Source organism: Bos javanicus, chromosome 11 (assembly GCF_032452875.1).
Source record: "Bos javanicus breed banteng chromosome 11, ARS-OSU_banteng_1.0, whole genome shotgun sequence".
Lineage (NCBI taxonomy): Eukaryota > Metazoa > Chordata > Mammalia > Artiodactyla > Bovidae > Bos > Bos javanicus.
The window spans coordinates 43,951,156-44,473,933 of NC_083878.1; the positions used below are offsets into that span (position 1 = coordinate 43,951,156).

Sequence of the window (522,778 nt, forward strand, 5' to 3'; positions counted from 1 at the left end):
TGGTGACTGCTGTCATATAAAATCCCCACTGACAGACATTGATGTCTGTCTGCACATCCATTAGCCTCTCATAAGCTCATGAGGATGACAGGGGACGAGATGGTTGGATGGCATCACTGATGCAATGGACATGAGTTTGACCAAGCTCTGGGAGATGGTGAAAAACAGGGAAGTCTGGTGTGTAGCAGTCCATGGGGTTGCAAAGAGTTGGACAGGATTGAGTGACTGAACAACAAAAGTCATGAACAGCAAAAGTTTTGTCTTTCCTTTACATGTTTCTGTTACTGTCTTGCTCTGACTCTTAGAGATCATTTACTACTTCTGAAATTATAAGTGCTTGATGTATGAATGATTCTTGTAAATAGCAGTGTCATAAGAGAAAGGACAAGAATTCTGATTTCAATCATTTGTACTTTCTTAGGACAGAACAAGATTTCCTACTCTTCAGCATGTGTTGATGACCTCACATGCTCAAGACTGAGATAAGTCCAGGGATTTTTGTTAGTTTGGTGTTATCTTAATATGCTTCAGTCATGAGAGAGATTTTTATATTTTCCTTTTCTTGATGGCTTCTGGTGATCATCCATTACTAAACAAAGCACCTTACTGTTTGCCTCATCTGTTAGGATCTAGGCTTTGTCTCTGCCTTTCCTAAAGAAGGGCTTCTTAATCCTGACCGTACATTTTAATTACCTGCAGAGGTTAAAAAAATGGGCTCCACCCCTAGAGATTCTGATTCAATTGGTTTGGAGCCCAGCTTGAAATTTTAAAATATTCTCCAGCTCTCTGCTCCTGCCCATTCGACAGATAGCCACAACTTCCGTGCTGTGTCAGCCTCATCCCTGAGACAAGATGGTGAAGGTCGAAATGAATGGATTCGGCCGCATCGGGCGCCTGGTCACCAGGGCTGCTTTTAATTCTGGCAATGTGGACATCATCACCATCAATGACCCCTTCATTGACCTTCACTACATGGTCTACATGTTCCAGTACGATTCCACCCGCGGCAAGTTCCACAGCACAGTCAAGGCGGAAAATGGGAAGCTCGTCATCAATAGAAAGGCCATCACCATCTTCCAGTAGTGGGATCCTACCAACATCAAGTGGGGTGATGCTGGTGCTGAGTACATGGTGGAGTCCACTGGGGTCTTCACTACCATGGAGAAGGCGGGGCCTCACTTGAAGGGTGGCGCCAAGAGGGTCATCATCTCTGCACCTTCTGCCAATGCCCCCATGTTTGTGATGGGCGTGAACCACGAGAAGTATAATAACATCCTCAAGATTGTCAGCAATGCCTCCTGCACCATCAACTGCTTGGCCCGCTTGGCTAAGGTCATCCATAACCACTTTGGCATCGTGGAGGGACTCATGACCACTGTCCATGCCATCACTGGCACCCAGAAGACTGTGGATGCCCTCCCTGGGAAGCTGTGGCATGATGGCCAAGGGGCTGCCCAGAACATCATCCCTGCTTCTGCTGGCACTGGCAAGGTCATTGGCAAGGTCATCCCTGAGCTCAATGGGAAGCTCACTGGCATGGCCTTCTGTGTCCCCACCCCCAACGTGTCAGTTGTGGATCTGACCTGCCGCCTGGAGAAACCTGCCAAGTATGATGAGATCAAGAAGGTGGTGAAGCAGGCATCAGAGGGCCCCCCTCAAGGGCATTCTAGGCTACACTGAGGACCAGGTTGTCACCTGCAACTTCAGCAGTGACACTCACTCTTCTACCTTCGATGCTAGGGCTGGCATTGTCCTCAATGACCACTTTGTCAAGCTCATTTCCTGGTACCACAATGAATTTGACTACAGCAACAGGGTGGTGGACCTCATGGTCCACATGGCCTCCAAGGAGTAAGGTCCCCAGACCCCCAGCCCCAGCAGGAGCACGAGAGGAAGAGAGAGCTCCTCAGCTGCTGGGGAGACCTTGCCCCACCTTGATCCTCCATCACACTAAGAATCTCCCCACCTCCACACGGTTTCCATCCCCAAGGCCCTGAGGAAGGGGAGGGGCTTAGGGAGACCTGCCTTGTCCTGTACCATCAATAAAAGTACCCTATACCCCCCAAAATAAATAAATAATAAAATATTCTCCAGGTTAAGAGTTGAGTATAACATGCCTCTGATGTCTAGGAAAATTCTTTGTGAAGGCAGGTAGTGTCCAGGAAATGCCAGATAAATTGAACCACATTGGTAAATAGGCTACAGAGGCCAGATGATTTTGAGTGAGGACATTTGGACCTATTTCACTGCAAGCATAGTGCAGTATCTTACCTACATCATTTGGGGGTAAAATCATAGGGGCCTGAAGGTCTCACCTTAGTTTCATTGTCCCCCTTTGGGTGCTGTGCCTTAATTTCCTCATTAGTAAAATGGAAATAACCAAAGTTTGAGGTCATATTTTTGTTTGAGGCAAAACCCAGAATCAGTAAAGGTTCACCACAATGAGCTTTTTGTAAAATCATCAAATTGCAGTCATGCAAACACAGATGAGAGTTTGGGAAGTGGAAGCAGCAAAAATGTGTCTGGGGTCCTTGTTTAAGTTGATTGACAGGGCTCCACAATGATGTGGACTTGGAATCTCCTACTAAATCCTAGCATCATGACATTAGTGGTGCTGAAGAAATGCTACAGCCTCCACTGACTGAGAGTTAAAACTACCATTTCTCTTTTGCGTTAAAAAAAGGGGGGCTCTGAGGACTGTGTTAAGTCACTTCAGTCATATCTGACTCTTTGCAACTCTATGGACTATAGCCTGCCAGGCTCCTCTATTCATGGGATTCTCTAGGCAAGAATACTGGAGTGCGTTGCCATTTCTTTCTCCTGAGGATCTTCCCAACTCAGGTATTGAACCCTCATTTCTTTTTTTTTTTTTAATTGGAGGCTAATTACTTTACAATATTGTATTGGTTTTGCCATACATTGACATGAATCCGCCATGGGTGTACATGTGTTCCCCATCCTGAACCCTCCTCCCTCCTCCCTCCCCATTCCATCCCTCTGGGTCATCCCAGGGCACCAGCCCCGGGCACCCTGTATCATGCATTGAACCTGGACTAGTGATTTATTTCACATATGATAATATACATGTTTCAATGCCATTCTCCCATATCATCCCACCCTCTCCCTCTCCCACAGAGTCCAAAAGACTGTTCTATACATCTGTGTCTCTTTTGCTGTCTCACATACAGGGTTATGGTTACCATCTTTCTAAATTCTATATATATGCGTTATTATACTGTATTGGTGTTTTTCTTTCTGGCTTACTTCACTCTGTATAATAGGTTCCAGTTTCATCCACCTCATTAGAACTGATTCAAATGTATTCTGTTTAATGGCTGAGTAATACTCCATTGTGTATATGTACCACAGCTTTCTTATCCATTTATCTGCTGATGGACATCTAGGTTGCTTCCATGTCCTGGCTATTATAAACAGTGCTGTGATGAACACTGGGGTACACGTGTCTCTTTCAGTTCTGGTTTCCTCGGTGTGTATGCCCAGCAGTGGGATTGCTGGGTCATATGGCAGTTCTATTTCCAGTTTTTTAAGGAATCTCCACACTGTTCTCCATAGTGGCTGTACTAGTTTGCATTCCCACCAACAGTGTAAGTGGGTTCCCTTTTCTCCATACCCTCTTCAGCATTTATTGCTTGTAGACTTTTGGAATGCAGCCATTCTGACTGGCGTGAGATGGTACCTCATTGTGGTTTTGATTTGCATTTCTCTGATGATGAGTGATGTTGAGCATCTTCCCATGTGTTTATTAGCCATCTGGATGTCTTCTTTGGAGAAATGTCTGTTTAGTTCTTTGGCCCATTTTTTGCTTGGGTTGTTTGTTTTTCTGGAATTGAGCTGTAGGAGTTGCTTGTATATTTTTGAGATTAATTATTTGTAAGTTGCTTCATTTGCTATTATTTTCTCCCATTCTGAAGGCTGTCTTTTCACCTTGCTTATAGTTTCCTTTGTTGTGTAGAAGCTTTTAAGTTTAGTTAGGTCCCATTTGTTTATTTTTGCTTTTATTTCCAATATTTTGGGAGGTGGGTCATAGAGGATCCTGCTGTGATGTATGTCGGAGAGTGTTTTGCCTATGTTCTCCCCTAGGAGTTTTATAGTTTCTGGTCTCATGTTTAGATCTTTAATCCATTTTGAGTTTATCTTTGTGTATGGTGTTAGAAAGTGTTCTAGTTTCATTCTTACAAGTGGTTGACTAGTTTTCCCAGCACCACTTGTTAAAGAGATTGTCTTTGAACCATCATTTCTTATGTCTCCTGCATTGGCAGGCGTGTTCTTTACTACTAGCACCACCAGGATGCCCATGGGACTGGACCTCTTCCATGAGTCAAGATGTCCTGCTGCTAATCAGGACACCAGTGTGCAGGATGGTGGAGCCCTGCTCTTACCAACAGCACCTTGGGAGCCTAGCATACTCTGCAGGGAGGCCCAAGCTTTTGACACTCACATCAGCAAGAGTGCTTACAATAAGAGTTTAGTTCACAGCTCTGGGCCTGGACCCATGCATGAAGTAGTTACTTCAGATTCTGGTTTCCCAGGAAGAACACTTTTCCTCTTCTACTTCCCCACCCCTGCCTATAACTGGAGTCACAGGCCATGTCTGTGCGTATGGACTCCCTCCTGCTTCTGCTCCTACCTGGCTCATCCTATGGCTCTCAACCCCAGATTGTGTTCCTGTTTAACTCAGCCTTAATGCCAGTCCAGCAGTCCTATAACCAGGGGAGTAGCTTCATAAGATAGCCACTGAGTATCTGCCATGGTCTAGGATAGGGACTTAATAGCCCCTCCTCACGTTCAGTCTAAAGTCTTAAATTGTACAGAATGCCAGATGGCACTAGTGGTAAAGAACCCACCTGCCATTGCAGGAGACATAAGAGACACAGGTTCGATCCCTGTGGGATCCCAATTGGGAAGATCCGCTGGAGGAGGGCATGACAACCCACCCCAGTATTCTTGCCTGGAGAATCCCATGGACAGAGGAGCCTGATCAGCTACAGTCCATGGGGTCACAAAGAGTTGGACACATCTGAAGTAACTAACCACGCATGCACAGACATGGAAAATAGAAGATTCCCTCTTTTATGATAGTTGTGCTATTAATGATGTACTGAACCCTCTCATCTTGGGATAAATCTCCCCAATATGTTTGGTTTCTCATCATAGTCTGTAGTTTCTCTCTCCTCATCTCAGGTTATGGAGGATCAAGCCATGCATTGCTTGCTTGCTTGCTAAGTCGCTTCAGTCATGTCTGACTCTTTGCCACCCTATGGACTGTAACCTACCAGGCTCCTCTGTCCATGGGATTCTCCAGGCAAGAATACTGGAGTGGGTTGCCATGCCCTCCTCTAGGAGATCTTCCTGACCCAGGGATTGAACCTGTACCTGTTATGTCTCCTGCATTGTAGGTGGATTCTTAACTGCTGAGCCACAGAGGAAGCCCCAAGCCATGCATAGTGTCTTGGTAGACAGGCAATCAAGGACAACTTATTTTACTTATGGGAAAAAGGGGGACAGAGAGTTTTGATGAAGTATAACTGTGACAAGTGAATGGGATCTGAAATAAGAACTCTTGTTTCTATCAAAATGGTGGTGTGGGGGTAAAAGGGTGGTGATCAATGTGAACAATGATGGTGGTCAAGTGTACCACTTGAGAAACTTGGATTGCAGGGACAAACAAATCTTCATTTAATGACATCTCAGTTTTCTCACTTATAAAACATGAAAACAAGAGTACTTAACATGTCAGGATGCTGTAAGGGTTAGGAAAAATATATGTGAAAAGAACTGTGGCAGGGTTTGGCTTTGGTAAGTAAGCAAGACAGTAAGTTCAAACAGGTGCAAGCTTTGAAGAGTCCCTTTCCAAAGCTTAACCATACAGTCCAGAGATCTCTTGAGATAGCTTCTGGGAGCATCAGTTCCTATGGGGCCCTGGAGCAGTCACTCCAAACCCCTTCCCTCAGGTTGGTCTCTATGGAAGCATGCTCTTTGGAGAGTGACCCCTAAGACCCCCAAGAGGGCTCTCTGGCCATATATGCCCAGTTGCACAACCAGAGGCAGGGGCTGCCCTGGATGCTGCCCTAGGGGCTGCCCTCATCCCTTTATATCTATGATTCCTGAAACTAATTGTGCTGTAGAAGTTCAACAGTATCTTCTTCCTTATAACAAAATGAGGTTATCCTAAGCAGAGCATTTAGCTCAATGCCTGGTGTGTACTAAGCATTCAACAAAGGTTTTATTTTTGTTGTTTTTTAGTTGCTAAGTTGTGTCTGACTCTTTGCGACCCCATGGACTGTAGTTCACAAGGCTCCTCTTTCCATGGGACTTCCCAGGCAAGAATATTGGAGTGGGTTGCCTCTTCTTTCTCCAGGGGATCTTCCCCACCCAGGGACTGAATCCGCATCTCCTGCATTGGCCAGTGGATTCTTTACTGCTGAGCCACCAGGAAATAGTTTTAAATCCTAAGCTAGGTTTATGGGTCAAAGGGCTTCCAGATTCCAGAGTCCTTCCTCTAGATTAGGAAGCAAGTGAATATGCTCTGGGTTAGGGCCAATTCATGGAAAGTCTATGCCACCATTATGAATGATATTTATTTATTCATGTATTTATTTATACATTTAGTACACATTTACTGAGCATCATTTATGTGTGTTGCCCTTGCTCAGCACATAATTTTCTGATCTCTGGTGCTTATGAATGGCAGTTGCACACAGAGTGTTTTATCAGGAAAACCCACCTCTGAACATCACTTTCCCATTTGCCTGCTGATAAAGCTAGCAAGTTAGAAAGAGCTCTGATCATGGCACCTTTCAAGCCAAGGTATGAAATCTAGAGTTAGTCATCTGTGTGTTTTACAGATAAGAAACTGAAGCCTGAGAGGCCTGAGGCCCCAAGTTTGGAACAGTACTTCAGAGGCCATCTGAGGCTAGAATCTGATTCCCTGATTAGTTTAGGAAACAAGGGCCCTTTCCAGCAGACCGGTTGCCTCTGTACAAGGGTGAGATAATTGGTCTTTACATTGTCATTTACACATAGGTGTTCTTTTCTTTCTGAAGAGGTGCCCTTCAAGGTTAAATGAAGTAGCATTTGAATAAGTCTAGAACAGTGCTTTTTAACTCTGACTGTATTAGATCATCTGAAAAGCATTTTTTAAAACACTGATTTTGGATCTCCAACACAGACCAACTAAATAAACATTTGTGGGAGCAGGGGTCTGGGGGCCTCATATTGGTTTTTAAAGCTCTCCAGGTGTTTCTAATTAAAAAGCTCCACAGTCTAATATCCAGTCACTCTTATACACAGTCAGTGGTCTAGAGATCAGTGCTTCTGAAATTCTAATGCACATTTGAATTATCTGGGATCTTGTTAAAACTCAGATTCTGATTCAGTAGGTCAAATGGGGCTGCAAAGTTCCCATTTGCAACAAGCTCTCAGTTCATGTTAATAATGCCAGTCCCCAGATCACACTTGAAATCACATCCCCAGAAGGTGCTCTGGATTCTGGTCATCCACTGGTCACCAGTTTGTCCAGCCAGAGGCCTGGAAATTGCCTCTTTACTTCACACACTCATCTGTACCCTATCAGCTCTTGGTCACTAGTTCTTGTCAATGCCAGCCCACTGTTCTCTGTAGCTTGTCAACCTAAAGTCACAATGTGAGAGTTGCAAGTTTTATCTTCAGTAAAAGGAGGACTGCAGCCAGGAGACAGCACCTCACATAGCTCTGAGAAACTGCTCCAAAGAGGCAGAGGGGAAAACTTCAGTATATATGATTTTTTTGTGAACAGGGAATATGTCAATGAAACACATTATTTTTCCAGAAGATTTCTATTAGTCTTGTGAAGCCTTCTCTAGTCCTGAGGAACAGTGTCACCATGAAGGATTTTAGTGTTCTAGACAGGAGAAGATGCAAGAATTGGGCTCATAAAAATCAGCTCCTGAGAATACCTAACTATCTGAAGACCTTTCCTGTCAGTTTTCCTGGGGCACAGATTGCCTCATTTCTGCTCCTCACCCTGAACTCCTTCAGGGGATGCTGAAAGTCAGCAGCAACAAATGACTTAATCCTTGTAGAGGCAAATGGCAAGCACTCATGTATGTGTGTTTGTGTGCGTGTGCTTAGTCAGTCATGTCTAACTCTTTGTGACCCCCAAAGACTGTAGTCCACCAGGCTCCTCTGTCCATGGGATTATCCAGGCAAAAATACTGGAGTAGGTTGCCATTTTCTTCTCCAGGGGATCTTCCCAACCCAGGAATTGAACCTGCATCTCCTGAGTCTTCTGCATTGGTAGGTGCATTCTTTAGCACTAGTGCCACCTGGGAAGCCCAAGCACCCATGGCAAGTGCCAATCTGTAGTTGACAAGTTCTTAATTCTTTCTTGGTAGACTGGTCACCATTCTCTTTCACATTCATCTACCGTCACTCCCCATCCTGGCTGTGTTCTCTGATAGACCACCTTCTGATGGGGGTTTTCCATTCCTTCTTAGCTCTGTGTATGCCTTTTTTACTCTGTAGAAAGCTCTTCCAGGACTTGAGCTATCTTGTAAGAGACCACAGAATCCCTGGGCCTCTATCTGCACTAGACACATATTACAATTGTCCAGGAATAACATGCCCTACTGGTTCTTTTCTAAGTTCCTAGAGCCCAGCTTAGCACTTATCAGGCTCTTAAATAAAACAGTCCTTGAATTTAAGAAAGAAAATCCCAAATTTGAATGAGCAAAACCAAACAAAGATATCAAATACTCTCCTCATCAAAATGAACATTCTTTCGAGATTATGCATTAGGGTTTAAACATCATCATTGGGGGTGAAAAAGTAGCTTAATAGGGGCTCAGGTATGTCCCTGGTGGTTCAGTGATTCAGATTCTGGGCTTCCACGGCCGGGGGCACAGGTTGGATATCAAAGGGAACTGAGATCAGAAAAAGGAACCCCCCCCCCCACCCGCAAAAAAAAAAAAAAAAAAAAGAGCTCAAATCAAGCGAGAGGACAGGAAGGAGAGGATGGGATGCTGGAAGCAGCTTGGAGGTCAGCTTTTAAATCTGGGCTGGTCCCAGCAACGGCGCGCCTCATAACTCAGTTGGTAAAGAATCTGCCTGCAATGCAGGAGACTCCGGTTGGATTCCTAGGTCAGGAAGATCCCCTGGGGAAGGGATAGGTTACCCACTCCAGGATTCTGGCCTGGAGAGTTCCATGGACTGTACAGTTCATGGGGTCGCAAAGAGTCGGACACGACTGAGTGACCTTCACATTCTTTTTCTTTCCTCCCAGCAGGGGAAAAGGGAAGAACTCTGGGGCAGGGTGGGGACAGCCCACGGAGAACCTTTCAGGGCCCTGGGGACTGTTAGAAGTGCGCGCAGTAGGCAAGAGTTTCGAAGCTTGAACTAACTTGCTGCGGAGGGAGGCGCCGCGAGCCGCAGCCATTCAGGTTTCAGGTCTTTCCAGCGCCCTTACGGGTAGCTGGTTTGGGGAAGGGGAGGGGAAGGGAGGGCAGGTCCAGAGCAAAGTGGGTGGAGTGGAGGGGGGCAGACTGAAGGAAATGAGACAACCTTTTCCTCCCACAGAATCGTGGTCCTGCTGCGTCTGCTGGGGTTACCACCGCCGCCCGTGATCGCCCAGGCCGGGACCCCGTGCCCACAGGTCTCCACTGGGGTTTCTTTCCGAATCGCCAGTGCCAGCCCAAACCTTGGCCACAGCTTTGTTGCGTCCTCCTCTTAGTGATCGGCTCCTGGTCCCCGGCTCCGCCCCCAGCACCCGGAGCCAGGACCCCGGAAGTGCGCGTTGGCTGCTCGGGCGAAGGTAAGCGTTGCGGTTGAGCGTGCTCAGGGTGTAGGGGCGCTTGGCATCCCCAGAGGGCCGTGGCGTGCCCTGAACACCCCTGCTTCGGAAACACGTAGAGCACTTCTGACCTGAGAGGGCTGCTTTGTTCCTGACCCCCTGCCCAGGTGTTGTAGCCTGGGTACCCCCAAGGAACTTTGCTTACGGGAGCTTGTTTTCTTTCTCTTCTCACTTTGCTGGTGCTTCCTACCCTGCATCCCTGCTTCTTTTTCTGGATCCAAGAACTCTCCGCTCCTTGCCTATGCAGCCTGGCTTCGGAGAGCGAGTTCTTGTCTAATCTCTGCGCCTCTCTCCTCCGCCTCCGGGACCAGGGGCTTAGTTCCCAGCCGGCGACAGTGACTGGCTTTGACCTCGGACCTGCCAGATGCAGCCCTGTCCGAAATTTCCTTGGCTCTAGTTGATCTCGTTTTGTTGTTCAGTGGCTCAGTCTTGTCCGACTCTTTGCGACCCCGGGGACTGCAGCACGCCAGGCTTCCCTGTCCCTGACCTTCACCATCTCCCAGAGCTCAAACTCATGTCCACTAAGTCAGTGATGCCATCCGACCATCTCGTTCTCTGTTGTCCCCTTCTCCTCCTGCCTTCAATGTTTCCCAGCATCAGGGTCTTTTCCAATGAGTTGGCTCTTCCCATTAGGTGGCCAAAGTATTGGAGCTTCAGCCTCAGTTCTTCCAATGAATATTCTGGGTTGATTTCCTTTAGGATTGACTGGTTTGATCTCCTTGCAGTCCAAAAGAGCCTTCTCCAACATCACAGTTCAAAAACATAATTTCTTCCATGCTCAGCCTTCTTTATGGTCCGACTCTCACATTCATACATGACTACTGGAAAAACCATAGCTTTATTTTATGAATGTTTTAAGCCAGCCTTTTCACTCTCCTCTGTCACCCTCATCAAGAGGCTCTTTAGTTCCTCTTCGCTTTCTGCCATAAGGGAGGTGTCATCTGCATATCTGACATTTACCAGACTCCTTTCCAGGAACTCAGTCTGCTGCATGCTTTTGGTGGCCCCTGAAATCAAGGTGGATGGGGGGGGTGAAAAGGTAGTTGGAGGTCCCAAAATCCTTAGAGGGGATGCTATGCTCACGGAGAGAAGTGTAGTCAGCTTCTTGCAGTTCTGACTGGGTTTCCCAAGGATTAGGGTGTGGGGGTGGGGATGAGCACTGAATATGGGATTCACTGAATATGTGAGGGTGGAGGTAAGGAGGCTGATTTGGAAGGAGAGGGGAGGAAACCATTTTGTGTTAGCTTGCCATTTTGCTCTTATTAACTACCTGAGTTCTCACATCAAGCCTCTGAGTAGGGACTCCTATCCCTATTTTACAAAAGGGCAAAGTGAGATGCACAGAGGGTGAGTAATGCTGCCAAGGCTATGCAGATGGGAAGGGATCCAATCAGGATTTGGGAATCAGCAGGTTTGTACCAAGCATCCCCACATCCTGCCCTAGAAAGAGTTCCTCTATCCAGTTTGAGCAGAATACCAACACCTATCCCTGGGTCATACTACATGGGACCAGGCTTTTTACTTTTTGAGCAAATACATCTTGATTCTATTCAAATCCAAATGATTTATTTAGTACCTACTATCCTCACAATTCAGTGGAAAGCACTGAAGTTTCAACTTGAAACCTCACTCTTGTATCTTCTGCCTGTCATCCAGTCTGTCATCAAATATGTAATTCTTCCCCAGAAGAATGACTTGAGTCTCTCTCCCCAAAAGACTGTTCGGCTTGTTGCCTAACCTAAACCCTAGAATGGGACCACTAGCATTTATATCCTGCATGGGGCCTTTCTGCAGTTTTCTGTGTCTGAAAAGTAGGGATGGGAGGATTTAAAACAGAGACTGTCAACCAGGGTTTCGGTTTTGTCTCCCAAATGGTATCTGGCAATGTCTGGAAACATTTTTGGCTCTTAACACGGAAGTGTTAGTGTCCTTCCATCCCCAGATGACAGAAGAGATGAGAATCTGCATGTGTTTTACGAGCACCGAGGTAGATCCTGTGCATATTAAAATTTGAGATTCACTGTCTCACAGAATAAAATCTAACCTCAGACATTGGCCTACATGCCTGTTCACATTGGCCTCAATTTACCTTCCCAAATTCATCTCATGACACTTCCTGTATGCACTTTCTATTCCACCCAACTTCCTATTCTTTTGGTATTCTAGGTCTTGACTTTTTGGAACATCCATCTTTCTCCATGGCTGGCAAATTCCTCATTATTCTTTGGGACCAGATCTCAAGTCCTGTGGTGGGTGAAGCAAAATTCAGCCCCTACAGGTGGTTTGGTTTTATCCCTCCCTGCTACCCCATCCCCAGCCATCATCTCCCATTTTTTCTTTTAATGTATCTCTCTTGTAGAGTTTACTGTGCTTTATAGGGATCTCTTGTTCATCCCCTGACTGGTCTACCTGGAACCTAGCACAGTTCTGTCCTCATGCTGGTGGTTAAACTTGCAAGTTTTGGAATCAGGCTGCCTGCATTCAAATTCTAGTTCTGCCACTTTGTGACCTTCAGACATTGACTCAGTCTCTCAAAACCTTATTAACAAGAAGAAATAGTCTGCCTTCTCTGCAGATGAGTGTTATTAACTAGTGGGATAATAATTGTTCATATTAGCACTGAGTGCCAGGACAGGGTTCAATTTTAGCATTTTATATTTTTACTAATTTAATTTTTATGAGGACCCTATTAAGTTAGTACTGCTGCTGCTACTGCTGCTAAGTCACTTCAGTTGTGTCCGACTCTGTGCGACCCCATAGACAGCAACCCACCAGGCTCCCCCGTCCCTGGGATTCTCCAGGCAAGAATACTGGAGTGGGTTGCCATTTCCTTCTCCAATGCATGAAAGTGAAAAGTGAAAGTGAAGTCGCTCAGTCGTGTCCAACTAGTATTACCCTATTTTCCAGGCAAAGAAATGGTGTCCCGGGAAGCTAAGCAGTTTGCCCAAAGTCACACAGCTAATGTAGGCCAGGATTCACAAGACATCTGGATTGTAAAACACATTCTGGTAAAGGGCTTAAACCACATATAGTACGTGCTATATAAACATGAGCTGGATTTGTTGTGTACGTTGATAACAGCCAAAGTCTATTGGGTTTTTCAACTGCTCCACCTTGTGATCTAAGACTGTGCCTTTCTTCTTACAATTCCTATTCCTTTCCTCTCCATCTTGCCCCTAACCCAGTCTCAGAGGGACAAGACATTGGGGTCAGTCTCCTGTCACAGTTCTAGGTCAGCACCAATGAACTTGCTAAATGGAGCCTTTTGTGAGCCAGGTCAGGGTCAGAACAGCATTCACTCTTTGAGTACGGGCCCATGGAATCAGCACACTTGCTGGAGGTGAGAGGTGCCGAGGACGAGTTAGGAGCTACCTGACTCCAGCTTCTAAGCATTTTGTGTTTTGCATTGTGTATAGCACATCAGTATTGTGTTAAATCAATCAGTGAATGTGGGATGAATGGATGAATGGCGCTAGGTGGATCTCCTGCCTATACTTGGTGATTCAGAGTATGCTTTTTCTCCAAGTGTTATATAGTAAAGATAAAACTTGTTAAGATAATTGAATGACTTGCACAGAGTTTTTGAGAACCACATTTGGAACCTGTCACTGACCACTTATATGAGTTATGTGTGACCCTGGATACTAGGTTACAGCTGATCACTTTGTTAACTTGAGATCCTTTTCCCTGAATGTAGCCCTGCCTTGAAAGCTGAAAGCTGTACCCCTTCCTTGCTGGTCCATTGGCCACCTGCTGTATAGGCCAGACTGTCTTACACAAATACCTGCACATTTGTGCACTCTGGCTTCTTTCACAGGTGACGCAGACAGTTGTGGTCTCCCTGAGTTTGCTTGTTTTGGCAGGTTGTCCCTCAGACTTTAGTGGAGTGAGGTTGCCTGGTATGTGCAAGGCTTTGAGGTTTTGTTAGGAGGTCACAGAAATACTCTAGTAAGGCTGCTTTTGAGGATGGAGCAGGGTGAGAACTTCCCTGTCCATCGATGTGTTACAGACCACTCAGATTCCTTGTAGCACTTCAGACCAGACTCTTACTCCCTTTGGTGGTAATGCCTCTGGCATTATCCCCTTTCCTGGGTCACCAGATGACTGATCTGAAAAACATTTCCCTCAAGGGCTAATGACTGGAGTAAAAGGCTCAAGATTTTGGGAGCATCACTTGTATTTTCACTGAGGCATTTATCTAGAAGATTAACTAGCCCAGGAGGGGAATGTCAGGCCCAACACTATGTTTCCAGGCCTCTGATGTCAAGCTTGGCTGCCGTCTTAGGTAGTACCTCTTAACCTCTTCTACCTCTCAAGTAGGACCTTGCTGGGTTTGTGGGGACTGGTAATCATGAGTGTGACAGGTAGAACGCTGTATGTACCTGGTACATAGCTAAAGAAGGGCCTGACAGATGCACAGGTATGTGGTGACTGGAGGACAAGAGATGGGTCTGGGAGATGGCTCTGACTTTCCAGCAGTCCAGAAATCTGTTTCTGTATGTTGGGAGATAGTGGAGTGGGCTCAGGTAAGCTGAGCTCTTTGAATGGTGGCTCTCCCTTCTGTTTATGGGAGTGGAACCAGAGTCCAGGGGGAGGGACAGTGTGTCCAGTAAGCAAAGAAACCAGAGTCACAAGGTTGTGCTCAGTGGTTGTAGGTTTGTTTCTTTGTTTGTTTGTTTTTTCCTTCAAAGCCCTGGCTAATAAACTGTGCAGATGCCTCTTCCTGAGTCTGGACTTTTGAACATTACCTTTAGAGAAGCCAAAAGTCTGTCTGAATTGAAAAGTAATTGCTAAGTTTCTCTGGACTTAGGGAGGAAGAAAGCAAGAGAGAGAGAGAGAAGAGAAAGAGCTAGGGCACTCTCTATCAGGTCTGTTTTTTATAAAATCCAGCATGTGACCTAGCAGATCACTGTCATGGCTGATACATTTGCTGGGAATCATGTTCACAGTTGCAGTCCTTTTCTTTGATCCAAAAATGTTTTGTCAAAACACACCTCAGGGGCTAGGTGCATATGTTTGCTGATTGGACAACTGATATAAGTGCTTCTATAGGTCATTCCCAGATTTCACTAGTTTATTTACCACTTAGTGACACGCCTTTCCCCACAGCATGTAAGAGATACTTCAGATCAGATCAGATCAGTCGCTCAGTCATGTCCCACTCTTTGTGACCCCATGAATCCCAGCACGCCAGGCCTCCCTGTCCATCACCAACTCCCAGAGTTCACTGAGACTCATGTCCATCGAGTCAGTGATGCCATCCAGCCATCTCATCCTCTGTCATCCCCTTCTCCTCCTGCCCCCAATCCCTCCCACCATCAGAGTCTTTTCCAATGAGTCAACTCTTCGCATGAGGTGGCCAAAGTACTGGAGCTTCAGCTTTAGCATCATTCCTTCCAAAGAAATCCCAGAGCTGATCTCCTTCAGAACAGACTGGTTGGATCTTCTCGCAGTCCAAGGGACTCTCAAGAGTCTTCTCCAACACCACAGTTCAAAAGCATCAATTCTTCGGCAATCAGCCTTCTTCACAGTCCAACTCTCACATCCATACATGACCACAGAAAAAACCATAGCCTTGACTAGACGAACCTTTGTTGGCAAAGTAATGTCTCTTCTTTTCAATATGCTATCTAGGTTGGTCATAACTTTCCTTCCAAGGAGTAAGCGTCTTTTAATTTCATGGCTGCAGTCACCATCTGTAGTGATTTTGGAGCCCCCCAAAATAAAGTCTGACACTGTTTCCACTGTTTCCCCATCTATTTCCCATGAAGTGATGGGACCGGATGCCATGATCTTCGTTTTCTGAATGTTGAACTTTAAGCCAACTTTTTCATTCTCCACTTTCACTTTCATCAAGAGGCTTTTGAGTTCCTCTTCACTTTCTGCCATAAGGGTGGTGTCATCTGCATATCTGAAGTCATTGATATTTCTCCCAGCAATCTTGATTCCAGCTTGTGCTTCTTCCAGCCCAGCATTTCCCATGATGTACTCTGCATATAAGTTAAACAAGCAGGGTGACAATATACTGCCTTGACGTACTCCTTTTCCTATTTGGAACCAGTCTGTTGTTGCCTGTCCAGTTCTAACTGTTGCTTCCTGACCTGCATACAAATTTCTCAAGAGGCAGATCAGGTGGTCTGGTATTCCCATCTCTTTCTGAATTTTCCACAGTTTATTGTGATCCACACAGTCAAAGGCTTTGGCATAGTCAATAAAGCAGAAATAGATGTTTTTCTGGAACTCTCTTGCTTTTTCCATGAGCCAGCGGATGTTGGCAATTTGATCTCTGGTTCCTCTGCCTTTTCTAAAACCAGCTTGAACATCAGGAAGTTCACGGTTCACATATTGCTGAAACCTGGCTTGGAGAATTTTGAGCATTACTTTACTAATGAGTGAGATGAGTGCAATTGTGTGGTAGTTTGAGCATTCTTTGGCATTGCCTTTCTTTGGGATTGGAATGAAAACTGATCTTTTCCAGTCCTGTGGCCACTGCTGAGTTTTCCAAATTTGCTGGCATATTGAGTGCAGCACTTTCACAGCATCATCTTTCAGGATTTGAAATAGTTCAACTGGAATTCCATCACCTCCACTAGCTTTACTCATAGTGATGCTTTCTAAGGCCCACTTGACTTCACATTCCAGGATGTCTGGCTCTAGGTGAGTGATCACACCATTGTGATTATCTGGGTCGTGAAGATCTTTTTTGTACAGTTCTTCTGTGTATTCTTGCCATCTCTTCTTAATATCTTCTGCTTCTGTTAGGTCCATACTATTTCTGTCCTTTATCGAGCCCATCTTTGCATGAAATATTCCTTTGGTATCTCTAATTTTCTTGAAGAGATCTCTAGTCTTTCCCATTCTATTGTTTTCCTCTGCATTGATCGCTGAAGAAGGCTTTCTTATCTCTTCTTGCTATTCTTTGGAACTCTGCATTCAGATGCTTATATCTTTCCTTTTCTCCTTTGCTTTTCGCTTCTCTTCTTTTCACAGCTATTTGTAAGGCCTCCCCAGACAGCCATTTTGCTTTTTTGCATTTCTTTTCCATGGGAATGGTCTTGATCCCTGTCTCCTGTACAATGTCACGGACCTCATTCCATAGTTCATCAGGCACTCTATCTATCCGATCTAGGCCCTTACATCTATTTCTCACTTCCACTGTATAATCATAAGGGATTTGATTTAGGTCATACCTGAATGGTCTAGTGGTTTTCCCTACTTTCTTCAATTTCAGTCTGAATTTGGCAATAAGGAGTTCATGGTCTGAGCCACAGTCAGCTCCTGGTCTTGTTTTTGCTGACTATATAGAGCTTCTCCATCTTTGGCTGCAAAGAATATAATCAATCTGATTTCGGTGTTGACCATCTGGTGATGTCCATGTATAGAGTCTTCTCTTGTGTTGCTGGAAAAGGGTGTTTGTTATGACCAGTGCATTTTCTTGGCAAAACTCTATTAGTCTTTGCCCTGCTTCATTCCGTATTCCAAGGCCAAATTTGCCTGTCACTCCAGGTGCCTCCCGACCTCCTACTTTTGCATTCCAGTCCCCTATAATGAAAAGGACATCTTTTTTGGGTGGTAGTTCTAAAAGGTCTTGTAGGTCTTCATAGAACCGTTCAACTTCAGCTTCTTCAGCGTTACTGGTTGGGGCATAGACTTGGATTACTGTGATATTGAATTGTTTGCCCTGGAAACGAACAGAGATCATTCTGTCGTTTTTGAGATTGCATCCAAATACTGCATTTTGGACTCTTTTGTTGACCATGATGGCTACTCCATTTCTTCTGAGGGATTCCTGCCCGCAGTAGTAGATATAATGGTCATCTGAGTTAAATTCACCCATTCCAGTCCATTTCAGTTCTCTGATTCCTAGAATGTTGACATTTACTCTTGCCATCTCCTGTTTGACCACTTCCAGTTTGCCTTGATTCATGGACCTGACATTCCAGGTTCCTATGCAATATTGCTCTTTACAGCATCGGACCTTGCTTCTATCACCAGTCACATCCACAGCTGGGTGTTGTTTTTGCTTTGGCTCCATCCCTTCATTCTTTCTGGAGTTATTTCTCCACTGATCTCCAGTAGCATATTGGGCACCTACTGACCTGGGGAGTTTCTCTTTCAGTATCCTATCATTTTGCCTTTTCGTACTGTTCATGGGGTTCTCAAGGCAAGAATCCTGAAGTGGTTTGCCATTCCCTTCTCCAGTGGACCACATTCTGTCAGATCTCTCCACCATGACCCGCCCATCTTGGGTTGCCCCATGGGCATGGCTTAGTTTCATTGAGTAAGACAAGGCTGTGGTCCTAGTGTGATTAGATTGACTAGTTTTCTGTGAGTATGGTTTCAGTGTGTTTGCTCTCTGATGCCCTCTTGCAACACCTACCGTCTTACTTGGGTTTCTCTTACCTTTGTGTGGGGTATCTCTTCACGGCTGCTCCAGCAAAGTGCAGCCGATGCTCCCTACCTTGGACGAGGGGTATCTCCTAACCGCTGCCCCTTCTGACCTTGAACGTGAAATAGCTCCTCTAGGCCCTCCTGCGCCAGCGCGGCCACCGCTCCTGCCTCTTGAGAAATCGAGGGTTTTAATGTCCGCCGCTCCAAATCTTTGTTGTGATGAGACAGAACCAAGGAGCATACACTCGCCTGACAAACCCATGTGCTGGGGCTCAAACCCAGCCAAAACCCATAGTACCATCACAGAAAGAATTCAGTGAGAGACAAAGTGATAAGTAAGAAGTAGATTTATTCAGAATCAGAGAGAAGTACACTCCACAGATAGAGTGTGGGCCATCGCAGAGGGCGAGTGATACTCAAGTGAGTGATAAACAATAAACAAATGCACTAGCATGAAAGTCACATCTTCAACCTCAGTATGTTCATGCCCCGAATGGGGAGATAGACAGGAAAACCAGCACAGCACATGGAGTAGTTCTGCGACAGAGAAAATACAGATGCAGAGGAAGACTCAGTCTAGCCAGGGGTCAGGGAATGGAGGCCAAGGGAAAGGAAGTCTCTTTGTGGAACATTCTTCCTCCGTGGAAAGTGGTCCCATAGGCGGTTCCTAGTGGTCAGTTGCAATACGAGCACCTGGGAGTTGGTGCCAGAACCCGTGTTAAAGGGTTTATATCCCTTCATTGTGTTGATTCTTGTAACTGTCCTCTGAGGCCAATATTAGAGGAGGAATCAGAATCCCACCCTTAGCTAAAAGGCAGATCTGGCATTGGATCCAGGCCCCTGGACTCTGAGCCCTTCACCATTGCTCCACAGTGTCAGGATGGTCATATTATCATCAAAGCCAATTCGAAAACCTAATTTTCAAAAAAGAAAGTACAGATGTGTGGGTTCTTGTTGTCTGGGTGGGAGTAGCCCTTTCCTCTACGTTCTTCCCCCTTTCCCTCTCCCTTGCCTGATATCTGAGGCCTTGACTTGTGAGAACCTAGAAGCAGTTAGACGCTCTTTGCTCTGGGGATCAGTGCCTCTTTTTTCTACCTCTTACCTCCACTTTCATCACCTAGGCATCTTGCACTTTTTTCTCCAAGGTGAGAGGAGGTGGAAATGCTGCTCTGTAGACAAGTAACCATAGAGTTTTGAATAAAAGAAAGCTTTCTTTAAAAAAAAAAAAAATCCTGCTGTAGTTTAAGCCTTTCCACTTTGCCCTGTTCCCTCCTGCCTGTGTCACTTGGATGGTTAATAGTAGGAGGAAAATGACTTCAGGGGGCCTTGTTTCTACACAGGGACCCTTGATCAAAAGGGCTGCCAAAACTTGCCTTGCCCTAAGGACCTACACAAATCACAAATAAGGCTGACTTGTCTTTTTGCTTGCTCATATTGGCAAGACAGGCCACAGCAGCCCATGATAAAGGGCTGTAAGGGCCTCTTGTTGGAAGACACAGGCACTGTTTTCCTTAAGTGCCTATCCTGTGTTCCACTAGGCTGAGCAACCTTTGATGTTAGTTTCCTTCCCTGCTGGAGTACACTTTGAGGACCTCATGAAAATACGGAAAACAATGACTTGGACGTATTAGAGTCTGGAAAAGACACTCATGAAAGTGAAGAGCTTGCCTGTAGATAGCCGTGTATGCTCACAGAGATAGCTTGGTGGCCTTGGTTTGTCTGCTTAGCTCAAACTGTCAGTGTTTGGGTTTCCCAGGTGGCTCAGTGGTAAAGAACCTGCCTGCCAACTCGAGTTCAGTCCCGTGGGTTGGGAAGATTCCCTGGAGAAGGAAGTGGCAACCTACTCCAGTATTCTTGCCTGAAGAATCCCATGGACAGAGGAGTCTGACAGGCTACAGTCCACGGGGTCACAAGAGTTGGACCCAACTGAGCACACATGCTGCACGCCAGCGTTTACAGACACCCTCACGTCCCAGACATCGTTCCAGGCCCTGGGGTTGTAGACATGGACAAGATGTTCTTCCTGCCCGCCAGGCTTCTTTGCCCATGGAATTTTCCAGGCAAGAATACTGGAGTGGAGTGCCATTTCTTACTCCAGGGGATTTTCTCAACCCAGGAATTGAAACTGTGTCTCTTGCATCTCCTGCACTGGCAGCTGGATTCTTTACCACTAGCACAGTGTGGGAAGCCCCAATGTAGCATTACATTATTACATTTCTATCCTGTATCGTAGTAGCATTGCTACATTACTGTCTTGTAGTATTACTATGCTATGCATCTCTCTCATTAAAGTAATCTCTGAAAGCAAGATATGTGTGCTTGTGCATGCTGAATTACTAAGTCATGTCTGACTCTTTACATCCCTATGAAATGCAGCCCACCAGGCTCCTCTGTCCATGGGATTTCCCAGTCAAGAATACTAGAGTGGGTTTCCATTTCCTTCTTCAGGGGATCTTCCCAACCCAGGGATCAGACCTGCATCTTCTGCGTTGGCAGGCAAATTCTTTACCACTGCACCACTGAGGAAGCCTGAAACATGTCTTACTGATTCCTAAATCACTAGAGCCCACCCTGAGTTCTTGCATTTTGGTAGGTGTTCAATCAATGACTGTTGCAACCACTCAAAAATTCAGTGCTAGAGGTAATCACTAGCACTTTGGGTATCCAGAGGAGGACCAGCTAAACTCAACTTGGACAGCAGCTGGGTCCAAGGGCATCCAAGAGGCTGAAGGGGAGGCGTCTAGGCTTACAGAAGGGCATCAATGGCAGAGGAATCAGAGCGAAATACAGCATGACTAAATGAGCAGGCATGGTGTGCTCTAGGAACAAAAGAGAGATAGGTGTGGCTGGAGGGAGGGAGGCAGGTCTCTAAATGGGCAAAATGGCACACCAGGAAAGCCTTGTTACAGAATTGGAATTTTATTCTGAAGACACTGGGGAACTACTGTAGGATTTCACACAGGAGAGACTAGATCAGAGTTTCATTGTAAAAACAGACCCCTCAGTCAGTAGATATTGGAAAGGAATAAGACACGTGGCAGGAAGACCAGGTAGGGCACCACTGCAGTTTAGAGAGTAGAAAAGGCCCAGGGTTTGGAGTTAGACAGACCTCAGTCTACATACCAGTCTCAAATCTTTGTGTAACTTAGGCTATTATTAAGTGCCTCTGAGCTTCTGTTTTTCTCATCTGAAAACAGGGATGGATGATCCTCTCCATCAAGGATAGATGGCTCTCAAGACTATGGATGATGAAGTATGTAAAGTGTCTGCTACAGTAATCGATCAACATTTGGCATGTGAAAATGGTGGTGAATATTAGTTTTTAATATTATTGTTATTAATCCAGGTGGAAAATAAAATGAGTTTCTAAGACCCTAGTAATAGGAGCGGAGAATTGGGCTCAACTCAGGACATATTTTGGCAATAAAGTTGACACAATTTGCTGACTCATCCATGCTGTGGAGTTTGAGGGTGGGGGCAAGAGTCTGGGATGACTGGGATTTTAACTTGAGCAGCAAGAGTAAGGACAGTGGGGCCATTCATTAGGAGAGTTATAGAGGAGGAGCATTTGCAGAAAAAGATGATGAGCTCAATTTCAGACAAACTGAACTTGAAGCATTTTAGGGAGAGTTAAGGACTTCCCAGGTGGCTCAGTGGCAAAGAATTCACCTATCAATGCAGGTCACAGAGTACTGGGCTGGGCTCCATCTGTTATACACCAGCTTCCTGGTAGTTGTGTTTTTTGCATGTGTTGTGCTTAGTCGCTCAGTTGTGTCTGACTCTTTGTGATCCCAGAGACTTGGCTACCAGACGCCTCTTTCCATTGAATTTTCCAGGCAAAAATACTGGAGTGGGTTGCCATTTCCTCCTCCAGGGGATCTTCCTGACTCAGAGATCGAACATGCATCTCTCATGACTTCTGTATTAGCCGGTGGATTCTTTACCACTGAGCCACCTGGCAAGCCTCTATTTTGCATATGATAGCTACTCTCTCAATTTGTCCTACGCTTTCCTTCCCCTACTGTGATCACCAGACCATTCTCTATGTCTGTGTCTCCATTCTGTTCAGTCCAGTCGCTCAGTCATGTCCGAATCTTCGGGACCCCCATAGACCACAGCACGCCAGCCCTCCCTGTCCATCACCAACTCCCAGAGTTTACTCAAACTCATCTCCATGGAGTCAGTGATGCCATCCAACCATCTCATCCTCTGTCATCCCCTTCTCCTCCTGCCTTCAATCTTTCCCAGCATCAGGGTCTTTCCTAATGAGTCAGCTCTTCACATCAGGTGGCCAAAGTACTGGAGTTTCAGCTTCAATATCAATCCTTCCAATGAACACTCAGGACTCATATCCTTTAGGATGGATCTCCTTGCTGTCCAAGGGACTTTCAAGAGTCTTCTCCAACACCACAGTTCAAAAGCATCAATTCTTAAGTGTTCAGCTCTCTTTATAGTCCAACTCTCACATCCATACATGACTACTGGAAAAACCAAAGCCTTGACTAGACGGACCTTTGTTGGCAGAGTAATGTCTCTGCTTTTTAATATACTGTCTAGGTTGGTCATAACTTTCCTTCCAAGGAGTAAGCGTCTTTTAATTTCATGGCTGCAGTCACCATCTGCAGTGATTTTGGAGCCCAGAAAAATGAAGTCTGACACTGTTTCTACTGTTTCCCCATCTATTTCCCATGAAGTGATGGAACCAGATGCCATGATCTTCATTTTCTGAATGTTGAGCTTTAAGCCAACTTTTTCACTCTTCTCCTTCACTTTCATCAAGATGCTCTTTAGTTCTTCTTCACTTTCTGCCATAAGATATGCATAAATCTGCATATCTGAGGTTATTGATACTTCTCCTGGCAATCTTGATTCCAGCTTGTGCTTCATCCAGCCCAGCGTTTCTCATGATGTACTCTGCATATAAGTTAAATAAACAGGGTGACAATATACAGCCTTGACATACTCCTTTTCCTATTTGGAACCAGTCTGTTGTTCCATGTCCAATTCTAACTGTTGCTTCCTGACATGCATACAGATTTCTCAAGAGGCAGGTCAGGTGATCTAATATTCCCATCTGTTTCAGAATTTTCCACACTTTGTTGTGACCACACAGGCAAAGGCTTTGACATAGTCAATAAAGCAGAAATAGATGTTTTTCTGGAACTCTCTTGCTTTTTCCATGATCCAGTGGATGTTGGCAATTGATCTCTGGTTCCTCTGCCTTTTCTAAAACCAGCTTGAACATATGGAATTTCACGGTTCATGTATTGCTGAAACCTGGCTTGGAGAATTTTGAGCATTACTTTACTAATGAGTGAGATGAGTGCAATTGTGTGGTAGTTTGAGCATTCTTTGGCATTGCCTTTCTTTGGGATTGGAATGAAAACTGACTTTTTCCAGTCCTTTGGCCACTGATGAGTTTTCCAAATTTGTTGGCATATTGAGTACAGCACTTTCACAGCATCATCTTTTAGGATTTGAAATAGCTCAACTGGAATTCAATCACCTTCACTAGCTTTGTTCATAGTGATGCTTCCTAAGGCCCACTTGACTTCACATTCCAGGATGTCTGGCTCTAGGTCAGTGATCACACCATCGTGATTATCTGGGTCATGAAGATCTTTTTGTACAGTTCTTCTGTGTATTCTTGCCACCTCTTCTTAATATCTTCTGCTTCTGTTAGGTCATTACCATTTCTGTCCTTTATCGAGCCCATCTTTGCATGAAATGTTCCCTTGGTATCTCTAATTTTCTCGAAGAGATCGTTAGTCTTTCCCATTCAGCAGTGGCCACAGGACTAGAAAAGGTCAGTTTTCATTCTAATTCCAAAGAAAGGCAATGCCAAAGAATGCTCAAACTACCGCACCATTGCACTCATCTCACACGCTAGTAAAGTAATGCTCAAAATTCTCCAAGCCAGGCTTCAGCAATACGTGAACCAGGAACTTCCAGATGTTCAAGCTGGTTTTAGAAAAGGCAGAGGAACCAGAGATCAAATTGCCAACATCTGCTGGATCATGACAAAAACAAGAGAGTTCCAGAAAAACATCTATTTCTGCTTTATTGACTATGCCAAAGCCTTTGACTGCATGGATCACAATAAACTGTGGAAAATTCTGAAAGAGATGGGAATACCAGACCACCTGATGTGCCTCTTGAGAAATTTGTATGCAGGTCAGAAAGCAACAGTTAGAACTGGACATGGGACAACAGACTGGTTCCAAATAGGAAAAGGAGTACGTCAAGGCTGTATATTGTCACCCTGTTTATTTAACTTATATGCAGAGTACATCATGAGAAACGCTGGACTGGAAGAAACACAAGCTGGAATCAAGATTGCCGGGAGAAATATCAATAACCTCAGATATGCAGATGACACCACCCTTATGGCAGAAAGTGAAGAGAAACTCAAAAGCCTCTTGATGAAAGTGAAAGTGGAGAGTGAAAAAGTTGGCTTAAAGCTCAACATTCAGAAAACGAAGATCATGGCATCCGGTCCCATCACTTCATGGGAAATAGATGGGGAAACAGTGTCAGACTTTATTTTTGGGGGCTCCAAAATCACTGCAGATGGTGACTGCAGCCATGAAATTAAAAGACACTTACTCCTTGGAAGGAAAGTTATGACCAACCTAGATAGCATATTGAAAAGAAGAGACATTACTTTGCCAACAAAGGTTCGTCTAGTCAAGGCTATGGTTTTTCCTGTGGTCATGTATGGATATGAGAGTTGGACTGTGAAGAAGGCTGAGCACTGAAGAATTGATGCTTTTGAACTGTGGTGTTGGAGAAGACTCTTGAGAGTCCCTTGGACTGCAAGGAGATCCAGCCAGTCCATTCTGAAGGAGATCAGCCCTGGGATTTCTTTGGAAGGAATGATGCTAAAGCTGAAACTCCAGTACTTTGGCCACTTCATGCGAAGAGTTGACTCACTGGAAAAGACTCTGATGCTGGGAGGGATTGGGTGCAGGAGGAGAAGGGGACGACAGAGGATGAGATGGCTGGATGGCATCACTGACTCAATGGATGTGAGTCTCAGTGAACTCCGGGAGTTGGTGATGGACAGGGAGGCCTGGAGTGCTGTGATTCATGGGGCCGCAAAGAGTCGGATATGACTGAGTGACTGATCTGATTCTTTTGTTTTCCTGTGTTTCTTTTCACTGATCACTGGGGAAGGCTTTCTTATTTCTCCTTGATATTCTTTGGAACTCTGCATTCAATGAGTGTATCTTTCCTTTTCTCCTTTGCTTTTCATTTGTCTTCTTTTCACAGCTATTTGTAAGGCCTCCTCAGACAGCCATTTTGCTTTTATGCATTTCTTTTTCTTGGGGATGGTCTTGCTCCCTGTCTTCTGTACAATGTCATGAACCTCCATCCATAGTTCATCAGGCACTCTGTCTATCAGATCTAGTCCCTTAAATCTATTTCTCACTTCCACTGTATAATCATAAAGGGTTTGATTTACATCATATCTGAATGGTCTAGTGATTTTCCCTACTTTCTTCAATTTAAGTCTGAATTTGCCAATACGGAGTTCATGACCTGAGCCAGTCAGCTCCCAGTCTTGTTTTTGCTGACTGTATGGAGCTTCTCCATCTTTGGCTGCAAAGAATATAATCAATCTGAATTTTGTGTTGGCCATCTAGTGATGTCCATGTGTAGAGTCTTCTCATGCGTTGTTGGAAGAAGGTGTTTGCTAGGACCAGTGCATTCTCTTGGCATAACTCTATTAGCGTTTGCCCTGCTTCATTCTGTACGCCAAGGCCAAATTTACCTGTTACTCCAGGTGTTTCTTGATTTCCTACTTTTGCATTCCAGTCCCCTATAATGTAAAGGACATCTTTTTTGCGTGTTTGTTCTAAAAGGTCTTGTAGGTCTTCATAGAACCGTTCAATTTCAGCTTCTTCAGCATTACTGGTCGGGGCATAGGCTTGGATTATTGTGATATTGGATGGTTTGCCTTGGAAATGAACAGAGATCATTCTGTCGTTTTTGAGATTGCATCCAAGTACTGCATTTCGGACTCTTTTGTTGGCCATGATGGCTACTCCATTTCTTCTGAGGGATTCCTGCCCGTAGTAGTAGATATAATTGTCATCTGAGTTAAATTCACCCATTCCAGTCCATTTTAGTTCACTGATTCCTAAAATGTTGACGTTCACTCTTGCCATCTCCTGTTTGACCACTTCCAGTTTGCCTTGATTCATGGACCTGACATTCCAGGTTCCTATGCAATATTGCTCTTTACAGCATCAGACCTTACTTCTATCACCAGTCACATCCACAACTGGGTGTTGTTTTTGCTTTGGCTCCATCTCTTCATTCTTTCTGGAGTTATTTCTGCATTGATCTCCAGTAGCATATTGGGCACCTACTGACCTGGGGAGTTCATCTTTCAGTGTCATATCTTTTTGCCTTTTCATACTGTTTATGGGTTTCTCAAGGCAAGAATACTGAAGTGGCTTGCCATTCCCTTCTCCAGTGGACTGCATTTTGTCAGAACTCTCCACCAAGACCTGTCCATCTTGGGTGGCCCTATAAGGCATGGCTTAGTTTCATTGAGTTAGACAAGGCTGTGGTCCATGTGATTAGATTGGTTAGTTTTCTGTGATTGTGTCTCCATTACTTGTCTGTAAATAGGTTCTTCAGTACTATTTTTCTAGATTTGTATATGTGTATATTCACAATCAATAGCTGGACAAAAAATAAGATAATTACAATTGCAAGCTGCAATGGAAACATGATTAACTTAACAATATTAAATAATTACATGCAATTTGAGGGGTCAATCAGAATGATGTGGGAAGTGGGTGTACATACATGCACATGTTTTCATTTGCCCAGCCAGTCTTTGTCTTTTGATTGGTGCATTTAATCCATTTACATTTAAGATAATTATCAATATGTGATCCTATTACCATTTTCTTAATTGTTTTGGGTTTTTCTGTAGGTCTTTCCCTTCCTTTGTGTTTCCTGCCTAGAGAAGTTTCTTCAGCATTTGTTGTAAAGCTGGTTTGGTGGTGCTGAATTTGCTTAACTTTTGCTTGTCTGAAAAGCTTTTGATTTCTCCATCAAATCTGAATGAGAGTCTTGGGTAGAGTATTCTTGGTTGTAGGTTCTTACCTTTCATTACTTTAAATATATCATGCCATTCCCTTCTGGCTTGTGGAGTTTCTGTTGAGAAATCAGCTGATTATCTGATGGGAGTTCCCTTGTATGTCATTTGTCATTTTTCCCTTGTTGCTTTCAGTATTTTTTCTTTATCTTTAATTTTTGTCCGTTTGATTAATGTAAGTCTCAGTGTGTTCCTCCTATGGTTTATTCTGCCTGGGATTCTGTGCTTCCTGGACTTTGTTGACTATTTCCTTTCCCATGGTAGGGAATTTTTCAGCTATTATATCTTCAAATGTTTTCGCAGGTCATATCTCTCTCTCTTCTCCTTCTGGGACCCCTATAGTGCGAATGTTGGCATACTTAATTTTGTCCCAGAGGTCTCTCAGGCTGTCTTCATTTCTTTTCATTCTTTTTTTTCTGTATTCTGTTCTGTGGCTGTGATTTGCACCATTCTGTCCTCCAGGTCACTTATGTGTTCTTCTGCATCAGTTATTCTACTATTGATTCCTTGTAGTATATTGTTCATCTCTGTTTGTTCTTTAGGTTTTCTAGGTGTTTGGTAAACATTTCTAGTATCTTCTCAATCTTTGCCTCCATTCTTTTTTCCAAGATCCTGGATCAATATCACTATCATTATTCTGAATTCTTTTTCTGGAATGTTGCCTGTTTCCAATTCATTTAGTTGCTTTTCTGGGGTTTTATCTTGTCCCTTTATCTGGGATATAACTTTCTCCTTTTTCATTGTGATTAACTTTCTATAATATGATTTTTGTTTTAGCTGCTGTGAGACTGTTTCTTTTTGCTTCCTATGTCTGCTCTCTGATGGAGGAGGCTAAGAGGCTTGTGTAAGCTTCCTGATGGGAGGAACTGGCGAAGGGAAAAACTGAGTCTTGCTCTGGTGGGCAGGGCCTTGCTCAGTAAAGTTTTAGTTCAATTATCTGTGATGGGTAGGGTGTTCACCCTCCCTGGTAGTTTTTTGGTCTGAGGTGACCCAGCCCTGGGGTCTATGGTAGGGTTAATGGTGATGTCCAAAAGGGTTTATGTCAAAGGGGACCTTCAAGTCTTGCTGTTTCCATGCCCCTATCCTGGTGGTGAGCCCCTGCCAACCCACACCTCCACAAGAGGCCCTCCAACACTAGCTTTGGTTCAGCAGACTGTGGGGGTCACTGCTCTTTTCCTCTGGGTCTTGGTGTGTGCAAGATTTGGTTTGTACCCTCCAAGACTGGAGTCTCTGTTTCCCCTATTCCTGTGAAAAGTGAAAGTGAAAGTGAAAGTTGCTCAGTTGTGTCCAACTTTTTGCAACCCCATGGGCTATACAGTCCATGGAATTCTCCAGGCCAGAATACTGGAGTGGGTAGCCTTTCCCTTCTCCAAGGGATCTTCCTGACCCAGGAATTGAACCAAGGTCTCCTGCGTTGCAGGCAGATTCTTTACCAACTGAGCTATTAGGGAAGCCCCAGTCCTGTGGAGTCCTGTAATCAAATCCTGCTAGTCTTCGAGGTCAGATTTCCTCAGGATTCCTAGTCCCTTTGTTGGATCCCCAGGCATGGGGTTTAGAACCTTCACAACAGTGGGGAAATTTCTTTGGTATTATTATTCTCCAGTTTGTGGTTCACCCACTGGCAGGTTTTGGATTTGATTTGATCGTGATTGTGCCCCTCCTACTGTCATGCTGCAGCTTCTTCTTTCTCTTTGGATGTGGAATACATTTTTTTGGTGGGTTCCAGCCTCCTCCTGTCTATGGTTGTTCAACAGCTAGTTGCAATTTTGTTGCTGTCTCAGGAGGAGATGAGTACACATCCTTCTATTCCACCAGCTTGAACAGGAAGGCTTAATTTCTTTGAAATTAAAAAAATTTTTTCTTTTTTCTTGATGAATCTGGCTAATGGTTTGTCAATTTTGTTTATCTTCTGAAAGAACCAGCTTTTAGTTTTATTGATCTTTGCTATTGTCCTTTCTTTTTTTTTTTTTCCATTTATTTCTGCTCTGATTTTATGAGTATTTCCTTGTACTAACCCTGGAGTTTTTTGTTTCATTTTTTTCTGGTTGCTATAGATGTAAGGTTAGGTTGATTATTTGATAGTTTCCTTGTTTCTTATTTTTTCTCTTTTTAAAAAAGTTTATTTTTAATTGGAAGAAAACTGCTTTACAATATTTTGTTGGTTTCTACCATACATCAACATGAATCAGCCATAGGTGTATATGTATCCCCTCCCTCTTGAACCTCCCTCCCACCTCACTCCATCTCTCTGCATTGTCATAGAGCACCAAGTTTGAGTTCCCTGAGTCATGCAGAAAATTCCCAGAACAAAGCCAGTGGAGGTGATAGAATTCCAGCGGAGCTATTTCAAATTCTAAAAGATGATGCCATGAAAGTGCTGCACTCAATATGCCAGAGAATTTGGAAAACTCAGCAATGGCCACAATACTGGAAAAGGTAGGCTTTCATTCCAATACCAAAGAAAGGCAGTGCCAAAGAATGTTGTAATGTAACTACCTTACAATTGCTCTCATTTCACATGCTAGCAAAATTATGTTCAAAATCCTTCAAGCTAGGCTTCAGCAGTGTCTGAATTGAGATCTCAAAACACACAAGCTGGATTTAGAAAAGCAGAGGAGCCAGAGGTCAAATTGCTAACATCTGCAGAATCATAGGAAAAGCAAGGGAATTCCAAAAAAATCTACTTCTGCTTCATTGACTATAAGAATGCTTTTGACTGTGTGGATCACAACAAATTGTGGAAAATTGTTAAAGAGACGGGAATGCCAGACCACCTTAGCTGTTTCTTGAGAACCCTGTATGCAGGTCAAAAGCAACAGTTAGAACCGGACAGGTAACAATGGATTGGTTCTAAATTGGGAAAGAGTATGTCAAGGCTGTAGATTGTCACCCTGCTTATTTAACTTATATGCAGAGTACACCATGCGAAATTCTGGTCTGAATGAATCACAAGCTATCATCAAGATTGCCGGGAGAAATACCAACAGCCTCAGATATGAAGATGATACCACTTTAATGTCAGAAAGCCAAGGGGAACTAAAGAGCTCTTGATGAAGGTGAAAGAGGAGAGTGAAAAATGTGGCTTAAACCTCAACATTCAAAAAACCAAGATCATTACATATGGCCCCATCACTTCGTGGCAAATAGATGGGAAACAAGTGGAAACAGTGACCTATTTTATTCTCTTGGGCTCCAAAATCACTGTAAATGGTGACTGCAGCCATGAAATTAAAAAGATGCTTGCTTCTTGGAAGAAAAGCTATGACAAACATAGACAACGTATTAAAAAGCAGAGACATCACAGTCAACAGAGGTCTATATAGTCAAAGCTATGGGTTTTTGCATAGTCATGTACACATGTGAGAGTTGGACTGTAAAGTAGGCTGAGTGTCTAATAATTGATGCTTTTGAATTATGGTGCTGGAGAGAACACTTGAGAGTCCCTCGGACAGCAAGGAAATCAAACCAGATCAAACCAACGGAAATCAACCCTGAATATTCATTGGCAGGGATAATGCTGAATAGGAATGATGCATGATGCTTGAGCACCTGATGCAAAGAGCTGACTCATTGCAGGGTACTCTGATATTGGGAAAGATTGAGGGCAGAAGGAGAAGGGTGGGACAGAGGATGAGATGGTTGGATGGCATCACTGACTAGATGGACATGAGTTTGAGCAAGGTCTGGGAGTTGGTGATGGACAGAGAAGCCTGGTGTGCTGCAGTTCATAGGGTTGCAAAGAGTAGCACATGACTTAATGACTGAACAAGTCTATTTTACATATGTTAATGTTTATGCTTCAATGCTACTCTTGATTTGTTCCCCTCTCTCCTTTCCCTACTGTGTCCACAAGTCTGTTCTTCATGTCTGTGTCTCTATTGCTGCCCTACAAATAAGTTCATCAGTACCATCTTTCTGGATTACATATATATGCATTAATGTGCAATATTTATTTTTCTCTTTCTGACTTAACTCTATATAATAGGCTGTATGTTCATCCACCTGATTAGAACTGACTGAAATGCATTCCTTTTTATTGCTGAGTAATATTCCATTGTCTATATGTACCACAACTTCTTTATCCATTCATTTAATGAATGTCCATTCATATCCATGGACATCTAGGTTGCTTCCATGTCTTCACTATTGTAAATAGTGCTGCAGTGAACATTGAGGTATGTATGTCTTTTTCATTATGGTTTCCTCATGGTATTAACCCAAGTAGTGGGATTGTTGGATCATATGGTAGTTTTGTTCCTAGTTTTTAAAGGAATCTCCATACTGTTCTCCATAATTGCTGAATCAATTTACATTCCCACCAACAATGCAAGAGAATTCCATTTTATCCACACCCTTTCAAGTGTTTATTGTTTGTAGATTTTTTGATGATGACCATTCTGACTGACGGAGAAGGCAATGGCACCCCACTCCAGTACTCTTGCTTGGAAAATCCCATGGACGGAGGAGCCTGTTAGGCTGCAATCCATGGGGTCACTAAGAGTCGGACACGACTGAGTGACTTCATTTCACTTTTCACTTTCATGCATTGGAGAAGGAAATGGCAACCCACTCCAGTGCTCTTGCCTGGAGAATCCCAGGGATGGGGGAGCCTGGTGGGCTGCCATCTATGGGGTCGCACAGAGTCGGACACGACTAAAGTGACTTAGCATAGCATAGCATAGGATTCTGACTGATGTGAGATGACACCTTACTGTGTTTTTTATTTGCAATTCTTTGATCATGTGTGATATTGAGCATCTTTTCATGTGTTTATTAGCCATCTGTATGTCTTCTTTGGTGGAATGTCTGTATCAGTCTTCTGCTCACTCTTTGATTGAGTTGTTTGTTTTTCTGGTATTGAGCAGCATCAGCTTCTTGTATTTTGGGGGAATTAATCCTTTGTCATTTTTTCCTTTGCTATTATTTTCTCCCAATCTGAGGGCTGTCTTTTCACCTTTTTTTACAGTTTTCTTTTGCTATGCAAAAGCTTTTAAACTTAATTAGGTCCCACTTGTTTATTTTTATTTCTATTCTTGAAGGTGAGTCATAGAGGATCTTGCTGTGATTTATTCAAGGAGTGTGCTGCTTATGTTTTCCTCTAAGAGCTTTATTGTTTCTGGCCTTATATTTAAGTCTTTAATCTATCTTGAATTAATTTTTGTGTATAGTGTTAGGGGGTGTTCTAGTCTTATTCTTTTACATGTCCAGTTTTCCCAACACCACTTACTGAAGAGGCTTTCTTTTCTCCATTGTATATTTTTGCCTCCTTTGTCAAAGATAAGGTGTGTGGGTTTATGTCTGGGCTTTCTATCTTGTTCCTTTTGTCTACATTTCTGTTTTTGTGCCAGTACTGTGCTGTCTTGGTGACTGTAACTTTGTAGTATAGTCTGAAGTCAGGAAGGTTTATTCCTCCATCTCCATTTTTCTTTCTCAAGATTACTTTAGCTATTCAGTCTTTTGGTTTCCATACAGATTATGAAATTTTTTTGTTCTAGGGCTGTGAAGAATACCATTGGTAGTTTGAGAGGGATTGCACTGAATTTGTAGGTTGCTTTGGGTAGTGTAGTCATTTTCAAAATATTGATTCTTCTAATCCAAGAACATGGTATATCTCCTCATCTGTTTGTGTCGTCATTGACACAAAGACGTGTCACTTTGACAGTGTCTGATAGTTTTGTGCATACAGGTCTTTTGTCCCTTTGCTGCTGCTGCTAAGTTGCTTCAGTCGTGTCCGACTCCATGTGACCCCAGAGACGGCAGCCCACCGGGCTTCCCCATCCCTGGGATTCTCCAGGCAAGAACACTGGAGTGGGTTGCCATTTCCTTCTCCAATGCATGAAAGTGAAAAGTGAAAGTGAAGTCGCTCAGTCGTGTCCAACTCCTAGCAATCCCATGGACTGTAGCCTACCAGGATCCTCTGTCCATGGGATTTGCCAGGCAAGAGTACTGGAGTGGGTTGCCATTGCCTTCTCCGTTTGTCCCTTTAGGTAGGTTTATTCCTAAATATTTCATTCTTTTCATTGCAATGGTCAATGCAATTGTTTGATTAATTTCTCTTTCTGATTTTTCATTGCTAGTATATAGAAATGCAAAGGATGTCTGTGTATTAACTTTATATCCTGCAACCTTACTATATTCATTGATTAGCTCTAATAATTTCTGGTGGCACCTTATGGTATCTATGTATAGTCTCATGTCATCTGCAAAAAGTGAGAGTTTTACATCTTCCTTTCTAATCTAGATTCCTTTTATTTCTTTTTCTTCTCTGATTGCTGTGGCTAGGGCTTCCAAAACTATGTTGACTAATAGTGGCGAGTATGGGCACCTTTGTCTTGTTCCTGATCTTAGCAGAAATGCATTCAGTTTTTCACTGTTGAGAATAATGTTTTCTGTGGATTTGTTGTATAGAGCCTTTATTATGTTGAGGTAGGGTCATTCTGTACCTACTTTCTGGAGAGTTTTTGTTTTTGTTTTTAAATCATAAATGGGTGTTGAATATTGTCAAAAACTTTCTCTGCATCTATTGAGTTGATCATATAGTTTTTATCTTCAATTTGTTAATATGATGTGTCACAGTGACTGATTTGTATATATTGAAGAAACCTTGCATCCCTAGGATAAACCCCACTTGATCATGGTGTGTGATCCTCTTAATGTGTTGTTGGATTCTGTTTGCTGAATTTTGTTGAGGATTTTTTGATGCATCTGGGTTCATCCATGATTTTGGCCTGTGATTTTCTTTTTGTGTGTGATATTTTTGTCTGATTTTGGTATTAGGGTGTTGGTGGCCCGATAGAATGAGTTCAGGAGCTTTCCTTCCTCTGTAATTTTCTGTAAGCATTTGAGCAGTATAGGTGTTAGCTCTAAACTTTTGGTAGAATTCACCTGTAAAGCCATCTGGCCCTCGGCTTTTGTTTGTTGAAAGATTTTTGATTGAAGTTTTGATATCTATGCTTGTGATTGTTCTATTCATATTTTTTATTTTTTAGCTTTTAGTTCAGCTTTGGAAGGTTATGCTTTTCTAAGATTTTGTCCATTTCTTTGAGGTTGTCCATTTTGTTGGCATATAGTTTTTCACAATATCTGTTATAATCCATTATATTTCTGTGTTGTCTGTTGTAACTTCTCCTTTTTCATATTTAATTTTATTGATTTGAGTCTTCTCCCTTTTTTTCTTGGTAAGTCTGGCTAATGTTTTGTCAATTTTGTTTATCATAGTTTTAGTTTTATTTAGCTTTTAGTTTTATTTATCTTTGCTATTGTCTTCATTTCTTTTTCATTTATTTCTGTTTTGATCTTTTTTTACTTCTTCTACTAACTTTTGGAGTTTCTTGTTCTTCTTATTCTAGTTGCTTTAGGTGTAAGGTTAGGTTGTGTAATTGATGTTTCTCGACGTAGGCTTGTATTGCTGTAACCTTCCACCCTAGCACTTGTTTTACTGTATCTCTTAGGTTTTGAGTTGTCATGTTTTCATTGTCATTTATTTCTAGATATTTTTAAATTCCTTTTTGATTTCTTCAATGACTTCTTTGTTACTCAGAAGTGTATTTACCACCTTCTATATTTTTTTTTAACATTTATTTCCCCTGTTTTAATATCTAATCCTGTAGCATTGTGGTCAGAAAAAATGTTTGATACAATTTCAAGTTTTAAAAATAATGAAGGCTTGATTTGTGACCAATGATGTGATCTATTCTGATGAATTGTCCATGTGCACTTGACTAAATAGTGAAGTCTAGTCTTTTTGGATAAATGTCCTGTAGATACCAATTAGGTCATCTGGTCCAATATGTCATTTAAAGCTTGTGCTTCCTTATTAATTTTCTGTCTGGAAGATCTGTCCATTTGTGTTAGTTGGGTGGTAAAGTCCCCACTATTATTATGCTGCTGTCAATTTCCCCTTTAATAGCTGTTAACATTTGCCCTATGTCTTGAGGCGATCCTATGTTGTTTGCATATATATTTAAAATTGTTATGTCTTCTTCATGGAATGATCCCTTGATCATTATGTAGTGTCCTTCTTTGTCTCTTGAAATGGTCTTTATTTTACTTTTATTTTTTTATGATCAGTATTACTACTCTCACTTTCTTTTGATTTCCATTTGCATGGAATAATTTTTTCCAGCCCCTCACTTTCAGTCTGTATGTGTCCCTAGGTCTGAAGTGGATCTCTCGTAATGAACAACATTGGGGTCTTGTTTTTTTAATCCATTCAGTTCTCTGTCTTTCGTTGGAGCATTTAATCCATTTCCATTTAAGGTAATTACTGATATGTATGATCCATTTACCATTTACTTTATTGGTGAGTGTGTTTTTGTAGGTCGTTTTTTTTTTTGTTGTGTTTCCTGTCTAGAGAAATTCCTTTGGCATTTGTTGTAAAGTTGGCTTATTGGTGCTGAATTCTTTGAACTTTTACTTATCTGTAAAGTTTTTGATTTCTCCACCGAATCTGACAAAGCAAAGTCTTTGCTGAGTAGAGTAAAGACTTTTGGTTGTAGGTTTTTCCCTTTCATCACTTTAAGTATATCTTGCCACTCTCTTCTGGCCTGCAGAGTTTTTGTTGAAAGATCAACTGATAGCCTTATGGGGATTCCATTGTATGTTATTTTTAAAATTTTCCCTTGTTGCTTTTAATATTATTTCTTTGTATTTACTTTTGTTAGTTTGTATAATAAGTGTCTTGACATGTTTCTCCTTGGATTTATCCTGTTTGGGACTCTCTGGGCTTCCTGGACTTGGGTGGTTATTTCCTTCCCCATGTTACTACTACTACTAAGTCGCTTCAGTCATGTCCGACTCTGTGCGACCCCATAGACGGCAGCCCACCAGGCTCCCCGTCCCTGGGATTCTCCAGGCAAGAACACTGGAGTGGGTTGCCATTTCCTTCTCCAGTGCGTGAAAATGAATAGTGAAAGTGAAGTCGCTCAGTCGTGTCGGACTCTTAGCGACCCCGTGGACTGCAGCCTACCAGGCTCCTCTGTCCATGGGATTTTTCAGGCAAGAGTACTGGACTGGGTTGCCATTGCCTTCTCCGTTCCCCATGTTAGGGAAGTTTTTTACTATAATCTTCTCAAATAGTTTATCGCACCCTTTATTTTTCTCTTCTTTTTTAGGGACACCTATAATTTGAATGTTTGTGTGCCTTATGTTTCCCTAGATGTCTCTGAAACTGTTCTCATCTTTTCTTATTCTTGGTTCTTTATTCTGCTGTTTCAGTTACATCCACCATTCTATCTTCCAGCTTGCTTATTCATTCTTTTTGCCCCAGTTATTCTGTTATTGGTTGCCTCTAGTATATTTTTTGTTTCATTGTTCATTGCTGATTGTCTGTTCTCTAATTCTTCTAGGGCCTTGTTACACATTTCTTGTATCTTTTCAATCCATGCCTCCATTCTATTAATCTGTGCCTCCAGATTAATTATTAATTAATCTATTAATCTGTTTTTATTTCCGTGATTTTAGATTATCTTTACTATACTCTGAATTCTTTTTCATGCAGACTGCTTGTTTCCTCTTCATTTGTTTGGTCTTTTAGGTTTTTACCATGTTCCTTCATCTGCTGCACATTTTTTGTGTTTTTCCATTGTTTTTAATTTGCTGTGCTTGGGATTTCCTTTCTACAGGATGATAGGTCATAGTTCCTCTTATTTATGGAGTCTGCCCACTGTGGGTGGGGCTGGACCTGTGCCTCATGATGGTTTTCTGGTTGGGGGGACTGGTGCTTTTGTTCTGGTGGACAGAACTGGATTTTGTCTCTCTGAATGGCAGTTCTGTATTATCCAGTGATGTGTTCTGGAGTGCCTATGCGCTAGTATAGCCATACCAGCCTGTCTGCTAGTGAGTAGTGTTGGTGTTCTTGTTTTGCTGATGTTTTGGCCTGACTCTTCCACACTGGAGCTTGCTGGCCTTAATGGCACCCCACTCCAGGACTCTTGCCTGGAAAATCCCATGGGCGGAGGAGCCTGGTAGGCTGCAGTCCATGGGGTCGCGAAGAGTCAGACATGACTGAGCGACTTCACTTTCACTTTTCACTTTCACGCATTGGAGAAGGAAATGGCAACCCACTCAAGTTTTCTTGCCTGGAGAATCCCAGGGACAGGGGAGCCTGGTGGGCTGCCGTCTATGGGGTCGCACAGAGTCGGACACAACTGAAGCGACTTAGCAGCAGCAGCAGCAGTCTTAGTGTTGAGTTGGAGGCCTTTTGGAGAACTCTCACCAGTTGATGGTCTATGGGCTCGGGAGTTCTCTGGTCCAGAGTCCTGAACTCAGTTCTCCTACTTCAGAACTGGGCCTTCAGTTGAGGCCCAGCTCTTTGCTGTAGCTCTGGACTCCACAAGGCATACAACACAGAAGAGAAGGAAGGAGAAAAAAAGCAAGTCAAACAAATGTACAAACAAAAAATGGATGGACAGATAAAATCCTAAGACAAATGGTAATAGCAATACTCCACAGACAAAAACGTCCGAAGAAGCTCACACACTCACAAAGGGAAGAGATAAAAAAAGAGAACAAAAAAAAAGAAAAATAAGAACCAAAAGAGAAGAGAGCAGTGAAGCCAATTAAAAAACCCATAATTAAAACAAATATCAGTTCAGTTCAGTCACTCAGTCGTGTCCGATTCTTTGCGACCCCATGAATCGCAGCATGCCAGGCCTCCCTATCCATCACCAACTCCCGGAGTTCACTCAGACTCATGTCCATCCAGTCAGTGATGCCATCCAGCCATCTCATCCTCTGTCATGCCCTTCTCCTCCTGCCCCCATAAAAACTAGCAAAAATACAAAATAGAAAACATGGGAAAAAATCCTATATATCTACAGAGTACTTAAAAATAGGAAAAAATGAACAAGAAAAAAAGATATATATGTATATATCGAGAGAGAGGAGGAGGAGGAAGAATAAGAATATCCTCCTGTGTACTCTGTTGTCCTCACCACACAGTGATCACCAGCCAATCTGCCTGCTCAGGAAGTCCTCCAATATTTCTAGGAAGGTGTCTGGACCTTCTGTGGGCATTCTGGGGTCAGCTCAGACCCAGATCTGTCCTCCAGCTTGTACTTGCTTCCAAAGTCCACAGTCGCCCCCAAAGCAGTCTCAAACCTATTGTGGGGATTTAACCTGGTGTCTGCGACCATGAAATTAAAAGATTCTTGCTCATTGGAAGAAAAGGTATGACAAATCTAGACAGCATATTAAAAGCAGAGACATTGGTTTGCTGACAAAGGTCCATATAGTCAAAGCTAAGGTTTTTCCAGTAGTCATGTATGGATGTGAGAGTTGGACCATAAAGAAGGCTGAAGAATTGATGCTTTTGAGCTATGGTGTTGGAGATGACTCTTGGGAGTCTATTAGACTGCAAGGAGATCCAACCAGTCCATCCTAAAGGAAATCAGTTCTGAATATTCATTGGAAGGACTGAGGCTGAAGCTGAAGCTCTAGTACTTTGGCTATCTGATGCAAAGAGTTGACTCTTAGAAAAAAATCTGACACTGGAAAAGATTGAAGGCAGGAGGAGAAGGGGACAACAGAGGACAAGATGAATGGATGGTATAACAAGCTCAATGAACATGAGTTTGAGCAAGCTCCAGGAGATGGTGAAAGACAGGGAAACCTGGCGTGCAGCAGTCCATGGGGTCGCAAAAAGTTGGACGCAACTGAGCAACTGAACAACAACAACCTGTTGCACCTGCAGCTGCAGTAATTCATTCCCTTCCTCTTCTCAGGTCACACAGTCCCTAGTGCTCAGCTTTGGTTTTGGCCCTGCCTCTGCTTGTAGGTCTCCCTCTGGTGTCTGTTCCACCCAGGCAGGAGGGGGCAAAAGTATCGGCTTATTAGGGCTCACTTGCTCAGTCAGGCTAAGGAGATGGAGGGGTACAGCAGATACAGTTGGGGTTTGTGAGGCGTGCCTTCTGCAGCTGAGGCCTGAGGAAAGTTGCTGTAGTCTGAGGTGGTTCATGTGCTCTCCTAAAGGAATTGGCCCTGGGTTGTGTGTCCCTTGGCAGAGTCCAGCTGCATAGGCTCCCAGGAAGGTGTGGGTAGTGACCGGTGCCTGTTCATAGTCTGGTGGCAGCTGCTGCCTCTGGGGTCGGGACAGCAGTGATGTTTTGTCCCTTGCCTTTGGCACTCATGCCAGCTTTGGTGGTGCTGGCCAGCGTATCTACCTCTGGGGTCACAGTCCACAGCTGCATCTTGTCCCACCTATGGCACTAGCAAAGGCAGAGTCCTGTGGTCTGTGAGTGTGTGGAGTTAGAGGGTCTCCACAGCAGTGATCTTTTGTGTCTCTGGCAGGCCCAGGCTTTTCCCTGGACTCCCTCAGCTGTGTCATACTAGCTCCCTCAGAGTATCTTCACAGCAGTCAACCCAAGTCCTCTACCTGGAGTCTGACCTCCAAAGCCTGAACCTTAGCACCCAGCCCCCGTTTGCCACAGCAAATGTGCAAACAGCTTCTCAGCCTACAAGTGCTGGTTGACAATGATCTCTGTAGTGAACTCTCTCCATTTTGCCTTCCATGCACCTATTGCTGCCTCCGGCTTTGAGGTTCCGAAGCTCCCCACCCTGTCCCTGCCTGTGAAGGGGTTTCCGAGTGTGTGGAAACTTTTCCTCCTTCACAGCTCCCTCCTTGAGATGCAGGTCTCTGTCCTTTTATTTTTTTCCCCTTCTGTCTTTTACCCTACCCCATTCTGTGGAGATAAGCTTGTGTTTTTGGAAGTCTTGGATCTTCTGCCAGCGTTCAAGTGTTTTGTTGGAGTTGTTCCACATGCAGATGTATTTTTGGTGGGTTTATCGGGAGAAAGGTGATCTCCTAGTCTTACTCCTTAGCCATCTTGAAAGCTACTCCCATTTAGCTTCTTAATAATGGGAAAGACTGATAGTTCCTTGTGAATGCTCTGTATCCAGGCTTAAAGGACAGTTCCAGCATACTCTAAGAAGTGTTTATCTAGATCCAAAGACAATCTCCATGTTTTAATACATAGAATTCTTTTATTGCTTGACCAGAGGTAGATGCCACAGAGGGCTGAAAGCTTGATTTAAACAAGAAATTCAGCTTTGCCTTCATTCATGGAACTGACATCCCTGAGGCTGCAGGCTAGAAATAGAGTTTGACTGCCAGTTTCATTAGTTTGCCTTGGTTGAAAAGGTGTCTTTGCTCTTCTTGGAAACATCTCAGTGAAATGCACACACCTCCACAGAAAGCCTTTGTGGATGGGGCTGTCTCTCAAAGAGACACTGTCCAAAATCAAAAAGGCCACACAGAAAATGGCCTTGGGATATTTTTCTTTCCCCTACACTAAGCAGCAACTAAGCTGGATTATTTGCTTGATCTTGAGCTTCAGGTCTTAGGAAGAATGAACAATACAGCTTTCAAGAGTCACACTCTGAGCTTAAAGATTTCCTCTGTTGGAGTCAGGGAAGGATCATTCCAGGCTGGCAGTCTCCCCGAACCCTTCCCACCCAGGCCTCTCATCTGTATGTGGGCATGGAGTGTGGTGCCGTTAGCTGGATGAGGGTGTGATGCACAGATAGGATACCCTCCTTAGGGGCAGACAGAAGAAGTTGCAGTAGTCTTGCCCACCTTTCCTTAGTAGAAAAGGAGTAGAGGATGTCTTTTTCCAGGAAGTCATGGTTGGGATACTGTATGGTTCAGTGAAAATGTAGACTCAGTGACATAAAACTATACCTTTATTCCAGTTTCATGAGGTCTGAATTTGAACTCATAAAAAGGGCTATGTATTCCAAACACCCCCATCAAAGCGATACTTATGCCTATTCAAACTTTTGGACTATCTGAATGCCAGAAGAATCTGAGGGGCAGTATCTGGTGTACTCAGAAAGTAACAGTTTTGATTCTTTAGATTATTTCATTGGTATTTGTTTCATTAGTAAAATCTCCATTTTCTTTTATCATTCATTCATTCATTCATTCAACAAATTGTACAACTATTATTTGGCTGGCTACAGGATATGTGATGGTAACGTGATGGTGAATCCAGCAGTCTTAGTTCCTGTCTTCTTGGAGCTCATTGTGATTAGGGGACAGACATTAATGAAATAAATACACAAAGAAATTCATGATTATATATTATAGTAAGTTCTATGTTAGAAAAGAAGAGGGTGTTCCAGGAGGGAAAGAGAAAAGACAGTTTAGCTTGGGGATGTCTAGTGAGGAAGACAGCTATGTAGACTCATATCTACTGTATTTGTTGGTGTTCAGTCGGTAAGGTGGGTCTGTCTCTGCGACCCCATGGACTGCAGCATGCCAGGATCCCCTGTCCTTTACTGTCTCCCAGAGTTTGCCCACATTCATGTTCGTTGAGTCAATGATGCTATCTAACCATTTCATCCTCTGCCCTCCTCTTCTCCGTTTGCCTTCAATCTTTCCTAGCATCATGGTCTTTTCCAATGAGTTGGCTCTTTGCATCGTGGCCAAAGTATTGGAGCTTCACTTTAGTCCTTCCATGAATATTCAGGGTTGATTTCCTTTAGAACTGACCAGTTTGATCTCCATGCAGTCCAAGGGACTCTCAAGAGTTTTCTCCAGCAACACAATTTGAAAGCATCAATTCTTTGGCACTCAGCCTTCTTATTGGTACAAAGCTCATATCTGTACATGACTACTGAAAAAACACCCATAGCTTTGACTATACAGACCTTTGTTGGCAAAGTGATAACTCTGCTTTTTAATATGCTAAGTTTGTCATAGCTTTTCTTCCAAGGAGCAAGTGTCGGTTAATTTCATGGTTGCAGTCACCATCCACAGTGATTTTGGAGCCCAAGAAAATAAAATCTGTCACTCCTTCTACTTTTTCCCCTTCTATTTGCCATGAAGTGATGAGACCCGATGAAGATGATCTTAGTTTTTTTCATGTTGAGTTTCAAGCCAGCTTCTCAGTCTCCTCTTTGCTGCTAAGTCGCTTTAGTTGTGTCCAACTCTGTGCGACCCCATAGACGGCAGCCCACCAGGCTCTGCCGTCCCTGGGATTCTCCAGGCAAGAACACTGGAGTGGGTTGCCATTTCCTTCTCCAATGCATGAAAGTGAAAAGTGAAAGTGAAGTCTCTCAATCGTGTCCAACTCTTAGCGACCCCATGGACTGCAGCCCACCAGGCTCCTCTGTCCATGGGATTTTCCAGGCAAGAGTACTGGAGTGGGGTGCCATTCAAATTCTGCCATTAAAGTGGTATCATCTGCATATCTGAGGTTGTTGATATTTCTCCCGGCAGTCTTGATTCCAGCTTGTGAAACATCCAGCCTGACATTTTGCATGATGTACTCTGCATCTAAGTTAAATAAGCAGGGTGACAATATACAGCCTTGTCTTGCTCCTTTCCCAATTTTGAACCAGTCCATTGTTTCATGTCCAGTTCTAACTGTTGCTTCTTGACCCACATACAGGTTTCTCAGGAGATAGGTAAGGTGGTCTGGTATTTCCATCTCTTTAAGAATTTTCCAGTTTGTTGTGATCCACACAGTCAAAGGCTTTAGCAAAATCAATGAGCAGAAGTAGATGTTTTTCTGGAACTCACTTGCTTTTTCTATGATCAAAAGAAGACTGGCAATTTGATCTCTGGTTCCTCTGCCTTTTCTAAAGCCATCTTATCTATCTGGAAGTTCTTGATTCACATACTGGTGAAGCCTAGCTTGACAGATATTGAGCATAACCTTACTAGCATGTAAAATGAGAACACATGTACAGTAATTTGAACATTTTTTGGCATTGCTCTTCTTTGGGATTGGAATAAAAACTGACCTTTTCCAGTCCTGTGACCACTGCTGAATTTTCCAATTTTGCTAACATGTTGAGTACAGGACTTTAACAGCATCATCTTTTAAAATTTGAAATAGCTCAGCTGGAATTCCATCACCTCCACTAGCTTTGTCTGTAGTAACACTTCCTGGGCCCACTTGACTTCCACTCCAGGATGTTTGGCTCTAGGTGAATGACCTTACCATCGCAGTTATCTGGGTTATTAAGACTTTTTTGTATAGTTCTTCTGTGTATTCTTGCCACCTCTTAATCTCTTCTGCTTCTGTTAGGTCCTTACTGTTTCTATCCTTTGTCATGTCCATTGTGCATGAAATTTTCCTTTGATAGCTCCATTTTCTTTAAGAGATTTCTAGTCTTTCCCATTCTATTGTTTTCCTCTACTTCTTTGCATTGTTCTTTAAAGAAGGCCTTCTTGTCTTTCCCTGTTCTCTGAAATTCTGTGTTCAGTTGAGTGTATCTTTTCCTTTCTCCCTTGCTTTTTACTTCTCTTCTTTCTTCAGCTATTTGTAAAGCCTCCTCAGACGACAAATTTACCTTCCTGCATTTCTTTGTCTTTGGGATAGTTTTGATCACTGCCTCCTGTACAGTGTTATGAACCTCTGTCTATAGTTCTTCAAGCACTCTGTCTACCAGATCTAATCCTTTGAATCTATTTGTCACCTATGTGTAATCATAAGAGATTTATGCTGTAAATCAGACTTGAATGGCCTAGTGGTTTTCCCTACTTTCTTCAATTTAAGCCTGAATTTAGCAATAAGGAGCTGATGATCTGAGCCACAGTCAGCTCCAGGTCTTGTTTTTGCTGACTGTATAGTGCTTCTTCATTTTCAGCTGCAAAAAATATCATCAGTCTGTTTTCAGTATTGATCATTTGGTAATGTCAATATATAGAGTCATCTCTTGTGCTGTTTGAAAAGGGTGCTTACTGTGACCAGTGTGTTCTCTTGACAAAACTCTGTTAGCCTTTCCCCTTCATTTTGTATTCCAAGGCCAAAATTGCCTGTTATTCCAGGTATCTCTTGACTTCCTTACTTTTGCATCCCAGTCCCCTACGATGAAAAGGATATCATTTTTGGGTGTTAGTTCTAGTAGGTCTTGTAGGTCTTCACAGAACTATTCAACTTCAACTTCTTCAGCATTAGCAGTTGGGGCATAGACTTGGATTACCATGATGTTGAATGGTTTGCCTTGGAAATGAACAGAAATCATTCTGTTGTTTTTGAGATTGCACCCAAGTACTGCATTTCAGACCCTTTTGTCGACTATGAGGGCTACTCCATTTCTTCTGAGGGATTCTTCCCCACAGTAGTAGATAATAATGGTCATCTGAATTAAATTTGCCCATTCCCATCCATTATAGTTTACTGATTCTTAAGATGTTGATGTTCACTCTTACCATCTCCTGTATGACCACATCCAATTTATCTTGATTCATGGGCCTAACATTCCAGATTCCTATGCAATGTTGTTCTTTACAGTGTCAGACTTTACTTTCACTACCAGACATATCCACAGCTGAGCATCATTTCCACTTTGGCCCAGTCACTTCATTTTTTCTGGAACTATTAGTAATTGCCCTTTAGTCATCCCCATTAGCATACTGGACACCTTCCAACCTGGGGGGCTCATCTTCTGGTGTCATATCTTTTTGTCTTTTCATACTGTTCATGGCTTCTCACTGCAATAATACTGAAGTCGTTTGCCATTTCCTCCTCCAGTGGACTGCATTTTGTCCCAACTCTCCACTATGACCAGTCCATCTTGGGCGGCCCTGCATGGCATGGCTCATAGCTTCATTGAGTTATGCAAGCGCCTTCTCCATGACAAGGCTGTGATCCATGAAGCGATATATACTGAATATGACATGTCAGTTATTGGTGGGATATTATTTCCAAGGAAGGAGTGCCTGCCCCTTGGATAGGGCTGAGGCAGCAATTCTAGAAGGCTTCATAAAAGAAAGGATATTCAAGAAGTATATTGAAGTACAAATAGAAGTGTTTGTTGTTGTTGTTGTTGTTTATGTGGAAAGGGTGTAGTGTTGTTCTAGGGGAAGAGATTCTGGTGTGTTTTGGGGAGCCTTATTCTGCAAGAAGTTTAGGCTGCAAGTAGGGGAATGGTGAGAGATGAGACAGGATAGACTGGTTAGAGCCAACTAACACAGCTTAGACTTTATCTTATAGACAAGTCACTGCAGGGAATGATGAGTTTCCAAGGGGGAATGTTTTAGAACAAATCACCAAGGGTACTGCAAGCTTTCTTAAAGAACCAGATAGTAAATATTTTAAGCTTTGCAAGCCACACTGTTTCTGTTGCAGCTACTCAGCTCTGCCACTACAGTGTGGAAGTTGTAATAGATGATACATAAGCAAATGAGCATGACTCTGTTCAAATAAAACTTTATTGATACAAACAGCCAGTGGGCTTGACTTACCTGTGAACTTACCAATCGCTATTCTACAATGACAATTCTAGGGGCTCACTCAAGATTGGATTGGACCATGGGGAGAGAATGGAGGCAGTGAGGCCACTTAGGCTCCACTGCTTTAATTCAGGGGAACTAAGAAGGAGGGACCTTGAAGAGAAATGGCTTGTGACGTGCTCAAAAGTCAAAATGACAGGACTACATCACCAACTTGATGGAAAAAAAGTCTAGCTCTTTCTTTAATGCTCAGTGGACTGATTCTTCCAGTACAGAAAAAACAAAACTGTAGACATTCTGTATTTGTGACTCAGAATCATGTGTACATCCTGGGGAAGTCACCTCTTGATCACAAGATACTCTGCTGGGTGTATTATATAGATTATTATGCAGAATTCTTTAAAATATTGTTTTATTTCCTGTTTTTCAAACTGAGGTTTGGAAATGCTAAACCATTTGCCCAAAGTCAAGTAGCTGGTAAATGGTGGAGCTGAGATTGGACCAGATCTGGTATCAAAGCCTGTGACATTCTTAAAATGTAGAGTCTTCTCCCCACCTCTCATAGTGTGGCATGGAGCCCTGTTCCATAAACCTATGCAACTGTCCCCTCTCTGTCCCTGCTAAGACCCATCTAGCCCTTCAGGGTTCTCAGTTAGCCTCTGTCATAGCAAGGACAGTGTTTTAGCTGAAAAAACAGTTAGGTGTGAAATTATTCTTATGTGTTTGACAAAGGACATGCAGCAAAACTCAGACCTCAACTTGAGGTTCTAACCTGATGATTTTCACATGTTACAATTTGGGAAAAGTGTGGTATTAGGTTGTGGATTAGGGAATTCCTGAATTTAAGTGTCTAGATTAGAACACTGTCTTATCCATTGCTTGTTAAATTCGGGTAATAATATCTGATAAGAGAAAACTTGTTAACTTAACACCCTGGAGGTCCAGATTAGCTTCTGACAGGACAAACGACCATTATGGTCAAGGAAATCAATTCAGTTACCCTTCTCCCTCAGGTTATCTAGTAACCCCACTGATTATTACTTTAGTGCCTTGTCCAGGGTCAGTAAGAGACAGTCTCTGCACTGAATATTTCAAACAGGCCTTCAGAGACAGAGAAATATCCAAAACCAATTGAATTATATCATGGGTGCTGTGCTGTGCTGCTGTGCTAAGTCGCTTCACTTGTGTCTGACTCTGTGAGACCCCATGGACTGTAGCCCACCAGGCTGCTCTATCCATGGGATTCTCCAGGCAAGAATACTGGAGTGGGTTGCCATTTCCTTCTCCAGGGGATCTTCCCTGCATCTCATAAGTCTTCTGCATTGGCAGGTGGGTTCTTTACCACTAGCGCCACCTGGGATACAGCAGTCCTTTTAGTGAGGCCTCTTGGACAGGTTGGGTCACATGGTACGTGGAATGGCAAAGAGATCTCTGTGATTGAAGTGAATCAATTCCATGTCCCATACCTTGGGCCAGGGAGGACGGACAAACAGAGTAGAGGTCTTCCAGTAAGGGGAAAGGAGGACTGCTTCTTGAAGATGGACACCAGTGCCTGCCACAGGTTTTGATCTGCTTTGACTTCCAGCCTGTGTTAGTTTCATAGGGCTGCCATAACAAAGCACTACAGACTAGATGGCCTGAAACAACAGAAATGTATTGTCTTACAGGTGGGGAGGCCAGAAAAAATATTAGCAGGGCCATGCTCCCTCTGAAGGTCCTAGGGAAGTATCTGTGCCAGGTTTCTACCTGGCTTCTGGTAGCCTTGGGCACATTTGTTCCCTCCCTGTGTCTCTTCACATTGTCCTTTGTCTGCATCCAAACTTCCCCTTTATATAAGGACACCAGTCATATGGAAGGACCCACTCGAAAGACCTCGTTTTAACTTGCTTAAATCTGTAAAGATCCTGTTTCCAAATAAGGTTACCTTTTGAGACTTCATATCTTTTTTGAGGGACACAATTCAACCTATAACACAACCTTCTCTCAAGGAGAGTTCAGAACTCCTTCCTCATACCAAGGTGATTGAGTAGCTCTACCCTAAGGTATCTTCATCTGTGTTCTTTAGGCCACACTCACTGCCTTTGTCCTTCCAGCCTCTCCTTACTTTAAACTTTGCTCATTCATTTAACAGTAAGTGTTCATGTAACAGTAAGCACTGAGTTCCTGTTGCATTTCAGGTACTATGCTAAGTGCCCCTCTACCATGCTGTCTTCACTTCCTTTGGAAACAATACTCCTTTCCTCCAAAGAGACACTGACCAAAATTTGTTTCTCTTCATAACTCAAGTACAAGTATCATGCCCGTGTTAATAGGTGATTTATCAGTAAATGAATGAATGAATGATTCCTAGACTATGCCACACTTCTGCTTTCCAGGCTGCATTCTGCTCTTGGCCTCCTTCCCTCAAAATCATGTCTAGTCACCACTTTTTTTCTACATGCCCAGAGCAAGTAGCACATGGCATTCTTTCCGTTAGGCTGATCCCTCAGCTATGCTGGTCCTAATCACCCGTGGATACATTTGGCTACCCATTGATCACCATCTCTCTGTCCTTCTTCACACAAAGGAAAGTCCAACTTCAGTTCAGTTCAGTCATTCAGTCATGTCCAACTGTTAGCGACCCCATGGACTGCAGTACACTAGGCCTCCCTGTCCATCACCAACACTGGGAGTTTATTCAAACTCATGTCCATTGAGTCGGTGATGCCATCCAACCATCTCATCCTTTGTCGTCCCCTTCTCTTCCCACCTTCAATCTTTCCCAACATCAGGGTCTTTTCTAATGAGTCAGTTCTTCGCATCAAGTGGCCAAAGTATTGGAGTTTCAGCTTCAACATCAGTCCTTCCAGTGAATATTCAGGACTGATATCCTTTAGGATGGACTGGTTGTATCTCCTTGCAGTCCAAGAGTCTTCTCAAGACAACACCACAGTTCAAAAGCATCAATTCTTCAGCGCTCAGCTTTCTTTATAGTCCTGCTCACATCCATACATGACTACTGGAAAAACCATAGCCTTGACTAGATGGACCTTTGTTGGCAAAGTAACATCTCTGCTTTTTAATGTGCTGTCTAGGTTGGTCATAACTTTTCTTCCAAAGAGTAAGCGTCTGAATTTCTTGGCAGCAGTCACCATCTGCAGTGATTTTGGACCCCACCCCCCCCCAAATAAAGTCTCTCACTGTTTCCCCATCTATTTGCCATGAAGTGATGAGACCAGATGCCATGATCTTAGTTTTCTGATTGTTGAGCTTTAAGCCAACTTTTTCACTCTCCTCTTTAACTTTCATCAAAAGGCTCTTTAGTTCTTCTTCACTTTCTGCCATAAAGGTGGTGTTATCTGCATATCTGAGGTTATTGAAATTTTTCCTGGCAATCTTAATTCCAGCTTGTGCTTCACGCAGCCTAGCATTTCTCATGATATACTCTGCATATAAGTTAAATAAGCAGGGTGACAATATACAGCCTTGACGTAGTCTTTTCCTTATTTGGAACCAGTCTGTTGTTCCATGTCCAGTTCTAACTGTTGCTTCCTGACCTACATACAGATTTCTCAACAGGCAGGTCAGGTGGTCTGGTATTCCCATCTCTTTAAGAATTTTCCACAGTTTGTGGTTATCTATATGGTCAAAGGCTTTGGCATAGTCAATAAAGCAGAAATAGATGTTTTTCTGGAACTCTCTTGTTTTTTCAATGTTCCAACGGATGTTGGCAATTGGATCTCTGGTTCCTCTGCCTTTTTTAAAACCAGTTTGAACATCTGAAAGTTCGTGGTTCACGTACTGTTGAAACCTGGATTGGAGAATATTGAGCATTACTTTACTAGGGTGTGAGATGAGTGCAATTGTGAGGTAGTTTGAACATTCTTTGAAATTGGAATGAAAACCAACCTTTTCCAGTCCTGTGACCACTGCTGAGTTTTCCAAATTTGCTGGCATATTGAGTGCAGAACTTGCACAGCATCATCTTTTAAGATTTGAAAAAGCTCAGCTGGAATTCCATCACCTATGAACAATGTTCAACTTACTTGCCCGCAGAAAGATGGCTCTCATAGGAAAAGCAAAACTTCTTCCATAGGCATCTTTGTTTCTCCATTTCTAAAGTTTCCCTCTCTTGCAATTCCGGAAGGAAGGGACATACCATTTCTGCTACTTTGATTATTTCAACAAGTATTTTTTTTGAGTCCCATGTTTATAGGTGGGGCTATGTTTGAAGCACATTAACTCTTATCTAGTTTCTACCTTTCTAATAAAAAGGCCTGCTTCTTTAACTTCTTCCTGTTTAATATATTGGATTTCTCCTATGTATTGAATAACACAGTGATTTTTAAATTTTTTTAGCATTAATACTCTTCAAATGAAATCTTAAATGGAATATCAGTGAGTTAAAGAGAAGAAACAAAAATTGTGTGGTGTATTTGAAAACAATGAGACTGTTTGATGAATATAAAAATATAAATTGAAATGTTGTGATGACAGTGTAGCCTTGGAGTCTCCTCACTATTAATACTTCTCTGTGTTTTGTATTGGCTGTACAGCGTTAAGCAAATTATGGCCGCCAGACATTAAAAGTGATAGCACTTTTAAACAGGATACCTTGCAGATTCAGGTTATTTTGATTAAAATGATCCAGAAACTTGAAGAATATAGGAAAATGTGGTTTTAATGTTGACTAATTAATACTATGTAACAACTGTTTGCATTCTTTAATTATAAGGGATTTAATTGAAAGTAAGAAACAGATTCTTCAACCAATTTTTATCTTCCTTTCACAGAAAATACTTCCTCAAAACATATTGTGCCATTATGATATGTCAATTATATTATTAAGAGTATTGTGACTTCAGTGCTTGTTTCTATTTAGTAATCACTCAAAGTCCTTAATGGGCTTCCCTGTGGCTCAGGTGGTAAGGAATCCACCTACAATGCGGAAGACCTGGGTTCCATCCCTGGGTTGCAAAGATCCCCTGGAGGACGGCATGGCAACCCACTCCAGTATTCTTGCCTGGAGAATCCCCATGGACAGAGGAGACTGATTGACTGCAGTCCATGGGGTTGTAAAGAATCGGACACAACTGAGTGACTAAGCACAGCACAGCACAAAGCCTTAAACACAGCAAAAAATATTTAATTTGGCATGTTGAGTCCAAACTTCAGTTGTCATTTTCATCACTGACATTTTGGCCTGCATTGCTGAGTTGGTCTTATTTGGATTTATAAAAGCCTTCCAAGCACTTTAAGAATAAAACAAACATTAAAGGTACCAATAATACCACAGTGCAATAGGCGTTGTGGTCACTTATTACCATACAGTTTACTGTTACCTCTTTATGTGAGCATGCACTCAATGGATATCCCAGAGTCTTGTCTGGCATGTAACCGAGCCATGGCATACTTGAGCCAAAGTGGTGGTGGTGGGCTTACTTATCCAGTTTACAAAGAGAAGACTTACATGGATCTGAATCACTAAAGACATTTTCAGAACTATAGCTTTCCTAATTAATGATGTTTCTAATACATTACCTGATGGCTCAGTGGTAAAAAATCTACCTGCCAAGCAGGAGATTCAGGAGACACGGGTTCAATCCCTGGGTCAGGAAGATCCCCTGGAGGAAGAAATGGCAACCCACTCCAGTATTCTTACCTGTAAAAAATCCCATGGACAGAGTAGTCTGGCAGGCTACAGTCTTTGGGGTGGCAAAGAGTTGAACATGACTGAGCACAAGCTACCCTTAATATGTTCAAACATACTCATGATTTTCCTTTATTCTGTGCTTGTTCACATTTGGCATATCACACACACTGAATATATATGTTTATGGTTTAAAAAATATTTTTTTAAAAATTTTATTTTATTTTTAAACTTTACATAATTGTATTAGTTTTGCCAAATATCAAAATGAATCCGCCACAGGCATACATGTGTTCCCCATCCTGAACCCTCCTCCCTCCTCCCTCCCCACACCATCCCTCTGGGTCGTCCCAGTGCACCAGCCCCAAGCATCCAGTATCGCGCGTCGAACCTGGACTGGCAACTCATTTCTTACATGATATTCTACATGTTTCAATGTCACTCTCCCAAATCTTCCCACCCTCTCCCTCTCCCACAGAGTCCATAAGACTGTTCTATACATCAGTGTCTCTTTTGCTGTCTCGTACACCAGGTTATTGTTACCATCTTTCTAAATTCCATATATATGCGTTAGTATACTGTATTTCTGTTTTTCCTTCTGGCTTACTTCACTCTGTATAATAGGCTCCAGTTTCATCCACCTCATTAGAACTGATTCAAATGTATTCTTTTTAATGGCTGAGTAATACTCCATTGTGTATATGTACCACAGCTGTCTTATCCATTCATCTGCTGATGGACCTTGTTTGTTTTTGTTTGTTCGTTTTTTCTCTCTTTCTTTTCCTTCTTCTTTTCTTTAACATCGTATTTTTGAAATTCCAAACTCTACTCTAGTAAAAAATATTTTAAAACACATAATTTGAGTCAAACATTTGTAGGACCCTGAAGCAAATAGGTTGAACTCCAGTGTATTGGAGTATGATGTAAGACAATGGTGGCTTCTAGGAAGCTGTAGAACTGACTTGTTGGCATCAGATAAATGTCTGCCCAGCTCATGGCTTTTCACCTTCTGGATGTTCAGCAGTTTGTCTGCATTGCATTGAATTGAATTGGCCCAGAGCAGGTCCTGTGTATCTGTGGACTAGTTCCCCCTGGAAGGTCTCAGGTGGAAGCTGTCTACCTTCTCAAGAATCCACACAGCTCTTGCCAAGGAAGGCTGGCACACCCCTACCTAGAATTTCCCTTTTCTCCAGCTCCCTGGAGGGCTACCGTGGGTTTCCAGACTCCACCTTGTTTTTGCTCCACTCTTCTGACTTCTTGTCTTCTCTGCGCTTCCCTTGTGGCTCAGCTGGTAAAGAATCTGCCTGCAATGTGGGAGACCCTGGTTCAGTCCTTGGGTTTGGAAGATCCCCTGGAGAAGGGGAAGGCTACCCACTCCAGTATTCTGGCCTGGAGAATTCCATGGACTGTATAGTCCATGGGGTTGCAAGGAGTTGGACATGACTGAGCAACTTTCACTTTCTTTCTGACTTCCTCAGTGTCCCTGTGTTTATGCTCTGGTTTTAATAATTATCATGGACTTAGAAGTCAGCTTGGGACTTGGGAAGCCAAAATGGAAAAGAATCATGACCGGTAATGTTTCTTGTTCCCATTTGTGTGTTCCTTGTTCCCATTTGTGTGTTCCTTGGTGGGGCATTATATTTGTGAGTTCTCTACATCTACAGATGCTCCAGGTATACAGGACTTGGGAAGCCCTACTGGTGGCAGATGAAGCCTTTGCTTGAGGAATACAGGTTAAGAATAAAGTGGCAAGTGGATTGCCTTTTTTAATGGCCTGGATTAAAGATCCACAAGTCTGTCATCATGTTCTGCCTTGCTTGCAACCATAAAGAGAAAATCACACAGGATTTAGTCAGAATTATTCAAGCACATGTTGGTTGGCTGACCATCAGGACTGAAATTCTTTTCATGCCCAGTGTGGTGCAAATGTTGTAATTCTGTTTGACTACTTCCTGCCATCTCCATGAAGTTTCTTCTTTCTCTATCTGACACTTGGCAGGCTAGTTTTCACTAGGCTTCAGCCATGAGCTCTTTCCTTTACCTTTGGTATTCTTTGTCAGGGTTACCTCATCTGTTTTCATACTTCAGCTGATGACCCTCAAATGCTTTTAATTATCACTTCATTATCACACTATGACTCCAGAATTCCTTTAGGTTATTATTCCTCCAAACCTCTTTACATGTCTTACAAGCTGACCAAATTCAATGTTCTTGGGTTTCCCTACGTTTCCTTCATGAAGGAGAATATGGTGTAAGACCCCTAATTTCAAAGAACTTATATAGCCTAATGCAAAAATATAGGAAACACATACTTTTACCACATGCAAAACATTGTCACAGAGGGCTACAGGGCTGCAAGAGAGGGAGCCATTATGTATGATGAGAATCAAAGAACGTTCTTACAGGAGATGATGTGACATGGATCTTGAAGGGTGGATAGGACTCAGAAGTGCATTAACATAGAGAAGAGCATTCAGCAGAGCAAAGCCCAGAGGTAGAACTGAGTGGGAAGTATATGAAGAAGAACATGATTCCATTTGCTGGGACTTTGGCTGTGTTGGAAAGCTAGGTTGGGAAGAACCTATGAAGGGCCTTGATTTACAGGCTAACACTTGAATTTTACTCTGTAGGTGGTGATTTTAGAACAGAGGAGTGGCATTATTAGAACACTGTTTCTGAATGCTCAGTCTGACACCAATATATGATCTTGGGGTAGGAGAAGAAGAAAAGGGAACTCCTAAGTTAGGTGATTGGCAATGGGGACCAAAGAGGGGATATGAGGTAGAATTTTCAGGGCAAGGGAGAGGAAGGGCCCAAGATGACTTCCAAGTGTGAGTATGAGTGATTGGGAGGGTCAGGATATTGTGAAAACTGTAGAGAAAATAGGAAGTAGTTTAGTGAGAGAGTGAACTGAGGACACACTGGGCTGGGGAGATCTCGAGGAATCCAAGTGGAGACTCCCATCCCGCCTCATCCATCCTCAGTCCTTTAGACTCCCCTTTCAAGTTAAGGTGGTCTGGCTCCCTGCCTGGCTCTCCAAGCTAGAATCAACCCCAACTTGTATGCCCAGGCCTGTCTTACTTGGGGCAGTAAATATTTAAGAGGATGCCCTGAACTCCTGGGCACATATATTTGGGCATCAGTCAAAGAGTCAGACACAACTGAAGGGACTTAGCACAAACCTAACAGGCCAGCCTAGGGCTGATCCTAAGAACCTTGCAGGTTAGACCACCTCTAACCCACGTGCTTCATAGGACTGGTTTTTGTTTGTTTGCCTTTCAAATTCTTGTCCCTTTTCTTGTGTTCTCACTCCTATATGCCCTCCTGGGACAGACACCCCTGCTCCCAGACTAGTGCTAAGGTCCTAATACACATGGACAGAATCCAGAGGCTGAAAGCTAGTCTTTTAAGATAGCTTCCTGGATTCTGACCATTTTTAAGGCCCTTAGAGTTGACTCGGGCTTCCCAGGTGGCGCTAGTGGTAAAGAACTCACCTGGCAATGCAGGAGACATAAGAGACGCAGGTTCAATCCCTGGGTCAGGAAGATCCCCTGGAGGAGGGCATGGGAACCCACTGTAGTATCATGCCTGGAGAATCCCATGGACAGAGGAGTCTGGTGGCCTACAGTCCATGGGGCTGCAAAGAGTCGGACAAGACTAAAAGTGACTTAGCTCTGGCACTAGAGATGACTCCACTCTTCTGTCTACAAGATCAAATCCTCAGTGCCTGCATCATCCTTAGGGATGGGCCCTGGTTCTCTTCCCACTTCCAGGTGCTACTTCAAGCCCAGTACCACAGCTCACCACTGACTTCCAGGAAATGTGAGGTGTCCAACATGTGCATGGCACACTCTGCATCCTGTACCTATCTGGGCCCTTATGAAAGCATCTTGCATCCTGCCTCCCAAGTTTTGAACATTCCTTTAGATCCTCACTCTTCCCTCTGTTGTACTCTGGTTGACCTCCCACACGACTGGACACCTGACCTTCATGCCATAGTGGAGGTATTTGGATTGCTGGTGCTTGATATTTCCCATATTGGTTGTTTTTGCTGCTGGTTGCCCCTTGGTTCGGACAGCGTCATCATTCAATTCCATGGATACTTCCTTTATGGTTTGGGGACTTCAGAAATAAACTGAAACTGGGGAGGAATCCGGGAGTATCCAGAGCCTTTGTGATTGACTTAGTCAAACATCTTCTATCACTTTCTTCTCCTAGTGAAGACTTCACATAATTAAAACCATTCCTGGCCAACACCAAATAAATTTTGCACATGCTGCTTGAGTTACTATGCAATTTTACCCTAGTGTGGCTTTTTCTGAAATTAGTATTTCACGGAAACTCTTCCTCTGGATAGGCTGAAACCAGAAACAGTGGAAATTCAACATTTGCTTTGTACAATGAAGCTTTAGGATAGGACTCCCCCCCCCACCCCGCCCACCTCAACATTTCTTAGATGTGTAGCTCATTTGGGGGGGAAAAAAAAGGCGTTCTTGGCAGAATCCATGTAGCATGAGCCAAATATCCTAGCTTGTGTTTCCATATACTCAGATATAAAGTGATGGAGAAAATGAAATTCTAAAGCCCATCATATAGCATTGGTGTATAAAAGTTAGGATTACCATTTATTGAGTATCTACTATGTGCCAGGCATCTTACCATGCTTTGCATCCTCAAAAACGCCCTGTGAGTATGAATGTGCCAAACCTGGGCCTTCTGGCTTTCTGATTCATACTCTGCCCTGCTTAGGATGGACTAAACTGGAGGCTGCCTTTCTCAGGCTTAAGGGTGCTCTGATTTCCTGCTAGGTTTGGTCAGTAGAGTCACCAGTGAATGAATGGTTGGAGGGTGAGGAAAGGAGGAAGCTGGAGCATTTCCTTCCTTCCTCTTTTCCTCAGGTGTCTCCTCCAGTAGTGGCTGCATCTCCATGGTTCCATCTTCCACTATTTCAGTGCTCCATGGTTCCAGATTCTTCCTGGTGACCCTGGCTCCTGGAAAACACAGCCTTCTCCCAGTGTCCCTTCAGTTGGCTCCTGCGTATTGTTGCTAATCTCTGGTTTATCTCTGGCCCATTTTGTACAGTCTTACTCCAACTATTTTCCTCTTTTTAAAGTTCAAACCAATCTGAAAAGATTTTTAAATTCTTGCCTTTGTCATCTATTATAGCAGTCTTCAAATCTCAGCTTCTCTAACACCTTCAATCTGTATTTATATCTTTATCAAATGCAACCAGTTCTCTGAAATAAATTTCTTTTGTTGTAAATACTTGAAGCAGTTTCTCTGGTTAGAAGGGGATTGATGGATTGAAGCCGGAATCATTAGCTTCATTTTAAGGATCAGGAAACAGAGGATCACAGAGGTTAACTGATTTGCTCAGTTTTAAATATAGGAAACAGAACTCTGGTTTAAACTCATGCTTGATCAGTCCTGAAGCTTGTGCCCTTTCCCCTACGTATATCTGTGATCTGCTTACTGCTGCCACACAAATGGAATCTAATTTTTTTCTGAATAAATCCCTTCATCTTCTGGAAAAAGAAAACTCTCATAACCTCCTTCTCCAAGATTTCCCCAGATGAAATGTTCTATATCTCTTCAACTGTTCCTTATGAAAAAGAATTTTGAATTTCCCAAGAATCCCTCTGTGGCCCTTTTATTGCCATACTCGCTTCCCTTCTGACCCTAACCCCTCTTTAATCCCTAAAACCACTAATTTACTCACCATTTCTATAGTTTTGGCATTAAAAAAAAAGACTATTACATAAAGTCATACAATATGCAACCTTTTTGCACACTTTTTTTTAGATTCACTTTTTAAAAATATTTGTTTACTTACTTTTGGCTGCTGTGGGTCTTCGTTGCTGTGTGCAGGTTTTCCCTAGTTGTGGCGAGCGACGGCTGTGCTTTGATGTGGTGTGCGGGCTTCCTGCTGAGAAACACAGGCTCTGGGGTGCGTGCGCTTCAGGAGCTGCAGCCCGTGGGCTCAGTGGTTGTGGTGCACAGGCTTAGTTGCCCCACAGTGTGTGGAATCTTTCTGGACCAGGGATTGAACTTGTGTCCCCTGCATTGGCAAGTGGATTCTTAACCACTGGACCACTAGGGAAGTCCTGAAATCTTCTTGGATTGAGTTTTTAACTCAACATAATTTTTTAGAGATTTATCCAGGTTGTTGCATTTATTAAAAGTCTGTTCCTTTTTTCTTACGAGGTAGTATTCCATGGCATGAATATACCACAGAACAGTTACCCCTTGAAGACAATTTGAGTTGTTTTCAGTTTTTGGATATTACAAATAAAACTGCTTTAAATATCTGTGTGGGTTTTTGTGTGAATGTAAGTCTTCCCTTACTTGGAATAAATGCCCAGGAATAATGCAATTGCTTGGTTATGTGATAGTTTTTTGAGGAACTATGGAACTGTTTTCTAGAGTGGCTGTCTAATTTTACATCCTCACTAGCAATGTATCACTGATCTAATTTCTCCATATCTTTGTCAGCAATTGGTTTTGTCTCTATTTTTTAGTTTTGCTGTTTGATAGATATGTAGTGGTATCTCATTGCTTTAATTTCATTTTCCTAGTGACTAATGATGTTGCATATCTTCTCATGTGCTTATTTGCTATTTCAGTATCTTCTTTGGTGAAATGTCTCTTCATGACTTTATCCCTGTTCTAAATGGATTGTTTGCTGTTTTTAATTGTTGCATTTTGAAGGTTCTTTATATAGTCTAGACAGTAGTCCCTTTGACAGATATATGACTTGCACACTTCCCCCACTCTCTAGTTGTCTCTTCATCCTCTTAACAGAGAGAACGTTTTTAATTTTGATGAAATCCAGATTATCAATTTTCCCTGTTATGCATTGTGGTTTTGGTGTCAAGTCTGAGAATTCTTTACCTAATGCTAGATTCTGAAGATTTTCTATTTTTTTTTTCTAAAAGTTTTGTAGTTTTATGGTTTGTATTTGGTCTGTGATTCACTCTGAGTAAACTTTTATGTAATATATGAGGCTTGGGTCAGGGTTCACTTTTTTGCCTTTGGCTGTCTAGTTTCTCCAGCACCATTTGTTGTAAAAGCTCTTTCCTCCATTGAACTGCAAAGCACCTTTGTCAAAAATCAGTTGGGCGTATTTACGTGGGTCTATTTCTGGGTTATTTATTCTGCTCCACTGCTTTATGTTTCTGTCTTTCATAAGTAACACACAGTCTTGATTAATGTAGCTGTATACTAGTAAGTTTTGATATAGGTAGACTTATTCCTCCCACTTAATTCTTTTTCAAACTTGTTTTAACCATTCTAGTTCCATTGCATTTTTATATAAATTTCAGCAAAATCTTATTTATGTCTACCAAAAGTCTTGCTGGTTTTCTTGTGTGTCTGTTTGTTTTTGGCTGGGGTTTTAATAAGAATTCATTATACTTATATCTTTTTGGCCTTTTATGCAGCTCTCACAGCAAGTATACTGGGGTGGTTTGCCATTCCCTCCTCCAGTGGGTCATGTTTTGTCAGAATTCTCTGCTGTGACCTGTCTTGGGTGGCCCTGCATGGCATGGCTCATAGCTTCATTGAGTTATGTAAGCCCCTTCACCATGACAAGGCAGTGATCCTTGAAGGGGACTATATACACAGAAGAACTGTATAGAAAAAATCTTAATGAACTGGATTACTATGACAGTGTGGTTAGTCACCCAGAGCCAGACATTCTGGAGTGCAAAGTCAAGTGGGCCTTAAGAAGCACTGCTGTTAATAAAGCTAGTGGATGTGATGAAAGTCCAGCAGAACTATTCAAATCCCTAAAGGATGATGCCATCAAGGTTTTGCATTCAGTATGTCAGCAAATCTGGAAGACCCAGCAGTGGCCACAGGACTGGAAAAGGTTGATCCTCATCCCAGTTCCAAGAAGGGTAGTACCAAAGAGTGTGCTAACCATTGGACATTGCACTCATCTTCCATGCTAGTAAGGTCGTGCTTAAAATCTTGCATGTTAGGCTTCAGCGTTATGTGAACCAAGAAATTCCAGATGTCCAAGCTGGGTTTAGAAAAGGAAGAGGAACTAGAGATGAAATTGCCAATATTCACCGGATTATAGAGAAAGCAGGGGAATTTCAGAAAAACATCTCTGACTGCATGGATCATGACAAACTGTGGAAAGCTCTTTGAGAGACAACTCATTGGACAAGCCCCTGATGCTGGGAAAGATTGAGGGCAGAAGGAGAAAAGGGTGTCAGAGAATGAGAGGGCTGGACAGCATCACCGATACAATGAACATGAACTTGGGCAAACTTCAGGAGATGGTGAAGGACAGAGAGGCCTGGCGTGCTGCAGTCCATGGGATCACAAAGAGTCGGACACAACTGAGCGATTGAAATGAACTGACAGGGCGACTGCCCAACAACAACAACAATACTTGTATATCGCTTTGGGGAGACTTAGTATCTTTACTATATTGAATCTTTCAGTCCACAACCATGATCTCCTTTCATTTTTTAGATCTCTGATTTCTCTCCGCAGCATTGTGTAGTTTTCAGCTTTAGAGTTCTATACATGTTATGTTACATTTACATCTAAGCATTTAATTTTTTGAGCAATTGTAACTGGTATTGTATTTTTAATTTCAGTGTCCACATGCTCATTACTAGCATTTAGAAATAATCTTGATTTTTGTATGTTTTATCTGTTTATCTTCCCTGTGATATTGCTGAACTCACTTATTAGTTTTAAGGGTTTGTTGTGGTTGTTGTTGACTTTTTTGTTTTGTGTTTTTAGATTCCTTGGTATGCTGTATGTAGACCATCAGTTCAGTTCAGTTCACTCGCTCAGTCGTGTCCGACTCTTTGCGACCCCATGAACCACAGCACGCCAGGCCTCCCTGTCCATCACCAACTCCCGGAGTCCACCCAAACCCATGCCTATTGAGTTGGTGATGTCATCCAACCATCTCATCCTCTGTTATCCCCTTCTCCTCCTGCCCTCAATCTTTCCCAGCATCAGGGTCTTTTCAAATGAGTCCATCATCTCTTCTGCAAATAGAGACAGTTCTGTTTCTTCTTTCTAATTTGTATCTGATCTATAGCTAAGGACAGATCAGTTCAGTACAGTCGCTCAATTATGTCCGACTCTTTATGACCCCATGGACTGCAGCACGCCAGGCCACCCTGTCCATCACCAACTCCTGAAGCTTACTCAAACTCATGTCCATCGAGTCGGTGATGCCACCCAACCATCTCATCCTCTGTCATCTGCTTCTCCTCCTGCCTTCAATCTTTCCCAGCATCAGGGTCTTTTCCAATGAGACAGTTCTTTCCATAAGGTGGCCAAAGTATTGGAGTTTCAGCTTCAGCATCAGTCCTTCCAATGAATATTCAGGACTGATTTCCTTTAGGTTGGACTGGTTGGATCTCCTTGCAGTCCAAGGGACTCTCAAGAGTCTTCTCCAGTACCACAGTTCAAAAGCATCAATTCTTCGGCATTCAGCTTTCTTTATAGTCCAACTCTCACATCCATACATGACCACTGGAAAAACCAAAGCCTTGACTAGACGGACCTTCGTTGGCAAAGTAATGTCTCTGCTTTTTAATATGCTGTGTAGGCTGGTCATAGCTTTTCTCCCAAGGAAGAAACATCTTTTAATTTCGTGGCTGCAGTCACCATCTGCAGTGATTTTGGAGCCCCCCAAAATAAAGTCAGCCACTGTTTCTACTATTTCCCCATCTATTTGCCATGAAGTGATGGGACCGGATGCCATGATCTTAGTTTTCCAAAAGCTGAGTTTTAAGCCAACTTTTTCACTCTCTTCTTTCACTTTCATCAAGAAGCTCTTTAGTTCTTCTTCTCTTTCGGCCATAAGGGTGGTGTCATATGCGTATCTGAGGTTATTGATATTTCTCCAGGCAATCTTGATTCCATATTGTGCTTCATCAGATAGCTATAACTTAATTTGCTTTTGAGATTTCTTTCTTTGTTTTAGTTTTCAGAAATTTAATTAAAATGTGTTCTGGGGACTTCCATCTGCCTGCCAGTGCAGGGGACATGGGTTTGATCCCTGGTCCAGGAAGATGCCCAGGGCAACTAAGCCCATGTGCTGCACCTCCTGAAGTCTGTGTGCTCTAGGGCCCATTTTCTGCAACAAGAGAAGCCATGGCAGTGAGAAGCCTGCACACTTCTCTAGTTGTGGCGAGCAGGACAGAGAGTAGCTCCCACTCACCACAATTAAAGAAAGCCCACATGCAGCTATGAAGACCCAGTGTAGCCAAAAATAATACATAAAAAAAAAATTTAATGTGTTTTAGCATGGATTTCTTTTTTGATAATAGCTATTTTTATTTATTTAAGATTAAATTTTTATTGGGAAATAGTTGGTTTACAATGCTGTGTTAGTTTCAAAGTAAATCATTTATGCATATATCCACTCTTTTTTAGATTCTTTTCCCATATAGACCATTACAGAATACTGAGTAGAGTTCCCTGTACTATACCATAGGTCCTTACAAGTTATTTATTTTATAATATAGTAGTGTGCATCAGAGAAGGAAATGGCAGCCCACTCCAGTGTTCTTGCCTGGAGAATCCCAGGGACGGTGGAGCCTGGTGGGCTGCCGTCTATGGGGTCGCACGGAGTTTGACACGACTGAAGCGACTTAGCAGCAGCAGCAGTGTGCATACGTCGATCCCAGTCTCCCAATTTATCTCTCCTACCCCTTTCCCACCTGGTAACCATAGGTGTGTTTTCTACCTCTGTGACTCTATCTCTGTTTTATAAATATTTCATTTGTGCCATCTTCTTTAATATTCCACATATAAGTTTTATCATATGATATACCTTTCTCTGACTTACTTTACTCAGTATGACAATCTCTAGTCCATCCATGTTGCTGCAAATGGCACTATTTTGTCCTTTTTTTATGGCAGAGTACTATTCCATTGTATATATGTACTCCATCTTCTTCATCCATTCCTCTGTTGAATGACTTTTAGGTTGCTTCCATGTCCTGGCCATTATAAACAATACTGCAATAAACCTTGGGGTGCATGTATCTTTTCAAATTATGATTTACTCCAGATATATGCTTAAGGGTGGCATTGCTGGATCATATGGTAACTCTATTGTTCATTACTATTCTTCATAGTGCCTGTACCAATTTACATGCCTTCCAATGGTGTGGGAAGTTTACCTTTTCTCCACACTCTCTCCAGATTGATTGTTTTTAGATTTTTTGAAGATGGTCATTCTGATAATGGTATGAGCTGATGTCTCATTGTAGTCTTGACTTGCATTTCTCTAACAATTAGCATGTTTTGTCAGAACTCTCCATTATGACCTGACTATCTTGGGTGGCCCTGAACAACATGGCTCATAGCTGAGAAGAGAAATAAAAGGCAAAGGGAAAAAGGAAAGATATACCCATCAGAATGCAGGGTTCCAGAGAATAGCCAGGAGAGATTAGAAAGCATTCCTAAGTAAACAATTCAAAGAAATAGAGGAAAACAATAGAATGGGAAAGAGTAGAGATCTTCTCAAGAAAATTAGAGATACCAAGGGAATGTTTCATGCAAGAAACTGTGTGGAACTAACAGAAGCAGAAGATATTAAGAGGAGGTGGCTAGAATACACAGAAGAACTGTACAAAAAAGATCTTCATGACCCAGATAATCACGATGGTGTGAAGAAACATCTTTTAATTTCGTGGCTGCAGTCACCATCTACAGTGATTTTGGAGCCCCCCAAAATAAAATCTGTCACCGTTCCCACTGTTTCCCCATCTATTTGCCATGAAATGATGGGACCAGATGCCATGATCTTAGTTTTCTGAATGTTGAGTTTTAAGCCAACTTTTTCACTCTCCTCTTTCACTTTCATCAAGAGGCTCTTTAGTTCTTTTTCACTTTCTGCCATAAGAGTGGTGTTATCTGCATATCTGAGGTTATTGATATTTCTCCTGGCAATCTTGATTCCAGCTTGTGCTTCTTCCAGCCCAGCATTTCTCATGATGTACTCTGCATATAAGTTAAATAAACAGGGTGACAATATACAGCCTTGACATACTCCTTTCCCAATTTGGAACCAGTCTGTTGTTCCATGTCTGGTTCTAACTGTTGCTTCCTGACCTGCATACAGATTTCTCAACAGGCAGGCCAGGTGGTCTGGTTTTCCCATCTCTTTAAGAATTTTCCACAGTTTGTGGTTATCTATATGGTCAAAGTCTTTGGCATAGTCTATAAAGCAGAAGTAGATGTTTTTCTGGAACTCTCTCACTTTTTCAGTGATCCAGAGGATGTTGGCAACTTGATCTCTGGTTCCTCTGTGTTTTCTAAATCCAGCTTGAATTTCTGGAAGTTCATAATTCATGTACTGTTGAAGCCTGGATTGGAGAATTTTGAGCATTATGTTGCTAGCGTGTGAGATGAGTGCAATTGTGCGGTAGTTTGAACATTCTTTGGCATTGCCTTTCTTTGGGATTGGAATGAAAACTGACCTTTTCCAGTCCTGTGGCCACTGCTGACTTTTCCAAATTTGCTGGTATATTGAGTGCAGCACTTTTACAGCATCATCTTCCAGGATTTGAAGTAGCTCAACTGGAATTCCATCACCTCCACTAGCTTTGTTCACAGTGGTGCTTCCTAAGGCCACTTGACTTTGCATTCCAGGATGTCTGGCTCTAGGTGAGTGATCACACCATTGTGATTATCTGGGTCGTGAAGATCTTTTTTGTATAGCTCTTGTATTCTTGTCACCTCTTCTTAATAGCTTCTGCTTCTGTTATGTCCATACCATTTTTGTCCTTTATTTTGCCCATCTTTGCATGAAATGTTCCCTTGGTATCTCTAGTTCTCTTGAAGAGATCTCCAGTCTTTCCCATTCTATCGTTTCCCTCTATTTCTTTGCACTGATCACTGAGGAAGGCTTTCTTCTCTCTCCTTGCTGTTCTTTGGAACTTCTAGCAGATGGAGCAAATCAGGCTTACTTGGCTAGAGGGCCAATATTTACTGAAATGACACTTAGGATTTTAACTTATCCTTAACAACTGTAGTTCTCAATTTCTTTACCCTTGTTTCTAAAATTTGCATTTTAAAAAGATGGCAGAGATAAAGTGTTCCCCTGAATACCAGATATGAACATTTACATTTTGAAGGTATAGGCAGATTTCTCCTAGGATGACTTTGTTTCCCCTCTGTTTAATACTTACAAGCCTTTTGAGAAAAATAAGGTTTTGGGAGTGGTAAAAAAGGATTGATGGGCTTCGGATTACTTTTGGAGGCACACTTCTGGTCCTGTAAAGGCTAAATTTGTAAAACAAGGATGGTTTGTTTTTATTTCTTTCTCTCTCTCTCTCTCTTTTTTTTTTTTTTCTCAAAGTTTGGGTGGCTACCCCAGTGATATGGAAGGACTGACATACTCATTTGCCTGTGCTGCAATGTTTTTGTTTTACCATTTAGCTTAAGGGAGAAGGCCTTCCCCTAAAATTCCTCCAAATGTTAGCTATGGTTAGTGTGAAAGTGAAAGTGTTAGTCACTCAGTCATGTCTGACTCTTTGTGACCCCATGGACCGTAGCCCACCAGGCTCCTCTGTTCATGGAATTCTCCAGGCAAGAATACTGGAATGGGTTGCCATTTCCTTCTCCAGGGGATCTTCCCCAGTCAGGGATTGAACCTGTGTCTCCTGCATTGCAGGCAGACTGTTTACCTTCTGAGCCACCAGGGAAGTCCATGATTAGTGTAGTGACCTCCCATTTTGGTAGTCTATTTACAAACACTTTTGAGGATCTTCCCTAGGCTTAAGGAATTTGTACCTTACATTTAGACACTCTTAAACCATTTTTACTTAATAATCATTGGCTGGATATCTTCAGCCAATCCCAGAACCTTGATAGTCCACATTATAGGGTCTACTAAGGCTTCTATTTTAGTTTCAGCTTTTATCTGTTACTTTCTACTTTCTGTTAGAACCACCTGTTGATAAGAGTGGTTACATTGGCCCTCAAGAAACAGAGAAGCCCCTAACTTGGTTAATAAATCTCTTCCCATTAAAAGGATGGGACAATCAGGCACAAACAGAAAGGAATGTAAAAACAGCTGGCCATTGATTTTACACAAAAGAGGTTTCTAGGAAAGTGTGCCCCTTCCTTTTCCCTGACACCCCCATTACATACTCTTTATGGTTGCTAAGGTTTCCAATACTTTGGGTTAAGACTGAGAAGGTTGTACCATATTTAACATATTTCTCTGGGTATGTTAAGACTTTCTGGCCATATCCCTATTACTGAAAACCAAATAAGCCCATTGGAACAAATCATTCATCAGTGTCTGAGGACCAGCAATTGTTTTCTGAATTTTGTTCCTGGGGCAGACTGGGGTATGAAATGCATAAAAAAAAGGCCCTGTCCCTCGGGGGAGGAGGTATCCGTGTTCATGTACCTCCTTATAGGCTCTACTACCTTGGAAGACTGCGAGACTTTTCTCCTGTCCCTGTTGGAACTCTTGCCTCAAGCTTCCATCTTGTATGCGTCCTCTCCTAGTCCTGAGGAAGTGCCCTGCTTGCCACCCGACTGAACCAGTCAGCCTGTTGTCCTCTTAGTCTTCAAAGTGACTCACTCTAAAGTCTACCTAGAAATACTCTCTGAGACTTACGCATGCATGCAGAATGTTGTTAGTCACTCAGTCATTTCCAACTCTTCACAACCCCATGGACTGTAGCCCGCCATACTCTTCTGTCCATGGAATTTTCCAGGCAAGAATACTGGAGTGGCTAACCCTTCCCTTCTCCAGGGGATCTTCCTGACCCAATATCAAACCCAAGTCTTCTGCATTGCAGGTAGATTGTTTACTGTTTGAGCCACTAGGGAAGCTCTTATGCATACAAAGCTCACGCCTAATTGCTCTTTTTTTCAACCAGCTAGAATTTATTGAGAACCTCCTTTCATCAGGTACCAGGATAATAAGGATTTGTAAGATGCCTCTTCAGTAAACTGATAATTCCAATTACAATAGCATAGGTCCAATGTTAGAAAGATATTTGGATACTTTGATAGAGAAGAAAAGAGTCTGGAGCATTTGAAGCTTTGCTTCATTAAACTATTCTTTTTTAAAAAGAATCATGAATTTTTATTAATTTTTACACAAACACATTTTTACATTCAGTGACATATGTTTTTCCTCTTAATCTATAAATGTGATAGAATATAGTTATTTACATTAAATTTTTTATAAGTGAGATAATAAAAGCTTTTACATAAAGTTAAGCCAGATTAGAATTGTATTGACTTCAACTTTTTACATCAAAGTGTTGTTTATGTATAATATTCCATAAATTACAAGTGTACAATATAGTGATTCACAATTTTTATACATTATACTGCATTTTTAGTTATTATAAAATATTGGCTATATTCTCTGCATTGTATAGTGTATCTTTGCAGCTTATTTTACACATAATACTTTGTACTTCTGAATCCCCTACTCCTTATTCCTCCTCCCCCCTTCCCTCTCCTCACTGGTAAACACTAGTTCTCTGTGTCTGTGAGCCTGTTTCTTTTTTGTTGTACTCACTAGTTTCTTGTATTTTTTTAGATTCCACATATAAGTTATATCATGTAGTATTTTGACTTCAATTTTACTATCACTATAATTCTATTACCATTCCTGTTAACTGAAAATCAATATTTGATTACAGAATTCTCTAAAGAATCTTTAAAATTTAACCTTTAAAATTTATTGTGTACCTCATCAATAGCTTATATTATTATTAATTTAAAAATTGTGAAAATTTCCTATTTTAGTCATTTTTAAATGCACAACTCAATGGCATCAAGTACATTTGCTTTGTTGTGCAACCATTATCACTATCTATGTCCAGAACCCTTTTCATTTTGCAAGATTGAATCTTTGTACTCTGCACCCATTAAACAGTAATTTCCCATTCCTGCCTTCTCCCCACCCCTAACAGTCACCATTCTTCCTTCTGTCTCTATGAATTCAACTACTCTAAATACTTCATATAAGTGGAATCATACCTTATTTGTTCTTTTGTGACTGGATTATTTCATTTAACACAATGTCCTCAAGATTCATCCATGTTGTTGCATGTGTCAGAATTTCATTCCTTTTGAAGACTGTGAGTAATATTCTTTGTATGCATATACCACATTTTACTTATCCATTTGTCTGAGGATAGACACTTTGATTTATCTTTAGGCTGCTGTAATAGTGTTTCATAATTGATAAACAAATATCTGAGTCCCTATTTTCAATTCTTTTGGTTGTAGACCCAGAGATGAATTGCTGAATCATATTTTTAATTTTTTTTTTTTTTGAGACACTGCCATACTATCTCCCATAGTGCCTCCACAATTTTACCTTCCCACCAAGAGTACAAGGGTTCCTCTCAAGTCCCCTCAAATACTTGATCCTTTCTGTTCTTTTTTAATGGTAGCCATCCTAATGAATGTGGGGAGGTATTTCCCTGTGTTTTGATTTGCATTTCCTTAGTAATGTTGAGCATCTTTTCATGGATTATTGGTCATTCATAAATCTTCTTTAGAGAAAGGGGTATTCAAGCTCTTAGCACATTTAAAAATCAGATTGTTTTTTGTTGTTATTGAGTTGTAGGAGTTCTGTATATAATCTAGATATTAACCCCTTATCAGATGTATGATTTGCAAATATTTTCTCCCATTCCATGGATTCCCTTTCACTCTGTTGAATGTATCCTTTGATGCACAGAAGTTTTAAGTTTTGATGTAGTCTGGCTTATCTACTTTTATTTTGTTGCCTGTGCTTTTGATATAAAGTTCAAGAAATCATTGCTGAATCCTGTGTCATGGAACTTTTCCTCTGTGTTTTCTTCTAGGAGCTTTATAATTTTAACTCTTCCATTTAGGTCTTTTATCCATTTTTAGTTAAATTCTTTTAGTATGGTGTAAGGTAAGGGTTCAACTTCATTCTTTCACAGGTGGATATCCAGTTTTCTCAACAAGACTATTCTTTCCAAGTTGTATGGTCTTGGCTCCTTTGTTGAAAATAATCGAACCATATATATAAGGTTTTATTTCTTGGCTCTCTATTTTATTCCATTTATCTATATGTCTGTCTTCATGCAAGTACTATATTGTTTGGGTTACTGTAGCTTTGTAATATGTTTTGAAATCAGGAAGGGTGAGGCTTCCAGCTTTTTTTGTTTATTTAAGACTGCTTTGGTTATTTGGATTGCTTGATATTCCATATGAATTTTAGTATGGATTTTTCTATTTCTTAAAAAGGGAAGTCTTCATGATTTTGAGACTATCATAGAACTTTTGAATTATTTCTTAAAGGAAACATTAGCCAGACAGATAAAAGGAGGAGGGGCTTTTAGGCAAAAGGAAGGGTATAACAAAAAGCATGAAAAGGTAAAAGACCTTAGTATATTTGGGGAACTGAAAGTAATTGGGTATTTTTGAAGTATTAGGCATATTTCTATCTCTATGTATATGTGTAAGAGTGTAGACTTGATTAGGAGATGAATTAGGAGCTAAAATAGAGGTCATATATTGTGAAAGTAGATATGTGTTGTTAAGTTTAATGAGGATTAGTTGAAGGGTTGGACTATGGAGTGAAATGATCAGATTTGTACTTTATATATAAAGATAATCTTGTTGGTGAGAGTGGGTGCTAGGTTGAATAGGAAGAGTTATTGGCAGAAGCATCAGTTAGGAGACTATTAGAAAACTCACAGAAATGAAATGAGATTTGCACTATAGTAAATTTTAGATGGGGATAGAAATGAGGGAATGGACCTGAAATAGCTTTGTCCCACTACATACTCCATTTTTCATTGACTTCACTTTCTTCCTAGGTCCTGAAGTCCTTAGACCTTCAGTTCAGAGTTCAGTCTCTGAACTCAGTATGGTGGTTCCAAGTCTTCACCTATATCATCTAGTTGTCACCATTTAGGAACTCAAATGGCATTGAGGGCTCAGAGATACAGGGGTCCCTAAGCAGCACCTAGTCCCCTCTCAGAGCCCCCTAGCTCCCACTCCTCATCCTGCTTCTCTCTAGGCCTCTGGCTGCTCCAAGGACCTTATGTTGGTTTCTATCTTACCTGTGGGTTGGTCTGTCTTTCCTTGCGTTAGTCTTCCATAAGCCCATTGGAATTCATCAAAGTGAGAGTTGCCTTACCTGTTGTTACCCATTCCACCCACCTATGGAACTGTGGTTCTCCAAGCCCTCTATATGTGATCCATGGTAACCAATGTCTGTGACCCATCTGAGAACCTGTTTCTTCTGCAAGGACTGGAGCTTTCTGCTTCTCTTACTTTCCTCAGGGCTTTCCTTGTGGCTCAGCTGGTAAAGAATCTGCCTGCAATGCAGGAGACCTGGGTTCAATCCCTGGGTTGGGAAGATCCCCTGGAGAAGGGAAAGGTTACCCACTCCAGTATTCTGGCCTGGAGAATCCCATGGACTGTATAGTCTATGGGGTCGCAAAGAGTCAGACACGACTGAGTGACTTTCACTTCACTTCACTACTTACCCCAACCTGACATCCCTCCATACCCTGTGACTCAGTTTCCTGTTTTCAGCTGGAGAGTGGCACTGAATAGGAATCATTAAAATCTTTGCCACTTGAAAGCCTCAACTGTCTGCCAGGGCTTCATTGAATCAACTGGGTAATGAAGATGCTGGGCCTGAGCAACGGTAGCAGCTGGGGAAAGAATGTGTCCCCCCAGCCAGAGGCTGAGCCACTGAATACTGAGATCCCAAGTTCCTCTTTGGAACCCTAGTGATACAGTTCCTTTGACGGGTAGCTCATAGCACTGCATGTGTGTTTGGTTAGCCCACCACTATCACAGTGGAGTCATGGAGCTACGGGCAGGGAACATGCTTGAGCTCCCAACTTCTTGGGGGCATTTTAGAACTGGAACCACTTTAGCAGTTCTAAAATAGCCAGCTCTGATCCATTTCCAAGAATCCACATTTGGTGATATATGGGATGAGGCAAACTGATCAAAGTACCCGAGTGCCAACAGTACAGGGAAAAGCAGAGCCAAGTGAAGAGCAGGCTGTGGCTTGGGGGTAAAATGCAGTGACTAAAATGACAATGGACTGCACCTCATAGACAAACCAGCGAGAATGAAATGAAACATATCACAGAAAGATGAGGGAGAAATGTTTAAATGGGAAATGGGAAAGAGATGGGGAAGAGAAGGGCTTCTCAGGTAGTGCTAGCAGAAGAGAACCCACCTGCCAATGCAGGAAACGTGGGTTTGATCCCTGGGTCAGGAAGATCCCCTGGAGGAAGGCATGGCAATCCACTCCAGTACTCTTGCCTGGAGGATCCCATGAATAGAGGAGCCTGGTAGGCTATAGTCCATAGGGTCGCAAGGAGTCGGACATGACTGAAGCAATTTAGCACGCATGCATGCAGGGAAAAGAAAGGAGAAAGGCCAGGAAGAAACGACCTAAGCAGTTGCTGCTTCTTTGAAAGCCAAGAAGCTGTTATAGCAAAGGGAATAAAACCTCAGGTCTTTGCAGCCCCCTGGCTGGGAAATTAAACTGACTTTTGTTCTTGAGCCCAGGCTACCTGGAACACAGCTTCAGGAAATCAGAATGTGTTCTCATCACTCACTTTGTGTTCCCAAACAGAAGAGAAGAGAGGGAGGGTGGCCACCTTGATCCAGCTAAAGCATCTCCAGGAGGCCTTCTCTGGATGTCACATCGAGGCTGCCCTTCTGCCACAACACGGAACTGGTGATCCCCGAGTGCATGGACATGGCTTTGCTCAGCAATATCCTAGCGGCCTATTCCTTTGTCTCAGGTAGTTGTCCAGTCTCAGCTGGGCCAGGTCTGAGGCCTTGGGCTGGGCAGAGTCATTTCCTGAGTGGCCATCTCTGGCCTTTTGCTCAGGAGAAAAATGGTATGCAGACTTAACAGAGGGGCTCTGTGTTACTGAGTTTTGAATGGAAAATCTGGTTTGAAAGTTAAGTTTTCTCTAATTTGGCAAATGGGAGGAGTTCTAAGAGCTTTATATAATGTTTGGTTTCCTTTTGGACTCAAGTGAGTGAATGAAGTAGCCTGGGGCTGCTGTTGGCTTCTGTCATTAAGCATTTAACTCTGATATGAAAGGCCAGAATGGAGTATCCTCAGCCTGATTTTTTCTCAGCAGTGGTTCTCAACCCTGCGTAGGGTGTGTGTGTGTGTGTGTGTGTGTGTGTGTGGTCTGTGTTTCGGGGGCTATGTGGAGAAGTTTGATAACTCTCTGGGAGACATGGAAACAAAAAGTATGAGTCTGAGAGAGTCTAGTATTTGCCTTTTCCTTGATTCCAGGTTGTTTTCTTTTAGGAAGCTGGCTGACTTTCTCAAGATCATTTCTTGAGAACAGGTGCTGTACATATAAAAGGAGTCATTTAAAAATACATGAAAATATACCTCAATAAAGCTGGAAAATTTTAAAAATGCATGAAAATGCTCAATGGTTTCAATGACCAAACTGATTTTCTGCTGCTGGAGTGAGTTTTTTAAGCTTTGGTAGTTGACTTTTCTTTATTTTAATATCTCTATTGTATAAAAAGGAAGGGACTGAGGTTCTGAATAGATGTCCTTTGAGAGCCTGGTTTTACTTTCTAGTTCTCTAGTCAGGGTTGACATGTGATGACCTCAGAGTTCAGATACAAAACCTGACTCTTCTATTTACAATGTCAAATCTGAGCCAGGATTGAGGATAAAGGAAGTTCATGGCTTCTTGCTGAGAGAGCATCTTGGATGACGTGCAATCTGATTTTAGAATGGAAGACTTCTCAGGAGCTTGGCTGGCTCCTTAGTGGTTGGCAAGATGCCGCATGTCATCTTCACATGTATCGAGTCCATGGTTCTCCCTTCTCAGATCAGCAAAGGCTCAGGTCATCAGTCAGCTCCTCACTTCCCAAAGTGATGCCAAAAGCTCAGCTTCTCTACAAACTGGTGCCAAATCGAATCTCAGAGACAGTTTTAGGTGAAGTAGAAATGGATAGCTTTATTACTTTGCCAGGCAAAGAGGGACACAGTGGATTCCTGCCTCAAAAAACTATGTGTTCCCACTTGGAGAAGATTGAAAGTTCATAGTAATTGTTCAAAGAGGGCATGATCAGCTCATGGGCATTCTTCTTATAGGTTGATGGTAAGTAGGATGCAGCATCATAAACGTTCAGGTTCCAACTAGTCTGGGTCTACATACTTGTGGTCAGCAATACTATCATTAACTGTTAATTTCTCCCACTTGGAGGGGGGTTTCAGTATCTGAAAAACAGCTCAAAGATATTGTGTGTATCTGTTGATGGGGAACCAGGACTGTGCCCCAAGGCTGAATAACTTGTTTCTCTTGAATGTTTCTCCCCAGTCTTGCATTCTCTCCCTTCCCTAATTAACAACTGCTAGAATCTACCCATTGGAACTCAGCAAAGCTCATGGAGGCTGAATGAAGGCTATTTTCTGTAATCAAAGAAATGGGGGACATAGAAAGGCTTTGTGCCCAGGAGACCCACATGACCCTGCTCAGTATCAAAAGGAAGTTCTAGTTCCAGGAGCCTCCTTACCTGGGTACCCACACATCAAAGGAATCCCAGTTCTGCTCTTTCTTCTAGGCTATTCTGGGGAGAAAGGACACTGGAACTGGAAAAGAGATGTTTGAAACTATGGTATCATGTTTTCACAAGCAATTGAATGATGGTCTCCTCAAGTCTATAGTCAAGTCAAAACACCCCAAAATGAAGTGGGGTATGACAGGGAGGGTCTGAAGTTTCCAAGGTCTCAGATGACACTTGCAAATAAGCTGTTGTAAGAAAATACCTCTGGTGAGAATAAACAGGTTATTGGACTTTGAAACTGTTCTCAGCACAGGAAGTACCTGGCAGATTTCCATTTTGGCCAGCATAACCCTGAGTTGTGATCACTGAATGTGGTAACTCATTGAATGCCCTGGTTTACCATGTGTCTTATGATCTTATGGTGAAAGGGTACGTGGCCCTGTTTTTCTTCCCCCTTCAAACTTTTTCCTTCCCACTCCATATTCTGGAATTAAATATTGCTTAGGATACAGGAAAATAATTTTTCTTTTAAGTATGGGCTGGGATAAAAAGAGAATGCAAGGAAATGGAAAGTAGAGTAGCTAAAATAAAATGCATTAGAACTAGTAAGTAGATTTGGTGGCTAAAAATTCATTCCAAGTGTGATCTAGAAGACTGCCTGACTATAAAGGAAATGAATTAAAACATTTAAAATATTAAAGTGTTGACTTAAAAAATATTCACAACCTATTAATAAAAATTGAAAGTAATATTTTATTCAGTGGAAATTTGGGGGGTTGCAAGCCTGGAAGACAGCATTTCAAGTGACCCTGAGAGAACTGCTCCCAGGAAGCAAGGGAGGAGCCAAGTTATATAGAAGTTCTGCAACAAGGGGCAGGTAGTCTTAACATCAGAAGGTGATTATTAATTAAAGAAAACCAGATACTCCAAGTTAAAGAATTTAGTGCTTTATGGCAGGAAATATTTCATTTCTCAAAGGTGAATATAGTATCCCCTAACCTCTCCTAGTTTCTCCCAGCTTACCAATTGCCTCATTCATATGATCCATTGTTTTAGCAACACCCTTGCTAATACACATAATTCCCTTATTCCTGTATCTCGTTTCTGACTAAACCAACAGGCAAAATTCCAACTCTTAAGTGAATCTTTTCTCCCCTTTCTTTCTCTTTACTCAAGAAACCACTCTTAAAACTTTGAAGATTGAAACAATTAGAAATTCATGGAATCCAGCCTTTGCTGAGCCTAATATTGCATCATTCTTTCTATTTGCTTTTGGATACATCTTGTTCCCATTCACATTCTTCCCATTCTTCACCATTTCAAACCTTGACCATTCCAGTCATTTAAAATATCTGTTTATCAAAAAGTACCCTTAGTTGGCAAATGCAACTAAGAATAAAATGTTGCATTAATGAAGAAAGGTTAAAGTTAATATGTAAAGAACTCTTACAAATCAATAAATGTTTTAAAAGAAAAGGGGCAAAGGATAAGAATCAGCAGTTTGCCAAAGAAAAAATACAAATTGCTGAAAAACATAAGCAGCTCAGGTTTTAGAAATTAAATGCAAAATGAAAGCAACAGGTTGACATTTTTATTTTATAAAATTGTCAAATATTTGAGTGATTATGTTTATAATTTCAGTTTTGGAGAAAGTGTAGGGAGATGAGTGTTTGTACATACGCTAATGAGGTTACGAATTGCCACAGCCTCTCCAGAAAATGATTTGGGAACACCTGTCAAAAGCCTTAAAACAACATTTATCCAGCAATTCCACAAGTAGGAATTTATCCTAGTGAAATAATTACGGTTATGGGCCAAAATTTTACTGTGAAGACAGTTTGTCTCAGAACTATTTATAACAGTAAAAAAAAATCATAAAAGTAGGCGAATATTAATTTAAATAGAAAGATGTTTATGATGTGCTACTAAGTGAACAAAGTCTGTTACCACACAGCATATGCAGTATAATCCTGTTGAGTGTATATATTCATACGTATATGAATTGTATACATATGTATTTTTTTACTACAAACTGTATCTGGATGCTGGGATTGTATGAATATGTCTGTGTATTTTTAATTCTTTTTGCTTAGCTGTATTATTAAGTATTCTATACTTCATTGATATTACTTTTGCAGTAAGTAATGTTATTTTATTGGAATTTAAAAATTTGACATATATATATATATATATATATACCACTGCTTTACTCTTTTTCTGACTTCTCTATCTAAGTATCTAAATGTCATGAACATTACCACTTAGATGTGCCATAAGCATTTCAAATTCAACTTGGCCTGGAATGGAATATTATCCTCTTTAACTATATGTATATAATATATATAAAATCTTCTTCAGATCCTTTTCCCTTATAGCTTATCACCAGATATTGAGAATAGTTTCCTGTGCTATACAGTGGGACCTCGTTGTTTACCTATTTTATATATAGTAGTATTAGTATGTATATGTTAATTCCAAACTTCTATTTTATCCTTCTCTTGCCTCTCCCTTTTGGTAACTGTGTTTGTTTTTTAAAATATTTATTTTTATTTCCTTATTTGGTTGTGCCAGGCCTTAGTTGTGGTGCGTGGGCTCTTCAATTTTTATTGTGCCATGTGAGATCTGTAGTTGTAGCATGTGGAATCTAATCCCCCGACCAGGGATCAAACCTGGGCCCCCTGCATTGGGAACGTGGAGTCTTAGCCACTGGAACACCAGGGAGGTCCCTCCAAGTTTGTTTTCTGTGTCTGTGAGTCTATTTATGTTTTGTAATTAAGTTCATTATCTATCATTTTTTAGATTCTGCATATAAGTGATATAATGATATTTATCTTTCTCTAATTTGCCTCACTTAGTGTGATAATCTCTAGATCCATCTATGTTGCTGTAAATGGCATCATTTCATTTTTTTTTTATGGCTAAGTAACAGTCCATTGTGGTGTGTGTGTGTATACACACCATATTTTTATCCATTCACCTGTTGATGGACATTTAGGTTGCTTTCATGTCTTGGCTATTGTAAATAGTGCTGCTTTGAACATTGGGGTGCATGTGTCTTTTCAAATTAGAGTTTTCTCCAGATATATACCCAAGAGTGGGATTGCAGGATCATATGGTAACTCTATTTTTAGTTTTTTAAAGAACCTCTATACTGTTCCCATAGTGGCTGCACCAGATAACATTCTCATCAACAGTGTTAAGACAGTTCCTTTTTCTCCACACCCTCTCCAGCATTAATTATTTGCAGGCTTTTTAATGATGGCCATTCTGACTGGTTTTGATTAGAGTTTTGATTTGCCTTTCTCTAATAATTAGTACTGTGGAGCACTTTTCATGTATTTGTTGGCCATCTGTAGGTCTTCTTAGGAAAAATGTTTATTTAGGTCTTCTGCCCATTTTTAATCTTTTTAATATTAAGCTTTATGAGCTATTTGTATATTTTGGAAATTAATCTCTTGTCAGTAACATCATTTACAAATTAAATATGCTCCTTATATTTTGTGTTCCATCTAGGACATCACCTACACCAGAAGTATGAGTTTTAGCCTTTGATGTATCTTCTTCACTGCCCATATCCAATTATTTACAATTTCATTTATAAGATCCATTTCACCTTTCAATGTCCCTGAAATGCATCCTTTCTACTTTATTCCCACTATCACTGAGTTGACTTAAGCTCATTCATGTTTTTGCCTGATTTGCCATAATGGTATTTTCCATGGTCTACCAACCTCTATTGCCTGTGTTTTGTAGTGAAATGTAAAATGTAGATATGATGATGACATTCTTTTTAATTTTTAGAATCTAGGAAATAATCCAAACACTTTTGTATGCTTTAACAGTTAGGATTGTTTTTAGCTGCAAAAATAGAAACCTTCAATTTGGTAGCCTAAGTGCATAGGAGTTATCAAACCCACTCCTATGGGAAAAGTCTGGAGGTAGGTGATTGCTAGCATTAGCTCACAAATGTAGGGGCCAGCTTCTCTGACTCTCATGGTTTTTCTTTTATGATTATCATCTCATGGCTGCATAATTGCTGCTGTTTCTTTTACCTTTCAAGTAAGGATTGAAAGGATGAAAAAGGAAGGAAGTTCCAGTAGACCACCTCTCATCTTTCATTGGCTAGACCTGTGTCACGTAGTGGTTTCTAGCTGCAAGGGAGGCTGGAAAAGTGAGAATTCTAGCTTTTTCAACTTCCAGACCAGTGGTTCATAATCAGGGGTGATTTTGCCCTATAAGGGGATTTCTGACAATGTCTGGAGATATTTTTGGTTGTAATAACAGGTAAGGGGGACTGTTACTGGCATCTAGTGGGTAGAGAAACATACTGCAATGCATAAGACAACCCCAATGACAAAGAATTAACCATCCCAAGATGTCAGTCATGCTGAGATTTAGAAAAGGAGAAAGACAAGCAAGGAGAGACAAGCAAGGGAGAAGGGATTTAGGGATAGTTTGAGGTACTCCAATCTGCAGTTTTTTATATGGCTTACCAGGGCTTTTAATGCTTACCTTGACATCTCCATACTCTTATTTAGTTATAGTCCTCCCTGACCAAGACCTCACTTGGGTTATTCTGGACCATCTGCCTGGCCTTTGCTCATCTCTTTACTTTTGCATAGTCATTCCCTTTTCCAAGAATTCTTTCATTCAGTCTTGGATTGGCTAACTCCTTCCTAGTCTTTAGAACTCACTCAGCCATCTTCTCCCCTCACTCCCCATTCTGACCTAGGTGCCCATCCACCTAAGGATCATCCATATGTTCTCCCTACACATTTACTTTCCTCTATCTCAGCACTTGAATTGGAGCAGTAAACACTTCTTGTTTTAACTACTTTAAAGCAACCCTTTGAGATCATAATACAGAAAATTAAAATAAGGATATAATCTCATCAATAATAATCTTATTAATAATTAATATTAATAACTTCTAAGAGCATTGTTTAAAAAATTAAACTGAATGGTTGCTCTTTTTTAATTCAGTGTTTTTAATTGATAATACATTCTCCAGCCTCACTCTTCCATTTTTAGATTTTTTTTTCCCCTAAAAATCTTAGAATCTCAATACTTCTTAAGTGAGATTCTGGTCGCTCTGTTAACTTCCTTGCCTCCAGCATACATTCAATATATCATATCTTCTTTCTTATGTTTTTCTGTTTTCTCCTTATCACCATCTAACATACCACCTATTTTATTTATCTTGTTTATTACCTATCTCCTTACTAGCTTACTAGAATGTAAGCTCCCAGGAGCACAGAGATATGTGTTTCTTTTATTGACTGCCGTATCCTTAGCACAAGAATAGGGCCTGGTACCTATTAGGTATTCAACAAGTTAGTGAATGAATATTGTTCAATGATCAAATAATATAAAAAGGCATATAGTAAGAGGTCTTACTCCAGAGCTGCCCCTCCTTCCAGTCCCAAAGTTTGATGTATTACCAGTCTTCTCTGCACCTTTCCAGTGCTCATTGTGCAGATGTAAGAAACTCTGAGCTCAACAGTCTCGTCCTCCCCACTTTTATAGACAGTTAGCATGTCCTATGTACTGTATTGTACTTAACTTTTTTTCACCGAACATATATTATAAAAGTATTTAATATCAGTATATAGAGAGCTTCCTCATTCTTTCAGACAACTACATACTGTTTTCATTATATAGATGAATCGGTTTAACCAGTCCTCCAGTGGGAATGATTTGAATCTTTTTGAATGGGAAAACAAACCTGCAATAAATAACCATGGCATACATACATGATCAAGTGGATTTGTAGAATAAATTCTCAAAAGTAGAATTGCTTGACCAAGTATAAATAAATTACTGCTTAAGATAAGTATTACCAAATTGCCATTTAAAAAGTTTCACAAATTTACTGTTCATAAGATGTGTGAGAAGACCCTGTTATAGTATTTTCAAGCTGTTGGATTTTTGACAGTCTGATACATTAAAAATAGTATCTAAATGTCATTTAATTTTTTTTATCCAGGTCACAGGTCAGTAAACTTTTCTTTAAAAAACCAGGTAGTAAATATTTTTAGGTTTGTGGGCCATACGCAGTCTCTATTCTAACTCTCAAGTCTGTTGTAGCATGCAAGCAGACATAGACAAAACGTCAACGAATGGGCATAGCTATGAGCAAGTAACAAAACAGCTAACTAGCCAGATTTGGCTTGTGAACCATAGTGTGCCAACCCCCGCTTTCAGTGAGCATCTTTTCACGTGTTTTAAAGAGCTATTTGTATTTACTTTTCTGTGAGCTATTAATATTTTTTGTTCATTTCCTTTATTGATTGTCTTTTTCTTAATGCTTTTTCTAGGTAGTCTTTATATATTAGCTCTTCATCTCTGTTACATAATCCAAATAATGTCCCCAGTTTAGCATTTGTCATTTAACTTTGCTTATGGTAATTTTTTCAATGAATAAGTTTTGGGGAATTATTTTTCTATTTAACCAATATTCTTTGGATGTTTAACTGCCAGTATAGCTGTATAGGCCATGTAATATTTAACCAGAATTTGAATCACTGTTCCTATGAGATTGGCCTGAGAGAGCTGATCGCAGCAATGAGGGAGTGTAGCCCACCATTGTGCAATTGATAGTCACAAATTTGGGGATTTAAGAAAGTATTGTAATTTCGATTTTCTAGTATTCCCCTTTATATGGAAATCTGGTGAGGGCTAACAACCTTTATGTCTCTAAGTCAAAGGCATTGTAGACTCACAATAAATTTTTGTGAAATAAAGTGACCGTTTACTTACAAAAAATTAAAAAAATTTTTCAGCAGTTGGAATATATCTTCTTGGAGAGTTTGGTGAAAGTGGTAATTTCATACATAGCTGTTGGCAAGACAAATCAATGTACCATTTTTGAACATTCACTTAGCAATGTATTTTAAGAGGTATAATATTATATATCCTTTTGACATGAAGATTTCTATTCTGAGAATCCATTATAAAAGCTGTAAGTGAAACAAGCAAAAAAGAAAGTAGTGTTAAGCACAAAAATGCTCCTTCCATCATTTTTAACATAAAAAGAAATTGGCAACAACCTAAATATTCAAAGGTAGGAAACTGTTTTTGTAATGTGTGGTGAATTCACTGGGTAGAATACTATGTAGCCATTATTAGGTATGATTGACTGGAAGACTATGGAGCAATACAGAGACATTTACACTATATAAACTGTATATCCTTGGAGAGAAGGGTGAGTAGGTGGAGCACAGGATTTTTAGGATAGTAAAAATGCTCTGTAGGATGGATACATGTCATTATATGTTTTTTGAAACTGATAGAAAGTTCACCACCAAGAGCAAGCCCTGGTATAACCACTGGCCTTTGGGTTATTATGTGTCTATGTAGTTTCGTGTAATAAACATAGTAATTGTACCAAATGTAGCAAATGTACCACTCTGATGGGACATGTTGATAATGGGGGAAGCTATTGCATGTGTAAGGTTGGGAGGTATATGGGATATCTCTGTACCTTCCTCTTGATTTTCCTCTGAGTGTAAAACTACTCTTAAAAAAAAAATCATTGTAAAAGCAACCAAAAAGTATATCCAGAGTAAAATATATAAGTTGTATATAAACTGACAATAACCAAGTAAATATATATAGGAGAAAGAAGGGAGAAAATTCACTTCACTGTATTTCATAGTGTGTAGTTATATTCAGGTTGTGAGATTATGATGATTTGATGGATTTTTTTCTGTTGCCATCACTTCATGGCAAATAGAAGGAGAAAAGTGGAAGCAGTGACAATTTTATCTTCTTGGGCTCCGAAATCACTGTGGATGGTGCCACAGCCATGAAATTAAAAGACTTGCTCCTTGGAAGAAAACTATGACAAACCTAGACAGTGTATTAAAAAACAGAGACATCATTTTGCTGACAAAGTCTGTATAGTCAAAGCTATGGTTTTTCCACTAGTTATGTACGGATATGAGAGTTAGACCATAAAGAAGATTGAGTGCTGAACTGTGGTGGAGAATACTCTTGAGAGGAGATCAAACCATTCAATCCTAAAGGAAATTAACCCTGAATATTCATTGGAAAGACTGATGCTGAAACTGAAGCTCCAATTCTTTGGCCACCTGATGCGAAGAGCTGTCTCATTGGAAAAGACTCGGATGCTGGGAAAGATTGAGGGCAAAAGGAGAAGTGGGTGGCAGAGGATGACATGGTTATAGATTATCACTGACTCATTGGACATGATTTGAGCAAACTCCGGGAGATAGTGGAGGACAGAGGTTCCTGGTGTACTGCAGTCCATGGGGTTGCAAAGAGTCTTAGCAACTTAGCAACTGAACAGTACTCTTAATATTTCAGCCTCCTCCTCTCTTCTTTCCTTTCTTTCTTTTCTCCCTCCCTCCCTCCCTTCCATCCTTCCCTTCCTTCTACCTTCTTTTCATTCCTTCCTTCCTTTATTTCTTTAATTGAGATATAATTTGACATATGATATTGTATAGATTTAAGGTTTATAAGTGTATAAAGTTATACATTTCTGTGTTGCTGCATGATCACTCTTGTAGCATTAGCTAACACCTATTTCATGTCATATAATTATTATCTTTCTTTTTTGTGATGAGAACAATTAAGATCGTGTCTCTCAGAAATTTTGAAGTCTATAATAAATATTGTTGTGTATAATGACTATGCCTTACATTAGGTCTCCAGAACTAATTTATCTACTAGTTGCTAATGGGTACATTTGAACATATACATAGTTCTCCCACCCCTCAGCCCCTGGTAACCAGCATTCTACTCTGCTTTTATGAGTTCAACTTTTTAAGATTCCACGTGTTACTGATATCATACATTATTTGTCTTTCTCTGTCTGATTTATTTAATTTAGCATAATGCCTTTGAAGTCCATCCATGTTATAAATGGCAGAATCTCCTGTTTTTAATGGCTGAATAATATTGTAATACATTTCACATTTTTTTAATCTATTCGTCTGTTGATAGGTTGTTTCCGTATCTTGGTTGTTGTAAATAATGCTGCCATAAACATGGGACTGCAGGTATCTCTGTAAGATGATGATTTCATCTCCTTTTCTTTCCTTGATTATCTCAATAGATACAGAAAAAGAATTTTACAAAATTCAATTTTCCTTAATGATAAACCCTAAACAAGTTGAGTATATAAGGAACATATCTCAGTATGGGCTTCCTGGGTGGCTCTAGTGTTAAAAGAACCTGCCTGCCAATGCAGGTGATGCTTGAGACAAGGGTTTGATCCCTGGGTCAGGAAGATCACCTGGAGGAGGTCATGGCAACCCTTTCCAGTATTCTTGCCTGAAGAATCCCATGGACAGAGGAACCTGGCAGAGTACAGTCCATAGGTTCACAAAAAGTCGGACATGACTGAAGCGACTTAGCACACATGCATGCATCTCAGTATAATAAAGCCAATATGTGACAGGCCCAAAGCTAACATACTAATTGGTGAAAGACTGAAAGCTTTTTGTTCACATATGAAATGTCCACCATTTTACTCCCCTCTTTACATTTTGATGTCACAGTTCACCTCTTTTTAATATTGTGTATTCTTGAACAGACTCATTGGAAAGGACTGTGATGCTGGGAGGGATTGAGGGCAAGAGGAGAAGGGGATGACAGAGGATGAGATGGCTGGATGGCATCACTGACTCGATGGACGTGAGTCTCAGTGAACTCCGGGAGTTGGTGATGGACAGGGAGGCCTGGCGTGCTGCGATTCATGGGGTCGCAAGGAGTCGGACACGACTGAGTGACTGATCTGATCTGATTCTTTAAAAGATTATAGTGTTATAGTTATTAATACTCTTTAATCTTTAAACTGTAGTTAAGTGGTTAACACACCATGCTATTACAGAATTAGTTTTCAAAAATCTGAAACTGCATTTACAGTATATTTACCTTTACCAGTGTGTTTTATACTTTAATATATTTTCATGTCACCAATGGCTTCCCTTGTGGCTCAGATGGTAAAGAATCCGCCTGCCATGTGGGAGATCTGGGTTTGATGCCTGGGTTGGGAAGATTCCCGTGGAAGAGGGCATGGCAACCCACTCCAGTATTCTTGCCTGGAGAATCCTCATGGACAGAGGAGCCTGGCAGGCTATAGTGCACGGGGTCACAAAGAGTCAGACACAACTGAGTGACTAAGCATAGCACAGCACATCACCAATTAGCATATTTTCTCCTTGATATCTGAAGGATAACTTTGCCAGATAAAATATTCTTGGCTGGCTTTCTTTCTTTCAAAAATTTGAATATATCATTCTATGCTCTCCTGACCTATATAGCATTTCTGCCAATGAATCTTCTGATAGCCTAATGAGGGTTCGTTTGCAAGTTTACTATCTTTTTTCCTCTAGCTTTTTAAGGATTCTCTCTTTTTCTTTGATTTTTGACAATTTCATGATAATGAGTTCTTGGTAATCTTTTGCATTGAGATAGTAGGATGACTTATTAATTTCGTAAACTTGGATTATCTATGTCTCTCCTTAGGTTTGTGAAGTACTTAGCTAGTGTTTCTTTAAGTAAACTTAATGCCCCTCATTTCTCCTTTTGGAACTCCAATTATGCTAAATATTTGTACATTTGATTGAATCCCATAGATTACACACACTTTTCTTCCCACTTTTTCATTCTTTTTTCTCTGTTCGCCTCTGATTGGGTTATTTCAAAATCACTATCTTCTTGGTTGCTAGTCTTTGATCTACCCTGCTGCAGATTCTCTCTATTGCATTTTTATTTTAATCATCAAATTCTTCAGTTCTGGAATTTCTGTTTGGTTCTTTTTTATGGTTTTTAACTTTTTGCTGAATTTCTCATTTTGTGCATGCATTTTCCCCTTGGTTTCATTGAATTGTCTTCTGTGTTTCTTGTAGTCTATAGTTTCCTCAAAACAGCTATGTTTAATTCCTTATTGGATCAATTATAATTTTGTTTCTACTTTTGAGCTCGGTTATCGATGGATTATCTTTTGGTGATGTGTTTTCTTGATTCTTCCTTTCTTGTATCAGACACTTCCTCAAATCTTCGCTAGTTGCCTTCAGATAGGGTATATACTGTTTGTTAATCCTGTTCTCTCTGGGGTTCTCTCTGACCTCGTATTTATACACCTGCTTTGCACTTCTTGCTCCCTCATGTGGCAGAATTCATAAGCTTTTATGTCTTCTGTGGTTTTTACAACTCACGTTGCTAGCTGCTAGAAACCTCTCTTGTTTTTCCAGAAAGTAGAGCTATAGCTCAAGTTTGGTTTTCTCTTTTGCCAACAGATCCTGGTCTGTTTTTGTCATAGCACTCCTTTTACTGTACTTGCTCCTGCTACCAGTCTCTGCCCACAGAAGCCACCCTAGAGTGAGGGGAGGTATGGTTTTAGTTCTTGGGACATTGAGGGTGACCACCCGCTAGTGGGGAGATCCTTGGCTGAGCCTCCCAGGGGCTCTTAAGTGGACTTCCTGCTGAAGCTCTGAGCACAGACAGTAGGACCCATGACCTTTTGATGTTCTTATTTAGCCTTTCCTGATCTCTCCCCTGCCTCCCAGTAATGGAGGTCCCCGCTTCCAGTACTCTTACTGTTTCTGGAGAAAAGTGGATTTCTTGTGTGCAGCATCTAGTACAGCTGGGGTAGCCGTGCACTCACTACATCTCCTTTTCACCTGTGGAGAAGTCATCATGAGATAGTTCAGTCTCTTATTGTGTCAGCTTGTGGGGAGGGGCAGAGCTGATCAAGTTCCTTTTTCCCTCTCTGCTACATTCAGAGTCGTGTGTGTGTGTGTGTGTGTGTGTGTGTGTGTGTTCCCTCCAGTGGTGTGCTCTGATCACCTCCATAGGGCTGGACTTTTACAAATTCTCCCTCATCTGCGAGTATTTTCCTAAATCAGAAATCTCCAGGTTTTCCTCAGTTATGGCTGGGAGTTGTTGGGGCAGGTTTGCTCACTCTGCTGATTCTGCAAACCAAACCAAGGATTTATCTGTTACCAGATGAACAGGTAGGCGAGATTTCTCCCCGGTCCTTTGGTTTATGTTGATAGATCACACTGTGCCCACAGAGGTGCTCTTGTTTGTGTTTGTTTAAAAAGAAGGGACAAAAAGTAGACTCACACTACCATGATGTTGACGTCACTCCTTTTTCATTATATTACACTGTTTGTTGGCTACACTTACGTTGACTCTTCATGTCTTCTATTTTCTTCTCTATTTTTTTCTTCATAAAAATACCTATAATTTGAATCTATTTTATATATGTCACTGTCATTTCAGTGGGGATTTCAGAGAGAAGGAGGGATCATAAACACATGGGTTCAATATGCTGTGTTCAAACTGAGAGAACCATTTTTAGGTAAAATTTGAAATGTATAAAACCTCAGAATGCCTAAGCCCTTTGATGCAAAGTTCTGTTTCTAAATTAATTAACCTGTAGAAATAATTCTACATGTACATAAAGAGATGTGTACAAGGACACAAAGATACGACTCTAGCATTAATTGTAACAATGAAAAACTGAAAACAGTTTATATGCTATCAACAAGCAAAAGGTTAAATAAACTTTGATGTCTATACTACAGAAAAATATGCAACAGTCAAAAAGAATGCTATTGGCATATGTTGAAACCTTTCTAATAAATATTTTTAAGTTTAAAAAGCAAATATAAATAATATATAATCCCACTTATATTCTTTAAAAACACACAAATACAGGGTTTTGAGCACATCATACAGGGATCATCACTGGACCCACCAATTATATTGCTCATCAGCAGAATGTTTATTTTTCTCTCTCACCAAGGAAGAGCTTAAATTACTTCCCCACAAATTAACCTGATGAGGTCATTCAAAAATGCCCACACTGGCTTTCAATCTATGATTGTAAAAGTTATCTATTGTTGCATAGTAAATTACAGATCTTCCTTAACTTACCCACTGTAAGTTGAAAATATTATAAGTCAAGATGCATTTACTTAAAAAAAATTATTTTATATTGGACTATATTTACAATGTTGTGTTAGTTCCAGGTGTACAGCAAAATGATTCAGCTGAAAATATACATATATCTGTTCTTTTTGAAATTCCTTTCCCATTTAGGTTATTATAGAATATTGACCAGATTTCCCTATGCTATACAGTTGGTCCTTGTTGGTTATCTATTTAAAATATAGTATTTTGTGTATCTCAGTCCCACAGTCTGAGTTTATCCCTCTCCTCTACCTTTCCCCTTTGATAACCATAAGTTTTTTCCAATTCTGTGAGTCAGTTTCTGTTTGGTAAATTTTAGGTAGGAAGTTAGGCATGAGCAACTGAGGGGGGCCCAGCTGAAAAAGATTCAAGCTGATATCTAAACCCCACCCCAGTTGCTTTACAGACAAGCAAGAGATAAGAGAATTCAGAACCACTTAACCAGTTTTACAAATGTTAAAAGAACTTCTCTAGGCAGGAAACACAGAGAAGGAAAAGATCTACCTATAGAAAATAAACCCAAAGCAATTAAGAAAATAGGAATAGGATAATACATATTAATAATTACCTTAAATGTAAATGGATTAAATGCACCAACCAAAAGACATAGACTTGCTGAGGTGGATACAGAAACAAGACCCATATATATGTCATCCAGAAGAGCCCACCTCAGACCTAGGAACATCTACAGACTGAAAATAAGGGGGTGGGAGAAGGTATTCCATGCAAATGGAATTCATAAGAAAGCTGAAGTAGCAATACCATATCACACAAAATAGACTTTAAGACAAAGACTATTTTAAGAGACAAAGAAGGACACTACGTAATGATCAAGGGTCTAATCCAAGAAGATATAACAATTATATATGCACCCAACATAGAAGTGCCTCAATATGTAAGGCAAATACTAATAAACATAAAGGGAGAAATTGACAGTAACACAATAATAGTGTGGGACTTGAGTACCCTATTTTCATCAATGGACAGATCATCTGGACAGAAAATTAATAAGGAAACACAGACCTTAAATGACACTTTAAGGAGGTTGGACTTTATTGATGTTTATAGAGCATTCTACCCAAAAGCAGAAGACTACTCAGGTGCACACAGAACATTGTCCATGATTGACTACGTGCTGTGCTGCGAGGCAAGCCATCGTAAATTTAAGATAATCAAAGTTATATCAAGCATCTTTTCTGATCCCAACACTGTGTGATTAGAAATAAATTATGACTGGTGCAGTGGGATGACCCAGACGGATGGTATGGGGAGGGAGGAGGGAGGAGGGTTCAGGATGGGGAACACGTGTACACCTGTGGCGGATTCATGTTGATGTATGGCAAAACCAATACAATATTGTAAAGTAATTAACCTCCAATTAAAATAAATAAATTTATATTAAAAAAAAACCTCTAAAAAACCCCAACACGTGGCAGCTAAATAATTACCACTCAATAACCATTGGATCACTGAAGAAATCAAAGAAGAAATAAAAAATACTTAAGAGACAAATGAAAACACAATGGTCCAAAACTTATGGAATTCAGCAGAAAGCAGTTCTAAATGGGAAGTTTATAGCAATACAATTTTACCTCAAGAAACGAGAAATCTTGAATAAAAACTTGTCAGTCCACGCATGCCTAAATGAGTATGTAAAAGCCCTCTCTTGAAAATCCCTGTACCTCCTCATTCTGGCACCAGTGCCTCTCTTGGCTTGGCCCACCTCTCCCTTGAGGTGTTCTTATAAGACCTCAGATTCTTCTTAGTGTTCTTAAGAAGAACTGAGGCCCCACAAGGGACGGTCCTCTTCAATTGTCCCTGTATCTGCTAATAAAAATAGGCTCATTTGCATCATTTTGGGAGGTTCTGTATATAAACAATACCGTGATACTTGCCTGTCTCTGTGTGACTTACTTCACTTAGTATGATAATCTCCAGGTGCATCCATGTTGTTGCAAATGTCATTTCATTCTTTTTAATGATTGAATAATATTCCATTGTGTGTGTGTGTGTGTGTGTGTGTGTGTATCTATATGTATACCCATTCGTCTGTCAATGGAGATTAAGTTGCTTCTATGTTTTGGCTATTGTAAACAGTGCTGCAATGAACATTGGGTTGCATATATCCTTTCAAACCATGATTTTCTTCGATATATGCTCAGGAGTGGGATAGCTAGTTCATATGGTAGCTCTCGGAGAAGGCAATGGCACCCCACTCCAGTACTCTTGCCTGGAAAATCCCATGGACTGAGGAGCCTGGTAGGCTGCAGTCCATGGGGTCGTTAAGAGTCGGACACGACTGAGCAACTTCGATTTCACTTTTCACTTTCGTGCACTGGAGAAGGAAATGGTAACCCACTCCAGTGTTCTTGCCTGGAGAATCCCAGGGACGGGGGAGCCTGGTGGCTGCCATCTATGGGGTCACACAGAGTCGGACACGACTGAAGTGACTTAGCATAGCATAGCATAGCATATGGTAGCTCTGTTCTTAGTTTTTAAAAGAACCTCTGTACTGTTCTCTATAGTAGCTGTACCAATTTACAGTCCCACCAACAGCATGAGAGGTTTCCCTTTTTTCCACACCCTTTCCACCAATTATTGTTTATAGACTTTATGATGGCCAGTAGTCAAAGCCACCTCTTTAGGTGGCTCAGAGGTTAAAGCATCTGCCTGCAATGTGGGAGACCTGGGTTTGATCCCTGGGTTGGGAAGATCCCCTGGAGAAGGAAATGGCAACCCACTCCAGTATTCTTGCCTGGAGAATCCCATGGATGGAGGAACCTGATGGGCTATAGTCCATGGGGTCGCAGAGTCAGACACGACTGAGCGACTTCACTTCACTTCAGTCAAAGCTATAATTTTTCCAGTAGTCATGTACGGATGTGAGAATTGGACCATAAAGAAGGCTGTTGTTGTTCAGTCGCTCAGTCTTGTCTGACTGTTTACAAACCCACAGACCTCACCATGACGCTAGGTTTCCCTGTCCTTCACCATCTCCTGGAACTTGCTCAGACTTATGTCCATTGAGTCATAATGGGTGCATTATGATGCAATCATATTGTCAATGATGCCATTCAACCATGTCATCCTCTGTCGCCTCCTTCTCCTACCCTCAATCTTTCCCAGGATCAGGGTCATTTCCAATGAGACAGCTCTTCATATCAGATGGCCAAAGTATGGGAGCTTCAGCTTCAGCTTCGCCATCAGTCCTTCCAATGAATATTCGGGGTTGATATCCTTTAGGATTGACTGGTTTGATCACCTTGCTGTCCAAGGGACTCTCAAGAGTCTTCTCCAGCACTGCAATTTAAAACCACCAATTCTTCAGACTCGGTCATCTTTATGACGTACATGACTACTGTGCATATCACATCTGTACATGACTACTGGAAAACCATAGCTTTGATTATTCGGACCTTTGTCGGCAAAGTGATGTCTATTTTTTAACACGCTGTCTAGATCTGTCAGAACTTTTCTTCCAAGGAGCAAGTGTCTTAATTTCATGGATGCAATCACCATCATCAGTGATTTTGGAGCCCAAGAAAATAAAGTCTCTTACTATTTCCATTATTTCCCCATCTATTTGCCATGAACTGATGGGACCGGATGCAATGATCTTCATTTTTTGAATGTTGAATTTTAAGCCAGCTTTTTCACTCTCTTTGTTCACCTTAATTAAAGGGCTCTTGAGTTCTTTGCTTTCTGCCATTAGTGTGGTGTCATCTGCATATCTGAGGTTATGGATATTACTCCTGGCAATCTCAATTCCAGCCTGTGATTTATCAAGCCCAGCATGTCACATGATGTAGTCTGCACATAAGTTAAATAAGTAGGGTGATACACAGCCTTGACATACTCCTTTCCCAATTTGGAACCAGTCCATTGTTCCATGTCCGGTTCTAACTGTTGCTTCTTGATCTGCATACAGATTTCTCAGGAGGCAGGTAAGGTGGTCTGGTATTCCCATCTCTTTCAGAATTTTCCACAGTGTGTTGTGATCCACACAGCCAAAGGCTTTAGCATAGTCAATGAAGCAAAAGTAGGTGTTTTCTGGAATTCTCTTGCTTTTTCTATGATGCAACAGATGTTGGCAATTTGATCTCTGGTTTCTCGGCCTTTTCTAAATCCAGCTTGTACATCTGGAAACTTTCAGTTCAAGTACTGTTGAAGCCTAGCAGGAAGGATTTTGAGGATTACCTTGCTAGCATGTGAAATGAACACAGTTGTGCCCTTTTTTGGGATTGGGATGAAAACTCACCTTTTCCAGTCCTGTGGTCACTGCTGAGTTTTCCAAATTTGCTGGCTTATTGAGTGCAGCACTTTCACAGCATCATCTTTTTGGATTTGAAAAAGCTCAGCTGGAATTCCATCACCTCCACTAGCTTTGTTCACAGTAATGCTTCCTAAGGTCCACTTGACTTCACAGTCCAAGATGTCTGGCTCTAGGTGAGTGACCACACCATCATGGTTGTCTATGTTATTAAGATCTTTCTTGTACAGTTCTTCTATATATTCTTGCCACTTCTTAATTTCTTCTGCTAGGTCTTTACTGTTTCTGCCCTTATTGTGCCCATCTTTGCATGAAATGTTCCCTCGGTATCTCTAATTTTCTTGAAGAGATCTCTAGTCTTTCCCATTCTATTGTTTTCCTCTATTTTTTGTGCATTGTTTACTCAAGAAGGCTCTTATCTCTCCTTGCTATTATTTGTAACTTCTTTCAGATGGGTATATCTTTCCCTTTCTTTGCTTTTCACTTCTTTTCTTTTCTCAGACAAACATTTTGCCTTCTTGCATTTCTTTTTCTTTGGGATGATTTTGGTCACCGCCTCCTGTACAATGTTATGAACTTCTGTCCATAGTTCTTCAGGCCCTCTATCAGATCCAATTCCTTTAATCTATTTGTCACTTTCACTGTATAATCATAGGGAGTTTGATTTAGGTCATACTTGGATGGCCTATTCGTTTTCCCTGCTGTCTTCAATTTAAGCCTGAATTTAGCAATAAGGAGTTTATGATCTGAGCCACAGTCAGCTCCTGATCTTGTTTTTGCTGGCTGTATAAAGCTTCTCCATCTTCTGCTGTAAGGAATATAATCAATGTGATTTTGGTATTGACCATCTAGTGATGTTCAGAGTGTTCAGATGTGCAGAGTCATCTCTTGTGTTATTGGAAGAGGGTGTCTGCTATGACCAGTACATTCTCTTGGCAAAATTCTGTTAGACTTTGCCTGGCTTCATTTTGTATACCAAGGCCAAACTTGTCTTGGAGTAACAACTCCAGGTATCTCTTGACTTCCTACTTTTGCATTCCAATCCCTTATGATGAAAAGCACATCTTATTTTGGTGTTAGTTCTAGAAAGTCTTGTAGGTCTTCATAGACCCATCCAACTTCAGCTTCTTCAGCATCAGTGGTTGGGGCATAACTTGAATTACTATGATGTAATTCAGGGACACTCTGTATCTTAAAACAAGTGTTTATTTTCTCAGTTTCTGTAAGTCAGGAATCTGGGATTTGCTTAGCTGGGTTCTCTGTTGAAGGGGTTCCACAAGATTGCTGCAAGACCAGGGCTGTGGCCACCTCAAGGATCCACCAGGACATGATTCACTTTAAAATTTTATGTTCCAGTAAAATAACATTACTTATTACAAGTGTGACATTAATAAGTATAGAATACTTAAAAAATACAGCTAAGCGAAAGAAAATTTAGAAGACATATACACATATTCATACACCTCCAACCTCACATACGTGGCTATTGGTGCAGTCCAGTTCTTTGAAGGTTGTTAGTCAGAGGCCACCCTTAGTTCCTCACTATGTGGGCCTCTCTGTAGTACAGCTCAGTACAGCATGGGAACTGACTGCTTCAGAGCAAATGGGTGAGAAAGAGAGAGCATGAGTGAGTTGGAAGTCAGTCTTAGGTTACCTAATCTCAAGTCATCCATCACTTCTGTTAGAAGTAAGTCACTAGGTCCAGCCCTGGGGGGGAAGGTCTTATGTAAGAGTATGATTACTGAGAGGTAAGGATCATGTCTGAAGTTGCCTACAACTACGGTTAAAAGATAATTCAAGGAGTGTCAGGAGAAAATTCAGAAGCAAAGATTTGTGTAATATAAGCAAATGGCATCTAAGCACAATTACTTGCTTATAGTAGATGCTAAATAATATTTTTTCATTTTTTAACTTTTCATTTTCAAATAATTTCAAAGTTAAAGTTGCAAGAATAGTGAAAGAAGCCCATACAGTCTTTATCCACACTATTTGTTGAAAATTGTATTTAAATACACAATGCAATTTGTCACATGAGAAGGCATTGTTTGCAGCCATCAAAGCTTTGGGGCCTGGTGAGAGGGGTCCATCCTGTGCTGAAGTCATATTTGCTCTCTGAATATATAGTTGTCATCTTTCAAATGTTCTCTTCTTCCTCCTTCTCCAACAGAAAATCCCGAGGGAGCAGCTCTGTACTTTGTCTCTGGTGTGTGTATTGGACTGGTCCTCACCCTAGCTGCCTTGGTGATGAGGATCTCTTGCCACACAGACTGCTGTCAGCATTCCCAGAAGTTTCTGAAGGACCAAGAAAGCAGCAGCAACAGCAGCGACAGTGAGGATGGCAGCTTGGATGCAGCATCTGACATATCAGTCAGGAGACATCGGCGCTTTGAAAGGACTTTGAACAAGAATGTCTTCACCTCAGTGGAGGAGCTGGAGCGAGCCCAGCGGCTGGAGGAGCGGGAACGTATCATCAGGGAGATTTGGATGAATGGCCAGCCTGAGGTTCCCGGCACCAGGAGCCTGAACCGCTACTACTAGGGTCAGGAGCAGGAACCCGCACCCCACTGTTTAGCTGCCTGGGAGAGAAAAGGCCCCGCAGAGACAGTGGGCACTAAGAGTGGAATGCAGTTCTGCTAATGTTATGGTGGCAGAGAGAAGCAGGACACTGTCATTTTGGAGACCGTATGACAGATCTGTCCCTTTTGGCTACATGGAGAAGTAGAAAAACCAAGTCGTTTCATCAACCTTTCTAGATCTTGGAATGGTGCTAAAAACCCTCTCCAGCAATGTGGATGGAGATTAGAGGAATGGGACTTGTGGTTTCTCTTGATTTCTGAGGATCTCAGAAGTTTCTGCAGACTTCCTTGCTATGTTTTATTTCTATAGAAAAGGAAATATTATTATAGCAAGAGGGCTAGGAAGAGCAGGGTTACCTTAACTTAGTAAATGCAACTTAAATGACTGCCATGGAGGTGATTTTGATCCAGATAGCATGATCCATATTTAAGGCCTATTTTCAAATCTTGTATTGTAATCGCAACTTCTTCCATTTAAACTGGCACCTCAGGGATTAAAATCCTGTTTTTTATTACAGTTACCACTTCACTCATGAAAATGAATAATGTATTATAGATACGTCAGTGAACTATAAAGATGTCAATAACCTCAAAGGATGAAGGGTTGTATTTTAAATAGCTTCTAAGGAATATATTAATGTGCACTTAATGCTGTATGCATTTGAAAATGCAGCACCAGAACAAAAGCTGTTTCTCCCCCCTTTAGGATAAAAGAAAATGGTATGACTCTAGATAATCATGACTTTAAACATTTTGTTAAAAAAATAAAAACCATGTTTGGATTTATAGTAAGAGAATGGGAATGGGAGGTGAGGAATAAAGCCAAAATTAGGTTGGAATAAAAAATATAAGTTACATAAAATCTTTTTTGTTTCATATTTTGTTTCTGTGTTTACACTTACTTTAAACAGCAGCCCTTTTATAGGTGGGTATGGTCTTTTGCCAGGTCCTTCAAATAACTGGAGAATTGTGAGAAACAGAGAAACCAGAGAATGGAGAAATGACACCCAGGGGCTTGTTATTTTATGTCTGTTTCTATTATGATTACAGTATAGTTGAGTGGTAAGTTGATATAGGACTAGAAGACTTACCAAAGGCTAGAAATAAGAGGGTGGCCTCGTATGGAGAGGGGAAGTTGGTAAGGAAGGGAGGCAAGGCTGAACCACCTTTAGAAATGGGTTACGGAGGAGGATGCAGCATCCTCCAACCTGAATCACAGGAATAATGTTAGTTCTGTGTGACTGTCAGATCCCTTTTCTTGCCATGCAGTAGACTCCTTAGTCTGTCTGGATACTCCAGAGCCTTCCTACTAGATTTCTCTTGTTCACTGGCTTTGTCATCATACCTGAGAGGCTGGTTGGGAGACGTTCTCTGCTGGACTCTCTATTAATGATACTTTGGCAACCCACTCTCTGTGATACGGGCTTGGAAGTCCGCCTTAAGAACTGAGAAGTTACAAATACATGTTTCCCAAGGGAGCAATAGTTTGCTTGAAACCCTCCTTTTTGAGTGACCTCACTGGCAACTGCCCAAAATCTTGTTAAACCAAGCATCTCTGAATCTGGTTTCAGTCCCTTGCCAACAAGTACAGGAATCATATCATTTCCCCCGAGCATTATATTAATATCATCTATATTGGTCTCTGCCTCTTTTTTCATTTTAAAATTTATTTTATAAATTAATTTTTATTGGAATATAGTTGCTTTACAATGTTGTGCTAGTATCTGGCTGTACTGAAACATGAATCAGTCATACATATGTCTACTCTTTTTCAATTTCCTTCCCATTTAGGTTACCACAGGAACACTGAGTAAGAGTTCCCTGTGCTATACAGTAAGTTCTAATTAGTAATGTATACATTTCAGTCCCAATCTCCCAATTTATCCCACCCCATCCCTTCCCCTCTTGATAACCATAAGTTTGTTCTCTACATTTGTGACTCTATTTCTACTTTGCAAATAAGTTCATCTCTACCATTTTCACATGTAAGTGATACTGTACAACATTTGTCTCTTTCTGATTTCACTCTGTATGACAGAGTTCATCAGGTTCATCTAGGTTCATCCACATCTCCACAAATGGTACTGTTTTGTTCGTTTTTATGGCTGAGTAATATTCCATTGTATATTTGTACTACATCTTCTTTCTCCATTCCTTTTTCAGTGGACTTTGAGGTTGCTTCCATGTCCTGGCTATTGTAAATCATTCTGCAGTGAACATCAGGATGCATGCATCCTTTTGAATTATGGTTTTCTTTGGATATATGCCTAGAAATGGGATTGCTAGGTCATATGGTAGCTCTATGTTTTATTTTTTGAGAAACCTCCATACTGTTCTCCACAGTGGCTGTGTCAATTTACATTTTCATCAATAGCTGTGGGATGGTTCCCTTTCCTCCATACCCTTTCCAGCATTTATTGTTTGTAGAATTTTTGATGATGGCCATTCTAGCTGGTGTGAGGTGATACCTCATTGCAGTTTTGATTTGCATTAGCCAATAATTTAGTGATGTTGAGTCTGTTTTCATGTGTTTGTTGACCATCTGTATTTTTTTCCTTTGGAGAAATATTTTGGTCTTGTCCATGTAGGTCCTGTGACCATTTTTTGGTTGGGTGGTTTGTTGTTTTGATATTGAGCTGAATGAGCTGTTTGTATATTTTGGAGATTAATCCCTAGAAGATGGCTGTGTCATTTGCAAATATTTTCTCCCATTCTGAGGGTTATTATCTTGTTTGTGATTTCCTTTGCTGTGAAAAAGCTTTTAAGTTTAATTAGGCCCCATTCACTTATCTTTCTTTTTATTTTATTTTCATTACAGTAGGTGGTGGATCAGAAAAGATCCCATTATCACTTATGTCAGAGAGAGTTCTGTCCATATATTCCTCTAAGAGCTTTGTAGTATCTGGTCTAACATTTAGGTCTTCAATTTGTTTTGAGTTTATTTTTGTGAGTGGTGTTAAAGAGTGTTCTAATTTCATTTTTTAACATGTATCTGCCCAGTTTTACCAGCATTATTTATTGATGAAACTGTCTTTCCTCTATTATATAGTCTTGACTCCTGTGTTATAGATTAATGGATCATAGGTGCATGGCTTCCTTTCTGGCCTTTCAATCCTGTTCCATTGAGTTATATTTCTATTTTTGTACAAGTATTATATTGCTTTGATGGACTGTAGCTTTGTTACATAGGCTAAATTCAGGAAGCCTGATTCTTCAAACTCCATTTATCTTTCTCAAGATTGCTTTGACTATTCAGAATCTTTTGTGTTTCCATACTATTTGTAAAAATTTTTGTTCTAATTCTGTGAATATTGCCATTGGTAATTTGATAAAAATTGCATTGAACCTGTAGATTACTTTGGGTAGTATAGTCATTTTGACAATATTGAGTCTTCCACTTCAAGAATATGGTACCTCTCTCCATCTGTTTGTGTCTTCTTTGATTTCTTTCATTAGTATCCTATAGTTTTCCAATCACAGGTCTTTTGCCTCCTGAGGTAGGTTTATTCTTAGGATTTTTATTCTTTTTGTTGCAATGGTAAATAAGATTGTTTCCTTAATCTCTCTTTCTGATTTTTCATTGTTAGTGTGTAGGAATGCAAGAGACTTCTGTATGTTAATTTTATAGCTTGCAACGTTACCAAATTTATTGAGGAGCCCTAGTAGTTTTCTGATAGCATCTTTAGGGTTTTCTATGTATAGTACTGGGCTTCCCTGGTGGATCAGTGGTAAAGAATTTGGACTCTGTGGGAGAAGGCGAGGGTGGGATGATTTGAGAGATTAGCATTGAAACATGTATATTACCATATGTAGAACAGATGACCAGAGCATGTTCGATGCATGAGCAGGGCATTCAAAGCTGGTGATATGGAACAACCCAGAGGGATGGGGTGGGAAGGGATGTGGGAGGGGGGTTCATGATGGCGGACACATGTGTACCCAAGGCTGATTCATGTTGATTTATGGCAAAAATCATCAAAATATTATAATTATTCTCCAATTAAAATAAATTAATTTAAAAATTAAATTAAATATAACTTAAAAGGCAAAAAAAGAAACTCACTGCCAAGCAGAAGTCACAGACTTGACTCCTGGGTCAGGGAGATCTCATGGCAAAGGAAACAGCGAACTACTCCTGTATATCTTGCCTGGGAATTCCCATGCGCAGGGGAGCCTGGACAGTCCAAGAGGTCACAAAATAGCTGGACTTGACTTAGCAGCTAAACAACAACATGTATAGTATGTCATCTGCAAATAGTGGCAGTTTTAGTTCTTTGTTTCCAATTTGAATTCCTTAATTTTTTTCTTATCTGATGGCCATTCTAGGACTTTAAAGCTATATTGAATAAAAGTGGCAAGAGTGAACATCCCTTGTCCTGTTTCTGATTTTAACGGGATTGTTTTTCAGCTTTTCACCTATGATATTAGCTGTAGGTTTGTCATATATGGCCTTTATTACATTGAAGTAGGTTTCCTCTAAGCTTACTTTCTGGAGAGTTTTTACATATGGGTGTTGAATTTGTCAAAAGATTTCTCTGCGTCTATTAAGATGGTCTTATGGTTTTTAATCTTCAATTTTTTAATATGATATATCACATTGATTTGTATATATTGAAGAATCCTTGCATTTCTGGGATAAAGCCTATTTGGTCATTGTGTATGATCCTTTTAATGTGTTGTTGAATTCTGTAGGCTAGTATTTTGTTGAGGATTTCTGTGTCTATGTTCATCAGTGATATTGGTCTATAATTTTCTTCTTTTGTGATATCTTTGTCTGGTTTGGGTTTCAGGGTGATGGTGGCCTTGTAGAATGAGCTTGGGAATATTCCTTTCTCTGCAATTTTTTTAAGCGTTTGAGAAGGACAGGTATTAGGTGTTCTCTAAATGTTGGAAAGAATTTCACATATGAAGCCATTTGGCCCCTGGCTTTTGTTTGTTGGAAGATTTTTTTAATACGAGTTTCAATTTCACTACTTGTTATTGGTCTGTTCATATTTTCTATTTCTTCCTAGTTCAGTTTCTGTAGGCTATATTCTTCTAAAAATCTTTCCATTCCTTCTAGGTTGTCCATTTTATTGGCATATAGTTGCTTGTAGTAATCTCTTATGATCCTTTGTATTTCTGTGGTAGCCATCATAACTTCTCCATTTTCATTTCTAGTTATATTGATTTTTAAAAACTTTTTATTTGTACTGGGGTTTATAGCCAATTAACAAACAATGTTTAATTTAATTGATATATTTTAAAAAATATTTATGTATTTGGCTCCACCAAGTCTTAGTTCTGGCACACAGGGTCTTAGATCTTCATTGCAGCATGTAGGATCTTTAGTTGCGTCATGCGAGATCTAGTTCCCTGACCAAGGAGCAAACCTAGGCTCCCTGCAATGCGGCCATGGAGTCCTAGCTACTGGACCTCCAGGCAAGCCCCTAACTGTATTGATTTGAGTCTTCTTTCTTTTTTCTTGATGAGTCTGGCTAAATACATAAGAATTTTGTATATATTCCAAAAGAACCAGCTTATATTGTTTTTTATTTTTTGCTTTTTAAATCATGAAAACATGGTAACACATTTACAGGAGACTTGGAAAACATGGAAGGTTACATATATTTCTACTATATATTACAATTATTTTTTAAATATATAAATTAAGATTTTTAGTTGGAGTTTCAATATCAAACACTCAAAAATGAATGGAATGAATAGAGAAATAGAAAGATATAGTAGACCTAAAAAGCACTATGAGCAAATTCACCATAATTAAGATTTATGCAATTTTCACACAGCAGTAGGATACAAATTCTATTCAAGTTCCCATAGACTATGAACTAGGAGACACTAGAACGTATCCAGAGACATAAGACCAGGTTCAAAAATTTCATAGTCTAAAGCTATTAAAATTATAGAGTCTGTTCTCTTTCTTTTAATATAAATTTATTTATTTTAATTGGAGTTTAATTACTTTACAATATTGTATTGGTTTTGCCATACATCCACATGAATCTGCCACAGGTATACACGTGTTCCCCATCCTGAACCCCCCTCCCACCTCCCTCCCCATACCATCCCTCTGGGTCATCCCAGTGCACCAGCCCCAAGGATCCTATATCCTGCATCGAACCTGGACTGGTGATTCGTTTCATATATGATATTATACAAGTTTCAATGCCATTCTCCCAAATCATCCCACCCTCTCCCTCTCCTGCAGAGTCCAAAAGACTGTTCTAAACATCTGTGTCTCTTTTGCTGTCTCGCATACGGGGTTATCACTGCCATCTTTCTAAATTCTATATATATATGTTAGTATACTGTATTGGTGTTTTTCTTTCTGGCTTACTTCACTCTGTATAATAGGCTCCAGTTTCATCCACCTCATTAGAACTGATTCAACTGTATTCTTTTTAATGGCTGCGTAATACTCCATTGTGTATATGTACCACAGCTTTCTTATCCATTCATCTGCTGATGGACATCTAGGTTGCTTCCATGTCCTGGCTATTATAAACAGTGCTGCAATGAACATTGGGGTACACATGTCTCTTTCAATTCTGGTTTCCTCATTGTGTATGCCCAGCAGTGGGATTGCTGGGTCGTATGGCAGTTCTATTTCCAGTTTTTTAAGGAATCTCCACACTGTTCTCCATAGTGCCTGTACTAGTTTGCATTCCCACCAACAGTGAAAGAGGGTTCCCTTTTCTCCACACCCTCTCCAGCATTTATTACTTGTAGACTTTTGGATAGCAGCCATTCTGACTGGCATGAAATGATATCACTGTGGAATTATGTTAGAGATCAATATCAAAACCTTTTGAAAATAAACCCACATATTTTCAAGTACAATGTGACATTTACCAAGAGAGACCTTTGACTTACTCATTGAAAGCCTCAATAAAGTTAGTAGACTGAAAAACCACAGAGGGTGATTGCAGAGAAGAAAGCTTTTAAATGAGAAATTAATATCAAAGATACTAAAAAAAACCCATGTGTTTAGAAATTAAACATTCACTTTTAAATGATGGGCATATCTAAGAAGTCATAACAAGGAAATAGAAGCTGTTTGAGAACCAGCTTTGAGTTCCATCAATATTGACTGTTTTATCTCCATTTCATTTTTCTGCTCTGATCTTTATGATTTCTTTCCTTCTACTCACTTTGGGTTTTCACTTGTTGTTGTTGCTGTTGTTGTTCTCCTTTCTCTAGTTGCTTTAGGTTTAAGGATAGGGTGTTTATTTGAGATTTTTCTTGTTTCTTGAGGTAGGATTGTTTTGCTATAAAATTCCCTCTTAGAACTACATTTGCTACATCCCATACATTTTGGATTGTCGTATTTTCATTGTCATTTGTCTCTAAGTATTTCTTCATTTTCTCTTTGATTTCTTCAATGATCCATTGGTTGTTTAATAAGATATTGTTTAACCTCCATATGTTTGTGGTTTTTACAGGGTTTTTTTTTTCTGTAATTGATTTCTAATCTCATAGCATTGTGGTCAGAAAAGATGCTTGATATGATTTCAATTTTCTTAAACCTACTGAGGCTTGATCTGTGACCCAAAACGTGATCTATCCTGCAGGATGTTTTGTGTGCATTTGAGAAGGTGTATTCTGCTACTTTCAGATGAAATGTCCTATAAATATAAAATAAGTCTATCTGTTATGTACCATTTATGACTCACGTATCCTTATTAATTTTCTGGCAAGATGATTTGTCCATTAGTACAAGTGGAGCGTTAAAGTCCCCCACTATTGTGTTACTGTTGATCTCCCTTTTTTTTTTCAATTAATGAATTACTGTGTTGTTCAGTTGGTCAGTCATGTCCGACTCTGTGTGACCCTTTGGACTGCAGGACGCCAAGTTTCCCTATCCTTCACCGTCTCCTGGAGCTTGCTCAAACTCATGTCCATTGAATCAGTGATGCCATCCAACTACCTCATCCTTTGTCCTCCCCTTCTCCTCCTGCCTTCAATCTTTCCTAGCATAGGGTCTTCTTCTAATTTATTTTAATTGGAGGATAATCACTTTACAATATTGTGATGGTATTTGCATATATCAACATGAATCAGCCACAGGTATACATGTGTCCGCCCCATTCTGAACTCCCCTCCCTCCCCTCCCTATCCCTCTGGGTTGTCCTAGAGCACCAGTTTTGGGTGCCCTGCTTCATGAATTGAACTTGCACTGGTCATCTATTTTACATATGTGTAAAGTACATGTTTGAATGCTATTCTCTCAAATCATACCACCCTCACCTTCCTCCACGGAGTCCAAAAGTCTGTTTTTTAAACTGTGTCTCCTTTGCTGCTCTGCATGTAGGATCATCAGTATCATTTTTCTAATTTCCATATATAAGAGTTAATATACATTATTTGTCTTTCTCTTTCTGACTTCCTTCATTCTGCTCTGCATGATAGGCTTCAGGTTCATCCACCTCAATAGAACTGACTCAAATGTGTTCCTTTTTATAGCTGGGTAATATTCCATTGTGTATATTTACCACAACTTCTTATCCATTTATCTGCCAATGGACATCTAAGTTGCTTCCAGGTCCTATCTATTGTAAACAGTGCTGCAGTGAACACTGGGATACATGTATCTCTTTCAATTCTGGTTTCCTGGTGGTATATGCCCAGCAATGGGATTGCTGGGCCATATCACAGTTCTATTCCCAGTTTTTTAAGGAATCTCCACACTGTTCTTCGTAGTGGCTGTACCAGTTTGCATTCCCACCAACAGTGTAAGAGGGTTCCCTTTTCTCCATACCCTCTCCAACATTTATTGTTTGTGGACTTTTTGATTATGGCCATTCTGACTGGTGTAAGATGATAACTCATTGTAATTTTGATTTACATTTCTCTAATAATGAATGAGCTCTTTAATTTAAGAGCTGCAGGCTGTGTGGTGCTAGAGCCATGAGCAGCTGAGAGGAGATACGCCATATCCAAGGTCAGGAGTGGTGGCTGCTCTTCACTGGACCGGCCATGTGGAGATACCCCACGTTCAAGGTCAGAGAAACTCTAGTAAGAGGGTAGGCACTGGAGCAGCTGTGAGGAGATATCCCACATCCAAGGGCAAAGAGAAGCCCCAGCAAGACTTTAGGAGGGGTGAATTCACGTGATCACAGACAGAACTGTGTTTGAGCATCTCCTGTGAAGGTACAGGATGGCAGTGGTCTGCCGCAGGGAGAGGGAATCTGGGTGTGGGTATGGCATAAGTCCTCTTGGAGGAGGTCACCATAACCCCATCATAGAGCTGCCAGAACTTACACAAACTAGGAAATATACTCTTGGAGGGCACAACAGAAACTTGTGCACCAGGACCCAGGAGAAGGGAACAGTGACCCTACAGGAGACTGTCCTGGACTTGCCTGTGGGTGTCTGGGAATCTCCAGCGAAGGCATGGGTCAGGGGTGGCCTGCTGCAGGGTTGGGGCACAGACTGTAGCAGTACCTGCACGGGATCTTTTCAGGGAGGTCAACATTATCTTCATTACCTCCACCGTAGTTTGGGCCCAGGTAAATAGCAGGGACCGATGCTGTAAAGAGCAATATTGCATAGGAACCTGGAATGTTAGGTCCATGAATCAAGGCAAATTTGAAGTGGTCAAACAGGAGACGGAAAGAGTGAACATCAACATTTTAGGCATCAGCGACTAAAATGGACTAGAATGGGTGAATTTAACTCAGATGACCATTATATCTATTACTGTGGGCAAGAATCTCTTAGAAGAAATAGAGTAGCCATCACAGTCAACAAAAGAGACTGAAATGCAGTACTTGGATGCAATCTCAAAAATAACAGAATGACCTCTATTCATTTCCAAGGCAAACGATCCATTATCATGATGATCCAAGTCTATGCCCCAACCAGTAATGCTGAAGAAGCTGAAGTTGAACAGTTCTATGAAGACCTACAAGACCTTCTAGAACTAACACCCCAAAAAGATGTCCTTTTCATTATAGGGGACTAGAATGCAAAAGTAGGAAGTCAAGAAACACCTGGAGTAACAGGCAAATTTGGCCTTGGGACAGAATGAAGCAGGGCAAAAGCTAATAGAGTTATGCCAAGAGAATGCACTGGTCATAGCAAACACCCTCTTCCAACAACACAAGAGAAGACTCTACACATGGACATCACCAGGTGGTCAACACCGAAATCAGATTGATTATATTCTTTGCAGCCAAAACGGAGAAGCTGCATACAGTCAGCAAAAACAAGACCGGGAGCTGACTGTATCTCAGATCGTGAACTCCTTATTGCCAAATTCTAACTTAAATTGAAGAAAGAAGGGAAAACCACTAGACCATTCAGGTATGACCTAAATCAAATCCCTAACAATTACACAGTGGAAGTGAGAAATAGATTTAAGGGACTAGATCTGATAAACAAAGTGTTTGATGAACTATGGACGGAGGTTCATGACATTGTACAGGAGACAGGGAGCAAGACCATCCCTAAGGAAAAGAAATGCAAAAAAGCAAAATGGCTGTCTGAGGAGGCCTTACAAATAGCTGTGAAAAGAGCAGCAAATAGCAAAGGAGAAAAGGAAAGATATATCCATTTGAATGCAGAGTTCCAAAGAATAGCGAAGACAGATAAGAAAGCCTTCCTCAGTGATCAGTGCAAAGAAATAGAGGAAAACAATAGAATGGGAAAGACTAGAGATCTCTTCAAGAAAATTAGAGATACCAAGGGAACATTTCATGCAAAGACGGGCTCAATAAGGGCCAGAAATGGTATGGACCTAACAGAAGCAGAAGATATTAAGAAGAGGTGGCAAGAATACACAGAACTGTACAAAAAAGATCTTCACGACCCAGGTAATCATGATGGTGTGATCACTCACCTAGAGCCAGACATCCTAGAATATGAAGTCAAGTGGGCCTTAGGAAGCATCACTATGAACAAAGCTAGTGGAGGTGATGGAATTCCAGTTGAGCTATTTCAAATCCTGAAAGATGATGCTGTGAAAGTGCTGCACTCAATATAAGCAAATTTGGAAAAATCATCAGTGGCCAAAGGACTGGAAAAGGTCAGTTTTCATTCCAATCCCAAAGAAAGGCAATGCCAAAGAATGTTCAAACTACCACACAATTGGATTCATCTCACATGCTAGTAAAGTAATGCTCAAAATTCTCCAAACCAGGCTACAACAATACGTGAACCATGAGCTTCCAGAAATTCAAGCTGGTTTTAGAAAAGGCAGAGGAACCAGAGATCAAATTGCCAACATCTGCTGGATCATTGAAAAAGCAAGAGAGTTCCAGAAGAACATCTATTTCTGCTTTATTGACTATGCCAAAGCCTTTGACTGTGTGGATCACAACAAACTGTGGAAAATTCTGAAAGAGATGGGAATACCAGACCACCTGACCTGCCTCTTGAGAAATCTGTACGCAGGTCAGGAAGCAACAGTTAGAACTGGACATGGAACAACAGACTGGTTCCAAATAGGAAAAGGAGTACATCAAGGCTGTATATTGTTACCCTGCTTATTTAACTTATATGCAGAGTACATCGTGAGAAACGCTGGGCTGGATGAAGCACAAGCTGGAATCAAGATTGCTGGGAGAAATATCAATAACCTCAGATATGCAGATGATACCACCTTTATGGCAGAAAGTGAAGAACTAAAGAGCTTCTTGATGAAAGTGAAAGAAGAGAGTGAAAAAGTTGGCTTAAAGCTTAACATTCAGAAAACTATGATCATGGCATCCATTCCAATCACTTCATGGCAAATAGTTGGAGAAACAGTGGAAACAGTGGCAGACATTTTGGGGGGCCCTCCAAAATCACTGCAGATGGTGACTGCAGCCATGAAATAAAAAGATGCTTACTCCTTGGAAGAAAAGTTATGACTAACCTAGACAGCATGTTAAAAAGCAGAGACGTTACTCTGCCAACAAAGGTCCGTCTAGTCAAGGCTTTGGTTTTTCCAGTAGTCATGTATGGATGTGAGAGTTGCACTATAAAGAAAGCTGAGTGCTAAAGAATTGATGCTTTTGAACTGTGATGTTGGAGAAGACTCTTAAGAGTCCCTTGGACTGCAAGGAGATACAACCAGTCCATCCCAAAGGATATCAGTCCTGAGTTGAAGCTGAAACTCCAATACTTTGGCTACCTGATGCGAAGAGCTGACTCATTTGGAAAGACCCTGATGCTGGGAAAGATTGAAGGTGAGAGGAGAAGGAGATGACAGGATGAGATGGCTGGATGGCATCACTGACTCAGTGGACACGAGTTAGGGTAGGCTCCGGGAGTTGGTGACGGACAGGGAGGCGTGGCGTGCTGCAGTCCATGGGGTTGCAAAGAGTCGGTCATGACTGAGCCACTGTACTGAACTGAACTGCTTGCCCTGGGAACTAGACGGGCATGAAATAATCCTGCCACCTTGTGGTTGCTGCTTATAACAACAATTTAAAAACCGGTGCTGATGGGCTCTTAACATTCATAAGCCCCGTGGGGTTTCTTCCCAGGTGGTACTATGGTACCACCTGCTAATGCAGGAGATGCAGATTTGATCCCTGGGTTAGGAAGATCCCCTAGAGTAGGAAATGGCAACTCATTCCAATATTCTTGCCTGGGAAATCCCATGGACAGAGGAACATGTCTACAGTCCATGCAGTTGCAGTCGGACATGTCAGCACACACACTCTAAATGAAAACAAAACAAAACAAAACAAAACCAGAAAATCTCAGCAGAGAGATAGAAGTACATTTTTTTTTTTAAAAAAAAGAACCAAATGGAGGGAACTTCCCTGGTGGTCCAGTGGCTAAGACTCTGTGCTCCCAATGCAGGGGGCCTGGATCAATCCCTGGTCAGGGAACTAGATCCCGCAGGCCACAATGAAGATCGAAGATCCCACATGCTGCAACCAGGACCTCGCACAGCCAAATAAGTAAAATTTAAAAAAAAAAAAAAAAAGGAACCAAATGGAAATTACAGAATTGAAAAAAAATGTAATAGGTGAAATTCTAAAATTCACTGGCTGAACTCAGTAGCACAAGGGAGATGAGAGGATAGAGTCACAGAAGCTGACTTTCAGAAGAATTTACAGGAACCTTTCAAGGTTGACATTCAGAAGAATTTATCTGATCTGAGTGACAGAGAGAAAACAGACCCCATGCAGGCAGGGCTCACTGTGATGACCATTTTGCAATATGTACAAATAGTGAGTCATTATGCTACATACCTGAAACTAACACAATGGCACATGTCCATTATGTATCAATGAGAAAGATATGAGGAACTTTGTAGACCGTCACCAGTTAATTTGTAGAACTTCACCAGTTAATATTTTGTGTTATGAACTCAATAATAATGAGTTCCATGACTTTCTTATTGTCACTCAATTCAGAGGCTTCCACAGGCACTAGCAGGAACTGTAGGGGCACCTGTATGCAGCAAAGTGCCTGCTAAGGACACACTAAATAATACTTCTCACTCTTTTTCTTTTTAAATTATTATTTTGGTTGAACCAGGTCTTTGCTGCAGCACATGGGCTTTCTCTAGGGTCTGTGTGCATGCTTCTCTTGTTGCAGACCATTGGCTCTTGAGCGCTCGGACTTCAGTAGTTGCAACTCATGGGCACAGTTGCCCCCTGGCATGTGGAATCTTAGTTCCCAGACCAGGAATTGAATCTGAATCCCCTGCATTGGAAGGTGGATTCTTAACCACTGAACCACCAGGGCAGTTCTCTTACTCTGCTTTTTCTTTTCTTTCAGTAGCATCTTCATGCAAGGATCATAAAGCCATCTGTTGCTATAATAAATGAATCTTCATGCTGCTCCTTCAGAAGGAAGGATGGGGGAGGCTGTCTGTATCTGGGGGTGGGAGGGGGAGCAGTATTTAGACTGAGAGGAAGGATCTGGAGGGCGGAGGTCTCCTGAGCCGTCCTGTCTCTGCCTGTCTCTGTGGCAAACACAGAGTCTGAGGGTAAGACCCCTGGGTTTGGATTACAATTCTTCATTCGTCAAGTGACCATAATCACCTTCCCAGTCCTTCCTTCATGAGGAGGTTCAAGGAATCTAAGCAGTTTGAGTAAGCATGCTGTTTCCATGTGTCCACACAAGACTTGGTCTCAGAAGCTCATGAGATGCTCATGAAATGTTGGATCTCTTCCCTCCACCTACAGTCATCCCTTCCCCATTGTTCCTCTCCAATCATAATTCCTCACTGAAGTCTCAGGTTGGATGGGGCCTTTCTCTGCGTTCCTTTCTGCCTCTTGGAGACAGTCCTGATATCAACCTGAAAACCACTGTGAACTTTTTGAAGGAAAATAACAATTTGGGGTTTTGAATTATGATCCGAACACTCATTCAGAAAGTACATGTTTCTTGGTGGTGAGCACGCTAGACTGAGGGTCAAGGAGGAAGGGAAACACAGGAGCCAAGAGCAGGAGAAGGGGACGGGAGTGGGGTGGAAGGAAGGACCACACTGATGTGGGAGGGAAAGAGGGGGGCTCTCAGGCTGCCAAAGCTCCTCCCAACAGGGACTGCACACAGGATGGGACGATCCTCCCTGTTCTCCACAAAATGCTTTGCTGTCTTTTGGATTCAAATACCTGGGAAGAGCTGAGCCTGCAGAAGGGCCACCAGGAGAGCAAGGCCACAGCCAGGCTGGGGGAAATTCTCTATCTCTGCTCCTGGGCCTCATGATCACCAGCAATGGGCCAGGCACCCCAAGGACAGAGGCTGTCCTTGGTTTCTTTATCTGCTTCTGTGTTCCTGGAATTGACTGAGTGTGACTAATCGATTATCCTACTTTCTATCCAGAACAATCACACATCAGGAAGGAATGTCTGCAATGAAATTGTCAGATTTTCCCTCCGTGGCCTCAACCCGCTACAGCCATTCATTTTTCTCTGGAAGAAGTGAGCCTGGGGGCAGAACCACTCCTCTGCCTGTTTCCAGAGCCAGCGGCTGAGTCACAGCCCCAACTCCCCGCAGCCGCGGCGGCTGTAACATCAAGTGGGTTTTTCTGGTTGGCTCTTCACTCCAGACCATCACCCTCCTCCCTGGTCCCCCACTTCAACCTCTGAGGTTCAGACTCTGCAGATATCACCCAGTTCCAGAGAGGTTCGCTGTCGCCCCAGGTCATGTGTCTCTCGGAGGCCACACATGCTCTGGGTTTTCAGTGCATCTGAGGGTGAGTCCTCCCACACCTGGTCCTCTCATTTCCTACCAGTCCTCTCTTCCAGCGACCTACCAGAAACAACAGCCTGCCTTTTCCAAATTTCGTGGTCAGCTCCTCTCAGAAACATGTGACACGGGTGGTCACACCTGGCTTCTTGATGCACTTCCCTCCAGTGGTCTCCCGGGTCGCGCCCACCCCTGCCAGTCTCCTCAGGTCTTGTGGCCTGAAATACCACCCACCTGCTGGCCACTCCCAAGTGCGTCCAGCTCAGTTTTTCCTCCCAGCTCCAAACTCGTATATCTAGCAGCTTACTTGATCTCTCTGCTTGGAAAGCTGACACCCCTAAGCTGGCACCCCAGAGCTGAACTCCTACCAAACCCTCCACCAGAAACCGGCTTCATCTCAGGCAAGGCCAGCGCCGCCCTTCGTTTGCTCAGGGCAAAACTTGGAGTTGCCTGGACTTCCTTTTCCTTCCACATCTTACATCTGATTGGGCAGGCTCTGCAACCACCCGTATCTTGACAGTATTTCTCACCACCTCTACGGCCCCGCCCTGGCCCCAGTACCACTGAACTCAGCAGGACCACGCAGCCCTGGATCCCTTCTCAGCTGAGCAACCAGAGTGGCTGTCACATCCTCCTCTGCTCTGGACCACCCGGGGGAGGGGGGGCGGGGAGCGGGCATCACTCTTAGGAGAGCGGCCAAAGACCCCGTCTTTTCGGGGGATCCAGGATTCGTTTTAATCAGGCATGGTAAGACTCAGAGACACGGGAATGGCTGTCACGAAGGAAGAGTCTATATTGACACATCCCTAGAGACAGGAAGCACGCGCGCTTGGCCACGTGGGGGAGCCCAAGGGCCAGTCCGGAGGTTCACTCTGTGGGGAAATGTTGCCAAGAGCCTTTACTGTGGTTTCCACAGTGTAGGCACCGGGGGTTGAATAAATAAACTGCCCCTGGCTTTCTGGTTCCTGGCCCCGGGGTGAGCAGACCAGGGGAGCAGCGGCCTGGACTGTGAGAGCCTCTGGAGAAAGGGCTGGGGTGAGCTATGGATTGGGTGATTTGCCTATTTGCTGCCCCTGGGGATTAGCTGATATGCTAAGAAAACACGCTTCATACCCTGGCGCCTCCGCAAGCTGTGGCCCCACCGCGCGCCTGGGCAGGACCACTCCTTCCCCGGTCCCTGCAGGGCTCTCTCCTGCCTCCTTGTGGTCTTTGCTCAGATGACACCTTCTCAGTGGGGTCTTCCCTGCTCACCCAGTAATTTAAAGTTGCACTCCGACTCTGTGCTCCCAACCGCCTACCCTGCTCTGCTTTTTTCTTTTCTTGCACTGACACTTAATACATCACATGATTTACTTTATCATTGTTCACTGTGTTTCTGTCCTCTTTGACGACAGTGGGTGCATCCCCAGGCCTAGAGCAGGGTGTGGCGCACAGAGGCCCCAAGCCAACAAGTCTCCTGAACTACAGACGGAACCCCTGTGCTACAACCCCTCAGGCAGCCCCCCTGCAGCTCCCGAGGAAACCAAGTTCTGACTTAGGGAAGAAGAAGAGGCAAAGAGCCAGCATAGACGGGGGACCCCCTCCACAGTTGTAGGTTTTTCTCCCCTGTGGCCAGTAGCCTCCAGCTGAGCCAAAAATGAGCCCCAAACTCAGGGATTCCCCATGAAAAGCGCAGCACAAGGCTCTAGGCTTCTCATGTTTATCTCTTAGTTCTGCTGTCACGTTTGTTTTTCTGTTGAGATGTATTTCACAAGTCGTTACACTCACCCTTCTAAAGAGTGCAGTTCACAGCCCAGAGCTGTGCATCCACACCCCCCATCATCAATTTTAGGACATTTTTATTGCCCAGGAAGACATTGCACACCCCTTCACTGGAACCCCAGCCCTAGGCACCCACACTCTCTCCCCATCCCTATAAGTTTGCTGTTCTGAATGCTTGTGGAGAGGCAGCAATCCTCTGCCATTGTGCTGGCTTCTTTCTGTGGCCACTCTCCCTGGGTGGTGAGAGGCAGAAATTGAATACTGATCAGGAACTCTCCAGGATGCTTGAGGCTGCGATGGATTTCTAAGTAGGCAAGAGTTCCTGGGGTGCGAGGAGTCTGCAGTGAGGATTTACTTACTGGCATGGAGCACGGGAGTGGAGACGAGCCTCAGATCCCCTCCAGCTTGGTCTTTGAGTTGGGAGTGTTTTAAGGGAGAGGAACAAAGAGACAGATTAATCATAATCCTGTGACATTTCATCACCACAGCTTCAGGAGTCAGGATGTCTCTGGCAGCTCATGGTTCAGGGGTCTGTGAGCTCACCTTGCACTGGAGAAATGACCTGCGTGTGTGACCTTAACACTGGTAGCGGTTTTCATTAGTATGACTGTTGTGTGCAATCTTATCAATAACAGCAATCTTAGTCACCTGACCCTGGTTGATTAGTGTTCAGTGAGCACAGGATGGAGGTCAGAGGGGACAAGAAAGGGAATAAAGATATGGATAGAGAGGTTAATCATAGATGTAGTGAGGAAACTCGGTTTTAGGGGACTCAGTTTCAGAAGCAAGGCTGCATTCCCCAAGGCCCTCACAAAAGCTCTCTTTCAATGTACAGGCTTTCCGGCTGGCTGCTGTGGTCCCCACCTCCACCCTCCCCCAACCCCTCAGTGGCAGGGGGAGGGACAGGAGGAGCCAGAGCCTGGACCCAAGATAGAGATTGTTGAAAAAGCTCCGAGTCCCACCTCTGGGGCTGGCAGCAAAGCGTTTGCAGAGTGCTGCACAAGGCCTGCTCCAGACCCGAACTGGCCGCTGCCTGAGGCCCTTGCCAAGTGTGAGGTCAACAGAGCCCTCCTGCTTTGGCCAAGCTCTGAGCAGACCTGGAAACCGGCCCCCGAAGGAGCACCTCAGCTGAGCTCTCTGCCCTCAGTAGATCACAGGACACACCCTGGAGTGGCTCTCCCCAGGTCCCCAGGTTTAGGCAGAAACCTCCATCGTTAGGTATTATATAAGGGAAGTTTCTCCCAGTCATCAACTGTGGCTGGTAAGTAGGTCTGTTTTTCTTCCAGCACATTTGCTGAGCTGCTGGCAGAGCTGCTGTAAACACTGCATTTCTGCTGGGACAGACTGCAGGCCTCAGCCAGTTACTGTTTGTAAAGAAGCTGCCTCACAGCAGGGACAGGTACGACTGCTCAGAACATGGTGACACCTGCAGAACCAGACACGGCCTGTCCTGGGGAGGAACCCGCTCCACCCAGGCAGTGCAGTTAGGCAGAAAAAGAAGCCGAAGTTGGGCTGGGGAAGAACTGTCACGAAGGCACTGTTCAGAGCCTGAGGTCACTGCGTGTGCAGGAAGAAGGAAGGTGTGTGAAAGGAGGAGAGCCAGGTGGGGCTTGCAAAGTCCCCCCAACCAGGTGGTGTCCCAGGGTGTGGTCACCATGTGCTCTACTGATGGGGAGCAGCAGACCGACAGGAGGGGGCTGGGCCTTGGAGGGGCTCAGTTTCCCACTCACTGTCGGACCCTGAGCTGTCATCAGCCTCAACTGACTCTGAGGTTCTGTCACCTGTGCTAGAAACTCCTTGGGTCCAGAAGACTTCCATCATAAGCACATTCCTTGTTGGATTAACTACTGGAGGTTGGGGACCAGATGGCCTTTATCTCTGTGCCCCAGTATGTACCTGCCACAGACCAGGAAATTTTATAAATTCTGGTTACAATGAATGAAATGATAGGCAAGGGAGAGAGGGTGCCGATACTAATTTTGGGAGTTTTTTCCTGGAAAAACATTTTTCTGTTGTCCAGAGATACTTGGCCGTAGAAGAACTCTTACAAAAGAGCAGTTTTATGAGAGAAGTGTAGACCGTCCAGCCCACATGGATCAAATTTCCCTGCAAGTCCAAGAACGTTCTTTTACAAACATAGCAGAGATGGGGGAGGGGAGAGGGCTTTCAGAAGGGAGGAATATTAGAGCTTACCCAACCCAGTGCAGGAGAGGGAAGAGGCGATGGTGTGCAGTCCAGAGTGGCTGGATTCTGTTCCTGTATGGAGAAGTGGGTGCTGAAACACACTGCAGCTGGTTAAAACTCTCTCCACGTGTGATTTTCTGCCAGCTTTGCCCCTCCCCCATGCCTGCTGACCCCAGCGCTAGCACTGCAAGATGAACAGCTTCAGTTCAAGTTCTACTGCTGTTTTGTCCTATGTGAAAGAAAAATATCTACTGCCGTATTAATAAACAACAAACATCATAGCTATCAGTGACTTCTGGCTTCCAAATGTGAGTGAGGGCTCCCAAAACTGTCATCATACAGATGCTGCCACCCCCATGGTGACGGCCGAGGAGCTGGGGGGACAGCTGGGGGGACAGGTAGCAAGGTGGACAAGGATACAGGATCAGCCGCAGATTGCTGAGCTGCACGTGCAAAGAACGGATTCAGGGGGCCCAGAGGCTTGCAGCTTGCCATACGTAGAATGCTGAATTCCTTAATTTGATGCCTTCTGGAGTGTGAAGTCAAGTGGGCCTTAGGAAGCATCACTACGAACAAAGCTAGTGGAGGTGATGGAATTCCAGTTGAGCTATTTCAAATCCTGAAAGATGATGCTGTGAAAGTGCTGCACTCAATATGCCAGCAAATTTGGAAAACTCAGCAATGGCCGCAGGACTGGAAAAGGTCAGTTTTCATTCCAGTCCCAAAGAAAGGCAATGCCAAAGAGCTACTGCACAATTGTACTCATTTCACACACTAGCAAAATCATGCTCAAAATTCTCAAGCTAGGCTTCAACGGTTTGTGAACCGAGAACTTCCAGATGTTCAAGCTGGATTTAGAAAAGGCAGAGGAACCAGAGATCAAATTGCCAACATCCACTGGATCATAGAAAAAGCAAGAGAGTTCCAGAAAAACTTCCGCTTCATTGACTACACTAAAGCCTTTGACTGTGTGGATCATAACACATTGTGGAAAATTCTTAAAGAGATGGGAATACCAGACCACCTTACCTGCCTCTTGAGAATCTGTATGCAGGTCAAGAAGCAACAGTTAGAACCAGACATGGAAGAACAGACTGGTTCCAAATTGGGAAAGGAGAATGTCAAGGCTGTATATTGTCACCCTGCTTGTTTAACTTACATGCAGAGTACATCATGGGAAATGCTGGGCTGGATGAAGCACAAGCTGGAATCAAGATTTCAGGAAGAAATATCAATAACCTCAGATATGCAGATGACACCACCCTTATGGCAGAAAGCGAAGAAGAACTAAAGTGTCTCTTTATGAAAGTGAAAGAGCAGAGTGAAAAAGCTGGCTTAAAACTCAACATTCAGAAAACTAAGACCATAACATCCAGTCCCATCACTTCATGGCAAATAGATGGGGAAACAAGGGAAACAGTGACATATTTTATTTTCTTGGGCTCCAAAATCACTGCAGACGGTGAGTGCAGCCATGAAATTAAAAGACGCTTGCTCCTTGGGAGAAAAGCTGTGACCAACGTAGAGAGCATGTTTAAAAGCAGAGACATTACTTTGACAACAAAGGTCCATTCAGTCAAAGCTATGGTTTTCCCAGTAGTCCTGTATGGAGGTGAGAGTTGGACCATAAAGGAGGCTGAGTGCCGAAGAATTGATGCTTTTGAACTGTGGTGTTGGAGAAGATTCTTAAAAGTCCCTTGGACCGCAAGGAAATCAAACCACTCAATCCTAAAGGAAATCAATCCTGAATATTCATTAGAAGGAATGATGCTGAAGCTAAAGTTCCCATACTTTGGCCACCTGATATGAAGAGCTTATTCATTGGAAAATTTATTGGAAAATCTTTCCCTGATGCTGGGAAAGATTGAAGGCAGGAGGAGAAGGGGACAACAGAGGATGAGATGGTTGGATGGCATCACCGACTCAATGGACTTGAGTTTGAGCAAGCTCTGGAAGTTGGTGAAGGACAGGGAAACCTGGTGTGCTGCAGTCCATGGGGTCGCAAGGAGTCAGACAGGAGTGAGCAACAGAACAACAACTTTGATGTTCAGACTACCTGCTCCCTTTGTTGCAAACTTGTATATAACCTGACTCCCCCTCCCACCTCCTTGGAGACGTTTTCTCAGAGTTCCTGAGATACTGTCTCCTGGCTCAGAGTCCTAAATATTCCCATCAAATAAAATAATTCTCTACTTCCAGGCTGTGACTATGTGTTTTAGTCGACACCTAAAAGAGTCTGAAAAGAAATATTAGTGACACAGGCACCATTCTCCAAGAAATGGAACCAGAGCTCCTTGGAGAAGGGACAGATTCCAGGATCGAGGGGAAGGAGTGACCAGAAGACCCTAAACAGCTTCTGGGGCCAAAAGGTAAGAAGCACTCAGAAGTCAGCTGGACTCATCGACCTGAAGGAATCCCTGCCGGGGCAGTGTGCACAGCAAAATAAACAATGACAATTCTGGATTGAAACCCCAATAAAATCAGCATTCTAGAGTCCACACCACGCAAACAGGTGACTTCATTGCATGCACTGAGCCTCTTCAGAGTCGGGGCCGAGCTGCACCCAGGCTGCGTGTCCCTGGAGGAGCAGAGGCCATGGTTAAAGGCTGTCTGCTGTCAAACACTGGACGCCTATGAGCAATGTGACTTACAGGGCGGATTTCACATACAAGCCCTTTCCTGTTCACACCAACAGGCTCAGGATTAGCAATGAAGCAGAGCCGTCAGCCTCCTCCCCGCCATCATCCAGGGTCAGAGGGGAAGGGTCTGCACTTGCTCTAGCGAAAGCCCAGGCCCCCAACCCCTTCTCACAGGCTGCCCCCCTAACACTGCACAGGCCCCGACACAGACACCAGGTTACCACGGGACTGAGCATAGCTGGTAAAACATCTACACGAAGTACTGAGATGTGAAGGCCAGAGGCTGGGAGATACAGAAGTGCCAAAACTCTCAAAATTAACCATGAACCCCCCAAAAAATTTTCTCTTCTGTGATATTTTTTCAGAAATTTTAAAACACAAAATCGTCCCTTATAGTTTAGGCTTTTCCTCCAAACTTGACCTGCTCTCCAGCGTCGCCATGCTCCTCCCCTCCTCTCCCTCCTTCCTCCAGCACCGGCCCTTCCTGGCCCTGGAAGCCCTTCCCCCTGTTTTGTGACCCTGATGTGACCCTTCCCACGAACAGATGGCCGTTCCAAACACCCCAGAACCTAGCACCCAGGCCCCAGCCTAACAAGCCTCTGGGACCCGTCACGTTGGCGGCCAATCTCCTTCTTGGGGGCTGTCCTTCTGCCACTGGCCAGCCCGTCACAGCTGCCCATGGGTTTTCAGCTGCCCCCACTCACAGCCTGAGCAGAGCACTATGCACACAATGAGGGCTTGGTGAGATTAAAAATCATGCTTGGTTCCTGAGGGTGTGGGAGACATACTGCATGTAAGTTGGTGTGACCTCGACAAAGGCAATTCAGCAGTAATTGCCAAAGTTTGAAATACACACATCCTAAGACCCAGGAGTTCTCATCGGTGGTTATCTTAGAGTTTTACTGCTGCAAGTACACTTTGCTTTAAAAACCTATTCATTGTAACATCATGTGCCCTTACAGGCTTATCATTGATTTGGGCGATCGTTCATCCTCTATCGCTCAGTCGTGTCCAACTCCGTGACCCCATGGACTGCAGCCCACCAGGCTCCTCTGTCTATGGGGTTTCCCAGGCAAGAATACTGGAGTGGGTTGCAATTTCCTCCTCCAGGGGATCTTCCAGACCCAGAGATCAAACCCACATCTACTGCGTCTCCTGCACTGCAGATTCTTCACCGCTGAGCATATCAGTGGTTACCTGGTAGAATAAATCACATGCCCTCTGCATGTGGAATAATACTCAGATGTTAACAAGAAAGCGGTAGGGCTAGTACACTGGTACAGAAAAGGTTGCCGGACGTCTGGCAGGTGACAGTAGCTGTGAGCGCAGCGCAGAGCCACCTGTGTGAAAACGCACTTTCACAGAAGCCCGTAAACATAGACTGTTTCTCACAGGATTCCCATGAAGCCTGGCAGTGCTTGCCTGAGGTAATTAGATAGAAAGAAAGGCCAAAGACAGAGGAAAACTCGCTTTTCTCTTTCTTCACAGGATTTTAACTTTACAATTTTATTCGTATGTATAGTTACTTATTCCCAAAAAATAAAATAAAAGTATGTATAGTTTTGTCTCTATAAACTTGGGGGACGTGAAAGAGTTACTGAATTTAACCCCCGTGGGCCTTGTACTTGTTCCCTAGGAGTCACAGAGGAGAACATGAGGCGGTCTCCTCTCAGAGGGAAACGGCCAGTGTGGCCCCCAGCTGGTCCTCCAGGGGTCAAGAAGTGGACAGGAGCCAGAGGGCCCTGGGGGTGGCCTGGCCACCTCAGGGGGACCCCAGCTCCTAGTTCTGCCCCAGAAGCCATGCGTTTATTGTTTAATCTGCCAGCATTTTTGGAGTATGGTCACTGACTGGAGGGCTCAAGGACACAGAGGTGAGCAGGCCCACGTTCCAGGAGCGATGTTGACTCTGCCAGGTCAGGCTGGGCCACTCCCAGTCATGACACAGCCGAGGGAGGGGCTGCCTGGGCGCCGGCTCGTGAATCACAGCCTGACCCTCCCTGTGGCCCTGGCTCTGGGCCGCCCCCACCCACAGTGCTGCCTGTGGCCCTGCAGGCTGTGTCTGCCCCTGTCTTCCCTCCACCCCTCCCCCGCCCAGGCCCACACCTGTCACCCACCCCTCGCCTGCCTCCTCAGCAAGGTGCCCTCCTGCCCAGCTCCCCCAGCCTAGGGCTTTGTTCTGAGGGTCACACAGCTTGACCTCTAACCACTCCTGCAATCTCCCCAAGTAAGTCCTCTTTCCATGGAGGGTGGGGACTACATTACTCCACGGCAGCGTCCTGTCCAGCATCTTCCAGACTCCCACTTAGGACCTTCCCAACAACTGAATGACTTAATCGCCTCCTTCCTGGTCCCCTGTCAGGCTTGGTCCTCCGCAAGCCCATTCCCTGGGCCACACTGACAGGGATATTTAAAGAGAAAGAGCTGTTTGCTTCTTACTGAACTAAGGAAATAGAGGAGAGGCTGGTCTGTCCTTGTCACCACCCTTAGAGGAGAGTCAGCCGAGGAAACGAGCTGGCCCAGGCTCTTCCGACGGGGACCAGCCCCTGACCTGCAGGTCAACATCCCAGGATGGTAACAACCATCCTCTGCCTGACGGTGACAGTCCCCCTCACGTCACACAGGCGCGGGTCCCCTGCCCAGAGCTGTGTTTCTGAGATGCTGACTTTTCCTGTCCCTGGGGTTCCTTTGTGTGTCACCCTCCCCGCTGTGTCTGCAGGCATCACATCCCAATTTCAGCCTTCAGGGGCTCTCAGGTCTAGGAGCCAAGCTCACCCCTTTCCCAAGACGGGAGAGCCCAGTGTTCCCCCCACGTACAAACAACCCACACCGGCCACACGGGGTCAGGCTTGGTGAAGCTCACACCGCGGTCAGGCCTTCAGTCCCCTCTGGTTTTTCTTCCTGAAAGTCTGTGTTTCTCCAGTTCCCAATAAAGTGCAAACACCATCTCCCCATCCCCCCATGCACACATGCACAATACACACACACATGCACATGTGTATCTCACACATGCACACGCGGAGCACATATACCAGCTCCTCTGATGAGATCATCTTATCCAGATCCTGGGTCCACAGCTGCCCCAGGCCGCTCCATGGCAGCACTCTGTGGATGGCCCCCACAGGGACATAAACTGGCTCTGCTCAGCCCTGACAGTAGCCCAGGACAAGAGACACAGTCCACCTTCTGTTTTCCCCATCTTTGCTCAGCTTTTGGCTTGAAAGGCTGTGAGGCGGCTCTGGATCCCCATTCATATCAGTTTCCTGACGTTAGCACAGTCTCTTAACCCCATCCCCGCATTCAAATTCCCTCCAGACCAATGAAATCAGGATCTCTGGATGTGGGACTCAGAAACCGTGGGATTTTGTTTTCTTCTGTTTTCTTCACAGCTACCAAGTGGGTGTAACTTTCAGCTGCTGTAACTGAGAACCACTGCCTGGTAGTACTTAGCTGTGTCAGGTTAGGACGCTCGGGGCTGCGAGAAACAGGAAATCCCAGTTTAAACAGAAAGAAATGTCCTCTGTCCTCTAACAAGTCAAAGGTGAGGCGGTTCCACGGCTGCTATAACACCCTGATGTGTGGCATCACCCTCTCTGTGCTCACCTCGTCAGCTTGTCCCTGGCTCCTGGCAGCACATCCTCACATGGACATATTTACAGGGTGCGGCCTCCTCACCTCCCTTCTGGGAGTCAACTCTCTGGATTTGTCACACATTCTTGGGTCCTTTTCATGACTGAATCATATTGCATTGTCTGTGTGTGTGTACACAATATATATATACCATACCTTCTTTATTCATTCCTTTGTGATAGCTGTTTAGGTTGCTTCCATGTCCTGGCTGCAGTGAACCCTGGGGTGCACAGGTCCTTTCAAACCATATTTTTTTCCAGACACATGCCCAGGAGTGGGATTGTTGGCTCGTATGGTAGCTCTGTTTTTAGCTTTTTAAGGAAGCTCCATCCTGTTCTCCACAGTCACTGACTCACTTCAGTCAGTTGTGTCCGACTCTACAACCCCATGGACTGTGCACACCAGGCCTCCCTGTCCACCACCAACTCCCAGAGCTTACTCAAACTCATGTCCATTGAGTCGATGATGCCATCCAACCATCTCAACCTCTGTTGTCCCCTTTTCCTCCCGCCTTCAATCTTTCCCAGCATTAGAGTCTTTTCCAGTGAGTCAGTTCTTCGCATCAGGTGGCCAAAGTTTTGGAGCTTCAGATTCAGCATCAGTCCTTCCAATGAATATTCAGGACTGATTTCCTCTAGAATGGACTGGTTGGATCTCCTTGATGTCCAAGGGACTCCACAGTTCTCCACAGTAGCTTTACCAATTTACATTCCCACCAAGAGCACAGGAGGGTTCCCTTCTCTCCACAGCCTGGATGTGTATAGTTTAATTTTCATAAATCTTACCAAAATGCCCTCCAGAAATGTGTCCCACGTTACTCTCCCAAAGGCATATGAGAAACCCTGTCTCCCACACCTCCACCAACAGCAGCTCAGCATCCTCTGAGGTGCCTGTTGAGCTGACACATGAAAAACCATTTCACAGCTATGATTTGTGTTTCCTCCATCACGATCCCGATAAGAGTAATGTTTAAGTGTTGTGTAGATAATAAGCACAGCACCCTCCATTTGCTGCCTGGGTGGGGGCTGGGTAAAGAAGACCAGTTCCTATAAAGGCAGAGAGGCCCACTGCAGGCTGCCCACCGTGGTCTGACACTCCGGTGTCCTATAGACGGAGCTGGGAAGACCACCACCAGGACGATGTTTGGGTTGCCAGAAAAGGTGGGAAATCTACCCAGGGTGGGCAGTCTCCTGCTGGGCACCAGGTCCGCCCAGAGACACCCAGTTCCCCCTCCAGTCTCTGTCCTGAACTGAGGCCCACTGTGAGGTCTTCAGTGGGTTCCAGGGACCCTCCTCAGTTCTCAGACTGCCAGGGGAGGAGGGCAGGTGGTGATGGGGCTGGCCGATGATTCATTCTTCCTGGACCAAGTACTGCTCTGAGCACAAACGGTGAGACAGAAATCAACACAATGCAGTGGGAGCCCTGGGGAAGGCAGCCGGCCCCAGGAAAGCCGCCAAAGGTCTGAGAAAGATCCAGGTTGAGGGGAATTTAGGGCTTACTCCAACCTCTGATGAGCTTCTAGAAACAGCCTCCTCTCCCCAGCACTATAAGCGCCACAAAGCAGTCCCTGGGCCACCCACCCCACAAGTCCTGGGCCAGCACACAGCAGGCACAACACGGTGCTAGTGCAGTACAAGAAAGGGCTGAGGGCAGGGCCCACCACAGTGAAGAGCCCCTTTCCCAGAATGCCGGCCTCTCCGTGGTGAGTGGTTGTGGCCAGGTGGGCAGCTGGTCCAAGGGCAGGGACCACACTGCCTGGGAGCAACCCTGTTTTTCTGGGTCCTCACTGTTGAGACTGGGGACAAGTTACAACTATCTGCCAGTTTCCCATCTGTGAAGGGGGATAAACCAGACATCCGAGGTCAGGGGAAGGGGCAATCCACTACATTACATGAAGCGCTTGCAACACTGTGACCCTCGTAACAGTCCATCAATTTCCTGTCATCACATGAGCCGCCGACCCCACCGACCCACCTGTTCCCTCTGCCATCGACCCCAGGAAACCCCCTTGGGGTCCTCAACCCCCCCTGGAGGGCGGTCAGATCTGCCAAGTAACAGTACAGAGCAGACAGTCTAAGAGCATCTCAGGCATACCATACTAAAATACTGCTCACTGCTCATCTGAAACCCAGCTTTAACTGGGCAGCCTGTACTTTATGCAGCAACCTGACTGCTGGACACATTGTCAGAATCCCCCTTCTCCCCTACAGGAAACTGTAAAGTTATTACAGTACTTTGGAGTATTTTCAAAACATCATCTCACTATACACAGTAATGTGTTTATTCTTTTCCAAAGAATGTTCTTTGTACCAGAACTGTTTGCAAAACTTGTCTGATTGAAAGATAAGCCTAGAATCCTGGACTTCCCAGACCAACCAGTCAGCATCTCCAGGAGACAGCCTTGGGGGCGTGTTTTTGGCAAGCATCTCAGAGATCCTGAGACACAGGACAGGTAGGTCTGGGAAACACTGGGCTGAAGTGGATGGAAAGAGTGTGGAAGAGTAAGAGCTCGTGAACCTCTGATGGCAAAGCGAATGATGATGCCTCCCTAGTGAAGCAGACCACAGCTGTGCAAGCCTCCCCAAGGCCATGACTGAGCACATTGGGATCCCTGCGGCCACTCAGCTGCCCTGGCTGTGACTCTCCAGGTCAGCCTCTATGAATCCCAGAGTTTCAGCATTTCATCTTTCAAAATCGTCACAGTCCTTGACTTCCTCCCCGTCTCTTAAAGATTTTTTTTCTGGTGGGGACCACTTTTAAAGTCTTTATTGAATTTGTTATAACATTGCTTCTGTTTTATGCTTTTTGATTTTGTAGCCTGGAGGCAAGTGGGATTTTAGCTCCTCAACCAGGGATTGAACCCACCCACCCACCCCTCCCCACCTGCCGCATTGGAAGGCGAAGTCTTAACCACTGGACTACCAGAGAAGTCCTCCACTCCACTGTCAAGGGGCACCCAGGTTGTTCCTAATTCGTTATCACTGTGCCATCTTGTACCTGTCTTCTGGTGAATGTACTGCAGGGTGAAGACCTGATGCCCCACTAACACCACTTTGACATAATGACTCTTTGGAACTGAAGGCACTTGAGAAATAACAAGTGTGGGAAAGTCTCTCTGACCCCTTTTGAGATGAAAACAAGTCAAAAAATTTCCCATGAGAAGGACAACCTCCCTATACCAGGAAGAAATATCCTTATCACCAGCAACCGGGAGTCCACACTGAAACAGGCTATACAAAAGAGATTCCTAAATCACCCTTTACCCTAGTGGGTTCCCAGGTATTTCCTGATCCCTGTCTCACAACCCACCACTCCTAGAAGCTTAAATCTTTTCCTCTGTCTTTTTGCTTCACAAACTTACTGTTTTGTTAAGAGAGTATCAGTTTGGTTCAGTTCAGTCGCTCAGTTGTGTCTGACTCTTTGCGACCCCATAGAATGCAGCATGCCATGATTCCCTGTCCATCACCAACTTCCAGAGCTTGCTCAAATTCATGTCCATCGAACTGGCGATGCTATCCAACCATCTCATCCTCTGTCGTCCCCTTATTCTCCCACCTTCAATCTTTCCCAGCATCAGGGTCTTTTCTAATGAGTCAGTTCTTCATATAAGTGGCCAAAGTAATGGAGCTTCAGTCTCAGCATCAGTCTTTCCAATGAATACTCAGGACTGATTTCCTTTAGAATTGACTGGTTTGGTCTCCTTACAGTCCAAGGGATTCTCAAGAGTCTCCAACACCACAGTTCAAAAGCAGTAATTCTTCAACACTCAGCTTTCTTTATGGTCCAACTTTCACATCCTTACATGACTACTGGAAAAACCATAGCTTTGACTAGATAGACCTTTGTTGGCAAAGTAATATCTCTGCTTTTTAATATGCTGTCTAGGTTTGTCACAGCTTTTTTTCCAAGGAGTAAGCATCTTGTAATTTCATTTAAGAGAGTATAGAGGGATAAAAGATGGCTCAGTCCTACCTGCTCTTATGGCTCTTACTTTTCCTTTTTCCTTTTTTTTAAATTGTATTTATTTTTGGGCTTCGCTGGGTCTTCATTGTTCTCATTTTGGGTTCTCATTGTGGTGGCTTCTCTTGCTGCGGAGCACGGGCTCTTGGCTCATAGGTTTTAGTAGCTCTGGCGCATGGGCTTAGTTGCTCCAAGGCATGTGGGATCTTCACGGACCAGGGATCAAACCTGGGTCAGCTGCACTGGCAGGCAAATTCTTAACTTTTGAACCATCAAGGAAATCCCTCTCACTTTTCTTATGAAGGCTTCCATGAACACATAAAAAAATTAAATAAAGCTGTAGGTTTTTGTCCTGTTAATATGACCATGTCAGTTTAATTCTCGGGCCCAGTCACAGAACCTAAGAGGGTAGAGTACCTTCCTTGCAGAACCTGTGCCTTTACCGGTGGGATGCTGGGTCCCCAGGGTACGGTGCTCAGCTCTGACAGACAGTGTCAGAGACAACATACAGGGTATGCTCCCAACAGCAAGGTTTGAAAGTCCCACTTTCTCCACATTTTTACCAAAGCTAGGTATTATCACTCTTTTTCATGGTGGTCCAGTGGCTAAGATTCCATGCTCCCATTGCAGCACACAGGGGTTCAATCCCTGGTCAGGGAACCAGATCCCGCATGCCCTAACTAACCTGGCACAGTCAAATAAGTAAAAATAAATATTAAAAAAAAAAAAGAATAAAAGTAACCATTTTAAATGGAAACATACAGATTAGAACAAGGAAGGTTTGGGCAAGAGGTGAGAGTCACGTGGCTAAAATGTGAGCATGAGTAGGGGGCGGGGCCTGACTGAAAGGGGTGTGGCCGAGTCTAGGTGGCCAGTTAGTAATGATGATGATGAGTGGTCACTGGGTGTTTCTACATGCTCCCTGTGTATTAATACATTGAGTTCTACAGAGAGAGAGAATCACTATTACTAGAGCCCTCACTGTATAGATAAGACACAGAGGTGCTGAAAACCTTCCCCAGGTCACCCAGCTTCAAAGAGAACTGCCACTGTCTACCTAGACTTGACCTACGACATTATTCTGTCCTGGAGCCAAATTCACACTGGGTCCATGTGCTCACAGCTGAGGGTTGGAGGAAGGGCTGTGGCTTGCTTCTTGCCCTGGGGTCAGATGGTTATTTTCAACTATCTGAGAACCTTCAGGGTCATTGTCAAACCATGAGCTTTGAAAACTGTGTAAAATGCACCTTTATATTCCTGGGCTCCTCTCAGATACCTGATCAGTTCAGTACAGTTCAGTTGCTCAGTCGTGTCCGATTCTTTGCGACCCCATGAATCGCAGCACGCCAGGCTTCCCTATCCATCACCAACTCCCAGAGTTCACTCAGACTCATGTCCATGGAGTCAGTGATGCCACCCAGCCATCTCATCCTCTGTCGTCCCCTTCTCTTCTTGCCCCCAATCCCTCCTAGCATCAGAGTCTTTTCCAATGAGTCAACTCTTCGCATGAGGTGGACAAAGTACTGGAGTTTAAGCTTTAGCAGCATTCCTTCCAAAGAAATCCCAGGGCTGATCTCCTTCAGAATGGACTGGTTGGATCTCCTTGCAGTCCAAGGGACTCTCAAGACTCTTCTCCAACACCACAGTTCAAAAGCATCAATTCTTCAGTGCTCAGCCTTCTTCACAGTCCAACTCTCACATCCATACATGACCACAGGAAAAACCATAGCCTTGACTAGACGGACCTTTGTTGGCAAAGTAATGTCTCTGCTTTTTAATATGCTATCTAGGTTGGTCATAACTTTCCTTCCAAGGAGTAAGCATCTTGGAGCCCCCCAAAATAATTTTTCCACTGTTTCCCTATCTATTTCCCATGAAGTGATGGGACCAGATGCCATGATGATCTTTGTTTTCTGAATGTTGAGCTTTAAGCCAACTTTTTCACTCTCCACTTTCACTTTCATCAAGAGGCTTTTGAGTTCCTCTTCACTTTCTACCATAAGGGTGGTGTCATCTGCATATCTGAGGTTATTGATATTTCTCCCGGCAATCTTAATTCCAGCTTATGCTTCTTCCAGCCCAGAGTTTCTCATGATGTACTCTGCATATAAGTTAAATAAGCAGGGTGACAATATACAGCCTTGACATACTCCTTTCCCTATTTGGAACCAATCTGTTGTTCCACATCCAGTTCTAACTGTTGCTTCCTGACCTGCATATAGGTTTCTCAAGAGGCCGGTCAGGTGGTCTGGTATTCCCATCTCTTTCAGAATTTTCCACAGTTTATTGTGATCCATACAGTCAAAGGCTTTGGCATAGTCAATAAAGCAGAAATAGATGTTTTTCTGGAACTCTCTTGCTTTTTCCATGATCCAGCAGATGTTGGCAATTTGATCTCTGGTTCCTCTGCCTTTTCTAAATCCAGCTTGAACATCTGGAAGTTCACGGTTCACATATTGCTGAAGCCTGACTTGGAGAATTTTGAGCATTACTTTACTAGCGTGTGAGATGAGTGCAATTGTGCGGTAGTTTGAGCATTCTTTGGCATTGCCTTTCTTTGGGATTGGAATGAAAACTGACCTTTTCCTGTCCTGTGGCCACTGCTGAGTTTTCCAAATGTGCTGGCATATTGAGTGCAGCACTTTCACAGCATCATCTTTCAGGATTTGAAATGGCTCAACTGGAATTCCATCACCTCCACTAGCTTTGTTCATGGTGATGCTTTCTAAGGCTCACTTGACTTCACATTCCAGGATGTCTGGCTCTAGGTCAGTGATCACACCATCATGATTATCTGGGTCGTGAAGATCTTTTTTGTGCCGTTCTTCTGTGTATTCTTGCCACCTCTTCTTAATATCTTCTGCTTCTGTTAGGTCCATACCATTTCTGTCCTTTATCAAGCCCATCTTTGCATGAAATATTCCCTTGGTATCTCTAATTTTCTTGAAGAGATCTCTAGTCTTTCCCATTCTGTTGTTTTCCTCTATTTCTTTGCATTGATCACTGAGGAAGGCTTTCTTATCTCTCCTTGCTATTCTTTGGAACTCTGCATTCAGATGCTTATATTTTTCCTTTTCTCCTTTGCTTTTCACTTCTCTTCTTTTCACAACTATTTGTAAGGCCTCCCCAGACAGCTGTTTTTCTTTTTTGCATTTCTTTTCCATGGGGATGGTCTTGATCCCTGTCTCCTGTACAATGTCATGAACCTCATTCCATAGTTCATCAGGCACTCTATCTATCAGATCTAGTCCCTTAAATCTATTTCTCACTTCCACTGTATAATCAACTCACAATGGATTAAAGATGTAAATGTAAGACCAGAAACTATAAAACTCCTAGAGGAAAACATAGGCAAAACACTCTCCGACATAAACCGCAGCAGGATCCTCAATGACCCACTTCCCAGAGTAATGGAAATAAAATCAAAAATAAACAAATGGGACCTAATTAAACTTAAAAGCTTTTGCACAATGAAGGAAACTGTAAGCAAGGTGAAAAGACAGCCTTCAGAATGGGAAAAAAATAATAGCAAAAAAAGCAACTGATAAAGAATTAATCTCAAAAATATACAAGAAACTCCTGCAGCTCAATTCCAGAAAAATAAATGACCCAATCAAAAAATGGGCCAAAGGACTAAATAGACATTTTTCCAAAGAAGACATACAGATGGCTAACAAATACATGAAAAGAGGCTCAACATCACTTATTATCAGAGAAATGCAAATTAAAACCACAATGAGGTACCATCTCACGCCAGTCAGAATGGCTGCTATCCAAAAGTCTACAAACAATAAATGCTGGAGAGGGTGTGGAGAAAAGGGAACTCTATTACACTGTGGTAGGAATGCAAACTAGTACAGCCACTATGGAAAACAGTGTGGAGATTCCTTAAAAACCTGGAAATAGAACTGCCATATGACCCAGCAATCCCACTGCTGGGCATACACACTGAGGAAACCAGAATTGATAGAGACACGTGTACCCCAATGTTCATCACAGCACTGTTCATAACAGCCAGGACATGGAAGCAACCTAGATGTTCATCAGCAGATGAATGGATAAGAAAGCTGTGGTATATATACACAATGGAGTATTACTCAGCCATTAAACAGAATACATTTGAATCAGTTCTAATGAGGTAGATGAAACTGGAGCCTATTATACAGAGTGAAGTGAGCCAGAAAGAAAAACACCAATACAGTATACTAATGCATATATATGGAATTTAGAAAAAAGGTAACAATAATCCTACATGCAAGACAGCAAAAGAGACACAGATGTATAGGACAGTCTTTTGGACTCTGTGGGAGAAGGCGAGGGTGGGACGATTTGAGAGAATAGCATTGAAATATGTGTATTATCATATGTGAAACAGATCTCCAGTCCAGGTTCGATGAATGAAACAGGGTGCTCAGGGCTGGTGCACTGGGATGACCCTCAGGGATGGGATGGGGAGGGAGGTGGGAGGGGGTTTCAGGATGGGGAACACATGTACACCCATGGCTGATTCATGTCAATGTATGGCAAAAACCACCACAATATTGTAAAGTAATTAGCCTCCAATTAAAATAAATAAATTAAAAAAAAAAAGAATACTTGAGTGGGTTGTCATGCCCTCCTCCAGGGATCTTCCCAGCCCAGGAATCAAACCCAGGTCTTCCACACTGCAGATGGATTCTTTACTGTCTGAGCCACTAAGGAAGCCCTGGTCAGGCAGAGAGGCAGGATGATTTTAAGCAAGCCATTATGTATGATTATAATAACCAAAGCAACAAAAAGCAAGTTGAAGAAACAGTTTTCAACTAGGAGTCAGAATTGGCTTATTCTCCAAATCAGTAACTAATACACACAGAGTTCATCTCACTGAGATGGTGTGGGATGCTTAGATTTGGAAATTTCTCTCTGAAAAGTTTTAAACCAAGTAACCAGAAGTTTGCTCCAGCCAACTGACAGAGGTCACCTTTAGAACCACATCTCCTCAACGCGGTGGAGGGGAGTACAGTGTCAGGTTTAGCGTTTAAAGACAGACCAATGTATGCATACAGTGTCTCAGGTATGCATGTATGTAGATGCACCTACACACATGTTGTGATAAATATGCTGCATATGTCTGTACATACATCAGTAATTCGTACATAGAGTCGATGCTATGATTTACAGATTCTGTATTTCTAAATTAGTTTGCAGCGCCAAATCATCACTCACTGACTGATGTGCACAGGTGTACACAGGCTCACGCGGAGAGAAACGTGTCACCCATCCATACATTCCCACTGAGCTCCAGCCAGCCAGGCTCTGCTTTCTGCTTCACGTCACCCTGTCAGCAATGTCCTCTCCATGGCCTATTTAGTTTTCGTGTGTTCTCCTCATTTCACGCTGTTGTAAATGGCCCCAGGAGTGACTTTGTCTGAGCTTCTATGGGCAGGAAGGCTGGAGTGTGCTGCAGGCAGGGTTGCACATATACACTGAGTCTCCTTCAGGCCTGAGTCACAAGAGTTCAGTGACAGTGAATCAATAACTTGTATTCAATATCGTGTCTACACTGAAGCACACAGAACAAGGTGCCATGCTGATCCGCTGATGGAAGTGCTGAGTCACGGGACCTACCCTTGTATTTCCCTGGTGGCAGAATCTGGGTACAGAACAGACTGGCCGCGGAGGCAGCGAGACCAAATGCGGAGGCACCTCTGCCTTTGCCTCTACTGGGTCAGCCCAGGACAGGCCCTTCACAGCTGCTGGCTGAGAGTGGAGCAGTGGAAGGCTCCAGGCTTGTTTCCTGATTATGCCCCTCCTGTGTGCTGGGTCCACATGGAGGTTCTGCTCTCAAGCTATAGGGCGGCCAGCCTGCCCTGCACCCATGAGCCGGCGGAGCCCCTTTGGCCAGGCTCCACGGTCTGGTTCAGGCTCCTTGGGAGCCGGAAGGAAAGAGGAGAAGGCAGAGTTGAGTGTCCACTGTGCACTCCAACCCCAGGGAGTTTGGTCACTCCTCAGGACTACCTGCCTCCTGCACAAAGTTCTCGGTGCAAATTCTCTAGGAGCTCACGTTCGGAGGAAGGCTCTGGACGCTCTCTCCTGGACTGAGTGAGCATGTCTGGAGGTGCTTCTGTTGGGTCCAGGCCAGCAGCTGGGTCTGCCCCTCAGGGATCAGAAGGCTGGCTCTGGACAGCCTCCCCACTCACTCAAACATGGCTAACCCTCTGGTGACAGATTCTCAAGTGTGAATCTGATATCCTCAACATTTTCCACCCTGGGGGGTCCTTTAAAAATTTTGTAATTTGAGCTGAGACAAAAAGAAGGAACTTACCTAGTTTTAAGAGCAATCAAAGATGCAGTCTTGCCATAAGAAACTTTTGGTCTGTACCTTCTGAGTGACAGGAAGTAAGGAACTGTTGCTAAGCAACACTGTACATCCCCCAAGTCCCTCATCCCCAGCCCTCCTGCTCAGTAGGGTCCCAGGGCGCATCCCTGAGGGGCCTCTGCCCCTCCCTCTGGTCAGCCATCCTGTCTCTCTCTGCAGAGGGATTTGTTGGGTGCTTGCAAGTCCCCCTGCCTGGTACTGGGGGTGCCTGGGTTAAACCAGGAGAGTCCAGCCTGGTTTCAGAGGGAGACAGCCCCAACGAGTAATTATACGACAGTGTGGCAGTTGTTCTTGTAAGGAAATAAAAAACTGCTTTATCTAAACAGCTGACACCAGAGTTTTCCATTGGGAGGAAACCGACTTTATCCGAGAAAATGACTTGGTAAACTTCTGGGTCAGGACTTGGCACACGGGATAAGGAGGCTGCAAGCGCAGCCTGCGGGGTGGGAGGGAGTTACTGGAAAACAGGAGAAGAGGAGGGAGGATGGGGAGCCCAGCTTCGAAAATCCTGGCTGAGGCCCAGCACAAGAGGGATGTGGAGTTAACTGCTTGGCTTTTAAAGCACTTCCTGTTACCCACAAACCTTCAGTAAGCATTCTGCTGGTCCTGGTAGAATTCAGTTCACCATCACCGGGAAAGGCTGCTCGGAGCGGACGGGCCTCAACTCTTAGGGTGTCAGGACAGCGGTGGAGGGTGAGCCACAGCACAAAAGGGAAAGCAGACCACAGGGTGGAGACTGGACACCGGTACAGGATCAACCTTGAGACCACAGACTTCCTGCCACCAAATTCGGAGAAGTCCTGGGCCAGGCAGGGGTACAGCCTGAAAGCCAGGTGGCAGGACCTGAGCACCCCATTCAGACGGTGGGGTGGGGGGCCCCTGTGACACCAGGCCATCCTGTAGCACAGGTGGGGTGGGTGAGAGACTGTGCCCTGGGGTCCCTCCCTCAAGAATTCCTGAAGGAGGGGCACAGTGCTGAACACAGAGTGAGCAAAAGTCATCTGCAAATAGGGGTGTCTGCCTTGGAAAACGGGGAGTGTGACATAAAGTGACAAATTAGTGAGGAGCAGAGCGGAGGTGGGAAACCTCAGAGATGACACCCCAGCATCTGAGAGATGGCGATCTCTTCCTCTCAGACCAGGTCTCACAGAGAAGATGACGGAGAGACAGACGCCAAGGAATCACCCACAGGGTCCAAGTCAAGTCAGCAGAAGCCCAGATGGTGGCCTCGGCCTCAGGGAGGCATGGGGGTGTGGAGGGGGCCATGGGGAGCCATGGGGGATGAGCCCAGAGCTCTCAGGAGAAACAACCACCTGCCCGCAGACAGGAGGAGCACGCTGGGAAGGCAGAGTGAGCACACGCCCAAGGTGGTCATAGCTGGCTTGCTTCCTTGTTTCAGGAAGAAAAATGCTTCCTTTCCTTTCCACAAAAACATTCACGACCCCTCGTTCAGCTGGAATTTCCTGGGTCTGTCCTGTCACGTCAGCTCTCTGGCTTCTGCTCTGACAAAGGCAATTTCAGGCCTCAGATATTTCCTCCCGGCCATGCTGAAAAGGCAGAAACTGTGCCCAGTGAATCTAAGTGCCTGCACACGCCCGCCTGTAGCTCCCTTGCTTCTGAATGGGAACCACCGCCCACTTGTACTCACAGTTACTCACTGAGTCGGGGCAGTGGGGAGAGCGCAGGTGCGGAGGTGATGCTGAGAGAGGTGTCCTTCAAAGGGCACTGCCAGTGCTGAGGGAAAGCCTGGTCCCACGTGCACCCGAGGACCCAGGCTGTGCAGGTGGGAGGAGAAAGGCAGAGGGTGGGCTGGTGGAGGTGACCAGGGCGGGAAGGGTGACGGAGTGGATCTGGCCACCGTCTCTCCAGCCTGCCAGACCTCCTCCAGGGCACACGCAGCAGGACTGTGATGGCTGTTACACTGGAGGAACCCCCTCACTGGTAAATGTTTGTGGAAGAATAAGCAGATGCAGTCTTGCTCCTGTAGTCTCCCTGCCCCACCCAGATGCCTGTGTTCCCACGGGAACCAAACACTCCCAGGGATAGGAAGGGCACTGTTTGCAGGTGAGGGGAGCTCAGGGCCTCCACACACCCCGGAACATTTTACTACACAGTCTTCAAATGGAGCCACCCTCGGTAGAGACAAGAAGGCAGGGTGGGGCTGGCATGGAAGGAGCCATGGGGTCCCGGGCTCAGGGAATTCCATGTCACTAGGCGCCAGCACTGCGTTCAAGAGCAGCTGTCGCAAGAGGCACATGGACAAAGGCTGTGCTACTGTGTCTGCCAAGAGGCACATGGGCAAGAGCTCAGCCACTGTGCCCTCCGAGTTGGCAGGTGGCAGACATTCTCTAGCATCAGAGGAAGTCAGCACCTGAGGGCGCTTAAAAACATCACTGGAAATGAAGTGCAGCCAAGCAAGAGGTGGATCAAAACAGAAAATTAAGGGAGGGAGGAGCCACGGTCAAAAGACTGGCAAAGAGAATGAATCTGTTCTACAGAGGAAACTGGTTTGAGAATAAAATGTAAAACTCAGCAGCATAGAGCTGGCAAACTCAGGAGGTTGGGAGAGAGAAGGAAGGAAATGTGAGAAGGTGATTTCCTTATTCAGATCAAGCATTACTAGATACTATCCAAAGTTAAAACACATTTTAAAATAACTGCTGGGACATCCCTGGGGGTTCCAGTGGTAAAGACTCCGCATTTCCACTGCAGTGGGTGTGAGTTCAATCCCTGGTTGGGGAACTAAGATCCCACATGCCACAGGGTGCAGTCAAAATAAACAAACAAAATTAACTGCTGCTCACTAATGCTTATCATAAATCCTTTTCTTAATTTCAGCAGCTTTAGCTTAGAAACTAGTATTTTTTTTTATGGTGAGGAAATATTTATCTGAAATTCTGCATTCTCTCCATCTTCAGTTTTTTTTTTTTTTTTTTTTTTTTTCTGTTAAATTCAAGTACAGTGACACTCAGTATTTATCATTTAAAACAGGATGTTTTCGGGGACTATCCCCAGTGGTCTGGTGGCTAAGACTCCATACTCCCAATGCAGGGGGCACAAGTTTGATCCCTGGTCAGGGGACTAGACTCCATATGCCACAACTAAGATCCAGCACAGAAAAATAAATTAATTAATTAATTTAAAAAATAGGATGTTTGTGCTTCGGATCAGATCAGATCAGATCAGTCGCTCAGTCGTGTCTGACTCTTTGCGACCCCATGAATCGCAGCACGCCAGGCCTCCCTGTCCATCACCAACTCCCAGAGTTCACTGAGACTCACGTCCATCGAGTCAGTGATGCCATCCAGCCATCTCATCCTCTGTCGTCCCCTTCTCCTCCTGCCCCCAATCCCTCCCAGCATCAGAGTCTTTTCCAATGAGTCAACTCTTCGCATGAGGTGGACAAAGTACTGGAGCTTCAGCTTTAGCATCCTTCCTTCCAAAGAAATCCCAGGGCTGATCTCCTTCAGAATGGACTTGTTGGATCTCCTTGCAGTCCAAGGGACTCTCAAGAGTCTTCTCCAACACCACAGTTCAAAAGCATCAATTCTTCGGCGCTCAGCCTTCTTCACAGTCTAACTCTCACATCCATACATGACCAATGGAAAAAACATAGCCTTGACTAGACGAACCTTTGTTGGCAAAGTAATGTCTCTTCTTTTCAATATGCTATCTAGGTTGGTCATAACTTTCCTTCCAAGGAGGAAGCGTCTTTTAATTTCATGGCTGCAGTCACCATCTGCAGTGATTTTGGAGCCCAGAAAAATCAAGTCTGACACTGTTTCCACTGTTTCCCCATCTGTTTCCCATGAAGTGATGGGACCGGATGCCATGATCTTCGTTTTCTGAATGTTGAGCTTTAAGCCAACTTTTTCACTCTCCACTTTCACTTTCATCAAGAGGCTTTTGAGTTCCTCTTCACTTTCTGCCATAAGGTGGTGTCATCTGCATATCTGAGGTTACTGATATTTCTCCCTGCAATCTTGATTCCGGCTTGTGCTTCTTCCAGCCCAGCGTTTCTCATGATGTACTCTGCATAGAAGTTAAATAAAGAGGGTGACAATATACAGCCTTGACGAACTCCTTTTCCTATTTGGAACCAGTCTGTTGTTCCATGTCCAGTTCTAACTGTTGCTTCCTGACCTGCATACAAATTTTTTAAGAGGCAGATCAGGTGGTCTGGTATTCCCATCTCTTTCAGAATTTTCCACAGTTTATTGTGATCCACACAGTCAAAGGCTTTGGCATAGTCAATAAAGCAGAAATAGATGTTTTTCTGGAACTCTCTTGCTTTTTCCATGATCCAGCGGATGTTGGCAATTTGATCTCTGGTTCCTCTGCCTTTTCTAAAACCAGCTTGTGCTTACTGAGATGTAAAGGCTGACACAATAAAAAGCTGTCATGGACAGCCCTGAAAGAGTGAAAGGTGTTTCCCACAGGGTGCAAGGAGGTCTCTACAACATAACCTGACACATTAATGAGAAACAGGAAGACAGCCCAGCAGGAAAACCAGGCAGAAGACCCAGTCTGGCACTTCACCAACAGACACCCTGGACAGGCAATGACCGCATGGACAGGTGTTCACCTCCTTAGTCTCCAGCAAAACACAAATTAAAACCACGTGAGCTACAACTTTTCTCCCAGAATAGCAAAAATGCCTTATCATACTGTTGCTGGGGTTCTCTCGGCAAGAATACCGGTGCTGTGCTTAGTTAGCTGTCTGTCGTGTCTGACTCTTTGTGACCCCATGGACTGTAACCCATAAGTTTCCTCTGTCCATGGGATTTTCCAGGCAAGAATACTGGAGTAGGTTGCCTTATCCTTCTCCAGGGGATCTTCCCAACCCTGGGATTCCCAACCCATGTCTCCTATGTCTCCTGCATTGCAGGTGGATTCTTTACCCACTGAGCCATCAGGGAAGTCCATCCCAATTCCAAAGAAGGGCAATGCCAGAGAATGGTCCAGCTACCATACAACTGCACTCATTTCACAAGCTAACAAGGTGATGCTCAAAATCCTTCAAGGCAGACTTCAGCAATACATGAACTGAGAACTTTCAGATGTACAAGCTGGATTTACAAAAGGCAGAGGAACCAGAGATCAAAGTACCAACATTCGTTGCATCATAGAGAAAGCAAGGGAATTCCAGGAAAACATCTACTTCTGCTTCACTGACTACACTAAAGCCTTTGACTGTGTGGATCACAGCAAAATGTGGAAAATTCTTAAAGAGATGGGACTACCAGGCTACTTTACCTGCCTCCTGAGAAACCTGTATGCAGGTCAAGAAGCAACTGTTAAAACTGGACATGGAACAATGGTCTGTTTCCAAACTGGGAAAGGAGTATGACAAAGGCTGTATACTGTCACCCTGTATATTTCACTTAAATGTAGAGTACATCATGAAAAATGCTGGGCTGGATGAAGCACAAGCTGGAATCAAGATTGCCAGGAGAAATATCAATAACCTCAGATATGCAGATGACACCACCCTTATGGCAGAAAGCTATAGAGGAACTAAAGAGCCTCTTGATGAAGGTGAAAGAGAAGAGTAAAAAAGCTGGCTTAAAACTCAACATTCAAAAATGAAGGCTGTGGCATCTGGTCCCATCACTTCATGGCACATAGAAGGGGGAAAAGTGGGAAGATTTTATTTTCTTAGGCTCCAAAATCACTGTGGACAGTGACTGTGGCCATGAAATTAAATAACACTTGCTCCCTGGTAGGAAAGCTATGACAAACCTAGACAGTACTAAAAAGCAAAGACATCACTTTGCCAACTCTTGAGAGTCCCTTGGACAGCAAAGAGACCAATCCAGTCAATCCTAAAGGAAACTAACCCTGAATATTCATTGGAAGGACTGATGCTGAAACTCCAATACTTTGGCTACCTGATGCAAAGAGCTGGCTCATTGGAAAAGACCCTGATGCTGGGAAAGACTGAGGGCAGGAGGAGCAGGGACAACAGAGAGTGAGATAATTGGATGGCATCACCAACTGAATGGACATGATTTTGAGCAAACTCTGGGAGATGGTGAAGGACATAGGGACCTGGCATGCTGCAGTCCATGGGGCCACAAAGAGCTGGACATGACTGAGTGACTGAACAACAACAAGAAAGCTAAAATGCAGAAAGACATTGGATCCTATTGAACAGACCAGGCCTGGGGTCCTGGGACCCTCGTGTACTGTCTGCAAAGGGAAACTAATGCCGCTGCCTCGGAAAACTGGCCTTTTCTGACCAAAGCAGAGTGCAGGTGCTACGTGACTCGACAATTCTATTCCTGGGAATATCTAACAGACGTGTATACACAGGCCAAAATGTGCACAGGAACACCTAGAGCAGCATTACTCACAGCAGTCCTGAACTGAAATATCCACGTGTCCACTCACTGTTCACAGAAGTCAACGGCACACTAGACAACAATGAAAACCAGCAACGGAGATGCAGAGCAACGGTGGTGAGACTCACAAACATCATTTTGAGCCAAAGAAGTCAGACACAAAGTAATACCGAATTCCTTTTCTTTTGGCCTGCACCCCGAGGCATATGGGATCTTAGATCCCAGACTAGGGGTCAAACCCACAACCCCTCCCCTGTTAAGGGAAGAATCTTAACCACTGGCTCTCCAGAGACGTCCCGATGATTCCTTCTATAAAAAGTTTAAAAGGCAAAACTAAGTTATGGTGACAGAAGTCAGGACAGTGGTCCTCTGGGGAGAGGGAGGAAGAAAGGGTGATGAGGGGGCCTTCTACAGAGGAGCAGGGAGTGGGATTCTGGGCACTGATCTATTTCTTGCCTTGACCTAAGTGGAGTTTACATAGATGTATTCTTATTGTTGCATTTACAGCTTTGAAATTTTCCCCTTTTCCGTATATATGGCATACTTACAAAGTTTTAAAATAAAATTTAGAATTACAAGTAGGATTGTTGTATCTCACTCGGGGATAATTAATTTTATCTACATTAAAGTATTCACTGAGAAATTTCTGTGAGACTATTCACTAAACATTCACAAAGGTGCTTTCTGGGAGGGAATTTAGGTGATTCTAAATTTTGCACTATTGCTTGAATTTCTAAATGCATGCATCATATCTGTAGAAATTGAATGATGGAATTGTGCGACAAGCAGAGACCTTGCCCAGCAGGAAGGATGATTCAGAAGAGGAACAGACTTAATGAGGCTTGCCCAGCAAGCACCAGGACGGGACAGCCTGCTCTCCAAGCAGAAAAGAACACAGGCTTGACTTGGAGACTTTTCCACCTCATGCTCCTCCCAGCTCTCAGCCAATGCATCTGGGTCCATGACTGCAAGCAGGCTGGCCACTGCCTGGTGACCCTGGGCAGGTACCTCAATGTCACAAGAGCCTTTTCCCCACCAGCAACTGGAAACGGTTCCTGGATGAGCCCAGTCTCTCTGCTGCCACGTGGACTCATCAGCGTCATCACTGCTGCTCCCGCTACTCTGGGTGTTCTGTCAACCATCCTAACTCCTGTCTCAAGTGTTCTCAGCCTTTCCTTGTGGCTCGTTTCATGTTTGTTGATGTAGTTACGAAATTTCTGCAGACATTCTAAGCCATAATTCCATTTTTCTTTCACCCAAGGGAGACGTGAGTTTCAGTGCTGCTGTTAGCAACGTATTTGGTTGGCAGGCTACTTTAAGTAACCTCTCAGCATTTAACAGCAAGGCACTTTGTATGTGTGCTCAACATTGGGTCTAAACTGGATCAGAGCTCCACCAGCAAAGGGACATCTGGGATGTCTTTATCGTGTTGATTTGTCCCCAACACCCAGGAAAAAAACTGGTGCATAGCAGATTCTGAGTGAATGAATGAAATACCACCTTTGCCTTCAATTTTTTGCACTAGTGGAGGAGATAATCATGCACCTAAGACATAAGGTTAGGGATCTGTGCAAATTGCTGTGAGATCCCAGAAAAGGGAAAAAACTAGGTCTTTGGGGACATCAAAGGGACCCCCAGACTGATTCTTTGCTGTCTTCACTCAGGCGTCCTGGCCCCTCTGTCCTCCCCACCTTGTCTGGAGCTCTGCTGACCCCTTTTCTAACTCTGAGTCCTGGGCATGCACTCTGTCTGCCACACCAAGTCACCCTGGCATACAGTGCCTGCTGCCGGGGCTGCACACACACCATCCCAGGCCACCTTCATCCCTCTCCCGGGCCCGCTCCATCCATCCAGCCATTGGTGAGCCTCTGAGCACACTCAAAGTTGCCCAAGGATAAATAAGAGCATCTCTATCAGAAGACAGTGCTCCAATCCTCGTCAACATTCACTTCTGAAAGGTAGCCAAGGCAACTGGGTTACTGTTACCTGAGCGTCTTTGATTTTATCTAGTTTCCTTCTTGGGATATCATGGGTGTCATGGGTTAGTCTTTGAATGGCTCTAATACGATACTTTCACTGTGACTCGATGTTGTTCTAAAAGAATCTCAGCACCAGATATCATGGTACCTATTTAAATAAGGAGAGGACATTGTGATTCTGATTCACATCTGTTAGATGTGAAATCATTTTATTCAGGAAACAAGTAACAATCAGTTTATGTAACATGAATTCCGATTTGTGCAAATTTCAAAGTCAGGAACTTGGTAAGACTTCCACGTCAAGTGACAGATGCCAAACAGCTAATCGAGCCTTTGGAGACCTCGGTCACCTTGGACTCCCTTCTGAGAGTGGATCCACCCTCGTCCTTAATAAAACATCATTCCTAGTTTCTAAGAGTAACACACACTAGACATGAAGTTAAAACCAACTTAAACATTTACTTCAAGTTGGACGTCACTTTGCACACGTATATGATGTTCTTTCTATGGAAATGCTGAGAAAGGACATGGGTGTGAAAGAAAGAGAGTTCTGCCTAAACAAACAGGCATCTGACATGCAGGGGTGCCTGCCTGGCCCCACAGAACTGGTTGTTAACATCACCAGGTGGATAAAGTCCAGCTCTGGGCTGTTGAAGCCCACAAGAAAGAGGAGGGTGTTTCTAATTTAGCTGAAATGACTTCATCTCTTAAATCATATCATGGATTTTCTTGGCTCCAATGTTGAAACAACTGGATAGAAGATCAACCTCAGGTTTGTGAATTTTTGCTGTCTGTCCTTTCCTTTCTCCATCATGGATCTTGGTTCCTCCTATGACTCTACTTTTCTACATTCGTTCCATTTTCTTGACAAAATCAGACTGCATTTTCTCTCTTTCCAGCCCCTTCAGGCCTTATTCTTCATTCACTAAAAACTGAGCTGAAGAAAACTCAGAAGACTCAGATGACATTAATTAATGCCAGAGGGCAAATTAACTGTACAATTGCTAACTAACTAATCACTTGAGATATACTTCAGAAAGGATTATGTACATCAGGTACCTGAACAAATGAAGCTGGGCTTCCTTTGGCATTTTAGTGTTAAGAAAAGGAGTTGAAAATTAAAGGAAAGAAAGTAGTCCTCACGGACAGTGGGCAAAAGGCAGGTGGAAGACATGTGTGGGGTTCTGCTCCATATCAGGCACTCAAGCCGATGTCATGGACTGGGTACTGTCTGGGCCACAAGCCACGTGGCAGTGCATGCACAGCAGGGCTCCATCATCACGTGACAATGACTTCCTTGGATGCAAGAGAGTCCCTTGGATGCAAGAGAGTCAGGTTTTGCAGGATATTGTGATGATAAGTAGAACATTCTTTACATCCAAGAATAGGGGCTAGGGGCTTCCCTGGTGGTCCAGTGGCTAAGACACACATACCCGTGCCCTGCTAGAATATCCAAAACCTAGATTGTTCCAGGAAGCTGTAGGATCACTTGCCCTAAGAAAGTGATACAGCTGTTCTGCAACAAATGGTTGCATCCTAGAACTGTCATGTCATCACACAAGTGTGACACTGTGAGGGCGGGGTCATGGCCCCTGTGGGCTGTCATGGCTCCCCAAGTTCATCTCCGCCCAAGTAGTTACTTCTCTTAAACACACAAGGCGGGGAGGAATATTAGTGAAAAAAAATATGTGCTCTGGAATTCAGCTCCTAGAAAATGGAATATAAAAAAATTGGAATTTTAAAAGAGATAAGGAGTTAATCAGATGTTTTACCAAAAAAAATATTCTTTATTTTAGAAAGGTATAAAATTCACAATACTTTTAAATACTGAGCCCCTGTGACACATTTCAAGCACCATTTTCAGGATCATTAGAACTCTTCTGCTAATGAAAGGAGAAGGTTAAATTACTCAAGATTTCAAAGCCATCTCCAAGTTTTCTGTTCCTAGCTAAAAAGAAGCATCAGGACTTCCCTGGTGGTTCAGTGGCTAAGACTCCACACTCCTAATGCAAGGGGCCAACGTTCGATCCCAGATCAGGGAACTAGATCCCACATGCTGCAACTAAGACCCAGTGACCTAGCACAGGCAGATAAATACATAAAAAGAAGCTTGTTGCCCCACCACCACCTTTATCCTGGACAAACAACATGGCTTGCAGATCTTAGTTCCCTGACCAGGGTCCAGTCTGGATCCAAGGCAGTGAAAGCACTGAACCCTAATCACTGGACCATCAGGGAATTCCCACCCACTCCCCTTTTTGGAATGTTTAGGTAGTCAGGTGTTTATTTTCTAGTTCTCAATAAAAACTGTCATATTTGCATTTTCGTAAGCACTGTCTTACCTTCTTGCTTTTTTGTTTAGTGTTTATTTGGCTGCACCGGCACTCCAAATCTTCGACCTTCATTGCCGCATGCGAACTCTTAATTGTGGCATGTGGGATCTAGTTTCCTCACAGGGATTGAACCTGGGACCCCTGCATTGGGAGCGCAGAGTCTTAGCCACTGGGCCACCCTTACCTTCCTGCTTATGGGGTGAAGGTAGCAGTTAACAAGCACGGTTCTAAGTGAAGCAGCAGAAGCCAATTTACTCTAAATAGTGTAGAGGTAGGTCCAGGCCAAGGTGGCCTAGCCTGGTTACTCCCCTCTTAGGTCACCTGGCCACTGGTTAGGAGTTAGGGTATCTACCCCACCACTCACCTGCTGAGTTGGAATCTGTATTCAACAAGGGTCCTAGTGGAGAAGCACTGCATTGTGGTTGGTGCAGGAGTTCCTACAAAAGCCACAAAACACAATGGCTGTGCTAAGTGCTCAGGCTAGAGGTTTGAATACGCTGGCTGTCCCAGCAGGTCCCGCAGGGACCCCTACACACCTGGGGCTATTCCGAGCCTGGAGTCTCCTCTCTCCCCAAACGCTGCCAGCATAAGGAGCACCCATGACCTCAGAAATTCGAAATGACACCCGCTGTCCTAGTTGACTGAACAAATTTTTGTGAGAGATTTTTCTGATTCTCAGTTCAGTTCAGATCAGATCAATTGCTCAGGCATATCAGGTTCTTTGCAACCCCATGGACTTCAGCACACCAGGCCTCCCCGTCCATCACCATCTCCAAGAGCTTGCTCAAACTCATGTCCATCGAGTTGGTGATGCCATCCAACCATCTCATCCTCTATCGTCCACTTCTTCTCTGCCTTCAATCTTTCCCAGCATCAGTCTTTTCCAATGAGTCAGTTCTTCCCATAAGGTGGCCAAAGTATTGGAGTTTCAGCTTCAGCATCAGTCCTTCCAATGAATATTCAGAACTGATCTCCTTTAGGATGGACTGGTTTGATCTCCTTGCAGCCCAAGGGACTCTCAAGAGTCTTTTCCAACACCACAGTTCAAAAGCATCAATTCTTTGGTGCTTAGCTGTATAGTCCAGCTCTCACATCCATACATGACTACTAGAAAAACCATAGCTTTGACTAAACAGACCTTTGTTGGCAAAATGTTTCTGCTTTTTGATATGCTGTCTAGTTTGTCATAGCTTTTCTTCTAAGAAGCAAGTGTCTCTTAATTTCATGCCTGTAGTCACCACTTGCAGTGATTTTGGAGCCCAAGAAAATAAAGTCTGTCGTGTCCATTGCTTCCCCATCTTATTTTCCATGAAGTGATGGGACTGGATGCCATGATCTTAGTTTTTTGAATGTTGAGTTTTAAGCCAGCTTTTTCACTCTCTTCTTTCACTTTCTTCAAGAGGGGCTTTAGTTCCTCTTTGCTTTCTGCCATACAGGTGATGTTGTCTGTATATCTGAAGTTATTGATATTTCTTTCTGCAATCTTGATTCCAGCTTGTGCTTCATCCAGCCCCTCATTTCACATGATGCACTTTGCATGTAAGTTAACTAAGCAGGGTACAATATACAGCCTTGATGTACTCCTCTCCCAATTTGGAACCAGTGTGCAACCAGTGCGATTTGTTTCATGTGCGGTTCTAACTGTTGCTTCTTGACCTGCACACAGATTTCTTAGGAGGCAGGTCAGCTGCTCTGGTATTCCCATCTCTTTAAGAATTTTCCACAGTTTGTTGTGATCCACACAGTCAAAGGTTTTGGCATAGTCAATAAAGCAGAAGTAGATGCTTTTCTGGAACTCTCTTGCTTTTTTGATGATCCAACAGATGTTGGCAATTTGATCTCCGGTTCCTCTGCCTTTTCTAAAACCAGCTTGAACATTTGAAAGTTCTTGGTTCACATACTATTGAAGCCTATCTTGGAGAATTTTGAGCATGACTTTGCTTTTTTGATGATCCAACAGATGTTGGCAATTTGATCTCTGGTTCCTCCGCCTTTTCTAAAACCAGCTTGAACATCTGGAAGTTCTTGGTTCACGTACTAATTGTGCGATAGTTTCAGCATTCTTTGGCATTTCCTTTCTTTGGGATTGGAATGAAAATTGACCTTTTCCAGTCCTGTGGCCACTGCTGAGTTTTCCAAATTTGCTGGCATATTGAGTGCAGCACTTTCACAGCATCATCTTTTAGGATTTGAAATAGCTCAACTGGAATTCCATCACCTCCACTAGCTTTGTTTGTAGTGATGCTTCCTAAGGCCCACTTGACTTTGCATTCCAGAATGTCTGGCTCTAGGTGAGTGATCAAACCATCATGGTTATCTGGGTCATGAAGATCATTTTTGTACATTTCTTCTGTGTATTCTTGCCATCTTTTATTAATATCTTCTGCTTCTGTTAGGTCCATACCATTTCTGTCCTTTATTGTGCCCATCTTTGCATGAAATGTTCCCTTGGTATCTCTAATTTTCTTGAAAAGATCTCCAGTCTTTCCCATTATATTGTTTTCCTCTATGTCTTTGCATCGATAATTTAGGAAAACTTTCTTATCTCTCCCTGCTATTCTTTGGAACTCTGCATTCAGATGGATATATCTTTCCTTATTTCCTTTGCCTTTCACATCTCTTCCTTTCTAAGCTATTTGTAAGGCCTCCTCAGACAATGATTTTGCCTTTTTCCATTTCTTTTTCTTGGAGATGGTCTTGATCACTGCCTTCAGTACAATGTCAGGAACCTCTGTCCATAGTTCTTCAGGAACTTTGTCTATCAGATCTAATCCCTTAAATTTGTCACTTCCACTGTATAATGGTAAGGGATTTGATTTAGATCATACCTTAATGGTTTAGTGGTTTTCCCTACTTTATTCAATTTAAGTCTGGATTTTGCATAAAGGAGTTAATGATCTGAGCCACAGTTAGCTCCCGGTCTTATTTTTGCTGACTGTATAGAGTTTCTCCATTATGGTTGCAAAGAATATCATCAATCTGATTTTGGTCTTGTGTCCATGTGTAGAGTCATCTCTTGTGTTGTTGAAAGAGGGTGTTTGCTATGACCAGTGTGTTCTCTTGGCAAAACTGTTAGCCTTTGCCCTGCTTCATTTTGTACTTCAAGGCCAAACTTGCCTGATATTCCACGTATCTCTTGACTTCTTACTTTTGCATCCAGTCCTCTATGATGAAAATTACATCTCTTTTTGGTGTTAGTTCTAGAAGGTCTTGTAGGTCAACAGAAATCTACTTACAGCAGTTGAAGGGGGAAAAAAGGACTTAGTCATAAGGACAGGCGTGTAGATCATGAAACCCAAGGCAGCCTCCTGGGGGAATTCCCAGGACCTGGAGAATGATTCCAAGTCCAGCCCCACGGCCACATGGCCTCTGGTTGCTGTTTCCATCTGCATGTTGCATGCTTCTGTCTTTTCACACTGTTTACATGACCAGCCCAGAGGTCCCAGCAGTACACCGCAATACAGCGCAATCCCGCCAGCAATACACCGCCACCATTCTCACCCAGAAGGTCTCCTCTCAGATATAAACTTGGGGGGACCTGCATTTAATAAGGCACAGTCCCATTTACACAGAGAAAAACATCTCTGGTTGACAGGGTGATTTCAGGCATCACCCACAGACCTTGGCTGGGTGCCCACTCAGCCAGCTCGCAGACTACCTGCTGCTCTAGGAGAGGGTGTGGGGCAGACTGCACAGAACCTCACTGCTGGCAGTTGCACTGACATTTTGAGTCCCACGGGCTTGTGAATGCAGCATTGTCCTTCTAGGCCACACAGTCAGCAAGCAAACAAATGCTGCTCAGTCGGCCCTGCATTGCTCTCCCTGGGGGTGGGGACCAGCTACAGCGAAGAATCAGGGAAAAGTCGACAGTTTGATCAGAACGATTTCTGTTGACTTCCTCTTCTGTTTGTTTTAAGTGACAGGCTTGGGGTTTGGCAACACAAGTGTCCTGTGATCTGGAATCAAATATTGACAAGCAGCTGGGGAGCAGGCAGGAGCAAGGCGCAGGTCTGGATGACAGTGTCGCTTCTTTGGAAAGCGGAGCGCTAGCTGCAGGCCGACGTCCCCCGCAGGCCGCGTCCAGGCAGCATGGCCGCAATTTCCCAGCCACAGAGCTCTGGTGCCCATGGGATAGAGGATGCCAGCCAGTGCACAGCTCCCACAGTTTGAGTGTGGTTACTGCAAAAGCCTGATTTCTTTTTTTGCCTCAGATTTCTCAGTAGTCATCTTAGAGATTCTGGAAAATTCCACCTCTAACACAAACTACTTTTCTTTAACCACAGCCTTTCTCCTAGTGAACTTTTTCGATCCCCTAGTTTTAATGCCATCTATTGACTGATGGCTCCTAAATGTGCATCTCCTCTGAGCTCAGGGCCGACTTGAGCTCACAACCTAGAAGCTGAGAGTTATGCTTTATTTGGCAGAAATTTTTAGGACTGAAGTTTGGGAAGCAGCATCTCAAGTAACTCTGAGAGAACTGCTCCAAGGAGGCGAGGTGGAGAAGCCAGGTTATACAGAAGTTTGCAACAAAGGGCAGGTAGTCAAACATCAAAACTATTTTTGTGACTTAAAGAAAACCAGATATCTCAAGTTATTTAGCCCTTTTCTACATATGGGAAGATGTAAGAATCTGGACTCCCTGAAATCGTTCCTTTCATATGCATCTCAGTTATCTGGGGCCAGTACCCTGAGTTCCTCAAGGCTCACCGAAGGGAGTGGATGCAGTCTGAGTGCTGCCAGATGGAGCAGACATTCTTCTCCTTCCTGGGTGCCCTTAGAGCTCAGGAATTCACATGCAGAGGGCCAGAATCGCTGATAGTTGTCAGCCTTGTTTACTGATCCGGCAGAAAATACTCCATTTCTCAAAGTTCCGCCTGGGACCTAGATTTCTAATTCCATCTCAGGCTCAGTGTGGCCACAAGTGAACTTCAGAGCTCTGCCTGTCTCTTCCATCTCCCAGTTGTCTCTAATGAGTTCATGGCCTCCTTCCAGCCACCACAGGCAAAAATGGAAGAATCATAACCAGTTCCTCCTGTCGACTGAGAGAAATGCACAGCCGGAAAGTTGAGTTTGTTTGGCAGACTTTGGAGGACTTAAGCCCAGGATGCAGGCTCTCAAACAGCTCTGAGGGTGTGCTCTGTTACAGTCAAGGAGGAGAGCCAGAATATCCAGGAGTTTTTGCAACAAAAACCAGGCAGTCAGAACACTGAAAAATTACTGTTAATGAATCTAGTGCTCTGGTATGTCTGGGAAGATGCAAGAGTCTGGGTTCACTGAAATCATTCCTCTGATGGGCACCTCAGCTGTCTGGGGCTAACATCCTTCTCTTCTCCATCCTGAGTTCCCTTGGGCTGCAGTCAGGGCGGCCCCGTGGCTGCTGGCTTGACAGCCACAGCATCCCTTGTTTACTGCTGTGGGAGGCGGCATTCTTTGTCCTCACCCTCTTTGCTAATACCGCTGGAAAATAGCTCTCTACTCCCCACAAATATACCCCGAATTTATCAGTTCTCACCATCTTGCTGACAGAAACCAGAGTACTAGTCATCTTTGTCTCCACCTAGACTATATCATGAAAGCTTCCCTCCTCTCTCTCTCGCTTTTTAATTTTTGTTGTTTTTATGCTTCAAAAACTTTTTACTATAGAAAGTTTTAGACACTAAAGCAGAGAGATTAATATAATAAACCTCATTATATTTATCAACTAGCTTCAAGAAACCCCACATTTTGCACATTATTTTTTTCTCCCCCCCCCCCCACAAATTGGTACTTTGCTTTGTTTCAGAATATTTTAAAGCAATTCCATTATATCATGCTGTCTTTTTTTCCTGTAAATACTGTAGTATGCTTCTGTAACTGATAAGGAATTTTTAAGGAACACATCCATTATACTATTATCATATGTCAAAAATTAACAATTTCCTCACATTGTACATGTCGCCTTGGAAACCTGTTTTTATAATTGCTCTGGTGGAATCAGGATGCAAACAAACTTCATGCTGTATATTTGGTTAATCTGTCCCTTAAGTCTCTTTTGTAACCACCCTTCCCTTCCCTTTTTAGGCTCTAGAAGGAAACAGACTGGACTTCGAAGGTGTCATCTCCCAAGAGCACAGAAGAGCTTATGCACAACTGATCTAAAATCAAACTACATGCGATCTCCCTGTGGCCCAGTGGCTAAGACTCCATGCTCCCAATGCAGGAGGCCCAGGTTCCACCCTTGGTCGAGGATTTAGACCCCACATGCCTGAACTAAAGATTCCACATGCCACAGCTAAAACCTGGTGCAGCCAAATAAATATTTTAAAAAACAATAATAGTAAAATAAAATAAAACTACAGCCTATGACTTGCATTCCCTGTGCAGAGGGACAGCTGATTTGTGGAACATCGGGGTTCATATACTTTTCCCTTTTGTGACATTTTCCAAAATGAACCTTAACAACACAAAAACCACTCAGAGCCAACCATTTCCCACCAGCTGACGTCTTAGTTCTCGAGATCCACCATCTTTTGTCAACAGTTCCCATCTCCTAAGGGTATGGCAACCCACTCCAGTATTCTTGCCTGGAGAATCCCATGGACAGAGGGGCCTGGCGGACCACAGTCCACGGGGTCGCAAAGAGAGGGACACAACTGAGGCAACTTAGCATGCATCTTATCTTCTCCTTCTGGGTAGACAACAGTTTTTGTTTACTTTGTCTCCCAAATGGGACTCACCCTGCTATCCTGTTGCTGGGACCAGCTTTTATGTCACCCTCCAGGCATAGGCTTCCTGCTCTATACACAGACTGGCTTGAGCACCAGTGCTGTCAGTTACCTTTCTGTGTGTCTAAGACTGTCCTCCTCACCTGGGTTCTAAGTCCCTGAGACCAAAAGTCTCATCTTATATTTACTGATACACAGAAGACTTGGCACTATGATCCACAGCACATGATTGATAAGTGTGGTTAAGTGGCTGTAATTCCTCAATTGGATGCTAAAGGTAGAGCTTTGAAAGAGAAAAGATGATAATTACCTGAGCACAGAGTTAGGAGAAGTAAGGCTAGAAGTGAGACAGTCTTCCCAGAAGAAAGGAAACCACCCGAGGCCAGCCTCTGGGACGCCTAGCATGGGAAGACGCGCCTTACCGTTACTGAGCCCAAGCATGCTCCGCTCGCTGCATGGCTGGCCAAAGACTCCAAGAGACGAGGTGTGGAGGCAAGGAAAATGACTGAGAAGACAGCAGGCTAGTGTCTCAAAATACCCATTTTGTCAGGGTCTGGATGCCAAGCTTTTTTGTAGAGTCAGAGAGAGAGAAGCAATGAGGAGCTAAAGTCAAAAGGCAGATTAGAGAGGGAGAGGCAGTGGGGATGTAAAGTGAAAGGGTCTTCAGTCTCGCAAAAACATCTCCAAAGGAACAGCCAGCCTTTGGAAGGTTTGTGTTAATCTCTTCTAGTCACAGGTGGGCAGGGAAAAATCTCTCTCTCCATGAGCTGAACAAAGGCACTTTAGGTTACAGTTAAGCAGAGGGTCAGGGTCCTCTGAGGCAAGCCATTAAGTATAATAACAAAAGCAACCAAAAGCAAATCAAAGTAACAGTTTCCAACATGGAGTCAGAATCAGCTTCCTCCCTGCAACATTATGACCTAACCAGTAACATTAGCAGATTGCCCCTGGAATCCAAGTGAGGTGTTATTCAATGCACATGCAAGGGGCTTTTATTTCTTGCTTCACCCCTGCCTGCCCCCAAACGTTCAGCTGCCAAGAAATAGCTGAAATACAGCCAGAAAATCTGGCTGAAATACCCTGAATCACTCATTAAGTGGCCACTGAAAAGAAGTGAAGGTGAAAGTCGCTCAGTTGTGTCCAGCTCTTTATGACACTGTGGGCTGTAGCCTAGCAGGCTCCTCTGTCCATGGAATTCTTCAGGCAAGAATACTGGAGTGGGTAGCCGTTCCCATTTCCAGGGGATCTTCCCAGCCCAGGGATTGAACCCAGGTCTCCCACATTGCAGGCAGATTCTTTACCATCTGAGCCACCTTTTATTAATCCTAATTCCTTTTTTAAATGTATTTCAAATAGCCAAAGGAAAAGAAAGAAAGGTCATTTGAGAAACAGAAAGGCTGACTTTGTCATTTATATGACTGCTGCCCCTTTGTTCCCCCGTCCGTATTTTTTTAGTGTGGTAAATATATATAACACAGAATTTATCATTTTATCCATTCTTAGGTGAATGCTTCGGAGAAGGCAATGGCAACCCACTCCAGTACTCCTGCCTGGAAAATCCCATGCAGGGAGGGGCCTGATGGGCTGCAGTCCACGGGGTTGCAAAGAGTGGGACACAACTGAGTGATTTCACTTTCACTTTTCACTTTCATGCATTGGAGAAGGAAATGGCAACCCATTCCAGTGTTCTTGCCTGGAGAATCCCAGGGACAGAGGAGCCTGGTGGGCTGCTGTCTATGGGGTCGCACAGAGTCAGACACGACTGAAGCGACAGCAGCAGCAGCAGCAGGTGAACGCTTCAGCGGCATTAAGTATGTTTCACTGGTGAGCAACTATCACCAACAAAACTTTTCATCTTGCAAAAACTGAAAGTCTATCTCCATTAAACATTGGCTTCCCCTGCCCCTCCACCAGCCCCCGGCCCCCACCATCTACTTTCTGTCTCTGTGACTCAGAGGAGTAGAATCAAACAGTACTTGCCCTTCTGTGTCTGGCTCATTTCACTTAGCACAATGTCTTCAAGATAAATCCATGCTGTAGCCTGGGTCAGATTTTCATTCCCTTTTAGGCTGAATAATATTCTGCTGTATGTACAGACCACATCTTGTTTATCCATCATCCACTGATGTCACTTGGGTTGGTTCCACTTTTTGACTATTGTGAACAATGCTGCTCTCAACACGTGACCACAAATACTGAAAGCAAGTCCCTGCTTTCAATTCTCTTGGGTGTATACCCAGCCAAATCCAGGTTTGGAGCCATTTTTTCCAGTTCTACACCCCTTAGGCATTTAGAGCATTTCCTTTCTTCCACATCTTATTTTTAAGGTAATTCTACAAGATTTACAATTTCCAGCCTCTGGTAAACCCCATATAAACAAAAGTCCCAGGCTCTGGGCATCAGGAGATCATCAGGTCACTTTAGAGGCAGGAGCCAGGCAGGCGTGGACATTCACTCCACTGTCTGAGTCAGCCCTCCCGCCACACCTGGGACAGACTGAGGAAAACAGAGGCTCCAGTCTTCAGGCTGGAGAACTTGGAATGACTGTTCAGTAAACAGCAGCCACACGGGATGGAAACAGAGCCTAGCATCTGAAGCTCCCACCTAGAAAGGGCAGCGGGAGCCGGCACAGGAGCTGGGGTGGGGATGGACCTCGCAGGCGGGCCCTGCTGGGGCCACAGGAACAACCAGCTCCATGCTGGCTGGAGTTTACCTGCTTTTAGAAAAGCGACCCTGTAAGACATGCATACTGTTCAGAGCTATTGCGAGTGTTCAGAGCTGTTGTGAGGAGAGATTAAATATCAAAGGAGATTTGGGCTTTGAAAACACAAGGAATCATGCAATTCCTAAGTATTCTGTGATCCCTCCACAATGCTTAATGTTCTCTTTCAGAAGAAAAAAAAAAAAAGAAGGCAGGAAAAATAGAAGATTGCCAGCCCTTTAAGAGCAGGAAGTTCCTTGTGTTCTGTTTCCCTCTTAGTCTCACCCTGTTATTAATAGAAAACACCAACAACTTTCTGTAAAAGGCAGATGAGAACCTCTAGAATGCAATGGTTTTCTCACATGGCCCCGAGTCAGATCGCTGTTTCCCCAAGACCCTAGCGGAACATCTGTTTATTTTCTTAGTGTAGACCTGGCCTAATGTCTAAATCCATCACTGAGGACTAATACTCTTTCAGTTCAGGAGGTAGAGAACAAAGTCTTGAACTTGAAAATAGTCTGAATGGGGACTTCCCTGGTGGCCCAGTGGCTAAGACCCCCGAGCTCCCAAAGCAGGGGTCCTGGGTTTGAGCCGAGCACTGGTCAGGGAACTAGATCCCACATGCCTCAATTAAGAATTCTCATGCGGAAACTAAAGATTCCACGTGATATAAATAAGACTCGGTGCAGCCAAATAAATTAAAATAGTTATTTTTCAAAACTGCATGAATCTCTGCAAAGGAGGAGATGCTTCAGATGAAACCACACTGACATGAGAGGTCTCTACGACAACAAAAGCATCCTAAGCATTAGGCAACAAGCTCCTTCTTTCCAAGGATATTGGAGAGAAAACCCAGGGACACTCTCCTGGATCACTCCCTGTGTACTGGGAAGGGGTTTGGCCAGGACATCAGCTGCTGGCTACAGGCTCTGTTTGGGACATGGCCACAGTGCCAGGAAAACAGAAAAAGTCTCCAATCTCTATTTATTTCAAGAAACATCATCTCAGAGGGTTGGCAAAATAAACAGGGAATCTTACAAGAAAATCATCTCAACAGTACAACTTCCTAGGCATCTGAACTCATTCTCAACAGTTTTAGAAATTTTTAAAAGTTTAGTATTTAGAACTGCTAGCTGCTGCTGCTGCTAAGTCGCTGCAGTTGTGTCCAACTCTGTGCAACTCCATAGACAGCAGCCCACCAGGCTCCTCTGTCCCTGGGATTCCCCAGGCAAGAATACTGGAGTGGGTTGCTATTTCCCTCTCCAACGCATGCATGCATGCTAAGTCGCTTCAGCTGTGTCCAACTCTATGCGACCCTATGGACAGCAGCCCACCAGGCTCTTCTGTCCACAGGATTCTCCAGGCAAAAATACCGGAATGGGTTGCCCTGCCCTCCTCCAGGGGATCTTCATGACTCAGAGATCAAACCGCATCTCTTACGTCTCCTGGCCTGGAAGTCAGGTTCTTTAGCACTAGCACCACCTGGGAAGCCGTGCTAAGAACTTACTGATTCCTAAATTCACCTACTACTACTGAGAGCCATTCCATGGACTGCAGCAAGCAATGCTTTGGGAAAGGGATCCCATGACGCTACTACTAAGAAGGGAAGATAATCATGTGATGTGAGAGAGGTGCTAATTATTCCTACATGTATAAATGTATCAGCATAACATGGTGTACACCTTAAGTTTATACAATGTTATATGTCAAATATATTTCAATTCAAAAGTCAACTTTAAAAAGATTTTCAAAAGAAACTAAAGGAGAAATAAAGGAAGCCTTGTGGCTGAGATTCCATTAAAACTTTTTTTTTTTTTAATTAGTGTGCAAACCTACTACACAGGGACTCGGGAACTGATTTGATTTAGCCCATTTGTGAAATCTGAGTCTAACTCAACCAACTTTAATTTTTTTATGGCCATGCATCTTGCAGCATGTGGGAGAACTAAGGTTCTCCAACTAGGGAGTGAACCCATGTCCCCTGCATGGGAAGGATGAAGTGTTAATCACTGGACCACCAGGGAAGTCCCTAACTGGACTGATTTTTAAACAAGTCAATGGAAGCAGTTGCACAGGAGCCTTAGTCCTGTCACAGTCACCGTGGCAGGCGGCTCAGCCCCACTCTGGAGGTGCCTTCAAAAGCAGCTTCAGAAAAAACAATGACACAGTCCAAACACACGACATGCACACCTGGGGAGGAATTTGGAATTTGAGTTTGTTTTTTTATTTAATATTTATTTACTTGGCTGTGTCAGGTCTTGGTCGCAGCATGCGGCATCTTCTCTGTGGTAGACGGCTTAGTCGCCCAGCAAAATGTGGGATCTTAGTTCCATGACCAGGGATTGAACCTACATTTCCTGCATTGGAAGGTGGATTCTTAACCATTGGACTGCCAGGGAAATCCCGTGAGTTTGCTTTTATAGGGCATAAAAAAAGAATGTTTCAGGAAAAATGAAATCTCATGTTTTCAGAGAGCAACCCAGTGTCTTCGCCTTTAAACAGACTTAACCTCCTTCTCGTGAGTGCTACCAACATTTGAAGTGCTTCGTTTTAATCCTTAATAACAGTTTTATTCTGCTACCTTTGTTTAAAACTTTAAGTTACAATAAGAACACAAAGAATTTCCATTTATCTTCTGTCCTCCTTCTTCAAATGTTAACATTTTGCCACATCTACCCTGACTTCCTCTGTCTCTTGCTCTTCTCTGAATCATTTGAGAGTAAGTTGCAAACGTGATGCTCTTGGGTCTGAATAGGACTTCCCAGAAGCAAGGTCGGTCCACTCCATAATCACGGAACAAAGATCAAACCCAGGAAATCAGCATCACACAACACCATCATAACCTACAGACCTTATTCAGGTTTGGCCATTTAGCTCAATATTGTCCTTTGTAGTAAAAGAAAAGCCTGGCTCACATGCTGCATTTGCCAGCTGTCGTATTTCTGAAGTCTCCTTTAATCTGGAACGGCTCTCAGTCTTTGTCTTTGATGATCTTGACAGTTCTGAAGACTATACATCAGTATATCGCAGAAAGTCCCCTCACTTGGGTTTGTCAGATTCTTCCTAATTACTTCAATCGGGTCATGCACTTTCAGCAGAGATTTCATAGAAGTAACGTGTTTTTCTAGTGCATCAAATCAGGAGCCATACTATGTTGATGAACAATTGCTAATAGAAAAGTTATATCTTGGTATGCCTTTCTCTGTGAAATAAAAAACCATAAGACTTCTAAACTATCATTAAATTCATAATAACTGTAGTTATGATTCTGTGATTTACCTATCACTTTCTAATCACAGGAAAAGTGGAGAGTGCACGTTTACAACTTAGCACCAGTAAAGGGCATGACCTCTAGTTAGCACCCAGAACCACCTGTCTTTTTCTGCTCTGTTCCCCACCCTCCACCACTTCCATCTCTGTTTCTTGCTCAGCTTATACAGGGTCAGACAGTCCAGTCTAGACATGGCTCCCTCTCAACGTGCTGTGTGGCTCCACTGGTCCGCAGTGGGTGAAATGGCCTCAACCCATCTCTTGACAAGGTTAGATTGCTGAAAAATAAACGATTAAAATATGGTATGTCCCGTAGTTATCTCACTTCTGATGAACAATGAAGTTGCATAAAAAACTAGACCTCAAATATGCAAAAACTGTTCTTTTTGAAATTTATAGAAGATGTAAGGTTAAAGACCCACCAGTTTCAGGATTCTCCATAAAATGGTGATAACATTTAGGCTTCTTCCATAGCCTGTGTAGGGCTTCCCAGGTGGCTCAGTGGTAGAGAATCTGCCAGCTAAATAAGGAGATTCAGGTTCGATCCCTGGGTCAGGAAGATCCCCTGGAGAAGGAAATGGCAATCCACTCCAGTATTCTTGCCAAAAGAGGAGCCTGGTGGGTTACAGTCCACAGGGTCGCAAAGAGCTGGACACAACTGAGCGACTAAGCACACAAGCACACACATAGCCCATGTCTATGAGCAGTTGCTGGTAGATGACAGAGAAAGCAAACATATTTTGTTATTGTTCAGTTGCTCAGTTGTGTTCAACTCTTTGTGACCTCCTGGACTGCAGCACAGACTGCAGCATGGACCTCATGGACTGCAGACTCCTTGTCCTTCACTATCTTCCAGAGTTTGCTCAAACTCACGTCCATTGAGTCAGTGATGCCATCCAACCATCTCATCCTCTGTTATCCCCTTCTCCTTCTGCCCTCAATTTTTCCCAGCATCAGGGTCTTTTCCGGTGAGCTGGTGCTTCACAGCAGGTAGCCAAAGTATTGGAGCTTCAGCTTCAGCATCAGTCCTTCCAATGAATATTCAGGGTTGATTTTCTTTAGAGTTAAGTGGTTTGATCTCCTTGCAATTCAAAGGACCCTCAAAAGTCTTCTCCAGCACCACAATTCAAAAGCATCAATTCTTTGGCATCTAACTCTCATATCCATACATTGTCTACTGGAAAAACTATAGCTTTGACTACTTGGACGTTGTCAGCAAAGTGATGTCTCTGCTTTTTAATATGCTGTCTAGGTTTGTCATGGCTTTCCTTCCAAGGAGCAAGCATCTTTTAAATTCATGGCTGCAGTCCCCATCTGCAGTGATTTTGAAGCCCAAGAAAATAAAATCTGTCACTATATTTCCACTTTTCCCCCATCTATTTGGCATGAAATGATGAGACCAGACACCATGATCTTAGATTTTTGAATGCTGAGTTTTAAGCCAGCTTTTTCACTGCATTTATACATCGCCAAACTTCCCCATGGGCAAATACCTGCTCAATCATAAACAGCAATCTTCTCCCCGAATAAACAAGACAACTCCTTGAAAGATAACATTCCTCCTTGAGTTTGTAAGCAGTCACATGACCCACCATGACTGCCCTTAGATCTGGATTATGTAAATAATATGAATTATGTAAACTGTCAATAATATATCATTTGAAGGGAATTCCCTGGCTATCCAATGGTTAGGACTCTGTGCTTTTATTGTAGGGGCCCAGGTTCAATCCTTGGGTGGCAAAATAAAATATAAAATAAAGTAAAACAAAATACAACAATAAACAATGTCATATGATGCACCGTCCTGTCTCAGACACTTGACTTCTAAGTTCTCACAGCTTTCTGAGATATCCTTCCTGGGTTATAATACTCAAATTTGGCTCAACTAAAATTTTCCATTTCTTTCCTAGATTGACTGATTAATTTTATTTACATCAACATAATTTTTTATCTCTTCATGGATACTCATTTATGGTTGTGACTTTATACTGTGCTTAGTCACTCAGTCATGTCTGACTCTTTGTGATCCAATGGACTGCAGCCAGGTTCCTCGGTCCATGGGAATTCTCCAGGCGAGAATACTGGAATGGGTTGCCATGCCCTTCTCCAGGGGATCTTCGCAACACAGGGATCAAACCCAGGTCTCCAGCATTGCAGGTGGATTCTTTACTATCTGAGCCACCAAGGAAGCCCACGACTTTATATTATTTGCAAATAACTGTGCCCTCCCCCACTCCCAACCTTTTGGTTCTCACTGCTGCTATCAAGAGATTAGCTCTCAGCCTGATCATCCATATTCTGCAGATAATCTGTCTTTTGTCTCTGGTTTGTTTTCGTGTCTTCTCTTTGTTTCATGTTTGTCAGTTTTTATCATGTCTCTAGGCCTGGGTTTTTGTGGTTTGCTGGACTTTCTGGTCAATGATTGGTGTTCTTCATCAGTTGGGGAAAATTCCCAGCCATTATCTCTTTAAATACTGCTGCTGCTTCTTTTCACCATATTTTCCGCTTCTAAAATCCTACATGCATGTATCTTTGATGTCATTCTGTCTTTTATGAGTCTTAACTTTTTTTTTTACATTAATATAAAATCTCCACGAGCTATATTCTAGAAAAGTTACTTTAATTTGTCTTCCAGTTGATTTTTTTCCCCTTTTCTGAGATGTCTAATCTGGTGTAGGCTGTCCCTTAAGTTTATTTTTTTGTTGTTTTAAATTTCAATTATTATACATTTTATCTATGAAAATTTTATCTCAGTGTTTTTCAAATAAGGTTATTGAACTTATAGTCTCTTGTTACCTGCTCACATTTTTGTGCTGACTATTCAGAGAGGAATGTGAGAAAATCCATACCCTGAAAAAGTTCACCACATAGTAGGGAAAAGGGCAGGTAGAAAAACGAAATCACAATATCACAGGGGAAATGCAACAGGGAACATGCAACAGATAATGTAGCTAATTCTTCAAAAGCTTCCCAGAAGGGATGACAAACTGCAACCAAAACCAGCAGTTAATCCATATCTGTCTTATACAATGGTATTCACATGGTAGCGGCTGCTGCACAAACTGGATTTTAAAGATAATTAAATAGAACCAACTCTCAGGAGGAGCACATATCCACTGACTCTGAAACTGATCAGCCTGTGAGGGCTGTCTCTCAGGCTGTGACCCCCGCCCATTCTCTGTGCTATCAGAGATCATCCCTTTGCCCCCAGATTCATTCTCCAGTCAAGTTTCCTTTTTAACCTTGCCTCTGGCTCTCCCCACCCTGAGAATCACTGGAGGAGGGAGAGCAGGCTGGAGGGCAGTGATTATCCTTCCAAGGGGACAGCTCCTTCCACAGTCATGTATACTTCTAGGGGGACAGCTCCTTCCACAGTGATGTATCCTTCTAGGTGGATGGCTCCTTCCACAGTGATGGCATCCTTCTAGGTGGTTAGCTTTTTCCACAGGCCCTGGGGTGAGGACAGCTTCCCTGGGCACCTCTTCCTTCCATGCTCATTCCCTCACTCCTGTCTATTCTTTCAAAAATTGTTCCTTCATTCAAAAGTCTTTCCAAAAAATTTAGCCGAAATGCCTTCTGTCTCCAGCCAGGACCTTGCCTGACATGATTCCGCTAAATGAACTTCTATCGAGCATGAGCACAATAAAAGGGAAAAACTAAGTTTATGGCAACTTATTAAGATTTTGGAGCCAAAAGAATTTGAAAGGAAAATTTCCAAAATGGTAACCATGTACTTCATCTGGGACATCAAGTATTAAAGAGAGAACATGGCATGCTTCCCCTGACCTGGCTGCTGGCCTGCTCCAGCACCAGTCATCAGGGTTCAAGTGGCCCCCCAGGAAAGATGAGGCCCTCCACAGGCTGCCCACTGCAGACAGGGTCCCCAGACTCCACACAGGTGGTGTTCTCATGACCCCCTTTGTTTGTCAATACACTAGAACAGCTAACAGCTCAGGAAAGCATGGGACTTGAGACAGTGTCACACGCTAGTAAAGTAATGCTCAAAATTCTCCAAGCCAGGCTTCAGCAATATGTGAACTGTGAACTTCCTGATGTTCAAGCTGATCTTAGAAAAGGCAGAGCAACCAGAGATCAAATTGCCAACATCCGCTGGATCATGGAAAAAGCAAGAGAGTTCCAGAAAAACATCTATTTCTGCTTTATTGACTATGCCAAAGCCTTTGACTGTGTGGATCACAATAAACTGTGGAAAATTCTGAAAGAGATGGGAATACCAGACCACCTGACCTGCCTCTTGAGAAATTTATATGCAGGTCAGGAAGCAACAGTTAGAACTGGACATGGAACAACAGACTGGTTCCAAATAGGAAAAGGAGTTCGTCAAGGCTGTATATTGTCACCGTTTATTGAACTTATATGCAGAGTACATCACGAGAAACGCTGGACTGGAAGAAGCACAAGCTGGAATCAAGATTGCCGGGAGAAATATCAATAACCTCAGATATGCAGATGACACCACCCTTATGGCAGAAAGTGAAGAGGAACTCAAAAGCCTCTTGATGAAAGTGAAAGTGGAGAGTGAAAAAGTTGGCTTAAAGCTCAACATTCAGAAAACGAAGATCATGGCATCCGGTCCCATCACTTCATGGCAAATAGATGGGGAAACAATGGAAACAGTGTCAGACTTGATTTTTTTGGGCTCCAAAATCACTGCAGATGGTGACTGCAGCCATGAAATTAAAAGACGCTTACTCCTTGGAAGGAAAGTTATGACCAACCTAGATAGCATATTCAAAAGCAGAGACATTACTTTGCCAACAAAGGTTCGTGTAGTCAAGGCTATGGTTTTTCCTGTGGTCATGTATGGATGTGAGAGTTGGACTGTGAAGAAGGCTGAGCGCCGAAGAATTGATGCTTTTGAACTGTGGTGTTGGAGAAGACTCTTGAGAGTCCCTTGGACTGCAAGGAGATCCAACCAGTCCATTCTGAAGATCAGCCATGGGATTTCTTTGGAAGGAATGATGCTAAAGCTGAAACTCCAGTACTTTGGCCACCTCATGTGAAGAGTTGACTCATTGGAAAAGACTCTGATGCTGGGAGGGATTGAGGGCAGGAGGAGAAGGGGATGACAGAGGATGAGATGGCTGGATGGCATCACTGACTCAATGGACGTGAGTCTGAGTGAACTCTGGGAGTTGGTGATGGACAGGGAGGCCTGATGTGCTGCGATTCATGGGGTCGCAAAGAGTCAGACATGACTGAGTGACTGATCTGATCTGATCTGATCTGAGAGACTGGGTTTATGTTAAAGGACACAGGTGGGCGAGATGGTGGGGGGGCAGGGTTCCTACATGCAGGGTTTGTGCCTTCTCCCCTTCCTGCTCACCAAACGGGAAGCCTAGGTGTCCATCCATAACTCTTACTGGGCTTTCATTACGTGGGCATGGTTGAGGAAACCACTGGTCACATGACTAAACCCAATCTCCAGCCCCAACCCCCTCCCCAATGGTCATGGATTTCAAGGTCCCAACCCCCTAATCACAGAGTTGTTCTTTCTGGTGACAAGCTCCCATCCTGAGCCTCTCCAGCGACCTACCAGGGTCACTCCATTAGTATAACAAAGACATTCTGTCACTCAGGAAATTACAAGGGATTTTAGAAGTCAATGCCAGGAACTCAGGACAAAGACCAGAAAGAGTTTTTATTATGCAAAAGTGATCAGAGATGCCTTAATAAACTCGTAGCTTCTCTCCTGAGCACTTGATATTCAAACAAAAATCAACATATATAAGTGAGCTATATACTTAGCTCACTTTCTAAGAAGATTTGGGACTACACATGACTTTTTTAAAAAGTATTCCATTATAAGAAAGTGTAATTCAGGGACCTAATTAACCTTAAAAGCTTCTGCACATCAAAGGAAACTATTAGCAAGGTGAAAAGACAGCCTTCAGAATGGGAGAAAATAATAGCAAATGAAGCAACTGACAAACAACTAATCTCAAAAATATACAAGCAACTCCTACAGCTCAACTCCAGAAAAATAAATGACCCAATCAAAAAATGGGCCAAAGAACTAAATAGACATTTCTCCAAAGAAGACATACAGATGGCTAACAAACACATGAAAAGATGATCAACATCACTCATTATCAGAGAAATGCAAATCAAAACCACTATGAGGTACCATTTCACACCAGTCAGAATGGCTGCGATCCAAAAGTCTACAAATAATAAATGCTGGAGAGGGTGTGGAGAAAAGGGAACCCTCTTACACTGTTGGTGGGAATGCAAATTAGTACAGCCACTATGGAGAACAGTGTGGAGATTCCTTAAAAAACTGGAAATAGAACGGCCTTATGATCCAGCAATCCCACTGCTGGGCATACACACTGAGGAAACCAGAAGGGAAAGAGACACGTGTACCCCAATGTTCATTGCAGCACTGTTTATAATAGCCAGGACATGGAAGCAACCTAGATGTCCATCAGCAGATGAATGGATAAGAAAGCAGTGGTACATAGACACAATGGAGTATTACTCAGCCATTAAAAAGAATACATTTGAATCCATTCTAATGAGGTGGATGAAACTGGAGCCTATTATACAGAGTGAAGTAAGCCAGAAGGAAAAACATCAGTACAGTATACTAACGCATATATATGGAATTTAGAAATATGGTAACAATAACCCGGTGTACGAGACAGCAAAAGAGACATTGATGTATAGAACAGTCTTATGGACTCTGTGGGAGAGGGAGAGGGTGGGAAGATTTGGGAGAATGACAATGAAACACATAAAATATCATGTAAGAAACGAGATGCCAGTCCAGGTTTGATGCACGATACTGGATGCTTGGGGCTAGTGCACTGGGACGACCCAGAGGGATGGTATGGGGAGGGAGGAGGGAGGAGGGTCCAGGATGGGGAACACATGTATACCTGTGTTGGATTCATTTTGATATTTGGCAAAACTAATACAATTATATAAAGTTTAAAAATAAAATTAAAAAGAAAGTGTAATTCATCCAAACCATGGAAAACAGTCTAAGTGGAGGCATTTAGACTCTGTACGCTTAGGTCCATGTCTTAGCTCTGCTGCAGCATGACTGTCCTTTGTCTCTGCTGTTTCAAGTGTGACTCCAAGAACTGGACGAGACAGTACCTGTAGTCCTATGACCACCATGATCCAACAGTTGACACCACTTTCAGAGAACCAGCACTCTCAGGGTATTTTCAGTATGTGTATTTCAGGTGTTTAATTTCAGAAAATTTGTCTTTTTCTATCCTTAGCTGTCACTCCACCTGTCCTCCTTGGCCCTCCAGCTGGAAATGATCTCATCTTCTTGAGAAATAAAATCCTGCCACCAAATCATTGAACAAAGAATGTCACAGAGATTGCATTGGAGACTGCAGTCCCACCAAATGGGACTGAGGTTTTAAAATAAATTATTGCGACTTCCCTGGTAGTTCAGTGGCTAAGACACTACACTCCCAAGGTAAGGGACCAGGGTTCGATACTTGGTCAGAAAACAAGATACCATATGCTGCAACTAAAGATCCCATATACCTCAATTTTGATGAAATGCTTGAGATAGAAAAAGGTATAAAACAAGCAGACAGATTTTGCTGTACAGCAGAGATTGGCACAACATTGTAAATCAGGGGGACATCCCTGCTGGTCCAGGAGGTGGGATTCTGGGCTTCCAATGCAGGGGCATGGGTTCGATCCCAAGTCAGGGAATTAAGATCTCATATGCCTCTCAGGGCAGCCGAAACACTTCCTAATACCACACACAAAAATAAACTCAAAATGGATTAAAGATCTAAATGTAAGGCCAGAAAGACCCTTAGAGGAAAATGTAGGCAGAACACTCTCTGACATAAATCGCAGCACAATCCTTTTTGACTCAACTCCTACAGTAACAAAAATAAAAACAAAAATAAACAAATGGAACCTAATTAAATTTAAAAGCTCTTACACAGCAAAGGAGACCATAAACAAAATGAAAAGACAACCCTCAGAATGGGAGAAAATATTTGCAAATGAAGCAACTGACAAAGAATTAGTTTCCAAAATATATAAGCTGCTCAAGCAGCTCAATATCAAAGAAACAAACAACCCAATCAAAAAGTGGGCAGAAGACCTAAACAGACATTCCTCCAAAGAAGACATGCAGATGGCCAAGAAACACGGGAAAAGATGCTCAACATAGCTCATTATTAGAGACATGCAAGTCAAAACTACAGTGAGGTATCACCTCACAGCAGTCAGAATGGCCATCATCAAAAAATCTACAACAATAAATGCCAGAGAGGGTGTGGGAAAAGGGTAATCCTCCTACACTGTTGGTGGGAATGTACACTGATAGAGCCACTATGGAGAGCAGTGCGGAGGTTCCTTAAGAAGCTAAAAACAGAACTATCATATATATGACCTTGCATATGACCTTGGACTGCAAGGAGATCAAACCAGTCAATCCTAAAGGAAATAAATCCTGAATATTCATTGGAAGGACCAGTGCTGAAGCTGAAACTCTAAAACCTTGGCCACCTAATGAGAAGAACTAACTTATTGGAAAAGACACTGATGCTGAGAAAGATTGAAGGCAGAAGAAGGGGACAACAGAGGATGGATGAGATGGTTGGATGGCATCACTGACTTGATGGACATGAGTTTGAGCAAGCTCTGGGAGTTGGTGATGGACAGGGAAGCCTAGTGTGCTGCAGTCTATGGGGTCACAAAGAGTCAGACACAACTGAGCAACTGAACTGAACTGATGAGCTTACAATTCTACTCCTTGGCATATATCCTAAGAAAATCATAATTCAAAAAGACACATGTACCCCAGGGGTTGTTGTAGCACTTTTTACAATAGCTAGGACATGGAAGCAACCTAAACATCCATCAACAGATAAATAGATAGAGATGTGGTACATATATACAATGGAACATTACTCAGCTATAAAAGGAATGAAATTGGGTTATTTGCAGTTATGTGGGTGGACCTAGAGTCTGTCATACAGAGTGAAGTAAGAAAGAGAAAAAGGAATATCATGTATTAATGCACAAATCCTGAAAGATGATGCTGTGAAAGTGCTGCACTCAATATGCCAGCACATTTGGAAAACTCAGCAGTGGCCACAGGACTGGAAAAGGTCAGTTTTCATTCCAATCCCAAAGAAAGGCAATGCCAAAGAATGCCCAAACTACCACACAATTTCATTCATCTCACATGCTAGTAAAGTAATGCTCAAAATTCTCCAAGCCAGTCTTCAGCAATATGTGAACCGTGAACTTCCTGATGTTCAAGCTGGTTTTAGAAAAGGCAGAGGAACCAGAGATCAAATCGCCAACATCCGCTGGATCATGGAAAAAGCAAGAGAGTTCCAGAAAAACATCTATTTCTGCTTTATTGACTATGCCAAAGCCTTTGACTGTGTGGATCACAATAAACTGTGGAAAATTCTGAAAGAGATGGGAATACCAGACCACCTGATCTGCCTCTTGAGAAATTTGTATGCAGGTCAGGAAGCAACAGTTAGAACTGGACATGGAACAACAGACTGGTTCCAAATAGGAAAAGGAGTATGTCAAGGCTGTATATTGTCACCTTACTTATTTAACTTATATACAGAGTACATCATGAGAAGCGCTGGACTGGAAGAAGCACAAGCTGGAATCAAGATTGCCGGGAGAAATATCAATAACCTCAGATATGCAGATGACACCACCCTTATGGCAGAAAGTGAAGAGGAACTCAAAAGCCTCTTGATGAAAGTGAAAGTGGAGAGTGAAAAAGTTGGCTTAAAGCTCAACATTCAGAAAACAAAGAATATGGCATCTGGTCCCATCACTTCATGGCAAATAGATGGGGAAACAGTGGAATCAATGTCAGACTTTATTTTTCTGGGCTCCAAAATCACTACAGATGGTGACTGCAGCCATGAAATTAAAAGATGCTTCCTCCTTGGAAGGAAAGTTATGACCAACCTAGATAGCATATTCAAAAGCAGAGACATTACTTTGCCAACAAAGGTTCATCTAGTCAAGGCTATGGTTTTTCCTGTGGTCATGTATGGATGTGAGAGTTGGACTGTGAAGAAGGCTGAGCGCCGAAGAACTGATGCTTTTGAACTGTGGTGTTGGAGAAGACTCTTGAGAGTCCCTTGGACTGCAAGGAGATCCAACCAGTCCATTCTGAAGGAGATCAGCCCTGGGATCTCTTTGGAAGGAATGATGTTAAAGCTGAAACCAGTACTTTGGCCACCTCACGCGAAGAGTTGACTCATCATTTGAAAAGACTCTGATGCTGGGAGGGATTGGGGGCAGGAGGAGAAGGGGATGACAGAGAATGAGATGGTTGGATGGCATCGACGACTCGATGGACGTGAGTCTGGGTGAACTCCGGGAGTTGGTGAGAGACAGGGAGGCCTGGCTTGCTGCGATTCATGGGGTTGCAAAGAGTCGGACACGGCTGAGCGACTGAACTGAACTGAATGCATATATGTGGAAATCTAGAAAACGGTACAGAGAACCTATTTGCAAGGCAGGGATAGAGACAGTGACATGGAGAAAGGACATGTGGACATAGTGGGGGAAGGGTAGGGTGGGGCGAACTGGGAGAGTAGCACTGACATACATACAATACCACGTGTAAAATAGTCACTGGGAAGCTGCTGTACGTGTACACCACAGGGGCTCAGCCTGGTGCTCGGTGATGACTTGGGGAGGGTGGGGGGAGGGCAGTCCATGAGGGAGGGGATACATGCATACATATAACTGATTCACTTTGCTGTTTAGCAGGAACTAACAACATTGTGAAGCAATTACACTCCGATAAAGAAAATAATAAATAAAACTATATAAAAATTGTAAATCAACTATACTTCAATTTAAAAAAAAAAAAAAAGGAAAAAAAAGAAAATACATTCCATGTAACTAACAACAACAAAATAATTAGCACATACAAAATAAAAGCAGACAGCTCTGGGGGAAAGAAGATGAGTTTAACAGAAAGTATGAGAATACGATTGCTTACATAAGTGAAGGAGGCTTACACATGGAAACTGATGTGGCCAAATGGGGAAGACAGGAAATACCCATTTTTAATGGTTAGTGGTCAGTTGCCAGTGACAGAAATCAGGAGAGGGGGACCCTCGGCCGTTCCCAGGCCTCATGAGTATTAGGAGGCAGCTGCAGGCCAGGCTTTGAGGAAAGTCCCAGAAACCACTAACAAAGGATCCTGGAGCCACCCCACCTATCCACTGGGAAGGCAGGCCACACATCACAGAGATGCCAGGCAAGAACTCACAGCCCCAGGACCCATGAGGCCCCAAACAAAACTACTCACCGATGTCAATGGAGGAAAGGGAAATTGTGAGAATCACACAACCACACAGCAAGTAGAATAAACACAGACCTCATTGCAACAACATGGATGAATCTTCCAAGTGCTATAGAGCAAACAGTCAGACACAAGGAGTACAGAGCGTATAATTCCCCTTAAAAAATGTACAACATTGTCAACACGAACCTAGGACATTATGAGTCAGGAGCGAGTCACCCTTGTGAGGAGGGCAGGGATGGAAGGTGGTGTGAGACAGTTTTCTAGGGCTGGTGTTGCTCTGTGTCTCATTCTGGGTGCCCCTTAAATAGCTGGGATGAGTTTGTTTAAAAGTCATCATTATATACATAGAATCGTGTGCTTTCTGCATGTATTTTCTATACTTCCACACAGAAGTTTGGGTTTTTAAAGTTCCTGCCGCAGCAGTGGACCCAGGCCCCCACTGCTGCAGCCCCATCCATGCCAGGATGGAGGCCTGCACTCAGCTCTAGCATCCTAAGGCTGAGGACCACACTGGGGATCTGCTCCCGGGAAACTGCAGGGCCAGCCTGACTGTGGATGACAGAGCAGTGCAGCCTGCACCTCACTCTGATCTTCCCAACCTGCTATCGGCAGTGTAGAAGCCGGTCTACATCAAGTTCCCAGATTTGCCGGTCTGAGAGGTGTGGCTGTGAGTAGCAGAGATGTGAGGTTCCGACAGGGTGGGAATGGAGATGTGGGACCTGCCACAGACCAGCCCACTCCCCATCCGCCTGCTGGTGCTCCTGCTGGGGGCCTCTTCCGTGCAAGGACATGTTTTATCACTTAGATGCTTATCGTGAATGAGTTCAAAGAGTGAGAAGGGAAGTACCATGATACAGAAGACCAAAGAACGCCTTTCTTTCTTGTTCTTGCTTCTTTCTTGTCTTTCTTGTTCTTTTCTCCCTTGGACAACATTCCAAACATGCAGATAAGTATAGCAAATGTCCAGTCATCACTTGGCTTTATCATATTTTAAATCTTGCTGTGTTTGACTTTGAAAATAAACTTAAGGTTGCTGAAGGGAAGGGATAGTTAGGGAGTTTGGGAAGGTCATCTACACTCAGCTATATTAAAAATAGATAACCAACAAGGACCTACTGGACAGCACAGGGAACTCTGCTCAGTGTTATGTGCCAGCCTGGATGGGGGGATAGGAGTGTGGGGGAGAATGAATACATGTATATGTATGGCTGAGTCCTTTTGCTGTTCACCTGAAACTATCACAGCATTGTTAACTGGTTATACCTTAATACAAAATAAAAAGTTTAAAGTTTGAAAAAAAAATCTTGCTGTGTTTGATTCAGATTTTTTTTAAAGAAACAAAACTCCACAGACACAGTTAAGTTTGCCCACTTCATTTTCCTTTTCTCTACCGGTAATGCAAGGAGATCCAACCAGTCCATCCCCAAAGGAGATCAGTCTTGGGTGTTCATTGAAAGGACTGATGTTGAAGCTGTAACTCCAATATTTTGGCCACCTGGTGCGAAGAGCTGACTCATTTGAAAAGACCCTGATGCTGGGAAAGATTGAGGGCAGGAGGAGAAGGGGGTGACAGAGGATGAGATGGCTGGATGGCATCACCCACTCAATGGACATGGGTTTGGGTGGACTCCGGGAGTTGGTGATGGACAGGGAGGCCTGGCATGCTGCAGTTCATGGGGTCGCAAAGGGTTGGAAATGACTGAGTGACTGAAATGAACTGAATGATCAGATTACGTTTGATATACATCACCCTATGCTTTTACCCATGAACAGTATGAAAAGGCAAAATGATAGGATACTAAAAGAGGAACTCACCAGGTCGGTAAGTGCCCAATATACTACTGGAGATCAGTGGAGAAATAACTCCAGAAAGAATGAAAGGATGGAGCCAAAGCAAAAACAATACCCAGTTGTTGATGTGACTGGTGATAGAAGCAAGATCCGATGCTATAAAGAGCAATATTGCATAGGAACCTGGAATGTTAGGTGCATGAATAAAGGCAAATTGGAAGTGGTCAAACAGGAGATGGCAAGAGTGAACGTCAACATTCTAGGAATCAGCGAACTAAAATGGACTGGAATGGGTGAATTTAACTCAGATGACCATTATATGCACTACTGTGGGCAGGAATCCCTTAGAAGAAATGGAGTAGCCATCATGGTCAAAAAAGAGTCCAAAATGCAGTACTTGGATGCAATCCCAAAAATGACAGAATGATCTCTGTTCATTTCCAAGGCAAACCATTCAGTATCACAGTAATCCAAGCCTATGCCCCAACCAGTAACGCTGAAGAAGCTGAAGTTGAACGGTTCTATGAAGACCTACAAGACCTTTTAGAACTAACACCCCAAAAAGATGTCCTTTTCATTATAGGGGATTGGAATGCAAAAGTAGGAAGTCAAGAAACACCTGGAGTAACAGGCAAATTTGGCCTTGGAGTACGGAATGAAGCAGGGCAAAGGCTAATAGAGTTTTGCCAAGAGAACACACTGGTCATAGAAAAAACCCTCTTCCAACAACACAAGAGAAGACTCTATACATGGATATCACCAGATGGTCAACACCGAAATCAGACTGATTATATTCTTTGCAGCCAAAGATGGAGAAACTCTATACAATCGGCAAAAACAAGACCGGGAGCTGACTGTGGCTCAGATCATGAACTCCTTATTGCCAAATTCAGACTGAAATTGAAGAAAGTAGGGAAAACCACTAGACCATTCAGGTATGACCTAAATCAAATCCCCTATGATTATACAGTGGAAGTGAGAAAGTCCCTAGATTTAAGGGACTAGATCTATAGACAGAGTGGCTGATGAACTATGGATGGAGGTTCATGACATTGTACAGGAGACAGGGATCAAGACCATCCCCATGGAAAAGAAATGTAAAAAAGCAAAATGGCTGTCTGAGGAGGCCTTACAAATAGCTGTGAAAAGAAGAGAAGTGAAAAGCAAAGGAGAAAAGGAAAGATATAAGCATCTGAATGCAGAGTTCCAAAGAATAGCAAGGAGAGATAAGAAAGCTTTCCTTAGTGATCAGTGCAAAGAAATAGAGGAAACCAACAGAATGGAAAAGACTAGAGATCTCTTCAAGAAAATTAGAGATACCAAGGGAACATTTCATGCAAAGATGGGCTCAATAAAGGACAGAAATGGTATGGACCTAACAGAAGCAGAAGATATTAAGAAGAGGTGGCAAGAATACACAGAAGAACTGTACAGAAAAGATCTTCACGACCAAGATAATCACGATGGTGTGATCACTCACCTAGAGCCAGACATCCAGGAATGTGAAGTCAAGTGGGCCTTAGAAAGTATCACTATGAACAAAGTTAGTGGAGGTGATGGAATTCCAGTTGAGCTATTTCAAATCCTAAAAGATAATGCTGTGAAAGTGCTGCACTCAATATGCAAACAAATTTGGAAAACTCAGCAGTGGGTACAGGACTGGAAAAAGTCAGTTTTCATTCCAATCCCAAAGAAAGGCAATGACAAAGAATGCTCAAACTACCACATAATTGCACTCATCTCACATGCTAGCAAAGTAATGCTCAAAATTCTCCAAGCCAGGCTTCAGCAATATGTGAACTGTGAACTTCCTGATGTTCAAGCTGGTTTTAGAAAAGGCAGAGGAACCAGAGATCAAATCGCCAACATCCGCTGGATCATGGAAAAAGCAAGAGGGTTCCAGAAAAACATCTATTTCTGCTTTATTGACTATGCCAAAGCCTTTGACTGTGTGGATCACAATAAACTGTGGAAAATTCTGAAAGAGATGGGAATACCAGACCACCTGACCTGCCTCTTGAGAAACCTATATGCAGGTCAAGAAGCAACAGTTAGAACTGGACATGGAACAACAGACTGGTTCCAAATAGGAAAAGGAGTACGTCAAGGCTGTATATTATCACCCTGTTTATTTAACTTATATGCAGAGTACATCATGAGAAACGCTGGACTGGAAGAGACACAAACTGGAATCAAGATTGCCGGGAGAAATATCAATAACCTCAGATATGCAGATGACACCACCCTTATGGCAGAAAGTGAAGAGGAACTCAAAAGCCTCTTGATGAAAGTGAAAGTGGAGAGTGAAAAAGTTGGCTTAAAGCTCAACATTCAGAAAACAAAGATCATCATGGCATCTGGTCCCATCACTTCATGGGAAATAGATGGGGAAACAGTGGAAACAGTGTCAGACTTTATTTTTTTGAGCTCCAAAATCACTGCAGATGGTGACTACAGCCATGAAATTAAAAGATGCTTACCCCTTGGAAGGAAAGTTATGACCAACCTAGATAGCATATTCAAAAGTAGAGACATTACTTTGCCAACAAAGGTCCATCTAGTCAAGGCTATGGTTTTTCCAGTGGTCATGTATGGATGTGAGAGTTGGACTGCGAAGAAGGCTGAGCACCAAAGAATTGATGCTTTTGAACGGTGGTGTTGGAGAAGACTCTTGAGAGTCCCTTGGACTGCAAGGAAAACCAACCAGTCCATTCTGAAGGAGGTTACCCCTGGGATTTCTTTGGAGGGAATGATGCTAAAGCTGAAACTCCAGGACTTTGTCCACGTCATGCTAAGAGTTGACTCATTGGAAAAGACTCTGATGCTGGGAGGGATTGGGGGCAGGAGGAGAAGGGGACGACAGAGGATGAGATGGCTGGATGGCATCACTGACTCGATGGACGTGAGTCTGAGTGAACTCCGGGAGTTGGTGATGGACAGGGAGGCCTGGCGTGCTGTGATTCATGGGGTCGCGAAGAGTTGGACACGACTGAGTGACTGAACTGAACAGAACTAAAGGAGAAAATAACGTGTTTTGCATGAGTCAATTATATCTAAGTATTTTAAAATACTAAAATCAATACTAATTGCAGGTGAGATCAACATGAATGGATGAAAATTCTGAATTCTAAGATGTTGCATGTGCGATTGATGTCTATTTAGCAAACTCAAATTAGGCTGACAAACGTCTGTTTCAACACAGGTCCTGGAGTTAGTGAACACAGACAGTGACCTGCAGCTAGGTTGCAGAGCATGACAAGAAGCATAGATGGCACAGAATTTTTTGATTAAAATGACCTCAAGGTTTAGTAGTTGGGAATCTCTCTTCAACATCCTGCACTAGGGGCAGAATTAGCCTCGAATGAAAGGCACATGGTGGTGGTTTAACATTCACCCCTCACCCCATAGCAGCACGTCTCTTAAATACTCCTCTGTTTTGTTCACCTGCTTCATAATTAGCCAAAGGCTTAATTTCAACACTGCCCACATCTGAAGAGTCCTGGGTACAAGCAAGAGGCAGCACAGGGTGTGGGAAGCCAGTGCATGCAGAGGGTCACGTGGTCCAGAGTCAATTATCCTCACTGCCGGGGTGGGGATGGGTAGCAGGAGCCCACCTCCAGGAACACCCCTGATGGTTTGCAGTGGCTTCAGTATGCAGTGGGCAAGAGGGCTGAACACATATATCATAGCCCAGAATGCTGTTAGACTAAGGAAAGCAACTGATTCTGCTAGATACCTCTCCTGAAGACATAAATGCATCCTGTTACCGTCCTGCTCAAGACACTCTCCAGGATCTGTGGGTGACCCCCTTGACTCCCAATCAGAGCAAGATGTCCCAAGCTGCTGCTACATGCTTCTCTCTCACTAACTCTCTGTGTAGCATCCCCAGGGAGGCTTACCACAAAACAATTGTGTATGATAGGCTGAACCATGGCAGTGTTTTCCTCTTAGCCTCAGACCCCTTCCATGCTCCCACAGTCTCCTTTGAACACTTTGACTCTCCCTTCCAGAGCCGGAAGACTAATAGAGGACACCAAGCCCTACCGTGCACAGAGGGCAACCATCATATTTCTGTAGAATTAAATGAGCCCCATGACAACACAGGAGATCATGGTCTGGTCCCTCCCTGGGGCCCTGGTGAGTACCCTATGCTGTCCATACCCCACCTCAGGTTCTCTGGGTCCTCCCTCCCTTGTCCTTTTCTCTCCCCACCCCTAACTTACTAAAGAAGGAATTTTTAGGAGACTGATTTTGTTTCAAAGGTCGTTTTCCAGTTTTTTCCAGGAACCACAACAGATTTCCTGGCCTGGGGATCCAGCAAAGAGACTGAGAACTCCCAGGGAATTTGATTTTGGGGGCTGGTGGGATTTGATTATAGAACTTCCACAGGACTGGGGAAACAGACTCTTGTAGGGCACAAACAAAACCTTGTGTACACCAGTAGACAGGAGAAAAGAGCAGTGTCCTCACAAGAGACTGAGTTAGACTTGCCTGTGACTGTCAAGGAGTCTCCAGTGGAGATGTGGTTCAACAGTTTGGCCTCAGGCCAACAACAGGAAGGGAACACAGCCATACCCATCAAGAGAAAATTGGATTAAAGATTTACTGAGCATGGCCCCGCCCATCAGAACAAGATCTGGTTTCCCCCATAGTCAGTCTCTCCCATCAGGAAGCTTCCATAAGCCTCTTATTCTTATTCATCAGAGGGTAGACAGAATGAAAACCATAATCACAGAAAACTAACCAAACTGATCACATGGACCACAGACTTGTCTAACTCAATGAAACTATGAGCCATGCCGTGTAGGGCCACCCAAGACGAACAGGTCATGGTGGAGAGTTTTGACAAAAAGTGGTCCACTGGAGAAAGGAATGGAAAACCATTTCAGTATTCTTGCCTTGAGAACCCCATGAACAATATGAAAAAGGCAAAAAGATAGGACACTGAAAGATGATCTCTCCAGGCTGGTAGGTGTCCATTATGCTACTGCAGAAGAGTGGAGAAATAAATCCAGAGAGAATGAAGAGATGGAGCCAAAGCAAAAACAACACCCAGTTGTGGATGTGATTGGTGATGAAAGTAAAGTCCAATGCTGTAAAGAACAATATGGCATAGGAACCTGGAATGTTAGGTCCATGAATCAAGGAAATTGAAGTGGTTAAACAGGAGATGGCAAGAGTAAACATAGACATTTTAGGAATCAGTGAACTAAAATGGACTGGAATGGGGGAATTTAACTCAGATGACCATTATATCTACTACTGTGGGCAAGATTCCCTTAGAAGAAATAGAGTAGCCCTCATAGTCAACAAAAGAATCCTAAATGCAGTACTTGGGTGCAATCTTAAAGTCGACAGAATGATCTCTGTTCATTTCCAAGGCAAACCATTCAGTATCACAATAATCCAAGTCTATGCCCCAAGCAGTAATGCTGAAGAAGCTGAAGTTGAATGGTTCTATGAGGACCTACAAGACCTTCTAGAATTAACACCAAAAAAGATGTACTTTTCATCACAGGAGACTGGAATGCAAAAGTCGGAAGTAAAGAGATACCTGGAGTAACAGGCAAGTTTGGTCTTGAAGTACAAAATGAAGCAGGGCAAAGGCTAACAGAGTTTTGCCAAAAGAACGCACTGGTCATAGCAAACATCCTCTTCCAACAACACAAGAGACGACTCTATACGTGGACATCACCAGATGGTCAATACTGAAATCAGATTGATTATATTACCATCAGCAAAAACAAGACTGGGAGCTGACTGTGGCTCAGATCATGAACTCCTTTATGCAAAATTCAGACTTAAATTGAAGAAAGTAGGGAAAACCACTAGACCATTCAGGTATGAGCTATATCAAATCCCTTACCATTATACAGTGGAAGTGACAAATAGATTCAAGGGATTAGATCTGACAGACAGAGTGCCTGAAGAACTATGGACAGAGGTTCCTGACATTGTACAGGAGGCAGTGATCAAGACCATCCCTAAGAAAAAGAAATGCAAAAAGGCAAAATAGTTGTCTGAGGAGGCCTTACAAATAGCTGAGGGAAGAAGAGAAGCTAAAGGCAAAGGAGAAAAGGAAAAATACCCATCTGAATGCAGAGTTCCAAAGAATAGCAAGAAGAGATTAGAAAGCTTTCCTCAGTGATCAATGCAAAGAAATAGAGGGAAAGAACAGAATGGGGAAGACTAGAGATCTTTTCAAGAAAATTAGAGATACCAAGGGAACATTTCATGCAAAGATGGGCAAAATAAAGGACAAAAATGGTATGGACATAACAGAAGATGTTAAGAAGAGTTGGCAAGAATAAATAGGAGAATGATACAAAAAAGATCTTCATGACCCAGATAACCACGATGGTGTGACCCCTCACCTAGAGCCAGACATCCTGGAATGCAACGTCAAGTGGGCCTTAGGAAGCATCACTACGAACAAAGCTGGTGGAGGTGATGGAATTCCAGTTGAGCTATTTCAAATCCTAAAAGATGATGCTGTGAAAGTGCTGCACTCAATATGTCAGTAAATTTTGAAAACTCAGCAGCGGCCACAGGACAGGAAAAGGTCAGTTTTCATTCCAATCGCAAAGAAAGGCAATGCCAAAGAATGTTCAAACTACTGCACAATTGCACTCATCTCAAATGCTAGTAAAGTCATGGTCAAAATTCTCCAAGCCAGGCTTCAACAATATGTGAACCGTGAATTTCCAGATGTTCAAGCTGGATTTAGAAAAGGCAGAGGAACCAGAGATCAAATTGCCAACATCTGCTGGATCATCAAAAAAGCAAGAGAGTTCCAGAAAAGCATCTACTTCTGCTTTATTGACTACAACAAAGCCTTTGACTGTGTAGATCACAACGAACTATGGAAAATTCTGAAAGAGATAGGAATACCAGACCACCAGACTTGCCTCCTGAGAAATCTGTATGCAGGTCAAGAAGCAACAGTTAGAACCGCACATGAAACAACAGATTGGTTCCAAATTGGGAAAGGAATACGTCAAGGCTGTATATTGTCATCCTGCTTATTTAACTTAAATGCAGAGTACATCATGAGAAATGCTGGGCTGGATGAAGCACAAACTGGAATTAAGCTTGCTGGGAGTAGTATCAGTAACCTCAGATATGCAGATGACACCATCCTTATGGCAGAAAGAGTAGAACTAAAGAGCCTCTTGATGAAAATGAAAGAGGAGAATGAAAAAGCTAACTAAAAACTCAACATTCAAAAAACTAAGATCATGGTATCCAGTCCCATCACTTCATGGCAAATAGATGGGGAAACAATGGGAACAGGGAGAGACTTTATTTTGGGGGGCTCCAAAATCACTGCAGATGGTGACTGCAGTCTTGAAATTAAAAGATGCTTGCTCCTTGGAAGAAAAGCTATGAAGAAAAGACAGAATATTAAAAAGCAGAGACATTGCTGACAAAGGTCTGTATAGCCAAAGCTATGATTTTTCCAGTGGTCATGTATGGGTGTGAGACTTGGACTGTAAAAAAGCTAAGAACTGAAGAATTAATGCTTTTGAACTGTGGTGTTGAAGACTCTTGAGAATCCCTTGGACTGCAAGGAGATCCAACCAGTCATTCTAAAGGAAATCAGTCCTGAATATTCATTGGAAGGACTGATGCTGAAGCTGACACTCCAATACTTGGCCACCTTATGGGGAAAACTAACACATTGGAAAAGACCCTGATTCTAGGAAAGATTGAAGGCAGAAGGGGACGACAGAGGATGAGATGGTTGGATGGCATCACTGACTCAATGGACATGAGTTTGAGCAAGGTCTGGGAGTTGGTGATGGACAGGGAAGCCTGGCTTGCTGCAGTCCATGGGGTTGCAAAGTCAGACATGACCAAGCGACTGAACTGAACTGAACTGAACTCCCAGGTTTTTCATAGAGGAATGCAGTGTTTTCTAGTGGTCATTATGGTTTCACATGTTCCCTCTCCTGGAAGGAACATTTCAAGGAACAGGCATTGGGTAAAACCTTGGGGAAGATAATCAAGGGGGTGGCTTTTTGGAACTACATCACTGCAGGCACACACGAGGCTCATCACCTAGCAGCTCTCCTGCAGTGCTGCTCAGCATAGGTCTGAGAAAAGAAGAGCTCAAGTTGTATCCTCTTCTTAGGGATCCAAAATTTGTGTGCAAAGTAAAGATGGTGGGGGACCAGGTGTCCAGAAGAGCCCTTTGTTCCTCAGTCTTCACGTTCAGGATGAATGGGCAAGATGAAGGCATGAGCTTAAGAACAGATAGATGGCCAGAAACCCGCAGCTCCAAGAGCTAGGGGCACACAAGGCCCAGGCAAGCAGCAGAAAACTGTCAGACTTGTCAGGGTTGGGGACAGAGGCAGGGACGAGGCAGCGACCGGAAAGTGACACCACTGCCTGCATAGCTCAGAGAAGAGTGCCAGACTTGGAAGGAGCCTAGTGCTGGCGACTAGTGGCCCAAGGTGAGGGCGGAGAGCAGTGGGCCATGGTCAGGAGGCTGTGGAAACCCTGGAGGCCGGCACGCACAGGGGCTCGCAGGCTGGAAGCCCAGCACCAGCTTTCCTTTGCTTCTTCAGTATCTGCATTAGGTATAATCCAGTAAAATGTGGATAAAGCATTTTAAGTCAAGGAGAGAGGCCAGCCTGAATTAAGGAAAAGTCAAATACCCAAAAGTATAGAAGGAAGCGTTAGCTGGAATTCTGATGGGGATGCAAATGGAGGAGAAATTAGTAGTTTTTACTTTTCACCCTATCTGCTTCAAGCTACCCATGAGCATACATTTTTTTAAAATACAAAAATAGTAAATAAAACTAGGCATTTTTGTTCATTTGAAGTTCATGCATAATTAATTGGGTATCAAAATTGTAGCAAGTGACTCGTTGGTTTTTTAAGAGAAATTGCAAACAATGGAGCAAATATCTTTTGAAATTCTGTTCTTAACTCACCCATCACCCTTTGTAGTGGAGCAAAGGTAAGCTTCTGCATATTCTGAAATGAGATTCCAAAATTCATAATTCAGTTCAGTTCAGTCACTCAGTCGTTTCCGACTCTGCGACCCCATGAATGCCAGCACGCCAGGCCTCCCTGTCCATCACCAACTCCTGGAGTTCACTCAAACTCATGTCCATCGAGTCAGTGATGCCATCGAGCCATCTCATCCTCTGTCGTCCCCTTCTCCTCCTGTCCCCAATCCCTCCCAGCATCAGGGTCTTTTCCAATGAGTCAACTCTTCGCATGAGGTGGCCAAAGTATTGGAGTTTCAGCTTTAGCATCAGTCGTGAGTTATAATTTTACTGTAAGGAAAGTGAATGCCGAGCTGCTGGTTTTCCTCCAGGTCCACCTGGAATCCCAGGACTACAAAGGACGGGAACCTTCAAGTAAAGCTCAAGTGCTCAGACAACTGGGTGGAGGTTGTGGCCGGAGGAGAAATATGACCACACCCTACACAGTGGAGCAACCCCAGCATCTGAGCTAAGGAGATGCCCTTTTCCAGCCCAGATGAATCCTATCCTAGGTGAGATGAAGAAAACCAAGCATCTAAAAGTCCAGTTCTATTCTTATTCCTGTGCAGGAATGGTATTAGGTGTACAAGTCAAGTCTGTCTCACCCACTAGTACTTATTGGTGATCTGTCGGGTCTCTTCCTCCACAGGGACTGTACACACTCTGCACCACTGGGTGTAGTCCTGCCTCTGTGCTCCCAGAGAAGTGGCACAGCTAGTGGTTGCTGCGCGGCCTGGGGGCCCAGCTGCTGGAGTTCAAGGCCAGGTTCTGCTGCCAACTCGCTTCGAGAACTTGGGCGAGTAGCCAGTTTCTGCCACTGACTGCTCATCAACAAATCAGAGATGCCAGAGTTGAGTGGGGGAGGGAGGTGGGAGAATTAAACAGCTTACTTTTTATAATGTGCTTAAAACCTTGCCTGGTTTACACAGTCATCCTCCTAGCAGAATGAATGGCTTTTACGCAAAGAACACCCTCAGCCAGGAGTCTGGAGAAGGCAGTGGCACCCCACTCCAGTACTCTTGCCTGGAAAATCCCATGGATGGAGGAGCCTGGTGGGCTGCAGTCCATGGCGTCGCTAAGAGTTGGACACGACTGAGCGACTTCACTTTCACTTTTCACTTTCATGCATTGGAGAAGGAAATGGCAACCTACTCCAGTGCTCTTGCCTGGAGAGTCCCAGGGACGGGGGAACCTGGTGGGCTGCCGTCTATGGGGTCGCACAGAGTCGGACAAGACTGAAGTGGCTTAGCAGCAGCCAGGAGTCACTCCCCTCTGTGCAAGTTGAGCTGCTAACTGCAACCAAGTGAGCCTTGTGAACATAAGCTCATCACAGACTGAATGTTTGTGTCCCCCAGAATTCATGCTGAAAGCCAAACTCCAAGGTGACACTGTGAGGAGGTGGGATCTTTTGGAAGGCTTCATCTCATGATGGGATTAGTGCCCTTGCCAGAGACCCTGTGCCAAGGCACCAGAGGGACATGCGGAGCACACGGCTGCCAGTAACCAGGAAGCAGGCCCTCACTGGACACCAAGATGCCGAGGTCTTGATCTTGCACTGCCAGCCTCCATAACCGTGAGAAACGAGCTTCTGTTGTTTAAAAGCCACCTAATCTATGGGATGCTCTTTCATCAGCCCAAACAGACTAAGACAAACATGATCCCATTCATCAATGTTGGAGGGACTTCTCCGGTGGTCCAGTGGTTGGGAATCCACTTTCCAAGGTGGAGGACGCAGATTTGATCCCTGGTCAGGAAACTAAGATTACACATGCTTTGGGGCAACTAAGCCAAAGCATCACAACTAGAGACCCTGAGCATTGCAAACTAAGACCCAGTGCAGCCAAAAATGAGTAAATGTTAAAAAAAAAAAAAAAACAAAAAAACACTAGACACTTCTGGACAAATCTCAAGGATTCTCAATTATATTTCTAGAATATTTAGCTCAACATTTCTTAGCGACCCAGAATATTCTAACAGGCACTTCCAGGTTCTTTGATAGAACAGCATATAACATTTGTTTTAAAAAACACAAAACATATATGTAACTTCATTCTAACCCAGCCAAATTTGGGCTGAAGCTTTGGTCAGTGAGTGGTCTAGAGCAAGGTTTCTCAACACAGCATCAATCACAGGGGTGCTTTAAAATGATGTTTCACCTTTTCTGGTCCTCATGTAGCCCCTGACCAGTTATTTGCAAAGGCTGAGTGTTCTACCTCATGGGACAGATTCAGTTCAGTTCAGTCACTCGGTTGTGTCCAACTCTTTGCTTAAAATGATTATTAGAAAGCTCTCTAAGCTGAACTAAACTTCATCTCCCTGTTCTCTTGCTTTTGTGGCTTCACAGGACAAGTAGTCATTTGTATGCATGATAATACTTAGACTATTTAAAGCCATTTAAAGCAGATTCTCCTAGGGATTAGGTACTTGAATAAACTTGTAAGTAAAACTTCTTATAATCAAATTTACTGTTGAAAATCTCTTAAATTGCTTACAAAGTAAAATCCTGATAAAGCCGATTCCACCTCCAGGATGGAAATAGGTTGTTCTTTGGGCTGGGCTACAGATGGAGTGCTTGGCTGGCAGTGCAGTTCACTGTAGGAAAAATTCTTACCTTTATTCAATTGGAATGAAAGCATATTATTGAAATTATCCATGTAATGCAACATTATGAAAAATTTCCTTAGCGTTTCAACATGCCAGGCCTCGTGCCAGGGGGGGGCACTTGTCACACATTCCCCAATAAATATGAAAAAGGGGTTAGTTGCTCAGTCGTGTCCGACTCTTTGCGATCCCATGGACGTAGTTCACCAGGTTCCTCTGTCCATGGAATTCTCCAGGCAAGAATACTGGAATGAGTTGCCATTTCCTCCTCCAGGGGATCTTCCCGACCCAGAGATCAAACCCAGGTCTCCTGCATTGCAGGCAGATTTTTCATCCTCTGAGCCATCACGGGAAGCATAAATATGGAAAAGTGGACACTTTATTAACTGAATGGGGAAGCCCCTTCCTGGGACAAAACTGACATTTAAAGAGAAGATTAAGGAGAAAAAAGTTTGGTAACATGAAAACAATATTCTTCACTGGAAAAAAAATCAATAATGATGCAAACAACTGCTGCCATATCTTGAAAAACAGATATGGTTTTTCAAGAACCCTTGGTTCACAAAGGGTCATTTTCTAGCCCTTAAATTGTAACTATGTGACTCATCACTTAAGGAACAATGGATTCCAGCAAATTCCCAGAGTACTTTCAGGATTAACTTAAAAGAAACTAAATATTAATAATACCATGTATTTAGCAAAATAAAAAATATCTTTCACTAGGAAAAATTACAGATATGTTCACATGAACTCATCAATGAGCCCTTTTAAGATACACACTTCTAAGGAAAGAAGTTATTCTAGAAACAGAAACCTTGTTTTATGCATTGTCACAAAACATCAGCAACAACACTAAGTCCCAGCAGCAACAGTAGCAGGATCTTCCTACAGGGAGGGATGAGGAAGTTGACAGCAAGGATTCCTTGTTTATGTCAAGGATTCACTTTGTATCTGCTGAACTTCATCAAAACAAAGATCAAGGGCAACCTTGATGAGGAAATTAATTAATTAATGTCCAATGTTTGATGGATATTGAAGAGAATGGAAAAAGGCATTCCCTTCTTTCTTAAGCTTCTGACTGGGCATGAAGGGTTTATGGTAGCTGGTTTGTGCAAGAGTCATAGTTTTTTTTTTAAATTAATTTTTGAGTATAATTGATTTACAATGTTGTGTTAGTTTCAGGTGTACCCCAAAGTGATTCAGTTATACATACACATGTATCCCGTTTTTTAGATTTTTTTCCCCATATGGGCCATTGCAGAGCACTGAGTAGAGTTCCCTGTGCTATAGAGTAGGTTCTTATTATCTGTTTTATATATAGTAGCGTGTTTATGTCAATCAATCCCAATCTCCCAATTTATTTTTCCCCTTTTCCCCTTTGGTAACCATAAATTTGTTTTCTACATCTGTCTCTGTTTTGTAAATAGGCCCATCTGTACCACTTTAAAGATTCCACATACAAGTGATAGCATATATTTATCTTTCTCTGAATTACTTCATTCAGTATGATAATCTCCAGGTCCGACCATGTTGCTGTAAATGGCATTATTTCACTCTTTCAATGGCTGAGTAATATCCCATTGCATATATGTACCATATCCTCTTCATCCATTCCTCTGTCAATGGACATTTATGTTGCTTCCATGTCCTGGCTATTGTAAACAGTGCTGCTATGAACATTGGAGTGCATTATCCTTTCAAACCATGTTCTTCTCTGGATATGTGCCCAGTGGTGGGATTGTAGGATCATATGGTAGCTCTATTTTTAAATTTTTTATGGAACCTCCATCCTGGCTGTACCAAGTTACATTGCCACCAGCAGTGTATGAGGGCTTCCTTTTCTCCACACGCTTTCCAGTATTTGCTTGTGGATTTTTTGATGATGGCCATTCTACTGGTATGAGGTGATACCTCATTGTGGGTTTGATTTACATTTCTCTCATAATTAATGACAGTGAGCATCTTTTCATATACTTTTTGGCCATCTGTATGTCTTCTTTGGAGAAATGCCTCTTTAGATCTTCCACCCATTTTTTATTGTTTTATATATATGTGTTATATATATATTGAGCTGGCATGAGCCATATGTATGTTTTAGAAACTAATCCCTGTTGGTCCCTTTGTTTGCATTTTTTAAGGTAAAGGTATGACCCTCTCCTCTAGCTGAATCCTCCACCACTCATGCCCAACCAGAGCACTTTGGCCAAAACTTAGCAATTCAAAGTGCAGAAAAGATAATGCTGTGGAAGAGCGCTGAGTCTTGAGGTCCTCTTGCCATTGCTTTGTGCTGAACAGCACCAACTTTCATCCCCCCACCTGTAATTAGGGATATATGGCCAGTGACTTAAGGGATAGAAAAAGGACAGATGGAAACTTAAACAAGCACTGTATGAAATGTAAAACCCCATAAAATTATAAAAGGTAAAAGACTACAGCGATTTAGACAATTCAGAGGGAAAATCTAATGTGAATCTTTTATTCTGACAAAACATACTTCATAGATTTTACTTTCTGAACTCCCAAAGTTTCACTTATTTGAAAAATAAGAGACACGGCCTTCTGGATGCCAAGATTTCAGACATGAATAAAATAGCACCATATGTTCAGGTTGTATAAGCTAGCTGCACTTCATATACCATAACAGTGAAGGGAGCTGTGACAGACTCACCAGTCTCCACTGCACCTGGAAGAAACACATGGACATGCCTGGATTTTCTAACCAGTTTTATATCGACAACCTCTGAGTAACTGACACACATATTTCCATTAATGGCAGGCATAACTCCACAGATACCAAACTACATAAATCACTTGCTTTTCATAAGCTGGAAAATTCAAAAAAAAAAAATTGGAAATTAAAAAAAAAAAAAAGAGGAACAGAGTTAAGTAGCTGAAAATGCTGTACTTACTGCACGCAAGTACCTCATGACAAGGAATGCTAGAAATTGTTCCCCTAGGAATGATTTTTGAAACTTTAAAGTACATTTTATCAGAAAAGCAAATTAGGAATTGATTCAGTTTCTAAAGATCTAGCAAATTATAGATTTTATGCAATTAAGTACTAACAACAACCGTGGAAAATTGCATGGACAGAGGAGCCTGGCAGGCAACAGTCCATGGGGTTGTAAGAGTCAGACATGCCTGAGTGACTACACCAACCATACACATTTAAGAGATTAACACTGTTCAGGAGAACGTAGAGGTGGTTCTGCAGTGTTTTTATGTCTCACTTCAGCTTCACACGTCTGTAAGCCTAAGACTTGGTGACAAATTACAACTTATCCTGTACTAGATAGGAACCTATTTTTAATTTATACAAAATTAGGTTGTTTTTCACCTAAATGTATGGATAAAAGTGCTTCTCAAATGTACATAGCCCACTTCTGTAATCCTAAAACAAAACTAAAAGCACAGGAATGGACAATACTTTGTTTTATATGAATACTTTTCATTAGCCTTTAAACAAATTCAACTACTATCTAGGGAGGTGTGACCAATTTGTTACAAATTTCTATAATTTGGGAAATTAAAGATTTAAGAACTCTCTAAACACTGCAGTTGTGTGCAATTCGTGTATTGGTTCATTCACTCTGCAAGCTGTGAACTCACTCTGTCATCTCCGTAGGCTGCAAAATGCATGTTTCAGGAACTGTCTTTTTCTTCTTACAAGGAAAAGACCAAGGGAGAAGAAGTTTTTGGAATTAGATCTCTCTCAAATTGCTTTGAATCCTGTTACAAGTGAATTTAATATGTTTCTGAATTAAATTTAACAATAATTGTAAAGACATTCACCCTAGTATATTTGAATGAAACGTAATTAAGTACACTTGAGTCTTTAATTGCAATGACTGATATTTTTCACTTATATACAAAAGGATTCAATAGCCAGCAGCATTTAAATATAGAAAATGTCCCATCTATTATCTTTCCCTTTTTTATAAAGTGCTATTTTTAACTGGGTAGATTTACTAGCCAGCTTCCCAATACCTTCACTCTATGTCTCTAATAGATTCAAAGAAACATGAAAACTAAAAGGATTTAGTATTTTAAACATTTGCAAAACACTGCTACAAAGTATTGAGATTATGAATGTATTTCATTAGAAAATAAAAAGTGTACCTTATGTGAGAATCATTAAGTTGATTTAATAATTACTTCATAGAAGCATCAGCTAACATTTACATAAATTTTTGCTCATCACCTAAACCAGAAACAGCTTCCGTAGGCAATTCAACTCTAAGCACAAAGAGGATCACATCAAGTAGAACCAACAGTTGTATAAGCCCTGGAACAAAAACTCCTAAAATTCAGACTTTTACAAGAGCAAAACAAGTTTGTGAGAATAAGAACCAGAGGCAATTATTTTCCTAGAAGTACCATAGGTTGTTACAAGTGTTTTCTTAAATAAAAACTTGTGTAGTCATTAAAGTGAAAGTCGCTCAATCGAGTCCGACTCTTTGAGACCCCATGGATTATATAGTCCATGGAATTCTCCAGGCCAGAATACTGGAGTGGGGTAGCCTTTCCCTTCTCCAGGGGTTCTTTCCAACCCAGGGATCAAACCCAGGTCTCTGGCATTGCAGGTGGATTCTTCAATAGTTGTGCCACAAGGGAAGCCCAAGAATACTGGAGGGGGTAACCTATCCCTCCTCCAGTGGATCTTCCCCACCCAGGAACCGAACTGGGGTCTCTTCATTGCAGGTGGATTCTTTACCAACTGAGCTATCAGGGAAGCCCTGTAGTTATTAATAATGTACCTTAATACTGAGTGCAGGGGTATTAGAGATAGTTAAGAGGAAACCACCCAACAGATTAACTCAAAAGTGAATGTTGCCCATATCTTCAGTTCAGTAGTTAAAGCTGAAACAGCTTTTGAAGAGTTGAACACAACTTACAAGTAGGGTACCAACAGAATTCCCAGTTGTATTCATATTATTCCCTAATTAGTATTTGTGCATGTAAACTCTGACCTGGCCATCAGTAGTATCTTAAAGCAAATGCAATTAGTAAAAACAGACGGCGGTGTGTAGTTTTGTTTACACTTACAAATACTACCAGTTCATTACTACTTGCATGTCTTGTTGCTCTTGAAAGAGTGCAAAGTGAAAGTGAGAGTCGCTCATACGTGTCCGACTCTTCGGGACCCCATGGACTATACGGTCCACAGAATTCTCCAGGCCATAATACTGGAGTGGGTAGCCTTTCCCTTCTCCAGGGGGATCTGCCCAACCCAGGGATCGAACCCTGGTCTCCTGAATTGCAGTTGGATCTTGACCAGCTGAGCCACAAAGGGAAGCTCTTGGAAGAGTAACCACTTTTAAAAAGATACTGCAAAGTGCAATATTCCTTACTTTGCATGGCATCCGGCAATGTTTAAATTAAAGGAACCTGCAATCATCAACTCTGCACCGGATTTAGATACATTACTAGTTCTCCAAAACAGCAACTCCAGGGCAGAGAGGCTGCAGGGGGCAGGGGACCGAGGTCAAGGTTGGAGGAATCACTTGGAAAGCCACGGCAGCCACATTGCTGGGGAGACCCCTCGGATTAAGAATGCAGCCTTCAGCGTCTTTTCTGGTCTCACTTTCTTGTCTACATCTAGTATCCTATTCCTGACGGCAAACAAGTCTCAGAACTTTCTAAAAGAAATGATTTTTACCCAAATACATTGGACTTGGGTCTCAATTTGAAAGAGGACGAGTGGCCTTTAAGAGATCGGTCCTCTTCCTCGTCCTCCCCCTCCTCCAGAGGCTGCTCTGGGTCTCTGAAAGAGGGTGTGGTGTGGATGATCTGGGTTCGGAAGCGGATTTTGTTGAGTCTGGGTTTCATCCGCCCACTAGAGCTGCCCGAGGCTTTGCGATTCGGCTCCTTTGCTTTGCCCGCAGTCAATCCCTCGGCCAGGTGGTGGTGATGGTCCCCGCCGTCCTCCAGAGCGTGGGAGAGCCTGCCGGAGATGAGGTGCGAGGGTAGCACCCTCGAGAGCCTCCAGCGCCCTCCCCCGCTGCCCGCCGCGCTCTCGCCTTCGTCCTCGTCCAGGGCGCCCACCAGCGTCCGGATCTCCTCGGCGGTGCTCGGGCTCAGGTACTGCGAGGCCTTCCTGCCGCTGTAATCGCGAACGTCCACATCCGCGTCGTAGGCCCCCACCAGCAGCTTCACCACCTCCACGTGCCCATGCATGGCCGCCAGATGTAGCGCAGTGTAGCCGCCGCTCGTGCGCGCGTTGATGTTCACCGGCAGCCGGTGCTGGCCCGCGAAGCGTACCAGCAGGGCCAGCAGCTCCTGCTGGCCGTGCTTGGCTGCCCAATGCAGGCAGGTAAAGCCGGTGATGAAGTCGCGCTTGGCCAGCAATCCAGGCTCACAGGCCAGCAGCCCCTCCAGGCTGTCCCAGCGGCCGTCGGCGGCCGACAGCATCCACGCGTGCTCCAGCGGATCCAGCGTCAGAGAGCCCGCGCCCTCCTCCTCGGCCGCCGCGCCGTCCGCGCCCCCGGGGCCGCGCCGCAGCTGAGGGGAGCCGCCTGCAGCCGGGTCCCGGGGCGCAGTGCGGCCCGGCCGCGGCGTGGGGGGCGCATCGCCTAGCGGTTCGGGCCGCGCACCTTCCCCCACCAGGCCACCGCGGGGTCGCCTTCCGAGCGGTGCACTCGGGGTGCCTTCCACCGGGTCGAAGGGGTCCGCGCGGTCTCCCGCCGCGTCCTCTGGCTCCTTGGGGCGGGGGCGGACGCTGGCTCGCTGTTCGGGCGATCCGCCCAGGGCGCCCCCAACCGGCTGCTCCATCTCGGCCTGCCGATCCCGAGCCCTGTACTCGGCGGGTCCCTCCATCTCGATAGTGTACCTGGTTGGCTCCGGACCTACGCGGCGGCCGCTCCACAAGTTCCTAGCGCGCCGCAGCCGCGGGACTAACAGCCACCGCCCCCCTGCCTCGCCCGCGGACACGCCCCCGTCGGGGGCCCCACCCACTTCCGGCCTCCCCGGAGGCGGCCTTACTGTTCCCGCGGGCCCCGCCCCACTCCACCCCTCCTCTTTTGGGTCCTCGAACCAGCTGCATTCAGCGCCTTCCCTTGGACACGTCTGGCTCCGCCCACTTCCGGCCCCTACTTTGGCAGCAATGGCCGCTCCCTCCAGAGGACACGCCCTGACACGCCCACTTCCGGCCCCATAGAGCCGCAATCAGTGCTTCAGCCCCGCCCAAAGGTCTGAAGAGCCATGGCTGCTCTTCCCCGCCTCTTTTTCTAACTTAGCAATTGTGCTCCATCCTCTCCCAGGCACTGACTGGTCATTCTCTAAAATAGGGATCCCCAACTTCTGGGATCTAGTGCCTGATGATCTTAAGTGGAGCTGATATTATAATAATAATAGAAAGTGTACAATAAATATGTGTGTATATTTGTGTGTATAATTGTGTATAGATCATTCCGAAACCATCTTCCCCCTCCCCCCATCTGTGAAAATATCTTCCATGAAAGGGTCCCTGGTGCCAAAAAGTTTCGAGACTGCTGCTCTAAAACATCTAGGCACTCCTGTGACAGACCCAATTCGAGGAGGTGTCTGGGAGCCCTGACTCGCAGCCCGCCCAGGGGCCCCCAGCTCAACGGAGGCTGCTGGACCCCTCCTCTCATCTCCCTTCCCCTCCCTTCTGGACTCCCGCTCCCCGTGCCATCCCGCTCAGCCCCACGTCACTGAAGCCACAGGACTCCTCCCCTCAGTTCTCCTCCCCTCCCTACCAGACCCGCCCCGCCCCTCGCGCCATCCCGCTCAGCCCCCCGCGCCATCCCGCTCAGCCCCCCACGTCACTGAGGCCGGGGGACCCCTCCCCTCCGTTCCTCCCTCCTAGGCCCCCGCCCCGCCCCGCTCCATCCCGCCCTCCGCTGCTGGACGCGCGGCTCGGTCGGCCGCAGCCGCCGCCTTGCTGGCCCCTCGCCCGCCCAGTCGCCCGGACCATGGCCTCCGAGGTGGCGCGGCACCTGGTGAGTCCGCCAGCCCTACGCCCTCGGCCAGGGACCCCCGCCCTCCCGGCTGGGCCCGCGATTCCCGCCCGCTCCCTCGGGCGGCGCCTCTCGGCTTCCCGTCTCCCCAGAGTGGAGTGTGAAGCGGGCGGTTTGTGTAACGGTCCCAAACGCGCGGGCGCGGGACTGGTGGCGGGCGCCCCACTGGACTCGGCCTCCCAGGCCTTCACAAGCCTCCCACCTTACCCAGCGTTGACATCTTTGGGATTATAGCCTTTTTTCCCTGCCTTGGAGCCCTTGTCCGTTAAAAGAACGGATGCGACTGATGTGTTCTGTTTTCTGTCCCTCCTCTACACTGGTCTCATTTCAGAGTAAGCCATGGGAGGGCCACAGAGGTGTTCTCGGCCACACCAATCTGTTGCTTGCCCTTTTCACTCATTCTCTTGTGTCCCTGTTGTTTTCCCGACGCTACGCCGTGTGGAAGGACCACTTGTCTTTTTGAAAATTTTAACTTCTGATACTATTCATACCAGCGATCGTAATCCACGTAAACAAAAGCTCTTCTGGGACCTGAGACCAAAAAGTGAGACGTGCTGGTAGCAGTCTCTAGAAATTAAGCTGGTAGGAACCTGGGAGGGTAGATGGGTCCACAATCACACAGCCAGTTTCTCTGACAGAGCCTGGAGGAGGGTCTTTCTCCTGATTCAGCCAGGTCTCTTTCTTCTCTGTCTCATTTTTAGAGAAATCTCGGCTTTCCTCTCTGACCTGCCTTGTTACATTTGTTGTGTTTGTGTACACGTCTTTGTTTCAGAGTGAAGTTTAATCTTCAGAATTAAACATGGGATTTCTTGTCTGTTGCTGTGCTTATTTTGCAGTAATGTTACCTTTAATTAAACTTTTTATTTTAAGTTAACTAAATTCGTGTGCAATTGTGATAAAGAAACAGAATTCCCCAGTAACTTTGCCCAATTTTCATTAATAGTTGTTGTTCAGTCGCTAAGTCGTGTCCAATTCTTTGCGACTCCATGGACTGCAGCGCGCCAGGCTTCCCTGTCCTTCACCATCTTCTGGAGTTTGCTCAAATTCATGTCCATTGAATTTGATGCTATCTTACCATCTCATCCTCTGCTGCCCACTTCTTTTGCCTCTAGTCTTTCCCAGCATCAGGGTCTTTTCCAATGAGTCCGCACTCTTCTTTAATAGTAAAATGTTAGAAAATCATAGGAAAGGCCACTACCAGCACATGGACACTGATTCTGTGGAGACAGAACTTGCCCCCACCACAGGACCCTTCCCGTGCCCTTTTGTAGCCACACCCACTTCATTTCCACTCCACCTCCTCTTTAACCCCTAACTACTATAATTTGTTATTTCTGTAATTTTTCAAGTCTGTTACATAATGAAATCACCTAGAATATAACCTTTTGGGATTGGATGTTTTTCCTTCAGTAGCATTCTCTGAAGGTTCATTCAGGTTGTTCCAAGTATTTGTTTGCTCCTTTTTAATTGAGTAATATTACATGGTATGGATGTAACACACTTTGAAGGACACACCTGCCTTGTTTCCATTGTTGAGCTATTATAAATAAAGCTGCTATAAACTGTATGTTTATACATACAGTTATGTTAACTGTATGTTAACACGTAACATAAGGAAAATGTTGTCTTCAGTTCTCTGGAATTCACATGGCAGTTACTAGTTTCATTAAGAAACTGCCAAACTGTTTCCCAGTTTCTGCATTTTCCATTCCCACCACCAGTGTATGTGAGATTAGTTTCTCCACATCTCACCAGCATTTGGAGTTCCTGGTGTTTTTTTTTAAGACGTTCTGATAGGTATGTAATTATATATTGTGGTTTTAACTTGCATTTTTCTAATGGCTAGTGATGTTAAACATCTTTTCATGTGCTTGTTTGCCATCTGTATATTTTCTTCATTGAATTTCATTTTTTAATGCCCATTTTCTAACTGGATTTTCTTTTTTTACTGCTGATTTTAGACGTTTTTAAAATATGTATTCTAGATACCAATCCTTGATATGTGGTTTGCAAATGTTTTTTCTCTTTTTCATTCTCTTAATATTTTGCAAAGCAAACATATTTAGTTTTGATAAAATCCATTTTATCACCTTTTCCTCTTATGGACTGTACTTTTTTGTCAAGTCTAAGAATCCTTTGCCTAACTCAGAATACCAAAGGTTTTCTCTTATTTTTTTTCCTAAGAGTCTTGTAGTTCATTTTACATTTAAACCCATGACCCATTTTGTTAGTTTTTGTATAAGACTTAGGTCAAGGGTCATTTTTGACTAATGGATGCTCCAACATTCGTTGAAAATTCTATCATATTCTATGGAATTGCTTTTGCACTTTTGTCAGTAACTAGTTGAGCATGTTGTGCGGATCTTTTTCTGGGGTCTCTGTTAACATGCAGTCTTGATTCCTATAACTATATAAATAAATCTTGAAATAAAGTAGACTAATTACTCTCACTTTATTCTTAAATTTCAAAAATTTTTGGCTATTCTAGTTTCCATATCTTTCATTATAAATTTTAGAATAGTCTTGTCTATGTACAAAGAATTTTTCTGGGATTTTGATAGATATTACATTAAGTCTCAATTTAAAGAAAATTGTTATTTCTACCTATGTTGAGTCTTCCAGCTAATGAACATGATGTTTCTGTTCATTTCTTTATATTCTCTCAGATTTCCTTTATCAGATTTATATAGTTTTCAGTACACAAGTCCTGCATTTGTTTTGTTAGATTTACATGTCTTTCATTTTTTATCAGTTACAAATGATACCATATTTTTATTTTCATTGTCCTCATATCATTTTAACACAGAAATACAATTGAGATGTGTATGTTTCTCTTGAGTCCTTTGACCTTGCTGAATTAATTTATTCTAGGAGTAAATTCCTTGGAGTAAATTCTTGTGTGCATAAAAATTATGTCATCTCAACACAGAGACAGTTTTCTTTCTTTCTTTCCAATCTGTATACCTTTTCTCTTCTGCCATATTTGAATAAGCGTGGTGACAGCAGACATTCTTGCCTTACTGTGATGTTGGCGGGAAAGAATTTAGTCCATCATCAGAGCAGCAGGCTGCTGCTGTTCTTTTGTAGATACTCTTTATCAAGTTCAAGAGGGATATTTGTCTGCAGGTTTTTTTGTACTGTCTTTGGTTTTATGTCAGAGTAATATTAGTTTCAGAAAAGAAACTGGGAAGTGTCCCCATCTCTTCTGTTTTCTGGAAGAGATTATGTAAAATTGGTATTCTTTTTTAAATGTTTGGTAGGATTCTTCTGTGAAACCATCTGGGCCTGGAGATGACTTTTTGGAGAGTTTTAAACTTACAGATTTAAATTCCTTAATAGTTACCTGTGTGTTCATGTTATTTCACACTGGGTGAGTTGTGATGGTATGTGGTTTTGCAATCCATTCCTTCCAGATTGTCAAATTTATGTGTATAGACATGTTCATAATATTCTCTTAATCTCCTTTTGCTTTCTTTAGGGTCTATAGTGATAATCCCTGTTTCATTCCTGATACTGGTAAAATTTTCATCTTCTGCCTATCTTTTTTAGTCTTGCTAGAAGTCTGTTAACTTCACTGACCTTTTCAAAGAACTATTTCTGTTTCACCGTTTTTTTTCTGTTATTTTTCTATTTGCAAAAAACTGATCTTTTTATTTCCTTTGCTTGCTTTTGGTTTAGTTTGCTCTTCTTTTTCTAAGTTCTTGAGAGACCTTAGATCACTGACTTGAGACTTTTCCTCCTTTCTAATATACACATAAGGTATTAATGAATTTCCCTTTCAGCAGGGCTTTAGCTGTGTCCCACAGATTTTGGTATGTTTTATTTTCATTTTCATTCCACCTTTATTTTTTAAAAGAGTTCTGTTTTAAAACTCACTTGAAACTCTTCAGGTTTTCAGACTTTTTTTTTTTTTTTCATAGATGAGAACGTTAAGACTCAAAGATATATTGTACAACACAGGGAATATAGCCAATATTTTGTAATAACTGTAAATGGAAAGTAACTTTTTAAAACTGCATTAAGATTCAGGGAGGTTTAGTGGATACTCAAGGGGTCACAGCTAATGATGATGAGATATGCTTTGGCCAGATTGTGTCTGGCATGATCTCCAGCATGTCGTCTATTAGTCAGTTCAGTCGCACAGTCCTGTTCGACTCTTTGTGACCCCATGGACTGCAGCACGGCAGGCTTTCCTGTCCATCACCAACTCCCAGACCTTGCTCAAACTCATGTCCATAAAGTCAATGATGCCATCCAGCTATCTTATCCTCTGTTGTCCCCTTTTCCTCCCAACTTCAGTCTTTCCCAGCATCAGGGTCTTTTCCAACGAGTCAGTTCTTCTCATCAGGTAACCAAAGTACTGGAGTCTCAGCTTCAGCATCAGTCCTTCCAATGAACATTCAGGATTGATTTCCTTTAGGATGGACTGGTTGGTTCTCCTTGCAGTCCAAGGGACTCTCAAGAGTCTTTTCCAATACCACAGTTCAAAAGCATCTATGCTTCGGTGCTCGGCTCTCTTTATAGTTCAACGCTTACATCCATACAGGACTACTGGAAAAACCATAGCTTTGACTGGACAGACCTTTGTCGGCAAAGTAATATCTCTGCTTTTTAATATGCTGTCTAGGTTGGTCATAGCTTTTCTTCCAAGGAGCAAGTGTCTTTAAATTTCATGGCTGCAGTCACCATCTGCAGTGATTTTGGAGCCCCCCAAAATAAAATCTCTCACTGTTTCCATTGTTTCCCCATCTATTTCCCATGAAGTGATGGGACCAGATGCCATGATCTTAGTTTTTTGAATGTTGAGTTTTAAGCCAGCTTTTTCACTCTTCTCTTTCACTTTCATCAAGAGCCTCTTTAGTTCTTTGCTTTCTGCCGTAAGGGTGGTGTCATCTGCATATCTGAGGTTATTGACATTTCTCCTGGAAATCTTGATTCCAGCTTGTGCTTCATCCAGCCCTGCATTTCGCATGATGTACTCTGCATGTAAGTTAAATAAGCAGGGTGACAATATACAGCCTTGACATATTCCTTTCCCGATCTGGAAACAGTCCATTGTTCCATGTGCTGTTCTGTTGCTTCTTGACCTGCATACAGATTTCTCAGGAGGCAGGTCAGGTGGTCTGGTATTCCCATCTCTTGAATTTTCCACAGTTTGTTGTGATCCACACAGTCAAAGCCTTTGGCATCATAGTCAGTAAAGCAGAAGTAGATGTTTCTCTGGAAATCTCTTGCTTTTTTGATGATCTAACGGATGTTGGGAACTTGATCTCTGGTTCCTGTGCCTTTTCTAAATCCAGCTTGAACATCTGGAAGTTCAAGGTTCACGTATTGTTGAAGCCTGGCTTGGAGAATTTTGAGCATTACTTTACTAACATGTAAGATGAGTGCAACTGTGTGGTAGTTTGAACATTCTTTGGCATTGCCTTTCTTAGGGACTGGAATGAAAACTGACCTTTTCCAGTCCTGTGGCCACTGCTGAGTTTTCCAAATTTGCTGGCATATTGAGTGCAGTACTTTCACAGCATTATCTTTTAGGATTTGAAATAGCTCAACTGGAATTCCATCACCTCCACTAGCTTTGTTTGCAGTGATGCTTTTTAAGGCCCACTTGACTTCCCAGACTTCACATTTCAGGATGTCTGGCTCTCGGTGAGTGATCACACCATCGTGGTTATCTTGGTCATGAAGATCTTTTTTATATAGGTCTTCTGTGTATTCTTGCCACCTCTTCTTAATATCTTCTGCTTCTGTTAGGTCTACACCATTTCTGTCCTTTATTGTGCCCATCTTTGCATGAAATGTTTCCTTGGTATCTCTGATTTTCTTGAAGAGATCTCTAATCTCTCCCATTCTGTTGTTTTTCTCTATTTCATTGCATTGATCACTGAAGAAGGCTTTCTTATCTCTCCTTGCTATTCTTTGGAACTCTGCATTCTCCTTTTCTCATTTGCCTTTAGCGTCTCCTTTTCTCAGCTATTTATAAGGCCTTCTCAGACAACCATTTTGCCTTTTTGCATTTCTTTTTCTTGGGGATGGTCTTGATCCCTGTCTCCTGTACAATGTCATGAAGCTCCGTCCATAGTTCTCCAGGCACTCTATCAGATCTAATCCCTTGAATGTATTTGTCACTTCCACTGTATAATCCTAAGGGTTTTGATTTAGGTCTTGCCTGAATGGTCTAGTGGTTTTCCCTACTTTCTTCAATTGAAGTCTGAATTTTGCAGTATTAGTAATTGCTTACGTTTTATGATTCAGGAGAGCTTGACTGTATAGTTATGTACTGCTGATTGTGATAGTGGATCTTGTAATGACACTATCTTTTCCTGTTTCCAGAGAAACACACTCATAATTTTCTGCATCTTCAGACTGCCCTTTTAAATGATATCCAGATCTTTCCATTTCTTGCCTGTTTCATTTCCTGTTTCAGATGCAATACTTCTGAATTCTTGTTTTTTTCAGTTATCATTCAGTGATGACATTTTTTATATCTCAGAAGTTTCCCGCATTTGTTTTACTTTCTCTCTTGAAGTTGTGACTTTTAATTCTCTTTTATGTCCTGGAGTTAATTACTACCTCAGTACCTTGTGTTTCTGATCTGGAGTGACATCCCTTCACTGGCCCAGGTCCTATAGTCATAATAAGATCAAGTTTCCGTCCCATCTCCTCTGAAGCTTTTAACCCATGGCATTCTGTCATTCTGCTTGTTTGACACTAGTCATGTCTTCCTTGCAATACCTAACTTATGTTCTGTATTGTTACTTTTTCCATTAAATTTTAGTGAGTTGCATTGCCCCTTACCCCTTCAGTTAAATGATCTTTCCCTGGTGGCTCAGAGGTTAAAGTGTCTGCTTGCAATGCAGGAGACCTGGGTTCGATCCCTGGGTTGGGAAGATCCCCTGCAGAAGGAAATGGCAACCCACTCCAGTGTTCTTGCCTGGAGAATCCCAGGGATGGAGGGGCCTGGTGGGCTACAGTTCACTGGGTCGCAAAGAGTCTGACACAATTGAGCGACTTTACTTACTTAGGAAACACAGCTTGTAATATTCTTTGTATCCTCCATAACCATGATCATTTTTGAGTCATTTTATTCTTGTTGATTGTTATACATATTAGTTATAAATTCTTACAGGCAGAGCTGTTAGTCTACATTTATGTTTTAACAAGGCTCCTCCTTCTTCCAAGCCTTTGAGCTTTTCCCAGGCTGACTTTGCTCCTGACATTGTTCCAAACTGTTAACTGTTTTATTTACCTATTTATTTTGGTGTGTGGGAAAGGAGGAAGAAGGTGTTTTAAATTTTCATATTTTACTGCAGAATATATTTCTTCTTCTCAAGAATACTTACTGGCCTTTTATTTTTAACCATACTAAATTCAATTTTCTCTGCTGAAGATTTTAAGTATTCTTAATATAAAATACCTGATTCTCAAAGCTTTTCACTGAGAACTTTAATTTTTACACTTTCTTTTGATCATATCTGGGAGGAAGTTTTATTTAGATGATGCTTTAAAATTTTAACACCCTTTATGTTTTGAAGATCACAGAAAATAAGAAGCTCATAGGCTCAAACATAACCACGAGATTGAAAGCTATGATTTTAAATACCTTTAAGACCAATTATGATTTAGCATCCTTACAATTTTTTATTACTTTTAGTAAATAAGCATATTTTGCTTGAGCATTTTTCCTGTTTTTGAATTTTTTTATTTGGCAATTCCATTTATTTGAAATTAACTACTTTGTCTAAACAAGGCTGGCGATTTCTTCACTGAGGATTTAGCTGAAGCAGTTTAGATACAATAGAACCCAACGTTCATTACATTATGTGATTCCTTCTAGAACTTGTCATTGTAAAAGTGAACATGTGCCTACATGTTAAAGTTGTCCAAAATTGCTTTAAGTGGCCTCTTTTTCCTTGTTTATTGTTTTGGTTAAATGGTGTCACCTAGGCTCCAGTACTCTTGGCTGGCAAATCCCATGGACGGAGGAGCCTGGTGGGCTGCAGTCCATGGGGTCGCTAGGAGTCGGACACAGCTGAGCGACTTCACTTCACTTTTCACTTTTATGCATTGGAGAGGGAAATGGCAACCCACTCCAGTGTTCTTGCCTGGAGAATCCCAGAGACAGGGGAGCCTGGTGGGCTGCCGTCTATGGGGTCACACAGAGTCGGACACGACTGAAGCGACTTAGCAGCAGCAGCAGCAGCAGCAGCAGGCTCCCCCTTGGCTTTCTGCAGACCTTTCCTGTCAGAGACAAATGAAGACGTGTGGCTATAGGGTTTTACCAGCTTAGAGAAGCTCTGAGAAGTCCTGGGCTCTCTTGATCAGTGCCAGGTATCTTCCCAGGTACAGAATACTTTCAGACCATGTGTTTGGAACATCTATTTTGAGAAACATTGTGACCATATTCTCTCAAGAGCCATGAGTGAGGCTATATTAGGAATTCTAGAATTTTCAGATTTCTTTCAGTCTGCTTTTTATGACACTAGAAAAATTTAGATTATGGAATAAATTGTTGGGGAAATTTTTTAAGATGAACCAGGTAGTGAGACTAAAAAAGGAAGGCAGACTCAAACAGAGCATATGAGGGATTTTTGAAATGCAGCCTTTGGGAGAAATGAAGCAAAGGAAGATGAACCCAGGTGTCAAAATTTCACCCCAGTTTTGTGTCACAAGGGAAGATGCCTGGACAAAGTGGCAGCAGTGCCACATGGACACGGAGGGTTGAGGCCCTGGAACCTCTGTTAGGGGAGAGGGAAAAAGATACACCCTCTTGGCCGTGTTCCATTTTAGGGCCATCCTGAATCTTATTCTGTTTGAACAATCCTCAATACTCTGAGGCCTGAGACAGCTGACAGATGGAAACGTAAGCATATGGCAGTTTAGTAGAGGTTGCATGGTAATCATTTAATTCACAAACCAGAAGTAGCAATCATATAGAAGGAATAGGTTTTTTTCTGGGATGTCAGACCTGAGTAATACAACTTAAGGGGGAATTAAAATTATGCCATATGTTGAAAAAATAAAATATGCCTCATGAGGAATCGGGGTTAAGGCTGGGGGAAAGTAGAAGAGGCAACTGCTGTTTGTGATGTAGGTGAGGCAGAGAGCCAGGAAGATGGGCTGGCCCTGCAGGTTTCCTGCCAGGTGGGATGGGTTCCCCAGCCCCTCAAGTTAGTTTTAGGCAGCTCTGTTGTTTCACAACTACAGGGCTCACCAGATATGAGGTGGGAGAGCTGTGGAACAACTTCTCTGGTCTCCTCTCACGCTGCTCTGAAAAGCCAGACCAAGGTCATCTTGCCTCTCTTTGGAGGCAGTGAAGGAGGCCTTTTGTTCTAATTAGCCAGTGTGATGTGTGTAGAAAGAGTTCATAAATAATGGAATGCTAGGTCAAGAACATGTTGATAGATACCATAAATGTTCTGTGAGTGGTCTGTTCTCCAGTTTTTTCATGGACAAAAATAAGTAGAACACAGTGATATTTTCACTTAGTCAAGTGTATACTTTTTAACTGGAATATTACTTTGAGTTATTAATAAACCAGGACTGCCTAGTTGTTATTCAGTCGCTCAGTTATGTGTGACTCTTTGTGACCCCATCCACGGACTGCAGCATGCCAGGCTTCCCTGTCCTTCACCATCTCCCGGAGCTTGCTCAAACTCATGTTCATTGAGTCAGTGATGCCATCCAGCCATCTCATCCTCTGTTGTCCCCTTCTCCTCCTGCTTTCAATCTTTCCCAGCATCAGAGTCTTTTCAAATGAGTCAGTTCTTCTCATCAGGTGGCCAAAGTATTGGAGTTTCAGCTTCAGCATCAGTCCTTCCAATGAATATTCAGGATTGATTTCTTTTAGTATTGACTGGTTTGATCTCCTTGCAGTCCATGGGACTCTCAAGAGTCTTCTCCAGCACCAAAATTTGAAAGCCTCAATTCTTTGGCGCTCAGCCTTCTTTATGGTCCAACTCTAACATACATTCAAGATTACTGGAAAAACCATAGCTTTGACTATATGGACCTTGGTTGATAAAGTCTCTGCATTTTAATAAATCCATCAGCAGAAAATTGGACTAAAGATTCACTGAGCATGGCCCTGCCCACCATAAAAAGACCCAGTTTTCCCCCACAGCCAGTCCCTCCCATCAGGAAGCTTGCACAAGCCTCTTATCCTCATCTATCAGAGGACAGACAGAATGAAAACCACAACCACAGAAAGCTAACCAAAATGATCACATGGACCACAGAATTTGGTTGAGTGAAGACAGGTGGGCAATTGATTTAGGACTGAACTGGGTGAAGAAACTGGAGTGCGAGACAGTGTGGAGAGGGCTGCAGAGGAAGATGGAAAATGCCGCATGCAGACGTGGCCTGTTTCAGGGTTTATCTGAGCAGTAGTTCTCTACCATTTTTCATTACTGACCTTTCAGGACAAAAATGAAATTTAAATTAAATTCAGTTAATTAATAACATTTACCTAGTCTTATGAATTGATCCAGTTAATCAAGTTCTCCCTCATGAGAGGAATTCAGTACTAGAATTCCTCTAGGAGAAATGAGAGGGAGTTGGTACCAGAGAAGAAAGGAGAGGGGAGTTGGTACTAAAGAAGAAACTAGAAAAGTTGTTTTCAGGTAAGGTTGACTGAGATTTGGAAGGCCACAAACCACTGAATTTTTTGGTACCCCCCAGAACCAATTTCTACCACATTTATGGTGGGGATACCCCCCATTAAGAATGCATGATCTGGAGTAGTCTTTTTAGGAATAGGGCAATAAATGTGTTTTGTCTGCTGCTGGATTTGAAAAAAATTAGTCTAAGATTATAAATAGTATGTTATGGGTTAAATAAGGTATTTGTCAACCTACCAGGACTTTAAATGTAATGTTGTTTCTGTAAATCCAAGCAGCTTATTAAAATGAACTTTTGGAGAAAACAACCTATATGTGACATGGTGATTTGTACTAGCTTTAAATATAAAGAATGAAGCCTTTTTGGCAAAGCACAGCATTGAGGTGAGTATTAAAGGAAGAGACAGCCATGGATGAGCACAGAGGTAATATTTTAAGCATGAAAAAGATTCATCATCTCATACTCAGCCTGTATTCTCAATCTTAGAATATCACAAGATGCCTTTCAATTGTATTTGCCAATCATGAAAAAAATAGCTGTAAAATTTAATGTATATTTTTTGAAAACTAAAGGAAACTAACCATTATTTTCAACTTCTTTAGATGTATCTTTACTTTCTTAGAGATCTAGGAATATCTAAAGACTTTGCAAACGTTATGTATCAGAGATATATTTTTTGGGGACACCACTGGGATAACGGAAGTCTCCTGGTGCTGACTGCATCCACTGGGGTGGGTTTTGTTTGGCCTTGCATTATCACATTTCTCCTACCGGCCCCTTGAGCTGAGGACTGTTATCTCCATTCTTGGGGGTGAGGGTAAACGGTCTCAAAATTTGTGGAACAGTGTCTTGTTTTGCTTCTGCTGTGCTGGTACATCTTTGCCCAGGCCCTGGTGCATGGCTCTGGCAGTTACTCAGCACTCCAGACCTCTGTTTCTTGCTGCCATGCGCAGTTAACTCCAGCAGCCTTCTTACACCATACATTTATACTGTCGTCATGTTAACCGTTCTCTCCTGTGACACAGGTCATTGAGACAATTTCTAGGGGCTCTCTGTTTTAGGAAAAGATAAGCTGCTTGTCATATAGTAACAGATTCTGTTGTGTGGAAAAGAATTATAACTTACAGTTTCCACATGACTCTGAGAGCCAAAAGAAACCAATAATGAATTGTAATTTGAAGTTGGAGAAAATATTTTAATCTCATTTTGTATTTGCATATTTTGCTGTATATTTTCTTTATTGGTTCTCACAAATAATCATACATGTATCATCTTAAATCATTGTCTTCAGATAATCTATTTTTGTTAGCTGCTGCTTTTCCATGTATTAATTACTGTTAGAAAATCCTGTTATATCTTTAAGAATTAACTTTATATTGAGCTATAATTATGCACAGTAACATTTACTTTTTTTGTGTGTGTGAAATCCCTTACTTTAATGATGTCTTTCAAAGGTATTTTTTTTTAATTTTATTTTATTTTTAAACTTTACATAATTGTATTAGTTTTGCCAAATATCAAAATGAATCCACCACAGGTATACATGTGTTCCCCATCCTGAACCCTCCTCCCTCCTCCCTCCCCATACCATCCCTCTGGGTTGTCCCAGTGCACTAGCCCCAAGCATCCAGTATTGTGCATCGAACCTGGACTGGCATCTCGTTTCATACATGATATTTTACATGTTTCAATGCTATTCTCCCAAATCTTCCCACCCTCTCCCTCTCCCTCAGAGTCCATAAGACTGTTCTATACATCAGTGTCTCTTTTGCTGTCTCGTACACTGGGTTATTGTTACCATCTTTCTACATTCCATATATATGCGTTAGTATACTGTATTGGTGTTTTTCCTTCTGGCTTACTTCACTCTGTATAATAGGCTCCAGTTAGTATAAAGTTTCACGAGTTCTGATGAATGTATACCGTTGTATAACTACAAACACAATGAAAACTACAGAATTTCTGCCTCATCCTCCAGCCCACATCCCCTGGTGCTACTCTGTTGTCTGCCTCCTCATCCCCTTCTGCCCCTGTGGCTTCGCCTGCACCATACATGTGGATTCCTGCGGCCTCTGAGCTGGTTTCTTCAGTGCAGAGCAGACCCATCCACCACGTTGCTCACGTTCCCTTACTGCTGAGTGGTGGCCCATTGTGCACGTGGGCCACAGTGTAATCTGTTCATCCATTTGCCACTGGAAGACCATTTAGGCTGTTTCCAGTTTTTAACAGTTTTTAATAAAGTTACTATATACGTACATTCACATACAGGTTTTTATTCAAGTATTACTTTTCATTTTCCTTGGGCTGATGATCTAGGAGTGGGATTGCTGAGTATGTTGTGTGTTTTAACTTCAGAAACGGCCAAACTGTTTTCCAAAATGTTTGTGCCAGGGTTTGCATTCCTGCTAACAACTGCTCTGCATCCTTGCCAGATAATTTTTTAGGTCATTCTGGTAGGCATGCAGTGACACCTTGTGTTTTCATTTGCATTTGTTCAATGACTAATGATGTTGATTCTCTTGCCGTGTGCTTATCTGCCATCCCTATATCCTTGGTGAAGCATCTGTTCCAGTGTTTCCCTATTTTTAAAAAACTGAGTTATTCTGTTTCTAGTTGTCCAAGTTTTTGAAAATATATAGATATTTCTTACGTAAGTCCTTTATGAGATAAATGACTTACAAATCTTTTAGCCAAGTATGTGTCTTGTTTTTTCATTCTCTTAACTGTACTTTGAAGAGCAGAGGTTTTTTTGGTTTATTAGGTTCAGTTTATCATTTTTTGTCTTGTGGATCACGCTTCTTGTATCTAAGAAATCTTTGCCTAAGCCTAAGGCCACAAAAACTTTATACTTTTTCTTCTAGAGTTTTTAGGCCTATGATCTGTTTTGAGGTAATTGGATGTGGCACGCTTTTTTTTGTTGTTGTTTTTTGTTTTTTGCCTGCAGGAGTCCAGTTCTCTTGGCACAAGCCTGTCCTCTCTCTGCTGAGCTGATCTGCACCTTGCTGAAACTCTGCCCCCACTGCTGCCCTGACTGCTCTGGGTCGTGTCCCTGTCTGGCATTTACCACACTTTGCCACCTGACATCAAGGAGGAACCTCTGTGGGGGACAGAGGGCTGTGTGTGGAAGGGATGTCAGGCCCTGGAGGAGAAAGGGGAAGAAACAGAATCCACAGAGGCTCACAAGCCATGCAGACCTGGCAGAGTCTGGGCCAGCCCAGTACCTGCCAGGTCAGTCTTCACAGGGCAGAATGGCCCAGGTCCTGACCCACTGCCCCACTACTCTGCTCAGGCCTGGGCTAGGATTGCCTAGGAAGGAGTGGTCTGGGGTCTGGTCCTGCAGGTGCTTACTGGAGGGACAATCTGAGGGGCATACCTTCTGGCTGCCACAGAAGGATGTTCACTGTACTGTTACTACAGTAACACAATTATTACAAAGGGTATTTTTTTCTATAATACACAAACTATTCCTTTTCTACTTAAGGGAGGAAAGTAATTTCAAAATAAAATTTCATTTATATTTTAACCCTTAAATACACATTACTGTAAAGGTTTTTTTTGAGTTTAAAATCTCTTCATTATGAATTACTATCAAGAATTTTTCTGTCTTGATGATATTTTGAGGCTGCATATCAGACTTTGTAGTTACCTTCTTTTATGTGTATTGGAGATGATGGTAAAATTGAAGTGATATTTTGATGGAACCTGGCCTACCCCAAGCTGTCCTTGACCAAGTCTGTCCTCTGGGGGACAGGAGGCCAACACACTGCTTCTCCTGTGTCAAGTCTTACTGATTCAGTTGGATTCTCTCTTTTTTCCCTGGTTGTAATTACTATGTACTTCAAGAATCATCTTCCACATAATCTGAATAAGGTAATTTTACTATCTGTTTTTAGGAAAATTTTAGATCAGCATATTAACATTTATTTAAGATGAAGATTTAATAAAATTATTTTAAATAATGTATCTGTGGAAACTTTCAAAGTACTATCTTAAGCCAAAGAACCCTGACCTATTGAAACCCATAAAATAGACCCAGTTTAACTATTTTGGCCTCTCTGCTCTTTTTTTTTTTTTTTTTGAACTAAACTCTTAAGAAATACCAGAGGACAGTTAGAAAATTTTGGTTCTGTTCCTTGGATTGGCTTTACAAAGATAAACAGTGGGAACACGAAGGTAAAATGAAGCAATTGTAACCCAAGTCATAATTCTGTTCACCCAAAGCTCATTGTTATGCCTAAAGAGAGGCTATCAGGCAGTCACAGGACTGTTTGCTGGAGGGTCAGAAGAGCTTGGGTCCTGTCCTGAATCACCAAATGCCTTCCTGTAACTGACCCATAGGAAGAAGATCCCTACCACCTATGTTCAGAGGACCCCAGAACAGATTGCATGCCACATCTGTTGTGTTGCCCACACTCCCCAAGCTGATACTTTGAAGAAGGTGGAGAACCTGATCTAACCCCAAATGTTCTGGCATTTTTGTGTGTGTGTGATTCGTTATATACTAAAACTTTTAAAAAATGTGTTAGACTTTGCTAAGAGTTAAAAGTACTGTATACATTCTTCCTTTCTAGGATGTGGATGTATAGATTTAAATACATGTGTTTGTGTATCTATGATGCATGTATTTAACACAAAAACTACCAACTGTCATCAGGTGTAGATAGGGACTGTTGGTCTCCCTTTTGCCTTGAAATGAGAGCGGACTGTCAATCATTTGCCTGTGTTTCTGCGAGATTAGCCCTTAAGATCAAGGGCCATGTCTTCCTCCTGATACCCCGTTCCCAGCACAGGGCTTGTAAGAAAGTAGACGGTAAGAAGGTAAGTCAGTGGTAGAGCAGATTGGAATCCCACTTCCAAGTTTTTAATTTAGGATTTACCACTAGAGGTGCACTGGGTCAATTCTTGTCCCCTTGTTATTTTATCTTCAATAATGTCTTTGTTAATTTATTAAAAACTGTTTTCATTCTAAAATCTGTTTTGGAAATCTGACTAGCCAGGTATACCAGTGGAAATATTAAGAACAACTATTTATAATAGTTTTATGTGACTCATTTGTACTTCCTCATCAAACCATTTATCCACAGAGATTTTAAGTAGGCTTTCTGGCAGGTGTTCAGAAACACAGGAAATGAACGAACAAAAGTGAATACTTGATATGAACTCATATAAATGACAGAAATGTAACCTTGGTTTTATTAGTCAAAGTTTAAAGTTTAATAATAAAGAAGTACAAAACCTTATTTTTTCTAAGCAAATTTTATGTATCAATGATACTGCTTCCTAAGCAGCATTTCACAAAAATTTCAGTATGCTATCCATTATACTAAAAACCCAAGACTACTTACTGCAGTTTTTTAAAGACTAATCTTCATTAGAGTCCTGTAGTTGATAAAATTAAGTTAGACATGCAGCACCCACTCCCATCTAATGCTGGCAGACACAGAGGCTCTGCTGTGCTCAGTCTCCCTCCATGGTGCCTGGTGTCCTGACAGCAGGTTCCACCCCAGGTGGACACTCCGGGCCTCATCCTGCAGCTCCCTGCTCCACTTCTGGCCTCTTCATAACGTCACAACAAGAGATGATGAGCCCTTTGTTTCCAGCAAACTCTTCTACTGATGGTTCACTTTATCCAGATAGGATACTCCACCTCACTTTCAGGGCTCAGAGATTTTTTTTTTTTAACATCTAAAAATTATGTATTTTTTTTATTTTTTTTACTTTACAATATTGTATTGGTTTTGCCATACATCAACATGCATCTGCCACGGGTGTACACGTGTTCCCCATCCTGAACCCCTCTCCCACCTCCCTCCCCGTACCATCCCTCTGGGTCATCCCAGTGCACCAGCCCCAAGGTTCCTATATCCTGCATCGAACCTGGACTGGTGATTCATTTCTTATATGATATACATGTTTTAATGCCATTCTCCCAAATCATCCCTCTCCCACAGAGTCCAAAAGACTGTTCTATACAGATGTTTTCTATCTTAAGTGCCGTCTTGCCTGAGGCTGGTGTCTCCTGGGCCAGCGCTTTGTCGTCTTCCCTCTTCTGTGTGTGGCTGTGACCATGGCTGTCTTCCCAGTGCCCTGGCTCCTCTGTGCTGGCTCAGACTCGGGGTGTGCTCTCCAGCTCACGTGACACATGGTGGCAGGGGTAGGGAAAGTCAGGGCAGTGTGTGTATAGTTAAAGCCACACTAGTCCAGTTCTGGTGGGCTTTGTATCAAGGTGCTTTTCTCTTATACATACGACAGTTCCTGTGTTCACCCCGAGACCTGGATGTCTCTTAATACACAGCGCATTCCCACTGGCCAGAGCCACTCCCGGCACAGTGCGCTCAGCTGGCTGCTCAGGGTGCCTGGTGAGGTCCCAGGGCCCACCTTCAAGAGCTCACGTTACCCAGAAAGTACCACGGGAAGGGGTCATTAGTGTTCTGTAGAATGCAGTCCTGGCCACCCCATGTGTTGGGGTTCAAGGTGCCCTCCCTTGCCACAGCATCAGGTTCCCCTTAGTCCCATGTGTAGACAAGCTGCTGTTCACTGCAGTGCAGCTGTTGTAGTTAAAGATGGTGCATCTGCATGTTGTGCAGTTTACAGAAGGGGCACTATCCTGGGAGGGAGGGAGGGAGGAAGGGAGGGAGGTAGCTCATGCTCTGCTGACGCGGTCCCCACCATAGATTAGGTGGCAAGGACAACCACTGCAGATCGCCAGTCATGAGCCACAGACACTGTGCATTCACACTCCAGGCTGCCTCTACCCCCAAGGGAGAGAACTGCCAGCTTGCAGGAGTCAGGGGAGGAGGGAACTTAGTCTGCTCTCTGTTCTCATTCGCCACTGCTTGCGCTTTTTCATACTACATCCATGTTACTGTTCCTTTTTAAAAAGGACACGTTTTCTCCATGTCCTGTGCTGCATGCCAGGATGGAGTGCTCTTGAGGCAGCATTACTCTGAGAACCCCACAGCTGCTTGGGCCCCATCGGCCTGGGGATGGCTATAGCAGGGGTTCTGTGATGATAACTTACATTTTTGTGAGTGAAGGTGTTAGTGCAATAATGTGTATCATGTGTTGACTATCACATGGTACTGACCTCTGCAGACATCCTTCCAGCAAGAAAACCTTGTGTAGATCACAAGTCAAAGCCTAGTGATAATGACAATACTAGAATTCCTTTTTAATGTAACTATTAATATATTACTTAGATATAGGTTTTTTTTTCTTTTAAGTAACATCTGTGTTTTCTTTTTCAGCTCTTTCAGTCTCACATTACAACAAAAACAGCTCATACATCCTCACAAGTATCTGACCATGAACAGAAAGTGAGTATGTCTCTTAAGTAGACCAGACCCACCTCGTACTGTGGATGCCTCTGTGGTTTCAGGATGCGGTTAGACAGACTTGTTGTTGGTACTCACCTTGAATGTGAATTAACTGTTAACGTTGATCCAAGTTCAAAATCAGTAATCGACTGAATCACTGTTGAGTGGCCACAGTGTCTCTACCCTGCCTGATGTCAAGCAGATTCAGGTTCCAGCTCTGCCACAGCGGTCGGGGAGCTGGCCCTGCTCTGGCAGGTGTCCTCATAGACTTCAGTGATGACAAGGCGTGGTGCCATGGGATGGCCCTGTAGGAGCCTTCCTGAGCACAGCGTCAGACTTTCATGGTTCCAAGGGGGTTCTGAATGTACTTGCGCTGGAGGACAGGTTTTGGTAGTTTTTTATTAAAAAGTTATTTAAAAAGAGAGGAGTAAATTTAATCTGGTGAACAAGGTGAGTTTTTTTTTTTAAAAGAAAACTGCAAACATGAGCATAGGTGATCATGATTGGTTTCCTGTAGTTTTGTGCTCTGTAGTCTCTTCTCTTCCTCCACACATGCTGAAGTCCCCATAGTTTTGGTAAATGGTGATTTGTTCATTCTTGCTCTCTTACTGGTAACAGTAGCTTATCCATCTTTATTTTACCACCTCACAGACTTTCTGAATTACTCTTAACCTGCCTTCTGACACGCTGCTTTGCTGAATCTACTGTAATTGCTCGGTGACTGGTGCACTGAGTGCCCACTGTTAAGTCCTCATGTTCCCCAGCCCCTCCTCTTTGTTAAATTGTAGGTAAGTAGTAGACAGTCACAACACACGCTACTTGGTGACTGCAGCCTTAGACCAGCTAGTGTGTATCCTTCAGCTTGTTCTTCTGCACAGTGATTCTGGCGATGCCAAGTCCTCTGGCTTCCCATGTAAATTTTACAAGGAGCTTGTCAGTTACTGTATTGACAGCACAGAGTTGGTCTTGCTCTTTCATCCAGTCTGACAATTTCCTTTTATTTGGAAAGCTTAGACCTTCACTGTCCAGTATGGTGGCCACTAGCCACACCTGGATATTTAAATTAATTAAAATTAAATAAAATTTGAAAGTTCCTTCCTCAGTTGCAAGTGTCACAACCAGGTGTGCCATGTCTGCATGTGGCTAGTGGTTCCTTTGGCAGCTTGGCATTGTCCCGGAAGGGTCTACTGGACAGCTGGCTGGGACCACTTCCTTGTAACTACAGACGTGGCTGGTTTCAGTCTGCCGCCTGGCCATTTATGTCCTATTTGTCCCTTTTATTCTTTCATTTTTTTATTTTCCTGCCTCTTTTTGAATTAATGGAGTGTTTTTATGGTTGCATTTTATCTCCATTCTTGGCTTACTAGCTAAACTTCTTTTTTTTAAAACAGTAGTTGATGTGGGCTTTAACTTACCCCTCACTGCCTTTGAGCAGGGTGATGGCAACTCATGGACAGCGCAGGAGTCTTACAGCAGGGTGATTCCTCCCCTCCCATCTTCTGTTCTGTCATGGTCATGAATCCCGCTTCTCCATGTATCGTAAGTCCTGCATCACACTGTTGTTAGTGCTTTAAACAGTCAATCTACATTTTCAAGAAATTAAAACATGCAAAAAATTCTCTTGTATTTACCCATATTTTTACCTTTCTGACAAATCTTTATCCTTTTTGTAGATCTGAATTTCCATCTGTTGTCATTTTCCTTTCTCTTGAGAATTTTTAATATTTCTTATCAGGTAAGGCCCGCTTGCAGTAAAATTCTTAGATTTTGTGTGAAGATGTTTTCATTTTGCCCTCACCTGTGAGGGATATTTTCATTGGATACAGAATTCTGGGTTGTAAGGGACTTTCCTGGTGGACCAGTGGTTAAGAATTTGCCTGCCAGTGCAGGGGACAGGGCTTTGATCCTTTGGTCCGAGAACTAAGCCTGTACGCCACACTACTGCAATGAGAAACCACTGCAGTGAGAAGCCCTCGCACCATGACTAGAGTAGCCCTGCGCCACAACTAGAGAAAACCCAGCAACAAAGACCTAGTGTAGCCATAAAGATATAAACACATTTCGGAAAAATAAAGAATCCTGAGTTGTCATTTTCTTACTTTTGGCATTTTACTGATGACGTTCTGTTCTCTTTTGGTTTACATCATTTCTTGTGCCAATACCGTGATCATTTTATGTTTTACTTGTCTGTAATATGTCTTGCCATCTTTGGCTACTTGTAGATCTTTCTCCATTCTTACTTTTAAATGGTTTTTTCTGATGTGCCTGGCTGTGGATTCCTTTGCTTTTGTTTGTTTGCAGTTTGTTGAAATTTTTGGATCTCTGAGTTCATGCTGAAACAATTAGAATATTATCAGTCACTATTACTTACAAATTTCTGTCCTCCATCCCCTGCTCCCATTTCTTCTCCATTTAGCATTCCCACTAAGTGTGTTAGACCATTTAATATTGTGCCAGTTTTTTAAGGCTCTGTTATAGTTTTATATTTTCTATGAGAGATGGACAAAGATATTTAGTATGGATATGATACTGAACAAGTCTTTCTCCCATTGTTTGATCTGCTGTTAATACTATTTTATTTTGGATGTTGCATTTTTCCACTCCAGGAATTTGTCACCTTTTGTTGTTGTCGAGAGCTTTCTTGTTTCTCTTATAATTACCTGTCATGTCACCTGTCATATATATCTCTTCTGTAGAGAAAGAGAACATTTTTCTTTTTAACATATTTGTCAGAGTTAAAGTTCTTACCAGCTAGTTCAACATGTGGCTTATATGTGGATCTTGCTCTGCTGCCCGTTTTCTTCTTCCTTGACTGTGAACTGTGTTTTTTGCTTCTTTCTGTGTAGTACTTTGGTTGTACAGTTAGGTGCTGTGGATGACACACTGGAGAGGTGCTGGACTGTCTTCTTCTGAGGAGTGTTGGCCTCTGGTCCAGCAGGTACTAGCTGAGTCACTGGCTGGTCACACTCATCTCTGTTTACAGCAGGTCTACTTCAGTTGTGCCTTCAGCACGAGGGAGGATTTCTGAGTGCTGGGACCTGATCCTTACTCCTAAAATGAGACCCATGTAGGTTTTCATGTGTTTACTGAGTCCTTTAACTTATAGACTTAAAGTCTAAGCTCCCCAGGCTGGCCATTCCAATTCTCATTTCTCTGTTCGTGTGTAGGTCAGCACTCAGCCAAAGACTTGAGGGGCGTGTGTGAGCCAACTGTGGACTCCCTCCTTTCTGGAATTTCCCCTTTCAGCTGACCTGCCTGCCCTTGTCTCCACTGGCTTCTGAACCCAGTCAGCCTAGTTCCCTCCTGAGCTCTGCTTGTACAGCAGCGGCTGGGTCTGCCTTCAGGGGAGAAGCTACAAGGGTGTGTCCCTCACTCCACAGTCTCTCTGCCTTTGGCTGCAGTGACTTGAGGGAACTGACTGTAACTAACCAGCAAGGAGGCTGAGTGTGACATAAGTTATGCTGTCACAACTGTGAGCTGGAACTCCATCTGTAACTTTGTGCTGTACCTCTTTCACTTGACATTGTAATGTGACAATTTATATCTAAAATTCATCATAAACATCTTTCATGACTTTTACACACCACACTCCATTTTGTGAGTGATTATGCCATAGTTTGAGTATTTTTCTGTGTGGGGAAATCAAATATTTTAATGTTTAAATGGTGTCAGGCTGTCATAGTAGGAAGATAATAAGAAATACATGTTTTGAGGGTCTGGACACAGGTTTCTCACAAACCAGTTGTATCCTGGGGGAGGTATAATGATCAAAAAAGTCTTTAGTTTTTTTGATAAATTATGTCTGTGCTTTCCAATGTGCCTATACTCTGTCTCAGTAAAACTTTAAAAAAACTGTTGCCATTGTTTTTGTTTTCTTGCAGCAAAAAGACAGCCCTCGCTCTTTAACCATGTCTGGCCATGTTGGTTTTGAGAGTCTGCCTGATCAACTGGTCAACAGGTCCATCCAGCAAGGCTTCTGCTTTAATATTCTCTGTGTGGGTGAGTGCCCAGCCTGTCCAGACTTTTTCGTCCTGTTCCTGTGCTCACCTCCTTGTGATGGGCAGTATGGTGCCCATTTGAGCAACCTGAGAGCACGAGTACAGATTTTCTCAGTTATTTAAGTTCTATCAGTTTTTTCTTAGCCGTGCTGCTTTAAGCTTTCTCTTTGCTCTTTAAACAGTTCAGTGCCTTCTTCAGAGTTCTGAGTAACTCGGCATACAGGGCTCATTTTTATGCTCAGCTTAGAATGAACCACCTTAGCGTGTACTTCTTTCAGGGACAATCCAGCCTTTGCAATATTTGAAATATTTGGGATTCATGAAACCAAATCACTGTAAGAGTTTACTGTTCTGTTCTTCATCTATCCTGTGCACCTGTGAATATGAATATGTATCTGCATTTCTTTCAGGAGAGACTGGAATTGGAAAATCAACGCTGATTGACACACTGTTTAATACTAATTTTGAAGACCATGAATCCTCACATTTTTACCCACATGTTAGACTTAAAGCACAGACGTATGAACTCCAGGAAAGTAACGTTCGATTGAAACTAACCATCGTGAATACAGTGGGATTTGGTGACCAAATAAACAAAGAAGAGAGGTACATGCTTTCCTCTAGTAATAAAACAGGTTTTTTCTTATTACAGAACATTTGCCTTCTTGCTATGTGTGCTGATTTGACTTTAATCTGTAGAAACCCATGACATTCTTCCCAGACTTCAATTCTTTAAATAATAAAGCAATATTTTGTTTTTGTTAACAAATTGACATTTTTCTATCCAGTTGTCTATTTTCTTTAGAATAATTTGAATCACATTTTTAAAGTGTGCATGGCAGCAAAAATAGTTTTAATTTTTTCCTGATATGACAGTTCAGTGTATATTAAGTAATTTTCAGGCAAGACCTGTTTTGTTGAGAAAAAAAAAAAAAGGCATACATGGCAAATACATAATTACCAAATCCATGGTACATGAATTTTTTTGTGAAGTTCTAACTAAATTAGCCACATTAAGCATTGCAGGAAAGGTGTGATGATTCAATTTTAATTTATATTTTGTATTAGGTTACTTTTTTTGTCATTATTTCTCCTATCTTATTACAAAGATGATTTTGACTTAAATATGAAATTTAAGCCATAAAAGGAGAAAACAGACTGAGGCAATGACTGTTCATTCTTTTTCCTTTTTGAAATTCATATATTTTCATTATTACAGGTAGTTTTCTAGGTCCCAAAAGTTTGCTTTAGAGTGAAAATATGTTGCAAAACTGACTCTCATTATGTTTTCACCTGTTCAGCACATTTGTGTGTTCTGCTATAGATTTCAAGAAACAATTTTTGTGGGCTTTCTGGAAGAAGTAGATTAGTGGAGGAGGCAAAGGCCCATGATACATGGCTTTTTAGTTTTCTATATAGGAATTATGTAAAGCTTTACTTAAATTTATCCTTAGATATTTGGTATTTTTGATGAGCTCATAAATGATATCTTTTACAAATATTTCATTTTCCATTTAATGTGTGGAAATATAATTGATCTTGTACACAGAAACTTCTGTGTATTCTCTGGTTAATTCTAGTTAATGCATCTCTAATAAATTTGTTTAGGTTTTCTATGTATGCAATAGTATAGTCTGAAAATAATGGCATTGTTCTTCCTTTCTAATTTGTTTATAAATAAGTTCTATTGATGTAAAATTTACAGACAATAAATAAGATGCATTGGTTTAAGTGTACAACTTAATTTTGACAAATGCGTAGTTTTCTACCACCAAGATGGTTATAGGAAATGTCTGTAGTCTTGGGTCCTCTCCTCACATGCCCACACGTCAGTTCTTCCCAAAGCAGAGCAGCCCCTGGGCACTGCTTTCTCTTGGGGTTAGGCATTTCAGGCAGGAGGATGGATCCATGCAAGGACTAAGCCTGTAGGCTGTGATGGGCCTTCCTCTGCTTGTAAGTAAATGAGAATAAAGTTGTGCCTCTGTCACCAGTTATGATACTTCCATGTGGGTGTGCCCTTTCCTTACTATGTTAATGCTTTCCATGCCACACAAATTTAATTTCAGAAACAAGAAGTCATGGAATTTGACTTAAGTAACTTTTATGTTGCTGATACCATGTAGGGTAATACGCCATGTCCAGCATGGTTGCAATTAGATGCTTATCCTCCTTCAGCAGCCTGGCAGGTTTGGGGAGCCATGCCAGAGGGCTCCAGGTGTGAATGAGTGTGAGAGGCACATTCAGTGTCATTTCTGTAAAATCATTTAAGGCACAGGTTGTTCTGATAGTTTCAAAGTACTGCCTTTGTACCTGCACATTTGCACATTTATTTTATTACTGAAGTTATCTATTTAGCATAGAAGTCAACTGTTTGTTCACAGGTGAAAAAACAGATTTCAAACTTTAAATTTATGCAAATACTTTATCAAGATACCATGAATATATCATATTAAATATTTAAATATTTTTTCAGCTACCAACCAATAGTTGACTACATAGATGCTCAGTTTGAAGCTTACCTCCAAGAAGAGCTGAAGATCAAGCGCTCTCTCTTTAACTACCATGACTCTCGTGTCCACGTGTGCCTCTACTTCATCTCCCCGACAGGCCACTCCCTGAAGACACTGGATCTCTTGACCATGAAGAGCCTGGATAGCAAGGTGCGTCTGGAGAAGAACCAGTGGTTGCGTTTCAGGATTTAGAGTGAACTGTTAAATATATAAATATATTTATGATATGTGCATATATCTTAACTATCTCATTCTGTATATTTTTAAAACATTTAGCAAGTTTCAATTTTAGGATATTTTACAGAGAAATTCAGTTTGGAAGATGAGATACAAAGAAAAAGTGTTAACATAAAATTTCAGTCCTTTTTTAGTGATTAAACTGCATGTCAGAATATGTGTATTCATTTTCATTTAACTATAGAATTTATTTGACACTAATTTTACTTTATGATGCTATTAAATGATAAGAAGCTCACTGATGAAGATTAAGGTCTAAAGTCTCATGCAGTAAATTAATTTTAATTTGAACTGTATCCAGAAAACCTATTTTTAATTTCTGAGCCAATGAGCTATATATAAATTCAGGGAGCTGTAAGTAGTAGTATCCAGAAATTAACTCACTTCAGGTTTTTTTGTTTAAAGGATAAAGACTACACGCTCACACTAAAAAGGTCTCCAGGGTTCCCCTGTGACCTCTGACCTGGCTGAGCAGCCTGTGAGCTGGCACTGGGAGAGCATGGGGTCTACCAGGGCTGCCTTCTGTACAGGAGTCAGTGTGGGAGGCAGGTGGTGGGCATTTCAGCACAGAGACCAGCACTGTGGTCCCCTGGCTGAGACAAACCTGGAGGAGCTGGAGTGAGAGTCTGTTCACCTGATGGGATATTGTAACCATTCAGCCAGTTATCTTCACAATTGAGTCTGATGTGTGGAAATCCACCCTTACTAAAGGGACATGAATGCAGGAGTGGGCAGCTTCATCTCAGGCAGACAGAGCTCCAGGCTGAGGTCTGTGTGGAGTTGTGGGGGTGACTTTCAGGGCTCCTCTGCTACTTGATCGCCCTGTGTTCTTGGCAAGTTTCCACCACTCTGAGCTTCAGTTTCTTCACTTTTAAAATCAAAACTATCTACCTCTGAAAGAAGTCTGAGGGTGATTAAATCAATAGTGCATCTTGTTCTTAAAAGATGACTCCACTGCTCTACATGGGGAATTACCTGTGCAGCTGGTGATATGACCCCATCTGCGGGGACATCTGCTTTCAGCCTGTGTCATGTCCTTCAGCTGATGGTGATGAGCTTGGCTGGGAATGTGAAGTGCTCCACACCTGCATTTACTCATAGTGGGCCCTCACACACTCTCCCACCTCCAGGGACACTGGGCCGGCCCTCGTGGTTCTTAGAATCCCAGGCGGCACCTCAGCAACAAGCACTGGGGGACTCTGAGGATCAAGGGTTGTTCCTACAGGATCTGAGGGTACACAGCGCAGCAGGTGCAGGGGGAAGAGGATGGGAGGGAAAAGGGAGAGAGGGATCAGCCTCTATCAGGGTCTGAGGGTGGGGCATCTCGGGCTTCTCCAGTTCCCTCTTTGTGGGTGACTTTAAAGCACCCCCGTGGGACCTGGGGCCTGAAGGGAGAGGTGGGTCACCTAGACTTTCTGAAAGGAGTCCTCCAGGAGGGTGACCTGTTCCTTACCTGATGGCAGCCAGTAGCTGTGTCCTCAGGTGCTGGCTGTTTATTCTAATGGATATCTGAAACAGATGCCTCAGCAGTCAAATATCAGTCAGGTTTTCATACTACAATGAGAAAGCTTAATGTCAGCTACATACACTGGGGTGCTTCTGCTATTGATCCTGGAATCAATTAGAAGTATAACTTGGCATAGTTTACTGAATATCTAAGTATATATGATATTGAAATCAAGAACTTGGCATCAAATTTTTATATACTTTGACTAACTTATCTTGAAAGGCGTTTACCCAAAATTGCTGGAAAGTTTATTTCATGGTTAGTTGGAAAAATCTTTATCCCCTTTGGAACATATTTAAGACTAATAAATCCAAATGTACATACAGTAAATCAACGTGAAGCTGGAGAAGAAAAGGATGTTTAAGAATAGAAAAAGAATTATTTTAGTTTTCATTTCTACTCTGAAAATTATACCGACAGTTCACTCTTTTGACACATGTGACTACTCAGCCTGAAGTTTTTCACTAAAAACAAGCTAATAAATAACGAAAAGCCTACAAACCCTTTAATCTGTGGTGATATCACTCCTTTGTTGATACATTAATCTTACAGAACTGGGACTTCCCTGGTGGTCCAGTGGCTACCAATGCAGGAGGCCCAGGTTCAATCCCTGGTCAGGGAACTAGATCCTGCATGCCACAATGAAGACTGAAGATCCCACACTCCACAACTCGGACCCAGCACAGCCAAATAAATAAATATTTTTTAAACATCTCACAGAACTAGTCTTCATGTCCCTGCATCTCTTCCACTCTGGCCAGTGACAGGACTTTTAAATAATGCTGAAAAACTAATTCCTTTGAGTCGTGAATGTTTTTAGTTGGTATCCATAAAATTTCCCTCTGTCGACATGTGGGTAAGATTCTGACAGTGGGGTCAGATCAGATGCATTCACTGGGAAGAGGGGCTTGCTTTAGTGAAGGCAGAGGAGGCCTGTGGCCTGACCCATAGGTCTGCTGAAATCAGTCACCAAATTACTTAGTGCTGAGATTATTAACAGATAAAAATTCTTAGTGAATTATGCAGGTGATTTCAGCTCCTCTCTTACATTCTACTTATTTTGTGTATGATAGAATTGTAAGAGACAGAGGGGGAAATGTGAGATTTCTGAACCTGACTTCAGATGCAGGATGAACTTTGTAAGAGCTCTACTTCTGAAGAGCAGTTATTACCAGGCCAGCATTTGCAGGAATGGCTGTGTAGGGCTGTCTGGTAAGAATGAAGCAGTGATTTCTACATCAGGAGCCTTCAAGCTTTTCCCTTGAAGGGCCAGGTAGTACATACTTCAGGCTTCACAGGTCATGGGCCTCTGGTGCAACTGCTCACTTCTGCTGTTACAGAATGAAAGTGATCACAGGAAATACATGATGTGTAATGAGTGGGCTTGGCCGTGTTTCAGGAACTCTTTACCTATGTAAACAGGCAATGAGTGGACCATAGTTTGCCTGTCCTAAGGAAATCTGTCAGAGCTTGAGTGGTTTTGAATTCAGAAACTTTGTTATTAAAAAATAAACCCTCGAATCATAAGATTTTGTTTTTCTTTATTCTTAATAGGTGAACATTATACCAGTGATTGCCAAAGCAGATGCCATTTCTAAAACTGAATTACAGAAGTTTAAGATCAAGCTCATGAGTGAACTGGTCAGCAATGGTGTTCAGATATACCAATTCCCAACAGATGATGAAACTATTGCTAAGATCAATGCTTCAATGAATGTAAGCTCTTAATTGAATAATTCTGTTTTATATACAAAAAAAGTGACATTGCTACTACATTTGTGAGCATTTTTCTTCCCTCCCTACTTTCACCTAAATGAAGTGATACATTTGTGAGACTGGGATTCTCCTTCTGTGGAACCATTTTTTATTTCCTTAGTAAGAGTCCTTTCTGTCCTGTCTTAAGGACAGGAGAAGACGGCACAGCCTCCCTCTTGAGAGACTTTACAGGGAGCTTTCTAATCTGGTATTTAAGCTCCTCCCTTACAGTATCACAAGTACATGTGAAACATTCACATAACTTTTGTGTTTTAATATAGAATATATTTAGTATATATTTTAATTATACATAACAGTATGATTAAAAATGACTAAGTCCTTTGTGTTACTTCAGGCTACCAAATTTCTTAAATACTTGGTTGGATTTTGACAGATCAAAGGTTTTGGAGTTCTTGTGGAACTTCCTAACCTCCCTGAGACTGTTAACTTACCTATAAAATGGGGCTCCCCATTTTCCTGAGACTGTTAACTTACCTATAAAACAGGTAAATGTTTTTAAAACAAAGGAGACAGCTTTGTTCACTGGTTGGCAGTGACATTCAGTACCTGTTCATTCCATTTCTCCTCTATTCCTTTTCTGATTTTTTCACACTTTGTCCATATTAAGATACTTAAACTAAATATATAAAAAGCTGACTTATGTAAAGGAAGTGATAATTCCTGTGTGTTAAACTCTTTATATCTGATTTTGTGTGTGTGTGCCCACCTGGAATACATTTTCAGAGGGTAACAATTAAGAGATTACACAGTCAATCATTAAATATTAAACATAATACTGTTTAAATTAGATTTTCCCCTAAATTAATCCTCAGTGTCTGACAGGACAGTCTCCTCACTGCCATTAAATACAGCCACTGTGTCTTTTTTCACAATCTTCCTCTTGCTTCCTCTTGCTGTGCTATTTCTTCTATTCTGCTTGCTCTGTCTCCAGCTTGGTTGTGTCTTCCTGCCACAGAGATCTCTCCCTCCTCTACATTTCTGTAACATTTGTAGTTAGCATAGTTTGGGACTTAAATACTACTTGATATTGGTGTTATGTATGTATGTATACCCTAAATATAGTTATATACTTTAGTTATATGATGTGTATGTGATTTCTTCAACAGTCTTTTATATCCAAGACCATGAGGTAAATGATACCTGTGCTAGAATTCTTTTTTTTTTGTATTCTTATAGCAAAGTTGGAATGCATGTGGGGCATTCTCAGTAATTACTTTTCTCTGTAGGGCCTGAGGATGACCATAGAACAGCTGGCATATATTCACAGGGCAGGTTTTAAAAGCTAAGGCATAGCAGACCATTTGACTTTAACACACTTGTCATTTAGTAAATGTCCTTTTCTCTGTTGCCATTGGTATGAGATGTGATTGATATGCTGGCTCCTTTGCAGGGACACCTGCCATTTGCTGTGGTGGGAAGTATGGATGAAGTGAAAGTTGGAAACAAGATGGTCAAAGCTCGCCAGTATCCCTGGGGCGTCGTACAAGGTAAAGGAGATCTACGAGGACATGTGTGCTTGCCTGACAGTCTAAAAGCTGCATTTAGTGCATCCTCGGAGGCAATGCTTATTTTGGGTTCTGACTAGCTGTCAGAAGGGCTGGCTGTGTTCTGTTTTAGCCACGTCTGCAGAGCCAAATAGAGCCTCCCTACTTCTTGTGTTAGACCAGTTAGTTACCTGTCAAGGTGTGCTAAGACACTCAGAAGGTAGGAACCACTAGTTGGGTACTTTGAACAGAATTTGAGTGTAAATAGTATTGTTTAAACATAGTACATAAATTAATTACTAGTTAATTCTGGAACACAATAAACCTTATAAATTTATATATTTTTACTTATAAAAGTATTGCCAACTATTTCCCAAACAGTCAGCCAAATGAAGATTTTTAGCATGTATCTAACATTGCAATGAGTATGAAATTAACTGTCTGGTTCATTCACTCATGGTACTAACTAATGGGGAAATAGACTACCCCTGCTGATAATGGTTTCTCAGTGCTATTTTTTTAATTGACAAATTTTTTAATTAGTGGAAAATATTTACAAAACTTAACATTTTTAATGTTTAGAAAATATAAAGATAATTGTATTTACAACTATTGGTCACAATTAGGTACCTGACTCAGGACCACAAATGTGGCATAGTGGTTGTACAAGGATTTGATAATCACAGCAGGCACAGATGGTGTTGTTGAGTGTGCAGAATTTACCACCTTGAAGTTTTAGTGAAAAAATGTTATATACTCTTCTCAGGTGGTACGTGAAATGTCCTAAGGATGGTTTATAAACTGGTAACAAAATATTAGTGAAATTAGTGGAGCATACAGTACCAGATAGAATATATTTCTTTCCTGTTTCCCTTGGCTACCAAATTTAAGCCAGCACTCTGGTCTGTTAATGAGCACTGCCTGTAATTTGGTGTGTGTGATACAAGAAGTGCTTCCTTGGCTACTTGGGTGAAACAGCCATAGCTGTTCGTCAGACTGATCATTTCGCTGTTGCTTATTTCAAATATGTTTTCATTTACTCATCCATTCAACAAATACCAATTGTGTGTCAGGACTGAAAGTCACTATTGGTATTTTCTCTCTCTCTGGCTAGTGGAGAATGAAAACCACTGCGACTTTGTCAAGCTCCGGGAGATGCTCATTTGTACAAATATGGAGGATCTTCGAGACCAGACCCACACGAGGCATTATGAGCTGTACCGGCGCCGCAAGCTGGAGGAGATGGGCTTCATGGATGTGGGCCCAGAGAACCAGCCACTCAGGTGAGCAGCCAGCCAACGGAGGAGTGGGTGGCAGGGAGGATGGTACCTCTTTATCTGTCCAGGATGACGGGAGAATCTCCCACACCATGAAAGACCACTTAATAATGATTTATTATCACGGTTTCTATGCTGCTTGAATCACTGGAAGGCTTCTTGCTCTTGGAGGTCTCTAAGTCCTCATCCGACTCAGGGAGTTACGTAGAAGGAAGAACACAAGGTAGAATCTCAGGATTCCAGTACCTGCTGAAATAGAAACCAAAGGAAAAAACTCTCATTATTTGATTTTAATTTTGTATTTATATGAAAAAAATGAAAGTATATTATTATTTAAAAAGTTGGAAGATGAAATCATTAAATAAAACTATGAAGCTGTTGTCTCTCATCCTGATGGAAGTTCTGGAATGACTAAATGTAGGAAAATTTCTTATAAAGGAAGCATGAACATTTTTGTGGGGAGTCAGAGATTAGACTAAAGATATTACCATAAGTTACAGGAACTATAACTTGCTCAGTGGTTAGAGCATGAAGTGTTGTTGGAACTTCTTTTATTATTTTATATGCTGATACACTCCTGAGGTCTTTTTTTAAAATTAAACTATGCAAACGTGCTAAATCAGGTTTATTTTTATGTCACATTCCTAAACAATTCTGCTCAGGACCAGCACTGTTTTAAATCTGCTATGGGACCAAGGGTTCCTCGGCATCTCATTCTGACTCTGCAGCCCCTCCGTGGTGTCCTGTCTGCACCAGAGCAAACACCATGAGAGGGGGGAGCCCTAGAGCCAGCTGCCACTGCACGTGACCTTTGGGAAGGTTTAATATCAGGTGAGGCTAAACACTTTTCCATTCTACAGATTAATGAGTGTTTTAGCTCTGGCAGCGTAATAAACTAAGAATTCTATATAGCTCACCCTCCTCACCAATTTTGGGCGTGCTATAACAGACTGGTTCTAGTAAAGTGATTTTCTCTGCTGAAGAGAAATTGTCCAGCACTGGCATCCCTAGTGTTTCCCAGAGGAGGCTTCATTTCTCATTCTTCCAAGTCTGAGGTTACACAGGGGTCTGTGTGTGCATGAGTGAGAAGAGGGATAGATCAGTTATCAGTCACCTGTGGGTGATGTAGAAATACAGGCTCGGAATTTCTGGATATGGAATCTAAGAATCACATTTAAGTTAAAATCCGCATCCAGCCCTTTGTCAGGTATGTCCTGCTGGTCAGTGGGTAGATGTGCACCATGGGATAGAGAGACCCTGCCTGTGGAGGGCCCCAGAGTGGGGCGGGAGGAGGACGCTCCTGCCCTGTTATGATGAGCAGAAGCTGGGCATGAGGAGACCCAGGCGGGAGGCTGCTATGGGCATCCAAGCACAAACACAGGGGCTTGGTAGTGGTGGTGGCAGGGGGATGGTCAGATGCGTGTTTACCCTTCCAGGGGAACTGGAAGGTGAACTTAATGGGACTCAGGAAGGGAGAGGTGGGCCATGTTGAGGGGGACTGGGTTGTGCTGTCGCTGTACAGCAGTGCAATATAGTCCATTCGCTTCCTTTGCCATTCTCAGAAGAGCAGGCCATGTCAGTCATGATTACGGTGCTGGCCAGGGCTTGCAGGTTCGAAGGGAGAAAACCAGCAGTTTCATTCTACTGTTGGAGTGGAAGGATGAACAGACCATTTCCAGTCTTTCTTCCAGGACAGTGAGATGTCTTATGGGCCCAACTTAGGATGTGTGCCCATGTCTTGGCAGGGTGGGCGTGAGCCTGACTGGCTGTCCCACCAAGACACCTCCTGTGGGGAGAAGTAGAATAGCAATACAACTGGAGACAGGTGGTGGGCAGGCAAGGTGAACAGCCATTCTTTTAGTATTTCTTCAGTTTGGGAAGCATTGTCCACTGGACAGGTGGAGAATGGGAAAGGAGGCTCTTCAGTGGATGGTAGGTGAGAGGGTAGGAGCAGTGGCTACAGGCTGCTGAAAGAGGATGGATGGCAGAAGCAGGAAGGATAAGGACTCCACTCGGGGATGGGGGGACCTGCCTGCTGCCCAGGAGCTGGTGGGCCTCTACCCTGCCCTGGCCTGCAAGTCCTAACGAGACAAGATTCCCTGGGCCAGGCATGCACAGTATCTCTCCTCTTCATGCTTTCTCATTTGTGGATACACTGTTTGATAAAACTTCTGTCATTCTTTCTAGTCTGGGGTCTTAGGAAGGTTTCAGGAGTGTGGTTTCAAGAACTTATATTCCGTCTTTTGGGGAATCTTCCCATTTACTTCGTGTGTGTGCAACAGCAGTCACTATAATTTGCTTGGCATGTAAAATCTGTCCCTCGATATTGTATCAACTAGAAAAATAAGCCTGTCTGGATGACCTCTTCTCTTTAAGACCCCGCTTCCTCCCTGCAGCATCTTCATTTCCTTTCACTGACTGGTTGTGCGGAGTTGTGATTCATGTCCCAGTCTACCCACGCCAATCTCGTGCTTTTCATGAGGTTCAGGTAATGGCATTGTGTGTACCCTTAAGGTCTTAATTAACTGATCTTTATTTAAACTACATAAAACATGCTTTTATAAACCTCAAATCCCTAAGCTACTTTAGATGAACATAACAGTCTTGTTGATCATCATTGCTCTAGAGTTTGGAAGGTCGATTTGTGTGGTATTTTAGAGTTCCTTAAGTGTCTGGAAAAATTTCTGTGTCATACACTTTGTTTCTTTGGAACTCTCAAGAAGTAGTTCCCTTTCTGTGTTTGGCCTACAGCAGAAGTGGGGGCGCTCAGCAGTCCTGGGAGAGCTGGACCCTAAGCTCACGGATGAGGTCCCAAGAGAGGGTCCTTACAGTTGGCTCTGTAAGCTTCCATGTCACAGTGGGCACGTGTGACAGATGGAGAGCACATCAGAGCAGTGCTTCCCTTTACCTTCTGCTGAGGCATCATTTTAGGCAGGATTTATCGGGGTTATGAATGTGGGCTTTGGAGCACGTCTGACCAGGTTCCAGCTCCAGTTCTGTCCTTGCTAACTCTGTCCCTCTGGGCAGATGACCTCACTCTGAGCGTCAGCACACTAACCCTGCAGGACAGTGTTGGTGCCTGTTCTTCAAGGTGCCACAGGGATTAGTGAGAGTCCAGACCAGTCCCTGCTGCTGCTGCTAAGTTGCTTCAGTCGTGTCCGACTCTGTGCGACCCCATAGACAGCAGCCCACCAGGCTCCGCCATCCCTGGGATTCTCCAGGCAAGAACACTGGAGTGGGTTGCCATTTCCTTCTCCAATGCATGAAAGTCAAAAGTGAAAATGAAGTCGCTCAGTCATGTCCGACTCTTTGCAACCCCATGGACTGCTGCCTAGCAGGCTCCTCCGTCCATGGGATTTTCCAGGCAAGAGTACTGGAATAGGGTGCCACAGCTATTAAGTGTCTGGTCTTTTCTCTTTGTCAAGTGGCTTGACTTTCCTCCTAAACAACTCAAGGGCTTGTGTAAATAAATTTCTGAAAACATTTTAAAAGTTAGATTTGACATGATTTAGATACATTATTTAAACCAAGTTATGTCTTTAAAAGCTATCAGTCTAGTGTAGGACCACTGAAATGTGAGTGAAGGTGGCATGACTGATTTAGAGCCTTCTTTAAAACAAGACCAAAACAAACACAGAAAAAATAAAACAAAAAAAAAAAAACCTCATAAGAAATAAGATGCCTCCTTGAGATCAGAGGCATTAATGTGATCATCGAGAACACTGTGTATATTTATAAACTTTGCTCCTAAAGACAATGTATAGGATTGTTGCTCCTTGGAACACATGCTGTAAGTACCACACACTCATGCTCAGCTGTAAGAACTATTGTGTAACATTTCTTACTCTGATTTTCCTTCAGTTCAGTTTAGTTACTCAGTCGTGTCTAACTCTTTGTGACCCCATGGACTGCAACACACCAGGCTTCCCTGTCCATCACCAACTCCCAGACCTTGCTCAAACTCATGTCCATTGAGTCAGTGATGCTGTCCAACCATATCATCCTCTGTCATCCCCTTCTCCTCCTGCCTTCAGTCTTTCCCAGCATCAGGGTCTTTTCCAATGAGTCAGTTCTTCTCATCATGTGGCCAGAGTACTGGAGTTTCCGTTTCAGCATCAGTCCTTCCAATGAACACCCAGGACTGATCTCCTTGCAGTCCAAGGGACTCTCAAGAGCCTTCTCCAACACCACAGTTCAAAAGCATCCATTCTTCGGCACTCAGCTTTCTTTATGGTTCAACTCTCACATCCATACATGACTACTGGAAAAACCATAGCTTTGACTAGATGGACCTTTGTTGACAAAGTAATGTCTCTGCTTTTTAATATGCTATCTATGCTGGCCATAGCTTTTCTTCCAAGGAGCAAGTGTCTTTTAATTTCATGGCTGCAGTCACCACCTGCAGTGGTTCTGGAGCCCGCCAAAATAAAGTTCTCACTGTTTCCATTGTTTCCTCATCTGTTTGCCATGAAGTGATGGGACTGCATGCCATGATCTTAGTTTTATTAATGTTGAGTTTAAGCCAACTTTTTCACTCTCTTCTTTCACTTTCATCAAGAGGCTCTTTAGTTCTTCTTCACTTTCTGCCATAAAGGTGATGTCATCTGCATATCTGAGGTTATTGATACTTCTCCCAGAAATCTTGATTTCAGCTTGCGCTTCATCTAGCCCCGCATTTTACATGATGTACTCTGCATATAAGTTAAATAAGCAGGGTGACAGTACAGCCTTGACATACTCCTTTCCCAATCTGGAAACAGTCCATTGTTCCATGTCCAATTCTAACTGTTGCTTCTTGACCTGCATACAGATTCTCAGGAGGCAAGTCTGGTGGTCTGGTATTCCCATCTCTTGAAGAATTTTCCACAGTTTGTTGTGATCCACACAGTCAAAGGCTTCGACATAATCAATAAAGCAGAAGTATGTTTTTCTGGAACTCTCTTGCTTTTTTGATGATCCAGCAGATGTTGGCAATTTGATCTCTGGTTCCTCTGCCTTTTCTAAATCCAGCTTGAACATCTGGAAGTTCACAGTTCATGTAATGTTGAAGCCTGGCTTGGAGAATTTTGAGCATTACTTTGCTAGCGTGTGAGATGACTGCAATTGTGCAGTAGTTTGAACATTCTTTGGCTTTGCCTTTCTTTGGAATTGGAATGAAAACTGACCAATTTTCCTTAAAGGTATACAGTTCTATCCATAAAAGATTTATTTCTCTGGTTAGACAAGATTAGTAAAATTCCTAAATTTTATCACATTTTAAATCTACTTAGCTATAAAGTATTTTCATAAGCAGTAGAAATTTCTAATCACGACACACCTGTTAAAGTCAGTTTATTGTATTCCCTGTTAAACATTGGGACGTTCTCTCAGTGAGCTGCGGTGGAAGGGCTCAGCGCTTCTGCATGTGGGGAGGTCTGTGGTTCCTCTGAAATTTCACAGGCAAGAAAGGCACTTGCCATGGAGTTCCAGGAAGTCCCTGCTCTGTGGGCTACACTGGCCCTACTTCCCTGCAGTCTCTGTCATTAGATGAACATTTATGAAGAAACCGTAGTGTCAGAGAGCTCTGCTGGACAGCTGGATTACAAAGATGCTGAGCTGGTGGAAGAGAGATGCAGTTGGGGTGGGAATGCCCAGGAAGAAGTATAAACAAAGAGCCATGGAAGGGTGTGGAGGGAACAGGGGATTCCACCCAGGGAGACTAGAAGCGGATTCCTGGAGGGATAGGACTTGTAGGGCAGAGTGAGGGCAGGGCAGCAGGCAGTGGCTGGAGCAAGAGATGTGTGCCTGAAACCTGAGGAGGAGAGGTCTGTTTGCAGGATTCTGCAGTTTCTAAAGTGCTCTCGTTTTGAAGATAATATAACTAATGCAGAAGGAAAAGATAAAAGAGATCTGTGTTTTTGGTGGAAAAATCTGAGGAGTGGCAGGAAGAACAAAATGAAAGAAAGATGAACTCAAATCTTAGAGCTCAATTAGATTATTAAAACAGTGAAGGCAGAAAAGCTCAAAGACCAAGTTGGGCTGAACAGTGTGTCTGTAGAAATCAAAATAAGCCTGGACTGAGATGATGTTGGGGTCCCAGGCTGAACTCCCAGACCCTGGTGATCAGACGTGGTGACGAATAGAGGGGAGGAGTCCAGAGAAGTGGATGGAGGAACCCGTGTGGGGTGAAACGAGCACTTTTGGGAGTGCTGGCACAGCAGGGACCCACAGACAGACCCGCGCTCCCTGAAGGAGGTGGGCTCTCCCTGCCTGTGGCTCCCTGGAGGCACACACGCGGTGACAGTCATGAGGCCTAACCTGGAAGTTTGAATGTTTGCAGGTTTCTACGTCATCTTGCTAACATGCTGCTGCTGCTGCTAAGTCGCTTCAGTCATGTCCGACTCTGTGCGACCCCATAGACAGCAGCCCACCAGGCTCTGCCGTCCCTGGGATTCTCCAGGCAAGAACACTGGAGTAGGTTGCCATTTCCTTCTCCAATGCATGAAAGTGAAAAGTGAAAGTGAAGTCGCTCAGTCGTGTCCGACTCTTTGCGACCCCATGGACTGCAGCCTACCAGGCTCCTCCACCCATGGGATTTTCCAGGCAAGAGTACTGGAGTGGGGTGCCATTGCCTTCTCCATTGCTAACATGAGAGTAACACAAATAACTTTTCAGTCTTCAGGAGACCTACGAAGCCAAGAGACACGAGTTCTATGGTGAGCGCCAGAGGAAGGAAGAAGAGATGAAGCAGCTATTTGTGCAGCGCGTGAAGGAGAAAGAAGCCATCCTGAAAGAAGCTGAGAGAGAGGCAAGTGTGCTATTTGCTGTGATTTCTATTTGGGGTGTCCTATTAACCTGGGGGTCTATCTCAAGAATTAACAGGTGGTTTTGAAGACGAGCTGTTCTTTAAGAGTAGCTATTCTAACATGTAGTCTTTGGATGCAGAATTTTACCAAAAAAAAAAAAAAAAAATCACAGGCTGAAAACAAAAAATTTTGCCTTTGTGAACAAAGTGTCTTTGATTAGAAGTGGTGTATTGAGTGCTGGTAGAGGACTACATTACCAAGAAGGGTTTCAACTATCTTAACTAGGAGGCAGAGATACTTTAGCTAAGGTTTGATAAGCCCTTTTGAGTTTTGAGAGTCACTCACACTGTTGTTTGCTGGAAGTGGGTGGCTCAGAGCTGTTGAGTGTGAAGTCAGGCTTCCTGGGGGAGGTGGGTGGTCCAGGTGGCCTTTGGGTGGCCTTGGCACAGAATTATCTGCAAAGAATTTTGTTTGGTTCTCTTTAGTTTTGTTTGCTTGTGGTTCTTCAAGGACAAATTTTACCTTTACTTGAGTTAAGGTATCTTCTGTAGACTTAACTGCAATGGCTGCATCTAAGTAAATGGATTCTAAGTTAAGCTGAGGATCAAAAAGGAAGAGCTGCAAAAAAAAATTTCTGAGAGAAGACAAGAATGTTAATACAAATGAACTTGCTAATATGAGAGTTCCTGAAGAGTTATTTGTTGTTCTTGTTCAGTCACTCAGTCATGTCCAACTCTTTGAGAGCCTATGGACTACAGCACAGCAGGCTTCCCTGTCCTTCACCATCTTCCAGAGCTTGCTCAAACTTCTGTTCATTGAGTCAGTGATGCCATCCAACAATCTCATACTGTCGTCCCCTTCTCCTCCTGCCTTCAGTCTTTCCCAGCATCAGGGTCTTTTCCAGTGAGTCAACTCTTCACATCAGGTGGCCAAAGTATTGGAGCTTCAGCATCAGTCCTTCCAATGAATACTCAGGATTGATTTCTTTTAGTATTGACTGGTTTTATCTCCTTGCAGTCCAAGGGACTCTCTAGAGTCTTCTGCAACACCACAGTTCAAAAGCATCAATCCTTCGGCCCTCAGCCTTCTTTATGGTCCAACTTTCATATCCATCCATGACTACTGGAAAAACCATAGCTCTGACCATACGGACCTTTGTTGGCAAAGTAATGTCTCTGCTTTTTAATATGCTATCTAGGTTGGTTATAGCTTTTCTTCCAAGAAACAAGCGTCTTTTCATTTCACGGCTGCAGTCATCATCTGCAATGATTTTGGAGCCAAAGAAAATGAGGTCTGTCACTGTTTCCATTGTTTCCCCATCTGTTTGCCACGAAGTGATGGAACTATATGCCATGATCTTAGTTTTCTGAAGTTTTAAGAAAACTTAAAAAAGTTTCAAACCAACTTTTTCACTCTCCTCTTTCATCAAGAGGCTCTTTAGTTTTTCACTTCCTGCCATAACGGTGGTATCATCTGCATATCTGAGGTTATTGATACTTCTCCCAGCAATCTTGATTCCAGCCTTGCTTCATCCAGCCCAGCATTTCACATGATGTACTCTGCACAGAAGTTAAATAAGCAGGGTGACAATATACAGCCTTGACGTACTCCTTTCCCAGTCTGAAACCAGTCTGTTGTTCCATGTCCTGTTCTAATTGTTGCTTCTTGACCTGCATACAGGTTTCTCAGGAGTCAGGCAAGGTAGTCTGCTATTCTCATCTCTTTAAGAATTTTCCAGTTTGTTGTGATCCACACAGTCAAAGGCTTTAGTGTAGTCAATGAAGCAGATGTTTTTCTGAAATTCTCTTGCTTTTTCTATAATCCACCAGATGTTGGCAATTTGATCTCTAGTTCCTCTGCCTTTTCTAAATCCAGCTTGAACATCTGAAAGTTCAAGGTTCACATACTGTTGAAGCCTGACTTGGAGAATTTTGAGCATTACCTTTGCTAGTGTGAAAGATGACTACAATTGTGCGGTAGTTTGAACATTCTTTGGCATTGCTTTTTTTTGGGCTTGGAATGAAAACTGACCTTTTCCAGTCCTGTGGTCACTGCTGAGTTTTCCAAATTTGCTGACATATTGAATGGAGCACTTAACAGCATTATCTTTTAGGATCTGAAATAGCTCAACTGGAATTCCATCACTTCCACTAGCTTTGTTCGTAGTGATGCTTCCTAAGGCCCACTTGACTTCACATTCCAGGATGTCTGGCTCTAGGCAAGTGATCACTCCATCCATCGTGGTTATCTGGGTCATAAGATCTTTTTTGTATAGTTCTTTTGTGTATTCTTGTCACCTCTTAGTATCTTCTGCTTCTATTAGGTTCATACCGTTTCTGTCCTTTATTGTGTGCATCTTTGCATGAAATGTTCCTTTGGTATCTCTAATTTTCTTGAAGAGATCTCTAGTTTTTCCCATTCTATTGTTTTCCTCTGTTTGTTTGCACTGTTCACTTAGGAAGACTTTCTTATCTCTCCTTGCTATTCTTTGGAACTCTGCATTCAGATGGGCAAAATGATTGTCTAAGGAGGTCTTACAAATAGCTGAGTAAAGAAGAAAAGCAAAAGGCAAAGGAGAAAAGGAAAGATATACCCATCTGAATGCACAGTTATTTGTAATCAAATTATCCATGAGAACATGCATGCATGCTAAGTCATTTCAGTCATGATCAACTCTTTGCAACTCCATGGACTATTGCCCAACAGGCTCCTCTGTCCGTGGGATTCTCCAGGCAATACTGGAGTTGGCTGCCATGTCCTTCTCCAGGGTATCTTCCCGACCATCTCTTGCTTTTCCTGCACTGGCAGGCAGGTTATCGCTAATGCCACCTCGGAAGCTTAATTTAACTATACAAACCTATTATTTAAAATACTCTGATAGTACTTGCTATTTAAATAAACCCAATAGTAAGTGGTTTTATAAATTTAATAATGTACAAATATATCTTGTCTATAATTTGATCTTTATTTTCAAAAAGTTCAGACAATGGGAAAGTGAAAGTACAGGGTACCCATGTCCATCCCCACACCTAGATTTAGAATGGACATATCACCATCTTTAGAGTGTATGTTTTCCTGGCTGCCTGAAGGCTGGTGTAAACATCAAAGGCATGTCATGCATTCCTGAAGCTCAGGTGCCTTCTCCTCCATAACCATGGTACCAGTATTACACCTAAGAACAGTAATAGCAATGCCACAATCTAACCTGATCATCAGTTCATAATCAAATTTCTCCAGTCATCCCAAGATTATCTTTTGTTATTCCTTTCTATTTGGTGATTTTTTGTTTTTGAACCAGAATTCAATCTTAGGTCTAATATTGCATTTAGTGTTCTGTTTTGTGTCGTCTCTTATTCGAGAACAGTGCCTAGCTTAAAGTTATTTTGAAATACAAACATTGAGGAAGACTGTGATGAGTAGGAAACTGTGCTGGCTTTTCTTCTGATTAGCATACACTTCTCTTGTAAGAGTTTCTCTCTCATATATCATGGTTCTCAGTTTCTCCAAGGAGAAGATGTAGAAGTGGTTTACAGTTGAATTTTAATTTTTAAAAACCCCCATAAGAATATTTGGGCTTCCCTGGTGGCTCAGATGGTAAAGAATCTGCCTACAATACAGGAGACTTGGGTTCAATCCGTGGGTTGGGAAGATCCCCTGGAGGAGGGCATGGCAACCCACTCCAGTATTTATGCCTGGAGAATCCCCATGGACAGAGTACCCTGCCAGGCTACAGTCCTTGGGGTCGCAGAGTCAGATACAGCTGAGAGACTTTCACTTCACTAATTTCTTCAAAACATCTGTTAATTATTCAATAATTATCCATGAGTTACACATAATAAAGGGCTTCCCTGGTGGGTCAGATGGTAAAGAATCTGCCTGCCAATGCAGGAGACACTGATTCTATCCCTGGGTGGGGAAGATCCCCTGGAGGAGGGCATGGCAACCCACTCCAGTATTCTTACCTAGAATCCCCATGGACAGAGGAGCCTGGCAGGCTACAGTTCATGGGGTCGCAAAGATTTGGACATGACTGAGCAACTAAGCACAATTTTGCTCAAATGTGTATTACTTAAAAGTAAATTGAAAATTCAGGGTGACCAAATGGTTGAAAGAAAAAGAAGTATTATTTGTCACTAGGTGCTTTGTAGATTTTTTTTTAATGATTCAAACACTGTATTGTATTAATGATGAAGTTATGAGTTTAAAGTTGTCACAAGAGTGACAACTTATAATTATGTAAGCTTACAAATAGTAGATTAGGGACCTGTTTTATTCATATTACAATAATATTAATAAGTTCCCTCATGACCAGTTTCATCCTGCAAAGCTCGTAGGTTATCATCTATACTTTATAGAGTCAGGTCTGGTGAAGAAGGGCGTCTGGGGTCATCAGCGGTTATGTGAGTGATGATTCACTCAAGAACCATCAGGTGAGCTTCCCTGGTGGCTCAGGGACAAAGAATCTATCTGCCAATGCAGGAAACATGGGTTCCAATCCTGATCCAGGAAGCTTCCACGTGCCGAGGAACAACTAAGCCCTTGTGCCACAACTTTTGAGCCTCTGCTCTAGAGCCCATGCTCTGCAACAAGAGAAGTCACTGCAGTGAGAAGTCCTCACAGTGTAACTAGAAAGCAGACCCCGCTCGCAACTAGAGAAAAGCTCATGCAGCAAGAAAGACCCAACACAGCCAAAAATAAATAAAAATTTTAAAAAAGGACCATCAATTGAAGTTCAGATGAAGGAGGACCATATAATTTATCCTCAGTGTTCGTGCAGTTTTGCAGAGAAAGGTGGCTTTTTAGTAATGACATTGAACAATAGTGTAAACCAGGTATCTACGGGGTAAACTGGGACATTCAAAGCTAGCTCATCAGTAAGACACTGGCAGGTAACCCACAGGATTATCTAAGTCTGAATTAGCTGACCCTGTTATTAAAATACCCTTGCCAATATGGTTATAAACAAATACCTCCTAATTCACCTTATGTATACATTAGGAGGAGAAGGCAATGGCACCCCACTCCAGTACTCTTGCCTGGAAAATCCCATGGATGGAGGAGCCTGGTAGGCTCCATGGGGTCGCTAAGAGTCGGACACGACTGAGTGACTTCACTTTCACTTTTCACTTTCATGCATTGGAGAAGGAAATGGCAACCCACTCCAGTGTTCTTGCCTGGAGAATCCCAGGGACGGGGGAGCCTGATGCACTGCTGTCTATGGGGTCACACAGAGTCGGACACGACTGAAGCGACTTAGCAGTAGCAGCAGCATACATTAGGATGATTTTCATGTGGAGTATAGACTTAGCTGAAGATGCGGTGAACATTGGATAGGTAGAGCAGGGGATACACAGGACAGATGTCATGTCAAGACACTGTTTAAATGTTACCTTTTCTACATCTCTATCCACATCATTCTAGACATATAGCCCTTCTTACACCACAAGAAAAAGTACAGTATATATTTATCCTCCAAGTGAAGTATATAACCATCATTCAAATGCTGCTGCTGCTGCTGCTGAGTTGCTTCAGTCGTATCTGACTGTGTATGACTCCATAGACGGCAGCCCACCCGGCTCCCCCGTCCCTGGGATTCTCCAGGCAAGAATACTGGAGTGGGTTGCCATTTCCTTCTCCAATGCATGAAAGTGAAAAGTGAAAGTGAAGTCACTCAGTCGTGTCTGACTCTTCGAGACCCCATGGACTGCAGCCTACCAGGCTCCTCCGTCCATGGGGTTTTCCAGGCAAGAAGAGTACTGGAGTGGGTTGCCATTGCCTTCTCCCATTCAAATGCTAGTACTTCCCAATTTTATATGTTAAGTAGGCTTCCCTGGTGGCTCAGACAGCAAAGAATTCACCTGCAATACAGGAGACCTGGGTTTGATTCCTGGGTTGGGAAGATCCCCTGGAGAAGGGAATGGCAACCCACTTCAGCCATGGACAGAGGAGCCTGGCAGGCTATAATCCATGGGGTTGCAAAGAGTTGGACACAACTGAGTGACTAACACACACAAACACAGAGAATAATCTTTCCTGGTTGGGCAGTTGGCTCAGCCATCATGCCCCCACCACACAGAGCCTCACTGGAAACTGTCTTCTAACTGTAAACACCCAGTTATCTATTGGGGCTTCCCTGGTGGCTCAGACGGTAAAAAATCCACTTGCAATGTTCATGACCCAGGTTCGATCCCTGGGTCAGGAAGATCCCCCGGAGAAGGAAATGACAACCCACTTCAGTATTCTTGCCTAGAGAATCCCATGGACAGAGGACCCTGGTGGCCTACAGTCCACGGGGTCGCAAAGAGTTGTACACGACTGAGCGATTTCACTTTTCACTTAGCAACTAACACACACACATGTCTATTTCTTAATTGTTCACTTAATATTTATGCCTCTCCTGTTTCCACAATTACTGTAGATACTTTGAAGTAAACAAGTACAGCTGCACTAAAACCCAGACCTGGAGAGTCCAGAGTGAGTATATGCAGTATATATACAAGGTGTGGCTGAGCCACGGTCCTGGGTGCTTCTCAGAGACACTTCTGGGACCCCAGCAAAGTATAGAACTCAGGTCAAAGACACTGGCTAGTCTGGCAAGAAAGGAATGTTGTTTCTGGTATTCACTTTTAAAAATAGATACTTTAAAAAGGTCACTGCACAGCAGAATGTACGATGTCCTCAGAAGCTCCTTTGTACAAGAGACAGCAGTGTACCATGTGGCCACAGACGCTTCAGAACATCATTGAGTAGTTTCAACAGCACAGAAGGTCTCCTGCTTTTAACTTTTCAAGTATTTGAAAATGTGTCTGAATTAAAGGCCTTGTAGTGAAAAGTGGTACCACAAGTCAGTGCTTCATATATGTGGAGTGGACTGTCGCTGCCAAAAGCTGTGAACTCCATGTAATGTAAATAATAGTCAGATTCTGCCTACCCCCTTTTCTAGGCCATTTTTGTCTTTACAGTTTTCCTGGAATTTCTCGTCAACCTCATGAATGACATGTGAAGTACTCTACAGCTTTTCAGAATATTTAAAGTATGTACCCTCCATTTAAGGAATCAGAGATTGGATTCTACTCACATAATATATAATAAACCTGCCCTGTAGCCTCCCTTTCCAAGCATTACCCTCCCTTCTGCTCTTCTTCCCAATTCATGAGGGTGCACACATGCTCAGAGAGCTGCCACTCCACCAACTCTTTATAACTTTTTAAATTAATTTAATTGAAGGATAATTACAATATTGTGGTGGTTTTTGCCATACATTGACATGAATCAGCCATGGGTGCCCATGTGTCCCCCCGTCCTGAACCCCCCTCCTTCCCCACCCTATCCCTCTGGGTTGTCCCAGAGCACCAGCTTTGAATGCCCTGCTTCATGCACTGAATTTGCACTGGTCGTCTATTTTACATATTTTACATGTTTCAATGCTATTCTCTCAAATCATCCCACTCTTGCTTTCTCCCACATAGTCCAAAAATCTGTTCTTTACATCTTTGACTCTTGCTGCCTTGCATATAGGATCATTGTTACCTTCTAAATTCCATATATGTTAATATACAGTATCTGTTTCTCTTTCTAACTTACTTCACTCTATATAATAGGCTCCAGTTTCATCCACCTCATTAGAACTGACTCAAATGCATTCTTTTTTATAGCTGAGTAATATTCCATTGTGTATATGTACCACAACTTCATTATCCATTCATCTGCCGATGGACACCTAGGTTGCTTCCATGTCCTAGCTATATGTAATATATATATATATATATAAAGGCACATGCAGATGCTAAGGTGCTGATCTCTCTGAAAGTGACAGTCTCAGGAATACAAGAGTCTTTGGGCCTCACCTCACCTGTTCAACACTATTCTGTCTCTGTCTAAACTCTTCTGTGAGGTTTGCTGGCTCAGTAGATAGCTGCTCTGTATCCAGAACATCGAATTTTATTAGGAAGCAGCGTAGCTCTCTGCTGTCTCTGCCCTCAGCCTCTAGTTTTTAGCAAAGTATTTCCTCAATGATCATATGCCATCTTTTCTATAAACCAAGTCCTACTTTTTGTATACACATTAGGTTGCTGCCCAGAGCTAAAAATAATAATAGAAAATGAAACCAGACCCAGGAATCCCCCCAAAAAAGTGACTTTTTGATGCAGATTCTAGATGCTGTGCTTGTATTCTTGGCACACAGCTGATTCATAAGGAACCTGCTAAAGTCCCTAGATTTTTTTTTCAGATAAACAACAATTAAACCAGGGAAATCTGAAATCTCTAAACTTTGGCAAAACTCATTTTAATGACTGCATCGAGTATATTTAGCATAAATGAATTTTAAAGTGTTATTTCTCTTAGAGACAAAGTTTTTTTTCCCTCAATTATGGTGTAGATCCTACTACGGTGAGGGCAGCTAACCCTTAAACCACTGGGGAGTGAGCTGCGTAAGCCCATTTATAGGTGGGTGTTTTCACTTACTAAGTCCACAAGACTGCGCCATCCACACTCAGCTGAATCAGATACAGAGCTGACTGTGACACACATCTTCAACAGTGTTTGATTTAATTTTCAAGAAGGTGAATGACTGTGGAAAAACACTACAGATTTGTAAGGTTCTTGATTTAAACTGACACTGCTTTCCACACAGGTTCACCAGTGTAACCAACAGCTATTTCACTAGTACATGGTAAATTTATTTGGAAAAGATGGACTTTTTCCCCTATTTCTGAAAACTCGATTCTCTAATTTATGTCCCACACTTTTATTAATAACAGTTTTAGAAACTTTATTTGAAGAGGCTTTTTGGTGAAAATGTGTAGAGCAACTAAAGGGAAACTCTAAGAAGAGGTCAAATGTTTAAAAAACTGAGGTTTGTGAGGCTGTTTTTGTTTTGCTTGTGCGTTTTTGCATGGGAGCTCATGTCAGTTACTGTTAAAGCAGTTCCATGTGTGAACATCTGCCTGGCTGCTGTGCAGGCAGCCTGAGCAGGGCTGCAGCGCCAAGAGGCGCAGGTGTGTGCTGCCACACAACATCCTCAGCAGGAATCTCACTTGGCTTCACAGCTCCAGGCCAAGTTTGAACACCTTAAACGAGTCCACCAAGAGGAGAAGCTGAGGCTGGAAGAGAAGAGAAGACTTCTGGAAGAAGAAATCATGGCTTTCTCCAAGAAGAAAGCTACTTCTGAGATATACCAGAACCAGACCTTTATGACCCCAGGCAGCAACCTGAGGAAGGACAAGGACCGCAAGAAGTAAGCCCTTCCCCTGGTCTGACCCCTCCAGCCTCAGTGCCCCCTCTTCATGGCTCTTTGCCCTGTCTCCTTATTCCCCTCTGTCTCCTGCACTGAAACAAAAAGCTCCTTGAGAGCAGAGCCCTGGTCCCTCCTGGTGTGCGGATTCCCCAGCAGATAGAAGGGCACCTGCCACGTGTCTAGTGCTCTGTACACATCTGAGTGAATGTTTGCATGAATGTGTGACTGAACACAACACAAATTTGCCAAAACGTGTGAGGGTCTGTGACCTGAGGGCACTGTCCACTCCAGGACATGTCTAGTAACCACTGACCTGTCAGTTCTGTCGACTTTCATGCCTGACAGAAGCTATATACTTTCCTGGGGAAATTAGAGACATAAGAAAATACTTGATAAAAAATTAATTCTTAGGTTTACTTCTTTTAAACAAATTCCGCTAATGATTTTGTGAGAATTTTTATTTTAATAAGGGAACCAGGCTATCGATTGGAACTCCTGTGCTTTGATGTCAGAGCTTGTGAAACGATTGGTGGACGTAAAGATGCAGAGGAAGGTAGAGAGGGACCCCGTGCGCCAGGGCGGCCTTGATAACAGGTGGAGGATGGCGCCAAGGCTTGTAGATCTGGGGTATGTGTTAAAATCAGTGTAACCAAAGTCTTAGAAAATAAGGTGGTTTTCCCTCCTTTGTATTTTTTTTACTGTATTTCTCCCCCTTGAATGTCCTCCTCACTTTGCCTATTTGCACGCTCTGCTGAGCATCCAGCCCGCCTTGTGGCAGCTCAGATTCTCCTGGGCCTCACAAGGCAGTCCTCGGGTTTCTTTTATCACCACGTTGTATTTCAAACCGGTATTGTCAGAATTCTTTATAAGTCACCTTCAAAAAGTTAGGAAAATATAACATTGCCTGTGATAGCTTTCCATTTTTGAACTATGGAGAGTTAAATCCATTTAATTGGCCTGTGGATGTTAGGTTTGTGGGAAGAAGGAATTCTCATGTATAATCTTTTAACATAAGCTCTTCCAGGGAGTGGATCTGTTTTGTTGGCTGATGTATCCACCCTCAGTTCCTAGAACAGTGCCTGATGCAAAAAAGGCATGCAGTTATTTGTGAAAAAAAAAAATGAATACACTGAATTTAAAAAAATAAACCACCCCATTATCTGTGGGGGACTGGTTCCAGGAAGACACCAAAATCCACTGCTGCTCAAGTCCCTCATATCAAATGCATAGTTTCTGCACAGAACCTATGCACATTCTCCTGTACGTATTAAATCATTTCCAGGTTTTTTCTAACACCTAATACAATGCAAATAGAATATAAGTGCTAGGTAGACACTCGCCAGCAAGTGGCACATTCAGGTTTGGTTTTTTGGAACTTTCTGGAATTTTTTTCCCAAATACTTTCGATCCTCAGTCAGTTGAATCCTCAGATGTGGAACCCCCAGATCCAGAGGGCCAACTGTTTACATATAATTTATGACTTCTTTTCAATGTGTCTTGAATTATAAAACTAAGGGGTCGTTCACCTTCTCATCATCTCGACTTAGTCCGGTTTTACTAGACTAGTCTAGTCTAGTCTTACTAGACTTGGACTCCCCCATTTCATTCCATACTTGAAAAATAAGGTATGGGCTGCTGTTCGCAAAATCAGGGCCAAGCCCACAGTTTACGAGCTCAGAAAAATTTACCCTCAAGAAATGTTGGTGTTTGTTTTTTCTTTTCCAGAGTCCCACAGCTAGATGTCCTATCATATACTAGACGTGTATCTGTAAAAACTTTGTAAAAGAAGTGATTTTTATTTCCTATATGGTTTTCTATTGTACCAAACAAAAGGTTTTTTTTCTCTTTCCAGCTCCAATTTTATGTAAAACAAAGGTTCCAGATCACAGAAGGTCATCACAAGCAAAAGCTATTAAAATGTTAGAATTATGCTTTGATTTTCTTGCTGTTTTTATTTGATGTATCACTTATGCTGTACTACTTATTCTTTATCTGGCAAATGGCCACAGTTACTGCCATTTATGGGAAAATACTTTTAAGTATGAGGTCAATATATAAGCCAGACTGGATGGTATTACTTATTCACTGTTAGTAGTTTAAGATAAGTTTGTGATGAATTGAGATAATTTCCCCTGCTGCCCACTGCCTGTCACTATACTGTGACAAGAGTGTCTGTTGTTGGCTTTGAAAATACAGGACTCATATATATTAGGCTCTGATTGCATATATATTCCAAGATGAATCTTTTGTGTACATACCAAAGGTATGTAAAGGTAAACTTTGGGGAATATGTTTTAAAATGTATTATGTACCTGAAACTCCAGCAGCTCAAAACTTTTAAAGTTTTGATATAATTATCCAGTTGGAAACATGATCCTAAGCTTTTGTATCAGATTACATAATATGTGCTTCAGCATTGTGGTCCATGTGTTGTTGTGATATGTTTAAGAGCAGAAACACTCAGGTAAATAAGCCCTTTTCTAGTGCTAAGTAACTTTAGAACTGGGTGTCTTCACACTGTGTGCATTAGTCTGTATTACATAATTGTTTAAAACTGTCTTCTAGGGTAAATAAAGTTATATCATCTTACTAAAAATATTTCTTAAGAAAATAAGCTATGAACATCTGAATATTAAAGATAAAAATTTAGGTAATTCATATTGTAAAGGATATTTGAATTCAGTGCCTTAGCATTTGCAGAACAATTTAATGGTTTCTAACTTTTTCTTAACATTCATTAAGTTTTCACTTTTTGTACCTGAATATTCTAAATGAAACTGATATTTACTCTTGACAAATAAAATGTATCTACATATTTACTAAACTGTGTTTAAATCACCTTAACTTTTCTTTTTGCATATTGATCTTAAACACTTTATCAGAACTAGTTAATTATATGTTTGAGTTATTTTAAAACAGGGGTGGATGATCAGTACTTCTCAGACAACAGAGTGTTTTACATGGCACATGTCAGATTCTGAGCAGTGTATTTTTCACGAATTTCTGTTTAAGTCGCAAAAGAAACCTTTCCTTTTGTAGCACAGCTTATCCGGACCAACACTTTAAATTCCATTTTTTAATCTAAAGTTCACAAATGTCTCTTAGCCCTTTAGAACTTTAGTAACATAAGTTATAAGTATCACAGAAAAAGCTCTGCACTTTTTTCTCAGGATCAGTAATGCCCAGCCTCTGGAAGGTGGGAGCAGGAGAGCCGGTGAGTCCTCGCAGGCAGGTAGCCTGGCCTCCCGAGCCCGGCCAGTGCTGCAGCGCTGAGCCTTAGCCCAGGAGCGACGCGGCAAGCTCAGTGACCTGACGCGAGCGGGGGTTGTTCGTAGCCTATTATATCAAACTGTGTATAAACAGCTATCCTGAACCATAATAAAGTTACTTTTAAGTGCCAGAGTGGTTGTTGGCATGTTACAAAAAGTTATTCAAGTTCCTAGTTGAAAAGATCATGGACACCTACCTCAGACCCTGGGCTGAACAGAAGGGCTGGCGCCTGTGCTGCGGGTGACGCTGCTGTGAAGGAGGCTCACCACATGTGCATGCCCACAGTGCGAGTCCTGTACTTGCTTCATGTATCTGCGACTCCATGTAAGATTCTACTTTAGAAGAGCTGCATGGCAAAGAAAAAATATTGTTTAAACAACTGCAGTACAGGCAGACCTCAGAGACAGTGCAGGCTCAGATCCAGACCACCTATCCAATATAGTGAGTATTAAAATAAAGTAAGTCACATGAACTGTTTTTGGAGTGCATACAAAAGCTATGTTTACACTGTGCAGTATTCTTGTGAAGTGTGCAGCAGCTTATATCTAAGAAAACGAATACACATACCTTAGTTAATACTCAGTTGCTAAAAAATGCTAACCATCCCGAGCCCTCAGCAAGTTGTGGTAGTAACATTAAGATCTCTGATTACAGATCATCATAACAAATATAATAAGTTTGAAACACTATGAGAATTATCAAAATGTGACAGAGACAGAAAGTGAGCAAATGCTGTGGGAAAATGGCACCGACACACCTGCTTGACGAAGGGCTGCCACATGCCTTCAGTGTGTAAAGAACACACACCTGCACAATACAGCGAGGTCTGCCTGGATGAAGCTCAGCTTCTCACAAAGCATATTAGTTCTCCAAGGTTACAGAGTGAGGTATTATCCACTGATGCTTGAAGCAATAAATTTCAGGGAATAAAATAAAGCCGCTGCTGCTGCTGCTAAGTCACTTCAGTCGTGTCCGACTCTGTGCAACCCCATAGACGGCAGCCCACCAGGCTCCCCCTGTCCCTGGAATTTGCCAGGCAAGAACACTGGAGTGGGTTGCCATTTCCTTCTCCAGTGCATGAAAGTGAAAAGTGAAAGTGAAGTTGCTCAGTCGTGTCCCACCCTCAGCGACCCTTTGGACTGCTAGACCTGTTTTATTATTTTTTTTATAAAGCATTTGAAACATAATTGTCTTTGACTGCCAACCACTAACCTTCGTACCAAGGACTGCATTTTTAAGTTCTTTCACACAGATTCTGATTCTAGGTTCCAAGCATCATGTGGAAGATTACTACCCCTATCTGGAAGATGAACTGTTTTAAGTCCTGTTTTCCTATTTGGACAGGAAATGGGGGCACAAACTGATGAGGCCCCTATGGAGCAGCCTCTCTCAGAAAGGCTCCTGCCCAGGGAGCACAGGAAAGCACCGAGGTGACTGGCCTTGAAGGACTGAAGCAGCTTCAGATGTAGGAGGGGAAGAAGGTGACCTGGGTACAGGGAAGCCTGGGCACCCCGGGAAGCAGCTCGATGTGAACAGAGGATCGGGGAAACATGAGGGGCAGGATGTGAGTGAGGGTGGGGGTTTAGAAGGAGGCAGGGAACAGACAAGGAGTTCATAAACCTAACCCATTGAGCAGGAGGAGTCACGGAGAGGTCTGACTTGCATAGTCAGATACTCATCCAGAGTAGAGGGAAAGGTGTGATAAGGGATGAGCCAGGCCATGGGCAAGAAAACTCAGACTGAAGCCCAGGCCAGTAGTTCCTACCACAGCATGCACAGGAGAATAATCAGGTAGTGTTTAAATAACACTGAGGCAGAAAGGAATATATAGTAAAAAAAAAAAAAAAAAAAAAAAGGCATGGATCAACCTAAATGAATAATGGCTATGTAAAACCCTGAAAATGTCCTCTGGAGCTAGAAATACAGAGGGAACTAAAGTTCAAGACTTCAGTGGCATGCCAGTTGAGAGTGGGATGAATGGAGTAGGAGGGCCTTGTGTTAACTGGGAGCAGGTAGAGATCCCCGTGCACCGTAACTGAGAGGCAGGAAGAGCACATAAGTGTGGTGACAAAGTGCCTTTCCAGCCAGCAAAAGGAAAACTAGCCTGATAAATGATAACCCAGAAGGAAACAAGGAAATAAAACAGATATGACAGTCAAAAAGCATTTAGTAATATGGTAGATTTAGGCCCAAACCAGTAATCACAATAAATTTTTTTTTAGGCAAAAGTTTTTTAAAATCAGCTATGTCACTTTACAAGAAAGGATTAAAGTTTTCCATCCTGACAGGTAAAGGTACATCATGTGCATTCAACCAAAAGCTGCTGTGCAACTGTGCTGTGCTGTTCTTAATTACTCAGTTGTGTCTGACTGTGACCCCATGGACTGTAGCCCGCTGGGCTCCTCTGGCCACGGGGATCCTCCAGGCAAGAATACTGCAGTGGGTTGCCAGGCCCTCCTCGCTATTCAGCTATATTCTCTATAGAAGGCATCACTTCTGTAGGATGAAGACAGCCTTGCTGGGGGGCAACCTGGCCTCAGGAGCAGGAAGAAACCAACAGCTGGTGCAGGTGCCTCAGGTCTGCAGTGTGTGGGGATGATGTGGCTACAGAAGTCTGTAAAACTCATGCAACCTAACACCTTAACAATGAAGCCTAATAACATTCTGAGAAAGGACAGAATAATCTAATCTCATATATGAGCAAAGATGCAAAAATCCTGAACAGGTTACTAACAAACTAAATCCAGAAAAATGTATTTAAAGAGACAGTTCCCAATATCCAGGAATGCAATGATGTTTTAACAGTAGGAAATTAACCAGTGTAACTCAAAGCATGAACATTAAAAATCATATGGTCATCCCTGTAGAATCAGAAAATATTGATAAAATGTAGCATCTTCAATATTTTTTAAAAAGATTCTTAAAACACTGAATAGAAGGAAACTTCCTCAATTTGATAAAGGGTACCCACAAACAGCAACCCAGAGTAGGCATCACACTTTAAGGCTGGAGGCAAGGAAGAGTGGCAAGACCATCCCTTCTGTTAGACACATCACTGGAGCCAGCAGTCACCTCTGGAGGCAAAAAATTAAGATGATCTCAGTTCTCACAGGTGACACGGCTCTGTCTGCAGCGAGTCCACCTGAAGCAGTGGTCAGAGCACTGAGCACTGGGGTCAGGAGTCCACAGGGTCGTGGGCACAGATGCCCACCTGATGACTGAATGCGGCTGGCCACTGGGCAGGCTCAGTGCCTGACACTCTGTTCTCACTAAGCAGAGTCTCAGCTCTTGAAGCTGGGTCCTCAGCTCTGTCCCGCCTACTCTGTATGGCCTCGACAACTGCCCTTCATTAACTGGCTTGTGCTCAGGTTCTGCTGCCCCCAGGCCTGTCCAACTGTGGTTCAAAGTCAAGGTCCTCCACAAGGCCAACTTGATCTTGGGTGCCTGTACATGGCCTGTGCCTCTGTGAGGGAATCCCAAGCAGTCTGCTTTAATTCCTGCCTGTGGGGAAATTGTCACTTGTGTGGGCAGAGTCACCACAGGCTGGGGTCACCCACCACAGAGCCACGTGGTCCCAGACCTTCAGTTCTCCTGCCCGGGCTCCCAGGGAAGAGCTGACCAAACAAGTAAACCACCCCAGGGCACCGCCCACTGCACGGCCCCTCATGGCTTTCTACAGCTGCTCCTTCTGGGGCCTCCCACTCCCAGTAGCTCTCGAGACTCTTGGGCTCCTCTTTGAACTTTGGGAAGCAAGCAGTCTGTGCTGCTGCCCCACCAGACGGATCAGCAAAGAGGGTGAGGTGAGGTCCAGGGAAGAGAGACCTGCGCTCATGGAGGTGAACAGGAGTCAGAGTCTGGTCTGACCTGTCTCCTCCTGTGATGGTGGCCATGCTGGGCAAAGGAAACCTGGCACTTCTGAGTCTTTCCAAGTGAACAGTGAAGCTTTCTGTCCACAATACTTGTCTCTGAACGTCTTATGCATCAACACAGGCTGCTGCACAGAAAGAACGTCTCCAGGAAGCAGTGGGCTGAGGGTCACGTTCCTGGGCATCAGGAAATAGCTTATCAAGTCCCTCATGTCAGAGAACAGGAGCGGAAGGCAGGCAGCCTCTGAATCAAAGCCAGGGCCTGCCCCAGATTTCGTTTTCACTCCCCTTTCCCTATTTCCCTGCGGAATTGTTGACTACAGTGTTTAAGATGTTACTCCACACGGGAAAAATACTAGCTTTAAAAAGATGCTTGCAAAGAAGAAATACAGATGGTTAATAAACACATGAAAAGATGCTCAACATCATTCATTACAGAAATGCAAATCAAAACTACCACAAGGTATCATCTCATGCTGGTCAGAATGGCCACCATCAAAAAGTCTATAAACAATAAATGTGGGAGAGGGTGTGGAGAAAAGGGCACCTTCTTACACTGTTGGTTAGAATGCAAACTGGTACAGCCACTATGGATAACAGTGTGGAGATTCCTTAAAAAACTGGAAATGGAACTGCCATATGAGCCAGCAATCACACTGCTGGGCATACACATCAAGGAAACTAGAATTGAAAGAGACACATGTACCCCAATGTTCACTGCAGCACTATTTACAACATCTAGGACATGAAAGCAACCTAGACGTCCATCGGCAGACAAATGGGTAAGGAAGCTGTGGTATATATACACAATGAAATATTACTCAACTATAAAAAAAGAATGCATTTGAGTCAGTTCTAATGAGGTGGATGAAACTGGAGCCTATTACATACAGCGAAAGTAAGTCAAATAGAAACATTAATACAATATATTAATGCATATATATGGAATTTAGAAAGATGGTAATGACGACACTATATGCAAGGCAGCAAAACAGACACAGATGTAAAGAATAGACTTTTAGACTATGTCAGAGAAGGCAAGGGAGGATGATTTGAGAGAATGGCACTGAAACATGTATATTACTGTATGTAAAATAGGTGACCAGTGCAAGTTCAATGCATGAAGGAGGGCACCCAAAGCTGGTGCTCTGGGACAACCCAGAGGGATGGAATGGGATGGGAAGGAAGGTGGGAGGGGGGTTCGGGATGGGGGGACACATGTGCACCCATGGCTGATTCATGTCAATGTATGGCAAAACCCACCACAATATTGTAAAGTAAAAAGCCTCCAATTAAAATAAATTAACTAATTAAACAAAAAAAGATGCCTGAAGAAGGAAAGATCTTTGACACTCCAAGGAGTCTGAATGGTGGTGTTACCGAGTTCGCACTCATCCTGCTCTTAATACAACGGGTCAATAAATCAAGAGACGAGTTGTTGGGACAAGGAGTAGTGACTTTATCTGGAAAGCCAGCACACTGAGAAGACGGTGGGCTTGTGCCCCAAAGAACCATCTTGCCTGAGTTAGAATGCAGGCCCCTTTCATACCAAAGGGGAGGGAATAAAGTCAGACACTTCCAGATTCCCATCAGCCTCCAGAGGGAACATGTGAATTTCATCCTCCTATAGTCACTCACATGTAGGCCTGGTCAGGAGGGTTCCTGGAAGGTATTTTAGCTTACTGCTCATTACCTGGGAGGTGGGGTTCCCAGAGATGGGCCATTATGTAGAATTTAGGGCTTATAGTGAACATCTCTTTAGTGACTAACATAGAATACAAGTTAATTCTATTAAGAGGTTTTTCCCTATTACTAGAGAAACTAGGTTAAGAATAAACAAAGATCTCATCAAGAACAATGCCAACCAACAGACAATACCTTTTCAAATGCTAAATGAAAAAAAGAACCTAGAATTCCATGCCAGTAGAAATATCTTTCAAAAATATAGGCAAAAGAGAGATATTAAGACAAGCAACAGCTGAAAAATTTCACCACTAACACACCTGGATGACATGAAATGTTAAAGGGGGTGATTCAGGCAGAGGGAAAATGACACCTAAAGGAAATTCAAATTTACACAAAGTAACTGGAAATGGTAAATACATAACTTAAAAGCTTTTTTTCTAGTTTAAAAAGTGCTTTGATATCATACTACTATGTATAAAATAGATAACCAACAAAGACCTACCATAAAGCACAAGGAACTATACTCAATATTTTGTAATATAAAGAAAAAGAATCTGAAAAAACAGATATAATTGTATCTCTGAATCACTTTGCTGTACACCTAAAACACACACAATACTGTAAACCAACTATATACTTCAATATAAAAATATTTTAAACTGCTTTAAGATAATCAGTTGTTTAAAGCAAAATCAAAACAGACTATGGGCTTTTGTAACACATACAGAAGGAAAACACGAAAACAGCAGCCTGGAGACTGAGGGCAGAATTGGCATATCTGAATAATAAAAATGCTCACAAAACAAGTGAAGAGGCATAATGTGTATCTTTAACACAAGAATGACTTATCAATGATAACTAAATATACATATTGTAAACCCAAAGCAATCACAAAATTTCAAAACAAAAGTATGCCTGGAGTCAAAAAGGAAATAAAATTCCTTTTTATTTTAGGAAAACAGAAAAATAACAAGTCCAAAGCAGAAAGAGGGAGAAAAAAGAAATAATGAATGGGTGAAAAACAATAGCAAGATTGTAGACTTAAATCTGATTACATTGTTGCGACCAGTCAGAACACTCCAATGTTAACAGGCAGAGACTGTCAGGTTGGATTTTAGAAGTAAAATACAGTTATACACTGTCTACTAAAACACTACTTTAAATATGAAGACAGAGTAAAAGGATGGAAAAATACATCTCCCGAAAACATGAATGAGACAAAAACTAAAACGGCAGCATAACCAAAGGGGTTAGTCGCTCAGTCGTGTCCAGCTCTTTGTAACCCCTGGACTGTAGCTCGCCAGGCTCCTCTGTCCATGGAATTCTCCAGGCAAGAATACTGCTGTAGGTTACCATTTCCTCCTCCAGGGAGCTTCCCATCCTGGAGATGGAACCCAGGTCTCCTGCATTGCAGCCAGATTCTTTATCCTCTGAGCCACCAGTGGGAGCATAACCAAGACAAAGTCAATTCAGAACAAGGACCTGCATAGGGATAGGGATAAAGGGGTCATTTCTGAATGATAATGGGGCCGATTTACCAGGAGAATCTATCGACCATGTGTCTTTGCACCTAATAACTAAGTAAAAGTACCTGAAGAAAAAACTGACAGAACTTGAGACCTACAGATACCACAGAGGTTAAAAGAATAAGCCCACCCTGTGACAGGAAATGCCAACAAGGTTCTCTCAGTAATTGATACAACAAAAATCTACAAAGCTCAAGAAAACTTAAACAACGCTATCAATCAGTTTGATCTAATGGACATTTAGAGGTCACTCCAACCCCCAGGAGAGGACACACATTCTCTTCAAGGGCACACAGCACATTCACACAGAAGATTTTTTACCATAAGATCAGCCTCAATGAATAAACATAAGAGGGCTGAAACTGTGTAAAGTATGTTCTCTGACCACAATGGAATTAAACTAGCAATCAGTAATGGAAAGAATACCCAGGAAAATACTAAATATTCAGAAATTAAATAATACACTTCAAAAAAAACCTACAGCTCAAAAAGAGGCAAATTTACAAAATATTTTTAACTTAATAAACACCACACACACACACAAGAAAATCATGCAATGAAGCTGAAGCATGTGACCATGTTTGATGCAGGGTCTGTGAAAAGGTCAGTCAGTCACTGAGATGTGTCCAACTCTCTGCAACTCCATGGACTGCAGCACACCAGGCTTCCCTGTCCATCACCAACTCCCGGAGCTTGCTCAGACTCATGTCCATCAAGTCAGTGATGCCATTCAACCATCTCATCCTGTCATCCCCTTCTCCTCCTGCCTTCAATCTTCCCCAGCATCAGGGTCTTTATCAATGAGTCAGTTTTTCGCATCAGGTGGCCAAAGTATTGGAGTTTCAGCTTCAGCCATTAGTCCTTCCAATGAATATTCAGGACTGATTTCCTTGAGGATTGACTAGTTTGATCTCCTTGCAGTCTAAGGGATTCTCAAGATTCAAGAGTCTTCTCCAACACCACAATTCAAAAGCATCAATTCTTCCGCACTCAGCTTTCTTTATGGTCCAACTCTCACATCTATACATGACTACTGGAAAAACTACAGCTTTGACTAGACGGACCTTTGTTGGTAATGTCTCTATAAAGTGGTAAGTGAGGTAAATGAGGTCATATGGGTAGCCTGTAATCCAACAGGAAGAGATCGAGACACAGGCGCCCTGAGGGAGCCATGTGAAGACCCAAGGAGGGGACGGTAGTCCACACAACCAAGGAGAGAGGCCTCAGGAGGAACCAGTCCTGCTGACACCTTGATATCAGACCTTCAGCCTCCAGAGTTGCAGGAAATTAAACTTCTGGTTTCTAGGCCCCATCTGTGGTTCTCTGTGATGGCAGCCCTCACTCACTAAAGGGCCCTTCTCCCAAGAATCATTCTGTGATGCCCATGTTCCAATGTCCTGTGTTTTGTCTGGTTTTCTAGCTATGTCAGATGGCAGGGTAAATCCAATTCTGTTTTTCCATTATGTCCATAAGCAAAAGTCAGAACTGGCTTTTGGTCACTCCGAAACATCTGCTCCATCTATGATCCATTCATAGAGCATCAGATTAGAAAGCAATCTGGTGAAGACTGGTGTCCTCCCAAAAATAAGTCCACAGGTTTACAAGGAAAAGGTTGACTACTATAATAAGAGCCTCCCTGTGACAATGGCTTAAATAGACAGTGTTTCCTTCTCTCTCCCGTGGGCAGGTTGTCCACCGAGGCTTTGACTGGTCAGAGCCCCCACCTCCTCCTCCTCTTCCTCCATCCTGTACAGTTTGCTCCTGTCTTTGTGGCCAGGACTGAAGTCAATACATCCACACCCGAGCTCTCAGAAAGATGGGAAGAAGGAAGGCATCCCCACTCAGGATCAGGCCTGGCTGCAGGGCAGACTGGAAAATGCATTTAGGCACCATCCTGCCCTCAGAGGAGGAAGGTAAAGCCAGTGTCTATCAGGTGAGGCTTTTCTATCAAGAGATAGAGGAGAAGAAGCCGTCTCACTGAGACGCAGGAGTGAATTAACCTCCACAGAACCTGGTTTTCCTGCAGATCACGGCAGCTGTAGCTGGGCTTCCCTTGTAGCTCAGCTGGTAAAGAATCCGCCTGCAATGCGGAAGACCTCAGTTTGATCCCTGGATTGGGAAGATTCCCTGGAGAAGAGAAAGGCTACCCATTCCAGTATTCTGGCCTAGAGAATTCCAGGGACTGCATAGTCCATGGAGTCACAGAGTTGGACACAACTGAACAACTTTCACTTTCATGGCAGCTATGTGGCTTAGGAGGCAGGAGCCCCAAGACCATGAAGTGGCCGCTTAGGGACATCTCGTAACAGTGGTCCTTAGACTGAGTAAAAGGAGAAATGAGCAGATCGGAGACACTGGGCCCAAAACAAAATGTTGAAGCTTTCTGGGAGCATAGCCTCAGCTGAGTATGATGGACAGGACTGAGTGTGGTCACTGAAGGGTTTGACCAAGCTTTGTGATTTCAATTCTGGATATGCTTCTGGGTCTAAACATTCTGACAAGACCCTCAAGGAATTTATTAGAATAGCAGGCCCCAGCCCACCGATGGCTTGTTAGCTGTTACAGAAACAAAGTAGAAGCTCCTGTTTGTCTGGGAGACCCACAGAGGGCAGTGGATTGTGGGTCACACTACTGTTTCAAGAACAGCCCTGCTTTCATTTGGTTTGTGTGCTAGGTTTCCAGAGAAGATTTCATTTGAACAAAGAGTTCTGGGGATTTGAGGATATAAAGTTTAAAACAATTTTTACAATTTTACTTGGTTGATGCAACCTGACCTTTTCTATTAATAATTAATTCCAAAACCTGGAAATCACCTGGTCTGAAACTGAGGGAAGCCTGCCTGCCTTTCCAGTCCTGCCTAGCCAACCTGGGAGTCCTCTCCAACTCCTGATTCCTGAAGGCAGCTGTGTGGCCACTAACCCTTCCCCAGGCCCCACCGCTGCACCTGCCTTCAGCTAGACTTTCAGGGGTGGGGGGCCCTCTCTCTGAACTCACCTTGGCAGTTTGGGATTTACTTTTGTCATGTCCTCCTTATGGAGAACCCAGTCATGCTGGTTGGTCAAACACAATAAACCACACATTTCTGGAAATACGGTTCTACAATCACTTTAATTGTGCATGAAATCTCTTCCCTTGAGGAATGCATGTCGGTGATTCTGCCGTCTTGTTATATCTACCTGTGTGGCCAAGCTTTGAGCAATTGATAGATGTGATATTTAATACCTTAATGCCTTCACCTGAATTATAGAATACTCAACTGGGCAGAGCCCCGTGGTATGCCACTAGAGACCTCCCTGAGGACTGACAGTGATTTGACTGGGCCGCACAGAAGATTGTGAAGCATTTGATTAAAACTGTAGGTCCTGAACTTCTCTGGGGGCTCAGTGGTAAAGAATCCGCCTGCCAATGCAGGAAACGCGGGCTCCATCTCTGCTCCATGAAGATCCGACAAGCCGAGAACAACTAAGCCCGTGTGCCACAACTACTGAGCCCACACGCGGCAACTACTGAAGCCCGCGTGCGCAGAGCCCATGCTCAGGAACAAGAGAAGCCACCACACCGCAACTAGAGAGCAGCCAGTCCCCGCTCCCGGCGACTAGAGAAAATCCATGCAAGCAACGAAGACCTATCACAGCCAAAAATAAATAAATTACTTAAGAAATAAATAAATAAAGTGTAGGTCCTTTGATGAGTTCGCTGAAAAAACATAAATCTGCAATGTGGCAGGCGAGCAGCTGCGAGGTCATTCCCAGTATGATTTACGTTTACTAGGGCTCTGACGCACATTTAAGATGCGTATTAAAGGGCTGACTTCAGAAGCACGAATTGGACGTGCCACAGTGTGGGTAGCTTGGTGGTGTTGCAGGGCCTGCCCCCTCTTCCCGTGATCAGTCAGCGTTCAGGCCACAGAGCCGCCCTACGATGCCCCGAGGGCGGCCGCCAAACACGATTCAGCCTGGAGGGTTGAAGGCCTCAGCGTCTGAAACCAGCGTCAGGACTGCGTCTGCGACCGTACACAGAGCGCACCCACACCCAGGCCCGGCCCTCAGGGCGGCCCAGCTCTGCTGTCCAGGGTCCACACGCCCGGCCAGGAGAGAAGGTCGGGCCGGTTTGGGGTGAGGAGTCGGGGTAGGTGAGGCGGAGGGGCCGTGGGCCGCCGGAGGCGCAGGTTCCCCGTCCCTCCTCCAGGGCCTGCCCCGCCCCGCCCCGTTTCCTCCCCGCCCCCTCCTTCGCCTGTTCAGAGGCTGCCTCCGGCGCCTCGCCTCAGCCCAGGCGTCTCCGCCGGGTGAGCGCGGACTCTGAGGATCCCTGTCAGTAGCCCCGAGAGGCAGCAGCGGCTCAGCTTCTGACTTTCATTCAAAACGGGTCATTGGACTTTTACACTGAAAATTAAGTTTTGAAAAAGCCGGTTACTTACGTGGTTACAGAAAACAGCACGCGCTGAGGGACCTCCAGACAAGGCCCGCCCACCGCCCGGTCGCGCTCCCCGCGTCCGTAACTTTCTCGTGTGAAACACGGCACGAACGAAGCACAGCCGTGTGCCTGTCACCGTCACACACACACACACTCACTCCCCACGCCTCCCGTTTCTTACAAGAACGCGCGCCATCCACTCCTCGTCTGCCTCTTCAGCCAGCTAACGAGAACCGCTGCGAACTTGCCTCCCGGGTCGGCACAGTGGCCCAAGCCTCGTGTGCGAAACCCGTGCGTGAGCCCGAGGGTCGACGTGCCGTGCGTGGGTCCCGTGCGTGAACGTACTGTGGACGTGTGTCCCGAGCGTCGACGTACCGTGCGTGTGCCCCGTGCGTGGGTCTAGTGCGTGAACGCACTGTGGACGTGTGTCCAGTGCTCCTGGGACACGGGTGCGCCGAGTCCCCTTCCCGGGCCACACCTGCGTCCCTGCGACCACGCAACGTCCGCCTGCGATCCCTGTATCGCGTAGACCCCGTTTTTCTGATTCCGAGGGCAGCTGCACGTCTTCTCTTAAAGGGGCCGTTGTGTTTCTTTTTGGGAACCGTCAGGGCAAGAGCTGCTTAATTTTCATATTTAGAGAAAAGGGCAGTTAGGTGCCAAAAAGCCGAGGGCCTAAGGGGCCTGGCACGGGAGAGAGTCATTCTGCGAACTACAGAGCGGGCAGGACTGTCTCCCAGCTGGGCTGCGGCTTCACCCAGGGCGTGGGGTCCCTGGGAAGGATCCTCGTCCCCACCCCCAGGTTGAGCCCCGAGGCAGGAGGCAGAGCCTGTCGTTCCGCCCCTCCACCGCCCCCACCCCCCAGTCCCCGCTTGTCGCCTTCCTAGGGATCTGCGCTCTTTCCTTGATCCGTGTTCAGTCCCCACCACTGCCGGGTGCACCTCTCTCCTCGCGGGGCTGGCGTCCAGCCCAGTCCCAGCTGAACCGCCCCCTTGGTGGTCCCTCCGCGGCGCGGCCCTGGTGCTCACCTCCTTGGGGGCCTCCCGATTACCTGGAGCCTCTTCCTCAGCAGTTCCTTCAGCTCTTACCAGGACCCTTACGGACACTTCCTGATAGGAGGCCCCTCTCCTTTTGCCCGACTGGCCCTCCTCCCGTCCCGGTTCAAATAGGCCCACTCCAGCCCTCCTGAAACTGAGGCCGAGGCCTAGCGGCTTCCCCGGGTCACTCAGGACCCGACCTGGGCCAAAAGAGACTGTGGCTTGTCCAGCTTCAGAGCCTGGGCACGGAGTCCTTCCCACGCAGCGCCTCTCCAGCCTCCCTGAAGTCCTGGCAAGGACCCTGTGATCACTCTGGGCCCACCCGCTGACCAAGAGTGGCTCCCAACTCCTGTCGGCTGGCTAGCAACCTCAGCCCCTCTCTGTCATTTGTAACCTGAGAGGGATTGGGACACTGGGGGCCATGGCTCTCGGTCCGGCAGCACACTTGACTCGCAGCCCCTCGCTGCTGCCCTCCCAGTCCCCCTCCTGCTTTACAGAGGGATGGTCCCTTCTCCTGTTTCACCCAGGGGTTGGGGTCCCTGGGAAGGAACCTCGTCCCCACCCTCAGGTTGAGGCCCAGGCAAGCACTGGGGCAGGAGGCAGAGCCCATTACCTCTGCATTTTCTTTCTGCTTTCCTTTTCTTCTGATACCTCTGCCCTTCCCCACAGGGGTGAAACCAGCAAAGGGAAACCTGCCAGGACTTGGATGTGGCTCTTGGAGTGGGGGGGTGGGGGGTGGGAGGCGGTGGTCGGTGGTCGATGTGTTACTCCCTGCTGTCAGGACCCCACTAGTTGGCCTGCAGATCCCCAAGGCACTGCCCGCCCTTCACCCTCATGCCCAACACACTCTTTCCATGGAGGTCCTGGCTCATCGCCCAGCCTTGGGAGTTGGTCTTGGAGGTCCACTGAGCCATGATATCTGTGCACTTCATTTATCTTCTGATCTCTATTGCCCTTTCTTTGAGATTGGAATGAAAACTGACCTTTCCAGTCCTGCTGAGTTTTCCAAATTTGCTGGTATATTCAGTGTAGCACTTTCACAGCATCATCTTTTAGGATTTGAAATAGCTCAACTGGAATTTCATCACCTCCACTGGCTTTGTTCGTAGTGATGCTTCCTAAGGCCCACTTGACTTCACATTCCAGGATGTCTGGCATCATGATTATCTGGGTCATGAAGATCTTTTTTGTACAGTTCTTCTGTGTATTCTTGCCACCTCTTAATATCTTCTGCTTCTGTTAGGTCCATATCGTTTCTGTCCTTTATTGTGCCCATCTTTGCATGAAATGTTCCCTTGGTATCTCTAGTTTTCTTGAAGAGAGCTCTAGTCTTTCCCATTCTATTGTTTTTCTCTATTTCTTTGCATTGATCACTGAGGAAGGCTTTCTTATTTATCTCTCCTTGCTATTCTTTGGAACTCTGCATTCAGATGGGTATATCTTTTTCTCTTTTGCCTTTAGCTTCTCTTCTCAGCTATCTGTAAGTCCTCCTCAGACAACCATTTTGCCTTTTTGCATTTCTTTTTCTTGGGGATGGTCTTGATTACTGTCTCCTGTACAATGTCACAAGCCAGGTTTCAACAGTACAGGAACCTTGAACTTATAGATGTTCAAGCTGGATTTAGAAAAGGCTGAGTAACCAGAGATCAAATTGCCAACATCCACTGGATCATCGAAAAAGCAACAGACTTCCAGAAAAACATCTACTTCTGCTTTATTGACTATGCCAAAGCCTTTGATGGTGTAGATCACAACAAACTGTGGAAAATTCTTCAAGAGATGAGAATACCAGACCACCTTACCTGCCTCCTGAGATATCTGTATGCAGATCAAGAAGCAACAATTACAACTGCACATGAAACAAACTGGTTCCAAATTGGGAAAGGAGTACATCAAGTCTGTATGTTGTCACTCTGCTCATTTAACTTATATGCAGAGTACATCATGCAAAATGCGGGGCTCGATGAAGCACAAACTGGAATCAAGGTTGCCAGGAGATATATCAATAACCTCAGGTACGCAGATGATACCAGCTTTATGGCAGAAAGTAAACAACCTCTTGATGAAAGTGAAAGAGGAGAGTGAAAAAGTTTGCTTAAAACTCAACATTCAGAAAACTAAGATCATGGCATCTGGTTCCATCACTTCATGGCAAATAGATGGGGAAACAATGGAAACAGTGACAGACTTTATTTTGGGGGCTCCAAAATCACTGCAGATGGTGACTACAGCCATGAAATTAAAAGACAGTTGCTCTTTGGAAGAAAAGCTATGACCAAACTAGACAGCATATTACAAAGCAGAGACATTACTTTGTCAACAAAGGTCCATCTAGTCAAAGCTATGGTTTTTCCAGTAGTCATGTATGGATGTGAGAGTTGGTCTATAAAGAAAGCTGAGGGCCGAAGGACTGATAACTTTTGAACTGTGGTGTTGGAAAAGACTCTTGAGTCTTGAGAATCCCTTGGACTGCAAGGAGATCCACCCAGTCCATCCTAAAGGAAATCAATCCTGAATATTCATTGGAAGGAGTGATGCTGAAGCTGAAACTCCAATACTTTGACCACCTTATTGGAAGAACTGACACATTGGAAAAGACCCTGATGCTGGGAAAGATTGAAGGCAGGAGGAAAAGGGGACGACAGAGGATAAGATGGTTGGATGGCATCACCAACTTGATGGACATGAGTTTGAGTAAGCTCCAGGGGTTGGTGAAGGACAGGGAAGCCTGGTGTGCTGTAGTCCATGGGGTCGCAAAGAATTGGACACAACTGAGCGACTGAACTGAACTGAACTCCATTGCCCATCTGGCCAAGTGTCTTTGGTCCGGTTTCCTGGAGAGGTGTGTGGAGGCTTCATCATGGCAGTGCAGCCCTCCCCTCCCCTCCCCACCCCCAAGTTCACTCCATTCCTATAGAAGAGAGAAATAGCTCTTGGGGCTAAGCTCCGTTCCACCTCCAGTGATGTGAAAGTCAGAGGTTCTGGGCAGTAGTCCAGGCCAAGAGAGCAGCTCCTGGGCCATGGGCAGTCCTCCACCTGCTACTGGTTACAAGCCCCCTTTTGGAAACTGGCAGCCTCTTGACACCCCTCTTGCTGGTGGATGTCAGGCACCCTGCACCTGGTGATCCAGGACAGGTCTCCTTAGCCAAGACGCCTGAGGCAGGGCCCTAAGTGTGCTCATCTGGAGGCTGATTCCAGGCGCCCTTAGTCCACAGGACCTGCATGACTCCTGGCATGAAGGCTTCCCACAAGCAAGGGAGGGGCATCACCTATAGAAAGCCATTCTGCCCTTCCAGGCAGGCAAGACCCTGCAGGGCACCTAGAGATGCCCACGCCCACCCAGGCTCAGCTCTGCTGGCCCAGCAGTGGACTCCTCCCTGTGCCGGGTGTGACTGTCTGGTACCCCCATACCCTCAGCGCCATACCACCCTACCACACAGACGGGTTCCCCACTCTGAGGCTCTTGGCGGTGGCAGGGCTGTGCGCCCACAGGCAGTGGAGGGGATGTGGGGGTCTTCTAGCAGCTTAGCTCCCACCCAGCCCGGCCCCACCTGACTGCTCCCCCAACCAGAAACCAGACTTCTCCACGTTCAGTTTTATTTAAAGACTCAGAATCACAGGCATCGTGGTTTGTCATCAGTTCGTTCCTCCAAAATCACACACATCTGTGTCTAACAGAAACAACGTGTGTGTGTGTGTGTGTGTGTGTGCAAAGTGCCAAGCATTTCCCAGCCAGAGCCTGCATTCAACCCATGGCTGCCACCCCTGACTCTGCTCCTATGGCCCTTTGGTGGCCCTGGTTAGCCCCATGTCTCTGGTCTCGAGACCAAGGTTTGCACTGAGAACAGAGTAGTTATCCATTTAAAGGAAACTTGGTGAAACCTCCACAAGGTGGCAAATCTGAACTGTGGTGACCACCGCACGTTTCGACAGTGAAAACCTTAGGTGTGGTCTCCTCTCTACAGTGACAGGAGGGCCTCTCGGCCTGGGGTCCCCCCTCCTGTTCCTTCATTGCCAGCCCTGTCAGAACATCTCCAGATGCAGCAGGGCCACTGGAAGGGCTAAAGAGACAGGCTTTTCCTAACTTCCGCCAACGCTGAGGCCCCTCTAGCCCTAGGAGGACCGAGGCTGTGAACATCAGGCTCCCCAGGCTCACAGGGTGCCTGCAGAAGTTCTGCCCATTTGCTGTCTCCCCAGAGATCTTTTCAACCAAGTCCTACTAGTTTTACAAAAAGGCAGCACCAGATGTATGAAAAATAGGCAGTGTACGACCTGTTAGAGATTTATAAAGTCTAACAGCTTTGCAGTAAAAAGGTGTAAGAAAGAAGAACGAGAGCAGGACCGTGGTAGCAAGGCGAGAAGCACTGTGTACACCTCGCCCACGGGAGCCGAGCGCTGCCTCAGGGACCTGGCCGATAATGACCTGGGCCAGGGCACCATGCTAAGGGTCCCGGTGGTGGTGCCTGAGGTATAGATGGGGTGAGGGGCAATCCAGACCCAAGTGAAGCCCGGAGCCGCCTTGAGAACGCTCTCCAAATGTGCTGGGCCCGTGCTCCCTGTCAGCCCCATAAGTAGAGGGCAAGAAGGGTCCTGGGAGCAAACCACCCCACAGTGTGTGGGTCCTGCCGCCTGCCTGGAAGGACTGGGGCCTCTGGTGGCTGTTCCCCTGGGGTCCCTGCACCTCTGTCCCTGGGGGGCAGGCACGGCCTCAGAAGCTTTCCACGAAGCTGCCGGGGAAGAGGCCGGTGCGGCCGTTCCTCTGCAGGGTCCCCTTGTACCAGCCGTCTTCACGTTTCTTGTGCACGAAGACCACATCCCCCTCCTTCAGCTCGATCTCTGCCTCGCTCTGGGGTGGGTATGAGACCACCACGCGGTACCTGGGGAAACAGACACCGGGGTGAGAGAGCAGCCCACCGTCTCCAGGGTTCCAGGGCCTCCCACCCCTGTTTTCGGACTAACATGCCATAAAATCCACCTGGGTCTCCGCTGTGGGAGCTTCTGCCTGCTGAATGCCTGGGCTCTGATCAGGAACAGACACACAGGCCTCAGCAGGTGGCCCCCCTCCCCACCGAGGGCTCCCCAGATCTGAGACAGCCATGCCTGGCCAAGGGCACAGGGTGGGTCTATACTCCACACCTGCCTGGAAAGCCTCAAGGAGGCGGCTCTGAGGACCAGCCTTCTAAAGCACCCCCAGGAGAGGGCAGATGGCTGTGACCCGGCCTCCCTGCCATCCAGCCCAGCAGAGCTGCTGGTCCACACCCCTCCAGCTGGGGGCCACACAGGCATCCCACTGGTGTCACACTGGCCCTATGCCCACTGCCCTTCTGGGGGTAATGACCAGGCAGGGACCTGAGGACTCTGTGCACACCCCACTCTGGGTGATCTGGTGGCCAGCACAGCACCTGTTCTCACTGGCTGCAAACTGCAGACACCACGGGCTGGGTATGTGGGGTCAGTGAAGTCTCCGCGATGGACCTGCCAAGCGCTGGGCCTCGCCATGCTCCTCATCTCTCCCCACCCACCCCCATCCCAGCCCACCATCCACACCACCCTCCTGGGCTAGAACCACATGGCTCAAACGAGAAGCACGCTGGGAAGAGGACCTGTGCTTCCATCTGTCCCCACTCCCTCCAGACTCACCTCAGCCCCATGGCTCCACCTCCCAGCTCAGCTCCGCCCACTGGTCTGGCCCACAGGTGACCCGGACAGGGACCTCCTGCTCCAGGGCTCAGTCTGGCCCACACCCCTGTCGTGGGCAGCGGCAGAGAAGGAGGCTGGGCTGGGGAGAGCCATTCTCAGCCAGGGCACTCTCTGTTCTCCCAGCCCCGCGAGTCCCACAAACCACCAGGTGTCCTCCCTGGGCCAGAGGTGCAGACTGTGACACTCTTTCTCTCCAGTTACCCCCTGCCCCCATGCTCTCAGAGCTCTGGGCCCTCCCTCCCCTCTCTCTGAGGAGGGCTGCCCACCCCCTCCCCCCTTCCTGGCTGGGGAAGGGGAGAGATTCCTGACCGTACCCTGGCCCTGCCTCCCCATCAGCCACAGCCACACCAAGGGCCCCTGAAGGAGTCTGGCAGCTGGGGGTCCCCAGGGTCCTCAAGGGGTTTTGTCCACAGAGCCTCTGACTTGGTATTTCCTGGACCTGGAGGAATCAGGATGTAATAAAGCAAGAGGCCCCACGTCAGCTCTTCTAGAAGTGAGGCCCACAGACTGGGCACCCTGGGCCCACTGGATGAGATTCTGGGGGGAGTGGACCAGGGAACAAGTTTCCTCAGGATCTGCCCGCAGACGTCTAAGGACCAGGATGCCGAATGAAAACATTAAGGCCAACTTCATCCTCCTTCAACCAGCTGCACACAGCCTGGGGGCCGGCCTGTCTGGCTGGAGTTGGTGCGGGGCTTGGGGAAGACGCTCAGGCAGAGAAAACCCTGTTCCCAGCCTGCTCCAGGGGGTGGAAGCAGGGGCAGAGAGAAAAGGAGTCTCTGGGCTGGCTGGGCTGGTGAGCAGGCCCTGGTGCTGAGAGAGCAGGCTGGCCTAGCTCCCCAGGTGCCTGCAGTGTGCAGGCTGGGACCAGTTTCCACCTTGGTCCCCTTCAGGGTGAGGAAAGGGTGACAGCTCCTCCCAACCTGGCATATCTGTGAGCAGCTGCCTGCCAGCCACTCCCTGGAGGAGGACGGGTGGCTGCTGGGACACAGCAGCACCTGTGAGGTCAGCCAACACCATGCAGATAGCATCTCCCACCCCTAGCACCCAGGCTGTGTGACCATCAGGACCGCTGCCTCCCCCATGGCTTCCAGCTACCACCGCCTTCTCTGCAGACACCTGCCACTCCCTTCCAACCCCCCAAGGAAAGAACAATGGTGAGTTCATTTCTCACAAGTTTTAGCTTTTGCCACACCTGCCACTCCCTTCCAACCCCCCAAGGAAAGAACAATGGTGAGTTCATTTCTCACAAGTTTTAGCTTTTGCCTCAACTGCCAGATGTGAAACAAGCAACTTTAAAAATGTAATTAAAAATTTGGTGCTTCTGAGCAATCCTGTGATTTAAAGAGCCCGGATGGATGACGTGGACCAAGTGTCTATGAGACAAGCATTTGGGATTCCATCCAGATCCTTCCAAGACGCTGAAGGGCCAAGAGAACGGGCAGGGCAGCAGCTCGAGGCACAGTCCTGGTGTCGTGCGTCAGACACACACAGCAAGCCTGCAGACTGGGCTCAGGAACCACTTGACTGCTGCAGGCGCCACTGCCTGGCATGTGGGGTGGGGGGCATCCTCTGTGTCACATCAGGGGCCCTGGTGAGGACAAGGGGTCCCAGGTAGGGACTGAGGTCATCACAGCGGTGTCCTGCCGGACCTTGGAGATGCAAGAATATACGCTGGACACCACACTTGAAGGTCTACATGGGCCTGGGGTCCCTGCAGCATCTGACAGATTCCCACAGACAGCACGTAACAATGTACACATCTGGCAGTTCTGAAAGCCTGATGTTTGTCACAACTCACGTGGACACAGTTGAGGGTCTCGGGGAGACTGTGTCCCCTCCCCTTTTCCTGCCTCTAGAAGCTGCCAGCGTTCCCGAGGAGCATTCCTGTTCTTCCTCCGACTCAAAGCCAGCAAGGCAAGCTGAACTCCTTGTCTGCCTGCGAGGACTCCTGTGGTCACACGGGCATGCCTGGGTCTAGATGACCTCTCCACTTTAGGGTCAGCTGCTCGGTCCATCTGCCATCCTATCCTTGGTGTGGGGATTAGGGCAGAGATGTCTTTGGGAGCCATTATTCCACTATCATGACCCACAAGAGATCAAAGCAAGAAACTTCTAAATCCCAACAGAGCTCGACAGCTGACAGGCCAGCGGGAGGTGAGGACATACCATCTATGCATGTGAACATGAAGGACTGTCAATCAAAGGGGGGAGACCACCACCCCCACCATGATCTCACTGTCATGTACGTGATGTCACACGACACTGTCACACACGTCATCTTTTGTGTTGTTATGGTTGTCCTTGCCCTTGCTGTTCACTGGGAGGAGAAGAGGGCAACAGAGGATGAGACAGTTGGATGACATCACTGACTCAGTGGACACGAGTTTGAGCAAACATTGGAGATAGAGAAGGACAGAGGAGCGTGGCTTGCTGCAGTCCATGGGGTTGCAGAGTTGGACATGACTTAGTAACTGAACAACAAATTTGTTGGTCCTTTCCTGGGTACTAATTCTGCTGCTTTGCAAATATAATAACCCCCAGGCACCGTCATCCTCTTGTTGTGTGTGGGGACTGGGACTCAAACAGCAAAGTCACTCATTTGGGTGACATGGCTGTTAAGCAGCGGACAGTGGTGCACAGGGGCAGGATGGGGAGGGAGTGCAGGCAGGAGCTCAGCCGACCCCAGCAGAACAGCCGGACAAGAGCTTTCCTGATCCCAAGCAATGTCCAGAAATGCAACTCCCTGTGCACTGCCCAGAGGCTGGGGTGCTGCAGACCACCCAAAGCTAGGTTCCTGGAAGGGCAGTACCCTGGTTCCTAAGGCCTCCTCCTGAGAGCCTGGCCAGCCTGGGAGGTGCTCCCCATGGTTCCTCCACACACATCTGGGCAGTCTCCCTCGATAGCACCCTCAACCTAAAGGTCCTTCCTCTGAGATCACTGTCAGAAACAGCTTGCACACAGGCGGCAACAGACAGGCCAGCGGCAGCACCCCTCGTCCACACATTGGGAGTGTGGCCTGAGGCCAGGTGAGCTGCCCCAGCCTGAAGGTGACGTTGCTGTCATCACGTCCTTGGCTCCAGCCTGTTGGGGGCCATGACGTGGCGTCCTGAGGGCTGCGCGGGGCTGTGTGGGGCGAGGGCCGTGCTAGGCAGTGCTGGTCACTAACGAGCTGTGCAGGGTGCTGGGCAGGAGGGTGTCCAGGGCCCCAGGGATGACATGCAGATTAGCTGGGACTGTGGGCAAATGGGAGGAATTCCCTGAATTTTCTAGTTACTCAGAGACTCCCGAGATTTTTTACAGCAGGGTCTTTTAAGCCCCGCGTAGAGTCTGGAGGTTGAGAGAGCTGAGAAGAAAACAACTCGGAGGAGATGTGAGGGCAGCTTCAGCACCTGCAGGGCCTGTCACCCTGACTGGAGATGCTCCAGGAGCCCAGCCGTGGGCCTTGGAGAAGGGCCAAATCCCTGCAGAGACCATAGCAGCTGGGCTGGTCTCATGTAAGAAGGAAGGCTCTGATGTGGGAGAGCGGCCCCAAGGTGGAGGGGAGTGGAAGAAAGGCAGGTGTGTGGTGTGTGAGGTTGAGTATGGCATGTGTGTGTGTGTGGTGTCTGTATTTTGTCTGGTGTACATGGTGTGTGTGTGGCGTCTGTATTGTGTCTGGTGTACATGGTGTGTGTGTGGTGTCTGTATTGTGTCTGGTGTACATGGTGTGTGTGTGGTGTCTGTATTGTCTGGTGTACATGGTGTGTGTGTGTGGTGTCTGTATTGTCTGGTGTACATGGTGTGTGTGTGTGGTGTCTGTACTGTGTCTGGTGTACATGGTGTGTGTGTGTGGTGTCTGTACTGTGTCTGACGTACATGGTGTGTGTGTGGTATCTGTATTGTGTCTGGTGTACATGGTGTGTGTGTGGCGTCTGTATTGTGTCTGGTGTACATGGTGTGTGTGTGGTGTCTGTATTGTCTGGTGTACATGGTGTGTGTGTGTGGTGTCTGTATTGTCTGGTGTACATGGTGTGTGTGTGTGGTGTCTGTATTGTCTGGTGTACATGGTGTGTGTGTGTGGTGTCTGTACTGTGTCTGACGTACATGGTGTGTGTGTGGTGTCTGTATTGTCTGGTGTACATGGTGTGTGTGTGTGGTGTCTGTACTGTGTCTGGTGTACATGGTGTGTGTGTGTGGTGTCTGTACTGTGTCTGACGTACATGGTGTGTGTGTGGTGTCTGTATTGTGTCTGGTGTACATGGTGTGCATGGTGTCTGTACTGTGTCTGGTGTACATGGTGTGTGTGTGGTATCTGTATTGTGTCTGGTGTACATGGTGTGTGTGTGGTGTCTGTATTGTCTGGTGTACATGGTGTGTGTGTGGTGTCTGTATTGTCTGGTGTACATGGTGTGTGTGTGGTGTCTGTATTGTGTCTGGTGTACATGGTGTGCATGGTGTCTGTACTGTGTCTGGTGTACATGGTGTGTGTGTGGTGTCTGTATTGTGTCTGGTGTACATGGTGTGTGTGTGGCGTCTGTATTGTGTCTGGTGTACATGGTGTGTGTGGTGTCTGTATTGTGTCTGATGTACATGGTGTGTGTGGTATCTGTACTGTGTCTGGTGGACATGGTGTGTGTGTGGTGTCTGTATTGTCTGGTGTACATGGTGTGTGTGTGTGTGGTGTCTGAATTGTGTCTAGTGTACATGGTGTGTGTGTGGTATCTGTATTGTGTCTGGTGTACATGGTGTGTGTGTGGTGTCTGTATTGTCTGGTGTACATGGTGTGTGTGTGGTGTCTGTATTGTCTGGTGTACATGGTGTGTGTGTGGTGTCTGTATTGTCTGGTGTACATGGTGTGTGTGTGGTGTCTGTATTGTGTCTGGTGTACATGGTGTGCATGGTGTCTGTATTGTGTCTGGTGTACATGGTGTGTGTGTGGTGTCTGTATTGTCTGGTGTACATGGTGTGTGTGTGTGGTGTCTGTACTGTGTCTGGTGTACATGGTGTGTGTGTGGTGTCTGTATTGTCTGGTGTACATGGTGTGTGTGTGTGGTGTCTGTATTGTGTCCCGTGTACATGGTGTGTGTGTGGCGTCTGTATTGTGTTTGGTGTACATGGTGTGTGTATGGTGTCTGCATTGTGCCTGATGTACATGGTTGTGTGGTGTACATATTGTGTCTGACGTACATGGTGTCTATGGCGTACATGGTGTGTGAGGTGTGTCTCAGGCCACATGGAAGAGCTGGCATTCGTCAGTGTGGCCAAGTGGGGGAAGGATTCTGACAGACACCAAGACTATATTCTCAGGGCACCCCCCTCCTTTTACCATTCAGGCAGCTCTCAGAGGAGGAGGTGCTCAGAAAGGAAAGTACTTCCTCCCGGCAGGCCCCTGGCCTGTCTGAAGCTCTCTAAGGACCGATAACTCAAATGAGGCTGCTCACCAAGAGGACGCTGACCTCTGGCCCTTCCACCTGATGCCTTGGTGAACTCAGTTCCCAGATCCAGAAACTCTGGGCTGAACTCTATGAAATCGCTGGCTTTGGTGAAAAACAGATGAATACGGGCCATGTCATATGGTTTAACCCTGAGCCAATCTGGGGTGAGGGGCCAGGCTTCCAGAAGAGTTGCCCGGGGTGGGATCACTCCAGGTTCCCGTGGGGCTGGGGGCGCAGCTCATCTCTTTGGGCTCTGAACACCTCAGTTCCATCAGATTTTCCTTGTAAATCCAAACTCGGATTGCAGATGGACTCAGAATGTGAGACCTGCTCCTGTTTTATCTGAGTCTCTGGGACAGTGAGGGACACCAGGCAGGTTCACTCCCCAGGAATCCCATCGTCCCTTTCCCCAGAGTGGCTCCACACCTGAGAGACCACTGCACCCAAGCCCGGAAGCACACAGCTGCCCATTACCTCTCTCTGGGAAGTGGCTTGGGCTCAGGGCGGACAGCGATTGTGGAGAAGGCGGCCGGTCGGGTGGGTGACGGGAAGCTCAGATCCAAGGAGCCTGCCTTCCTGTGCAGTGGCTCCATCCCCAAGGCGCCCTGCATCTCGCCTTCGATGGGACAGGACCCAGCCCTGCCGTGGATGGACAGCAAGGACACTTCGGGCCCCACCGCGCCCTGGAGAGAGGCATCCACTGCTTGGGGGTCATGGGTGGGAGAGGTGGATGGCGGAGAGCGCGACTTCCTCCTGGTGGACGCACCAGCCAGCAGCTTCAGCAGCCCACTCTTCCTGTCTTTCTAGAGACACACAAAATGAAGTTGGGTAAGTGCTTCTAGCAAGTGATGTGGCCCTGTCAGGAGACTCTGGTCCTGGTCAAGTAAAGCTACCTAGAGGAGGACAGTGAAGATGGAAAGCTTTCCCATCTCGCTTCCTTCCTTTCCTGAGACGTGGAAGATACGCCACCACAGACCTAGACCTGGAGGTGCCAACCTGACAACCCCCTCCTCAGGACCGCCTCCCCCCAGACTCCCGCTCTCAGGACCGCCTCTCAGGAACCCTGACCTCAGGACCCCCATCTCAGGACCACATCCCAGCCTGGAAACATCACCAGCTGAGGGCACCATGGGTCTCCTGCAGCGGGAGCGGGTGGTTATTCCACATTAGTACCGAGTACCCCACACACCTTCAGTTGGAGGCCCTGACAGCACTGTTTGTGGTTGTACCACACGGGGAGCCGGGTTCCATGTGTGTCACATATGTGTGTGCATGTATGAGTGAGGGTGTGTGGAGGAGGAAGATGTGTACACGCAGAGGTGCTTCCATGGAAATGTGCTGGCCTTGGTGTCCAGTTTTGCGGCCCTCCTGGAACTGACCGTTCTGACGTTGCATGAGGACTAGCTAGTTGGCAAGGGGTGTGGTGTGAAACAGGTGGCACTCTAAGTCTGACACAGAGCCCTTGGTCGGCAATGGCCACCACAGCGTCTGACTGGGTCATGGGGCTGGTTGGACCCCACAGTGGCCCAATGGGGACTCTTTTTTCCACCCAAGCTGTTGGGGAGTCAGTGGTGCTGAAATTGCCATAAAGCACACTTAGCAGGGGTGTGTGCCTCAAAGTAAGTCAATAACATTTTAGTATGAACAAATCTGAAGGTTTTTCTCTACTCCAAGCACTGGTACTGATGGAAAGGATTGGAGCTGATGCCCTGAATGCACACCACGGCTGGCATGGGCAAGCCCCAGCCTGGAGGGGAGCAGGCATGGGGGAAATGTGGCACAGGGCAGCCTTGATTAGTATCCACAGAGATGAGCATGGGACACATTCAGGAGAGCTTTGGTCAGTTAGCCACCAGGGGGCGCTATGCAGCTGGCTCGGAGGTGTTGCCACCCTCCAAGTAGCCACGTTCCTGAGGCCACCACGCAGAGGAAGGGACTCCCAGGATGACAGCCTCCTAACTGAGACCAGCAGGGGTAGGGCATCGGCTCAGGTGCACAGAGGGTCCTTGGAACTCACTTGGGGGCTCTGGAAAGGGAGACAGGCTGGCAACAGACCCCCAAACGCTGCGGGGTCTCTGGCAGAAACCCACTGGCTATCAAGTGGTCAAGTGGGATCTGGAGATGAAAACTCTAAAAGTAATCTAACAGTATATGTGTGTGCCTGTGTGAATGTCCGAGCCTCTGCGTGAATGTCTGTGCCTATTGTGAATGTGTGTGCTTATGTGTGACTGTATCAGTATGTGTATGCATGTACATGGGCATATGTATGTATGTGCGCACATGTATGCATGTGTGTCTGTGTGCATGTGTGTGCACGCACAGGTGAATAAAATTAAGATCCATGTGATGGGTCCCCAGGCCTGCCAGTGGCCCCATGGTGCCATCCATGACAGGAGGAGGTTCACATCACTGGCTCAGCCTGCACCCCATGGAGCTGAGGGCTGACTGCCCTTCCTGCTGCTCTGCTGGGCCAGCCAGGTTCTCAGAGCACAGGGACTGAATTCTGGACACTCACCAACAAACCCTGGTGGGGCCACTGGACCACATGGGCACCAGGGCAGGGACAAAGGCTCCAGGCATGAGCTGGGTTGTTGGTGGCATCATAGCCAGAGAGTCCTGCTGGGTGAGTTAGCCAGAACCTGCATGCCCAGTGGGGAGGGGCCTGCATGAGACCTGCCAGCGACCAGGGGGAGGGTCTCTCGATCCCTGGTGAGGTCTGACTGTGCCCATTGCTAGGTCTCACCCAGCTCAGAGCTCTGGCTGCTGCTCCATATAAAATCAAGGCGAAGGAGACACAGTTAGGACAGGCCCAGGGCAAGTGGGCAAGGCCTCTTGGAGGTTTCTTGGCAAAGCCACAGCCTTCCCAGTAGAGCAGGTCGCCAGGCCTACCAGTAGGGCTGCCAGCCCTGTGTCGGGCTCCCACCACCTGCACCTGCCAACTGGGTGGCAAGGGCCACCGTAGGATAGGGGCTCAGTGGGCACGGCAGCCATGCCAGGCACAGCAGGCAAAGGGACAGGTAGAGCCAGGCTGTCGAGGTCCACACCTGGGTCAGCACATCAGAGAAGAGCCCAGGGGAACATTAGAAAGACAAACACGCATGCACTCACACACACCGCACACACACAACCTGAGATAAAGCCGTAGCCTGCTAGCAAAGAATCACCCGGAAACCAGTATTATAAAAGAGATATACATTCATTACAGGAGAACCGCAAAACATCTTAAAAATAATAAAATGATAGCTTCTGTCCCTAGAGGGTTTGTTCCTTAGAACGTTAATGCAAAAACTTGGCCAAAGGAAAAAGAAATTTAAAGCTTAAATGAAGAACTGCTGCCAATTAAAAGTCAGTTAAAATTATGGAAAATTATCTCTGAAATTAAAAGAAGTCAAAGAGAACAGAATTTGATTTATAAAATGTGACATTAATTTTTTTAGGGAGTCAATTCATTTAATTAAACGAAGTAGACCTGAGTGCCACATCTTCCTCATTAATCCACGGGGTTAGATGGCCCCACTTCTCTCACACAGATTTACCCTGTGTTCTGTTCACAGGACATTTAAAGCTGCTGGTGGGCACACACTGGATGCTGGGCAGGTGTGGTGGGCAGCACTGATATGTACATAGTTTGGTCTGCAAGGCTCAGCCCCGACCCCCTAGGAAAACCTCAACCTGCAGAACCAAACGCACTTGTGGGTAGGGCAGGCTCTTCCCACCACCTCCAAGCACAGGGCACAGACAGAGCCACACACGTGCACTCTGCCAGGTGCCCAAAAGGACATTTCTACGAGCTGAGACAGGAGTTCAGGGTCATGGATCAAGGGTCATGGACCATGTTCCGATTGAGTCCACCCTCAGTGGCCTGGGGGCATCGCTGCCATCGGGGAAGCGCAGATCTAGTCCCCCAGATGGCTGATGTTGGCTCAGGAGAGCAGGTGCAGGAGGGGCTCGGCGATAATTCATTTTATTACACATTTTGATATTTTCTGACTTATTATGTCAAATGTTGTTTCTTCTTAATTTGAGACGAAACATAATGAAAGCAAAACTTGTAAAAGTTGCTCCGCATGCAGGATTCTAGACATGATGTACCGGAGAGAACTTCTGTTGTTCCGTGGATGGGAAGGGAGGTGGTTTTGGAGGAGTGGGGTTGGGGTGGCCTGAAAGCTGGGCTGGTTGCCAGCCAACTGGGCAGGTCCAGGTGAGAAGCCAGGAGGTGGGGAGGGGGGAGCATGGGGCCTGTGAGAAGAGCAACACGGTGGATGGCTCCTCGGGGGCCTGGTTGAGAGGCTGGAGTCGCTTGGTGGACACTGGGCGGTGCTGGAGGCAGGGGCAGTGGGATTGGAGGGGAGCTAGCAGTCTGGATGCAGGATCCCAGCCACTCTCTGACCCCAACACTGCCTGTTCCATAACTGCTGGAGCAGGATGAGCGAGGGTGGGGGAGTTTGCTCTCCCTTCACCCTCCAGGCGTTACTGCCTTGCACCTCAGGGCCTTACTCAGTGTTTGCTGACCCACCGGGTCTCCAGCCAGTGTCCTGAGCACAATCATACGGCCACGGCTGACCCGGCCCAAACCTGCCTCAGGTCCTGGAGCTCCTGGGACCGAACCCCACCTTCTCCTGCCAGCCTTGGGCCTCCCCCACACATGGCCCCCAGCACTGCAGGTAACCACACACTGCAACAATGTCCTGCGTACCTTGCTGTCCCAGAGATACCCCATGTTCAGTGAGGGCCATGGCGTGATATGGACCAGCTAGCAGCCTCCATAGCAGGAAACCTGGGTGCTATGTTGAGCTCTAGCTCAGCAGGTCTGGGTGGGGGGCTGGGTTACCTCCCTGTGCCCCCTGGCCCATCAGACGAGCAAGTGCTGACATCTCCCACTCCTCACCGTCACAGCCTCCCAGGGCCAGGACTGGGTGGCCTGAACCCCTGGGGTGTCAGCACCCTGTGAGGGCCCTGAACTCGGGATTGGACCCTGGTGGTCCCACCTCTGCTGTGTAGCCCAGGACGCTGTCATTGCACCAGGTGGTGTCACAAAGGCCAGCACAGGGAAGGAGACACCGTGGCCAGGGCTCCGCGAAGGCAGGAGGCCTGTGCACATGCGCCTGCCCCAAGGGCCCCAGGGTGCAAAGCCAGGCTGGGGCCCAACATGAGAGGGTGAGGGCAAGGGCCATGCCACCTGGCACTCCTCCCAGCAGGTGCCCCTGGGCCTCGTTTCCTCACCTGTGAAGTGGGGGTGACGACAGTCCCTGCTCCTGAGAGCTGCCTGGGGACCAGATGAAATAAGACATGCCAGACATTTGCCTGCTGTCCCCACCACCCTCTCGTCACCATGGTTACCAGAGCAGGCTGGAGACCTCTTTCTGAGGCCACCAGTCCACCCAATGACACACGGGTGTCTCTCCACGGCTGCATCTCACTCTCTGGGCATGGAAATGCCACGCTCAGCCAGAGGAACAGTGCCAGGACCTCGTCTCTTCGACAGCAGTCCTCACAGGATGCAAGTGTTGACGCTGTGCTTCCCACAGGCTGTGGTGACATGTGTGGCGGAGGGGGGCCCTTCCCTGTGCTGAGCTGCAGGGGCTGTGAGCAGAGCCAGAACAGGAAGGAGAAGGCCTGAATGTCTTTCCCCAACAGGAGTGTCACCTGCTGGGCTGTGAAGGGCCTTACGGCTCTGAAGAGAGGTGCTTCCTGGGTTCTCTGAAGCCACTGGACTTGCCAGGCTGGGCGCAGGTAGCTTCTCAAAGCAGGTCACACCCTTCACCAGGGATAAGAAGCTATGGTTTAATTCAGCTGAGAAACGACGAGGTGAAAGGCGGTGGCTGTGAAGCTCTGACCGGCTGCCCCACGTCCTACGAGGCGAGGCCCCCTGGCTGACAGCGCAGGACTGCTCGGGTGTCAGGCTCCCGGCGTCTGCCTGTCCCTCCCCTAAAGCAGCCCGAGGCAGATGCTGGCTACGGCCTTCTGCACTCAGGGCTACTCTTGCATCCCAATCACCCCCACCCTCGGTTCTGCAACCTGAGGGCTGACGTGACCAGCTTGGAGCAGCTCTGGGAAGCTGGGGGCTGACGACTCCATTGCATGGGTCTCCCCAGGGGATGAGGAGATGGAGACAGAATGACCCAGAAGCCCTTGGAGAGCCATGGAGAGGGACTTGGGGAGGGGTGCTGCCCCTCTGCTGCCGAAATGGGGCAGCTGGGTGGGCCCTGGGAGGGTCACAGGGTTCTTCAGTCACGAGTGAGGGCAGGGCCTCATGGGTCGGAACTGAGGTACTTCCTGGGCTCTGGGAAGTCCTGCAGTTTCCAGGCTGGGTCCCCACTCTGAATGGCCAGGGGCCCCGCACCCACTACCCCAAGGAGCGGCTGGGAGTCTGGCATCCATGGGTTGACTAGTACATATTCTAGGCAGCCAAGCCCCTCTGGACCTGTGTCTCTGAACACCCGCAGGCTCTGAAAACTGCCATCCTGCCAGCCTCACTTTATTCATCCCAAGTGGGAGCCACACCCCAAATCTAAGGTGATGAGTCCAAACAGAGGCAAAGAAGGTTCCTCTAGAAATCCAGGGGCGCCCCACCCAGGACCGCATCTCTGTGGACTGACCCAAACAATCGGGCTGCTCCGGGGGGATGGGACACAGTGCCCCCAGGAGAAGGGCGGCTGCGCTGGTGGGATTGGGCTGCACAGACGGTCGTTAGGAGTGAGGGGACTGTGTGTGCTGCCCCAAGTCCCATCTCTCTGGCATGTGAAGTGAAAGTGAAAGTTGTTCAGTCATGTTCTACTCTTTGCAACCCCGTGGACTATACAGTCTGTGGAATTCTCCAGGCCAGAATACTGGAGTGGGTAGCCGTTACCTTCCCCAGGGGATCTTCCCAACCCAGGGACTGAACTCAGATCTCCCACATTGCAGGCAGATTCTTTACTATCTAAGCTACCAGGGAACAGAGAAGGCAATGGCACCCCACTCCAGTACTCTTGCCTGGAAAACCCCATGGATGAAGGAGCCTGGTAGGCTGCAGTCCATGGGATCGCTGAGGGTCGGACACGACTGAGCAACTTCACTTTCACTTTTCACTTTCATGCATCGGAGAAGGAAATGGCAACCCACTCCAGTGTTCTTGCCTGGAGAATCCCAGGGACGGGGGAGCCTGGTGGGCTGCCGTCTGTGGGGTTGCACAGAGTCGGATGCGACTGAAGTGACTTAGCAGCTACCAGGGAAGCCCTTTTATGATTTTATATATATATAAAATACCATAAGCTGTTTATGATTCTTTTTAAGAATCAGAAGACTCAGGAGGAGCCTCCCCTAATGCCGAGGAGCAGGTGGGTAGAGGGCAGCTCCCAGAAGGGGCTTCCCTGGGCGATGGCAGTGAGGCTAGGTGTGTATACAGGGCAGAGCCTGTGGTCGGTCTGTTAAGACGCCACTCTGTGTCCAGGGTGCTGCCTGGTCCCGCATTCAGCAAGCACCTGCTTTCCCATCTCCATGTGAAACTCTTTCCTCTTCTATGAGTTCTGAACCCCACCCCCTCCACCATCACCAACATCCTCCTGTGTCCTGAGCAGAGATGGTGTTCAAGGTGAGGCCTCCCCCATTCTGGTGATTCACTTTTCCTGGGCCTCTCCCACATGCACGTGTTATTCAACTTCGATATCCTCCTATTGATACACCTCATTTAGTTCTTAAATCTGCCAGAAGCACCCAGAAGGGGAGAGAAACGTCTTCCCCCAACAGGAGACACCCCAGGAGAGAGCAGTCTGCGGGTGAGACAGCGGGCAAGCCCCAGTGAGAGGTGGGGTCCCAAGGCCTCCCAGAGTGGCTCCCTCAGGTTCTCTCTGGGCAGCGGGGCTGTTGGGGAGGGGGTGGTGGGCTGGGCTGGGCGTGCACATCCCTCTCCTCTCCCTGGGAGCGCAGTCCCTCTATCCCTTCCCTCCAGCTCTACTCGCAGCCCATCCCTGGCCCTTGGTGAGCATTCCTTTCTGGGAGAGCTTGTTTCTCTCTCATCCACTCTGTCCACTTGCACGCCTTCAGGTTTTCAGCCTCTGTATGTTATTTTTTTACCCCCTCCCCTACATGGACCACTGGTTGAATTTGTGCTGTAACCCAGGCCCATGGGCAGTGGTGCCTGCACCAGGGAAGTTCCCACAGGAGCCTGGCTCTGGATCGGGGCCAGACCAGGCCTCTGGGCGGTACCCTTGTCCCTAGGCAAGAAGTCACTGGGCAGAACGCAGTGAGATGAGGGAGGGTTAAAACGCTGAGCTTTCACTGCATTACAGCTTTCCCTGGACTCAGCGTTCTGACCTGCTCCTTTCTCTTCTCACCCTGATGCAGGAAGGCCTGTTAACTCGGCAGAATTTATAGCTCAACACTAATGTCTTTAAGATTGCTTCTGAGGAGGTCAGGCCAGAGGCCAGATGGCAGAGGCGTGAAGCCAGAACAGCCCTCTGGCTCTAGTGTCTGAGCCGCTCTTGGCTTCCTCCACCAGGACAACCTTGCCTTGAAAGTACGTTTCCAACAGGCTTCTGCTTGTTTTCTGTAGAACAAGTGTGGGGCCACCACAAAATATTAGATTAAATGAAATGCATTCAGATGAAATCTCTGCAAAAGCTGGTATCCTCCAGAAGTTCTGGAATGGAACAAGGAAGATCAAACACATCCTTATCTACTCAGGTGTGCCAAGTGCAGGTACTTCTGAAAAATTTTTTAAACAAAACAGATGGGTAGAAACTACCTCATCCAACCAGAAAAACGGCAGCAGGACGGTCACCACAGGGGAGGGGCTGTCCACACTGGAGGGGCTCTGTCAGCGGGATGCAGGATCTTGGAGGCTCAGGTAGGGATCTAAGCTGTTATTTCCACTAGCACTGACAACCAGCCCTGCCAGCTCTCAGGGACACCGGAGTTGTCTTCCTGGACTCCTGTCCTTCTTAGCACAGCTGTTTGCAGGCAATGTCAGGTGACATCCCCTGGGCACCAGCTCAGCGTGGTCGGCCTCAGCCCTGCAAATCCCAGACCCTGGCCTGGCTGCTCCTCCCTGAGAAGGGCCTGACTGGGCTCTTCTGCTCCTAAACTCTAAAGAGCTGCCACCACATGCACATGCCTGCTTGTCATCATCACATTAGAATGATTAGGAAAGGACAGAAATTTGGAAGAACTCGAGGTGTCAGGACCCCAGTGAACTCAGGTCATCAGGAGCCCCTCGTGGCTCCTCTCTGAGCTGCTGATCTAATAGGGAAGAGGCGGCTGCCTCGCAGACGGAGGGAGGGCCTCAGAGTCCACCTCGTGAGCAGTCCTGGCAGGAGGATGTGGGAAAGGCTTAACTAGAGCTGCTTACACCAAAGGGCAGGGAGGGCTGCCTATGGGTTGTGGGTGAGTTTATCTTCCACGACTTGACTCCTGGGGCTGTTTCTACTAGGGGTGCCGAAAGCAGAGGCTCTGGACCCTCTCCCAGTGTGTGCCCTGGGGCAGAGACTCAGACCAGCACAGAGGGGGGCCACAAAGCCCACATCTCTCCCTGGGATGGACCTTGTTGTTCTCCAGTCTCGCCTCAGCAGCAGTGTTTTCTTGCCATCGGCACAGAGGAGGGAGGTGCCAGTGTCCTTCACAAACTACGAGTGTCTCTCTGGCTGGAAGGCAGGCTTCTCTGCACAGGAGGCTGAGGAGCCGCCTGCAACTCCCCTGCATGTCTCCCTACTGCCCCTTGATGGGCCCTGCCTCCGGGTTCCAGGGCGCCCTACGGAGCACCCGCTTGCTCAGCTCTGAGCCCGGGCACAAGCCAGGGCTCGCCGCCGAGTAAGCGCTCACAAAGATTCTTGTGTCAGTGGATCAAAGAGCACACGGGTGGCTGAGGGCAGCCCAGGTATGCAGTGAAGCAAAGGGTGAGTTCTGAAAAACAAGGATTGATGAGGTGCTGCCAGGATTTCTGGTCACGGGGGAGTCAGTCTCTGGGGAGGGGGCCCTGTAGGGGTGTGAGTGTGTGAGGCACACTGCCGCGGGTTCTGGGTCCTGCAGACCCCCCATCAGACTCCTCCTTCACTGATGAGCAGGGAAGCTCATTTTCGTTCTGTGATTAGGTCCCTGGACCCTCTGGTAGGGGTGCTGTCAGCCTGCCGAGACGGGTCTTTCCACTCCAGGGGGGCTCTGCTCCACTGACCAGAAGCGGTTCTGGGCTTGCTCACTGCCCGGACAGGCTGGTGTGACAACCACCAACAGAAACGGTGTCACGAGTCTGTGTCCTTTTCCCGCCCTGGCTCTAATGACGCTCTGTTGCAGTGTGGCCCGGCACCTCCTCCCTATACTGCTCTGCTGTCCCTGGTCCATGCACCAGACACGCCTGTCCCCCCGACAGCCGCCTGACCTCTGTGCTGTGTCATACTAGGAGTCGTCACAAACGAAGCTGCTCTGCACACTCATTCTGGAGCCCATGGGGCATGAGATTCCCTCTCTCCTAGGAAGACCTTCAGGACTGAGTGGCTGGGTTCATGTCTCTAGGAACCACTGGGCTCTCTTCCAGAGCATGTGTATCGTCTTCTACTAATATTCCCACCAGCAGCGACCAGGAGCTCTCTGCTCAGCCTAACCCTTTAAATACTAGCTCTGCCTCTCATCTTCACGGAATATGGGCACCCCCACCTCCCTCCCCCCCCTACACACTCAATAAGGAATAAGGTTTCTACATAAAAACAGGCACAGGTCTTGTAGATAAGCCCTAGCCTTGTTTTCCACACAAGTGGCTTTCTCATGTCACGTGACAGCCTTCTCTGAATGGGCAGAAAACACGAACATAACTTGTGTCCCGTGTGTATGCTCCCAAGGTGACCTCAGCGAGGAGGGGCTCATGACCCATCCTGTGGCCACCAGTCAGCTCTCTCCCCAGCCAGTCCTATCAAAGTGACCATGGTGGTAGGGACAGAGGTGACGTGTGGGCTCAATATCACAGGTGTCCTCCCACCAGCGCTTCCTGGCTGCAGCCACTGCCAACTGCCCAGTCTGCCAGAGACCAGCACTGAGCCCCCAATACGCCCTGCCCTCTGGGCGATGAGTGCCCCCTGGCGGCAGGCTGATTAAAAGGGACCACTTCTACCGCAGATGGGGCAGCTTTTAGTTCCCACTGAAAGAGTCACTTATTCTGGACTCATGGCTCCTTCCCCACATACAATGCTTCTGCCAAAACTCCTGTCTATGGACTCAGGGAATACCTTACCCAGCATCACGATACTCCGATACTCTACATAGCAATGCTTCTGGAAAAAAATCAAGCATGACAATGGGCCCCTGTTCGTGGAATTCACTGGTCTCACCCTGCCCCTCACTGTCCACAAGCAGGCAGCCTGACAGAGTGGTGCAGTGACCTCTTGAAGATCCAGTGAGTCTGGATCCAGGAGACCCCTTGGGGCATCTCAGTGTCACCATGCCCTATGCTCAGGGTCATTGGGAAATGACAACAGCCCACCCAGGCAGGACAGCTGATGGCCCAGACCCTTCAGCATGGAGCCCTGAGTCCCCAGATCAGAACCACGGCAGCTGAGTTGCTCGCTGGAGGCAAAGGGGCAACGGAGCGGGTGGTAGGAGAGGCAGTTACAGACACGAGGGCTGTGGTCGGCACAGAGATTTCCTTGTTCTGTTAGGAATGCAGCCGTGTGTGTGTACCTATAAAATACTGTTGATTGTTCACTCTCCCATTCCTCATCACAGAACATCAGCAGTGCTGACTTTACACCTCGGGCTTGCAGTTACAAGACACCATGGAGAAACACGAACATCATGGAGGACTCGCCATCCCCCTGTGGGGATTAGCTCATCCCAGTGGCTCACAGCACAGTGATCTCACATCAGCAGAAGCAAGCCCCTTCGCTGTCTTTACTCAGAGACGAGGCTGGGTCAGAGTTGGGCTCAGGGCCCAGCTAACAGGGTACACCATGATGGGTGCTTTGTGTGGCAGGTTGGCCAGGCTGTGGGGCCAGTGGTCAGCCCCTCGTCTGGATGCTGTGGGGAAGGTGTGTCCAGATGTGGTCAACTCCACAAGCTGGGGCCTCAGGAAAGCAGGCTCCTTGCAGCATGGGCCTTGATGGCCAAGTGGCCGGTGCCAGCGGTCACGTGCCGAGGGAACAAGCAAGGTTTCCTGGGAAAGACCTTCTGCCTCCAGATAGCATCTTGATCCCCAACCTCTCTCAGCCTGTCGGCACCAAGGTCTTCGGCTTCCAGCCTCCATGATCATCACAGGACCCAGTCCCTCAGATGAGCATTAACCCAGGCCCTGAGGTGCATAAATGCACCTCTCTCTATTCACTCTGCTTCTCTGTGGAACCCTGATTGAACAAACCAATAATGAAGAAAGGCTTTTGTAATCAGCAGAAGACATTATTCCCATCTTTGTTCGGTTGCTCAGGCATGTCCGACTCTTTGTGACCCCATGGACTGCAGCACGCCAGGCTTTCTTCACCATCTTCTGGAGCTTGCTCAAACTCATGTCCATTGAGTCAGTGATGCTATCCAACTATCTCATCCTCTGTCGCCCCCTTCTCCTCCTGGCTTCTATCTTTCCCAGAATTAGGATCTTTTCCAATTAGTCAGCTCTTCGCCGCATGTGGCCAAAATATTGGAGCTTCAGCTTCATCATCAGTCCTTCCAGTGAATATTCAGAGTTGATTTCCTTTAGGATTGACTGGTTTAATCTCCTTGCAGTCCAAGGGACTCTCAAGAGTCTTCTCCAGCACTATAGTTCGAAAACATCAATTCTTCGGCACTCACCCTTCTTTATGGTCCAACTCTCACCCCCATACATGACTACTGGAAAAACCATAGCTTTAACTAGACAGACCTTTGTCAGCAAATAAATGTCTCTGCTTTTTAATACGCTGTCTAGGCTGGTCATAGCTTTTCTTCCAAGGAGCAAAGCGTCTTTTAATTTCATGGCTGCAATCACCAACCGCAGTGATTCTGGAGCCCAAGAAAGTAAGTCTGTCAGTGTTTCTATTGTCTCCCCATCTATTTGCCATGAAGTGATGGGACTGGATGGCATGATCTTAGTTTTCTGAATGTTGAGTTTTAAGCCAGCTTTTTCACTTTTTCCCATCTTAGCATTAAACAGAAATTTCCAGGACTTGTCTAAGGTGATAAAAAGCAAAGACATTAGAAGACAGTGGATGCAGCCAGAAACGCAGCCACAACTGCTAGTCTTACAAAGAGACCATGAAGTGATAACATTTTCTTTAAATTGACCCATCAGTTCTACTTGAGATATGGTTGGAAAGAGAGTGAATCCTCTAAAAAGATGAATGTGCTTCATTCCCATGCCACAGGCGAACATGTCTTGTAATTTATTAAGATGTGGCCCGGAAGGAAATACAAGCCCGTAACAGTCAAGCCTGCCCCCACAGTGACCTCGCCCTGGAGGGAAGTGCAGGTCTACAGCTCCTGTCCTGTCCCAAGGTGGGGATGCTGCCCCTGCCTCCACACAGCTGCCCGCACGATGGCGTGTGTGACAAGACGGGAAGGCACTGCAGTTCCTGAGGGCCACCTGCTGGCCTGGTCTCCTGTGGGCACTACCTTTGGTTTATGGGCTGTGCCCAAGTTTTTCTCTTGAACTGATTCCATCAGCTGAGACTCCCTGGGCATGAAGGACTGGAAAAAAAGTCTCCCACGTCTGATGAGGACACAGTGGTCTCAGAAGACAGCACTAGTGCTGGGCTGGAATTCTGTACCAGATAATTCTAGCTGAGGTTGCATCTCTTGGGCCCATGGCCCACGGCCACTCGGATGTACTTGGATGTCCACCTTTTGTACCATCAGCCAGCTGTCCTGGCTGCCCTGGATGTTCAGGTGTCAAATCTCTGCCATCCTGATTAGTTACAGTAACATTTGCCCTCCTGGGAAACTTCAGTTCAGTTCAGTTCAGTCGCTCAGTCGTGTCCAACTCTTTGTGACCCCATGAATCGCAGCACGCTAGGCCTCCCTGTCCATCACCAACTCCCGGAGTTCACTCAGACTCACGTCCATCCAGTCAGTGATGCCATCCAGCCATCTCATCCTCTGTTGTCCCCTTCTCCTCCTGCCCCCAATCCCTCCCAGCATCAGAGTCTTTTCCAATGAGTCGACTCTTCGCATGAGGTGGCCAAAGTATTGGAGTTTCAGCTTTAGCAGCATTCCTTCCAAAGAAATCCCAGGGCTGATCTCCTTCAGAATGGACTGGTTGGATCTCCTTGCAGTCCAAGGGACTCTCAAGAGTCTTCTCCAACACCACACTTCAAAAGCATCAATTCTTTAGCGCTCAGCTTTCTTCACAGTCCAACTCTTACATCCATACATGACCACTGGAAAAACCATAGCCTTGACTAGACGGAGTCACAAATTCTTTTCCATTTGTAGAGTTTATTGCTATTTTAAAAATGAATTTGGGGGACTTCTCTTGTGGTCCAGTGGTTGAGAATCTGCCTGCCAATCCAAGGGACACAGGTTCAATCCCTGGCCTGGAAGGATCCCACATGCCCTGGGGCAATTAAGCCCATTTGCCACAACTACTGAAGCCCGAACACCTAGAAGCCTGTGCTCTGCAATGAGAAGTCACCACAACGAGAAGCCTGAGCACCACAACGGAGAGTAGCTCCCACCCACAGCAACTAGAGAAAGCCTGAAGCAACAAAGGCCCAGGACAGCTAAAAAAAAAAAAAAACTTCAACACTCTGAAAAAATGAATTTTGGTTTAATGTTTTGCAGCAAAAACCCAACTTCTGACTGGAATAGTTTTCTTGGGTGTCATCCATCCTTCAGGCTAAATGTCAGGTGTGAAACTAAGACCTTAAAAACCCCTTTACACCCGTGTTTCTTGGTGGCACAGGAAATGGAGCCTCCAGTGTGGAGATGAACAAGTACTGTTTCACAAACAGAATGCCAACCGGCCCAGGTTCATTTCAAGTAGGCAGCATCTCTTGGTTTGGCAACGTTAGGTGTCCTTTTTCTGAAACTGCAAAATCAAATCCCCTTTTAATCTTTCCTCAGGAGCCTCAGGAATAGAAGCTGTGCATCTATATCTAACCCACGATTCTTATGGGATCTGGCCTTCAGTGAACTGTCAGATACCTAATAATGGTTCCTAATACTTTCGTCCAAATACCTATGCTAAGCATGTATGTAAGGAGATCAAGCCAGTCAGTTCTAAAGGAAATCAACCCTGAATATTCATTGGAAGGACTGATGCTGAAGCTGAAACTCCAGTACTTAGGCCACCTGATGTGAAGAGCCGACTCATGGGAAAAGACCCTGATGTTGGGAAAGATTGAAAGCAAGAGAAGGGGACGACAGAGGATGAGATGGTTGGATGGCATCACTGGCTCAATGGACATGAATCTGAGCAAACTCTGGGAGATAGTGAAGGACAGAGAGGCCTGATATGCTGCAGTCCATGGGGTTGCAAAGAGCCAGACACGACTGAGTGACGGAACAACAAAGCACGAATGAGCACTTCCTCCTTCCAAACCCCATGGTGGCAGATGCCATGCTGCTACCTCACTGATGCAGGAATCAAGCAGGGGAAGCCCCTGGAGCCCCTACGGGGGCAGTGATGTGAGACTCCACCCCTTTCACACACATCCATTCATCTGGGCCCTCCTTCTCCAAATTCAAGCTCCACTCGCTGTGTAGTAAGTAGTTTTGGCTCCTGCCCGCCACCCTGATGTCCTGGGCACCCAGCAGGAGAAGCTGACCAACAGGCCCGAGGAGAGGGCATGGGCACTGGCTGAGCACCAAGGCCTGGCCTTACTCCTAGGGGTTACCAGATGCCTGGCCTTGGCCCCACAGGTGTGCATCATGCCCTGAAAGCTCATCAGCACCACACAGAGCTGAGGCCCAGAAGTTGGTGGACTGAGGCTCAGCCCAGGACAAGGGCCAGGGGCCTCAGAGGGAGGCCTGGAGGTTGGCCAGGCCCTCCTGGGAGAGTGCAGAGGAGAAGGTCCCAGGCTGCCTCTGAGCTCTCCACAGACCAGAGGGGCCTGGACTGTCCTACTCAGGGTCTACAACCTACCCATGTCACCGGGGGAGGAACGCTCTGATGGCACGTTCTCTCCAGTAGTAAGTTGCCTGTAAAGCCTCACTGTTCTGACAGTGGGGATGTGTGCTTTCAGGATGGGCTCGCTGTCTGCCCGAGGACCACTCACCTGCCTCACACCAGCCCGCCTCCTCCCACCAGCAGTCCAGCTGTAGGGAGCTGAGGTGAAGGGCTGAGGTCATGAGGCCTCCAGAGGCCTGGGGCAGTCAGCAAAGGGCCCTCCGCCTGCCAGGGCACCAACTCCAGCACTGCAGCAGGCAGGACTGCCCAGCATGCATGTCCCAGGGAGGACGCAGGTCTCCATGGCCTGTGGGGGCCAGATGACCGCCGGACTCCTCAGCAACTCATTCGTGGGGTGGACAGGGTTCCTGAAGCCCTTGAGAATGTGCCTCCTGGGCTGTGTGCTCAGTGAGTTTCCTGCATAATTGAGCCCCACTGGGGATGCAGCGCTGATCGAGAGCAGGGTGTGGGCCTATCCTCCCCGCAGAGGTCAGTGTGATGTTAGGGCCTGCAGGGGATGCCAGTCCTGGTGAGGTCAGACCCAGTCCACTCCCCCACTGGGTATGATGTCTGCAGGATGCCTCCCCGTGTCCTGCTGGTGGGGCTGGCAGGGCTAGGGGCATTGGAACAGAAAGCCAGGGCCTGTCTTGAAAATGAAAACACTTTGGCAACAACCGATACACTGGTTACAGAGCCGACAAAACCCTCCTCCTAATCTACATCTTAGAAACAGCATGGGCAGCGGCTTGCTTGGCGCATGGATGCCCAATGGGGGAAATAAATTCACAAACCAGTGGTTCTTCACTTTAGGAAAAGGTGCCTGGTTGTTTAAGAGCTTCAACTTTGGTGCTTCCCTTGGTGGCTCAGTGGTAAAGAATCTGCCTGCCAATGCAGGATACTCATGTTCCATCTCTGGTCTGGGAAGACTCTACACGTCAAGAGCAACTAAGCCTGTGTGCACAACTATGGAGCCTGTGCTCTAGAGCCAGGGAATCGCAACTACTGAGCACACGTGCCACAAGCACTGAAGCCTGAATACCCTGGAGCCTGTCCTCTGCCGCAAGAGAAGCCACTGCAATGAGAAGCCTGCACACCACAACTAGAGAGAAGCCCCCATTCACTGCAACTAGAGAAAAGCCCATGCAGCAATGAAGACCCAGCACAGCCAAAAATAAAAAATCTTTAAAAAAAAAGTCCAGGGACAATTCCTAAAAAAAAAGCCTCATCTTCAAGATTTCTTCAGATTGTACATTCCTGAGTTTTCATTAAACATGTCATTGTATCCTTCCCATCATGTGTGGTGTACTTGGTTGCTCAGTTTTGTTCAACTCTTTGAGACCTCATGGACTGTAGCCTGCCAGGCTCCTCTGTCCATGGGGATTCTCTAGGCAAGAATACTAGAGTGGGTTGCCGTGCCCTCCTCTTCCCAACCCAGGGATCGAACCCAGGTCTCCCGCTTTGCAGGCGGATTCTTTACCATCTGAGCCACCAGGGAAGCCGAAGAATATTGGAGTGGCTAGCCTATCCCTCAGAGGATCTTCCCGACCCAGGAATCGAACCTGGGTCTCCTACATTGCAGGAGGATTCTTTACCAGCTGAGTTACCAGGGAAGCCCCCCTCACATCATATATACACACAATTTTAATCCGGGGCTGTGGTTAATAAAGGACAGTTCACCTGCAAACTGGTCCCTACACCATGAGGTCCCTACAGTAAGCAGGCCCACCTGCTCTGCCCTGGTCATTGGCCCAACCACGGAACCATGTGAAGTCGTTCAGTCGTGTCTGACTCTTTGTGACCCCACGGACTACAACCTACCAGGCTCCTCTGTCCATGGGATTATATAGGCAAGAATATTGGAATGGGTTGCCATTTCCTTCTCCAGAGGATCTTCTGACCCAGGGATGGAACCCTGGTCTCCCACATTGCAGGCAGAAGCTTTAACGTCTGAGCCACCAGGAAAGCCACTGGCCTCCATCAGCCCAAATCCACCCCCAAAGGCTTAGCCCACGGAGGCCACACCTTCTGCGTGGTCAGATGGTTCACTCTCATGGGACCCCTTCTGGCTGTACTTGAGTCATGTACAACCAGAAGGCAGATGCCCCAGGCTCACAGTCCCCTCTTCTGGGCTGACCTCAGGACCTCCTGCCAGCAGTTACCCTAGACTTCTTGCCCTCCAAGTCCTGCACGAGCCAAAAACATCAGCAGTCACGGTCTCATGGGGAGGGGAGGCTACCACAAGTCAGTGGACTAGGACCGGACAGCCTGGAGACCAGAGTCCTCAGCCTGGCCCCACAGCCAGTGCTCTGTGATCCTAGGAAAGTGCCTCAGCATCTCTGAACCTAGGAGGGTCATCAAGAATGAACAGTTTAATGTGAAGATCTTGGGAAGTTCTTTCAGGTTCCCAGACTCTATTACTCTGTGAAAAGGAAATACCAGGGGAAACATCAAGGAAATACCCCTCATCGACCAGGGGAAAGTTAACTTTATTCTGGCCCATAAAGTAAAGAATTTTCTACAAGTCATGCGGGGGGAACTTTACCGGCAGTTTTTCCAACTCTCTTTAATCAACAAACATCACCAGATGCCCGCTATGCATGAGGCACCTCCAGGGTCAGTCAGGGCTCTGAGGTTTCTGAAGTAAGTTTTAAATCAGGACTTAGCACAAATAGCAACCAACCCCCACACATGCTGACCCTCCTGTGTGCTGGGCCTGCCGACCCGCTGCGTGTCCTGTTCCATCTAAAAATACATTGGTCCAAATCCACTAAGCTGGTCTCGTGACTCCTGAGGGTCCTTTCAAACATGGGTCACCAGAAGGACCCTCAGCATGCTGGGGCCACGGACAGTGCTGGCCGGAGCCAGCAGTCAACCTTGGAGTGGATGCAGGGGAGGGGGGCACGTGAGCGCCCCTGGTCAGGTCTGACCCCCATGCTTCTCCCACCTGGGGCCTCCTGGCGGCTCTTGGGCTGCTTCCCCTGGCTACTTTCTTTGGCCTTTGCTCAGCTGAGGCTGCCAGGAGGCCTCCTCTGACTGACAGGTGTTCTGCTCCCCGTTCTCACCACCCTCTGGGGTCTAGGCAGACAGCCTCACCATCTGGATCAGGTGTTGCCCCCAAGGGACCAGAGAGCATGCTGTCTACTTGAGGGGCATGCTCAAATCAAAGCTGGTTTCATACTGAAGGGTCTGAAAACATCCACAGGGACCTCCCTGGTGGTCCAGCGGATAAGACTCCACACTCCCAATGCAGGGGGCCTGGGATCCATCCCTGGTCAGGGAACTAGATCCCTCCCACATGCCACAGTGGAGATCGAAGATCCTGAGTGCCGCAACTAAGATCCCTCAAAGCCATAAATATGTGAATGAAGTGCAAATCGCTCAGTCATGTCCAACTCTATGCAACCTCATGGATTGTATAGTCCATGGAATCCTCCAGGCCAGAATACTGGAGTGGGTAGCCTTTCCCTTCTCCAGGGGCTCTTCCCTGGAGAGAACCCAGGTCTCCCATATTGTAGGTGGATTCTTTACCAGCTGAGCCATAAGGGAAGCCCCTAAAGTGAAAGCTCATTCAGTTGTATCCCAGTCTTTGGGACCCCATGGACTGCAGCCTGCCAGGCTCCTCTGTCCAAGGAATTCTCTAGGCCAGAATATTGGAGTGAGTAGCCATTCTCTTCTCCAGGGGAATCTTTTCAACCCAGGGACTGAACTCAGGTCTCCCACTCTCTCCACATTGCAGGAGAATTCTTTACCATCTGAGCCACAAGGGCAGCGCAAATATGTGAATAAGTATTTTTAAAAAGCGTGCACCAGAGAGAGAAAGAAAAAAAAAAACACCCCAGGCTGTAGCAGAGCCAACAGCATGAGAAAAAGCCACCTGGACAGCGAGGCCAATAAAGGGAGTGACCCCTGCTGGGGATTGGGCCCGCCGTCCAGCACAGCCTGGGCAGCACAGTGGCCTGACCACTGGACACGTCTCACTTGCCCTGAAAGACCAAAAGTGAAGAAAGGTAAAATGACTCATCAACGATTTTTTTATACAGATCCCATGCTGAAATGACAACATTTTTGGATATTGGGTCTAGTAGATTACACCATTAAAATGAATTTCACTTTTTATCTTATTTTTAACTTTCCACAATGTGGCTACAGGAAGACTGCAAATTACACGTGTGGTCTGAATTATAGTTCCATCTGCGGCACTGACATAGAAATCTGGACTCCCGTCTTGGCTCAGCTGACCGCTAGCTGATGGTGACTGAAGCCAGCTCCCCAGACTCAGTTTCTTTCTGAAATAAGCCCACTTTCCTCACTGCTGGGGAAGAGCTGAGGGCCAGCCCCACTGAAGAGGAGGCCGGCACCCGAGCCTGGCCTGTGCCCTGCGCCGCCCTAGTGTGCGCTGCCCATGGACAGAACACTGAGGGGAGGATGGCAACTGCTCACATGCACGAGAGGTCTGTGGACGTGTTATTAGACGTCCTGACACCTGGCAGTAAGTGTCTAATCCCAGCAGAGCGAGTAGTTCACCGTGACTTTCCCGCAGAAGGAACTCAAGCGTCTTGAGAAGGGGGTGTTTTTTTTGTTTTTTTTTTTGATGTACATGAGCACGCTGGGCTTGGCTAGCCCTCCCCAAATGGTGTCTGATGCCAAAGAAGTAGGACCACCCACTTGGCACTTACCTTCTCGTTTTTCCTCTCATCTGGTCTGCCTCCCGCGCTGGTGGGGCTGGATGCGGTCAGGCCACTGGCGGGGCCCCCTCCGGCCTCCCCGTTGAGGTTGGCAGCGCTGACGTTGGGAGGGGTGACGGCTGAGGCTGCCGAGGCGAGCGGGATGGCTGGCCGGGGGCACTGCGTCACTGGCTGGGGGCTGTGCTGCGGGGACCCCAAGGCGGGGGGCCTGAGGCCGGCGGGCAGGCGAGACGGGGAGTTCTGAGTGCGCAGGGGCGACACCGTGGCGGTCGGCCGGCCCTGGACCTGGGCCGGGTGGGCAGCTAGGAGAGAGGGGTGGAGAGGGCGGGGGAAGGTCATTCTGCAGCCGGCAATCCCTCCTGCCCGCACACCTCTGCCGACCTCCTCGCCTTGGCCCTTCCCAGGTTCCTACAGTCTGAACTGCAGTTGTCTGCCGGTGATGAACCAGTATACTCTGGTTTTACAAACATCCTGTTCAACCCTTCTAGACTTGAAGCCCCTAGTGAAATGAAATGTTTCCTGCTTTAAGCTCTACCAGTAAACAGCCTTTTCCAAATGCACATTTCTGAGCCCAGGTGAAACAAAGCCAGCTATTTGGAAGCCATCAGCTGCTTCCTCTCCTGTAAGCACTGAGGAGCTGGGGGGATGTGAGAGGCGGCCACACCTTTACATTCGCCTTCTTTGACGGTGAACAAGGAATTAGTTTGTGAACAATAAAGAAAGCAGGATTGGCCCCAGATAGCTATGTGCATATGAAAGAAATGATTTCAGCAAGCCTGGACGCTTGAATTTTCCCATACATAGAGGATCACTAAATCTCTTCATGTGAGAGATATAGTTTTCTCTTAATTAACTGTAATATTTTAATATTTAGATTACCTGCCTCTCCCTGCAAACTCATATGTAGCCTGCCTCCTCCCCTACCTCCTCAAAGCACTCTTGGGGTCACCTGAGATGCTGTCTCCTGGGCTCGAGTCCTAACATTCCTACTGAATAAAACCTAACTCTCAGCTTTTAGGTTGTGCGTATTTTTTTTAGTGGACACTGTGGAGGAGCCTGGAAGAAGCCTGGGGAGGCCCTGGGTTACCAGGCACCACTGAATGTGAGGGGATCTCTGGACAGTGTGGCTGGGCGGTCTCCACCTGGAACTGGAAGTTACGGCCCAGCCCCTGGCTCCCATACCCAGTGGTCGAGCTGGCTAAGCACCAGCCATGATCACCGATGAAGGCTCACCATCCACCTCCCTACCCCAGTGTAAGCTCTGCATGGTGGGACCTTCATGTTTCATTCACTAACATGTTCCAAACAGCTGGAATGATGCCTGGCACATAGTAAGTGCTGAATAAAATTGTTTCAGAATATTTGTGTCTGAGAAAAGAGAACTCGGCTAAAACACCTGTACAGATTTCACAGAACTAAAGCACTGGAGAAGAAAAGAACATTTCCAAAGAGAGGTGGGGCTCACTCCACAGCTGGTACGAGGGTGAGAGTCCATGGGCCCTCAGTCGCCCGCCTGGCAGGACCCAAATGTGCGCCTGTTACCGCCTAAGCCTGCTGGTCTGCGACACCACAGTAGATGTGGGCTGCTGGAGGAAAGACTGTGGACATGCCATTGCTCTCAGTCTGCCCCCCACTTCTCTAACCCATCATCTCAGTAACTCTGGGCCCCTGAATCCTGCCGGCTCTCACAGGTCCACTCCGCTTCCCAGGACTGGGTTCAGTGGGCGCTTTACAGAAAGCAAGTGAGTGAAAGATGATCTGCTTATTGTCACCTCTGTCCTTCCCTCACTCTCAGGCCATCATGTCCTGTCACATGGAGGAGCAGATGCTGGAAATTCCACAACTTCAGGGCCATCTCTGTCTGGACACAACCCCTCAGCCTCCAGGCCCAGGGCATGCACTCAGTTTCTCCTGTCCGTCATTCTGCCCCCTCCTGTAGCTAACCCCACCCTCAGGCCAGAGCTAGACTCACCTCCAAGTCCAGGTGGAGCTCCATTCCCTCCCCTACTCCAGGAGGGGTCTCAGTACAGAGCATGCCCAAGAAGGGCTCAGTACTGACCACCCCTAGGAGGGGGCTCAGTACTGACCACCCCCAGCAAGGGGTTCAGTACTGACCACCCTCAGCATGGCCTTCGTCCTTAGACGTCCTCAAGGGGCCGTCTGTCGGTCTTCTGCAGGAGGTGAGAGTCAGCCAACACCATCAGCTTCATCCCGGAGCCCAGGAGGTCAGCACGTCAACTCTTTTGTGTCCCTTTGTTTACATCCACACAATTGCTTCTTGAAGTATCAGAATTAACCATGCTCTCTGTGACGAGAACAAGGGGCAGGAGTCCCACATGATTCATTCTTCCAGGAGTCTCAACTCACTTCCATACCAGAAACACCGCTTCTCACCCCATTCTTCTATCATGTTATCTGGACAAGAGCAACTGTGACTCCTCTCTCATCAAATTAATGGACACTTTTATGTTTTCAGAAAAAACACTTATTGATCCAGTCATTTGTCTTCACACCAATACCACACTGATGACTGCGGCTTTATCAGTCCAGTTCAGTTCAGTCACTCAGTCGTGTCTGACTCTTTGCGACCCCATGGACTGCAAAATACAAGGTTTCCCTGTTTATCACCAACTCCCGGAGCTTACTCAAACTCATGTCCATCGAGTCAGTGTCATTCTCTGTCATCTGCTTTTCCTCCTGCCTTCAATCTTTCCCAGCATCAGGGTCTTTTCCCATGAGTCGGCTCTTCATATCAGGTGGCCAAAGTATTGGAGTTTCAGTTTCAGCATCAGTCCTTCCAATGAATATTCAGGACTAATTTCCTTTAGGATGGAAAGGGACTCTCAAGAGTCTTCTCCAACACCACATTTCAAAAGCATCAATTCTTCAGCACTCACCTTTCTTTATAGTCCAACTCTCACATCCATACATGACCACTGGAAAAACCACAGCTTTGACTAGATGGACCTTTGTTGGCAAAGCAATGTCTTTACTTTTTAATATGCTGTCTATGTTGGTCATAGTTTTTCTTCCAAGGAGCAAGCGTCTTTTAATTTCATGGCTGAAGTCACCATCTGCAGTGATTTTGTAGCCCCCCCAAATAAAGTCTGTTGCTGTTTCCATTGTTCTCCCATCTATTTGCCATGAAGTGATGGGTCCAGATGCCATGATCTTTTCTGAATGTTGAATTTTAAGCAAACTTTTTCACTCTCCTCTTTCACTTTCATCAAGAGGCTCTTTAGTTCCTCTTTGCTTTCTGCCATAAGGGTGGTGTCATCTGCATATTTGAGGTTATTGCTATTTCTCCTGGCAATCTTGATTCCAGCTTATGCTTCATCCAGTCCAGCATTTCTCATGATGTACTCTGCATATAAGTTAAAAAAGCAGGGTGACAATATACAGCCTTGACGTACTCCTTTTTCTATTTGGAACCAGTCTGTTGTTCCACGTCCAGTTCTAACTTGCTTCTTGACCTGCACACAGATTTCTCAGGAGGCAAGTCAGGTGGTCTGGTATTCCCATCTCTTGAAGAATTTTCCACAGTTTGTTGTGATCCACATAGTCAAAGGCTTTGGCATAGTCAATAAAGCAGAGTTAGATGTTTTTCTGGAACTCTTTTGCTTCTTCGATGATCCAACAGATGTTGGCAATTTGATCTCTGGTTCTTCTGGCTTTTCTAAATCCAGCTTGAACATCTGGAAGTTCATAGTGCACGTACTGTTGAAGCCTGGCGTGAAGAAATGCGGCTTTACAATGTGTCTTAAAATCAGTGTTAGCTTTCAACTTGTTTTTTTGACCAAGGTCCTCTGCATGCCTATATGAATCTAGGTAGCAGATTATCAGGTTCTACCAAAAAATTGGGTTAGATCTTGATTGGCACTCCACTGACTCCATAGGTCAGTTTTTGGAGAATAAACACCTTGACAACATTAAGTTTTCTTACTCCTAAATAAAGTATATCTCTGTAAATATTTAAGACTTCCTTAATTTCTTTCTTTAATTTGCAATATTTTGGAGTGTTCAAGTCTTACTCATCTTTTATCAGATTTAATCCTAAGTAATTTATGTTTTTAATGCTATCAAAATTGGTATCATTTTTAAAATGCCAATTTCCAAAAATCATTCCTGGCATAGAGAAACAAAATTGACTTTTGTATGTTGACCTTGTGTTCTGTAACCTTTGTGTAGATGCCTGTTTCCACCTGGTATGTTTTTCCTTCTTTCTAAAGACTACTGTTTGACATTTTTCATGGTGTGTGATGACATCTTTTTAACTTCACTGTGTCTGAATAATTCTTTATTTTGCTTTCATTTATGAGAGACATTTGTTGGGTGTAGAATCCTAACTTGACAGATGCATTTCTTTGGGGACTTGTTAGGTTTTCCACTGTCTTCTCACTTGTAGTGTTCCTGACAAGAAATCTACTGTCGCCCTTATTTTCTTCCTACACTATGTATCTTTTCTTTATTGCGACTTTCAAGGTTGTCTTCATCACAGATTTTGAACCATTTGATCATACTTTGCCTTGTTGTAGTTTTCTTCATGTGCCTTGTGCTTGGGAGTCCCTGAGTGTCACTGATCCATGAGTTTACAGCTTTTATCAAATTTAGAACAATTTTGGTCATTATTTATTCAACTCATTTTTCTGTCCCACCCTTGTCTCCTTTACTTTGGGGACTTCAATTAAAAATATATTTGGCAACTTGAAATTGTCCTGCTGCTCACTGATGCTCTGTTCATTTTAAAAAATTCTCTTGTCTCTTTGTTTCATAGTTTCTACTGCTAGATCTTCAAGTTCACTACTATTTTCTAAGCAATGTTTAATCTGCCATTAATGCCATCCAGTGTGTATTCTTGATCTCACACTGTGTAGTTATTTTTAGAAGCTTGATTTCAGTCTTTAAAGTATCTTCCATGTTTCTACTTACCTTTTTGAGCATATGAAATACAATTATGACATCTTTTTTAGCATCTTTGTTCTGGGTCAGCTTTGACGACTGGTTGGTTGATCTCATCTCTGTGGGGCGTGTTCTCCCTGCTCTTCTGCATGCCTGGTGCTTCATTATTGCCATCAGACACAGGTGGGCGGGGTGCGGCTGCCCCAGCCAGGTGAGCTCCTCTGCATGGTGGCTGGTGTCCTGGGAGCCGGCTGGTGGGAACAGGCACTTCCCAGCAGAGTCCTTGTGCTCTTGGCCCACATGGTCCCTCACATGCCTGCCCATCAGTTCTCAGTGTCCTGAGCCAGGGACACTGCACACTCTGGAGCTCGGTCATCCAGACCCTCATCTCCATACCCCCACCCAGGGAGCCTTCTGGACTGGCCCCGTGCTCTCCCTGTGCTGACACCTGGCCTTCTCCCCAGGAGGTGAGCTAGGACCTTCCTCTGTGTTCTCATGTCTCATGGATCACCATCCTTGGTCTTCTAGTATCCAGTGTCTCACAACCACTGTTTTATATATTCCTTGTTTTTTTCAGTTGTTTCCGGTGGGAAAGTAAATCCTGACCTCATTGCTTTATCTTGGCCATAAGCAGAAATCTAGCTTTCTCCCTTACATATAAAAATCTGGTTATATCTATTATTTTAAATCCTCTTAGGAGCCCTGCTGCCCACAGAATAAAAACTGACGTTCCTTGACCCAGTGGAAGAGAAACAGCCCGATCTGCTCCCCTCAGCTTTGTCACAGGCCTCACAGCCGCCAACACGCCTGCCCTCTGGGGCTCAGAGCCTCCCTCGTGCTCCACCATTGCACGCTCTGCTCTGAGCTTTAGACCTAACGTCCACCTTGCCTCTGCAGAGAAACTGTCACCAACACTCTGCTCCTCCTTCCCACCTCTGTCTCAGTCACACTAAAATAGTCAGAATCACTCTAAGCACAAACTGTGGTCCTGCTCATCTCCATGCCTTCGTGGCCGGAATTCCCCATCTGTTTGGTCCACTCGGGTACTTCTGTCTGTCCTTTAGGAACCAAGGCAGCATCACATCCTCCTGGAGATGGTCCACAGCCCCCTCCGCAGTCACCCCCTCCTTCCCCCTTGGTCTGAGGGGTCGAGGGGGGTCCACCCCCACTGCTCCCTATACCTTCACACCCCACAAGCCTCCACCCAGTGCTTTTCAAACTCCACTGCAACCTGGGTCTCCTCATCTTCCTCTCTAAGGTGGGGGATAGAAATGGGTCCAGACCCCAGCAGAACCCTTGTGCACCCAGCTCTCTCCCAGTGCATTTTGCTGATAAATGATTGGCCATGTGGGGCCCTTGCCCTCTGGGCACCACGGCCAAGGCAACCAGGCCTTTGTCCATGACTGTGGTTTGGTCTGAGGACACTAACAAGGATCTCCCAGGTGCTGGAGCTGGGGTTTGCTGAGATGGGGCAGTCACTGCAGTGAGCGATCCCCTGCCTGTGCACACTGTCAAGAGTATGTTCTTGCTCTCCAGACACAGAAGGAAGTGGAAAATGCTGTGGGGACTCCAGATACCTAATTACTGCTATGATGGGGGCATCCTGTATCCTGGCTGCGGCACATGAGTTGGGGACTAGCCCTGGGCTGGAACACACCCAGCATGCCATTAAACCATCCTGTGCCTCACTCTCCCACACGTGAATTAAACAGATGGAAGAGCATGCCTGTTACCCATGCTGGTTACCATGGTGATTGAGGACCGAGAGAGTGTTGTTCTGCTCTGGCTTGCCGATTTCTTTGATTCTGCTGTTATTCCATTCCATAAATGAGATGGGCAGGTCATATTCCTCCTTGAACTGGTGGGTTCCTGACATGGTGGAGTGTGGACAGGCCCTCGTAGGGCACTTGGTGCAGAGCTGGGTGGCTGGGATGGATGTACACTCCGTGAGAGGCAGGCCTGCCGTGGCTCTCAGCATCATGGAGCACAGAGCAGGCTGGGGAATGGATGAGGGGGTCACAAGCAGGAGGCCCTGCCTGGGAGCTCCAGGCCCAGGAGACAAGCACCTCAGTGCATGTCTCCCCAGCCATGCAGCAGTGGGTGGGCACTCCCTGGGCACGCTATCTCTAGGCCTCAGGGGCTGCATCCACAGCTGGAGGCTACAATGAGCACCATCAGCTGCCCTGAGCCATGGCTGGATGGAAGGTAACGGCTGGGCCGAGAGGTTGGCCACAGGTGATATCGCTGCAGATTCTTCTAGGGCAGAGACAACAAGCTCTTCTCCAGGGCCCTACTGGCCAGGTGAAAGACAGACCTCACTTTCCACTAATTTAGGGGGAAAAAAAAACATATATGAAGGACTCTTGTTGTTCAGTTGCCAAATCATGTCTGACTCTTTGTGACCCCATGGACTGCAGCACACCAGGCTTCCCTGTCCTTTATCATCTCCCACATTTACAAAGTGAGTCTTAGCAAACCTACACAAAGGCGGGGCCAAGCCCATCCACAGGGCTTCCTTGGTACAGAGCCTGCTGTGGCTGAATGAGAACACCCAGCATGAGGCTGGACACCAGGGTAGGGCTGCTGTCGGGGACTTTCCTGGTGGCTCAGTGGATAAGAATCCACCTTCTGATGCAGGGGACACAGGTTTGATCTCTGCTCCAGGAAGATTCTACACGTAACTAAGCCCGTGTGCTATTGAGCCTGGGCTCTAGAGCCCGTGAGCTGCAACTACCGAGCCTATGTGCCACAACTACTGAAGCTCAGGCGCTCTAGAGCTCCACAGCAAGAGAAGCCACCACCACGAGAAGCCCGGGCACCACAATAAAGAATAGCCTCCACTCTGCAACTAGAGAAAGCCTGTGCACAGGAATGAACACCCAGCCCACAGTCAAAAATAAAATAAATAAATTGTTGTTGCTGTTTAGTTGCTAAGTCGTGTCCGACTCTTTTGCAACCCCCTGGACTGTAGCCTGCCAGGCTCCTCTGTCCGCAAGATTTCCCAGGCAAGAATACTGGAGTGGGTTGCCATTTCCTTCTCCAGGGAGTCTTCCTGACTGAGGGAATAAACCTGCTCTCGTGCACTGGCAGGTGGATTCTTTACCACTGAGCCACCAGGGAAGCCCAAAATAAAATAAATAAATAATTTGGAAAAAAATAAAAAGACATTCTGAGAAAGAGATTATTTTTGAGAATGGGGTGGGAGTGGAAAAGAATTCTGAATCATTTAAATGAAACTCAGAGGCACGTCCTCCCATCCTGGGTCCCGTTCACCGCACAGTGACAATGTTACTGGCTTATGTGTCGGAAAGTTACTGGCCTGGCTCCCAGGAGGACCACGTGAGTCAAGCTTAGCAGTTCTTCTTAGCTGACTGCCAAGCTTCCAAGCAAGATGCGTTTACCCTGTTCACACTTTCAGGAACCTCCCCACACTTCCTCTCATCTCATGCTACACAGGGAGCCACCTAGACTGTCCTGACTTCTGGTTGGTCTTCTACTGATGAAGCTGCATGAGGAGCAGTGGCCATCACTCCTCAGCCTCAAAGCATCTCAGGAAGCACCTCTGTGGGTTGGTCTCATTACCAGCTCTGTCCTGGGTGGGGCGGGGAAGGGGGGGTTGCTGCCTCATCAGGAGACCCCTTGGTGCCTGGCATGTAGATGCAGGTGACCCACAGTGGCTCACAGGGCCACCCAGAGGTGCCAAGGTCACCTCACTGGTCCAGCCAGTCCTCTTGCTGCATGAAGTGTATAAACACCTGTGAATTTTCTAATCCATTCCAGCTACAGGACAGGCTATGAAGATATGTCAACATGTTCCCCAGGACTAGCATAAATTCATGATTACAGGGCACCCCTCCACGGACCGCTCAAGACCTGGGCCAAAGGACACTCATAACTTGTGTCCCTGAGATCAGCTTCCTCAAATTTTCCAGCAGAGTGAGGTCCCCAGGAGGCTGCTACATACCAGTGGGGCCGGCGCTCCGGGCCTGGCTGGCTGCTGGCTGGACTGTGTGCCTCAGACAACTGCCCAGTGGGGGAGAGGCGGCCTGGTGCTGAGCTGGGACCTGGGCTGTGGTGAGGGGAAGGGCTGGCCTCAGGGCCGTGGCCGGGCTGCTCAGACTCCCACCGCCTGGGTGCATGGTTGTGGCCATCCCTTTGGCCAGGGGAGACCCTCCGACTGCATTATTCCGGGGTGGCCCAGCCCCTCCTATAGGAATCCTGAGGAAATGAACAGAATGAAGTCAGGGGAGGGCACAGATACACTCACGCCACACAGACTGATGAAGCATCGCTCAGCCGCTTGGCTCTGAGAGCTGGAGGCCACGCCATCCAGGACAAGTCCTACAGCAGTACCAAGATGACCTGGGCGTGTGGTGCCCAGAGGCCCGGCTGAACAGCAGAGCCCCTGACAACCACACAGTCTCTCCACCTGCACATGTGACAACCAGCGAAAGAGCCAAAGGAAACAGGGAAGTGATGCTAATCAGGTATTTTGTTCCAGAGTCACTGCCTTGATTTAGTCTAACAAACAGCTGTGTGTCCCCAAACAGAGGCAGAAGGAATGGGCTTGGCACATCTGGCAGGCAGCAGGAGGCAGGGGCCCGGCTCCTTCTGGATGAGGGACTCCTGGGAGTCCAGGAAAGGGCGCAGACAAGCCTTGTGTTTGCGGTTTTACCCCAGACTTTCCAGAGAAAGTGATGTGGAGAGTCCAGGACACACCGTGGAGCACAGGACTCTGAGACAGGCCCCAGTGGCTCCTCCCCCTGCACGGGCCAGCTTGAACCATGCACCAGCACCAAGCATGTGGGGCTGGGGTGGGGAACTCCTAGGATCCATTATCAGGATCACACGCCTTCCATTTGTCCAAGAGCCGGAAAAACTCCCCATCTGTCTCCTCTGGATCTCAGCTATGAGGCTCGGGGAGCCACCCATGGTAGGAGCAAGCAGAGCCTCTGCAGAGCAGCTGTGGGGAGAAGGGCCTCCCTGCACAGGGCCACAGGGCCACAGGGCTCACAAGTGGGCCTTTCCAGGAGGGTATGGGGGATGAGGCTCCCGGGCCTGCTGCTGTGAAGGTACAAGTCAGGCTGTGTCAGTGCAGGTCTGGGTGTTTACTTTGCTTGGAGTCTTAACAGCGGGTGGGGTGGGGGTTCTGTAGCAGGTCTCTGCAGGTCCTGGGCTGTGAACACTGGGCTGAGGCATCCGGGGCTCCCCAGAGCGAGGCCAACCCTAAACCAAACCTGCAGGGGACGCCCCTCTCCATGAAAACATCTGACAACCCTGGGTCACCTCGAGCTAACTATTAAACTTGCTTTTGCCAGTTTATAAAAATAATGTAACCATAAATTCGTAAAACACAGGAAATGACAAGGAAAGAAAAAAATTACATGTGTGAATGGCATGTGCCTTTTGCACACACACCCACTGTACTCATATGTGTGCACACGTACATGCATGCACTTGTGCCCACAAGATCCGGCCCTGTGACATGCCCCCGTGTGGTGCTCCAGCTCCTCCCCGGGGCCACAGGAGGCGGGTAGTGAGGGCCTCACCTGGAGACGGGTGTCACGTAGTTGCCAGGGAACACGCCTGAGAGTCCCGTACGCAGGGCCGTGCCCTTGAACCAGCCATCCCGGCACTTCTCCAGGACGCGGTACGTGTCGCCCTTGCGCAGCTCCAGCTCGTCACTCTTCTGGGGCTTGTAGGCATAGAGCGCCAGGTACCTGTGGGCAAGAAGCAGGTGGTGAGTGGTGCCGCGGACAGAAGGGTGCCCTCGCACACTTGGTGGGCAGTCAGGGGCCAGGAGGAGCCCCCGGGGAAAGAGCCCTGGAGCCACGGGCTCCACACCCTTTGCCAACCTGCAGGCTGAACTCAGAGAGGCCCTGCCAGGACCAGATGAGGGGCCAGCTGTCTGGGTCCACTTTGTTCTCTTTTCTCTGATTAATACCTGATGCTCTGGAGAAGGCAATGGCACCCCACTCCAGTACTCTTGCCTGGAGAATCCCATGGATGGAGGAGCCTGGTGGGCTGTAGTCCATGGGGTCGCCAAGAGTCGCACACGACTGAGTGACTTCACTTTCACTTTTCATTTTCATGCATTGAAGAAGGAAATGGCAACCCACTCCAGTGTTCTTGCCTGGAGAATCCCAGGGACGGGGGAGCGTGGTGGGCTGCCGTCTACGGGGTCGCACAGAGTCAGACATGACTGAAGCAACTTAGCAGCAGCAGCAGCTCTGGGCAAGAGAAGGCTTTAGGGAAAACGGGTGAACTACGCAGCTTTGGGTGGGTTTCCTCGTTTAGTCCCACCTGCCCACTCACCCAGCCATGAAAACTGGAGGAGATTTGGAGGCCCTTTTAAAGAAAAACCAGCCCAATTAGGGACTCCTTAGATAGGTGACTAACTGAAATTCTACTTTCAAGATTGTTTAACAGCTTGGTGGTGTGAGCCCTAGCTGAGGGCTTAGACACTGCACTCCTCACTTGCCAGGACTCTTTGAAATATCCTGAGCCCCTGGCACCATCCTCAGAACCTCTGATAAGTGCTTTGCTACTTTGGGGGTTTGTGGAAGGGAATGTTTGACCTAACAGAGAGAATGATTTCAGGCAAATACCCTGCTTGCAAGATCTGGGCAGGAAAAGTGGTGGGGGCTTCACTCCAACAAAGAAACGAGATGCATTAAAACAATTTTTTTTGGCTGTAACCATGTGGCATGTAGGACCTTAGTTCCCTGACCAGGGATCGAACATGTGCTCCCTGCAATGGCAGCATGCAGTCTTAACTGCTGGACCGCCAGGGAAATCCCAAGATGCATTTCTAAAGAAGCATCATCTCCTGGGCCTCCTTTCAGGATGGGCCTGGTGGGCACACTGCCCCTGCTGGGCCCCAGGAGCCTCCTTCTTTGCCTCCTAGCCACCCTCCCAGCCTCCGGGACTGGGTGACTTCAGGGGCTACCTGTACTGTCCACTGCCCAGTGGAGCATGAAGCTGTGGACAGAGGGCCATCCAAGGGTGAAGTGCTGTCCCTGCTGGGGAGAGTAGGACCTCGGGCAGTGAGCGAGAGGCTCAGAGGTTCCAGTAGCCAGGGCAGCCCTCCCCTCCACATGGCACAGTCCCCCCGCACACCCAGCAAGCCTCCCCCACACCTAGCATAGTGCCCACTGGCACCTACTTTCACAGTGGCATCAACCCAGATTCTAAAAGACAGACATGTGTTAGCAACTGCAGCAAAGGCCCGACGAGCTGTGTGTATGTGTGTGTGTCTGTCTGTCTGTGATTCAGGGAGGGGTCTTCAGATGACAGAGTGATCTCTGGGGATGAGTGGATGATCCCACTCAAAATCCTGGAATCCCCAAGCCATTCAGGGAACAAGGTTTGTGTTCACCTCTCAGGATCTTCCCATCACAGTGAGAATGAGTTATTTTCAGACTGTGGGCCTTAAGGCACCCTGATTAAGCCTTTACATTGAAACAGTCTTCTTTCAAAATCCCACTTGTACTTTAGAGAAACACACCGTGGTTCCTAATGAGGTAATAAAGGCAGAAAACAGGCAACAGAAGTGAACTTGGCTGACACTACCACCCGACTCCCCAAACTTGGACCAACTACGGGCCCCACTGGGTGGGGGCACCTCCTCCCCGACTCTTGCCTCTGGGACCATGGGCTCTGCTGAGCCGAGTCGTGAGCAGGTCTGCAGGCATATCTTGATTTATCCTGTGTCCTGCCTCCTCTAGAGTCATAGCAGTGGGAGGTGATGTTTCCTTCTGGTTTCAGCTGTTCATTCATTTACTAGATGCCAGTGATCCTGGCGCCCTCAGGCGCTAACCATGCAGGGAGATAGGCTTGCTTCTAAGGACCCCTTCACTTCAGGGGACGGGGCACCCTCCTCCATCATCAATCAGAACTCTGTTTAGGAGGCGCTGCCATCACCTGTGGGACAGCGTGCAGAGCCCATCCCCCTCAGGTGTCCGGAGTCCAGACAGGGTGGGAAGCTGGAGTCTGTTATGGTCTTGCTGGAGCCCCACATGAGCTCTGAGGCTGGGCTACTTACTCATTTCACAGCTGAGCAAACTGAGGTTCAAAAAGATGGAGTGTCTCTGTTTATGCAGCGAGTTGGAGGCATGCAGTTGTTCTTGGCCCCAGGGCCTGGTAGGCCCCGTAGGAAGCTGGGGTGAGGCCGGGAGCAGGGGGTCCTGAGGCCTTCATCTTATTGTGAATTCATTCTCCAAGGAGCAATCTGTTCTCTGGTCTCAACAGTTCAAGTTCAGTCTTTCCGTGTGCACTGCTGGGGGGTGGAGTGTAAACCAATCTGACTTCACCTGGCACACCCCCTGCCCCCCAACCTGTTCCCTTCGATGCCTCAGGGGAAGCCAGACTGCCTTGCCAGCGTTTTTCCTGCACGTGGGGCTGCTTGTTGCCTGAGGCTTGTGCGCAGGCCTGGGATGCTCCGGAGGGGCTGGCGGCTCCCAGCCTGATGTCTGCAGTTCTGTGGCCCCTGCAGTGCAGTGGTCACTCAGGCCCGGTCTGAGTGTGGCCACAGGGAAGGGTGCATCGTCTGCACCTCTTCTGTCCCCACCCTCTCGTCCGCGCCCACCAGCCTGGAGGGTGCCCTTGGCAGGGCCTTGGAGCTGCAGGCCGATGCCCACAGAGCCCAGGGCCAGGAGAACCAGATAGCGCCTGCAGGATTTCCGGTACTCCACGTGCCTCTCCCCTCAGCCTCCCCTCCACTCCTCCTCCACTCCCTCTCTACTCCTTCCAAAGGACTTCAGCTCTGCACATGCCTCCATAGAGGACACAGAGCCGGCTGCTCCAGAACTGGCCTGGGATTCATTTGTCTCAGTGGATTCACTCACAAGGCTGGTACTGAAGGTACTTGGTTCAGACAAGAGTGGGAGGTCTGGTTCACAAGGCTCTCCCCATGGCCGGGTGGCCGGCAGGGGGCTCTCCTGCCCATTGGAAGAGGCGTCCCCGCCTCCAGGCTGATGCAGCCCTGGGGGAGTGAGTCTGGGGACACGTCAGCCCCTTCCCTGGTGCCCTCGGCTGGACAGCATGCAGTCTGGACACGCGGCAGCTGTGGCTGCCCAGCCTCTACTTGCAGCTGTGTTCCCATGAGCAGCCTGCTGGGAACAGCCGCCACTCACCGCATAACTGCTCTTTTCTATGGAAGATCTTCACTTGCTGCTAATTGTCTATAGACTCTAATCAAGCAGTGATTAAAAAATTTTAGCGCCTTCATTAACTTCACACCCTTCTGCCTCCATATGACGGCTTGCTCATTTCTTATGAAATAAGTGAGATTCTCTCCCATCCTCCTGCAAAGAGCCTGCTCCTGCTCCTCTAGGTGCCAGTGCCGCATGGACTCAGGCCAGCAAAACACGTGCCTGCTTGCTGACCTTCGATCAGCAGAATTGGCTGAGGAAAGGGTTTCAGATAGCGGCACAGGACACTCTTGAACTTGTCTTTTCCCAGGAAGACAGCAAACCCACAACCACATTATGGGACCACCTCCTCAGAGAGGGACCTGAACACTGGAGGAACAGAGCCTCCACCACTAAGGGCAGGAGGACAATAGACAGCACAGGAGACAGAGAGACGGACTCGCCAGGAAACCCCTCCCCAGCCACCACGGTCCAGTCAGAAGGGACCCAACCCCTCGATCCCACTCAGGAGAGACCAGCCCCCCAAATACCTGGCTTTGAAAACCAACAGAAAATACCAGGAAAACTACAGAAGCACCTGGAATGGAAAACGTGCTCGCAGTGGGCCTGTATGCAGACTCATTCAACCCAGAAACCAGCATAAAAATACCAGACTGAATAGCGCACAGGCCACTGAGTAATGTGGCAGCATCTGCCAGGGGTCAGGAGCCGGGGGGATGCTCCCTGGGGACTGACTCACTAGCTGGAGCCATTTCAGAAATTGCAGGCTACCTTGTTATGCCACCCCAGTGGGTACAATTTTGGAATGTTCCATCTAACTTGTCATATCTTTTTGCCTTTTCATACTGGCAAAAATATCAATAACCTCAGATATGCAGATGACACCACCCTTATGGCAGGAAGCGAACAGGAACTAAAAAGTCTCTTGAAGGTGAAAGAGGAGAATGGAAAAAGCTGGCTTAAAACCCAACATTCAAAAAACGAAGATCATGGCATCCGGTCCTATCACTTCATGGCAAATACATGGGGAAACAATAGAAACAGTGACAGACTTTATTTTCTTGGGCTCCAAAAGCATTGTGGATGGTGACTTCAGCCATGAAATTAAAAGACGCTTGCTTCTTGGAAGAAAAGCTATGACAAACCTAGACAGTATATTAAAAAGCAGAGATATTATTTTGCCAACAAAGGTCCATCTAGTCAAAGCTATGGTTTTTCCAGTAGTCATGTATGGATGTGAGAGTTGGACTACAGAGAAAGCTGGGTGCCGAAGAATTGATGCTTTTGAACTGTGGTGTTGGAGAACACTCTTGAGAATCTTGGACTGTAAGACTTGAATCTCATTGGACTGCAAGGAGATCAAACCAGTCAATCCTACAGGAAATCAACTCTGAATATTCATTGGAAGGACTGATGCTGAAGCTCCAATACTTTGAATACCTAATGCAAAGGGCTGACTTATTAGAAAAGACCCTGATGCTGGGAAACATTGAAGGTAGGAGGAGAAGGGGATGACAGAGGATGAGATAGTTGGATAGAATCATCGACTCAATGGACATGAGTTTGAGCAAACTCCGGGAGACAGTGAAGGACAGGGAAGCCTGGTGTGTTGCAGTCTGTTAGGTTGTGAAGACTTGGATGCAACTGAGTGACTAAACAACAAAATCTAACCTGTCAGTGTCAGTGGGTGTGCCCTGATGAAGCCGGGAGACAGTGAAAAACAGGGAAGCCTGGTGTGTTGCAGTCTGTTAGGTTGTGAAGACTTGGATGCAACTGAGTGACTAAACAACAAAATCTAACCTGTCAGTGTCAGTGGGTGTGCCCTGATGAAGCCCACCAACCCCTGCACCTAGGTGAGGTCTCACCCTGGCTGAGTGAGAACTCTGCCCACCACTGTCCAGCAGCTGCTGTGGCTGGGCCCACACACAAGTGTGCCTAAGCAGTAACTACAGCCCCCCACAACAGGGGGGAACACACCACCCACAGAGGGGACCCTCGAGTGCCTGGCTCTGGTGGCCAGGCAGGCTGGTGCCTCTGGGCCCCACAGGATGTCTTCTAAACAAGGCCACTCCTACAAGACATGGAGACACAGATGATTTACTAATACACAGACACAAACATAGAGAATCAGGCAAAATGAGGAGACAGAAGGGCATGTTGCAACTGAAAGAAAAGATAAAGCCTCAGAGAAAGAACTAAACAAAATAGAGATAAGCAATCTACCCATTAAAGAGTAATGGTCATCACGATGTTCACACCAAACCCAGAAGAATGGACCTAGTGGACCTAATGGACACATACAGAACAGTCCATCCAAAAGCAGCAGGATGCATATTCTTCTCAAGCACACACAGAAGGTTCTCCAGGATAAATCACATCCGTTTACAAACAGTCCTCCATGAATTTACAAAGATGGAAGTCATATCGAGCATCTTCTTGACCACAATTGTGGGAAACCAGAAATCAATCAAAAGAAAAATTGGAGAAAACAAACAAACAAAAAATCATGAACATGAATGGGCCACTGAAAAGAAATATCAAAGAAGAAATTTTAGAAATACCTAGAAACAAATGAAAATGGAACCACAATGATCCAAAATCTACGGATCACTGAAAAAGCAGTTTTAAGAGGGAAGTTTATAGTGATATGAGCCTACTTCAGGAAATGAAAAATCTCAAATAATCGAACCTTACACCTAAACAGAAATGATCAACAGATCAACAGAAAACAACAGAAATGATCAGTGAAATTAAGAGCTGGTTCTTTGAAAAGATAAATTCTCCAACTTCTAACTAGGCTTATCAAGAAAGAAACAGAACTGGTCCAAACAATAAAATCAGAAAGGAAAAAAGAAGTTACAACTGACACCACAGAAATATAGAGGATTATAAGAGACTACTGAGAACAATCATATGCCAACAACCTGGAAGAAATGAAAAGATTTCTAGAAACATAATCTTCCAAGACTGAACCATGAAGAAAGAGAAAATCTGAACTGACTGATTACAAGTTAGCAGACAAAGTTAGTGACCAAAATTCTCCCAAGAAAAAAAAATCTCAAAGAAATACTCTTAGTTTTACTGATCATTTCTGTTGTTTTCTTAGTCTCTATTTCATTTATTTCTGCTCCAATATTTATTATTTCCTTCCTTCTATTAACATTCGGTTTTGTTTTTCCTTCTTTTTTCTAGTCCTTTAGGTGTAAGATTCAATTATTTCTTTGAAATTTTTCATGTTTCCTGAAGTAGGGCTTCACTGATGAATTCCACAAAATATTCAAAGATTTAATATCAAATTGCAGGTTGTTTGTGACAAACATAGGTGCAAAGATCTCTAAAAATGTTAGCAAATCAAATTCAAAAATATACTAAAAGGTTCATACATTGTGACCAAGTGGACTTATTCCAGGGATGCAAGGATGGCTTAACATCTGCAAATTAGTGTGATAGATACTCCATATTAACAAACTGAAGAATAAAAACCATATGATCATCTCAGTGAATACTGAAAAAATGTTTGACAAAATTCAATATCTACTTATGATAAAAACTCTCAACAAAGTGGATACTGAACAAACATATCTCAACATAATAAGAGCTATACATGATAAGTCCACACTAACATCAAGAGAACATACTGATCAGAGCAAACACCCTATTCCAATAACACAAGAGATGACTCTACACATGGACATCACCACGTGGTCAATACCGCAATCAGACTGATTATATTCTTTAGGGCTGAAGATGGACAAACTCTATACAGTCAGCAAAAACAAGACCTAGAGTTGACTCAGATTATTAGCACCTCACTGCAAAAGTCAGGCTTAAATTGAAGAAAGTAGGGGAAAACTACTAGGCCATTCAGGCATGACCTAAATCAAATCTCTTATGATTACACAGTGGGGGTGATGAACAGATTCAAGGGATTAGATCTGGTAGACAGTATGCCTGAAGAACTATGGATGGAGCTTCATGTTTGTCCTGTACAATAACATTGTACATTGTACAGGAGGCAGTGATCAAAACCATTCCAAAGAAAAAGAAATGCAAGAAGGCAAAGTGATCATCTACAGAGGCTTTACAAATAGCTGAGGAAAGAAGAGAAGTAAAAGGCAAAGGATAAAGGGAAAGATATACCTGACTGATATCTGATAGACAGAGTGCCTGATGAACCACGGATTGAGGTTCGTGACATTGTATAGAAGACAGGGAGCAAGACCATCCCCAAGAAAAAGAAATGCAAAAAAGCAAAATGGCTGTCTGAGGAGGCCTTACAAATAGCTGTGAAAAAAGGAGAAGCGAAAAGCAAAGGAGAAAAGGAAAAATATACCCATTTGAATGCAAAGTTCCAAAGAATAGCAAGGAGAGATAAGAAAGCCTTCCTCAGTGATCGATGCAAAGAAATAGAGGGAAACAATAGAATGGGAAAGACCAGTGATCTCTTCAAGAAAATCAGAGATACCAAGGGAACATTTCATGCAAAGATAGGCTCAATAAAGGACAGAAATGGTATGGACTTAACAGAAGCAGAAGCTATTAAGAAGAGGTGGCAAGAATACACAGAAGAACTGTACAAAAAAGATCTTCACGACCAAGATAATCACGATGGTGTGATCACTCATCTAGAGCCAGACATCCTGGAATGTGAAGTCAAGTGGGCATTAGGAAGTATCACTACGAACTAACGAAAGTTAGTGGAGGTGATGGAATTCCAGTTGAGCTATTTCAAATTCTAAAAGTTGATGCTATGAAAGTGTTGTACTCAATATGCCAGCAAATTTGGAAAACTCAGCAGTGGCCACAAGACTGGAAAAGTTCAGTTTTCATCCCAATCCCAATGAAAGTCAATGCCAAAGAATGCTCAAAATACCACACAATCACACTCATCTCAAACGCTAGTAAAGTAATGCTCAAAATTCTCCAAGCCAGGCTTCAACAGTATGTGAACCACGAACTTCCAGATGTTCAAGCTGGTTTTAGAAAAGGCAGAGGAACCAGAGATTAAATTGCCAACATCCGCTGGGTCATCAGAAAAGCAAGAGAGTTCCAGAAAAACATCTATTTCTGCTTTATTGACTATGCCAAAGCCTTTGACTGTGTGGATCACAATAAACTGTGGAAAATTCTGAAAGAGATGGGAATACCAGACCACCTGACCTGCCTCTTAAGAAATCTGTATGCAGGTCAGGAAGCAACAGGTAGAACTGGACATGGAACAACAGACTGGTTCCAAATAGGAAAAGGAGTACATCAAGGCTGTGTATTGTCACCGTGCTTATTTAACTTATATGCAGAGTACATCATGAGAAACCCTCGGCTTGATGAAGCACAAGCCAGAATCAAGATGGCTGGGAGAAATATCAATAACCTCAGTTATGCAGATGACACCACCGTTATGGCAGAAAGTGAAGAAGAACTAAAGAACCTCTTGATGAAAGTAAAAGAGGAGAGTGAAAAAGTTGGCTTAAAGCTCAACATTCAGAAAACAAGGATCATGGCTTCTGGTCCCATCACTTCATGGCAAATAGATGGGGAAACAGTGGCAGACTTTATTTTTTGGGGCTCCCAAATCACTGCAGATGGTGACCGCAGGCATGAAATAAAAAGACACTTACTCCTTGGAAAAAAAAAGTTATGACCAACCTAGAGAGCGTATTAAAAAGCAGAGATACTACTTTGCAAACAAAGGTCGTCTAGTCAAGGCTATGGTTTTTCTATTAGTCATGTGTGGATGTGAGAGTTGGACTATAAAGAAAGCTGAGTGCCGAATAATTGATGATTTTGAACTGTGGTGTTAGAAAAGACTCTTGAGAGTCCCTTGGACTGCAAGGATATCAAACCAGTCCATCCTAAAGGAAATCAGTCCTGAATGTTCATTGAAAGGACTGATGTTGAAGCTGAAACTCCAATACTTTGGCCACCTGATGTGAAAAGCTGACTCATTAGAAAAGACCCTGATGCTGGGAAAGATTGAAGGTGAGAGAACAAGGGGATGGCAGAGGATGAGATGGTTGGATGGCATCACTGACTCAATGAACATGAGTTTGAGTACACTCCAGGAGTTGGTGATGGACAGAGAGGCTTGGCATGTTGCAGTCCATGGGGTCGCAGAGTCAGACACGACCGAGTGACTGAACTGACTGACTGACTGACCCAACTGAATGCAGAGTTCCAGAGAATAGCATGGAGAGATAAGAAGTTCTTATTAAATGAACAGTGCAAAGAAATAGAAGAAAAACAATCAAATGGGAAAGATTAGAGATCTCTTCAAGAAAACTGGAGGTATAAAGGGAACATTTCATGCAAGGATGGGCACAACAAAGGACAGAAATGGCAAGGACCTAATGGAAGCAGAAGAGATTAAAAAGAGGTGGCAAGAATACACAGAAGAACTATGCAAAAAAGATCTTAATGACCCAGATAACCATGTCGGTGTGGTCACTCACTTAAAGCCAGACATCCTGGAGTGTTAAGTCAAGTGGGCCTTAGAAAGCATACTATAAACAAAGCTAGTGGAGGTGATGGAATTTCAGCTGAGCTATTTCAAATCCTAAAAGATGATGCTGTGAAAGTGCTGCACTCAATACGTCAGCAAATTTAGAAAACTCAGCAGTAGCCACAGGACTGGAAAAGGTAAGTTTTCATTCCAATTCCAAAGAAGGGCAATGCCAAAGAATGTTCAAGCTACCGTACAAGTGTGCTCATTTCACATGCTAGTAAGTTTGTGCTCAAAATCCTTCAAGCTAGGCATTAGCAGTATGTGAACCAAGTACTTCCAGCTGTACAAAATCCTTCAAGCTAGGCATTAGCAGTATATGAACCAAGAACTTCCAGAACTTGGTTTTAGAAAAGACAAAGGAACTAGGGATCAAATCGCCAACTTTCCTTGGATCGTAGAGAAAGCAAGGGAATTCCAGAAAAACACCTGCTTCATTGACTGTACAAAGCCTTTGACTGTGTGGATCACAACAAACTGTGGAAAATTCCTAAAGAAATGGGAGTACCTGGGAGTACCTGCCTCCTGAGAAATCTGTATGCAGGTCAAGAAGCAACAGCTAGAACCAGACATGGAAAAACTGACTGGTTCAAAATTGGGAAAGGAGTAGCTCAAGGCTGTATATTGTCACCCTGCTTATTTAACTTATATGCAGACTACATCATGTGAAATGCATGGCTGGATGAAGCACAAGCTGGAATCAAGACTGCCAGGAGAAATATCAACCACCTCAGATAGGCAGATGATACCACTCTAAAGGCAGAAAGCAAAGAGGAACTAAAGAGCCTCTTGATGAAAGTGAAAAAGCTCACTTAAAACTCAACATTCAAAAAATCTAAGATCATGGCATCTGGTCCCATCACTCCATGGCAAGTAGAAGGGGAAAAAGTGGAAGCAGTGACAGATTTTCTTTTCTTGGGCTCCCAAATCACTGCAGATTATGACTGTAGTCATGAAACTGAAAGATGCTTGCTTCTTGGAAGGCAAGCTATGACAAACCTAGACAGCATATTAAAAAGCAGAGACATCACTTTGCTGACAAAGGTCCATATAGTCAAAGCATAGTCACGTACAAATGTGAGAGTTGGACCATAAAGAAGGTGAGCGCCAGAGAATTGATGCTTTTGAATTATAGTACTGGAGAAGACTCTTGACAGTCCCTTGAACTGCAAGGAAATCAAACCAGTCAATTCTAAAGGAAATCAACCCTGTATATTCATTGGAAGGACCAATGCTGAAGCTCCAATATTTTGGCCACCTGATGAGAAGAGTGGACTCAATAGAAAAGACCCTGATGTTGTGAAAGACTGAAGGCAAAAGGAGAAGGGGACAGCAGAGGATGAGATGGTTAGATACCATCACCAATTCAAAGGACATGAGTTTGAGCAAACTTCAGGAGATAGTGGAGGACAGGGGAGCCTGGTGTGTGGCAGTCCATGGGGTTGCAAAGAGTCAGAAATGACTTAGGACTGAAAAACACCAAAAACAAAACATAATACTCAATAGTGAGAAGCTAAAAGCATTTCCTCTAATATCAGGAACAACACAAGGATGCCCACTCTTGCCACTTTTTCTCAACATAATTCTGGAAGTCCTAATCATAGCAATCAGACAAGAAAAAGAGAAATCCATGCCGGAAAAGAAGAAGTAAAATTGTCACTGTTTGCAGATGACATGATACTATACATAGAAAATCCAGAAGATGTCACAAAGAAACTACTAGAAATCTTGGATGAATTTAATAAAGTTGCAGCATATGATATTAATATATTAGAGATCTAGCAACAAACTACCCAAAAGAAAAATGAAGAATACAATCTAATTCACAACTTCATCAAAAAGAATAAAATATCTAGGAATAAATTTAACCAAGGAGGTGAAAACAATGAAAATTATGAGACATTGATGAAAGAAACTGAAGAAGACACAATAAATGGAAAGATATTTTGTGCTCAAGGATTAGAACAGTAAATACTGTTAAAATGTTCATACCACCCAAGACAGTCTATAGGTTCAATGCAATCCCTATGAAAATTTCAATGGCATTTTTCATAGAGCTAAAACAAATAATTCTAAAATTTGTATGAAATCACAAAAGACATCAAAGATCCAAATAAACCCTGAGAAAAGAACAAAGCTATATTTCAAAAGACAGAGCTACAGAATACACACATTAAGGTGCAGGAGCCAGTTAAACTCACGCTGGCCACCATCCAGGTGACGACCACCATGACCAGCAGACACATTCCTGCCAAAATGCTCATTATCCTTTGAAAGATGGATCGGACTCCCTTCTGTCAGCTAAACGAAGATCTCCACCCAAACAGCCATGCTCTGGGGTGAGGCAGAGGGAGTGGGCAGGGGGCTGGGGACCACACTGACCCCTCAAGCCCTAAGGCCAGGGGAGGGGGGTCTGGGAGAGAAATAAGTCCCTACACCCTCTGCCCCAAACTTAAGCTCTCTGTGATACGGAGGGTCCTTAGGTGGCTGAGGCCTCCAGAATGTTCTGATGGCTCTCTGGGGTGATACTCTTGGAACTGGTAACCTTCTGGGGTCCGAGGCAGAGCCGCCTTCTTGGGTGGCTGACGGGGGCACAAGAGCAGGAGGTGGGCTGCCATCAGGACCCTCAGCGTCCAGCAGGGGAGGACTGGCTGTCTCTGAACAAAGGAATAGCTCCTGAGAGCCTGCATGCCAGGCACCTTGTTGGGGATGCCAAGATGAAACCCCTGGGCTTGTCCTTGAAGAGCTCTCCTGTCCTGCCTCGCACTCAGGAAGCGACAGGAGCCCCACTGTCTCCCACAGAACAGGCTGCTTCTTCAGAAAAGGGTCTGGCACCCAGTTTTCAAGAGTGAGACGACTGCCCGGCCTGCCCTGGTGCCCCGTCTCCAGGCTGAAGCACAGACCTGGCTGGAAGGGAGCGCTTCCTGTCCAGTGTTGTCCTGAACTTCTTCCTGAAGACTCTAGACAGCACCTACTAACCTGCATCCCCTCAGGAAGCTGTGTAAAGGGGGCGGGTCCCCAGGCCCTTGGTTGGGTCTGTTGTGGCAAGAACCCAGTTCTCACAGGGCGAGTAGGTAAGGGAGGCGTTCGGGGAGTCCCATCTGGCGCCAGAAGAGGGCGCGCGTCGGGACTGGACTCTGCAGCCGAGCCTGCACAGCGGACGGATGCAGTCGCCTCCTGGGAATCCTACCTAAGACAGGCAGGCTGCACTGTGAAAGCCTCGTGTGCTCAAGACCCTCAGTGTTCCGCAGCGACACAGACTGACACTCTGGCCGTTCTGGACCCTGGGAGCTTCCCACTCTGCCACGTTGTTTGCCAGATTCACATTCTCCACCTTAAATGTTCGTTCAAGTAGCTGAACAGCAGTTACTTGACAGCAGCCAGAAAGGTGCTCTTCAGAACGCTCTTGAACGGCGATGTTAAATGGCACATCTTTTAGAAGCTGTCATTTAACAAGAGCAGATTCTCTTAACAGACAAACATTGCACTTCCCAGCAGCCTTCATCTGGCTCGATTTGGTGATGACAAGCAGCTCGTTTTGGGGAGTGGGACGACCACAGGCTGCGTCTGGGCCGTTGGTGGCACCCGCTTCTCTGGTCATCCTCTGCCCTATGGGGCCCACGCCCACCTCCTCAGGGGCCTGGGGCCCTTTCCTGAGTGATCAGTGGGTGTCATCAAATGTCTGGACCACGCTCCAGCTCTCACCGAACATTGGAGAAGCAGAGACGCTGATGAACCTGCCAACCTGCTCTCCAGGCTGCCCCATCAGCAGTCCTGAGAGCACAGAACCAAGTGGGTGACACACAAGAAAACCCCACACGGACACGCTAGTAGGGTGGGGGTAGGTACGGAAAGCACATAAATGGCAGCTCACACGTTGAGAGGCAGCTGGACTCTGGGAGTCGTGCTCTGCTGTTCAGTCGCTGGGGTGGATCCGGCCGAGGAGTCCTGGAAACAGATAAGAAGACACAGTGAATGGACTACAGGCTCCCGGGGGAGCCTGGCAGCCAGTGAACCCTGTCCCTCCCACAGCAGCTCAGGAAACTGCTCCTGCCCACGTCTGGTTGGACAGCGGATGCAGCATTCAACGTGCAAGGAGATGGGAGTAGGGGAGAGGGCTGCCTTTATTCTTAGGACTTGAATTAGTTACTCCTGTGTTTGTCCAAGAAAAGCCAGACAAAACTTTTCATGCTTCAAGATGTAAGCTTCTTTAAAACCACATCCCTGAGCGCTAAGGAAAACCAGTCCTTCCACAGTGAACACAGCGGCTAGAGCGGATAGGATGTGAAACACAGGCATCTCGCCTGACCAGGCGCGCAAAGCCTCAAGGGTCCACTCTGCAAGATGACGGAGGGACGACCCCTCACAGGTGATTCCTGCCGAGTGCCAGGCACACGGTGAGCTGCTGAGGGGCTGGCTGAGGCAGAAGGAGCCAGTCCACCCAGTTTGCTACAGCAGCTCCAGGAAACTCAACAGGGGAGGACCCCGGGGGTCGGTCTTGCTTCTCGCTGACTCTGACCCTCTGGACTCCTCTCAGAAGGACCCTGTGGTTACAATGGCCCAGAGGGTCCAGGACTGTCTCCTAGCTCCATTTTCTGGTCTCCTGCCAAGGGAGGCAACACACTCATGGGTTCTGGGGATCAGGACTGGACATATTTGGGGCCATCATTTCCCCTCTACCAACAGGACAAGTGGATTCAGGCGAGGAATGGCATGCAAGACAAGGAGCATTGAGTCTCCGTCCTTAGTGACTGGCAGGACAGAGATGCTGAGTGAAGGGAGTGGGGAGTGTGAGGCCTGGGGGAGGCCATGGGCTGGGCACTGGACACAGTGAGTCTGATGTGCTTGGATCCTGAGGATGACGCAGCAGGAAGCTGATCAGGGGCTGGGGAGTTGGAGCACGGCCTGGACATGTGCGTTCAGGATCAGCACAGGGTCCCTGAGCCCTGAGCTCTCAGCCTGAGACCCGAGGCGCGTTACACCCTCAGGCCCTGACTTCTGCCCCAACCACAGCTCAGGGACAGGCACAGTGTGCATCCCACTCAGAACAGCTGGGCACCAGACAAGACTGTGAAGCCTGGGGTCCCCAAGAATCAAGCAGTGAAGACAGGGCCTGGAGGGATGAGGAAATGGCCATCGAGGGGCCTCACCTTCCAGGTGAGTTGGAATATTAGATACAGTAACTCACAGCTGCAAGCAAGGAAATGCTGGCCTCATTCTTTCTGCAGCCACTGGAGGTCAGAGGTGAAGATTCAGCCTCGAGAAAGAGCGGAGGAAGGACAGAGGCTGACCTGAGACTCTGTCTACTAACCAGCATCCCCCACACGACAGGGAGAAGGAACTGCACAAGTGGGTGTGGACAGCTGCGTGGAGCACATCGAACAGGACTGGGTGAGGGAGCTGGACACCCAGGTTTAGCTTGTTTCTATAAAATACAGACTGCTTCCATTGGGAAATTTACATACAGATGATAAAGCCAGTCTTACGGAGTTGGGATTTGAGTTAATTTTTTTAAAATTGTTCAGGTTTTCCATCATTTTACTACCAACAGTGAGTGGTTCCAATACATTTTCAAAGTGAGATACACAGAATGACAGAGTTCAATTATCTGAGGTCTGTTTCAAGATCAAGCTTTGGTTGATGTGACCACGTGTTTCCTGGATTCCATACATGCCACCTTTGTGGGGGGCCAGGAGGGGCCAGGAGAGGACTGTGGACGACCCTGCAGATCAGCCACTCTGCTGACCAAATCTGGGCACTGTGGCCACAGTGCCGTTGGAGGGCCTCAGCCGGACGGCAGGACCCACAAGATGACTGGCTTGGATGGAGCTAGACTCACAATCCACCTCTTATCAGAGGGTTCCTATGCAAATAAAGCCTCCTGAAACAGCTACCAGCCAACAGGCACCACACGTGAAGCCCCATGACCTGGCATGGCTGCTGAATCCCGCTGTGCTTGGAGGTAGCCTTCCCCGGTGTCTCTCTGCACCTCACTGCTCTCCAGCCACTCTGGCCATGATTTACCCAGAGGAGACAAGCTCAGATGAGGCTGCCTCTGCCTCCCAGCCAGAGGAGGGATAGGCTGGTGTGGCTGAGCTCTGAGCCGCAGAGCTGAACCTACGGACCTGGCCCATCACTCTGGATGACAGATGCTGGGGGCAGGAGGACGGGGCGCTCACCCAGTATTGGGGCCACGAGGATGCCCTACAGGAGCCACAGGGGAGCAGTGCTGGGCCCTCCCTGGACACCAGGCCCTCAGTTGAGATCGGACATGACAGAGGCCACAAAGCAAATAACTGGGATTTCAGGGCAGACCCTCCGTTAGAGCAGGGATGCAGGCATGAGAGGCCACACCTGTGATAACCCCTTTTCCCAAGGTCAAGGTCGAGATGAAGAGCATCTAAGACCAAGCCCACTGAGCCGGGGTCCCATAGTCCCCTGCAGAGTGGAGCCCAGATGAAGGCCCCTTTGACATTGTACCCAGTGGTGGGAGCCCCCCTGGGACTTCCTGGTGGGGCAGGATCCCACCCATCCCGCTCTGAGTTCTGTCTTCACCTCTGTTCCTCCTGAGAGAGGGTGGTGGGCTGTCCCCCGCTGGCAGCCGAGGACACAGGTCCAGAGAAGGAGGACGCGGCCGCAGACATGGCGGCCCCTCCAGGAGCCTGTGAGGCAGGCCTCTGCTCACCCCAAGGGAGACACGGCATCGGGATTAAGGGCTTGGAAGCACCAGGCATCCCATGTGCCTCCAAGTCATAGCAGCCCGTCCCCGGAGGACGGCGCTGGCCAGAGGCGCAGAAACTGAGGTCGTTCAGTGCAGCCCCACGTCCTCTGCTGTGACCACGTGGAACAGGCTTCCCACAGGGTCTGGGGCCTGTCTCCTAGCTGAGGGCTGGAGGCTGATTCCGCTTTGGTTTTTAATGACTTACTTTTAAATGATTCTGGGCCTGAAGGAATTAGCGAGGGCTTGGTAGGAGTGAGGGAACTGAGCAAGAATGAAGGAAGGAAGGAGCCAGCTCCAGCGCTTTCAGATAAAAAATATTGGGAACGCAGCCCTGGGACAAGCTCTTCCTGCCTCCGGGTGACGGTTCGCCCCTCCCCCCTCTCACCCCTCCCCCTTCCCCCTTCCCCCGCCCCACCTCCGCCCCGGCCCCGGCTCTGTCCTCCGGCCCCGCCCACCCTCCATCCAGGCCCCGCCCACCCTCCGTCCAGGCCCCCGCCCTCCCTCCGTCCAGGCCCCCGCCCTCCCTCCGTCCCCGCCCCTCCTTCCCGGCCCCGCCCCTCCTTCCCGGCCCCGCCCCTCCTTCCCGGCCCCGCCCCTCCTTCCCGGCCCCGCCCCTCCTTCCCGGCCCCGCCCCTCCTTCCCGGCCCCGCCCTGTGCCTGCGGGAAGGTATCCGCTGAGAATAGGCGGAATCTATTCAGTAGACTCCTAATGGCCGCGCGCTGGGACTTAGCCCCGGAGGCTAGCACAGCCCGACCAGGGGAGCCGCCAGCAGGGTGAGGACGTGGGTGGCACAGTCCTCGGGGCCACTAACCACAGGGCGGCCGACCCCAGTGACCCATCTAGCCTCGTTCAGCAATGGTTCCCGGAGCATTTGACAGGAGTCTAGGACAAGCCCCAGAAGACGTGATTCTAAACCGTCAGGTTGTTACTAGACGCCGGAGGCCGCACCGCGGCGTTTCCCGGGGCCCCTGAGCAGTAGCCGGGAACCAGGCCTTTAATTTCCCACTGGAATTAATAAAAGGGAAAACGGTCTGTGGGTTGGTGGACTGCACCCCTGCTAAAAGGGGCTCCAAGTCACTTTCCTTGACGCAGCCCAAGACCCTAAGAAGAAACATCTCACTTTCATTTTAGTATGTGTCCAGAAAACACTGTCATCACCCTGAGAAGCTGGGAAATGGGCAAGTTCACTCATCACTTGCTACCACCCTGGAACGCAAGGTGGAAAAGATTCTCAGGAACATGCTTCCCAAATAAAACTTCAGAATAAAACGTTTACAGCCAAACTCTTTGCTTAGTTCCAAGAAGAACAGCCAACAACCTGAAGGGCCAGGGTGACCGGAGGCAGGGTCTGGGTGGTGAGCCTGGCCAGGCAGAACCTGGCCTGGGCTGGCCAAGCTTGCACCTGCAGCTAGAGGTCAGAGGCCGAGGATCTGAAGGAAACAGTCTGTCCTGGGAGAAGGAGCCATCGCACTGTGCCAACAGAACATTCACAGTTCTCTCCATCAGCCCCGGGAAAGCTGGCTGGCCACGCAAGACAGAGGCCGATGGGAGGCCAAGCTCACCTCAAGTGGCTCCACTCACACTTCACCTGAAGGGCCCTGACAGGTCCACAGACTCTCAACATAGCCCTGAGCCTCTGGCTCCAGGTCCGTTCGGATCCTCAGACCCACCCGAGGTCACGTTTGGCCATTGCCACCCCTGCCTTGATTAACAAGATTCTCCTGGCTCCCAGGTTGGAGGGAAGCTGCAATAGAGACCACGAGGTCGCAGACTCCAAAAGGCCGAAAAGCTGGCCAACCCACGTAAGTGCTGTCTGCGGTGAGAGGACACACCTCCAGCCCCTGCCTTTGTCGCGCTGGGCCAAGAGCTGGACAGGCCTCCCCGGATCACTCTGAAGGGGTGGGACCCCTAAAGTGGGAAGCTTGGGAACCATTCAGTCCGGGGCTGAAAATCGCATAGCGCTAACGAGCTGGGATGAGGAAGGCGGTTACAGGACTACTTCTGACCTGTCGGGCGTCATAAGGTCTGACTTTGAGCCAATGGGTGGGGCCTTTTTCCACCAAGAAGCATCCACCACCCATGACCACTGCCCACGAGCACCACGCACACTGGCACATGCCATTCACAGCCCTGTGAGTGAGTGTGCAATCATGTCCAACTCTTTGCAACCAATGGACTGTAGCCCACCAGGTTCCTCTGACCATGGGATCTCCCAGGCAAGCATACTTGAGTGGGTTGCCATTTCCTTCTCCAGAGGATCTTCTGACCCAGGGATAGAACCCCTGCCTCCTGTGTCTCCTGCATTGGCAGGTGATTCTACACTGCTGAGCCACCAAGGAAGCCCCGCAGCCCTGCTGGCCTGCTCTTAGCTCACAACGATCGAACCCCTTCCTCCTCGCAACAGCTGAGTGACAAGGCTCCAGAGATGGGCGCAGCTGCTTCCCTTGACCTCTCACCCCTCCTGACAGCCTCACTGAGGCCTGAGCCTGGTCACAATGTTTGCTTCCAGTGTAACTGTAGGAACACGGGTCCTAGGACCTGGTCATCGCTGCTGCTGACCCCAACACCTCATCTCTTGATGGACTGGCCTTTCGTGCAGCGAGCAGAACCAGTCTGGCTCTGCTAGTTGGCTGCGAGCAAAGCAAATCCCCTTGACTTCCCTGGTAGATGGAGCTGGTGCCTCATCCCACACAGACAGGCTCCGTAGACCCGTGGACACAGGGAGCACATCGGTCAGGCTCACGAGATGCTGAAGACACAGGAGCACTAATCCAGGCTTTCTCCTGTGTCAGAGGGCTCAGGGGGCTGGGACTGAACCTTCAGAGGCTATCTCAGGCCCCTGAGAAGCCCCTCATGTCCACCAGGGCTGTGTAAGTGCTGTGGTTGAGATGGAGACTCACCTCCACCGGGGCTTGGGGGCCCTGAGGCTGGGACCCCAAAAGGCACAGGTGCCTGGCCTTCTCATGCCTGCCCAGGGACTGGGGGAGGGAAGTGAGTGGCACTGAGGAGGGCCCCCAGGTTGCAGGCCATGGAATTACCTGGGCAGGAGCACTGCGGGACAGGTGCGCCAGGTCCCCAATCCTGGCCGCAGCCCGGGGATCGCTGGAGCTGATGAGCACGGGGGCACTGATCTCCATGGAGCGCCTGTGGCCGCTGGCCTGGGTGGACTTGTGCGTCACGCTGAGCGCCGTGAAGGAGTGCCGCTTCTTGGCGTTCTTCTTGCTGTCCACACGCCGCTGGAAGGCGCTGACCGCCCCTGTGCTGCCAGAAGAGGGACCCGGGGCCACGCTGGCCACTGCGCCGGCCTCAGAGGGCAGGGAGGCAAGGCAGCCGGATGCCGAGGCCAGGCCCAGCTTGTCCATCTCCATCAGCTGCTTGGCGGCATCATTGAGCTAAGGAGAGAGGAAGGGAAGGGTCAGTGATCAGCAGCCGCACCCCACGTCCAGCCTTCTGCTCACACCTCAAAGCTGCCAGTGTGTTTGAGGTGCTGGAACCTTCCAACAGCATGTCCAATAGGAACAGTGTTGAGGAAACATAGTAAAGGCCAGGGTGGCATCTGGGCACTTGATTGAAAAGCTGTGTTTTCAGGGGTCTGCTCCCTTTGCCCCACTGTGGCCCAAATGTGCTGCCTAGGAAACACCCAGGGGGTGGAGGGAAGTGCCCCCACGTGCTCCACACCTCGTGGGCCAGCAGGACACACCCCCCGTCCACCCCCTGTGCATGCGGCTTCAGGCTGCGGCAGAGCCCTGTCCCCACAGTCCGGGGAGGTGGGTAGAACAAAGGCCCCCCTGGAACAGGACACGCCTGTACCAGGTGGGGAGCGGGGCCCAAGGGGAGCACAGCAGAGCCCAGGCCTGAGCTCAGGGCCGTGGTGGGGCACCATACCAGGGGCCGGTGCAGAGAAGGGTTGCAAGCCTTTGCTGCTGGATTCGCGCAGTGAGGGGAAGGTTTGGTGCGTCCACAGGCCAAGCTGACAGATCGCAGGCACTGGAGTTCGGCCGCTCCGGATTGCTCAGGCACAGGGCTGTCTGCATTTCCACTGCAAACACCCATCCTTCACGGGGTTGGGGTGAGGACATACAATTCACTCCAGGCCCCAAAACCTGGGATCTAAATCCAGGATCATTTCCTCTGAAATGCTGCCTTCACTGAGGCTCAGCTGTTTTGCTCTATTTTAAGGTTTTACTCATTTGCTCCCTCTACAGTGCTGAATCCCCTCCCCCTTCTTTGGGGGGGCCCTCTGACCCTGGAGGCCGGCCTCCTGTACCCCCTGTTCTGCACCCAACTGCGGGGCCACCCAAAGAGCAGAAGCAGGAAGCATGGGCACCAGAACCTGGTCTAAACTACCCGCCCTGTGCCTCCACGTGGCAGGTTTCTGTATGGAAATAATGGCACTGCCGCCGCCACCGGGCTCAACTCCCCCTTAGCCCCAGAGCAGCAGCCCTGGAGCCCCGCACTCCGTCCCAGGGACCCTATGGAGTCAGTGTCAGAAACCACAGTTTCAGGACCAGGGAATCCAGGGAAGGACAAGGCAGGTGTGTGCATGCCCAGAGCACATGTGCACACAGCAGGACTAGGTACGCCCTGGCCCCACGGTCACACCGGCCACTCAGCCACACGATCAGCAGCCCACCACATGTCTGCCCCGAGCTGACACGTCCACCATCCTGCCCCCACAAGGAGAGCTGGGCTTCAGGGTGGCCTGAGTGACTCCGCAGGTGATGAAAGGAGGACGAGCCACTGTCCACTGAAGAACACAAACCGCAGGGAGAGTGTCAAATGCTGCTTCCCAGTGGTGAAGCCTCTGCATTTTCTCCCACTCCTGCCGCAGGTGAGGGGACCCCAGAGGAGCACCCTCCAGAGGCAGAAAAACGGTTCGGCCTCATCCTGTTCACCGAGTCTCTGTTCTGTGACAATGGCAGAGGGGTCTGGCCTGAAGGTCATGTGGTGGGGGCGGGGGCAGGGGTGCAGTGAGGAAGGGGTGAGGGTGACAGATCCCTCAGACCTATGGGCCTGTGGGCTGCAGAGAGGAGCCTGGATTTATTCTGAGAGTAATGCCCCCCGCCCCAGGGACACAGGCAGGAGTGAGGCCTGAGTCACCTTTGTAGAGATGGTCCAGTCCGTGTGTGACAGTGGACCATGGGGAGGTGACAGGGGGTGGAGGGTTGTCTGGGAGATGGTGACAGATGGCAGGGCTGCCCTGGGAGGGCTGACACCCAGCAGAGCTGAAAACTTTTCCTCTGAAAGTTTCTCTTTACCTTCGCTTTATGCTATCAACTCCAGGTAAAGGCAAAGTTAGAAATGAATGACATGGTTGGGCATAGGGGTCAGTGGACAGAGGCACAAGGGCTGTTCCTGGAACAGGCAGGGGGTCTGGAGTCACCTACTTCTGATGTGTGGAGCAAACTCTGGAGTCCCGAGAGTGAGCAGGCTGGCCTCCCACGGCCCCTGCCCTCTCCCCATGCCTCCCCACTGGGCCTGCTGGGTCACCCTGGCCCCACAGGCACTGGGGGCTGGCCCCTCACCCTTCCTCCTGTCCCCAAGGTGGCTTTTTTGCGGGTCCCTCTGAGCAGGAGAGTTACAGCTCCTCCCCTAGCTTCCTCCCACTTCCAGCTCCATGTCCTCCACGGAGGACACACTGCCTCTAGACTCCACCCTCTCTCCATCTGTGTCTCTTCCCACGAAAACCTGGGTTTCAAGATGACTCTCCCAAGGCCTGGCTCACAGCAGTCGCTCAATAAATGAGAGGCATCTCGGATGGCCACGTGCTGAAAACTGCTGTTTCGGTCCAGGGCTCAGATGTGCCAGCAGACTCAGAGTCCTCAGCAGCTTCACACTCACCTCCTAACTGCTCTCACTTTGAGGCTTTGGAATAAACAAAAGCCACAGAGGAGAGCTCTGAGCCTCTCTGGGCGCAGCCCAAATTAGCTGTGTTTTCTCTCTGCAGTAACTGATGGAGTTGCAGCGGTTGCAGACAGTGGACAGAGTACACGCACGGGTCAGGTCATCAGGGACACACCGCCTCTCCTCCACACAGAAGTGCTGCCAAAGGGAGCAAGAGGAACATGATGATGGGAGGTGTTTCTCAAACTGGCCCAGAGAGTTAACCTCAGAAGTAATTCCTGGTCAAGTCTGAGAATGAATGTGGAGGCAGCAGGAACTGCAGGGCCACCTCCCCACAAATGCTCTCAGCTCTGGAAGCAAGAAGCCTGGGGGCCCGTGACCCTTTCCAGCTGCACAGTCAGCCAAGCCGTTCCTTCTGCACTGAACACAGCCTGAACCTCAGCCAAGCCCTGCTCTGTTGTCACGTTATAAACACCTAGAGTCAAATCTCTCCATGCCAAGTCTGCTTTCACCTTATCGACTATGCCAAAGCCTTTGACTGTGTGAATCACAATAAACTGTGGGAAATTCTGAAAGAGATGGGAATACCAGACCACCTGACCTGCCTCTTGAGAAACCTGTTGCAGGTCAGGAAGCAACAGTTAGAACTGGACATGGAACAACAGACTGGTTCCAAATAGGAAAAGGAGTATGTCAAGGCTGTATATTGTCACCCTGCTTATTTAACTTCTATGCAGAGTACATCATGAGAAACGCTAGGCTGGAGGAAGCACAAACTGGAATCAAGATTTCCAGGAGAAATATTAATAACCTCAGATATGCAGATGACACCACCCTTACGGCAGAAAGTGAAAAAGAACTAAAGAACCTCTTGATGAAAGTGAAAGAGGAGAGTGAAAAAGTTGGCTTAAAGCTCAACATTCAGAAAACTAAGATTATGGCATCTGGTCCCATCACTTCATGGCAAATAGATGGGGAAACAGTGGAAACAGTGGGTGACTTTATTTTTCTGGGCTCCAAAATCACTGCAGATGGTGATTGTAGCCATGAAATTAAAAGACGCTTACTCCTTGGAAGGAAAGTTATGGCCAACCTAGATAGCATATTGAGAAGCAGAGACATTACTTTGTCAACAAAGGTCCATCTAGTCAAGGCTATGGTTTTTCCAGTGGTCATGTATGGATGTGAGAGTTGGACTATGAAGAAAGCTGAGCGCCGAAGAATTGATGCTTTTGAACTGTGGTGTTGAAGAAGACTCTTGAGAGTCCCTTGGACTGCAAGGAGATCCAACCAGTCCATCCTAAAGGAGATCAGTCCTGGGTGTTCATTGGAAGGACTGATGTTGAAGCTGAAACTCCAATACTTTGGCCACTTGATGGGAAGAGCTGACTCATTGGAAAAGACTCTGATGCTGGGAAAGATTGAAGGCAGGAGAACAGGACGACAGAGGATGACATGGTTGGATGGCATCACCAACTCGATGAACATGGATTTGGGTGAACTCCGGGAGCTGGTGATGGACAGGGAGGCCTGGCGTGCTGCGGTTCATGTGGTCTCAAACAGTCGGACACGACTGAGCGACTGAACTGAACTGAAGGAGGCCCACCCAAGGGGCAGGTAACCCCATATCCACGGCCAAGGTCCACCCCTGGGGCCACATGGAATCTGCAAAAGATCCTTTTCCCCAACTTATTTCTCAGACACAGGTCCATCCAGACCCACTGTCAGGCTTGGGGCTGAGCCTGGGCTTTCTGGGCAACTTTAATGCTCACTGAAGTTTCTGAGTCACTGACTGGATGGGATGAGTCGGGGTGGGAGGAGGGAAGTTGAGCAAAGGCACCTGTTGAAACCATGGCCAAGGGAAGGGCAGGCGGGAGGGTGCCCAGGGTGGCCTGAGGCGGGGGGTTGCTGAGGAGCCTGTGTCCCTGAGCAGAATGCAGAAGAGTAGACGGCAGCTGAGGACACAGAGATTCCAAGCCTGGGGGCATCCAGTGGGGGGAGCTCAGTTGGCTGAAAAATGGCCCCATCCTCACGTGCCTGGTTTGCAGGGTCACTGCTGCCCACGTGGGGAACACACGATGGGAAGGGAGGAAAGACGCTGGCACCTGAGCAGAAACAGTCAACGCAGCACAGCCGGCAGCCATCCCCATGCTAGGCGAACTAAGGCCCCAGGAAGAGGCGTGGGCCCCACCGGCAGCCAGGCCGGGCTCCTCCCTGCATTTCAGCTCCAGGTTGCCACACTGTCATTCCGCTGGTCTACGGAAGATGGACATTCACTCGTGTCAGCGCCTCTGCTTTCTTCTTGGCCCTCTTGCAGCTGGACGGCTCCAGAGAGGCTGGCAGTTCAAGGCCCAGAGGGACTGGTCTCACAGGCCTTGCTAGGTCCCTGTGTGCTAATACGCAGGCACGCTGAAAGGGTCCCAGCTAAGACCTTGGTGATGGCTGGTGGCTTAGTCCTTATATAATAGTTTGACTTCTATGAAACACTGGCCCACAACCAAACAACACTACACAAATGAACTAACTGCCTACTGTGTGCCGAGTACTATGCCAGGACGAGAAAGGAAAGGAATTGTCATTGGTCTGGCCTCAAACTGGCTCCCTATGCAGCTGTAGAGACAGGATGACGGGGAATATACCTGTTTACATGTTACCTTGTATGTATCACATTGTAAGATGTAACTTCACGAACAGTTCAAAAAGTGCTACAGGGGGGAGCGGTCAGGAAGAGCTGGTAGCTATGTACCTACTGGCCTCTGTGGAGGACCCAGGACCACATCCCATTGCTCAGATTGTGCCTTGGGATGCAGACCTGAGGGACACTGAGGTTCTTCTCTCTCTGATGGAGCCCCGTCAGCTCCACCCCCCTTGTTCCCTCACCCAGCCTGCCCTGTGGTGACTGGGCGTCACCTGTAAGGGAAGCCCATTAGCTCTTCATGAAGGCACAGTCTGAACCTGGACACAGAAATGTGGGCAGAGCTCATGTCCAGGTCCAGAGGGGGAACCCCCGCCCCAGCTGCCCACTGATGGTGCTCATGATGGTGCTCATGAGAAACAGGACATGAAGAAGAAAACGGAAAAACAAAACAGAGCTTCAAGCACCATCACATCTCCCCAGTGTTCTGTGGCAGGGACCCCTGAGCAGCTCCTCTCTTGTTTCTTCCTTGGGACTTTGTCAGGTCACCTCTGGTGTGGCAGAATCAGGGTGGCGTGAGAGTCAGGAGCTGGGTGAGGAAGCAGGGGTTACCCTGGCTCGGGAGACATGGAGGAGCCCCACCCCCCGGCCCACCTGGAGTGCTGGTCACAGAACAGTGTTTGGACGTGGTTGTAACCTGTCTCCATGGAGAACAATGACCCCAGAGACTTGCACCTGGCCCTCACTTCTCTGGTGGAAGCTGTTTACTCTAGGCCCTGAGCTGAGGGGCCTCAGCACTGGAGAGCCACAGCTGACCCACAGACTTCCTGTTCTGCAGAAAATACCTCTCGGGGATCTTAATTTTATCATCCTTGTTTGTCCCCAACTACAATTATATCAGTTACTGCAATATAATTGACATACAACACTGTGCTAAAGTACACAAATAATGGTTTGCCACCCTTATTTCAAAATTCTAATCCATCACAGGTTCACAAGAAGGAGCAACAAGGACCATGTTTACCCTCTCCTCTGAAATGCTAAACACAGGTTAAAGAAACACGGCTTTCAGACATGGAACACTGGCCAGTTGAGGAGTGAAGAACCTCATACACCGCAGGACACGCAGTTGAAAACATAGCTTTAGAAGGGCGTCTAATCAGCCCCACACTGAGGCGCCCTCGTTCTGCCTAACAAGCTATGAGCAAGGCACGAAAAGCATCACACAGCCTCTCCGTGCATAGCTCAGTACATCCCAGGACGGCATGCAAATGCTGGTAGGCATGCAAGAACACCCCACATCCGAAAAGGCAAATTCACAACACCGCATCCCCTCAGAGGTGCTAGGCAGGCAAAGCGGCAGGGAATGCAGCCCGTAAACCAACTGGGTTAGTATTCACAGGGCAAGAGGTCATCAGCGGACCTAGAACCAGAACCAGCCAGAACCCAGAGTCGGTGGGGAAGCACCAGGGGACACCCCGACCACACTCCCCACGTCCGAGCAGCGAGGCCAGTGTGCACATCAGGAGACACCCCAAGGACATGAGGAAGACACCATCCATCTTCTAAAGACCAGTTCCCTGGATACCCAGCCCATCCGTCCGTGGCACAGAGGCCCTGTCCATTTGTCCGTCCATCTATCTGTTGGGCAAATGCTTCCCATGTGCCACCCCACCAAGGCCGCTTCCTACCTTCTTCCACACAGGTGGGGCCTGAAGCCCCAGAGTCAAACAAAACCCTCTAGGAAAGAATGGGGCAGGGGAGTGGTTGTTACAAGATGCCTCAGGGAGATTCTGGGGCCGGTTCTACCCACCCACCTGCTGGCCATGAGGGAGGCCATGGGATGGGAGAGTCTCAGGAATAGCTGCCGCCACGTGAACGCAGCTCGAGCTTCACAGTCAGTCGTCTAGACGTGGCTGCAAGTTGCTGGTTTTGAACTGATTCATCAGGCCACTAGCCTGGGGGCCTGGGGGTCTGCATGGCTGCCCAACAAGGGTCCCATCCCACTGACTCTCTTTGGAGAACCCACCTGGCTGCACACCTTCCCTGACCCTCTAACAGCCTGACAGTCACACAGCCATCCCCATGTCGGCCAGGGCCACTTCATAGAAGCTGGCAATGCTGGTCATTTGTAAGTAGGAAAGAAAGAAAAAGTAGCTAGAAGAGGCCCTTTTCCGAGAGAGCCCCTCTGCTCAGAGTCACTGCCCTGACTCCCTGGGTGGCTGAGAGAGTGGGAACGGCTGGCCAGGTCCCTCAGATGCTGTGAGGGCCTCCCGTCCCTTCCAGTGGCCTCAGGTAGCCTGTGGGTCCAGAGTCGGACCAGGAGAGCAGCCTTCCAGCACGCCTCAACATCCCCCAATGGGAGCAAGAAGTCAGAACCCCGACCCCTCACCTCCCTACTCCCCAGTGGAAGCAGGAAGTCAGAAACCCCCACCCCTAACCCCCCAGTGAGAGCAGGAAGTCAGAACTCCGCCCCCTCACCTCCCTACTCCTCAATAGGAGCAGGAAGTCAGAAACCCTCACCGCCAACCCCCCAATGAGAGCAGGAAGTCAGAACCCCACCTCCCAGTGCCATGCATGCCCAACATGCAGGGTTTCTTTTCCAGGAGCTGTGCCCTCCAACCAGGGACACCCCAGCAGGTCTATCCACCTGGATCCCAAGTACACCTAGGGTCTGTGGAGGCACTGAGGTTTGGATGGGGCTCAGAGCTCCTGTGTCTTTCTGTTTTTCCTGAGCCTGGGCGTGGACCTTCCACTAGAAGCCAAGGACCCTCCCCAGCCTCCTCCCTGGAAACACTCTGCCTGCCCCAGGGCCTGAGACAAAGGTGAAGAAACAGCCAGCAGTTACTGGGTCAGCAAACCCCATGTGTGCGGGGCAGCCCGCACCTTTGAAACAGAACAGACAGCTTCAACGCTGTTTGTCTCCAGGGATGTTGGCAGCTCTGATACCACAGTTGGAGATGGACGCTCAGAATAACATGCTCTCTTCATAAGGCAAAGTGACAAGGAGACGATAGTGCTCCAGGAGCAAGAAAGGCCAAGTTCAACATCGCAATTAGCGGAGGCTCAAGCGACTTCCACGGCAATCATCGCGCTGAAGACCAAGCCTCTCACATGGGAAGCAGTTGCCATTAGCAACCATACCATTTTGGGCATTACATCTATTTGGCTAAATCAAGACTTGAGTTTTTGCTTCCATCTTTTCCCGGATCTGTAAATAGCACCAATCAGCCTCAGGGATCAGCCGAGGCCTGCAGCAGCACCAGCAGACGGAGGCTTGGATCCGGTCCCAAGGTCAGAACTCTCTGGAAGCCCCCTGCCCGGGATGAGGCTGCCCCCACTTTCTGGGGCTCACCCAGCCTCCCCACCTCCTCATCCAGGATACAGGCATCTGCAGGTACCCCACGGCCATGGGAGATCAGGGCGGATCCTGATCCCAGCGTGTGGGGCAGCAGAAGGGGGAGCAGGAGCCAGAGGATAGGCCCACCAGATACACACATGGCTCCAGGTTCAGGACACAGGCTCTCAACAGACACCACTATGGACGCGTCCATCCAGCTGTGTGGACGGATGGACGCGGGCAGCTCTGATGGATATCGAGGGTCAGTGGGAGGGAGACAGGACTCCTGCAGCACCACTATGGACACCCCCACCTCCACTCTCCAGCCCCTCACGCCCATGTGGAGCCCCTCACACCCACATGCAGCCCTGGGCTGCAGCCTGCAGCGCACAGCCCTCTCCTCTGGGCTATGTCCTCTCCTCCTTGAAAGCCGCCCTCATTGATCACTGCACCTGCTCTGTGGCTGTGGTGCCCGCAGCCGCACATCTGTCCTCTGGCATGTCCACCACTGCTCGGCTGACTAGGAGCCTGCCCAGCCTCCACGTCTTCCTTGGTTCCCTGCCCCTCATGGGTCTCAACACCTCAGGTGAAGTCCCCAAATCACCTCCTACTGCGTCCTGAACACTCTTGACAAACAACCTTCTGCGGAGAGGCTGAGATGAGGACAGCTGGGCGCAGACCTTCAATGCCCCCTCCTCATCTCTTGTTCCTTCCGAGACCCTCCTCTCCAGCCACCTCCTCCCTGAGGGCAGTCAGGTCAGCCCCCCTACCCCTGGGGTGCGGGCGACCCTATCTGTGATGGAGCCCCTGCTGCAACCGCAGGTGGGGCTGACCTCCACCCCATCTGTGGGGACAGTGAGACCCATCCAGTCCTCAGGGCCCTGGGGACTCAAAGACCTCCCACCTTGGCCTGGTCCACCAGAGCAGCCCTAATATGTTTTGGCTCTAAGACTCCAGAGTCACCCCTAGGCTCCTCGCACCTCCTCAGAGTCTCCCACTCCCTGCTCACCTCTGCTTCCAGACTTCTCCCCCTCCACAGAGTGGTCTTCCTGGGATCAGCTCTTCTCACTACAGGGCAGGGGTCCCCGGGGAAGCTCCTGAGCCGTGCTGGCCCCTTGCGCAGAGGCGCAGCCGCCTCGGCCCTCCGGGTGCAGATTCCAGTGACCGTCCACAAGGATGTGAGGATCCAAGTCAATCGGCCTCCAGGGGCCCAGAGCACAAAATGAGGAAACACTGGGCTCCAGTTTGGGGCATCGTGATAGGCTCTTAGGAACGTCCTATGGCTGTCTCTGAGTGGCCCCTCGAGGGTCTGCCTAGGAAGAGGTTCTACTGACTAAAGACATCGGTGGGGTCTGACTCTGCACATCTGGACGGCGCTGGGTGGTTTCTGGGTCTGAAGCAGTAGGATGGAGACCACCCCAGGCACTGGGGCAAATGCACAGGTGAGGACAGGGGTCCATACCAGGAGCCAGAGGGCAGAGTGTGTGCCCCTGAGTGCCCCTCACGAGGTGCCAGAGAGGAGCATGTACGTGGGTGTGGCCTTACTGCTGGGGAGGGTCTCAGAATTTCCTGGACAGGTGATCCAGAGTGAGTGTGAGAACTGCAGGGGGCAGGACATTTAGGAAATGGAGGGAAAGGGCCAGAAATGTGGCTGGAAAAGCAGAGGAGGCCAAGGTGCAGAGAGCCCTGGCTGCCTGCCCCAGAGAGCAGCCTCCATCCTGCAGGGCCCAGAGCCCACTGGCCCACAGGGCTCAACAAAGGCAAAGCTGGCCACATCCCGGGAATCATGTGCAGCGCACCCTGAACTGGGGACCGTGGGCTCTGAGTGGGGGCGCTGGGAGCCGAGTCGAGAGACGTCCACCTGCGATCGCAGTCGGCTCTGAGCCTCTCTGTTGGCTCATCGGTCGCATGGGGGCAGGGGGTGCAGTCCTGGTGTTCATGCTCTGGATGTGTGAGAGGCGGGACGAGGACTCCTCAGAAGGGTCCAGGGTGCAGGCACCGCCCACGGCAACCAGGACTTGAAAGGTCAAAGGTTGTGGACACTCCCCACTTGGCCACTGCCCGTGACACATTCACTGGATACCTACGGCACATCAGCCATCAGCCCCAGAGAAAAGGCAGGAAGCCCCAAGTGTGCTCCACTCCAGGAACCGGCCGCTGACCAGCCACTCCAAACCCGGAGTCCGGGACCCTCAACATCTGTTTGGTTGCTGGCAGAATCAGGCGCAGGGTGTGGGCGGGGGAAGGGGGCAGGTGCCTCTGGGGGAAACCCAGAGAGTCTTGGAGAAGGAAACAGGGCTCAGGCTCAGTTGTAAAGAGAGAAGCAGAAGTCCACAGGGGAGCCCTGCCTCCTGCCACATGGTGAGACAAGGGAGTGACCCACAGGTCAACCCCACCTGAATTCAGAAGACTGTGGGGCAGCTTGCTTCTCTTTAGAAGAGGGGCTCCAAGACCAGGGCACCCTGGGGTCTAGTGAAACAAACCACAAAGGGCAAGAGAAGGGTTGGGAGTCTGGCCTCACCTCCACCTGCAGGCAGTGGGGTTAGGGCACTGTCTCACCTCCAGGTACAGCAGCGGGAGGGGCTGGGGCAGGGCCTCACCTCCAGGTACAGCAGCGGGAGGGGCTGGGGCAGGACCTCACCTCCAGATACATCATGGGGGCGGGGCAGTGCGGGGGTCTCACCTCCACGTATAGCAGTGGGAATATCCCGATCTTGTCTCTCAGCTTTCCCTCTGCCCAGTTGTCATCCACTCTTCTGATTACGGTCAAGACTTCATCCTGGAAGTGGCCCATGGAGACAAGCCCAGGGACATGCACAAAACAGACACAGAAACAGAACCAAGAGATCAGTCAGTGTCACTGATGCCAAGGAAAGACTCTAAGTGATGACTTGTTATGAGATCTGACATGAAAACCGTTCATCCCCACATCTTCACCTGTGATCGCTTTTCCTCTCTGGTATTGATTAGAGGCCAAGACCCTCTGAAGGAAGTGTATGGCAATTTACAATCTAGTGAGCACTTTAAAATTCATGTTCCTAATAATTACTTATGGATAAGATTGTTTTCAATAAATATAAATTCAACTAATCCTTTCTGTGTTTCTACCTCCATCAAAGCACAAAATATGACCCAATCCAACTCATTTACTTAGAGTCGTGGAAGTCTGAACAAGCCTGTTAAATTCTTGTCACGCCAGACATTATCAAGGATAGAGGCAGAAGGTGGACAGAGGCAGAGACAGGAGGGTCGTGAAGCAGGGAGACAGGTGGCCAGAGAGGGTGGCCCCACCTAATGCCCACACAGGTGCCCAAAGCTGATAGGACAGTCAAGGGTGGCAGAGGACGAGGAGCAAGGGGACGACCTGCCTGGTGCACCCACAGGTGCAGGGACAGCCGACAAGGTGGGGGCGGGATGAGGAGTGAGGGGATGACTGGCAGCAGCGAGCGTCGGGCCCGGGCTGGTGAGGCCAGGGGAACAGTGGAACCATTCAGGGGCGACCAGGAGAGCCCTGTGCCCACAATGAACTCCACTCAGATTCAGCCAAAGGGTGGCGCCGAGATCCTGCCGATGGTGCAAAGGAAAAGAATCGCAGGCTTCTTATAAGTCAGCGCTTTTGCAAAAGCAACATAAATCAAACAAACAAAAAAAAGACATTTAAATTTGTAAAATTAAAGAGAAAAAAAATGCCAGATTAATTTTGGTAAAAAAAAAAAATACACAATATCCACACTGTTATTTGAGACTGGTCAAGAAACTAGACCGAAAGAAATAAAAGAAAAAAATAGGAAGTATAAATACTGGGGAAAAGACCATACAATTTTCTACCTAGAAAAACAGTATCAATTAAAAATTAGAATAAGTAAGAACTTGAGAAAGGCTGCTAATTTTAAAATAAATACATAAAAATCATTGGTTTCCCCATCTACCACCAATAATCAGTTAGAAAATGTGATTAAAATTGGCTGATCATTAAAAAAATAAAGTCGATTCTCTAATTCACTGTATATGCCAAAATTAATTCCATAAGTATTAATGATTTAAATGTTAGGGAAAAGAAAAAAAAAACCTTGAAAGTCCAAGAAGAAAATATGAATAGATGTTTAATCTTGAACTGGGGATGGTCATAAGAGGTAAATAACAAAGATTTGGCTAGAGAAAAATGAAGTTCTCTACGTTAAAAACAGAAGAACAAGACAAAAAGGCAAATACTCTAGAAAAACACTTGCAGGGAACTCGAAGGAAAGACTGAATATTCTTGCTACATGAGGACTTAGAAAAAGTCTCGAAGGAAAGACTGAATATTCTTGCTACATGAGGACTGCAGGAAAAAGAGATAAATACCTTAAAAGGAAAACAGGCCAAGGGCAAAAAATCACATAATTTACAAAAAGGAAGAAAAGCAAACTGTTGTTAAATACATTTTAAAATGTAATACCTAACATTCAAAAAGTACAACTTTAGAGAGGAAAATTCCTTCTCTCCTCTTTGTTCTTTGGGTGTCTATCAGATAAGCAGGGATGAACAGAAGCCAGCCAGTGTGGTCAGTGTGAAGTCTACAGGCACTTGACCACTGCTGTCAGGGATATAAACTTATGGCAGCAGTTTGGCAAGTCCTATCAAATGTGAGAGCCTGCATACACACTGACCTGAAAGAACATTTCTAGAGCCTCTTTCTTAAGAAGATCAAAAACATGCAAGAAGATTCAGCTCTGAGCATGCTCATTACAGTTTGCTCAACTAGAGAAAAACTAGAGACAAATGTACAAAGAGGGCTAGTTCGATAACTCATGGTATGTCCACCAATATAACGCCAGTCACCCAGTGCTGCCTAAGGAGAATGGGAAGGTGGAGATGCTCACAGTCTGGAGGTGCAGCAATTCAGAAGATGGGACCCTAAAAACAGAACCTCTCTTCCCCCACTAAAAAGCCAATTTACAGCAGCACTTTTCACGCGGTACATTGTGTCTGAATACCAAAAAGGAAAAAAATCACTGCTGCTGCTAAGTCGCTTCAGTCGTGTCCGACTCTGTGCCATCCCATAGACGGCAGCCCACCAGGTTCCCCCATCCCTGGGATTCTCCAGGCAAGAACACTGGAGTGGGTTGCCATTTCCTTCTCCAATGCATGAAAGTGAAAAGTGAAAGTGAAGTCGCTCAGTCGTGTCCGACTCTTAGTGACCCCATGGACTGCAGCCTACCAGGCTCCTCCGTCCATGGGATTTTCCAGGCGAGAGTACTGGAGTGGGTTGCCATTGCCTTCTCCAAAAAATCACTAGGTGTCCTAAAAGGCAAAAAATAGTTTGAAGACAAAGAGCAAGCATCAGAACCAGACTTAGATATGGAAGGAATGTTGGAATTATCAAACACGGAATTTAAAACAACCGTGGTTAATATGCTACGGGCTCTAATGCATTAGGTAGGCAGCATGCAAAAACAGGTAGGCATTGCAAACTGGGAGGTGGTACGTCCTAGAAAGAACTGCAAAGAAATGCTGGAGATCAAAAGCACTGCAACAGAAATAATGACTTTTAGAGGCTTATTAGTAGATTTAACACAGCTGAGGAAAGAGTCTCTGAGCTTAAGGATGTCTCAATAGAAACCTCTCAAACTGAAAAGCAAAGAGAACAAAGACAAAAAAATAAACAAAAATCCATAACAGAATGGAATATCCAAAAATAGTAGGATAACTACAAGAGATGTAATATACACATAATGGGAATACAGGAAGGAGAAGAAAGAAAAAAATAAACAAAAGAAATATTTGACACAACAATAACTGAGGATTCTATAGCCTGCAAAATAATTCCTTCATCAATAGTGAGGGAGAAATAAAGACTTTCTGAGACAAACAAAAATTGAGGAAATTTGTTGCCAGGAGACCTGCCTTGCAAAAAATGTTAAAATAAGTTCCTTAGAAGAAAAGCTGCATAGGTCAAAACCTTTGAATCTACATAAAGAAAGAACATTGGAGAAGGAATAAGTGAAGGTAAAAGAAAAAATAGTTCACAATAATAACAGCAACAATGAATCTGATTAAGTATACCTATCTACCTACCACATATATGTATATCTATGTATACATAAGTATATATTACATAGTATGTAAGTATATTGGAGAAGGGCATGGCAACCCACTCCAGTATTCTTGCCTGGAGAATCCCGTGGACAGAAGAGCCTCATGGGCTACAGTCCATGGGGTTGCAAAGAGTTGAACATGACTGAGTGACTAACACACACACAGATGTAAGTATATATATTATGTATATTGACATCCACGTTAAATGAGTATCAGCAATGATACAAAGGACAAGAGGAAGTAATTAGGAATATTTTATTATTATAAGGTACCCACACTGTACAGTGTCATTTGAAAGTGGACTTGGATTAGTTGTAAATGTGTATTGCAATTTCTAGGGCAACCACTAAAAAAATTGTTTTAAAGGTACAACTGATATGCTAAGACAGGAAAGAAAATGCAATCATATAAATTGCTCAATCAAGACTATAAAAGGCAAAGGAGAGTAGAAAACAAAATAGGAACAAAAATCAAAGACAACAAATAGAAAACAAAGGTGGTAAATATTAATCCAACAATATCAACAATCACATTTAATAGCAATAGTCTAAATGTACAAATTGAAAGAGAATGTCATGGTGGATTAAAAATAAACAAGACCCAAGCATATGTTGTCTACAAGAAACCCACTTTAAATATAAAGATACATATAAGTGAAAAATAATGAGATAAGGAAAGATATACCACACTAACACTATTCAAAAGAAAGCTGCAATAACTATAAAGGAGAAACAACACAAATCACTAATACTAGTAATGAAAGAGGGGACATGACCACAGATACCTTGGGCATTAAAAAGATAGTAAAGAAATATTATGAACAAATCTATGCCCACATATTTAATAAACAAAATGGGCCAATTTCTTTAAAGACACAATCTGCTGAAATTCACACAAGAAAAATACTAAGAGACAATCTGAATAAGTCTATATCTGTTAAAGAAATTGAATCAATAATTAATAAACTTCCCAAACAGAAAGCACCAGACCCGGATGGGTTCACTCATGGATTCTACCAACATTTAAGGAAGAAATTATGCCAAATTTTCTAACAATTTCTTTCAGAAAACAGAAGCAGAGGGATTACTTCCTAACTCATTCTATGAGGTGAGCACTATAACATACACGTCACTAAAGAAGATACACAGCTGGCACATGAAATGATACTCCACATCATATGTCATCAGGGATATGCAAATTAAAACAACATGCCACTGCACATGATTATTAATAGAATGGCCAAAATCCAGAACAACGGCAACATAAAAAGGATTGTAAAAGGATCAGTGGTTACCAGGAGTTGTGGGGGAGAGAGTGGTGGCCTGTGCAAGCTTCTTGATGGGAGGGACTGGCTGTGGGGAGAACAGGTCTTGCTCTGGTGGGCAAGGCCACACTCAGTAAATCTTTAATCCAATTTTCTGCTGATGGGTGGGACTGTGAGCCCTCTCTATTAGTTGTTTGGCCTGAGGTGGCCCAGTCCTGGAGTCTGCAGTCTCTATGGTAAAGCTATTGGCTGGGCTGCGCACCAGCAAGTGACCAACTTCCTGATATCACTGAGGCTAGTTCCCCACCGCTCTGCTCTGCTCCAACCTGACCCGTACCAGGGACACAACCTCCGTGAGGAGCACTGAGAGCTGAGTGGCACCGCAGAGCCACCAGCACCAAGTTCCATAGGTCCTGCCAACAGTCACACCTTCTCCCACCACCAACACAGGACCCAGAAAACGATGCCTGGGTCCTCGTCAGGCCTCGGATTTGCTGTCATACTTCACAGCCTAGGGCTGGGGTAGGCATCTGCTCTGCAGCCTCTTGAGAATGTGAATAAATGCACCCCCTGGGACCCCAGCTGTGTTGGACAGGGCAGGCCCGAGTCCAGGGCACAGTGCGCTGCTCACGGGGGCACCAAGGCCTCTGCGAAATAAGCTGAGCAGCTACGCAGGGACCTCTGGGCAGCACCACTGAAGCTGCAAACTCTCCAGCCTGGGCCAGGGAGTTGGCATCTCAGGATCTGCTGGGCATACCTTCTCTGTCTAGAGCTCAACTCTGCTCTTTTAGGATGTGAGCTGCCAGAGATGCAGGAGGAGAGTGGGTGAAGGGGTCTGGATGAGGGCCAGCAAGACTAGATGGAAACCGCCGCCAGTGGGCAGGTTGGCCGGAGCCCGGTTCCCTAGCGCTGCCCAGGGTGGAGCAACAAGTGTCCTCTTCCTGATGCCAGGACACCAGTGAAGGGCTGGAGAGTGGGACAAGGTCTGGGCCAGTCTGGCCGTGTCAAGGATTTTCTGGATGAAAGTTGCTCTGTGTCATCTTTCCACCTTCAGACACACAACTCTGCTTCACTTCCAGGCTCCCTGGCAAGTGCTCCTCTCGAGGGTCAGTGGATCCCCTAGGCCACCTCCCTGTTCCAAGCTCAATCAACATCGAGGGCCAGGGCCCAGAGGCAGAGCTCAGAGTGGTCCTGAGCGGCCTTGAACACACACTGGTCATATGAGGAGTGGACCGCCTTCCTGCTCAGGCTCAGCGGGCAGCACACTGGCAAAGGAGTCAGGCCCCATATCAAGGGGCTTTAACTGCATTTCTAATTAATTCATCCAACTCTCCCATGTTTGTAGGCCTTCCCTGTGGCTCAGTGGTAAAGAATCCTTCTGCAATGCAGGAGACACAGGTTCAGTTCCTAGGTCTGGAAGATCCTCTGGAGGAGGAAATGGCAATCCACTCCAGCATTCTCGCCTAGAGAATCCCATGGACAGAGGAGCCTGGCGGGCTACAGTCCATAGGGTGGCAAAGACTCGGACACGACTGAGCAATGAAGCATACATACACACACCCCTGTCTGTGCATGACTCCTGCCGGGGAAAAGCCAAGCTGCAGACAGATGAATCTGTTAGGAAGCCCAGGCCTGGGGCTTTTCCTCTCTGACCTGCCAGGAGACTGGGGTCTCTGCCTGCACTGAAGTCCTGGACACCACAGGGTGGCTGGCTGAGTACACTGTCCCCAGCACCCTGTCAAAGGGACGTCTCACACACTGAGGGCCTGGCCCACACCCAGAAAGTTCCCACAGCAGCTCCAAGAAGACTAGCCCTGGGGGCTGGACCATTTCCTAAATGCGCTGTGGGGTGGATCACACATGGGGAACCTGCCCTTCCAGGGGCCTCTGAGCTCCTCGGGCCCCTCTTTTCCTGCAGCCACGTGGTCTCCAAGAGGCAACGAGAAGCAGAGATCAGGGGAAGCCCTTCAGAAACGCCTTGAGAGCGTCATGACTGCCCTCAGGACAGAGGACACACGGGGGCCCAGGCTGCTCACAGTGGGCACAGTGGCCTTGACCTGGGGGATGAGGGCTTCCACACCCCTCCGAGTCTGCCCAGATGCAGTTACCAGGACGAGATGGGTGCAGGGGACCCATCTGGGGACTCAGCTCCAATGCGTGTGTCTGTGGAGGAGGCCCAGCCTCGTGGAGTGTCCTGGGCAAAGGCAGAAAGCACAGGAAGCCGCGGGCATGGAGGCGAGCCCCCGATTGGTGCCTGTTTTGAGGCTGGTTCCCAAAATGCCTTTGTTCATTGAATCCTATCAATTCCATTTTATAGTCAAAAAAGATACTCAGAGATGAAGTAAATGATTCAAGTGAAAGTAAAAGTGTTAGTTGCTCAGTCGTGTCCAACTCTTTGTGACTCCATGGTCTGCCCATGAAATTCTCCAGGCAAGAATACTGGAGTGGATTGCCATTCCCTTCTCGAAGGGATCTTCTGGACCCAGGGATTGAACCTGGGTATCCTGCACTGCAAGCAGATTCTTCACCATCTGAGCTACCAGGGAAGCCCTAAATGACCCAAAGTAAGAGACAAAAGTGAAGGTGTCACAATTTGAATCCCATCTCACTCAGGAGCTGAAACTCTGAATACATTTGATTTCTATCAGAACTTGCTTTGGGATTAATGCTGGGCCAATTCACAAAGCAGAGAATCTCCTGATTGAGGAAGGAAACAGTAAACACTCAGAGGTGGAGGAAGACTGTGGGGAGGGTTTTGTGGAGCTGCCAGCAGGAGGGGCATCTGCCGGAGTCAGGACATGAGTGGGGCTTTAAATGGGCTTTGCCGGCTCAGAGCAACCAGCCCAGCCCCTCCCGTCACATGGAGGGCACTGTCACACGGGTGCCAGTCCGGAGGAACGGGCTGGCAGAGCGGGATGCTGCTCTGCTGTCACCTTGACTCTTCTCATCCACACATGCCCAGCTCGTTGGAGTGGGACTGCTATGAAGTTATAAATTGTGCTTTTTATAGCTTCTCTACCTACGAGAAGTAATTATGCACTCTTCTTCAATGAAACAAAGACTTTGGTTTTAGAATGACTTTAATTAATGCAATTTTAACAAGACTGTTCAAGAGCTGACATCGAAGGTAAGAATCTTGCTTTGATGCACATGCCTCATGCCTTTTAAAACCTCATCCATCTCACCACAGTGATGTTTTTTAAAGGGAAGTTAGCACCATCCATGGATTTTAGACGCTCCTTCTTTCCTTGCTGAGTCCAGAAAGGAACATATCCAAACAGCAAAACACTCCCTGGAGGCAAAACCAAGCTGGTCAGAGCCACGTGGTCACTCAAGGTGGTGAGAGGGAGGCTGTTAGAACCAGTATTCCAGGCCAGTGGAGGGAAGCTCAGGCTTCCCTGAGGGGGAAGCCACGCAGGGTGGCAGGGATGGGGGCGGGGGGAGTGGCGGCTGGAGGGGAGAGAGGAGAACGGGCAGGTGCTTGGACAAGCAGGTCGTGCCCTAACTTAAGGGGTATGGAGTGGGTGCTGGTGACACACCTGTGTGAACACGGTGGGGAACATGGCCGGGCCATAGCAAGGTCTTCACCAGGAAGCGTGCCCTGCCATCTCCAACTCTCCATGTCAGTCCGTGGATTGAAGAGAAAGTCCTGGAAGAGCAGCCCGAGGGATGCGTGGCCCACCGGCTCCCACACCTCTGCTCCCTAATCTGGGCTCAAAGTCCCGGGAAGACCAGGGGCCACTCGCCTCAACGGCACAGTCCAGGGCGCCAGGCCCCCATGATCCAGTGGCAGCAGCACCACCGCAAGGCGAGTCTCAGGGCCCGAGTGCGCACCTTCTCCATGAGGCAGCTTTAATGCCTCTTTTGAAATACCACACACATTACCCACCGCCTTGACCAGACACCCCGCACACCTCCTGGGTGACCCACACTGCCCATCACTCTCAGAAACTGTCCCCTGGATTCCTGCCCCGTCTCCCCAGCCGACGTCAGGCTTGTTGGTACAGCCCAGCTCCCAGCGGGGCTTGGCTCAGCACGTTTTGCTGGTGACCAGCCAGGTGCCCCTCTGTCCTTTGTCCAGTAGGCTCTGGACTTCCCCCCGGAGGTGAGGGTACCAGGCAGAGGCTGGCACACGGAGCGTGTGATGGAGGAGGAGGACAGGGAGGCCTCTCCCTTCTCTCACGGGGAGGAGACGCTGGCGGCTCCCACACTGCAGCTGTCCACTCGGTGAGCCTCCTCCACGAAGGCTGTGAGGAGGGCCCACCCTGACCCTGTTAGCCGTGACGGGTCTGTGTCCTCACAACGGCTCAATCCAACTCCCAAGGGGCGGCTCTCTTGATCCTTAAAGCACAGAGCACCAGGGCCCAGGGGTCTCAGGGCAGGCTGGGCAGGGTAGATGGGCACGAGGGGAGTGGGCACCAGGGGGTCTGCTGCCTGACCTCACTTGGCAGCCCGTGCTCCAACCTCAGAGGGGGACACCTAATGCTGCTTTCAGGGAAGCTTCAGGGCCGGGTGACAATCACAATGAACACCCTGATGGAAGGGAAGTGGAGAGAGTTAAACGTGAATGAAAAGAGATCATTCACCTTTGGGCTGAACAATGGAACGGCCTGCACAGAACAGGCCAATTTTGCTCAAAATGGAGCACGGGGTTCTCACATCCCTGCACAGTGCTCGGCACCACAGCTAAGCTCGAGTCTGAGCAGAGGAGAGGCTCACAGTGAGCTGGAACCTAGCTCTGTGTTTACAACTGTGTGCGGGGAGAGACTGGAGGAGGAGACACAGGACAGGACGTGGGAGAGGGGCAGGTTTGTGCAGCCTCTTAGAGCTGTGGCTTTGCTAGACACCCGCTGACCAGAAACCCCCTCCACAGGCGGAACCTGTCCACTCTGGCCGGGCATGATAGTAACCACTTGTGTTAATTATCTTACAATAGGTGATACCAACAGGGAGCTTGGAACCAAGAAGTTACCACCAGCTGGAAGAATTTGGGAGAAGATACCAGCCCATAATAAGCTCTGCCAACCTCCCAGGAACCCTGGTGCTGGAATCCATCTTGGCTGAGAGAGGCACATGCCACCAGCAAGGATCCTGAGTCAGAACAAACACAGGCCAAGCAAGATGACTGGCCAGAAACAAGCCGGTAACTAACCCCATTCATTACCTTAAAACCAGAGACTGTGAGCCATGTGGAGAGTGGCTCTCTTGGGGTCCTGCTGTTCTCTGCCTGGGTGCCCTTCCCAGTTAAGTCTTGTGCTTTTTCAGCACATGTATCACCTTGGACAATTCATTTCTGAGCATTAGACAAAAGCCCACTCCCAGGCCCTGACGAGGCTTCCCTCCTGCAACAGCTTCAACATCAGGAAGACAGGCTTCTGGGGACCCTGGTAGGCAGCTCTGAAGATCAACAATGAATTGATGATGTTTCCGAGGTCCGGGTGCTCTGGCCCTCCCAGCCCTGGACTGGGATGAAGTGAAGAAGCCAGGAAGCGGGGATGTTCACAAGCCCTGACTCTGCTACCTCTGCACATTGACACTGCACCCCCAAGGCCGGGAGCCTGGAAGCCAGGCCCCTCCGTGTCTCACTTGGTCCCCAGGACAGTTCAGTTCAGTTCAGTCACTCAGTCGTGTCTGACTCTTTGCGACCCCATGGACTGCAGCACACCAGGCTTCCCTGTCCATCACTAACTCCCAAAGCTTGCTCAAACTCATGTCCACTGAGGCAGTGATGCCATCCAACCATCTCATCCTCTGTTGTCCCCTTCTCCTCCTGCCTTCAATCTTTCCCAGCATTAGGGTCTTTTCTAATGAGTCAGTTCTTCCCATCAGGTGGCCAAAGTATTAGAGCTTCAGCTTCAGCATCAGTCCTTCCAGTGAATATTCAGGACTGATTTCCTTTAGGATGGAGTGGTTGGATCTCCTTGCAGTACCAGGGACTCTCAAGAGTCTTCTCCAACACCACAGTTCAAAAGCATCAATTATTTGGTGCTCAGCTTTCTTTATAGTCCAGCTCTCACATCCACACATGACTACTGGAAACACCATAGCTTTGACTAGATGGACCTTTGTTGAGAAATTAATGTCTCTGCTTTTTACTTCACTGTCTAGGTTGGTCATAACTTTCCTTCCAAGGAGTGTCTTTTAATATCATGGCTACAGTCACCATCTGCAGTTATTTTGGACCCCCCAAAATAAAGTCTCTCACTGTTTCCATTGTTTTCGCATCTATTTGCCATGAAATGATGGGACCAGATGCCATGATCTTAGATTTCTGAGTGTTGAGTTTTAAGTCAACTTTTTTACTCTCCTCTTTCACTTTCATCAAGAGGCTCTTCAGTTCCTCTTCCCTTTCTGCCATAAGGGTGGTGTCATCTGCATATCTGAGATGTATTTCATATTTCTCCTGGCAATCTTGATTTCAGCTTGTGCTTCACCCAGCCCGCCATTTCACATGATGTACTCTGCATAGAAATTAAATACAGGGTGACAATATACAGTCTTGACATGCTCCTTTCCCAATTTGGAACTAGTCTGTTGTTCCATGTCTGCTTCTAACTGTTGTTTCTTGACCTGCATACAGATTTCTCAGGAGGCAGGTCAGCTGCTCTGGTATTCCCATCTCTTGAAGAATTTTCCATAGTTTGTGGTGATCCACATAGTCAAAGGCTTTGGCATAGGCAATAAAGCAGAAATAAATGTTTTTCTGGAACTCTTGCTTTTTGATGATCCAATAGATGTTGGCAATTTGATCTCTGGTTCCTCTGCCTTTTCTAAATCCAGCTTGAACATCTGGAAGTTCATCGTTCACGTACTGTTGAAGCCTGGCTTGGAGAATTTTGAGCATTACTTTGCTAGCATGTGAGATAAGTACAATTGTGCAGTAGTTTGAACATTCTTTGGCATTGCCTTTCTTTGGGATTGGAATGAAAACTGACCTTTTCCAGTCCTATGGCCACTGCTGAGTTTTCCAAATTTGCTGGCATGTTGAGTACAGCACTTTCACAGCATTATCTTTTAGGATTTGAAATAGCTCAACTGGAATTCCATCACCTCCACTAGCTTTGTTTGCAGTGATGCTTCCTAAGGCCCACTTGACTTCATATTCCAGGTTGTCCCCAGGACAAGCACACAGGAAATACAACTAGTTTGCCACTGACTGGGTCCCGAGGTCTCAGTGGAGCCTCATATGGCCCAAACACACGCATCTACCCCCAGACCCTCCAAGAAGGGCCAGCCCGGGCTGGTTTCTGGGCCCAGCTCCCACTCCAGGATCTGACCAGGGGTCTCTGCCATGGTCTCCCCAGCAAGCCCCCTCCAAGGGCCCATGAGCCCTGCACACCCGTGACTTGGGTAACAAGGGTCCTGCCCCCACTACCAGAGAGCACCTATCAGTGGGGCTGGGTGCCCTTCTTCCACCTGGCAGACCCTCAGTAAGAAGAAACCACTGCTGTCTCCATTGGGGCAGGGCCAGGATTCACATGCTCACCCAGGCTCCCGGCTCGGGCTGTGGTCTGGGGACGGCTGCGTTCGAACCCACCTTACCTTGCTGAAGCTCAGACAGTCTTTGTCCTGGTCTCTGTCCTTCATCTCGAAATCATAGAGCGCTTTGCCCTGGGGCGGGGCAGGGGGCAGTGGCCGCACGCTCTGGACGAAGCCGGCAGGCAGGAGGCCATGGTACCAGAGCTCGTCGCCCCGGCGCTGCAGGACGACAGCGTCCCCTTCACCGCACCTGAGTTCCCCAGGCTCTGTCCCTTCAAAGTTGAGCAGGGCTTTGCCAGCAGGTGGTGGGGGAGGGCCCTGGAAACAGAACATGCGTTACTCAGCAGCTGCCTGGCCAGTGCCTGACCTGCAGGGCCCCCAAGTCTCAGAGCCCAGGACGGGGGGATACCTCTGAGGAATACAGGGTACTCACAGCCCACCGGGTACACACAGCGCTTGGCACAACAGCCTAACTCAACTCGTTCCAAAAATATGGGCCACGCCCTGCTGGACGGGGTCTGCAGGGGGTCCCCAGACATGCCCCAGGCCTCCCTGAGGGCTGCCATGCACTGAGCTGGCAGGATGCTGAGGAGGAGCTGGGAGACCTTCATGCAGACTCTGAGAGGGATAGGGCCCCTACCCAGGCTCTGGCTCCAGAACGCTCTGCCCACTACTGCGTGCTGACTGGTCATCCCCTGGGTGCCATCCCCCCTGCTGCATTCCCAGCCACCACCATCCCACAGGACGGTGACTCAGAACGTGTGTCTGGGGGTTTCAAGCTGAAAGGACAGACTTGCTGGGCTGTTTCACACCCCCTCACCCCGCACATCACCACTGCAGGGCCTGGGGGCACGGGCTCCAGGCCCACCAGGGGGAAAGGCACCCCTAGGGCTGAGAGCGCTAATGAAGGGTCTCGGCTGCCCTGCCACCCCCATCTCGCCTGCCATGGCCCCTGGCTTCCGGAGGTCATGGTGGCCTCATCTATAAGAGCCCGAGGCAGGTCCTTCTAGGTGGGACGCCCCCGTCCTCCTGTCAAAGGTCATCCAGTCCGCTACCCTTCTGATCTGCTGTCTGGCCTCGAGCCAGTCTGGGGCCCCCTGCTCTTGGGTAACATGGGTCCACTGAGCCCCACACCTCGCACCTGGGGCAACTGCCAACTAATCCCCCGGTCTGGTTTGTGTAGGCCAGGGCGCCTGAGTTTCTCTCCTGCTTCTCTGCAGTGACCAGTTCCCATGGGTGCCAGCCTCTGAGCGAGGGAAAGATAAAGGCCAGATGCCTCCGGAGCAGAGACAGGAGTGGGCCTAGCAGATGGCTTGGGCTCCTGCCACAGCCTCAGGCGGAGGTCGGAGTGCTGGGCGGGGAGCAAGAACACAACCTTACCAGCTCCAGCCACACCTGCTGAGGTGGCCACGCTGCTGTTTGGTCCTGTCGGTGGACCGGGAGGTGGCAAGAGGAGGCAGACTAGGGGAGCAGGACTGGGAGACGGAGAGACACCCACCTCACTAATCCCCTCCCGCCCCTCAGACTGCCAAGACCAGCATCTCCTATAGAACTGAGAGGAGGGGCCATCTTAAGTTTCGTGGTGGGGAGGGGGAGGTGCACTCCTGGGGGGTGAAGAATAGAAGTCAGATGGAGCTAGGGGGCAGTTGCTGTGTGAACCCGAGCCCTTCCCCTCTCCTGGCAATGCTTGGAGCTGGTGGGTCTCGCACCCCCAGCCTCTCACCCTCTCATGCTTGATGAGATGAACTAAGGAGTCCATGAGGAGGTACTGCAGGTGGACGTGGGGCCAGGAAAAGACTCTGCAGATATCACAGCGGTAGCCAGAGGACCCCTGAGACCAGCCCCGGGCCCAACCTCAGGAAGCCCACGGGGTCTCTGCAGCCCGTCCCTCTAAGCACCCCTCCGAGGGACGGCTGAGTTGAACACTGCTACCAAGTGCCACTCAACAGGCTCAAGACACCCGGGAAACAAGATGAAAGGCGAGTGAGAGGGACACACAACTGGGGTGCCTACACCGATTATTAACACAGCTACCCCGTGGGGCATCCGTGATAATGAAGACAGATGACGTTGGGCTCGCGGCTCAGGACTCGGATGTGGAGGAGCTGCGGGATGTCACGCAGGCACAGCAGCGCCAGCTCTGTCTTCACTGGGATCAACATACAGGTGAGCTCTGCGGACGCACTGCTTGCACTCGTCTGCCCATAAAGCCCCCAAGAGTACTTCCCTCAACCAGGTCTCACTATCTGACCCCCGGAAAGACAGGGTGAAGAGTGTGGATGAAGAACTCATTCAGTCTTCAGACTCCAAGGACTCGCTGGTTCTCCCACCACGCCACTCCCCAGGGGGCACATGTTACAGTGTGGGGGCCCCCAGAACAGGCACCACCTGCTTCTACATTCGAGGCTGCATCCCCGACCCTGGCCTGGTTCAGATCACTTACTCAAAACACCTACCAAATGGCTTGCCCTATGGGCCGCCAAGCCAATCCTAGGATAACAGTCGGCTTAAGGGCCTTGGGCTGGAAGGACTTCTCCCAGGATGGGAGGTTGAGAGTCCACACAGCTCTAAACCTTGTTACCACTGGCTGGGCCCAGACGACCGGAAATCCCCGTGGTCACTCAAAGAGGAGCCAGGCCAAGCTAGGGCTAGGAGCTGGAGACACAGGGCCTGCCTCCTGGGAGAGACACACCCTGATGAGTTCCCTGGACAGCGGGTGGGCCCCAGAGGGAGAGCACCCAGCCTCAAATTAGTCAAATGTCTCAGGGTCTCAGAAGGCAGCAGTGACGGCCAATTGTCCCCCAAGTCCACCTGCTCCTCCTGTCAGGAAGAATATTTCAAGTTTCAACTGGCGCAAGCTCACCAGTTAAGAACTTTACCTCCCAGCCCTGCTCGAGGGGAGCCCTGGCCACACGCCAAGATTCCAGTCAATGAAGGCAAGTGAGAGGGACTTGAGCCAGTTCTGGGCTGAGCTGTGTTTTGCAATGACATTTAGGAGGAAATTCCATATCTAGTCCCTCACCTCCCAACACTTAACCAGCACCTCCCTCCCTGGGGGCAGAGGAGGGGGTTGCAGTGTTTTCCACAAAGATGACACTCCAAGCAAAGGAGGGAAGGACCAGGTCCTCACGTTGGGGAGCAGGGCCCGGATGTCACATGAAAAAAAGGAAACTTTATCCTGATTGAGCCGCCGTGTTTTGAGATCTCGTCAGCAGGTTAGCCTGTATCCTGCCTGGGTCTGAGGTGGGACTTACAATTTCTTTGCTCATAAGCAGTTTCAAGTCAAAGCGCTTAACATCGCCCTGGAGGTCATCACACACACACTTTCCTTCTAACATGGACACTCAGATTTAGAATTACCTGAAAAGGCACATGTTACTAATGTATTTAACCAGAAAGTCCCTGTCTTCTAGTCTACAAATTTCATCTGTAACGAAGTTGTCACTATATCACACTCCAGCTGGGAGGTTCTCGGGTTTTACTTTTATCGTAGGTTAAAATTTAAGCTCCTTCTTCTCTTTTTCTTATTAAAAGCTTCCTTTGGATCCTGGCTGTTTCTTTCTCTCTTTTATTTTGATGGCTGTTTCCTTCTTCATGTTTGGACACTTGTTTCTCCAAGAACTTACGGGATACCATGATACACCAGGTCCTGAAGCAGGCTCTGTGCCTCTGGGGAGTGAAACATCCCTTACCCTGAAGGTCATGAAAGCTTGCAACTAAAGACAAGTGCACAATATGTCCCCAGACAGGTGGAGTGAGCACAACCCCAGGTTTGCAGCACAAACACTGGGCTCCAGGCGTGGACTTTTCTTCCCCACGCACCCTGGAGAGGCAGGGGTGCTCTGTAATGTGCAGTTCCCAAGGAAAGCCCAACGTCTTCTGACAAGTATGAAAAGGTGAGGTAGAAGGTCAAGGTGAGTGCAGCCAAGGTCAGAGACGAGAGTCTACTCACCCTGGGGGAGGAGGGCACCTGTTACACTGGTGAGCAGCCCCACCAGGCACGTGGGGAACAGGCTCTGCACTCAGGCCTGGCTCACACACCAGGTCATCAAATCCACCCTCCCACATTCCCCAGGAACCTGAAGAGGATAAGGAGCTTCTTATCTCTTAATGGAGAACCCTCTATGAAAAAGACTCTCACGGATCGCTGACTGAGGCAAACAAGTGTTTCAGGAGCCTGGATGCAGTCCTAGAAAAGGCAAATGCTTTTAAGCACAGAAAACAGCCAATAAAGAGCCCAGCTCTCCAGCAGGAACACAGGCCAGAGGGTACAGTGAGGATACCAGCAGGCCTGGCACCTGCACACATTAACTCTAAATTGCATCCAACAGAAGTGATACCAGAGAAGTAGAACCCTGTGTGACACCCCCTCTCCCTCCTGCGTGTCTGTGGGCACTGGCTCAGGGCCCCTTTGATTCTAGGGGACATTCCATCCTGACTCACACTCACTGTCACCCCTTCACAGTGAGGACGGGCTCCTTCCTCCTGAGCACCAGGCTACACCCCTTTCCACCCACCAGACACTCACATCAACCCTATGAGGCTGGCCTTATGTCATTGCCACTTTGCAGACAGGGAGCTAAAGCATAGTGAAGTTCAGTAACGCGTCCGGGTCCCAGAGGTGGCAGAGTGGTAGACTGTCCTCTGGAGCCCAGCATATACCTGCCACTCACGCTGCTCCTGATAACATGACCACTTATCTAGCTGTAGACCCTGAGCCATGAATGCCAGGCAACTTGATTACTGCTCACAGGAACCGTGAGAAGTAGGAATCAGTCATTACTGCCACTTGACACGTGAGAAAAACTAAGAGGCAAATCAGCTCCTAGATGTCGTGAGGCTGGTAAGAGGGGGCCAGCCCTCTTCTCTTAACCACCACCCAAACTGGAGAGGTGAGGGGCCCTGACAATTCTCTGTTTAGTGCAGAAGGAAAAGGGAAGGTGGATTGTTGACCATTAGGCTGGGAAGGTCCAGACTTGTGTTGCATTTATCCAGTTTGGAGAATTGTTCATTTTTCCACTCTCAGGGAAAACAAGCAAACAGCAGACTGACTCTGAGAAGCTCCTAGTTATATTCTGGACAATGGTTACCAGATGAGCGTATGACCAAGCCCCTAGAGGGTCTGTTTGGTGGTGTGTACCCCAGTGCTCCCCTAGGAGATGAGGGGCTAGCTGCCTGCAATTCCCCAACAACCCCAGGTCTGTTGTGGCCTCAATCCAGGAATGCTCAGCCAGTCATATGTCCCCACATTCCACCCGGGATCCTGCGGGAAGGTCACTCACCAGAGCCTGCTTTATAGGGAGGGGCTTTGTGCTGAGATCTCCAGCCACATATGAAATCTCCAGCCACATATGAAAGGTGTCTGGGTATCTGGGGGACAGGAAGAAAAGCAGAGGCTTCTCATTGGCTCTGTCCTTTCTCAAGAATGAGAGGCAGATGGCTCCTTTCAGGCCCTTATTTTAGCCCTCACTAACACCACCTTATTTTAAATACTTTAAAAAAACATCATTGTTTCAATGCTACCAAAAAAGAGCTGGATCATAAACAAGGCTGAACACCAAAGAATCGATGGTGCTGGAGAAGACTCCCAAGAGTCCCTTGGACTGCAAGGAGATCAAAGCAGTCAATCCTAAAGGAAATCAGTCCTGAATATTCTTTAGAAGGACTGATGTTGAAGCTGAAGCTCCAATACTTTGGCCACCTGATGCGAAGAGCCAACTCATTGGAAAAGACCCTGATGCTGGGAAAGATTGAAGCCAGGAGGAGAAGGGGACAACAGAGGATGAGATGGTTGGATGGCATCACTGACTCAATGGACATGAGTTTGAGGAAACTCCGGGAGATGGTGAAGGAGAGGGAGGCCTAATGTGCTGCAGTCCAAGAGGTTGCAAATAGTTGAACACAACTTAGTGACTAAACAACAACAGCAAGGGAAAAATAAGGTATTTATAAATATCCAGGTTAAAAAATAATCAGTTGCCTTAGGAATCCAGCTCCGAAGACCAGAGGGAGACCACTGTTAGAGCAGGTCCCAGGCCCTGGAGGGATCGGGGGTGACTGGGCATCGGCACGTTTAAGGGCCTGGCTGTGCAGGACGTGATATGCCCTCTCAACTTGTCCACATCACACGACAGGCGACACACTCACCGGCGAGCTCTGTGGAAACAAAGACCTTAGGCGATAATCTGATGGACAAATTTCATCTTTTGATGTTATTTGGCAGAGTCACTACAAGATGGAAAGGGGGACTTCCTGGGGACAGCTTTGCTCCAAATGTGCTCCACGTGCAGGAGAACCGGCCGGCTGTGTGCCGTCGTGCCCACGGGAAGTCCCTTCTCGCCTTCACGCTCTCATGTGACTTCAGAGTGGACGTAGGCAGACCCTAAGGTGTCTGCCCAGGGCCAGGGTCATTCCTGGATGGGGGTGGCCGCTCCACCAGGCCAGGCTCGGCCACACTCACCTTCCACCGCACAGGCCTCCACATAGCCCAGCCCCACGCTGATAGCAGAGGCGGGTGCGCAAAGGCCGCCCTTGTCTTCTGTCAGCTGCCACACCGAGGCCTGGCTTGACTGTTCATTCCCCGATAAGAACAGCTGAGAGGAACCCAGTGGTTCCTGGGCATTTATCACCCATGGCAAGAATGTTTCAATGCATTTGTGAGAACATGATTAACATACTGTGTAAATTTAAGAGCGTGGTATGCCTCTCCACCCACACAGGCAACTAGCGGCTGCCTGTGGACCCCAGAGTCTGTGAGACCTGCCCAGCAGAGACGCTGATGCCCCCACCTCCTGCCCAACAGATAAAGCTGGTCCTGCCCACCGGTCCTGCCCACCGTGGGCAGCCCGCCTGCTCAGAGCAGCAGGGAATTAAGAAAGGTGTCCCGGCATGGCTGAAAGCACAAAGCCTTCTGGGCAGAGGGGAGCCTGGGGCCCCGTACGCGGGGGTGGGAAGGCTCTGTCTCATTCCCACACAGCCCTGAGAGCAGGCAGGGTCAGAGGCAGCGTGAAGCAACTTGGAGGGGCGGCCCTTGGTCAGAGCTGAGCTGTTGGTGAGAGGGAGGCAGCCCTGGCCAGAGGCTCAGCCTTCACAGCATCTGCCAAAAGGCTGGCCTCGGTGCCCTAGGGCGTGAGCTCATGTAAGATGGAGCCCGAGGATACAGCAGGCTCAGTGCACAGAGGCACAGAGGCCAGGGCGGGCAGGACTCAGGCAGGCTGAAGGGGCTACAGGCCATAGCCCTCTGGGTAAAGAGCCTCCGCTGCTGCCCTTACAGTCAGCCTCAGCCACTACAGGGCCAGACCAAAGCGCCTGGAGGACCGGAGACACTGCACTGTCTTCTCACTGCAGCTGGAGGGAAGGCCACCGTCTTGGACCCACCACCGGCTCGCAGGCCTCCGAGGCTCAGTGTGGACGGGCTCAGACACTGAAACACCAACCACCCCCAGTTCTGCCTCCTCCTCCTCTTTTCTCTCTGCAGCCCACTTGCTTCATAAAGAAACCAATTTGATTATGAAAAGAGCTAACCCTCGGCACCCTCTGTGCTCGGCACATGTTTCAGGGCTCCCATCACAAATATGCCCAGGGTTCTAGTGACCAGTGGTGAGCAGCTCAGGGACCCTTCCAGAGGGTTCCCAGCCCTTCACACAGAGCCCGTGCATGGTGGGTCGGTCTCTCTCTCTCTCTCTCACACACACACACACACACACACACACACACATACACACACCCCCCTCCTCTTGGGGCTGGCGATGGCAGTCTCTGTTTCACGTCTCAGTGCAGACGTGAAGTACTACCTTGTTCCACCTGTCACCCACTTGCTTCCTGGAAGATGGAGCGTTCATTTATACAACAGTACACGGAGATTACATACTTGAAAAATCTACAGTATAAAAGTCTTGATGCTTCTGAGATATGCCAAGATGAGAAAAAGAAAAAAGGAAAGAGATGGGGCAAGGAGGAGCTTGCCACTTCTCTTTAGTTTTGCAATAACATTTGAAATCAAACCAAAATTGAGGAAAGGCAGCATTCTTCCTGCCCCTGGCAGTGCAGGCCAATCATACACATTCACTGTGACCGAAGTCGGGCACGGGACGCGTTCCTGCACTTTCCCTCAGGGAACCTCCCACAGCCGGAGAGGAGACAAACAGTTGGTACAGGCACATGCAGCTCATCATGCACATGCCTTGAAAACCTTTGAACTTTTGCTTCCTCTGGACGAAAAGAAACACTTCTTCAGGGCCAGGAACATTATGGTGTTCCCTTCTCAGTGCCTGGTTCCATGACTGCTGGTCCAGGAACCCATTAGACCCAAAGCTGCAAGTTCCCCAGAGAGACTCCTGGACACTGGTTGCTTTCACATGACTTTCTTTTTCTGTTTGCTGAGCTCCACACACCACACAAGCACCTGAAGGTGGGTAATGGGATCCAACCACCAATACACAAAGGTCAGCTGTTTTTCTATACACAGTCAACAAGCAGAGTATATAAGTTTTAAAATACTTTCTTTGTTGCTACTACAGTGTGTTAGTCGCTCAGTCATGTCTGACTCTTTGCCACCCCATGGCCTGTAGCCCACCAGGCTCCTCTGTCCATGGGATTATCCAAGCAAGACTAGTGGAATGGGTTGCCATTCCCTTCTCCAGGATTATAAATGGTACTAGGAATATATTTAACAAAAAATACGCATTTCTTTTATGGAGAATATTATGAAAGTTTATTGAAAGACCTTAGAGATCATTGAAATTAATGGAAAGAAATACTATGTTTTTGAGTAGGAGGATTTAGAAAAGCTATAATTTTCTCTTAAATTGATGCATGGTTCAAATGCGTTTCCAATGGAAATCCCAGCAGGATTCTGACAAATTAATTCAAAATTCATGTGGATCAGCAAAGTTCCTTTTCCTACTAGACATCAAGACTTTAAAGACAGTATAGCAATTATTAAAACATAATGGAATTAGGGATAGACAGGCAGGGGGGACTGAGTCAGCCCAAAAACAGCACCCCACAGAGAGACGTGATCTTGAGCATGGGTGCTCAGGCAGCAGGGGAAGGCCAGGCGTCTAATAAAGGGTGTTGGCAAAATTGGAGCATCCACACGGGAAAAGATAGCCCTTTGCGTCACACCGTATGAAATTATTTCCAGCCAGATTACAGTCTTCGACATGAAAAGCAAAACTATGAAACTTTTAGAAGCTAATCTAAGGATCTAAGGTAGGAAAAGATTTTTTAAATCAGACACAAGACAGACACTGACCATAAAATGTGTTCAATTCAACAACACTAAGAAAATGTCTCTTCATCACAGGACACTAAAAAGAAAAAGATAATCCACAAGCTGGGAGAAGATATTGAGTAGTAGTCCCCAGAACATATAAATGAATCAGTGGTTAGAGTGTCAGCGGCCATCCCTGACCTGCTCTCACCTCCAGGATCGGGCAAGACACTCCACCTGGCTCTCGGCTGCCTCACCTAGGAGGCAGGCATCACCCTACTAGGAACTACTTCCCTGGGAAGGATTAGAACTGTCAGAGTGTCCAAACCACTGAGAACGGTGGCAGTAACCAGAGATGAACACCGTCTGCTTGTTTTCAAGGAAAAGGCAGGAAATTCCAACAGGCATTGAATAAAAGACAGACGTGAATGGTCCATGAGTACCCTGGTCACTTGTCATCAGAGACCTGAAAATTAAGCACACATGATGCCATTCTAACCCACCAGGTTGGCAAACATTGAAAAGTGTGACAATACCAAGTGTTTGCAAGGGTATAAAAACTAGTTTCTGTCTGCATGGTCGGTGAGAGGCCTGCGTGCAGGCCCAAGAGCACAGCCCAGGGATCGGATGCAAGAACACGCTTCCTCATGGGCAGGGAATGCCCCTGGGCTAAGCGGGAATATTCTGACTTGTCCATCATGGACACTGTCCAGTGGGAATGCTGGATGCCTCACGTGAGGACATGGCAAGTCCTTGATGAGCAGGAGAAGGTCATGGAGAAACCACAGTGGTTCTGAGCACAGAACGTGTCCGATCGACCACCCAGACCCTGTGGACACATGCATCCATGTCCACATCCTTGTGTGGCTTCACCCAAAGGGAACGAAGGAAGGATGGCAGGGCCTCAGGTCCCGTGGGTCTGGTTGTGTGGAGACATCCCCGCCTGTCCCGCTCTCACTGTCAACTGCACACACGAACCCCCTCTTGTGTACAATGCATCTCCCAACAAAAAAGCTGCTAGAAACAAAGCTTACAGACTTTCATCCTAATCTAAGCACTGCGCACACTTTTAACCCTCCAAGCTTTTCACCAGCAGTGGTTTGGAATGAAGGCCTAAGACGCTCCTGTTGGGATCAGGAGAGGCATCCATGATAATTGCAGGCCCCACACATGGCTGCAGGCCTGGGGTTGCTGGAGGAATGGGGGTCTGCCTGGACACTGGGTCAGGGAGGGGGTGGTAATGGCTGTTTTTAAGTTAACTGTTTTCATTAAGGTGCCGCCATGTGAAGACTGAGCCACGAGTGGCCACAGGCTGAAGCCCAGGCTGCCAGGGGGGTGTTCCTGGGCAGCAGACTGGGAGGTCACAGAATAAAGAACCTTCCAGCTGAGAAGAGAAGAAAACTGGGAAGAGAACGGGCTGCCTGGAGGTGGTGAGCTCCTCACTGTCTGGGGTCCAGGCAGACAGCAAACAGCCGCTCTGGGGGCTGCAGTTAAAGAGGCTGAGCCACGGGGAGTGGGTACCAAGGAAGTAAGCAGGGCAGGGGTCCCTGATGTCCACCTCAGTCCAGAGATGCTATGACTTCTTGTCTTGCTCTGTGGAGACTGACCCACCCACTTGGGCGGTGCCAGCACTGCTCTGTACAGGTCAGACTGAGCACTGCTTCCGGGCCACGTAAGGACGTGTGGCCTGCTGGGTGGCTCCCACACTGACCTCTAGGGACCACTGAGAGGCATCACACCCTTTGTCAACCTCCAGCAAAAACAAAACCACACATAAATTTTAAAAAGTTTCTTAACACAAGCCAAGGCCTGTCCCAGGACGGACTTTCCTTGCAGAGTTGAGTATCGTATGTTCCTGTATGAACCATCATGTCACTTAGAACTGGGGACACAGAGGGCCTGGGGAGGTGACGTCTGTCCTGCTGCTTCCAGGAGAAGATACATCAGCACATGTGCTCGAAAACGTGTGGAGTTCAAGCTCACTGGGCCTTGGGAAAGAAGATGTGGTGGGATTAGAAACGGATTCCGGTGTCTGCACATCTGTCCTGTCCTCAGCATCTCCTTTACCACCAGGAGGTGTCCACAGCTTCCAGCAGGGAGCTCAGAATAAAGGTCAGCTTTGCCTTCTCAAAGCATGACCGTTAAAGAACATAATTTATAAATATTAGTTCACAGACCATCAGCATGGTTTTCCTTCCAAGGTAAGTGGTGGCCACAACCTTCATCATTATTTTAAAATCTAAAAGATAAACTGAAACCACTTCACACCCACAAGAAGGGCTATAACCATAAAGAGACCTCAGTGGCTGTTGGCACGAAGGTCAAGAAACAGAACCCTTGTAGTTTGCAAGCGGGAATGAAAAATGCTTTGGTAACTCTGAGCAACTGTCAGGCAGCTCCTCAAAAGATTCAACAGTTACCATGCTATCCAGCAATTCTGCTCCTAGATCAACGAGGACACTCGTCCACACACAATCCGGACAAGAACATTCATGGCAGGACTCACCACAGCTATCACGAGGTGACGGCAGCCCAAGTGTCCACAGGCTGACAGGCATCAGCGAGAACCAGTGAGCCTCTCCATGTGACGTGTTACTACTCGGCCGTACAAAGAATGGGGTGCTGACACTTGTGACAGGCATGACAAAACTCTGAAAATGTGATGCTAAGGGAAAGAAGTCAAACACAAAAGGCCATATACTAATCCCATTTACATGGAGTGGTGAGAATAGGCTAATCCATAGAGACGGGAAGCAGCTGAGTGGCCCCAGGGCTGGGGGACAGGCGGGGACCGGAGGAGAGGGAGGGACTGCTACAGGGTGTGGGGTTCCTTTCTGGGGTGACGAAAATGCTCTGGGATCAGTGCGCTGGTCGCACGACTTTGTACTAAAAACCACTTTAAAAGATAAAAATGGAAACTTAGAAACTGAAAGGTGAGCCCTCTGAGCCCTTTGGGGACCTACACTGACAACAAGCATGGACATCTGCAAGCCAGGCTGGCCGGCAGTCTAGAACAGGGTCCGGACAGTCCCGCCACTGCAGGAGGGCGCATGCAGGCAGCCTTGCCATCCAGGTTGGGTCACGCTGGCACTGCTCTGTTGGGGGCTTATTTCGTGCCCCTCCCACCTCCATTTATATTCCTCCTGGGGGTGGGGGCACCACAGACGACTAGCAGATAACCACCGTGGTTGTTCCTTTAAATCTCACGGAACACTCCTTGGGATGGTGTGTGCTCCGTGAGCCCATGTGTGTGCCCGTGTATCCCCATTCATGGAGCACACACAGAGCCTGGAGTTGGAGTCTCCCAGCCTCTTCTTCAGGGCATCCTCTCCGGTATGACTGGCCTGATGGGGACCTGCCCCCATGTCAGCCTGGACTGAACACCTGACGACCTCCAGACCAGGACCTGATGAGCCAGAGGGTCCGGATGCCCCTCAGAAGTACAGGCCCCCTTCGTCCCACGCCTCGTCCACAGGGGCCAAGCCCCCTCCGGGGAGCGCAGCTGGGAGCCCAGCACGTGGGCAGAGTAGAAGCAGCAGAGTGACTGGGAGCCCCCATCTTTGCTGACATTTCGATGAGACTGCCTGGGGTCGGACAGACACAGACAGTAGAAGAGCCCCCTGTGCAGCCCTGACAGCCAGGCAGCACATCCCACGCTGGGCTTTCCTATGAGTCTGTCTACTCATTAAATCCCCATTGAGCCAGGGAAGCGCCACCTCTTGGCCTCATCTGAACATTACAAGGCCTGAGCGTGGAACTTTTAACTGATGGCAATAAAGCTGTCAGCCCAGAGCTCAACGTGGTGAGCACACAGACCGCACAAGCCTGACTGCCCAGGTGGAGAGGGTCCTCATTTGAATTCTTCTCTGCTGAAAACCGAGGATTGAGCTGACAGTCCATAGCTTAATGAACTGGAGATCACGTCCCCAGGCACTCTTTGTGCTCGGTTGCTGCACCTTTTAAGTGTGATTTCTGCACTGGACTGTCCTTTCACATCTGACCGGAGGCTACTGCAGGTTCACTCATTCAGCAAATCCAGCCTTGCTGTAGCTCTCAAGAGCCAGCACACACATTGCTGTGCAGGCCCCACCGTGAAATTACTCAGAGCCTTATTTAGAAATGCAAGCTTCCTCAAGACTCACGGTGTTCCTGGTTGACTTCAGCTCAACTCTTCGCTCCGTACCATGGGCTCCTGCCAGCCTTCCTGCCAGGCTGTCCTGGGAGGCAGTTCTCAGGCGTGGCTCGACCTCCTCTTGGCCTGGCCACCCTCATGCACAGTGGTTTTACTTGCTTTGGGGTTCCAGGCTATTAGAAGCCGTGCCGGGTATCCTGTCTGTCTGTCCCCCACTCTAATCAGTCCCTTCCTTCTTTCCCGCCCATCCTCTTGCCTTGCTGTGCCTTCCAGTTGTCAGGGTGACTTTTTAAGAGCCATCCACTCCTTGAAATGCGGTATTTGCCTTGGCTCTGAATGACGACTTTCCGAGCTCAGACTTGCAGGAAGTGACCCCAGCTTCCACTCCATAGTGGCCTCAAGTCCCAGCTATGCTGGGCTGTGGAGGTGGTGGGAGCTCACCGGAATCTGGAGAGGATTTCGGTTTTCTCATGGCCGGCCTCTGACGTCAGATGTAGACAAGCTCCTCCTTTCACATCTCCTGTGTTCATCCTGGCAGTTAGAGGGAGACCCTCACCCTCTCCGCTCTGGAAACCTGCCTTTCCTCAAGCTGCCCGCAGGGACCAATCTGACACTGCTGTCATTCATTCATGTTTACCAGGTCTCTGCAACCACAAGACAGCTGTATTCAGACAGGACTCCTAATCTGGCAAAATTTCATCCTCTGTGGGTGTGTCTCATTTCTTGTAATCCATTAAGCCACTGAAGAGTGTTTGTCAAAATTCTATTTTAATAAAAACGCCACTAACACACTTTCCTTCCTTTGTTAAATGGAAACAAAGCACAATCTAATTTTTAAAATACTACAAGCAGATAATCAGGAATCAACAACTCCGTGCCCTGACTCCACTCATTTCCACTTCAAATGCTTCCAGTCCGTGGCGGCTTTGGTAGTGAAGGATGTTCAGAGGAAGAGGCAATCTGCATGCCACACTTGCTCCACCAATTTTCTAAATTAAGTGGCAAGAGAGTGAAGGAGCAGCGTTTTGATGAGAACAGCCTAATTAAAAGTGACTCGGGGGGTGTGAGGCTTGCTCCTTTGCTGCCTGCGTCATCTCAGAGGTGGCACAGAGCAGCAGTCCTTGACAGACGTGCTCCCGGCCTTCCCTCGTTTCTGTGACTTTTGACTAATGCTCATCAGCAGTGACACGGCTCTCCTCTCTGAAGCTGGTTGGTACCCACAGCCGTGTTCTGAGCACCTGTGAACAACCTCTGATGATGCCTTACAAATGTCTGTCTGGTCCTGGTTAAAACCTTGCAAGATGCAACATTATCCTTGGTTCACAGGTTTGTGGCTCAGAAAGCTTATGGAAGTTGTACAGGGTCCCACAGATGATGGAGCAGTGTAGGGGTCCGAGTTTGGTCTGGCCACAGTCCACGCCCATTTGGCACACAAGCCCAGGCACTGTGATTTTCTCCAGACGTGGTCTGTCTGCACGTAGGAGGCGGCTTACCACCGGAAGCACCTGCCTTCACATGGACACTTCATGGGGATTTCACACAGACAACAGTTCTGAGTCCTGTGTGATGAAGAGTGAAATTTTGACATGGGCCCTGGTGACCTCAAAGCCAAGGGCTGGGAGGTTCAGCTCAGGCTGGTGGGAGTCTTGGTGGCCCCAGAGGACAAGCGTGGATCCCACAGGAGAGGAGCCTCCTCTTGACCATGGAAACTGACCTTGGATTAGGAAACCCAGGGGGATCCGAGATAGCTGAGTTCTTCCTGTTCTTTGCAGGGAACAGCCCCCGGCTCCTCGTGCTCACCTGGCCCTGAGCTGCCCCGGGGGGCTAAGGAAAGAGCCAGAGCCTGGGCCCTGCTCTCCAGCGGAGGGGCCATAGGTGGTCACACAGGGATGGGAAGCACCTCGCCTCTTGACCCCTTCCATGCTTCCCAGAGACAACCACGTGGGCAGGCCCAGCAGGACCAATGCCATTAGGACATCAGCCACCCTAACCCCAGATGCACTCGGGGCTCCCGGCCACATCCTTCCCATCCTCACCAGATGCCACACAAGGCTGCCCTCAGTGTCTTCATGAAGCCAGGACCAAGACAGAGGGTTAGGAGGGCTTTGCGGAGTGGGGAACTTCTAGACTTGGAAAGACAAGCAGGGGCTCTTGCGGGCAGTGAAACTTCTCTGTATGACATGCTAACAGCAGGCATAGGTCCTTGTCATCATCATTCAGTCGCTAAGTCATGTCCAACTCTTTGCGACCCCATGAACTGTAGTCCATCAGGCTCGTCTGTCCATGGGATTTCCCAGGCAAGAATACTGGAGTGGGTTGCCATTTCCTTCTCCAATAGGTCCTTATACATTTGTCAAAACCTGCAGATGATGCAACCCCAAGCATGCCCATCACTGCCCACGTGGCCTGTGGACTCTGGGTGATGATAACATAGGCTCGTCACCTGCAAGAGATGTACCATCGGGGGTTGGGGGTGGTGGGGGCTGTGCAGGTGGGGGCCGGGCATATGGGAACTCTGTACCTTCCTCTCTGTTTTGCCATGAACCTAAAACTGCTCAAAAAGTAAAGTCTATTCTTTTTTTTTTAAGTAACAGAACTCCTACATGTGTGACAAGCTCTCTTCATGTCATGGACTGTATAAAGGCCACCTGAGCAGCCATGGGCACAGGGACACACATGCCCACTGGCTCACCTGTACTGGGCAGGGAGCCAGTGTCTAGAGGAGGGACCCCAACACATTGAGCCCCCAGCCAGCTCGAGGGGCCACCAGCCACCAAGCAGCCATTTCCCACCATCAGCTGGGTGGAATAAGCCTCACCCTCCTCCGTCTGTCATCCTTCCCACGTCAGAGGCCCCGCAGCACCAAGAGCAGACCGGCTGCTGGGCAGGCGCCCACACAACCTCCAGGTCAATCTCCTGCTGGCCCTCAGGGCAGAACTCACCTTCTCCCACTTTGCCCCTCTTTCCTTCAAAAGCTCCAAATCCCTAAATATCAGAAATTTTGCAATTTGGACGAAAAAATCCTGATATACCTGCGTGAAACCTAATCTCAGACCTAAAAACCACCCAACACATCTCGAAGGCTCCGTTTCCTCCCAATGACGAAGGCATAGGTGGACAGGCGTTCCTGTCCCACAAGAGCCAGGCAGGGACAAAGGGCACTGGGGCTGGATGGGCGACACTGGACAGGAGGCCAAGGTTGGGGCTGGACCCAGGAGGCTTTACACTTGCCACTTTGTCAAGAGGACAGTGCAGTGCTTGACACATGGTGGGGCTCACCTTCGACAGGAGGCCCCAGAGAGCAAGTTGAAAAACACAGCCGCTTGCCAACAGCACACACCAGCAGAAGCTGCAGCCTGTCATCTTTCTGCTGAGGCCATGCTGTGTTCCCACCATCCAGCCCAGCAGCCATTTTCCGTGCATGACTGGCCTTGCCCTGCTGGACACAGCAGAGCACTGGGTATGGGGGGGCCTATGGCCAAGGGTTCCTAGGAGCCTTCCAGCCATGGGGCGGCTCTGGGAACATCCTGCCTACGCAGGTCTGTGATGGCCCATCGAGTACACTTACTACCATCCAGCTCCCTACTCAGTGACAAAAGTTGAGGCCAGTAACTCTTTGCAACCCCATGGACTGTAGCCTGCCAGGCTCCTCCATTCATGGGATTTCCTAAGCAAGAATACTGGAGTGGGTTGCCATTCCCTTCTCTAGGGGATCTTCCCAACCCAGGGACTGAACCCATGTCTCCTGCATTGCAGCCAGATTCTTTACCAGCTGAGCCACCAGGGAAGCCAGTATAGTTAAAGCCCACATTAAATAAAACCAGAGTGTGAAGGAATTTACAGAGTAAGAAACAATCTGGTGGAGAGGAGTCCCTTTAAGATGAGTCAGTAGGGACTTCCCTGGTGGTCCAGAGACTAAGACTCTGTGCCTCGAATGCAAGGGGCTCGGATTCGATCCCCAGTCAGGGAACTAGATGCCACATATCGCAACTAAGAGTTCACATGCCACAGCTAAAGATTCCAAGTGCTGCAACGAAGACCGAAGATCCCATCCCATGTGCCACCATTAAGACCCAGGACACCCAAATAAAAGAAAAAAAAAAAAAAAGATTCATGAAATGATTCATGAAGGACCAGGTTTGTCTTAGCATCTAAAGAAACTGACAAATGTATACACAACCATAAGGATGATGCAGAGTGACAGATGCGTGCAAATTAGGATACAGACACTCTTCCCCAGGGCTGGGGTGATGAGAGTGAAAAAGTTAACTGTTCTGTTCAGGCAGTGGCAGTCTGCATGCCAGCAGCAAGGAAAGGCTGAGATTCAGGCCACCGGGTGGCCCACTGACTCTGGGCACCACATCCCTGCCCTCCTGGCTACACCCAAGCATCGTTATTGAAATCCTGAGCCTCTAGAAGATAACTGAGGATTTATCAATTTAATCATTTCAGGAAAAGCACATTCTTCTAAACTGTATTCTAAGCCCTGCTTTCTTAAACAGGCTGCATGACACACGCGGCCCCTCCTCATGTTCCCCTGGCTACTCGCCCAGGTCGCCGCTGCCTCCGCCCACCTTCAGGTACCGGCTCAGGCCTGCCACCTTCTGCCTCGGGGCCCCACCCATGGGCCCAGGTGCTCAGAGGGTCTTCTCTGCTGCCTCTTCCCTCTCCCCTGTTTCAGGGAGGAAGGTCCTGGGGCTCCGTCCTCTCTGTACCCCCAAAACCCTCCAAACCTCCTCTCACTGCTCCTCCTCAGGCCTCTTTGCTTCCCAAGCCCAGCACCTGCTCTTTCCTACTAGCACCTGGAAGGCCAACCCTTCTCCTCGGCTCCTGCTGCCACGGTGGGAGGGTTACCCACCCTCAGTGTCTGAGGCTGACCGCCAGAAATGGGCTTAAAGCAAACACCACTACCCAGGGAGAACGTCCCTTCCATGAGCCAGGAGACTAGACCCCCCTGAACACTGAGCTCCAGAGCATTCCCTTCTCACCCTCTTGTGCTCACAAAGCTTGAGAGGCAGGTCCATGTTGGCCGAGTTGTGTGGCCTCAGGCTAAGTAAGCAGCCCCTCTGGGCTTCAGTCTCTTCAATGCATCACACCCACAGAGGGCACAGAGCAGCTGGCACACAGCAAGCACCCAAATGTGAGGACCAGGGATGCCCCAGCTGTGGCTGCACTCCCAGTGACACCATGACCTTCTGCAGTGACCACAAACACAGAGCTCCATCCTCGAGATGTCAGGGTGAGGTCTGGCCCTGCCCAAGGAGGATGGGTCCTGATATCGGGCCAGGGCCGAGGATGCTGGTGCAGACGAGGGTCCCACCCATTTCCAGGTCCCGCCTGGCTCCTCAGTGGAGGTGATGAACACAGGACACACAACCCCTTCCCAGTGGGCTTGAGCCAGGCCCCCCTCTTTCATCCCTTCTCAACCCTCTAGACAGGCCACCTGTCAGTCTCTCCTGGTTCCACCTTAGTGCATTTGGAAACAAAACCCGAGAGCTGTTGGAGGTTCCTCGACAAGATAAAAACATAATTACCACAGGACGCAGCAATTCATGCCCCAGAATACACCCCAAAGAACTGAAAGCAGGTGTTGAAGCAAATGCCCACGCAGCAAGCTCCATGTAGCACCGCTTACCACAGCCCAGAGGCAGAGGCAGCTCAAATGTCCACAGGTGATGGACACATAGAATGCGTGTAAGCACACGGCGTATGAGCCTTGAAAAAGAAGGAAATCCGGGCACTTCTGTGGTGGTCCAGTGGCTAAGATGCCACACTCCCAAAGCAGAGGGCCCGGGTTTGATCCCCGGTCAGAGAACTGGACCCCACGTGCTGCAGCTACGAGTTCACGTGCCACGACTAAGTGCTGGCATGCTGCAGCAGGAAAGCTCCCACCTGCCGCTCTGGAGATCGAAGCCTTGCATGCAGTAGCCAAGACCCGGCACAGGCAAATAAATAAATATTATTTTAAAAGAAGAAGGGAACCTTGCCACAGGCTACAACACAGATGAAAGTTATAAACATCATGCTGAGAGAGAGAAGCTAGACACTAAAGGACATGTCCTGTATCATTCCCTAACCCCAGAGAAGCAAATTCAGAGTCAGAGAGCATGTGCTGGGGGCGGGTGTGGGACAGAGAGTGACAGCTTCGGGAGTGCGAGCCAGGCAGGGGTGACAGATGTACACCTGAAAATGGTTCCGACGGGGCATTCATGTGGTAAAAGACAGTGAAAGATCATAAAGGGCCAAGAACTGAACTTGTTAGAATTCTAGCCACAGGGAAGGGAGGATTGAGACCTGAGCAGCGGTGCACTCTGTCCCTCAGGCCTCATACATTTTGTTTACTAAAATCTGTGATTCTTTGTAAGATTCTGAGTTTTCAAATAAGCAAGGTGCCAGTTCTGAGTAGCTGACATATCTTTCAACCAAGGAGCACACCGCAGTCTTGCCCTGGCTGAGGTCAAGCTGCGGGACTGGCCACATGGTGCCCAGGTCAGCTCCACGACAGTGCCAAGCTCTTCCAGCCTGAATGCACCACCATGAACAAGCATGGTTGAGGTTTACAGAAACATCAGCTCCGAGGTCTGTGTGACTCTATCCACAGCTAGGGGCTCTGTGTTGGCCCACACCATGGCTACATCCTCCATCCGGTGCTGACAACAGAGCAAAGCGTAAGCAAAGAAAGCCTTGAGAGGGGGTTCTTCTGTATTTCCTGTCCCTCTGATTATTAGAATATAATAACTGGACAGAAAATGAGGAAGTGACATTTGGGCACAGGTACAGAATGGGACAGGTGCACAGAAAGACAAAGGATCTGTCTCAGTGTCACCTGCTCATCATGCGAAGTCAGGGCTGCTCCCAAAGTGAAGCCAGAAAAGACAAACTCAAGCTCCCCTCGGCTCCACCAGTCAGAGGGAGCTTCCAGAGATTCCCCTCTGACTGGTCCCAAGTCACCCCTCAACCATCCATGACCCCAGGAAGAGCCAAACCAAAGGGAAAACACCCCAGTTTCAAGTGCTGCCACACAGAAGAAGGGGCTCTGGGCAGAGAATTGGCATTGGTCTTGACCCCTAACCCCAGCCCCTGACACCCGACCCCACTGGGTGCCCCTGAAGATGCTACAGTAACAGGTCTCAGATGGCACGTGTGATGCTGGATTTGGGGATGAGGGCAGTTTGCCAAAGGAAAGTTCAGTCTGTGAAAAGGTTCCTTTGTACATTTGCTTTCCCAACAGGCATATCTGAGCAATGGAAGCTAAACACCAGTGTCGCTGGTGAGCAGGACGCCAGGCGTGGATACTTTTCTGTCTCAAGTCATGGTAAGAGAGAAATAAAGACCTCATGATGGTTATACAGAGTTGAGAAAGACACAGCCTCCCGTTTACAAGTCACAAGCACACCGCAGAGACCTGTGTGCCCAGATCAGTGTCTGGAGCCAAGCGCAGACCCCGGGGTCCGAAGCACACGCGGGACCACAAGGCTCTACTGTAGCCGCCAGAGCTCTTGTCCGCCCTCCTCCGCTGGCGTTTTCTGCCTGGGGACCAGATCCCTCTTCACTCATCCCCTCACTTCCTGTGGATCTCGATGCAAAGCACTCACTCCGCATCCATCTGCTCCAGCTCAGTCCAGGCCCAGCCCTTCTCCTTCAGGACCCCCTTGGCCTCCACTTGGGTGCCAGGCCACCCTCTAAGCCCTCATGCCTGCAGAGCCAGGAAAACACGTGACCACTTAGCTGTCTGCAGCCTTTAGACAAGTTCAGGTCTTGAGCAGACCGGCTGGCAGCTCACAAGGATGGAGGCTGTCAGTCACTGAGAACTCAGGGAGCCGGGCACCCCATGCACAGGGCTAGCAGGCTGCCAGCATCCTCGAGGGCATGGGGCCACAGCCAGAGCTCTTGTTCTGATTTCCCAGGAAGGTGGGGGGCAGTGGGCACCAGGTTGAGCCGGGGGCCGGTCCTGCTGGCATCCACTCCCTGCAGGCGGAGGGAAGGAGGGGCCGGATGGAGGAGAAGGAGCTCCTGAGGCACACGGACCTCCCACCCTGAGCTGTCCACATGGAGACCAGACGCTGGCACCAGGGCCTCATCCAAGTCCTTCCCTAAGGAGGCCTCAGGGTGGCCAGCCCCCTGCTGGAGACACTTGCCCTCATGCCCACCGCCAAGCTCGTCCCTGTCCTCTGCCCCGGGTGAGCTTCCCTGCCTCCCTGCCTGCTCAGCGGCTGCACTGTGGGCCACGATGCTCTGACTCCAAACTATGTGGGGGGGGGGTGGGACCCTGCTGGCTCTGAGTCCTCCCCTCCTGGAGCTGCTCTGCACGGCCTGCTCATCACCCAGCAGTTCTGAATCTTCTTTGCAGGCTTTTAATTGAATGTTCAGCCTGGCTGTACACGCTGGGCTTTGTAAGCATTTTAATCAATAAATGAGCCCGTACCATGACCACATCCTCCATCCGGTGCTGACAACACAGCAAAGAGCCTTGCAGGGGGTTCTTCTGTACTTCATGTCCCTCTGATTGTGAGAATATTCCAGGCAGAACTGGTATAAGATTTGCCAAGTGCAGGTGCCCTAAAGTCAGGGTTTCCGTGTCCCCGAACAAAAGGAAGCTCCCAGTCCAGCACCGGGTGTCCCCTACCCCGGTCCTCCCTAAGGAACAATGCCTTAGGGGACGGTGCCTCTCCATACTGGAGCATGCCTGAGGGTCACCTCAGGAGGCCAGGTGCTGGTGAGGGCAGGCTTGGGGTTCCTCTCCAGGGGCTAGTCAGCTCTGGTCACCAGGTGGCAGAGTTTCACCTCTTCGCCCCCTTCCCCTCTGTTGTGGGCTTCCTTTCAACTGTTTTACAAAGGAGTCTCCAAGAAGGCAGGCAGAAGGCAGTCTTTCCTATGATTTACAGCACTTGAAATAACAATACTAACATGAAATCAGGAGTGACTCCGCCTGGGGACTTGGCATGTCGGAGCCACACCGTGACCCCCCAAGACTCCAACCCCGATGCCCCCACTGTGGACATGTGTCTGGGCAGCTTAATGTCCCAGCTGTCTCTCCTGCCTGGACCAGAGCTCCTTGAGGGCAGAAACTGACTTGTCCCTCTCAGCTGTTCACTCGGGGCCCAGTGCTCGGCATGCAGTGGGCACCAGGGAGCAGATGATGTGGACATGGCGAGTGGTCAGACCCTGGGTGGCTCCAGGCCTCATGTGTCCTCACTTCAGCCAAAGTGTTGTAACATTTGAGGCAACAGCTCCTCCCCTCGCCCACCACTAAATCCTCCTCATTGCCTGTGAGGCCCCTCTTCTGGGCACCTCACCGTGGGCTCCATACTGGGGTTTGGCCGAGGCCTAGTTCAGCCAGCGCCTCCACCAGGTGGGCCTCTCCACGGGACTAGGGAGGTGCTCAGACGTTTGCTGATGGGACAAAGGAATGCAAAGGTGTGTGCTAACCAAACTCCTCCTACAGGGCACCCATCTACCTGCAGGGATGCACTGCTGAGGCTCCAAGGAGCTGCACCTACATCCTTGACTCGACGGGAGAAAAGATTCTGGCTGGAGTGACCTGTCTCCTGGGTGGGGAGGGGCACACAACAACCGCAGACCACAAACAACTCCCGCCCCACAAACAGCAAGACAAGAAGGCTGTGACACCCCCAGCCACTGGGCTAGGCCGGACTGCAGGCATGGGACACCCAGCTCCACCAACACAGAGCAGCAAATCTGTGTTGTGTCAAGGAACAGGACTCTGGACTGAAAAGAAACCCCCACATCCTACCCAGACCTGGGCAGGGAGGGCTCTGTCCCCAGGGATGCTGTAGAGGGATTTCAGGATAGCAGTGGCAAAGCAGGGATGCTAAGACAGGATGCTTCCTCTTTGGTGAAACCCAATCCCGCTCTCACAGGACACAGCCCAGGATGACGGAGCCTGGGAAACTGGGCTGATTGGAGGAAAGGGCTTCTGGGTTGGAAAGGGCTTCTGGGTTGGCACGGGCTCCCTGCCTTCCATCCTCTACTGGTCAGGGGACCATGTGTGCAGATGGGTTGTGGGTGAGGAAATCAAGCCCTCGGGTTTCTGTCCTTGGCCTGAGCTGGTGATGCTATGAGTGCTCAGACCAGGAGAAGCAGGGCCAGGGCCCATGTGCTCAGCTGTGGTGGCCTCTGCCTCCATGTGGGGGGACATGGTCCAGACCTACAGGTTGTGATGCATGCTGCAGGAAAGAGCAGACTCCAGTCAGCTGTGAGGATCTGCAGGTCTCTGCTGCAGTGCTGGGTGTTTCTAAAAGGAGGGTTTTCCTCACCAATCCCACCAGATCAACCCAGAGGCCGCACAAACCACGGGCGTGGCAGGTTTGGCACCATTTCTGGGAGTTCTGCCCCCAGCCTTCTCCCCACCTGCCCTCCCGGGTCACTGTGGAGTGGACCTAACCCTGAGCACTCTGTGGTCCCAGCCCAGCCAGGCAGGTGGGTGCCCTGTCGTGCCCTCACCAAAACAGGTCCTGCCAGACAGCACGTGCGGCTAGAAAAGTAACAGAAGGGAAGAGAAAAAAGTCCAAAATAGAAGTGAGGAAAAATACAACTAGAAGCAATGAGATAAAATATTATTTAACACAGAGAAGAATGGGACCAAGCCCAGGTGTCTAACAGGAGACTTGTTCCACAATGTACAGAAATATCGGCAATGATCTATTTCATAGTCATTAAATATCCTGCCTTTGAAACACTCTAAAAAAGGGAAAATGTTCTAAACAAAGGATGAAGCGGAGAGCCCAGCACACAAACGTGACTGATCATGTTTGGAAACAAACGCGTGTGCAGAACAACAAAAGCTCCATGAGGTTCACTCTACATTAGGGGAAGGGCAAGTTCTATTTCCTTCTTTAAACAGTACTTTTATACATTTACACATCCTACATTTTCCGTAGTGAGCATAAATAATGCTTCTAATTAGATGCAAACATTTAAAAATACATATTACTTTCAGACTGAAAAGACATCAAATGCGGCTCAGCTTTTGGTGGTTCCTCTGCGGGACTGAGACATGAGAGTCACTGGAAATGGGTGCCACTGCTGAGCTGGGTGCCGGCTCTGGAGCCGCAGATGCCCTGAATAGGCAGCTACTGGGAGTGGGGGGCTCACCTCCCCACCACGCAGGGCCACCTAGGCTTAGCAGCGCATCCTCCATAAGCATCACGGGATGAGAGGCCCCCAGGCCTCCCGGACCTGAGCCCCCACCCCCAACTCCCACAGCGGAGAAGCCCTCCCGTCCCGAGTGAACACGCCCCACCTGCCTTCAGGCACATGGGCCTCATCCAACCAAAGCCGGCGGAGGCAGCTGCACATAGAACACTGAAACTCAAAACAGCCTCCCTACCCCTCGAGCATAATGCAAACCCAGAAATTTCTCAGCTTCTTTTCTCTCCTGACAGCCTTCTGTTGCTGCTTTCCTGGCAATTCTCCACATCATCCTGACAGCATCTTCAAAGGCTCATGTTCAATGGAGCACCCCCCAATCCCAGATTCAGGAGAACAAGAGGCTTAAACCAGGCTCCATCTGACCATCAGGAATGGTCCTGGCCACCTCCCAGGTCAGGGAGCCATGGGCTTCACGGGCACTAGATGAGCCCAGGAGACAATGTCAGGTCATCACCTACTGTGCACCCAACACTATGCACCCAGCACTCTGCACCCAACACTACAGTCAGCACTCTGCACCTAGCACTGTGTACCTGGTACTCTGCACCCAGCACTCTGCACCCAGTACTCTGCCAGCCACCCTGGGGAAATGGGAAATGGCAACAAGATAAGTAGCCACATGCACGGCCCCCTATCTCAGCAAGTTCACCATCTGGCCAAAGAGGCAGAAAACATACACAGAAAGAATGAAGGTAATATTTAAGCCCTAGACCAGGTGAGCTATTAGAAGCTCAAGACTGAGTGTTGGGTTTGCAGGACCTGAAGCCGGGGAGGGTATGCGAGCAGGGAAGTGGGCGTGGCTGGGCTCCCAGGGTCAGGGAAGCTATCAGGGACAAGGAGCTAGGGGCTAGGCAGCTACAAGGAGGAGTCCGGGCTGAACTGACATGGAAAGTGACGAGTTATGGGGGGTGTTCATAATGGAGACACTAAGAAAACAGAGGCTGTGTTGGAGGGTAAGGTGGGAAGACCTAGGCCTTGGGGCTCCCAGCAAGGACCTGGGCTGTGCATGTGTGCACGTGTGTGCAGGGGTGTGCTCACGTGTACACATGCCCATGTGTGTGCCTGGGGGAACTCTGAGTGTTGCAGGCCTGGATACCCAGCCTGCATATACAGTCTGGATACACAGTTCTTTTCCCATCAGTTAACTAATAAATGTTGATTGAGTGGCTGGTATGATGCATCGGTTTTGCTCTGCATCCTTATGTGTCTTTGCTGCTGAGGGAAAAACAAGAAGAGCTCCGACAATTTATAGATGAAGAAGGACCCAGCGGCCACGGCATCTGCGTCTATGGATCTCAGAGTCAGACTCTGTATTTTAACAAGCCCCCAGCACACAGTGAACACCTCAAGGTGGGAAGCCAGACCCAGACTGAAAAGCCTAGGATCCAGCCCTTGGCTGGTCTGGAGGGCAGCTCAGTGGTCACCCAGCTCGACCCACCATGTGCCGGACGAGCAAACCGGGGTCTGAGAGTGCTAACTGGTTTCCCAGGGTTCCCCCTTTTGAGATTTCACTGTCACCCAGTTTGGGGCTAAAAACCCCAAGCCATCATTTCCTGACTGCAGGTTCCCCCCCACCCCTCCCCCAGCACATGCTCTCAGAGTCAAAAACCCGCCACTTCTCATCATGCGTGTTGTCACATGAGGCCACGGGATGGAAATCTGCATAGCTTTCGGTATGTTTCAAAACCAAACACAGAGACACCTGCATGCTGGGCACCTCCCAGGGCTGCCCCACGGTTATCATGGTTACTGAACTCTGCACCCATTTCCACCACAGCCAAGGTTCAGCTGAGACACCATCTAAATGGCGAATGTGTATACAAACAACCACACTCTATGGAACGATACACCCAGCTCTCAGTCCAGTAACTCCCTGAAACGGTGGTTTTTAAGGTTCTTTTGTGTAGAAGCAAAAGATCTGAGATCTGCTCTAGTTGAGAGTAAATAAAAAGCCTGGGTGGTGACAGTGCGTCATCACCAGGCAGCGTGGAGCCACATGCCAAGTCGTGGGCAGCAGGGAAGGGCCTTGTTCCTGGGGACAGAGAGAGGATGAGAGAAGGGTAGGTAGGATTTCTTTTCATTTGACAGCTTGGAAAACTCCCATTTCGTCTTGATAATGCCAGCTCCTCGGTTACAATTTAACACCTATTCCAAGAACAGTTGACGACCGAATGTTAGTGACAACACAACGCCAGTTTCATGCGTGGCCAGATGATTCCTTTATGTCCTCAACGAGCCCACGACAAGCTTGTCAATCTGGCCACATGGGTGTGGGCTCTGCAGACGGCCCCGCCATCTGCTGTCCCGCACGCGCCCAGAAAGCGTCTTGGGAGCTGCGGAGCACGGAATAGCTCTCCGATCACTGGCGGCCTCACTGTGTCCTCCATCACCCGTAAGGCTCAGGGATGGCGAGGAGGAAGTCGGCACCAAGAGCTTAAGGATGTCTCCTCTGGGCATGGCACCTTCCTTGCAAAACTCGCAGCAAGCAGTCAGCAACGCAGGCCCACCCTCCATAGACAAGAGGCTTCTGGTGCCAACGACACGGGGCTTCTTTGTAGGGAACCCTTATGTCTGGTTTCATCCTGTTTTCAGGAGCTGGCGTATTTACGTTAAAACCCTCCTTCCTGAACTGGGCTGAGGGACCATCACCCATGTGCTCGTGGCCCCAACACGCTAAGAATTCAGGTGGCCTCTGGCCTCCAGGCCCCACTGGGACACCAAATGGAGTTTGCAAAAGCAACTGCAGTTAAGACAGCTGCCCCAACTGTTAGTTTCCTTTTCTCACGAGGCCGGAATTCAGGTTCCTTGCCTTCCCCAGGTTGCATGTGAAGATGTCTGGCTCCCTGAGTCCCTCTCAGAGCCTCATCTTTTGGGCAGAGAACTCAGGGCCAGAGACTGATGGGCTGGTGAGGAAAGGAGCAACGTCACAAGGGGCCACCAGCCAAGGGGTGTGGGGATGCCCTCGATGGGGCTCCTGGGTGTGCAGGCAGGTCAGGAACCGTGTCAGCATGGAGTGGCCCCATGACCAGCAGCAGGGGGTGGGCACAGCATCCTGGCTGGGCAAGCGCCCAGCAGAGTCCCCCTGGGAGGAGCCAGTGCAGGCAGACACTGGACAAATCCAACCTTGTGGTCCCAACAGCTCAGCCTTCTGGGCTCATACAGGGTCAGGGGAGAAGCTCTGCAGGTTGGGGGGAAGCCCCTGGGAAGGGGGTTCTCAGAGACTCCTGGGCAGCTCAAGACACCAGAGAACCTTAAAAGTGATCCACAGAGATGCACCCACTTATCCACAGCCATGGTCAAGACAATCTTCAGACCCCAGTGCCACTCTTCTACCAGGGGGTCAGGAATTGGGAAATGGATGCAGTGGCTATGTAAGTCTGGGGTCCACCATATCCACACCCAGAGACTGAGTGCTTGTCACGGGACCCAGCGGGAACCAGTGCCAGGTGACATCATCACATCCCAGGTGATGTCATCACATCCTAGGTGGTATCATCAGTCTCAGGTGATGTCACACAACCCTGGTGATGTCATTACAGTCCCTGATGACATCATTAGTCTCCAGTGATGTCATTACAGTCCCACATGATACCACCACATCCAGGTGATGTCATCACATCCCAGGTGACATCATCACACTCCCAGATGATGCCAACACATTCCTGGTGATGTCATCACAGTCCCCGTGACATCATTAGTCTCCAGTGATGTCATCACAGTCCCACGTGATACCACCACATCCAGGTGATGTCATCACATCCCAGGTGACATCATCACAGTCTCAGACGACCTCATCATGACCGAGGCTTGAGCCCAGGTGTCCTAATTTCAGAACTTGCTCACACACTGCTTTTTTGCAAATGAGCTGCTTTGTGAATCAGCACATTTTGTAACAGGGGCACATGGTTTTGCTTCCACAAAGGATTTCCTGATTCTGGGAATAATGCCAGGCCTGGGTCAGAGCCCCAGATTCCACGTCCAAGCGTCCTCAGCCTCCGGAAGTTTACAAAAAGAACTGAGAATCCCCTGAGGCAACTTTAACTGGAAAATCTGCAGGTTGAGGAATCACAGCAAAAATGAAGATTTATGATGAACTTCTTGAATTGCTTAGTACACCGTGCTGGCCAACTTCAAAGGAAAATCTTAGTGAACCTGGGTTCGGTTCAAGGGATGAGCAACAATCATGAAAATCCATGAAGATATTTTATAGACAGCCTTAAACGTGTCTCCCTATAAGGGGCAGCTAGTCCAAGAAAAACAGAAATTAACCAGGCTTCATCGCCAGTGGACCCTTGAAAAGGAGGAACTGGCGTCCAAGTCTGTTCTCTAGACTCTGAGGGTCTGAGTGTCCAGACTAAAATTGCACAAAGAAATAAAAGCTCCATCTGAACACCAAGAGGGGGTCCAGCTACAGTGGCAGCTGACGCTGGTGTGAGCTGGGGACAGAGTGGGTGACAGAAGGCAGGGGCCTCACTCACAACAGCAGCTCTGCTCGCCTCTTTGTCTGAAAACCTTCGAGCACAGATGCTCGGACCTCAGGACGGCAGGGTCTTTTACAGGAAGGAGCCTGGAGCTCACAGCCAGGCCTGGCGATGGAGCTCTGGGCGGGTGGAGCCAGCCCCCCACCTTGCTGAGAGCAGGCAGGACAGGTCATGGGTCATGTCTGCAGATCATCTACAGGGTCACCATCAGCCGGCATTCAGCGAGAACGATGCTCCCCTCCTTGGAGGCTCAGGGCCTGTTGGGAGGAGGCCTCCAATCCACCACCTCGCCTTGACTCTGACTCCACCCCACACCAGCTGGGCTTCAGCAGTGGGCTGCAGTGTGGAAAGCATGTGACTTCTGCTTGAAGCCCTCATAAGGCTGTCCAGGGCCACAGCTGGCTTCGAGGCCTGAGAACGGAGGCTCCATGTGCCTCTGACTGGTTTCTAGAGGTTGAGACCCAGGGGCTGCCAACAAGGACATTCGTGGGTGCCCTCCAGGTCCCTGCCCGAAGGGGATTCTGGCGACGACATTCCGGGGTTCCCTGACTCTGCTGCCTTATCCCTGAAACAAGCATCAGGTCAAACCGCTCTCCTCTTGAAAAACACTTCCACACAGTGCAGGGCCCTATAAATTCAGTGTCCAGTCTCACACTGACATTTGTCTGGGGGTATTTCCAGCATATCAGGAAGATAGAATTGCATTCACAGGTGAAGACCAGTACTGATAGATTCGCCTAAAGACTTAACATAGTGTTTATTTTCTTAATACTGCCAGAGATCTGAAGGGCTACCCTGCCAAGGTGGTCCTAAAATGCCAAGTGCACATTTTCTGGAGAAAGCTTTCATGTGACTTTCTCATCGTAGTCATGTGTGGTCATGCTTCTCAAACGTCTCACACTGCCCATACACTCCTCATCTCCAGCTCAGATTAGAATCCATTGTTTTTCAGTCTGTAAACAGTACACCCTTCAAAACAGTACAAGGAAAACAAAAACATAGCGAAGGAGGATTTGCTTAATTTTCAGTTCAAGCAAACCATAGTTTCCATCAGAATTACAGGGAACCCAGGACGAACAGACCAGAAAATAACGTCCCTACAATTACCCGCCACAGATCTGACCATCACTGCTGGCAGCGGGAGTGGGGCAGAGGTATCAAGGAGCATCTTGTGGCAGATACACTGCATCCATGCTCAGTTCCAACTGTCGGACCATCCTGAGGTTCCCACCTGTACCCTCGTGCCCCAGCTCAGCCATCCACCACTCATTTATACACGTTTGTCCACTCACCCATTCAGCATTCCTCACTGAACTGTGACTGGCCGGGGTTCAGAGGGATGATGTGAGATAGAGAAGACACAGACGTGGCCCTCAGGTGGTCTGCAGTCCAGGGAGGAGACATGGCCATGCACTGTCTACCACATGAGGAATAATAAAGGATTCCCTGGCAGCCCACTGGTTAGGACTTGGAGCTCTCCCTGCTGAGGACCCAGGTTCAATTCCTGGTCAGAGAACTAAGATCTCACAAGCCTGAAGCAAAACAAATAAAACACAAGGAATAATAAAATTGTTGCATAAAAAGTCGTAAGCAAAGTGCTGCAGGAATCCAGAAGGACAATTAATTCATTGTTGGAACCTGAGATGACCTTTAAGTTAGCTCCTTGGGAATAAGAATTGGGCTGAAAAGTGGGGAGCAGGAGGGAACTGCATGCTCCCAGCCTTGACAGTCCCTTGGACAGCAAGGAGATCCAGTCAGTCAACCCTAAAGGAAATCAATCCTGAATATTCATTGGAAAGACTAGTTCTGAAGCTGAAGCTCTAATACTTTGGCCACCTGATGTGAAGAGCCGACTCACTGGAAAAAACCCTGATGCTGGGAAAGTTTGAAGGCAAAAGGAGGAGGGGGCAACAAATGGTTGGATGGCATCATTGACTCAATGGCTATGAGTTTGAGTAAATTCCAGGAGATAGTGAAGGACAGGGAAGCCTGGTATTCTACAGTTCATGGAATCACAAAAAGTCAGACACGGCTGAGCAACTGAACAACATCTCCACTTCCACTCCCCTCGCCCTTCCCCTTCCCCATCTCTGCCCCTTCCCTCCCAGGGGCTGGGAGTGGGGAACAGGAAGAGGCTGGTAAAAGATCAACAAGGTCTGAAGCTCTGATGCAAAACCTGGTGACTATAGGTGACAACTCCATGCTGACAACTCATAACTGAAATTTGCTAAGAGGACAGAACATCAATGTTCTCAGCAGACAAAAAAAAAAAAAAGTTAAAAGTGTGATAAGATGGATGTGTTAATTAACCAGATGGGGGAATCCTTAAAATATTTTCAATAAAAAAAAAAGACACTTCGCAAATATTCTTTCCAGTCTTCTCCCCCAATACATACATGTAAGGCATTGAAAACAGGGGAATGTCCAACCACACAAAGAATTTTGTATCCTTTTTTCACTTAAATTGTTCTACTGTCCTTCCACTCTTTATAATGGCCTTAATGTTGGGATGATCTTTGTATTTATTTATATTTGGCTTCACTGGGTCTGTGTTGCTGTGCACGGGCTTCTCACTGTAGTGGCTTCTCTTTTGGTGGCGCACGAGCTAGAGCACAGGCTCAGCAGTTGTGGCCCACGGGCTTAGCTGCTCCTCAGCACGTGGGATCTTCCTGGATCAGGAATCGAACCTGTGCCCCCTGCATTGCCAGGTGGATGCCTCACCACTGAGCCACCAGGGGAGCCCTGGGATGAACTTCTTCATGAATGAATCGCTGTCCTTTTCTCTCTTTCCTGTTAAATTCTCAGACTGAAATTGCCAGACCACAGCTGCTGTGTATTTTCTGCAGATGTGGACAAGCTGCTTTTCCACTTGTGGAAACAAAAACTTGCCTCCTTCTCTTCGTCCTCCTTGACCATTATCTGATTTTGATTGATTTATTAGACAATGAGGCCTCTCATTCTTAGAGTTTATTACTGAGGTCGCTGATTTTAAACATGAAAGTGAAAGTCGCTCAGTAGTGTCCAACTCTTTGCAACACCATGGATGATACAGTCCATGGAATTCTCCAGGCCAGAATACTGGAGTAGGTAGCCTTTCCCTTCTCCAGGGGATCTTCCCAACCCAGGGATTGAACTCAGGTCTCCCGCATTGCAGGTGGATTGTTTACCAGCTGAGCTACCAGGGACGCCTGATTTTAAACATGCTGCTGCTGCTAAGTTGCTTCAGTCATGTCCGACTCTGTGCGACCCCATAGACGGCAGCCCCCCAGGCTCCCCGTCCCTGGGATTCTCCAGGCAAGAACACTGGAGTGGGTTGCCATTTCCTTTTCCAATGCATGAAAGTGAAAAGTGAAAAGTGAAAGTGAAGTCGCTTAGTCGTGTCCGACTCTTTGCGACCCCATGGACTACAGCCCACCAGGCTCCTCCCTCCATGGGATTTTCCAGGCAAGAGTACTGGAGTGGGGTGCCAATATATTTTAGTAATTCTTCGGATGCTCAATATAGTCCTCTGGGTCAAAGGAAAGTGAAGAGTGGATGTGAGGGACCCAGTTGTGGCTAGAAGCAGGGCTGGGCTCCTTTCCCTGGAGGAAAGGAGACAGAGAGGGAGGGGTTCCCATGGATGCAGAGCCTCCAGAGTCCAGGGGGGATTTGCCTCAGGGAGAAGAGAAAACCCGGGGGTTATAGTGAGGAGGGCCCAGGGGAGTGTGAGCAGCTCAGGGGTGGAGGCGGGGAAGGAAGTTCCACCTGACAGCACTGTCCTCGCATGAAATACTACGTGCAAGCTACCTGCCTGGGAGCCTGTCTACCTGAGGAAGCTGTCTCCCTGAGGAGGCTGTCTCCCTGGGGAGGCTGTCTACGTGGGGAGGCTGTCTACGTGGGGAGGCTGTCTACCTGAGGAAGCTGTCTATATGGGGAGGCTGTCTACCTGAGGAAGCTGTCTCCCTGAGGAAGCTGTCTACGCGGGGAGGCTGTCTACCTGAGGAAGCTGTCTACCTGGGAAGGCCGTCTGTCTGGGGGAGATAGATGTCCACCTGGGAGGCTGTCTGTTTGGGAGGCCGTCTGTCTGGGGAGGCCCTCTCTCTCCTGGGAGGCAGAAGCGGCAGTGGCACTGAGAGCTTCTCCGCCATCACCACATGAAGCTCCAGGGGAATCCACACAGTCTGGATACTTGGCTGCAGCGTCGTCAGTCACAGGCTTAAAGACTCAGTTTTATCTCATCATGATCAGGAGAATACATAACAAAATCATGACACACCGAAATGGTAAATCTGCTTTAAGGCTTAATAATCTACCTGTCAGCTGTCTTCTGTTCTCCATGCAGAGGTTTATAAGATTTAAAAAAATACAGTGATAACAATGTACATGTCATTTGGTATCCTGCTTATTTTTAAGAACCAACACTCGCCTTTTGAATTAGTCTTAATAAAAATCAATCTAAATTGGATGCATAACATAGGACTCACTGTGTATAGGAGACTTTAGTGATCCCCATGCTATTAATTAATACCATGAAGCTGGTCTCCCCTGTTGGCTACTTTTCACAACACTAAAGGAAGCCTTTGTGGAGATGGTGTTTGGCTTCCGTGGGTTTTGAGGCTTGTATTCTGGTGGTGGATCCCTACGGTGACCACGGAGCCCACAGCACGGTTCTTCAAGGCTCTCAGCCCACCGAGCAGGTCCCTGGGGATGACCATCACCACTACGTCCTCCAGACTGCACTCTCTTACATTCCTCGTCAACTCGACAGCTGAGGAACAGCATTTTACTGCTTTTGCAAACGTATGCCTCTCTAATTACTCAGACCACACATTTCTCCACGTTTTCAGACCAACAAGATCAAATGTTTTCCAACACTTTTGTCATTTTCTCTGTTATGAATTATTTACTTATAGTCTTTGCTGTTTTACATAATCAAGTTTTAAACAACTGCTTTCAACAAATTCTCCACAGATTAAGAACATTTTTGAAATACACTCTGTAAATATCTCTCCTGGTGTATATCTTGCCTTAATGAGATTTCTAACTTGTCTGGATTTCCTTGGCGGTCCAGTGGTTAAGACTCTTTAGAGTTTCACAGGTGGCTCAGTGGTAAAGAACCTGTCTGCCAATACAGGAGACATAAGAGACATGGATTTGATCCCTGGGTTAGGAAGATGCCCTGGAGGAGGGCATGGCAACCCACTCCAGTATTCTTGCCTAGAGAATCCCATGGACAGAGGAGCCTGGTGGACTACAGTCCATGGGGTCGAAAAGAGTCAGATATGACTGAGGGACTAAACAACAGCAACAACAACTTGTCTGTAAAGCTGTGCGTGGTTGGCCTTGAAAGCACTGCCTCCCTCTCTGGGTGGGGACTTGTTCCAGGCACTGACTCTAAGGTCCTTCTGTGGCCTGGCCCCTGGATTTCAGGCCTGCCTCAGCCAGCATGGGGGCCCTCTCACCTGTTCCCGAGTCTCCAGGTGGCCAGGCGGCCAGGTGCCCCTACACCTGTCACCCCACAGGGACTGATGTGAAAGTACAGACTCACCTGGCTCAGTGGCCAAAGGGGGTCAGAGAGGATGGGGGTCTCAGACTGGAGCCTTGGAGGCCCAGAGAGTGGTTGAGGGGAGGGAAGGGGAAGGACGTGGAAGCATAGTCATGTTCCTGGTTCCCCGCCACTCCCGTCCCAGAACTCCTGTGTTTCCCCTACAGGCTGTCGCGCCTTGAAGAAAGCTCCTCCTCCACAAAATGCTTGGAGACCCAGGTGGCAGGGCTCCAAGTGCCCCCTCTGAACCTCTTCACTCTGGGTTCTGGCTTTAAAGTGATGCCTCCAAGGAGGAGGAAGTGGGGCAAAGGGATCAGGGTGGGTTCCAGACCTACATCCCACGGCAGTGAGCCATGCACAAGTGGGAACAATGCAGCTGGGACACAGGACAGGGGCAGGGCCCCTCCAGACTCAGGGGGTGACCAGCGGCTGCCCCCCAGGTACACATTCTGGACCAGACCCCAGGAAGGCAGGTGCAGTCCGGGGGTTCATTCTGGCCAACGAAGGCGGGTGAGATGTAACACCTGCAGGCCCGCACAGACATGGCAGATAACTGGATGGAGCGCCAACAAGCATCTGTACTTTGCAGCCCAGCATTTCCCAAACTTGGTTCCAAAGGATACTGGCTCTATGAGACATTTGTCATCAAATAAATTCAGAAAAACTATCTATTCACCTCCTGCCTGGAGGGCAACACGTTTTAGTGCTTAATGTCTCACAATAAAGGAAGAGTTTAACATTTTTAAAGTTTTCCTACGTTAACTGTCCACAGAATGTGCACTTCATGGTATTCTTGCCAACAGCCTGAGAACCACAACCCTGGTCACTACAGATGAGTCAGAGGTTGTCAACACAGCACATACATCCCAGTAGATGCATGGTAAGGTTTAACTTGGAAACGTGAAAGTGAAAATCGCTCAGTTGTGTTCAACTATTTGTGACACCAAGGACTACACAGTCCATGGAATTCTCCAGGCCAGAATACTGGAGTGGGTAGCCTTTCCCTTCTCCAGGGGGTCTTCCCAACCCAGGAATTGTACCAGGGTCTCCTGCATTGCAGGCGGATTCTTTACCAACTGAGCTATCAGGGAAGCTCTAACTTGGAAACCGACTGATAATGACATCCCTGCTCAGGCTAATGTTAAAACCAGAACGTGTCCTCCACAGCATGTCGACTCAGAGCAGAGGGAAGGGGCTGGTCCCCTGGGAGGTGGCGAAGCAGAGCATCACTGAGTGCAGAATTGTAGAGGCTGGAGGCACCCACGGACCAACACTGACATTCACTCTTGTAGGTGTTTCTGCAAAAAGAATTTGAGCTGCACGTTGGAAATAAGCAAGATCTGGTGGGCATGAGAAGAGAAAGGTCCATGAGCCATGGTGGGGCGTGAGGATGACTTCTTCCCAGAGCTCTCGTTCTGTCAGAACAGCATAAGGTCTGCCCAGCCTCTGCCCACCAACCCACTAGGGGAGGAAGAAGGAAGGAAGTGACCGAGGAGTAAGGGCTGTAGCCACTGCACCAAGCCCTCCACACACTTTCTGGAGGCTTTCCCACAGTAACCAGAGTTCACCCTCCTGCCCTGCACAGCCTCACACAGTCAGCCTCCCTCCTACTCAAGTGACCCTGCCTTTCTGCCTGAGAGGCACTTGAGTGGCCCCAAAGGGAAGCCAATGGGCCAGTGAACTCCCAGGAGATTCAGGAATGAAAATGAGATATTCTGTCTCCTCTAAAAGTAGATACAGGTAATGGATGAACAAACTGTGTAGTATGTACACAAAATGGAACATGACTTGGCTCTAAAAAGTAGGGGTTCTGACACCTGCTGCAGCAAGGGTAGGCCTGGAGGCCAGCAGAGATGAGTCCTGCATCATTCATTTGCAAGGGGGCCTCTGCTGATGGTCCCATCTTATTCTGCACCCAGTGCTCTGCGTCCCGGGCCTGGCTGACCCTGCAGGAGGCCTCACCCAGCACTGCCCAGTCTGGAGTGAGTACATGACAGCCTGGGAGAGGGCCTTTCAAATGCAGTCCCACAATCCCAGGTCTACACCACAACATCCCCTGCTCCACACATGGGGCCTCACACTCAGCCCTCACTGTGCCCTCATGACCAGGATCAGACGACCTGGGCAGCCACTCCATCCCTGGAACCACAGCCAGGCTCTTGCTCATAGCCCCCACTATCCCCATTCCCATCCACCCCAGTGCTTCCCTGTGTGGGAACCCTCTGCTGCAGGCACAGACATGCTAAAATTAAAAGGGCAGGGTGGATACAGAACTAGCATTCTCGGATAACAGAGGCCCATCTCCCAGGACAGAACTGGTCCCCAAGCATCCTTAGATAACAGACACTCGTCTCCCAAGACAGAACTGGTCCCTGAACATCCTTGGATAACAGAGGCCCGTCTCCCAGGACAGAACTAGTCCCTGAGCATCCTCGGATACCAGATGCCTGTCTCCCAGTAAAGAACTAGTCCCCGGGCATTCTCAGATAACAGAGGCCTGTTTCCCAAGATAGAACTGGTCCCCGAGCATCCTCAGATAACAGAGGCCCAGCTCCCAAGACAGAACTTTTGTATATGGTGTCAGGTAAGGGTCTCACTCCACTCTTCTGCGTGTGGACATCTAGCTTTCCTAGCACTATCTGTTGAGGACTGCCATTCCTCACTGGATGGTCTTGCTGAGACCAATTAACCACATTTGTGCAAGTTTACTGCCACGCTAGTCCATTGGTCTGTGGTTTCTACCCAGGCCAGCACACTGATTCCACTTCTGTAGTCTTGTGGTATATTTTGAAATCTGTGAGTGAGTCTTTCAATTTTGTTCTTCTTTTGCAAGATTGATTTTTGCTATTTGGGACCTCTTGAGAGTTCACACTAACTTTTGGACAGCTTGTTCTATTTCTGTAAAGAAATACCATTGGGATTTTGATAGTGATGGTGTTGAATCTGTGGACCACTTTGGGAAGCATTGTCATCTTAGCAGTATTAAGTTTTTCAGTCCATGTACAAGCAATGACTTTCTAGTTGTCTCAGAAATGTTTTGTAGCTTTCATGTGCAAGTCTTTTACCGCCTTGGCTAAATCTATTCCTATTTTACTCTCTTTGATGTTGTGGTGAATAGAATTGTTTTTTAAATTTCCTTACTGGGTTGTTTTTGGGTTGAGAAGAGCATGACAACACACTCCAGTATTCTTGCCTATAGAACCCCATGGACAGAGGAGCCTGGCAGGCTATAGTCTATGGGGTTGCAAAGAGTCGGACACGACTGAGTGACTAAGCACAGCACATTGGGTTGCTCGTTGCAAATGTACAGAAATACAACTGATTTCTGAGTGCTGATTTTATACTCTTTGAGTTTCTTGAATTCATTTATTACTTCTAAGTACTTCTTTGGTTTACTATCATAAGCTCATGTCATCTACAAACATAAAAATATTGCTTCTTCCTTTTTAATTTGGATGTCTCTAAAGGAGATCAGTCCTGGGTCTTCTTTGGAAGGACTGATGCTAAAGCTGAAACTCCAATACTTTGGCCACCTCATGCAAAGAGTTGACTCATTGGAAAAGACTCTGATGCTGGGAGGGATTGGGGACAGGAGGAGAAGGGGATGACAGGGGATGAGATGGCTGGATGGCATCACCGACTCGATGGACATGGGTTTGGGTGAACTCCGGGAGTTGGTGATGGACAGGGAGGCCTGGCGTGCTGTGATTCACGGGGTCACAAAGAGTCGGACACGACTGAGCGACTGAACTGAACTGAACTGAATTTCTTTGGCTAGAACTTCCCTTACTTTGTTAAATAGAAATGGCTACACTATCTACTTGTGATATCAAGATGTTTGTTATTAAATTGATGGTGAAATTTTTAAACTTTGTACTTGGAACAATGAAGTGGAAACTATGTAGTTAAAATGCTTTGGAAAATATACTGAACCGAAACCAAATACTGATCAAAATGTCTGGCAGTGACTGTGTGGGATACTCTAGAGACAGCCAAGAACCCTGATGCTCCAGGCGATGGTGCCTCCTACCCCGCCACAGGTGGGGCTTGGGATGAGGGGCTAGACTCCCTGCAGCCAATCAGGAGGACGCCAGTTGATGGCAAGTTGGAAATTATTCAAGTCCAGGTCAGTTACATGAGGACTTGAGCCCCAAAGAGCACCCCGACCAAGAAGGAAGGGCCAGTCCCCATGAAGGGTGTAAAATCAGAAAAGAAAGGAAGAGACAGTGTCCAGGAGCTTACACGCTGGACAGAAGGCAGCAGGCACCTGGCTCTGGTGGAGGAAACGAGGTGACACTCATGGGGCCTGAAGAGGCTAGCATGGGGCCTCGCCCACCCAGAAGGATGACTGCACCACCAACAGCTGTCCCCACCCTGTCCTGTGTGTCACACGCTGAGAAACATGGCAAGGGATAGGCAGCAGGGCAGTGAGAAAGGCTGGGAGGGCAAGACAGTGGTGAAGAGCCCAGTGAAGGCCAGGCAGTGAGGGGTCAGCACTGGACACCCTGCTTTTGGCCACTAGCTCCTTGACCCCTGCCTTGTCATGTCCAGGGCAGGGCTGCCTCCCAGCCCATCAGCCGCTCACGGGAGTGTCCTGAGGGTGAATCGGGCACACGGGACAGCTCTGAGAACTCTGATGGGACAACAATGTCATGGGTGGACAGTGAGGACCAGATCTGGACTGACATCCACAGTGAGTCAAGCCCTTCCCATGGCCCGTCACTTCCTTGGTGCTCAGTGCTCAGCGAGATAGGTGCTCTGTCACCTGCTCACTGCAGGTCAGGAGAAGAGCCCCAGCGTGGAGTCTGAGCCTGGCCCTTGTCCAGCTCTGGGGTTCGCCCTGCACCCAGTTTAATGGGGAAGGTCCCTGCCACCCTGGGCTCAGCTCCTCTGTCTGTGAAGGAGGGATAGGTCCAGCCCAGCAGCGCCATCCAGGAGAAAGGGATGCTGGCCACTGGCCACATCCAGGAGAAGGGCATGTTGGCCACAGCACACTCAGAAGGGGCTCTGGCCACTGTGAGAAGTGCACGTTCTGATGAGACTGGTGGCATCAGAAATCCGGGGATAGGAGGGGTCCCAGCTCCACAGAGAGGCATCTCAGGTTGAGAGGTCTGGGCCTGTTTGCTCAAGGTCCCAGCTCTCTTCTAAAAACAAAGTTATGGCTGCATTTGCTTCCCAGACCATCGCCCACCAGCTCTGCTGGGTCCAACCCCGCCCTAGCCCAGAGGCAGGGACAGCCTTTGAGGGCCCAGGTTTACAAACAGTGAGGCTTGGCCCTGGCATGGGCCAGTAAAAGGGCCCCGCCTGCCCCCACGCAGGCCAGACCAGCATTCACTGCTCAGAGTGGGGTTGATATCTGTGTTGACTGCCATGGTTACTCGGAGTTAAAACACAGCCCCACTCCCAAAGCCTGGAATATGAGATTCCTCCAGCTACTGGTACATTTCAGTCCCCCTTAGGCTTTGTGTTCCTGTTCTGAGCTCTGATTCTGTTCACCAAACACTCATGATGGGAGGCAAAGTAAACTTCCCTGAGGTGGACATTCTAAAGATGCCTGAGGTCTGGGGAAGGCCAAGGTGACGTCCTCTCTCAGTGAAAGGAGAATGAGCTCTCTCTCAATCAACCTTCATCTGGACAAACCAGCAGAGCAACTAAGGTCAAGACCAGGGAGACCTGGAGGACAGGCAGTGACCCCAGACTAGCAGGTAACAGTCTCGTGGGAGCCCAGCGGCCACCTGGCTCTCAGTGTGGTACCTGTAGCCCCAGGTCTGCGTCTATAGAAAGGGCCTCCCAGTTCTCCAAGGACACGCCATACACTAAAAATAAGAATAAAACATGATCAAAGCTCCAAGGAAAGCCAGAATTATACTGAGTGACTGTTCCCAGAATAGTCTACAAAAATGTCTGCAAAAGCAACCCAGCAGCAGATGATGGATAAATGGAATGTGGTCCATCCATGCCGTGCAATGTTGTTCATCTTGAAGGAGACTGACACCTGCCACAGCATGGGTGACCCTGGAGGACACGATGCTCAGGGATATAAGCCAGACCCAGGAGGACAAGTGCTGTGTGACTCCAGTACTGTGAGGTCCCCAGAGGTGTCGCGTCCATAGAGACAGGAAGTAGATGGGGGCAGGAAGTTGATGGGGGGCAGGAAGTAGATGGGGGACAGGAAATAGATGGGAGACAGGAAATAGATGGGGGCAGGAAGTAGATGGGGGTAGGAAGTAGATGGGGGCAGGAAGTAGATAGGAGAGACAAGAAATAGATAGGTGGCAGGGGCTGGGGGAGCCAGCATTTAATGGGGACCAAGCTTCACTTTAGGAAGATGAGAAAGTTCTGCACACGAGGGTGTGATGGCTGCATAGTGACATGAATGTGCTCAATGCCACTGAAGCAGACACTTAACTTTTAAAATGGTAAAGCCTAGTTGTATTTCCCCACAATTTCCATTTACATCGAGTTCTATCAGACGATCAGTAGGTGAGTGACTTTGCCCACCCAGCAAGTCTGGGGACAAGGCTCAGGAAGTACCCCCTTCAGAGCCTGGCTTCCCTCCCCCAGGCTTCAGGGTTCACCTCTGCTCTTTGTTATCTCAATGGTCCAGCTGGACTGGACATGAGGCCGGGCTTAGGGCATCTTCTCTCTTGGGGTCCTGGCTTTCTCCTCTGCTACGTGGGCCTGTCCACCTTCACACAGAGCATGGCTTCCAACTGCAGTTCATGGAGCTGATGGTCAGTAGACAGTGTGCCCGGCTGGGTCCCTAGAGCCCCCTTCCTCTACACTTGGGGCTAACTCAGCTCTGTGAGAAGCTGCTCAGGGATGGAGGAGGTGGTGAGGCAGCAGCACTTGCTCTGCTGGGGCCAACACAACCCAGACAGACAGACTCTTCTTCACCCCTCTGCACGGCGGCCAGCTCTGCGACCTAACTGCTGGCTCTGCAGCCTTGGCCCACCAGCCAATGCTGGGCTGGGACCAGAGCCACCAAGCCCCCTCCAGGGGCTGACATGCTCAGCCTGAGGTTAACTGGTTGGCATCACTCCCCTGTGACCACGCCGGAGCGTGCAGAGGACCTCACACAACATGTGTCCCGGGAACCTGACATCCCCCTTCAGAGGAAGGTGCCCACAGGCAACTTCCAACTCCCCCTCGCATCCTGGAAGCAGCCGAGCACTGTCGCCCAAGAGAGGCAGCATGGGGCCTACATGACTAGCATCAGAGGCAAGACCCGACCTCCTGGCCACAGGGAAGGGTCACTGGTGAGGCCCTCAGCAGAGGCAGGTAGGTGGCTCCTCAGAGGATGAGACACACAGGAAATCAGGCTTGTCCTCTGGTTCCTCTTCCAGGAAGCCTGGGACTGTGACCAGCCGGCTACGGGCCACTGGACCAGCCCATTCACTGAACATGGAATCCTCCAAAGCGTCCCCAGGTTCAGCTGCTCCCTGGACCCTGGAGCCAACCTGCTGCCCAGAGGGTTCAGGGTTCCAGGCTGAGGCACAGAAGGGGACATGACAGCCCTCTGATCTCCTAAGGCCCGTCCCCTGGCCCCCTGCAGGCTGGCAGGCCCTCCACTTTCCCAGATGTGGCTTCACCACCTACTGCCATATTTCCTCTCGATGTAACATCATCTGTGAATCCCGTTAAATCCCTGTTAACGGGTGCTTCTAGCATCAATAACCAAGATGTTAAACAAAACCCAGGCTTGGAACTGGTGACTGTGTTGATGCGCAGTCCCCCACTCCGGGACAGTGACTTCATGTCCCTGGGACCTTAAACCTGGAGCATGGGCCCGGCAGAAACAGCCTGAGTGTCCAGCACAGGCGTTCAGTGAACGTTCACTGAACTGTGGGGCTGACCCGGTCCACACTGAAGTGCCCTCATGTCTTAAACCGCATTGGAATCCCAGCTCGGGGCTGGGTTTGGAGGCTTCTCCATTCACACGGGCAGAAGATAGGATTCCAAACCTGAGCGAGACGTGAGGACAGAAGGAAACAGCATGTGTCGGTTTGTCAAATTGGTCTCTCAAATGTGTGATATAGGTTCACATTTAGCCACTGACAAATCTCAGTGAGTCTTACGACATCTGCCTTATTTCCAGTTTCTATGGGTGACACACCACCTCCTACAGCAGCTGTCCCTCCATCCTGCCCACCCCCAGGAACAATCACACCCTCATCGTTCACATGACAACATCCTAACAACACACAAACAGCGTCGTGCTCCTCACAGAAACACCGTTTCACCGTGAAATTCCAAGACACACATTTCCAAGGAAGATAACTCTGCCACACAACATTGTTACATACATAATCATCTGTGTCACCAATATTTTCAAAATTGAAGCGGAGCCTTTTTGCTGTCACTCTTTCTTTTGCTGTCTCCATAGCAACAGGCCTCCCCTCCCCCAGAGACAAGAGAACACAGGAGACATCTTTAAATTGGCATAAATTTGAGACAAATTCTTTATTTAGTCAGATACATGGCTTACGCTAATGATTACCATCCACCAGCATGGTGCAGAACTAATAACCGTAGCTCATAAAACTAAGCCCCTATAAACAGTCCTCTCTGCTGGACAAGGGTGTAATTATACAACAGGATGCTTGGACCTCAGCCCCCACCCTTCCCTCTGAATGATCCAGGAGGGTCCTGCCCCAGCCCCAAGGGCTCACGCACAACTCCCACTCCCAGAGGCAGAGCTCGGCCAATCACTGGTGACATTCCTAACTCAAGGCAAGCTCGGGGGCAGAGCGGGGTCAGAGTGCTGACCACAGAGCCCTTGGGTCAGGTCTGTGTTAACAACACCCTGCAGAGCCTGCAGAATAACATCTGATGCTGAGCAGGATCCAGGGGGCGGGGGCCAGCCCTCCATCCTCACACCTTCAATCACAAAGTGCTCCACGACCTCAGAGACCTCAGAGACCTCAGAGTCCAGGAGATGCCCAGAGGGTCCCACTGCCACCAGGTCTCTAAACGCTTTCCAGAAAGTGAGTAGAGTCATCTCAGCGCTGCTGGGAGCTGAGAGAAACACGGCCTTTTACTTTTAAGTAAACACACAGCCCACAACCTACAGCTGGCCTCCACGGTAAACACGAGGACAGGAGGAAGGTCAGCCGAGGTCCAGGAGCGCTGCTCACACAGGTGTCACCTCCACAGGTGAGGTGGTGCTGCAGGGACATGGAGAGAGCCCACCTGAGTGTCACCTCCACAGGTGAGGTGGTGCTGCAGCGACATGGAGAGAGCCCACCTGAGTGTCACCTCCACAGGTGAGGTGGTGCTGGGAGGACAAGGGGAGACCCCTGCCCAGCCTGGCACAGACAGGAGACGTGGCCCTGTGGAGCCTGGGTAGAGCTGGCCTGACTTGTCATCCATGCTCCCCACCCCCAACATGTGAGGAAGTTTCTCAAACCTATTCTCTCTGTGAGCTTAGATGGTCACATACACTGCTGTAATTTAAAAGTCACGTTTCCAAAATCATTTGCCTAGGAAGTAAGAAAGCCTTCGGTGTGGCCCCCATGCCTGGTTCAGAGAATGACACCCACAAAACGACCTGCAGACACAGAATGAGGTTTTTACAGAACAAGGGGCTTGGGGTCATCAGAGGTTTGCAGCCTTGGACAGCAGGGCTGGGGAGACCTTCCCCCCACCCCCAACAGCCTCTCTGGGACAGTGAGGTTGGCACCTGACATTGCAGGGAAGGGCAGGCAAGGTGTTCACCTGCTCATCTGAGAAGCAGCCACGGTGTTGAGGAGCCCTGGTCTGGATCAGAGCAACCAGAGACACATTACAAGGAAAAGTAACCAATGAACTGTGTTTTAATGAAACCCACAGAATGAATTTTAAGGGACAAGTGGCAAATCCCAAACATGGACCACGTGTTCCCTGTTGACCTGACATTGACAATGTTAGGAAGTTCTTGCCGGTTCTCAGAGTGAAGGCACCGGGAGGAAAAAGGGGTGGCAGAGGATGAGATGGTTGGATGGCATTACCAACTCAACGGACAGGAGTTTGAGCAAGCTCCAGGAGATGGTGAAGGACAGGGAAGCCTGGTATGCTGCAGTTCATGGGGTCGCAAAGACTCGGACACGACTGAGCGACTGAACAAGAGTGAAGATGCTGGCTCAGCTGGCATGCTTACAAAATCAAGGTTTTGTTTCACTGTTCATCCAAGATCTTGGACTCACAGACCAGAAGGAAAAGCAATCATGTAAAACTAACTGAATTGGACAAAAGTGATGAAGACCCCAGCTTCCCCAGACTTTCCTTTTGTCTTCTCTTCTGTGCACTTGGGTTGGCGCAAGGAGGAGATCCTGACCACGTGTGATCGGTCTTCTAACGTTTTCTCCAAGGTAGAATATTCCCATTCTCTGACATTCTCTCGAACATAGAATATTCTGATTCTCATGTTCAGAACGTCTCCCAAGCATCAATGTGTGCATGTTTGAGGGTCTCGAAGGCATCACTGGAGGATCTGCAGGGTCTGTCCCACCGTGCAGTCCATCAAAGAACCAGACTCAAGGAGGGAGGGGGACGAGAGGGACCCTCATGAGACAGAAACTGCAGGGATTCTGGGCGGGAACAGAGACAGATCACCTGCCCCACCCTCGTGGGCACAGAGGGCAGGTCTGGGGTCCGGGCACGTCTGCACCCTGTGGGAGAAGAACATGCTGGCCACATGATGGGAGCCCCACTTCTGAACAGAAGCACCAAGGAACCAGACTCTGTCCTCAGTGATGAGGTCACAGGTCGTGGCTGACGCTTCCCAAGGGCCTGTCACTCTGGGCTCCAGGGCTGTCACTTGGTCTGCATGTCCAAGCAGGAAGCCAGTTCCTCCTGATGGCAGTGTGTCTGCCATGTAGACAGCCCCCTGCTTTCTTCACCTTCCCTTCCCAGGCTCCCTGACAGATGAGGGCAGGGATGCAGGCTGGCCCTGCTGTGTTGACCAGAGAAGCCCAAACCCCAGCTTTGCTGGAAGGCGTTCCCCCTTTGCCAGGGAAGCCCCTGTACCAGGGTCACCCAGGGAGCTGTCAGCATCTCAGGGCAAAGCATGCCTGGTGACTGTGACAGTAAGTCTGGGATCCGGGCTGCAGACTCAGGCCAGGGCAGGGGCTCTGGGGGCCCCTGACCAGTCAGGACACAGGGCCAGAGCAGACCCGGGAAAAGCCAGGATGGGTGAGAAGGATGAGGACAGTCCACAGGATGGGGGCTTGTTGCCACAGTTCACAGGATGGAGGAGGCTTTGGGGTCTGTGGGGGGTCTATCCTCCTGCAAAACCCTAACCCCCTGGCCCTAGGGGACCCTCAGTGGCACCTCTACAGACACGCATCTGGAGTTTGGGTTTCATTCTGTCCTTCTGGAAACTGGAAATGTAGTACCCCCAGGGCTGCCTTAAGAAAACATGGAGGCCACATGTAATACCCCACTGGCCCCTGGACAGGGCAGCGCCACAATCTCCGCAGAGACAGATGTTGGCCCCTGCCTCCCTCGGGGACTCTGTGCCCTGGCCAAGCACCTGGCCCCACCCCCGGCTGCTCCCCACACAGAGGCTGGCCACAAGTCCTGGGCTGGGACCACCAGGCTGCCTCCAGACGTTGACAAAGTCTGGGGACACACACTGCCAGACTCTGTGAGGCAGCCCCTCCCCATCCCCAGCTCTGAGTCTTGTCAGCTGGATCTTCAAGTAACCCCCGTCTTGTACTATTAAGGATTTATTCTCTGGGGACGTACATTTCACTGCCACACACACAACACTGTAGCTGTGATCTCACAGGGCGAGACTGCGGGTGTGTCCTACTCTATTTTTTATTTGCAATCCACACCATCAGGTCACTCACAGTCCCCGAAGTTCCTGAAAGTAACCATCCCGACGTCTGGAAGGAGCCTCTAAGGGGCCTTCTCAGGGCCACACTCCTGCAGGGAGCTGACCCCACATGCCCTGAAGGCCCACTGATAGGGCAGCTCACACTAGACGAGTCCCAGCTCAGACTGCCAGCCTGGCCGGTCCACTGTCTGTGGGACTCTGTGGAAACAAGTCAGGGTCTTTGCGCAAAGGCAGGAAGGAGGCCTTTCCTCAGGGTAAGCCAGGACAGGGCAGGGGGACGCACCCACAGACCGAGGTCAGCCTCCACTCCCTCAGAGGTGGCCTGTGATGGGCCCAGGGAATAACCACCCCAGAGGCCACCTGACATGCCCCGAGGGTGGACAGGATTTCAGAGAACCAGCTTATGACCTGGAGCAACCCAACCCCGCTTGGCCTCTGAGTAGTTATGAACAAGACGACCAAAGAGGTCTACTGTCCACTGCTAACATACGGGGATTCCTGCTTTTAAAAAGCACATGCCTCGGGATCAGCAAACACACTTCCCTGGAATCTTCCATAAGAGCTGGTCATGCTGCCGCCCTGCTCACTGCAGGGCAGGCATGGGCAACAGGACACCCAGAGGAGGGAACGGAGAAATATCCAATTACCTGCCTCGGCCCCAGAGTCGAGTGGTGACAAAAAGCAGAAGAGTAACTCTAGAAGTCCAACAGCTCACAGGAGTCCAAAGGCTATTTTAAACACCTTATCAGAATTCTGGGTTAACTGAGTACCTACGAAACCAGGAATAGAAAGTGCTCAGAAAAATAAAACACCACAGAGCCATCTGGCATGGTCAGAGGCTGCCTGCGGGGAAAGACTCGTCTTCCAGAAAAGGACCCAAAAATAGCTCCAATGAGGGAGAAACCGCCGTGTGCGCCAGGAGAGGTGCAAACGGGGACTGAATTAAGCAGCCTCCAGGGAACGTGGGCTCCCACGTACAACAGCTCCTGCCATGCCCCGCTGGGAGGGGGCAGGCGGGAACGTGCCTGGGCCTCGGAATAAGCAGCAGACACTTGTCTGCAGGCCAGGTCGCCTGGATGCAGACAGAGTGGGCAAGCCCTCTGTCTCCGCTGCTCCCCGACCACCCACCCGGGGCTTGGAGGACACCAGGTACCTGCCCAGTCGTCAGCCAGAGGCAGGGAGGTGAGCCTGGATGGGGCAGGATGGGCCACTGGGGCATGGGGGGCAGGAGGGGACAGCACACAGGGGCAGGAGGGGATGGCATGTGGGGGCAGGTGGACGGCACACGTGGCCCCATCCTGAGCCTAGGAAGCCCTCCTGTGGGTGGGAGAGCGAGGGTCCCTGGGTAGGTCAGAACTGACCTGACACTGGAACTCCTGGGAGGGCTGGTGTGGGCAGGGGGCTCAACGCAGCCCAGCCACAGCCCCCACCCACAAACCCAGAGCCCAGGGACATTTAGCAGAACGTCCCGACACGGAGACCCTGCACGCCGAGTGCACACGGGCAGAGGAGGCTGCATGTAGGGACCTCCTCTCCTCCAGGGGCACCTGGACTCTGCACGGCCATCCCTGCTTACTGGCCAGAGACCTCAGAAGAGTCCCGAGACTGGCCGGACCCTTAGTCTGACCTAATACTGTCCCTTTAATCACCAGGAAGTTCTCATGTGAGAAAAAGGATGGTTTGGACTCCAGAATGGATGGTGCAGACTGGTCTTTCTGTGCGATCATCACAAGCAAACGCAGAGGTGGCAACATCCCCAGGGTCCATCAGCGGGGATGGTAAACTCAACGGGGTATTATCTACACAGCAGAATGATACTCGGCCTCGAAAAGGACTGGAATGCTGGTTCCTGCTACCATGGGTGAGCCTGGAAAACCTTATCTGAGTAAAGAAGTCTGTCTCTGAAGGTCACTAACTGTATGGTCCCTGCACAGGAAAACCCAGAAACGGGAAACCTAGACACAGGAAGCAGAACAGTGGGGGCTCCGGAGGTGGGGGGAAGGAAGTGGAAGACTGTTTCAGGGTGACGGAAACTTCTCAATGATGACTATGTGCTGCTCTCACACGCCTGCATGAACTAGAAGCCCCTGTGTGAATTGTAGGGAATGTTAATTCTATCTCAAGAAAACTGTTAAAAAAAGTAAATGTAGGAGGAATGACCGGGGACGTACTTTTCGTCCCCTCAGCTTCTCTTCCGGGAGCTTGAATCGTCTACTCTGATTCCACTTCTTTTACAGTGATGCCTCTGGCGTGCCCTCTGGGATCTCAAACCCAACTGTTAGAACTATTAAGACATCTCTCTCCACAATTTCTCTGCTCGCTCACCTCTGAACCAGGCTAAGTGATTTCTCTCCAGGTTGACCCCTGGGTCATTAGCAGACCTGCATTGCTGCTGCCAGGAGGCTAGGTACCAGGTCATAGGAGCTCACCTCGCTCCCTCTGTCTGAACTGCCCTTAATTTAAATAACAAGGCTGCTGCAGCTGAGGTGGCATCTCTCAGAGGAAGGTCGTAAATTAGCAATTCATAGAAGCAGGACACATGCGCACATGACCTGGAGTGAGTCCAGCACCTCTGTCAAGGATGAAGCTCCTGGGTCCCTGCTCGGACCTCCACCAACTGTGGTGGCTGCCCTGGAGTCCCAGGAATGCAAACCCATCTCCAGAGCTAAAAGTCAGGCCTTGACACTGTCGCTCAGGATAGAAATCCCACCCTGCAGCTGGAATGCAAGCCGGAGCCATCTCCCGGACCCGTCCACTGTCCCCTGCCACTTTCGGATAAAACCCGACTTGAGGACCATGCTGACAGCTGCAGAAGTGACCACATGTGCACTCAAGTGCCTTCATCCAAACCAGCACAAAGTGCAGCAGGCTAATGAAAATTAAATCCTAATAATCAAAGTCTTTTCCCACAGTAATAAATACCATAAACACTCTGCATTTTGAAAATGATGGCTGCTCAAGAAAGGAGATTTTTTAAAAACTCTCTTGCTTTCAGTACCCAAGCACCTCAAATAAATCTGGTTTTGGTAAGCCGTGGTTTCCCCAAACATCCCCACGAGGCTGAGTGACTTGACAAGCCCCTTTTTGGGAACAGACACAACCAAGAAGAAGCTAAAGAGGCTGGTGCCCATGTAGGTCACTGCCATCTGCAGACTGCCCCCACGGAGCTGGGGCATGACCGCAAACCAGCTCGTTCTGACCACTGTCACTGTTTCCCCATTTGGGGAAGAAAGCAAGGCAGACCAGGTCACCACTTCCTCCAAAATGGTGGCCAGGTCAGAAGAGCTGGGCCTACTCATGGACCAGAAAAACACCACATTTAAGTGTCCCCGTTAAGCAGAGGGATCTTCTGCCAAAAACAAAGAAACGAAGGTGCCCACAAGTCTGGCCTGAATAACCCAGATGATTTGTGGTAGCCCCAGCCTGGCTACTGCGTTCACCCCTTGCCTGGTGACCCTGCAGCGGAGGCCCCAGCACTCTGACATCCACACAGCTGGCCATGAGGGGGCTCATTACACCTGCCACACCACCTCTACCATCTGGACTGCATTGTCCTCAATTACCATTTCTGCCTGTAAAAACATGGGCAAGGCCTGCGTGTCCAGCCATATGACACAAGGAGAGTGCCCCCCTGCCAGAGGAGACCCAGAGAGCACCATGGGACAGGGTCTCCCCAAGCCAGGCTGCTGAGGGTGACCAGAAACAGCTCACTGGTGCAGGCGGGCCCCTCTCAAACCCACAGATTCGCTGATGATCCCACTTTCCTTGAAACAGGACTCAGCAGTCAAGAAAACCCAGCCCTGAGCAGAGTCCCCAGGGCCTTTGAATCCTCGTGGACTCTCAACGGGTTAGCAAATGCCCTCTCTGTCTCCAACCACCTCCCCTCTGTGTCAGTCAGGAACCTCCTCCGGCTCGTGTGTCTAAGCCCACCTCCTCTTCAGGGGCATTGTCCCTGCCTCCCCCACCACCAGCCTTACATGGCCCCCCTTGACTCTCAACCTGCAATCTTCCCTGTCTCTCTCCAATTGCATCTGCATATTGTCCTCGGCCACCAGCCTGCTACCACAAGACAGGTAGATTACTGGTGTCTGCAAAGCTTGAAATATTTCTCAGAAAAGATTTGCTGACTCCGTAATAAAGCAATTATTTAAATTAATTGGAGTTATCTCCTCTGCAAAAATATTTGCTTCTAGCTGGGAAAACAGTACCTTGCATTTTCTCATTGTGTACAGCACGGTGTTTTGCATACCACACGTGTCTCATAAAATATTTCCTGAATTGATTATTCCCCTAAAAATGATTAATTTGAGCCTCAGCCTTGTGTGTTGCACCTACTGGTGTTCCTATCCCAGGAGTGTCAGGCCGTTTGACTGGAAAAGGAAGGGACACCAGGCACAGTCAATGGTTTTAAACAGTTTGCAGGTGACTTGAAATGCACATGGCTGTGGAAATGCAACAATAAGAAAAGTGTGCCCCAAGGGCCACATAATTAGGTACAACGAGAGGCGGGGAACTTGTCGTCTCATTAACCATCTGCTCACTCAGTGTCCTGAAATTCCACAGGAGAAGAATCAACATTTTGGAAGTTTACAACCTGTCAGCAACAACCTATAAAAATAAGACTCCAATTTGATTGCAATCAAGGGAGAGAGCTAGATCGTAGCTTTTGTTAAAGCTCATGTAGGCAAAATCACCCAATTACAGGAGGGTTTAAAGCAATGAGAGTGTCAGAAAGTCCTGAGAGCTCCCCCTCCTTGTGGACAGACAGTTAAAGACCCACAACCCTGGCTGTTCCTGACCCCTTGAGGCTGCCTGCAAGGCGTGACCCCTGCCTTCCACCAACCACAAGTGTGCCTGATACAGCAGTCTGTTCCACCAGCAGCCAGCACACCTGGACATGTGCTGTGGGGTGGGGCCACCCTGGGGCTTGTAAGAGATGGTCAGAACTGCTGGATGCTCTGGACAAGTAGCCAGGAGTGATGCAAACATAAAAGCTATTCTCTGGGCTTTTAATGTCAACTTTGGTTAATAATAAGACATCAAATTGATCCATTTCCAGGATCTATATTTGTGATTCACTAGAAAATCATTTGGTGGGAGAGTATGAAAAATGTAGAACACTGATGTAAATAATAGCCTTTTTTATTTCGCTGAATAAAACTGTAGAGAAAGTGTGGTTGTGATGGTCATTTCTCCCCAGGAGGGCAACACAGAAAGTCAGAGGGAGGGGGTGTCCAGCAGGTAACCCCCACCCATCAGGCCACAAGGCACATGACCCTGGTGGTCGATGTAGGGGTGCAGCCAGAGTCCCCCCCGAACTGGGCCCCACACCAGGTACCCTCAGGACACCCAAGGCCTCGCTGTCACTGTGGGGCACAGACTGTTTTTCACCTAGAAGAAACTCAACCCTCAGTGAAGTCACAGGCTCCTGGGAGCCCGGGCTTGGGCTGGAGCTCGGGGTGACCCCGACATTCCTCCCAAGGCCCTGGAAAGCTGGATGTACTGCTGGGGGGCTGCCTCCTCCCCTCAGAAGAAGCCTCTAGTCTTCAGACTGAAACGAGCACTTCAAACGTATTTTTGGATTCTTTTATTAAATACAAAAAGTGCTAGAATAAATGCCAGCTGCTATAAATGCCCCAGAAAAGCAAACACTTTCTCCCTCTCAGTGGCACTTGGAGGAGCAGCCTGGAATGCCAGCACCATTTTTCATTGTGTTCACGGACGTCAATAAATAACCAGATTGTAATGTTTTGCTTTTGCAACAGGGCCTCTCAGAAAGTCTCAGAAGCCAGCAGACAGCAGCCCCACCAGTGCTGGAGAAAATCTGAAGCAGAAGGAAGCACCCTGTGAGGAAGTGCCCCCCAGGCAGCCAGGACCAGAGTGAACTTCCCCCTTCAGGAAGCCAAGGGCGGCTGAGTCCCTGGACACCACGTGTCACCTGCCATCCAGCCTTGATGTCCTCAGGAACCCAAGGGCGGCCATCCGCGTCCACACCAGGGGGCATCTGTGTCCACACTGGGACCCTGTAATGCCAGGGACACCACCCTATCTCCTGCTGAGACACAGAAGATTAGAAGCTCAACCAAAGATGAACTCCTGTAACAGCTAGGCTCATGTGTCACCCCTGGACAAGCCTCGTGTCTGAAACGCAGGAAGCTCCCACCTCCTGTCCCCAGCACATCTTCTCCCCCTAAAGCCATGAGCTAGAGCCGAGGTGAACTGGGGTGTCCTGTCCATGGTGGGGACCCCCCACTAACACCCAGAGACCTGCTGGCCTGGGGCATCAGCAGGTCTCAGCACTGCTCTGTCTCTCCAGGAAGACAGACGTCCTCCTCTCTCTGTTAGATCAACTGCCTCTTCAGACAAGGATTTAAAACAAGTTCCCAAAGAACAAATGCGGCTGCCTTCACTCTCTGCTGAAGCTCTAACAATCCAATTTTTTATTGTTTAAATAAATGCACACACATTGAACTTGTCTTACAGGGGATTTTATCCACATCGATTCAGAAGTACCATTTACCTGACGACACATCCCTGCCACGTGATTCTGGTCGATACATAGAACAGCAATAGCCCTTCAGACCCACAGCAGTCTTGGGAAAACATTCCAGATGCAACGCAGGGTCCACTAGGGGACAGGACCTACCCGGTGACCTGTGATCACCCTGCAAGTGACTCAGAGCCACACTAAGAGGACAGCAGATGGGCCCTGAAGCCAGGACCTGGGTGTGATGCCGTCAGGGCGCCCGGGAATAAAGGGAAACATGGATACTTTTCATGGCTGATGAGGCCCCGTCTCCCAGGACCTTTGCTGGGTGTCCCACTGGAGTTCAGCTGCCCCAATGGGCAAACATGTTCTTAAAGGTGGCACGGCCCCTGCCCCCCAAACTCTGGCCAGTGGCTCCGCCCACCTCAGACGGAGGACTGGAGAGAGGGCTGCCTCAGGCGGAGGAGAAGGAACCCCTGAGCAGGGGGCCCGGGGGGACACACTCTCGTAGGAAGGCTGAGTGATCCCGAGTGGAGCCTGGGCAGCAGCAGGGACAGCAAGACAGCAGGACACCAGCACCCCACCCCCACCCCTGTGCCTGAACTGGCCACACTCCCCGTGTCCACCCTAATCAGGGGTCACTCTGATGAACAGGGTCTGGACCTGCTCTTTAGGAGATGGAGAGAGAACCTGCTAAGGATGATTTGACCATAAGTCCCCCAGGACTCCCAAGCGAGTGACCACCTGGAGGGGGACGTGAACCTGCCCAGATACCATGCTCAGCCAGTAGCGCCCTGGGTGGGACACAACATTGCATCCACCAGAGATCAGGCAGCCAGCACGCACGGGTTAACACAACCAAGCATTAACCCATCCACGACTGCTGTGTATCTGGTTACAGGTGAGAAAGGAGGGGCTGACGTGCTAAGGAGCCCATCCCCAGCCAGTGACAGGGGGCGGGGTTACTCGAGAGCTCAACCCCCAGGACGAGGCCTCAGAGACGAGACACTGACAGCCTGTGTCCTATGAGTTGCGTGACCTTGAACCAGTAACCTGCCCTTTCTGGGCCTTACCTCCACGTCTAAAACATGGAAAAACTATTCCTAACCTGGCAGAGCTTCTGTAAGGACCACATCCTCCAGGTAGGGACATGTTGGGGGCAGCGGGGAGCATTTTCAGAATCAGAGCTTTCCCAGCCATTATGATGGTCTGTTTTGGGATCTGGGTTCAGGACACCAGCTGCTCAGGCAGGAGAGGCGGCCTGAGCGGGAGGAGCAGAGACTGAGTTGGGGGAAGAGGGTGTAGACAAACCTGGGCTGAGGTCAGCAGGAGAATGTCTGGAGAGAGAAGCTGGTAGGTGGGCACACAACCACAGGGCAGCCACCCCCTGGGTCAGCCTTTTGCTGGGCTCCTGCCTCCTGCACCCCATGTTCAGCTGGGTCCCCAGGCGGGGGAACCTTCAACAAATGCCCACCACCTGATGGGTCTGAGTGGGTTTGTTTGTTGCAACCACAAGAGCCTTTAAAGAACCAGGACAAGCCAGCCTCTGTTTAACAGCCCTGGGGTTTTCTGGCCCCTCGATTTTCTTCCCACAAGGAACACTTCGAGGGTGGCAGGCAGGGTGGCTCAGCCAGAAGGGCTCTGGGCTGGAGGCTAAGAGCCCTGGGATGCCAGCTCAGGGACCAGGACTTGGGGAGGTCAGGGACCCGGGATGCTCGTCTTCACCTGCTGCCCCGGGAGCTCCGAGTCTCTGGACCACTCTTCTCATATCATCCTCTTGCTCCCCCGCACCATGTCCAGAATCAGAGAGGGCAGTAGACCCTCACTCTCCCCAGAGCTGCGGTGGGACGTCACCTCCCTGCTCAGAGACGCCCCACAGCCCGGCTTTCCTGCCACCACCCCAGCCAACTCGAGGCTCGTCCAGTCTCAAAGGACACCAGCCCACTCTCCTTGCAGATGTTCATTCTGGTTAAAACCACATGCACACACCCAGGATTTTCACCATCTAAAATAAAAAGCACATTTCTTTCCTCCAAAACCTCCATATACACATAAAAAGTCAATTTTCATATCTTATGCTGAGAAGATAACCCTAAACCCAAAGTTCTCAGGACTTTCCATGAAGTCATCATTTAGCTCATTTATTAATTTATATTCATTTCACTGTAACACAATTATTTTGCTCATTTAACATTTTGTGCTGCCAGAGACACCTATGAAATCTAATAAGCAGCTTCCAGAACTACACAACATGCCAATTAAATATGTTAATTAGATTTAAGTGAGTGACACAAGATTTTTAACCAAGTGAATTCCAGGAGGGAGAGCGGGCCAAGCCACTGTCTGCTTCATTCAACTACCAGGGATCGATTTTCAAACAGCACATTTGAGGTCAAAGACTTAGGGCCCAAAAGTCAACGTGATACGGTTGTCCCTGTGTTACCAAGTCTAAGCTTGCTCTGCTCACCACACGACAGGCCATTGAATCCCAGAGACGAGACGTTGAGGCAAGGAAAACAACTTTATCGGAAAGCCAACTGACTGAGAAGATGGCAGGCTAGCGCCTCTTCTAAATAACCATCTTATGGGGTCTGGATGGCAGGTTCTTTTGTAAATCAGAGATGGAGGTGGGGAAGGTAAGGAAGCAAAGTAAAAAGCCAATTAATCTTGCAAACATCTAGAATGGCAAGCCTCCAGCAGGGGATGTGTTTATTTCTTCCTTCCTGCGATCTACAGGTGGACAGGGTTCTGAACAAAAGGACTTTAGTTTAATGCCAGCTCAGGGACCAGGACTCTGGGAAGTCAGGGACCCAGGATGCTTGTCTTCAGCTGTCAGAGGGGCAGAGTCCTTTTAAGGAAGCCATTGGTATGATTATAATAACAAGAGGAATGAAAAGTGAGTCAAAGAAACAGTTTTCAACATCGAGTCAGAATTGGCTTCTTCTCTGCACCACCTGGGTACCCATGGGACTGGTTCCAGCACCCTGAGGATATCTAACTCCAGCAGCTCAAGTCCTCTGTACAAAATGGTGCACGCAGCCTACTCTCATCCTCGGCAGACTAGAGGTCATCTCCAGGTGACTGAGAGTACCTCAGACAGCATAAATGCTATGCAAATAGTTGCTGAGGTGGCAAATTCAAGTTTTGCTGTTGAAACTTTCTGTAACTTTTTCAAATATTTTCAACTGTGGTTAGTGTAACAGGACAGATGGGGTTTACACGTAGGAAGGGAAAGTGTTTTGGTTTTAGAACATGTGCTTGTTTGTTTTGCTTATATCTTAACATTGAAACGTGCTTGAACAACTAGGAGAAAAGACTTGGGTTGTTAGGTCTGCTGGCTTCCCGAGCAACTTAGATGCTTTGGGAGATAGAAAGACCAATCAAATGAGGCTCCTGCTCCCTAGAAACTTCCAATTTAGGACAGAAATCTTATCTCAAAGGAGAAGGACGGATTAAACAAACAAGCTTACTACATGGTGACCCACATGCCATCAGGCAGTCAGCCAAAATAAATCAGAAGAACTGCCTTGTCTAATAGGCTTTGATACTCCTTACATCAAAATCTACCGGAGGATCAAGTGGAACAACTCCTGTGATTTTCCTCTGAGCATTCCTAGCCTGAGTCACTTTGAGAGTTTTCAGGCTCCTTTAAAGATCAGGATCTCAGCGTGGCTGGGACACCCAGGCCGCCTGGCACCGGGTCCACCTTACACACCTCAGGACCCCTGTTGGCTCCAGATCACGGCTCCAGCCTGGTGGGGTCACGCCCCTACCCCTACCGCCATGAGAATCTGACAGCCACAGTCCCCAGGAAAACAGAATCTCCATGAGAAAGCACTTACGGTCCCCAGGGTCACAGGGCTCCAAAGTCCATCCTCAGACCCTCTTGGGAGCCACAGTCTCAAGGTAAGAAACCCCTGCCCCAAACCACTTCATGTCCATTGTTCCTGCCTGGTTGGTGACACCCATGGGTCCCACCACGAACATCTTTATAGAAGTGAAAGAAAGCCACTCGTCCCTTTCTGTGCACCAGCCCCAGGTGGCACTTAACCTGCCTGTCGAACAGCCCTGCCAAGGGGCCACCACTCCTGTTCTAACAGATGATAAGAAAGGGGGTTGGGTGTGTCTCACTGGCCAGCCGGGCCCCACGCCCAGGTGACACAGTGCATTGCTTCAGATTTGCGAACAGTGAAAAGTAACCGCCCTCGGGTCACAGGGCTAGTGGGTGAAAAGCTGGGAGAAGCCTGACTGCCTAGCCCCGGGGCAGGGCTCCTCCTCAGCCCTTTGGTCTGCTCCTCGGTCATCTTCTCATCCTCCCTCCACGGCCTCAGAGGGCAGTCACAGCTCATCTAGAATCCAGAGCCTCCTCCATGTGTGGTCTTTGACCGGCCTCACCTGAGGACTATGTCCCCACCTCTACACACAGCAGTCCCTCTCCCCTAAACAGCGTCATCTCTGCTGAAAGCATCCAGCGATGCCCCGGCTCTTGTGAACTCAGGTTCAGGGCTGAGCCTGGCTTCTACCCACATAACTGCCCTTTTTCCTGCCTCCGTGGCCCTTACACATCTACCCAGAAATCATGACAACTGTTGGTCTCCAGGACAGGCAGCGTCCTTCCAACTGGACAATCTCTCTCATCGCTATTCATCCATCATCTTTCAAAGCCCTCCATCCAGCCCTCTCTGACATGATCTTTCAACTGACTGACTTCCTTCTCTGCATTTTTACATGTTTTGAATGTCTACAATTACCATTTAACTCAAGCTTTACAAAATAACAGGCTTCCCTGGTAGCTCAGATGGTAAAGAATCTGCCTGCAATACAGGAGACCTGGGTTTGATCTCTGGGTCCAGAAGATTCCCTGGAGAAAGGAATGGCTCTAACCACTCCAGTATTCTTGCCTAGAGAATCCCACGGACAGAAGAGCCTGATGAACTAAAGTCCATGGGGTCACAGAGTCCAACATGACTGAGCAACTAACACTTCACAAAATGATTATGGTACAGACTGTTTTTCCATCACTAGGCTGTATGTTCGGAGAAGGCGATGGCACCCCACTCCAGTACTCTTGCCTGGAAAATCCCATGGACAGAGGAGCCTGGTAGGCTGCAGTCCATGGGGTCGCTAAGAGTCGGACACGACTGGGCGACTTCACTTTCACTTTTCACTTTCATGCATTGGAGGAGGAAATATTAACCCACTCCAGTGTTCTTGCCTGGAGAATCCCAGGGATGGGGGAGCCTGGTGGGCTGCCGTCTATGGGGTCGCACAGAGTCGGACACGACTGAAGCAACTTAGCAGCAGCAGCAGCAGCAGCAGGCTATATGTTGGTTATTATCCTTTGAATTCTCAGCACCTAGCACTGTGCCAAGAAAAGAGCAGGCATGAATGCAGGTTGACTCAGTGAATTCTCCCAGTATGTTAACCAAGAGGAGACAAGCCCCAGAGGGACACCAAGAAAGTCTCATGGATATAAACAGAGGGTCAGGTGGACACCTGCTTGCTTGGCTCTTTGATGTGCTTCAATGTGAGTGATCCTGATAAGTGAAGTATCACCATAAAATGTTCAAAGGACTCTCAGGAAAAATAAATCAGCACTTATCCCATAAATAATTAAAATGCAAAACTAAAATGCATGTTAAAAACTAATCTGTTGGAATGACAGCTTAAAGTTGGTGAAAAATGAATTATTTTCTATTAAGGTCACAGTGTTAAAAACTACTCATTTAATTTTAAGTTCACCCACCTAGAAAAATCCCCTAGGGAAAGTAACTTTTCCTTTTACTGATTCTTTATCCTTAAAAATAAAGGTTCTGCTCAGAGCTTACTTTTTTTTTTTTTTGAAGATGTATTTTATTTATTTTGGCTGAGCTGGGTCTTTGTTACGGCTTTTCTCCAGCTGGGGTGAGCAGGGGCTACTCTTCGTTGTGGTTCACAGGCTTCTCCCTGAGGTGGCTTCTCTTGTTGCAGAGCATAGGCTCCAGGCAAGCAAGCTCAGTAGTTGTGGGATCTTCCCAAACCAGGGATTGAACACGTGTCCCCCCATTGCCAGGTGGATTTTTAACCACTGGACCATGAGGGAAGCACACAGCTCACTTTTACGCCAAAAGCAAAGACCTAAGATTTCGGGTTTGCTGCTCTCTGAGCTGTTGTTAAGGGGGGCTAAGAGCTCACTTTGTTTGCTCAAACATGATTCAGTCATCTGTGACTGAAGACCCGCCCCCCCGAGGACCTACTGGAGGTACAAATGGCCAGCTCCTCATCAACCATCCTGTGCAGAGGGTTCCAAGAGGAAGAAATGCTCTCCAAGCCCCCTGCCTTGGGGTCATTTCAATGAAAGTGGCTTTGACTGGGAAATGGACAAGTCAGCTCAAAGTCACTCAGAAAATGATTGAGTTTTACCACAAAGGAGGTAGCTATGGTTCAGTTCTCTGCACATTTGTGTACTTAATGGAACACGAAGTGAGATTTTCACAAACAAATCCACATGAAACATGAACAGGTCTTCCGTCTGTGAAAGAGATGCAGCCCTTCTCCCAGTCTGGAGTGAGTTAGGACCCCACGGGCCCCGAAGGACCGTCTGGGACACAGAGCAGGGGCTTGGAGGGCACCGAGGGGTGGGGCCTCCAGGCTGCATCACGGGACCAAACTCCCAGAGCAAGCGTCTCCCGGACAACAGACGATGAGGAGGGACCGGCACAGCTGCTCTATGTCCAGATGAACTTACTGTCCCCCCTCAGGCAGGAGGGTCCTGACGCAGCTGTGTGCCCAGGCCCCCAGCGTCCTTCTGAGAAGGACAGAGAGAAGGAGCAGGGCTCAGGGCATGGGAGAGCTCATTGCCTCAGCCCACGAGAGGAACTGACAGCAGAGCTCACCATTCTGCTTGAAGACAACAAAACCCCTGAACTCTAAGCAGACTGCAGACAAGACACAGATATGGCGAGGAGACAAAAGGACAGTCGACCAGACAGACGCTGGCAACCAACAAAAACCTGGTGAGCTGCTTAAGTTCTGCAAATTATTCAGGAAAAGAAAAGTCAAAAAGCAAGCAGGGTGTCCATAAACTAACCCCCCCAGCCCTGCCTCGCCTTGCTAGGACCCACTCTGCTGCAGCCCCACCCAGGTCCAGCCACGCCCCCCTCCCCAGGCTCCTAGACTTGGCAAGTCGTCCTATTTACCTGGGAGTCACTGAACCCTGAGCCCATTGCTTCCCCTGAACTGAGGAAAAGAGCGTATGTCTCCAGCTTGGAAATCTGCCTAGGGACTGACCCTGAGACCCTGGGGCTCCCCATCTCTGCCCCAGATAACTGCTGAATGAACGTCCCACTGCAGGATGGACCAACTCTCAGAAAATATGGCCCAGTGGCCACAGGAAAGGCAGGAAGAGCGGGACAGCAGATGTGAGACACCTAGGGTCCCAGGGCTCTTCAGGGACCCTACTTCCCCATGGCCACGGGACCACACACCATACCTCCTCCACCCTAAGGAAGCTTTTAAAGGCATAAGAACTATACTTTTAATGACGTCTTTTGGCCAAAATGCCATCAGAACTGTAAGGGCTTCGGGCAGTAGAAGATGAAGGCTAAGTTCTGTGTCATTAGGGAAACAGGAGCTGATGTTTCTTTCACCTCAATTCATGTATTAGCATCCCTAAGTTAAGGACCCCAGGAAAATTAAAAGTCCAGGAAACAGTGATGCCCCCACCATGTTCGAGCACAAGGTGATTTATGCCAGGATCTGCTCTGCCCAGAGAAGCAGAACAGCAAGTGGACCTCTGAACAAGTTGGCACCCAGGGGATCACAGGCCTCCAAAGCTCCTCCACTGCAGGGACCCCACTGCCACCACCACCATCACCTCCCTCACCATCATCAGCCCCATCACCTCCATCACCCCCATCAGCCCCATCACCTCCATCACCCCCATCAGCTCCATCACCTCCAATCACCCCCATCAGCCCCATCACCTCCATCACCCCCATCAGCCCCATCACCTCCATCACCCCCATCAGCCCCATCACCTCCATCACCCCCATCAGCCCCATCACCTCCATCACCCCCATCAGCCCCATCACCTCCATCACCCCCATCAGCCCCATCACCTCCATCACCCCCATCACCCCCATCACTGCCATCACACCACTATCACTTACACCTTCACAGCAAGGGCAGGGGAGCCGTCCTGAAATCCTGGAATTCATGGGGAGGCACTCTGAACTTAGCAAAAGCTGCTCCCCTCCTCCTGGTCAAACACATACATCCCAGCCATGCTTAACTCTCCGATGGATATAGAATCATCCCACGGTGGGCTCTCACTCCAGTGAAGTCAAGCTCAGGTCATTAGATCTGGCAGGGCTGCTCCGTGCAAAAAACTAGCCCTTCCCAGGACTCGCTGGCCCAGAGGCGTTGAGAAGCTGCCCTCAGTGACTGAAGAAGAACCGCCCAGACCCTGTGGACCCTTCCGGGAGGTGAGGAAGCTGGAGGAGGGGAGCCCATCAGGGCACAGTCATTTTTGTGCAAATACCATTCGCGCTGTGTCCTGACACCACATGGTTTCCCCTAGGAAGGCAGAGACTCCCTCCCAAGAGGAAGGCTGACTACGCTGATGGCCTCTCACCAGGCGGCCCTGGGGCTCAAGACAGGCCCTTGCTCCTGGACTGGCAGGTCCACGGCCAGAGAGATAGACGCCCCTCCTCACTGGGGGATCTGCATGTTTTCAAAAGGATCCACCCTCAACTCTCACATGCAAAGCCCACCAGGTGGCCTGGACTTACCCACACAACCTCAGCAGACTTAGTCTCATCACCCCCAGTGGCTGCAGCGGCAGCCTCCCTGCCCACCTTCACATCAGGTGCACGGCACTGCCTCTGGACCCACACACCTGTGGGAGCAGCAACTGCTGGGAGGAGAAGCTGCCTTGAATGACAGGGCAAGAGTGGGGCTCAGAGCCTGAACAACCCAAACTCCCACGGTCACCAGCTGCCCAAGCCCAGCTTGGGAGTCAGCCCAGACCTGGGACTCCCAGGAAAAGGGGTCTGTGGGTGGCACAGGATAGGGACCCAGAGCATGAAGTAGGTCAGAGTGACTTATGTGAAGATCCTCAGTCACTATCACAGCCCCTGGGCTTTCATCCCAGTGGATGAGAACATGCCAGGCACATCACAGGAAACCCTACATTCACCACAGACACGCCGGAACCCTCCAGGTCAGAGCTGCAGACCCTTTCCACAGGGAGCAAGCTGATGGAATGTATAATCCCTGTGCTATTTCAGGGAGAAATTGGCCTTTGTTACCTTTACTTGGAAATCTTCAAACAAGAGAGTATTTAAACTGAAAAGAACTCACAGTGGATACTACCAAATCAGGAGCAACTGGTTGGTAACTTCCCATCGTCATGGAAAGTTACACAACCCCTCACATCACTTTTCTAAAAACGTAAAAATTACAACTTTGTGTTCACACTCAGGGACGCTGCCCAGAATCACCCGAAAGTCCCCAAACAAGTACTTCGGGTCACCTACTCCCCTATGAGATCCTCACATTGGATGGAGCACGGCAGTGTCAGCACCTGGCTTGGGAGCCACCAACAAGTTGGAAACACATACTCGCCCTTGGTCATGGTGAGACTTGTCGGACCTTCCACCCACAGCTCCAGAGTGTTACCAAGCCCAGCAACACCCTCAGTGGGCTCCATCTGCAAAAGGTGACTGCAAATTAGCTGTAGGAGCAGAGAGGACAGCTCGAAGCCAGCAATCACTAAAGTGACAGCAAAGAGGGGAGGCCCTGCTTTTGCCAACCTGGGGCATTTCATACAGAAGCACAGGAACCCCCAGGGGCCCCCAGGGCATCCCTGACTCAGGGGACAGCTCAGGAACTGCCATGAGTGACCCCCAGTCACCAAGAAAAGCTAAATCAACCCAACATTCTTGGTGCAGTGAACACAGTGAACAGAGACACTGGGAGTTAAGATAGTCTCGCAGTCTGGGGTGAGGGCGTGTCTATGTTGCATCAGTTACACACCTGGGCCTATGCACTGTTACATGTGCACCCTTACATGTGCACCCTTACACGTGTGTCATCACATGTGCAGCATTACACATGCACTCTTACACAGGCACCCTTGCTCATGCTCCATTACACGTGCACCATTACATGTGCATTTTTACACATGTGCCATCAAACGTCCACTCTTACACATGCACTGTTAGATGTGTGCCATTATATCTGTGCCCTTACCCATGCACCATTACATGTGTACTCTTACACGTGTGCTGTTACATGTATGCTCTTACACGTGTACCGTTACATGTGTGCTCTTACAGGTGAGCCATTACACATGAACTCTTACACATGCACTCTTCCATGTGTGTCTTTACATGTGCACCATTACATGTGCACTGTTACATGTACGCCCACACACACGTCCTGTTACATGTGCGCCCTTACACATGTGTTACACGTGTACTCTTACATGTGTGTTACATTTGTACTCTTACATGTACACCATTACATATGCACTTATACGTGTGCTCTTCCACGGGTGCCATTACATGTGTACTCTTACACAGTGTGTATTATATGTGCACTGTTACATGGAAGCTATACTGAAGCTCAATGTTATAACTCAGAATTAAATCACAGACCCAACACTCTGCTTGAAATAAATCCTAAGTAGCAAAAGATGTGTCATCAAAGTAGAGACACAACTTCAAATGCTACAATCGTTCACCTTAGTCAACAGGGTGTGGGGCTGCCGACCAACTACGAAGGACACCACGGGACACCCAGTCCCTGCCCAAGCCCACTCCAGCCAGAACCCAGGAACTGAATTTCCAATGAAATGCTAACTCTTCATTAAATCATGGAAAAAGAGTACGTCAAGGACGTATATTGTCACCCTGCTTATTTAACTTAATATGCAGAGTACATCATGAGAAACACTGGGCTGGAAGAAGCACAAGCTGGAATCAAGATTGCTGGGAGAAATATCAATAACCTCAGATATGCAGATAACACCACACTTATGGCAGAAAATGAAGAACTAAAGAGCCTCTTGATGAAAGTGAAAGAGGAGAGTGAAAAGTTGGCTTAAAACTCAACATTCAGAAAACTAAGATTATGGCATCTGGGCACGTCACTTCATGGCAAATAGATGGGGAAACACTGGAAACAGTGGCTGACCTTATTTTTGGGGGCTCAAAAATCACTGCAGATGGTGACTGCAGCCATGAAATTAAAAGACGCTTACTCCTTGGAAGGAAAGTTATGACCAACCTAGATAGCATATTCAAAAGCAGAGACATTACTTTGTCAACACAGGTCCATCTAGTCAAGGCTATGGTTTTTCCAGTAGTCACATATGGATGTGAAAGTTGGACTATAAAGAAAGCTGAGCACCAAAGAATTGATGCTTTTGAACTGTGGTGTTGGAGAAGACTCTTGAGAGTCCCTTGGACTGCAAGGAGATCCAACCAGTCCATCCTAAAGGAGATCAGTCCTGGAAGTTCATTGGAAGGACTGATGTTGAAGCTGAAACTCCAATACTTTAGCTACCTGACGCGAAGAGCTGACTCACTGGAAAAGACCCTGATGCTGAGAAATATTGAGGGCAGGAGGAGAAGGGGACGGCAGAGGATGAGATGGTTGGATGGCCTCACCAACTCAATGGACATGAGTTTGGGTAAACTCTGGGAGTTGGTGATGGACAGGGAGGCATGGCGTGCTGCAATTCATGGGGTCGCAAAGAGTCGGACATGACTGAGCAACTGAACTGAATTGAACTAAGTCCTCACAGCCTGATATAGAAATCTAATAATACACAGTGCAAACCAGAAAAGGCAAAAATCTGAGTTTCAGGTCGTGAACTTTCAAACAGTCCATTAACCGGGCTTTGCCCTGGACACCGCCCCAAGGGCAAGTCAGACCCAAACAACCCTGCCCTGCCTGGTGTCGCTGAAAGGAGCTAGAGTGCCCCCCACCACCATCACCCTGAACAAACTGCAGGTGACTGAGAAGGGAAACACCCCTCCCCCACGGTGCACCTGTCACCTCAGGAAACCGACAGCCGGGCAGGTGACAGTTACATAACCATTTATGTGGGGGACGCTGGCCCTCCTTCTACAGGAGCTGGACTTCACTCTGTCCAGGGGATAGAACACCATGCCTGTCAGGACCCAGAGAAGAGCCCGCTGATGATGAAGCTGGTGAGGAAGGGACCCAAGTGATCGACCAGGCAGGAAACCACCACACTTGGGGTCCAGAGGGGTCCTCGGGGCACCTTCCTGCTGCCCCCGCTGTCACCACACCAAATCCCCAGAGCCTGTGTCATTGGAAGATCCTGTCACCTTGACACTTTAGAGGGGCTCCTGGCATGGCCCACAGACCCTCCAAATCACGTGGGCACAGGTCACTGGAAATGTAGAAGCAGGAGACGACAGCCCTCTATCACAGTGTCTGGAGCCCTGCCAGCAGCCTGGTGCCCCCAGGGGGCTCTGCAGCCATGTGTGGCCCTTGAACCATCGCTGAGGCATGCTGGCCGGTGACAGACACAGCGGGCTTGGCACCAGGCATGGACCAGGGAGGCAAAGCACCCTGAGAATGTATTGTGCTGAGCGGTGCTCAGGTACACATTTGGGTCGAGTGGTTAAATAAGATACATTATTAAGCCAATTTCATCTGTTGCTTTTTGACTTCTGTAATGTGGCTATAGAAAATTGTATGTTTCACAGGTGGTCTCCATCCTAGACCTGCAGACAGCACTGCCTGGAGGATACAATCTAGAATTTGTGCCATCCGAAGGCTTTATCTGAACATGTGTAAATCCGGTAGCTTTTTGTGCATGTGTTTGAGCCGTGGAGGCACAGATGTCCAGGAGAAGATTCTGTATCTAGTCCGTTTCCATGGCCACCAGTGTGGAGCCCCGAGCAAGCACATCTGGCCCAATTTTAACACTCAGTCCAGGGGGCAGGCAGCCTCAGATAGACGGCAGAGGCTGCCATGTGAGAACACTGAACAGAAGGACACTTCTGGGGACCCAGGTTCACTAACTGCATTTCCATAATGTTGGTTTCACCGTGTGAATGCAGAGGCCTTCCAATGCAGGAAGACCCCACAGCCCCACCTCCCCAGCACAGGGCGGGTCATCATGTCACCCTGGCCTCTGAGGTGAGTGGCTGCCCCTGGCTCCGGCCCTGAGTGACAGCAGGCCACTCTCACCTACCCCTCAGGTGGGAAAGGAAGACTCCCTCCCTCCACATCTGCCCCTTCGGTTCCACCAGGAAATTATCCCACCCACCTGCCTCTTTCATGACGTGGTAAAGACCGCAGGAAGTATCCTGGCATCTCCCCAGTTGGGCATCCTGGTGAGGTGAAAACAACGGGAAAGAATCAGAACCCAGCTCACACTTCGCCTTCAAGCCCTGTGGAGAGGGGCTCATAGCCTCAGCCCTCCACCTCAGCATGGCCCCAGAAAAGCCCAAGTTCCTACACTCCTCTGGGTCTGCATAGAGGGGGGCAACCACAGTGCCCAGATTGCTGAGTCGTCACAAGCACTGGTGGATTAATGAGCCGAATTTATTGCTTTTGTATGAAGCTTTCTCCCAAAGAATTATTTATTAAGTGAATTAATGAGCAGAGCAGTGTCAGGCTCCTAAATAAAAGGGCTGAGGATGACCCTCTGTCTCCGGCTCCCCTGGAGCCTCCTGTCCAGCTGGTCAATGACCCTAACTGGCCCCGATCACCTCCCTCCAGGACCCTGTCCAGCTGGTCAATGACCCTCACTGGCCCCGATCACCTCCCTCCAGGACCAAGTCTGCTCCCTGCACCTCGGGGTCCCAGGCCTCCAAGCCCACACTCCTTCTCCACCTGGCCAGCCGTCTGGGAGGTAGGGCTTCCAGAAATGTCCTCCCGACTCCTCCAACCTCCCCAGCCTCTGTGGTTCAGGCCAGTGTCTGCACCACCTGGGGACTTTGACAAGCGAACGCCGGGCTGCACCCAGATCGAATGCATCAAGACCTCAGGGCTGGGGCCACGCTGCAGCGTTTACAGGACTTCAATGTGTGGCCCAAGTCCAGGAGCACCAGGTTCATAAGGGACCATGGCTGCAATCCTTTCAAGGACACTTTCTTCCACAGAATAAAGACATCATCTATGGAATGCAAAGAGAACTCAGTAACTTTTTTTTTTTTTTACCTAAATTAATCCATCTAGAGTATAAAACACACACATCACAAAATATCTCCATTGCATCTGACGTTTTTCAGCTGGCACCCCACTTGGTCTCTTGAAACACCCACACTCTGAGCTCCAGGGCGTCAGAGACCAGACCCTGGCCTCTGTGAGGCTACAGAGCCACATGGCTGCCTGGAGGAGCCTTGCAGCCCTCCTCCCCTGGGGACACTGGTGGGAGGCACAGAGCAGACATTTGGAGCAGTGACCTGGGCTCCCGTTTGTGTCTGTCGCTGCAGGAGGGGGCCCGCCTCCTGGCCTGTGAAGCGCTGCGGGAACCCCTGGGCTGAAGAGCAGATGACTGTCAACATGAATATTAATAGCAGCATAATTAACAACTGAGGTTGTCTGCCAGACGCTTGACTCTGATTAAAAGGAGTCCAGGAGCCAAGGCCCAGCGGGGCACACGGTTCTCTCAGCATTGGACAGAGAGGTCTGAACGGTCAGGTGGGTGACGGCCAGGGCAGCGCTCAGCCCAGCCACTGGGCCCACTCCCCCCACCCGCAGAGACCCAAGCCCCCACCCCACACACCCCCACCCTCCACTGCATGAATAAGGAAGGGACTGGGAGCCGAAGCTGGAATGTGCAGACGGGTCTCAGACCAGCGCTCACCTGGGCTCAGCCTGCTCCACGGAGAACAGAAATAGGACTTCTGTTTTGTGGTAACCAATCAGAACTGTTCCACAAGCTGTAAATTCACCTAAAATAAACTTCTAAACTACCATGGCCGCTGTCACTACAAATATCTGAGACTCAGGAGGACACCAGCTGTCCTGTGAACAGCCACCCAACTGTCCAGAGGCAGCAGCTTCAGACTGGTTCGCATCCTGCCTCCCCCATCCCAGATGCAAGCTTTAGCCTGAGACACCATTCCTTGCACACTTTTAAACGCTGTGGTTTCTGCCTGACTAATGCCGTCTTTAATTATACATCATCGAGCACCTTGCTGGATCTAATGGGGTCTATTACTCATCAAAACGGCCCCATCAGCAACCACAGTCCCCAGAGCCAATTACTCAAGCCTCCCTCCATGCTTCACAAGTGCCCGCCTGCACCTGCCGACACCTGCACACACCTCAAGCCCCAGCCTCTCACTAACTGGCCCAGAAGACACGACCGCACGATGCCAGTTTTCTACTGGTCCCATGAAGCCCAGTGACAGCTGGCAGCTCTTGGGCAGCCACACATCCAGGTCCTTCATCCATGTGCTCTGCCCGGACAGCACCCAGAAGGCCAGCGCTGCCCAAGCCCTGTGGCAGCTGGTAGCAGAGCCAGAGGGGCCTGCCAGAACTGGACACAGCGTGGGCACAGACAGGTCTTTCCTGTCACCACTGGACAGTTCAGTCCATCTGGATGGGCTTTCTTAGCACACGACTCACTGTGAGGAAACTAAAGGTCACCAGAAGTCAGCTAGTCCCCAAACTTTCATTCAAAGGGATGAAATGCCAACCAAATTAATAATGGTAAATGTGTAACATATAAAAATGATACACATATATTTATACTTCCTATATATTAGTATATGTGTATTTGTTGTTGTTCAGTCACTAAGTCATGTCCAACTCTTTGCAACCCCATGGACTGCAGCCCACCATGCTTCTCTGGCCTTCACTATCTCTCTGAGTTTGCTCAAACTCATGTCCACTGAGTTACTGATGCCATCCAACCATCTCATCCTCTGTTGCCCTCTTCTCCTGCCTTAAATCTTTCCCAGGATCAGGGTCTTTTCTAATGAGTCAGCTCTTCACATCAGGTGGCTAAAGTATTGGAACTTCAGCTTCAGCATCAGTCCTTAGGATGGACTGGTTGGATCTCCTTGCAGTCCAAGGGACTCTCAAGAGTCTTTTCCAGTACCACATTTCAAAAGCATTAATTCTTCGATGCACAGCTTCTTCATGGTCCAACACTCACATCCGTACATGACAAGTGGAAAAATCATAGCTTTGACTATACAGAACTTTGTTGGCAAAATGATGTCTCTGCTTTTTAGTACATTGTCTAGGTTTGTAATAGCTTTTCTTCCAAGGAGTAAGCGTCTTTTATGTGTATGTATATACATAAATCCATTTACATATATTGAAATATATTTGTCACTGAGTGAGAATGAACAGGTCAGGCTCTAATTCCAGACGATTTACCTAAACAACTGATGATTTACCTGTCATACTTGTAAGAGAAACTCAAGTTACTAAACCAAGTGCCCTAAGACCTAGAAGCAGAAAGATATAACTGGAAAGGTCACTCAGTGGACAATTAAGAAGTAAATCACTTTTGAAAGCACTGGGAACTGTGACAGTATGAGACCTCGTACGTTCGACCCTCTTGAATAATTGACACTGCATCTTTCTCTGGCCCCTTTATGGGGCTATGTTTAGAATTCCATTTAGTGCAGCAAGATTTTCACTTAACGTGACTCAGATGTGTTGACCAAGCAGCAAATGAAAAATAACAATACACAAAGAGCATTTCTTTGCTGCCCAAGTACTGTAGCTTGTCCAGGGCTGGCTGGCACAAGTGGACTGCCTGCAGCATGCTGTCCATGCAGCAGCTCCCTGGGCTTGCTGGACTCCAGTCCTCCCATCGGAGCTGAAGTCCGGCTCGAAGGAGCAGCAGCCTACGAAGAGACTCTGAATCATGCTGCTGCTTCACCTGCTCTTTTTAGTCCAGTTTTGTGTGGAGGGAGAAGGGAGCCACACCACAGTTTTTAAACCATTCACCACAGCCACCACCTCTCTGACACTCTCGCATTTCAAGGTGAATTAGAATTCCAACAGGACTGACGTCACACATGCATCAAGTACATCATGACATGTGCATCAAGTACATCAGATTGGAAGATCTTCCAAGGAAGGCAAATCAGATACAAAGTGACCTTGGTCTCTTCAAGCACCATAAAGTTAGAGCATTTCCCCAACTGAATCCTGCTGATGTTTTATTCCAAAAATGTACCTCGAAAAAGAGTATATTAACTGCAAAAATAAAGGTTAAATACAGACTGAAGTGAAATGCACACTTGAAACAACTCTATAGTTGAGACTCAATCTCATCCTGCTCCAGCGAGCCCATGGGCTCTTACGGGCTGGATGAGGGAACAACGGGGGTAAGCCTGTTCTGTAGAGGCAGGAGGTGTAGATGAGCCCCCACCACCACTTCCTGCACAGGTGGGAGGTATAGACGAGACCCCCCACTCCTCTCCCCCCATCCTACTACCCCCATCCTGCAGAGGAGGAAGCTGTGCCCCTTCCCTCTCAGCAGAGGCCCAAGCAGCAACTCAGCACCCAGCAGGGTTATTAAGCTGCCTTCCCTAAAACAGATGATCTTTTGGGCTTTTTTTCAGTTCAATGAAGCTTGTAAGGATCAAGAACACTACCTCAATAACAGATAAAAGTTGGAGGCAATTTAAAGGTGAAACAGATTCAAGCCCTTAGACGCTCCTCAACATTCAGAGATTCAGTCATGAGAACTAGATTTGAACCGACTTTGAACCTAGAGGTACAACATGTATGAGAGACACACACACACACACACACACACACACACACACACACAACTTAGGACACCATATTCTGACTCCACTAGCAGTCAGGTGGACACAAGGAGCACACCTTGGTGGTGATTTGAGGTTTCAAGATGTGTGTGGCTGATGGTACCCAGCCGACAGCCCCTGGGTTGTGTTGGTCTCTACCTGCATCACCTCCTTCACCCACTAATGCAGACAAGCTCTCCCCACCACTAATGAGAAGGCCCAGAAGAGTCAAGCCATCTGCCCAGGGATGAACACACCCATCCGCAGTGCCAGTCCTGGTTGTCTATCAAGTCCCCACCCACCCTCCTCACATGGCCCTCAGGAGCCCTGAAACCTGCCAATACCTGAGGTGGGGCGGTGGGGCGCGGCCCAGGGGGAGGTGGGCCTGGGTCCCAAACCCCGAGGAGCTGGGCTCCAGTCCTCAGGGATGGGGTGCGGGGGTGTGTGGTGGGGGTGGCCAAGTTGGGTCTGCTCCCTGACCTGAGCAGTGAACACCTGGCCTCTCACAGTGTCATGATGCCCCTGCATCTGCTTTGAGACCCCTGGTGTCATCCCAGGACAGTGACAGAACAGGGTGAACGAAGATACATCCCTGAGGACAGAATGGAGCCCTGGACAGACCCCAGATGCCCGGGCCTCCACACTTACAGCTGCCAGCAACCTGTCCCCAGAGCCACAGCCAACATGACACTCTCCCACCGGGACCCCCACCAGCACCTCACTCTGCACAGGCCCGCCTATAGGGCCCAAAACACCTGCAGCTGTGGGCAGAGTGACCTCAGGACCCAACTGCCTGGTTTGGGACCAGAGTCTCTAACTGATTAGGTCTATGATAGTGAGAGGTGGCTAATCAGGAAGCCAGTAGGCCGGTATATCCAGAGTTCACCTCCAAGGTCAGTTTCCATCTGCTAAGAAACAGCCTCGCTGAGCTGCGGTTGGAAAGCAAGGAGACACACTTACACCGCCCAGCCTACCCACACACAGCAGGCACTCAATAATGGCCACGTGTCCCAGAAGAGCTGGTTCTGCACCCAAGGCCCTTCTAAAAACACGTCCCAAAGGACTTGGCACAACTCTTCCATCACAAAGGCTGGCATCTGCCCTGGAGACACAGTGACCGCGGTCACCACTGCCTGCCATCCTGGGAGCAGCCTGGCTTTCATAACCTCCAAGTCCCTTCTCTGGAGCCCCTGTGACACCCTAGAAAAAGCCACAGCCTCCCACCCTTAGGACACAGTCATGTCCTAGCCCTAACCCTCCACAGGACAGCCAAGGTGTCCACCCCACAGAGAGCTGCACCTGACTGGCCACTGTCCAGGTAAACACTCCTGCTGGGGAGGCTGGTGCTCACCAGGAGTCCGCTGTCTGGATTCTCAAGCATGTTTATGCAAGCGTGCTTATATACTTACTTATAGATACAACTCTAATTAAATAGTACGTAAACCAAAGAAATCTAAGTGCATAAAAAGTCACTTCTTGGAAAACCAAGGTGATGACTTAGGAAAGACTTATCAAAGAGAGATGGCTTTAAAACTGTCACTTGGCCGGAACAAAACAGAACACATTCAGGGGGAATTATTTAAAATCTGGAAGGTGCTCCACTCAGATTATTTTGAGTCTCTTAGTCCTCAGTCCATTTGAAAGAAACAAATAGGAAACCATAAATTGTGACTGTGGCTCAAACTAGAAAGGCAAGTTAGAACCCAGAGAACACTCTGAGTCTGCATCCAAAATATGGTGAATTATTGTATGTGTGTGTTTGTAAGATACAATAGCAAATAGACATCATTGGTATGGTTCATTTCGCTGCTCCCATTACTGGGTCGCTCCCATTACCCGGACCCCATCTCTTGGAGATACTGCTGGCCAAGAGATACACAGGTTTTAAGTACCTTCGGGCAAACTAGTCAGACTCTAGCACTATGTTTTCCATCAGCAAGAGCCTTAGCCAAACCCTCCATAGGTCTTTAACTGTGATAATGTCCTTCCTTTAACCACCACAAAGTTCTGGCCAAAACCTGCCTGGCGCCCCCCAGGAACCTCCTGAGGGTAGAATGGCTCCGGGCCCTAATGTCAGCTCCATCGGGGACACGCCTACCTGGTCACCCAGGATGGCGCCTGCACAGTGCAGGTGTATGCCAGATACAAGCAAGGATTTTCTCAGAAAATCACTCAGAAAAAGACTGCAGTTGTCTGATATCTACGCCCTACTCATTCACATTAAAAAGTATTCTCTGAATTACTCAACTGGGAACCACAAAACCCTCTCAGAAAGACCAGTGGCCCTAAAAACCTCCATCAATGCAGTTAGGGTGTTTGAGGGGTCACCTTGCAAAACTGTAAAACAGAAAAAAAAAAAAAAAAGCTTAGGCTGAGAAACTCAGCAATTGCAGTGGCAGCGCATCCCACGGGCTAAGGCGACTCTGATAGCCAAACAGGATGGTGGCATCTGCCAGCCTTGGGCAGTGGGCACCGAAACCATGGTGTAAGAGCTCCAGGGCAGCAGGTTTAACTCATTTCTAACACCTTGTCCCAGGCAGCACAGGTGAATGCAGAGCCCCGCCCACCAGGCTGGAGGGTCCCAGTACCTCCAGTGAAAGATGCAAGTGAGGGTTTGGAAAGTGTTCCCAGAACTGAATGGAGTTAAGTCCATTCCAGTATCTGCTGCTGCTAAGTCGCTTCAGTCATGTCCGACTCTGTGCTACCCCATAGACGGCAGCCCACCAGGCTCCCCGCCCCTGGGATTCTCCAGGCAAGAATTCTGGAGTGGGTTGCCATTTCCTCCTCCAATGCATGAAAGTGAAAAGTGAAAGTGAAGTTGCTCAGTCGTGTCCGACTCTTCGAGAGCCCATGGACTTCAGCCCACCAGGCTCCTCCATCCATGGGATTTTCCAGGCAAGAGTACTGGAGTGGGGTGCCATTGCCTTCTCTGATTCCAGTATCTACCTGTCACTAAATTAACAGACATCTAAGCAGATACCTGCTAATCCACCCACCTAATAAAACATCCACACTTCCCCACTGACCCAAAGGAAGGTTGGAGGAGCTTCTCGCTGGGAAATGGGACTGTCTTATATTTAGTCACCTACTACTAAGGCATACATAGTACCCACTGATGACAAGTGCCCATCTATGAAACAGCACACGGCAACACCCGGATCCAGATTTATTCCAGTGGACAGTCAAGTACCAGAGCCTACTTGGAAGTGATGCTCAGCTTAAGGTTTTGCCTGCCACACTCACAGGGGCTGCTAACAGTCCTCTATCCAAGACATCCAGCGATTATTGAAAACCAGTGGCTAAAAGCCTAGATGATACTACAGTCCACACAGACGCTATTCTTTCTTTCCTCTCTGAAAATGATCAAATGTAATATCAGATTTAATTCGGACCCTTCCTAAGACACAAGCTTAGTGTGTCTTAGGTGAGGGGGCCTTGAAAAAAAAAGGACTGAGCTCCCACTTAGGTAAAACAGGAAAATGAAAAAGGAAAATGTGTTCCAGAGTCTGGGTTCAGACAGACCTGGACGGAATCTGCTGCACGTATCCAGACAGAAAGTCAGTTAATCATCCCCAACTCCAGGCAACAAAAAATTAATTCTCTGGAACTAAGTGTCATCACTAAAAATTATAAGTTCAGCCCCTTCACAAATGTCTTTAAATGCTGCAAATGCCATGGATTCCAGGAGCTGCCTCAAGGCCTCCCACCCTCCTGATCAGACTCCATTCACAAAACGTCCTCACTAGAAGCATCATTCAAAAATCATTTCATTCTCTGAGCCAGAAGAGGTAACCCACTTGTTTTGTAAAAAAAGGGCCTTCAGTTATAATACCTTAGACAATAACAGCAAGGCGGGAAAGAAAAGTCTAAAAATCTGTAACAAGAACACTTATAACTGGATTTAATCACAATTAAAAACCAAATTAATTAACACAATCGGGCTTCCCTGGTGGCTCAGCAGTAAAGAATCTGCCTGCAATGCAGGAGACACAGGAGATGCCGGTTCCATCCCTGGGTCGGGAAGATCCCCTTGAGGAGGGTATGGCAACCCACTCCAGTATTCTTGCCTGGAGAATCCCATGGACAGAGGAGCCTGGTGGGCTACAGTCCCTGGGGTCGCAAAGAGTCAGACACGACTGAAACAACTGAGCAGGCGTGCAATTAATATCATCAATTCCCCTTCAGCAGTGATCCCGTTTATAAATATTCCTTGACTATTCTTGACTTGAGAATGGTCATTCCCCCTGATTAATAGGAAAAACCCAGTTTGGCAAAGTCTGACTTTTAACTCCAAAGCTTAACTACCCAAGGGCTTAAGTTCCTGACCTCAGAGACACTGCAGTGCTTAGCAATTTGGTGGAGACCTTCCCTCACTGCAGTACTTCAGATATAAGAAGGATTCATTAAATGGCTTCTGCACCACCAGACCTTTAAAAGGTCAAAAGCAGAGGGGTATGGCTGTGCTTTCTAAAGTGAATATTTGCAACAGATCAACAATCCTTTTAAGCTTTTCCACATTTAAACAAAACATGAAACACAAGTACTTTCTCATCTCTCACTTAAACCAGCATCCCACGGGCTGGCTTTCCCCAGCCACAGAGCCCAAGGTGGCCGAGGTGTGAAATGACATACTCTGAGTAGCTCCTGAAACAAAACCGCCGGAACCCTCCAGATACGGTCTTTGAAACAGAAGCAGTCCACGCTATACAACAGAGCTGCACCAAAGGCAAAAGGAGAAAAACCCTCAAATAACAACCCAGTGGGGACACGGCAGGCCTGAGATCCCAGGACAGGACCAGGGCTGCCAGACAGGCCCGGTCCACCTAGGGCTGAAGCAGACATTCCTGGGCTCCAGGTTGACTTCTTCCCTCCTGCTAAACGGGTTTACAGTGTGTGTTCTCGTAACCCAGGTGTGCACTGGCCTCTGCCAGACTCCCTCTTGCCAGACACCAGACAGGAGCGCCCCCCCACCCCCACCTCCCAGCAGCCAGGACCCGGGAAATCAGCAGGCACTAACTTCAGTCCAGGTGGGCAAGGGTGTACAGAGGGTTAGTCTGGGGTCCAGGAGGAGAAGACTATGTTCAGAGAGACCCAAGGCCCAGCAAAGTTACAGGTGGAGAAACAGGTCCAGTGCAGCAAGGGACTGGACGGGGACAGGGGCAGGGAGTCCTGGCCACACCAAGTGGTGGTGGTGGTGAGGGCACTGACACAAACGCACAGGCCACGTAACAAGTGCAGGTGGGCACAGGGATTCCAGAGGGAGAGGATGGACGTCAAGTCACAAGGAGAAGTTGGAAGGGGGCGGGATGGGAGCACAGTGATGCCCCGGAGTCGGCAAGTGGGACTCGGAGGGTTACACCTACGGAGTCGATGGAGGGAAGCCAGTCGAGAAAGAAGCACAAGGTGAAGGCCATCGCAGAACACCTCTGGTCCCCTGCCCCTCCGCACTGCCCCCTGCCCACAACACACTCACAACTCGGAGAAGCGCACACCCACCTTTGCCGGGGGCGCGCTCCTGCTGGTCGCCAGCTCGCGCAGGCTGGAGGTGGCGCCGGTCGCCGCGGGGAGGAGGACTGGGGAGCCAGGGGAGCTGCCCCCGCCACCCGCGAGCGCCGAGGCCGCCCCCGAAGCGGGGCTGGGGCCCGGGCCAGGACGCGCGGGCGGACTGCTGCCGGGGCTGGCGCCGGCGCGGGGCCGCTGGCGGATGCCGTCCAGCAGGCGCACCAGCAGGATGTTGGCCGGCAGCTCGTCCACGCCGCAGCCCACCAGGATGCGGCACTCGGGGCAGCGCAGCTCGCGACGCGAGCTCACGATGCTCTCCAGACAACGGCGGCAGAAGGTGTGCTGGCAGGGCAGCACCTTGGCCGTCGTGTCCAGGCGTTCCAGGCACACGGAGCACTCCAGCAGGTCCAGCAGCGACGACTCGTCCATGTCCCCGCCCAGCCTGTCGCCGTCGTCGTCTCTCTGCGCCGCGGCGGCCGCCCGGGATGCGCACAGCCTGGGCGCTCCGAGCAGCATGGGGGCGGCGCCGGCGGCGACCGCGCGCACCTCTAGGTCCCGGGGCCGTTGCGGGCGCCGCCGAAGGCAGTGGGCGCCAGGGTCGCGTCTGGACGACCGCTTGGGGACCGGGCTACACCGCGACTTCCTTCCCTGAGGCTGGCAGCGCCAAGGGGTGCCAATCGGCCTGCGCGGCCGGGACCGGAGCTCCGAGTCCCGCAAGCCCCCTCCGGACCGCCGAGCCCACCCAGTGCTTCGGAGCGCAGCGCCCGCAGATGCGGACTACACCTGTCTCTTCTCTGCGAGTCCGGCCGGCACGGGTTCCAGCGGCGCCGCCGGGCGGGCAAGACACCCGGCGGCTCTGAGCTTTCAGCCGCCAGTCCGATCCCGGGGGAGGCGGGGGCGCGGCGTGCGCGCTCCCCCGCACCGCCCCTGTGCGCCCTGGGCCTCCCCGCGAGCCGCTGCCCAGCGGGTGCAGCCAGACCCCTCCTCGTCCTCGGCCGCGAGCACGTGCGCGGGGAGCGCGCGGAGGTCACGGTCACTGCGGGGCGCCGGGAAGGGGCAGCCGCGCCCTGGACCTGCCCCGCCTGGGCGCAGGCCGGACACCAGTCCTGTTCTTAAGGCGCCTTCAGCGCCCCCAGGAACTCCAGGGCGCTCCGCAGCGCAGGCCCGGGCCTGTCCCCTCTGGCGACAGAGCCTCCTGCGCTCTCCGTGAGCCTCTGAGCGGGATGTTTCCGCCTGACGCTGCAGCGAAGGAAAGTTTGGGCGGCGCTATCCCGACCGCCTCCTTGGGCAGCGCCGGCCAGCAGCCTGGGGACGCAGCCAGCACCCGGGCATCCTCCTCGACGACGGCCGGTCCCCTGCCCGGCGGCGCGCGGAAGTGACAGCCCCAGAGCAGGGTGGGCGCGCGGGGCGCCGGGCGAGGCGGAGGGGGGAGGACGCTGGGGTCCTCCCGGCGACGCGGGTCCGAGACTGCGCCGCTGCCCGCCGGACCCCAGTCTTTCGCGGGCCGCCTTGGGAACGCGCTCGATCCCTCCTCCGGAGGCGCAGATGAGGGGAGTCGCGGTCTCCTTCCCGGCGCCCGCCTTCGGGCGCGTCAGAGCGACGCAAGAGCGCACGGAGGCCCGGGGGCCGCGGGGCCGCGGCCGGTGGCGCAGATTCCCTGCCGAGCGCTGCCCCCTCGTGGCCGCTCTGGGCCCCGCCGAGGCCGACACAGCCTGGTCCAGGGCTGGCCCGCGGACCTGCACAGCCCAAGACTGGGCTACCGAAGAAAGGCGCGAGGGCCTGACTGCTGGTCAGGCTGTCTTGAGGTTTGTGAAGCTATGTGTGGCTTTTTAGACTTTTCAGGGAAAAAATAATATCTGTTGAGGCCTCAATGCCAAAAATGTTCATCTTTTTATTTAATCCTCTAAACGGCCCTATGAGATAACTATTTTAACCTCATTTTTGCATGCAAGGAAAATGAAGCTTATGCTTATGAAATCATTGCAGCTGGATTTTTTAAATCTTCGTGTCTCCAGAACCGAATGCATAGAAAAGATCTCAGTCCACTGTGATACAAGCTCCCTACAAGCCACGTATTTTTACACTGGAATATCCCCAGTGCCTAGGGAAACCCCAGGCACATAGTAGTTGTTCAATAAACATTTGTGAAATTAATGGAAAAATGGTCTCCAAGTCATTGTCTTGTGGTGATTTGAATGCACATCTTAGCATCTTAGTTTGGGGTGTCCAGAATCGTATGCATATCCATGCATGCCAAGTCGCTTCAGTCACCTCTGACACTTTGTGACCCCATGGACTGTATGTAGCCCACTAGGCTCCTCTGTCCATGGGATTCTCCAGGCAAGAATACTGGTTGCCATTCCCTTCTCCTGCAGATCCTCTAGACCCAAGGATTGGATCAGCGTCTCTTATGTATCCTACAGTGTGAAGTAGGTTCTTTACCACCAGCACCAACTGGGCAGCCAATCCTGAGTCATACGCTCAGTCTGACTGAGCTCAGGTACATGGACGCTCAGTCCATGTACCTGAGCATGCATTCATCATGTAGGGCACAGCCCCGGCCCCAGAGAGTCAGCAAGAGAAAGTTCACAGCACATCCTCAGAACTTCCTGTCAGCACTGAAATGTCGCTATGAAGGGCAGCCTAGAGGGCTTCAAGGAGGAGGCCTTCAGCCTCATGAAGGAGGCGAGAGGACCCCGGGGCAGGGCATCTGCAAGGTCAAAGGTACAATGTGAGGAGCAGAGAAGACACCTGATTGGCAGGAGAACAGGGTACAATGGGTATGCAAGTACAGCACAGGCTGATGGTGGAGCAGGAGGATGTCAGGCTTGGTGACCAGCCAGCCTGAGGATGCATGGGTCTTGGGAAGGCTTGGAGGGCAGCCCTGAATGTAGTCTCTTGGGACAAGGAGGAATCTGACTCAGGATAGATAGCATGATGACAGCAGACATGTACTTAATGCCATTGAACACCTAAAATGGGTGAGCTGGTATATTTCATCACACTGTAAAAATAAAAAAGCCTCAACAGGGACTCCAGGGTGGAGGACTGTGGCCTGCAAGAAGGATGAGCCGGAAGCAGTTGGAAATACAGCAACAGCCTCCACACTCCCCACAAGGTGAGTTAACAGGAGGCCTCTACTTTGCAGGGGAGGAAACCTGGGCACAGAGAGGACAAGTGAGTCACCGAAGGTCACACAGCTGCTCAGTGGAAGAGTCAGAACCTGCATCCAAAGGGTGGAAATCCAGAGTCAGTTTCATATGTAGCCAGCTTCTCAAGCTCATGAATAAGGCAAGCACTGAGGTTTATCAGGTTGTGGGCAGCCAGGAGCCCCATGCAGTGGATGGCGAGGGATAGCAGAGCCATGGGCACCCGGTGCCATGGGCAGTGGGGAGAAGCAGCGCCTGGGAGCCCTGAGACAGGGCCATGGAGGGGCAGGGAGAGAGCAGAGGGGCCTGAGGAGGGTGGGCCCCTGCTGGTGAGCAGGGCAGGGGATGCAGATGTGAGCCGGGCTGACCCCAGGAAGCCTGGGGAACCACACAGTCACACTGTTCCTGGTGCCCCCGCCTCCACAGCCAGCTCACATTCCATGCAGGTTGCCCGGGTTCTTCACGGCTGTCCATTGCTACTGAGGCAAGACCACCTGCCTTACTGCTTGATGGGGCCCCCAGAGACACAGTGCAGGTGTGGTGGGGGCTGCCAGGTCCCGAGGTCACTCTCCCCACAACACCCGGCGCAAGCCCAGAACCGGGCTCTCTGCGCTGGGCAGAGGCAGAGGCTGTAAATGCCAGGCATGATCCTGGATGGCAGGACAGTTCCCTTGGTCCTGGGAGAGATGACACTGTATGGTGCCTGAGTGCCCAGAGGCATGAAGCTTTACTGACCAGGGAACTCTTTATTGGCTGACTACTCTGTTTGTATCCTTCTGCTATAGCTTCCTGGGCTCCCCTCCCAAATAAGCCACATGACCCCAAACCTGCCCTGAGGACCTGCTTCTGGGGAAACTGAAACCAAAGCAAGTGCTGAATGCCAGGTGAAGGGTGGGCAGCCTGTAACCCTCAGCCGCTTTCCTCCCATTTCCCTGGATACCTGCTCCTCCCTTGACCTTATCCTCTCCCCCATGCAGCACAGAGGCTCTGTCTCCCTTTCCTGAATCCATGCTTCTGCACGTCCTGAAGCTCGCACCCTCCCCACAAGCAAGCAGGTGCTGTGCACACCAGAGGAAAGAAACATCTCTGCTGGACAGGGAGGAACGAGGGAAGGGGCAGTAGGCTCCATCAAGACCCTCAGCAGAGCACAGGGGCTGAGATAAGAGGCCAGACAGCAGGTCTTATTTTGAGCACGAGTCTGAAGTACTGGCAGCCCCGGAGGCACAGTGATGTGAACAGAACTCTGGAGGGAAATCGGAGCCTGGCGTGCAGGTCTGGGAGAGATTTTCCTGGAGGTGATGGATGAGACTGCGGGTGAGAAGAGGAAGCTGCGTTCCTTCCTTGGATCTGGAAGGGAAGAACCTTCCTGCCTTCTGCTCAGAGGATGAGGATGAGGCCAGGGAGCCTGTGGCAAGGGGGACTCTCAGTCACTGCGACATGGTGCATCTGCAGGTGGCAAAATGCTTACAGATGTGAGGAGTGCTTCGCAAATGATGCAGAGGGGATGACAGAGCATCCGTCTTGGGCTCACAGGACATGTGCTGGCATTTATGTCTGAGGCAGTGGCTCCACATAGTTTCGATGTAAATATCATTAGTCCAAGGTCAGGATGCATCCTTGCTTTGCAGAAGCCCACATTTGCTTCCTTACCCTGGGACACCTGGACACCTGGCTGGACAGAATGTGAGTTGCTTAAAGCAGAGGAGCCACCCCGAGGGCCATGGAGGGAGGCTGGGGCGTCTCTGTGGGGAAGAGACACCTGAGATACAGGCCGGTGAGAGGGAGCTGTCACTGCTGGGGCGACTCTGACCCGACAGGAGCCGCTTCCCCCAAATCTCTGGGAACATCGAACGAAAGGCTGAGTTGGTTTCCAGTCCTCTCAACCCCTCGTCAGGATACTTTCAGACTGAAGACTGGTGGATGGAGAGGTCACCCTGCAAGAAGCGGCAGGATTGGTCTGAGGCTCAGGTCCTGGTGCTCATGGATAGCTGACCCAGTGAGCACGTGGCTGAGGCTAGAAGACTGCCCCTCCACGGCCGGCCTAACATCTGGGGACCACGGCCCGAGTATCTGGATGATTCCAGGAGGTGCCCCCGGGAACCTCGCTGCCTGAAGGTGGCTGTGGGCAGGGACTGGCCTTAGACTATCTCAGGGTCTTCCCCACTGTGCCAGGTGTAAGAGAGGGTGACGCCAGAACCCAGGCAGGCTGGGTCCTGCCAGGTGACTGCCGTGGAAAGGGAGCCTGCCCCTCGGGTTGGGGATTCGTGGGTGACACAGAGAGAAGGCCAAACAGACTCTGGGCTTCCCTCAATTCGATCCAGTAGGGCCTTGAGTGATTATCTGAATGTGAATTTGCTCAAACTGACGGAGCAGGCCATTCAGTTAAATAAACAAGTCAGAATTGCCTCCGCTCTGCAGGAAGGACCACGGCTTGCGGGCGGGGCTTCTCCCTGCCAGCAGTTTCCATAGCACTGGGACAGAAATATTGCAAGTGCTTTCGGGGATTAAAAATAATCCTGCCATTGCCTGTGTTTTGTTCACAGCCTTCAAAAGAATTATAATAGATTCTCCTGCAATCTGGAGACATAACACTTTATTTCAGTCTGGCCCCAGATCTCAGAAGATACTTGAAGCTGTGTGCCATCAGCTAAAGCACAGGGACACATTTAACCTGATAAAGAAACTCCCATGTTTAAATTACAGTCACAGGTGAAATGAATGAAAATTGAATATAAAGAAAATCTTCCTGAATAATCACAGCATAATTGACATTGACTAATATTTAATATCTGAATCCATGTCTTGGCAGAAGTACGTCTTAGATCACCCCAGGGGAGGCTGTCAATTATAAATGATACTGATGTGTTTTCTAGAAAAATGTGAAATGCTCATGAAAGACATAGTGCTAATGTAGAAGAATCAATCTCACAAAGAAGAAAAATCGAGCCTTTTCTCAGTAAGATAATGCTCTCCTCCTTCCGAGGAAAGATTAGGATTGTGTGGGTCTGCCGAGCACTCTTTCTAATCTGAGCTGTGGTGAAACACGTGGACCTTCTGGGTAAAAAGCATGTTGAAGGCCTGTATGTGCCTCTGCGGACAGGACACACCGCTCACTCATGGAGGGAGGAGGGACTGGGGACCCTTCTGAGAAAATGGGGTCACAGCCTTATGTGTGCTTGGGACGAGGCTTCCCCAAGAAGTTCCCCAGAAGCAACGGGGACTCAGACAGACTCACTGATGCCACGTCAGGATGTCCCCCTCCAGCCCCACACCCACTCCTGCAGCCCAGGGGCCAGGCCTCGGGCCTCCGTGCACACTGCCCTCTTCGGTGATACTGTGAAGTCCCTCCAGCTTCTCATGCGGGGTGCCTGCATCCTCTTCTCCAGGCAGCAAGGAATGAGTGTGGACGCTGACCGCGGACTAGGAACACTTGAAACCCAGACTCTGATTTGTTTTCTGCTAAGAGGCCTCCTGTAGGCCTGGGATGGACTCTCACCATCTATGTAGGCTGTCCTGGGGCATCACAGCGTGTGGTCCAGTGTCTGTGCCATGTGGAAAACAGCCCGAACTTAGAGGCTTGAAACCAGGACACCATTTATCTTGCTCACATATCTGTCCCTTGGGCTAAATGGGGCAACTTCTCTCCCTGGCTCAGCCACGAGGCCCACGTGCCTGGCCTACAGTGTGGTCCATGGTGACCAGTCCCTTGGAGTGAGTGGGGCACGGGCAGTGTAGCCCCTTAGAAGTCACACAGGCCCCTCTCTGCCCCTGCTCACCCAGCAGTGGGCCCAGGAGCTCTTTGGTGTGAAGAGCTGCAGACATGCAGGCCCCCTCCAGATGAGGGGCAGGATTGAGGTGTCAGAGCTTATGATGGAAATGTCGATTTTCCTGGGAGAACAGCATCTCCCAGCTCAGTGGGTTTGCAGCCTCCTTCCAGAGGCGGGCCCTGAGCTGCTGGAGAAAGTGTGAACAGAGCCAGTGAGCTTTCCCTCTGGGTCAGTCAGAGCCTGCTATGGTTGCATCCTGATATTCAAATATTCAGTGGTGGAATGGGTGTGTCATAGCATTTCCAGCCGTTAAATTCCCACAATAAAGTTGTATTCCAGTTATCAATAAAACATAAACCTTTGAGGACTTCCCTGGTGGCTCAGTGGTAAAGAATCTGCCTGCCAATGCAGGAGATTCAGGTTTGATCCCTGATCCAGGAAGATCCCACATGCCAAGGAGCAGCTGAGCCCATGGGCCACAACTACTGAGCCTGTGCTCTGGCTCGTGCTCCAGCACAAGAGAAGCCACTGCAGTGAGAAGCCCGTGCACAGCAACTGGAGAGCAGCCCCCACTCTCCACAACTAGAGTAAAGCCTGCACAGCAACAAAGACCCAGCACAGCCAAGAATAAATAATGAATCGATAAATCAAAATAATTTTTAAAAATTAAAAAAAAACAACCCATAAACCTCTGAAAGTACAGATCTACATGTAGAAAATGGGCCACCACGTGGCAGGTAGAGGGAGGCAGGATTTCTATCATGATGGGGAATGGTGGTCTATTAACTCAGAAACAGAGTGGACTGCCCGCAAGGCAGGAAGTCTCTCAGCTCAGCATGAAAATATTCAAGCAGTAACAGAGTCACCGTGTACACTTTTATTAGGGTACTGATGGTTTCTGCAGTAAACAAACACCACGTTTTCTGTGGGTGGACGCAGTGCAGGTCTGCTTCTGACTCATGTGGAGGGCAGCATCCCAGGTGGTAGGGGTGTTGGTGTGGGACCCACACCCTGCATGGTGCTGCCCGGCTTGCTTGGGGTTCAGAGCCCCCTGCAGCTGGAGGACTGGGCCTTAATGACACACATCACCTCTGCTCCAGGCTTTCCAGGTGATGCTGGTGGTGAAGAACCTGCCAATGCAGGAGACATAAGAGGCACAGGTTTGATCCCTGGATCGGGACGATTCCCCCAGAGAAGGGCATAGCAACCCAATCCAGTATTCTTGCTGGGACAATCCCATGGACAGAGGAGCCTGGTAGGCTACAGCTCATGGGATCGCACAGAGTCACACGTGACTCAACAACTTAGCACACACACACCTCTGCTCCCATCCTCCTGCATGAACCGTTCCTAATCTCACCTGATACGGGAAGGCGTGGATAGCTGCCTCCCAAGACCATTCCACGCCCAGCCTTCCAGTGACCGCCAGCCCATGCTGACCAGCAGATCACAGGTGGAGGGAACCCTGTACTGGCCACTATCAGCCAGTTATCCTGCAGGTGCCCACAGCACCAAGCCTGTGATTCTAGCAACACACATTCTACACACTGCTGACGCCGGGTTGGCAGAGTTAGTCTTAGTCCCAGGAATTATTCTGTGGGTCGGGGTCTAAACACAGCGTGGGAAGAAGCCCTCAAGCACCCAAGCATCTCTCGGGGCCGCAGGATTGGGACATGGACACCCAGAACTCCGACAAATGCCAGCTGCCCGTGTCAGGCGTTCAGGGTCAGTCAGGCCCTGTTGTATCTCCCAGCGTGCTGGTCCACCACCCACCCACACAGAGCCGGTGCTACTTCCTGAAGGAAGCGGTGAACCCTGCTTCCAGGCACTCTACGAGGACAACCATCCATAGGCCTTCATTCATCATCCACCTTCTGCCTGTTGTACAGAAATGCCCTGTGCATCAGAGTCCTGCCTTCCTACCCTACCGTCTGGCCGGCTGTCGCAAACAAGACAGAAAAGGGTGACAGTGCAAGGACCATCCTGGGATCCTCAGGAGCAGAGAGGCACTACGTTCAGAGCCTTTTGTAAAGAACTTGCAGCACAGAGCCAAGGAAAGGGGGGCTATGGAACTCTTTGCTCAATTCTCCGAGTATGTGGCAGCAGAATTAAAGATCAAAAGTTCTTTTTATGATGATGAGAACAGAAGGACCACAGAAAAATTTTTAATTCATTCCAAGACTACTGTCTTCAGGAAAAGAAAATTGATTCAATATCCTTTTAAGTTCACCTAATTGCATCAGGATTAGCCGAAACGAATCTCTAATCTATTGATATGAGTTAAATATAATTTGCGAAGAGTTGACTCATTGGAAAAGACTCTGATGTTCGGAGGGATCAGGGGCAGGAAGAAAAGGGGATGACAGAGGATGAGATGGCTGGATGGCATCACCGACTCAATGGACGTGAGTGTGAGTGAACTCTGGGAGTTGGTGATGGACAGGCAAGCCCGGAGCGCTGTGATTGTCGCAAAGAGTGGGATACGACTGAGTGACTGAACTGAACTGAACTGAACTGAAATATAATTTGCACCCACATTTATGAAGTCTTTGTTTGCCTGTAAAGTATAATGGGAAGGTAAGAATCCACATTCGTGTAAATAGAAAACATACTTTTATTAATCAGCAGTGGGCTGCATTTGAAGGAAGCAATTTAATTAAATCTGCAACATAAACCATAACAGGTTGCAGGAAACCCATTCACTCCTGGATTTCCTGTCTGCCTGCCTGGGAGCCATTGCTCGCCTGCACTTACCTTGGTGACCTGCAGTTAGACACAAATGCCATTTCATGAAGCCATCAAGGTCCTGAATTAAATCTGATCCTCAGAATCGGAGCTCCACACCATAGCCTCTCCTCAGGCCTCTCTGGGCCCTCTCTGGGAGGAGGGGCGGCGGGGGGGTGGGGGAGGCGGTGGTTCCTGGGGTGCCTGCTTTGGCTGGACGCCTTATCTGCTTCCATGTCTTCCTTTTCATCTTGTGAACATTGTGTCGTGCTTAGCAACCACATAAATACTACGGATGAACTGCCCAGTGTGCGCCCTTTTACATCTTCATCAAAGTGATGTCGACCACGGTCATTGGCAGAGCTCAGGGTGGAGCAGCCGCCTCCCTGCCCCCGCCTCCAACGCATGCGCAGTCAATTCCTTGTGGCCAGGTGCCCCTGAGGGATGCTCTCAGTGAGGAAGATACTATCGTGGTTCTGAGGGCAAGACTGAGCTCCTGTCTGGCAGGAAACTTGGGGAAATTCCCTAAACTCACCTCTTCCTCTGGTTAAAATTCAGGGCATTCTCTTTGCCTCTGCTTTGCAGATTCTCTTCTTATTTCGAGGGCTTCACCTGACTGGCTGTTTAATGAGCCCCCAGGTGGGCACAAGGAGGGCCGGCTCTGGTTCAGGCGTCATGATACTGGGCTGGAATTGCCATAGCCCTAGATGTACCCAGCTCGCAGCTGCCGTCTCTGCTGCCCTGGGCCCCGGCTTCCTCATACCAGAGTCCCATCTTTCTTCGTCACTTAGAGACCTCGCTTCTATATAGAGAAGCTGACAAAATCCATAAGAAGGGTCCTTCTGTGCCAAATGGTCCCCCTCTGAGGACAAGCCGTGGGCCCTTCTGTCCTCAAGTCTTAGGAAAGCCCTCTTTTGTTCGTCTTCATGGTTTCACAGGCCTCAGCTCATTCTGATCTTAAACATCCCTGGCAAGATTCTGACAACATCTAGGTCACCCTCCTCAGCCCTCACCCCTCACCCCTGCGGGAGACAGAGATGAGAAGCCGCAGCCTCTTAGAAGCCGACAGGGACAGCAGGGCCATGGCCAACCTCAATGTGGTCTCGGGCCAGTTTGTAGAAACTTCAGGAATGTGAGGGATGTGGAGTTCGGCTCCATCTGGCCATTCACACCGATGGCGTCCTCACCCACAGCGGGAACATGAGCCTGTTGATTTCCTGAGAGATTCATGGCAGCTTTCAGAAAATGCATGAGTGGCAGGTGCCTTTTTCACGTGAAAATCTTAATTCTGCAGTCTCCAAATTTCCCCTTCTCACCAAAATAGAGACTTGCTGGATCTTTTTAATGTATGAATTTGGTTGACATGAACTTGAAGGTAGAATTCCTGAGAAGTAAGGACATGCTGGCACCTGGCTGGTTCATTTTCTCTTTGTATTCCTTTCACTGTAGATTTTCCCTTCGAAGAAGGACAGGGAGGGGAGGGGGGCGGTCTTTGAGAGGTGACAGAAGAAGCCACCATCAGAGCTCACGTGTGGAGCAAGGTGACTTCCTGGGCAGCTGTACCAGGAACTTGACCTTTGAAGGGCTACAGAGCTCTGCTTTGCGGCCATTATGCAATGGGTTAATGCCCAGAGCATAAGACCAGTGCAAAAATGGTGAAACTCAAAGTTTCTCAAGATCATAAGTGTGCAGTACCTTTGCTGTGAGACTCAACTGTCTACTGCACAAGGGCCCTGACATTTCTCTTAGCATAACATCCTTAGAGCCATCCAAGTTGTCACAAACAGCAGAACTTCCTCCTTTTCGTGGCTGAATAACCCTGCATTTTATGTACAGCTACCATATTTTATTTATTCATTATCCCTTGATGGGCACTTAGGTTGCCTCCATGTCCTCACTATTATAAATAGTGCTACAGTGAACATTGCAGGGGAGGGGGATGCATGTATCTTTTCGAGTTAGTATTTTTGTTTTCTTCAGATAAATGCCTAGAAGTAGAAATGCTGGATCATACGGGAGTTCTGTTTTTAATTTTTGGAGGGACCTCCATACATTTTTTCATAGTGGCTGCACTAAGTCACATCCCTGCCAAGTGCAGGGGGCTCCCTTTTCTCTGCATCCTCGACAGCGTTTGTTATTTCTTGTCTTGTTGGTGATGGCTGTCCTGACGGCTGGGAGGTCATAGCTCACTGTGGTTTGGACTTGCATTTCCCTGGTGATCAGGCCCTGTGACGTTGAACCTCCTTTCGTGTGCCTGTTGGCTGCACGTCTTCTTGGAAAAATGTCTATCTCGACACTCTGCCTGTTTATTTGTATTTTTTTCTTCAGTTAGGTAGGTTGCCTCTTCATTTTGGTGGTAGTTTCCTTTGCTGTGCAGATTTTTAGTTGGGTGTATTCCCACTTGTTTATGTTTGTTGCTGCCTGTTCTTTTGATGTTAAATTTAAAAAGTCATCAGCAAGACTGATGTCAAGGACCTTACTGCCTGTGTTTCCTTCTAGGTGTCTTATGGCTTCATGGCTTATGTTCAAGACTTTGATCAATTTTGAGCTAATTTTGTTGTGAGGTCAGACAATGTCCAGTTTCACCTCTTTGCAAGTAGCAAATTTCTAACACCATTTATTGACAAGACTGTTCTTTCTCCATTGTATATTCTTGCCTTCCTTATCATAGATTAAGTGACCATATATGTGTGGGTTTATTTCCAGGCTCACCATTCTGTTCCATTCATCTGTCTGTCTGTTTTTATGCCAGCACCGAACTGTTTTTATTACGATAGCTTTGTAGTATAGTTTGAAATCATGGTGTGTGATGCCTCCAGATTTGTTCTTCTTTCTCAAGATTCATTTGGCTATTTGAGTTCTTTCCTGATCTTTTAGGATTGTTTTTCTATTTCAGTGAAATACATCATTGGAATTTTTATAGAGACGGCCTTGAATCTGTATGTTGCTTTAGACAGTATGGACATTTAAAAATATTAACACTATGACCCTCTGAAGTTACACCACTTACTTGTTACTTGTCTGGTTTTCCACAAGATTGTGGGGACTCAGAGTACCGTCCAGCAGCTTGCATGCTAAGTTGCTTCAGTTGTGTCAGACTCTGCCCAGCAGTAGTGAGAATCTAATAAATAACTGTTGGACGAATGAATGAACTACTGCCTCGAGGAAAGAACATGACTCCCAGAAGCAGAAGTGAAGATGTGAATGGTGTTGCCAGGCGGGTAATATTTACATTCACCACGTTTCCAAGGCTGTTTCAGGTTTAATCCCCACTGAGCAGAGGGTGGGGCTGAGACCCTGGCTCTGGCATGAGCACACTGCCCTGCTTTGATGTCACAGGTCTTACCACAGTCTCACACAGCTGTCATTGGCCAGGTTCACGGCCAGTAAGCACCACACTCCACGGGTCCAGTCCCTGAGGGAGGGGGCCCCTACTCCCTTGGGCACGTGTTTGCAGATCACTGTGTGCTGGCACCTTGGCCGTGTCCTTTGATGTTTTGTTCAGAAGAAACATGATCCCTCTGTGTGACACGTGTCCAGATGAAACACCAGGGGCCTCAGCTCGAGGCAGCCATGGGGCCAGCTAGAGGTCCAGGCCCTGGACTCACAGTCGCCACCTTGCATGTTTTTCATCTGTTCCATTGGGTTTTTCTTTGATTAATTTATTTTGTGTCTGTCTGAGAAAAACTACTCAAGATAGAAAATTCATTAGCACTATCCTGAGCATATTGCCTGAATTTTAAATGCAAACACTGATGAGTGAGACACCTGCGATGTGTCTTAAGGGCCTTCTGCTTCTCCTTTCAAAATGCCTGTCTAAAGGGGGCCCTCTGAGTTATAGGGAACAGGCCCCTGACCGCTGTGGGTGTCCACTGTGGTGACATTAGTGAGATTTCCGCCTTGCAGAAGGCATCTCGTAAAGGCAGTAATTTAAAGGTATTTGTTGCTGACAGCATTTTGACACAGGATCATATCTGCTCATCCCATAATCTGACAGATTAAAGAGAAAAGCAAATTTGATTCCACCTAGTGGCTGAGGGAATAAAATCCCAGAGAGGCGAAGGGACTGGCCCAGAGACACACAGCTCCTGTAGCTAAGCCAAGTCCAGACCAGTCCAGCACCTGCCCACTTGGCCTCACCACCCAGGAGACAGACAGAGGCCATTCAGAAAGCTTTAGGCTTGGAAATTCCATGAATCCATCAGAAATAACTTGCGAATATTTACCAAGTGCTGTGTATGTACCAGAACCTACTTATTCAACATTCACAGAGCATCTCTTGTACCGACTCCTGTTCTGGGCGCTGGAGACACAACAGTGACCACACTCTTTCTCCACGTGTACACCTGCCTCTGCAGCTAACACCTGGGGATCCTCCTGGGCACTCTTGCCCCCCACCTGCAGCCAGTTACAATGACCCAGCATCCCCAGACGTGGCCAAGGTCCTAAGGGTGACACTGGGTTCCAGACAGAGGGGCAGGGCTCCCCTTGTCACCCACTGACCCTCCTTCCTTTAAGGCTCATCCCAGAGTCACCTCCTCGTTCATCTTGGAGTCCTGGCCACAGTTCCCAGGCCAGGCTCCCATCACAGCATCACGAGGGGGAAGGCGGGGCAGAGAGCGGGGTCAGTGGAGCAGGGGTGGGACACCCAGGACCCAGGCCTTTCCCAGAGCAGCTGGGGGCAGGAAAAACCGCAGTGTCAGACAGCAGCTCCCTCGAGGGCAGAACCCAACCTTGCCCTCCTTACCGCCCCCTCTCCCCCCAACTGAGGGCACGTAGCACTTCCCTTCTGCTCGAGGCCCTGGGTCTCCACCACTTCCCACCAACTCCTTGTGCTTCTCTTTGTAATCACGCAGTGTCAGAACCTCATGATTTTAAAATAGCCACTTGACCCCCAGCAGCCCCTACTCCTTTCCAGGCCAAGGACCACAGGTGTCTGGCCTTCACCAGCTCGGTCACTTGCAGCTGGTCCTGACACCTGGGGCTGCAGTGACATGGCCAGTATGGGTGGACCAGGGGTTGGGGACGAAGGCTCACAGCATCCATTCCAGAAGCATGAAAACAGGAGCAAAAACTCAGGGTTGACTTAGCTGGGGCTCTGGAAATAGTCAAAGGTCTACAGAAAGGGTGACTAGCAAGAGTAAATGCAGAACCCCATCAGACCAGGAGCTGGAACACTGGAGACTAGCCACAGCTCGCAGACAGAGGACAGACTCCTCTGGGGATGCCTCCTATCTGCGCCTGTGTCAGACTTCGGGAACCGCCTTTGCTCCGTGGTCTGTGGCTGACCCCGCCCTCTGCCTTCCACCTCAGGAGGGACCAGGAGCCCTGGGCCTGCACATATCTGCTCAGTCTTTGAACCTAAGTCATAGACAGTACATGAATCCTATCAGATTCCTTTTTAATTTATTTAAGCCCCAAGGCGCCTGTCTTTCAAGTCTTTTGAAATTTTACTTTGTATCCTGCTCATAAGCTAGCCCTCCCAGGTTTGTGTTCTTGGTAATTTCTGAGCATCCTGTCTACGTTTTCCCTGAAATTAATGATTTAAAAGTGTTCAGCAGAACTGGATCGATACAGAGCTTCCATGGGAGCAATCCTGGTTCTCTGGGTACATCCACCCATCAAATGCACCCCCACAGAAGTTTTACACCCCAGATGGCTATGCTGAGAAAGCCAGTTGATTTTGGCTCAATTTAAACCTGTTTAAAAATCCACGCCAGAATTTTGCTGGAAACGGACTCACTCCAGAGGTCATAGATTTCCATGATTTCTGCCTCTAAGATCATGACATCCGGTCCCATCACTTAATGGGAAATAGATGGGGAAACAGTGATAGACTTTATTTTCTTGGGCTCCAAAATCACTGCAGATGGTGACTGTAGCCATGAAATTAAAAGACGCTTACTCTTTGGGAGAAAAGCTATGACAAACCTAGACACAGTATTAAAAAGTAGAGACATTACTTTGCCGACAAAGGTCTGTGTAGTCAAAACTATGGTTTTCCCAGTAGTCATGTATGGATGTGAGAGTTGGACCATAGAGAAAGTTGAGCACCAGAGAATTGATGCTTTTAACTGTGGTGTTGCAGAAGACTCTTGAGAGTCCCTTGGACTGCAAGATCAAGTCAGTCAATATTAAAGGAAATCAGTCCTGAATATTCATTGGAGGGACCAATACTGAAGCTGAAGCTCCATTACTTTGGCCACCTGATGTGAAGAGCTGACTCACTGGAAAAGACCCTGATGCTGTGAAAGATTGAAGGCAGCAGGAGAAGGGGGCAACAGAGGATGAGATGGTTGGATGGCATCACCGAATCAATGGACTTAAGTTTGAGCAAGCTCTGGGAGATGGTGAAGAACAGGGAAGCCTGGCGCTGTAGTCCATGGGGTCGCAAAGAGTCGGACATGACTGAGAGACTGAACAAATGTTTAGAGAACTAACCAAGCACTGACCCCCCAGCCCCAGCTGTCCCTTCATCTGCTGCTGTAAAGAGCTCCCACCTCCAGCTGTGGCTGGATAGATTGGGATGATGAGGCTGAGTAGACAGACTGTTTCCCAGAAACAAGAGATCACTGGGGGAAGGTGTAGGGTGCAGGATGCCTTCCAGCTGGAGACACAGGGCTATCCAGTCAAGACATGGGTAGAGGCCCCATCCCTCCACCCAGGGTTCGGGTCATGCCCCACACTCATTCACCTGCTTCCCACTCCTTCCTCCAGCCACAAGGAGATTTTAGTTTTTAAAGAGTTTCTGAAATACTTGCTCTGTATTTCCACAGGAGCAAATGTAACTCGACCGTGTGTGGAAGGAAAAGGCTGTATTGAGATAAGTGGGCTCTGGTCCACACTCTGCCGTTTGTTGCTGCCGTTCAGTCACTAAGTTGTGTCCGACTCTTTGCGACACCAAGGACTGCAGCATGCCAGGCTTCCATGTCCTTCACTATCTCCCTGTGTTTGCTGGAACTCATTTCCAACTCTGCCACTTACCAGCCCATAGTCTCTCTAAATTTCAGTTTCTTCATGACTTAAAACGGTAATAACATTAGTACCCACATATAGAATTACCATAGGATTAAATGAGACAATGCTTGTCACTTAGAACATATGTTTCTCTTTTCTTAGGAGCCCAGTGGGTACAGTTAGAAACCAAACCTACCCACCTTGAATGGATGTGATAGCTGGAGTCGGGGCAGCCAATCTGTAGCCATATAGCAATGGGCATGAGTATGAGACCAACAAAATCGCTATTAACAGTTACTGCTGAATGCCTGAAACAAAGCCTCAGCTTAGTATTTGGTGAGGAAAAAAAATTCTATTTGTTAAAGACACTAAACTAGCTTTTCAGTTATAGCAGTTACTCCTTTCAGCCAGCCTGCCTAAGTCAAGTCACTACCTAGATGTGATTTGTCATAAGAAAGAAAATCCTCTTCTTTTAAGACAGCAAGCCAGGGGTTTACAGTGCATGTGTGGGGCACACGTGCCCCTGTGTGTCCTCAGGTGCCGGCAGGAACATTTGCGCGTTTGTTCCCCAGCCAACTTTCTGCCTCCTTGTTGGGCAAGATCACGCGGGAGTGCTCCCTGCACACAAGGACGTGTTCCTGAGGGGCAACTGTGACTGGGGTGTGTGTGGGGGGGGGGTCCCGCGTTCTGGTGTCACAAGACCTGGGCACCTGGGAAGGGAAAGGAAGACCCAGGTTCAGGGCAGGCGCTGAGGGGGCCAGGAAGCACTGGGAGGCTCGACCTGTAATTGGAGGCAGGATCAAAAGCCAAGGAGTGGGTGGCTCGCTTCCCACCCCCCCTGGCCCCTGGAGATGTACAAGTACAGCTGGAAAACCTCCAGGTCTCACATGCATAGTGTTGGGGGCGGATCGGGGAGGTGGCAGCCCCAGGGCAGGTGGCGGCTCTCCGGTTGGCATAGAGGTGGGGGCAGCACAGCCCAGCAGGTGGAAGCGGCTGCAGAGGAGGAGAGGCAGGACAGCGTGGGTGGTGAGCTGGGGGGGCTCCGTCTGCACAGGTGGTCGCCCTGAGGCCCACAAACTCGAGAGGCTGCCAGCACCCTCCCCCGCAGCCCTCTGGCCCCATCAGAGGCTTCCGCTGCCGGGATGGCCTGAGCTAGTCACCCCAGACAGGGCGGTGTGGGTAACGGCCTGAGGGCTGCTCATGGCTGGGGTCTGCCTTCTCCAGCCGTGGCGGTCCCAACCCAAGTGGTTCAGAGCCTCCAGCTGAGCGGGGTTGTGGGGCCTTTGTGTCGCCCTGGGTGGTGATTACGTGGTGCAGACACTGGGGCAGGTTCACTGGTGTGCCAAGACCGTGCCTGACCCGTGTGCAGAGGGTGCCAGAGACCCTGGGGGAGTGCCACCTCCAGCACCTGGTTGAAAGGGCCTGGAGGTGGCTTCGCACCTCGAGGAGGGGGTCAGTCAGCGCCAGGGAGGAGGAGCTAAAACCCATCTTTTCCTCATCACTTGGTCCCAAGGGCCTGTGTGCGGAACTCTGCCCTGTCCTCCAAGGCGGCAGGAGGAGGCCCAGCGCCAGACCCCCGTGGCCCTTCCTTCTGTGAGGGGACAGCGGGCTGGGTGTCCTGGGCCCTGATGACGGAGGGGCGGGCTCAGGAAACAGGGTCCCTGGGACGTGACCACTCCCCGAACTTTAACCTGTGGGATCAGGAGGGGTGCATTTGACACCCACAAGTTGAGACTGTGAATTAACCACTAACACTAACTCCAGTTCTATCCCCCAGACACAATGGGAGTTGTTTCCTTTGCAGAACATTCATAGTCATCTGAGTCACTATGAATTCTGGGATTTAAAAGTTACTTTGAATTTATCAGTTATGACAGCGTGTACTCAAAAATCAGGTTCTCATTAGATGAGGTGAGGGACCCGGGTCAGTCTTGACGGCTGGGCTGCTGGGACAACAGAAGGCTACCACATCTCCTGATCCTCAGGAGATGCTCCTTTACCCAGCACCCTGTTTTGTTCCCCAAGTTGGGAGCTTAGAGCTATGACTGTGCTTCCTGGAGAGCCAGGGTGGGGATGCTGCACGGTCAGAGATCCTCCTCCCACAGCCTGGCAATGAGCAAGGATCAAATGAACACCACACATAACCATGGAGCCGTGTAGTATGGCAGACAAGGCTACAGAGGCAGACAGGGGACACTTAGGAAAAGACACAACCAGAGAAAAGTGTCAGCAACACAGGGATCCGCCAGGGAACTGGCCACACCTCAGTGATAAGAAGATGAAAATCTGGACGGTGTCTGGATACTAGTGAGCCTTCCAGTGTTTACAAACACTGACTCATCCTGTGGGTGCCCAAACCTGATACAATGTTACACGTCAGTTGTACCCCCAACAAAACACAAATTTCACCCTCTGAAAAATAAAATAGTACAATAAGCAATCCACTGCTTATAAATGGGCAAAAGACTTGAACAGATACTTCACAAAAGAAACCACACGCATGAGAAGATGCTCAGTCCAGTCGGTCATGGTGTGTGAGTGCTCAGTTGTGTCTGACTCTTTGCGATCCCATAGACTGTAGCTCCCCAGGCTCCTCTGTCCATGGGGTCTCCCAGGCAAGAATACTAGAGTGGGTTGCCATACCCTCCTCCAACGGATCTCCCTGACCTGGTGATCAAACCCACATCTTTCAGGTTTCCTGCACTGGCAGGCAGGGTCTTTACCACTAGTGCCACCTAGGAAGCCCCATGGATCATCATGGAAACAGAAATTAAAACCGCCAGGAGATTCGGCTTCACACTCACTGACGTGGCTGCTGTCAGGAAGATGGACACACCGGGAGTCACGTGTTCCCAGGGGAAGCAGGAAATGACACAGTCCCTGGGAACACGGCTCAGCATTGTCATTTGATTTCTGAACCAGCCATTTTTCTCCCATTTACCCAACAGAATTTGTCCTCTCAAATTATAATAAAGTTTATCGCAGCTGTATTCATAATCAGCAAAAATTAGAAATCACCCCAATGTGAATGAACAAATCGGGGCACCCACACACAACAGACCACTGCTCAGCGATAAAAGGGACTATTGAAACTCAGAACACCTCCAGTAGACCCCATGGGTGTGACATTCTAGAATGAGCCTAACTGGGCTCTGCTGATATGAACAGGAGGGGCGGGGGGTAGGGGGGTCTTGACCAGAGTGGAGGCTACACAGGTGTAGGGATGTGTCCAAACTCATCCAGCTCAAAGTTTCAGATCTGTATGTTTTTACTTTATGCAAATCATACTTCAATTAAGCAAAGACGCAAAGCAGAGACTGGGGAAATCTGAGTCAGGCCCAGGCCCCCCAGGAGGAAGGGATGGCGCCTCGTGCCTTTTGAAGTTTGATAACAGATCAGCTCAATTAAGAGCAGAGGCAGGAAAGAAAGCAAAGACCTCGGGGGCTGGGGGTTAGGGAAGGGGGCCTGCCCTGGTGGTCTCAGCAGGACCCTAGACTCAGCAAGCACCTTGGGGAGTCCTGGGGCTAAAGGAAGGGGGGCCTGCCCTGGTCGTCCTGCCAGGAACCTAGACGCGGTAGCTGAGGGGCCCACTGGGGACAGCCCACATGCATGACAACGGGCCAGAGAATAAAGGAGTCTGAGACCCCTGCCAGTTGGGGCCTAGAACTCAGAGAAAATGTGGGGTGCTGGGCTGACCTCACGGGCAGGGACTCTCAGATGCCCCAAAGCAAAATGGCAGGTTTGTGCAATCCAGGAGTCAATAATAGCTCTGAGCACATGCCCCGGCTTTCCAACTGGATTCTCCCAGCAATACTTACTTACGTAATCATGACTGAAAGGATTTAGCATATGTTGTATGTCAGGCACCGAGCTGGACACTGGGGTCCAGCAGTAACTGGAATACATAAATCCTCATGCACTTGACAGGAGAGAGCAAGCATCTAAAATGTCAGGTGGAGAACGTAAAGCAAGAGGAGAAAACAATGGGCTTTGGGGGCTGGGAGGGTCTTCTACTTGAGGGTGGGGATGGTTCTGGCCCATGGAGTTTGCAGAGGGTGGCGGGCGAGGTGGAGGGCTGAGGATGGAGGTTCTGAGCCAAGGGCTGCCTGAGGCCGGGAAGGTCTGTAAGGCCCCCCTGCCCAGCAGCCCAACCCTCCCCGGAGCCTAGACTGGGAGAACTGCCATCTTCTCTTTGTGTGTTGGCTGGTCAGAGAGCACAACCACGCTGTGTGCCCAGGACAAGAAGTGCGGGGCCGGCCCCAGAAGAGCCCAGGCCGAGTCCTCATGGCTTCCTCGCATGGCAGGCTCGCAGACCTGGCCTCCCACAGACGGGCTCTGCCGGACATTTCCACCAGCACTCTGGAAGCTCATACGTGGCTCTAAACAGACAGCAGCTCTCAGGGGCTGTTTTTGTTTCCACACAGCCATCTGAGTGGACATGCCCTTGAGTGGGGACTGTATTGTGTGGGGTTCTTCTCTGGCAGAACGTCCAGGGACCCAGGCCAGAGCACCCTTGGGGATGGGGGCCAGGAGTGGGTGCCTGTGGCATCAGGGCCTCAGTGAGGAGGGAGCGGGGTCCCAGACACCAGCATGTTCTGGCTGAGAAAACCCAGCTGAGCTTGTTTCCCTCCGTTTTCTGGGGCTTGAGATGAGCATGAAATGAGGTGCCATATGCACCAAGGGGCCCTCTGCTCACTTGGAGAGCAGTCCAGCCAGACCAGAGGCTGGAGGGCCACTGCTGACAGCTCAGGGCGGCTCCCCAGAGAGCCGGGCCCTGTGACCAGGTGACAGCCAGACCCACCTCCTGTCAGTGCAGCCGGAAGTCACCTGGGAGGGGCTCAGCCCAGGGCACGAACCACAAGGAAGCTGGGTGAGCGTGTGGGCATGCCTTTCAAATACATTTGGGGAATTTTGTGTTTTGCCATTTTTGCCCCAGAGAAAACTCAGAACTACGAATTTGCTGCTTTAGAAAATCAGACTATGCTCAAAATTTACTCCAAGAAATAAAAATGGTGACTTACCCAAAGTATAAATATTTTAATATGTCAAAGCCATGCTCAAAGCACTAAGACAGCCCTCTCTTTCTATTAATTATGCTATCTCTGTTTATTTTTATTAGGGCTTCCCTGGTGGCTCAGACGGTATAGCATCTGCCTGCCATGCGGGAAACCTGGGTTCAGTCCCTGGGTTGGGAAGATCCCCTGGAGAAGGAAATGGCAACCCACTCCAGTCCTCTTGCCTGGAAAATCCCATGGACGGAGGAGGCTGGTAAAACTTAAGGTTGAAGGACTGTCTGACGTTTCTCAGGAAACTGGGAGGATTCCTGGAGCATCAGAAAACCCATGTTAGTGATTATGATTCAATATTGTGATTACCGTTAGCGATTAAACTTCAAAGCTGAACCAACAGAGGTGAATAAACACATCCCTTCCTTCAATTATTTACACAGTCAGTTACCATTTGTTAAGCACTTATTGTTTGACAAGCACTGCAGACCTTTTAAAAAGATGGAGGGGGTGCCTAATGGCTCTGAAAGTGGTTTAGACTGGATGCTGACCCAACCCGGTGACCAGCATCGGGGTCCTATGGACCCTGCTATGATGGGCGATAACCAGGAGCCAGCCTCGGCCAGTTCCCCCTGGAGTTTGTCTCCACCTTCTTGTGCCCTCCAGAAGCAATCCAGAAACTTCAGTTGCCCCTGCACCACCTCCCCTCCCAAAAGAATGTAAAATATCACAAACATGAAGTTTCTTGAGCAATTGTAATGAAAGCAGAGGGACCCTGGTGACCCAACCAGCTGCCTTCTCCTTGTATTTGAAAAGCACATTCTTTCCTATAACTTATCTTTCTCCCGCTTGGGTTATTATTTCTAAGGCTGATGTACCAAATATTGATTTGAGCCAAGAAATGTTCAGACAATATTCTAAAGCAAACATTCCGCATACTTTCCTGTGGGCTGCGGAGACCAGAGTGGGTCTGAGCCGGCGTGAGGAAGTGGAGAAATCCCCCTTGGGGAGAGAACAGGGGTGGGGTACGCAGTCTGATGTAGGGTTTGTTCAGGACCTTGATGGGGGAGGGAGAGGTTTAAACCTAGAGCAGAAAGCAGAGCCTGGGGTTTCTGGGGAAACAGCCAGGATGGGGCGCAAGGCTGCTGGTGGAACAGCAGCTCAGGGCGGATGAGAGATGCAGACAAGGAGCGGAGTGGCTTCCTCCACATCCTCTGGGTCAGGAGCAGAGGGGGCCCCGCCCGCACACAGCCCCCAGGCTCAGACAGTGGGGTGGGGGTAGACCGAGCTGGGGAGCAGAGGTGGTCACAGGCAACCTGCTGGAGACTTCTGTGTGAGGCACCCTACCGAACCACACAGCTGGAGGCTCTCTTTGCAGTCGGGGCCCAGCCTCCTGCAGGGGAAGCCGGGAAGGCATGGGACACCAGACACACGGCAGAAACCCAGGGTGGGGAGGGCTCAGAGGACCCTTCCCTGCTGCACCATGGATCGTTCCTGGTCATCCCTCCTCTGTGCCCGGAACCTGCCCTAAACGTGCAGCAATTCTTCATAACAAACATTTCTGTTGTCTTTAAAAAAAAAAAAAAAAACATGTAAAAATATCTTGCTAACACACAACATTGAGTCCACAAGACTCACCAGATCCAAAGTGACCATTACTGTCAAGCATTAACTGCCTGCAGAGGGAGCATAGGATACACAGCCCCTCACAGTCCTGGTTTCAGGCCTTGGGTGCACTGCCCACAGCAGTGCTGTCTAAAGGTAACAGAACATGAGCCAGAGATGCAGCAGAGAGAAAAGGGGAAAGTGATTTTAATACTATGTTTAATGATTTAATTATATGATTTAATACTACATTTTACTTAACCCAGTGTATCCAAAATATTATTGCAACATGTAAGCAATTGTAAACCACTGAGATATTTTACAATTTTTTTCATGCTTAGTCTTTGAAATCCAGTGGGTGATTAATGGCTACAGCATATCTCAGCTTCGACCAGCCATTTTCAAGGGCCAGGGAGCCACAGGGGTGTGTAGCTGCACAGACACCCAGGCCCACGTGCACAGGCACACGCACGCACACACAAACACACACACACTTGATTTTGCTGTTAGTCCTGAGCAAATGAAGAATAGCTCTAACAAGGAAAAAGCTGAAGTTCTGAGGAGGTTTTCCTGGCCAGTGTGATCCGTGGATTTTATTTAAAACCCCCATAAATTTCCGTGTCCCATAAACACTCGACAGAGAAGAGAGGCAATTTCTCAGAATCGAGGGGCCCCTTGAGAGCCTGCATAATGAGAGTCCCCTGACACTGATGGAAATAAATATGAAAACCAGTTTAATCGGATCACATGGAGCTTCTTAAATCAAAGGAAGAGGGCCTCGGTCGCCTCTCTGCTCTCAGATCCCGTGTGTCCCTCTGCACATTAGCCCAAGGTGGGGGCTTCTCCAAGGGGCGGGGAGGGCGGCTCCAAAGAGCACAAGCAGAGAAAAGCTCGCTGTCAGACAATGTCAGATAAGCTCCCTGCTCTGGAGAAAACACCCTAAAAATACACCCAAGTGCCCCTCTCAGAGGCATGTTCAGCAAACCTGGAGGATGGTGGTGGGGGTGCCGAGGGAAAGACAGGATGCCGAGGTGGGCTGGACTCTGCCCTTGGCCTCCCTGAGCTGCTCTAGCTCCCTGGTTCCACCCATCCCGTAATGAGCTCACAGTCTCCTAGGAAACCTTCACTTAAAAACACCTTTGTTTGAAATTCTTGCCTTGTGGGTCCTTCAGGAAAAACGTTTTTCTTTCTTCTCCATCTTATTCACAAAGGGCACATTTCACACGCTAAACATGACGATTCTTTAAAAAGGAGACAGACAGGAAACAGTGGATGGTCCAAAAAGGAGAACCGTGACACCGACCTGGTAATTCAATCTCTTCTAAAGAAAACGGGGGAGTTGTTCAGGTCCGTTAGCCCACTTCACTGTTCTCACCGTCCGGACACAGGAAGGCATCGTGTGTGAGGTGGCCCTCGCTCCTGATCTGCTCTCCATCCACCCGGAGGGGAACCCACCGGAGAAGACCAGGTTGTGGGTGCTGAAGGGAGGCAGCTGCGGGGAGTTTCACAGACACACGCAGACTAAGGGAGCAGGGGCTGCAGCAGATTCTTGTCCTCAAAAGCGTGGCTCACTTTCTACAATAATTAAAAGAAGTGTGCAAAAGGAATGTGAATGATCTCTAAAGGGCAGACACCGGGGGCTGCCGGTAAATGTCCTCGGTTCCCTGACCCTGAGGGCAGCACGTGTGGTCCTGGTGCCAGTGGGTCAGTGTGCAGCTCAGAAGGGCCCCAGCTGCAGCTTGACCACCAGTTACTCAGACGAAGACCTGACTCTGTGCGGTCACAGCTGCTCTGAACCCAGGCTCCAGGACAGCATCACATGATTGCCTAGGATGGTTAAATGTAATGTCTGCACGATGCCACAAGTCACCTCTTTTGGGAGACAGTCTGTGCCTAATTCTAATGCCAAAGGTATGATAAAACCCTGGAGAGTAAATAAATTAATCATATCTAGCAACAGAGAGAAAAAATATTCCGCCACAAAGATTATATTTATAGATAAAATAAACAGCCTGAATACTTGGAAAAAGTCGATTATCCAGAACATGTTTTATCAAATTACTTTTTGTCTGAGTTATGCAGATACACTCAGAGACCTAGGAAATCCTATTTCACTTCAGCTGGTAGAATCAGCTAACTGGGACAGTGACAATGAACCCTCCCACCACCCAGGACCTGGTTCCAGCTGGGTAGAATGGACAGTGTGTGGCCAGCGAGACTGCGGGGTTGGGGAGGGGCCCTGATTTGGACCAAGGAGCTGTTGGTTCAGTGGCTGCTGTAATCGGGACACCAAGCTGTCCTGGGGGTGACTGAGGCAGGACCCATGCAGTGACTGGGGGCAGAGCAGAGCATCTGGTGGGCCAAGTATTCCCTTCCCCTCTGGGGTTGTCAGGAACCCCAACAACAGTAGGAAAAGGCCCCTCTCGCCCCAAGGAGAGCTGTGGAGGGGTCAGAGGTCACGGAGGGCCTGAATCCTGACCTTGAGTGGCTCCTCAGGCCATCAGGCACCAGCATGGCTGTGGGGATCATGGGGCAGGGCTTCTCTGGGTGGGTGGGACCAGGGAGAGCCAAGGAGGGGGCACCCAGCGGGCCCCTGCCTGCTCTAGTGCCTGACTTGGTCCAGGTGGGGTCTTGGCAGGTGCAACGCAGGCAGGAAGGTGCGAGGGGCTGCATGCCTCCTTTTCCCCACCCCCCATCAACCTTCTGGACTCTGGCTGCTACCCCCAGACCCCAGCTCAGAACAGCCTATGGTCAAGACAGGCTCTGGGGCCATGGGTGGAGGGGGTGATGTTTGTCTTCTCTTGTAAGTTCAAGTGGAAATAACCTATCCCTTTGCTTTCTTTTGTCTTGGAAAGTAAAAAGCTGTATATGCTTGTAAAATTTTCACCTAATTCAAAACAAATTAAAAAAAGTAAAAACAAACAAAAATCATCCATGATCTAACCACCAAAACCAAAACCTCCATGGGTTTCTGGCATGAATGACTGCACAGACTGGCAGACTGAGGCCAGAAGACGCCTGCCCTTCACTTCCTGTAACTGTGCTCCTCCTGCCTGGACCCCAGGCCTGCTGATGTGGGAGGGTTGGCGAGAGGAGGACGCTTAGATTCCTAGTTCCAGATAATGGACTCACTGGAAGTGACTGTGTGGTCAGAGCTGGAAGTAACTGTGTCCTCAGGCCAAGGAAACAGAACAGAAGGACAATCACACCCGCAGGTCCTGCTTTCAGGCATCCAGGCTGACCTCATGAGGGGTCACGCGTGAAGGAGAGTCATCTCCCCCCTGGGAGTCTCCCTGCTCTTGACAGCCTTTCTATCTCTCTGCTTTGGCCCCATCCCCTGAGAGGGACGTCATCCCCACCCTGACCTTGACCTTGACCTTGACATCTAGGCCTCACGTCCCAGCCCCAGTCTGGTTGCCTCTGCTTGTGGGAAACTCTCTTTCCAGGCCCCAAGCTGCGACATGAAGGCCCTTCCTCCCTGGGGTTGCCGTGCTCCTGGCTTAGCCCTCATGGTGAAGATGAACAATGAGCATCAACTGATTCAGTGCTTTCAAATGTTGTTCCTGTTGAATACAAAGTGTAGAGCTGGTGCCTTTTCTGTCTTAATCGCAGACTTCAAACGTCACCTGCGCCCGGGCCTGCCTGCCCTCTTGACCCCGGAAACCCCTCAGATTTTCCATGTGTTTGTCAGTAGGCCCCTTTGCCCCCAGCCCCTCAGCCGTCCCTGCCCTTAGACCCAGTGTACATCACAGATTCCTGCAGGGGTCCCCCCTCTCCTGCCCTCACAGCTCACGGGGCAGGACATATCGGGTAAAACTCACATGGAGCTGCCCGCACGCCCACTCTTTCCTAACACAGGAGTCCTTCCCATATGAAGACTCTGGTAGAGTCACTTGCTTGTACAAAAGAAACCATCCTCTTATGCGACAGAAATACTCTGGGGTGCTTTTCATCAAAACATTACAGGCTTGCTTCCCGGACACACATGGTGACTGAGTTGCACGAAAAATGTCCAAACCTGAGCTGAACAGACAGGAGTCAAGTACCTTCTTTCCTCCTGCCCCCACCCGTCTCCCCACAGGCACTTCAAAGCGGGACTTCAAAGGAGGAAGACCTGAACTAGAAACCTAAATTTGTTTAGGTTCTACCACCTTACAGTTCTGTGATGTTGTAAAAATTTTATTTTAACAGAATGAGTCAGAGAAAGACAGCTTCATAAGTACTGTTTTCTGCTTTAAAATTGGCGACATTAATTTTATTTTTTCAACTCTATTCTAATTAAACTATAATAAGAGATAACCCCATGGTTTCTCTCCCCTTACTAACTTACTTAGGGGTGAAATAATTCTATTTTTTCCATTATATAAAATTCCATCAGAAGTGCCCTTACTGGAGCTGGACTTGGGGAAGGACCCCTTCTGATTCCTCCCGCTGGTGAGGCAACAATCTGCGTGGAGACCCGAACACTTTCCTGCCTCCACTCCATGGTAGGGCAGCTTGGGACTGCCTGCATCCTTTCAGTTATCCCAGAATAGTTGCAGTGTAAACCCAGGGAAGCAGTAACAATGGGAAGAGATCCAGCTACTGCAACATGGTGTTAGGTCTCCCGAGAACCTTCCAACCAGATCAAGGGCTCACTCATTCCATCCTTTGATGCCTGTCTTCCAGCACCTGGCCAGGCGATATCTGGGTAACTGTGCCTGGGCACTTATGAAATCCATTCATGTCACGAAATCATCATCTCTACTCGTGTGCTCTTATGCAAACATGAGACTTTGCTGCAATTCAAAGGTAAACTGTAGTGAAGTTTACTCTGGAATTAACTATTCTAAAAAAAAATAACGGTTAGACAAATGAACAAGGTAAATAAAATTTAAAGAAAGAGCCTCTTAAGTGAATACATTTCATAGAGTAACTCAGAAAACCAAAGTTACATACAAATGACTAATTGTAAGCCATCCCTGGTCATTTGTTAACTCAGGAAGGCTCCTGCTTCAACCCTCCCCTGGGTGGGAAGTGGGTCTTCAGGTCTGCAGATTCCGAGGACAAACTCCACCTTATTTATCTGTGGAGCTCCTAGCTAGGGCCATTTTTAGTCCTCATGCAGGTTACACAAAGACACCTCCTCTGTGTGGAGAAAGCCCCACTAATGAGTGTGGCCCAGGAGCCCACGTGGTTGAACATGAGCCACAGCTGGACATGGGCCATGGTTCCCTCACTGGGCCTGGCCAAGAAGAGGTGCTTAATAAGTGTTGGTTGACCTATATAATAGAGTCATTTTCCTCGAATTCCTTTACTCAGTAATATGTATTAACATGTGGACTAAAGAATTTAGGGCCACTATTGTGAGTAGTTCCTGATTCTGTGTGTGTCTCAAGAACTTGTGTACATGTAAACAACTATTTTTCACATATGTGTGCAATTATTACACACAATGAAATAAAATGCATTTTTAAAGTTCATTAAATTCACAGCAGAATGTGACTATTCAATAGTAGCATAGTCATGAATTCTAAAAGTAAAACAAATTTGCTGACTATGAAAATGGTCATTGAAAGTGAAAGTGTTAGTCACTCAGTCGTGTCCAACTCTTGGCAACCACATGGACTGTAGCCCACCAGGCTCCTCTGCCCATGGGATTTCCCAGGCAAGAATACTGGAATGGGTTGCCATTTGCTCCTTTAGGGGATCTTTCCACCTCAGGGATCAAACCTGCATCTCCTGCATTCCAGGCAGATTCTTTACCACCTGAATCACTATGAAAATGGTCATGAGGATTTACATTTATGTAGATTAGATAGCTTGGATCAATCTTCCCTCCTGGGACATCTCTAAAAGCTGAATAAGCTATTTTTAAATCTTCTTAGGGCGCCAGCAAGACTTGTGAGGCTAACGTCCAGCAGATACTGAATTCCAGGTCAGCAAGCACGGCCTGCTGAGCTGCCTTTGCCCCAGAGCCATGGTTAGAATGAAGAAGGCAGGTGAGAGCTGATGAGTTGTTGGCAGCCCCAGGAGTGCAGGGGGCAAACTCAGGGGGCAGTTCGACCTGCAGTCTTGAGTCTGAAGGTGTCTGGAGGCAAGAGTCCCTCTTCTTTGGAAACCTCAGCTTTTTTCATCATTGAATGAGGCCCACCACATTATGAAGAGCAATCGGCTTTATTCAAAGTCACTGATTTAAATGTTAATTAAATTTGAAAAACACCTTCACAGCAAAATCTAGGCTCAGTTGACCAAACAACTGAGCTAATTTGACACACAAAATTAACCATCACATTCACCTCCTTAATAGCAGAAAAATGCAAATTAAAACTGCAATGAGATACCACTGTACGTGTACCAGAATGGCTAAAATGAAAGAGACAAACCACATCAACTGTTGAAATGTGGACAAATTGGAGCTTTTAAAGCTGTTACTGGATGAGTTAGTACAGTGCTTTAGAAACCTGAAGGTGATCTTTCTAAAAATTAATTATTTTTACTTTTGGCTGCTCTGGGTCTTCGTTTCTGCTCAGGCTTTTCTCTAGTTGCGGCAAGCGGGGCTACTCCTGGTTGTCAGGCTCGGGCTTCTCATTGCACTGGCTTCTCTTATTTCAGAGCATGGGCTCTAAGGTGCTCAGGGTTTAGTACTTGCAGCGTGTGGGCTTCAGTAGTTACGGCTCCCAGGCTCTAGAGCACAGGTTCAGAGGGATCTTCCCAGATCGGGGACTGAATCTGTGACTCCTGCAGGCAGATTCTTTATCACTAAGCTACCAAACGTGTGCCATTGCTCAGTTGTGTCCGACTCTTTGTGACCCCATGGACTGTAGCCTATGAGGCTCCTCCATCCATGGGATTTTCTAGGCAAGAGTACTGGAGTGGGTTGCCATTTCCTTCTCCAGGGGATCTTCCCAATCCAGGGATTGAACCCGGGTCTCCTGCATTACAGGCAGACATTTTACCCTCTAAGCCACCAGGGAAGCCCCAACTAAGCCACCAGGGAAGCCCAGTTAAAGAGAGTTACTGAGAGCCAGAATAACTCTTGATATTCACCCACAAAAACATTTCTTACAGTGGCCAAACAAGCCAGTTGTCCATGAAGAGAAGAAAGAGAAAGACATAAACTGTGGTACACTATTCAGTGGAATATTACATAGTAAATGAAATGAAAGACCGGTAGGTCCAGGAACATCTTAGATACGTCTTATAAAACACATTGTTGCTGAGTGTGATAGACAAACATGATGTAATACACTATGTATGATTCCAACAGAATAAAGTTTTAAAAAATCTCTAATGTTTAGAAATGTTTGGTTAGATGGTAAAGAAAAAAAGCAAGGATGTGATTACTATAAAAGTTAGCAGGTAACAATATAAATAGGATCTGAGATTTCATCCTGTGAAAAATGCTATATAGAGTTTACAGTACACAATATTTGGGCTTGGCTGTTGCTCTCGGTATGGTTCCCTGGAGTTGTGTATCGATATCACTTGTGTATCAATAGCTCACTCATTTGTGTCCTGAAAAATAGTACTCTGTGATACAGATGCTCCAGGTTTTCCTGAATCACTCACCCTTTGAAGGGTATCTGTTGTTTGCAGCTTCTGACTGTTACAAGTAAGGCTGCTGTGAAGCTCATATATAGGTTTTGATGTGAATATAAATTTTCACTTTTCTAGGATAAATGCCCAAGCGTGCCATTGCTGGGTCCTGTGGTAACTGCATACCTACTTTTATAAGAAAGTGCTAAACTGTTTTCCAGAGTGTCTATCATTTTCCACCCCTCCAGCAAGGTGTAAGCAATCTGGCTTCAGCATTTCCTGGTGTTGCTATTTTTTTTTAGCTGTTCTGATAGGTGTGCAGTGCTAGCTCACGGAGGTTTTGATTTGCATTTCCCTAACAGTTGGCTGATGTTGAACCTCTTTTCCTGTGTTTATTTGCCATCTGTTTATCCTCTTCCTTTCAATATCCCCTCCTGTTTCCTGCTTATTCTCTAGCTGGATTGTTTGTTGACTCAAGTTTTAAGAGTTCTTTATTCCAGATGCTAGTCCTTTGTCAGATGTGTGGTTTGTAAACATCCCCCTGTCTGGAGCCTGCCTCTTGATCCTCCTCACAGAGTCTTTCATGGAGCTCGAGGTTTTTATCGCGATGAGCTCCAATTCATAAATCTGTCCTTTACATCGAAGCCTGTGATGCACTTGAGCTATTTTTGTGTCTGAGTTAAGGGGCAGGGCACAACTTTTGAAAGAATGACATAGCCCGAGGACACAACACAAACTGATCAGAATCAAGTGGGTTCACCTAGGCAGACAAATCAACTTCTAATAGACCTTGATCCTCAATTAGCAAGCTAAATGACACACCCAGAGGCGCCATTGTAGTTCCAAGGCACTGTCAAAAGACCAAAAGTGGGTGGTAGCACAATTCTGGAAATCTCTACCCCGTCCCTAAAATAGTTGGAATAATCCTCCCCTTCATTAGCCTATGAAATTCAATTCAGTTCAGTCTCTCAGTTGTGTCCAACTCTTTGTGACACCGTGGACTGCAGCGTGCCGGTTCCCTGTCCATAACCAGCTCTGGGACCTTGCTCATATTCATGTCCATCGAGTCAGTGATGCCATCCAACCATCTCATCCTCTGTTGTCCCCTTCTCCTCCCGCCTTCATATTGCCCAGCATCAGGGTCTTTTCCAGTAAGTCACTTCTTCACATCAGGTGGCCAAACTATTGAAGTTTCAGCTTCAGTATCAGTCCCTCCAATAAATATTCAGGACTGAGTTCCTTTAGGATGGAGTGGTTGGATCTCCTTGCAGTCCAAGGGACTCTCAAGAGTCTTCTGCAACACCACAGTTCAAAAGCATCAATTCTTCGGCGCTCAGCTCTCTTTATGGTCCAGCTCTACCATCCATACATGACACTAGAAAAACCACAGCTTTGACTAGATGGATCTTTGTTAGCAAAGCAATTGTTTGCCAACTCTGCTTTTTAATATGTTGTCTAGGTTGATCATAGATTTTCTTCCAAGGAGCATTTCACGGCTGTAGTCACCATCTGCAATGATTTTGGAGCCCCTAAAAATAAAGTCTGTCACTGTTGCCATTGCTTCCCCATCTATTTGCCATGAAGTGATGGGACCAGATGTTGTGATTGTTGTTTTCTGAATGTTGAGTTTTAAGCCAACTTTTTCACTCTCCTCTTTCACTTTCATCAAGAGGCTCTTTAGTTCTTCACTTTCTGCCATAAGGGTGGTGTTATTTGCATCTCTGAGGTTATTGATGTTTCTCCTGGCAATCTTGATTCCAGCTTGTGCTTCATCCAGCCCGGCATTTCACATGATATAGTCTGCATTTAAGTTAAATAAGCAGGGTGACAATATACAGCTTTGGCATACTCCTTTCCCAATTTGGAACCAGTCTGTTGTTCCATGTCCGGTTCTGACTGTTGCTTCTTGACCTGCATACAGATTTCTCAGGAGGCAGGTCAGGTGGTCTGGTATTCCCATGTCTTGAAGAATTTTCCACAGTTTGTTGTGATCCACACAGTCAAAGGCTTTGGCATAATCAATAAAGCAGAAGTTTTTCTGGAATTCTCTTGCTTTTTCTATGATCCAACGATGTTGGCAATTTGATCTCTGGTTGCTCTGCCTTTTTAAAATCCAGCCTGAATATCTGGATGTTCAAGTTCAAGTTCACAGTTCACATACTGTTGAAGCCTGGCTTGGAGAATTTTGAGCATTACTTTACTAGAGTTTGAGATGAGTACAATTGTGTAGTAGTTTGAACATTCTTTGGCATGGCCCTTCTTTTGGATTGGAATGAAAACTGACCTTTTCCAGTACTGTGCCCACTGCTGAGTTTTCCAAATTTGTTGGCATATTGAGTGCAGCACTTTCACAGCATCATCTTTTAGGATTTGAAATAGCTCAACTGGAATTCCATCACCTCCACTAGCTTTGTTTATAGTGATGCTTCCTATGGCCCACTTGACTTAGCATTCCAGGATGTCTGGCTCTAGGTGAGTGATCACACCATTGTGGTTATCTGGGTCATGAAGATCTTTTTCATATAGTTCTTCTATGTATTCTTGCCACCTCTTCCTAATCTCTTCTGCTTCTGTTAGGTCCATACCATTTCTGTCCTTTATTGTGCCCATCTTTGCTTGAAATGTTCCCTTGGTATCTCTAATTTTCTTGAAGAGATCTCTAATCTTCCCCCCTCCTCCCCAAAATAGAATTTTCCTCTATTTCTTTGCATTGATCGCCGAGGAAGGCTTTCTTATCTCTCCTTGCTATTCTTTGGAACTCTGCATTCAAATGGGTGTATCTTTCCTTTTCTCCTTTGTCTTTCACTTCTCTTCTTTTCTCAACTATTTGTAAGGCCTTATCAGGTAACCATTTTGCTTTTTTGCATTTCTTTTTCTTGGGATGGTCTTGATCACTGCCTCCTGTACAATGTCACAAACTTCTGTCCATAGTTCTTCAGGCACTCTGCCTATCAGATCTAATCCCTTGAATCTATTTGTCACTTCCACTGTATAATCATAATGGATTTGATTTAGGTCATACCTGAATGGTCTAGTAGGTTTTCCCTACTTTCTTCAATTTAAGTTTGAATTTTCAATAAGAAGGAGTTCATAATCTGAGCCACAGTCAGCTCCCAGTCTTGTTTTTGCTGACTGTATAGAGCTTCTCCATCTTTGGCTGCAAAGAATATAATCAGTCTGATTTCGATGTTGACCAATTGGTGATGCCCATGTGTAGAGTTTTCTCTTGTGTTGTTGGAAGAGGGTGTTTACTATGACCATTCTATTGTTTTATGGCCTATGAAATTACCTAGTCCATAAAAGCCAACCATAACACATTCATTGGCTGTATTCATCCTCTGCGATGGCCCACACTCTGACTGTGGAGGGTGTTTCTCTCTAAATAAATCCACTTCTTACCTATCACTTTGTCTCTCACTGAATTCTCTCTGTGATGAGACATCTAGAACCTGAGCTTCATTAGGTCCTGAAGCCAGGTCTGTGATCCCAGTTGGAAGACTGTAGGTTTTGGCTGGGTTCAAGACCCAGCACGTGGAGTCAAGTTCCAATGTGAGGTAAGCTGTTTTAGGTTGAGGTTTATTTCTGCCCGGGCACCCTGGTGATGGTCTATTTTTCTGGGGTTGGCCTCTGTCCCTGTGCTGATGTCAGAGTAGGTACACTGCTTGACACCCACCCTGGCTGGGAACCATAGTAACCATTTTTGTGAGTTATTTTATGACAGGTAAGGAACATGGAATTAACAAGCCACCAACTGGAAGATTTCAGGAAAGGTCAAAAGGAGACACCACATGTCCGACCATTTCCCAGAATCCTCCTTGCTGGCATCCATCTTGGCTGAGCAACGTGTGCGCCACCAGAAAAGACTCTGAGTCAAAGGGATTGGCCAAAGACAATCCAGAGACTGATCCCATCATCATAAAACCCGAGACTGAGAGCCACGTGGCAGAACAGTCCTCCTGGTTTCCCTCATCCTGCTGCTCTCCACCCAGGTGCCCTTTCCCAATAAAATCTCTTGCTTTGTCAGCTTGTGTATCTCTGAGTACTAGACAAGAGTCCCCTCTCAGGCCTTGGAAGGGGTCCCCCTACCTGCAACATTGAGGCCACCCTCCCTTGGTCCCTGGAGCTAGATAGTAAGACACAGAGGCTTCTCCTACTTTATTCTGTGCTTCATGATTTTTTTTTTTTTTAAGCTGTTTTAGGTCCTGTCTTTCTACATAAATTTTGGGGTAAACGTGTACCTACAAAGCACCTTGCTCGGATTTTAACAGGAATTGCATTAAACTTATTGGTCAGTTTGGATGTGTGTTGACCCAAGCTGACCCCTGGAAAATGTGATTTAGGGCAGTTTTTCAGCAAAGTGACTCCTCAAAAACCCAGGACAGCTCTCCACTGCTGGCAGTATGGCAGAGCCTCCACCAAAGGGCAGGACTAACCTGTGTTCCAGCCCTATTTTCCCCTTGCTTAAATGTGCCCCTTCTCTTTTCTGCAATTTTCCCTGTGCCCTTTTCAAGCCCTCTCCTCTTGGATGGGCTTCCAGGTCATCATTAGCCATCACCATTTACTGACTGTTAACAAGAAGTTCTGTGTGGAGCAGAGCCCACACCCAAGCCCAGACATCTCCACAATTGCTTACCACGCCATCGGTTCATCCCAGACCCTGAAGCTTGGACCAAGCTACTGGGGACATGTCTGGGAGCATCTGGCCTGAGTCCAGATCCATGCAATATATAGAAAGTGGCCAGAGAAGGAATGTGGGGTCAGGGGGACTCACATTTGCTCCACTGGTACCCCCCATCTACTGGCTCTCTGGCCTCACCCCTCCCCCTGCAGACCCTCAGTTTGGCCCCCCAGCATCCCAGGTTCCAGCTTCTGTCTCCTTGTCCCCAGCGTTTACACCCTCCAGAGAAGGGGGGAAACTGAGTGGGGACAGGAAGAAAGTGCCACGGGTTCACCCTTCAAGGGCTGGTCCAGACTGGAGGTGGGGGCCATGGTGTCCAGGTCATTGCCAAGGCTCTCTTCTGCAGGGAGAGTCTAGGCTCCCAGCTCACAGAAGCAAGTGAGGATGGATTAAAACTGACATGGACGTGTCTGTCCACAGCCGGTTGAGGCCACAGCACTCCCTCCAGGGGAGCTGCTGCCTCTCAAGGAAGGTCATGGTCGATGAATGACCACCTGTGGGAGTCAGCACTGTCCTCAAGGTTAGATCAAGGGCAGGCCTGACAGCTGGTCAGCAGGAAATGTATTTCCCAAGGGCAGCATCAGGGGTGCTCAGAGGTTATCCATCTCTCACCCCCTGGATGTGGGTCAAACATGCCTCCTCATCCAGGGAAAATGAGTTCCTGGTCACATGCGGGGGACCAAGAGCCTGGTGGCCATAGCCATTGGGGGACAGGCTTCCCTTTATGCCCACAGAATCTGCAGCTCAGCTATGACCCCCACAACTTGGGGAGGGGGGTTGATTTTCCATCCTGATCTGAGTCCTAATCAACATTGGCTTTAATCAAGGGCTCGATGATCACAACCTGAACTTGGTGTAAAGCACCTGCCTGGGCCACCGGTGAGGGAGGGGCCCAGGTGAGGCAGCCCCAAGGCCTGGGTCTCTCACGGCCTGGGAAGGGGCCTCGTTAGTGGGGTGCAAGGTGTGTGGGAGGAGAGGAAAGTACGCCGTGTGTACAAAGTCACCACAGGTAAGTTTCACAAGAGGAGCCGCAGGCGGGTGGCAGGCACGGCGGAGCCCACGGGCCTGGGGAGGGGCCCTGAGCTCCACTCAGTTGTCCTGTGTCACCTCCCCTCCACAAAAAAGTGGAGAGCAGAACAATCACTGTGCAAGCTTGCTCTGTAAAACACCCTGAAGCAGAATCCACGAGACTGAGGTGCACGCAGACAGGCCAGAACTTTAACCAGGAAATAAATCTCGGAAGATCGACGGAGTTTTTAGCAAAACAGAGGGAGGTGGGCAGCTCTGGGAAGGAAACGGCGGTAATTACGCCAGCGGAAGCCCTAAGGAACCTGCAACAAAGCCCTAAAAAGAGAAAGGAGACAGTCCAGCCTCTGTTCCCTGTGACCTTGGGGGGTTTGAACGCTGAGGACGCCCCGCAACTGACACTGTGATCCAGGCAGGTGGGCAGCTGAGCCTCAAGAAACAGAGTTTTGGCAGAAGGTCAAAGCGAGTGAACAAATGTGGGGGGCAAGGCAACGGGGGCGGGCACTGCTTTCAAGTGAAAGAAATTTTTAAAAGTAAAAGCTTGTTTGTGGAAGAAAATGCTCAGAGGGAAGAGGGTTCTGTTGGCTGTTGGCCAAGACGGGGCTCTCTCTCATTCATTCATGAAACCGGGCATCCGGGGCCATTGCAGGGCCAGTAGAACTGGAACAGCCACTTGGTACCGGTTCGTTCTGGGTCTATTCAGCCCAGCTGGCGGGGCTGAGCCTCTGGCAGAAAACGCCAGAAGCACAGGGCATCCTGGGGCTGTGGGTCCGCCTCCGTGTTCACTGGAGTGACCGATGTGCTGGCCAGCTAGGAGGCCAAGGGTGACCGGTCTCTGCAGCCGAGTGACCACAGGAGAGTCTAGGGGTGAGAATCTTGGAAAGGCCTTACCCCGTGAGCTCCGGGCCCTCACGGCAACTAGGGCAACAAGAAGCACAGAGGTGGCTGATCACAGAGCTGTCCACGCCCTGTCAGTGGGCTGTTAGGAGCTGTGCCAGTTAGGTGTATGTCTCACTGTCATCCACTCCACAAAGGAGAGTCAGGTCTGGGAAGGTTTCAAAAACTGTTGAGGCAGAACATGGATAACAACTTGGTGTGTCGACAAAAACAGTCCAAGAACTTTAGCACCTGGGACCTTGGGACAGTCCTGCTCCTGCCCAGTGTGCAGGTGACCCCTCTCCAGGGCCCTCCCTTCTGGCAGGTGGGGCTGTTTCTTTATTCATTCACTCACTCATTCATTTTCCCATTCAGCTAACACTTTCTGCTCACCCGCCTGCACCAGGCTCTGTTGGGAGCTGTGATGTCCATTAGCACAGTGACGGGTTATTGCACCTCCTAACTTTAACCCTCCCAAGGACGTTACAAGACCGGCTTCGTTGATGTGAAATCCACTTACAAGAGAACTTTAAGGGATTTTACCTAGCATACTGCCATCTGGTTAGAGAGGGAGATGGGATTTCTAGGGAAAGCTCTAAAACACGGGGTGAGTGGAGAATGGAGCCTGGTCTCCTGGCTGTGGGGCTGGGGTTTAGGCTGGGGGTCTCCTCCAGGAGCCCCTGAATCTGGCCCAATTGGAAACCTGGTTTACACAGACAAGACACTCTGAGATGGCAAGGGGCAGTTAGGGGGGCTTGTTCTCCTTGGAGAAAGACACTGGGCAGTACGTCTGAGACATAAACCGGTCTTGAGTGGATGCTGGATGGAGGGAGACTCCCTGAAGACGTGAGGGATGAACCATAGACTGGGTACAGAGTCAGGTCCTTGACCCCAGACGGCTAGTGTCACCTTCATAGGGGCAGCCAGCTGGAAGCAAGCCACCAGGCCACCCTTGAGAGTTCTGGGGTCACCCCCAGTTTGTCTCACCTCCCACTAGGTGGTCACAGCCTCAATGTAACCATCAGCTCAACCCACTGACCCCCAGACACAGGCTATCGGCGATGGTGGCAGACACGCTCTTTGGGCTCCTGGGCCATAGCCCCGGTGAGGACAGGAGAGACATGTGGAGAAAGGAATAGTTAGGAATGCCCACTCCGGGGTCTAAAGCACGTGGGGGGTCTCAGGTGGGGGTATGCTTCCTGTCCCTGCAGGTCCCTCTCCTCTGCTTCTGGAGCCAAAAGTCAAACCCACAGAACAGTGCCAGCCTTGTCCACTGGAAGGACCATGTGCCCTTTCCCCGAGCACCAGAGAGCCCACTTCAACAGTTGGCAGTGAAGAAGGAATTCATAGGGCCTGGACTCCATCTTAGGCCTGTTCATGCTGATCATACTCAGCCACCTCTCCAATGGACTCTGAACTCTGTGTTTAGTGTCTATGGAAACGACAACAGAAGGATAAGACCCCCTCTGGACAGGGGAACCTTGAAGATCATATGCAGGTTACTCATCACCTAAGAGAAAACATACATTAATCACCCCTGCCTTTGGGTGATTTATTTATTGGCCATAAATTTTTCTGTACCAATTGGAGTGTAACCTTGGGCTTATTGATTATTGGCCAATTGTTTAACTGTTGGAACACATAACACATGAATGATGGGATTATTGGGATACCTTCCCTTTGTTTATGTAAGTCTCAAGGAATTTGGAATGGTGGGTTCAGACACGTACACATGGGGTATAAAAGATTTTCACAAATGCTGGTCGGGGTCCTTGGCTAAGAGGAGACTCTGCCTTGGGCCCGCCGGTGTAATAAACTGCTTTTCACTATCTGCATTGTCTTTCTGAGTGAGTTTGTTTCCTGGAACGTGTGGCTACAACAGAAGGATAGGAGCTGCCTTGGCAAAGCTACTCCAGCCTCACTCTGACCTGAGCCGCGCTCAGCCCCGCATTGCCCTCCAGCTGATAGAGTCTCTCCTTTCACCTACCTTCACAGAACAAGAGGGGGCAGAGCTGGACTACAAGGTCGAGCCTGCAGCCCTGTGGGTGTCCCAGGCTGTGGCAGGGGGAAGCAGGACCTCGTGGGACTCAGTGCTGGTACTCCAGGCCCTTGGGCCCATAACACTAATACAACATCATACAACAACCACGTTTCAATAAAAAGGGGTCCAGGTGACTCTCAACAGTAATAACAACCACAGAGCCTTCCACCTTCCTTGTGGAGTGAGGTAAGGCCTAAATGAGTTTGAAATGCAGTAGTTGGATGCAATCTCAAAAGCGACAGAAAGATCTCTGTTCATTTCCAAGGCAAACCATTCACTATCACAGTAATCCAAGTCCATGCCCCAACCAGTAATGCTGAAGTTGAAGCTGAACATTTCTATGAAGACATACAAGATCTTTTAGAACTAACACTGATAAAAGATGTCCTTTTCATTATAGGGGACTGGAATGCAAAAGTAGGAAGTCAAGAGATACCTGGAGTAACAGGCAAAATTGGCCTTGGAGTACAAAATGAAGCAGGGCAAAGTCTAACAAAGTTTTGTCGAGAGGATGCACTGGTCATGGCAAACACGCTCTTCCAACAACACAAGAGAAGACTCTACACATGGACATCACCAGATGGTCAATACCAAAATCAGATTGATTATATTCTTTGCAGCCAAAGATGGAGAAGCTCTATACAGTCAGCAAAAACAAGACTGGGAGCTGACTGTGGCTCAGATTATGAACTCCTTGTTGAAAATTCAAACTTAAATTGAAAAAAGTAGGGAAAACCACTAGACCATTCAGGTATGACCTAAATCAAATCTATTATGATTATACAGTGGAAGTGACAAATAGATTCAAGGGATTAGATCTGATAGGCAGAGTGCCTGAAGAACCATGGACAGAGGTTCGAGACATTGTACAGGAGGCAGTGATCAAGACCATCCCAAGAAAAAGAAATGCAAAAAAGCAAAATGGTTGTCTGAGGAGGCCTTACGAATAGCTGTGAAAAGAAGAGAAGTGAAAGGCAAAGGAGAAAAGGAAAGATACACCCATTTGAATGCAGAGTTCCAAAGAATAACAAGAGAGATAAGAAAGCCTTCCTCAGTGATCAATGCAAAGAAATAGAGGAAAACAATAGAATGGGAGACTAGAGATCTCTTCAAGAAAATTAGAGATACCAAGGGAACATTTCCAGCACAGATGGGCACAATAAAGGACAGAAATGGTATGGGCCTAACAGCAGCAGAAGATATTAAGAAGAGGTGGCAAGAATACACAGAAGAACTGTACAAAAAAGATCTTCACAACCCAGATAAGCACGATGGTGTGATCACTCACCTAGAGCCAGACATTCTGGAATGCGAAGTCAAGTGGGCCTTAGGAAGCATCACTATGAACAAAGCTAGTAGAGGTGATGGAATTCCAGTTGAGCTATTTCAAATCCTAAAAGATGATGCTGTGGAAATGTTGCACTCAATATGCCAGCAAATTTGGAAAACTCAGCAGTGGCCACAGGACTAGAAAAGGTCAGTTTTCATTCCAATCCTAAAGAAGGGCAATGCCAAAGAATGTTCAAACAACCGCACAATTGCACTCATCTCAAACTCTAGTAAAGTCATGCTCAAAATTCTCCAAGCCAGGCTTCAACAGTACATGAACTGTGAACTTCCAGATGTTCAGCTGGGTTTAGAAAAGGCAGAGGAACCAGAGATCAAATTGCCAATATCTGTTGGATCATCAAAAAAACAAGAAAGTCCCCCCCCCAAATATGCTTATTGATTATGCCAAAACCTTTGACTGTGCGGATCACAGCAAACTGTGACTAATTCTTAAAGAGATGGGAATACCAGACCACCTGACCTGCCTCCTGAGAAATCTGTTTGCAGGTCAGGAAGCAACAGTCAGAACCGGACATGGAACAACAGACTGGTTCCAAATTGGGAAAGGAGTATGCCAAAGCTGTATATTGTCACCCTGCTTATTTAACTTAAATGCAGACTATATCATGTGAAATGCCGGGCTGAATGAAGCACAAGCTGGAATCAAGATTGCAGGGAGAAATATCAATAACCTCAGATGTAGATGACATCATCCTTATGGCAGAAAGCAAAGAACTAAAGAGTCTCTTGATGAACGTGAAAGAAGAGAGTGAAAAAGTTGGCTTAAAACTCAACATTCAGAAAACAAAGATCATGGCATCTCGTCTCATCACTTCATGGAAAATAAGTGCAGAAATAATGAAGACAGTGAGAGACTTTATTGGGGGGGCTCCAAAATCACTGCAGATGATGACTGCATCCATGAAATTAGAAGACCCTTGCTCCTTGGAAGGAAAGCTATGATCAACCTAGACAGCGTATTAAAAAGCAGAGACATTACTTTGCCAGCAACGGTCCATCTAGTCAAAGCTATGGTTTTTCCAGTAGTCATGTATGGATGTGAGAGTTGGACCATAAAGAGAGATGAGCACCAAAGAATTGATGCTTTTGAACTGTGGTGTTGGAGAAAACTCTTGAGAGTCCCTTGGACTGCAAGGAGATCCAACCACTCTATCCTAAAGGAACTCAGTCCTGAATATTCATTGGAAGGACTGATGCTGAAGCTGAAACTCCAATACTTTGGCCACCTGATGCAAAGAACTGATTCATTGGAAAAGACCCTAATGCTGGGAAAGACTGAAGGCGGGAGGAGAAGGGGACGACAGGATGAGATGGTTTGATGGCATCATTGACTCGATGGACATGAGTTTGAGTAAGCTCCAGGAGTTGGTGATGGACAGGAAATCCTGGTGTGCTGCAGTCCATGAGGTCACAAAGAGTCGGACATGACTGAGTGACTGAACTGAACTGAGGCCTAAATGAATAAGCCATCACAGCTGAAGTCATGATAACCAAATGATTCCACTTATTTGTTCTATCTGCCACACAAGTCCCCCACACCACCCCCGCCCCCAGGAGCCACATACATGTCTCAAGGGCCCTGGACCCTCTGGGAGACAAGAGTGAAGTTTGGGTAGGCAACCTCAGTGTCTGTCTCAAAGCTCCAGGCTGGGGTCAAAAGTTCTGAGCTTGTGTCCAGGAGTCGGGCTACTCAGCTGACCAAGCCAGTCACCCCTTCGGAGCCCCAGAGGTAAGGATGCCCAGATCAGGTTGCCTGGACCCAGTAGAGGAAGTGGAAAAGGCTCAGAAGGTCCCCAGTCTTGACTCAGACCCTCCCTGCCTTCAACAGACCATGCTGGCCATGCTGAGTCTCTGGGGTGGAATGAGCAATATGGGGAGGGACCTGGGAGGCACATGGATGCCCTCTTTGCAGAGCTCAGAGTGACATCATACATTCCCTTGTCCCAGAAGCCTGGGAGATAACTTGTCAGTGAAAATTTCATTCTTTCCAGGGAGCCCTTGAGCCCAGACTGCTCTGCTCTCCCTACCCTCTAGGACACAGGTCTGACCACAGAGAATAACCCAGGTTGTTGAGGGGAACAGGAAAGCAGGGAGGGGTGAGAGGGTCTGGGGGAGAGAAGTGCATGGCAGAGGAGGGGCGTGTGTGGTCAGAGGGCAGCCTCTCCTGACTGGCCCCTCTGAGTCCAGGGCCCCTCTGGACTCTGGGCCTTGCTCCAGCCCTGGTCTCCTCCTGACCACCCCCTTCAACTGCACAGCGCACATTACCCACTGCACCCCCAGAATCCTGTGAGGCTCACGACTGGGCACAACAGGGACCAAGCTCAGGGTAGTCAAGCTCACACACTCAGGGCCTCTCCTAGTTCCCAGCAAGACCCTCATGTCTTAACCCAAATTCTAAAGCAGCGGCCACTTGAGGAGTACATGGAAAAGAAGGCTGTGTTCTCACTGATGGGAGACCTTTCCTGTCTGCTGGAGAGACTGTTGATTGCAATGACTTCATAAAAATTAAACGTAGCACTAAAGGGCTCACCAGCCCATAAACAACGCACATCCAATACTGTCTCCAAGACCCTGGAATTCTAGCTGGCTTGTCCTATTGTCTAGAAAACTCAGAACTGGACTATTTCCCTGTTGCTTAAAATTGGGGAACAAAGTAACTTGACTTGCTCTGAACTTCAAACTTTATCCAGTAACAATCCGGGATGGGAGTAGACAGAGCCATTAAGAATGAGTGGAGAGAGATTACCCTGCACTTTGCAATACAAACAGGCTTGAATAGACAACCATGTGTGTCACAGGGCTGCCCGAGGGCACACACTCCCCCGCTTTTCTAGTGATGTTTGTACATCGTTAAATCATCTGTAACCCAAGTGCACTGATGCCTCTCGCAAACTGCTCAAAGTGGGCAGGTGCGCCTCTGAAGGGAACCAGCCATTTACTTGTAAGAACAGCGCTTCCTTGAGAGAGGCAAATCATTACACTGAGAATGATATTACACTACCTCAAGCTCTTGCAATTACCCCTTTATCTATTAATGTTTTCTAAAAGGAAGCAAACAAAACACTAAACCACTTGCTTTTCAAGAGAAATCAGTTGTAAAGTTAAAAACTAATCAGGCTACCATAGTGACAGCTGTTGGATGAAAAAAATTATCCTAAAAAAGTAAATCACATGGGGAAAAACTGCCTTTTTGTGCTGACAGTAAAAAATGTATTTTTATAAAAATCTGCTGTGAATTTGGCCTCAGTTTTCAACCACGAGCTGTATGACTCAGAAGAGTAATCTGTGCAGAGGTCAATCCCCGCTGGTATCACAAGGACATGGGTCCAGACTGAGTTACTCCCCCAAGGAAGGGACAGAAATGAACGGCCTTAGAGGCAGAGGATCAGTTCCTGGGTTGGGAAGATCCCCTGGAGGAGGAAATGGCAACCCACTCTGGTATTCTTGCCTAAAGAATCCCATGGACAGAGGAGCCTGGCAGGCTACAGTCCATGAGGTCACAAAGAGTCAGACACGACTGAGCACGCACACACAGAGACAGGGGGATTCTGAGAACGTGTCCTCCAGGGGGCCCTGGCTGGAATCATGCACAACGGGCCTCTGGGCCTCTCGGGTGGACACAGCGAGCAACGCTTCTCACCCTAGCTGTGTGCAGGGCCCTGGCAGTTCAGAACAACCCCCAGACACACAATGTTCCTCTCTTTTAAATGAAGTTTACATTTCTTTAAAGAGAAAGACAGCGTTGCCTCCGTGGATACTAGGGCAGAAAAGTGGCCAGACTCCTGGTTACTACTGGATCAGCTCAGAGCCAAGGTGACAGCTTCACGGGTCCGGCTGGTGACTTGGCGGGAATGAGAGCCCTTGAATTCCAGGAAAAGTCACGCCTGTTAGAGACTCTGACTTGATACACACCTTTGCTCCCTCCAAAACCTCAGGAAAATGGACACAAGAGGGTTTTCAACGCAGCATGATCTCTGGAGAGAGAGAGAGTAGGAGCGGAGACTGCACAGCTGAAACCGCAGTAGTGTGAGGCAGCCCTGGAGGAGAAGGCGCTGTGGGCATGGACCCTCCTGCTCAGCCCGGGAAAGTGGCAGGTGCCTGGGGTGACTGTCTCATCCTGCATGGGGCTGCAGAGTCTCTGAGACTCCCTCACTCTGGCTTTGCACCACTCGGGGTAGACTGAGGGGACAGAAGGCTCCAGGCCCGTCTGTGGAGGCTCCTGGGCTGGGGGGTCAGGCCCCGTGAGGAGACCAGGCTATAAGAACGTGATGTACCCAGCAACCTTGGCACCCCCCTGACCTGGACGCCAGGAATGCAACGTAGGAGGTGGGGGGGACAGCCAGAAGGGAAACCCTAAGATGCTGATGACTGAGGGCCCTAGGAGGCCCTGCCATCTGGACATAAAACAGAGTCTGAGGCTGACGAATCTCAGAGCATCGGATGAGATTTTTAATCCCCCCACATGCGGGCAGACGTCAGAGATAACCCGACATCTGGGTAGAGCGTCTGTGGTGGAACAGACAAAACCTGACAGACCTCAAGCAGAAGGCGGTCACTTGAGGTCACCAGTGTCATCACCTTCTGAGAGATGGCACAGCGTCTGAGACGAAACAGCTGAGTCGTACCACTTTTAGGGAACAGAAAGATCTTTGGGAAATTAAGAAATGACAGCAGAAGGTAAAAACCCGACGGATGGGTTTGGAAGTAAAGTGGAGGAAACTCCCCCAAAAGGAGAAAGGAAAAAGGGGCAAAACCCAACCAATCCACCAAAAAACGAAAATTAGAAAACTCGTCCAGAGCTCAATAAGTGGATGACAGGGGTTCCGTCAGGAGAAAAGGCAGGGACATGGTGCAGGAATGGGGGCCCTCTGAGCCCCCCACAATGGGTGAAAGCAGAGCTAGATGGTGGTGAAAAAATATCATGGCATTTCAGAGTCTGGGGAATACACAGACCCTACAACGTCCAGAGAGAAAAGCAGAAGGAAGATGAACTGCAGAGACCAGGAGCCAGATGACTGTGACCCTCTCAACTTCAACACCAGCAGCTCAAAGGACACCGTTTCCAACCTAAAATTTTACACCCATTCAAGCCACAAGTTAGCAGGGTAAATGGGGACATTTTCAGACAATCGAGACGTAGAACAGTCACTGCCTATGATTGCCTACTGTTCATCAGGAGCCTGAGAATGTCCCCAACAGAGCAAGAGGATAAAGCAACAAAGCAGAAAGCCTGAGATCCAGAAAACAGGGAGTCTAAACGTATTCACTAACATTTTTGAGAGGAAGAGTTCACTGACGATGTCCAAAGTTAGAAGAACTGTTAAATACATCATAGCACATCCAGGTGATGAAACATTAACTAGCCGTGAAAACTCTGTTTCTAGTGACAGGAAAGTTGCTCTGTCGTGTCCAACTCTTTACAACCCCATGGACAATACAGCCCATTGAATTCTCCAGGCTAGAATACTGGAGTTGGTAGCCTTTCCCTTCTCCAGGGGATCTTCCCAACCCAGGGATTGAACCCATATCCCCCTCATTGCAGGTGGATTCTTTACCAGCTGAGCCACAGAGGAAGCCCAAGAATACGCTAGTGGGTAGCCTTATCCCTTCCCCAGGGGATTTCCCGACCCAGGAATCAAACCAGGGTCTCCTGCATTGCAGGTGGATTCTTTACCAATTGAGCTATTAGAGATTTCTAGAGGATTATGTAAAGTGAGATATGCAAAGTACAGACATAGAGGACAGGACACAGAATTATAGGTACAGTGTGATCACAGTTATGGAACGGAACAACACTGAGCACAAGGTTGACATAATCAGCATCAAGATGTTAACCAGTGACCTTGGGTAGTGAGATTATGAACATTTTAGGTTATTCTGTGTTGCTCAAATCTTTGGCAGACTGTTCTTACAGGAAAAAAAATCAGTATAATTATTTTTAAGGGCTCATGTAACAAACGTCCCCCACTGAAATTTATCAGCCTATCCTTTTACCTAAGTGTGTGAGTAGTATCAGATGAATGAGAGGTCATCCACTCTGTGAAACACTCTACCAGGTATGGGGAGTGTTTCTCTTCTCTGATCTCCAGCAGCTGCTCAGCCATGTGTTGGCACCACAGTCAGATGTGGGTGGGGGGACCGAGCACCCAGGGACCCCTCCCCAGTGCTCAGTACAGGTTATAGCAAGGAGCCAAATTTGGCAGGTGCAGTTAGCAAGGTGAATAAAGTGTGGTCTCCTTCATCTTCATGTCCACCTCATTCACTCACTCGTCCATTCATTCATTCACTCCACAGGCATAAGCTGGGCTTCTACCGTGAGCTCACACACATGGGTGCTCCGTGCGGGGCTCAGGGGTGCATGCTACCCCCACGAGCTTCCTCTGCAGCAGGAGATGCACAAACAACGGAGCACAGAGACCCGGGATCCCACATTGGCAGGGCCATGAGGCAGGGTCTCTGAGAGGATGCAGGGAGCAGAAGCATTCATTCTCAACTCCTAGTGCTTCTGCAGGAGGCAGGGGTGGTGGGGGGGTAGGTGCAGAATCTGTGAAATACTCTCGTTACCCATTCACTCCGTGATTCACCATTTCAGAAAAATTATCTCTTTATGAAGTTGGTGTTTAAAGAAAGAAACAGCTGTCAGACTAGTGCAGAGGTCACCTGGAACAGGAACGTCATCTGAAACAGGAAGTCACCTGGAGCAGGAGGTGACCTGGAACGGGAAGCTGACCTGGAGTAGGAAGGTCATCTGGAGCTGGAAGGTCACCAGGAACAGGAAGGTCACCTGGAACAGGAAGGTTACTGGGAGAAGGAGGTCATCTGGAGAAGAAGGTCACCTGGAACTGGAAGGTCACGTGGAGTAGGAAGTCACCTGGTGCAGAAGGTCACCTGGAACTGGAACATCACCTGGAGCAGGAGGCTACCTGGCTCTGTACCCTAAGAGCTAAGTGGGCAAGTTGCTCCATCAGGTGAATCCTCAGTTTTCTCACCTGTACACGGGGTGGTGGGCATGATGGTTGGATGGCTTGCTCTGAGGAGGCTTGCTCCGAATCATGCAAAGTGCAGGTGCTGGGGGCATGGGAAACACCAACATCCGTGTCATCATCTCCCATCAAGGCCCGAGTCCTGTGCTCCTTCTCCAGGACCGCCCCAGTTTCCAAGGTAGTGGGAGGACTGTTCGGCCAGAACTTTCCTAGGATTTCTTCTTTCTGCCTTTGTGCTCCTCATAGGATGCAGTCTGCATCTCAGTTGTAGCCTCCCCACCTGGCATGCCATCTCTGCCCTGACTCTGATGATTCTAGAAAGGTCAGACCTCCCACAGGATAGACACGCTAGATTCAAGCTCCTGTCCCTGCTGACATGTGGCTGGACTTCTGTGTGGGGTCTTCGCGCTCCCAGAAGCCCTTCCTGTTGCCCCTTGTGATGAAGGGAATGCACAGGCTGGCCTCAGCTCTGCAGGCTGCCTTGAAGGGCAGGTTGGTCTCTGCTGTGACACAGATGAGGTGGTGGTGCCAGGAGCCCAGGGTGGGTCTGAATCCGGTGAGCAGGTGAGAAGCCGGCTCTGATGAAACCCTCCATCTCTTACAGCCTGAACTCAAGCCCCTGACCTCTACCTCAGATGGAAAGTCACAGAGCAAAAGGGGCTGCATTTCTATCCATGCTCCTGCCACATTTCTCTAAGAATAAAGCAGGAAATTGTGTGATTTAAAAACAAAATGATTCAATCTTTGCCTTCTAGAAGACATAAAAGTCTTAATCACATGGACTTCACAAGTCTTTGTAAAGCGTAACAGCTGAGAAGTACAGACATCACAGCTAATGCTTTCTGCCATCAGCCTTCCCAGGAATCTTCGTGTGTTACCACCACATGACAAGCTTTTGTGCTAAAAGAGTACAAGTCACACTTGGTGCCTAGTCTCGGAATAACATGGGTGGCTTGATGTCTAGCTCACTCTGGGGTCTCCCTGCTCAGTAGGGTGGGGAGCAAAGTCATCCTGGTGATTCTGTAAAATGGTTGTCATTAGGGTTTGAGCTGCCATATAGCTGCAGGATCCACGAGCCGCCTTAGCTACAGCCGGAAGTGACTGTATGGAATGAACTGGGTGGTTTGAAAGAGGTGGTGATCTCTAATTCAGGAAGCAGTAGCTGGCGTCACTCAGCACTTAGGCCAGGCTCAGGCCGAGCCCCGTCTGTCTCACTCTAGGGGGACGATAAGCAAACTGAGGGAGGGGTCAATTCACTCAGATGCTGCGGTGGGTTTATTTGCAAAAATCATTTCAGAAAAGCAGAATGGCTTGAAACCTTACCCCTTAGTTGCTATTAGCATCTAAAGTTCAAAGCTGACCTAATGGAGGACTGAGTCTGGTTGTGAGGGTACCAGATGCTACCCCGGGGCTGACCCAGATCAGAGACCTCGTTTGTGTTTGTTTGAGCCACACAGTTGTGTTAGTTGTCAATACTGAAAACTGAGACGATTTCCTGTTTTTTAAAAATTCAGATTTGTTTTGCCAAATATCGAAATGAATCTGCCACAGGTATACCCGCGTTCCCCATCCTGAACCCTCCACCCTCCTCCCTCCCCTCCCCTCCCTCTGGGTCGTCCCAGTGCACCAGCCCCAAGCCTCCAGTACTGTGCATCGAACCTGGACTGGCGACTCGTTTCATACATGATATTATACATGTTTCAATGCTATTTTCCCAAATCTCCCCACCCTCTCCCTCTCCCACAGAGTCCATAAGACAGATCTATACATCAGTATCTCTTTTGCTGTCTCGTACACAGGGTTATTGTTTCCATCTTTCTAAATTCCATATATATGCGTTAGTATACTGTATTGGTGTTTTTCTTTCTGGCTTACTTCACTCTGTATAATAGGTTCCAGTTTCATCCATCTCATTAGAACTGATTCAAATGTATTCTTTTTAATGGCTGAGTAATACTCCATTGTGTATATGTACCACCGCTTTCTTATCCATTCATCTGCTGATGGGCATCTAGGTTGCTTCCATGTCCTGGCTATTATAAACAGTGCTGCGATGAACATTGGGGTACATGTGTCTCTTTCCCTTCTGGTTTCCTCAGTGTGTATGCCCAGCAGTGGGATTGCTGGATCATAAGGCAGTTCTATTTCCAGTTTTTTAAGGAATCTCCACACTGTTCTCCATAGTGGCTGTACTAGTTTGCATTCCCACCAACAGTGTAAAAGAGTTCCCTTTTCTCCACACCCTCTCCAGCATTGATTGCTTGTAGACTTTTGGATTGCAGCCATTCTGACTGGTGTGAAATGGTACCTCATAGTGGTTTTGATTTGCATTTCTCTGATAATGAGTGATGTTGAGCATCTTTTCATGTGTTTGTTAGCCATCTGTATGTCTTCTTTGGAGAAATGTCTATTTAGTTCTTTGGCCCATTTTTTGATTGGGTCATTTATTTTTCTGGAGTTGAGCTGTAGGAGTTGCTTGTATATTTTTGAGATTAGTTGTTTGTCAGTTGCTTCATTTGCTATTATTTTCTCCCATTCTGAAGGCTGCCTTTTCACCTTGCTAATAGTTTCCTTTGTTGTGCAGAAGCTTTTAAGTTTAATTAGGTCCCATTTGTTTATTTTTACTTTTATTTCCAATATTCTGGGAGGTGGGTCATAGAGGATCCTGCTGTGATGTATGTCGGAGAGTGTTTTGCCTATGTTCTCCTCTAGGAGTTTTATAGTTTCTGGTCTTACGTTGAGATCTTTAATCCATTTTGAGTTTATTTTTGTGTATGGTGTTAGAAAGTGTTCTAGTTTCATTCTTTTACAAGTGGTTGACCAGTTTTCCCAGCACCACTTGTTAAAGAGGTTGTCTTTAATCCATTGTAATTCTTGCCCCCTTTGTCAAAGATAAGGTGTCCATATGTGCGTGGATTTATCTCTGGGCTTTCTATTTTGTTCAATATTTGGCAAAACTAATACAATATTGTAAAGTTTAAAAATAAAATAAAATTTAAAAAAAAATTCAGATTTGTGAGCTGCCCGTGAAGCTCTGTGGACTGGCGTTCCAGCAACAGTTGTCGGGGCTCCACGTACAATCACCAAGGACAGTAGAAGCCCCCACTCCTGAGCCAGCTCCTGTGGGAGCGTCCTCAGATGAGGCAGCCTCTCTGGAAGCTGCTCCCCTCAGATGAGGCAGCCTCTCTGGAAGCCCCCATCAGATGAGGCAGCCTCTTTGGAAACCCTGCCACCCCTCACCCCGTGCTGGCTCTGGGGACAGTTCTGCAGCGGTAGCCGCAGGGAGCCGCAAGGGTACCTCATTCACAGGAGCACTGAGACAGAGACTGGGCGCCAACTCAGCCAGCCAGGGGGGATCCCTGTTAAAATGGACCCATTCGGGTTTACCTCTGTTGCCAAGTTTCTGAGGACAGGTGAGGAGGAGGGGCTGTGGAATTAAACACCACCCAGACCACGTTATCCTCTTAAACTGATGGTTTTGCTGCCTTCAGATATACTCTGAAACTTTCTCATAAATATGCTAAAGATTGCATTAATAAATTCTGTTACGTATAATGCACTGAATTGACGACGTGACCTGTTCATACTGCAGGCTCACACTCCCCACATGTCGAGAGCTCCCCCTGATAACACAGCGGCCATTTTTTGGGCCACTGTCCCATTTCCCCAAAGCCATGAATACTGGGAGATATATGAACTCGTATACTGGAAAATGAATTTGTTGATGTTTAAGTGAAGCTGTCAATATTTTGTATTTCCAAATTCAGTTTTCCCCCTTCTCTTAGTTTTTCTGCTGCAAATAGGTCTTATAAGACTCATATGTTTCCCTTTATTAGAAAAGCACACTGGTCTGTGCTATGAGACTGAATGACAACATTGCAGGTCACGGAAAAGACTTAGCATTTGAACCTTTGTGCTGCTCAGGCTCCCAAGGTCATTCATGGGAGGATCAATTTCAATTATATTTCTGTTTACTGCTGACATCACTGGGGGGCAGGAGTGGATGTCACAGGGAGGCAAGCAGGGGGAGCTAAGGGCATAGTCGGATGCTCACTTTGTCCCCACCCAGCCCTGACCCCAGCTTCCTCTACACCATGTCTGTGCCCCCTCCCTGGAGAGGGTTCTTTTGTGAGAAGCAGTGTCCAGAGTACAAACCCTGGGCAAACAGGGAGAAAAGAGGAGCCAGACTTAGTTCTTTATTAGCTGCACATGTTGGGTTTGACCAAGTTCTGTTAAATAAACACAGAACCTCACATCGGTGGATAAAATCTGGTGATGCCTGCCTCATTCGGGGTATATATGGTTATCTAGAATTATATGGGGTGTCTATGGTTATCTGCAGTCATAGGGGGTGTATGGTTATCTGCAGTTGAAGACGGTATATGGTTATCTAGAGTTATATGGGGTGTCTATGGTTATCTGTAGTCACAGGGAGTATATGATTCTTTAGAGTTACATGGGATGTATGGTTATCTGCCAGAAGAAAAGTTGACAACATCAGATATGCAGATGATACCACCCTTACGGCAGAAAGCAAAGAGGAACTAAAGAGCCTCTTGATGAAGGTGAAAGAGAGTGAAAAAGTTGGCTTAAAACCCAACATTTAAAAAACAAAGATCATAGCATCCGGTCCCATCACTTCATGGCAAATAGATGGGGAAACAATGGAAACAGTGACAGACTTTATTTTCTTGGGCTCCAAAATCACTACAGGTGGTGACTGCAGCCATGAAATTAAAAGATGCTTGCTCCTTGGAAGAAAAGCTATGACAAACCTAGACATTGTATTAAAAAGCAGAGACATTATCTTGCAAACAAAGGTCCATCTAGTCGAAGCTATGGCTTTTCCTGTAGTCATGTAGGGATGTGAGAGTTGGACTGTAAAGAAAACTGAGTGCTGAAAAATTGATGCTTTTGAACTGTGGTGTTGCAGAAGACTCTTGAGAGTCCCTTGGACAGCAAGGAGATCCAACCAGTCAATTCTAAAGGAAATCAGTCCTGAATAATCATTGGAGGGACTGATGCTGAAACTGAAGCTCCATTACTTTGCCCACCTGATGCAAAGAACTGACTCATTGGAAAAAACCCTCCTGATGCTGGGAAAGATTGAAGGCAGCAGGAAAAAGGGACGACAGAGGACAAGATGGTTGGATGGCATCATCGACTCAATGGACATGAGTTTGAGCAAGCTCTGGAAGATGGTGAAGGACAGGTGTGCTGTGGGTGTGCTGCAGTCCATGGGGTCACAGTCAAACACGACTGAGTGACTGAACAACAATGGTTGTCTGCAGTCATAGGGGGTGAATGGTGTGGGAGAACAGAAGTGCAGTCCTGGTGACTCACCTGCAGGAAATGTGTGTGGGTGGGGGGGAACAGGCAGGAACAGTGAAGGGGCTTCACAGCTGGATAGAGGCGGTAGCCCAGTCAGTGGCCATCTCAGTGCGGATCCTTGGGTGAGCACTTTGATGAACAGGATTTTGATGCCAATTTAGTTTCCTGCTGTTCTTGTGCCCAAAGGCTTTGCTTGTTTGAAGTGAAGCAAGACCCCCGCCGCCTAAGAAAAGGGAATCAATGATTTTATAGTTCCAAAGGTGTCTTTGGGCAGGAAGTCAGAGCAGGTGCAGGGGGCTGGAGCAGAGTTGTTCACCCGCCACCCACCCCCCCGCCCCCGCACTCGCCTCCACGCCCCCGCCCAACTCTGGTGGCTGCTGCAGGGAGAAGCCTCTAGAGGGCGCAGGTAAGTCCACATACGGGAGGCCCCAGGAGGGGACAGGCAGTCAGGGAAGAGCACGGAGTCCTGGGAGCAGAGGGAAGTGGGCTGACAGTGAGCGACCGGAGCCCAGGCAGCTCTGTGGACGCCTGCCCTGCCAGCACCTGCTCCCTGGACATGGCCTGCAGCCACCTGTGAGCCCAGGGGCCGCAACGGGACGGAGCCTGGCTTTCTTCAAGGACCATCTTCTGCTGGGATTGGAAACAGACCCCCCAGTGGGGTCCAGGTAAGGCTTATCCTTCTCTCCTGTTTTCCTAAGTGATTGGGCTATGGATGAGACGGAGGTGTCACCGTCCGGGACAGCCCAGGTGCATTTTTGAAATGCGTGTCATTTTTGGGTTGCGTTTCAACAAGCTTTCCCGGTTACCATGCGTCTGTGCTACTGGTTCTAAGACCTGAGAGTGTTCCTTTGTTTTCAGGGAAACACCAGACACCCCATTTTGCTACTAGCTGTGTGTCTGGCGAAGGAGCTGCGTCTGTGTGCTCAGCAGGTTTGGGGGCTCAGTGCTGAGAGCCTGGGGTTTCCTGGAGCCTGGAGGTGTGCTGCTCTGGGACGGTGAGCTGTGTGCAGCAGCAGGGGTCCCCAAGGGTCCCCGAAGCCACCTTCCTGGGTGGTTCTGAATCAAGGCCAAAGTTGTGGCCCCCATGTTTTGGGGTGGGTGGGGGGACATAGAGTGACTGGGTGGAGACACTTGTCTGGTGGCTCCGGCTGTCACTCCAAATGAGTCTCCGCTCGATACCCTGACGGCACGGGGGCCACTAGGGCTCCTGCCCCAGAGCCACTGATTCCCCATCTTCTCGCCGTAACTGCACCTGCTTCTCCCAGAAGGCTGGAGGTGTTGGGCAGCGGGACAGAGGTCCGAGAGGGATGGTAAAGCCACAGGGGTGAGTGAGGAGGAGTGAAAGTCCCTCCATCCATCGGGGGAGTTTGACGGAGTCGGGGGGTAATTGCGATGAGAGAGGAAGCTCAGCCCATCCTGTCTGAGGTTCTGAAGTTGTGCTGAGGTACTTTGCAACTAAGGATGAAACTGCAGCTGATTCAAATATTAAAGAGGGAAAAACCATGATGAACCAAAGGAGAAAAAAGAGTCAATTCAGATAACAGAAATATTTCCTGCCCAACTCTGAGATCTCTAAGCCTTAATACCTTCCAAGTTACATCTTGACAGGATCTGCCATAGAGAGGGCTACTCTGCAAAGTTGGGGAATGGGCGTTCATCCTGATGACACCCCAGGTCCCTTGTCACCGGGGAGAGGATAGGCCCCACCTGGGCTTGCTCAGCTGGGGTCTCTCTGCCCCCATCGCCTCCCCCAGGTGAGCCAGGTGGTGAAGGACAGTCCCATGACAGCACATTTGGAGGGCAGTCCTGGAAGCATATGTCTTTGGAGGAGAAAGTAAATAAAATTTCCCTGAAATGTTTGAACTTCACTCTCTGATTACCATCCAGTTTCTGAAAGTAAACAAGGTATTCGCTTTGTGGAAGATTCGTATTTGTGAAGTTCAGACTTGAAGGGGGCCTCGCCCTCTTCCCTGGGTGTCAGTGTGTAACCCCAGCCCCTCATGCAGCTCCGTCATGCACAGACCTGGTCTGACTGCTACATCACAGGATGTAAACCCCACTGGCTCTTTTAACTGGGGGCATCCTCCTCCCATCAAAGTTCCTGAAGCCCCCAAGGACCATAGATGGAAGACAGGTCACCCAAGTTTTCTTCCTAACTTCTGCAGTTTGCAAAAAAAATGAAGTTCATTCTCAAGGAAATGCCCAGGAACCCAGCTTCAAAGACTCAGGTAAACCTGAAATTCAAACACAGAAGCTGTAAACAGGATGGCATGTTGGAAGCTGGCCCAGTGTTGAAGTGCTCAGTCAGCGGTCCCCTCCTGGCCCCCGGGTCCTGCCTGCACGCCTCCCGAGCTTCCCTCCCGGGCTTGCTTTCCTCAGTTGTCCCGGCCGACACCTGCCGGCTCCTGGCTTTGATGCTGTTCGAGGCTCTGCTCAGGTAGCTCCGCCTGCCAACAGCATCATTAATTAACTTGCATTAAGCTCACTTAGTGCATTAGATCAGTTGGGAAACAAAGGCGGAGCCCCTGTGTCACAGTGAGGATGCTGTCCGCCGTGCGCTCAACTAGAATTTTATTCAGTCTCAAATTTTATTGCCTGAAATAAAGCGAGGGATAACAAACATGTGGGCACTTAGCCTCTGCTCTGTGTTTCTACACTTCACACTTTCACGCTTGTCTTCTCTGCTTTTCAAACAATGGAATCAAGGCCTAGAGGGGAAGGGATGCCCGGCCACGGGGCTGGTGACGGTGTGACCCCAGCGTGGCTGACGGGGGTGGAGCACGGGCGCTCAGGCTCGTGCTGCGCACCTTGTAGATGGAAAGGCGGCAGAAACTAGACCTACTGCCGCTGCCTCTGTGGGGACGAGCTGAAAGGGTGCCAGACACCCCAGGCACACCCCTCGGGTTCAGGGTTGTGTCAGCCCCAACATCCCAGGTAAGAAAGGTCAACCTCAAGTTCAGGGCTCGTGTCACCCTTGGCACTATGCATTATCTCGGGGAGCTGCCCCCACAAGGATTTGGTGACAGGGGAAAGCAAGATGGAAATGAGGTGCGGCTGTCTCTCTGCAGTGCAGACAGGTGACCACAGGGATTTCAGGCGATTCAGTCTGATGATTCTAGCAACAAAGAAAGGTGTTCACGTGGCCCTGAGGTTCAGGGCTGGCCTCTGTCAGCAGGAACAGTGAGACTGCTCTGCACTGAACTCCTCTCCAGGGTCTGTCCCAGGAGCAGAGTTGTTGCCCTAGGTGGGTCATCCCACCAAGGTTGGAGCTCAGGAGAAGCACAGCCAGGATCTCGGGGCAGGGTGGGCCTGGCCTGAGAGTGGGTGAGAGATCCCACCACCCAAGGCTGCTTCAGTGCCCCTTGAGAGTGGAGGGCGCTCAGTGACAGTGTCCACGGTGGGTGGTGGGTGGGATATTTCGAGTCAGAGAAAGGTCGCTGGCAGTTCTAATCCCACTGTGGGGTAGATCCCATTGGCAGAGCCACCCCTCTGGGTTCGGAGACATGGTGCTCCTTCAAGCCTGGTGCCCGGTCATCCAGGGTGGGAAAGGCAAATACCAGGGGCCCCAGAAATGCCTGGAGTCCTGGGTACACAGTTCTCGGAGAACTCTGTCTCCAGCAGACGGGTCCAGCAGGACGGTGATTCCGAGCCTTCCATGGGGAGATGCGCTCAGGTGAGAGGGCAGCCGTGACCCACTCCCCTGAGTCCAGTCCCCAGTCACTCACAGGCCATGCCTTATACTTGGCAAGGTTGTGCCCAGCTGGGAAGCCCCTCTCCCGATGGGCAGAGCTGCCATCACTGTGCTTGGAAGCCCTGCTCAGCTGTGCTCTTTCTAGATCTCTCACGGCTGACACATTTCAGAGGCTGGATATAGCGATTGCAAGGTGAGCCCAAACACTGAAATAAGACAGTAGTCACCTGAAAACAATAGGGAGAAAATTCTGCCAACAGCGCCTTAATCCTGGCATAAAGCACTTTCTCAGGACGTGAGGACAGACACGCGAATCCAGATTATAGACACAAACCAAGAGGCCGTGGTTTGACAGCTGTTGGGCCAAATCTTTCCCACTAAAATGTCCATGATGCCGTATTTCCAGTTCCATAGTTCTTAAACTTTGCACCCAGGAGAGAGAAGGTAGGATTTCATGGCGGATTTAATGTGTGTCTCATTGTTGTGGTTGTTCAGTCTCCGAGTATGTTTAATGTTCGTTTATTCATCTGACAAATCTTTTCTGAGCGCTTGCTAGGGTGCAGGCACTGCTCTGGGACTGGAGACGTGGTGCTCCATGGGTGGTGGTGGAAATGCCCCCGCTTTGGGGTGCTGGCCCCCTAGCAAGGAGAGCAGAGACACAGTCCAGACACAAAAATGACACTTCAGTAAACCTTGGACCAGGAACAAACACACAGATGGGCAGAGAAGAGCCTACGTCAAAGTGAGGGCTCCTCCTGAGCAGTACAGTCTGAGGGGTGGCCAGGTGGGGGTGCATCTGAGACGCCCCACCCCAGCAGGAAGGTAGTGCGGCTACAGCTGACGGAAGAGGGGCAAACGGGAGATGATTGGAGACCAAGGATGGAGGGAGCAGGGCTGGAGGCCATGGCAAGTAGTTTGGGCTTCGCTGAGGGCAGTGGGAAGGCAGACTAAATGGTACAGTGTCATTCTGAGACCCTCAGTGCCCACAGCAAGGCCAGAGAGTATATGTGAAACCCACCCCCACGAGTCAATCTGCAGGTAGCCTCTTTCTGAGGACCCTGGTGGGGCTGGTGGGGCTGGAGGCAGGCAGAGTGGGAGCAGTTGGGCTTTCAACCCAACATTGGCTCTCTTAGAAATTAACAATGACAAAGGGGCCCTTTCTGAGAAAATGTTTAAAGATTTCAACTTGAAACATGCTTACATTTTTAATAGTTTCAAACTAGAAGGAAACACTTAACATTCCTGTAGAGGCAGATATATGGCCTTCCACCCTTCGCAGCCCGACCGGATGCTCCCACAGTCAGCCCAGAGCCCCCTCACGGCTCCACTCCCCATGCCTCTCCTGGAGAGATGGGGACACATTTCCCAGCACTGGGGGAGACACACAGCTGGGTGGACAGAGCAGTGCCCTGATGGATCAGTTTGGAAGCCTCCTCCTCCATCCAAGGAGCTGTTGGGGAACTGAGTCAGGGATCTGTTTAGCGCCCAGCTGGCGAGTCAGAGCTGCTTCTGTCCATTGTACTTGGCCCTTGAGGAGTTAGGAGAACTTGGCTGCTTGGCCCATCCAGCAGGTGAACACTGGCATCTGGCAGGTATAAATTTTCTCCCAAGCAACAGGACCACGGAAATGGATTGGGCAGGAAGTCATCCTAGAGGAAGGGTCTCTGGGGTGCCCACGGCAGTGAGAGCTCACAGACAGATCCTGAGGATGAGCTAGGGGTGGGGGGTGGTGGGCTCGTCCACTTGGCATCCAGCCAGCCTTCTGATGGTACCAGAGACCACGGTGAGGGATGGGATGGATGCAAATGTCTATTGTTTGGGGTGGTTTTGTTGACCTTGTATATGTTGTTTATGGTTTTAATGGTTTGTATGAGGCCTGTGTTCTTATCTAACAATCATCACATCAGTCCCAGAAATGCCCTAATCTTTAAAAATATTGAAGTATACTTTCTCAAAGGCACATGATGACTCTCGAGGTCCATTTTCTTTCAGATTTAGTTCTTAATAATGGCTCAGAGTGGCTGTTCCTAAGACTTCCTGCCCATAAAATGAAGAAAATCTCTCAGAATGCACACTCCAGGGCTGTTTAGACACTCAGTCCTCTGCAGAAAGCTGGCATCTCCATGAAGGGCACACCCAAGTGGTCAGTGGCTGGGGCAGGGTGGTGTCTCAGCGCACAGTGTGGTTCTTAGCTGACAGGCTCCTTTAGGGAGATAAATCATCCAACCCATGTCTATTAATTTCAGCAGAACCTCTTTAAATTTCAGCTCATTCTTTAGGGGAATTTGGAGAGAGAGATCCGTCCTTAAGATGTGCAAACACACAGAAGACACCTGATCTACCCCCGTGGCTCCGGAAGGCCCAGCCCTGTCCCCATGACCCCAAGGTCTGAGCAAATGACTTTATGCCCTGTTAGCAACCATTTAAGCCATTTTGCTCCTCATTTTACAGTCAGAGGAAACCAAGGCAGAATGTCCCTGTGACTGGGGATATTCAGTTTTAAGTGGACTCTAATAGGGGCTTCCCAGGTGGCGCAATTGGCAAAGAATCGCTTGCCAATGCAGGAGATGTGGGTTCAATCCCTGGGTCGGGAAGAACCCCTAGAATAGGAAATGGTAACCCACTCCAGTATTTTTGCCTGGGAAATCCCGTAGATAGAGGAACCTGGTGGGCTATAGTCCATGTGGTTGCAAGAGTCAGACACGACTGAGCAAGCACACAGGTGTTAAAAACCCAGAAACCACACTTCCTCTCAGACTGCTGCCTGTCAGTCTCCAGCCTCAAGTTTCCACACAAAAATCATCATCCAAACAGACCACACACGGCTCTCGGCTCTGACTTCATGACTGGCTGGGACGTGGGGGCGGCGCTTGAGAATATTACCCTGATGGCTTTCCCAGTTGTTGCTTTTGAAGGCAAATATTTATTTTGTGACGAATGCAAAAGTCAGAACAGCAGAATGCCGGCCTCTCCTTATGTTTACAGAATCAACAGAATCGAGACACCGACAAGCACGTGTCCGTGTTCCCTAAGGAGCTGGCTGTGTACCTCCTGCGGCATCAATTAATCAAAGCAGGGCCTCTGGAGGTGCAGGCCTCCTGCAGTGAGCATCCTTCCGCCCGTCTCCCAGGTTCTCAACAGGAGCCTGGACGGTACAACTGGGGCCGTCCTTCCTGTTACCTGAAGAACGCTCCTTGGGGCCTCAGTGGGTGCTTTCTTATGCTCTGAATCTTGCTGAAGGTTTTGGAAGAGGATCTAAAAGAAAAAGAAGGCCTGACTTCTGTTCTCATGGCTCATAGGATGAAAAGAATGAACCAGCACAAACAGCCTCACAGGGGCTTCCCAGGTGGCTCAGTAGTGAAGAATCCGCCCGCCAATGCAGGAGACACGGGTTTGATCCCTAATCTGGAAAGAACCCACATGCCACTGAGCAGCTAGGCCCATATGCCACAACCACTGAAGCCTGTGTGCGTAGAGCCTGTGCTCTGCAAGAAGAGAAGCCACCACAATGAGAAGCCTGAGCATCACAGGGAAGAGTAGCCTCTGCTCACCATACCTAGAGAAAAGCCCATGCAGCAATGAAGACCCAACATAGCCAAAACTAAATAAATAAATTAAAATTATTAACACAAAGCTTCCCACGTGGCACAGTGGTAAAGAATCTGCCTGCCAATGCAGAAAATGCAAGAGATGCACGTCATCCCTGGGTCAGGACGATCCCCTGGAGAAGGAAATGGTAGCCCACTCCAGTATTCTTGCCTGGGAAATCCCATGAACAGAGAAGCCTGGTAGGTTACAATCCATGGGGTTGCAAAGTCAGATACAACTGAACACACACGTACCCACATTAAAACAAAATGAAAACCAGCCTGACAGTCACACAAACAAGAGGACAGAGTCCTGTGGGACTGAACAGTGGGGTCCGCCACCCACCCTGTGCTGTGGCCATGCCTTCTCTGAACATGGGGGCTCCCTCTGGTCTGGAGCTGGTGCCTGGCATGGAGTTCAGTTCAGTCACTCAGTCGTGTCCGACTCTTTGCGACCCTGTGGACAACAGCACGCCAGGCTTCCCTGTCCATTATCAACTCCTGGAGCTTACTCAAACTCATGTCCATCGAGTCAGTGATGCCATCAAACCATCTCATCCTCTGTCGTCCCCTTCTCCTCCTGCCTTCAACCTTTCCCAGCATCAGAGTTTTTTCCAATGAGTCATTACTTCACATCAGGTGGCCAAAGTATTGGAACTTCAGCATCAGCCCCACCAGTGAATATTCAGGACTGATTTCTTTTAGGATTAACGGGTTTGATCTCCTTGCAGTCCAAGGGACTCTCAAGAGTCTTCTCCAACACCACAGTTCAAAAGCATCAATTCTTTGGCACTCAGCTTTCTTTATAGTCCAACTCTCACATCCATACATGACTTCTGGAAAAACCATAGCTTTGACTAGACGGACCTTTGTCGGCAAAGTAATGTCTCTGCTTTTTAATATGCTGTCTAGGTTGGTCATAGCTTTTCTTCCAAGGAGCAAGCAAGCATTTTTTAATTTCACGGATGTAGTCACCATCTGCAGTGATTTTGGAGCCCAAGAAAATAAAGTCTGTCACTGTTTCTGTTGTTTCCCTATCTATTTGGCATGCAGCAGGTGCCCAAAAAATGTTTATATGAAGCAACCTTAACTGGACACTGATTGCCTTCCAGGGTTCCCCTCTTATTCGCTCTGTGAAATCGGGTGCCATCACTCCTTCTTGGATGCCCGGTGGAGGCTCAGGGGTGAGTGAAGCCCAGGAGCTCATCCTGCTAAGTGGCAGTGTCCCCCCTCCCCTGGCTCCTCTAGAGGGCAGATCAGGGAGGGGGGCAGCAGCTGCAGATTAGATGGAAATTTAAGTTTGTATCATAACCGTTTAGGGAGTGGGGCAAATTGGAGAGATTTCTAAAGCCCTGGTTGGGCTTAGCACAAGATCCTGGGGCAGCTGCCCCTGCCGGCTGGGCACCAGAGCCCGAGAGCACATGACTTGGGGCAAGTACCCCGAGGAGGATGGGGCAGGGTGGGCGAGCCCCACGGAGCATGGTGCCTGTCTGCCCCACACCCCCGTGACACTCCAGCCTCCTGCTGCCTCATTTCAACCCACAGGGTCTTCATCTACTGTTCTCCTGCCGACGAGCTCTTGCCCAGGACGTCTGTGCCTCCTTCACCCCTTGGGTCTCTGCTACCCACCCTCCCCACCCACAGTCCATGTAAACGGCAGCTCCGACCCCAAAACTCCTATGTAAGCCACGCTCACATAACACTGCATAAACGTCCCCATCAGAGTGTGAGCCCAGCCCTGTCATGTGATCAGAGAGTCTGTCTGGAGATTGGGGTCACAGCAGGGCGTGGGGTGGGTTCTTTGCCACCACCAGAGGGAGGCTTCCTCCTGGGCCCTCAGGGAGGAGGTTTTGGATGTGACTGTCCTGAGAACCCCGATCTGTCTGGAATCACTGAAGCACGTTGGGGAGAAGATGGAATGAGCTCAGGTTAAAGAACAACCAGGATCCAGCCAGGCTGGGCTTCAGATGGAGAACACGGGGCAGCAGGGGACAGACACTGATAGCAGGCCCACACAAGGACTGCGATATCCCATCCCATGGCCTGCCTGCTGTCAGGAAACACAATCAAAATAAACTCCAGGACTTCCCTGCTGACTCAGGGGTAAAGAATCCGCCTTCCAGTGCAGGAGACACGGGTTCGATCCCTGGTCGGGGAGGATCCCACGTGCCAAGGAGCAACTAAGCCTGTGCACCGCGATTACTGAAGCCTGCACACCCTAGAGCCTATGCTCTGGACCAAGAGAAGCCATTGCAGTGAGAAGCCCGAGCACCACAACCAAGAGTAGCCCCGCTCACCACAACTAGAGAAAAGCCTGAGCAGCAACGAAGACCCAGAGCAGCCAAAAGTAAATAAATAAATCTTTTAAAATAAATTAAAAAAAAAGAAAAAAACTGCACGAGGGACCAGTGGTCCTCAGGGTGAGAGCAGCAGCTCCTCCCCATCAGGCCAGGCACTGATGACCACTGAGTGACATCCCCCAGTGCTGACGTGTCTCCCCCGGACCCTGACCCACTCAGGGCTCTCTCCACCCTTCTCCCCCTGCCCTCCTCACTCCTGGTGTTGTGGACAAAGGGCAGCTCTGGCCTCAGAATTCCTGGGCAGGGAGGGGGTGTTGCCTTACACGCTCTGTTCCCGGGGTGCCGTGTGTAAGATGCACATGCAGGAAATGCAACAGCCAAACAGCTTGGGATGAGGCAGGGACCAGGCTGGGAGGTGGTGGAGCTGGGGCCTCCTGTGGTCCCAGCGAAGAGGGCAGACGGTGGCCAAAGGCTAGCGGCCAGTCTGGCTCTCAGCGTCCCGGCTGAACAACACCTTAGCCAACAGCCAGGGAGTTCTGTCTGTCCTGGAAGTTGAGTTGAGTTCTCAGGGAGGAAGATGAACAAACGCACGAGAGAGGGGCAGGGGTAGCCTTCACAGCCTGGATGGTTCAGCGTCCAGGAGCTTTGGGTGAACCTGTTTCCTCATCATGGGGCATCATTTTGGAGCTGGCACTTCTCGGTTTCAGGAAGCAGCAGACACCTGAGCCCCCTTGGAGATTCAGCGTCTGCTCAGCACGTATCCCCGCCCCTGCTGAAAACCCCCCGAGGGTTAATGGTTTCCTTTTGGAAAACTTTCAAATTGTGTTCATTTGCGTTTACATTATCTGCTTCCTTCAGCTCTGTGTGTGCATTATTCTCCTGTTGGGTTTAATTTAACCCAGTCTGCAGCTGTGCTAACAAATTCGCTGATGCCCCCTGCTTCCAGACGGCTTTTTCTGTCTTTTCTCTGGCTTTACATCAAGAGGCCACACTGAAACCCTCCAGCATCGGAACTTTGGCTTGGCCTTCCTACTGCTTCAAAATCCATTTCCTGTGACCGTGCTTCACTGCGTCTCAGATTCTAACCAGCTAATTTAATATTTACCAGTCAAAGTTAATGATTTATAAAAATCACTGCTAAAAACAAACAATGCTCATTCTGTAAAGCTCTCCACCCTTTGTGGGAGGATCTGCATATTCCCCACACATGAAGGTCCCTTGGAGGCCTGCTGGGCACAAAATGTGAAACTGAGTCTTTAAGAAAATATCACAAATGTGCAGACTTACAAAGACCCCAGAACCAGCCAGTTGATCTTTTGGTGATTTTTAAAATGACCTTCTTGTATTTAATGAGACTTAGGAGAGAGCTGGGCCTCCCTTGGGGCTCAGGGGTAAAGAACCTGCCTGCCAATGTAGGAGATATGGGTTCAATTCCTAGGTCAGGAAGATCCCCTGGAGGAGGGCATGGCAACCACTCCAGTATTCTTGCCTGGAGAATCCCATGGACAGAGGAGCCTGGTGGGCTATAGCCTGTGGAGTTATAAAGAGTCAGACATATCTGAGTGACTAAACAACAACAACAGAAGAGACCTGGCCACTTAGTCAGATGGTGACTGTTGGGAACTGCAGAAGTATAAGGGGTGTCTGGACCTGGGACGAGTGTGTTTTAGGCTGTAAACACACTTCCTAAACCCTGCCTGGATCCATCTGTACCCTGAAAACCAGTAATGTGTTTCTAGGAGATACTCAGCTCTTCTCAGAGCAGACAGAGCCTAGCAGGCCTCCCCTGGACATGAGGTCATGACCCCCAGGCAGCCCTGCAGAGACGCCTGTCCCCAGGAGGGGAGGATGGTGCTCTGCAGCCCGGGGTGACAGGACGACAGTGGCTGGAGGTCCTGGATGAAACAGGCTCCTTGAGGGTGTGGGTCCATGATGCCCTAAACCCCATCTAGGTCAGAATTCACTCCTGCAGTGCAGTGTGAGGCCTGCATCCAGTGAGAGCTGAGAGCGTGATTAGCTTGTGTGAGTGAGGCTAAGCAAGAGAAGATGGTCTTCCCTCTCAGCCTAGGGAGGCCTCCTGGCCTTGCACAAACACCGAAGGCCCTGCCGCCCTCAGCTCAGACATCTCGTGTTAGTGAGAGGGCCCCATGAGAAAGCATGGGGCCCACCGTAACACCTATTTAAAGAATTTTCAGGACTTCCCTGGTGGCCCAGTCACTAAGAACCCGCCTGCCAATGCAGAGGACATAGGTCCTGGAAGATTCCACATGCTGGGGGCCAGCTAAGCCTGTGCCCCATAGCTACTCAGCCTGTGCTCTAGAGTGCATGCTCTTCAACAAGAGAAGCCACCGCAATGAGAAGCCCACACACCGCAACTAGAGAGTAACCTCCAACTGGAGAAAGCCTGTGCATAGCAACAAAGACCCAGCATGGCCAAAAATAAATAATTTTTTAATAAAAAGAATAATCAGAAAGGGCATGTTCTTCAAGGACTCAGATGTGAAAGGCCACCAGACCTCTTGGGGAGGCTCTGGGCAGAGCTCTGGGCCGGACGTCAGGCCGTGTCCATTCACCTCAGCTCATCCACCTGCAAATGTGGGGACAGTCCCACAAGAGACAACGTCCACTCCCCCCGTCACCACACAGCTGCCCCCCGGCCGAGATCCTTCCCTGGGTCAGCTATGGGCATGTCGGCCCCTTCCAGCCCCTCGCTGACGCAGCCTCTGATAAAGGAACTGGAGCTCCCGGGAATGCAGCTCACCCAGGGCTGATATGATGAGATGAGCTCCCAGGAGGGGTCCTGGAACAGCTAGGGGACCACAGGAAAAAGCAGGGAGAGGTGATCAAGCGTGGACATTGGTAATAACCATGAGGCGCCAACACTGGCTCATTGGCTGAGACAAACACATCTACTAACAGAAGGTCTCAAGAGAAGGGACTCGACCTATGAAACACACCCCAACTCTGCCCAGTGTTTGCCACTTTCCCAGAGGTCTGAGTCTGTTCTACAGTAAGAAGTTTTAGTGAAAACCACTTCTTTAGACTCAGTTCTGTCCTCCATCCTGAGCCACCTCCCCAAATTGGCAGAGCACCCCGCCACCCCCACCTCTTGGAGCTGAGCTGCCTCCCTGGCTCCTGGACGACAAGCAGTGATAGGAGGGCCTGGGGGTCAGAAGAGACCCCAGTGTCCCCCTGCTCCCCATATGGACTCTGGGCAGGCTCCTCACCCCCTTGATTTCCTCTGTAAACAGGAGTCACAGCTCCCAGCTCGGGGGCCCCATGACTCAGCACACACGTGTGGAGTGGTGTGTACCCACGCATGTCACTGTGAGCCCCCCCTACCTCCTTATTACCTGGGGATTACCAGAGGTTGCTTGTCACCCTGCAGCCCAGGAAAAGGGTGGCTGAATGGTCACTTTGCACACTAGCACCCTGGCTCCCCGCTGGCCTCCGTGGGAGCAGGTGGGGTGGACTGAGGGCCCAGGCCCTTCCCTGCAGGATGCTATCAGACCACGAGCATGAAGGGCAGCCAAGCTTGCAGCTCCAAGGAGGACAGTTCCTGGTGTTTGGGGTCTGTGTGTGGCCGGGGATTCTGACAGGCCCTCTGCAAACACACCCTCGCATCCTGGGTACATCAAGGAGCGGCTGCCTGCAGGGCAGATGGAGCAGCACCTGCTCACTGCTGGGGCTCAGACCCTGAGGACTCTGGAGGCTGAGCCCCACTCACCCTCCCCGGCCACCTTGTCCCTGGTCACCCTTCTCACCCTCCTGGAGGGCCATCAGATACTACTCATTGGCAGATCAGTCAGGTGCTATCAATTCACTTGTTTTCAGTTTAATCAAGTTCTCACTCTGGTTCTGCCACAGCTACGAGATGGCAGAGGGGGGAAAACCCAGCCCCTTGTTCAGACGCTGGTTTGGCAACTCTTGGCCTGCAGGGCCAGATGCCCTGTTCCTGAACCAAGCCCATGGCCTGTGGTCTGAGGAGACAGATGAGTCAATCTGCTTTACTAAACAGTAGTTATTCCCACAGAGAAAGAAAAGAGTTCGCAAACCTGTTACTCCTATTTGTTCAGTCTTGTAGTCTATTCCCAAGATGAAACTTCTATTGTTCAATAAGCCTGCTTTTACTGGAACCATTAACAAATTAAAGTGCATTTCCTGAACTTATTTTAATGTGTTGAAAGCAACACATGATGCTACAAGCTTGGTTTTCAGAGTTTGTGGTGGTGGTGGTTTGGTCACTAAGTTGTGTCTGACTCTTGCGACTCCAGGGACTGTAGCCTGACGGGTTCCTCTGTCCATGGAATTCTCCAGGCAAGAATACTGGAGTGGGTTGCTATTTCCTTCTCCAAGGAACCTTCCCGACCCAGGAATTGAACCCAGGTCTCCTGCACTGCAGGCAGATTCTTTACCGACTGAGCTATGCGGGAAGCCACTTTCAGAGTTTAAACAACAAGAAAGATTTCTGCACAATTAGGAGATAAATACTGCTTTTCTGTCTTTCACTTCCTGTTTTTACTTTCCTCGTGTGTGTGTGTATGTATGTCAGTGTAGTAGGTAGAGTCTGGTACACACACATGGTGCTTTCTCAGTCTAACACTGGGGACCTGCCCCAGAAAACAGCTTGGTGCCCGGGTCAAGTCCATTCCACCTCGGGTGTCCCTGTGCCTCTGAGTCACCTGGCTGCTGCTGCTGCTGCTAAGTCACTTTAGTCGTGCCCGACTCTGTGCGACCCCAGAGATGGCAGCCCACCCGTCCCTGGGATTCTCCAGGCAAGAACACTGGAATGGGTTGCCATTTCCTTCTCCAATGCATGAAAGTGAAAAGTGAAAGTGAAGTCACTCAGTCGTGTCCAACTCTTAGCGACCTCATGGACTGCAGCCTACCAGGCTCCTCTGTCCATGGGATTTTCCAGGCAGGAGTACTGGAGTGGGGTGCCATTGCCTTCTCCACTGAGTCACCTGGGAACTTGATCAAAAGGCAGATTCTGAATCAGGGCGGGGGGTGTTCACCTTGCTAATGGGTGATTCTGGGATGGCTGGTCTACAGACATATGCTGAGCAGAGCACAGGCTCAGGCCCTAACCTGCAGGAAGCTTCAGGCCCAGGGGCCCACTTGGAGGTGGTGTGGCCTGAACACCAGACTGAACAGGAGCCTCTCAGTCCACTGCTGTGTCCAGAGCTGGAGTCTGGGTTGCTCTGGCACTTCAGGCCCTCCCACATCGTGAGTTTGGTGTTCTTTAAAAAGCTGGTATTTCAATAAACACCCAGAATATCAGGCCTTAGGGTCACCCAGCATGGAGTGAAGTCCCCGGCCCACCAATACTTAGATGCTATGACCTTGAGACCCCTGTGTTTCCATGACACCAACTGAAGCTCTGCCCCCATGCTGGTTCCTGGGATCCAGAGGGGATGTTCCCTTGGGCACTCGGCACAATGCCCAGGGCCAGAGAGCCAGGCTGGGGCCTCTCCACCCAAACCTGGGATGCTCCGCATGTGGGGCTCAGGGCTGCCCCCAGCCTCCCGTACATCTGCCCCACGTGGGAGCCGCCGTGGCCCTGCTATGCACACCCCACTTGCCAGGCGGGCTTCTCTGATGGGACTCCATCTCGCTCATCTGTGTCTCCATCCTTTGACTCAGGGAAGTTGCTGTGCTAGCTCACATGCTTCTGTGGAGAGAATTTATCCCTTGGGCTCTTAAGTTTCCTCCTAGAAAATCCACACATGAAACCTTCGAAAAAACAGAAATCCACAGTCTAGTTTTCCCCAGTGTCTGTGTCCTTGGAAGCTTTGAGGAAGCGGGGGGAGGAAGTTGGTTTGAAGTAAAATTGAGGCAATTACAGGATCAAAAGCACGACTTCGTCTGCAGACACTTTCGCTGCACCCTCAGCGCCTAATCCTTTTCAACTTTTATAACCACCCTGTTTGGCGGAAAAATCAGGAAGTCACTTGTCGCTCAGGACTGTAATAAGCCTCTCTGATAGTAAAAAAATAGGATGAAAAGACAAGCAAGAAACCCATAAACACGAACTTTGAAGACCAGAGAACAGCAGGCCCGTCCCTGCAACGCCCCCCATCCCCACCCTGCCGGCCAGCAGACCTTGTGGGCCGCAGCCTCAGGCAGCACTGAGTGCTGAGCAAAAGCAAAGTCTACCTTTGATATTCTTAATCCCCACCCCCTGGTTTTCTCTGTGAAATATGAACCCACAACTGACTATGGCACGGACTGGGTCTCAGACCTACGGGACTGGCTGGTATCTGCTCAGCACTGATGAAGGGGTTCTGCCTGGTACCTCTCTGTGGCCTGACCCCGGGGTCGGGGGGTGGGGAGCTGTGCTGTGTGGGCTCCTGGGCTCCTGCTCTGCAGCCCCCCTCCAGTGCAGGGGTAGGAAGGACCCCCAAGCACCTGCCCACGGACAGAGCCTGCCAAGCTGACACCTCACCGTAAAATGTCGGGCCAGCGCCTCTTGGAGAAATGAGTCTTTCTGCGGGAATGGACCAGAGATGGTAGTGCTGAGCTCCGCTACAACTGGTGTCCTGAGGTCAAGGCTCTGGCTCCACAGGGACCTGGAGGGACGCTGGACATTGGACTCCCTGGGACCCCCAAAGAGTCATCCAGGGGGCGCATCTGGGGACGAGCTTGTCCTGAGGTCTGGAAGCTCATTGAAAAGATCATCCAACAAAAAATATTAATAACAGAGATGACAAAGACATTTTGATGTAGATACATCTTTGAGTTCTTGAAATTTAATACATGAGATGGGGACTTTCTTGGTGGCACAGTGGATAAGAATCCACCTGCCAACCAGGGGTGTGTGTGTGCCCGCTCAGTTGTGTCCGACTCTTTGTGACCCCATGGACTGTAGCCCACCAGGCTCCTCTGTCCATGGGATCTTCCAGGCAAGAATACTGGAGTGGGTTGCCATTCCCTTCTCCAGCAGATCTTCCTACCCAGGAATTGAACCCACATCTCTTGCACCTCTTGCACTGGCTGGCATGTTCTTTACCAGCTGAACCACCAGGCAAGCCCCTGCAGGGGACACGGGTTCAATCCCTGGTCCAGGAAGATCCCACACTGCCTCAGAGCAACTAAGCCCAGGCACCACAACTACTAAGCCTATGGTCTAGGGCCCAGGAGCCACAACTAATGAGCCTTCAATGGCTTGCTGCAACTTCTGAAGTCCACGTGCCTAGAGCCTGTGCTCCTCAACGAAGAATAACAGCCGTTTATCACAACCAGAGAAAGTCTGCATAGCAACGATGACCCAGCACAGCCAAAAACAAATAAATAATTTTAAACATGCATGAGGTGGAAGTGGGGGCAGAACAGAGGAAAAGGAGAGGATTCCTGCAAGTCAGCCTGATGGGAACTCTTGGTGTGCTGATAGCCAGAACCCCGACCATCTGCGGCTCAGGTGACACTTCTGGTGTACGTGGTGGGTCCCAGCATTATGCATAGATAGGTGACCTGAGCCTGAGTTTTATAGCCCAATGTAATTAGCACTGGTCTGAGGCTGCCAGTACCTGGTTTTCCCAGTTTTTAGGAAACAAACCTTTGCCTAGGGGTCGGGGTGAGCGGGTACAGAGGCGCAGGTTGGGAGAGGGGCTGGTGCTGGGCTGAGAGACACGAAAGGCTGATACTGAATTTGACGTGTGATGTGATAAAATTCCGGCCTTGCTCTTCCCACTCCCTCTGGCATCAACCCATTACCATAAACCCTGGGATCTGCAGAGGCTGCGCTCTGCCGTGGTGCCCAGTGGAGGATGAAGGGGAACACAGACACCCCAAGGTAAGAGGGAGCCCATGTCCCTCTGCAACCGTGGGGTCAGAGCCGGACCGCAGGGTGAGGCCCCCAGGTCTTCCTTGGTTGCAGTCCCTCTGGGATATTTGTGGTTATTAAAGGACAGAACCATGACCTTGGGGACGCAGGGAAACCAACCCCCCCACCAGCACCATGAGACACAAATTTTAACTCTCCAGGGGAATATGAAATAAGCAGCAAGCTTTTAGGAAGTTAGTGCAAAACAAGCAGGCTGTGTAATTGAGGACAAAAAGCCTCCTGTGGGGAAAAAATACATTTTAAATACTAAGCTGAACTTTGTAGGATTTAATTAGAATGAATGAGTTATCGCTTAGTCTAAACATGCTGCTAACTGTGTTTTTGTGATGCTCCCTGATACATGGAGTTGCCTGCGGTTTGGGGCTTTGATGGAGGACTGGGTCTCCCCAGAGAAGCCCCCACCCCGGGCAGGGACATCCCCCACCCCCATAGCAGTGGGTTCACCTGACAAACGGCATCAAGTCCAGAGTTTTCTGAGCTCTCGTCTGGATTTGTTTCGTCGCTTTTTTCTTCCTAGACTTCGTTTGCTATTTGCTGTTCCTTTTGTTCCTAGAAACTTGGTTCTTTAAATAGGAGTCTCTTACTTGTCAAAAAATTGTCCTCATTTCAGTCTCTAGTTACCATGGGATTTTTTTCCCCCAAAAGTGTCTGCCTTGCTGTTTGGAATATGAACTTCCATTTCCCATACTTTGGGTTTCACACTCCGTTTAGGGGAAGGATGAGTGAATCGGTGGTGAGTTGGTCATGTGACCCGGGCATGCGTCCTGCTGGGGCACAGCATCACCGATGGGCCCACAGAAAAGTCGTGGCCCACTTGGAGCCTTGGCTTCCTGGGGACTGAAGCTCCTGGCCCATCCGATGGGGAGGTAGATGGCCACCTGGACAAGCCCAGATGCTTAATCAAAACATCTGGGAGGCAAAGAGACTGCTTCCATCCACTTGGTGGGGTTGCCACTAGCCAAAGCAGTCTGTTCATTTACAGTGACTAACGCTAATTAACATCCAAGGCTCTAGGAGATGGTGAGGGATAGGGAAGCCTGGCGTGCTGCAGTCCATGGGGTTCCAAATAGTTGGATACAACTTGGCGACTGAACAACAACATCAAAGGCTCAGTTTCCCGATCGCACCAGCCATGCTCAAGTGCTCAGTGGCTGTGTGGAGAGTGGCTGTTCTCCTGGACAAGGCCAGGCTCAGCCACCTCAGCCCGTGGCCGTGAAAGCAGTGGGGAGGCAAGTGCAGGACCAGCCAGGGCTGGAGTGGGGCTGGACTCTGCTGTGCCCAGCTGGTGTAGGCATCCTTCCATCTGCCTTTTGCCCATGTCTTTTTAGGCAGAATTGAATGAAGGGCCCCCTGTTTGCAGATGGCTGGTTGGGAACAGGCACCCCCATGATACCCTGGGCCTGGGAATCGCCCTGCACTGGTCACAACATCCCAAGAGCCCAGGTTCATTCTCTTGCTGAAATGGCAACTCATTCTCACCATCCACAGAGTGTTATGAAGAATCTATAGAAAAGTTCTCTCATAGCTGCTCTGTACCCCGACCCTGGGAGATACTTGACTACAAACTTGCCCAGTGAGACCGCTGGGCTGAGGGCGTGTGGGTCTGTCCGTTATTTCTCACAACTGTGGGTGAATCTACAATTATCTCAAAACAAAACCATGAAGATTTTTATTTATTTTTAATTGGAGGATAAGTGTTTTACAATGTTGTCTTTCTGCCGTACATCAATATGAGTCAGCCATGGGTATACGTATATCAAAACACTTAGCTTTTTAAATGTCCCTTGTAATTCCTATAACGAAAATCTTTAAAAAGTTAAGCATGTCTACCCTGGGCAGCTTAGGAGCAGATTGTGAGTGGCCTTTAAAAGCACACTGAATATTTCTCATAGCACCTACAAACATCCCCTTGAATGAACCTGGAGATCCTGAAGGTCTCTCTGCTGATTTGAGCACTTCCCATTTGCCCAAATTTCAAATAAAGACACAATTTAAAGCCACCTGGGGCAGTTTCCCAAACTCGGCAGCATCTCTGTGTGTGAGTCCTGGGGGCCTAAGTTAGAGCTCTGAGGGCCTGGGGATCTTCTGGGCTGGACGTGGGCCTGTGAGGGGCCGGCCAATGCAGCTGCAGCATTTGGTTCTGCTTGATGGGTTGCTGCTGCAGAAACCACTGCAGGAGGAAGGACAAGGTGTCCACTCTGCTCGGCATCCCGGGTGGAACCTTCCTTGCCCTGGAACTATGTTGGGGTGTCTTCATCATGACTGTAAAGACAGAGGGTCTTGGAACAGATTTGCAGTCAGTGTCTGCCCCGTCTCTTGGATGACTTGGTAGCACGTTAGCCTGGACATGTGTGCAGTGATGTCATGCCAGGTGGGGAGGCGGGGTGGTGGCCGCAGGGAGGGTGTGGGCCTTGGGTGGGAGCTCTAATTTAAGCTCCTTCATCACTTACTGGTTGTGGGAATGTCGATGGTGACCTGACCTCCTTTACCTCTGGTTTATCCATAAGGTGCACACAGCAGAACAGCACCTGTTTCATGAGATTTTCACAAGAACTTGGGTTAAGAGGTGAAATGTGATGGGAGTACAGCTCCCCCGGGGTGGGCAGAGTGCTGGCAGCTGCACCAAGGCCCCGCGCAGAGGCAGGGGGTGGTCCGGACGTGACCCATGTGTCCCCTGGCAAATTCACCTTTCCACCTGTTATCTCTGTGGGTTTCCCTTCTGTGCTCTGTGGGGAGAGTCGGCGCAGGGAGGAAAACCTCTCCGGGGTTTTACAACCTGCTGGACTTGAGGAGGGCGGGAGGAGGAAGGCCCACCTCGAGGCTGCTCCCCTCCTCCTGCCTTCTCCCCAACCCCAACCCGGGACACAGCTGTGGTCCTTCTTCCAAACATCAGCTTGGAATGTTAGATCTGACCCAACGCCCTTGACACAGGGCCCCTCCCCCGGCCCGGCCCCAGCACAAGGACCTCTCATGGAAGCAGTGGGCCCATGCTCAGTTCTGAGGGATTAGGAGACCTGCCCCCACCCCAACACACACACACCAGTGAAACCCCCATCTGCTCCCTGGGGCAGAGCATCCTTGGCTGCCTGTCCCTCCGTGAATGCTGTGTGGAATCAGTTCACGGGTCAGACTAGCATCCTTCCTGGGAACGAGATAGAGCATGTGGGCCCCACGTGGAGCAGAGGAGCTCTGTTGGCCATGGCTCCATCTCTAATCTCACGGAGACGTTGTGAGCAGGTGCTTTAAGGGCCTGTACCCTGGGGTGAGCCCTGTAGGAAAGCCTGAGTCTCAGCTACTGGATGTCCCCTCTCTGCCTGAGTGGTCCCCATTTCCCTTGCCCTCTGTGCCAGGCTTTCATGACCACACAGAACACAGTGGGGACAGCCTCACCTGGATACTCCTGCACTTCCAGGTCCAAGTTCCCAGAGGGCCCTCGACCGAGTGACTTCCTAGGAACCAGGGTCCCTGGAAATCTCATAGCTTGAGTCATTTTATCCCAGAAAAGCAGAAAACTGAGCAATGCAACACTCTGGTTGTGACAATCTGGAGGCCCCCCCATGGCCACAAGGTGACCACTCATCCAGCTACTCTCACCCGGGCCACCTCCCTGGACTCTCCTCACCTCTGCCCATGGGCAGTCTGGTGTCCCCTTTCCAGACTGGCGTCTAAACTTGGAATGTCCCGCTTCCCCCTCAGCCCCTCCTCCCTGGGAAAGCATGAGCCAACCCCAAGCCCAGCCCCAGGGCGCCTGCTGCTTCACCCGCTGGCTGCGTGGGGGCCAGGACCGCAGTAACCAGGGCCCGACCAGGGCCTGTCTGCCCAGACACGGCCTCCAGATGCCCTTGCTGGCCTGGCTGCATATCCCCCATACCCCCACTCCAACACACACTCCATTAGGCCTGAGTCCAGCACGTTCTCAGCCAGGACTCCATGGCTGGGCGCAGCCTCTGCTGCCTCTCCAACTTTCTGAGCTTGGTGTCCGCTGTCCAGCCAGAGGCGCTCCCTGGGATGGGGTGGGGAGTTCATCAGCGTCGTCTTGCCCTCAGCCCTCCACCTTCTCTCAGCCATGAGTCTGCACTCCCACCCCCACCCCACTGGTCTTTCTGATGGGCCTGAAGCTCGCAGCATCTGGGTCCACAACCTTCATCCAGGGCTCTATCCCAGGGCTTCCAGCAGAAGGCAGCTGAGGGCCCCAGATGTGGGCTCCAGGAGCCTCTTGGCTAGAGGGTGATGAGATGAGAGGGATGTGCCCGGTTCAGCCCTCTACCTCCCAGCCAGGGTCCTAGAGCCACAGAGAGGCCGAGAGGTGTCCTTTGGCTGCCCCCATGCCCCCTGCCCTGGGCGCACCCCCGCCCCCATGAACCTCAGCCTCAGCCCATGGAGCGCATTTGCCGGTTTGGGTTTTATACCTGCTGAAGGAAGGAACATTTCACGGTTATTAATGAAAGTGATAGCGATCCCGTGTGTGTTTATCTTGGATTATGTGGTCGTTATAAGATGAAGCACCCAGGCTGTCGGTCTGCGGCTGATGCGAGAGCAGGCGAGTCTGGACGAGGTGCTTGAGGAAAGGTGTCGGGTGTAAACCCCGTCTTCAAACAACCAGGCCGCATTCCAGGCTGCAGAGCCACGGCCGTGTGCAGGGCCTCGTCCGGGGCCTGGAGGAGGATGAAAGTGCGGGCGTGTGCGCTTTAGGCTCATAATGAGGGTGAGGCTTGCGGGCACGCTCACTTGGCAGCTTCGGCACTTCCTGCAACAGTTCTCATCTTTTTTTCTCTTTTTTTTTATCCAAAGGCTGCTCTAAAGACAAATATTTTTTGTTAAACTGCTGGTAGTTCACTTTCTGCAGGAACCGTGCAATTAATCTTGTTTACATTAAAGAGACAGGTTGCCTTTGTCAGCTTTCCTGAGCTATAATTAATGAAGATCAAAAATGTTACAAAGACATAATATTGAGCTCAATGCAGATGTGGCCAAGTCACAGCTGCACCCAAGAGAGGAGAGCGGAAAACCAGCATCCCGCGTCAGAAAGCGCAGGTCCCTCCTCCCCAGCCTCCCTGGCCGGTCTGCTGAGGGACATGGCTGGGCGTCAAACGGTTTTTAATGCCCCTACAATTAGGCTTTAAATGCACTTGGAGGCAGGTGCGTGTCTCCTCACTCAGCTCAAGTCGTCCAGGTGTGTGGGGCTGTGGCCCCAAGGCTTGGAGTCGGGGAACTTCAGTCGGAAGGCAGTGGCCTCGGGGCCTGGTGGAGTCATGGAGCCCATGGTGGGGGCAGGACGGGGGGCTCTATTTAGAGCCCTGGTTGGATAGCCCTGTTGTTAGGAGATGAGATGACCTCCAGGTATCACCAAGGCCCTGCCGTGACCCCGACATGCCAGCCTGGGGACTCAGACCTCTGGCTCCCAGAAGACAGCTTAAAAGGGACCCCTCTGCCCATAAACAAAGAACATGGCTTCCACCCGGCTCATGGAGCCGCGGTCAGCAGCCGCTGGGAGCCCACCAGCAGCACCCTGCCACAGGCCAGGCTCTCAGCACAGCTGGAGGAACCAGGGCCTGTGGGCTGTGGGGACCTGGGCTGAGTCACTCTGAAATGGTTCAGAGCTGACCCATTTCTTCAGGTCCCAACTGCAGAAGTCCAGACGAGAAGGAAAACCCAAGAAAAATCGTAAACAAAGTGCATCAGCCGCTTCAGTCGTGTCCAACTCTGTGACACCATGGACAGTAACCTGCCAGCCTCCTCTGTCCATGGGATTCTCCAGGCAAGAATACTGGAGTGGATTGCCCTGCCCTCCAGGGGATCTTCCCGACCCAGGGATCGAACCAAGTCTCTTATGCCTCCTGCATTGGCAGGTGGATTCTTCACCACTAGCACCACCTGGGAAACCCCATAAACCAAAGATTTTCAGCAAATTCTGGTGATACACGACAGGAAGGAGTCAGGCAGGTGCCCTCCTCATGGGTCTACGAGGGAGTATGAGCATGCAGCCCCCACCGGCCCCAGGCTGTGTCTCAGCTGCCCAGGAGGGCTGGCAGGGGTCCGAGCCCTCAGATCTGAATGTCGGGTGCACGGCCGGCAGGCGGTAGGCAGAGGACTGGCTGAGGACAGGGTGATCTCAGTGCAGCGGGAACACCCAGTATTCACAACCAGGCTTCGTTCTCACCTGAAACTAAACCAAAAGTCACGTCCGGGTGTAAAGGAGCAGTGCCAGTGCAGGTGTTCCTCACACACCTTCTCCCGCCCTTCATCCCTCATAACTTCACTTTCTGGAGTTTACAAAGACATCATCAAACAGGCATAACAATGATCACTGCACAGTACTTATAATAGTGACAACTGGGAGCTGACCTGAAGGTCAGATACTAGGGCACCGGCTGATTTAATTATGGCACATTGTACTGTGAAATAGTTCAGATCCATTAAAAAGAATGTGATCTGAGACTAATTAAGGCCACAGAGAAGGAAGAAGATAAACCATGAGCAGCATGTAAACGCTGCTATCCTAACTTCAATTCAAAGATATCTATGTCTGTACAAGTAAAGCACAAAGAGAATGCATCAAAATGAGTGATTTATGATTTTTATTTCCTCTTTGTATGTTTCTTTTATTTCTAATTTTTTCATAATTGGAAACAATTCCCCAAATTGAAAATAGCCTGCATTCATTAGCATTTATTGTGCACCAAGCACTGTTGTAAGCACTTTAATCCTTGCATTCTGAGTACGTCCTATTCATATCGTAGTTTTACTAATGAGCCAACCACAGTGCAGAAATGATTAAATTATCTGCCCAGAGTCCCACAGCTTGTAAATGATGGAGCCACACCTGGGACCCAAATCCTTCCCGCACAGGGACAGTTTGCTTTGAAGGAACCCCCACCTCACCCACAGAGGAAGTAATAGCCACATTAGGGTAGAGACAGAAGTGTGTGGGCTTCCCTGGTGGTCCTGTGGGTAAGACTCTGAGCTCCACCAGAGGGGGATGGATTCCATTCCTGCTCGGGGGAACTAGGATCTCCCATGCCATGTGGTGTAGCCAAACAAGCCAATAAAGAGGCAGTAGTGTGGGCCCTGTAACCGAGATTCTCGTGGTCACAGACTGCTTTAAGTTTTATCAAAGCAAACACACTTCTTCAGAGCAGAGGCAGGTTTGCTAGCTGTGGCTGGATAGTAACTGCCCGTGTGTCGCCAGGTAACCTCAGTCCATACGGGTTCCAAGTTTAAAACTCTCCCACGTACATCCATCCCGTGCAAGGCCCCGAGGAGAGACAGGTGGGGACTCCCGTGCCCCCAGCTCAGACGTGAGGGGAAGACGTTCGCGCCAGGCCACAGGTCTCAGCCGGGCTGCTCTGAGTACAGCTGCCTGCAGGGGACAGAGTGCCCACCGGTCCCACTCAGCCTGGATGAGCTGGGACCATGACTGTGGCCTCGGAGGAAGGAGGTGCTGGGTGGCGATAAGACAGCAGCACCAGACAGATGGACAGACCGGACAGACACCCCAGCAGGACTCGGGCTCCTGCAGCATCAGCCAAGGAAGCCAAGGCTGTTCTGCTCAGAATCAGGGCGCACAGCGGCAGTCCACCCAGGCCTGGGGCGACTCCTCACATCCCCACGAGCGGCTGCCTGTCTCAGTCGGTGATGCCACCACCTCCAGAGTCTCTAAAAGGACCGTCAAGACTGGGACACTGACCCAGCTCCTCGCCTCGGAGCAAGGACAGGCTGGGACATGCATGCACATGGGGAAATTGCAAGCGACTCTGTTTCACATGACGTGTAGCTTAACCCCACAGGGATGAGCCAGACAGGGACAGGGGGATCTGGCTTGGCCCATGGGGCTGTGACCTCCCTCCATCCCCACAGCCTCAGGGGACTCCTGGCTGACCCAGGAGAACCTCTGCCGGGTCACCTAATCCAGCGCCCATCCCTGAACAACGGGAAGAGTATGAAAAATGACTGCTCTCAAACTGGCAGAACAAGCCCCTGAGTCTGACAGGAAGGAAACAAGTTTACAAGCTCCTGGCTTCATGCTGGGACTCGACGTGGGGGCAGCTAGACTGCATGTGGGGGCACCTCCCCTCCAGCACTGCCCCCACCCGCCCTGGCACCATCCACCTCTGCCCCCAGCCCGGCTGCACCCAAGTGTTCACAGCAGCTGGACTGAGACAAGGATGTTCACAGCAAACAAACAAACACCACTCACCTGCTGGGGGTCTTCTCACCCCTTCATCCTCAGGGGTCTTGGGAATCCCAGGTGTCAGGCATCAGGGGAGCTGGCGCCTCGTCTGAACAAGAGGGACTAGGATACACTGGGACCAAACACTCCCAAATCTTCAAAGGGCTGGGGGTGGGGAGGGTCATGGCAAAGACCCACCAAGGGAGGCCAGGGGATGCCGACTCCATCACCCCAACTCCTAAGCCTCATCCGGCCCCAGGGACAGCTATCTGGATCTCATGGGACTCGAAGTTAGATGAAACCAAGTCTACATTGAACTGACTTGGCCCTCGGACCTACCTTGCTCCAGCCACCCTACCCTCTCCCTGTGCCCCCAGGACCCTTGGCAGAAAGAGAAACAGACCTGGTTTGGTGGGCCGTGGCTCTGCCACCTCTGTCTGTGTGACCTCAGGCAAGCTGCTCACCCTCTCTGAGCCTCCACTGGCTCAGTGAGTCAAGTGGGGTCCCTTAAGTGCCAAATTCCGACTCTGGGGGATGAAATGAAGCGAGTGCACGAGTGAGTCTGAGTCCAGGCCACTTGGCCCTCCCCTCACCCTGCACAAAGGCTCCAGTCCCCAAACACAGGTGCCCGAGGAAACCCACAGAGGTTTCTCTTTGCCCTTGTGGTTTCCGCCAGTTGCTGGCTTACGGCGCTGCGGCTTCCCATCACCAGAACCTCCAATCTCCAAGAAGAGAGACATTCCCACAGTGCCCTCACCCGCTGGGACCAGGCTGCCCACCCCGCCTGGCTTCCCTGCTGGCTTGTTTCCCTGCCGGACACGCGTTCATCCCCCTGCTGGGTGAGGGCCCCAGACAGCTCAGGGCTCTGTGGAGGAGGGGCTTATGCTAGAGCAGGGCTCTCTGCACTCACCGTCTGTCCAGGGAGCCTGGGAGGTGTCCTCAGGCTTCCCTGACGTTTCCCTCCTGCCAGCCTTCCCTTCTCCAGGCTCACAGCCGGTGTGGGGACGGCTGCAGGGTTGCTTGGGGAGCCAGAACCCACAATCGCATATCTGCAGTGACCAACAGGCCATGGACACAGTGAGGAAGGGGCTAGATGATGAAGGGGTGCTGTGATGAAGGGGCAGGTTAAGGAAGGGGTGCGGGAAAGCCTCCCACAGGTGAACGTTCTATGTGCTCGGGTAGAGGCTGTGTGGAGCAGACCATCCAACTCGCCACCTGCACGCTGGAAATGAGTGGGATTTGCTGTGAGTTAATTGCACCTAATAAAGCTGCTCGCTTTTTAAACTGCAGTCTCAACAATAAGAACATAAGAGTCAGTGCTGTGAACCAGAACTATCAGCCACTGTTCTGACCACACACGAGAGTCTGATCATTTCTAACCCTGCCTCCACTGTTCCTGTGCACGCGGGGCCCACACTTGGTGACTGGGGGCCCTGACTCCCTCCCCTTAACCTGGTGAAGCCCAGGGATGTCGAGAGCCCGAGTACACACCTCTACGCCTCCCTGCACTAGGAACCCCTCTTCGTTGTCTGGGCTCCAGGCCTCAAAGGGAGGCACCAGGGCAGCGGGCTGGGCATGTGGGTGTCTGGGCCCTACCCTCGCCACCCCCTCCCCTTCAGGCCACTGTCAGGAGACCCCGGAGGCTTCTGCCACCCAGGTGGGAGCTGCCTAATTTACCAGGATAACATCCTGGAGTGGGAGCCAGCTGAGGTTCCCTCGGGGTGAATAGTAACAGCAGTGGCTCAGCTCCTTCTTGCTGCCTCCTGCTGGTGCTGATTTAGAAGCTAATGATTCTGGTGCCAGTGGATTATTTCCTTCAATTTCCTCTACTTAATGGATCTCTTACATCAAATTAGTGTCTCTCATTTGGCTGGTGTGGTTGGGATTCCAGGGTCTGTGTCCACAAATGGTCTACTGCATCCTTGACTTGGTTGTGCTGTTGAGCTGAACTGCTGTGGCCAAGGACCACCTTCCAGGGCTCCAGGCACAGCAGAAGCTGGACTGGCAGGGGCGGGCATGGGGCGGCTTGTTGGGGGTGGGGGAAGGGTGGGCTGGGAGGGTCATCTTCCCAACACCGCTGAGCAAAGGACAGAGGACAGTGAGCGGGAGGGAGACCTGCACAGGGGTCCCTGGGCACAGAGCGAGAGCACTACTCCACTTCCTGAAACACAGTGCAGGAGATGGCTCACAGTCCACTGCTAAGACAGGAGGTGAGAGTAGTGACCCTGAGCTGCTGTCCCTCCTCCTTGCTCTCTGCCTTTGCAGGGTGTCCTCCCTTCTCTGGGTCTAGGGCGGCCTTTCTGATCTCCCCACACACGATACCCAACAGCACCCACAACTTACTCCCTTTGTTGTTCAGTTGCTAAGTCCTGTCTGACTCTCTGCGATCCCATGGACTGCAGCACACCAGGCTTCCCTGTCCTTCACCATCTCCCAGAGCTTGCTCAAACTCATGTCCATCAAACCATCTCATCTTCTGTCACCCCCTTCTCCTCCTGCCTTCAATCTTTCCCAGCATCAGGGTCTTTTCCAATGAGTTGGCTCTTCCCATTAGGTGGCTGAAGTATTGGAGCTTCAGCTTCAGCCTCAGTCCTTCCAATGAATATTCAGGGTTGATTTCCTTTAGGATTGACTGGTTTGATTTCCTTGCTGTCTAAGGGACTCTTAAAAGTCTTCTCCAGCACACAGTTCGAAAGCATCAGTTCCTCGCTGCTTAGCCTTCTTTATGATCCAACTCTCACATCTGTACATGACTTGGAAAAACCACAGCTTTGACTATATGGACCTTTGTCAGCAAAGTGATGTCTCTGCTTTTGAATACGCTGCCTAGGTTTGCCATAGCTTTCCTTCCAAGAAACAAGTGTCTTTTAATTTCATGGCTCCAGTCACTGTCCACAGTGATTTTGGAGCCCAAGAAAATAAAGTCTGCCACTGTTTCCATTTTTTCCCCATTTAGTTTCCATGAAGTGATGGATCCGGATGCCATGATTTTAGTTTTTTCAATGTTGAGTTTTAAGCCAGTTTTTCTCTCTCCTCTTTCACCTTCATCAAGAGGCTCTTTAGTTCCTCTTTGCTTTCTGACATAAGGGTGTCATTTGCATATCTGAGGTTGTTGGTATTTCTCCAGGCAATCTTGATTCCAGTTTGTGCTTCATCCAGTCTGGCATTTCCTGTGATGTACTCTGCATATAAGTTAAATAAGCAGGGTGACAATATACAGCCTTGACATACTCCTTTCCCAGTTTGGAACCAGACTGTTGTTCCATATCCAGTTCTAACTGTTGCTTCCTGACCTGCATACAGGTTTCTCAGGAGGCAGGTCAGGTGGTCTGGTACTCCCATCTCTTGAAGAATTTCCCACAGTTTGCTGTTGTTTTGTTTGTTGCTTATTCCCTATCTCAGTGTTTATCTCACGGTCAACCAAATTGTGGGGCATCATCTGGCAGGGAGGGTCTTCCCAGGTAAAGAACCCATCTGCCAAATGCAGGAGACACAAGAGATGTGGGTTCAGTCCTTGAGTCAGGAAGATCTCCTGGAGGAGGAAATGGCAACCCACTCCAATATTCTTGCCTGGAGAATCCGATGGACAGAGGAGCCTGGGGGGCTATAGCCCTTGGGGCTGCAAAGAGTTGGGCATGACTGAGCGACCGAGCACACATGTACACCTGTCAGGCATCGTGTCAATTTGTGGTTCAGCCTAGTCTAGAGGAGATGTTCAATAAGCACTGCATGGGTGGATGGATGGATGGACAGATGAATGTGGATAGACGACCTGCATATTTAATGCTAGAGAGCAGTTGCTATTATGTTTCAACAAAATTTCGTGTTTATATGAACACCCTTGAGGAAGGAAATGGCAACTGACTCCAGTACTCTTGTCTGAAGAATCCCATGGATGGAGAAACCTAGTTGACTACAGTCCATGGGATCACAAAGAATCGGACATGACTGATGCGACTTAGCACACACGCACACACAAGCATCCTAGAAAAACTTGCCTTTTGTAGTCTAAAGCAATGTATTTTAGTTAAAGCAACCTTCCTGATTTTACCCTGGAAATGCTTTCCCTTGATTGTGATAAGGCAATAAAGTAGAGACTTTTTTAAAAGCTTCACCAGGCTTATCAGTTGTTATAAGATCCTTTCAGCTGTGAGGCATTAAGTGAAACAAATGAATAGAACTCTGTAAGCACAGGTCTTACAGTAGGAGGTTTGCACAGCATAACTGCCCTCCTGCTGAACTTTCTGGCTGGATAAATTCTGGCCACATTCAACTCATGAACTTCCTGCTCCAGGTCCAGCCCCACTTCCATCACTGCACACACAACACAGGCTCCTGCTGAATGACCAAGGAGCTTCTAATAAGCCCAAACCGGGGGTGACAATCATAATGGCAATGCTGGTGTGAATTTAGGGACCTTCTGAGGCTATGGCTGTGCACAGCACCTCGGGGACAATTACCGTGGTCGCTGGTCTACACGTAGGAAAATAAAAGCAAACAGGAAAAGCTGAGCAACATAGAAAGAGAGAAATGTGAACAGAAATGTCTAGAATACGGTTTCGTTGCTCTTCCTGACTCCCTGGGTTCTGAAGAGCTAATGCCCAGCAGGAATTGAGACTGTGTGATATGCTTGTCTGTGTTAGCAAGGGTCCTTTGGTACCAAAGCCACAAGGGGCCAAAAGTTAACGCACACTTCAGGCATTACATTTATTCCATGTGTGCAAGAATATCTATTTTCTGAGTATTATTTCAATGAAAATGGACAAATGAAGCTAGGGCACTTATTTTAATCTTTCAGCTCAAATAACCAGCTTCTTTGTCAACTTCCCCTGGGGAGGCCTGATGGGCTGGACCTTCTGTGGCCTCTTGGTCCTCCATGTGGGTTTCTCCAGCCCCTGTTCACTTAGTGGGCCTCCCCCGCTGCCTCCTGTGTTGTCCAATCAACCCCTACCTGCCCCTGAAACTCCTGCTTGCATGTGAGAGCCCATCAGCCCTGACCTCTGTTAGCCTCGGAAGAGATGATGGCTGGTGTTGCACCCACATCCTGTGATGAGCACCCAATGGCCACCTGATGCATCCATGGCCCACAGGCTGAATGAGAAGCAGAAGCTGGGGCCCTGTGTCTGTCCTGAGAGGCAAGTCTGGAGGTGCAGTCAGGAGGCCCCTGAGGGAACAGCCTCCAGCAGAGACAGGGAGGCCTTGGACCTCAAGACGATTACACACAGGTGTTTCCACAAATGTGGTTCCTACGTCACAAGACAATGTGGACACCACCCGCCACCTGGCACCTACTGGAGGCTGCTTACCTGTCAGAGTCCTCGGGCCTCACCAAGATGCGGTGTGAATGCCCTCAGTGGTCCCCTCCTGCCTGCATCCCATTCAGCCCCTCACCCTCCATCTCTCTGGGGTCCCTCTCAAGAGTCTCCATCTTCGGCCTCTCTCTGACCACCAGTTCCTCCCAGTCTTGTCATGGGGGTCACAGGAAAGTGGGTCCTACGATCTCACTCATGTCCCCAGTTGTCCAACCCCTGAGGCTGGCAGGTGCCTGTGATGCTCACATCTTGGCACTGCCCACCTGGCAGCATCAGTGAACCAGAAACCTCTTGGGGTTTCCGGAAAGCCCTCCACCAGGCGGGACGGGACCCCTGGGATGCCCCTGGAGGCGGGTCCTGCCAACAGGATTCACAGCCCAAGCAGCAGCCAGCCCTGGTGGCTGAAGAGCCAGGACACTTCCTGAGCGGCCACCCCCCAACCCCGACTCAGTCCCTGGACCAGGGTGAGAGGAAGTGTGCCATCTCTGGCCTCCAGGAACACCTTCACTCCAGGCCCTGCTCCTGGTCTGCTGAGCCCTTGGAGCCCAGCACTGCTCTGAAGAGGAGAGCTCGACTGCTTCACACCCAGCGCCCCCTCGCCCAAGCAGCCCCCCACATCCTTGACCTCCACGTGAGGCCCAGGAGGCTCCCAGGAGGCCCAGCTTCACCCACAGGGCCCAAGTGTGGCTCAAGCCTTGGTCCTGGTTGACCTCCACATCCACAACTGGAGTGCAAGCCTCCTGCCTCAGCAGATCCTGGACCTGGGAAGAAGGTGCTGCTCCTGAGAAAGCCCTCCCAAACCCAGGAGGAGAGGCCAGGGCTCAGGGCGGTCACCAGAGTACCCACAGCCCCTCCAGAGCACCCGGGGATACTCAGGCCACATGGCTGCAATCCTGGCCCCGCACATGCCCTCCTTCCTGGGGAGTCACTGTGGATGACAGAAATGCAGCGAAACCACAGGCTCGATTTTGTTTCTCGTCCACACATTGCTCTTCCAGGAGTCTGGACAGCCCTGAGCTACACCGGCCCTCTGGGTTTATAGGGAAGCCCTCCCAGGCGCAGCTATAATTAGAAATCAACTGAGGCAGAAACCCAGCCTGGTCCTTGGCAGGGTTCCAGGTCTGTTAATTTAGGAAATCCACTCTCCTGACCCCGGGGCTGCCCCGGGCTGATCCTAAGTTCCGGCCTTTGTGTACACCTTCCCTGCCCACCTTGGCAGGCGCAGGCCCGCTTCCCCACTCCCCGCCTGCCCCAGCTTGCTCCTAGCTAGAAGGAAAACACCCAGGAGTTCACCGCCGGGTGGCTGGCGCTTTCATCTGGCCCCGTCCACTCGGGGTTTTCAACCGTAAACACAGTTCTGAATGCAGGACTGTGTGTGCGGGGGAGTGAAGAAGGCAGGATTTGTGTCAAGAGATTCCGGAAAACTAGCCCCTCCCCAAAGCCACCTGACGCTACTGGGGTGAGAGACAGGCCAACAGGGGTGCCATCCGGAAAGATCTTGGGCCCCAGGGCCCTGTCTCCATGCCGCCTCTTTCCCTGGCATCCCAGGCCGTGGTGGGGGATCCTCCCCAAACCTTGCAGCCTTCCCTGCTGGTCAGAGTTCAGGTGTACGTCCCTACTTCCTGGAAGGGATAGCTCCCCACAGCCTCCCTCAATCTGGGGTCACTCCTGCATCCCCCCCAGCAAAAAGTCATTGTTGAAAAGCCAGTGGCTGTCCCTACAGACCTGCTGTGTGTGTCAGGAACTTTATAGACAAAGCGGGACCCGCTGGGCTGAGGGCCTGGGATCGTCAGAACAACAAACAAGCACCAACTCTCACGGCCCCACCTGCACCTTGTGGAGCCCATTAGCAAGGGGAGGCCCCAGGCTGAGAGGCTGGTGGATTCAAACCCCTCCCGCGGGGACCAGCATCCCACTGGGTGCTTCTCCCAAACACCTTCCTGAGCATAGTCCTGCGGGTTTAGAGAGAAGGTCCGGCTGCCCCACCCTCCCCTCACCCCCAGCTTTCCCCTACAGCGACTTGTGGCCGCTTTTCTCCGGGGGCCATGGGGACCCTGCACTGTAGACACGAGGTCCCCAGAACGGGAGCAGGCCCAGAGCATCAGGGCTGTGGCTCAAGCCATCTGCTCTGTGCGGGTGGGGATTGTGGGTTTCCGTGACCAACGATGGTCACCAAGGGGACTCGGGTGGGGGCGACCTTGGGGACTTAGCTAGGCCAGCTGACCTTGAGTCTGAGTCACTGGTTGATTCTGGAAGCTTCTCCTCTACCCCAGCATCAGAACAGGGTGTGCTTTTGTCAGGAATTCAAACCCCGAGTCCTGGTGGGACAGCAGTGGCCCAACTGTGGCCACCAGGGAGCAACGGGCCTGGGCTCAACTTAAAACCTTCCGGGAGGCCCCTCAGACTGAACATAAGGCTGGGCAGGACCTGGGGTCTGGAACAGCCCCCTGCTGATGAAGTGTGTCTTTCAGAGGACCCCTCGGGACAGGATGGCCCACAGGGGAAGCTGCGCAGGGATGGCCTGGCTGCCTGTCCTGCTGGTAAGTAGCCGGGGTGCCCGTGCCCCAGGGTATTCCTAGTGGGAGCTCCCATTTGGCCATGTCCTTCTCTAGCCATGTCCCTCTCAGCCTGTCTGTGCAGCAGCCATGCAGTGATCACACACCACCGCTCCACCTTCACCGGGCTCTCCAGGGCAAAGCCCTGACCAGCCCCGAGCCAGAGGCAGTCACTGTACTCAGAGCTCCCCTCACCCAGCCTTTGTGGTGGTGCCCAGCCCAGCGCACCTGTGCCAAGCTCCACACCCTAGGCCACGGGAGCTGGGAAAGTCAAGCCCGAGCTCCCGGTGAGCTGAGGCACCTGTGACTGGGGGCTGCGGGAAGGGGCCTCCCAGGCTTTGAGGGGAGTCTGGGGAGCTCCCAGTGCCAAGCGTTTGGGATGGAGCCTCTGACAGGTGAGGATTGCCAGGTCATTAGCTGAAGGGGTCCCTCCCCCAGGGCTCCTCCACCACAACCTCCTGAGGTCACTTGGTGCTGACCACAGACAGTGGGGGTCTCCAAGGGCGAGTGGAGGCCAAAGGAGCCCCTTCCTCGAGGCAGGCGTCCCTGGTATGCCGGGCCGGTGCGGAGGAGGCCAGCTGTGGCGAGAATGAGTTCTACAACCAGACCACCGGGCTGTGCCGTGAGTGTCCGCAGTGCGCGCCAGGGGAGGAGCCCTACCTGGTAAGCCCCGCCCCGGAGCACGGCCCCGCGAGGTGTAGGGAGCCCGAGTGGCTGGCTGGGGTGGACGGCACTCCTCTGGGAAGAGCTCTGCACAGAGCACCTGCTAAGTGCCAGGAACCTGAATGTGGCTGCGGTGCTTGGGGTCCTCGCGCCGAGTGTGCACTCCCAGGGCCGTCAGCCTGGCCAGATGAGTTTATCCTGGAACCAGCAGGAGGGGCAGCATCGGACGGGTGGGGGCAGCGGGGACCTCCGGCTCAGAGCAGACGGGGGAGGGCTGTGGGTCGGACAGTCCACGCCCCGAGAGAGGAGATCCTGGGAGCAGCCTGTGCGCCTGGCGCATAGGAACCTCAGGGTCGCGTGGTGGTCGTCGTGGTAATGCAGCCGCTGACCCACCTGTGTCCCATCCTTCCCTGGCAGTCCTGCGGCTATGGCACCAGGGACGAGGACTACGGCTGTGTTCCCTGTCCTGCGGAGAAGTTCTCCAAGGGCGGCTACCAGATCTGCCGGCGCCACAAGGACTGCGAGGGCTTCTTCCGCGCCACGGTGCTGACCCCCGGGGACACAGAGCGCGACGCTGAGTGTGGGCCCTGCTTGCCTGGGTGAGCTCCCTGCCGCCCTGCCCACATCCCCTTCTGGGGCATGGGTCCTGCAGGGAGGAGGGTCACACATCTCCAGCTCCGGGAGAGGGGGGAAGAGGGGGACAGGTCTCCTGGTGGGAGTCCCACCACCTTCCACCCGCGGGGCAGCCCACCTGGGCTCCGTGTCTGTGTCCCTAAGTGGACCTCATCATAATAGCATCTCTGACCACCCAAATGAAGCAGATGCGTTGAATACTTAAAAGGAGACAACACATGTTGAGTGAGGAAAGAAAAACCAAGATATTTTTGGTATTTTTAGTAGTCTGGAAAAAAACTGAGGGTAAAAAGCTACTAATAGAAATATTTGTAATCAAAGCTATGGTGTTTCCAGTAGTCATGTATGTATATAAGAGGTGGACCATAAAGAAGGCTGAGCAGGGAAGAACTAATGCTTTTGAAGTGTGGTGTTGGAGAAGACTCTTGAGAGTCCTTTGGGCTGCAAGATCAACCCTGAATATTCACTGGAAGGACCGATGTTGAAGCTCCAATACTTTGGCCACCTAATGGGGAGAACTGACTCATTGGAAAAGTCCCTGATGCTGGGAAAGATTAAAGGCAGGAGGAGAAGGGGGCGACAGAGGATGAGATGGTTGGATGGCATCACTGACTTAATGGACATGAGTTTGAGCAAACTCAGGGAGATAGTGAAGGCCAGAGAAGCCTGGTGGGCTGCAGTCCCTGGGTTTTCAAAGAGTTGGACATGACTTAGTGACTGAACAACAACAAATACATAGAGGATGAGATGGTTGGGTGGCATCACCAACTCAATGAACATGAGTTTTAGCAAACTCAAGGAGATGATGATGGACAGGGAAGCATGGTATGCTGCAGTCCAGGGCGTCGCATGGAGTTGCAAAGAGTCAGAAATAACTTAGTGACCACTGAACAGCAATAGAAATATTTGAGACATGTGGTTCCTATAATTCCCCCACAATTCTGTTATGTGTCAAAGTCTTCCCATAAAAACCAAAGTACAATTAGCCTGAAAGACAGAATCTTCCTTCAAGACAGCAGATTCCCCTTGGGAGGTGGAAAGTACAGCCCTGTAACCTGGTAACTGCCTCCCTCTGGTGGCCGCACAACCTATGCTACCAAGGCCTGCCAAGAGCAGTGGTGTAGGCTTCCTGGTGGTGATAATGGTAGAGGTGATGGAAGTGGTGATGATGAAGGTGATGATGGCAGTGGTCATGGTGATGATGGAGGTGGTGATGGCGGTGGTCATGGTGATGATGGAGGTGGTGGTGGAGGTGATGATAGAGGTGGTCATGATTATGATGGAGGTGGTGGTGGAGGTAATGATGGAGGTGGTCATGGTGATGATGGAGGTGGTGGTGGAGGTGGTGATGGAGGTGATCATGGTGATGATGGAGATGGTGATGGCAGTGGTCATGGTGATGATGGAGGTGGTGGTGGAGGTGATGATGGAGGTGGTCATGGTGATGATGGAGGTGGTGGTGGAGGTGATGATGGAGGTGATCATGGTGATGATGGAGATGGTGATGGCAGTGGTCATGGTGATGATGGAGGTGGTGGTGGAGGTGATGATGGAGGTGGTCATGGCGATGATGGAGGTGGTGGTGGAGGTGATGATGGAGGTGATCATGGTGATGATGGAGATGGTGATGGCAGTGGTCATGGTGATGATGGAGGTGGTGGTAGAGGTGATGAGGGAGGTGATCATGGTGGTGATGGAGGTGGTGATGGCAGTGGTCATGGTGATGATGGAGGTGGTGATGGCAGTGGTCATGGTGATGATGGAGGTGGTGGTGGAGGTGATTATGGAGGTAGCCATGATTATGATGGAGGTGGTCATGGTGATGATAGACGTGGTGGTGGAGGTGATGATGGAGGTGGTCATGGTGATGATAGACGTGGTGGTGGAGGTGATGATTGAGGTGGTCATGGTGATGATGATGGAGGTGGTCATGGTGATGATGGAGGTGGTGGTGGAGGTGATGATGGAGATGGTCATGGTGATGATGATGGAGGTGGTCATGGTGATGATGGAGGTGGTGATGGCAGTGGTCATGGTGATGATGGAGGTGGTGGTGGAGGTGATGATGGTGGTGGTCATGGCAGCAGCAGCATTTTGAACACTGCACCAAATCTTGTAGCCAGTTTGTCACCTGTTATTCACCCCCTCCGAACCACTGTATTGAGTTAAGAGGAGATAGAAAATAAGAATATACCCAAACGAGAGCACTGGGCATTAGTCTATAAGAAAAAGGAAATGCAGAAAGACCCTCCAAGGGAGAAACAAACTGAAAGTGAAAGACCCTTTAACATGAGGAGCTATCTTAAGCTTGCAGAAAATAACCTCAGTTCAGATATGTTGCTAGGGAGCCTCCAATTCCACCACCATCTCTGCTGTTGACTGACCCCACCTCCAGTCTCTCCAGGTTCTGGTCTTTGGTTCAGACACACTTCTTGAGCTGCAGACTTCTGTGTCCAGGTATCTGTCTGACAAGCTCTGACACAGAGGACCCATATTTGTCAAATGGGTGAAAAAAAAAAAACCCCGTCTTAAGAGTGAGCTGTCCACATGCTTTCGTGTGGAGAAAGGCCATAGAGGAGGCCGGGGGTCAGAGCTCTAGGAGGCCTCCCTGGGTGTTGCCTCCCCCATGACAAGCTCTCACTGACAGCGTCCACTCCCTGCTGGACCCCTAGGATGGGGTGAGGTTCATGGTGGCTTCTACCCGCCTGCTCAAGAGAGGGGAAAGGGAACCTAGGAGCCCCCCAGGGAAGCAGGTCTTTGGGAAGAAGCTACGTCCCTGTGGATGTGGAAGAAGATTCTAGAGGTCCCATCTGAACCTTAGTCTTGTCTTGGGCTCCTCATCTTAATCAACCTTTGAGGAACAGGAGAAGAAGGAAGAAAGAACTAGGGAAAGTCACAGTATAGACCAGAGCGTGAGAAATCTAGGCTTTACAGAAAGACAGGGCCCCAGAGCTCTATGTGAGCACCCGGCATTGGATCGGGAAAGCTGCTGAAGCTGCTGAACAGGCATTCACACCCCCATTCGCCCAGGACAGGCCAAATGAGCCCTGAAAAGAGAAACCCAACAACTGGGCAGTTCTGTGCACCACAGGCCCCAGAAACCAGTGAAGGGTCGAATTCAGGCCCAGTTAGAGGACGCCCAGAGGGCTCCCGGAGGAACATGCTGGAACCTTGCAAACCTGGTCTTGGGGCTGTTCAGCTCATCACACCGCTGGAGCTGGGCACTGCTCAGAGGCCCCTCCCCTAGGAGGCCAGAAAGATAGAGGGGAGTTGCAGGGTGGGGAGCAGCCTCACCTGGGAGCTTCTGTGTGGGAGCCTTGGCCCCGTGGACCCCTCCCCCACCTCCCTGAGGTGCCCAGCACAGGCTGTGGGGAGGGGTCAGGAGCGACCACCATCGCTTGGAAGCTGTGGGGGGCTGGCCTGGCACCCTGAGCAGGTGTTCCTGCAGGTGGCTCCCAGAGCAGCAAAGCGTGCACGTGAGAGCCTATGTGTAAACCTGCCTGGTGTGGCTCCTCTGGAGGGTGTTCTGAGACTGGCTAATTCCTGTTTACAAGATGCACAGGGTCTGAGGATAAAAGGCTCTTGAGGAAGGGCAGGCGGTGATGGGCACAGTAGGGTTGCTGATGGTCCAGCCCTCAAGGCTACAGTCCCCCCAGCCTCACCCCCCTGTCACGGGGCCAGGTGCACACAGCTGATAAACAAGAGATTAGAAAACAACCACAGAGAGACCCAGCAGAGGGCAGAGAGTTTTCATCTTGAGTCGTATGAAGGGACAACACCGCCAGCAGCTCTTTACTCACCGACATCTCCTGATGTGAACACCTCGGGTGTTTATAGGATGCGGGCCCAGAGAGGCAGAGTCCTCTGGGGGCTGGGGGACCTCAGTGGAAGCAGGCACAGACCTTTGGGAAGGCCCCAGGGGTGGCAGGGTCACGGCTGGCAGGCTGACATGGCAGGAGGGAGCTTTCTGGGTGTGAAGTCTTGTGGACAGCCATACTTGAACGCCTTGACCTTCTGGTAGAGAGATACAGCCCCATCGTGAGCTCACCAGGTGCCCTCACCTGAGGAGGAGGCAGGTGACTCTGGTTGTGACCTGGCTGCATCTCAGGCCCTCTGCCCTGACCACCCTAGACAGGGCCAAGGTCTCTGCTGCAGCCACGCCCTCCAGCCAGCCCCACTCCATCCCAGTCAGCAAGTGTCCAGCTCTTCCAGGAGGTCCCGGGAGCTCCTAGACACCCCTGCCCATAACTCTGCCCAGCTGCAGGCTATACCCTTGTGGGGGGGCCACACCTCCTTCTTGGGGCATGCCCCCCACCCCGTGCCTGGCTATGATGGTTAGAGAATAAGCCGTGGAACGGGCCGCTCACCTGTCTGCTCTGTCTCCCCCCTGCCCCGCCTGCACAGCTACTACATGCTGGAAAACAGACCGAGGAACATCTATGGCCTAGTATGCTACTCCTGCCTGCTGGCACCCCCCAACACCAAGGAATGTGAGTGTCTGCCCCGTCCAAGGTCCTGATGCAACCCTGACACCTCTCCTGACTTGGGAGCCGTAAGCTGGCTCCGGACAGCGGGGACACAGAGATGCTCCCGAGGGCCGGCTGGTGGGCAACAGGTCCCTGGGAGCGGGGGAGGGTTGGGTGGTAGAACTACACATCAGACGGGGGCTGACACCAGTTGAGGGACCTCTGTGAGCCTGAGTTTTCTGGGGGCGCTAAAATCTGAACCATCCATCTCTCACGATCCTTGCAAACACCCACAGCACCAAGGTGTTTTGCTGAGAACTGCAAAGTGCTCAGCAGTGGTAAGTTCTCACACGCAATGTTTCAACGTGTGTTGAAGGGAAGCCTGCAGAGTGACCACAGGGCACGTGACATAAACACTGAGGCCCTCGGTTTGGCCTCACCTCTGGCTGCCTTCTTCCTACCCTAACTCTGGTTTGATGCTCGTGGGTGCCTATTTAGGAGGAAGGGCTGGGGCCCCCTGCTTCAGAGAAGGTGGCAGATGGCCTCCTGTGTCTGTGGTCGGGAGACATGGATGAGGTGGGACAGGTGGACAGATGGAAGACAAGACGACTGGGAGGGAAGGGGGAGTCCGGTCCAGCACTGGGGCCCCCCTCCCACTCACGGGAGTTCCAAGGTCCACACGGGGGCCCTGCCCTCCTGGTTCTCCATGAGACCCTGCCCTCCCCATCTTCTCACAGTATCTTGTCGAGGAGACAAGACTGTTAGGAGGGCCTGAAGCACCAGGAGGAAGAGAGGAGGGCGAGAGGAGACAGTGGTGCCTTTCCTGCTTTGAGATCCTCTGGGAGAGATGCTCCGGATGGCAGGGCCACGGGCAGCGGGGGCTGTGGGGCAGGACTGATGCCTGCATGGAAGGCATTCCCTCCCTCCCAAAGTCCTTAAACAGATGAACCTGAGAAGGACAGTTTGTGGGTCTTTAAAGCGGAACATTCCCACCCAGCAAGACGCTCAGTTCAGTTCAGTCGCTCAGTTGTGTCCTACTCTTTGCGACCCCATGCATTGCAGCACGCCAGGCCTCCCTGTCCATCACCAACTCCTGGAGTTCACTCAAACTCACGTCCATCGATCATGCTAATTAATTCATAAATTAGAGGAGGCCCAGGCTTCCCTGGTGGCTCAGTGGTGTAGAACCCGCCTGCCAATGCAAGAGACACAAAAGATGCAGGTTTGATCCCTGGGTCAGGAAGATCCCCTGGAGGAGGGTATGGCAACCCACTACAGTATTCTTACCTGGGAAATCCCATGGACAGAGGAGCCTGGTGGGCTGCCGTCCATGGGATCACAAAGAGTCGGACAGGCTAAGCAACTGAACACACAGAGGCCTGGGGCTGCCCACAGGACGTGGTGTGGCCGGCTTCGATCCTGTCCCAGGGAGCTCTGGCATGCAATCCTGTCCTGGAAGACATTGAACACCCCTACCCACTAAGGATGGAATGTGGGGTTCATGCAGCTCCTCCCCATGGGCCTTCATCTAAAAGGTCACGGGGCCTGTGTCCTTATTCAGGCGAGACCGTGCTAGACACCCGCAGCCAGAGAGCTCTCAGCCTGGGAGGAGCCCCCTTCTCTCCTTCAACATGAGGCCCATTGTGTGGAGAGTCCTCGGCTCAGCCCATAATTTACGGCTTATCTAAAGAACAGCCCCAGCCAGGCCCCCAGGAGTGAGCTCACAGGATCTGGTCCTGAAGGAGGTCAGCAAGGAAGTGAGGCCGAGTTCAGGAACCTGGAGTCCCACTGGCGACCTTGGAAGTCACCTGACCTCTGTTTGTCCATCTGGGAAATGGGGCGATTCATTCAGTGAAGCTTCACAGGCCGATGTGGGGAGTGGAGCCTGCTTGGGTTGTGGTCTCCAGGATGGGCTCTGCCCCTCCCTCTGCACTCACCTTCCATCCTGGGCTCCTGCTCAAGGGTCAGCAGACAGGCCTGAAAGGCTGACTGTGACCAACTGACCAGCTGCCAGGAGGCCCACTCTAGGAAAACCAGGGGTCAGTCAGGTCTCTGGGCCCCGGGGCTGCCCACCTGGGCCCAGTGTCAGGGGTCTCGAGCCCCTCCCACCTGCATGCTGCCTCTGGTTGGACGTGATCACCTGGGCTGGCCCCCTGAGAAGTCAGCCCCCCAACACCCCAGGTTGCTGACAGTGGACCCTACAGATCACAGGAGAGAGTGTGGCATGGACCCCACATCTCAGGGCCGGAGCGGCCAGGCCCTGAGAAGATGTCCTGAGGCCGGAGCCCTGGGCTGCTCCCCCTTCCCGGTGTGCCGTGACCATTGGAGAAGTGCAGGGTGGGGCCTTGTGACAGCGTCTACTCCTGGGGAGATCCTTGACTGGGCACAGCTTTCTCATCCACCTGCCCGTCCAGCGTTGTGGGCAAGAAGGTGCCCGAGGAGCCCGGTTCAGGGCAAGTTCATCGCCTGACGGCCTGTGGGCTGCATGGACAGGGCAGCAGGCACCTTCCTCTCCGGCCGGGGTCAAGGAGGGGCCGTTCCAGGGAAGGAGGCCTGGAGCCAAGTCCAGGAGCACCAGCCAGTCCGTCCTCACGCCCCCTAGTGGTACCATGAGGAGGTGACGCCTGGGCCCCGACGGCCGGCTGAATACCAGCTGTTGATGAGACTGAATTTCTCCGCCAGTTGTGCACATCTACTGCTCGCTCCTGTCATGGGCATAGCAGCAGATCCCGGGGCCCGAGATGCATCCCCTGTGAGCAGCCAGGCCCTGACGGCTCTGCTATTGCCTCAGCCTCTGCACCAGGGCCACCCTGTAAGAATCCATAAAGTGTCTTTAAAAATCCAAACTGTTACCTACATGGAGGAGCCCTGGCTGGACTCTAATACAAACCATTGCCCATAGCCTGCGAGGGTTAACAGACCAGGGGCCCTAGTGACTCCTGCATCCAGCCCTGTGCCTGGTACTCAAAGACCCCAGAGGACAGTGGATGACAGCTCACTGCCCCCCACCCCACCCTACCCCCAGCCAGCTCCTGACTCATCGCTGCTGAGTAGAACTTGCTCTGTTTGCAGACAGACCTTGTCTGGGCTCTCTGGCCTTGCCCACCCCTGTTACAATATGCCTCTCTTTGGTCCTTAAGAGCTCCTTCCTTCCAAGAGGAAGCCTTGTGGACGGGGGACAGACCTGGCGACCACCCAACACCTAGGGACATTCTCACCTCAGCATCCAGCCCAGGAGACATGTGCTGGATGGACCAAAACCCCGCGACACTGAAGACCCATGCCCAGTGAGCCCTCACGGGGCCGCGCAGAGTCCAGCAGGGCTGTCCTGAGGGCTCCTCCCACAGAGGTGCCCCCCAGCCACACAGCATCCTCCACTGTCAGATGTGCTCAGGGCAGGCCTTGTGTCTGATCCCCTGGGTCCGTGAGGGGCTCAGAGCTGCGCAGGCAATGCCAGCTGGAGGCCCCTGGGAAACCACAAATCGGGGCAGAGGCCCAGCTGCCACCTGATGGGGCGCAGGCACCCGAGGGCACAGGGATGTGTCACTGTGTGCCAGCCCTGCCTGTCGGGGGCAAAGGCGTTTCGTAAGCCTGGCCGCTGGCAGCTCTGGCTGTCTCTAGACCACAGGCCCGGGCACGTCTGTGTCCCCAAGCCTGTCACCGCCCCATGGGCAAGCCCAGCCGAAAGGGACAGGAACAGACAGAGACGAGAGACACCCACACACAAAGCCCATGGGCGTTTGTTTTCCTGAGATGCGGCTTCAGCTGCCTTAAGTCCCTCAAACACACAGGTCGGCCTGGTTCCCAGGGAACAGTCTGCTTTTGAGAGGAAACTGGCTGGTGCTTGAAGCTGCCCTGAGAGAGAAGGCAGAATCAATTCAGTCCCGCTTAAATCTCATTTCAGTTATGAGATGCGTCGTCAACTGGGGGGTGGGGTGGGGGAAAGGCTCTGGACACACGCGGGAGCCCAGGAGAGACTCGCCTGGGGTCCCTCCCCACACCGCCTCGCCACCTGCTGTCCCCTCACTGCAGCCTCTACATGGGCTCCGGGCGGCCCTGGCAGCTCAGCGCCCCAGGCTCCGGGGGGTGTGAAGGGCCCACCGTGGCCCCCACGCCCTCAGCCCCGCCCTCTTGTCAGGAGCGCTAAGACTCACCCAAAGGCCTGCCTTCCGCAGGCAGGCAGCCTGGGGAATGGGCCTCCCCGCTGTGTGTGGAGAGCTGGGGGCAGCCCCGACAGTGACGGAGGGCAAAGGGCAAAGGCCAGGTGCTCAGAGGGTGAAGGAGCTGGGCTACAGGAGCCAAAATCTCCAGCCAAGACGCCTCTGGTCCGGACATCAGACCAGCTGGCAGCATTCCAAGGATGAGCAAGGCCACTCTGGTAGGGGAACATGGCTGGGGGGACTGTGTGCCCCCACCCCCAGCAAGGCCATCCTGGTGTGGGGGAGCATCTGCTGGGAGGGCCCCGCCCCGCCCCCTCAGTGCTCTCCGACACAGTTCATTTTCTAACAGAAGCATGGTCACTTGGCGGCAGTCCCCAGCCTGCTATCCTTCCTGGCCTCCGCCCTCTGGTATCTGTAGTTTCCTGCTGGCTTTAAAAGGCGAGAAGATCAGTTCCCGGTCTGCTTGCTGGACATAGACAGAGGTGTGGAAGATTCAGCCGGGAGTCTCCCCGCCACCACCCCTGGAGCTGTGATGTAGAAATTTGCTCTCCCCAGAGGCCCCAGGCACTGCCCAGGTCCAGGTCCCACAAGGCAGGGGGGCCGGCCTTGGACATGGGGCTCACTGTCCCCACTCAGGCAAACCTGTGGCACGAATGTCCCCAGACCCAGAGAGAAAAGCAAGACAGGAGGAAACATGAGAACAAGACCTCATGTGCTAGGCTGCTTCAGTCACGCCCGACTCTTCACAACCCCATGGATGGTAAACAAAATGAGATCCTCCCTACTAACCCCAAACCTCAAGTCCTGCCTAAGAAAGGCCCACCATCGGGCGACTTGATAGGGCAGCCTGCCTGTGGCTCCGCTGACCACAGAACCAGATTTCAAGTCACCCTTGCTGGGAGACACCTCTTACAATGGAGCTGAGTTTATGAATCACGGTTAAAGGGAAGGAAACTTCATTTCTGTTCTAACACCACTTGGTCACAACTATTTTGGAAACTTCTCAAAGGAAAATCCTGGAGAAAAATCCATCAAAATGTCAACTCTAGACCTCAAGGCTGTGGGTGAACCTTTCGCTTCTCTCATGTTCTGATGTTTTCCCAATGTTTGATCGTGAGTGTGTATTAAAAGTATTAACACTCCATTCCTGTTTGATTAATGGAAGGAACCGCTCTGGTGTCCCCCCAAACTCACGTGCACACCTGCCCCTCACCTGCTCGTGGGGACCAAGTCTGAATCTTGGACTGAGCAGGTGTGACCCTATGTGTCCAGTGTAAGAAGCAAGGAGCTGGCAAGGTCAGGGGCTCTCGGGGATGAAGGTACTGCCGGCCCAGCCCTTTCCTCATGAGGATCTTCCTCATGAGGACTCTGGGTCCCTGGAGCCAGGGCTCCCCCTGCAGCCTGCGCTCTGTCTCCAAGGCTGGGGCAATGGGGGTCTCTTGAGGGACCCACGATCGGTCACTGCTGTCCCTGCAGGTGTGGGAGCCTCCTCGGGAGTTTCTGCCAACTTCCCCCGCACGCCTGGCAGCAGCACCCTATCCCCGCCGCAGCTCGCCCACAAAGGTAAGGGGGGCACAGGTGCCGGCCCCAGCGGGAGTTGGGGGTGAGGGGAGACAGGCGACTAGCAGGACGGGACCTCCCACCTCCCTCACTTCCCTCACGTGACAACCACACTGGGAGTTAGTGATTTCTCTGTGAGAGGGGACCAGTCCCTCCACAGATGTTGGGGTCACGGCGACCACGTTGGTGATCCGGGCACACGAGGTAGGGGCTGGAGGGACGTCAGCTCCCCTGGGCTTTGGGCCTGACTCAGATGAGCCTTGATGGCTTTAAGTAAACCTGCTGACCTCACATTTTACTCACCCCTAAGTCCTCAGGGGTGGGGCTGCAGGGCCCTGACCTCACTTTCTCTTGGAGCAAAACTGGGTGCTGGGCCCTCCCTCGCAGTGCTCCCACTCCACCCGGCTTGAAAGCACCTTCGGGCCCAGGTCTCGGGCTTAGGCACCTTCAGAGTCCCAGGGCACAGCCTGCCAGCTGGACCCTTGCCCTCATCCATGGGGAGCATCAGGGCAGGGCCTCTGCTGAGGTTCTAGACTCACTTCCTTCAGGACAGAGGTGGCACCCCACAGACGAGGGGAAGACACCAGGCCCACTCAGATCTGCTTCCAGACACACCCCACCTGGGTGGCGGGGGACACGTGCCCACTGCCCACTTAAAGCGGGGAGACTTCCTTGAGGTCCAGACACCTGGATGGGGTCCCTTCCATTTGGGTGGGGGGCTGGATCCTGCTTCGTTCCCTCAGAGAATCAGGACAGGTCTCCCTTCCTAGGGAGATGCGGGCAGGGCGCTGAGCAGGGGAATAAAGGGGAGGTCCCCATGCTGTCTCAGCTGGTGGGCCCTGATCACACAGAGCCCAAGGCCGCATGAGATGCTGGAACCAGCCCGAGAGCCTACCCTTGGAGGTGATGCTTCTACCTGGCTTTGCGGGGAAAAAGTCTTGGACTAAACTGTCTTCAGGACGGTTTAGCTCGTGGGCCCCCCTTCCTCCAGTCCACTTGCTGGGTACCCAAAGAAACAGAACCAATGTCAGACACCCAGAGAGCACCCTCAGGGTCTGCTGCTGCTGACCAGCGTGGGCTGGACTGGTGGTCCCGATGTGACGGCCAGAGCAGATGTACAGGGCTCAGTGCTCGGGCGAAGCCGGGGTTTTGAATTCCAATGGTCTGCTGGAGGGTTTGGTGGCAGGGCCCCTGCTTACCGGGCCACAGCCTGGTGGGGCAGGGGGGCCTGATCCCTGAGGCATGGCCTTCTCTCCCGACCACAGCAGAGCTCTCAGGCCAAGGACACCTGGCCACCGCCTTGGTCATTGCCATGTCCACCATCTTCACCATGGCCGTCGCCATCGTCCTCATCATCATGTTCTACATCCTGAAGGCCAGGCCGTCCGCCCCAGGTACTGCCCCGCCCCCCACACCCCTCACCAGCCCCCTCCCCCTGATGCCAGCTGGCCACTCATGCCCCCTGTCCCCTCAGCCTGCTGCCCCAGCGCCCCCGTGAAGAGCCCAGAAGCCCCCGTGAGCGAGGAAGAGGAGAAGAAAGAGGCCAAAGGTGGGCAGCAGCCCCTGGAGCCCACAGTAGGAGGTGGGGGGCTGGAGCATGCCCCCCAACCCCTAAGGAGGCCGGGCCCTGACCCCCCCTCCCTCCCACCCCCACAGACAACGTGGTGATCTTCTCCGAGAAGGACGAATTTGAGAAGCTGACAGCGGCTCCAGCCAAATCGGCTAAGAGGTGAGTCAGGGAGGCAGCCCGGCTGAACTGGGGGGGTCTTTGGGGTCCGAGCAGGAAGGGGAGCTGGGCCTGTGGGGGACACAGGGTGGGGGCGGTGGCCCAGGGTCCTCAGTGCCCACGCCCCTGCCTGCTCTGCCCTGGGACCTGAAACCGCTGGCTGTTGGCTCCGTGTCTCGGCCTCCAGTGGGCACTGGGTGGGGCTGGGTCTCTGTCACCTAGTCACCAGCACATACGGTCCTTTGTTCTTGAATTAGTCTTCAGCCAAACCACAGGAAGCAAGCAGAGTGCCTATAGGTTGTTTTTCATCCGAGTGGAATGATTTTGGGGGCATGACTAGGGCCATGGCCTGGGCAAGGGACAGGGTGTGACTGGAGCCTACCTCCTGTGGGTATCCCGAACCCCTCTCCTTCTCAAAGGGGCTCCCCCTCACTCTGGGCATCTGCCAGACCTGGTGCTGCGGGAGCCCGTCTGCCCGGTGCAGACTTGGGCCCACAGAGTGGCGTCTCTCCACCTCACAGTCTGTGCCCGAGCCTTTAGGGAAAGCAGAGACAAGCTAGGGAAAGCAGGGACAGGTTTCTGCACCCACGGTCACCACCCCTGGGGCAGCGGGCCAGGCCGGCTGGCACGGTGCCCTTTACCATGGTCCTGTCTCTGCAGCGAGAACGACGCCTCATCAGAGAAGGAGCAGCTGCTGAACCGGAGCCTGGACAGCGATGAGGAGCCGGCCCCAGATGGGCAGGGCCCCCCGGAGCTGTGCCTGCTGTCGCTGGTCCACCTGGCCAGGGACAAGTCAGCCACTGCCACCCGGGCGGCCGGGGTAAGGCCTACACCCAACTCCCCCACAAACGCCGCCTTCTGCTGAATGCACCTTGCCAGTTCTGGGGGTTTCTCCCTTGGGCCCCAGCAGAAGACAGGTTCAGAATCTGAGACTAAAGACAGGGAAGTTAGGTCTCTCGTCATACAGCTTGAGAGAAGAAATGAAGAAATAGTGAGCCAAGAGAAAAAAAGGTTAAATTGCCGGGAACAGCACAAGACAGGAGAGTCCCTTGTAAATGTACTGGAATAGGTCCAACCAGACAAGATGCACATGTGGGCACACACATGCACATGTGCGTGCACACACACACACAAGCCTGCTGCCCAGAGGCTGGGCGTTCCCCTCATGGGGGCCAAGGTGCACCAGGGGGGGGTCACTGTCCCCACCTGGGCCTGTTAGCTCTGCCCCTGGCATCACTGCTCACAGTGAAGGTGCCCAGTTGGAGTTGCTGTGGTCGGATCTTGACAGGAATATGCCCTGGTGCCCAGTTCACTGACCTCTGGGGGTGGGGGCTGTGGAGTTGTCCAAAGAGGGTGGCTCCAAGGGGCCTTGTGCACCCGCCCCCCCTGCCAGGCCCCCAGCTGCCCGCCCTGCAGGGAGAGGGCTGCATAGCTCTGTGGCTGTGGAAACCTCACCCATACCCCCTGGTGAGCTGGGCTGGAAGGTCTGTCCTTCTGGAGAGACTGAAGCCAGTGAAGCCAGATGTGGCCTCTGGTTGTCTGTGAGTCTGAATGTCCAGTGGAGCAGAGAAGCCCCGTGGACACTGAGGGCGCCGAGCCGGGGAGGGCTTTCTTCTGTGAATGTGACTGATGTTCTGGCGAGAATGTAGCTCAGCATTTCTGACACGGAATCAGGAAGGGGCCCCGCTGACTTGGAGATGGAAGACGTGGGCCTGTGCTGCTGACACCCACTTTGTGAAAATTCATACTCTCTTAGCTTTTTCTGGGATTCCCTGGTAGCTCAGTTGGTAAAGAATCTGCCTGCAATGCAGGAGACCCTGGTTCAATTCCTGGGTTGGGAAGATCCCCTAGGGGAAGGTATGGTGACCCACTCCAGTATTCCGGCCTGGAGAATCCCATGGACAGAAGAGCCTGGCAGGCTGCAAAGAGTTGAACATGACTGAGCGACTTTCACTAACTTTTTTCACAGATTCAGAGTCGAAGGAAGAAGATACTGGATGTGTATGCCAGTGTGTGTGGTGTTGTGGAAGGTAAGGGGAGGTGTGGGGCCCTGACTCCCCAGGGACCCTCCAGCACTCTGGGTGTCCCAGGAGAGGCTGAGAAGAACCGCCTTCCAAGTTGCTCATCAGCTTGGGTGGTGGGGACTAGGGGCAGGCCAATGGAGGTGTGGAGGGACGTGTGTTTCAGTTTATTTTCTCTCTGCTGTTCAGGTGGGTGATGTCTGTTCTGCCGTCCAGCTCACTAACTCGTCCCTCTTCATTCTGCCATGGAGCTCATCCACTGAGCTTTAATCTTGATTGTTACCTTTTTCAGTTCCAACATTTCCATTTGGTTCTCCTTTACATTTTCTATCTTTTGTTAAGGTATTCTATTCTTTTTTCATTTGTTTCAAGTATGTTTGTAATTACATGTTGAAGTACTTTGATCACAACTTCTTTACAATCCTCGCCAGATGACCTAACATCTCTGTTATCCTTGTTTTTTATGTTATCCTTATTTACTATGTGGTAAGCATGGGTTTGGACTTCTTTACAATCCTCGCCAGATAACCTAACATCTCTGTTATCCTTGTCAGCATTTACTGATGGTCTTTTTTCATGCATTTGAGGTCTTCCTGGTTCTTGGCATGATGAGTGACTCTCTGTTGAAACTGGAACAGTTTCACATGACACTCTGAGACTCGGGGTCTCATCTGAACCCTCTGTGCGGCTGCTTTCCTCTGACATACCTGAGTCAAGGAGGGGTGCCCCTGTCACCCCCAGGTGGCTGTGGATCTTTGAGCCCAACCTGTGCAGGGGTATGGGTAGACATCCACTGCTCTGAGTGGTCTCTACCAACACCGTGGTGGCAGGGAGGCCTGTGACCAGCTGCTGGATGAGGAGAAAGCCAGGGTCCCTGCCTGGCCTCCGGGGGTGGACGCCTAGGCTCCTGTCCCATTTTGCTGGCATTGGAGGGAGCGGCACCAGGGTTGTCCTATGGCGTTTCACTGTATGAAGGCAGATACTGTCTGTTTTCTTCTTGCGAAGAGAGCATTCCACCTGTGCTGGTTGGTGGGTTTTCAGCTGTACTTAGAAGGAGGAAGAGGGGAAAGCGTGGAGTGAACACTTCCTGGTTGAGTCTAACATATAGCAGGGTCCAAGGACCGCTAGGGCACTGATGTGGCTCAGGTGACCCATGCAGGACTGTCCTTGGAGCACCTTTTAAGAATGACCTTGGTCCCCTAAAGGGACCTGATACTGGGAGGGTCACCTGACTAGGTTGGCTGCGTCCGATGGAGCTGCTGGGGTCAGGGGAATGGACAGGCTTCGAGTGTGGCTGGCAGTGTCCCAGGAGTTGTTCGCCTGAAGCATGCATTCTTTGTGGATTTCTGCAATTTGTGTTATATTTTACGATTTTAAAAAAGGTTCTATAAATCCTGTTCAAGGGTGTCACACTTCTGCTGACGTCTGACGTGGCTCTTTGTCCCTCAGGCCTCAGCCCCACGGAGCTGCCCTTCGACTGCTTGGAGAAGACCAGCCGGATGCTCAGTGCCACGTACAACTCGGAGAAGGCGGTGGTGAAGACGTGGCGCCACCTGGCCGAGAGCTTTGGGCTCAAGCGGGACGAGATTGGTGGCATGACAGACGGGCTGCAGCTGTTTGACCGCATCAGTACGGCCGGCTACAGCATCCCCGAGCTTCTCACCAAGCTGGTGCAGATTGAGCGGCTGGACGCTGTAGAGTCCCTGTGTGCGGACATCCTGGAGTGGGTGGGGGTCCCGCCACCTGCTGCCCCGCCACCCCCTGCATCCTGAGCAGGGCCGCAGTCCCCAAGGCTAGGCTGTCTCCTCTGCACACCAGGGGCACCTCGCTGGTCCGAGGAACAGGAGGACACAGGCCTGTCTCCCAGTCTAACCAGATAGAAGATCCGTGTGGACATGAGGTTACACTGGCCTCACCAGGTGCGGGGTCTGTGTGCATCTATCTGGCCCGCCCCACTTGCTCCTCCATGGATGCGGTCGGCACCGCCCGGCGTGCACCAGCGGTGCCTGGAGGACACAGTGAAGCCTATCTGTCCTGTGGGGAGTTCACTGCCCCAGGGGACATATTTTTCTGGAAGACCGCACACAGCCCAAGGGGGTGTGGGAACGGGGGCACAGCTTGGGGGAGCTGCTTCCCTGGGGGGGGCGTGGGGGCGCCCCATGAGGAACGCAGCTCTGAGGTTGGGAAAAGGCTGCAGAGGCACCACGTCCTCCCGCTCCAGGCTCAGTGAGGGTCTGCACCGCCTGCGGGACCCCGGGCTCACTGTCCCCGAGGCCCTTCCGCCTGCAGGATGCCTGCCTCCCACGGATGTCCAATCAAGGGCAGCCTCCTGGCTTCACTCAGTGCTGCACAAGTCCAGCCTCAGGACCCGGGGTCCCTGAACTGCCTCTGCTTTCTTTCTCGAGCGGACTGGACCCTCTGGGGCAGTAGTGCTCAGGGACACAAGTTGTTTGCTTCAAACAGAAATGAGGGGTTGGCTCTGCTTGGAAAGGGAAACAGCCATGGAACCCTCAGGCTCCAGAGGGTCTTGGACAGGGATGTGCCTCGTGGGCCTTCTGAGCCCCTCAGGGAACGTGGGGTCTGTAGCCATGGGGACCTGGTCTGCTCGTGCCAACAGGGGCCGATTTCTTCCCCTCCCAGGGCTCAGTTTGCTTCTCTTCTGCAAATAGGTTATTCTGTGATTCTAAGTCAGAGAAAGTAAAGTTGGGGTGAGCAGATTTGAAGGAGGTCTGGAGACCATGCCAGGCCTTCTACGGATGTGAGTGCACTGTGAGCTGTAGGGGAAACAGGAATGAAAACAGAACTGAGTTCTCACAGTAACTTTAAGTGTCCGGCAGACACTGAGAGAGGGGCTTAACAGCCTTGTTCTGGCAAATTCTCTGAGGACATCTGCTGTGGCCAGAACCAGGAACCAGGGGTGATCAGGCAGGTTGAGGGTGTTTAACTGTGAATTCTCTGCTCAGCCCCCAGGGACAGACCTGACCCTGTTGTTCCTAAATTGAAACCAGTCTCTGGCTTATACTTTTGTGAAATGACAAGTCCCATGACTGACAAATGCTTCTGGGGAGGAAACCAGGTGTATGCGGAGGGCGGCACGCAACCTCCGGCCGTGAACGCAGAACATGTGGCCATTTAACACCATTGTTGTCTGTGGTGTCGGCCTGCTGTGCCCCTCAGGGCATACTCACACACAGCCTGGTTACCCTCAGTCCCCGTGGCCCCTTGGCACAATCCCAGCTCTGTGCTGCTGCTGCTGCTGAAGCCACCTTCTCTGAGGCTGCGGACGTCAGAGGAGGTAGAGCAGGCGGCCACAGGGCCGGCGGTGCCAGGCCTGTCTTGGGGGCTCAGCCCGCCATGTGCAGGGAGTTTGTCCTGACAGTGACTCAGTCCTTCGTCATCTGCTTACCTGGAGACAAACCCAGGCAGGAACCACTCTGGAGGGCTTGAGCCTACATGATGGGTTCAGATCACTGAGTCTACAAGGACTCTCACCGAGCGAAGCTGGGCTCCCCCTGCTGTCCTGTATGGCCACAGCCACTGTTCCTGCTGAAATAAACACACTCAGAAATCACCTTGGCCAGAGCTGTGGGCCCTGGCCAGTGGAATCTTCATTGTCAATGTTTGTGTCTAGGTCTGTTTATATAACTTATTATGTTTTACAATTTCAATAAACTAATAACAAGAAGACCCCTGGCTTCCAGGGATTGGCTGGGGGAGGGGGCGGGGGCGGGGGTTGGGGGCGGTGTGGGTAGGCAGGTCTGTGGCTCTGCTCCTGGCTGTCACCTGTGTGTGATGTGCTATGGGAGTCCCATCTGGCTTTGTCCCCCCAACAAGGGCTGCCTCCTCATCAGTGGGAGCCAAGGGGTTGGAGCAGGAGCCCAGGCGGGCACTGCCGCTCCAGTGATCTCTGTCCAGCCAGGCTACCCGGCGGTTCCCTAACTTGGGGAAGTGAAAGTCGCTCAGTCATGTCTGACTCTTTGCAACCCCATGGACTGTAGCCTGCCAGGCTTCTCTGTCCATGAATTCTCCAGGCAAGAATACTGGAGTATTCTCTAGTTCCCTTCTCTAGGGGTTCTTCACAACCCAGGGATTGAATTCTTTACTGTCTGAGCCATCAGGGAAGGCCTAACTCAGGGAAGACCAGCTCTAAAGAGACAGCAGGACAGGAGGAGGAGGCCTGAGAAGGGGACAGAGGAGGCGCCCGTGGATACCACAAGGGCAGGGCACTGCACGAGGACCGAAGGGGCTCAGGGAGTTTTGTGATGACACAGCAGAGGGCCCACGGCGGGGCGACAGTGACAGCAGGTAAAGACCAGAGGGACAAACAGAGCTTTTGAGAATTCCTACAAGACAGGACCTGTGCCTTGGTGCCACCAGCAAGAAGATAGCTCACCCTGGCAGGGTCCCTGGTGTCCTGAGACCGTAGGGCCTGAGCATGGCCAGCAGATGCCTGGGGCGGCCACCTGCCTGCCGTCCTTTCTGCTGCCTAGGGTCCTCCCACCTGGAATCTCCTCAAGAGTCCTGTGCAGGGTCACCATGCCTCTTGCCCCCATACTCAAACAGAACCTATTGTGTGATCACGATACACACACACACTGTGTCCTGAACCTGAACACGGCAACCCAGAAGCTGTCAGCACAGGCTCATCTAGATGAATAAACTGTGACTCAGAAGGGCTGTGTTCAGGGTCACAGCAATTTCTAGCCCACCTGCCGCTTCCACAGCCAAGAGGCTGGCGGGGCCATCCAGACATCTCAGCTTCACCAGCATCCTGGCGGGTTGTCCACACACACCAGCCTCACCAGCATCCTGGCGGGGAAGCAGTCAAGCTTAGAAGGACTAGAGGCACTTCCACACCCTCCAGGGCACCCCAGGGCAGTTAATTCAGACTCGATGGTGGCGGGGGAGGGAAAGGACTCTTTAAAGCCCACCCTGGTGACTGCAATGAGCAGCCCAGACAGACTGAAAGCTCACTGCTTTAGACGAGGGACTGGGAAATGGGGCACAGAGGGTCACCCACCCTCAGCTCAGTTGTGGAGTCACTGAAGGTGAGACCATGGCGGGGGCACACCTGTGTGTTCCAACACACGCTCCCTGTGCACTTACATGTGTGTAGAATTTTAAATGTGAACAAAAATACTTTTAAGCAGCAGCAGAACATTAAAAATAGAAACAGGAGTTCTGTTTTCTTTCTGTGTCACCTTGTGTTCCCCATACCCCAACACCCCTTAGACGCGCACCCTCATGCACATTGAATACAGAGCTTCAGAGTTGAGTCTCACTCATTTATCATTTTCTTTGTCATTTCATCTCGCCTTTTAGAATTTCTGAAACCACTCTGCTTCCTCCTGAGGTACGTCCTTTAGAGGTTTAGGTGGAGCTTGGTGTTGCTGAGTGTTTGGTTTGTCTGAAATGTCCTGGGAAGGGTGATGATAAGGACGCCTGGGCAGATGGCTGTGGGGAGTCACCCACCTGAGCTACCCTTTCAGCTGACCTGTCTTCTCTTTTGGCTGCATGTAAGCGTCTGCCGGTCTTTGGTGTCCTTCCGTTTCTTCCAGTTTGATGTTTCTAAGGAGCGATCTCTTTGCACCTGTCTTGCTGCTAGTTCATTTGGCTTCTTGAACGGAGAGTTGTGTTTTCCATCCTTCTCGTTTTATCCCCAGCCACGCTTTTCTCGGATCTCTCTGCTGTGTTTTCTCCTGCTGGGGCACGTTTACACTTGTGTTAGATCCTTTCATGCTTCATCCTCCACGTAAGAGAGTCTTCTAGGTTTTCATCCTGCATAATTACTATGACCAGTTCTCCTTTCAATCTTATCTATTGTCTGATTTCAACAGTTACATTTTCATTTCTGTAAGCTACTTTTTGGAAAACTTTACAGTCCATTTTGTTAGTCTCTTGTCTCTTCATAGTACCTCTAGCCATCTTGCTTCTTTGAACCTAGCTAACATGGCTTATATTCCACTTTGGTATCTCAGCTGTTCTCTTCAATAGTCCAGTGTCCCTGAGGCAGGGTCCCACACGCCCTCTGAAGACTTGTTGTTGTTTAGTCACTAAGTCATGTCTGACTCTTTGCGACCCCACAGAGGAGCCTCCTCTGTCCACGGGAGGATAGAGGAGGCAAGAATACTGGAGTAGGTTGCCCTTCCTCCTCTAGGGGATCTTCCCTTGCTGGGGATCAAACTGCGTCCTCGCACTGGCAGTTGATTCTATGCCACTGAGCCACCTGGGAAGCACCCTGCAGACAGGGTCTCATCACCTGTATTGCCTTCAGAGGTTCCAACTCTGCAAAGATCATGGTTAACCCACCACCCTGACGGCCCCTCTTCTCTGCCCTCCAGTTCAGGGCCTTGGGCCCCAGGCCTTCATGACCCACCTGTCAGTTCTGGCTCCAGGGGGTCTTGTACATGGCCACCAGCTGGGGGTGTATATGTGTCCCCGACATTCTTAGCTGCCTGGCAACCTGCAGGATGGAGTCAGTCCCTCCACTGGAATCAAGCTCTCTACTTACCCCTTATTCCAGCAAGTGTGGTGAGGCTGGAGGAGCAGATGTGAGCCCCAACCAGATCCGGGTTGACCCCCAGCATTGCAAGCTTGCCCTCCCCTCTTGGAGGGCCACTGTGTGAGCAGCTGTGGCCGGGTGCTGGGCCGTGTCTCTTTCAGCTGGGCCGTCTCTTTCAACAAGGACAAGACCCAGCACGAGGGTCTGATGAGGATCAAACAACAGAAAAGAACTTGGCTCAGTGCTGACAAACAGCAGAAGCTTCCTTCTCTAATCCTGCCTGTTTATTAGTCCAGATGAGTTAGGATGACTTCCCCATGTTCTAAAGGGAATTCAGATTGGGATTAGTCTTGGCTGAAGCATGTGAAGTACTTGGGGAGATGAGGCCCCGACACAGCGGAGCCCCACCGGGAACTCAGGGTCTGTTTCATCAGATTGCCCTCCATGTCCCCCTGGCCAAGCCTGGATGGTCGCTCATCAGGTTCTGAACCTTCCTTGGTATTTGATTCCTGTTCCATAAAAGTCTGCCATGTAAACTGTTAACTTATTACTAACACTGAAGTGAAACATTAATTTCTAGTTAGTGATTGAGGGATTATGTAGAAGCTCCGAATGTGAGTGATTATCTCGCAACCGGGCACCCTGCTGAGCTTCTAAAAGAAGACCCCAGCCCCCAGGTGGGCCCATCACCTGCACCTCCCTCCCCAAAGTTATGCTTCCTGAAACACCAGCCGTGCGTCACAGGATGGGTGCTTGGGCTGTTACAGTCCCAACTTCAATAGGCACATACCCAGTGTCTCATAGTACTCACTGATTTCATAGCCCTTTAAACATATTATAGCTTTATCAGGAATGTAAGTTGAATTATATTTTAGGCATTTATTGAGTGTATGGTTTTCTATCTTTGCTTGGCAAATACAATAAAATATGTGCTTTTTACCACAAAGCCAATCTGATATTTCTAGAATGCATGCTTCCCCAGCTGGTGATGGATTAAGGTTCCTGTAATGTTCCTGCGACCTGCGCATTTAACGCAGGCAGCTGCAACCAGCGCATTTAGCAAGGGCGAGAGGAGCTACCCCGCCTCCGAGGTCAGGGGCGGCGGCCGGGAGGACCAACCCCACCTCCAAGGAGCGGTGGCCGGCACAGGAGGGCCTAGAGGAGCTATTCCACGTTCAAGGTCAGAAGGGGTGGCGGTGAGAAGATACCTCTCGTCCAAGGTAAGGAGCAGCGGCGGTGCTTTGCTGGAGCAGCGGTGAAGAGATAGCCCACGCCCAAGGTAAGAGAAACCCAAGTAAGATGGTAGGTGTTGCAAGAGGGCATCAGAGGGCAGACACACTGAAACCATACTCACAGAAAACTAGTCAATCTGATCACACTAGGACCACAGCCTTGTCTAACTCAATGAAACTAAGCCATGCCTGTGGGGCCACCCAACACGGGCGGGTCATGGTGGAGAGGTCTGACAGAATGTGGTCCAGTGGAGAAGGGAATGGCAAACCACTTCAGGATTCTTGCCTTGAGAACCCCATGAACACTATGAAAAGGCAATATGATAGGATACTGAAAGAGGAACTCCCCAGGTCAGTAGGTGCCCAATATGCTACTGGAGATCAGTGGAGAAATAACTCCAGAAAGAATGAAGGGATGGAGCCAAAGCAAAAAGAATACCCAGCTGTGGATATGACTGGTGATAGAAGCAAGGTCCGATGCTGTAAAGAGCAATATTGCATAGGAACCTGGAATGTCAGGTCCATGAATCAAGGCAAATTGGAAGTGGTCAAACAGGAGATGGCAAGAGTGAATGTCGACATTCTAGGAATCAGCAAACTCAAATGGACTAGAATGGGTGAATTCAACTCAGATGACCGTTATATCTACTACTGCGGGCAGGAATCCCTCAGAAGAAATGGAGTAGCCATCATGGTCAACAAAAGAGTCTGAAATGCAGTACTTGGATGCAATCTCAAAAACGACAGAATGGTCTCTGTTCATTTCCAAGGCAAATCATTCAATATCACAGTAATCCAAGTCTATGCCCCAACCAGTAATGCTGAAGAAGCTGAACGGTTCTATGAAGACCTACAAGACCTTTTAGAACTAACACCCCAAAAAGATGTCCTTTTATTATAGAGGACTGGAATGCAAAAGTAGGAAGTCAAGACACACCTGAAGTAACAGGCAAATTTGGCCTTGGAATACGGAATGAAGCAGGGTAAAGACTAATAGAGTTTTGCCAAGAAAATGCACTGGTCATTGCAAACACCCTCTTGCAACAACACAAGAGAAGACTTTACACATGGACAGCACCAGATGGTCAACACCGAAATCAGATTGATTATATTCTTTGCAGCCAAAGATGGAGAAGCTCTATACAGTCAACAAAAACAAGACCAGGAGCTGACTGTGGCTCAGATGATGCACTCCTTATTGCCAAATTCAGACTGAAATTGAAGAAAGTAGGGAAAACCACTAGACCATTCAGGTATGACCTAAACCAAATCCCTTATGATTATACAGCGGAAGTGAGAAATAGATTTAAGGGACTAGATCTCATAGATAGAGTGCCTGAAGAACTATGGAATGAGGTTCGTGACATTGTACAGGAGACAGGGATCAAGACCATCCCCGTGGAAAAGAAATGCAAAAAGCAAAATGGCTGTCTGGGGAAGCCTTACAAATAGCTGTGAAAAGAGAAGCGAAAAGCAAAGGAGAAAAGGAAAGATATAAACATCTGAATGCAGAGTTCCAAAGAATAGCAACAAGAGATAAGAAAGCCTTCCTCAGCCATCAGTGCAAAGAAATAAAGGAAAAGAACAGAATAGGAAAGACTAGGGATCTCTTCATGAAAATTAGAGATACCAAGGGAACATTTCATGCAAAGATGGGCTCGATAAAGGACAGAAATGGTATGGACCTAACAGAAGCAGAAGATAGTAAGAAGAGATGGCAAGAATACACAGAAGAACTGTACAAAAAAGATCTTCACGACCCAGATAATCACGATGGTGTGATCACTGACCTAGAGCCAGATATCCTGAAATGTGAAGTCAAGTGGGCCTTAGAAAGCATCACTATGAACAAAGCTAGTGGAGGTGATGGAATTCCAGTTGAGCCATTCCAAATCCTGAAAGATGATGCTGTGAAAGTGCTGCACTCAATATGCCAGCAAATTTGGAAAACTCAGCAGTGGTCACAGGACTGGAAAAGGTCAGTTTTCATTCCAATCCCAAAGAAAGGCAATGCCAAAGAATGCTCAAACTGCCACACAATTGCACTCATCTCACACGCTAGTAAAGTAATGCTCAAAATTGTCCAAGCTAGGCTTCAGCAATACGTGAACCATGAACTTCCAGATGTTCAAGCTGGTTTTAGAAAGGCAGAGGAACCAGAGACCAAATTGCCAACATCTGCTGGATCATCAAAAAAGCAAGAGAGTTCCAGAAAAACATCTATTTCTGCTTTATTGACTATGCCAAAGCCTTTGACTGTGTGGATCACAATAAACTGTGGAAAATTCTGAAAGAGATGGGAATACCAGACCACCTGATCTGCCTCTTGAGAAATTTGTATGCAGGTCAGGAAGCAACAGTTAGAACTGAACATGGAACAACAGACTGGTTCCAAATAGGAAAAGGAGTATGTCAAGGTTGTATATTGTCACCCTGCTTATTTAACTTCTATGCAGAGTACATCATGAGAAACGCTGGGCTGGAAGAAGCACAAGCTGGAATCAAGATTGCCGGGAGAAACATCAATAACCTCAGATATGCAGATGACACCACCCTTATGGCAGAAAGTGAAGAGGAACTAAAAAGCCTCTTGATGAAGGTGAAAGAGGAGAGTGAAAAAGTTGGCTTAAAACTCAACATTCAGAAAACGAAGATCATGGCATCTGGTCCCATCACTTCATGGGAAATAGATGGGGAAACAGTGGAAACAGTGTCAGACTTTATTTTTCTGGGCTCCAAAATCACTGCAGATGGTGACTGCAGCCATGAAATTAAAAGACGCTTACTCCTTGGAAGAAAAGTTATGACCAACCTAGATAGCGTATTCAAAAGCAGAGACATTACTTTGCCAACAAATGTCTGTCTAGTCAAGGCTATGGTTTTTCCAGTGGTCATGTATGGATGTGAGAGTTGGACTGTGAAGAAGGCTGAGCGCCGAAGAATTGATGCTTTCGAAGTGTGGTGTTGGAGAAGACTCTTGAGAGTCCCTTGGACTGCAAGGAGATCCAACCAGTCCATTCTGAAGATCAGCCCTGGGATTTCTTTGGAAGGAAAGATGCTAAAGCTGAAACTCCAATACTTTGTCCACCTCATGCAAAGAGTTGACTCATTGGAAAAGACTCTGATATTGGGAGGGATTGGAGGCAGGAGAAGGGGATGACAGCGATGAGATGGCTGGATGGCATCACTGACTCGATGGACGTGAGTCTGAGCGAACTTTCGGGAGTTGGTGATGGACAGGGAGGCCTGACGTGGGGCGATTCATGGGGTCACAAGGAGTCGGACACGACTGAGCGACTGAACTGAACTGAATGTTCCTGTAATGTTGGTGTTGGTTTCTTACTATTTCTTTGAAGTTTTTGAAACATACTTTTTTGGACAATTTTTGGTGTTGGGCTCATGCTGTGTGAAATGAATTAGAATTTTTTTTCTACCTTCTGGGCCAGTTTAGTTTTAAATACTTCTCTTTGAAATGTTTAAACAAATCGCCTGCAAAACACCTGAAATTAATGTCATTAAAAAAATAATTTTCACACTTACAAAAGACTTAAATGATTTTCTACTGAAGATTTTTGAGACAATTCTGAGTTTGTATTTTTCTAGAAAATAGTCCATTTCATCCAATTTTCAAATTTATCAGAACAGAGCAATAGAGAATTTATAATTTTAAAAACTTTATCCTAAATATTTTTGTTCATGTTCCCGGCTCTCTGTTTTGCCATGTCTATAAATGCATTTTAGTTTTCAGTTAAAAGCAGTCTCTTCTGCTTTTAACAATTACTCTGACATTTTCTAAAAGCATTCTTGTGGCCTCCTTCATTCTTGTCAAGGTGAAAGTTGCTCAGTCGTGTCCGACTGCAACCCCGTGGACTATGCAGTCCGTGGAATTCTCCAGGCCAGAATTCTGGAGAGGGTAGCCTTTCCCTCGTCCTGGATATCTTCCCAACCCAGGGATCGAACCCAGGTCTCCTGCATTGCAGGGAGAGTCTTTACCAGCTGAGCTACAAGGGAAGCTCAGGAATACCGGAGTGGATAGCCTAACCCTTCTCAAGTGGATCTTCTCGACCCAGCAATCGAACCAGGGTATCCTGCATTGCAGGTGGATTCTTTACCAACTGAGCTATCAGGGAAGCCCTCTTTTGTCAATGTCACCACTGAAATTGAATGTTCAACTCCATCTCTGATGAAGACTCAGTGAAGGGTCCCTCACTTGCCTCGCCCTCCGCACCTTGACCCCAGGCCCCACAGCTGCTGCTCCCGATGCTGGCTAGTCACATCTCATGCTCACACTCTCAACCACTGCTCTCCCTGTTGTCTACCCTTCCAAGAAATTTAACATTTCACTCCATTTTATACACCAACTACAATGATTTAAACCTACCTATGTTTAAGTGGTTTCAGTGTTCACTGCAGTCTTTTGGTACGATGCTGACTCAGTAAACTCAGTTCTAAATTGGTTAGAATAATCTGTGCAGTTTCTCTTCTCAGAATAGCGGGTAAGTGGTGTAACTTCTGAACACCTACAAATCTGAAAACGTTTTTCCACTGTCTTCACTGACAACAGGCATGTCCGCCAGGTGTAAATCCTCAGAGATCCTGTCCCCCAGAGCCAGAGGGGTGGCTCCCTATCAACCTCCGGCAAGTCTCCTCTCCTGCAGGCAGGGGTTTCTGTCTGCCTTCCCCCTCCATCAACACTGTGTATGCACATAGCCCCCTCCTCATGGTCCCCACGGTGGGGACGGGTGCCTTCCATCTCCACTCGGCTGCGGCCCAGAACTTGGCCCCTTCAGAAGCACCAGCCCCATGCTG

The 522,778-nt window shown here is 47.9% G+C and overlaps 5 protein-coding genes, 4 long non-coding RNA genes and 1 pseudogene across 18 annotated transcripts; 6 read left to right on the forward strand and 4 right to left on the reverse strand.

Annotated features, from left to right (window-relative positions):
* Positions 1 to 795: 795 nt before the first annotated feature.
* LOC133257049 (glyceraldehyde-3-phosphate dehydrogenase-like) lies at positions 796 to 1,918 on the forward strand (annotated as a pseudogene).
* A 2,391-nt stretch (positions 1,919 to 4,309) lies between these two features.
* On the forward strand, positions 4,310 to 93,349 carry EVA1A (eva-1 homolog A, regulator of programmed cell death). Its single transcript, XM_061431373.1, has 5 exons — positions 4,310 to 4,541; positions 6,867 to 7,006; positions 9,373 to 9,465; positions 9,574 to 9,808; positions 92,077 to 93,349. The coding sequence occupies exons 1-5, from the start codon at positions 4,310 to 4,312 to the stop codon at positions 92,445 to 92,447; spliced, it is 1,071 nt and encodes a 356-aa protein (XP_061287357.1). The 3' UTR covers positions 92,448 to 93,349.
* LOC133257050 (uncharacterized) lies at positions 18,664 to 74,838 on the forward strand. Its single transcript, XR_009739384.1, has 3 exons — positions 18,664 to 21,491; positions 70,776 to 70,947; positions 71,472 to 74,838. It is a non-coding gene; the product is annotated as an uncharacterized LOC133257050 (long non-coding RNA).
* Positions 93,350 to 180,256: 86,907 nt separating the features above from the next.
* Positions 180,257 to 183,875, reverse strand: SOWAHC (sosondowah ankyrin repeat domain family member C). Its single transcript, XM_061432513.1, has one exon. It carries the CDS (start codon positions 182,993 to 182,995, stop codon positions 181,835 to 181,837), a length of 1,161 nt encoding a protein of 386 aa, XP_061288497.1. The 5' UTR covers positions 182,996 to 183,875; the 3' UTR covers positions 180,257 to 181,834.
* A 25-nt stretch (positions 183,876 to 183,900) lies between these two features.
* SEPTIN10 (septin 10) lies at positions 183,901 to 234,309 on the forward strand. 7 transcript variants are annotated; one of them, XM_061432511.1, is made up of 13 exons: positions 202,029 to 202,097; positions 202,749 to 202,885; positions 203,771 to 203,832; positions 205,979 to 206,096; positions 206,506 to 206,701; positions 208,569 to 208,755; positions 211,904 to 212,065; positions 213,516 to 213,612; positions 214,724 to 214,892; positions 221,541 to 221,673; positions 230,722 to 230,909; positions 231,380 to 231,536; positions 232,762 to 234,309. In XM_061432511.1, exons 4-12 carry the CDS (start codon positions 206,006 to 206,008, stop codon positions 231,495 to 231,497), a joined length of 1,341 nt encoding a protein of 446 aa, XP_061288495.1. In that variant the 5' UTR covers positions 202,029 to 202,097; positions 202,749 to 202,885; positions 203,771 to 203,832; positions 205,979 to 206,005; the 3' UTR covers positions 231,498 to 231,536; positions 232,762 to 234,309. The 7 variants fall into 7 exon arrangements, with proteins under 7 accessions (XP_061288493.1, XP_061288491.1, XP_061288492.1 ...); XM_061432507.1 differs by lacking the exons at positions 202,749 to 202,885; positions 203,771 to 203,832 and adding an exon at positions 183,918 to 184,140; XM_061432510.1 differs by lacking the exon at positions 203,771 to 203,832.
* On the reverse strand, positions 199,948 to 205,982 carry LOC133257056 (uncharacterized). Its single transcript, XR_009739389.1, has 2 exons — positions 204,846 to 205,982; positions 199,948 to 204,430 (listed from the first exon to the last, which is right to left on the reverse strand). It is a non-coding gene; the product is annotated as an uncharacterized LOC133257056 (long non-coding RNA).
* On the reverse strand, positions 208,752 to 247,423 carry LOC133257054 (uncharacterized). Of its 2 annotated transcripts, none has more exons than XR_009739387.1 (4): positions 245,852 to 247,423; positions 234,376 to 234,525; positions 214,939 to 215,135; positions 208,752 to 210,351 (listed from the first exon to the last, which is right to left on the reverse strand). It is a non-coding gene; the product is annotated as an uncharacterized LOC133257054 (long non-coding RNA). The 2 variants fall into 2 exon arrangements; XR_009739386.1 differs by having other exon boundaries at positions 208,752 to 210,396.
* A 2,861-nt stretch (positions 247,424 to 250,284) lies between these two features.
* SH3RF3 (SH3 domain containing ring finger 3) lies at positions 250,285 to 410,129 on the reverse strand. Of its 3 annotated transcripts, XR_009739385.1 has the most exons (11): positions 408,532 to 410,129; positions 332,518 to 332,772; positions 320,317 to 320,412; positions 308,853 to 309,206; positions 302,967 to 303,040; positions 288,991 to 289,161; positions 287,406 to 287,659; positions 278,534 to 278,844; positions 258,296 to 258,624; positions 254,644 to 254,724; positions 251,493 to 251,581 (listed from the first exon to the last, which is right to left on the reverse strand). XR_009739385.1 is itself a non-coding variant. In XM_061432503.1 (10 exons), exons 1-10 carry the CDS (start codon positions 409,051 to 409,053, stop codon positions 251,413 to 251,415), a joined length of 2,535 nt encoding a protein of 844 aa, XP_061288487.1. In that variant the 5' UTR covers positions 409,054 to 410,127; the 3' UTR covers positions 250,285 to 251,412. The 3 variants fall into 3 exon arrangements, 2 of the variants coding, with proteins under 2 accessions (XP_061288487.1, XP_061288488.1); XM_061432503.1 differs by lacking the exon at positions 254,644 to 254,724 and having other exon boundaries at positions 250,285 to 251,581; positions 408,532 to 410,127; XM_061432504.1 differs by lacking the exons at positions 254,644 to 254,724; positions 320,317 to 320,412 and having other exon boundaries at positions 250,285 to 251,581; positions 408,532 to 410,128.
* Positions 379,183 to 385,269, forward strand: LOC133257055 (uncharacterized). Its single transcript, XR_009739388.1, has 3 exons — positions 379,183 to 379,980; positions 380,451 to 380,659; positions 384,564 to 385,269. It is a non-coding gene; the product is annotated as an uncharacterized LOC133257055 (long non-coding RNA).
* Positions 410,130 to 491,940: 81,811 nt separating the features above from the next.
* Positions 491,941 to 513,922, forward strand: EDAR (ectodysplasin A receptor). Its single transcript, XM_061432515.1, has 11 exons — positions 491,941 to 494,991; positions 495,547 to 495,669; positions 496,087 to 496,268; positions 500,707 to 500,792; positions 506,405 to 506,491; positions 507,754 to 507,882; positions 507,963 to 508,037; positions 508,145 to 508,217; positions 508,875 to 509,034; positions 510,184 to 510,244; positions 511,685 to 513,922. The coding sequence occupies exons 1-11, from the start codon at positions 494,905 to 494,907 to the stop codon at positions 512,005 to 512,007; spliced, it is 1,386 nt and encodes a 461-aa protein (XP_061288499.1). The 5' UTR covers positions 491,941 to 494,904; the 3' UTR covers positions 512,008 to 513,922.
* The last annotated feature ends 8,856 nt before the right edge of the window (positions 513,923 to 522,778 follow it).

Excerpts from the sequence above, each read along its gene's own strand:
- EVA1A (XM_061431373.1), top strand. The coding sequence starts at position 4,310 with ATGCCCATGGGACTGGACCTCTTCCATGAGTCAAGATGTCCTGCTGCT. Across the intron at positions 4,542-6,866 it reads AGTAGTTACTTCAGATTCTG|ATAAGAAACTGAAGCCTGAG; the intron begins GTTTCCCAGGAA and ends TGTGTTTTACAG. Across the intron at positions 7,007-9,372 it reads CCGGTTGCCTCTGTACAAGG|GCAAGAGTTTCGAAGCTTGA; the intron begins GTGAGATAATTG and ends TGCGCGCAGTAG.
- SEPTIN10 (XM_061432507.1), top strand. The coding sequence starts at position 184,114 with ATGGCCTCCGAGGTGGCGCGGCACCTG. Across the intron at positions 206,702-208,568 it reads CAAATAAACAAAGAAGAGAG|CTACCAACCAATAGTTGACT; the intron begins GTACATGCTTTC and ends ATATTTTTTCAG. Across the intron at positions 221,674-230,721 it reads TGAAAGAAGCTGAGAGAGAG|CTCCAGGCCAAGTTTGAACA; the intron begins GCAAGTGTGCTA and ends TTGGCTTCACAG.
- EDAR (XM_061432515.1), top strand. The coding sequence starts at position 494,905 with ATGAAGTGTGTCTTTCAGAGGACCCCTCGGGACAGGATGGCCCACAGG. Across the intron at positions 500,793-506,404 it reads ACCCCCCAACACCAAGGAAT|GTGTGGGAGCCTCCTCGGGA; the intron begins GTGAGTGTCTGC and ends CTGTCCCTGCAG. Across the intron at positions 508,038-508,144 it reads GGAGAAGAAAGAGGCCAAAG|ACAACGTGGTGATCTTCTCC; the intron begins GTGGGCAGCAGC and ends CCACCCCCACAG.
- SH3RF3 (XM_061432503.1), bottom strand. The coding sequence starts at position 409,053 with ATGCTGCTCGGAGCGCCCAGGCTGTGCGCATCCCGGGCGGCCGCCGCG. Across the intron at positions 303,041-308,852 it reads CCCGCAGTGCTCCTGCCCAG|GACTCCTCGGCCGGATCCAC; the intron begins GTAATTCCATGG and ends ATCTGTTTCCAG. Across the intron at positions 287,660-288,990 it reads TACGTGACACCCGTCTCCAG|GATTCCTATAGGAGGGGCTG; the intron begins GTGAGGCCCTCA and ends TCATTTCCTCAG.
- SOWAHC (XM_061432513.1), bottom strand. The coding sequence starts at position 182,995 with ATGGAGGGACCCGCCGAGTACAGGGCTCGGGATCGGCAGGCCGAGATG.